General features: G+C 37.4%; 35 protein-coding genes, 7 long non-coding RNA genes and 2 other non-coding genes across 96 annotated transcripts; 17 read left to right on the forward strand and 27 right to left on the reverse strand.

Annotated features, from left to right (window-relative positions):
• Positions 1–5931: 5931 nt before the first annotated feature.
• Positions 5932–20477, reverse strand: LOC106152213 (uncharacterized). 8 transcript variants are annotated; one of them, XM_087011129.1, is made up of 12 exons: positions 20312–20477; positions 19567–19675; positions 18371–18532; positions 16722–16874; positions 15777–15909; positions 15142–15299; positions 14015–14269; positions 9718–9871; positions 8601–8836; positions 7757–8111; positions 6846–6940; positions 5932–6500 (listed from the first exon to the last, which is right to left on the reverse strand). In XM_087011129.1, exons 2-12 carry the CDS (start codon positions 19594–19596, stop codon positions 6387–6389), a joined length of 1845 nt encoding a protein of 614 aa, XP_086867255.1. In that variant the 5' UTR covers positions 19597–19675; positions 20312–20477; the 3' UTR covers positions 5932–6386. The 8 variants fall into 8 exon arrangements, with proteins under 8 accessions (XP_086867255.1, XP_086867251.1, XP_086867252.1 ...); XM_087011125.1 differs by having other exon boundaries at positions 14015–14272; XM_087011126.1 differs by having other exon boundaries at positions 14015–14272; positions 20301–20444.
• A 68-nt stretch (positions 20478–20545) lies between these two features.
• On the forward strand, positions 20546–30641 carry LOC106164989 (retinoblastoma-binding protein 5 homolog). 2 transcript variants are annotated; one of them, XM_087010436.1, is made up of 16 exons: positions 20546–20683; positions 21657–21682; positions 22842–23014; positions 23407–23547; positions 23971–24058; positions 24509–24580; positions 24882–24991; positions 25249–25368; positions 25636–25789; positions 26082–26153; positions 26496–26613; positions 26885–26951; positions 27262–27364; positions 28069–28198; positions 28532–28663; positions 29618–30641. In XM_087010436.1, exons 1-15 carry the CDS (start codon positions 20665–20667, stop codon positions 28642–28644), a joined length of 1506 nt encoding a protein of 501 aa, XP_086866562.1. In that variant the 5' UTR covers positions 20546–20664; the 3' UTR covers positions 28645–28663; positions 29618–30641. The 2 variants fall into 2 exon arrangements, with proteins under 2 accessions (XP_086866562.1, XP_086866561.1); XM_087010435.1 differs by having other exon boundaries at positions 28532–28636.
• Positions 30642–31112: 471 nt separating this feature from the next.
• LOC106177827 (uncharacterized) lies at positions 31113–33031 on the reverse strand. Its single transcript, XM_013560725.2, has 3 exons — positions 32851–33031; positions 32438–32504; positions 31113–32029 (listed from the first exon to the last, which is right to left on the reverse strand). The coding sequence occupies exons 1-3, from the start codon at positions 32983–32985 to the stop codon at positions 31941–31943; spliced, it is 291 nt and encodes a 96-aa protein (XP_013416179.2). The 5' UTR covers positions 32986–33031; the 3' UTR covers positions 31113–31940.
• A 34-nt stretch (positions 33032–33065) lies between these two features.
• On the forward strand, positions 33066–42517 carry LOC106177813 (F-box only protein 15). The gene is made up of 15 exons (XM_087010434.1): positions 33066–33366; positions 33574–33768; positions 34084–34188; positions 34523–34633; positions 35214–35306; positions 35692–35901; positions 36374–36512; positions 36825–36907; positions 37302–37357; positions 37819–37917; positions 38395–38510; positions 39265–39326; positions 39850–39887; positions 40289–40368; positions 40893–42517. The coding sequence occupies exons 1-15, from the start codon at positions 33239–33241 to the stop codon at positions 40980–40982; spliced, it is 1605 nt and encodes a 534-aa protein (XP_086866560.1). The 5' UTR covers positions 33066–33238; the 3' UTR covers positions 40983–42517.
• Positions 41979–48716, reverse strand: LOC106177826 (NADH dehydrogenase [ubiquinone] 1 beta subcomplex subunit 9). 2 transcript variants are annotated; one of them, XM_013560724.3, is made up of 4 exons: positions 48527–48716; positions 47587–47729; positions 46765–46826; positions 41979–42517 (listed from the first exon to the last, which is right to left on the reverse strand). In XM_013560724.3, the coding sequence occupies exons 1-4, from the start codon at positions 48622–48624 to the stop codon at positions 42383–42385; spliced, it is 438 nt and encodes a 145-aa protein (XP_013416178.1). In that variant the 5' UTR covers positions 48625–48716; the 3' UTR covers positions 41979–42382. The 2 variants fall into 2 exon arrangements, with proteins under 2 accessions (XP_013416178.1, XP_086866563.1); XM_087010437.1 differs by lacking the exon at positions 41979–42517 and adding an exon at positions 43084–43351.
• Positions 48717–48835: 119 nt separating this feature from the next.
• On the forward strand, positions 48836–76518 carry LOC106177838 (Fanconi anemia group A protein homolog). Of its 2 annotated transcripts, none has more exons than XM_087010432.1 (40): positions 48836–49010; positions 49627–49742; positions 50098–50212; positions 54394–54536; positions 54862–54954; positions 55160–55233; positions 55413–55522; positions 56402–56478; positions 56644–56695; positions 57098–57247; positions 57497–57573; positions 57793–57934; positions 58439–58572; positions 59129–59239; positions 59409–59504; positions 59714–59773; positions 60107–60195; positions 60802–60862; positions 61177–61226; positions 61524–61600; positions 61939–62046; positions 62306–62439; positions 63068–63223; positions 63563–63753; positions 64117–64222; positions 65510–65659; positions 66024–66097; positions 69762–69893; positions 70189–70285; positions 70504–70652; positions 70969–71077; positions 71401–71460; positions 71773–71871; positions 73152–73270; positions 73730–73825; positions 74103–74166; positions 74347–74409; positions 74712–74866; positions 75389–75539; positions 75799–76518. In XM_087010432.1, exons 1-40 carry the CDS (start codon positions 48944–48946, stop codon positions 75991–75993), a joined length of 4302 nt encoding a protein of 1433 aa, XP_086866558.1. In that variant the 5' UTR covers positions 48836–48943; the 3' UTR covers positions 75994–76518. The 2 variants fall into 2 exon arrangements, with proteins under 2 accessions (XP_086866558.1, XP_086866559.1); XM_087010433.1 differs by having other exon boundaries at positions 56644–56677.
• On the reverse strand, positions 75983–79512 carry LOC106177837 (carbohydrate sulfotransferase 11). Its single transcript, XM_013560741.2, has 2 exons — positions 79311–79512; positions 75983–78970 (listed from the first exon to the last, which is right to left on the reverse strand). The coding sequence occupies exons 1-2, from the start codon at positions 79327–79329 to the stop codon at positions 77688–77690; spliced, it is 1302 nt and encodes a 433-aa protein (XP_013416195.2). The 5' UTR covers positions 79330–79512; the 3' UTR covers positions 75983–77687.
• Positions 79513–89157: 9645 nt separating this feature from the next.
• LOC106177811 (carbohydrate sulfotransferase 11) lies at positions 89158–90183 on the reverse strand. The gene has a single exon (XM_013560709.3). The coding sequence runs from the start codon at positions 90181–90183 to the stop codon at positions 89158–89160; it is 1026 nt and encodes a 341-aa protein (XP_013416163.3).
• A 3637-nt stretch (positions 90184–93820) lies between these two features.
• LOC106177810 (carbohydrate sulfotransferase 11-like) lies at positions 93821–94849 on the reverse strand. Its single transcript, XM_013560708.2, has one exon. The coding sequence runs from the start codon at positions 94847–94849 to the stop codon at positions 93821–93823; it is 1029 nt and encodes a 342-aa protein (XP_013416162.2).
• An 8804-nt stretch (positions 94850–103653) lies between these two features.
• LOC147762691 (uncharacterized) lies at positions 103654–105625 on the forward strand. The gene is made up of 2 exons (XR_015334050.1): positions 103654–104136; positions 105162–105625. It is a non-coding gene; the product is annotated as an uncharacterized LOC147762691 (long non-coding RNA).
• An 8143-nt stretch (positions 105626–113768) lies between these two features.
• LOC106169113 (chloride channel protein C) lies at positions 113769–129943 on the reverse strand. 2 transcript variants are annotated; one of them, XM_087011470.1, is made up of 17 exons: positions 129926–129943; positions 128612–128905; positions 127939–128078; positions 127529–127658; positions 127079–127159; positions 126743–126918; positions 126034–126370; positions 125608–125802; positions 125113–125201; positions 124438–124550; positions 123875–124046; positions 123199–123376; positions 122356–122525; positions 120837–121013; positions 120167–120269; positions 115103–115198; positions 113769–114804 (listed from the first exon to the last, which is right to left on the reverse strand). In XM_087011470.1, exons 2-17 carry the CDS (start codon positions 128828–128830, stop codon positions 114556–114558), a joined length of 2625 nt encoding a protein of 874 aa, XP_086867596.1. In that variant the 5' UTR covers positions 128831–128905; positions 129926–129943; the 3' UTR covers positions 113769–114555. The 2 variants fall into 2 exon arrangements, with proteins under 2 accessions (XP_086867596.1, XP_013403924.1); XM_013548470.2 differs by lacking the exon at positions 129926–129943 and adding an exon at positions 129674–129773.
• Positions 129944–134955: 5012 nt separating this feature from the next.
• On the forward strand, positions 134956–179233 carry LOC106169098 (uncharacterized). The gene is made up of 8 exons (XM_013548451.2): positions 134956–137044; positions 167415–167516; positions 171071–171138; positions 174687–174749; positions 175307–175437; positions 176727–176778; positions 177348–177416; positions 177959–179233. The coding sequence occupies exons 1-8, from the start codon at positions 135178–135180 to the stop codon at positions 178628–178630; spliced, it is 3024 nt and encodes a 1007-aa protein (XP_013403905.2). The 5' UTR covers positions 134956–135177; the 3' UTR covers positions 178631–179233.
• A 4206-nt stretch (positions 179234–183439) lies between these two features.
• LOC106169108 (guanine nucleotide-binding protein G(o) subunit alpha) lies at positions 183440–220416 on the forward strand. The gene is made up of 8 exons (XM_013548461.2): positions 183440–184382; positions 184793–184835; positions 191478–191619; positions 211754–211914; positions 212253–212381; positions 213299–213428; positions 213691–213844; positions 215933–220416. The coding sequence occupies exons 1-8, from the start codon at positions 184265–184267 to the stop codon at positions 216118–216120; spliced, it is 1065 nt and encodes a 354-aa protein (XP_013403915.1). The 5' UTR covers positions 183440–184264; the 3' UTR covers positions 216121–220416.
• Positions 220417–226989: 6573 nt separating this feature from the next.
• LOC106169096 (uncharacterized) lies at positions 226990–231494 on the reverse strand. Of its 2 annotated transcripts, none has more exons than XM_013548449.2 (2): positions 231343–231494; positions 226990–230771 (listed from the first exon to the last, which is right to left on the reverse strand). In XM_013548449.2, exon 2 carries the CDS (start codon positions 230592–230594, stop codon positions 228750–228752), a length of 1845 nt encoding a protein of 614 aa, XP_013403903.2. In that variant the 5' UTR covers positions 230595–230771; positions 231343–231494; the 3' UTR covers positions 226990–228749. The 2 variants fall into 2 exon arrangements, with proteins under 2 accessions (XP_013403903.2, XP_086866298.1); XM_087010172.1 differs by lacking the exon at positions 231343–231494 and adding an exon at positions 231097–231238.
• Positions 231495–231553: 59 nt separating this feature from the next.
• On the forward strand, positions 231554–263375 carry LOC106169095 (GATOR2 complex protein WDR59). 7 transcript variants are annotated; one of them, XM_087010162.1, is made up of 27 exons: positions 231554–231733; positions 232200–232249; positions 232671–232806; positions 235623–235708; positions 236019–236099; positions 236917–237043; positions 240477–240596; positions 241126–241203; positions 243512–243671; positions 244178–244260; positions 244544–244846; positions 245062–245226; positions 245705–245800; positions 245969–246122; positions 246399–246465; positions 246723–246879; positions 247379–247557; positions 247997–248078; positions 248391–248503; positions 250790–250940; positions 251785–251829; positions 253618–253650; positions 254497–254563; positions 259343–259460; positions 259818–259960; positions 260603–260710; positions 261123–263375. In XM_087010162.1, exons 1-27 carry the CDS (start codon positions 231683–231685, stop codon positions 261257–261259), a joined length of 3090 nt encoding a protein of 1029 aa, XP_086866288.1. In that variant the 5' UTR covers positions 231554–231682; the 3' UTR covers positions 261260–263375. The 7 variants fall into 7 exon arrangements, with proteins under 7 accessions (XP_086866288.1, XP_086866289.1, XP_086866290.1 ...); XM_087010163.1 differs by lacking the exon at positions 253618–253650; XM_087010164.1 differs by lacking the exons at positions 253618–253650; positions 254497–254563 and adding an exon at positions 256770–256827.
• Positions 263376–267995: 4620 nt separating this feature from the next.
• Positions 267996–276686, reverse strand: LOC106169044 (ficolin-3). The gene is made up of 6 exons (XM_013548335.2): positions 275716–276686; positions 271438–271567; positions 270865–270998; positions 270423–270519; positions 270028–270195; positions 267996–269270 (listed from the first exon to the last, which is right to left on the reverse strand). The coding sequence occupies exons 1-6, from the start codon at positions 276052–276054 to the stop codon at positions 268999–269001; spliced, it is 1140 nt and encodes a 379-aa protein (XP_013403789.2). The 5' UTR covers positions 276055–276686; the 3' UTR covers positions 267996–268998.
• Trnaa-agc (transfer RNA alanine (anticodon AGC)) lies at positions 273946–274018 on the reverse strand. The gene has a single exon. It is a non-coding gene; the product is annotated as a tRNA-Ala (tRNA).
• Positions 274648–274720, forward strand: Trnaa-agc (transfer RNA alanine (anticodon AGC)). The gene has a single exon. It is a non-coding gene; the product is annotated as a tRNA-Ala (tRNA).
• A 3010-nt stretch (positions 276687–279696) lies between the features above and the next one.
• On the reverse strand, positions 279697–300666 carry LOC112041702 (uncharacterized). 3 transcript variants are annotated; one of them, XM_087010169.1, is made up of 12 exons: positions 300554–300666; positions 300051–300266; positions 299289–299525; positions 298168–298482; positions 297617–297853; positions 285432–285740; positions 284873–285109; positions 282936–283424; positions 282403–282631; positions 281904–282003; positions 281235–281385; positions 279697–280711 (listed from the first exon to the last, which is right to left on the reverse strand). In XM_087010169.1, exons 1-12 carry the CDS (start codon positions 300633–300635, stop codon positions 280563–280565), a joined length of 2751 nt encoding a protein of 916 aa, XP_086866295.1. In that variant the 5' UTR covers positions 300636–300666; the 3' UTR covers positions 279697–280562. The 3 variants fall into 3 exon arrangements, with proteins under 3 accessions (XP_086866295.1, XP_086866296.1, XP_086866297.1); XM_087010170.1 differs by lacking the exons at positions 297617–297853; positions 298168–298482; XM_087010171.1 differs by lacking the exons at positions 297617–297853; positions 298168–298482; positions 299289–299525; positions 300051–300266; positions 300554–300666 and adding exons at positions 286417–286653; positions 287299–287514; positions 287820–287969.
• On the forward strand, positions 283275–284853 carry LOC147762693 (uncharacterized). The gene is made up of 2 exons (XR_015333686.1): positions 283275–283408; positions 284181–284853. It is a non-coding gene; the product is annotated as an uncharacterized LOC147762693 (long non-coding RNA).
• Positions 290329–294528, reverse strand: LOC147762694 (ZP domain-containing protein-like). Its single transcript, XM_087010173.1, has 6 exons — positions 294220–294528; positions 292992–293482; positions 292447–292675; positions 291891–291990; positions 291271–291427; positions 290329–290973 (listed from the first exon to the last, which is right to left on the reverse strand). The coding sequence occupies exons 2-6, from the start codon at positions 293290–293292 to the stop codon at positions 290828–290830; spliced, it is 933 nt and encodes a 310-aa protein (XP_086866299.1). The 5' UTR covers positions 293293–293482; positions 294220–294528; the 3' UTR covers positions 290329–290827.
• An 8705-nt stretch (positions 300667–309371) lies between the features above and the next one.
• LOC106169086 (uncharacterized) lies at positions 309372–310294 on the reverse strand. Its single transcript, XR_015334213.1, has 2 exons — positions 309983–310294; positions 309372–309836 (listed from the first exon to the last, which is right to left on the reverse strand). It is a non-coding gene; the product is annotated as an uncharacterized LOC106169086 (long non-coding RNA).
• On the reverse strand, positions 310124–311590 carry LOC147762695 (uncharacterized). Its single transcript, XM_087011503.1, has 3 exons — positions 311288–311590; positions 310644–310811; positions 310124–310132 (listed from the first exon to the last, which is right to left on the reverse strand). Exons 1-3 carry the CDS (start codon positions 311471–311473, stop codon positions 310124–310126), a joined length of 363 nt encoding a protein of 120 aa, XP_086867629.1. The 5' UTR covers positions 311474–311590.
• On the forward strand, positions 311591–314300 carry LOC147762696 (uncharacterized). Its single transcript, XR_015334085.1, has 2 exons — positions 311591–312775; positions 313208–314300. It is a non-coding gene; the product is annotated as an uncharacterized LOC147762696 (long non-coding RNA).
• Positions 314301–316706: 2406 nt separating this feature from the next.
• Positions 316707–321968, reverse strand: LOC147762697 (uncharacterized). Its single transcript, XM_087010244.1, has 4 exons — positions 321724–321968; positions 319392–319560; positions 318143–318310; positions 316707–317481 (listed from the first exon to the last, which is right to left on the reverse strand). The coding sequence occupies exons 1-4, from the start codon at positions 321919–321921 to the stop codon at positions 317354–317356; spliced, it is 663 nt and encodes a 220-aa protein (XP_086866370.1). The 5' UTR covers positions 321922–321968; the 3' UTR covers positions 316707–317353.
• Positions 321969–324965: 2997 nt separating this feature from the next.
• LOC106169088 (dynein axonemal heavy chain 5) lies at positions 324966–385793 on the reverse strand. Of its 5 annotated transcripts, none has more exons than XM_087010972.1 (71): positions 385495–385793; positions 367502–367636; positions 367139–367226; positions 365703–365756; positions 364396–364556; positions 363920–364124; positions 363496–363659; positions 362929–363105; positions 362451–362564; positions 362071–362178; positions 361546–361855; positions 361077–361213; positions 360564–360792; positions 359979–360157; positions 359358–359564; positions 358928–359069; positions 358420–358595; positions 358007–358154; positions 357467–357733; positions 356693–357135; positions 356139–356340; positions 355551–355786; positions 354938–355156; positions 352549–352707; positions 352061–352203; positions 351525–351765; positions 351010–351209; positions 350619–350772; positions 350006–350169; positions 349519–349726; positions 348963–349124; positions 348422–348646; positions 348054–348226; positions 347618–347796; positions 347173–347360; positions 346681–346875; positions 345436–345732; positions 344823–345069; positions 344200–344441; positions 343820–343960; positions 343196–343436; positions 342762–343039; positions 342162–342377; positions 341650–341880; positions 341161–341324; positions 339591–339713; positions 339055–339124; positions 338421–338674; positions 337829–337982; positions 337498–337662; positions 337070–337296; positions 336518–336636; positions 336020–336177; positions 335333–335623; positions 334702–334917; positions 334141–334278; positions 333739–333866; positions 333265–333433; positions 332762–332917; positions 332351–332492; positions 331671–331867; positions 331178–331282; positions 330590–331034; positions 329974–330291; positions 329527–329652; positions 329106–329332; positions 328542–328814; positions 327993–328255; positions 327429–327798; positions 327059–327211; positions 324966–326789 (listed from the first exon to the last, which is right to left on the reverse strand). In XM_087010972.1, exons 1-71 carry the CDS (start codon positions 385594–385596, stop codon positions 326403–326405), a joined length of 14025 nt encoding a protein of 4674 aa, XP_086867098.1. In that variant the 5' UTR covers positions 385597–385793; the 3' UTR covers positions 324966–326402. The 5 variants fall into 5 exon arrangements, with proteins under 5 accessions (XP_086867098.1, XP_086867099.1, XP_086867100.1 ...); XM_087010973.1 differs by lacking the exon at positions 339591–339713 and adding an exon at positions 340180–340302; XM_087010974.1 differs by lacking the exon at positions 385495–385793 and adding an exon at positions 375359–375653.
• Positions 385794–386158: 365 nt separating this feature from the next.
• Positions 386159–387588, forward strand: LOC147762698 (uncharacterized). Its single transcript, XR_015333901.1, has 2 exons — positions 386159–386282; positions 386454–387588. It is a non-coding gene; the product is annotated as an uncharacterized LOC147762698 (long non-coding RNA).
• LOC106169079 (protein NDRG3) lies at positions 387205–416409 on the reverse strand. Of its 14 annotated transcripts, none has more exons than XM_087010997.1 (16): positions 416254–416409; positions 414389–414488; positions 409829–409928; positions 409412–409532; positions 407177–407206; positions 403787–403867; positions 399508–399552; positions 394823–394876; positions 393224–393286; positions 392897–392957; positions 392416–392502; positions 391934–392112; positions 391492–391578; positions 391145–391244; positions 390682–390769; positions 387205–390289 (listed from the first exon to the last, which is right to left on the reverse strand). In XM_087010997.1, the coding sequence occupies exons 2-16, from the start codon at positions 414485–414487 to the stop codon at positions 390141–390143; spliced, it is 1344 nt and encodes a 447-aa protein (XP_086867123.1). In that variant the 5' UTR covers position 414488; positions 416254–416409; the 3' UTR covers positions 387205–390140. The 14 variants fall into 14 exon arrangements, with proteins under 14 accessions (XP_086867123.1, XP_086867117.1, XP_086867118.1 ...); XM_087010991.1 differs by lacking the exon at positions 416254–416409 and adding an exon at positions 415064–415237; XM_087010992.1 differs by lacking the exons at positions 407177–407206; positions 416254–416409 and adding an exon at positions 415064–415236.
• Positions 416410–416423: 14 nt separating this feature from the next.
• On the forward strand, positions 416424–432047 carry LOC106169050 (acyl-coenzyme A thioesterase 8). The gene is made up of 7 exons (XM_087010999.1): positions 416424–416572; positions 417332–417471; positions 418028–418140; positions 418823–418935; positions 420096–420262; positions 429723–429932; positions 430845–432047. Exons 1-7 carry the CDS (start codon positions 416499–416501, stop codon positions 430949–430951), a joined length of 924 nt encoding a protein of 307 aa, XP_086867125.1. The 5' UTR covers positions 416424–416498; the 3' UTR covers positions 430952–432047.
• Positions 432048–432755: 708 nt separating this feature from the next.
• Positions 432756–435359, reverse strand: LOC106169069 (uncharacterized). Its single transcript, XM_013548372.2, has 2 exons — positions 435154–435359; positions 432756–434783 (listed from the first exon to the last, which is right to left on the reverse strand). Exon 2 carries the CDS (start codon positions 434257–434259, stop codon positions 432904–432906), a length of 1356 nt encoding a protein of 451 aa, XP_013403826.2. The 5' UTR covers positions 434260–434783; positions 435154–435359; the 3' UTR covers positions 432756–432903.
• On the forward strand, positions 435351–436971 carry LOC147762699 (uncharacterized). The gene is made up of 2 exons (XR_015333900.1): positions 435351–435486; positions 436296–436971. It is a non-coding gene; the product is annotated as an uncharacterized LOC147762699 (long non-coding RNA).
• A 2961-nt stretch (positions 436972–439932) lies between these two features.
• Positions 439933–444273, forward strand: LOC147762700 (uncharacterized). 4 transcript variants are annotated; one of them, XM_087011002.1, is made up of 5 exons: positions 439933–440072; positions 440355–440591; positions 440805–440923; positions 440957–440977; positions 442924–444273. In XM_087011002.1, the coding sequence occupies exons 1-5, from the start codon at positions 439975–439977 to the stop codon at positions 443139–443141; spliced, it is 693 nt and encodes a 230-aa protein (XP_086867128.1). In that variant the 5' UTR covers positions 439933–439974; the 3' UTR covers positions 443142–444273. The 4 variants fall into 4 exon arrangements, with proteins under 4 accessions (XP_086867128.1, XP_086867129.1, XP_086867126.1 ...); XM_087011003.1 differs by having other exon boundaries at positions 440808–440923; XM_087011000.1 differs by having other exon boundaries at positions 440805–440977.
• Positions 444274–448904: 4631 nt separating this feature from the next.
• On the reverse strand, positions 448905–453148 carry LOC106169067 (uncharacterized). Its single transcript, XM_087011008.1, has 3 exons — positions 452779–453148; positions 451468–452467; positions 448905–450710 (listed from the first exon to the last, which is right to left on the reverse strand). Exons 2-3 carry the CDS (start codon positions 451930–451932, stop codon positions 449994–449996), a joined length of 1182 nt encoding a protein of 393 aa, XP_086867134.1. The 5' UTR covers positions 451933–452467; positions 452779–453148; the 3' UTR covers positions 448905–449993.
• A 97-nt stretch (positions 453149–453245) lies between these two features.
• Positions 453246–455348, forward strand: LOC106169077 (uncharacterized). Of its 6 annotated transcripts, none has more exons than XR_015333893.1 (4): positions 453246–453413; positions 453859–454011; positions 454277–454331; positions 454549–455348. It is a non-coding gene; the product is annotated as an uncharacterized LOC106169077 (long non-coding RNA). The 6 variants fall into 6 exon arrangements; XR_015333894.1 differs by having other exon boundaries at positions 453257–453435; XR_015333896.1 differs by having other exon boundaries at positions 453259–453413; positions 453915–454011.
• A 2473-nt stretch (positions 455349–457821) lies between these two features.
• On the forward strand, positions 457822–468247 carry LOC106169065 (cartilage acidic protein 1). 5 transcript variants are annotated; one of them, XM_087010984.1, is made up of 13 exons: positions 457822–458101; positions 458647–458831; positions 459129–459232; positions 461481–461744; positions 462092–462211; positions 462554–462703; positions 462896–463041; positions 463373–463589; positions 463758–464438; positions 464535–464837; positions 465544–465600; positions 466689–466861; positions 467292–468247. In XM_087010984.1, exons 2-13 carry the CDS (start codon positions 458647–458649, stop codon positions 467517–467519), a joined length of 2628 nt encoding a protein of 875 aa, XP_086867110.1. In that variant the 5' UTR covers positions 457822–458101; the 3' UTR covers positions 467520–468247. The 5 variants fall into 5 exon arrangements, with proteins under 5 accessions (XP_086867110.1, XP_086867109.1, XP_086867111.1 ...); XM_087010983.1 differs by having other exon boundaries at positions 457823–458101; positions 463758–464384; positions 464475–464837; XM_087010985.1 differs by having other exon boundaries at positions 457824–458101; positions 463758–464267; positions 464385–464837.
• Positions 468248–468748: 501 nt separating this feature from the next.
• LOC106169066 (ATP-dependent RNA helicase DHX33) lies at positions 468749–472046 on the reverse strand. The gene is made up of 2 exons (XM_087010986.1): positions 471842–472046; positions 468749–470988 (listed from the first exon to the last, which is right to left on the reverse strand). Exon 2 carries the CDS (start codon positions 470976–470978, stop codon positions 468978–468980), a length of 2001 nt encoding a protein of 666 aa, XP_086867112.1. The 5' UTR covers positions 470979–470988; positions 471842–472046; the 3' UTR covers positions 468749–468977.
• Positions 472047–476644: 4598 nt separating this feature from the next.
• Positions 476645–482310, reverse strand: LOC106169074 (uncharacterized). Its single transcript, XM_013548381.2, has 5 exons — positions 482176–482310; positions 481236–481461; positions 480632–480806; positions 480152–480353; positions 476645–479529 (listed from the first exon to the last, which is right to left on the reverse strand). The coding sequence occupies exons 2-5, from the start codon at positions 481414–481416 to the stop codon at positions 478324–478326; spliced, it is 1764 nt and encodes a 587-aa protein (XP_013403835.2). The 5' UTR covers positions 481417–481461; positions 482176–482310; the 3' UTR covers positions 476645–478323.
• A 107-nt stretch (positions 482311–482417) lies between these two features.
• On the forward strand, positions 482418–489435 carry LOC106169049 (magnesium-dependent phosphatase 1-like). Its single transcript, XM_087011006.1, has 6 exons — positions 482418–482582; positions 482826–482886; positions 483191–483301; positions 483899–484006; positions 484406–484491; positions 486645–489435. Exons 1-6 carry the CDS (start codon positions 482552–482554, stop codon positions 486740–486742), a joined length of 495 nt encoding a protein of 164 aa, XP_086867132.1. The 5' UTR covers positions 482418–482551; the 3' UTR covers positions 486743–489435.
• Positions 489421–496367, reverse strand: LOC106169061 (uncharacterized). 2 transcript variants are annotated; one of them, XM_013548353.3, is made up of 5 exons: positions 495878–496367; positions 495407–495501; positions 494568–494726; positions 491201–493987; positions 489421–491026 (listed from the first exon to the last, which is right to left on the reverse strand). In XM_013548353.3, the coding sequence occupies exons 1-5, from the start codon at positions 495901–495903 to the stop codon at positions 490146–490148; spliced, it is 3948 nt and encodes a 1315-aa protein (XP_013403807.2). In that variant the 5' UTR covers positions 495904–496367; the 3' UTR covers positions 489421–490145. The 2 variants fall into 2 exon arrangements, with proteins under 2 accessions (XP_013403807.2, XP_013403808.2); XM_013548354.3 differs by having other exon boundaries at positions 495407–495527.
• A 1500-nt stretch (positions 496368–497867) lies between these two features.
• On the reverse strand, positions 497868–510332 carry LOC106169059 (uncharacterized). The gene is made up of 5 exons (XM_013548351.2): positions 510243–510332; positions 509302–509378; positions 507628–507786; positions 505550–507328; positions 497868–505133 (listed from the first exon to the last, which is right to left on the reverse strand). Exons 2-5 carry the CDS (start codon positions 509375–509377, stop codon positions 498442–498444), a joined length of 8706 nt encoding a protein of 2901 aa, XP_013403805.2. The 5' UTR covers position 509378; positions 510243–510332; the 3' UTR covers positions 497868–498441.
• A 5372-nt stretch (positions 510333–515704) lies between these two features.
• On the reverse strand, positions 515705–526823 carry LOC106169060 (uncharacterized). Its single transcript, XM_013548352.3, has 6 exons — positions 526734–526823; positions 525819–525911; positions 523880–524038; positions 523334–523653; positions 521602–523069; positions 515705–521155 (listed from the first exon to the last, which is right to left on the reverse strand). The coding sequence occupies exons 2-6, from the start codon at positions 525892–525894 to the stop codon at positions 516216–516218; spliced, it is 6963 nt and encodes a 2320-aa protein (XP_013403806.2). The 5' UTR covers positions 525895–525911; positions 526734–526823; the 3' UTR covers positions 515705–516215.
• A 2438-nt stretch (positions 526824–529261) lies between these two features.
• On the reverse strand, positions 529262–538941 carry LOC106169062 (uncharacterized). 2 transcript variants are annotated; one of them, XM_087010977.1, is made up of 6 exons: positions 538789–538941; positions 535784–535870; positions 534554–534721; positions 531399–534152; positions 530663–530748; positions 529262–530428 (listed from the first exon to the last, which is right to left on the reverse strand). In XM_087010977.1, exons 1-6 carry the CDS (start codon positions 538808–538810, stop codon positions 529940–529942), a joined length of 3606 nt encoding a protein of 1201 aa, XP_086867103.1. In that variant the 5' UTR covers positions 538811–538941; the 3' UTR covers positions 529262–529939. The 2 variants fall into 2 exon arrangements, with proteins under 2 accessions (XP_086867103.1, XP_013403809.2); XM_013548355.2 differs by lacking the exon at positions 538789–538941 and adding an exon at positions 537023–537198.
• A 2660-nt stretch (positions 538942–541601) lies between these two features.
• LOC106169070 (uncharacterized) lies at positions 541602–548823 on the reverse strand. 2 transcript variants are annotated; one of them, XM_013548374.3, is made up of 7 exons: positions 548634–548814; positions 547362–547491; positions 547042–547128; positions 546122–546289; positions 543491–545794; positions 542873–543114; positions 541602–542667 (listed from the first exon to the last, which is right to left on the reverse strand). In XM_013548374.3, exons 3-7 carry the CDS (start codon positions 547109–547111, stop codon positions 542086–542088), a joined length of 3366 nt encoding a protein of 1121 aa, XP_013403828.2. In that variant the 5' UTR covers positions 547112–547128; positions 547362–547491; positions 548634–548814; the 3' UTR covers positions 541602–542085. The 2 variants fall into 2 exon arrangements, with proteins under 2 accessions (XP_013403828.2, XP_013403827.2); XM_013548373.3 differs by lacking the exon at positions 547362–547491 and having other exon boundaries at positions 548634–548823.
• Positions 548824–553811: 4988 nt separating this feature from the next.
• LOC106169075 (uncharacterized) lies at positions 553812–562378 on the reverse strand. The gene is made up of 5 exons (XM_087011007.1): positions 562191–562378; positions 561600–561722; positions 559518–559624; positions 554785–554950; positions 553812–554200 (listed from the first exon to the last, which is right to left on the reverse strand). The coding sequence occupies exons 2-4, from the start codon at positions 561717–561719 to the stop codon at positions 554806–554808; spliced, it is 372 nt and encodes a 123-aa protein (XP_086867133.1). The 5' UTR covers positions 561720–561722; positions 562191–562378; the 3' UTR covers positions 553812–554200; positions 554785–554805.
• Positions 562379–574803: the final 12425 nt, after the last annotated feature.

The following is a 574803-nucleotide window of genomic DNA, read 5'->3' on the forward strand; positions in this document are numbered from 1 at the left end:
TATTAGACTCAAGCGACTTGTGAAATAAATAAATTTGTTCTCACAAAATAACACTTAATGTTGACTTTTGTATTGGCATTATGAGAGAAAAAATCGTTACTGACCTTTTTCATGCTCGATAAATTTCAGCATGTCAAAGAGGAAATTATAGGCCCACTCTTATTCAATATCAGAGGCGGCACGTAGGCCTATAGGGCCTATTTGAGGTGCCAAAGACGATCATTTTAAATCATATTTCAGGTAGGCCTACACAAATGACACATGACTGATCTTTGAAGTGATGAAAAAAAAAATTAGACTTATGAATCATTTAGGATCTACTAGGTTTGCGCCTTTTCTGGGAGTTTTATCTTTAAAAGTTCTTATTTCAACTATCTCTATCCAGTATCTTCTTCTTCTATTTTTCTTAAATATACCACAGGTGCTCTCAAGGGAGGTGGTCATTGGAAGTTGGCCCTCAGTCACTCTGATGAGGCAGCTCTAGTCCACTACTGCCTTATTATGAGTGACTGGGGGTTTCCCCTCACCAAAGACTTGGAGTCTGCAAGTTTGCTCTGGCGGTGGGAAAACAAAGGGATAGGCCTATGGGCTATCGAACGGCTGGTGGGATCGGTTCATGAATCGACATCCCGAGTTGTCCCTTAGAAAACCGGAGAGGATAAATAATGAAATAAAAAACATGCTAAATAAATGAAAAATAATGAGAAAATGAATTTTGTCTTCAAATAAAGATTTGTTCGGATATCGGATAATAAGAAAGCATTATTTAAAGACTTGAAAGAAAGAAAGAAAGAAAGAAAGAAAGAAAAGAAGAGCTGTAGAAAAAAATGAGAAAAGCCGAAGATGGCGCTGAGCGAAGAATGGAGAAAGAGGAGAAGAGAAGAGCGGGCGTGGAGAGGGAGAGGAAGAAGGCTGAGGTACGAGAGCGAAAGGCACAGAGGGCATTGGAGGTGAAACGTACGTAGAAAAGAGAAGAAGGAAGAAGAGAGAAAAAAGAATTTTTACGTTGCGTTGTTTGTAAAGCCTAGGTCCCAACCGAACGTACGGGCTGCTACGTGTGGTCTACGGCCAAAAAAATGGGACAAAACTTGGGAGTTCGTGCATGAGGAGCACATCCATCGTGCGACTTTTGGAAGACGCAAACAGCACGTAGTAACTTTTCGACATGATCAACAGCCGCCACGTGCGATTTAGCTACGTCCTAGCCGGACGCAAGGAACTTGAAAACCGTGCGTCCAAAACGACCTAGGCTTAATGCGCAAGAACATTTCACTTGCGCTTAAACCACTACATTTTTGGACGTTTTCCTGTGTTATATCTGCTGGAATTTATCTCAGTAAAGGAGAAACATTGGTTGAGTTCTTTTGTTTTATATATTTTTTAAAGATTTATATTGTTTTTTTTTTTATTATTATTTATACCGCAAAAGTAGGCCTACACATGCATGGGCCTACAAGTGATATGTTCTTGTGCGTTACAAACAACGCAACGTAAAATAAACATACATGTGTACATACGTACATAACACAAACGCACATTATTATTCCATATGGTGAACAGAGTTGCGAGACAGTATAATAATAGAAAAAAAATTGCAGTGATTTCGTTTTATGGAGTTAAATGTTTAATGCATTTTATTAAGGTCAGCGATGTTAAAAAACTGAATACATTCATCTCTTTGTTAGGTCACAGCACTAGTCTGTTACATGAGTTCTAGCTCCGTCTTTTTTATTTATTTATTTTTATTGTATTTGTCACACTTTCGATAAATTCTTTGTTGGTGGTGTGTGAGCTGTTAATGGTAATTGCTAGTTTTGTTATCATGAATTAGAGCGCATTCTCAACGAATTAAGCCAGGCTTTACAAAGCCGGTGACCTAAAAATGGCGGACGTACATGAAAGAAAAACCGCCTAATCTTTTAATAGTCTCTCCGCCTCCCCACACGTCGTCCCTGCGGGGTACAGTAATTAAATCGCGTCTCCGTTCGCCATGCGGAAGCTACCTGAGAAATATTAAGTGCGCATGCTCATCAGTTAAACTCGTGGTGAAGAAAGCATGGCGGCTGAAGGCGATCGAAGGAAAAAAGCTCTTCTGTTCTATTATCTTTGAAAACAGAGACGAAAAAGGAATAATTTGGCCCGTAGAGCAGCAATGAATCGACTATCTACGGAGATAATATCACCAGAGATATTCACGGAAATATTAATGTTCGGAGCCGAGATTTAATTACTGTACCCCGCAGGGACGACGTGTGAGGAGGCGTGTGAGAGGCGGAGAGACTATTAAAAGATTAGGCGGTTTTTCTTTCATGTACGTCCGCCATTTTTAGGTCACCGGCTTTGTAAAGCCTGGCTTAATTCGTTGAGAATGCGCTCTTAAAGATTTTATTTTGAATCATTACTGGTGTTGTTACCTGAAGGCTGGCCAAATAAATGATCGATTAGTTTTAAAATGAGAAATATCAATATTATTCTTTCATAATAATGAATACAGTATTTTCAATTTGGCATTTTAAAGGACCAGACTACTAAATATCGCTTCGATACTCCGACGTAGCGGCAACTTCTCGTTTTGTTCCATAATCCGATCAAGGCAGTGGTAAATGAGTGGACTATTCCATTTTTTAGCAATATTTGTGTTTAAAAGTAAAAGACCAACTAAATATGAATGACAACTGCTGTTACGTTCATTGATATTCGCAATATAATGCGCATTTGCCGTTTTATTGTCTTTTATAGACCCCCTGCGCTACATATTGCCTTGCATCTTATCTAACAAACTCTGACGCAACGTTATCTGCGTACTTCCGGTTTTGTTCCATAATCCGGGGTTTAAGAACAACACGAAGTTAACCATTATTTTAGCGTTTTTCTCCAATAGTAACCCCAATCATATGGATTAAGCTTTACAAGATAGTAAATAAAGCTCTATCGTAGCTACATGCAAAGTATTAGAGGTTAGTTTACGTTCATTTTTATACACAGACTGTGCAAAGCCGAAAAACGTCAAATATCGTTCCATAATCCGGGGTCGAGGTCTATATATTAAGTCACCATACCATTTCAGTGCAAATTTTCAGATGCAACAATATTTTCTCGACTTCTCATAACATGGAAATGTTAAAGGAATTTTCAAAGTGAAGTGCCAGACACAATGTACAAAATAAATGTTATTAAAATAGCATTTATTCAGCTTAGACAGTACAGTCAATTATAAATATATAATTTCAATTGTTTTAAAACCTTTATCAAAGTGTATGATAAATGTTTAAGTATAGCATAACAGCTTCATGTGTCTCACGACACTATGGTTAACCTTGAATTTGAAGGATTACAACCATTTCAATTTCTACAACATAATCACAGCTTTTTTCTTTGCATTTAAAGCAGAGTGGTAAAATATGCATTCAACATACACCCCATTTCCATAGATTAGATCGACCTACTTTGGATCGACCTAACTCCCTGGGGGTTCGCACTGAATAGCTGTCAGCCGGGCGGACACGAAAATTAATTGCCCCTTACGGCTTGTAGTGGGCGGGGACGGACACTTAAGGGGGATTATCTGACGGTAGTCTGGTGAGACTCCCCGCGGTGATAGATCGATCTAAAGTTGTGGGAACAGACCCATAGTCTGCTGATACATAAGATTTAAGGGATCTTGGATATTAACGAAAAAGTCCAAAACTAATGCAGCTAATGAAATTTCCTATTAACTTAAAGAAAAGGTCTAGCAAGCCAAACAATTTTTCAAAGTTTGTAGTCACAGTGTAACACGAGTGACGTAATATCAGCGTTTTGAGGCTAAAATTGTCTTTTTTTTAATCAAGAATTTCTCTTAAACAAAAAGCCCTATTAATACGATTGAAATAGCTATCTAAAGGTTAGCACAAACTCCATTAAACTCTGTCAGGATTTTCTCTTTTTATTTTTACTTTTGATTTTATTTTGATAAAACGTGAATTTTACGAAATATATATGGACCTTCCAATTTCAGTATTAATCACTTCAAAAATAAAAGGTCAATCCAAAAACCAAGACTCAGACGACTAGATATTATACTGAAACAGAGACACATCAAATTTCATGTCAATCTGACAGTTACAGAATGAGATATGGGGATTGAAGTTTAGACTATGTTATCAATCTTCAAAGCTGAGAAATCGCTCCTAAACCATTTTGCTCAGGTAATTGGGCTATTTAAGCAAAATAATTGCACCTCCACCTTACCTGTTATCATCTTGTTGATCGGGAAGGTCTATACACCATTACGTGTTAAAATTGGGTTGTTTGTTTCTATCTAGATGCCAGAAATCTTACTTTTGTACGCAAACTTATTCGTACCACGAAAGTCGCTCTTCCCTGGGAAATGATTGACAGCTGAGTAGGTCTACCTACTCTCGTTTCACTGACGTAATTAATCATAATTGTGTCTGACGCAGTAGGAGTCTGTGCACTGTCTAGGAAGTGTCTAAGGAAGCGCTAACAAACAAAAAGAGGATTACTTGGTGTGCCAGCAGAGGACAATGCCACCCGTCGTGCGTGGGCGCCGCTCTACACACCAAGACGCGAAAATTGAGAAAGTAAAGCAAGATTTACTCCGAGAAATGGCCGAATGTGGGTACGTATATGCCATGATGCCACAGAGTGCCAAGACCGTAATATGCGAATTTGAAAATGTTTTGGGTGGCAATATTACTTTAAAACTTGCTTGCTATTACAATCTTTATTGTGCATAAAATGATTGCCTAACGATTTTTTTCTGACAACCCTAGACGTTGTACGAATACTCAGCAGTTCAAGTGTGATCTCGAGTCTTTACCGCGGGGTTTCTCCATCCACCAGAAGCACTCTCTTTCAAAATTCTCTTGCTTTCCTCGCTCATCCGTTTTCTCACGACTTTCTTTCTTCCCATGACTGTGTATATAACTGTGGTCTGCTTAGCTGACGTAAGACTTATGAGCTGTCAGGGCACGCGTAACAGCTTAAGAAGTAAGACAACCATTCTTGCTCCGCCCCCATAGTAACGGTGCTTGACAACGGAGGCGGAGCCTAAAGCCTGCCACCCGTACCAGTCAGGACAGGTAGAAAAACTCGTCCAAATGTATATTTTTAGTCCGTGTTTCACAAATATAACTTAATTGAGTATTAGATACAAAATTGATTATTTCTAACGTATAAAAAACTAAAAATCGAGTTTTAGACGTATTTTTAATATCCTAGACCCCTTAAAATAAAGGAAGTCAGTCATTAGATGACACTTACATTACAATGGTAAGACAAATACAAAACATTTGCTAGGGTATAAAAGTACAGAGTGCACAGCTCTTTGGCTCTCTTCCTAAACTCTCCCACACTACAGTACTCGGATGCAAAAACCTTGCAAGACATCTGTATAGAAACAAGACCTTGCTATGATTGCCATAAAATAGCATCTTATGCATGATTTCTTCAACAGAAATAAAAAAACAAAAAATCAGGAACATTTGTTGGCATATACTGATCAAAAAGCACCTGGTTTCTATGAAAATCCCTTGATCCACATCATAAGCTTTGCAACTATGTGATTTTGACGACGTAGAAATGTTATTTATGCTTTTAAGCACAACAAAATATATAAAATTTACAATTAACTAAATATCAGTGAGCTTCAATCAATATAATGATAAATCTATCACAAAATATTCCAGTCTTTTTATACACAAAATGGACTAATAATAACAATGATATTGAATTTTGATGGAAGATTGCATGGATATGCAAACTACAACCAGACCAGAAATCCTAGTTGGCCAATCTAGCTACACTTGAAAATATACACAGCCTCCAACATGTATTTGAATTTAAACTTTTGTCACAAACCCCATCCAAATGTCACCATTAAGTTTCAAACAGAATAATCAATCTCAGTAAATGTATACTGACAGTCAATGAAAACGCATCATTTATTTATGAAGTAATATTTTTGTTCCTTTGGCACATTAAGAAAATAACAGTTTACGTGTGAAATATGACCCATTATTCAGGTACACAAAGTGAAATAAAGGTCAGAAAAGATAATTTAAATGTCATGTGTCATACTGGATTTGGTGACTACCTTAAATAGGCTTAATCAATCACCATATATTGAACCTGATTAATGCTTTATTCATACTTTCTGATTGATTCACACCAATCACAAAACAGAAAAAACATGATTTTGTAACAGTTGATCACAAAACCACTGATTCAGAAGCTGAAATTTTAAACATCCGAGTGGTCAGTCCACTCTCTTATGACCAAACAAGTGCATTTGTACTCGTTTATATGGTTGGAATCGAATCCAGACCGAGTTGACCCCACATCCTCCCCCATCCAGAGTTAGACACAAGGGTCGATGTACCATATTATTTTTTGGTTGAGTCGTCAGTAACTTCAGCTTGATCTACATTAGTTTTAGTTTGGTCCTCAGTCACTTCAGCATGATGTACATTAGTTTCAGTTTGGACTTCAATCATTTCCTGAAACGGAAAGTTGGGACTTCTGACAAAAGATGTGCAAAGGTATAATATTTCACATAACTGAATCATTCAATCAATTCTATCTTATACTATGATATCAATTACCCAAAGAGGACATTAAAAAAATATAATTTCTTAATGGCTATTATTTTCAGTATTATTGTGCTTTTAAGTACTGAAATTGCCACCTATTTTTTCAAATGAGAAGTCTGCTACAAATGCATCCTTTCTTTGACTTGGGTTCAATAAAAATTGCTTTTGATATATTATTTCAGACCAAATATTACTCTGTAATCTATAAAGTCAATATTAATTAACAGCTGAGGTAAATATATTATTACATACCTCTGCATTTTCCAAAAAAATTGGAATAGCAGGTGTCAGTAACTCCAACAGTACTTCACCAGTTGGCACCTGGTCTGCATTGAGCACTTCTGTCACTGAAAAAAATATTTTCTTTAAAAGCAATTCCTGCTAAAACTACTAGTAAACATACATTGTAAAGTGACTGGGAGTGATCACTAATCACTCCATTTGTATAGGAATTTTTTTATTACTAATGTTATTTTTCTTAATATGTAAATCAATTATCATATATATATATATAATAAAAAGAAAAACAGAACAGCATCCTTTCTTTGACTTGGGTTCAATAAAAATTGCTTTTGATATATTATTTCAGACCAAATATTACTCTGTAATCTATAAAGTCAATATTAATTAACAGCTGAGGTAAATATATTATTACATACCTCTGCATTTTCCAAAAAAATTGGAATAGCAGGTGTCAGTAACTCCAACAGTACTTCACCAGTTGGCACCTGGTCTGCATTGAGCACTTCTGTCACTGAAAAAAATATTTTCTTTAAAAGCAATTCCTGCTAAAACTACTAGTAAACATACATTGTAAAGTGACTGGGAGTGATCACTAATCACTCCATTTGTATAGGAATTTTTTTATTACTAATGTTATTTTTCTTAATATGTAAATCAATTATCATATATATATATATAATAAAAAGAAAAACAGAACAGCAACTTTTTTGCCCCGAACGGTTATATATATATATATATATATATATATATATATATATATATATATGTTTCTATCAAATCTATTATCTTAAGTATGGCTATGTACATATTAAATAACCTTTATCACATTAAGTGTTACAAATATCAATGATTATTTTTGATTAAATGAAGTATATGTGCTTCAAATACCAAGGCCAGTAATACTTCAACTGCTACATTACCTGCAATATCACACAAGCTGACAAATCTTAGATTTTGAAAGTAACCAAGGAGAAGCTCTGCTTGCGGGAACTCTGCTTCAGTGTGTATAACAAAATGATTTCCATCGTCTGCAATAATCCTGATGTCTACTTCATACAGCTGTGCTGCTGCCCACAGAATTAAAGCATCTCCCTGCGTGCCACTGTGACTCATGTGACGAAGATACCACCTCCACTTAATTTGGCACAGCTGGTTTTGTTTGGTGTGCCAGTCCTTGGTTGCAGTCTTTCGGAAGATATGTGCTTTTTGTTCTTTGTATTTTCTCCAGGAAGGGTCGTCATCATCCAGGAAATGCACCAGTGACATACCATCTGTCTGGAATATTTTTTTCACTCATCACTAAAACTCTGTTTGTGACATAATCTAATTTACCGTACTGACTCATCTTTTCAATGGGGAAAATTGTAAATTGTACAGATTCTTAAAATTAGAACATTCCTATTGAGTGGTAGCGACAAAACTGAAAGCAGGTAACCTTGTATTTCTTTTGTATGTAGTAGAAACACCACAAAACCTATATAGAAATATAATTTTAATGATTCTAAAAAGATCCTAAAAAGAAAGATTAATCATTTTTTCCCATTGAAAAGATCCAATCATTAACATTATACACCTGATATCTGTAAATGGGCAAATTATGTTTGCTTCTTGAAACGATGCTTCAACTAGTTTAATTGCAGAGAAATTAGCTAATTTTTTCTTTTCAGTCTTTCTGCCATTTAAGCATTCTGCATAAATTTTTGAAATACTTCAACTACAGATTCCTTTGGTCAACAAAAAATATAATAATAAAAATTTTCAAACCTTTTTTGGATTGTGTCTCAGATGCTTAACAATTTCTTCTCGAAACTTTTGTCCTGTTGTCCGCAAGCTAAGATGTTCTACTAATTGATCAGCCAATGCATTAAACATGCAATTCTCATTCAAAGGATCTCCTATTATTTCTTTGTTATTATCTTCGGCATAGTCACTTAAGAATCCATCATCAAATCTTTGCTCTTGAAGGAAACTCTGCAGTGCCGAAAAATTTTCCCCGAATTCTGAAACCATTTCAAGGTTAAATCAGTTTTTCATTAGTACATGTATTATATTTTCAGCATGCTTGTGAGATATTGTGAGATTTCTAAAAATCAAAATCAAACTGATAAAATATGAACTCTAAAGGGACAATATCTGCAGACATGGCAAAATTAGTCTTTCATTGTTACTTGTGTCAAGACGTTACCTAAGAACAATTAAAATGAAGTCATGCTTCATAAAGCAGCTATAGAAGGCCTTATAAACGGATTAGGTGTTAACTAACACTGCCTGCATATCTTTTGGCACTAACACCCATATTAACCATATAACCTGCAGATTAACTACCACTACCAGAGCAGATGAATGTTAGTGCTAGGAATCGCATTGGTGTGTTGGTTAAAGGGATAATAACTCTTCGTTTTGGCCAAAAAATGAATTTTCCTGGAGTAAACAACAATTTTCCCATACCAACCAATGGTTAATGAATCCATTTTTACATTCAAAGTTAGTCCCTGTTTTTTTTTCTAAAAAGTTTGTTTTTTTGTTAAAATCTCTTAAGAGATTATAACAGAGTATAGCCATCAATGGAGGTCACATGGTCTGAAGACAAGCTCAGATATCAGAATAATAGCTATAACTGCTGTTTTTGTCGTAAAACAGAACATAATATAGTTCTATGAGTTATTCACAATGTTTTTATTATGAAATATAGACCTCACACGAAGAGTTATTATCCCTTTAAATTGTGGGTTATCTGGCTAATATGGGCGTTAGTGCTAAAAGATCCATGGGTATTGTTAGTAAACGCCCAATCTGTTTGCAAGGCCTGATAGGTGAAACACAAACTTAGTCTCTTCAGAAATGATCTTCCTTTTCACCAATATTTGACATTTCTACTCACTGCTAAAAGCTCTGTGTTTCAGGAGTTTCCTTGGACCTGACCTGTGTCTCAGTTTAACACCAAGTCCCCGGGAAAGTAAATCTTGGAAATGCTTGTCAACAGAGCCAGGCAGACAAGCAATTAATTCTTCTGGTCCAGTGATTTCACATTTTAACTGAAAGTTGTCAACAGTAATTTACTTTTGGTCATGTCTGTTAGAGATATAACATTAACTAGAATATCAGAGAGGATCAGAGAGGCCATACCGCCTCTGGGTATTATGCCACCAGCTGAAAAAAAAAAAAGGACACCATCTCCAGTGTTGTGCTTGGCAAGATGTAAAAAATGCAGTCTAGCGTTCTAAATATTTTTATTGAAAATTACAGCTTAAAACAAATTCATGGGGAAAAGTAAAAGTTAAAATCCAAATTTGTGAAGTGCGATTCATGGCAAAAAGTAGGTCAAAGTTCAATTACAGGATCACAGTTAGATTGCCAGTTTATAACTTCCTACTCAAGTTCAATAGTAACTATGGGCATATCTCTGCTAGTTTTGGAGATATAACAGATAGAAAGGTTGCAAAGTTCAGTTCATGGTGTAAAGTAGGTCAAAGGTCAATTTTAAGGTCACCGTTAGATTGTCAGTATATGACTTCCTATTCAAGTTCAGTTGTGACTATGGGCCTATCTCTGCCAGTTTTGGAGATATAAGGGATGGAAACTATGCAAAGTTCAGTTCATGGTGAAAAGTAGGTCAAAGGTCAATTTTAAGGTCACAGTTACATTGCCAATATATGACTTCCTATTCAACTTCAATAGTAACTATGGACCTATCTCTGCCAGTTTTGGAGATATAAGGGACTAAATGTTACAATTTTGGAGTTACAGTAATGTGCCATAAATTTCCTACAGAAGAAATTAATTGAAACTAGAGGATCAGAGAGGCGATACCGCCTCCAGATATTGTACCACCAGCTGGAGTAAGCGCATTCGTATGGACCCCCCCCCTCCTAAAAGGGACACCATCACCAGTCTGGTGTTTGACAAGCTCTATAAGATGCAATCAACAAGAGTTCTCAAAATATGCAAAAAATATAACTAAAAATGATACAATCAAGCAGATTTTCAAATTGACTTGCATTTTCCTACCCTTGCTCACTACTGTATTCTCTAGACAAAAGGCCTATTGGTTTTCCTTGAAATGTGTTGTCAATGGTGCATATATGCTGACAAAAGAGAAAACCTAGGGGAAACAATGGGCACATCTCTGCTAGATTTAAAGATATGAGAGGCAAGAAAATATGCAAAGCTCAGTTCATGGTGAAAAAGTAGGTCAAAGGTCAATTTCAATATCATAGTATATGAATTTCTATTCAAGTTCAATAGCAACCATGGACATTTCTTTGCCAATTTTGCAGATTTAAAGGCCAGAAAACATGCAAAAAGCAGTTCATCATTAAAAGTAGGTCAAAGGTCAATTTCAAGGTCACAGATTGCTAGTGTATTACTTCCTATTCAAGTTCAATAGTAACTATGGACCTATCTGTCAGTTTTGAAGATAAAGGTGAACGAAAATTTGCTAAGTTCAGTTCATAGTAAAAGGAAGGTCAAAGGTCAATTTAAAGGTCACAGTAAATTGCCAGTTCATGACTTCCTATTTAAGTTCAATAGTAACTATGGACCTATCTCTGCCAGTTTTGGAGATTAAAGGGAACAAAAATTGGCAAAGTTCAATTCATGGTGAAAAGTAGGTCAAAGGTCAATTTTAAGGTCACTGATTAATTGCCAGTATGTGACTTCCTATTCAAGTTTAATAGTGACTATGGACCTATCTCTGCCAGTTTTGGAGATTAAAGGGAACAAAAATTGGCAAAGTTCAATTCATGGTGAAAAGTAGGTCAAAGGTCAATTTTAAGGTCACTGTTAAATTGCCAGTATGTGACCTCCTATTCAAGTTCAATAGTAACTATTGACCTATCTCTGCCAGTTTTGGAGATAAAAGGGAACAAAAATTTGCAAAGTTCAGTTCATGGTGAAAAGTAGGTCAAAGGTCAATTTCAAGCTCACATCTAGATTGCAAGTAAATGACTTCCTATTCAACTTAAATAATAACTATTGACCTATCTCTGCCAGTTTTGGAGATATAAGGGACTAAATGTTACAATTCTGTGTTACAAAAATGTGCCACCACAAAGTACTTTTTAATACAGCATAACACGAAAACCGTATGAAATACAAAAAAACGGAGACCACTCTCAGTGTTGGGCTTTACATGCTCTACAAAATGCAAAAAAGAACGGGTCGCTAGCATTAACGGTTCCCGAATTAGAGACAGTTTTCATTTTCGGTATTTTATGGCCGCTACTCCTGTGAAAATGCACCGATTGACCCCAAATTCACAGAGATGAAAGATGACCCAAAGGGTAACACTTTCCAATATAATAATTGGTTAAGTCTGTGTAGTGTCTGAATAACAGTGCAAATAATATTTTTTTTCGTAAAAAATTTCATTTTTTTGAAAATTTTGGCCCGTTTGACCTTGAAATAAAGGTCAAAGGTCAAATCCAAGGGCATATTTGAAATCTACACATATGACTTTTGGAAAGCCGTCTGTAGAAAATTTTCCCATAATTCCTTCCGTAGGGTAGATAATTGGCATTGAATTTTCAAAAATTTTGACAAGGGTGCATTTCAAGGAGCGTCACGCCCAGGTCAATGTACCGACTGAGACAAAAAAACCTGGGGGTTCAAGTTGAGGTTATATGTGACCTAAATCCAAGAGATGGGGACAGGGGTCCTTGCGGTCTAGGAGGAGAAGCGGTAACGGTGACTTGTATCCGGCGCCAGTACGCGGAGCCGGCGGAGCTTACGGAGCCGGCGGAGCCAACGGAGCCGGACGAGACGGGTCGGGACTAAAACCATGAGTACCGCCAGCGTACACGCTGGTGGTACTAATAAAGAAAAGGTCATTTTGGTTGAAATTCTCAATTGAAGTGTGAGGTACTTAAAGGTTCAAGATGTTCAAATTTCATGAAATTACGCCATTTTTGACCAAAAGTTGTCTGCCTTGCCAAACCTTATGATATCTTTTCCAGATGTTCAAAATTTATTACACATTAACATATTGCACATTCTGCTTTCACCATCACAATGTACTTTTTGATACAGCGTAACTCGTAAAATGTAAGGAAAACAAAAAAATGGACACCATCAGTGTTGGGCTTGACATGCACTACAAAATGCAAAAAACAAGAGGTCTCTAGCATTAACGGTTCCAGAATTAGAGAGAGTTTGCTGTTTTGGCATCTAATGGCCCCCTGCTACCATGAAAATGCACTGATTGACCCTAAACTGACGGAGATGAAAGATGTCCCTAATGGCAACACCTGCCAATAATATTATAGGTTAGGTCTGTGTAGTTTCTGAATATTGGCACAAATAATTTTTTTTTCGTAAAAAATTCCTTTTTTTTTTAGAAAATTTTGGCCTGTTTCACCTTGAAATAAAGGTCAAAGGTAAAATCCAAGGGCATATTGGAAATCTCCACATATGACTTATGTTCAGCCCTCTATAGAAATTTTTTCCATAATTCCTTTGGTATGGTAGATATTTAGCATTTAATTTTGCCAATTTTGGACAAGGGTGCATTGCGATGAGTGCCACACCTAGACCCTAGCACCAACGAAGCCCAAATTTTATGTGGATTGAGTTGAGATTATACGTGACCTCAATCCAAGAGATGGGTACGCAGGCCCTTGTAATCTAGGAGGAGAAGCGGTAACAGTGACTTGGCCGCGGAGCCGGCGGACCAGACTGGACAGAACTAAAACCATATGTACCACCAGCGCCTACCCTGGTGGTACAATAACTTTAAAAGACTGCTTGTAATTCTGACCCCCCCCCCCCCCCCCCACCACGCCCTCAACAAAAAATACAGTAAAATGGTAATAAAATGCTTTGCTGCAAAAGTATGTACTGGTCAAATTTTAAAAAGAGTCGGCAAAGCTAAAGGTACAGACAAAAAACAGAAAATAATGATGCACAAAATGGGTTATTCTGGTGCAATAATACCTTCCTATTCAAGTTCAATAGTAACTATAGGCCTATTTCTGCCAGTTTTGGAGATATAAGGGACCATTTTAGCAACATTGATAACTCCAGGACTCAAAGTTTGAAGACAGTAAGCCCATCATTTTTCCTTGAAATGTGTTATCTCTAAAGTAGGAACAATAGATGCAGGTGATGACTACATGTACAGACACATAATAGAACTATAAGATGTCCACACACACACACACACACACACACAAAATACTCACATGTGTCTGCAGAGTTGAAAGTCTGTAATTTGGGTAACATTTCTTAAGAGGTGGTATAGGTCCAGTCTCTTGGTCACTTAGGATGATGGCCATGACAGTGACCATTGCACTCCAAATATCTGACTTCTTATTCACATCTGCAGCCCTGGCTATTTGGGGACTACAGTAGTATGGCGTACCAAACCTTTCGCTTAGATCCTGATCCTTGTACAACTGATGAGCAAAGCCATAGTCAACCAGTGTAACCTTCAACTGCTGCTATATTAGAACATGAAAAATGTAAGATTTCAGCATGAACATTGTATTTTAAATATTTGAAACTATTTTGAAAGATCATATATATATATATATATATATATATATATAAATTCAGCGCTTAACAAATTTTGCTCTTTACTTTGATCTGTAAAATTCAGATATCAATAGTTTCATAGGGTTCATTCCCAATAAAACTATTATTCTACAGAGATGGATCCATGTGGACTCTTGAAGAATGCAATCAGACTTACATTTTAAAAAGATTAACACCCTTACTCTTGTTTTTAACATACTTGTATAATATCCAGCTTTTCTGTATTCCTCTGAATGCCAAGAGGAGGAATGTTAATCTGTTAATCTGATTGAATTTAGCCAGACTCATAACAGAGTTGGAGTAATCTATGTAAAACAATAACTTCACTGAGAATGAGACCTTATGTTGAGGAATGTTTCTGGGGGTAGGTAGTTTATATTAATGTTTGCTTCATTTGGAATTATTTGAACCTATACAAAAAATGTATGTCAATAATTATTTTTCATATATTATTAAGTATGTTACTATAATATTGTTAAGTTAGTAGCATAACCAAAGACATTTTTTTATATAGCTAAAAAGTAAAGAAATCAATAAGTTGGTTATTTATGAATAGTTTAATGTAAAAATGTACAAATCTTATATTTAATTGATACATGCTCTAATGGTTGAATAAATGAAGATTAATACCTATAGTACATCAATACTGTGTCATCTGCAAACATTCTTATTTTATCAATTTTACATGTACGTCTGTAGAGTCAGTACTTTTCAGTTCAATACCACCCCCCAAGCACTACCCTAATTACACTTGTCTGATAAAATGAGAACTTACATCATCTACAGAGACTACCAGGTTATCTGGTTTAATGTCAAAATGTCCTATTTGCTTATTATGTAGGTGATTTATATGTCTTAGCAGCTCTTCGCACAGTTTGAAGCACTTCTTCATGTCTTTTCCATATAATTTTCCAAACTTTGAACCTGAGAATCCTGAAATAAAACAGATTAATTACAATAATAATAAGAGAATAAAATGAAAATTTAAATAATATAAGTATATATGCATATGTGTTTGCATGTGTATACACATGTAATAAAGCCTAAACACTCACAGTCAGTACTTATATAATTAGAACATTTAGACCCCATTCCCGATCAAGCAAGATTGCCCCCTTTCCCGGGGGATTTTCTCGCTTAAGCAGCTCTGATGTTTGGCATACCTACTGAAGCTGTTAGGGGGTAATTAACTATAATTCAGCATCTTCAGTAGGCGTGACAAACAACAGAACAGCTTCAGCTGAATGCAAATTAGCGATCGAGAAATCCCTCAGAGATGGGTGGATCTAGGGATGGGGTCTTGATTGTGGTTCCCAGTCATTTATACAGTGTTTGCAGTCCTTAATTTACAATTTCAAGTTACAGACACAAAAAAACTTATCTTAGAATTGTCTAAGATTATACACTCACCCTGTACCAACTCCATTATAATATAGACACTGTCTTCGTAATAATATGCACCATACAGCTTGGGTGCAACTGGGGGCTTTAACTTGGCAAGAATTCTGAGCTCATTTTCCCGAAATCTGTCTAGATCTTCAACCTATATATATATATATAAATTCACACACCAGTTTATTTGTTTGGGAGAAACTAATGTAAAAAGAAGAACATAACAAAGTTGTCAAACGTATAGACATAAATAAGAAAATAATAATGACATTGCAAAAAATAACATCACATAATGCCTAACAACATAACCAGGGCTCACCATTAACTGTTTTCACTCTGAACCAGCGGTTTGGTTGTTGTTTCATTGGGCCATATTTAAGTGATATAAATCACTCCTGTTAGTCTGAAGGTACCAGTAATAAGGCACACAATTATCCATTTATTCATGTCTACCCAACTACCAAACTCGGCACTGAATGATCCCGAATTCACAGATAGATCGGACCACACTACCCGTTTTCAAGGTGTGCGTCAGTACGCCTTTCACAGTATCATACCCTGAACAAATTTTGAGTGGTGATGCAATACTTTCCAACCCCACTGAGAATCATCACTATCACATTGCGTACTTAGGCAAGAGCATTGTCGCATCTGATACTTCGAAGCGCGTATTGACGCACACCTGGAAATTTAGTTACTTTTATTACTCTTTCACAGTTTTCAGTTCATTCAAAATCCAACTTATAGTTCTAATAATAATAATAATAATAATAATAATATTAATTATTATTAGTGATGTCAATGCCTACAATGACCACAAAAACAAATTTAAGTTTTGAGTATCACATGCAACAAATGGAAATGTACCTTTCTTCAAAACCTGTGTACATCTAAGCAAGAAAAAATTCAAACAATGTCTTGTGCTTTTTTAAATTACAACAACAAGTCTAATTTCCACCATACCTTCTTCACAGCTAAATGCGTTATTAGTGTTCCTCCTGGGAATTGAGCTGTTAATACAGTTCCATATGCTCCAGAACCTATTTTTCTCTCATACTTTACATTGGTCAGCTGTTCCAAAAGTTTCTTTTTCTCATGATATTCCACTCCAAAAACCTACCAATAATTTGAAATACACTTCATTCTCAGAACTTACAAATACACATCAAGCAAACTGAATATATACAATGATTACTGTAAAATCACTGTAGCCAATGAGATTCTCTCCTATTATTTTAAGGTAAACATAGTCATGTATTATATATCAATATATGTATCATTTTTCTCATTGTGTGAATGGGTGTGTAGAGGGTGTCTAGGTCTATAATTGTGTAAAAAAACATCCTGCATTGACTTTGTGTATGAAATAAATTTGAAAAAAAAAAAATAAATAAATAAAAAGCAGCAACTGGTATCAAAATTACATTTTTGTTTTGCCCCAGTTTATATCTCAATCTTTGAACATGACACTGGTGCAGTAATTAAAACAACATTATAAATACAATAGAATTCTAAACAACAGGAGAGGGTGTCCCAAGACCTAAATCCAAAAAATTAACAGAAATAGAACAATAGAACTGCAGAATTATGATATTATATATTATATATTTTGACAGAAATATACTGAACAAAAATATAAACGCACGAAACTAAAATGGTCAGTTGAAATGGATATCATGAAATATGTCCAGGTTGATGGTTTATTTGTGAACTGATGGATTTGTTTTCATCAATTATAGTGGTCTGCTTTCACTTTGCCGCTCCCCGTGAGTATACTCAAAGGTTCAGTTTTTACACCCATAAGACTAATGGAGCATGACAGAGTAGAGGTCAATCTGCAAGACCAATACACATACACTCACTACCGTCTGGGCAATAAAAGGACACACCAAAATGTGTATTTCTGCCACTTGTCAACATGCCACAGATGTCTGGAACCATGAAGGAGCATGCCATCAGCATGCTCAATGCTGGCTTGTCAGTAACAGAAGTTGCAGCATGCCTGAATGTGCATCATTCCACTGTCAGCCGTCTGGGAACATGCTTCAGAGACACTGGTAGCATTAGGAACCACCCTCATGCACCATGTCGCCCAACAAACACCTGTGGAATGTTCTGGATCAGAGTTTTCAGCCATCATGTTCCAGCTCTCGAGAATGTTCGCCAACTGGGAGTAGCACACCAGGAGGAATGGGATAATATCTCTTAGGCCTCTATTGACAACTTAGTGATGTCCATGCGCCGCTGGTGTACTGCTCTGCACAAATTTAATGGTGTCTGTGAACTTAGGATGTTGACCCCCATGGTGTATTTGATGCCCTAAATCTTGGACTATGCATTTAAACTTCCCCTAATGCTCTCAAAGTGATGTCTATTTGTCGAGAAAAATATGCTGTTATTTTTTACTATATACTCTAGTTCCATATATGAAAATAAATCTACATATTCTTTCGTGCGTTTATATTTTTGTTCAGTATAATAATACTTGAGAATCTCATCTGAGGACTGTTTTGCTTGGTTTCTGAAAAAATGGTTTAGGATTTTATGGTCTTCATGGCATGTGCTTTGATCAATGCTTTTTTTTTCAAATATCCTGACGTCTGATACAATACCCGCTTTAAGTCCTGAGCACTGCACACTGTTATGACATATTTCCAGTCCCTTTGTCTGTCGTCTTCATGTAGATTATCAACAAACTCTAAAAAGGGATTTATCACATGGTCTTCCTTGCTTGTCTCTCTCAGTTCCCTTGGATCCCATATGTGAACTTTGACCTGGAACAAATATTCATTCATTACTGTTAACAGGTCAATTTATTCCTATTCAGTTCCAAAACTGCCAACATTTTTAATCTGAAAAATTGGTTTTAGCACGTATAATCTTTTTTGCTGGTTTCAGTTTATGACAATGATTGCTTTCCTAGCTTTAATCAATGTAGAACAGAAATATATCCATCCCTTTTAAATAATAGAATTGTTCATTTACTTTTTGGTTGCTTGAGATTAGGATAACTCTAATTCTTCCTTATATTTCACATCCAGCAGAACTTGAGAGATTTTTTCACTACTTTTTTGACTGACTGAGATTCTGGCTCTTCTGTCAAGCTTGACAGTGAACTATCAGCACACAAGGTAACCAAATCCCATTTTATGTAACACTGGCAGTGGTAACATAAGAAAAATAATAAATTTTACAACACTAAAAACCTCAAATAAGGTACATTACAAACTATGGGTCCTTTAATTTCCTATGTTGAAACTTGTAAGGGCATTTTATCTGCCATTCTGAAAATCATCATTTCACCATCTAAATATTTGTTGAGGAAAAAGTTATTTTTACGTATGCATTTAGCATCAATTTCTGCAACAGAAAACACCAGTTACTCAAAACATTGAAGATTCAACCTACTCAATACAGGTATATGCATAAATATAGTTACACAAGCTTTGCATGCCTTCAAGAATGATTGATTTACCAACCCTAAAAAATAATGGCTCAAATTTCTCGTTAAAAATGGACTTTATGACCCATTTTGCCTCTAAAAACACCTGTTCCTCTATAGTTTTCCAAAAAGTTTATTATTTACCCTACCCTTCTATTATATGTTAGTAACAGGGGTGGAGATTTTGTTTGATATTGTCTCTTTCTACTCTTTTTGATTTTTTTTTTTGGGGGGGGGGAGAGGGAGAGAAAGATGAGACGGGAGTGAATGTATCCAATAAGTTTTTAGCTGACTGCCCCAATCCCCTAGTTGTGCCCTTGTATAATGTAAAAGAGATTAAAAACTAATTTTTGTATGCACACAGACCTTTGCCTTTTCATCAATGAACAGACTCATGACTCAGAATTCAATGGAGAATATATGTTGAAGTAGATGATGCCAGATTGTCATACCGCTGCATGTTCTTCAATGCTTGCTGAAAAATAAGAATTACAGTAGTATAAGTAAGGATCAATTATACATACAGTATTTCTATATGACCAAAGTTCATTGATGAAGGGTTAAAACTTCATCCCTCAAATTTTGTTAAGATGTGCTTAAATTTCATAATTAACATACATAGCACTACAATTGAGGATACACAGATATATAAAGTTAATCAAATAAAATGTAGAAATAGATAATGTAAAACTGTACAATTGAAATTTATCTCCAGCTAAAAATGACCACTCTGCTTCACGTCTTACACCACTTGACGCCACACTTCTGGCACATTCCTTTCTCCTCCGGTACCCCTTATTGTATAGCCATTTATATAAAAATCAATATGTTCATTTGTATGTTTATCTCTTCATTTGAGCTCTATTATAGCTAGTTGTGCTGTCACTGATTGTATCTTGAGTGTGAAGTTGTGTAATCAATCAAGAATCTGAATCTGTACTGTACCGGTACAAAAACTTAAGGTTTACGTTACGTTTCACCAAACCTGCTGATTGATTTAAATTATTATACATTCTCTCTGTCGTTGTTATACATTCACAGTTAACCTCGAAGTGGAAAATTAGAATATCTAGATTCCTTCAAATTTTGTTCTTGCTTACCGTCAACTTACTTTCATTTCAGCCGAGCACAGCAAAAACATATGTGGATAAAACGCGCGTATAAGGTCAATTAGATTAATACAAATTTTAAGAGTACTATTCAAACAACTGATCATGTATAATAAATGAATTATCTTGAAAAACATTTAAATATTGCTACTTATTTTTAATATAGCGTCATTGAGCATAACATCCTAACTGTTTGCATATTTTTTTGTCTTTTTGACATGGTTTTTATGCGTGCGCAAGAGCTCACACAGAAGGTGGTGACATCTGGCGTGCGAACCGTTCAAAGTGCGGCTCGGTATTTTTTTGTGCATTTTGGGCAAATTGCTCTTAAACTGCACTTTAAATAGAAGTTAAAATGAATTTAGAACTTTTAGGTGAGTCTATGTTGTGCACAACGACGACCAATTCTTTCAGGGTGTTGTAAACGTCTTGATTTCATATTGCGGAATGACTGTTTACAAACTACACAGTAATCATGTGTTGAGTATATTATTGCAATTTATGAAATGTCACAGAATTGATGTATTATTTAAAAATATATATCACATGGGTCTGTAGTGACGCAAATGCCACTATATGTGAGACTGTGAAACTTAATATATTTCATAAATAACATGCCTTGTGTTATTGTATTGTGTGCGATCATTTCACAATAAGTGTAGTTTTTATTTTGGGGAAAATAACCTGACTATGCTAGAGCTCCAACTTCTGACACATGCTTACTGTTAGAATGCTGTACCACTGAGCTGTTGAGCTCAAGTCAACCCCCGCCAGTCACCTAAGTACCTCCATGTTAAAATTACTGGATCTCCCTCTGCTGCAGTACCAGAGGAAGGAACTGCGGCTAACTTAATTTTCTTTTCAAGGTGGTTGAGGGGTTGGATCCAGGGATACCTCCTGACACTTACTTAGTACCAGCTTCCAACAAACTTCTTGTAAGGGTCAAATCATTCATTGGCTTTTACAGTACCAACAAAAGTCTCTGTTACATTTTACAACACCGCAACACACCAGTTAGAAAAAACTTTCTTTGTTAGAACAGTCTCTGAATGGAATGAACTGAGTGACCAACAAGTTCATGCAGAAATTGTGGAAGGCTTTAGATCAGGCCTACACTGTGATTAAGTTTTCTTAAGCTCTCTCTTCCCATCTATCATATATCAGCAGTGGTTCTTTAGACATATACTGATAGATACGGATACATTGATAGTTGCAATATTTTTAAGAACAGATTATTCTAAAGAATTGTGTTAAAATTTGTAGGTCTCTGTTAATAATGTTGCAATTCTAATTTCTATATTGCTGTTATAATAAAATTTATTTTACTTTCTTTTATAATTTTTTCAGAATCCTTTGGGCAAAACTTTCCAGAGGTAAGCCTCAGAGGAAAAATGTACTTTACAAAATATCTTTTTAATCTTTAAAGTTTGCTTTTCACAAAGTGCTCTGTGTGTAAACTGCTTTATATATTCATTAAATCATGTATCAGTACATGTATTTTTAGTAAATTTCATTTATAAATTTTCAGTATCTGTGTGATACCATGCTGATGATATGTGTAATTCTTATATGGAATCAAGATATTATATTATGAGCACTACAGAATTGCACCCTGAGCTTCAGAGCTAACTTGACACTAACCTCTTCACTGTAGCCTATCTTCATCGTGTCAAGTAACCTCTGACGAAAATAGTTTGACCTAGTTTATATAAGCCAATCAAATCCATGTTTCAAAATTTTTCACCAAAGTTTGGTGAAAACGCTGATTGGTTGACCGTCAATCGGCAATCCTCGGCTGATTCCGCAAGCTCCATACTAACAACAAAGTTATTGAGTGCGGAGACATCCGAGTAGTTCCGAGTGTATTACCGTACACAAAGAAAGCAAGGCGAGTGACTACGAAAAAGAATGTGTTAAGTTATCTCTTGATTCTTTGCAAAATATGAGTAAATCGGAATTGAAACCATAGGGTCTAGCAGTTTGAGGCCCTGCATCATTATCTACTGAGAGACGATGTTATTTGCGTGCTGCCCACAGGTTACGGCAAGACCCTGATATTCAGCCTTATCTTTGATTGGTCCGGATTTGAACAAAGCGCGCTTTGACTCGTTCGCGTTCATTGGCTAGATCGTTTAATGAGTCATTGAGTGCGGGCTTTTAAATTTGATTGGCGGGCGGCGGAGGCAATCGAATCTGGTCAGAGGTTACTTGACACGATGAAGATAGGCTACAGTGAATAGGTTAGTGTCAACTAGCTCTGAAGCTCAGGGTGCAGAATTGCCAACTTAATTGCTTGTTCATGTAACAAGAAGCAAAACATGTTGTAGTTCTCCACCTGATATTTATACAATGCAGCATATAAGGCACATTAGACTATATGTCACTTTTAATCGAAAGAATTTACAACAATGTATGAACATCTTGCTCTTTCATTGTACTTTGGTTGTGTATGAGATTGTTTAAGTATTGCAGTTGTTTCCTCATTTAACAAATCTATAAGTGTTTAAATGTGTTTTTTTCCATCTGTTTTAGGACTTTGACGGTGCACTAGATTGTATAAGTATTGCAATAACTTGTTCATTCAACAAACGTGGCACTCTGCTGGCAGTTGGCTGTAATGATGGAAGAATTGTTATTTGGGATTTTCTCACCAGGGGGATAGCCAAAGTGATCACTGCTCACGTCCATCCTGTCTGTTCTCTCAGGTACGTCCTGTGTGTGTGCATGTGAGTGCGGGCACAGGCGTGGGTGTGCATGGGTGTATATGTGTGTATACATGTGAGTGTGCTTGTATATGTTTGAATATGTATGCATGCTTATGAGACGTGCATGCATGTGTGTCCATGTGTGCATGTGTGTGTTTGGTTATATTATCTTGTGGAATTTTCAATTATTCAGGTGAAACAACAGTTCATTGGTGAAATATTTTTGACTGGTTATAAAAATATAGTTGAAAAAATATAAATTATCTTCTGAGAAATAAAGAAAATATCCCTAATGAGAAATTTAAACTTTTTAGCAATTTTGTGTATACTTTGTTTGTGACCAGTATTCATTGAGAGTATAGTAATAAATATTTCCTCTGTTTCCTTTCCAGCTGGAACCGTAATGGTCATAAACTTCTAAGTGCTTCCACAGACAATAATGTATCAATATGGGATGTGACGACTGGGGAGTGCGAGAAGTCCTACAGGTTCCCCTCCCCAATTCTTAAAGTTCAGTTCCATCCCAGAGACTGGTAAGAACCTCCTCCCCCTTTCTTACTTAGGCATGTGTGTGCATGTGCACGCGCGCACACACAAACACACACACATTTTTAAGTTTCTGTTTCTGACTTGCTGCTTTTTCTGTAAGAAAATATTGTCATCTCCATGAATACTTTCAAGTGACTAGCAAAAGTATTGGTGAAAAGGCCACATTGTCTACTTTAAGTTTTCACCTCCCTTTAGTCTTGTATTCTAATTAAATGATAATTTACCGGAGCAATATCACCATTATTTGCTCTCTTTATCCAAAATGGTCTGTGCAGTACAGATCTAGAGGAGGAAGATGCTACAGTTATGGTACAGGTGACTGCTGTGAAAATGAACTCATATAATTAACTAAATATTCAATTTTTTTGGTGAAATGTTGACCAGGATTCTTTATTTTCCAATTGCAGTAACCGATTTCTGGTTTGTCCTCTGAAACATGCAGTGGTTCTGGTCGACACAGAAAAGAAACACAAAATTATTCCACTGGACGATGAGGTAGGTGACGTGAAGGGATTTGGTATTTGTAAAAAATAAAATATCAACAAAAAGTCAGTGTTGTGAAGATAAGTTTTACTTAGTAAATTTCTTTTAACCATTCACATGAGACACAATGTGTATAATCTTTTGAAATATTTCAATGAACTTAAGTCTGACAACATTACTGCTTGTTATGACTACGCAGTATTGTCTGCATTGTAATTTAAGTCCAGTGATAGATTTGAAAATATCCAGATATTTAGCTGACACTTTCATTTTATTCTATAGTGTTAGTTCATTCATCTTGAAGATGAAAAAAAGTTAATGGTGAAATATGTGTTGTTTCTGGTGAATTTCAATCTTGTGGGCTTGGATTGAACAGATCCTGAAAATGAAAAGAAATTGTAGATTCATTTTGTGTGCATGTTGGAGCTCTTAAGGATAATATTTTCTTATATTTCCTTCCAGTCTGATTTGAACATTGTGGCCTCCTTTGACAGAAGAGGGGATCATGTTTATACAGGAAACGCCAAAGGAAGGGTAAGACACAGATTGTGGACATTTTATAATATTGATAAATGAGTTTTTAAAAATAATATTTAAAATGTGAAAAGCGGTACCAAATCTGTCCTTGTAGGAAATATTCGATTATCAAAGAGTAAATATATGAAAGATCTCCTTGGCATCTTTTCTGCCAGCTTGTCATTAAGTTCTTTGGGTGAAATTACTTCTGTTTGATTTGATGTGGCACATGTCTATATTTCAGCTGGTGGTGCATCCTTAAGAGACAGTAACGCCCCTCTGATCCTTTACTTGAGTATATTCCCTGTGTACATTTCAGGTTTTGGTATTCAACGCCAGTACGTTAGAGATTGACGCCTCCTTCAGAGTAACCACGGGAACAAGTAATACCACGGCTATCAAGTCTATAGAGTTTGCCAGGAGAGGAAAGTAAGTGTGTGGTAGCTTTGCGACTTTGTGTTGTCAGGGATTTGCATGGCTCATCCACCTAAAGATGTTGCATTTTCACAGAAAAAACTTCAAAGACTGAAAGTCAGTTTTTATTTTTAGACAGAAATTTTGGTTTATTGCAGGATAAAGAGATATGCTGTGGCCAGTCTCAAAAAAAAAACAAAAAAAAAAAACTTAAGACCAAAATTTTTTGATCAGCACGGATTGTAACTTTTATAGTACATACTTATTTCCAGTTGTTTTCTGGTGAACTCAGCAGACAGAGTCATACGTGTTTACGAGAGTGGAGAGGTGCTAGCATGTGGTAAAGAGGGAGAGCCAGAGCCCATACAGAAGTTACAAGACTTAGTGAACAGGTAAAAACAATGATTAAACCCCTTCTCATATAATGAAAAAAGATATTATTAACTCTTTCAGGTAAATTATTAATTAATTAATTTATTTATTTATTTATATTTTTTTTAAAGAATTGGACAAATTTCTGGAAGAAAATTGAAGAGAGAAGACAAAGAAAAAGATATTGCTGAACAAAATTCTTTAATTTGTAGTCCAGGCATATGTCATGACAGGAAAGAAAAAAAGCAATATTGGACAGAATCTTGTAAAGTTCTGCTGTATTTCAGAACACTGTGGAAGAAGTGTTGTTTCTCTGGGGATGGGGAGTACATAGTGGCCGGGTCCGCCAGACAACACTCTCTGTACATCTGGGAGAAAAGTATGGGAAACCTGGTGAAAATCTTACATGGAACTAAGGGGGAAATGTTACTGGATGTCGTTGTAAGTCTGTGTTAAAAGAAAAGAAAGAAAAATAAGGTGACACATTTTGAGGAATCTTGAGAGATGGCACCTTTGGTGCTATTTAAGTATTTAAATGGTTGTGTCTGTTCTTTTTGCCTAAAAAATAAAGATTTCTAAACAGTGTCTAAAGAATTTTCCATTATTTCCCTTGGAGATAAACCACTTTGTCAGCTAATAGAATCTAGGGTTGCTGCACAGGGATGAAATATTTTCAAATCATGTGGAGGAGAAAATGTTCATAGTTCTATTATTATTATTATTTTATTTCCAGTGGCACCCAGTGAGGCCCATTATAGCCTCTATATCCAGTGGAGTGGTTTCCATATGGGCTCAAAATCAAGTGGTCAGTTACTGATTCACATTATTTCAGTGTTCTTCTAAATATCAAAATTATTGTTATAGATTTATGTTGAAGAAAAGCATTAATTTTTTAAATAACTAAAAATTTGTAATGAATAAATGTAAACAAAAGCTTGTGTAGCTATTTGTCATACATGCAAAGAAATAAAAGTTGTAATCTGTAATTACTACTCAAAATTATTTTTATTTTAAAGATTTCTTCATGAGAGTTGCAAAGGGAAAACAAATAAAAATTGAATAACATTTGCAACAGTAATTGCATACAACAACCTCTATAAAGTCAACATCAAGAAAGATCAAACTCTATTTACAATTATTCTTTCAGGAAAACTGGAGCGCTTTTGCTCCTGACTTCAAGGAGCTGGATGAGAATGTGGAATATGAGGAAAGAGAATCTGAGTTTGACCTGGAGGATGAAGATAAAGAGGTCCAGGAAACAAAAGGTGAGAGATAGCTACTGGGGGGTGTAGTATAGGCTGCAACAGGTGCCCTGAGGACACAAATTACAAGAACAATTAATTTGGGAAGAGAAAAATTTGTAAATTGTTCAGTGACTGTTGGAAATTTATATCATTATAGCATCTAAAATATTTGTCCATATTAATTAAAGTCATTGTTTTCTATTTTGAGACAAGATATTGTTGATGTAGGTGCTGATGAAGAAGACACAGAACTTATTATTATAATAACAGCATGTTGTCATTGTTGATGTAGGTGCTGATGAGGAAGACACAGAGGTAGATGTGACGTCTATAGAACCCATTGCAGCATTTATCAGCAGGTAAACACAATATTTTTATCTCATAATTTCCTTATGATTTAAGTGAAGTGTATTTGAAAACAGGAGCGCAATTTTAGCTCATTGCTGTATAGAATGTGAAAAAGTTCAAATTAGTTTTCTAGTGACATATTGAAATCACAGTCAGTCTAAAAAACTTGCTATCTGAAATGTATCAGACAGAAAACTTGAGACCCATTTTCCAACTTCTGAAGTCAGTCCAAAATAAGTCTGGTGGTACAAACTCAGGAAGTGACCATGCCCCTCTGATCCTGTTGTTTTCCATCATAATTTATTTGTTATCTTCCTCCAGTGATGAAGAAGGAGAGGACGAGGAAGCCTTGTTATACTTGCCGACGGCCCCGGAAGTTGAAGAACCGGAAGAGGGCTGGGGGGTGCCGCCCCAGGAACAGCTGGTATATAGGATGGTTTTTTTTTTTTTTTTTTTTTTTGACAGATATCTTGATAATTTCAGCTAATCAATACTGTGAATATAATGTTTGATATATTTGGCAAAATACTATTAACAATCTTTGGTATTAGGAGAAATTTTGGACAAAATAAGTGTTAAATTTGCAGAAATCATCATGTTGATTTTTTTCTGTCAGTTTAAAAAAAACATTTCAATAGAATTGATGATGAAAAGTGTAAAAAGCAAGTAAACAAAGCAAACAGTCAACCGCAGCTGTCAGAACTTAAATAAGTTGATAATAAATACTAGTCTCAAGTTTCTGTATACGTAAGTCAGTATAGTTATTGGAGCCTTGCATATGTAGTCTTAAAACTGGTTTATACCATGAGCAGTGCTTGGAATGCTAGGACAGTTGCACATGTATTTCACTTATAAGAGGATGAAAAAGAGAATGGAATGCCTTGAAGTGTATTGAAATACAGGCAATTGTACACCTTTGCAATAGAAATACGGGTGTTATTGCCGTCATTTGATTTGCCAAAGGTGAGATAAAATGAGTAAATTTACATTTTTCTCTCTTTGAGGTGAAGGAACACAATATGTTAGATGCATTACTGCAGCAAATCACATTCCCACACATTCATATTGGGCTGGAAATGTTAACCTCAATTCTAAGTCGGTTTTACTTCTTTTATTTTCCCCGAGTAGACGACTGAAGAACCTCAGACGAAAAGTGAGAGGAAGAGAACAGCTCAGCAGTCACCAGATTCACAGCCAGTCACCAAGAAGAAAAAGCTGAAACCTGTGGACGTAGATCTGCCAAATGCCCCGGCTGATGGTAGGTACTGCTCATGTTGTGTACTTGGATTAAGGAGAGAGAGGAAGAAGGGGAGAGGGGATTGGGAGTGAGGAGAGGGTAGGGGTTGGTGGGAAGAAACAGAGAAGAGAGAGAGAACGTATTATTTATGTTGCTGAGATTAAGGGAGGAGAAAGAGAGAGAGAGAGTTGGAAGGGGGTTGGATAGGGGTCGGGAGGAGAGAGATGGAGTTTGGAGGGAATTGAGGATGGGGGGGTAGTAAAAGTAATAAAATTTAGGATTTATGGTCATTTTAGATTATGTTGTCAATCCTGTTAAAATGGAATGATGCATGTTCATCTGTTCATGTTCCAGAAATCCACCCACTTCTCAATGTTAAGAAGCCTCAGGAGAAGAGTTCATCACGGAAGTCGCGGCCTGGCAAAGGTCAACAGAAGGCCAAGGCCAAGGTGCCGGCAGGTGTGTGATGTCACACGGCAGGGCATGGTAGGCACGCTTTGGCTTCTAGACTCCTTCTCAATCCCTGTCTCTTTCTGAAAGCTGAGTGCAAGATGAAAGCTTGAAATGTTTGGGTTCAAATGGTGGTTTGTAAACTTTTGGTTATAAAAGTGGAGAGCAGAGGCCGGTTTGACACAAGTGCTTAACCCACCATTAAGCAGCAAGGGTTTAGCTCTTAAGAATGTCTTCTTAGATAGCAGATTTGCATACAGACGTGACTCAGAAAGCATGTTCAGTTTGTACCTTTGTGCAACATATTAGTTCTACATATCTTTACAGAAGGCAACTAGGAAAATTATCTGTGGATAACTTCTGTCTCCTTCTATACATTGCCACATTGTTTCCTCATTTGTCATTATCTGTTTTTTTTTTTTTTTTTTTTTTTTTTTTTTTTTTTTTTTTTTTTTTTTTTTTACAAGCTTCGTTTGGTATGCCTGTCTCTGGTTGCCTGAGCCAATTTCTTGTTGAAATAAAAAAAAAAGAAAAACTCAACATTGCTTTCAAGCTTTTAGATAATGCACCAGAATGACCTCATTTTTTAATATTCTTCTGCATTTTGTGGTGCTTTGTATTATTTATGTGTATTATAGCCTATTTGTAATGTTTACTTTTCCTAAATGGCTTTATTATACCCACTTAGAATACTGCATTAACTTCACAGTGAAGTTTTTGCCTGCCTTTGAAGCTGTCATAATTTTAATATTTCTGTTTTTGAACATTTGGTTGACATTAATTGATGTATGTTTTTAAACAGAGAGAAAATAATGTAAATTATTCATTCAATATGTACAACAGTAACTTTGTTTTTTGTCTCGTTTTGCAATGTATCGTATATTGTTGTGTATTGTATTTTTTTTTTAATTAAAAAGGGTGATATATATAGGCCATTAATAATAATAATGATAATAATTATGTCAAAAGAAACTGCTTTTATCTTTTCAGATGTTGCTTACAGACCCTGAAGACCAGTATTGTTTACTGCAATGCCTGCATAGCTGGATATCAAATAACAGATACAGTCTCTTCTCTGTCCATATTCCTTTGCACAGCCAGTGATATGGACCTTGTAGGGGAAAATTGTCTTTAAAAAAGAAATCAAACTCATGGGGAAAATGTCTGTTTGCTTAACTAATTCTTCAAATCTGTCATGGAAGCCTATTCACAAAAGATGATGGAGTATAATTTTTGCAGTTTTATTGAAAGAAATGCAACTCATACTGTTTTACGTATTGTGCATAGGAAATTGTTCTATACAGGTTATTTTTGTCGCCAGAAACCTAGAAAAGAAACACCATGTTGGGTGGCATGGTAACCACATAGTCTTCAAGTGGTGAAGTAATGGGGAATGTTCCTAGTCTTTTTGCGTATTGTTTGTGAGATATCAGTGACCATTTAAAGTCTTTGTGATGAGGACTCAACATTTTCTCTGATGTAATTATTGTTAGTCCAGTAAGGGAGTTAAAACAGTTCTTATGCATACATGTGGTTGAATTTTTTTGTTTCTGGGGAGTTTTTTCTTGTCAGTGGCAAGTTGACTGCATGACTTTCATGGGCTCTTAGTCTTAGGTGTTTTCTACTTCCAACTTGGGTTGTATGTAGAATACTATAGAAATGCACAGAAGGAAAGAAAATTGTCACACTTTTTAACTAAATTAGGGTTAATATTAATTGATACAGGTTGTACATAATGTACATAAATTCATGTCAGTGGCCTTTTTATACAGATTTCTGTGGTAAAAATGTACTTGTGAAAATATTTTAAAAAGTGTACACTTTAGGTTGATGCAACTTAGGGTTAGCAATTGTGTAGAAAATTGTATAGTCTTGTCTAAACTACTAAATGTGTAGTCCTTGTTTCTAACCTTGAAATCTAGACAGTTTGTACATATGTATAAAGGTATACCACATACACTTTGTAAATAGACCTGCTGATAATGTCAGTAATAAAAAAGCAAGTAGAAGCAAATGTTTTGTTTTTTAATACAAAGACATGCACAGTAAGTATCTTGATCAGTGAGCCAGTGGTGCACAGCATTTTGTTTTTAATCCTCCAGCTCCTATTGAAATTAATTCAACATTATTTTATCTATGCTTTTTATTTTGACAAAGACATTCACTGCCACACAAATCCGTCAACCTATTGTAATATTGAACACATTAGAAGCATATCTAAGCTTTATCAGGCAAGAAGGCAATCATTCAAGTAACAATTTTAAATGGGGGGGGGGGGGGGGGGGGAGTCCTGTGATGTCAAGCTAAAAGTGATGTACTGTTGATATCGCAATTCTTTATCTGAATTTAACTTAATGCCCAACTCGTATACAATTCAAAATATCTGGTTCCAAAAGTTTAAGTCCTTGAATCAGCATTTCCTTGTCTTAAATTGTGTTGGAAGCAAAAAAACACAAAGAAAAGAGGAACTGCAACTTTAAACAAATTTCAGTGCAAAACTACTTTATTTTTCCATTAAAACAATTGAATTCCAAAACAGTACAAAGACTGCAGTGAATGGGAATTCATCAATAAAATAAAACAATAATTTACCAATTGACCATCACTGATTCTTAAAAATACTATAAATAAAAGCTTAAAATTAAATTTACATATTAAAAATGTACTTTCAATATAAACTCTAGATCAAGGCAAATTCCAATTTGAAGACTTCTTCCTGTAATCGTCTGTTCTCACATTGAAGCCAAAGTAAAATACACACTAAACACTACAGTCACTTCTAGTTGGTGCACAGACAAAGTGTAGGCCTTCTCTCCAGTTATTGTATAATTTTTTATAAGTCACAATACTACATGATTCAGTTTTTTTAAAAATTAAAATATAAAATCAGAAATGTTGAGGCAATTTTTTTTAAACAAAAGGAATGTTCAGCAATAACACGACAGAATTTGGATAAAACTGAGTTGAGATGTGCAAGAAAATTTCTGTAATTTCCCTGAAAAAAATATCTACACTAACAAGTGAGGCTGAGCCTTTCTGCTGATTGTCTAGAAATTAGTTCTGGTAATTCATCTGAGACATTCAAACTTGTCTTTTTCCCTGTCATTTCCTGACAAACCCAATTTCATGTAGTAGTTTTAAGCAAGTGTTAAAGTTGTGAGTAACATCCTCACTTCCTCAGTATAAAAACCTTGATGCAAGCACTAGTAGAAAAGCCTACAGTTTAAAATCCTCCCATATCATGTGACACGCTTGTGTTTCAGTCTATAAAGTACTAGTATTTGGTAACGTCCTATCAGATTTGATTCTTCCTTCACTTTTCACCATCCTCCATTCCTGCCTGTGTCATCAGATCTGCAATGTTTTTCTCTAAGTCATCAATGCGATGGCCCATGTCATCTAGTGCACTCAGTTAAGAAATCATTATCAATAATTTCAAAATGCGACTCTGTGCCAAGCTCTTAGACTATTGGAGATAATCAACCTTAATATGAAAATATCATTAAATATGCATGAAGGGAACAACTCCTCAGTAATTAAAGGAAATTATTTCCTTATTAAATTGCCTTAATTCCAAAACACAATACCATGAATGATACATAAGAACTGACATTAAATTGCTTTTTTTTTGTAACATATAATTATCAGTAGCAGTTTTTGACACAAAACAAATAAATCCAGCAGGCAATACAACAACCAAAATTAATCTATTGGTCTTCAGAACTAAAAATTTAATCTCAGGGATGGTTTCTTCATTTCACCCCAAAATTTAAGGAATCAAAGAAGTACATTTGTTGTGTTAAAGGATATTCCTTGTGATGATTTGATCTGACATGTTCTGGAATTTGTCTTGCATCTGCTGGAGGACATTTTGTACCTAAAAGTAAAAAATGTACAAAATATTGTTTGAAAATGTTTCATTACACTTGCAGTTTCACAAATTCTGATTTGGCCAAAACAAAACATAGTAAGTGAGGACAGTGCTTTAAAATAATGAATAATGTTCAAAATCATACAAAACCTAACGAATGCACACTTTGTAACTGAACTTTTATTGATTATTGACGTCGCCCCATTAGGCTTTAGACTAATGTCATTGTCACCAACTTTATAATTGTCGCCAAGAAATGACATCGCACTCTTCGCTTTTATAAGGTAACAGTCACTCCAAATTTGAGCCCAATAAATTCTTCTTGGAAAAAACTTTTCATGTGGATACTTACAAATGTTGTAAGATCCTGTATGCTCTTAGGATCAGCGCTGTTTGAGATGTAGTCTGATTTCACCACGTCCGCCATTCTTCGTTCGTTCTGTTGCAGTGACGCGCTGCAGGTGCGCATGACAGTTGACCTTGACATTTTAAAACAAACAATTTGGGTTTGTGTGGTTATCGGGAAAATACTGATAAAAGTTTGATAAAGGGTTTATTAACCATCGTTTTTCTTATCTCAAATTCAAAAATATGATTGTTCTCGTATTTATTCGCCATATCAGGAAATAGGTCATTTTAGCGGAAGTGATGACCTAGTTAGCGGCATATTTGTTTGTAAGCAAATTCTTGATGTGAGAACTGCTGTTTATGTGGGATCGAATAATAATTTAACCAACGTAATGGCAACAGCCAGACATAAGGATCAGTTAAAGAGCTATCTAGCATCGCACAGAAGTCCGGGGAAGGTGGTTGCTGATAGCAAGTCTGTCGGAAACGCAGGGAAAAAGTCCAAAATTGAAAATGACAGGTGAATATTTTAATTCACAGTGTACATGTACCTGCTTGAAAGTTAGTTCCGAAAAAATTAAAAGAATAATAATGATAATGGCTTTTTGGGCCCTTTAATATCCCAGATAATATTTACACCATTTTTATTCATAAACAAATCAAAACATTTCAAAATATAGTTTATAATATATTTTATTTATTTGTTATTATTTATATACTTTTACAGACCCTCATCAGGAGGTGACGTAAATAATATAACCAGAAAATTCACGAAATCTGTTAACGTATCCTCGGGACCAAGTTCTCCAGCATCAAAACCCCAAGACAGGAAAGTAGCAACAAGACACCCACACATTAAAACTGCAACCAGTGTCACAAGAAGAGGGAATTCAGTCAAACCTGGCAAAGTTTCTATCAACGAGTAAGAAGGTTTTATTTGGTTTAAGATGTTTTAATGTAATGAGAAAGATTTCAGAACATTTAAACTTTGCCATTGGGTTAAAAGTCATACTTAGATTATATGTAAAAAAAAATGTTTCGTTATGGTTTCTTAGCCTACATTATTTGTATCTTTGTATTTGTTCTAGCATCATCAAAGAATTTTTTCAACTTTTTAATTATCTTTGTTGCTAGCACACCATTGAATTTTTGTTTTTTCCCCACGTTAAATATGTATACAATGTATAAGTCAATTTTAGACCTATTTTAGCTTTTAATAAATGTTTTTTTATTTTAGCCTCCCAGATGAAGTTTTACTTCAAGTATTTTCAGAGCTTGGAGCAAGTGACTTGCTGACGTCTGCCAGAGTGTGTACAAGATGGAAGACCCTTGCAAATGACAAGTTAGTCAAAAGTTCTTTAATTGGGCAGTATTTCTAGTTATTGGGCGGTAGTTTTCTGCCCCATTAAAGATGAATTCCCTTTCATAATATCTGTTTCCCCTTGCTCTCAAATTTTTTTCTCATATATCCATTGGAGTTAAAATCAGAAATTCCAAAAAAGTTTGAGTGAGGAATAGATGTTATTTGGTGTAAATACTGTCGGGAAGTCCTACTTTATTCATGACTTTGTTTGTTTATTAATTTCTAAATTTTATTTACTTTTGTAAATTGGAAACTTCTTTGTTAAATTGTATTTGTATGAATGAATTAACAGACAACATTTTTTTTATTTCAGTAAACTGTGGCAACAGATGTTTAAACTGTATGCAGTGAAGGTGAAAGGACCCCTGCCAGAGATACCACAACACCCCCCAACTGCCTTCTGGAAGAAACACTGTATTGACAGGTACAAATAACTTAAATAACCTTACAGTTGTTAAAGTTAAAGATTAACACTGCCAGGATACCACAACACCCATCCACATCCTTCTGTATTACCAGGTACAAATAATGTACTAAATAATGGAACAGTTATAAAATATCAAGATTAACACCAGGTTTGTATGAGCCTTAGACTGCATTCCCATAATCTTAGTCTGTACTAGAAGGATCGATCTATATCGGCCAAGATTTTCACTAAGACCAAGTCAGTTTAATCAGCTTAATTGTCTGGCACTCCCCCTGGCATAGCAACATGATTACCTTCATAGACCACAAAGTTTTCCCAACTTTACCCAAGGATTTTAAGTGAAGAGAGGCGTGCCAGACATTTAAGCTGCTTAAACTGAATGCAATTTAGTGAGTATCCCCAAAGAGTTACATCAATCCAGCTAGTACGTGTGCTAGATTTATGGGAACGCTCACTTAGTGTTTTCTTTTGTCAAAAGGTGGTGACACTTGTTAAAGCCAGATTCACATTGTGGCGGTGAGAAACTTTTATTATTTGAAAAGAAAAACTTTTATACAAAATGCTAACTTTATTTCAGGTGTTCTAATCATAGAAATTCAAGGGCACTGGCATTACTGAAGAAGCAGAGTCCATTTACATGTTTGCCAATGAAAACCAAAGAAGCACTTCAGTGAGTAAATGATCACAATTATCTTTTCTCTCGCTCTTCAAGAGTTGCGTTATTTGGTAAACCTGCTACACCTAAGGATAAAAATGTTTGCAATACATGGCAGTCGCACTTTTACTCAGTACATGTACACAAACTCCAGGTACAGAAGAGTTCCCACTGTCATGCACATCATACTCTTCTTTAGAATCATTAAATTTCAAGGAAAATGTTATGATTGGGGTGCTTGGCATTGAAAATGTGAAAATTAAAATCCATTTTTTTAATTGGTTAATTAAATAAGTAAGTAGGTACCATTTTGCGTGGGCACATGGATATTCATGTGAACACACACAAAACAAGTCATTAAGTTTTCACACTCAAGTATTTCCTGTCTCCATGGTTACAGGAGGGCTGGTGTCAGGTGGCATCTAGTTCTGACAGACAGCAGTAGCGTAGAACACACTTTGGTCTGCCGCGATGTCCTCTACTTCCCTATGTCTGTGACCTTGAGGTGGTATGACCTCCAGATGCCCTCTCTGGCCAGCATCAGGAAATTAGCAATTTATGCTGTGAATCCAGTCTTTTTCAATGACAAGGGAGAACCCTACAAGAACAGGTAATGGTAATAAGCTTGAATATACTTTTTAGATATTCTGTTTTTGAAATGAAATAGATGCAAGTGATATTTTTGGTTCTTTTTTTTTTTAACGAGAAGTGTTAAATCCAATACTGTGTTGCATGCAGTGTTGTTTAATTTTGTTTTATGAGATTTAAATTAAATAGTGTCAGTGGGATATAAATTTAAGATTAAAAGAAGTAAAGAGTTTGTGGCCAACTGCAGTAATTTTCTGACATTACCATGAATTTTGCATGGGGGCCGTAGCAATAGTCCGAAGGTTCAATAGTCCGAAGGTTCATTGGTCCGAATATTCACTATAGAACCTTCGGACCAATGAACCCTTGATTAAAAAATCGATGAAAATGTTACCACTTCTCGGACCAATGAACCTTCGGACTATCGAGACACCCCCCTTTGCATGAACCAATACACAGCAATGCCATTATTTTTGACTTCTCGTTCATTGTAGTCCCTGCCAGAGATCTCTACTTAAAGAAATGCCATTCGAATGGAGGAAATTGTCTTCTAGATTAACTGTAGATGGCGCTGATGACCAAGTCCTTGTTCACTGCTTGTCTGATTTAGGGATACTGCTGGCAAGATGGAAGGTTTGGGAGTTTATTATGTTGCCATGACTACAAAAAACAGAACATAAGCCGATAATTGGAAAATTTTTCTCGACATTTTTTTAAAAATATTTTTTTCTAAGTTGGACAGCAGTAAGCACACGATTTTGTCTTTTAAATTATATCTTGTTTCATAAATTAATTTGACTTGAGCTGATTATTAAAATACATCAAGCTGACATATAACACATACACAATTTTGAAAAATATTACACGTATAAAAGTTCAGAAATTGAAAAAAAATGTGTCAAGTGACACCTATTCAAGATACAGCCCTTTTTTTTCATATTTTAGGGGGATGGTGAGTTGGCATTTATTGCTGTGTCTCTTCATTCCAACATGTTAGTACAGAGGTGCCTTAAAGGAACAACAGACAGGTATGGAAAATATTGTATAATATTGTAATTCTTATTAATTTAATTTAATTTAATTTTTTATTGTGAAATTTGATAAGAAGGACATTTACTGACTGGGTTGTATCATTTGTAAAGGAAATGCATATACAACTGAATGATATATGATGATAATAATGATATTTCTATTTAGTCAGAGGTTGAATCTGTTAAAAGTGATAATAGTCTTAACAGTTTGTAGTTTGCAGAAATAAAGTTATTAACATAAATTTAATCTGGGACAAAGCAGTTGCTTAGAATATGTGACATATAATTACAAATTTAATAATTAACATGTATTTATTAATCCTGCCTAATTGGTGATCTTTCAATACTTAATTGCTGGTTTATAATTCTGAGATCATGAATTTTCCTTCAGCGCCTACCTCCCCACCCCACACAAGATTGTAAAGGATGATGTTGACTCTCAGTATGGTGAGGTGGATGTTGTAATGTGAAGACCTGGTTTATTAATTTTCTTTGAAATGCTTACTGACTCAGAGCCTTGTTTAATTATTACTTACAGTAACTAAGATGGTCACAGAAAGAAAAGACAGAGCATATTATCACTGATTCACTGTAACAAATGTTTACCTGTTTAAAAAGCTAGGCGCATGCATTCAAAATTGTAAAATTTAACGTTTATTTAAATTGTTTTCAATTTTTTTTTTATTTTAACATATTGAGGTTAGCATGTTTTGAATTATTTTGTTATGAAAGCAAGTTACTGTTAAGACAAGATATAAACAGAATTGATCATTATATTTTCCAAAATATTATTTAGATGTTATATAATTGCCAGTGAAATAACAGAGTCAAGAAAATCAGTTTTGCCATTGTGTTAATTTTATATTACTATATTTTGTAATTTATATAATTTGTTTATATGTTGTTAGGTCTCCATGGTTACTCATGTACAGTAGAGCTACGTAATTTCAGAAATAGCTACTGGAGTCAACAATTTCAACATTTACACTGCAAGAGAGAACACATGGGTGAGTGGGTTATTATTAAAAAAAAAACATTTTTCAATGGCAATATTTGCCTTAATTCAATAATATTTCTCCATTTTTTAAAAATTAAAAAAAGTACTCAGGTAGATGCCATCCCAAAATATTTTTGTAGCACCCCATTGTGAATTTTTTTCTTTAAATATGGTGCACAAGACTTTGTTAATTTACTCTCCAGCTAGAGAGAATTCCAGAACCCCAAAACAGTTTTTATTTACTAACAAATCAATGAATAATCATTATATCATTATGTATTCTATTGCTAATTGATATTTACATTATGATCATACTTCTCAGCTGAAATTCTAGGTGGTACGTAGGTGTGGCATGTGCGTGATTAATGAAAACAATCGATTTATGGTAGCATAATTTAATAAGAATTATGAGGATGTCAGTAATAACCATATATAAATAATGATTTTGAATAACTTAATTTTAATGGTTAATATGTTTCCTATCCAGGTGGTGGTTTTGCTGTGCTGTGTGCAATCCGTCCAGACTTCACCTCTGATCATGTGCCAATAGATAAGAAACTCAATCTGCCATGGAAAACTGATCTTTTCAAAAACATTGTGCAGGTAAAATAACAAAAAAAGGCCTCTGTAGAGTTTCTGAAATTGCTGCATAAAAAACCTCATATTTGTGACATATTGAGTGATTTTACACATATTTTTGTATTATTGTTTTACTGAACCTACAAAGTAATCTAGCCAAAATGACATTGTAACCTGATCACCAGGGGACCATTCCCACAGATATTTGGATCTATCTATCTCCCTGGGGAGTCTCACTAAATTGCTGTCAAACTAACTGCCTAAACGTCTGTCATGCCTAGTAAAACTGTTAGGGGGTAATTATCTTTACCCCTAGCTGATTCGGTAGGCATGACAGACATTTAAGCCTCTTGAGCTGATAGCAATTTAGCGTGAACCCCCAGTGAGTTAGGTTGATCCAGATGGATCGATCTAAATATGGGAACCCAGTCCAGGACTTCTGATGATGGATCATGTTTAGAAGTCCTATAAAAAAATAGAAAAAAAACTTGACAATTCTGTTGTCTCAACTAGATGTTTCTATAAACATACAAAGTTAAATGTTTCTGAATATATACGTCTCGAGTTTGTGAAAATATAATAATAATTTCTTGAATTCTGTAAATGTGACAAACTTCTCAAAAATTTCTCTTGATGCTTTCCAGAAGTGGATTTTTGTGGCTTCTTTTCTCTTGATGTGTTCAGTTTGTATAATTTACATTATTATAATTCTGAATCAAAATAAAAAGTGGTTTATGTCCTATTCATTTATACTCGGACAACTGTGTGTTCTTTTCAGGACGTTTGCGTCTTAGATTTGACATTACTTGATGAAAGAAAAGACCCGATGTGGTGTATCAGGTAAGGTAATGACTTGGATCATAGCAATAGGGGAAAAATATCAATGTTTCAGATACATAATTTTGGAATTATTAAAATACATGCCTGTGTAGCATTTTGGTGCTTTTACTGTATTGTATATAACTATAATAGTTTGCTTTACAATTGTGTTTCTACCACTCAGTAGGAATGTTGTAAGAGTTACTTAAATAAATAACAGTATCTGTAAAATTCAAAATTTTCCCCATTGAAACGACTTGTCGAGTCTTTACCATAAACTAAATTTTAATATTTCTAAATTATTTATTAATAGGTGATTCAAGATGGTTCAGTGCTGTAATTAAAATGAAGACATTTTGACAATAAAATTATTTTAGTATTTTATAAATTATTCCTGGGAGTTAATTTTTAAAAGAAAATTTGCCAACACATAGCCAGATTTAACTAATTCTTTGACAAGTGGAATTTCAATATTACGCCAGTAAGAAATCCAAAGTCAGCTGTACTGAGCTTATCCCAATACTCTGCCTTTGTTATCTTTCAGCTCACCAGTGGCAGTACATCAACCAAAACATAGTATGGGTAAGTCTTTACACAGTGGCTTCAGTTTTGGGATTTTCAAAAATCATTTAGTCCTGAGAACAAGAAGTTTAATCTTATATCCAGTTCAAAATAGGGTAATTACTAGTCCAAGGGCCATATATGGTGACCCACTACAAAGCTTGCTGTCTAATCTGCTAATAGACACTGAATAGATATCCCGTGGGGAAGCATTCAAGTGGGTCGGCCATATTTGACCCTCAGACTAGTTAGTCCCCTGTTCTGAATGAGGCCTTAGATCTTATTTTTGGCCAGTGTATTATGAACCCTACATCCAAATTAAGTTGTATGTTGGATGCGCCACTCTCCAGCTATTACTTTAACCTTCCATCTTATTTCATGAATACCACCCTTACAATATTGAAAAATCATGTTCTTTTCAGTGAATTACGACTATGGGGGCGACATGTACCACATTGCCTATGCTGATAACAGAGGCAGAGTAACACTGCAGTTAATATGGGTATGTTGTCTAGACATAAAAAAACAAGGAGAAATAAGGTTTCTACATACATTTACATTACCAGTATGTAGAAGGTTGAAACAGTAATATAGAGTTATCATACATATAATTTTATAAGTATTTCAATGTGCTGCATAATATGTATGTGCATAGTGGTAAGGATTTGTTATAGTGTGCACTGCTTCATACACACTGTTCATGGTACATATTCATTATATACTGTCTCAAACAATCTCAAAGTGAAAGTAAAGTTCAGTTCTTATGTGTTGCACTCCTCATACATCTCAGCACTTCTTACATTGGAGACCTGGTCAGACTAGGTGTTTACACTCTCACCTTCCTGGGGAGGAGACAGTCTGTCATGCACCCCCTCCCCCTCTATCCTTCCCCCCTCTCTCTCTCTTTTTAATGGATTGATTGACTTTCTATATTATCTATATAATTTAATTAATTAATTATAAATAAATTTAATAGAAGAATGGATTGTTTCAGTTAAACTGATCAGAAACTTGTCTGTTTTTAAGGAACCAGAGAGAGAGCAGCTGATAATAACCTGTTTGGAACTGTCTCTCTCTTCTCAAGCCATCAATCATTGGTTTGGAACAAGTTATTGACACCTTTTCCATAGCAGACTTACGCATCCAGCAGGGTCTAGAAACGTGTTGTCTGGCATCAAATACCGCTACAAGACACAGGACTGTGGATGGTTCAAATACCAGCAGAAGATTCATGGAAGACAAAGGTCTATGCCATCTGTACAAGTTCTGTGGCCAGCTACTGTGTGCATAAGGCCTTTTACAGGCCCAGAGGTACGCTTCAAAGTACACTTAATTTGACCTGTCCTCTCTGAGAGACCAGCCTGGATATTCAGACAGTCTGTTACTGGAGTGGAGCCCACGCAAATAACACAGTCAGTGACGAAGCAAGCTCAAGTATGAGAAGGTGTGAAAGTGTGCAAAATCTTCTGAAGTGTAATTGTCATTAAGCTGGCCTCTCAAAATAGTGGACTGGTCCAGTTTTGATTTGAAAAGGGCCGTAACTCAGTGGGCCCCCGAGGTACTACTAGTCCAAATCCTAGTTGAGCCAGCCTGACCATGACATCTCTGGACAGTGGCAAAATAACAGCTAAAATTGTCAGGAGTCTGGTTGGACGTGTCACTTTGAAAAACTGTTTTCACCTAAATGCTTATGTTCACTTGTCACAGACTGGGGGCCAACACAGACAACTGCAATATCGACTTTTGAAATGTACCTTTTTTATGTTGGGTTCTGGGAGATAACAGACAGTATCTCTTTTATATATATATATATATATATATATATATATATATATATATATATATAGGTGTACTGTCCACATGATGTCTTGAAGTTCAAGGCTAGATTACTATGAAGGTCAAGGTCAGATGACTATTAAGAAATGGCCCCATGTGATAGATAAACAGGGACTTCATTTAATGTTTGTTAATAGCTGTCAGTGCAAGATAATCTGTGATATTTTCTTTTAATTTTTCTTTTATCATCAAATTCTGTCTACATATAAAAGATAGTTGAATTACTTTTCACCATTGTATTTTGAATAAATAAAAGTGAAAAACAAACAACCATGGTTTAACTAGTGTTTTTTGTCCTCCATTTTTATTTACACCTAAAACACCAACTTTGTTTTGAACAACTAACAACTGAAACAAGCAAGGCTTAGTAGCAAATTTTTCAACACATTCTTTTTCAACTTAGCTCTTCATCTCATTCCACCTGTGAGTGCCTTCCAAGTGATAGAAACCAAATCTTTAAAAACCTTACTAAGGAGTAACTCAATGTGCATACGTATAAATTGCAATCAACTATGTTAAAAGATGAGTTTTTCATCTTCTTTATGCACTCCTGTACTTGTCACTGCAATTCATCTGTAAAACCAATCCAACTCAATAAAACGGTGGATGGTTTAGATTAAAGGCCATGTTATGTATCGGGTAGTGCACCAAAAGCCAGTTTCATCTGCTCTTCATAAGTTTTACTTTGCATATTCTTTAACGCTGGTTCCATATTTATTTTCCCAGTATTCTAAGACATCCTTCTTCAATTGCTCTCGTTTAGCAAAATACTTTGGGTATGCCGCCTTCTCCTCTTCTGCCCATTCATCCAGCAACTGCAATGAAGGATTGTACTCATTACTTACAGTCTAATATCCAAGTAGGTTCAATAAACATAATCTGTCATTCTTTGCTAGTGATTACAAAATGTTGAATTTGACCGAAAATTTCAAACTTTCTCTGGGAAGCTGTTATTTTGCGATGTGATAGCTACACCATCACACTTTATCATTTCATAAAAAGGGAAACAGCAGCTGCCCTTTTTAGGGCACACAGGAGAGTTGCACAGCTATACCCACTAAATCCAAGACGCGTTACCCTGGGTAATATCTTTTGCACAAACTAATGAAAGTCTAATGGAATGTTTTCAGTTTTAGTTTAAATCATAAGGGGGTGTTGTCTCAATGCTTCAAAACTGGGTTTGAAGAATTAAATCCACATTTCATAATTAATAAAAATAGTGAATATGTGGGTCACGGTAACGTTATTGACGCGGGTACAAAATCTTTTTATAATCATGTAAATAATAACAATATTTTTGCTATTATCCATACACACTTCAATCATGAGGGGCACACCACTTTCACATGCTTTTAAAATGGAATTGACAAACACAGAGGAATAATGCACATATTTTATTTACTGTAACTCTGTCACATGGGACACACACTGAACAAAGTTGATCTAAAGAATGTTCCAGATTGTAGTTTTTTATCTGAATTATTATTTTTTTATTATTATTTTAACACAATAAAGTTCAGTTAAATACAAAATTTAACAAAATGAAGTTCAGTGTAACACAAAGTTCATAATTGTAACATTCTTCCTGACATATGTGGACCAATGGTGATATCTGTTCTGTGCTCACTAAGGCATCCACTCTTGGGATTCTGAAAAAAAATCACACAAAGAATCTGTTAACTTTGATAACGAACAATGGATAACCTAAGATCACAAATAGTTTATTGCTTATTCAAACAAAATACAGTGCATTATGAGTGGCAAACACGCATTACTGAGACACATTTTCTTCACCCATTTTCGGTGCTTCATTGCGTAACGCAAGTGTTGCGAGTAATCCATTATTGCTGTTTTTACAGACGGTTAAATTTTAAACGCACGGAATAGAGTGTAGCAGCTTAATTTAAGACAAAACTAAAAAAAAGTAATTCAATTTCGATGATTGAGTTTTCGAGAACAAGAGAACATGAATACGGTATCACCGCGTCACCATGTTCAATATGACTTTTAGTCCCCCATGTGACACAGACGCAAAACGAAAGTTCAGACGAAGTCACCCTACTTATAGAATGGTAAAAATCAATCGGTACACAAATATGTTGAAACAATTGAAGAAAAATGAAACGGAACTCATTATTTCTCACCTTCATACAAAGAAGATCCCTATAAACAATCCTGTGGCGGTTAAATCGAGGGAATTACACCTGTGCCCTGCATCCCATCTCGACAGCGTCACTGACATGACATGTTATCAGAATGGGATACGCGCCAGTTTGAGCTGGTTTTTCAGTGTGCAAAAGAAGCCATTCATGTGTAAGACGTCATCAGTTAGTGAGTATGGAAGAAGATCGCTATCGATGTATAATTTTCACGCGGCATTTTAAAGTTGTCTGATAAAAATCGATCTTGAAGTTTCAGCGTTGCGAACGTCACATTGGGACGCGGTGAAGAAAAATCGACCTTGCTGAGCAATAAATGTGAAATTCTTAAGAAAACTGATATTATCATGGACTTCGTGACACAAACTAACCGACATAGTACTTTGGACGATTGAACAGTTTTAATACGGAAAGATAGGATTAGATGAAATTTTCATCGGGGTGGGACACCGCATGTATCGTAAGTTAAGCTAATTTTGTGATCATTTTTCAGTGACTTCAAATAAATTTTTATTTAAATAACAATTTGCACATTCTGTTTATTATATCTTCTTGCAGTAGATGTATTTCCTGCTTCAATAATCCATTCAAACCCTAAACAAACTGTTCTTAAATAGAGGTAGGGTCAAAATTCCACAAAAAAGGACACCATTTTGAGGGTAATTTCGATATATTTTCTGCTTTTTCTCTTTTTTTGCTTTTATAACAACATCCTCCTTGCTCATGCAGCTTCTTTGATTTGTTATTGAAACATACACAACGATTTCATGAGAATTTGGTCGGCTATCTAAATTTAAATTACATTCTTGTTATGGTCCCCCCGCAGTGCACCACTAGCAAAGAATGACTGAAATGAAAAACACAAGTGGAAGAAAATCTTCCAAGACAATTTGATATACATCAATTTAGAGGACAATGGAAATATACTAAATTAAGAAAAGTTATTAATTAAGATTTAATTTATTATAATGAAGTCACAAATATTTATTAACTATTTCTGGAATTTTTCATCTGTTAACTTATAATTTCGTTCATCACTTGATAAAATATGGTTCTGTATAATTTTGCTGCAGCCCAAGCAGAACATGAGCCTATCTTTCTCTCTTTTATCTAATTATTTCCTTAGGGGTGAGGAAATGTCGGATCCAAAGTGTGGGGATTTTGCACCAAGAAAACAACAACATTATTATTATTTTATTTTATTTTTTTTTTTTTTGGGGGGGGGGGAGCTTACCAAGCATACAATGAATTACTTTTTATTTTCTAACTGATACTCCAGATTCAAAAAGAAATTTCACATTTCTTCCAATCCACATACTAATGTCCGATGCATTTTTCCATTTAAAAGACATTTTCAAAAAATAAGATTTTCGTTAAAACAAGGTTTACTGTGCTTGTTAAACAACTTATCAATTGTGACTGGCCACATGGCTCTTTGTATCTTTGATGCAACCACAGCAGAATATGAGTGGTAACCCATTAAGCTCTTCATGACATGAAACTGCCCTTGAAGTTGTCATTACAGGACCCCGTTCACAAAAGTCTCAACACAGCCTACTACACTTGTTACATTTGGGCTTAGATCTGACTGCTATTAATTATTGGTTAGCCTGCTACACTTGTTACATTTGGACTTAGATCTGACTGCTATTAAATATTGGTTAGCCTACTACACTTGTAACATTTGGACTTAGATCTGACTGCTATTAAATATTGGTTAGCCTACTACACTTGCTACATTTGGACTTAGATCTGACTGTTATTAAATATTGGTTAGCCTACTACACTTGCTACATTTGGGCTTAGATCTGACTGCTATTAAATATTGGTAACCCTACTACACTTGTTACATTTGGGCTTAGATCTGACTGCTATTAAATATTGGTTAGCCTACTTCACTTGTTACATTTGGGCTTAGATCTGACTGCTATTAAATATTGGTTAGCCTACTACACTTGCTACATTTGGGCTTAGATCTGACTGCTATTAAATATTGGTTAGCCTACTACACTTGCTACATTTGGGCTTAAATCTGACTGCCATTAAATATTGGTAACCCTACTACACTTATTACATTTGGGCTTAGATCTGACTGCTATTAAATATTGGTTAGCCTACTACACTTGCTACATTTGGGCTTAGATCTGACTGCTATTAAATATTGGTTAGCCTACTACACTTGTTACATTTGGGCTTAGATCTGACTGCTATTAAATATTGGTTAGCCTACTACACTTGTTACATTTGGGCTTAGATCTGACTGCTATTAAATATTGGTTAGACTACTACACTTGTTACATTTGGGCTTAGATCTGACTGCTATTAAATATTGGTTAGCCTACTACACTTGCTACATTTGGGCTTAGATCTGACTGCTATTAACTATTGGTTAGCCTACTACACTTGGACTTGCTACATTTGCGCATTTTTGGAAGAACTAGCCAACAGTTAAGATTGGCAAGTTTGGTACACAGTAAGACCAATGTTGCCACTAACACCCCATTTCCATAGGTTTTTAGATCGATCTATCCTGTGGGAAGTCTCACTAGATTACTGGCAGCGTGGCCGGCTTAAGCGTCTGTCCCGCCTACTAAAAGCTGTAAGGGGGTAATTAACTATGGTGCCTGCTCAGCTGACTGCAACTTAGCGTGAACCCCCAGGGAGTTAGGTTGATCTAAATCTTAATCTCTAGATCGATCTAAATCTCTGGGAAAGCACCCTAAGAGCACAGTTGGGTGTCAAGATGATCATAATTTACTAAAGGGGCTTGGTCACTGACTGATCCAAATATGTCATAGTACACACCGTTTAACATTCTTTGTGAAACAAAATTTAGACAGCAAATCTTTGAAAAGACTCAATTTTAACTGTTCTTTTATGAAACACGCCAAACCATCACTTACAAAATCGGGCGACAAAAGATGTTCATCATTGTTGTAATATGTGCCACCGGGTTCTGCAGGGACTGAAAAATTAAACAAGAACGAGGTGAAACAGCTGGATGACAAGCACACACTACCCTCTCTCTCTTACACAATTTGACAAACACATTCTGAGCCAATTGTAATTTTCAACTCAATGCAATGGAGGACCCATCAAAAATGTAATCAGTATTATAAGCCAATGTCAAACATTTTATACATGTTTATATATGTTTAAACCAGAGTCTGGAACTAACATTTAGCAACGAATGGACAAAACATCAAAGTTACTTGGGAGCAGGTAGAAGACCCTACTCAGTGGCAGATTTAGGGGGGGGGGGGGGGGGGGTGCCAGGGGGTCCTGACCCCCCCTTCTACTTCTGAAAAAAAAAATCACACCAATGGTCCCTTCTTGAAATTACAATTTTGACTAGCTGAATCACAGTGCTAAACCAGACCAAATGGCACTGTTCGCCCTCTAAAATACCAAAAATTTTTCGGGCTCTTTGGTGGGCCCCTAACCCCACAACATTCCTAAAAAACGGACCCCCCCCCCCATGCCTCAGGTTTCACCTCTCACACATATTGGACTTGGCGCTGGACATTATTTGTAACCATACATTAATAAATCATGTGACCAGTCCATCCAGGCCATTACATAGCAAAAAGTGTCAGGTCGACAGCAACATCAGTTAGTTGCTCAGTGCTAGTTCCAGACTTTGATTTATACCTATTTCTCGTTCTTATTCCACTGGATGATTTAAACCATTCACTCATTCTTTAATATCCTTGCAGTTAACTTACATCCTCTTTCTGGATGCCCATCTAACTCTAAAAGATAAAGTTGCCATTTCCTGAGTAAGTTAACTGCAGTCTCCTGATCCTTTATATTCCTGGTCTCCTCAAACATTGCTCTTAGTACAACACATTTATAGCGCATGTCAAGCCTGCAGGAAAGGAAAAAATATAGATATGCCTGACAAAAAAGAAGTCCACATATGATATATTATAAATCATTAGCAAACACAAAATGGTCCATATCTCTACTGAACTTGTAAGTAAAAAAAAAATAATCCTTCTTCTAATCAATTTGAAGTCTAAAAGTTATCAAAAAGTGTTGAAGCTAGGGTAGCACAGGATAACCTTCATCCACTTTAGATATATATATAATGTGCCTTGAGTTAACTGTGACCTGGGGCAGATCTGGGCTCTGTATCTCGAAAGGTTCGCTATGTTGCGCACGTGCGTTAGTGTCTCGATTCCATAACCGATTCTATTACGAGATACGGGGCCATGGAATCGAGACACTTGCGCACGTGAGCAAGATACGGAGCCCAGTACAAGTCTACTGAGTCTATGTATTTTGTTTATTTTATGAAAAGGAAGACGTGGCTAATGTTTCAGATACATATTTCACATATTGAATTGGTACTATATCATATGGGTTTGTTAAATTATGTGGTATAAATTGTAAATTATACCAATTGTACTAGTAATTTTGGTACACAGTCTCTAATGGTATTAAGTGGATCGATCAAATTAAAATAACTCAAAATACCTTTAAGTCAACACATTCCTTTGCGCTCAAATTAAAGTTATAAACACAATGCTCAATTTTGAAAGATAAAAAGCGATCGAGTTTCTGTGTCTTGCAAGGTAGCAAGAGCGCAAAGTGCATGGCTTTCTTCGTACAATTATCCAACTGACAGTATATTTATGTTATGAATTTCGTTCTTCATTTTACCTATTATGATTATCCCTTATAATCCTTCTCATACATGCCCTGTAAAGCCGGCAGACTTCTTGAGCGTGAGTGAGCGCTTTCGTTGCGAAAGTCGACATTTTGCTTCGGCTTCCACAACTCCAATCCGCAGTTAATTGAGCTTGCTCGGTGATTTGATGATATTAGAGCACATAAAAAATACGGTACTGTACTATAAATGTTTATGTTTTTATACAAGTAATATTCAAAACAAACTCAGAATATATTTTACTCCCTGAGATTCGATTTTAAACCAATTGATATTGAAATTTGCTTAAAATATTTAATTACTATATTACTATATCTATAGAAATCGTTCCGGGTCATTGGGAAAGTAGCAATACAAGAATAGGGCGCAAGAAATGAAAGAGGTGGTGAAAGAAGAGTTCGTTGAATAAAATGGATTTTAAGTCATCTTCCTCGAAGGATGAAATATCTACAGAGACACAGTTTAAAAGACTTATTGGTTGGTATAATTTAGCCTAATTCATCATTTGACAATTATGTTGTCAAGATAAAACGACTGACCTCTGGAGACTATTTAATTTTAATAGAAATGCATGTACCGTAAAACCACGATCATATGTTAGCCGATGAACTTAATATTCACATAATGCGACTTTTGAACGGCACACTAGTCTACCATTGTGCAAAAAGCACCTATCAGAATTACTCTAGTACTTGAAAACAATTGTTATATAAACTGCCATATTACCAGTACCAATTAAATATACTGGTACAGTGTACTCGATCCATACAGTACATGTACAACCAATAAAGTACTGGTATACTGCCCACCCACCCCCCACCCCCACCCCCACCCCAAAAAAGAAATCATAATGACCTCTAGGTGAGCCCAATGGGTTCTGAAGTGGTACATGTTTGGGATTTTTAGTCTGATTGTTGTTGTTTTTTTATTATTTATTTATTATTTTTGTTTGTTTGTTTGTTTTCATATGAACTCAGTGAAACACACGATGAGAAATTACAGCCTATGTTTTCAGCATTTTCAGTTTTTACAACTTTCACACATGGAAATTTATTTATAAGGTCTGCTTTCACACATTACATCACTATTTCAGCATCCCGAAGGAAATCCAGAGAAGGCCGCTCCACAGAGTCTGTAAATGAAGATCTTCATGAAGCAGTTGTTCAGCTTATCATCCAGCACCAAGACTTAGATTTCCTTGTGAAAGAGGTAATTAATTATAATATATTGTAATTAATTATAATATATTACAAAATATACCATTATGTGTGCATCCTGCTGGTAAATCTACCTTTTGTATATATATTAATTTTGTTTAGAATTATTAATATTTATGTTGCTAATGCACTTTAAAAAATGTATGTTTGAGTTTTATTTCTATTTACTTGTTTATTTATTTATTTTTTTTCATTTTAATTGCACTTTTAAAAATAATCATTCAATTATTTTTAATTAGTATATTTCCTAATGGTGAAGCAACCATTCACTTAGAATCCATTAAAGTGAACCTGTATATTGAACCTAATAACAATAAATTCATTGTAAACTGCACTAATTTTCCCAGGCAAGACCAGCTGTGAGACATCCCCATGGATCTCTGCTGCAGAGTAATACGGGCACTATTCCTGCTGAAGACAAAGGGAGCAACTCTACTAGTACACCAAACACAGCATTTTCAGGTACAGTGATGACCTTTGATTTCATTTTGGTATTTTGTTTTTGTTGTTGTTGTTACCTCTGCCAAGGAGGTTATGTTTTCACTCCCGTTTTTATGTACAGACACAGATGTGTCTGTACATATAGCCATCATCTGCGTCTGTCGTCGCCGTCGTCGCCGTCGTCGCCGTCGTGCACTTTTACCGATAACACGATAAGTGGAACACCGTTTTTGCTTTTGGCTTGAAACTTACAGAACTGGTGAATATTCCTAATACGCAGGTCAAGTTCGAAAATCAGCATGATCGGGCCATTTTTAGGGAAGTTATGCTGTTTTTTCACTTTTTTCAGCATATATGCAGCACCGATAACACGATTAGTGGAAAACCATTTTACCTTTTGGCTTGAAACTAACAGAACTGATGAATATTCATAATACGCAGGTCAAGTTCGAAAATCAGCATGATCGGGTCATTTTTAGGGAAGTTACGCTGTTTTTTCACTTTTCTCAGCACATATGCAACACCGATAACACGATAAGTGAAATAACATTTTACCTTTTGGCTTGAAACTAACAGAACTGATGAATATTCATAATACGCAGGTCAAGTTCGAAAATCAGCATGATCGGGCCTTTATTTTAGAAGTTATGCTGTTTTTTCACATTTCCTCAGATTCAATTATTAGGCATGTTAACAGTCTCATTATTTAACTAATAAGATACGTAAAAGTGTTTGTTTGATATTTCCTGCATCTTTACAACATTGTTAATTGATTGTGTAAAAATGATGGTAAACTTGTTATCGTGTATTGTGTAATAAAGTGTCAAAAATGGAAATAAACTCATCATTGCAGTTTGTCAGATTCAATCATCCACTATGTTCAGAATCTCAGAATGGAGGAAATTGGACATTAAACACTGTTCTATTGATATTTTTCCCATCTCATCAATTTTCTTAGTTGGTCATATAAAAATGGCAACAAACTGTTTATTTTGTTTTATGTTAAAATATGTTAAAAATGGAAATAAACCCATTTCAGAACAGTGCTGTCTTGTTTACATTTTGGCATTTTTAAGATGTGACTTTGAAGTTTCATGAGCCTGCAGACCTTTGCTAATCACATTTTCTGAATATTCATGATACTAATATTTTATGATTAAAAATTGATGGTCATTATGCTGTTAAACATTATGTAATATTGCATCAAAACTTGAAGAAACCCCTATTTTGGGCACTGCTCCCATGATGACCATTTAAGAAAAACCATGTCACTTACTGTTTTCAAACTTACAGGAAAGAAACATAGGGCTAAAATACAGTTTCAGTAGGCAATGCAGTCTGTTTGGTAATTTTTTTCTGGCAGTTAAACAGTTTTTTGTGAAAATTTAATTTTTCACATATTGGCATTTTCAAGGTGTGACTTTGAAGTTCCATGAGCCTGCAGACCTTTGCTAGCCACGTTTTCTGAATGTTCATGTGACTAATATTCCATTATTAAAAATTGATGGTCATTATGCTGTTAAACATTATGTAATATTGCATCAAAATTTGAAGAAACCCCTATTTTGGGCACTGCTCTCATAATGACCATTTAACAAAAATCATGTCAATTACCGTTCTCAAACTTACAGGAAAGAAACATGGGTCTAAAATACAGCTTCAGTTGGCAATGCAGTCTGTTTGGTAATTTTTTCTGGCAGTTAAACAGTTTTTTGTGAAAATTTAATTTTTCACTTATTGGCATTTTCAAGGTGTGACTTTGAAGTTCCATGATCCTGAAGACCTTTGCTTGTCACGTTTTCTGAATGTCCATGTTACTAATATTCTATTATTAAAAATTGATGGTCATTATGCTGTTAAGCATTATGTAATATTGCATCAAAATAGAAGAAAAAACAATTTTTGGTGCTGCTGCTATGATGAGCATTATGGGAAAACTGTGTTATGACTGTCAAACCTTTAAAAAAGAAACACAGGACTAAAATGCAGAATGAGTTGGAAAAGCAGTCTAATTGGCTTCTTTTTCTGGAAGTTATACATTTGAGTGAAATATTCATTATCTTTTTGGCATATTCATTGTGGGAGTTGGAGCTCCCATGGACATGAAGCCGAATGGTAATCAAATTTTCTACATGTCCATGCTATTTATTGTCAATAATCAAAGATTGGTGATAATTATTCTATAATTTATTATGTAATGTTACATCAAAATTGACAATATTTTTGCATTGCTACTGCAAACATTATGAAAAGAAAACTGTGTTACTTATTATTATTTTTAACTTACAAGTATGATTTTTAGGATTGGCATGCAGTTCAAATTAGAAAGCCAGGTCAATTGGGTTATCATTTATTATTGAATTCATGCAATTTTGTGTGAAATTTTCATTTTTCTCATTCTGGCACTTTCTAAGTATAAACTTGAACTCTGATGGGCCTGAAGCCTTATGCTTTTACTTTCGGTGTTGTTACCTGTTGTGCATAATTAAAATTTGATGTTGACTGTGCAGTAAAACATAATGTATTATTGCATCAGAATTTGTAGTCTCCTATTTTGTGCATTATTGTTTTGTGCTTTTCTTAAGATGTGACTTATGGGCCTGAAAGATCTTTGAGAGGGTCAGTCTGTTAATATCCCTTGGGTATCACGTAGCTAATTTCTGAGTTATAAAGTCATTTGCCTAATTGATAGGCCATTAAAGGAGATTACATAAAGCACACTTGTTGATATTTCCTTGTAAACTCCCAAAAGTTAAGCTCTCTGCTAGATTAATAATAAGGAAGCAGTGATAATTATGCAGGTTATTATATATATATATATATAATCAAAGATTAAAAGTTTGAATGGCAGCTTCATTGAAATTATATTTACCTCAGGCTCTGAGTAGGAGGTTATATTTTCACCCCTGTTTGTCTGTCATCAACATAACTCAAAAAGTTATGGACCGATTTTGCTGAAATTTTCAGGAACTGTCAGAATTGGGCCAAAGAGGACAATGATTAGTTTTTAGTGGTGGTCTGGCTCAATAATCAACAATAATCAACAATTGCTGCCTTGGCAGAGGTCTGCACTCTCGGTGGTTTTCTAGTTTTGTTAGGTTTTCCTTTACAATTTTTTCTCAAACACTTGCATTTGTGACTTTTAACTCTCATCCGCTCGAGGCTCTGCACATTTTCTGTATTTCCACATAAGCAATTGTATTGTTTTTTATGTCTTTAAACATTATATAAAATTATTTTATGCACTGTCATCATTTTTCAAATATTGAGACTTTCATCATGTGACTATAGTCTCTCATGGTCCTGAAACTGTAATCTTATTGAAGGGGTGGATTGAGACCATCTTCTGGGTCTTCTTGAAGACAGGTTATTAAGTTTATATTGACTGGTATCTATTTTTTTCTGTTGGAAGACCATCAAAATGGAGGATGGATCAACATAGATACTTTGGAATACTGTCAGAAAGTATCTCAGGGTCCGCTCCTGTTATTGACCATGTTACCTGTTGTGCATGATTAAAATTCAGTGTTGACTGACAGTGCTATTATAAGCATTATTTATTATTGCATCAAAATTGACAAAATGACCTTTTTTTGCATCTTTATTTTCTGTTTTTTGTCTGTACATTTGACAGCTTTGCTGCCTTGTTTCTGTTTATTTGTTTGTTTGTTTGTCTGTCTGTCTGTCTGTCTGTCATTAACATAGGTCAAAAAGTTATGGGCCGATTTTGATGAAATTTTCAGGAACTGTCAGAAGTGGGCCAAGGAAGAGATGATTAGTTTTTGGTGGTGATTTGGATCAATAATCAATCAATAATCAGTAATAATAAAAAATTGCTGCCTTGGCGCAGGTCTGCGCTCTCGGAGTGCTTTTCTAGTTGTTGACATAAAAATATCAGTCTGAGAAGTTAGCAAAAAGTGCCGGTCATAGTTGAAACTAGTAATTTCATCAAACTACGAGGTTAATTGGTCACAGTAGTCAGTGCACTGAGAAATGAAAGAGGTTACGGAACATTGCACAGATACTCAGTATTTCCAGTCAGATGTAATGTGTGACACTAACATGGCCTTCAGCAACACATCAGGAAAATTACATATTATTAATTTTTTTTTAGTCACTGGTCACTGTAGATTCATAGCTCCTGGGACAGTAGGCTAAAAAGTTTTTGTTGCAAAGTAAGAGTATATTTTATATTATTTCAGTCGACAGCTGTGTGTCGTGGGTGAAGGAGAAAGCTCAGCAAACCATCAGCGCGGGACTGACCACGGCAACCATATGTGCCTCACAACTCCTGAATATCATCCAGAACACTGACTGTTTGCTGCTTTTAGATACAGTGACTAGGGTAAGTGATATTTTAGATTCAGTTTGGAAAAACTGTCAATTCCTTGCAAAAACTTTCATAGCATTTTTTTAATCTTTCAGAATTGACACATGTTCTCAGTTTTAATGTTCAGGCTAGCTTTAAATTTGTAAATGAATTTGCTATTTAGTTTTTAAAAATTGCTCTTTTTAGTCATTCTTATCAAAATGAACTGCTGACCTTTACTAAGTTAGGTTACTGTAAGCTTTGTGCCCAGTGACTTAGAATATTTTCAGAAAGCAAGTATTAAGTAAAAGTATTTAGAAAATGCTGCTTACTGATTTCTTCCATTTTATATCTATTTCAGGAAGATGTTGAAGTCTTGGTTCAAGTGATGGTGAATTTAATGTCTGAGCAGTGTTTCAACAGAAAAACATTTTCCAAAGCAATTAATCAAAAGGTATGTTGTGACAAAATTTTTCTGCTAATTTTCAAAAAGTAAAAGCTTTTGTCAACCTCACAAAAAATTTTTATTAGTAATTAATCACTATAAAATGGTCAGTCATTTTATTTGGAATTTTGGATGCTCTTACAGTGTACAGAACAGTTCACAGTAACGGTGTAAGAAGTTTTTTTATTTTTATTTCAATTTGAATTCTCTCTAGGGGAATCTTCCTATAGAAATCATATGGAAATTACATTCTGAGGGAATTATGCCCCTGTCGATGTATATTTCACAGTGAGTTATATGACATTTATTATTTCTTATTTTACATGTATATTTTATCATTTGTTGTCTTCTTAAAAGTGAAATTGTAAAAAAAAAAATTAAGAGTAAATTTAGTATGTGTATTGCTTTTTTTATGGCATATAAATGATAATTAAGTCAGAAAAATTAACATTATTTTTTATTTTCAGCAATGTAAACCAGCCAGAGGAGATAGGAAAATTGGCACAACATTTGACGGCCCTATGCTGCCGAGGTGCAACTGATCTGTATCCAGACGTCACTCGAGCAATAATCAAAGGTTAGAGGAAACTTTCATAACAAATCTAACAACCTTTAGTTAGTCTTACCTCTAGGAGGAAAACCCTCTGTCTTTTTTTATTTCAAAATAAATCTTCAATGGTCAACATTAGGTAATATAGTTAGGTATTGAAAATAGTAAATGTTTTGTATAAGGACTAAATGCCTCATGCCTATAGATAGAAAATGACACAGTTAGAGCGCATTCTCAACGAATTAAGCCAGGCTTTACAAAGCCGGTGACCTAAAAATGGCGGACGTACATAAAAGAAAAACCGCCTAATCTTTTAATAGTCTCACACGCCTCCCCACACGTCGTCCCTGCGGGGTACAGTAATTAAATCTCGGCTCCGTTCGCCATGCGGAAGCTACCTGAGAAATATTAAGTGCGCATGCTCATCAGTTAAACTCGTGGTGAAGAAAGCATGGCGGCTGAAGGCGATCGAAGGCAAAAAGCTCTTCTGTTCTATTATCTTTGAAAACAGAGACGAAAAAGGAATAATTTGGCCCGTAGAGCAGCAATGAATCGACTATCTACGGAGATAATATCACCAGAGATATTCACGGAAATATTAATGTTCGGAGCCGAGATTTAATTACTGTACCCCGCAGGGACGACGTGTGGGGAGGCGTGTGAGAGGCGGAGAGACTATTAAAAGTTTAGGCGGTTTTTCTTTCATGTACGTCCGCCATTTTTAGGTCACCGGCTTTGTAAAGCCTGGCTTAATTCGTTGAGAATGCGCTCTTAGTGTCTTTAAAGCTATATTCCACCAAAAGTAACCAAGGTTATGAAATAGAGAATATTTTTCTTTTTATTGAATAAAACAATAATATGCAAGAGTTCTACAATTGAGTCTGATAGCTGTATGATTTGTTTCAGATCTGTCGAGTTGCCTTGTACAGCAGGCTTACAGTGACAGAAACACAGAGACAGAGGCGACATCTGGTGTGAAAAAGGTACACTACAGTTAAAAAATGCCAAAATGTGTAGATATAGGCAAAATTCTAATTATGTCTGATATTTAAATATTTGATATATGTGAACAAAAAATTGACTGAAATCTAGCTGCATAGTGTGAAGAATTAGGACAAATTAAAAATAAATCAAAACATATTTTTCAGATCTCATTGGCTGTGCTGGATAATGCAATACAAAGTAAGTGGTCAATACAAAGTAAGTAGCATCTAAAACGGGAAAGGTTATGATAGATATGTTTTAACCTGCTGATGGACTTTCTGAATTCTTTCCAAGCAAAAGCAGACTTTCAAGCAAAAGATTTTTTAAAATGTTATCATCCCAGTGCCATATCTCTTCTTCATGCTGTACAAAAACAGTAGAATTTTAGTTAAAACTACATGTATGAGCCAGTCTTGTTTAATTTTTTACACCTGTAGTAGTAATATAATAGTACCTGTTTTATCCATTTTACGTGTATTTTATAATAGATTTATACAATGGCTGAATAAAGTATTATTTTTTGTCTCAAAGCTCCAAATATATTAGGTCTGCAGGTGGGTTCCTCAACTTTCTAAACTTCCATACTGAGCTTCATATTGTCAATGTTTCATGTTTCAGAATTATTAGACCTTCGTAAAGACCAAGGCAGAGCTTTTGTTTGTTTTCTTGAACATTGTAGTAGCACTGAATCTGTAACCATGGTTACTCAACAGAAATTCTCAACACGTGTGTTGTGTGGTGTGTTAGGTCACAACCCATCTTTGAAAGGTGAGTGGGGGGGTATTTAGTTATTATTATTTATTTATTTTATTTATCTCTATTAATTAAAAATGAGTTGTTTGTGAAATCCTCTGAGAAGTTATCATGTGCAGAATGAGATTTGTACCTGACTTGACCTGTTCTTCTATTAAAAGGAAAATAAAAGTAATGTTCAATGTTTAACAGGTGCTCAGTTGGTCTTCCATATTAATATTTTGTATAGAGTTGTTTTTTAACTAGTTTAAACCTATTTTACAGTGTCTGAAGCCTTGAGGCAGCAGTCCAAGTGGACTTTCTCTCTGACTTCTGCTGACGAAATCAATACTTACAAAAAGGTACATTTTCTTGCTGTAGTTGGTCCCTTTGTCTTTTCTAGCTCAGTCCTCTTCCATTCTCTCTCTCTCTCTCTCTCTCTCTCTCTCTCTCTCTCTCTCTCTCTCTCTCTCTCATTTAAATTTTCATTTCTTGCTGATATTTTGTTTTTCAGTACCTTTAACTTGGTTAATATTTGCATGTTTTAGTTATATTGAGAGAAATTTCAATAATTTTTGTAGCTGTTGGTTGTGTTTGACGTTAAAGAAGCAACCAGTCTTCTTCTGCGTATATTGGCCAATCAGGAGGTAAATTGGCATTCTGTGCTGACCTGTCTCTCAACACTGCTGGTATGTTTCGAGGAGGCTCCCAGATATGTCAAAGGTACGGAAAATGTGGTACATTTCTTTTTAGCTTCTAACTTCCCACCACTTTTAATGTACTACACTAAAGAAAGTATTTTGGAGAATTCCTGGCAGAAAATTAAAAAAAATTATGCAAGAAGTTTTCTGTAGTGAATTAGTTTTGGCCTTGTCTTTTATGATTCATGATGGTAAGAAAGTAAATATTTATAAAATAGACTTAGGTTTTTTCTTTTTTTATGTACAGACACAGATGCGTTGACTATGCTGCTAAGCATCATGAAATATTGCATCAGAATTTACAGAAACCTATTTTGTGCATCATTTTCGGCTTTTTGTGTGTTCATTTGACAGCTTTGCTTTTTTTTTTCTTGAAATACTTATTTTGTCTCTTTAGAATTAATTTACTTTTTTAGGGCTTTCAGTAAGTTTATGCTGGTACATCAAAGTATTAAATATCTTGTTTTATATTGGCCCTAAATCTTTTTCTCTGCACTCAAATGAGTTACTTTATTGCCACTTTCAGGCATTGTTGGAGACCTTGTAAACCAAGCCCTAGAGAATTCTGATGTGGATTCCATAGTGACAGCCTTTGTGTTAGTGAGACAAGGATGTCTAGAAGGCCCACATATTTTTCCCTCTTACAGGGAATGGTTTCAGGTGTGTGCGCATGCTTGTGCATGTGCATATAACTGTCTGTATGTGCATGTGCATGTGTATACGTGCATGCGTGTCTGTGTGTGTCGTACACTAGTTTTAATGAAATTAAAATCTAAATTCATGTTATGTTTTGTGTTCCCCATTAACAGCAGTCTATATTATGAAAAATGCTTTCCATTTGAATGCAGTAATCTTTGTTTTATGAGTGTTTAATACATTGATATTGTCATTGACTCATCAGGCCCGTAGCCAGCAAATTCAAAAGGGGGGTTCTTTTTCTGAAAAAGTGGACCTTTTACAATGAAACTTATGTGTACCAAGATAAAATTTTACCCAAAATGGACCTTTTCCTGACAAAAAGGGCAGTTCTTTCGAACCCCCCGAACCCCCCTGGCTACGGGCCTGCTCATTGATTTTATTAATTAATTTGGATTTTTATGTGAAAACACAGTGACGTTAAGTTTTACCTTAAAAATATCTTGCTTAAAACAAAGTATCCCTTTTATTATTTGTTAATCTATTTTCGTTTAAGTTCTTCATTTTATTTTTTATATAGGAGACTTTTGGAGATGCTTCAAGGTCGCCAGCTAACAGCAAGAAGTCATTTGTGTTCCTCGTGAAATTTCTCACTGACATTGTGCCATTTGAAGAGGCTCAGTACCTAAAGGTAAGATTCCCTGCAAATGCTTGTACACTAGCCTAACTCTCAGGTACAATTACTTGTTCCAAAGAAAGGAATTTTTGGTCAACATAATGCTTTATATTAGCTAAATTATAGTTTAATTCAATAAACAAAGTATTTATCTTTATCTGTCTTCTTTTTTTTTTTCCTTTAGGTCCACATCCTCCATCCTCCGTTTGTTCCTGGGAAATGTCGGCCATTTTATGCAGACTATGTCACGCTAGCGAAGACCAGACTCTCAGATCTAAAGGTTTGTGATTTGACATGCTGATTTCATAGGTTCTGTATTTTGCTTTGAAATTTTAATTTTATTTCACCACAGAATGTGTATTTCCAGAAATTAAATTTTATTTTTCCACACTATCATGTTTGATTAATCATATTCAATTTGATATTTAAAAAGCATTTTCAGTAATTATTTTTTTTATTTGTTTAAATTATTTTGTGATTTTGTTTCAGGAATCTTTAGAATCTGAAGCTTTATATTCTGATGCAACTACAAGCAAGGATAAGTTGGAGGTAGGGGAATGATGCTGTTGTGATGGGACATCAGTAGGTTTGATTGCTAAAACTTTTGTGTTCCATACCTGACTGTGCAGGATTCCTTGTTTTATGATAAGCCTTATTAGAACCTGTGTTTGGAACCAAAAATCTACAGATGAGAATTGCTTCTTTAAGGACTGCTTCCTTCACAAACATTGTCCCATACCTGTTTTATGAAATTTGGACTTTTAAATCATGGTGAATATATAGCATCTTTTTTGTTAGAATTCTGTGAATACATTGTAACATTAATACTATTATAGGTTTCTTTTTCTTTTGTGGAAAGAACTTTTTTTTTTTGTATTTCAGCAAAAGCAACAGCTGGAGAGGGATGTTGGCGTTGCCCTCCGTGCCTTTGAGAAGACAGGGAAAGTGCCATCTAGTGTAATGGAGGCAAGGTGGGATACACCTTCATCTTTTTGTGACATCACAGCAAAATGTCTCCCCAAAGTCAAAGCAGAATTACATAAGATGAAATAAGAAAAATATAATGTCCAAGATATTAAAATTGAAGTTTTATAAAATGTTTGGTGGGACATTAAATGGGCATACAAAGTGGTTTTAGTTGGAAATGATATACAAAAACACCACTTTCACAACATCAAACACTCCAAATAAAATGTTTGGAGATTCGTGCATTGAGATAATGTCATGGCCACACTGGTTTGATCTGGTAGTTGTGATATGTGTAGTAGTAGTAATAATAAAAAGCATGCGCACAGAGAATGAATTGTGCAGGCAAGCTGTTTTCGAGGACAGCTGAGCGTAATACTGCTACCAATGCATAAATGGGATAAAAAAAACAAAGTTAAAATTATGTTTTGATGAATTATATACACATGTAATTGTGATGATTTGTTAAGATAAATCCTTTTAAACGCCATTCTTACATCATCTCCACAACTATGATAGCACTTTACTTTGGTTTGTTTACCCCTTTAAAGTTATTAAACTTGTTTTCTTAAACACACCTATTTTTTTACAACTTTTTATTTCTACTTAAGCATATTTCGAAAGCCATACTATGTTGGAAGATTCCTGCCAGCATTACTGACACCAAGACCTGTAAGTGTTTGAACCTTCTGAACCTGTGATGCTCAGTAAAAATGTTCAGTCATCAGAGGTTTCCTTACCTCTAATTTTAATATAAATAAAAGATTCGTATTTGATGAGAGAATATAAAGTTACTTTTTTTTCACTGTGGGTGATAAGCTAAAACATATCTTGTCAAATCAAACCTATGAGGCAGTTAAGCAAAAAAAAAAATTCTTTTACTAAATTTTATGCAGGCAATATGACAGCTACCTAGTGCATTTCGTGCCATGTGGTGTTTTGTTTTTTCTTTAAAGCAACTTTTTCATAATAATTATTTATTTTAGCTACCAGAGTCAGCAGATACAAAAATGCAGTTTATCAATGCCCTATACAGGTAAGAATGACCACTTCTTAAATGATGTTTTTGAGGAAAAATTATGTGACATTCATCCACATTATTGTTCTGTTGAATTCTGAAGGATATTTTATATACCATGGTGAAAGAAATTAAAAGTAGTCATATGCTTGACAAAATAAGACACAGTTCTTATCTTTGGCTGACTGCTGTATAAATCATGATTTACACTATGTAATTATTGATTCAAATTATTGGCTGAAAGGAAAAACCTGCAAGATTTAAAGTATTGTATCAGCTTATGAGTTGTCGTCATTCATCATTTGTTAACCTCAGAGCAGAGAAAATTCCGCCGACCATGTTCTCGAATTATGAAGAGGCCTGCAAGAGAGAGGCTCAGAAGCTTCTGGAAGGTACTGGTTTGTAGAATGAACACAGTGATGATAATGATAACTGCAATAAATGTCATAATCAAGAGTTGAGAATTTTGTCAAGGAAAATGTCAAAAAAATTTGAATAATTTTCAAATATTACACATAGAAGACACAGTTGAAGTTGCCATCATTTCTTTCTCTACTGAATCTGTTCCAAAATATTTCATCAAAATTTGTCAGGAAATTTTTAGATATCTTGCCCATCAACAAGAAAGCACTGATGTTAAATAAACTCTACTTTTTGGAAGATATATTGATATCAGAAAAGTTGTAAGATATGGTTTTATTTGATGACTAATTGTCATACTTATTTGAAGGTGTATTTTCTGATGAGGACTCCATGGATTCACTTTTGTTGGACCCGCTGGAGCAGTTACAGCACAGTCTAGACCAGTTTGTAGAGAGTGTGAATCAGGGGAAAACTGGTAAATACTCAACAACTCCTCTAACCAGCATATTGGATGTTTTTATTTACTGTCATGTAAAAGACAGACACTTTTTTTTCAAGCCAGAAACAAGCAGAAACAGAAAATTCAGGTTCTGAACCTTGAGTACCTATCCATAAGTAGGGCCTTTTCACTTTGGTTCACAGACAAGATTTTAAGTTCAATAACCATGAGATGTGTTTAAATGTACAAAGAGGAAGGAAATAATTGAAGAAAGAAAAATCCATAAATTTTTCAGACACATCCTCTCTCCTGTCCGGTATTGCTGGCAAACTGGACTCCCTGACCACTGGTCTGGAGGGTGTGCCTTCAGACACTGGTGTTGTCAGACTGGACGTTAACTGCCCACAGCTGGACCCTAGGGAAGTTAAGGTATCATAGGCCCCATTCAGAATAGGGGACAAAGTAGTCCCAGGGTTAAATATGGCGACCCACTACAAAGCTTGCCACCTTTTCTGCAAATAACACTGAATAGACATCCCGTGGGGAAGTATTCAAGTAAGTCGGCCATATTTGACCCAAGGACTAGTAAGTCCCCTATTCTGAATAGGGCCATATACTGTAGATCAGTGTGGAGAAAGGCATTATGGCTTAAAGATCCCATACCCTCCACAAAAAAAAAGATACAGAAAGGGAAAAAATGATTACAATAAGAAAGAAAGAAAGACAAAGCAAGTATGCAGGGTTTTAGGAATTCCTCTCTACATATCTTTAATTAAAATTTTTGATAAATTATTACATTTACTTTCATTCTTACAATTGTTTCAGAAATTGTTTTCTATAATATAATGACTGATTAATTGCTTTAAGTAAGAGGAATGTATTCGGGGGCGGATTGAGGCTGTCTTCTGGGTCTTTATTTATTTTTCTGTCGAAAGATGGTCAAAAATGGAGGACGGATCAGGAAAGACAATGTGGAAGACTTTCAGAAAATAGCTCTGGTTCCGCCCCTGGTATTATCTTTATTATTATTGTTGTTGTTGTTGTTGTCCAATTCCAGATCTGTGACAAGCTCCTGGAAACATTCTGTCAGGGCGTGGCATTGAGTGCAGCTGGTCACTACACCTGGTGTACTCCCTTCATTAGCATGCTGAGTGGACAGAGGTCACTTCATACTGCCCTCTTCACCAGAGTGTACTGGCTGCTACACAGACAGGTCAGGGGGTTGTTAGGGGGATGATTCTCTGTACATTGAGCAAGAACAGGCTCTTTCTCTGAAAGGATGATATTAGGCTTGATTCAAGTACTGTAGTAAAAATGATTTTTGTTCCATTTTCATTTGTTTTTTTTTTTTTTTTTTTTTTTTTTTTTTTTGAAAAGCCAAAATGTATGGACACTATGATGATTGTAATTTTTTCATTATATTTATTTATTTATTTATTTATTTATTTATTTATTTATTTATTTATTCATTAGCACATTTTAATTCAATTGTTTGTTGTTAATTTATTTTATAGCAAACATTTATTGTAATTATTATTATTCTATCTCCTAGAGTCTGACCCTGACAGAGTACCACACGGCAGGTATAGCAGCATTTCTGGTTCACCTTGCCAGCCAGGAACACTTGTTTACACAGGTTTCACTAGGGGGCAGTGCAGTCAGTCTGACCACAGCTGGATTAGTGGAGGAGATGATTCAGGGACTGACCTTGATCTCTGGTCGCGAGATGAACTTTTGTTTAAGGTAATGGGTGCAAGATGTCTTCTGTTGTCCTAGCTGCCATAGAGAGAAATATTTGATGAAAATATATCAGACGAGTCTTTGAAAACTTTATAATCTTGTTGATGGCTTTACTGAATCAGGAGCAGGAAATCCCAACTTTCTTGTAGATTATTTATTCAGTGCAAGACCCGTCAATTGCCATTATGAGCTCCTAAAAGTTTGCTTTTGCTTCTTCAACTGAGAAAGTTAAACATTTTGAACATGGCACATGTAAATCATACATCTCTCATTCCTTCTCTCTCTCTCTCTCTCTCTCTCTCTCTCTCTCTCTCTCTCTCTCTCTCTGCATTATGTTTGGAGGACATTTTTTTTCTCAATTTTAAGGCTCATAACATATTACCTGAAGCATGCGTTAGAGAGTCGCACCCAGTTTTATTTGTTCTACATGGATGCCAAGTCAGCTGTAATACCAGCATCTCTCTTAGTCAAGGTATGCAGTTCAAATTTTAAAAAAATCTTTACGTATATTGAATATCTGATATATCAGGGCTTTTAGGGTGGGTGAAGTTTTTAAAAATATTTTGTTATTCTATGAAAATATTTATTGAAAATTGTTTTCATGCAGAGAAACAGCAGTGCTTTACTTCTTATTTATGCCATACAAGCTGAGAGTAGGAAAAAAATTTAATTATACTATTAATAAAGAGAGCAAATAGAGTCTTTTCCACGGTCACGTGTCTTCCGCTAAATTATCCGTGGGAACGCGAGATTTTGCGGGATTTGAAGTTTCAGGGGGAAAGTGTGGAGTGTACACGACGGACGCCATATCGAGGAGTGCTCATTTCAATCTGAACTTTCAAAGTTTCGTAACATGTTATCACTTGATTTTTTCGAAAACACATTCATGGGAGCAGTTGGAATAGAAATTAAGCAGAAGTACCTGATGACTTTTCAATGAAAGAACTAAAAACTTACCTCATCGACAGCAAAGATAGGACATTCGGTACTTTTGAAGTATACCCCCCCACCCTGTAACTTCCTGAAACCTTCATTTTTCAAACATTTTTTACAGTGTCTTTTGCACCTATGTCAAAGCTGTTGAAATAAAATGTTTATGTAATTACCTGTGGTCTTTTTATTAGTTTTAATCACATTTAATCCACCCCATTGAAATACAATGTGAAAATTTACAGTGTAACCGCAGTCAATAACTTGCTGCGTTTTTGTTGGCTAACTCTACCTTATTTTATGTGAACATAGGATTGATACATTGTATACTTGGATTTCCTCTGTGAAATTATTATGAGCTACTTGTTCACATAAAATTACCTTAGAGTTAGGCAACGAAAATGCGGCAAGTTATTGACTGCGGGTGTAAATTGAAGATTCTAACTTTGTATTTCAATGGGCTGGATTAAACGTGATTAACACTAATAAAAAGTCCACAGGTAATTAAAAAAGCATTTTATTTCAACAGCTTTGACATAGATAAACAATAAAATGTAAAAAACTGTTTGAAAAGTGAAAGTTACTGAAAGTTACAGGGTGGGGGTATACTACAAAAGTACCGAAGGCCCCTTCTGCCTGAGAAACAGTCCCGCACAAAATGGTGCGAACTGCGCATGCTCACGATTTCGTGGAAAAGACTCTATTCAACATGCAATGAGCAATAAGCTTCTTTTTAAAGTATTAAACCATAATTATTTATCTCTCTTTTTCTTTAAAATATTCAGTAATTTTTAAAGGTAATACATTCTACATTTTGTTTGTGTTGTAGCTCTCCTTCCTGGTTCCCAGATGCTATGCTGCAGCCAGGAGAAGCTGTCGTATGTTTGGAGATGTTCTCCTCTCCACAGAGACATTTGAAGCACTTGTTGTGGGACTGTACAGGTCTGGCAAAGTGCAGGAACTTCTTGGCTTAACCCAGGTACAGAGAAACGCCTTGATTGTGTGTTATATGTTATAATGGGGGGATATTCATGAAATTTTATGGTCAATAGATTTGCTTAGAATTTATTTTTGTAGTCAATTGATTGTTTTTAGGATATTAAGATGATAAAGAAGAAATGGCCATATAAAGCCACTTTATGTAGTGGAAAATATTTCAAAGTTTTAAAGAATTAATTTTTTTACTAAAAGTATTTTCCTTAACTTTTTAAAAGTTAAAAGTGTAGTTATATTTTAGGAAGTTTGTTACTCATGCTTTAATTCATTTGCAACTACTGAGAATTGAATGTTTAAACATAAGTTATATGATATGAAAAAAATTTTTTTTTTTCAAAATTTGCCAGTATAAATTAAGAGACTGGGTGGGGCTAGAGCTACAGGTTCAACCCTCAGAGGACTGCCTGGATGAATTACAGAGGTATGAGTAGTGATAGAACTCTCTAATATCCCTGCACACTGATTCCTTAGATAAGATAAGATAAGATAAGAGTTTATTTAGCCAATTATAAAAATCGGAAATCATTTTCCTTTTGGAGCAATATACAGAGTAAAATAATAAAATAATACAATAAATAAATAAATTAAGAATTTAGTTTTGAGATAAAATTAAAATGCGTCACTGCACTTGGATAAAAGCTGTTTAAAAAGCGTTTACTGCCTTTAAAAGTTAAAAGTCTACTGTTGCTTGGTAAAAAAGTAAAAAGAGATGTTGCAGGATGGAAAGAGTCTTTCATGGTGTTGACAATTCTTTTCTCCATCCTGTCTTTAAAAATATCATCCAGCATGGGGAGATCCTGCCCAATAATCCTGCTTGCAGTTTTTACAATGTTTGTTAATTTCTTCCTTTCCTCCCCAGCTGTTCCGCTATACCATATTATAATTCCGTACGCTAGAATGCTTTCAATTACACACCTGTAAAAATTGACTAAAATAGGCACGCTATCAGTAAAAGTTCTCAATGATCTTAAAAAATACAGTCTTTGTCGTGCCTTCTTTACACTCTTTGCGGTGTTATCTTTCCAATTCAATTTACTGTTAAGGTGTATACCTAGTAGTTTAAATTCCTCTACTCTACTAACTTCAACATTACCAATGGTGAGTGGTACCTTTACATTCTGATTCCTTCTAAAATCCACTATCATTTGATTTCTTTGGTTTTAGCTACGTTCAAGATAAGATCATTACTCTCGCACCAGCTTAACACCGACTCAACAGATTCTCTATATGTACTCTCATCATTATCAGTAACTAGCCCCACAAGCGTAGTATCACCCGCAAATTTCATGAGAAAAGTCCCGTCGCTTACACTAGTACAATCATAGGTAAAAAGGGAGTAAAGACAAGGTGAAAGGACGCATCCCTGTGGTGCACCGGTATTTAAGACTGTTGTTTTTGAGCTAAAAGTGCCAACTTTAACAGATTGTCTTCTATCTAAAAGAAAGTCTAAAATCCAGTCACAAATAAAGACAGGTAGCTTAAGATGGTTTAAAAGTTTCAGATATAGTTTTTTTGGCACAATTGTGTTAAAAGCTGAACTGTAGTCAATAAATAAAATCCTTGCATAAGAATTTTTGTTATCTAAGTGTTGTAGTACAGTGTGTAGGCACAGATTAATTGCATCTTCAACATTTCTGTTAGATCGATAAGCGAACTGCAGTGATAGGAAGTGGCCATTTGCTTTTATTATGATAAACGCAATTCATTTTGCATGTTTTTTACTTTTAAAGCATGGCTTAAATCGGCTTGACAATATGACTTTATTGTACCACCAGCGTAGGCGCTGGCGGTACACATGGTTTTAGTCCCGACCCGTATGTTCCGCCGGCTCCTGCGGCTCCTGCGGCTCCTGCGGCTCCGCCGCCAAGTCACCGTTACCGCTTCTCCTCCTAGACGGTAAGGGCCTCCATACCCATCTCTTGGATTTAGGTCACCTATAATCTCAACTCGTTCCACGTAAAATTTGGGCTTTGTCGGTATTGGGGTCTAGTTGTGGCACTCATTGCAATGCACCCTTGTCCAAAAATGGCAAAATGAAATGCTAATTATCTCCCCTACAGAAGGAATTATGGGAAAAATTTCTACAGACAGCTTTCCAAAAGTCATATGTGTAGATTTCAAATATGCCCTTGGATTTGACCTTTGACCTTTATTTTAAGGTCAAACGGGCCAAAATTTTCAAAAAAACAAAATTTTTGCCGAAAAAAAAATTATTTGCGGTCTTATTCAGACACCACACAGACTTAACTAATAATATTAATGGAAAGTGTTACCCTTCAGGTCATCTTTCATCTCCGTGAATTTGGGGTCAATCGGTGCATTTTCACGGGAGTAGCGGCCATAAGATATCGAAACTGAAAACTGTCTCTAATTCGGGAACCGTTAATGCTAGACACCCATTCTTTTTTGCATTTTGTAGAGCATGTAAAGCCCAACACTGGAGGTGGTCTCCGTTTTTTTGTATTCCATACGGTTTTCGAGTTACGCTGTATCAAAAAGTACATATTGGTGGTGAAAGCAAAATGTGCAGTACGGTAATGGATAATAAATTTTGAACTCCGGAAAAATAAAACATAAGGCTTGGCAAAGCAGACAACTTGTGGTCAAAAATGACATTATTTCATCAAATTTGAACTTCTGGAACTTCAGAGCACCTCCCATTTCAAGAATTTCGACCAAAATGACCTTTTCTTTATTTTAATTAATTTTTTCTGTAGGAAATTTATGGCACATTAAGGTAACTCCAAAATTATAACATTTAGTCCCTTATATCTCCAAAACTGGCAGAGATAGGTCCATAGTTACTATTGAAGTTGAATAGGAAGTCATATACTGGCAATCTAAATGTGACCTTGAAATTGACCTTTGACCTACTTTTCACCATGAACTGAACTTTGCATATTTTTCTTCCCTTTTTATCTCCAAAACTGGCAGAGATAGGTCCATAGTTTCTATTGAACGTGAATAGGAAGTCATATACTGGCAATCTAAATGTGACCTTAAAATTGACCTTTGACCTACTTTTCACCATGAACTGAACTTTGCAAATTTTGCTTCCTTTTATCTCCAAAACTGGCAGAGATAGGTCCATAGTTTCTATTGAACTTGAATAGGAAGTCATATACTGGCAATCTAAATGTGACCTTAAAATTGACCTTTGACCTACTTTTCACCATGAACTGAACTTTGCAAATTTTGCTTCCCTTTTATCTCCAAAACTGGCAGAGATAGGTCCATAGTTACTATTGAAGTTGAATAGGAAGTCATATACTGGCAATCTAAATGTGACCTTAAAATTGACCTTTGACCTACTTTTCACCATGAACTGAACTTTGCATAGTTTGCTTCCCCTTTATCTCCAAAACTGGCAGAGATAGGTCCATAGTTTCTATTGAACGTGAATAGGAAGTCATATACTGGCAATCTAAGTGTGACCTTGAAATTGACCTTTGACCTACTTATTATCATGAACTGAACTCTGCTAATTTCTTTCTCTTTTAACTCCAAACCTGGCAGAGATAGGCCCATAGTTACTATTGAAGTTGAATAGGAAGTCATATACTGGCAATTTACTGTGACCTTGGAATTGACCTTTGACCTACCTTGCGATGAACTTAACTTTGATTGTACCATTTTTAGTAATATATATATTTTTTGCATATTTTGAAAATTCTTGTTGATTGCATTTTTACAGCTTGTCAAGCACAAGACTGGTGGCTGTGTTCCTTATTTTGTATATGTGGGGGTCTATATGAATGCGCTTGCTCCAGCTGGTGGTACAATATTCGGAGGCGGTATCGCCTCTCTGATCCTCTAGTTTATTTATTTATTTAAATTGAGAAATAAAAGCCACTTGTTTTGTGAGTTGTTTCTTGAAGGATAGATTCAGTCAGTCATTTAGTCTGATTCGTCAATTTGAAAGTGAATTTAAAGGTCAAGTCACTTTTTGTACATTATATAAAATTGCCAAAATTATAATTTGATCTATCTTATGCTGTAGTTGTTGGCCACATCCAGTATACCCCTGGCCTATCTGTGCTTTGGTAAACATTTATTTACAAAAACAACTCTCTCTCTCTGTCCAGACTAGACTACTACAGATGGGTTCTACACTCCGTCTTTATTCCAAAACCTGTGCAAGATGGCGGCTGTGGAGGAAACATTAGAGAAGCTGTGACTGTGTTATTTAATGGAATTATTGACCATGACTTGAATGGGTATGTTAAGAACAAACCATTTTTATTACACACTTCAGTAGTTATGTTTCAGTGAAGGTTATCTTTAAACATTTCTTTGGACATTCCTTCAAACTTGTCTTTGGAATTCTACATACAATTTTGTAAATCTTTTTACATAAAATTTTAGATATGATAATTCAGACAATTTTTTAATGTTTTTTTTTTATTCCATTCTTAATTATTTTACTACATGTGCGATACATTAATAACTATAAAGTTGCATGTGCATTTGAGTTTAGTTTTGAGGAGAAATAACTGTTTTTTTTCCCCATAGAAATCTCAGTTTTTCTGACATTGGCTGTCATCATCACCGTCTCCTTTGTTCCAAACCAAAGAACAGCACAAGATCTGAGTTGGTGTTAGTTCTGCAGGTGAGATTTGCCTTGATGAAGCTACTTTAACATGGTTGTAATATAATAATATATATTTTATAATTACTATAAAATAACAATGATATATATTTTATAAATTACTATAAAATAGCAATGATGGTTTGTCCTTTCTTTTAAATTAATTTGTATCGGACTTGATGGTTAAACAGTTCTGATAATTAATAAAATTTAAACATTTGAATTGATATCATATCCAGGAACTGTCTCAGTACCTTTCAAGCAGTACTGTAGAGGCAGCTTCCATCCAAGACAAGCCCTGGTTGCTGTTCACCATCACACAGAGGTTGGCACAGTATGGAGAGCAAGACAAGCTCAACATGCAAGCTGATCTCTGTTCTTGTCTGAGGTAGGCATTTTGTTGAAAATAGATTTTTGAAAAGGGAAAAAGAATAGAAAGAATTATCCTTGTGCATTCTTCATTTCAACTTTTTACTTTCTGGAGGTTTTCAAGTTTAATGATATGCAAAATCTTTCAAAGGAGTACTAAAAAGAGCCTTTTTATAAGTGCAAACATACCAAGTAGGATTTAAAAAACATGATAAAGAAAATGAGGCAACACAACTGAAATGGATATGGCAAGTTTATCAAAGACAAATTTTGCCTCCACTTATTACAAAATCAAGTTTTTGTTTTTATTTATATTTTCTTGTTTTTATCTACAGAGTGGCTGCGTCATTGTCTCCATACCTATTCTACGTTGATGAGTTGTGGAGCAGCACATTTACTGTAGCTACTCTGGAGGCCTCTGTACACTTAATAAACACATACGTGGTAAGATATAAAGTAATTAACAATCGCGTTTTTAAATATAACATACTCAATAATAAAAATACCATTAAAAATAATAATAATAATGCATGAAGGCAAGACTTACAGCGGCTTATTCTTATTGGGAAATGAATTCTTTTTGAATGAATTTATGCTTCAAGAAAGGTTATCTAACAGATCTTATCCATTGATAAGGCCTTTATAGTCAAAATTATTTGAATTTTAAGAATCTTAAGAAATATTATATTTAAGGTTATACAAAAAATGAAAGATGCATGTTCTTGTTAAGTAGATGGTCAGAAAGCTCTTCAATTTATCAATTTCAGAGAAATTTTTGTTGCGAAGGTATAGTTTTACCTTGGTCGCTGACTCTTTACTTTGTGAGGGTAAGTATAATATTTTTACAAGATTAGCAATTAATGTTGTATTGTGTTTTGTTTGGTGATGACATCTTGACATTTCAAATTTTGTCTGAGCTCACATTCCTGGATGATAACTTGTATTCTATGCTATTCATTGAATAATAATAATATCTATGCATTTATCAATATTTATTCAGGTATCAATATTTTATTCTGGACAAAAATTTAATAAGTTTTACATAGCTGAAGTTAAAATACAAGTTTCTTCAAACAACAGATCATGTAACTCTTTTCATCAGAGATTTAAAAATTATGTTAAATTTCATCTTACTCCAGGGATTACTGTCATTGTGCTCACAAAGAAGCCAAAGTTTGAACAGCGCTGTACTGAATCAAGGTTTTGGAAAGTCTCCACTTATAGTGGTCTCCTTGATAGTAAGTGATACTATTTCATTTTTATTTTATTTTTATTCATACTTTTTCTATGAGTGCATTCCCAGAGATTTAGATCGATCCAGAGATTTAGATTTAGATCAACCTAACTCCCTGGGGGTTCACGCTAAATTGCAGTTGGCCGAGCACGCACCATAGTTAATTACCCCCTTACAGCTTTTAGTAGGCGGGACAGACGCTTAAGCCAGCTAAGCTGACAGTAATCTAGTGAGACTCCCCACAGGGATAGATCGATCTAAAATCTATGGGAATGGGGTCTATGATTCTGTTTTAATTTTCCTAACACAATTAACAGATGATTTATTTTTCTGTATTTATTGTGTTTAACTTTTTCTTGTGTTTTTTAACAAATTCATTGTGCACATCATGGCAGTGGTAAGTTAGACATGCGTGTGTGTGCATGTGTGTGTATGCACGTGTGCATGCCAAGATTAAGTATAATTAGGCAACGGTTAACTATTTACATGTTAATTCTGGCTGCTTAATTAAATTGTTTCCTAAATCAACTGATTACTAAATTATTCAACTGGATCAAAATGAATTAAGTCTGTTCCCAAAACATTGTTTTGGTACTGAATTAAATTAATTTGATGATTCAAAGGTATTAAAATGTCTATTTTAAGATTAACTGAAAAAGAAAAAAGTCTTGAAAAAGCTCAATGTAAAGAATAAATGAGACGTTTTTGAACACCATATAGAATTCTGTTGATATCCCTTCTTATTTTCCATAGAAATCAATACAAAGACTCACTGTAAATGAATAAAAGATGCAGTCATAATATGATGTTTCTGTTTAAGGCAGCATATGGCATATTACATATTTGCTACTACAAAGTCTGTTGCCTTAAACTTATTAATATTTGATCAGATTTGTATGTAAGTCGCTTTTGACTGCAGGTATACACATTTTGTTCAGTAATATACTTAAGCCAATGTTTTACCTGAGTTTTAACCCTCATATAATGCCTATGATATGATAGTGAATATTTTATTATAATAGACATAATATTGTCAACATGAACACACTTCATCTCAGATATAATATATGTTTGAAATATCCATGCTGTTTCACATTGTCTAATTATATTAAACTGATGCTCATGACTAGAAACTGAAAGCTTTTTTTGAGAGCTTTGCCATACCCAATTGCCTTTATTATGTAGACTATAGATGAAGTTAATTTATGATAGAAACTGAATTTTTTTTTAAATTTTCTTTTAGTCAAATGCATTTATATATTTATTATTATTTTGAAATGTTAGATGCATTATCCAGTGGTTGAAGGGGCTTTGGGTAGGGAGTTATGCAGCAGCCATGGTTCCAGTAGTGAACATTTTGTTATCTTCAACAGACTACGTTCTGTGTACATGTGGGCAACAGAGTAAGTTCTCATTGATTGATTGACTGACTGACTGACTGGTTGGTTGGTTGGTTGGTTGATTGATTGATTGATTGATTGTTTTGGTATTGCTGTCACAAATCAATAGATACATACAAAATTAAGACCAAATGGTGTAAAAAAAATATTTCTGTCCTTGAGAAAACCTTATCTACTGTTATTTTTAGTAGTTTTGCACGTGAAATTGAGATGTAGACTTTTTATTTAAAAGTGTGGTTGTGTAAAAATTATTGTGTAAGCCACAAAACAGAGCAGAAAATATAAGTACTGCCTTTTATAACACTCCTTTTATGTATAAAATAATTGTACATATCTCTACAGGAATACCGATTTATTAAACATGGCTAAAATAAAAAGTTATACACTCTGTTAAAAACTTTGTCATGAAATGAGCCTTGTCGTAAAATTGTCCGTAATATAGTGAATAATTTTCACTTTCAGACTACTGGGGCAGACCCTCTCACTGGAGCCACCGTGCCCTGAACCGTGGATATCTGGGGCAGCCATCTTTGCCGTCTGTGCATCTGCCGGGCATAGGTAAATTGGAATTGAAAACCAGTATTTACAAAGTCTTACATTTTTGCTGACTAAAATGAATTGAAAGACGGTATTTAAAGAGTCTTGGGTATCCATTTTGTTCAGATCTCGCTGAATCTGTTTGAATTTTTTGTGTTTCTGAATATTAAAACAAGGAGCTCTAACAAAGTTTTTTTTAAAAAACCCTTGATAAAAATATCTGCATGTGTGCCCTCCTTGATGTCCATGTTGGCTGTATATATAATAAAGATTGTATACTGTTTAAACTGTGTTTCAGGTACTTGTCTTTATTTACGGAAAAAGTTCATCAGTCTTTGAAGGCTCCAGGAGAATCCTTTGAGGTACACAAAAATCTTCTTTCAGAAGAGAATTAAATTTTCCATCTTATAATTTTGACTCAATTTTATCACTTGATAAATAAAATGTGAATGAATTGTGCATCAGTTTGGATCTACATGTTCATACACTTTCATGTATAAAATATAGCCACTGAACCACTAACTTTGTTGGTCTTTTTCAAGGTTTTAGAAATGTGTTTTTCCTGCTTGGTTGCTCAAGTCACATACAGCACCTGTTTCTCAGAGGTAGGAAGACACATTTTTTTGGAAATGAGAGGGAGAGAGAGAAGGGGAGAGAGATAGAAGCTTGTGAATGGATCATATTACAAGGGAAGTACTGTAGATGGGGGAGGAGAGAGTGAAATCAGACAATAAAAATGAGGGACAGAAGGGAGATGATGAACAGAGAGAGAGAGAGATAGTGATTTCAAGGAGTGTTTGATGCATACTAGTACATCTATAAATATATCACTAACTTTAATTTCTGCAAATGATTTGCATTAACTTTAAAGTATAATCTAATTATCATTTATTTTCCAATACTTCAGTGTCATCAAGATGAAAGCTACCAGGAAGCTATGTTAACAGTGCTGACAGCAAGCCCTTTGTTACTGACAGTGTTTAGTTCACAACATTCTACAGTGCTGCAGACTTCAGTATTTCCAGATTATGTCACAAGATGTCAGTGTCTCCTTGTATTTAGGTAGGTTGTGTGACACAAGATGTCAGTGTCTCCTTGTATTTAGGTAGGTTTTGTGACACAAGATGTCAGTGTCTCCTTGTATTTAGGTAGATTGTGTGACACAAGATGTCCATTAATTCCACTGCCCATGTGGCATTGTTGAACACATTTCTCTTTTAAATCTGTGAAACAATTCAGATAACTTGAGTTACCTTAAAAAGACTAAGCTACAGTTAAATGAAACTTAAAAAATAAAAATATACTGAAAATGCTAAAAGGTTGCCTTGTAGTATGAGAGTTTTTTCATAGTTGATAAGATATAGTAGATAAAATGATAAAATAGAATATTCTTAACTTATGTACTAAATTACATCAGTCAAACGCAACATTTGGGTCTAGCACTTCTGGACCTTGGTCACATGAATGGTTATTTCACACCAGAATCCAGTGTAGAAGTGTGATGGATTATTTAATCAGGTTGCCTGATGTTAATGTTTTGTGAAGGTAATTTGTGGTGTGATGTTGGTATTGCTTCTTCTCCAGGATCTTGCAGGGTGCTTCAGAAGAGCAGCTGTGTGGTCTACTGGCATGGGAGCAGTCATTATTCACCGTGCTACAACTGTACAAAGAAATGTGTGACTTGCATGATGATCAGGCAGAACAAGATGTGCTCCCTGGGAGCTCCTATAATATGGTGGGTTGATTGCTTCATGGATCACTTTTAAGCTGTTGGTCTCTCCTTCCCTCCCTTCCTCCCTCTCTCCCTCTCCTCTCTTTGTCCTCTGTATAACTCTGTATTTTTTTCTTGAAATTAATTTTTCAAAACAAATGTAAATAAAGGATACTTGCACCATTTGACCTGTGTTAATTCTTTAAAACATGTTTCATTTCAAGAATTTTAAGATTAAATCTGTTCATGTAGACTCATCAAATTCTGTTCATTTTCTCTCTAGGCACTGGACATCAGTCAGTTACAGAGTAGCTGTGGTACCGTGGATAGATGTATAACTCTAGCACCTCCTCTGTCTCTAGCCAGCCTCACTGACTCCTTTATACAGAGCTTAGACACCATACTACAACATAGACTGTACCAGAGGAGAAAGGGTCTTAACAGGAGTTCCAGAATTGGTGACATGGATGTTGGATGATGGCATCAAAAAGAAAAAAAAAGAAAGAAAAAAAAACAATGAAAAGAAAATATTTGACACTAGTTTTCTTTAATGGACATTCTAGGCAGGTCAATGCAGATATCTTGATAGCCTCAGCCTATGGAAAAACTGTGTGATGGAAGAGCTTTCCTTCATGAACTTTCTAATATCAGGCCCGTAGCCAACAATTTCATAAGGGGAGTTCTTTTTTGAAAAAGTGGACCTTTTTCCATAAAAAACTTCATGAACCTAGATCAAATTTTACCCAGAGTGGACCTTTTCCCACCAAAAGGGGCAGTTCTTTCAAACCCCCCAAACCCCCCTGGCTACGGGCCTGAATATCAACCATACATTAGATTATCTGTGGCAGAAGAGAAGGATAAAGCATCTGATAACAATCATCCATGCATCAAGATAAAGATATGTCAAAAAAGTTATTACTGTATAGCAGCAATGCTAAAGATGAGCAGTCTTGAGGATGTGTGAAATGAAAGCAGTCTTCACCAATAAACAGCTGCATTTTAATTTTCATGTTTGTGTAGTTTAAATGCATCGTGATTCTCAGATTCTAGTGGTTATTTCTTACTATACTACATCTGCCCTTGAAGTAAAACTTGTCATTGTACTACGATAATGACTGGTTCTGTTCAGTGGCTGAAGTTGTTAATTCTACTGAAGCTGTTTTTTAAAAAACATGAATTTTTCAAAGCACAACAATCCTGATAAATGGTTTCAACAAAACTGAAAAACATGCTGGCCAGTAGTTCTATTCTATACAGCGAAAGGACCAATAATGAATATACTTTTAAATATTCCAAAATAAAGCATGCATGAAAGATTGTTCATTTAAAAATTCAAACAATAGACAGCCAACTGCAGACGGTACCAAAGAAATGGCATTTTTCTAGTACCTTAAGTCATGTATTGTAATGTATAATGTGACCTGGCATAAAGAGAGGGTGTATTATTTCAAGACTATCAATTTACCAACAAGTTGTCACTGTATCTCAACATTTTAATCAGGATGATTAAAGGAACACAAAACACCTCCGACCTTTATATAACAAAAAAATTTCCTGGAATCTTCAGCAATTCACCTCTTGTTTCCGAATTCTTGTATAATCACCAGCTTTTCCGTATTCTACATAACACTAGCAGCAAAATAAAATAATTTCTGCACTTCAGATATATTTTCATTAAACAACGGTAACCAGACCACATCATTGGCAACCAGCGCGAGACAGATGGGAACTAAGATACCGTAGCTTTAAGTATTATCAACATATATGCTTAATATATGTAGGAATGACGAAAGTGTTGTTAGCACATAATTATGGCGTCTTTCATGAAGCCGTCTGCGACCCGCATTTTTATTATACGAATCGCCCAATTAATATTTATGCTCAATGGCTGTATGACATACACCAGCGCGAAGCGTCTGTTAAATGCCTGCCTTTTAAATTTTTTTCAGCGGTTTGGATTTTAACGGAATTAATGACGGGTACAATTTTTTAGCATATTATCGAATAGCATATTATGCTAAAAAATTGTACCCGTCATTAATTCCGTTAAAATCCAAACCGCTGAAAAAAATTTAAAGTGGATATCATAAAACGTTTTACAGCTTAATAAATATTCTGTTCTTTTGTCAAAAAAGATAATCTTACTCTCATTCCACTGCACCCTTGTATTCCTCACTCATCATGTTCATAATTAAAAAGTTTAAAATCTTGGCTGTAAATTCTCTTTAATTCTGCAATCTGCTGGAGCGACAGTGTTTTAAAGGCCTCTTTGACGTGTCCAAAAGTTTTTCGTTTCATAGAAGAAGGATAGAGAATTTTCTGGCGAATACCGACATGTTTTGCTACTTGGTCAAGATCTTCATCGAAGGTTTCCAATTTGCCTATGATGTCATAGCGCACCTGGCAGGGAAAGCACTGTTCTGATATAGGCAACCAGTGGGTGTCAGTATAGCCATCAACATTCCAGGTGCCATCTTTTGAACGTTTTGAGTGGTCAATGACAAACTGAATAAAATCCCGGAAAGGGAACAGTTGGGTGAGATTCTTGGAACGATCTTGTGTAACCTCTGGGCGATGATACAGACGCCGAACGCGATTGAAAAGGTACCAAGAAATCCCACTGACATCATCACCTTCAAAGGAAGAAAATTGAAACATCATTCGATAATAGGAGACGAGACGTTCAAAGGGGTGTCGCACAAATAGAACTTTAGTGTAATTTTCCAGCAGGTGCTTTGTGGTTTCTTCAAATTTCTTTATAGTTGGGGTGAGGTACTGGTATAGGGTTCTTTCTTCATGCCAAACTTCGTGAGCTTTGTCAGACATAAAATCTAAATCCGTGGTGCTGTCTTTCTGTTTATTAGCTACAATGAACAGTCGTTTGACATTTGTAGACCCGGCCTTGAAAATTTGACAGAAAAGAACCCTGTATTTCTCCTCAATTAGGAATTGGATTGGCACTACAAGTCTTTTTCGCAGCAGTTCTGTTACAGCTTTGACGTCTGCATTTTGAGAAGCGGTGATGTTACAAGCTGATTTTACCATCTTGGCTCTTTTGTAAACGTCCACTATTGGTGAGCCTGTAGGGAGAGGACTCGTGCTTGTTGTCGGGCTCGATCTTGAAGATGTGCCTGAGCTTGCAGTTATGCTTAAGCCTGAGGTTGAACTGAAACTTGTAGTCGTTTCAGAAACATTGTTCCGATAAAAATATGGTTGTGTGCTGCTGAATGAATCAGCATTACGTAAAACTGCTATGGCGGTAGAATTTGAATCAACTGGTGCCACTTTTTTCCAGTAAAGACTACAAGATTCTAGCAGTGATTTCCCAGTATCAGAGAATGTTAGGTACAGTATCAAAATTACCGTCCATACTGTGAACAGGATGAAGTTTTGCTTCCATGGATTTTGGCACCACGCCAACAGTTTTCTTTGAGACACCAAATGTCCCATATTTCCTGAAAATATAAGAAACTACGTCAAGTATTCAACTCATATTATTTTAATATATAATTTATATATTTGTATTCACGACATCGAAACTAGAGCATCCACACATGCTGTCTTCTTGAACTTATTAAATCAGGGCACAGTTTCATCAACAGTGGATAGCGCTGTTCAGTGTTGATGAAACTGGGTTCAGGTTCGTCCAGTCTAGTCTCACGTTTCAGGAATGAATTATCAAGTATATGTACGTGGCATAATGGCATAATTCATCCAGGTAATACAAAATTACCACGTCGACGACAACCCTAGCAACAAAAAGTAGACGACATTATTAGAAAGCAAACGACTTACCGGTTGTTATCTCTTTCATGGCATTTGTCCCGCTTTTCCAACATCGTTCTGAGAAATGAACATCTTCACAAACAATACCTCTATTTGTGCAAAGGTCAGCGTTGGATGTGCAGGTAGTAATTTAACATCTGATCAGCATTGGTTTTAGTATTTAATGCGCTGTTCGTCTCATTACTATATGGTATTCGATGCTGGTGATTATTAATCTTATATTTGACATACATAATCAGAATAAGATGGGCAGTGGGATACGTGAGATGTGCGTCATAAGCCGCCCCAGACCGGCCATGTATATATATATACTTAAACATGTCACACTTTGGTGTGAATAATATCCAAATGATTTATATTGCCCACATTAAACATTAATTATAATCAGAATAAGGTGGACAAAAGGCATGACAATGGATGGAGTGTCTTACTGTAACCATGAGTACAGTTACTCTTTACCGCCGCATATTTTATTATGTGGGTTTTTTTTCTCAGTGAAGAGATAACCGCCAATTTAACCAGAGACATATTAGTAATTATCTAGTGAAAAATCAATCTGTGTCAAGGTTCTGGTAGAGGATAGCGCACAGTAATCATAAGAAGTAAAACCAAAGTTGTAAAGAAAGTTGTCGACATGTAGAGGATGAAGTGGGTGATTGGTGGTTTAATAGTGGGATAGGGTGGTTTTGACAAAGTAGATAATGAGGATGGTATGCTATGTATGAATAAAATAAATAACAAAAAGTGAAATAAGAAAAAGATAGTATTAAATGTGAATAGGATCAAAATTATATTCTATTAGCTGATATCCGTCACATCAATCATTGTACCATGATAAGAGATTAGTATAATAATAATAATGATAAATTTAAAAAATAAAAGAAATGAAATGGGACTGAGGGGGAATCGAACCTACATCGCCGTGTTTGGCAGGCAAGGACGTACGTTACTACTCGGCCAGCAAACGGCGTGTTATTGACAATATATGACACCGGTCACACATGCCGAAGCTTTATGGAAAATGCCGAAGGCTAGAAAATGGCCTCAAAATATACTTTTAACAGTTGTAATCAAAATCAAACTACGGCTACCAGAGGCGGATCCAGGATTATTTGAAGGGGGGGGGGGGGTTCGCGGATGCGAATCCGACCCTTCCTCCCCCACCCTCCACCCGCTGAATGGCCCAGAAATAAATTGTATTTAAAAGGGCGAACGGTGCCATTTGGTAAGGTTTAGAAGTATGATTCAACTAGTCAAAATTCTAATTTCATGAGGGGAGAAGAAATCGAAGGGGGGGGGAAGGTGGGTCAGGACCCCCCCCCCCACCCCCCTCTAAATCCGCCACTGGGCAACCACGTATATCTTTCCACTGCCTTAAGGTATTGCTAACATCTGTCAGTTGTCAACAACATGGTAGTTTTGGGAGAAAATGTGAAAAGGAGACTTCTGGTGATCAGCTATTACTATCAAGATACTAAAATACCGATGTAAAATGCTAAAAAAAAGTCTGTTCGTCATCCAAAACATTTTATCAAGCACTACAGGGGTAAAGGAGAAATGATACGAAATTGAGCTTCCCACTTTCCTAATGAGTACAGTAAACATAATATGTACATGAAAGGACAAAAAAAACAACCCACAATCTGTATGTAAACGCCCTGATACCCTTCAGTTGTTAAAATTTCCTCTGTTTCTTAAAAAATCCAAACATTGTACTGATCCTCTTCCCCAAAAAAGTATTTGTTTTCCGTCTCCCGCTACTTAAAAAATACATTAGGAAAAATTAAAAAATGAAAGTCAGTGACATGAATATGACCTCGCCATATCTAGACTAATCTTGATGCGGCTAGCAAAGCAACTCGCTTTGCGGATAGTAAAACGCATCTCGGCGTTTAGACCAACCACTGTGTGGAAAGTACGGTAACTACTGGCATGATTTGATCTCTAAAATCGTATCTGGGTTTATGATAAGGTTTTCAACATTCATCTTTTGAAGTAACCCACAAAGCATAATTCCTCACAAAAAAAAAAAAAAAAAAAAAAAACACTTCCTCGGTCGAACTTCCCGGTAAATATTACCGGCGTGCTCCGTAATGATCATTACTCAATATTATACTCAACGCCATTAGAAAGCGTGTCAATATCTTAATCTGAGCGAGAGTCCCCCTCGGAGTTGAGTGATAGCTTTATTGTAAATGGGCCCTGATTAATACAACCATCGCTTCCGTTGCTGTGATTTGAACTGCAGTAATACGTGAATTAAACTTCTGTATGAAGTAAGCACCAGAAGAGAGGCTTAACATACGTACACGTATGTAAATAATGCTGCTGAGAGGTGACAACTCTGAACTTAACCACAAACGTTAAGTCTAGGACAGTTGACTTATTCTAATACATGTCACTTAAAATTCCGACAGCATAAGGTGTTTTATCAACGGTCCATTCTAAGAGGATTAGTGGCGGCGGTTTATACAAAAATTCAAAACACGATTAGTCGTCGTCGTTATCAGATTCGTCGAATTGAAAACACGATTAGTCGTCGTCGTTATCAGATTAGTCGAATTGAAAACACGATTAGTCGTCGTCGTTATCAGATCAGTCGGCAAAATACGACTAGTAGCCGTCAAAACGCAACTAGTCGAAGCCAAAACTCGATTTGACGCTAGATGGCGCTCATGTCAACGGTCTTGGCCACCCTTTGGTCAACTTCACAGTCAATACCGCGAAAATCTGACAAGTGCTTAATTTGTGATTGACAGATAGAGGAAAGTTGACAGATGTTGTACTATACATGTAGTAGGCTAGTATGTGATAGATACAATACGAGTCGCAGAGCTGTACGTGAAATATATTACGAGTGTATTGTCGAGCTGCAGGCGAGTGTTGTGTCTGGCTTAAACCACGGCCTCTGGCTACTACACTGCCCTTGCGATATTTTACTCATACATGTTAGGGGCCCTTGTGGTCACTTAGTCCCGTGTTGGACGTCCCAGACCCCCCCAGCTCCCCTCGACCTAAGTGTTAACACCTTCGCCTACCCCGGTGTAAAAGGTGTATTAGTGTGATCATTTATGTGGAATTTCATGTCAGATGGACATATAAAGATCTAAAAATTCGTCACAATATTAAAAATATCCAGGATTATTTGAATTGGGGGGATGGGGGGGGGGGTCCGGGACGATGTGAAGCCGATCGTCGCCCACTGGTGTGGAGTTTGGGGCCTGCTCAAGGGCCCCGAAAATTTTTGGTGTTTTAAAGAGCAAACAGTGCCTTTGGTACGGTTAAGAACTATGATTTATTTAGCTAGTCAAAATTCTAATTTCAAGAGGGGAATATTGGCGTGATATATTTTTCAGAAACCGAGGGGGGGGGGGGGGCTCAGACCCCCACTCTAAATCCGCCACTGATGGGGGAGAAAGAGTAGTGTTTTTTTTTTTTTTTTTTTGGGGGGGGGGCTTCTCAGTATCAAATCTGCTGCTGGTGATGGGAGTGGTGTTGGTGCTGCTACTGCTGCTGCACGAAGCGGCTAGGGCTGACTTAGGTCGAGGGGAGCTGTTAGGCGTGTTCAGCCTTGCCCTCCATCGTCCAACACAGGACTAAGTGACCACAAGGGCCCCTAACATGTATGAGTAAAATATCGCAAGGGCAGTGTAGTAGCAGTACAAAACTCGCCTGCGGCTCGACATTGCACTCGTACCCCTCAGGGGCGTAACCAGACCTTTTAAAATTGTACGCACAGAATTTTAAAATTCCCAGGTATAGCTAAATGTAGATCGACTTATGCAAAAGATGAAGGGCAGTTTAAATTATATGTGCCAAATATAATAGCTTAGTTTTCACCGTTTATAAAATCATTACTTAAAGTTTAAAATATTCCCTCAATATAATTAAGTTCCAGTAAATTATTTCACCCAGAACCAACGCTTTTTCCGGGATTGGGGTACAGGCCATACATAATTGCCATCTGTATCTTACTTCAAAATTTCAGGGCCTCAAACTTTTCCAAAAGCCGTGAGCGGGGGTGGGGATGGGGTAAAAATTAATGGAATCTTTTTTTAATAATAAATTTCATTGGAAAAGAGGGTTAAAAATAATTCATACCGATCTCCCGTCACGCTCTTCCACGAAAGAACGCCCTTGTATGAGTATAAAAATTGCCTTCTCGTCTCGCTCGAATCGCGAACGATCTCTGGCTGACGATCATCTGCGAACGAAGTCCATTGAACGAATGTGAAAATTGCTTTCTCTTTTCGCTCAGATCATGCTCGATCTCCTGCTGAAGATACGAAAATTGGCTTCTCATCTCGCTGCGGTCGGTAACTACATGTATCTCTTGTTCCCGATCCTCGGTTAACGAAGTCTCTTGAACAAATATGAAAATTGCCTTCTCGTCTCTTTCGGATTGCGAACAATCTCTCGCCGAAGATATAAAAATTGCCTTTGTTATGTATTAGCTTTGTCAGGTGCCATAAGTATAAAGATCCGAAAGGTGCCCCCTTTCATAATTTGGCGGCAAGTTAGGTCATATTTCATTTAGGGCCAACACGTGTTTTGTACCGAATGTAGATCATTCTTGTCACTTCTGCATTATATATTTTAAAGTCAATGGAAACATTTTATTGTGTTTTGTAAGCTTTAGGTAGTAGTTACGTCGTGACTGAAAAACAGCGTGCACTACAAAGTAGTATAATATTCACACGTCAAATTACTGCAATGGATTTTCATACGACGTCCACAGCTGCCCCAACAAGTCAAGACTTTTTTAATCGTAAGCCATCCAGCCTTCTAAATTTGAAAACATAGGCCGTCCAGTGATGACAGCGGCCGTTCAATTGGCAGCTGGAGGGCTCGCTGAAAAAAGCCTTGCTTAGAATGGTATATTTATTGAACTAGGGGCTTACTGACACAAACTTTGAAAACATATGCAAATTATGCCCGCTTGTATCAAGCTAAATTCTAAATAACGGTGAGGCACCTTTGTTCGATGTGGTTTGTTGCGGTTATCCCGAGTTGTCAGAAAATAATCTTAAGAACAGTTGATCGTTGTAGGATTCTTACACCTTCTTGCTATCCATGGCAGGGCCGTAGCCTCCGGGGGGGCAGGGGGGGGGGCAGCTGCCCCCCCCCCCCCTGGAAATTGGGGTGCAAAAAAATGATCGCAAAGGTAAAAAAAATAATTGCAAAGTTGGTATCAATTCTGTGAGAAAAGGCACTAATGGCCACTAGACAATCATTCAACAATCTGTTTACAAAGGTGTACTGTTTTTAGCCAACTCAGTTTATGCCAAAAAGCTCACCCTCCGTGTTGTGTGGAAAAAATGACTGTACTTATGGCAAAATGAACCCACAATTTCTGACTTCTGATTGACCAATAAATAACATTTAAAATGCACCAGAATGCAGTATTATACATACAGTTTTTAAAAATTTTCCACACCGTGGGAGGGGGGCACCCCCTCCCCCCTCGGGGGCTTCGCCCCCTCGTGTCCGCTTACTGCCCCCCCCCCCCCTGGCATTTTGCGCAGGCTACGGTCCTGCATGGTCAGCTTAATGATGAATCTTCTAAAAGTTGAACTTATATATGGTATCATCCAAAATCAAACAATTATATTACAGGATAAAGCTCTGTTTGTTTGTGAAAATTGCCCATATCACCCTGTTAGTTTAGAGGGTTAAGCTGGGTCAAGTCCGTGTCAAAATTCTTTAGAGCTTTGCAGGAAATATTTTTTTGTTTCTCTGGCTCCTTATAAAGCCCGTTGTCCAGATTTTATCTAGTGTCCCCAGGTCTGCTGGAACTGCTCTTTGAAAATAACACAGGTAGATTTTTATCTGAGATAAATCTCGCCAGCGAGTGTGCATTCGACACACTTAAGACAAAGGCTACCTGAGAGTTGAAGGGCATTCAAACCTCCAATTAAGAGGCAAAGGAAGTTCCGGCTAGATGGACGATTAAGATAGGACTTCTAGAGGTGGCTAGTATTGTTTATTTACCTCAGTTCTGTGAAAGCAAACGAGACGGGGGGCGTCAGAACAATGGTGCGTATACGATTCATACAGAAGATTTGTACATTTAGGTGACTCTAACTTGCAATCGAAGAGGATTTTCGATTATTTTTCGTGAAAAATACACTAAATTTATAGAGAATAATATCATGATTGGCTCAAAAAATTGTACGCACAGTGCATCCGTGCGTATGCCTAGTTACGCCCATGCCCTGTATTTATTTGACGTACAGCTCTGCGACTCGTATTGTATCTATCACATACTAGCCTACAAAAGTACAACATCTGTCAACTCTCCTCAATCTGTCAATCACAAATTAAGCACTTAATTGTCATTGTCAGATTTTCGCGGTAGTGACTGTGAAGTCGGCACAAGGGTGGCCAAGACCTTTGACATGAGCGCCATGTAGCGTGAAATCGAGTTTTGGCTTCGACTAGTTGCTTTTTGACGACTACTAGTCGTATTTTGCCGACTGATCTGATAACGACGACGACTAATCGTGTTTTGAATTTTTGAATAAACCGCCGCCCATATACTATGTATGGTGAGTTTCGGTGATGTTACAAGCTTATTTTACCATCTTGGCTCTTTTGTAAACGTCCTCTTTAGAAGTCAGTGTTGGGAGAGTGATGGAGCTTGACCTTGACCTCGTTTCAGACACATTGTCTCGAATCAAATCTGGTTTTCCTGTGTTGAAGAGACCGGTTAAATTCCGTTTAACCGCCATGGTGGAATGCCTTGCACCAACTGGAAGTGCATGTTTTCCATAGAACCTGGGCGATTCCAGCAGAGGTTTCCAGGTAAGAAACAAGGTAACATACAATATCAGTATTATCAACAATACTGTGAATACTGTTCCTGGTGACACCAGATGCCCCATATTACCTGAAAATATTCTAGTACTAAAAACGTTGTTTAATTTAACTATTTAGTGGGATTCATCAAATAATTATAAAACAGTATTCACGAGATTGAAGATAAACCATATTGTCGATTTATTGTAAGGAGGAGCCTTATATATATATATATATATATGTACAAGGTCGTCTATTGGTCTGCACATTCACCTGTCAGAGTAAATAAAACAATGACTAATTTCACTGATAAGCCGCCAATCAGAATAGTAATATTCTAAGCTACACGAACGTATTCAAACTGGCACACCCAATTGTAATTTTATTATATGGAACATTTTCTGGAAGAAAGAAATCTCATTTAACACAATGCTAGTGAGTTTCACCCTTCCCCTTTTTCACGAACAAGATTTCCCCTTGAAACGGGCCTGGCGTAGTACAGAGGGTGCATCACAAAATCTCCCACCCACTTGGCCACCATGAAGCCATCATGATGGGAAAAAGAAACTGGTAATCTCCATCTGGAAGAGAGATTCTTTTATTTCTTTGGTTTTATTTCATTTTAATTACCAAAAGGACCCCTTAATATAACATTTTTTCCTCAAAATTCACCATTTTTCTTTCAGAGGACATCCTCCCTTAAACCTGAAACAATTGTATTTATTTATTTATTTATTTATTTATTTATTTATTTATTTATTTATTTATTTCTCTTGAAAAAAGAAAACTATTGGTGACCATTTACCCTAACAAACTAACTTACTAAAATGTATAGCTATGTATCTTAAATATGAAAATCAAGCAGTGACTTCAGAGTGCTATAAATACACAACCAAAGCTTCATTTCTTTTAAACACAAACTATAGTCACTGTATGGTCAGTAAATACATACCAAGTGGTACTAATTTTTTTGTTGTTGTTGTGCCAAAACTAGGAAAGGTCATGATATTTTCAGCATTTATTAAAACATAATTTTCCTAAAATATCCTAAATTTCATTGCAATACCTTCTGTTGGCGTTATTGAACTTTGAAGTTAGTAACCCAATATAGTCAGTGTTCCCACCCTTACCGCAGGTATGTAAGTCTTGAAAAGGGTGTGTATGAGCGCGCGTGCGTGTGAGTGTGTGTGTGGGTGCGTGTGTGAGAGATAGAGAGAAAGAGGGAGAGAGGGCGTGTGTGTGTGTGTGTGTGTGTGTGTGTGTGTGTGTGTGTGAGAGAGAGAGAGAGGGGGGAGAGGGAGTGAGTGCGCCCGCGTGAGATAGGGAGTGGGCAGAGTGTTTGATAGAGAGTGTGTGTGTGTGTGTGTGTGAGAGAGAGAGAGAGAGAGAGAGAGAGCGTTTTTTAGTTTGAATTCTGGTCTCTTATCTGTCCAGTATGAACTGTTTTTCAAACAAAAAAAAATCTTCACAGGCTCTTATATATATATATATATATATATATATATATATATATATATATATATATATATATATATATTTTTTTTTTTATATCGTCTTTCCTTTTATTACAAAGCTCCAAGGTTTTTTTTCCGCCATTCCAATATTCTAAAAGTATTCCTTTGCTGGGAGATGCTAGAGTTTGTTCGTAGGAAAGGCCAAGGAGGCAAAAATATTTTTTTAAATGGCGTAGCTTGGCTGGTTTTATTTTAAACAAACACATGATTGAAAATCTGTTTGGTTTTGTTCTGTCTAGTTTATTATTCCTTTTTTTCTGGGGGGGGGGGGGGTCTGCAGATAAGGTGGCAAGTAGCCTGGTGTGCCCCCAAAATCCGCCATCGGATTTATGAACCTATTTGCAGACAGTTAAGTCAAATATGCTTTTCGTTTCTTGTTGTATAATGATGATAAATTAAACAAGTAAATGCTCATGGGTAGAAAACATGTTTGTTCCCTTTAAAAAAATTAAATTTTTCATAATTTCAGACCATCTTACTTTGCATAAGACCTTCACAAATCAAAGCAAAATACCCTGGGAATTGACAGGAAATTTCCCTTTTTATCAAGTTGCACCAAATCCCAAGCCATTGACAAATAACGATCTATAATTCGGTTTTGATTTCAAAATTTCCCATTTCTTCTGTCACCACTGCGATTTATCAACATTTTATCGCCGTAAAAACACAAAGCTGTATATTTAGCAGTTTAAGGACATATACCCTGAAATATAAGAATATAAGTTTATTTGAATTGGGAAATGATTACGAAATCCGTATTATTCAAGATGTCGGAATCATCCACTCCAATGGACGATCTATAATAGAATAAAATGTTTAAAGTTACATCTCCTGTATGATTTTTGGTGAGCAGACTAAAATTGGGGCCTAAGTAAGATCACTACCTGTGCCTTATTTTCTGGTCACAATTCGGACGAAGAAAGCCGAGGTACATGTCTGTAGTTACTCATTGCACATATGGCGTTATAGCGTTCTGTGTGTAAAAGAGTCACTATTCCAGAATTATTTGTCTACACAACGTCACTGAAGGTCACAGATTGCCTTTGGTTAATGGTAAGTCGTCAGTTCTTTGAAATAATTCATTTGGCAGCACGCAGAGTCAGTGTTACGCACATCTTTTTAAATTTTAACAACAGTCTGATACTTATATGATTTAGTGGCACGCAACGGATTTCAAATAAGAGGGAGCTTTTCTACAGTTTTACAGCCCTCTTAATACTTTCGTCAAATATCTAATACGGAATTTTCGGGTCAAAACAAATCGCACTACTCCTCAATCATAACTTAACCCTCCTTGCATTCGGATGCCATTTCTAATTAATTATCTAAGTCTTTAAGGAATCATGATTGACACATAACAGTACGTTGTGTAATATCACTGCCCACTTTTTAAACATGATTCTTTTTATTTTAATCTAAGTTAATCATAGTCTAAAATATTAAATGAATTGTTACCCTGAACAGCTTCCGAGATTTCTCAACGTTCTCTTAAGTTGCCAAGATGAGAGTTATATTACATTCACTCCACTGCATCATCGTATTCCTCACTCATCATGTTCATAATTAAAAAGTTTAAAATCTTGGCTGTAAATTCTCTTTAATTCTGCAATCTGCTGGAGCGACAGTGTTTTAAAGGCCTCTTTGACGTGTCCAAATGTTTTTCGTTTCATAGAAGAAGGATAGAGAATTTTCTGGCGAATACCGACGTGTTTTGCTACTTGGTCAAGATCTTCATCGAAGGTTTCCAATTTGCCTATGATGTCATAGCGCACCTGGCAGGGAAAGCACTGTTCTGATATAGGCAACCAGTGTATGTCTACATAGCTATCAACTTTCCAGGAGCCATCTTTTGTACGTTTTGAATGGTCAATGACAAACTGAATAAAATCCCGAAAGGGGAACAGTTGGGTGAGATTTTGGGAAGGATGTCGCGGAATCTCTGGGCGATGGTACAGACGCCGAACGCGATTGAATATATCCCAAGAAGATCTACTAACATCGGTACCTTCGTAGGAGAAAATTTGGAACATCATTCGATAATAGGAGACGAGACGTTCGAAGGGGTGTCGCACAAAGAGAATTTTAGTGTAATTTTCCAGCAGACGTTTTGTGGTTTCTTCAAAGTTCTTTATAGCTGGGGTGAGGTACTGGTATAGGGTTCTTTCTTCACGCCAAACTTGGTGAGCTTTGTTAGACATAAAATCCAAGTCGGAGGTAATGTTTTTCTGTTTATTGGCTACAATGAACAATCGTTTGACATTTGTGGATCCTGCCTTAGGAATTTGACAGAAAAGAACCTTGTATTTGTCCTCAATTAGGAATTGGATTGGCACTACAAGTCTTTTACGCAGCAGTTCTGTTACAGCTATGACGTCTGCATCTGGAGATGTGGTAATGTTACAAGCTGATTTTACCATCTTGGCTCTTTTGTAAACGTCCTCTTTAGAAGTCAGTGTAGGGAGAGTGATGGTGCTTGAACCTGACCTTGGCCTCGTTTCAGACACATTGTCTCGAATCAAATCTGGTTTTCCTGTGTTGAAGAGACCGGTTAAATTCCGTTTAACCGCCATGGTGGAATGCCTTGCACCAACTGGAAGTGCATGTTTTCCATAGAACCTGGGCGATTCCAGCAGAGGTTTCCAGGTAAGAAACAAGGTAACATACAATATCAGTATTATCAACATTACTGTGAATACTGTTCCTGGTGACACCAAATATCCCATATTGCCTGAAAATATTTTAGTAACAAAAACGTTATTAATTAAATCTATTTAGTAGGATTAATCAAATAATTATAAAACAGTATTCTCGAAGATAAACCATATTGTGAATAAGTCCCAATAAAATACACAGATACTGGCTAAGAACTAAAGGGGAGGATTTATTGCTAGGCGGAACCTTATATAAATGTACAAGCTCGTCTATTGATCTCCACATTCACCAATCAGAGTAAATAAAACAATGACCAGTTTCACGGATAAGCCACCAATCAGAATAGACTATACAAATCTACGCGAACGTATTCAAACTGGCACACCCGAATGTAATTGTATTACACAGAACATCTTTAGGAAGAAAGAATCTCAATTAACACAATGCTAGTTTGTTACAGCCTTCCCTTTTTGACAAACAAGATTTTCCCTTGAAACATGGCCAGATTTCTCGTAATAAACGGGAATCAAGTAGAACCAGACGCAATGAAGAATTTCCAAATGCGAAGGGCTAAAAATATATGTCAAAATATTTGCAGAGTTGTAGAAAAGAATGCCGTTTCAGGTCTGTCAGAAGTTTCAGAGGGGGAGGGGGTCTTTTCTGAAAAAGTGGTCATTTTACCATAAAAACATCATGTACCTAGATTTTTATCGAGACTGAAGCTTTTCCCAGCAAAAGGGACGATTCTTTCTAACCCCCTAGTGAATACACTTTAGCACGTGACTTTTAGCAAATAATCAAAACTGCCGTTCCAACACATGGCAGAAAGTAAAAAAAAATCTGAAAAATTAGTTCGTTTTTTTTTTTTTTTTTTTTTTTTTTTTTTGCACATTTAGTCTTATTAAAACAATATACAGCTTCTATATTTATGTTCATTTTCATATTTCTTTAGCCATGACTCTCACTTTGCTCACGTGGCCCCTGCGATTTGCAAGGCAGATTTGCGCATTTCCATTGCAGCCTTTCCTCTACTTCTACAACCTCCACGGCCTCCACTGCACCCAAATTGTCAGGGGACGTCCGGTAATGAACAAGGCTCTTCCAGCTTTGTTATAAACAAGGGAAATTGCCGAAAACAAGTTACAATACTTGTAGATATCTGCTGAGTTCAGCTTTGGTTGTGCAGGGAGCTATCTTCTAAAATATACATGTATTTTCCGCTGCATAATTTAGATGTAGAGCCCGTATTTCAGTGAGCACGTGCATGGAATTCACCTGAAATGGTGTCGAGCTTCTTTGAAGCTAGATACAACATCTGCGACATTTAAGTTAATCATTTGAAGTATTGCAAAAGCGAACATCAACGCTAAATTTCGGTTCGGAGCAATAGTTGGTACTACGGGCCTGGCGTGGTACAAAGGCTGCGTCATAGAATCTTCCACCCACTTGGCCACCATGATGTCCACCATGATGGAAAGAAGAAACTGAATGTCGTTGGTGATCTCCATTTGAAAGAGAGATTCTTTTATTTCTACAGTTTTATTTCATTTTAATTATCAAAAGGACCCCTAAATATAACATTTTTTCCTCAAAATTCACCACTTTTTCTTTCAGAGGATTCCCACCGTTTAACCTGAAATAATTGTATTTATTTATTTATTTATTTATTTATTTCTCTTGAAAAAAGAAAACTATTGGTGACCATGTACACGAAGAAACTAACTTACTAAAAATGTAGAGCTATGTATCTTAAATATGAAAATTAAGCAGTGTGTCTTCAGAGTGTTATAAATAAAATACACAACCAAAGCTTCATTCCTTTTAAACACAAACTATAGTCACTGTATGGTTAGTAAATACATACCAAGTGGCACTTTTTTTTTTTTTGTTGTTGTTGTGCCAAAACTAGGAAAGGTCATGATGTTTTCAGCATTTATTAAAACAATTTTCCTATAATATCCTAAATTTCATTGCAATACTTTCAAAACTGTTGGCGTTATTGAACTTTGAACTTAGTAACCCAATAAAGTCAGTATCCCCACCCTTACCGCAGGTATGTAAGTCGTGAAAAGGGTGTGTATGAGCGCGCGCGCGTGTGAGTGTGTGTGTGCGTGTGTGAGAGATAGAGAGAGAAAGGGAGAGAGGGCGTGTGTGTGTGTGTCTGTGTGTGTGTGTGTGTGTGTGTTTGAGAGAGAGAGAGAGAGAGAGAGAGAGAGAGGAGAGGGCGTGTGTGTGTGTGTGTGTGTGTGTGTGCGCGTGTGTGCGTGTGTGAGAGAGAGAGAGAGAGAGAGAGAGAAAGAGAGGGAAGAGGGAGTGAGTGCGAGCGCGTGAGATATTAAGTGGGCAAAGCGTGCATGTTTGATGAGAGAGAGAGTGTGTGTGTTAGTGTGTGTGTGTGTGAGAGAGAGAGAGAGAGAGAGAGAGAGAGAAAGAGCGCTACTACGTATATTTTTTGTCAATGAATATTTTAGTTTGAATTCTGAATCTCTTATCTGTCCAGTATGAACTGTTTTTCAAACAAAAAAGATCTTTACAGGTTCTTAAATACCTCCACCAAGGAGGTTATGGTTTCACCCCTGTTTGTTTGTCTGTCATCAACATAAATCAAAAAGTTATCGATGAATTTCGATGGAATTTTCAGGGTAGGTCAGAAATGGGTTAACTTAGAAGTGATTTGTTTTTGGTGGTGATCTGGATCAATAATCAATCAATAATCAATAATAATAAAAAATTGCTGCCTTGGCGGAGGTCTGCGCTCTCGGAGTGCTTTTCTAGTTGTTATATATAAAGCTCCAATATTCTAAAAGTGTTTCTTTGCTGGAAGATGCTAGAGTTTGTTCGTAGGAAAGGCAAAGGGGACAAAATTATTTGTAAAAACGGCGTAGCTTGACTGGTTTCATTTAAAACAAGCACATGATTGAAAATTTGTTTGGTTCTGTCTCGTCTCGCTTATTATCACTTTTTTCGGGGGGGGGGGGGGGTGGATTTGTAAACCTATTTGCAGACCGTTCAGTCAAATATATTTTTTATTCTCTGTTGTATGACGATCTATAACCCGGTTTTGATTTCTGTTTCTCATTTCTCCTGTCACGAATGATAATAATTATCATTTTATCTCTGTAAAAACACAAAGCTGTATATTTAGCAGTTTAAGGACATATATCCTGAAATATAAGGCAGTTTATTTGAAGTGTGAAATGATACACGAAATCCAAGATTTGTCTTTTTACAGCCTTCTAAATATTTTGGTTCAGTATCTAATACAGGATTTTCTCGCCAAAACAAATCACCCTACTCAAGAATCATAGCTTGACCCGTCTTTACGTTTGGACCATGTTTTGTTCCATTTCTAATTAATTATCTTAATCTCTAAGGAATCATGACTCACACATTGCAGTACGCTGTGTAATAACACTGCCCACTTTTTAATCATGATTCTTTTTATTCTAATCTAAGTTATTCATAGTCTAAGATATTAATTGAATTGTTACCCTGAACAACTTCGGAGATTTCTAAACGTTCTCTTAAGTTGCCAAGATGAGAGTTATATTAAATTCACTCTACTGCATCTTCATAATTAAAAAGTTTAAAATCTTGGCAGTAAATTCTCTTTAATTCTGCAATCTGCTGGAGCGACAGTGTTTTAAAGGCCTCTTTGACGTGTCCAAATGTTTTTCGTTTCATAGAAGAAGGATAGAGAATTTTCTGGCGAATACCGACGTGTTTTGCTACTTGGTCAAGATCTTCGTCGAAGGTTTCCAATTTGCCTATGATGTCATAGCGCACCTGGCAGGGAAAGCACTGTTCTGATATGGGCAACCAATGTATGTCCACAAAGCCATTAACTTTCCAGGTGCCATCTTTGGTATGTTTTGAATGGTCAATGACAAACTGAATAAAATCCCGGAAGGGGAACAGTTGGGAGAGATTCTGGGAAGGATCTCGCGGAATCTCTGGGCGATGATACAGACGCCGAACGCGACTGAAGAGGTACCAAGAAGATCTACTAACATCTGTACCTTCGTAGGAGAAAATTTGGAACATCATTCGATAATAGGAGACGAGACGCTCGAAAGGGTGTCGCACAAAAAGAACTTTAGTGTAATTTTCCAGCAGACGTTTTGTGGTTTCTTCAAATATCTTTATAGCTGGGGTGAGGTACTGGTATAGGGTTCTTTCTTCACGCCAGACTTGGTGAGCTTTGTTAGACATAAAATCCAAGTCCGAGGTGCTGTCTTTTTGTTTATTGGCTACAATGAACAATCGTTTGACATTTGTGGATCCTGCCTTAGGAATTTGACAGAAAAGAACCTTGTATTTGTCCTCAATTAGGAATTGGATTGGCACTACAAGTCTTTTACGCAGCAGTTCTGTTACAGCTTTGACGTCTGCATCTGGAGACGTGGTAAAGTTACAGGTTGATTTTACCATCTTGGCTCTTTTGTAAACGTCCTCTATCGAAGACAGTGTTGGGAGAGTGATGGTGCTTGAACCTGACCTTGGCCTCGTTTCAGATACATTGTCCCGAATCAAATCTGGTTTTGCTGTGTTGTTGACACCGGTTAAATTCCTTTTAACCGCCATGATGGAATGCCTTGCACCAACTGGAAGTGCATGTTTTCCATAGTACCTGGGCGATTCCAGCAGAGGTTTCCAGGTAAGAAACAAAGTAACATACAATATCAGTATTATCAACAATACTGTGAATACTGTTCCTGGTGACACCAGATGCCCCATATTACCTAAAAATATGTGAGTACTAATAACTATGCTGTCACCTTGATTGGTTGTCGTAAAATCGCCACATGATTTAAAAAACAACCGGTGGATAGTCTTTAAAACCACATAAGACGATCTTAGAGTGCAATACTAGTGTACCATAAAGCAAAGATCCTTTCAAAATCGGTAAAAGTATTCAAAATGAATGTCGTTAAATCCCCTTAGGGTCCCATAAAGGCAATAAAATATGCAGAGCTCTCTCTTTATGCAAAGGACAGCCCACGTGATACCTACAGGCGCTTGCGCAATATAGAACTTAACCGGAGCTTGGGGGCATCAGGCCTGCAGTGCATACTTAGCTGTGGAGCAGACAGCATGTAAAAATGGACAATTTTTATCGTGTAACTGGCTTTTTATCACGGAAATAAACAAATAATTGTCTCAAACTCTTCAGAACACCACCCGAGAGGTTCAGACGTGATAAATGGCTAGCAGCTACCAACAGCCCAGCGGGCAAATTATGTTGTTTTAACGTTGAAAGAGCGTTGAACCATAACGTTGATAATAACTGAAAAATTGGATTAACATTGGATTTGAAAGTTGACTCAACCTCAGATAACAACGTTGTATCGACGTCAGATATCAACATTTTATCAACCCCAGTTGTTAGACAACATTCTTGCATGAAAAGACATTAAAGCAATAATAACTCTTCCTTTGAGATTCAAAATTCCGCAAGAAATTCATTGTAAACAACGCATGGAAATATATTCTATTGTATTTTACCACTAAAACGGTCGTTATTGTAGTAAAACTAAAATCTGTGCTTGTCAATAGGGCTTTCGATGCCTTTCTTCCCGGTCGTTAAGGCATCCGTTGCCAATGACGTTGGGATGTCACGCGGATTCTCGCGTTCATTCGAGACCAAAATAACTTCTGGCGCGAAAAGCCTGATGTAATACGCAGACGTAGGTTGCGAGTTTTTGTACAGTGCGTTGGATAACGAAAAGCCCAGAATAGCACACATTGTAGATATAAATGCATTTTGAGCAATAAGACCAATATATCTTATGAATCTTATATTATTGTTATGTAGTGTTGTTGTTGTCTGCTTTTCCCGCGGTTTTAAGTAGGTCACCATAAACTATCGCTCGATATCGCGTGACTATGCAATGTCAGAGTGGGCTCCGTCAGTTAAAATCTCTTAAGAGATTTTAACAAAAAAACCAAACGTTTAGGAAAAAACCCTGGACTAACTTTGAATGCAGGAATGGGGTCGCTGACCATTGGTAAGTACGGGAAAGTTCCCGTGCACTCCAGGAAAATCCAATTTTTGGCCAAAATGAAGAGTTTTTATGACTTTAAAATGACCTGAAATGTTTTTATTTTTGGTACAAAACACAGGTACACAATTATAACGTACACTTTAAAAACATCCAAGTGCCTGCTTTGTCTGATTTTTTCAACGCATTTAGCTCCTAAGCATGTTTTGCACCTAAGCATAGTACACCCTTTTAGCCGGGGTGTGTTTAGCAGTACGCCATGATGTTTGATGGCTAAATGTATGTAGGGTACATGGGCGTAACTAGGCATACGCACGGATGCACTGTGCGTACAATTTTTTGGCCAACCATGATATTATTTTATATAAATTTAGTATATTTTTCACGGAATATAAAAGAAAATCCTCTGCTTATTAAAGTCACCTGTATGTACAAGTCCTCTGTATCAATTGTATAAGCACAATTGTTCTGACTCCCCCTCCCGTCTTGCAAACTGAGGTAAACAATGCCTGTAACCTTAACAAGTCCTATCTTAATCGTCCATCAAACTGAAACTTCCTTTACCTCTTAATTGGAGGGTTCAGTGGCCCTCAACTCTTCTGTACCCTCTTTCTTAAGAATATCTGGCGATATTTATCATAGGTAAAAATCTGCCCGAGTGTTATTTTCAAAGAGCAGCTCCCGCAACCCTGGGGGCACTAGATAAAATCTGGACACCACCAGGTTTAAGAAGGAGCTAGAGAAACAAAGGAAGAATTTTTCCTGCAAAGCTTCAAAGAATTTTGACACGGACTTGACCCAACTTACCCCTCCAAACTAACAGGGTGACATGGGCAATTTTTACAAACAAATAATTAAACTTAGATGTATCAGAGCTCTGTCGTGTCGTACAATTGGTTGTTTTTGGGAGCCATGCATCCACATGTAAGGTGAATGAAACCGTATGTTAGTTCAACTCAGAGGTGGATCCAGGATTATTCAAAGGGGGTTCCACATATGCGAAGCTAGTCTCCTTTTAAATAAATATACCGTTCTGGGTAATAAGAATATTGAAAACTTTTGTAATTGCGAGAATATTTCTGACTAAATGACGATTTTATTATTAATGGAAATTAAAGTCATAATAACTCTTCATTTTGGCCAAAAATTGGATTTTCCTGGAGTAAACGTCAATTTTCCCGTACTTACCAATGGTCAGCGACCCCATTCCTGCATTCAAAGTTAATCCAGGGTTTTTTTCCTAAACGTACGTTTTTTTGTTAAAATCTCTTAAGAGATTTTAACTGACGGAGCCCTCTCTGACATCGCATAGTCACTGTTGACCTACTTAAAACCGCGGGAAAAGCAGACAACAACAACACTATATGAGATTCATGAGATATATTCGTCTTTTTGTTAAAAATACATTAATATCCACAATGTGTGCCGTTCTGGGCCTTTTGTTATCCGACGCACTGTACAAAAACTCGCAACTTACGTCTGCGTCCGCATTAAAGGATTTGCTTCATGCCGTCAGAATGGCCTGAACGGAACATATTCTTCAGAAAACATGCCCAACTAACGATATCTTTATCCAAATACACAAATTAAAAGCTCATTTTGTAAATTTTTGGCTTTAAAAAACGTCCTATTTGCTCGGCCTGAGAGTTAATGAGCTACGTTGTCACGTGGTCTGATGACGACAATCGAGCCACTGGAGAATAGAGCGTGCTTAGCTGTTAAACTGAGCTGCATTGTCTACCTGTAAGATGACTTCTCTGGCTTCTGATAAAAGTTTATACTCATTCAAATCTCTTACCCGAGGGGTCTAAATCCTCGTGAAGCTGTGTAAAACCATTTCCCGTCTAGTCAATTTTTTAACAAGCATTTAATCATGGTTATCCCAAGTTGTATAAAACACTGCATTTGAATGAGTTAAGGGAAATGTTGATTATTGCATATGAGGTCCATGTTATTTGTGAAATTCAATTTATTTTATTAAACGGCTGACACTCCGTCTTGCATACTTTTATTAAACTGAGGTAAACAATGCCCGTTACTTTTACAAGTCCTATCTTAATCATCCATCTATCTGGAACTTCCTTTACCTCTTAATTAGAGGGTTAAATGGCATTCAATTTGTCTTGCTTGTATCGAACGCACTCTCTATCTAAGCTTTACTCCGGTTATCTCAGGTAAAAATCTACCTGTGCGTTAGTTACAAAGAGCAGCTCCCGTAGGCCTGGGGGTACTAGATAAAATCTGAACACCGGGTTTATCGAGGAGCTAGAGAAAGAAAGGAAGAAATTTTCCTGCACAACTTCATAGGAATTTTAACACGGACTTGATCCAGCTTAGACCTCCAAACTAACAGGGTGACATGGGCAATTTTCACACACAAATCATAAAACTATATTTCAGTAAACCGCCTTTAAAATAAATATACCGTTCTGGGTAAATTAGAATAGTTATTAAATCGCGAGAATATTTTTGACTTAAATGATGATTTTATTATTAATGGAAATTAAGCTACTATATGAGGTACATTTGCTGTGATTACGCTGTCCTTCATGTTTTGCGTAAGTCTACATTTTGCTGTATGTGCTTGTAATTTTTTAAAATATGTGCGTACAATTTATGCAGGTCTAGTTACCCCCCTGTTATGTGATGAGAGTATAAATTTGGCAATTACTTCCTTAGCTTATTTAAATAGAATTGCAGTGTAAAATGTTCAACAAGATGTTGGCGAAATAGGCCATTACTCTTTGTAGGTATTTCCTCCGTCAAAGTTTGTCTAAAATTATCTTTCAATCTTTACTCTTTCAAAGACAGTATAAAGTTACCTGACATATTTTCGTGTAAACTTAATGACAAGCCAAGTGTCTCCAGTTCATTCCGTACTCAATTTTACCCAAGCAAATTTTTTTCTTGAGTAGATCTTTATAGCACGGTGTTATAAGCTTACAAATTTGCAAAAAAAAAAAAAAAAAAAAAATTGCGTTCTGACGCAGAATTTGCGTTTCAAGTTATAAAATGATCAATCTTTTAAATTATTTAATATTTCAGATGAAATAATCTTCAGAAACAAATCCTCAATGCATAAACGAATTAGGATAACGAACCATTTTATTACAGCAGTTCCCATTTTTTCTTTAATATAACGCTCTTTTTCCTGTTTTTCCTTAACACGTTTTCTTCCACGGAAGCTTCAAGATACCCTGAGAGCAATTTCTTTTATTAATGTTCGCGACCGTGTTAGAACTTAATTGTTTAATTCAAATTCTTGTTTTTCTTTTTATCAAGAGCTTGTAAAATATGTGGGTATTACCTCCAATATTTCTGTGACTGTCAGGGTCCCTAGTCATTTACTCCCTGATGATGGTGACTGACAGTCACAGAAATATTGGAGGTAATACCCACATATTTTACAAGCTCTTGATAAAAAGAAAAACAAGAATTTGAATATATACATACAGAGCTAATGAAACTGTTCTCTCTTAATTGTTTAAGTATTGATATTTAACGTCATTTACAAATACCAATAAAATAACCCCATGAAATAAATGAGATATATTGAAAAATATGAAAGCCCACCAAGACGAGTTTCATACCTGTTATTACCTGGCTTGGGAATTGCAGCGGTGCATAATTAACAGGTTTTATTGTTAACGAGCTCTTGGTCAACTACAATGAATTTAAAAATGCATCAGCAATTAGTAAGCTTGCCAACTGATGACAGTATCTAAAAGACTATCAGCTTTTGATATGATCTAAAACACCTGAGGTGACCGAGATCGCGAGGATCGCAACTATTGTCACCAAAGTTAGCAAGTTAGTCACGGAAGACCGTCACAGATAAAGAAAGATAGTCAAGGAGTGCTGCAATTTTGGTGAATCCCACGGCAACACACTGAGGCATAAAGAAAATTGCTCAACTCCGTTCAACACAACTTTCCAAAATCATTCTGTCTGTTTGTACCATGCAGCTCAGTTGAGTCTCATAGACCTTTATCCCAATTGTCGTCACAGTACCACGTGACCCAGATCTGTTGCTTCATTTATGCATATAGGGACAGTCGGGCTGACGTCACACGCCTTAGCAACCGGCATCTGGGGTAAAACAAATCGGGCAACATGGCGGATCGCATTGACTTCTATGTAAAAGTTGGCAGACTTTGTCCGAAGATATCATTCTTCACAGTGCTTGACCACTTGTGTCAGTGAGGATGAGTTATTTACCTGGTTGATTTCCTTTACAGGCTTTTGTAATTAGCAGCTGCACACCGGGTTAAGAGATAAAATCGTCCCTAATATAACTGCCGATCGTTATCTGTGATCGGGAATTTTACAGCAGAAGATTTTGCAAAGGCAGTGCTTGACCTTTTGTGTCGGACGCGTTGAATCATTTACCTGGTCTATTGAGTCAGCAGGCCTTTGTAATAAGCTACTGTTTAACTTGTTACGAGATAAAATTGGTCTTAACTGCATACGCAAATGTCCACAATAAGTACCTGTACATGTACATGAGGTAGTGAAATAGGAATGGCTTCTTAGAACGTGGATCGTAAGAAAGACCTGGGAAATGTGCAACACTGAGAAGTTACTAGAATAGGATTTCTACAAATTGTGATTAAATCACCTGCTGCTGCAATAGCCTGGGGAACGGGATAGGGGCAATGTCATCGGTCCCATGGCCTCTTTGGTCTGTATACAGTTCATATGTATATTAATGCAAGCCTGGAAGGACAGCATAAACAGTTGCTTGCCAACTTTTTGGAAGAGAAGACACGTTGTGTTACCTGTATTAATATTGGCAGCTACGCATAATATTGGCACTCATATGAGTGTTTACAATCTTATTGTGCACTTTTCTGGCGAAATATCATGGAAGACAGAACGTTAAATTTCAAAACGTACAAGATTAAAATTAAATTGAATAACAAACACGGCAATAAAGCTGTATGTTATTTTACCAGTTAAGGTCGCTTTATCTATGGCAACTTTTTAAAAATTTTACTTTGATAACTTAAAGATTTAGACATTACCTCACAAGTTTGTCAATATATTGACGTACATATTTTTTCTTACCTTTATGACGCCATCAATTGACTTACAGTACAACAAAAAAGTTTGACATTATAGTCCATTAATTTTAACTATAAGAATTGATATACCGTCACACATGCCAAAACAAGATGCAATCTCAATTTCTTGTAACTACTACTAATTAATTCCTGTAACAAATGAAAAACATAAATACCAAACAAGGTACAATGACTTTCTCCTTATCTATAATAAAATGAACTATACACACATACACAAATCTTGTAGTGCATGTATAGCTACGACCAAATCTTGTTTCGATCAACAGTCTCGTCTTTAGTCACGTTTGCACGACCTTTAGCCTGCAACAGTCGTTTACTTTTCCGTTGATCTTTGAAATTTAACAAATCCCATTAGATTTTATTAATGTGTTGGTAGTGTCACCTGATACACAGCAAGCTTCCACCATTTAACTTTTGTACGTGCCTGAGAGTTAAACAGTACCGGTTCACTTCAGTAGACCTGCAAAATGTACCCGTCATATGTGTCTGCAATATGCAACGTCAACAGTTATTAGTACAATTGAAACCTTCCTTGATAATATCAGTTGCTTCCATATGGTTTTCTTTTCAATGAGATGTGAATATTATTCTCATCCAGGTAAGCAAATGAGTCTTTGCAATCTACTACTGTAAGATTCCTGATCACAGATAACGATCCCCTTACGAAAATATCCTATAGGATCCTATAGGATTCCTATAGGATCCTATAGGAAATCTTATAGGATCCTATAGGGCACCTTTCCTATAGGATTTCCTATAGGATCCTATAGGAAATTGTTGTAAGTTAAAATCTTGAGAAAAATACATATCTTATGAACAAATATCATTCTAAACAAAAGATATTTGATATAGGTCAATTTTATCAGTGGAATTGTCAATTATATATCACTGTTAAAGCAAAAATGCTTTTTATTGTTTATAATGCACAATCTTATAGTCATCTATAGGATTCTATAGATATTCTTTAATTTCTATTTTAAAGAAATCTTGAAAAATTGATCATTTGTAAAGTAATCTTTTATGGAGAAATATTTTATCATTAGGAATCATTGAAGCTGAAATTATTTTTTAAAATTTATGTTCAGACCATTACAATAATTCCTATAGGATCCTATAGGAAATCTTATAGGATCCTATAGGAAATCCTATAGGAAATCTTATAGGATCCTATAGGAAATCTTATAGGATCCTATAGGAAATCCTATAGGATCCTATAGGAAATCTTATAGGATCCTATAGGAAATCTTATAGGAACCTTTAGGAAATCCTATGCTTATTCATATAGGAAATTTTTATAAGGCTGGGTTGAATGAAAAAAAAAAATGAATCTGGTCTCAATATCAGTATATAATTTTAATTTTTAATTTATGTTCAGACCATTACAAAAATTCCTATAGGATCCTATAGGAAATCTTATAGGAATTTCTATAGGAACCTATAGGAAAAACCCTATGCTAATTCATATAAGGAATTTTTATAAGGGTGGGTTGAATGAAAAATAATGAATCTGGTTTAAATATCAGTATATGATTTTGATTTTTAATTTATGTTCAGAATATTACAAAAATTCCTATAGAATCCTATAGGAAATCTTATAGGAATTTCTATAGGAACCTATAGGAAATCCTATGCTAATTCATACAGGAATTTTTATAAGGGCGGGTTGAATGAAAAATAATGAATCTGGTTTAAATATCAGTATATGATTTTGATTTTTTATATATGTTCAGAACATTACAAAAATTCATATAGGATCCTATAGGAAATCTTATAGGAATTTCTATAGGAACCTATAGGAAATCCTATGCTAATTCATACAGGGAATTTTTATAAGGGCGGCTTGAATTAAAATAATGAATCTAGTCTAAATATTAGTATATAATTTTTATTTTTTACTTATGTTCATACCATTACAAAAATTCCTATAGGATCCTATAGGAAATCTTATAGGAATTTCTATAGGAACGTATAGGAAATCCTATGCTAATTCATATAGGAAATTTTTATAAGGCCAGGTTATATGATAAATAATGAAACTGGTCTAAATATCAGTATATAATTTTAAATATATTTTCAGACCATTACAAAAATTCCTATAGGATCCTATACGAAATCTTATAGGAATTTCTATAGGAACCTATGCTAATTCATATAGTGATTTTTTATAAAGCCGGGTTGAATGAAAAATAATGAAACTGGTCTTAATATCAGTATACTCAGTATAATGTATTTTTACTTTTTGTGTGATCATATTCACTTACTTCATATTTTTTCTATTATATTGAACGTCAACCCTATCTAATCGGATTTTACTTGACCTTGGCTGTTTTAAAAAGTGAAAATGCAATCCTGCCTAATATATAAAATATAATGTAAAAGTATAAGTGAACATTATGGGTATAGTAATGTCCCTCATAAAGGATGGGAAATGAGGACAAATTAAAATAATATAAAGATACATTATAAACCATGCTCAATCACTTGTAAGGTTTAACAGTCAACTGATGTTAGCTAGAGAATGCCCTACTCCACCAGCCATAACCACATATTCAACAACTGTGAATTTCTTTTGTTAGCCTGGCACCTATTATTAGGTCACTACTCCTGTAGCTATTGTTACACTAGTAACAGTAACCACCAATTAGGTGTTATCAGATGTGTGGTATCCTGTCTAAGTCTTTGTTTCTATGAGACAAGCAGCAAATGAGTATACAGCTATCAAGACAGTTTAAATTCAGGAGCATAGTGGAAGGGTAAAGAGTGTAGAAAAATCGGATTGAGGAAGGTATGTATTACAGTAATGCATTGGATCATCTAATCAAATTGAAAATGAGATAATTAATTGATCTAATTTGTAGTGTACCTTGTAAACATTATATATATATATATATTACATTAAACAAGTTATATATTATAATGAAGAAAAAAGGATACATAATGCAATCAATGTTTAGTCTCTTTATTTCTTATAGGATAAAAACTGTGATCAATTGTTCATATTTCTTTAAATGCAGTTGAATTTAAAAAAAATGTCATTTCATTTAACTTTTGGTTTGTGATTTATTAAAAATTATCTATTTAATGTTATCCACAACTGCCTCCAAGGGACCATCATGATATATAACTGAGGAAGACCCATGCTAATAAATAACATACAATTAACATGTTAGAGGGGCTGTCAGGGCAAATTTCATTACCTCACACGTTCTTCAGGATCGTTTATTTGCCAAGTTTTCTTTCCCTTTAATTTCTTTTCAACCCTTAATGTGAGGTAAACACCATAGTTTGTTTAAAAATATTTTTTGCATTGTGAAAATCTGACCATTTTGCTTACACAAAAGCTATAAATTTTAACTTGGGGATTGCTTTTTTGTGGTTTGGACTGATGATTTAGGTCAAGCAAGGACAGGTGAGAATAGGGAATTACTGTTTACCCTCGGAAATGAGTTTTCTTATAGTTTTTGGGACTTTTTTGGCCCTGGCAGCTCTGTAATGGCCCAATTGCATATTTAACCAGAGTAGAGTTTTCTACAATGCAAATTTCTGCATTTTAAAATGCATTTCTGATTGTTCCTGTGGACTTGGTCCTATGAAATATGTTCATGTTCTTTATATATATATATATTTTTTTTTTACAAATTAATACCTTGTCTTTGAAAAAAATTCAGTAAACTAATAAAGGCTATGAATTGCTCAAAATAGAATTGGTGCAATGATTATTATTGATCTCATTAGAAAAATTTTCCTTCATCATTTTGCATTTTTGTAGATATGTACAATTAATTGAAATTCACAATGTCTATCTTTCAGAATACATCTGCAAATGGTTCAACACAACTCAGGCAGAGGTTAAGAAGGCCATCACAGTAAAGTTGAACAATGTGCAAAAGACTTATCACAGTAAAGTTGAACAATGTGCAAAAGACTTATCACAGTAAAGTTGAACAATGTGCAAAAGACTTTTGTCTGAAATTCTTCAATTATTAAGTGACTAAAGCAGTATGCTGACAATGGACATGGTCTGGCCAAGGGAGGTTTTAGCCACTCATTCTGGCAGGAGTTCAAACTCACACAAGAAACAGACAGTGACGCCACAGCTTGACAAGACATATTGGATACTTGTGATAACTTATAGAACTTATAATTAAAAAGCAGTAGCAACACCATTAAATTTGCAAAAATCTATAAAACAGTTCTCTAGTAAGCTGGTTGCATACCATACTGTGGAATATGTACATACATTTATACATATTGAATAAAGAATGTAAACATGATATTCTCTTTTGTTTTGAGGGACCAGTGCCTATTACCAATTTTGCCAAAGATCCAACAATATATAAAAAGCTGTAAAAATATTCAAAGCAGTTAATATGAATTTCTATAGGTTCCTATAAGATTTCCTATAGGATCTTATAGGATTTCCTATAAGATTTCCTATAGGATCCTATAGGATTTCCTATAAGATTTCCTATAGGATCCTATAAGATTTCCTATAGGAATTCCTATAGGATCCTATAAGATTTCCTATAGGATCCTATAAGATTTCCTATAGGATCCTATAGGAATTCCTATAGGATCCTATAAGATTTCCTATAGGATCCTATAAGATTTCCTATAGGATCCTATAGGATTTCCTATAGGATCCTATAAGATTTCCTATAGGATCCTATAGGAAAAAGGGACAATTTCCTATAGGATCCTATAGGAATTCCTATAGGATATCCTATAGGAAATCTTATAGGATCCTATAGGAAATCTTATAGGAAATCCTATAGGAAATTTTCGTAAGGGTCGGCAGTTAAGGCCGATTTTATCTCTTAACCAGGTGTGCAGCAGCTAATTACAAAAGCCTGTAAAGGAAATCAACCAGGTAAATAACTCATCCTCACTGACACAAGTGGTCAGGCACTGTGAAGTATGATATCTTCGGATAAAGCCTGCCAACTTTTACATAGAAGTCGATGCGATCCGCCATGTTGCCCGATTTGTTTTACCCCAGATGCCGGTTGCTAAGGTAAAGTGCCCGGATGACCGACTGTCCCTATTGAGGTGAGGTTTACTAAAACGCTTTTTTACTATTAATAGATTGTTTTTATAATTTTTAAATGGCGGGGATCGATTAAAACATACCTCTAGTGTACTGATTGAGTGCTGAATCTTCAAAATTCGAGAAATGGATTTTTACATGAACATTGTCCTTTAATGCGTTTGGCGCAATATGTTATTTTGGTCTCGAATGAACGCGAGAATCCGCGTGACACCATTACGTCATTAGCAACGAATGCCTTGATGAAAGCTTCGAAAGCCCTATTGACAAGCACAGATTTTAGTTTTACTACAATAACGGCCGTTTTAGTGGTAAAATACAATAGAATATATTTCCATGCGTTGTTTACAATGTATTTCATGCGGAATTTTGAATCTCAAAGGAAGAGTTATTATTGCTTTAAGCTGCGATGTGTGGTACATATGCTGTAATTACGCTGTCCTTCATCTCTTGCGTTAGTCTACATTTTGCTGGGAATTTTAAAAATCTGTGCGTACAATTTTTAAAGGTCTGGTTTAGCCCCTGGGGTATATATGTGTGGCCCTTTAAGTTAAAATTTCCAAGGCTTATATATATATATATATATATATATATATATATATATATATATATATATATATATATATATATATATATATACAGGTGACTTTTATATATATATATATATATATATATATAACAAAGTCACAGTCACCTCAACCTGTCTATCTATAACAGGGTACCGAGAACTGTCAACTTTATTAACTTCATTCCATCAAATTTACAACAAAGTATTCATCCTAGTGTTAGCTGACCTTGCAAGGAATTCAGTTTATTGGAATGTATTTCTGAAGAGCAAGTTAAGAAAATTCACTAGTTTACTAAAGACACAAAAGAACTGTCACTTTTACTTTAAACACTATTTTTATTATTTTGATAAAGTTAGTTACAGTATTGATAAACAAAGTGTTGATAAACAAAGTGTCACGTTTTCAACAATTAATATTTTAAATTACAATCCATGTCTGCAAGGTTGTGTCAATGACCAAAATACAACGTTGAGTCAACGTCACATTATGACGGTGTTTCGACGTGGCTGGATCAACGTTGATTTTACGTTGAATTTAGGTAGATCAACGGCAATTCTACGGTGGCCCACAAGTGCACTCCAAATTCCAAACGACACTCCCAATTCTAAACCTCACACCGAATACTTAAACTTCACTCTCAATTCTTAAACCCCACTCCGAATTCGTAAACCCCACTCCGAATTCGTAAACCCCACTCCGAATTCGCAAACCTCACTCCGAATTCGTAAACCTCACTCCAAATTGAAAAAGCTCACTCCGAACTCGCAAACCTCACTCCGAATTCGTAAACCCCACTCCGAATTCGCAAACCTCACTCCGAATTCGTACACCTCACTCCGAATTGAAAAAGCTCGATCCGAATTTGCAAACCTCACTCCGAATTCGTAAACCCCACTCCGAATTCGCAAACCTCACTCCGAATTGAAAAAGCTCACTCCGAATTCGTAAACCTCACTCCGAATTGAAAAAGCTCACTCCGAATTCGTAAACCTCACTCCGAATTCATATTTTAACCCCGTTCACTGCCGTATAAAGTCGGAAGTAATATTCTAAGATGGGCTAGGGGATTTTGCCAATAGAGGGCTTCGTGTGAAAACTAGTTATTTTTCATACTACTTGGTGCGCTGTATTCCCATTCACAAAATGATGACGTAGACGTATGACCCTTTTAAGCTCAAGGAAATAGAAGAAATGAAGAAAATAGGGATAAACATACATGTACTTAACAGCAAGTCACAATTAAAATATATTATGTTTACGTGTTTTCTTGTGTGTGTCGTTTTAAGGAATTATACATGTATTATGAATATGAGAACAGAATTACGAGTTGAAACAGCGTTGGAAGGAACAGATTTATGCACTACATGTATGTTATTTACAACTTCAAGCATTTTCACATGATTATTTTGAAATGAATGTTTAATACAGATAACATGTTTCAGGGTGTCAACATTGGCTTATATTATTTATAAATAGGCAAAACAATCCGTATTATCATATACTGTAGGCCTACACATATACCTGTTATATAAAGTATACTTGATAATAGTAATTAGTAGCCCCTCACTCTTTTGCAGCTGAAATATTCATCTAAGATCATAGATAATCTAATAATTGATATTAATCAGATTAATTACACCTTATTAATCGATTTCGAATGAATAACATGCAGTGGTGGATGGGGGGGGGGGGGGGGGGGGGAAGGCGTGTGAGGGGGGTCTTGACCCCCCTTTTGAATTCTGTAAAAAAAAAAAATCACACCAATGTTAAAATTAGAATTTTGAATAATAGTTCTAAAACGTACCAAATGGCACTGTTCGCCCTATAAGGGGGGGGGGGGGGGGGGCAGCTCTGCATGTACAGCCTGTCATTCCAAAAAAAATAAAAAATAAAAAGATCCCCCTTCAAATAATCCTGGATCCACCCCTGACATGTATGGATTATTAGTAGTATCAATCCTATGTTGAGAAAATTGAGAGCAGTGTCACTTAATTTGTCCTTTTATTTATAATGGTAAATCTGTAAATTGCTTCTTGCCCCCAATTTGTGTCCCTGGCGAGAGAGAGTGTGTGTATGTGTGTGTGTGTAATTGTGAAAAATACTGAAAATAGCTGGAGAAGTCAATTGACCTTGTGACGTAAACTGTTGGTTTATTTTCGTAAGGTATGTATCACGCAAACCAAAATGTAACACAATTCGCACTGTTTGCTAAAACTCTCTCGAACCTTTCACTGGAAGCGCCCAGCTAAAAAAAAATTATTTGTCCCAGACGAATTACTGTTTCATAAGATTTCTCGAAGAGAACTTTGATGAGAATTGGCATAGTGGAATTGGGAGTGAGCTTTTTGAATTCGGAGTGAGGTTTACGAATTCGGAGTGAGGTTTGCGAATTCGGAGTGAGCTTTTTCAATTCGGAGTGAGGTTTACGAATTCGGAGTGAGGTTTGCGAATTCGGAGTGAGCTTTTTCAATTTGGAGTCAGGTTTACGAATTCGGAGTGAGGTTTGCGAATGCGGAGTGGGGTTTACAAATTCGGAGTGAGGTTTACGAATTCGGAGTGAGGTTTAAGAATTGAGAGTGAAGTTTAAGTATTCGGTGTGAGGTTTAGAATTGGGAGTGTCGTTTGGAATTTGGAGTGCACTTGTGGGCCACCGCACAATTCAACTTATCAACCTGTTTTCAACGTTGATCCAACGCGACTATGCCTGCTGGGAGGACAAGCTTGGATAAATAGAGGTGGCAAAAATACATTTATACTTCGAACTATTTTTCTATTTCTTATACTTGCATGTTTATATAGCAAAAATAAACTTCTTAAAACTTCTGACAATATCCCCATAATCAAAGCGTTCTTCACAAAAGAGTGCAATTTGCGATAACCTTGAATGGCCGACTTTTGAGATACATGTAGTAATTTTGAGGGGTAACATCCTCACTTACAAGCGGTACACGTATAGTGTAGCTGTCTTGTTATATGGCTGACATACGCTATAGGATCGAAGTTGGTTTCAGTTTTTGCCAGAGGGATCCGGTTCAATATAAAATGGAGCTAAATTCAGGTATGGCAGTTCGTTTTTCAGTGTTTTTGGTATCATTATTACCCCACAATACCATTATTATGTTGTAATTGTATTCCTATGACAAATGGAGGCCATCTTAGATTTTCTCAAAATGATCAAATATGCCCATTTATAACTACCAGATAGGTATAAAGGGGAGATCATGATATTCAAAACACTGAAGAACAAAATTAATTTGATAGTAGAGTAAGTATCTTTCTAGATGGCACTAGTTGAAACCTTTTGCACTACTACTAATATTCCTTTGGCATGTGGTGGCCATCTTGGACTTTCTCAAAATGCCCAGGAAAACACGTTAGTAACTCACTACATACATATTGAGTAATATTGATGTAGAAAACACTCAAAAACATGCTTAATTTGATAGTGGACATTGTACCAGTATCTTTCTAGCTGGCAATATTAGTTGAAACCACGTGTACTAGTATTCCTATGGCAAATGGCGGCCATCTGGGAATTTATAATTATGCCCAAGAAAACATGTTAGTTGCTCTCCACATGTGGATAATAAGGATGTGGAAAACACTCAGAAACAGACTCAATTTGATTTTGGACAATGTATCTTTCTAGCTGGTATTAATTGAAACCGGAAAAACTGGAGTTTTTCAAAAAGTCATAGAAAACCCGTTTCTTCCCTGAAAGGTATGAATTATATGGGTAATAAGGATGTGGAAACACCGAAAAAAAAACTTAATTTGACAAAAACCAATGTAAGTATGTATATATTTCTATAGAATTCCATACATTGGCGGTCATTTTGGATTTCTCGACCGAACAGTAAATTTTTCAGAGCACTACGGCTCTTATTCGATTTAAAATTTCAGAATTTTTGCAAAATTTGGTGCTTTTATCTGCCGTGTCATGATTTTTCGTTAAGTCACCAGTCTGCGGCAACTTCCATATGACATGTACTGCAGTCATTTGCACAATCATTCGTATTCCCCCGTATTTTACGAAAAAATTCAAAACCGATCAAATGAAGACATTTAATACATATGAGCGTCTCTTATATCTGGGATAGAAAGCAAAAGGAATACAATCAGTCCAGTCATCCAGATCTTGCAGTACTATCAATTTCTTTTGATCAAAGACGAAGTAAGAGCAGCCTTCAAACTATGTATGTTAAATGTCTATAACCTAGATACTAACACCCGTATTGATACATCACGCCAACGATATTTACTAATTAGTTTGTTTGACGTGATATGAAATGAATCTTCAATTTGACGTTTGTTACACGTTTAGCCTCGGTCGCAAGAAGCATTGATTCAGTAAAATCCATGTGCCTATAAATATGATTGGAAAGGAACATGTTAGTGTAGCAGAAAAGGAATGCAAAGTTTAGAAGTACCGCCTCAAAAAGGCCGCAGAGCCAAAAATGGCAGCGACCGACTTTAAAAAAAGCCTCGTTCACAACCGGCCACACGGGCTCACCCGGCCTGTTTGCGTCCAAATTTTGTGCAGAATCTCATGTGTCACGCAAGTCCTTGTGGAATTTTGAGTACACAAACAGCCCTTAAGCACGTATGGGGAATATTAAATATCTCAAAAAACTCTTCAAACAATATGTGAACTGCAAGGCCACAAGTGTAATGTAAGGCTGACACTTGCACGACTTTTGGCCCCGATTTTGTCGTGGCAAGTCGTATCATTTTGGGGCACGAAGTGGGAGGCTCCCGCACCGACTAGTTCAAGCATAGTTCACGACGAGTTCACGACGAGCTAACGAATAGTTTAGGAATGCGTGTCCACATTGACACAAACTGGCACGACAAGTTCATGCATAGGTTGCGCATGGTTTACGCACTTTCCGCATTGGCACGACAAGTTTGCGCGATTCGGACGGTGTCGTGCCGACTTGGGCACGCAATATACGTGAGCTGTTCGTGAACTATTCGTGGCAGTTCGTAACAGTCGTGACATGGCGCACACTGCCACGCATCCTCCCGCATCATCCCGACGAGTTCACGACGAGTTCACGAACAGTTTGAGCATAGTTCACTACTCGGTCGCGAAATTTTGTCGTGGCCAAAATTTTGAACATTTCAAAATTCTCGTCCCGACATGGCACGCAGTCACGACGGGTTTACGCACACTTCACATCAGTTTACGACTCGTTTGCGCACTGGCATGACTCGAATCGTGCCAATGCGTGCCACAGAATCACATGTGTCAGCCTTGCTTAAAGTCATAATAACTCTTCGTTTTGGCCAAAAATTGGATTTTCCTGGAAAAAACGGCAATTTTCCCGTACTTACCAATGGTCAACGACCCCATTCCTGCATTCAAAGTTAATCCAGGGTTTTTTTCCTAAACGTACGGTTTTTTGTTAAAATCTCTTAAGAGATTTTAACTGACGGAGCTCTCTCTGACATTGCAAAGTCACTGGTGACCTACTTAAAACCGCGGGAAAAGCAGACAACAACAACACTATATAAGATTCATGAGATATATTCGTCTTTTTGTTAAAAATGCATTTATATCCACAATGTGTGCCATTCTGGGCTTTTCGTTATCCGACGCACTGTACAAAAACTCGCAACTTACGTCTGCGTCCGCATTAATGTGTTTGGCGCCATGTTATTTTGGTCTCGAATGAACGCGAGAATCTGCGTGACACCATTACGTCATTAGCAACGAATGCCTTGATGACTGGGAAAAATGGCATCGAAAGCCCCATTGACAAGCACAGATTTTAGTTTTACTCCAATAACGGCCGTTTTAGTGGTAAAATACGATAGAATATATTTCCATGCGTTGTTTAAAATGTATTTCATGCGGAATTTTGAATCTCAAAGGAAGAGTTATTATTGCTTTAACTTGCTCCCCTCGCACGGAGTTGGCAAAGAGTTCACAAGTGAGGCGTGCGATTTTTAATGTACCGTGGGAAGGAAAACCGTGATCTAGGACGCACGTCGCGAGCAATGAAGGAGCGAATGACCCTTGCGTGTTGATTACGACGCACTCCCTGAACAAAATGAAACTCGCGGCGGCCGTGGGAGTGCGTCTTACGTGCGTCACCCCACGCCAGGAGTTAAAAAGATGTGCTCACCGCCAATGATCGTCGATTATGCAACGTGTACAACAATTGCCAAAAAATTTTGAATGCTAATTTCCATTGCAACCTCTCCTCTGTCTCTACGAACTTCACGGCCTCCACTGCACCCAAAATTCGCAGGGGACGTCCGATCCTAAAATTTGCGCGTCCGGTTTTGACCAAGGCTTTTCAAACTTTTTTCTAAACAAGGGAAATTTCCATAAACACGTTACAACACATGTAGAAACCTGTCGAGTGCAGCTTTGGTTGTGCAGGGAGCTATCGTCTATAATATTTTTCCACTGCATAATTTAGATGGGGGGGGGGGGGGGGGGCTTATTTCAGAGACTACTGGTAGATCTACGAACAGGGAACCAACATGAAACTGGTGCCTCTTCTTTAAAGCTAAGTACTATGTTTGCCACATTTAAGTTAATCATTCAAAGTCTAGTGAAAGCGGCAGATCAACGCTTAATATCGGTTAGCAGTTAATAATTTAAGATATACCATAAGGCATTGGGAAATCTCGTCGCTGTATGAAGATTCCAGTTTCTTAATAATATAAAACGCTTAATGCCAGTAGCCGCAAGGCATAAATATTCAAGTCTGGCTATATAAACTAAAGACGTACGTTTTTCTTTATACCATAGCAAACCAGCAGCATACTGTAAATAATTGAGAACGATTTTCTTTTCATACACCATATTTTATTTAGATTTATAACTATCTTCACATCGTTATGCAGGTAGTTAATCCCAAACTACCTGGCGTAAACCAAGTCTATCCAAGTAGAAAAATACGCTTAGGTCAAGGTATTTCATTCATTGGTATCAAGAATACTAGTTAATAGGGGAATTCACTAATTTGGCACTTCCTTTTCTATTATCCTCCTGGTCCTTGTCAATTTAAAAAAAAACTTAATACATGGTAAAAATATTACAAAATATCATTTCTCATCAAGTCTGTCACCAACTTATATGACATATATTTTCCCTTCTGAGAACAATGTCATAATATCATTTCTCTTACATTAAAGAGATTAGACCAATAAACTGTAAGTCATTAAAATTTACATATTCAAAATATACATATGGAAATATAGTTCACATTTTGAGAAAAGGGACTTTGGGGGAAAAATAGCTTAATGGGTAAAATAGCTAAATGGGTTATTTTAAGTTATTTCATGACTGTAGATATACTTTCATTCAAATCCCGTTCTTAGAAGAGCAAATAATTCCTAATGAAAGATTAATCTGGACTAGAGATGATTTACTGCATAACAGCACCAACCCTACTGCAAGGGGTCATTAGAATAAAAGCTGAGACAGCAAACTTGTATTGAAGTATTGAATAACTGGACACTGTTTCTGGTTTTGGTCAAAAGATTTTTGATCCCTGCTGTCCAAAAATTTTTTGCATAGACTGCATTTAGAGGATTTCATTTCACTGTTTACTTTCATAGTAATCATAACTTATGCAACTGTCAGCGTCATCTCTACTTCCGCCCCTCTCTCTCTTGCCCGCTCTTGTTCGATAACTGTTGACAGCCTCTCTTCTAAACTGAACCCCATTAAGTCTTTCCGCGTTATGATTCCCATGACATGGTTTTGTTCATCAATGACTGTCATGTGACGTAGACCCAAAGTTCGGAAAATGATGTATGTTCTGTTGAGGGAGAAACAGGCCCTGATGCTGACAGCTGATTGGTTAGTGTACGGGTGCTGGAATGAAAGGAAAAATATAATTGGTAGTGTATGGGTTCTGGATTGAAAGGAAAAATATTACTGGTTGGTGTTAACAATTTAAAACAGAAATATGGACGATGACTTGTTAGTGCTTAAATTTGTAGTTTTGCTTAACACAAAAGTTATGCAATCCCTGTTTTTATTTCTGACTGCATTCCTTGACTGCACGGTCAGTGCAGGAGTGATTTCAACATTAAAAAAAAAAGAAAAGAAAAGAAAAAGCGCACAACTTCTAGACTCAAACTGAAGTAGAGAGTGGCAGGGGTCTACTCACCAAGTTGACATATAACCTGGCATATCTGTCTTCATCTAGGTACTGTTGTAACCTCTCCTGAGTTCTGGCTGGGTCAGACAACTTGTCCAGTGTTAACTAGAAAATAAATAAATAAATAAATAAACAAATATATATATATATATATATGTCAGTCATTCTTTGCTAGTGGTGCACTGCGGGGGGACCATAACAAGAATGTAATTTAAATTGAGATAGCCGACCAAATTCTCATGACATCGTTGTGTATGTTTCAATAACAAATCAAAGAAGCTGCATGAGCAAGGAGGATGTTGTTATAAAAGCAAAAAAAGAGAAAAAGCAGAAAATATATCGAAATTACCCTCAAAATGGCGTCCTTTTTTGTGGAATTTCGACCCTACCTCTATTTAGGAACAGTTTGTTTAGGGTTTGAATGAATTATTGAAGCAGGGAATACACCTACTGCAAGAAGATATAATAAACAGAATGTGCAAATGGTTATTTAAATAAAAATTTATTTGAAGTCCCTGAAAAATGATCACAAAATTAGCTTAACTTACGATACATGCGGTGTCCCACCCCGATGAAAATTTCATTTAATCCTATCTTTCCGTATTAAAACTGTTCAATCGTCCAAAGTAGTATGTCGGTTAGTTTGTGTCACGAAATCCATGATAATATCAGTTTTCTTAAGAATTTCACATTTATTGCTCAGCAAGGTCGATTTTTCTTCACCGCGTCCCAATGTTACGTTCGCAACGCTGAAACTTCAGAGATCGATTCTTATCAGACGACTTTAAAATGCCGCGTGGAAATTATACATCGATAGCGATCTTCTTCCATATTCACTAACTGATGACGTCTTACACACGAATGGCTTCTTTTGCACACTAAAAAACCCAGCTCAAACTGGCGGGTGGCCCATTCTGATAACATGTTACGCAATGACGCTGTCGAAATAGGATGCAGGGCTCAGGTGTAATTCCCTCGATTTAAACGTCACAGGATTGTTTATTGGGATCTTCTTTGTATCAAGGTGAGAAATAATGAGTTTCGTTTCATTTTTCTTCAATTGTTTCAACATATTTGTGTACCGATTGATTTTTACCATTCTATAAGTAGGGTGACTTCGTCTGAACTTTCGTTTTGCGTCTGTGTCACATGGGGGACTAAAGGTCGGGGTCCGCCATATAGATAAACGTCCCAATAAAATATTCGCCCCGATAGATACGTCTCATTACATACACGTCTCAATAGATTTACGTCTCGTTAAATTTACGTTCCGATAGATCCACCAACAGATTCCTATAAACCCACGTATCTTTAGATCCAGGTACCACTAGATCCATCTATCTGACATCGTAATCGGCTAAAAGGCCCATATCAACTTGCGTTGTGAAATTTAGAACACATTTTTATGTTCTTTTTTGTTTTGTTTTGTTTAGAACACATTTACATGTAAATTCAGAACACTTTTTACATGTTCGAATGTTACATTTTGAGAACACTTTAAACAGTGTTCTGACGCTAGAACAGTAATTAAGCGTTGTGAAATATAGAACACACTTTTGTTCTTTTTATGTTCTTTCACTGAGTATTGTGTGAAAACGATCTAGTAGAATAATATATTGCTGACTGCGTACTGCCGTTTTAAAGAAGTGCATTTTATGTACTGAGTAGTATACCAACCATTTCGAGCAATAGTGTACCTCTATCGGTATTTGGATCTAAAAATACGTGGATCTATAGGTATGCGGATTTAAAGGACGTGGGTTTATGAGGACGTCATATCTATAGGAACGCAAATATATAGGACAGCAGAAAAAAATCGGATCTATCGGTATTTAAATCTAAAAAGACGTTTTTTCCGTTTTTCCTTTATGTATCTATCGGTAACGGGAGTATAGGGACGTGTAATATTTTGGGACTAATAAATTTTATCCGTACGTACCCTAAAGGTCGTATTGAACATGGTGACGCGGTGATACCGTATTCATGTTCTCTTGTTCTCGAAAACTCAATCATCGAAATTGAATTACTTATTTTTAGTTTTGTCTTAAATTAAGCGGCTACACTGTATTCCGTGCGTTTAAAATTTAACCGTCTGTAAAAACAGCAATAATGGATTACTAGCAACACTTACGTTACGCAATGAAGCACCGAAAATGGGGGAAGAAAATGTGTCTCAGTAATGCGTGTTTGCCACTCATAATGCACTGTACTTTCTTTGAATAAGCAATAAACTATTTGTGATCTTAGGTTATCCATTGTTCGTTATCAGAGTTAACAGATTCTTTGTGTTATTTTTTTTTCAGAATCCCAAGAGTGGATGCCTTAGTGAGCACAGAACAGATATCACCATTGGTCCACATATGTCAAGAAGAATGTTATAATTATGAACTTTGTGTTACACTGAACTTCATTTTGTTAAATTTTGTATTTAACTGAACTTTATTGTGTTAAAATAATAATAAAAAAATAATAATTCTTGGAACATTCTTTAGATCAACTTTGTTCAGTGTACAAGGTATGTCCCATGTGACAGAGTTACAGTAAATAAAATATGTGCATTATTCCTCTGTGTTTGTCAATTCCATTTTAAAAGCATGTGAAAGTGGTGTGCCCCTCATGATTGAAGTGTGTATTATATTATTGCAGTGTGTATGGATAATAGCAAAAATATTATTATTATTTACATGATTATAAAAAGTTTTTGTACCCGCGTCAATAACGTTACCGTGACCCACATATTCACCATTTTTATTAATTATGAAATGTGGATTAAATTCTTCAAACCCAGTTTTGAAGCATTGAGACAACACCCCCTTATGATTTAAACTAAAACTGAAAACATTCCATGAGACTTTCATTAGTTTGTGCAAAATATATTACCCAGGGTAACGCGTCTTGGATTTGGTGGGTATAGCTGTTCAACTCCCCTGTGTGCCCTAAAAAGGGCAGCTGCTGTTTCCCTTTTTATGAAATGATAAACTGTGATGGTGTAGCTATCACATCGCAAAATTACAGCTTCCCAGAGAAAGTTTGAAATTTTTGGTCAAATTCAACATTTTGTAACCACTAGCAAAGAATGACAGATATATATATATATATATATATAACAAGTGTGAGTGTGGAACAAAGTGCTAAACAGTCTGGAGCATTTGTACACAATTAACATTTATAAATAAATAAACAAGAGACATGCAATAAAGAAAAAAAGAAAATAGTGCTTGTTTATAACAAGAAAAACAGACAACTTCAAACAAGCCAGCTGAAGCCTGCCAGATGGCCTTGAACAGTGTAGACATGGAGGACAGACAGAATACCACAGTTACTGAAACATTCACATTTTGGTTCCTGACATTCAGCCCCTTACTTCTACTGAAAATGCAGGGCCAAAATAATTGAAAGAAATATTAAAATGAGAACAAGGCAGCAAAGCTGTCAAATTTACAGACAAACCAGAAAAATAGCAATAACAGGTGTTGGTTTAATGTCCAGACATTGTGCCTGTACATAAAATTTCCTTCAACTTCAAGTGAATATACCTATGGACATTTAATCAACACAAAATCATCTGATCAAACTAGAGGATCAGAGAGGCGATACCGCCTCCTGGTATTGTACCACCAGCTGGAGTAAGCGTATTTGTATGGGAAAGATGTAGGAGGGGGGGGGGGGGTAGGACATCATTCTAGTGTTGTGCTTGGCGAAAAGGGAAGCAAAATTTGCAAAGTTCAGTTCATGGTGAAAAGTAGGTCAAAGGTCAATTTCAAGGTCACAGTAAGATTGCCAGTATATGACTTCCTATTCAACTTCAATAGTAACTATGGACCTATCTCTGCCAGTTTTGGAGATATAAGGGACTAAATGTTATAATTTTGGAGTTACCTTAATGTGCCATAAATTTCCTACAGAAAAAATTAATTAAAATAAAAAAAGGTCATTTTGGTCACTATTCTTGAAATGGGGGTGCTCTGAAGTTCCAGAAGTTCAAATTTGATGAAATAATGTCATTTTTGACCACAAGTTGTCTGCTTTGCCAAGCCTTATGTTTTATTTTTCCAGAGTTTAAAATTTATTATCCATTACCGTACTGCACATTTTGCTTTCACCACCAATATGTACTTTTTGATACAGCGTAACTCGAAAACCGTATAGAATTCAAAAAAACAGAGACCACCTCCAGTGTTGGGCTTAACATGCTCTACAAAATGCAAAAAAGAATGGGTCTCTAGCATTAACGGTTCCTGAATTAGAGACAATTTTTTAGTTTCGGTATCTTATGGCCGCTACTCCCGTGAAAATGCACCGATTGACCCCAAAGTTACGGAGATGAAAGATGACCTGAAGGGTAACATTTTCCAATAATATTATTGGTTAAGTCTGTGTGGTGTCTGAATAACAGCGCAAATAATTTTTTTTTCGTAAAAAAATTCATTTTTTTGAAATTTTTGGCCCGTTTGACCTTGAAATAAAGGTCAAAGGTCAAATCCAAGGGCATATTTGAAATCTACACATATGACTTTTGGAAAGCCGTCTGTAGAAATTTTTCCCATAATTCCTTCCGTAGGGTAGATAATTAGCACTTAATTTTGCCATTTTTGGACAAGGGTGCATTGCAATGAATGCCACACCTAGACCCCAATACCGACAAAGCCCAAATTTTACGTGGAACGAGTTGAGATTATAGGTGACCTAAATCCAAGAGATGGGTATGAAGGCCCTTACCGTCTAGGAGGAGAAGCGATAACGGTAACATGGTGGCGAAGCCGGCGGAACGGACCGGACGGGACTAAAACCATGGGTACCGCCAGCGCTAACGCTGGTGGTACAACTAACTGAGACTGAGTTGCCATAACTGTATTGTACTAGCTGGATTGATCTCAAAGAGGATTCACGCTAAGGCACAGTTATGTACTTAAAGTTACTAGGGGATGTCCCAGACAGTTAAAGTATACTGAATGCAATTCAGCAAGAATTCATGAGGAGTTAGATCGGTCCAGCTAGTATGAGAGGGTAATGGGAACGCTCCGTTACTTCCCGTTACTTCGAAAAAAAATTGTTTTAAAACTTAAAACTTACGGCCTCGTAGTCTACACATGTAACTTCCTGCTCGACCACATCTTCGTCCTCAGGTGGCGGGTCAAACGCCTCCTCATGCATCAGAAGCACCGTCAGCTCTAACCTGGGATACGTAAAAAATACTTATAGGTAATTTTCTTAAATCTGATTGAAAGAGGAAAAGGAAAATCTTCATTGATATGCATCATCATGTTACAGTCCTGTATATTGTCTCACAAAACTTAGTAATACTTAGTTTTTCACAGATATGAGCTCTGTATATATATATATATATATATACTAAGCCCTCTCGTGCCTCACACCCAGACATATTATACCTTTCACAACATTAATATTACTAAATGGAATCATTTTCCAAAAGAAAAAAGGCATTCATACTAGATGATAAAAATATTAAATGACATATTTTGCATTTTATTGAACGTACTGTATCCATAGTTATTATTTTTATTGACAAAACTCATGTAATTTTGTTCTTCTATCCAATACATTCAAATCTAGTGTTTTAATTCAATATTTTCATATTTTGTTTCTTTTTATTTAATGCAATCATATTTACAGTTTTAAGAAGTAATAGTGAGAAATGTATATGGTGACTTTTTCAAAGACCTAATCCAAACTTCAAAACAATTGCCATAATAAATATACTATATATATAAATATAACCCACCTTGTGATTAGCCCATGAAATACCAGCTCTCCATTTTTAGCCTTTTTTACGACGGGGAAGCCCCCATACGTTGTGTCCAGCAGATAACGTGCAATCTTCTGCACTGGCTCGTGGACGTGCAGCACTACGGGGTCAGGGGTCATCACGTCTTTGGCCCCATAGAGGTCAAGGTTAAGTCTGAAACATATAGATATGTCTGATTTTAATTTGTGGAAATCTGGGAACATGAGAGAGGTAAACAACATACAAATAGATAAATATATATAAAAAAAAAAATTAGAACAACGCCCAGAGCGCACACCACTGAAGGGCAGAAACCGCTAAATCAACCTATCAGCGACTGTTATAACGAATGTAGTTCAGTGGGGGCCGTAGCGATAGTCCGAAGGTTCAATAGTCCGAAGGTTCATTGGTCCGAAGGTTCACTATAGAACCTTCGGACCAATGAACCCTTGATTAAAAAATCGATGAAAATGTTACCACTTTTCGGACCAATGAACCTTCGGACCATTGAACCTTCGGACTATCGAGACGCCCCCGTTCAGTGAGAGAAAATTAGTGCTTTTTTCCATTTTTTTCCTGGCATTTCTTGTGTGTTGCTAGGGTTAATTTTGGTATCAACTAGCAGGCTAGGGTGTATACTACTGCCAGTTTTTTTTTCGGGACCAGGCTCAGGTGCAGTGCAGTCGTGAGACCTCTGGCTGTGACTGTGAGTGGTGCAGTGGTTTGTTTACAAACAGAGGGGTGCACATGTTCAAGTGATGCCGGTAAGCAAGAAAGTCTGATGACAGTATATTTTTTTGCCATTGGGAGTTATGTCAGTGTGTCTACTGTCCATGGGGATGGGAAATGTTTCACAGAGTAATTTTGTTCATGCAGTATTGCAGGCATTTCTTAGTATGGTCGTCAATGGGAAATTATTTGGTGGTTTCTGCCCTGCAGCTATAATCTCACTATTAACCTTTGTACTTAATCTATATTTCCATTAATACTTAAAGGGATAATAACTCTTCGTTTTGGCCAAAAATTGAATTTTCCTGGAGTAAACAACAATTTTCCCATACATACTAATGGTTAATGAATCCATTTTTAAATTCAAAGTTAGTCCCTGTTTTTTTTCTATAAAGTTTGGTTTTTTGTTAAAATCTCTTAAGAGATTATAACAGAGTATAGCCATCAATGAAGGTCACATGGTCTGAAGACAAGCTCAGATATCAAAACAATAGCTATAACTGCCATTTTTATGGTAAAACAGAATATGTTATATTTGTATGAGTTATTCACAATGTTTTTATTGTGAAATATAGATCTCATACAAAGAGTTATTATCCCTTTAATGCGTTAAATTAATGAATGGGCCACCAACAAATTTAATGAATTTTAAGTCACCCCATTTCTGACTTATCCTGAAAGTTTTATCAAAAGTTATCCTTAACTTTCTAAGTTAGGCCATTAACTGACAAACCAACAAAGACAAACATAAACTCTTCATCAGAGATGACGCCATGCAATCACTCACACGTCTCTTCCTTCATGTACCACCACAGGCTCCGTGTTCAGGAACGGGATACATTTCAGCTCCAGGAGGGCGTGGTACAGAGGGTGAGTCACGAAATCTCCCACCCACTTGGCCACCATGATGCCCACCATGATGGGAAGAAGAAACTGGATGTCATTGGTGATCTCCATCTGGAAGAAAGATTCAGACTCTGATATTTCTTGAGTTTTATTTAATTTTAATTTTTAAAGACACTCCTTTTCCTGGAAGCTAAGAATTTTTTTCTTTCACAGAATTATGATCCATTAACCCGAAAGAATTCCATTTATTTTTTATTTACTTACATATTTATTTATATATTTATTTATTCATTCATTGATATTTTTATTTAATATTTATTCTTTTTTTAAAGAAAGGAGAGCCTTGGTGACCAAGTACACAAACAGACTACAACTATACAGTTTATCTAAAGTCACTGTTTTTTACCGGTCTTGAAAATCATTGAAGTACGTGTGAACCTTTGCATTTTACTGAAAAGTGATAAGCTATGTAACTGGAATATATATATATATATATATATATATATATATATATATATATGAACTTCCATTAGAGTGACTTCTTGTTATAAATACACAACCATTTTTTTCTTTTGAATCTGGCAGCTCAATTTTTTTTTTTTTTACTTGAGATTTAAAAAATTTTTTTCCTGTGCCATACAAGAAAAAGTAGGGTCATGGAATTTTCAGCATTTATTAAAAACATAACTTCCCAAAAATTTCCCAAATTTCACTGCAATACCTTCAAAACTGTTGGTGTTATTGAACTTTGAAATTATTAACCCGATATGGTCACTGTTCTCACCATTATAACGGTCAGTGACATGGTCAGTCTGGAGACGCCTCCAAAGAAAGATGCCGCCCCAATCAGGGCGAAGGCCCCAGGGTCCATCCAGGACCAGTAGCCAGCATCTGAGGTGTGAACACCAAATAAATCCACCATCCCACGCCCTACAATCCTACCATATAGACCTCCTATATACCTGAACGTAAATAAATAAAATAAATAAATACATATACAAATACTATGTAGATAAGTCATCCAGCTGTATTTTACATTATTTAAGTTTTTCATATTTATTACTAGTCTGAATCAACTAATTAAAACTATTTAATTGTTAAAAAAAATAATAAATAAATTGACACAACCAATGCACCAGCATGAGCAGTTCGATAAGTATTTCTATGCAATAAAATGACACTGGACAAATTTTACAGTAACAATTAAATATATGAGATACAATACATAGCTTCTTTGCAAACAGGGAAACCTGAAACTTTTGTTGGGGCACAAATAATTTTGTCTGTTTGTTTGTTTGAATGTCCTGTAGTTAGAGCAGAGGGCCCACTAGTCCACCGAATAAAGAGGTCCCAGTCACCAGAATGCCATGATGAAGTAATACAGAGATACAGAAAAGTCTGCGCTGCCAGCAGTAACTTGGGGTGATTATAATTTTCTTAGATAAATGACTTTTACTCACAGCATAGGCACCACCAGACCACTAGATATGGAGGTCCCTGCGGCCCAGCACGCCATCAGGAAGTAGATAGGGAGCACCGTGAAGAGAGAGGCATAACCAAATTCCAGGTGTGTGTTCCTAGAAAATAAGTGATGGATCCCTCTCTCACCTGACACAAAGAGCAAGGTGGCAACTGGAAGAGAAGTAAATAAATAAATGAATAAATAAATAATAAATAATTAGAATTTACTATTAATCAAATTTACTGTTAACCCTTTTTTCTGCTTTCAAAATAAAGACAATTACTATGAATAAATACATAGATGTCAGCAGAAAAGTAAGAATAAGCTAAACATGAAAAAAAATCCTTTTCTCATTGTCAAAAGACCTCATCCTCTTGCCTTTATATTTATATTAACTATGTATGAATACAACAGAAACATATCTTCGTCATGATATTCTCCTTTAAGTCTTAAATCCTTAAGAATTATACAAAATAAAAATTTCAAAAAACACATATATAATCAAGACAGCTTTAATAAAATCATTTAAAAATCTAACAAGTATAAAACATTTCCCCATACTTTCATTAAAAGACTTGTTGGTCCAAGTTGTATTTCCCTCTGTAAATGAAATTCCTTTAGGACAGTTGTACATCTGAAGGGGGTTACTAGCATCCATGTCAACACAGTAAGGCCTGCAAGATAAAAACACGAAAACAAGAGTTTCGAATTTCACAGATTATGAAAAGTTACAGATATAATACAAAATTTAGCAGAACCTAATGTGTTCAAATGTACTGAAAAATATTTTGCACACCATGATTATCTGTTGTTTTTACTCAAATTTCATTTTGCATTCCCACTTTCCCAAAGCTTTAAATTTTCATCAAATACCTTTTTACATATGTGATGAGTTGGCTATCATAAAATCCAAATATGATCTAGATTTATTTTTTCTTTTTACACAATAGTAAAAATCAGAACTAAGAATTAAGTCGCACATACGGTATGCAAGCACACATGGGTTCGGATGCAAGCCTGCCCTCTCTTACACTCACTGACACACACACACACACATGCACACACACACACACACACACACACACATGCACACACACAGACATACACATATACACAAAGCAGCAGATACATAAACACACACATAGCCACACAGACGTGCACGCGCGCACACACACACACACACATGTGCACACACATACACACACACACACACACACACACTGTGATCTCCAGTACCTGTCTTCAGGACTGCCACCAGGTACACAACTGATCTTTGTACAACTGAATGCAGCAGGTAAAAACACAGACACTGTGGCAAATATTATCTGGAACAAATAATTATAAAAGCAATATAATTATAAATAGTAATTGATTTCTGTGAGCAATACATTTTCTATTCATCACTTTCATTAATAATTGTTTATCAAATTGTTTTTGAAAGATTCAAAATTTGGTATCTTATGATTAAGGTAAAATTGTCATTGGATGACAGTGTCAGCTATACATTTCCATGTTTCAATCATTTTGAAACATTCACTGTAGTCTGATCAATTTCTGATGTTATAAAAATTTTAATCTGCAGTTTTGTATTGAAATTGATATTTAGTTACTTTATTTCATACTGACTTGAATTTTTGTACAATGATTTTTCTAATCTTACATCTGATAGTATGTATTTTGCAAACAGAAATGAAGCAAACCAAACAAATAAATAAATAGGAAACTACCCACCATAATAATATTGGGTTCCAGCAGTCTTACACATTTCTGTAGACCCTGATTTTTAATATTTGACAATAATCTCTTCCGCCCTCTGGCAATTTTTAGGTTAATGAAGGTAAACATGGCTCCAAGAATTCCTCCAATAACGCCCAAGATGGCGGCAGGAATAAAGGCGAGCAAGTTCACATCCAGGCCTTCTGTTACCTTGGTAAATTGTAAAAATGGCTTCAAAAGTCAACCCAATACAAGTCTTAATTGATATCCAATAAAAAAAAAATAATTTGAAAATGAATCAGCATATTTCTTTCTCTCTCTCTCTCTCTCTCTTATAATAACCTCTTAAAATTTTATCTTTGAAAAACCAATCAAACTGTAAACTAAAAGCTAAATTGAATAAAACAATTGAACACAAACAATTAATAAATGAATACATGCCTGGAATAAAATATACTGGTCGCTACGAAACAGTCCAAATTTGCCCTGATATTTAAAACCTTTAAATGCAGAATTAAACAAGTCCGTCGTAAACGTGGACACCATAGAGCAGAAAAAGATCTGCCATGACAGTCTCATGTTCCAGAAAGAGGACACCTCCTCCATGGAGAACAGCAGACCCCCCACTGGGGCCCCAAATGCTGAGGCCACCCCCGCTGCAGCCCCAGCAGATATGAAATTCCGCCTATCTTCAGAGTTACGGAATCTTTCGAAGAATGGCAGGCGAACCTTGAGTGTGTCTGACTTAAACTGGCTGAGACCTGCCCCCACCAGACTCCTGGGGACAAATAAATAAATAACAAAATGGATAAATAAATGGATAAAAATAAAAATAATAACAGAAGATCATTTTGCGCAATGGTGAGTTTTTCAAAATAAGTAACTTAATGACCAAATTTTTGTCAACTTTGACCAAAAATAAATTATCAGAATTCCTTTTAAATAAAATATTGCATCTGTTTTCTTCAAAGGAAAGACGAGCCTCTTAGTTAAAAAAGTTGTTTGCTTGAATTTAGAAACTTTTCCATTTTAATCCTGAATCAAACAATTGTTGCTGACATTGTGACATGCGCCAATCACAAAATGTCACACCTTTTTCTTCATACAGGCCACGCCCACCCACCCCTACCCCACATAACAGATATCTTACCCCAGATGTATCATGGGTCCTTCTGGTCCTACAGGCATCCCTGCACCAACTACGCACATGGCGGAGAAGAATTTGATCACCAGCGTCTTCACGTTGAAGATGTGGCGTACGACAGCACCGTTCAGAAAGCCAATCAGCTCAGGAATTCCTGAGCCACCAGCGCTAGGACGGAGGAACTGGAAAAATTATAATTACAAGACTCATCTACTGGCCATCACTGAGCCAACAAAAAGTGAGAAAATGAAATGTTATGTATCTTTAACATTAAAATTATAAAGCATTTAATTAAATATGTACATGTAACAGAATGCAGTACTTCAATTTCAGAGTACTTACCACAACAGATGCAGAGCCAGCTACCACAAATATGAGACTGTAGCCCAGACACCAGCCCCAGGCTTCCAACATCTTGTCATCCTAAAACAGACATCAGAGTGGGAATGTACGTAGTCCAGTTTTACACTTAAAGGAAGAGACTAAGGAAACATTTAAAGATTGTCACACACATCTAACACACACCTAACACCTTGTTATCCTAGAGAGTGAGATTGTAGTCCAGTTTTTACACATCTAACACACACCTAACACATTGTTATCCTAGAGAGTGAGATTGTAGTCCAGTTTTTACAAAGGGCAGGATCTGAACCTTCAGCTAAAAAACATTGGTCTTTTTACCTCCAGGAAAAAATAAAAAATCCTAAATAGCAGCAAAGAGGAGCACTAATTGCTTCAAACCTCTCTCTAACACCTCTACCAAATCACCAGTATCAAAGTGTCCACACTCACAGCCACAAAGTCTCTGGCTTTCTCCCACTTAGTCTCCGAGACCAGGTCTATCAACTGGTGGAGCAAGAAACCCAGGAAACCCACGGAAAACCCGATCAGACCCATCATGATCCAGCGATCCCAGTCCTGTCTGGAAATATAACACAATAAATATCAATACAACATAAGTCCTATATGACAAATATATTATTTTCTAGATATTATAAGCAGATGAACTGTATATTTAAATCATAATATTTTGGATTTCTCTTCAGTATAGAAACTAAAAACCTGTGAATTAACCATACATAAATGAACTGTTTATATTTTTCTAATAATAAAGTCCAGAATCTGCCGATAGTGGGAAAAATCTCATCTCTGAGGAGGGATAGAAAGGCTACAGAAGCAGACAAGTCAGTGTATGTAGTTACCTCTTTGGTTGTCTCCTGAGCCAGTGTTTGTAGACTTCACTGTGTGATGGAAGATAATCCATACTTTCAAATGTGGCCAGTGTTTTTTTCTCCTCCTCTGTATACTTGTGGGTGGTATAAACACTCTCGATATCTCGGCCCTAGACATTTATTATAACCGATGAATTATATAGTATAAACACTTTCGATATCCCGCCCATAGACATTAATACAATCCATGAATAATATAATATAGGCAAACTCAATATCCTGCCCTTAGATATTTAATACAACTGAAGTATTATATAGTATAGACATTCTCAATATCTACACAATTAATGCAACTGATGAATAATATAGTATAGACATTCTCCATATCCTGGTCCTAAACATTTAATACAACAGAAGTATTATATAGTATAGACACTCTCGATATCTCGCCACTAGACATTTAACACAACTGAAGTATTATATAGCACAGACATTGTCAATATCCCTAGACATTCAATACAACCCAATAATTATATAGAAATTCAGGGTCAGATTGCATGCAACTTTCAGTCTAATTTCAGAAGTAACCTTCCCTTACTTCCAAAGTTTGGGCTTAGAGTTGCAGTAAGTGCTTATTGTAATTTTTCACATATATCCATGCTTAACCTCTTTATTCACCTGCTTTAATATAATTATGTCTTACCTTAGCAAAGAAGGAATGTTTATCATCCTGAGGATAAAAAACAGCGTCATCTTTCGGCGGTTCATGTGTTGACCCATATTTGGCCAGCCGTCTCTGACTGGAGCTAGTTCGTCTCTCGCGATGCCGTAACTGGCTTCCATTGGTTGTAATATCACTGGCATCAGACGGGGGCTCTGGGCTAGGGACGCGGTTGTTTTGTGTTAGGTTCTCTTCCTCCATTGTTCTGTTTCTCACAGTCAGTCCATCATAGACTTATACAGGTACATCTACTATATATATATACTAGGAAGATCACTGAAAAGATTTGAAATGGGATGCACTTATTTATTTTTCAGATTTCATCTACTTAAATACAGCATATCTTAAATCAAACAGGGATATATGACTACTAGTATGTTCATTTAATCCCAATAGTTTAAAATACAAAACAGAGCAACAGTTATTATTTTCATCATTATTTATATTCATTTCATGAATTTATTTATTAAATGCACTGATCAGCCACTAAAGTCAAGTTGAAAGCTAAACGTGACTTAATTCCAACTTGGACAATTAAACTGAATTATTTGTTTTACTTTTCTGGGAATCCTACAAGTACCAGTGCATGTATAAAACCTGTGTACACAGTGGCAGAACTACCTGACATATATAGTATACTTTATATATATATATATATATATATATATATATATATATATATATATATATACTAGTATATAGCCTTATTGTGGTTTATGGAAGGCGGATCTAAATAAATCAAAACCTTCCATCCCATTGGGTTCTTTCATCTTAACTTACAAACTGCACAGTTCAGATTCAAGTACTTATATTATAACATAACTGTTAATCTGTAATTAAGGCCCGCATTTGGGGGGGGGGGGGGAGAGAGAGAGAGAGAGAGAGAGAGAGAGAGAGAGAGAGAGAGAAGGGGGAGGTGCCTTTGGCGTATAACACTGCTCTCTCTTAAATCTATCGTAAATTTATTCATCATTTCACTGAATATAGATAAGTGATTTGTAATCTCATAGCTACGTAAAATATATAATACCACTTTCTACTTACACCGACTGAATTACACTGCATAAGTTACATTTACCAACACTTTCAGCTCAGTATTTGTATTTTTATTTAGAAAGAGGGCGCTAAGAATAACTTAGCCAAGATAAGCCAATGATAAGACTCTAGGTTTATCATATAGACAAAACTAAAAAAGCTATTAAAATATGCATTTGAAAGTTTCTTTTTGAGTGCAGCTTCAAAAATCTAAAACACACATTTTGACATAGATGTACATTTTTAAGAAGCATGTCTTACTCAGTTTCAGAAGTGACATCTTTTATCTGTGTGGACAGTGAGACACGGCTGGGACACGTTCTCGTCTTCTCAAACACAATTATTTTGTTTCCCAACTATCGCATCTAAACTTCAAGTTTTCTTCAAAGGCGCTTAGGTTTTCAAAAACAAAACAATGCAATATAGAGTCTAAATAATCCCAAATTTAGAATAAATGCCCCAAATATAACTGTATGAAAGTATAGTTTTTGTCAATTTCTTTTCCAAAAATATATATGATTTCACACAATGTGTGATTCATATCACAAATACCGAGTGCATGTATATCACATTCAAATAAAACTCAAACTGAACAATACGTGCAAATAATCGAATAAAAGGACCACAAATTTGCAGCATTATTTACTTAGTCATTATTTCAAAATATTTAGATATTTAGATGATTGTGTGTAGACCTTTATATATATATATATATATATATATATATATATATATATATATATATATATATATATATATATATATATTTGTAGGTATGAGGTTATTGATTGGTTAAATATGCGTAACTTCAATTCCTTTTATAAATGTAGACACTACTCCTACTAACTTACTTCAAAATATTTCTTCTGAATCACTCAGTTAGATGAACATGTCTATATCTTATCATATAAAGGCTAAATCCCCCCCCCCACAGTAGGACACATACTGTCGATGCGGAGTGATATAACGTCGTTTTCTCGCGCCAGGACGTAACGTCGGGCTCAAATTTTGTAAAAAATTAAACTTGGTCGAAAAATGGCTATATACTTTAAATAAATGCATACTTAGCAAGTCTAATACGATTTTATGATTGTGGGGTATGTAGACTTCATATTCACGTAGCCTTCTACTGAAATTTTGTCGTTTAGAGTGAGCTTGCGTTCGTCAAAGTCGCACTGAGCGGTAAAATTTGACATTGGCAACATCGTAACTTTGGCCACTATTCCTCAACTAGAGAGTGTGCGGGAAATTCCGGATAAGAGATAACGTATCTTTCAATCAATATTGTATGTAAAAAAAAATCATTAAAATCCATCTTTGGAAAAAATTGTTGCAGAATTTTTTGTACCAAAAATCGTGCAAAATCCAGGTTTTTGCGTCATCCATGACCCAAGACGGGCCCAACTCGGCGTTTGTTTACATTTGCAGATGTACATTATTTTGGCGATTATCACCGGTTATTTTGGATATTATTACAGTTTTCAATTGATAGTCAAACAATGCGTGTCAGTTTTATATCTAACTTGTAAATTTAATATTGTTGCACCTTCTTTTTCTAGGCCCTACTACCGGTACATGTACCTTGCATATCTCATTTCTGAGTCCAAAACTCAAGTTTAAAATAAAACAAAGCTGTTTTTCTTTATTTTGCACAGACAAATTCATCGTTTCTTAAATGAATATTTTAAAGGGTTAACAACTGTTTTTATGAGATTCACATTTAAGAATAAATAGTGTAAAGAACCCATAGGAATACAACATATATTCCATTTTACCACCAAAATGGTAGTTTTCACAATTATTTTGAAACTGTTCTGGGCATCCAATCACATGGTGGCTGTACTCTGTAATAATCTTTTGAAATATTAAAATAAATTTAAAAATTACAGTACAGACTAATTTTGAATGTCAAAACTGATTCAGTACCCCAGTAACTATTGGTAAGAAGGGGGAAATTGTCATTTACTCCAGAATCCATTTTGGGCTGATATGAACAGTTACCTCTTTTATATTCAATAAAAAATAGAGGGTAAAAAAACAACAGGATATAATTTTATTTTCAAAACAATGGTACAAGTATACATGCACAGGAAGTCCATATGCATGGGCGCTAGTAAGAATTCACAGAGTGTGTAAAAATGTAAAAAATACATAAATAAAAATTTCCAAAATTAATATAAAATTTCCACTTTCATTGCACTTAATGACTTTCCTATCTTTTTTTTTTTTTTTTTTTTTTTTTTTTTGCTTAATAAATTTTCATACATGTTCCATCTTCAAATGCATTATCTCAAAATACATTAGCTATCCTTTTAAGACTTAAAATAAGAGAAAAATATGCTGATCACCAAGGACAATTTGTCTTTTATTCAAAATAGTTTCATATGCTTGTACTTGATATCTGATATTAAAATATGGGAATACACTGTATGTAACTTGCTTCCTAAAAGGGCTTTACCTGTATTTGTGAACACCAGGCATTATATACTGGATATAAATGGATGTGGACTGTAAATATATTCAAAATACCTCTTTTACTATTCTGACATTTTTTTTCTTTTTAAATTCTTGTTTGAATGTGAAAAGCAGCCTGGCTCCTGGGAGTCCAATTAGAAAAAATGTGTCCATAATAACACTTGTTTGCAACAACTTCCATCCAATTATCTTAAAGAAATACCACCAAAGTCATATTTCTTTTTAAAAATTCAATTTTTTATGTTTCAAAAAATGTAAGTGCTGCCAAAGAATACTTTGATAACCAATTTTCACTAAGGGCTTGGTGACAGTTTTTTTAATATGACTAATAGGAATGCATGATAATGCTGCAACATATCATCGTGATCACTTTTCAGGGCACTTCAAAGCCTGGCAGAGATTCTGTAATATCTGAAAAAACTGTTCTTCTTTTATCTGGAAAAGAAAATCAGAATAAATTCAGAATTTATAATTCCATGCAACTAAAAGTAAAAACAATCTGTTTACACCCCTCTTCAATGTATAGGTCAATTTAACATAAAAAAATTGACTAACAATGAGCGAGGATCGGAAGATATGTCCAAGTGGTACTTAACTAACACAAGTCTAGGAACTCACATAATAAAATAATAAATACTGGCTTTATCTTTTTTCATACAGAAAACAGAAAATGGATTATATTTTAAACCTTTATTACTGTTGACCTGAGAACCAAATGACATTCTCAAATAGATCTACTTCATTTTAACTTAAGTAAAAAATCTACAACTTCAACACTAAGCGAGTATGGTGTATAAATGTCTCAACTTTCATTTTCATACCTATACTAGCAAGTCATTGATTTTGAAATTTTCAATGATTTATAAAATAAACCCTACACTTTCAAATGGACCTTTATACTAAAAATGAGTGTTAACTGATCATGAAAAAAGCTCATAGTACATTAATACTTCTACCATTCTACATGTATATCCAAACATCTTTTTCCTTACATCAATGTTAGAAAGTTTTTAAATTTTTATCAGCCTGAAAAAAAGACAAGGGAAATGTTAAATCTTGCCAAATACTCCCCTGACCTATTGCTAATTATTACAAATAAAAGGTGATGTATTCATAATTCAATCAATATATACAACTCTCAAGCACATTATCTATGCTTCACATGACAGGTGCTCGCAATGCTACGTTATACAGCTACAGTACACGTACGTACTAATTAAGGCACATATGTCGTTATGTAATATTAGTATTCTAAATAACACTAGTCTAGATCAAAAGTTATTATTAAACTGAACTGTAGTTGGAGTTAGATTACTCTGAATGAGCCTGCGTCGGTCACACGGTGCACATTTTAACAAATCTACAAGATACAATGTATAACAAATGTGTTTGATTATGTACAGTATGTAGTGGAGCGAAACTAGCACATTTCTCGTAATAAAAAACATTTATATATATTTTAAAATGTAAATAATTTGCATACGTACCTGTAATGAGTCTCTGACATGCTATAAATATGTGGGTTCCATATTTCAGCAAGGATAAAAATCATAACTTGCCGCACAACCTACTTCACCTGTCCCTGCCTCGTGGTAAATTGCGGGGTTTCGTTGGAAAGCGCCTCAGTTCACCTCTCGTTTAGTGGGCGGGATTTCGGTAAATTTACTAAATTTGTATTAAGTTTTTAATCTTTGATAAAAGAAATGTTTATTCTGTTTCTTAAACTTATATTTGACTTAATATGGGTCTATAAAGGTGCATTTTAGCACCCAAATCTGCGCGTCACATGATTTGTATCACATGACTTTTTTGAACTTCCACAGTTCAAGGTCAAAAAAATACTGTCGTAGCAAGTTATGGAACATCATTGCTTTGCGTGAAAATTGAGGTTAGTCACTAACTTTTTTGGATGAATAAACGTAATTTTAAGTTCGGGAAATGAATGAGATGTGCACTCTTATCGGAGGTGCCTCAGGGGAGAAATTTTGCTCTGTTTTTTCACAACTTTTCGGATTTTCTGTCGAGACTTCTTAACCAGAGAGTGTGCGGGAAATTCCCTTCAAAATCGAAAACCTGGATATATATTCGACCATTTTATTAATTTTAAGCCAATTTCGTATTTGGAAACAATTTCCTCGCAATATAGTCCCTCGCTATACAAAAGCATTTTCGGACACGTAAAATTTTCAGTTTTCTTGATTCGGAGAGAAATAATTGTAACTCTGTACAGTGCATTGACAAAAGCTTACAGTTTATCAATAGACGGATAACTCCTCGTTTAGTCTTTAAAATATGGAAAGTCAATTCACTGTAGTTTTTTCGCAAAGTTTATTTATTTCAAGACGTACGCATTTTTCATCGCGCCGCTTTTTTGGCGCTATTTCGTGACGCGGATGTACCAAAAAATCCATGACGTTTCAAATCACACCTAAATCCTGACAGTATGTGTCCTACTGCCATATACGTCCCCCACAAATAATCAACAAATTTGTTGGCACCAATATTTTGTCAATTTCAACTCAGTAAGTGCTTTCAAATTTACAAAGGACAAATATATTATTTTGCCATATTTCTAATCTAATCAACCGGTCAATGAGATGTTTGAATAATGTTTTCTTGCGGTTATCATTTGTTTATTTACAAAGTGACTCGTTGTGTGCTTCGGTTTCCAATTTCTATTTTAGTTCACCGCGACTGAACTGACAAAGGATTTCCGGCTTATCTTGCCATCGCGGCGTGAAAACATAGTTCATGCAAATTTAGTCATTGAAAATGCCCATTTCAGTCATAATTATGAATATTGAAACATTTGCTGCTGCATTAATATTTGTTTAGTATTTTTAAGTGATATAAACCCAGAAATATGAAATATATTGCAAATGTAAACGGTAGCACATGTTTTGGTATTCCTCCGCGTCCCCGCCAGAGACGTGAGAAGTGAGTCAAGCAGGAAAGAGAAGAAGTTAGCAAACTTACGGATAGCTCTTCATTTCTTGGTGCTTTAAGCTTTTCCATGACACTTAACACTTAAATGGACCATGGATCACTACACAGAGTTGGATGATCGCGATGTTACCCAGATAGAGAGGGACCTGGGCATGTTTGGGGTCCCGACGCCGCAGACTTTTTGGAGAGAAGACATACCTAGGCGATCAGACACTTCAGCTGGCTTGGAGTTTCAGAAGAAACGTGAGCTTTATCTCCAGCACATTCAACGCGGAGAACAACCGCCGAAATACACGCCGTACACGGGATTTAATCCGGAATATAATGCATCCGACGGCAGGGATTTAGACGCCGGGAATTCCTTGGTTGTGCCAGTGAAGGACCTAAGGACGAGGACAGCTAGTAGCGGTAGTGGAGGCGACACCACAAGTATGCTTAAACAAAACGCTACAGGTTACCCCTTTGCTGTAGATAACCGTTCTGGGCTCCCAATGTCATCCCAAATCGCAGTTGCCAGAGCTGCCAATCTGGGTTATACTTCTGCAGAGAACGGTGGGGCATACACGATTGGGATTTCACAGCAACATCATCAGCTGCAGCAGGTGCCCCCTATGGGAGCCTCACCACTGAACAGTACCCAGGGGCACCTGTTGGGGAGACAGAGTACCACAGGGACCTACCTCTACTCCAGTAGTCCTCGGACTAGCACAGGCAGTGTAGGCAGTGGTGGGGATCCAAATGGTGGTAGCCGCCGAGGATCCCTGGTGAACCCCCCTCTCCCCCCCTCCTATGATCAACACAGAGTGGGGGGCACCAGGGGGGCCAGTGTCAGCCCAAGGTCCAGTGTGAGTGCTGACTCCAAGCACTCCAGTCCACGCACCAGTCTGGTGAACACAGCATTAATGGACCGGTTCCCAAGTCCACACTCTGGTATGATCAACGCCAACGAGAAATATCCCAGTCAGCGCTCCAGTTTGTCTTCACTGGGGTACGAGCATTATGTAACCAATCAGACAGCAGCAGAATCTCCCAGACACAGTCACAGCGGAGGAAGCGCGGGGTCAAGTCCCCTGCAAACCATGGACAGAAAGTACACAAACAATAATGATCCCGCTGCGCTGCCACCGGCGTATAATGATCCCAGGCATTCTAGGATAGGTGGTGGCAACAACACCCATCACCATGGCAACAACACCCATCACCATCACGTCCCCCATGGTCTGAATCATGTTCTGCATCAAGGTATACCTAATCACAGCACCCCAATTAAACTGAATCTGGCCTCACCAAATACTGTGCACCCCAATCTTCTACAACAACAACAACAACCCCATCTGGCTGGGCAGAGGGTGGGGGCTGGGGGTGTGCAGGGGGTGGCTGTGTCCGCTGCCACACAGACCAGCAGTCAGAGCCCAGTGTATAGGAATACAGTGGCAGGGGGCGCTATGTCGCCTGCAGGGTCGTCATCCAGTGGTGGACAGAGTAAGGTATTACTCCACTACGATGTCATAGCGCCAAAATCTCCCGGTCCCAGCGAGGCTGAGAAGAAACTAGCTGCGTTGACTCAGCAGTTAGAGAGAGAAATGAGGTTGTCATCTTCTGGGTCTTCATCAAAACGAAGCTCAGTGTCGCCAGAACCTCGAGAGCCACCTCCGCCATATTACGGGCCACATAACACAGAGACGGTACCTGTCATGGCCAATTCTGCCTCTGCTGTGCCTCAGTTTTACACGTCTACAGCAGTTTCTTACCCAGCAACAACGGCCAATAATTACCCAGCACCCCCTGCTTCGCCATCTCTCTCAGTGTCGTCTAGATCGTCCAACCAGAAGAGTGGCCTTGGTTTTCAAGTTACGCCGCCTAAATCCCAAGGTCTGACAGAAGCGGAGAAGAAACTGGAGGTTATGACAAGTAATATTGAGAAGGATTTGGAGCAGCATCCGCCTGGTGAATATTATGGTGAGTGACAATTTTTATTAACTTTTGTTTAAATGTGAATTTTAGATGTTTATTGTGGTAGATTTCAACTGTTAGATATTGGGACAGCATAGAAGCTAGTTGACTGCATTACATCATTCATAAACTGTCTAAAAGTTTTTTTTAGCTTTATAGACCTATGACTTGAAAGTTATGTATAAGTGTATGATAAAACATATTTCAAAATGCAATGAAAAATGTCTTTTCTTCACTGATGGCCATCTAGGTTTTTTTATTATATTATTATTATTTTTTAAAATTTTATTTATTATTATTTTTGGGGTATATTAATCCAGATGTTAGACTTGGTTAGAGCAGGCTATGGAACTGAATGTATTGTATACTTTGACCTCTTCTACAGACTTCAAGGGTTAAAATGGTATTTTGTTTTGAAGAATTATAGGATGTTGTGTTGTATGCATTTTTTGTTACATGGAAGCCCTCCCTCTCTCTCTTTCTCTCTCTCTCTCTCTCTCTCTCTCTCTCTCTCTCTCACACACACACACACACACACACACACACACCTATTCCCTGACATACCACAGTAAGTGATTTACAGCTCCCTAAATAACAAGTTCCTTGTTTACATAGCTTCCGTGTAGCTCCTGCTTCAGTTATTATAAGCCTCCGCACCAAGAGATATTACCTGAATGATCTAAGCTAGGAGGTAGCTATATCCTTTAATTATTAACCCCAAGATGGTTGCCATGGTATTTGGATAGCGAGATATACATAATCGTGATGGTAATGTTCTTGTGTAATATACATGTATATGTATAATTAAGTTTGAAAGGTCTCAGCCATCTCTTTATAAGATAACTTAAACTGAAATTCTTGCCCTGTCCTCTTTTTATAGAGTTATAAAAGGGAATGAAAATAAATGTTACACTGGATTGAAGTAAAGAATTGCTGTATTTTCTGAGCCATGTATTTATTGTTAGTTCTGTGAGATGTTGAGAAAAGATTGGGCAGAATTTTATTTAATGCAAAACATGAGGAAAAATGTCTTATCTCTTTCTTCTTATAACAAAGGCCCAAAATTTAATTGGAATGGCTTCACTTGTGGTTTAAAATATGTTAAAATAAATAAGAAATTAGGCTCAACTTTGGATCTTGAGTTATTTTGAGAAAATTGCCCAGTGTATGTGTGGAAGGGGGGGGGGGGGGGGGGGGGCTCTTGTCTCTCTGCCTGTTCAGTTAGTCCTACCTGTGTTGATGTGTTGACACTGAAGTGGGAGGGAGGGGGAGACGCATTCCAAGACAGCAATTACACACCATACCCCAGGCCACTTACTACTATATTATTGAGGTGGAGAGTGAAAATACCTCTATCTGCATAAATCTCAGATTGTTATTGAGATAAGAGAGACGCTTTAAAGCAAATGTTTTAGAATAATTGAGGGAAGTGTAAGAGATATGCAGAATTAGATGGGGGAGAAATAAGAAATTTTGTATATATTTATATAGCTGTGTCACAGTTCTGAGAGATGATCTTCTCCTCTTAATCTATGATAAATTAAGTTAAGAGAATACAGTACATCTATTTTCTTTAGAAATAGCAGTCTTTGAGTTAATACCAGTAATAGGATATTATATTTATCTGTCAGGTCAGATGATGAGCTGATTAAAGATGGTATGTTATGATGTTATCATGAAAAGGATGGGTTGAAATTATTGATAATTATAATATTATTCCAGTCAGGGAGGATTTTACACCTTTCTTACCAGTCCGTTTGTTGTTGATTTTCAAGAAAGCCAGGTAGCTATTGTTTGTTAAAAAGTGGACAAATGCTGCCTTAGACCACTTTTGTACTTTATTACCAAAAATCACTAGAAATTTTTCCTTGTATTTTGTTGATGTTGAGGAAAAGTTTTCTTTCATTAAGTTGTGGCATTTAAAAAATGAAGTTTAAATGCCACATTGGTTTCTTTCACATTTCTTAGCCATACTGAAATATTGACTGAGACTATTTCACCCAGGTTTCTGGTGTACATGAAACATTTCTTTATAAAACAGCTACAGCATATCAGCCTCTCACAAATGCTGGTGGAATTTTTATTTTGCTTTTTCCAAATGACCCATTGCATCTCTCTCCATCTTCATTTCACCAAAATTGGGCTCAGCTCAGAAATGGCATCTGTCAAAAATCATTCTGGAATTTTCATGGTGTCATGATAATGAAGTGACCTCTAATGGATCTGTCATCTGTTGGATAACTAGAAACATACTTCAGTTGTCAAGTGTCATTGGTGTGTGAAAGGACTGTACTGCCTTTTTCTTTTGAAATTTTGACATATTTTCAGGCCTTTCCTTGGATTGCAAGTAAAATTTGCCAGAATGACGTATTGCTGTACTAGTAAATTATTCCTTTCACCCACAGGAAATAATCACATTTCCAAAATTTGTAAAAAGATTATTTTTGAGACATGAATATAACCTCACATCATGGTCCTGCGCAATTATCTCTCAGGATGCATTGGAATTCTAATGTTTCCAATATCCAAGTCACCATTGAGGGTATTCTATCTAGCTATCAGTGGTGTTTTGTTTGTCTGTGTGTTAGGTATGTAGTGTTTAACTTTGTCTGGGACCCAGCATTATCAGACTGCAGGGATGTCTTGTAGGTGATGTGGGCACAAAATATTCAGGTGTTTGGTAGACATTTTGAGATTTGTTTTGAACTGATCAACGTGGTTAACAAATAAGTGCATTGCAATTAACTTAGTGGACCTTCAGCAAGTCCATCAGTTGCTCATCTTTTTACAGTCAGCTGTTTATTGTAATCATGCTGGTGGATCCTCAGCATGCCATCCTATCAATCATTTCATTTCATTCACTCATTCCCAAGTAGCGGAAAGGTTGGAAATATTTATTTTCATATAAAATTCATTCATAAAGAGATGAAAGAGTGCTTTGTTTCTATTTAAATAATCGTTGGCCATATAACAAACATTATTGATTGTTTGTCAAAGTGACAAGTTAATTCCGCAGATATGAGAGCTCACCCTACGTAGAGAAGTTGTAAGTAAAGTAGTGTTGGCTGTTGTATTGTGTAATAGTTTCTTCAGTAGTTAGTTGGCCAAGCATAAGCTAATTTATTGAATACTTGGGTGTGGTAAATATACTGCTTAGGCAAAGGTTAAAATATGTTACATAAAGTTACATAATGTTTCACCTGAACCTGTTCCATAAGGCACATCTTGTTCACATTGTTTCATTTTCTCATACATGAATGCAGATGGAGGAAAAAATCTCCCTCTTCAGCAGAGAGAGAGGGAGTTTCCACAAGTGTATTTCTTTTATAAAGCTGAATTGTTGTTGTGTCTGCAACTGTCAGTTTGTATATAAAATAATTACATATAAGTATACAGTACATTTTGATTATGATGTAGCCTATGGGTTTCTATTTGACAGATATATATATATATATATACCCAAAGGGCAGAAAACGGCTGTTACACATTTCTGTTTTGAAAATAAATCATTTTAAACGGTTTGTTTGCACTTCAGTGAAAAGATTGTTTGCATTCTTTTTCATTGTAATGGTTTGATTATAGGGTGTGGGATTCTGACTTGAGTAAAAGTGAGGCAGGTTTTTTTTTTTTTTTTTTTTAAAGATGGGTATCGCTGGTTTGAAGTATTATCATAAAGCCTATTTGACAGATTTAGAGAGGTGCTTTTCATGCTTTGTTTGTCTTGTGAAGTTGATAAATGTGGAGAAGATGAAAACCGGATTTCTAGTGATATTTTAAGATAATTGGCTTTACTGGGCTTGCGAAAAGAGTTGTATTTTTATTTTTCTAGTACTATGTATATTAAGGCTTGATTTGAAGGAGGGAATAGGCAAATGAATCCTTTGTGGCATCAACTTAAGATTTAAAGTACAGTCATTCTTAGGATATTTATTTAAATATACAACAAATTAGAACTAAGAGAGACTATAGAAACACTAGTGTATCATGCACATTTGATAATATTAAATAAAGATATATATATATATATATATACATACTCTACAAAGGATATTAAACATGGCAAGAAATGAATTGTTTCAAAGAGACTAAAAATAGTTAATACCGATACAATTCTCATATTTTAGAATTTGTGCATTTGGTTACTGGTAAGAGATGAGTGGTTCTGCAGACTTGGTAAAAATCCTGAGATTATAGGTCTGTTTTGCTTTATGAGCACCAAGTATGCAGTTTTCATATTTCCCAAAGGTTACCAGCCAATATGACGGGTAAACAGGCATGGATTCTACATTTTTTGTTTTGTAAGCTTACCGTATATGATGAGCAAGGATGGAGGAGGCAGTTATGGATCAGTCTCTTACAAATTTTATCAACTTTTTTGTCAATATGAGACAGAGAGAGAGAGATTTTTGTTGTCTTTAATTTGCTGCTCCAAAACGATGTCTATTCTTCTGACGTTATCATATACAGTAGATTTAACCTTTAATTTTATTTACTCGAATCATCTTAAGAATTTGGTAATATGTTGGCACAAGCTAGGACCCTAAGGACTCTTAGGAGTTCATCCATATTCTTTTATTTCAAACATTTTTTCTTCTTAGCCCTGCCCAAAGCAATAAGGCATTTACTAGTATAACACACTGAAGTCATAATTTAGGCTTGGATCAGATTTCAGACAAAAATGTGTTTTCTCCCATATGTGTTACCTTATCAGTAGGGTCATCTTTTGGTCATCATTGGTCAGTCTGATATGATTATAGTGCTTAAATTTACAGTCTTTCATCTAAATATAAATACCTCAATTCAGAGATGATTTGATTATGAAAAAAAAACATTGTGGAATTTTTCTTTTCCGCTCGCTAGGTTGAATTTGGAGTATAGGCTTATGAACTATAGGGAATAACATGAGCATTTCATAGGGTAGTTTTATGTTTGGTGCTTTTGTTTTCAGTTCTCTCGTTATTTCAAATCAGATATTATTTGTTTAACACCCCACCTTCAATAATAATCTTCACTTTGACTCTTGATTTTGCCACACAGAATAATTTTTGAACATAGCAAATAATTTTTAATCTACAATTTCTATTTCCCTCATTTTAACAATGTGTGCAATTTATAAATCTTGTTTTTTACATGGCCTGTCACTGTACATCTTACTTACTGTGAAAGATTAAAGGACAATGTTCATGTAAAAATCCATTTCTCGAATTTTGAAGATACAGCACTCAATCTATACACTAGAGGTATGTTTTAATCGATCCCCGCCATTTAAAAATTATAAAAACAATCTATTAGTAGAAAAAAAAGCGTTTTAGTAAACCTCACCTCAATATGCAAAAATGAAGCAACAGATCTGGGTCACGTGGTACTGTGACGACAATCACGATAAAGGTCTGTGAGACCCTGAGCTGCATGTTGCATACAGACGGAGAAGTTAAGGAAAGTTGTGTAGAACGGAGTTGAGGAATTTTCGTTATGCCTCGGTGTGTTGCCGTGGGATTCAGCAAAATTGCAGCTCTCGTTGACAATCTTTCTTTGTCTGTGACGGTCTTCCGTGACTTACTTACTAACTTCGGTGACAATAGTTGCGATGCTCTAGATCATGGTCACCTCAGGTGGTTTAGATCATATCAAGAGCTGGTAGTCTTTCAGATTAACTGTCATCAGTTGGCAAACTTACTGATTGCTGATGCATTTTAAATGCATTGTAGTTGACCAAAAGCTCGTTTACAACAAACCTGTTAATTATGCACAGCTGCAATTCCCAAGCCAGGTAATAACAGGTATGAAACTCGTCTTGGTGGGCTTTCATATTTTTCAATATATCTCATTTATTTCATGGGGTTATTTTATTGGTATTTGTAAATGACGTTAAATATCAATACTTAAACAATTAAGTTCAAACACGGTCGCGAACATTAATAAAAGAAGTTGCTCTCAGGGTATCTTGAAGCTTCCGTGGAAGAAAACGTGTTGAGGAAAAACAGGAAAAAGAGCGTTATATTAAAAATGGGAACTGCTATAATAAAATGGTTCGTTATCCTAATTCGTTTATGCTTTGAGGATTTGTTTCTGAAGATTATTTCATCTGAAATATTAAATAATTTAAAAGATTGATCATTTTATAACTTGAAACGCAAATTCTGCGTCAGTACGCAATTTTTTTTTTTTTGCAAATTTGTAAGCTTATAACACCGTGCTATTATAAAGATCTACTCAAGAAAAAAATTTGCTTGGGTAAAATTGAGTACGGAATGAACTGGAGACACTTGGCTTGTCATTAAGTTTACACGAAAATATGTCAGGTAACTTTATACTGTCTTTGGAAGAGTAAAGATTGAAAGATAATTTTAAACAAACTTTGACGGGGGAAATACCTACAAAGAGTAATGGGCTATTTCGCCAACATCATGTTGAAAATTTTACACTGCAATTCTATTCAAATAAGCTAAGGAACTAATTGCCAAATTAATACTCTCATCACATAGTAGGGGGGTAACCAGACCTGCAAAAATTGTACGCACATATTTAAAAAGATTACAAGCACATACAGCAAAATGTAGACTTACGCAAAACATGAAGGACAGCGTACCGTAATCACAGCAAATGTACCTCATATAGTAGCTTAATTTCCATTAATAATAAAATCATCATTTAAGTCAAAAATATTCTTGCGATTTAATAACTATTTTAATTTACCCAGAACGGTATATTTATTTTAAAGGCGGTTAACTGAAATATAGTTTTATGATTTGTTTGTGAAAATTGCCCATGTCACCCTGTTAGTTTGGAGGTCTAAGCTGGATCAAGTCCGTGTTAAAATTCCTATGAAGTTGTGCAGCAAAAATTCTTCCTTTCTTTCTCTAGCTCCTCGATAAACCTGGTGTTCAGATTTTATCTAGTACCCACAGGTCTACGGGAGCTGCGCTTTGTAACTAACGCACAGGTAGATTTTTACCTGAGATAACTGGAGTAAAGCTTAGATAGAGAGTGCGTTCGATACAAGCAAGACAAATTGAATGCCATTTAACCCTCTAATTAAGAGGTAAAGGAAGTTCCAGTTAGATGGATGATTAAGATAGGACTTGTCAAGGTAACGGGCATTGTTTACCTCAGTTTAATAAAAGCATGCAAGACGGAGTGTCAGCGGTTTAATAAAATAAATTGAATTTCACAAATAACATGGACCTCATATGCAATAATCAACATTTCCCTTAACTCATTCAAATGCAGTGTTTTATACAACTTGGGATAACCATAATGAAATGCTTGTTAAAGAAATGACTAGACGGGAAATGGTTTTACACAGCTTCACGAGGATTTAGACCCCTCGGGTAAGAGATTTGAATGAGTATAAACTTTTATCAGAAGCCAGATAGAGAAGTCATCTTACAGGTAGACAATGCAGCTCAGTTTGACAGCTAAGCACGCTCTGTTCTCCAGTGGCTCGATTGTCGTCATTGGACCACGTGACCACGTAGCTCATTAACTCCCAGGCCGAGCAAATAGGACGTTTTTTAAAGCCAAAAATTTACAAAATGAGCTTTTAATTTGTGTATTTGGATTAAGATATCGTTAGTTGGGCATGTTTTCTGAAGAATATGTTCCGTTCAGGCCATTCTGACGGCATGAAGCAAACCCTTTAACAGAATTCTTGAATTAAGGTCAATTAATATTCACTGTAACATACAACTATGATAATAATTGTTTTATTAATTTTTCTTTTATATGTATTTTATTTGTTAGGCCTAAGCCAATTTAAAGTGTCAATTAAGCAAAATGATTGAATATTGATCAATAAATTAAAATGCCGGTCTCTCCAAACAAGAGCTATAATTTTATATGTGAGATAAACCTTGGTTGGCACTTCAACCTTCATCTGGTCACATTCCACTTGGAAAGATAGGAAATAGTTTCTTCATACGTCAAAAAATGACCTGGTTAACCTAACTGTGGTCTATATTTGAACACAAAGGAAATCCGAAAGGTTTAATTCTGAGATTTGATACCACAGAAGACCATAGTAGAGGTTCCTGCCCCTGATACTACAAACCAGGCCAGGAGGCCAAGAAACAGCTTGAATACAGTCAAACTTTTTAAGCCAAGAAGGCCTTTAGGACACCTTAACAGACATGCTGAAAACTTTTCAAAATGGTCGGACATTTGGACCAGCAGTAATGAAAAAATTTGCCGGACCATATTGATTTTTGTCGGACCAATAATCACCCTATTCGATTGAGACAGATACTACCTGTATGATTAGGTAGCTTACTTTGTTTGTGAATGGGATAGGTTTGAAATGGAAGGAAAAAACGCTTTGGGTTTTCTATAATTTCATTAGTGAATTATGTCGAATGATGACTGTAAATTCAAAATTTGGTTCTTAAAACTCTTGTCGGTCCTTTGGTCCAATTTTCTACCGGTCCAGACAAATTTTCCCGGTCATGACCAATCGGACCGACAGTTTCAGCATGTCTGCCTTAACTGTTCCATAGCAGACAAAAAGGACTAGACATTAAAGAAACGATTAGCCTGACTGTGACATCAGTTTTACTGGTACTGGGTGTTGGTCCAGTGTTAGCAACAGAGAGTGAAAGTTAGCTTTAATAATGAAAAGAAAGACAGTTTTCATCACTTTAGTCTGGGAATAGATCAAAATAGTCTACTCATATGATGACAATGTTCCTGTATCACAAAAAAAACAAAACAAGAAGGGATATTGTTTCAGATCAATGGTTTCTTTATTATACCATATGTATTAAACAGAATACCATTTCTCTTTCATTTCTACTAGAAATTTAACCATGCATTGATCATCAGCAGATTTCTCTACCCATCCATAGAGAGACTAAATTAAATTCTTCATTAATGATGACTAATTTAGGTGATGATTCACTAAAGTAAAGAATAACTTTCCAGTGATTAGTATTTAATCTATTATAATATTGGCAGTGGGTTACTATAACAGTACCTGAGTCAGTAGTCAATGGACTACTAAGACTATATCAAGTAGCTGAGTCATTACTCTCTAGTGTTGTCCTACATAGCTGTTGCAGTGGTCATTTAGTGGACTACTGCGACTGGATCAGGTTACTGAGTCAGTAATCAATTGGAGTGTTATATATTTGTAGTGGTAGACATTTAGTAACTAGACTATTATGACTAGATCAACTTGCTGAGTCCATTGGCACTTGTTTAGTCTGCAGGGTAGTAAGCATATGAAGACGAGCGTTATATTTATGTGATACCTAAAATGTCTCCATTGGCAGTGAATACCAAGTGTATTAATTTATGTCATTAATCCACCCTCTTCCTTTCAAATAAAAAAAAATATACTAATTAAATTGATTGCTAGAAGTGATATTCATTGCTATGTATTTTTCTGAAAACTGAACAGTCAAAATGACAATTTTTTGGTCTTCAATTAATGGTCTGAAAATCATCCAATCCGTTTCCTGTTTGATGTTAATGAAGCTGATAATGTCACTGCAATGACAAGAGGAGATAGAAGAATATAGATGACGATACAGTCAGACAGATAAACATCGACATTCTGTGGTCTGCACAACGGTTATTGGCCGTACAGTATAATTCCTGCCTGCTGATTCACTAGCTAGTGGTTTTATTGTACTACAGGGTGATTGAGGTTTGGTGTAGTTTCTGTCAGGTTGAAAACCAAACAAAAGAAATGTGCTTGTTGTGGCATATTTTTGGGAGAAGGTCACTTATTAAAATGGCTGCACAGTCATACTGGGTAATTTTTGACAGACATCTTATCTCTTACCTTTGGTGGAAAAAAACAGGATCTGATATTTACTGAGGTCTTTAAAATCTCTTTGTCATTAGTTTCTGTATCTCTTTGTCATTAGTCACATATATTTATTTGATTTATTCATATTGCAGCATCCCCTCCAACACACACTTTCACAGAGAGATAGAGGTTTACACATTGGAACATATGACAAATGATATTTCTATATTCTTTTTCTGGTAAATATAAAGACTATATTGAAAAAAGTTAAGGGGAAGGGGGGCACAGTTCCAAGTTCTTTGACTGTTATTTACTTATGAACCATATACACATGTACTAGTATAATAGTGAGAGTATCAGATTTGTTATTTCCTTGAGACAAACCCTGAAGAAAAAAATTGTTAATTATGACCAGAAAACAAACTGCAGCGTATTGCAAAGATTTCTCTAGGGACTGATGAACTGATGAGTCATGGAGCAGGTCATTTCTCTGGAGGTACCGCTGCCTAACTCACTGATATGTCTCTGGGTGCATTCCCATAGATTTTAGATCGATCTATCCCCGTGGGGAGTCTCACTAGATTACTGTCGGATAATCTGGCTTAAATGTCCGTCCTGCCTACTACAAGCTTTAAGGGGGTAATTAACTTTTGTGCCCACTATTCAGCGTGAACCCCCAGGGAGTTAGGTCGATCTAGTTGGATCGATCTAATCTCTGGGAATGGAGTCTCTGTGTGTGTGTGTGGAGGTGTATATATACTCCTAGCAGTATTTAAGACCTCACCTGCTCAGTGGCCAGAAGACCTTGTCAGATGTGGTGTCCTAGTTTTACAGATCTGCCACAAAATGAAAATAAAAAAGCAGCAATGATAAGGGATGTGGCTTTTCTACCAGGTGCACCAGTTCTGCTAGCTCTTGATAAACAATAGGTACATGAAAATATTAAGGCATGGGAAGGAAGACTGATAGACAGACAGACAGACAGAACTTGTTCTACAAAAATTGTCTACCAGACTTCTTCTTCTTATATTTATAATAATTATTATCATTGCAAGGTTATTTTGTAGGTGTTTCATAAAAAATTGTGTTCCCTTTCTCCCAGATCTACCTTTGCCTGCCAATTACTTCATTTCACACTACTCTATCAGCCTCTCTCCTCACAGCTGAGGTAGACCACACTCCTGTGACTCATATCTTGTTTTCTTATAAACCTTCCACTAAGGTGATCTATCTTCCCTTTCTTTGTGTTATGTAAGCTGTTTTTCCCCTATTACAACCTGTTTATTCTGTTACATGTGGTGTGTTACCTGACTCCGCTGGAAGCTTGTATCTCTGTGTACCTATGTCACTGGTAATATTGTGGTTTGCTACTGTGGAATTACACAACTTGACAGATTAAAAAAAATTCCAACACGTTTCTGGTTTTTTATGAATATGACATAGCTAATAATTTAACTTTTTCGCTTTTTTATTGGGACCTGTGCTGGTGGAATAGGTTAGGGGACCTGAAAAGGCTGCCGGATTTTAGTTTTTTGCCTTGTATTTGAGCGTGATACTCATGGAGTAGTTTAGGGGTCCTGACAATGCCGCCAGGTGCTGTGGTTTGGGGTTGATCGCTCTTTATGTCTGACATTGGTCACAGTTTTCCTGCCGTTCCCAGTCAGCTCACAGGGAAAAATCTGTGTAGTGCTACATATTATGCTAACCAGTATGTACACAAATTGAACATATAGAAGTATTTTGATGAGAATATTTGCTATAGAATGATCAGATGACCAGCCTGTTGAATTACATTTTTTTTTTTTCATCGGCTATGAATATTCCTGTCATAACATATCTTATCCAAATTTAGTCTGGGGTACCTACTAGGAGCTTCATGTTCTCATCTTTAAGAACACATTACTGGAGATATAAGAAAAGACTTCATCTAAGTTGTCTGTCAATCAACCAAGTGTTCCAACATGTTTCCCTCAAGTGATCATCAATTTCCGATGCAGGAATTTGTGAAAGACATTCCATGTGTTTGAAGAGTCCATTAACTCCTTGTACTCTCTCGCCTCTCTCTCTCTCTCTCTTCACCCAGACCACACACTTCTCTTATCAAATTTATTGGCTGGTTGACCAGATGTGAAACAGTTTAGTGATTATTGTGTGGGAGAGTTTACCTGTGATAGAATTTCAAAGGATTTCCTGTCCTTAGGTTTGTATGAGGGCCGTAGGAACATGAAGGGGAAGTGTGGTCCAGCAGTGCCTGTGAGGTCCCCCTTCCCTTGCTTTAAGGTCATCCCTGCATCATTTTTGCGAACCCAATCATAGATGTTCAAAAAAAAAAAAAAAAAAAAAAAACTTGAAACCTTGTGGCCTTTTCAGGACCCCTTTCAAATCATTGAATGGTTTTGTGAATATGAGCATATATTTTATCATGATCATAACGCTTGGCAAAGTTTTTAAATTTAAATTTATTTACTTTTATATAAGTAGGCTTGTTTTACGAATAAACTAGAGATAATAGATTTTATGGACAAGATGATTTTTACATTGAAATATATGTCAAAGTAATAAATCTTTGCTTTGAAGATATATATGATATTTCCTACATGTATGGGAAATTGGTTTAGAATTTATTTTATTTTCATATATCACTGACAAGGTGCACCCCTTTGAAATTTACATTCAAATTCCAAGTAATGATATTTGAAATTTTCAAATTTTGTATGAGGAGGGTTATGGAATATGAAAGATGTGCAGGCTTGGCAGCAATTAAATTAAATGAGAACATTTTCAAAACATATAACAGAGCCACGGGGGAAAAAGAATATAAGTGCGAAGAAGATTTTTCCAATATCAAATCAAAATTGTAATAGATTGAAACATACTGGAAAAGGATGCAGGTGATTTAAAATTTGTAGAGTTCTCATTCAAGCTGCTACCAGAAGTAACAGGCCATGCTGGATTATTTATGGACCACCATCAGAATACAGAGATATTAGAACGGTTTATTAACACAAGTTGTGAAAATACTGCAGTCTAATGGTACACCAATGGAGTGTGTGCCTCTTCAGTCGCAGTCAGATCAGTTCTAACTTAAACCCTGTGTCAGAACTACAGCAAGCATGCTGGATTGTTATCAACTTGTGAAAGTACAACTGTATTCCAACTTATAGCTTTTTGTCTTTTATTTATGTCTCCAACAAAAAAAATATATATGATTTATTTGTCTTATTTATTTGCATTGGTAGAAAATGTAGTTGATGAAATAATAAAGAAAAATAATACATATGATATATACAAGTTTCAGGTAATTACCTCCTTACAGACTAGTTGCTTCTAATATCACAGAAAAAGAACAGTTTTTTTTGTGTATCAGATAAGAGAAAAAGAGCACTTGGAATTGCTTTGAACTGGAAGAGAAGCACTTGAGTTTTTACCTTTCACAGGTGCAAAAACAAGGCATACAAAGTAGGCATACCGATAACCTGAACTTGAGATCCACTCTGGTGATGGAACTCCATTAAGATCTGACCAGTGGCTATTAAGCAGTCATTAAGCTTTTTCAGACCTGTCTTTGATGACCAGTGATGACCAGTTAAGCCTCTCAGCTGGTCAGTTACCATATCAGAGGTGTTAACCCACTGACCATTGGCTAATAGAGGGTATAGCTGATGTTCTCTTAATAGATTCAGTATAAGAAGAAAAAAATGGTGTAAGTTGTAAGCTTTAGTGTACAGGCTGTGCAAAAATGAGACTAGTTTTACCTGCATTCCCTGCACATTGACTGAAGTCTTGGTGAAAGAGAATAAGACACATCATCAACTAGATAAAATTATAAGTCCATTAATAGATTTTAAAAACTTATTTTCAAAACTTTGTTAGTTTTGTTAGTAAAATTCTTTTTCTCTGTCTTTCTCTCTTTTAAAGTAGCAATGGTTGCAATTTACAAAGAATGAAATAAATATAGCAACAATTTAAAGAATGTTTTCACTACATAACCAATCACCACACCTGTGTTATTCCTCCCACTAACGAGCCACTCATTAAGATGTAGAGAAGAGCTCAAGCAAAGATCCCTCTACCCAATAGCCGAGGATCTCAGCATGATAGAATAACCAAACATACCAGCTCACGTAATCCCTTGCTACTACACAAAGCACCTGCTCTTTGCCAATTATAGACCAATCAATATCACAGCCAATCCACTGGTCATTTCAGCCACTGTCTGGCCAGCTAGACCAATGGTCAAGGGGGTTTGGCTTAGGTGTTATTGAGAGGTAAATTCCTTGAGGATATCCACACTATGAAGGGAAGCAAATAGAAAATAAATGGAGGGGATTTTTCATTTGATTCTTATTAATATATTCTTCTGTTAACTGATCTTTGTTTACCACTGTATATAAGAGATGTATGTCCATCTCTTCTCACATAGAGATGACAGAAAATTGAAAAGAAACAATAAAGTTTTCATAAATAAAAACTGGCCTTTTTTTCACCTTTATAGAATTGTACATATTACCCTGTGGATATTATTGATAATAAAAAGTCTGACCCCACATAGAAAGAGACAATAAATAAAAAATACAAATAATTAAGATACTGTAAATGAAATTTTAAATAATGAAAAATCATGATTCTAGATTAAAAAAAAAAAATTTTACATTATAAGTTTCTAATCATCTTACCAAAATTAAATACCAAATCGTCTGACTTCACTGTTCTGTACATTATCAGCTAGAAGGTCATTTTTTCATTGCACATTCTATTAAATTATTTAGTAGATGTAAAGGGCAGTGAAGAGAGAGATGTGGACCTACAGTATATTTATTCCTGTCTGGAAGCCCACATTAATCAGTAAGCTCAGTAGCTTGCCAGAGGCCAGGGTCAGGTAGAGATTGTCACCTGGACTTCAGGTGTGATGAAGATTTGTTTAAATAATATGTTGTGTTTATTGCTGGTATTATTTGAGGTTATGGAGTGGGTCGGAGTATATTTGATGGAGTGTGGTCATGATCTTGATTGTGTTGCTTTAATGGCTGTTTATGACAAATGATTTTGTGTTGATAAATCCTCCAAGCAAATGTTTTGATGAGAGGAGATCTCCCCCCCCCCCCCCCACTCATGTAATTCTGATATCTGTGTACCTGAGAGAGCACACATTAATAGAAGCAGCATAAATGATAAACTGAGAGAGAGAGAGAGAGAGAGAGAGAGAGAGAGAGAGAGAGAGAGAAGGGGGAGGGGGGCTAGAGGTCCACATTAGTAAGGAATTAGTATCTGAGTCAGTAGACAAATGCTCCAAGTCCTAACTTTCTATATCAGTACATCATTAAGTGGTCATATGTATCCAGGGAAAACTGCTATAAGACACGCTGAGAATGAGAAACCCTTTGTAAGGAGCTCCAAGCTGCAACCGTTTCAGGTTCACAAGTTTCTCTTATCTTAGCGTCTCAGTGGATCTTGCTGGGCTGGATGTTTCTCTTGCCAGGTAAACTGATGAGATGAGGAATTCTTGGCATTTTTGTTTTTTACAGGGTGGGTGAAAAGTGCGGGAAGACCAAGGTGTAAATTATCAAGGTTGTTTCCTTTGATAATCTGATTTGTCATAGTTCTGTTTTTGTACGATTTGATTGTGTGCCACTGTTAAAGAAAAGGAAAAATTGTTGATTTTTTTCTTCTTGTTACATATGTATCCAGAAATGGCATTCGTAATATGATTTTCAAAATTTCCTGAAGTAGATATCCCTGTAACATTAGTCATGATATAAAGGACTTCATTCCAAAAAGAATGAATTGAAAAATATCATCTAGAATTTGGTCCCAAGTGAATGTTATCTGCGTGTTGTGACAATGTATGTGTGCAAGTTTCCAGCACACCCTGTAGTGTGAAGTGAAGCATTCAGAGCACCTGCTGGTCAGGTTAAAATGGTCTTAATTGAAGTAGGAACTATAGAAGGTAGTGGCTACTTCATGAACTGACCCTTGGCAGCCTGCGTCCACTTCTGGAGGCTGTGGCAATAGATTTCTCTCATGTTAACTGCTGGAAGCAATATTGCAAGGTTTGGTATGACCATCAATTATAACTATGGATTTGATCTCAAGATTTCTTTGATTTGATAGAAAATATAGTGTGGATTTTATTACTGCTTGCTATAGTTAAACAAGACATATATGCAATGAAGGATGATAGGTGACATATAATATTCCCCCGTATTATACAGTGGAATCCTCTCTCTCTCCCCCCCCCCCCTTTCCAGGTACAAGTTTCTCTTGTTTATCAACAGCCTTGTCTGTGCTTTGGCAGCAGCACTAGATCCACCCTATACTAGAGAGCTGCTGGTCTTCATATTGATCCTCCTGTGTAGTTACATGAGGAGGCGTATTTTTGGTAGTGTAATGTACTTTGTGCACTGATTTCCTGGTTCAGAGATATAAATACTAAAACAGCTGACTCTAAGGCTTTTATTTATACCAGAGGAACTGCTCTTATTACAAACTGACTGACTGCAAGGGCATAATGAGTTTAAACACTTTTCTTTTAGATAATATATTGAAGGATATATTTAATGACATGCAAGGCTGGATATTCATTTGTAATGTGTTGATATTGATATATATTTTGATATAAGAGACATGCTCTTGAATTGAGGACTTGCTTCTTGGAACAGTATATATTAGGCTCATGTCTGATTATAACTGGTATGATAACGTCTTAATGTTTGTCAGACAATTGAAGTATTCTTGGATAAAAGAATAAAGATAGGGATGATGATAAAATGTGGTAATTTAAAGGTTCATTATCATGTTATCCTAACATGATATACATATTTATGATACTATCCAGTACAAAGAAGGCATTGTTGTATTGCTTGCCTTGTTGTTGAAGATGATTTACAAATTTGAAATATAGTTATTATTTATGATACTTTTTGATACTTTAATTTTTTTTCAGGTAATAATTAATTTTGAAAAAATGTTATTTTTTGATACTTTTCATATTTTTGCCACATTTTCTCATTTTGTACCTATATCCTTTTTTTTTTTTTTTTTTGTCAAAACATTATTCACTCATTAAAACTTTGTAAAAAACAAAAAGTATTCCGCAGTGGCTGCTAGAATTATCTGGCCCTCCATAATGTAGCCTATTCTGCATAGTTCCCATAGTAGCTGGGTACTGGAGGAACATGTGCAGGGTGAAATATTTCCTATAAATTCTGCTCTTCCCTCAGTTAATGTGTGGTATGGACAGATATTCAAGAATCATCTTGTAGTGGGTGTCTTGTTCTAAGGAGGGGTCAGGGAGGAATGGAGGATTTGGAGGAACAGAGAAGTAGTGAGTGTCCACGTGTGTGTGTGTGTGTGTGCGTGCTTGCATGTGTGAACATATATGTTTTTTGTGTGCATGGTTATGTGTGTGAACTTTGTTCTCGTATAAAAGATATATATGAAATTGACGAAAATGTTTTTGTTGATATACATGTGTAACAACTGCTTATTGAACCAAACCTATCTGCATGTGTAACTCTTATGTTTCTTGTGAACATTGAACAGTGTCGTTATACAAAAATGGAGTTTTGTTTCATCGAAAACGATTGAACTGAGATATATTCCTGATACAGAACAAACATGGGGTTAACATTTCCAGATAACTTCCCTAAAGATCTTATATTTGAAGTATGGTAATCTCAGTAATTATCCTATTACTTTGACCAAGCCCCTGATTGCATCAAGTCAGCTGAGGAGCTGCATGAAACAGTCATAAAGCACATGTATTCTATGGATCTATACAAAGTGAAACTTTCTCTTCATATGAAGATATTTTGGTTTTCACCAGGTATACCAGTATAGCCTTCCTCTTATACAACTAAGCTAGACCTAGATCCTTGAACCAACAGTGACAGAACAACCTTTTTTTAGCTTGCTCAGATTTCTTTCTGAAGGGCACATTTCACTGGAGTGTAGCCAGTGCCAACATGAGCCGCGTTTCCACTCCTCCATTGTTGACATAGATCGCTACTGATGCCGTGTGCAGGCCGTGGTGTTGATCTTGGCAGCAGAGAGGGCGCTGAAGGTCTGAGATATGTAGCCACTGTGATGGGATGGGATGTGTTTTGGTGGTGAATTTATCCTGGCAGGTTAGGGTACTTCTAAGGTTGTTTGGGTTTGGTTAAGGTCTGTGGACTGAACTGGAGAAAGGAAAGTCGGTTTGACTTGATCTTACATCACTTACATTGCCAAAAAATAATTGTCACCTTCTTCCCTCTGTGTCCTCTTCTGCCACATATATTTCCAGTGCACCACATTTTTAAGCTACTTTAAGCTGGCAAGTATCTGATCTGTGCATATTCTCTCTCCCATGAACACATGCATAAAACACACACATATGCCCCCCCCCACACACACACACACACATGCACACATACACGCACGCACACACACACACACTCTCTCTCTCTCTCTCTCTCTCTCTCATACTGTTTTCAGCATTCTCACCCATACTGGCCCTGGTGTGACATCACAGTGACTGTGTTAAGTGTTAACAAGTCATTAACCAAGACCAGCTATTACACTGTTAACAGGACATCATATCAGTGGGAGGCATCTTAAGAGGTTGAGATAACCACTTCATGGCACCTGCTCAGGTGTGACTCTGTCTCTGATCACCTCTAAGTGGACAAGTAGTTCCCTTATGATGCAGACTCATCTTTAGAATGCAATTAAAGCCTCTTCCCTCACACCTGTGACCTTGTTGTAGATATCATTTGTCTCCCTGTTTAACTGTTAGGGATAGCAGGTATCAAACATTGTTATTGCTATGAACAAGTTGGTTGATATATTACAAAAAAAAAAAACAAAAGGGTGCAAATTTGTGGTAATAAAAGAGAGTCTGTTTTTCGAGGATTGTTATAAATATAGCTTCTTTTGTTATGTATTTGCTTATCTGTTAAACAATATGTTGTTATCAATAAAAAGTGATGTTTCAGATAGCATTCATTATGTATGTGCTTTTATTTATCTGATAGAAAATTAATAAAATTTCCTGAGTTGTAACTAAGGCTTCATTCACATGCAATGTCTATTTTCTAAATTCTATTTTCTATTCGCGGTATCTTATGATCACGGTCTGTGCCCTGAATATCCCGCGGCGTAATTACTGGCAGCATGAGCCAGTTACTATAAGTTACTTTAAGTAACTGGCTCGCGCTGCCAGTAATTACGTGGCGGGATATTTAGGGCACAGACCGTGATCATAAGATACCATGAATAGAAAATAGATTTTTAGAAAATAGACATTCCATGTGAACGAAGCCTAAATATGTTTTGAAAAGTCACTTTGTATGGAAAGTCAATTTTTAATTTTTTTTTTTTTCATATGAGGAAAAAATTGAACTTTCAAAATGAAACCATAATATTTGTCAACTTGCTAGGATAATTTAAAAAAGAACATATGTTCTCTTTATCAGTTGCATCCCATAATCAGTGTATGAAATGGCCGCCTGCCCGCCAGCCCGAGGCTGGTAACTTTCAGGCCGGGCGGGTAAGATTTGCAAATTACCCGCCCGACGGGCTGGCTATTTTCACAGCCTATTTCCACCTTTTATTTTGTCTATGTTCACAAGCGATTTCAGCAAAATATCAAATAAACTCAATGTTTTCACCCACTTTCATAGAAGCAAAGAACTAACCATAGCTTGCAATCGAACGCTCGTATTGAAATGTAACTAACAGTCTCCCTCTCAGTGGCCTCGTTTTCGAAGTTCCGTCTGTGTGATATGAAGTTGAAAGACAATTTGAAACGAGGCACATTGTTCTTAACCAGCTTCAGTGCACAGCAGATAACGTTACGTCATTGTTTTGTGTAGAGGAGATACCGCGAGTAGCAATTTGTAGGTTGAGAGTAATAAAAATGTGAAAGTATAAAAAGTTATGATATTGATTAAATAGACTTATAGGTACATGAAGTGCTTATAATCAACAGTAATCAAGGCAACGGAGGCAAATTAAAGGAAAATTTTACAAAAAATTTGAATCCCAAAATTATGAGTGAACGTACGAGTTTACGCCGTGCGTCAGATGTAGTTCTTTTCCCACGTGCTTTCATCTTGGGCTGTCAAAAATGAAAAGATTCTATCAATCAAAACAATTGAGGAAAGAAATAAAAATAACAAAGATTACGACAGAACCAAACGAAAGAGAACAAATTGGGACTCATGGAAAGGTGACTTCGATTTGCAATTAGTCGAGCGGCAACATTTTTAACTCCAAAGTATCACGCATTGCGACCGAGCGCAAGCATCTCGATCCAATAACTCGCCCCATATAATATATTGTAACCTCTATGTGATATATATAGCTATTCTCAATAAGCAATGCTTTCAAGATACGGGGCCCTGCAGGACTGTCTATGGGCCATTAGCGTGCAGGACCGTTCCCGACCGCTTTTAAAAGCTTAAAAGCGATATTCAAAGGGACCCTATATGTGCTGAATTCTTTCTTCTTTATTGCCAGCACAGAGATCGATTTATTTGACAACAATATATATGTTTGGTCATACTTGTTGCTATACAGAAAAGCAAAAATTATGATCAAATGATATCACGAAATCGGAATAAAAGTTATGAATAAATTATTGAAGAAGAAATGAGAAACACAAGGTGAACATAAACTGAATTGACTACCCCCGCCCTCCCCCGCCCGCTAAAGGGCCCTGAAAATTTTTAGTATTTTAGATGGTGAATGGTGCCATTTGGTATGGTTTAGAACTATGATTCAACTAGTGAAAGTCTTATTTCAAGAGGTGAGGGTTTTTTTTACAGAAAGTGAAAGTGGGGCGTCAGGACCCCCCTGACCCCCCTCTAAATCCAACACTGACAAGGTATCATTCAGTAGAAATTCCAACCAATTTCTAAATTTCCATGCATAAAGCATGATATTGCCCTTTCATTTCCAAATTACTCTCCCAAGAATGCACTCTAGACCCCCTCGGCATACCTCTCTTAACTCTAGGGGTTATCATAACTAGGGCAGGTAACTACATGGCCGGGCTGGTAACTTTTCAGAGTTACCTGCCCGGCGGTCTGGCTAGTAATTTCCTTGAATTTCATACACTGCTATAATTGTGTGCATTATAGTTGCTCTGTTACAAATGGCAATGAACATGGAGAGAGGGGAGGTCTGGGGACTTTAGGGATAAGGTACAAACTTATTTTCTTGACTGAGTGTCAGTGCCCTCAGCTCTACCATTGCCAGAAACATTATCCTTGTGAGGTCACTAAGTGCAGGTTGAGGTTCACAACCAGTGGAATATTTGAAGAACAAAACATAGGACAACCTTGGCTTGTATTCCTTATAGCTGTAGGATATATTCTGATATATCTACTGGAATAAGTTCTGAAAGTGTTCCTGTTGCAATTCTCCAACCTTATAAGGTGCTTAAAATACATTTATATGATGCTCTTCATAAGTGTAACTGGGCAAAGAACAAAAAAAAAAAAAAAACTGATAGTAATATGTGAAACAAGTTCACTGTCAGTTGTATTGTTAAATGAGAAGAGATTAAGGAAATGCCTTACACCTCACACACATATATATATATATATATATATATACACAAAGGTATTACCTGCATGAACAGGCAGTCATTAATGAACCTTGGTCTACTAGTACCTGATAACACATCAGTGCAGGGTGTGCACACTTTAATGTCTCTTAAAGAACAGTTAAAGGAGAAGATGGAGGTTAATTCGGCTGCCCTAGGAGCAGGGCTGGCAGATATTGCGGTCACGAGAACAATGGAGAGAGTGTGGAGATGAACTCCTGAAGTGAACACCTGGGGTATGTGGACTGTTATTGTCACGCCCTGTGGAAGTCTCAGATCAGATATATAGATTATTGAGGTAGTATTGGACTAGAAGGTTGTGAAGAAATATCGAATGTACTGTCTGTCCTCTCATTCCCATTTGTGGTTGTTATTTGAATTGTTGTTTTTGTTTTGTTTTCTCTCTATGTTCTGTTCAGTGGTAAACCACAGTGATATAACCACATAAACCCCCCCCCCCAGTACACCCCTCCCACACACTGCCTGCCCCATTATATAGCTACATGTGTATAACCACAGTGATATAACCACATAGCTATAACCCCCTCCCCCCCCCAGTACACCCCTCCCACACACTGCCTGCCCCATTATATAGCTACATGTGTATAACCACAGTGATATAACCACATAGGTATAATCCCCCCCCCCCAGTACACCCCTCCCACACACTGCCTGCCCCATTATATAGCTACATGTGTATAACCACAGTGATATAACCACATAGGTATAATCCCCCCCCCCCCCAGTACACCCCTCCCACACACTGCCTGCCCCAGTGTATGACTACAGTGATATGATAAGTAGTCCAGGTGTGATGTAACTGCTAGTTGCCCCCCCCCCCCACTCACACACACACACACACACACACATACTTGTCTATGTGTACCAACCGAGGACATCAGCACAACACCATACAACCGAGGACATCTTATTCCTTGGTTAAATCAAAATAAAAACATTCAATTTAGGGTAAAATCTATTCGAGTATGAATGTTATAAATTAATTTTTTATAAAAACTAATTTTTTGCTGACAAGAATTTTACATTCTAACCGAGGACACACAGGGACACACACACGGACAGACACTACACATTACAACCGAGGACATGCATGCATCTACATGTAATAATGATTGTACTTTTAATGCAAAGCAAATTTTATATAGCGTTACTTTGCAGCAATTCACATTTTTATGAAATTCTTTCATATTTAAGGTAAATTCCAAAATAACACCAGAGGTGATGATTAAATGAACAGTTATACAATATTTAATGCTGGGCTTTGCCACTTTTTTAGAATTGAAGATTATGAGATAAAACATCAATTAATTTAGGAAAAGAAAGGATACTGATGAAATAAAATAAAAGACCAAAGAAATTCGTTTTCAAACATTTTATTTTCATAATGCTTATTTTCTATTTAGCACTCTTTTATTATCATGAATTTTATATTTTGATAACACAAAGTGTCGTCCATTGGATACAGACTTGCACAGTACACAATTTTACAATTGAGGACATCATGCCAGCAGCACCCAAAATTGTGCTTTCTTCCAATTTGATGCAATATTATATAATGCTTAACAGCATAATGATCATCAATTTTTTATAATAAAATATTAGTATCATGAATATTCAGAAAATGTGACTAGCAAAGGTTTTCATGTTCATGGAACTCCAAAGTCATACTTTGAAAATGCTAAATGTATACAAGACAGCACTGTACTGAAATGGGTTTCTTTCCATTTTTAACTTTTTTACATAAAATAATACAGTTTACTGCCATTTCACATGATCAACTAAGAAAATTGTTGAGATGGCAAAAATATCAATATAACAAGTTTAAATGTCCAATTTCCTCCATTCCGAACATTGTGAATGATTGAATCTGACAAACTACAATGATACGAGTTCATTTCCATTTTGGCACTTTTTTTACACAATACAAGATAACAGGTTTACCACCATTTTTATATAATCAACTAGCAATATTGTCAAGACGCAGAAATTGTCAAACAACCTATTTTACATATCTAGTAAATTCAATAATGAGACTTGTTACATGCCTGACAATCAAATCTGAGGAAAACCACTTATATACAAATAAAAGCTGAAGTCCCTCAAAACTCAACCAATCAATCTTATTTTTAAATTTGATTTGTATATAGATAACATTGATCACTCTTGTGAGTTTAATGACAACAGGCCTATCGGTTCTCCCTGAAATGTGCTTACAGTGTTACTAATATGCTTTTACTAATAATCATCAGTTCTGTGAGTTTCATGAAAACAGGCTTTAAGTTATTAGTTCTCCCTGAAATGTGCTTACAGTGTTACATATATGTTGAAAAAAAAAAAAAAACAGCATAAAATTTGAAAGAAAAGGGCCTGGTCTTGCTGATTTTCAATCTTGACCATTCTTTTACTAATAATCATCAGTTCTGTGAGTTTCATGAAAACAGGCTTATTGGTTCTCCTTGAAATATGTTAACAGTGTTGCATGTACACTGAAAAAAGGAGAAAAAAATGCAAAACTTTTGAAAATAATCACCCCATTTCCTCCATTTTGAGACACTGTATTACACAGTACATGATAACATGTTTACCGTCATATTTATATAATCAACTAGCAATGTTGTAAAGATGCAGACAATTTCAGAGAAACACTAACATATTTACATATCTAGTTAATTCAATAGTGGACTGTTTACATGCCTGACAATCAAATCTGAGGAAAACCACTTATATACAAATAAAAGCTGAAGTCCCTCAAACCTCAACCAATCAATCTTATTTTTAAATTTGATTTGTATATAGATAACATTGATCACTCTTGTGAGTTTAATGACAACAGGCCTATCGGTTCTCCCTGAAATGTGCTTACAGTGTTACTAATATGCTTTTACTAATAATCATCAGTTCTGTGAGTTTCATGAAAACAGGCTTTAAGTCATTGGTTCTCCCTGAAATGTGCTTACAGTGTTATATATATGCTGAAAACAAAACAAAACAAAAAAAAAAAAAAAAAAAAAAAAAAAAAACAGCATAAAATTTGAAAGAAAAGGGCCTGGTCATGCGGATTTTCAATCTTGACCATTCTTTTACTAATAATCATCAGTTCTGTGAGTTTCATGAAAACAGGCTTATTGGTTCTCCTTGAAATGTGCTTACAGTGTTACATATATGCTGAAAAAAAACCAGCATAACATTTGAAAGTAAAGGGCCTGGTCATGCTGATTTTCAATCTTGATAATTCTTTTTAATTTACTAATAATCATCAGTTCTCTGAGTTTCATGAAAACAGGCTTATTGGTTCTCCCTGAAATGTGCTTACAGTGTTACTTATATGCTAAAAAAAAAAAAACAGCATAACATTTGAAAGAAAAGGGCCTGGTCATGCTGATTTTCAATCTTGACCATTCTTTTACTTATAATCATCAGTTCTGTGAGTTTTATGAAAAGGGGCCTATTGGTTCTCCTTGAAATGTGTTAACAGTGTTGCATGTACAATGAAAAGAGGAGAAAAAATGCAAAACTTTTGAAAATAATCACCCAATTGCCTCCATTTTGAGACACTGTATTACACAGTACATGATAACATGTTTACCGTCATATTTATATAATCAACTAGCAATGTTGTAAAGATGCAGAAAATTTCAGACAAACACTAACATATTTACATATCTAGTTAGTTCAATAACCAAACTGTCAACATGCCTGACAATCAAATCTGAGGAAAACCACTTATATATATCAAAACAAGGCACAACTTCCACAAAACTCAACCAATCAATCCTATTTTCAAACTTGATTTGTATATTGGTAACATTGATCACTCCTGTGAGTTTAATGACAACAGGCCTATCGGTTCTCCCTGAAATGTGCTTACAGTGCTACTTATATGCTGAAAATGGCAGAAAAAAAACAGCATAACTTTTGACAAAAAATGGCCCGGGTATGCCAATTTTTGATCTTGACAACCCTTTTACTAATAATCACCAGTTCTGTGAGTTTCATGACAATAGACCTATTGCTTCTCCTTGAACTGTGTTTACAGTGTTGCATGTATGCTGAAAAAAGCAAAAACAACAGCAAATTTTCTGAAAAAAAAAGCAGCCCATTATGAAGATTTTCAAACTTGACCTGCGTTTAACTAATATTCATCAGTTCTGTGAGTTTCATGAAAATAGACCTATCGGTTCTCTTTAAAATGTTGCATCGCATATAATATTATGCTGAGAAAAGGGAAAAACAGCAACTTTGTAAAATTGGCCAGATCACACTGATTACGTTGATTGCAATTTATATAGCATTCCTTCTGGGAGAGATCGATCCGTAGTTAGTACGATAGGATCTGGGAACGGTCCCTTAATCGTTTTTGCCGTGTGCATATCCGAACTGTAGGCCTATATATCAGGACGCGTAATTGTCGGGGCGTCTTTTTTTTTTCTTTTTTTATTTCACAAAGCGGTTCTTGCAAATGCGGTGTTTATGAATATGTGTGCTCTGTGTTAGCGACATGGACCGAGACCGATAGGGGCCCATTCAAAATATAATTTCACTTCAGTTGTTAGATTTAGTATTTATTCTAGCAGCCAGGTGTATAACAAACAGGTCAGATCTACAGGTGAAAAGAAGTGACTGTAGTTCGCAGAGCCATTATGTAATAATAAATGTTTCATAATGTCATAGCCTTCTTCAAACTGTCAGGGGTAGATTAATTCATAGTTAGCTAAGGGGCCCTTTACACTGGACGGCGTCCTTTCTGCGTCCTGTAGTACGGATCCATTTGAGAGTACAAAATTATAATACTTAACCTTCTGACAACTGGCCAATCACCAAATATTCATTTTTTTCAACCAAAGCAATGCTTGTACCTCCTTTCTACGACCACAGTGATGCCAGTTTCTTGGTCGCACAAAGGACGCCGCCCCAGTGTAAAGGGGGTTTACGGACGATCCATTTACCCTTTTCATTTACTCTGAAGTATCGAATAAAAGAACTGATGGAATAAAAGTACTGGGTGGAAAAAATCTCAAAATTTAATAAAAGTACTGATGGAATAAAAGTACTGGGTGTAAAAAATCTCGAAATTTAATAAAAGTACTAGATGGAATAAAAGTACTGGGTGGAAAAAACCTTTGCACCACTCCCCCCCCCCCCCCCAAAAAAAAAAAAATGAAATAAATAATTATAAATAAAAGTAAAGAAGAAGAAGAGAAAGAAAAAAGCTAGCTATTGATCATTGTAAAAAAAAAAAAAAAAAAAATTCACCAGGTAAAATTCACTCAGTATTATAATTTATCTTAATATATATATATATATATATTTGCCATGAGTTAAATTTCATAATCGTCAGGGGCCGAAGACCCAGATATGTCGCACCTAAGCCGCCTCCGAGAGCCATACGGAGACGTTATTCATAGTAAATTTATTCTCAGATATAAGGTTCGTTTTGCATACCTGTAAACTCCGAAGGGTTTATCTTACATAGAAATGTGATTTAACATCGTTTAAATCATAAATCGGCATGAAATAATTGACGTTTGAAAACAGGCACAACTTCTTTGCTGCACTTGAAATGACCTCCTTAGCTATAAATATGATCCTATCACCTTGCGACATTGCATCATTCGATCGATGTACATGAGTAGTTGTCACTGTTGAAGGGAAAGCACGTCTATTTATAGGAACTAAAATCAGGTGACGCATGTACTGTTGTGTTCAGAGAGCGACTTCCGCTTGACCTACTTTCCAGTGCTGTTGGTAGAACAGTCGGTAATGAGTTGAAATCTCAATTTTCTTCTCATTATACTTCAATTTAAGAAAATAAAAAGCGTGACTTGTACTTGTGTAATTTCCCACCGGTACAATATGTATTTAATAAACATACCGGGTGGAAGATTTTTGAAAAATTAATAAGCGTACTGGGTGAAAATGGAGCGTACCGACGGGAAGAAATTTGGAAAATTAATTAACGTACCGGTACGTTTATTTGATACTTCAGAGTAATTCTTGCACCCTCAAAAGATTGTCGGTCCTAAGATCTACCGAGTGAGCCACAAATTCAGACAGTTCTTCTTTATTTAAACCACACCAAGTCAGTTGTACTAATAAAGAAGCGTGCCGTAATATGTAGGTGCGATGATAGTTATGTAGTTACGTAACGGCCTAGGAGAGCTTAATTTGATAAAAAAGACCTTTAGTTTAAAAATATGAACTTACTGAATATATAGACATCTGAGATATAACATTAGTTTCAGTTTAGTCTGCCCTTTACAGCACAACCGAGGACGCGGAATTTGGTCCGCCCTTAACAGCACAACCGAGGACGCGTGTGTATAGCCCGATTTCAGACAAAAAGTTGGACAGTATTTCTGATACACTCGTGGCGGGAATTTGGCCCGCGCTATACAGCATAACCGAGGACTGGCTCAGAATAGCGTCAAATTTCACCACCTAACTTGAAATGGGCCCCTTTATGCATTCCACTGCTTATGTCAACCGAGGACGTCCTCGGTTGGAGGTGTGTCCTCGGTTAGTGGGTTTCGGGCGGGTGTGTGTCCTCGGTTAGAATGCGTGCACAAGAGCACACACACACACACACACACACACACACACACACACACATTTAAAGGTGATCTCATTACATGGTTACCTGGCTGTGACACTATTAACGACATCAGTCTCTCTCTCTCTCTCTCTCTCTTACACACATACACGCATGCACGCACGCACACGCATGCACACACACACACACACACCTGCTCTCTACCCCAGTATGCTCCTCTCAGTACCCATGGTGACCTAACCAGTGGTCAGAACTTGACCACAGGACACAGGTTTGACACACGGTCTCTACACAAGATATCTACTCAAATTTCAAATTTGTCAGCAACTTACTTATTGTATGCCTGTTTGGCATTGGTTTCATTGGTAAGTGAAGAGAGACAGACAGACAGAAAGAAAAAAAAAGATACAGAGAGAAGGAAGGGAAAATGAGAGAAATATGGATAAAAACTTATACAGGAGTGTGACCAAAAAAAAGGGGAGGAGGGAATGGAAATTGTGACAAGACAAAGTTTCAATTGATGCAATTTTTTTTAATTTGGACAAAACAGATAAATAACATCTACCAAAATGATGCTTTGTTGGTAATATGTAAATTGTTGATTTAGAAGTTCAGAAAAGCCAGTTTTTACCTCATGAGAAATTACATCAAACTGAGAGAATTTAAACAGTAATTTTTTTAAAGGTTTAGTACTGGAATGAGTATTTGACTATATTACATGGGTTGTATTGATAATAGTTTTCTGCACTGAATATTGCTGAGGAGAAACATCCATTGATCTGCGGCTGTACCTGGTAAAGACACCACTACTTCTAATCTGATAAAAATTACATATCCTTTGGCGTCTTGATATTGGAGAAGCCTGGATAATTTGATAATGTGTAGCTGACAGGGCCGTTAATCTGGTCATAAAAACTTTGATACAAACCAACCAATCTTTTCTTTTTTCCATCTCATAATTGCTTTTGGCAGACGCATTTTAACCAAATGTGCTATCCGCATGTTTGTAACAATCAAGCACACTTAGTCATAAGGAAAACATTTTCTGTTAAATTGAATTCTTGGTTTAAGTGTTTTCTTCCACAATCGACCACTTATCCGCGGATGAAGTAAGGAAGGTAGAGGACTTATTGTTAATACAGGTCAGCGTCATTGCCAAACTATTGCCTGTTTTGTGGTCTCCGTCAAGTGTCTTCCTTCCTGCGGTGCTATGATTCTATAGCAACAACCAAGTTGAAATGGACTTTACCACATGAATTTGGATTTTTTGTATAGTCACTGTTAGGTTGTGACTATTTGTTTGTGTGATTATAAGAGAATTGTTGGGGTTTACTAAATTTTCATTTGTGTATGATTAAAGATGGAAGGTAGATATGGATTTTTGTGATGTCATTGTAAGTTGTGGACACCAGTTCTTTTTTCTGCGTATTTTGTGGTTACACGCGAGAGCCTGGTGTCAGCCCTGGGGTCTTGTAATTATGTTATTGGAAGTTCTAGATAGGGAGAATGAGTCAGTCTTTTGTCTTGATTTTTTTTTTTTTTTTTTTTTTTTTTGTCAGTGTTTCTGTTTGGTTACCTGTCTGACTTTCTGTGATTGTGTGTGCGTGCATGCACGTGTGTGCTTGTACCTTTTTCGTACATTTCTTCATGTGTCCATGTACAGACAGTAAAAGATGAAACGTGCAAAATGTCATTATCAGTGAATTGCAAAGTAAATGAATCATATAAATAATTGCACAACACTTTCTGTGCAATTAAAAAAATTACTCAGAGACAAAGGAAAAAACAACCTTACTTTCCACAGATATCACCATATTACTGGTTCCTGTGACAGCTGTCACATTACAAGGTAGACAAGATAGATGATGATTGGCAAGCATCTGACATAAATTGGACATGGTAATAAATAGAGGCACCTTAAGGGATACTGCTTATGATGTATTAAATTTAAATGTCTGGAGGCATGTTAGTCAAGTATTATGTTGTGGTTTCTACAGAAAGTATATTAATACATATGTCATTGTATTGGGTTGACCTGTGTACTCATTTTAAGGAAATGGCAGTTGACTTGTGGAATATTTATATTTAGAGAGTGCTGTCATCCTGACCACAAACGGGTTATGATTTCTACCAAAATATTGTGTGCTGTCCTCTTTCTCAATCTTATAGCATAGTGTGTGTGTGATTGTGTGTGTTTAATTGGATTTAAATTGTAAGTTTCATTTTTTCATGGTGCATTTCGAACTGTCAGCCCCCCCCCCCCCCCCCCCCCCCCACCACTGGTCACAATATAAGTCCTTCATAGATAATACATTTTCTTTTATCTTGTGATTTGTCAAACTCAAAGTGACAACCTTCATTATGGATGTTTAACACTACACTGAAATTGCTTACATGATAAGGAGTCCAGCACTTGTAACTTTCACTTTCACTTTTATTCAACCAATGATATGCATTGTTGTTTTAGGTCAGTGTTACACGTGTGGTGAGATGGTTTCTGGAACCAACGACGCCTGTCAAGCGATGGGGAACCTGTACCATACCAAATGTTTTGTTTGCTGCTCGTGTGGTAAGTGCGTACACACATGCATGCACACACAAGCACAAAGAGCCTGTACTACACCATTTGTAGCTCCTGTGGTAAGAGAAAAACACTTGCACATGTGCATACTACGGATAGCACATACTGCACATGCATGCACAGACAGATTCACTTATACCATGTGCTTCATATGCTGCTTATGTGGGAAGAAGAAAGACACGGTGAAACAAAAATGTTCACCTCAGTTTTGCATGCCTAAAAATTTTAATGTTAACAGCATTAATCAGCCTAGCCTCTGCTGTACACGTATAATGACTATAAATCTTAAAGTCAATTTTTTCTAGAAATGAAAACTTTAAAAGGTATAAACAATTTTTAAATAATAGACAAAAGGTCTATAAAAAGCATTGAGGCTGAACCGAATGGCCTGAAAGAAAGAGTACAAAGCCAGTATTTCCTGTATCTTCATCTTGGCTTGCTGTCAAGAGTATTTGGAGCTGTGTAATATAGATGTTTGTGTGGCAGGTAGGCCGTTTTTTATCATGATTCTGTTGTACCTGGCTCCATATAATATATTGGCTGCGGTTGTTGTGTCTACGCACGCAAAGGGCACGGCCACAGCTACCTTCAGCAGGCAACGTTTTCTCGGCCAAGTTTTAAAACCTGGATACTGTACAGGGGCCCCACCCCAACTAGCATTCCCTGTGTTGTGTGATATTTTCCAGGAGCTCTCAGATGTTTTATCTGAAACATGAGGTACTTCTTTTTAATCAATAGGTCAAATGTTATCTGGTTTTGTGAAGATGTCTGATGTTATTCAGAGACCTGTACATAAATAATCTTAGATAGAACGTTCAGACAAATAGCTCAATAATTTTTTGCAATATCAGAATTTTGAACCAGACCAGTGTTTTAGAAAAAGAGGATGATTTGCAATTTATTTTCCACCCCTCCCCTCTCCCAGCCCCTTCAGTATACCTACCCATATTCCACAGTCTTGTCTATGTTGATTTCTCTACTAGTAATAATACAAACAAGACACAATACAGAAAAATTATTTTACCAAAAAACTTTTGCCTTGAACTTTGATAATTGTGTCAATAGTCAGAGAGCTATTTATTATGGGTAATCAAAATTCAAATACCTCATAAGGATGAAAAAGTGGCGTGAAATATTTGAAGCTATTACTTTATTTATAGTCACCAACTATCCCTTTCTCATTTTCCTTGCACCGTTTCCATGGTATTGCCATGAAAGCTACACTGCCAGTAGGACGGAAATCAATGATAGTTTCTCTCAAGGGGATTTTGCCTTCTGATGGCTATTTTGACCAGTTTTGAAGAAGGGGAGTTTTAAGAGAGAAAATGATGCTTTTGTATGAATGAGTGTCCCATGGGATTAAGGAAGATACGGATTAAAATCCACATTATTTATGCAGTTGACTCTGAGACTGAGATGGAAATAAAGTTGTTTAATACAAAAATAATAGTTTATGGCCGTATTAATGTTTTGTGCGGGCAGACTTCCAACCATAGGCACTTGTAAGCATGGAGAGAGAAAGAGAGAGCTTTTCTGTGTGGTAAATGACCTCTGAGAAACTGAATATTAGATTTTTCATTTCAGTCTATGCATTACCTCCTACAAAAATTTAAACTTCCTTTGCAGTGTTGAAAGTCTGAGCTGGGCCAAACACAGACATTAAAAGTGTTAAAAGAACCGTTATAATCTCAGTTAAAGGTGTTCAAAACCACTTCTAGTTACTCCAGAAGACTAGTTCTTTGTACTCTCACATTAACGTGAAGTAAACCGGGGCCCTATCCAGTGAACCAGAGCAACTCTTTTGTAGTGTACGGGTCATAATATTTCCTGCCTTTACAAAGATCTAGTTTGTTCATTGGTCGTGATTGAACATGGCAGATTGGATAGGCTTTTACCCCAAGAAGGCAAATGGATAAGAAACATCATTTAATGACATTTACATTGATGAATGAAGTATTTGTTTGCTGTTGGGCGTTGTTGACTTTAACCTTAGAAGGTATCTAGTTCAGAAATACTATTTTTTTTAGGTCTCTGAAATTTGTGAATGGAGTTTTTCTTCTAGTGGTGGCCTTGAAAAGGGCATGGTGAATTCAGATATTGGAGAGTTAAATATACTGTAGCAAAAAATATAGTCTTCAGGGGGTATTTTGAGTGTTATAGTTAACTTCGTATAGTGTATACAGTATAGACCAGACAGTTCAAAAGTTTCCTTTCCTCAAAAAATTTTTTAAAAAACTAAAAGTGAAAGGTAGTTCTTTTCTCAAGAGACCAGTCTTCTAGTTTCTTTTCACGTCTTTTCTCTCAAATTAAGATATTTAAGCCTGTTTAAATAAAAAAGAAAGAAAGAAATGTCTAATTTTAAAACCAATAGTTGACCTATTTTATTGGACTAGTAAAGAATTATCAATCAGACTTTAGTAGATACAGTAATATATATATCTCCAAGGCAGCTTGGATATTTTGTGCTGGGTATGACTTCCAAGTGGTGGTGATAATTTAGAACAGGTTTTTATTCCATTCGTTCCACAGAAATGGTCAGAGGTCTGTAGGGAAACCTTAACATTTACAGTTAGAAACTTAAAACGCCAAGGCAAGCTGGACGAGAAATTGTTTTCTACTTAAAAATCCACAGCTATTTGTTACTGTCAGCATAGCAGCAGACGGTAAAGGTCAGGATCTGCTGCTAGGGGTCACTTATTGCAAGACAGGCCGCTCAAATGCCAGCTGAAATGTTCCCAAGATCTTTATGTCATATAAACCACTTTTTTTCGCTCTGTTATAATCTCTTTGTTAAGAACAACAGTTTCCTTACATATCATAATCGAATTTTGTATTTGATAGTATTGAATTGTTTGTTTCTGAAGATGCCCTTGGCTAACCCTTTGCTAAACCTTCCCTTGTACAAGTCATTAATCTGACAGAAACATCAAAATAGAAATGCTGAAGGTGTTTGAGATATTGATGATAAGTTTATCCTGTAAACTATGTCAGATATTCCTAACCTCTGCATTATGTGAAATTCTGGATGTTATCAATGTTCTCTGTGTAAACAAACTGGTACTAGAAAATAGATAAATAAATTATACAAAATTGACCCCAAGCAGATAGACGTCTTTGAACAGAAAGACCCTCGTGCCCTTAATGGCAGTAAAATAAGTAAATAAATGTACACATGAATAAATAAATGTACTTGTAGGTGATCCAGAGACTTGTTGATTTCCCAGTGTTTGTTTCTAAAAATATTCACTTGCCCTGAAACCTTATTATTTCACTGATACATGCATCTGTCCATGAACAAAAGAGTGATTATGTTAAGATAATGTTTGTTTTTTAATTTTATTTTTATTTGAATTTATTATTAGTATTAGTATTTTAGAAGAATGCTGCAGTCAAATTGCAGTTAAGAATCAAAAGCATCCATTAATGATGTTTGATAAATGTTTAAAAAATAAAAAAAATTATAGATATTATTACACTTAACATGAATTTGCCTTTCATTTGCTATATATATAATCTGTATATAAAAGTCTTATGTTTTCCAGGGCGGACGTTACGCGGGAAGGCATTCTACAATGTGCATGGAAAAGTGTATTGTGAGGAAGACTATCTGGTGAGTTGACGCCATGGAAAAAAGTGAATACTTCGACACTGCTGAAAAATAGCCCCAAGTAAAAACATGGGGGAAATAAGTCCTTCCAGAATCATTTCTGTACAGAATAAAAAAATTGCCTCATTTTGTACTGTGTTATGTCTGTGAGCGAAATGCGGCAGCTGAAAGACCTCTGTAGCCACTGCCTGCAGGTATGGAGCAATTAATAGGCTAATTACACTGTCTGTACTTGTACACCTGGGCTGTGTCCTGACCTCAGGTCAAAGGTCAGGGGTCAAAGGTCAGAGGTCATTTGGTAATAAGGCAATTGTCTAACCATATTGTACTAAACCTGTCTGAACCAATGCCAAAACGGTTGTATTTTTCTGGATGAAGAAGTGATTGTTTGAGAGCGGTGCCATCAGGTTTATGGCATTTGATTGATTTAGTTTGCTGCTCAAGTTAAACAGCAAAATATGAATTCTTGCAAAAAGCCAGAAAATAGTCAAAACTTTTAGGGTCAAACAAAATCTGGCCTTGAAATCCATTTTGGCTGAAGTTGAATTGAAAAAAATATTAAATAAAGTGTTTAGCACCTAGGTCATTGACCTAACAAAACCAAAAAGAGATTTGGAAAAGTTTACGAAAAGAAATATATATTTGGTAATATAGAATATGAAAGTTTGCTCTCTAAAAGACATATGCATGAGCTTGCATATAAAAATGAGTCGGATCTGAAAGCCAAATCTTGTGGACAAGTACAGAAAGGTTGCCTGTTATTTTATTACCAGTATAAATATAGACCAAGTCCCAGCTGTTGCTGAGTGACCTCTTTGAAGTTCAAGAATTTTAATCAGGTGCCAAGAAGTTATGGCCTGTTTATGATGCATAAGCTGTTGACAGGGAGATAAAACAAGCCTCACCTGCCTTGCAGGGGGGGGGGGGGGGGGGGGCGGGGATTGCACAAAAGAAGTAAGAACGGAAATTTGGTCTTGACTTGAAAGTCTTCATTTTTTAACCCAAGAATAACCAGTATTCATTATTATTATAACAGTATATGGGGTGTTAGTATAAGACAAAATTTCAATTTATTACAGCAAACTACTATGGTGGTATCCGTATTGGTAGTTGACCAGCATTTTGGTCTGAAATATCAGAGTCAAGTTTCCTCTAAGGTTCTTTAAATATGGCTTTACATGGGAATTAGAGATCAAAAATTCATTTTAAATTTTGATTTCAGGCATTTTTAAATCAGAACAATTTTGTACATAGTCCAAATGTATTTCAATTCAAGTGAAAATAATTTTTGGTCTAAAACATGAGATACTTTTGTTCTTTTCGTTAAAGACAGTCTCAGCGCGTTAAACCCTTAAAATAGCACGAAAATGAATTTTCCTTGAAATCTCACCAATTTCCCCATAATGACCAAGGTATATCCTATCCAAAACCGTTCAGAAAATGAAGCTACCTAATACCGTTTTTAAGTTCCATTAAATAATAAAAGACGACTCGTCTTAAATACTCAGCTACCACCTCACAGTACGGCTTCAGAACGCGCAATTTCTTGCTAAGTCTCGCGGTTTACTATGAATGCAGTACTACGGCTGAGACCCGGATGTTACTATTTGGCGCCAAAACAGCAAACATGGCTCAGACGCGCGTCAAGTCTGAAGAGGAGAGCGACAAAAGGGGACGAAAGAAAATAGCCACTCCAGTTCGAAAGATACGAAAGAAAATTAGAGACAGACAAAGAAGAACTCAGACTGTGTATGTTGGGAGGGAGGTGGGGCGGTGGAGGACACTTAAAGCTGAGTTAGGACTCACATACGAGGCAATGGCGAAACTACTCCTCGACACGTGAGTATGCGCTTCACAGGTCTCAAGTGTAACTGATTATCATATTATCCTGTTCACAATAAATGACAATATTTGTGCTCATACAAAGTTGGTTACGTGTATAAGAGCGTTTTGGGCTTTACGTTTTCTGTTTTTGATCGGTACATGTACCGAAAAGATGGACAGGCGGCACTTACATGTCTGACAAGTTTCGCTGTGTAGTCGTGACGTCTATCTCATTCTGACTGAAGCCTGCTGTGATTGGTCGTAAGCGTGGGAAAATCGAGGTCGTGACCTTGAGCCGGAAGTACTTCTGGCTGTGCTCCGAAATCATGATAAATAGTTTTCGTTTTCTAATTCTTTATTCTAGTTGTCTTAACAGGACTTTTGTGACTCAGACTTATTAATATAATAATAAACAATCTCACAAAATACAAATCTGATCAAAGTTTTACATAGAACCTGCTTCTATACATTAATCTAACCCACTGAGACTGTCTTTAAACATGCAAAATATTTCCTTTGCGGTTTGAACAAATTACAAAATTTTCCTGGCTGGACTGCATTGTTACAGCAGTGACTTGAATCTGTTCAGTGGGGGAAAATTATCAATCTCTCAGATACATAGATTTGAAATCATTAAATTATATATATATATATATATATATATATATATATATATATATATATATATATATATTTATAGCATTTGTGGTGCTTTGAGTCTAGAATGGAACCACAAGGTAGCCTGCTTTCCAATTTTGTCGCAACCACCTGATGGGAATGTTTTAGAATTTATGACTGAAAAAAAATCTTGAAAGTTCACAATTTTCCCTGTTGAAGTGATGGGAGTCATAACTGTACTTTCAGACTGTAAGAGAACACTTAGTGATTTATCTGTGGTTAAAGTAGCTTGCAAGTGTTGCCTTAGTTGAGATGAACTGTCGTTCTTGAATTCTTTTGTGTAAATCATGGTCCTTTTTTTTCTCTTTATATATGTCTGTCCTACAGCTGGGTTAAGGAAGGTTAAGGAAGTGTTAATGTATAGCTGTTGGTGGGCAGACAAGAAACTTCAATAATTGCACAATTGTTAAAATGTTGGCACAAATCAATCAACATAATCACAGGAAATAATGCTGAGAAGGAAGTGTATTATGTATTTACCCTCCAAGAAAATGTATTATATACTCAAAGCATGAGTCACACAGTGAATATGTACGTGCATAATTACATATGATTATGAAAGAACGAGGAAGTAGTTTGTTTTACTGCAAATTAAATTTTATCCCTTGTAGCGCTCTAAACTGCTGTTTATCCACCAAATATGGCCTGCAATTTATCTTCCATTATATTTCAGTTAAAATCTTCATGTTTTACAGTGTGTGTTGTGGTGTAACATCTGAGAAATGGCTGTTGTGATGTCACACCTAACATAATGATTGTAGTGTCACAATAAACACCTAATTGTTGTGATGCCACAACTACAGCAATGTCTGTTGGGTTGTCACAATACTTGATTGTTGTGCTGTCACAAATAATGGGGAGTCTGTTGTGATGTCAAAATTAACATCTGATCCTTGTGATGTCACAAATAACACAATCATTGTTGTGATGTCACAATAAAGACTTTACAGTAGTGACGTCACAACTAACACAATCTCTGTTGTGATGTCACAATAAAGACTTGATTGTAGTGATGTCACAACTAACACAATCTCTGTTGTGTATTGCAGTACTCAGGCTTCCAGCAGACGGCAGAGAAATGTGCCATATGTGGCCACCTCATCATGGAGATGGTAAGAGAACCGAGGCAGAGACTCTTGTCAAATGTATTCTTAGTCATTTGCTAGTTTCAGTTGATTTTAGCAGTAATACAGAAATTTTTCACATCTTAAACAGAGGAAAACTTTAGTTTATTACCTCGGATAATGACCAAGACTTACACCCCATTTCCATAGATTAGATCGACCTACTTTAGATCGATCTAACTCCCTGGGGGTTCACGCTAAATAGCTGTCAGCCGGGCAGACACGAAAGTTAATTACCCTCTTATAGCTTGTAGTAGGCGGGACGGACATTTAAGTCAGATTATCTGAAAGTAATCTAGTGAGACTCCCCGCGGGGATAGATCGATCTAATATCTATGGGAATAGAGCCTTATTTAAGGCTGTGATTCTGTTTGAAATTTTAAGCAATACATTGGTGTTGATCTACCTAAGACTGAGCAGTTATAAATAATAGTTTACTTAAGCCACAGACATATTAAATGATTGTCACAGACACAGATGTGGCGCCCTCTTTGATTTGCTGCTTATTACCTGAGCATTCATGTGTATTTCATTCACTAATTTAGATTCTTCAAGCGTTGGGGAAGTCGTACCATCCGGGCTGTTTCAGGTGCTGTGTATGTAATGACTGCTTGGACGGAGTGCCGTTTACTATAGACGTAGATAACAAAATCTACTGCGTTATAGACTATCACAAGTAAGTGAGAGTTTACTGAAAGCTTGGTTACTTTGATTTCTGAGAATTGCTCAAGTTGAACATTGTTGGCATTGCCTAAGACTGCTAAGACTTTTTAGACACCCAAACTGTTTGCCTGTATCACCAAAGGACTACTGTCAAAATTGGTCAGTGTATAAATTTTTGTGGTAAAAGAAAAACCTGCCTTTTTGTGAATCGGAATCCTGTCAGTCCTGGTCAAATTACTGACATTTTCAGTCAAGAAATAAAACTGCCTTGTAATGAATTATGGCAATTCAGATGAACTATGTTCGGAATAACATCTGTGCTATTAGACAATTTTTTTACATGAGGGTTTCTCTATTTGATATCAGTTTTCAGCTTTTCATATCTACTTATAAAAAGTATATATGCAGTGTACTTATATGGAACAGTTTTAAGGACAGTTTTTATTTATTGATGAGAAATTTGTTGATACAGCCATCAGCAAATACTGAGTGGTGTAAATAAAAAATTAATTTTGATATATATAATTGAATATTTGATTTGATTCCAGCTTCATTTGCTTTATTTGCTTTGATAACAGTGCAGTTCATATGAAATATGGGACATAATTTGTTTCATGATACTATCAACCATCAAAACTGATTCTACAATTATCAGAACTATTATTATTCAGAACCAGGCATTTGTTACATTGTCATTAGCTGATAGAATTCTTTTTGCGTTCATGCTAAATATAAAGACCATGTTTCAGTGAACTGCGCTGGGTCTTGGGAGAGGGATTTGCAGCTTTCAAGCTTCTACGCCCAGAAAAAATAAGAATATCAGTAGCAATTTATTCCTGGTTACTTGTATTTCTTTTTATGCCAAATTGTAAAAAAAATGGAATTTATTATATTTTATTAATTTTAGTTGTATCAAATTTGATGCAGTACATTGCATTCATTCTCAAGAAAGATTTGAAAATATAAAAAAAATGTATGATTCTCAACTGCTTGTTAACATCCAAATTGATAAGCGAGGAGATAGCAAGTTGTAGCTAAGAGAAGCTTCAGTGGGATCAAAACAACAATGATCCCACAGGCATATAAAGTGATACAATCCTAACTGTTGGGGTCATTTACCACCCCAAAGTCTTTTTACCAAATATTGTCATTTTATGGTAAGACAACAAAAACTGGCTAATATTTTAATAACTGTATGGCAGAGAGGTTTTAAAGTACTTTGTACCACTCTGGGTGTATTAAAGAACACCTGTGTGAAGTATTTAGTATATAAAGTTCACTGGAAAACCCCCCTTGTTTCAGGATGTATGCACCTAAGTGTGCCGCTTGCGGGCAAGTTATCACTCCAGTAGAGGTAAATATTACATTGAAGTGTGTTTGTATGTGCATATGAATGTAATGTTACTTGCAGGCAACCTATCAACCTAGTCTAGAAATTGAAATTATCATTTCCTTTGGACAAACTGTGTGTGTGCGTGCGTGTGTGTATGCACACAAATGTGTGAAATGTCAGCCTGTTTGTTTGTGCGAGAATTGGTGCTTTTCACCAATGTGATTTGTGTGTCAGTGTTCTCTATATTGTTTTGAAAAACATACCAAGTACCTACAATTCTTCTATATTTGAAGGCCTCATGTCCTGATATTGGATGCGAGTTGTTGATTTGGATTGATTTAGTTGATTTGTTTCAGTATTGCTTAGCATGCTGCATGTTTGGCTAGATTAGCTGCAAACAATAAAAATTTTAATGATGAGATGGATGTATATTTTAATAAAAACCTTAATATTAATCATCCCAGCAAGGGGACCTGGGTGGAATTGTCAAGGAATTGTTATGCAGGTTTCCTCCACTGGCCTTGTGTGTTTTCATTTCTTTGTAGCTGAAGTATATTCGTGTATTCTTATTTTTCTGACTTTTTTTCCAGGGAACAGAAGAAACTGTGCGGGTAGTTTCCATGGACAGGGATTACCATGTGGACTGCTACTGTTGCGAGGTATGCACGCACACATGCACGCACACACACACACCAACAGTGCTTTCACCATTTTACTAGCTCATGGTGAAAGTTTATTTGTAGCTTGAGGATTTATTTGTTGATGATTGAGAATCATGATTTGTAGTAGGTGATTCAGAAAAGTAAGGAGTCTGTTATCACTGCTGTCTTGTATTTTGTTAAAGATATTCTTAGAAATCAGTTGTAAAATGAAAGTCTTTGTGTCAGCAACGTATGAGTCACTTACATTAAGTTGAAACATAAGGGTAAGTGAGTAATACATGGATGTCTTACATTCTCAGATGTGTCATAATATTTAGAGGTGACACCATTCACTCAGATTGATCAAATTTAGAACAGCTGAACATCTGAATATTTATATTAGGATTACTTTTTGAGAGCCATCAGATACTGTTTGATGCCAGTCCCCAAGTACAGACAGTTTTATATTGTATAAATGTAATCTTCTGTATTTGTAAACATAAGAGTCAATAAAAGGAGTGTTCTTGTAGTTCTACAATTTGATATTTTCTGTTTTCTAGGACTGTGGTCTGCAGCTGACAGATGAACCAGACAAGCGTTGTTATCCCCTGGGGGAGATGTTACTCTGCTACGGTTGCCACCTGGCACGACTAAACTATCACCCCAACGGACTCCCGCCAGCAACCGAGTCCCAGCTCCTCACCTTCAATTTCAATCCCATGGTGCAGCAGCCGATGCAGGGAGCTCAACCGACACATTTTGCTCAACCACAGTCTGAGGCACCACAAACACAATTGAGTTCAGCCATGATGAGTCAGCAAAAACAGCCACTGGGTCTTCAAGGCGGAGTGTCCAGTCAGAATGTTAGACAGACTTTGGCCGGTGGAGGAGGGGTAGGAGTGGTCACTAGGACTGGCCACCCCAATGGTCATCCAGACTCCGGACCTCAAAGTCCAGCCAGTATGACCAGTTTGTCCAGTGGTTTTAGTGGTCAATATGTCCACAATATGTACACCAGTGGTCAGAAACCTGAACCCCAGGCGCCATTACGGCCACCACCAAATTATTATGACCGTCACAGCAGCACTGGTCATTTCTCTAGTGATGATAATCACAGTCCTCCCATACCGCCAAAACAATATATCCAAAACCATTTCGACACACAGAGGGCTTCCCCACAGGGAACGGGAAAATCTGGCAAAGCCCAGATGTACCAGATAACTGATCTGTGAGCGAGTTGTGCCTGTTCCCTGTGAGTACTTTCACTGTGGTCCTGTCCAGCCAGGTTTCTTGTGTGAAGAGCGACAGTGTCAACACAGGCATATGGAAACACAACCAAAGCAGAGATACATCAAACAACAGAACCGTGAAGCAGTTCTGTCTTATTCCCTGTGACTGTGAGCTTCAAATTTGGACCACAGGGAATAGAGACATTTCTTCCAACTAAAAAGAGATTCATGGCAGTTTCTTCCAGTTCCCTGTGAACTCCTGTGCTGACCACCAGATGTCACTGCAGTGTGTCCGAGCTCTCGCCAGCATGTAAACGTTTTGCCAAAACGAGCAGATGATGAACTGTTTGCCGAAAGTTAAATACAGACAAGCATATTTGACATTTTACATATATATGAAGTGGTCTGTAGTCTGCATGTTACAGCATCAATGTTTAATGCCTCTGATTCATACTGTGGTACTAGCATTTCATGGGACAGCAGTCAGAATGGCAGTATTAAAAGGAATTGCTATTTGTTCTCAGATTTCATCAGTTCTAGACACATTCAGTTTTCTGAACATAAAGATGTGTCATGTTCATATAAATACTTTTTATTTTCAGCTTTTTCTAAATTTTGTCTCTTAAGTTCCTCAAGTACCTCAAATTTTTGTCTAGACATAAAAAGTTGGAAGTGTACTTTGTACACATCTTATCTTGTTAGAGTGTTTGAAACAAGTATAATACTACCACTTCTCTAGTTGTACTATAAATGTGCATCAATGTGTTATTTTAATGTCTGTTACTGGTTTTTGAAACAATGGACTGTTTGTTGCAGTCTAGGTTCAATGTATCACAGATTGTGGTTAACTTGGATACAATGTATCACTGTTAGTGCAACCTGGATACAATGTATCACTGTTAGTGCAACTTGGATACAATGTATCACTGTTAGTGCAACCTGGATACAATGTATCACTACTTGTTGTGAACTGCAAACAATGTATCACTGTTTGTTGTAACTTGGAAGCAATATATCACTGTATTGGTTGTTACAAGTCACAATTGTATCGGCGTTACTGATGTAAGTTTAGTATTTTGCACGGGAAAAAAATTTATGTGATGACATTTTAGTGCAACAATACAGGTGTATGATAATTGGTTTATCTCATGACACATAAATAATAGGTTGTCTTACATTTACCAGTAGATGTATGAAGCTTTTTCAAATGTTGTCTTAAAAGGAGATACACAGGGAAAGTATGCATCAGTTATGTATGTGTTTGGCACAGTTTTAGAGCACTTACATGTTACATATATTGTCAGCTGATGCACTGGAGTATTACATAAGTCTTTCACATGGTGGTCTATATGTTCTCACTTGATGGTAAAATGTGTATTGCCACTCTGTTGTGCAACTGCAAAAAACCACTGTGGTTTGGTGTAAACTTGGATTTCCTGGAACAGGATCGGTTTACAGCAGTGGTTATAATCTGGTAGGTTTTCAGGTTAAGTGGTTTCACATTATTTTGAAATTCACATAATTTTGAAATTTATCATGTTGACACAATTTATTTATAGCACAGTTAGTTGTATGGCTGCAGGAAGCACTTTGAACAAGTAAACTTAGCACCCTGTGTTTGAGAACACTGGCATTGACTCCTGTCCTGGTATATAGCTGCCTGGTACAAATAATTACCCACATTATGGTTCTGAAAGTCAGGGTGACTGTGATCACTTGGTTGTTGTAATTACTTCACTGTGGTTACTTGATGCATTTTACATCACCATAGTAACTTCACTATGGTAACTTGGTATATGTAACATTGCCATAGTTACTTCAGTATGGTAACTTGATGCAGTAAACATCACCATAGTTACTTCACAGATTTTATGAACGCCCTGAATTTCAGAGATCTGCTTGAACATTCTTGAAGAGAGAAGTGTCATTCTTAAAACTATGAAGTTCAGGTTGACTTGATCACATTTTCGCCACACTTGCAGTCTCCTTGTAATTTCATATACCAGCTTTGTTACTTCTCACTCTGTGTTGCTGTCACTGCCCCTGTTGGTTGTCAGTTACAATGTAACGGGTGTATTGATATTTTATATAATATCAGTTAATTATATTAATATTGTCATTAATGCCAGTATTGTGAAAGCAGAGCATTTCTGTGGCACATGGTAACGACATGTCCCCACGCAGGCATCAATGTAGCTATCTCTCTTTAAGAAACTACCTTTTTATTTTCTATGAAAAAATGTCAAGGTATTTGATTATCATCTGAGACAATTTCACAAAATCTCTAAACAGTGTCCGGTATTTAAAAACTTAGACCATAAGGGGCAATTTCTAATCCTCTGTTTTAACTGTGTTTTAGGCTGGTTTTAAATTGTGCTAATTATGAGAAGCTTAAGTGCAGGTGAAGAAGGTTCGGGTTAAACGTGTGTGAACCTTGCGCTGGATAACTGTGTAATAAGTCTGAATATTATATTTTTAAAGGTACTTGATTATATTAATAGTTATGGCTTTCTCCTATCCTACCACTTGATCTTTTACTATTATTTTATTATAATTAATTTAAGTAATGAATGTGGAATTAATATCAACTAAATTGTGAGTTGTTAAACTATATCAATCTCAATATTGTAATCAAACTGTTATATGGCATGTAATCCTGTCCACGGCAGTTCAGTACAGATTTTATTTTCCATTCTTAAAAGTCGCTTGTAGATCACAAAGGTTGGAGTTATTTATAAAGGAATCTGCATTGATGGGGAGGGTGGGATGATTTGCATCACGGGCACATCGCAAGAATTTTAAGTCTTAAGTCGCAGCACCATGACACGTTTTGTACATAGATTTCTTGGTGCTTATGACGGTATCGATGTATAGCGGATACCCAGTTGTATATGTGTAAATTATTTTCATTATATTGTGGGTCTTACACGTGTATAAACGATAAAATGTTTTTTCAACTTGAGTTGTTCTAATGTCTAGAGTTCCTGGAAAGCACGCGTAGAAGTGCCGTCCTTGTCCTGACTTGCACCCCGTCTTGTGCTTCGATTCGTTAACTGTTGTTTACTAAAGATTTCGTGCTATCAAATGCAGTCTTGCATGTGCTAGATTAATGCATAGCAGTTTGAATGAATGACGATGAATTCTGTGACGGGCCTAGTAGAAGAACGCACGACTGGCAGAAGTTTTTCGAAAGAACCGTAATTTTCCACTGTAAATCAAAAATTGATCTAGGATCTCTGCCCTTTCTCTTGTTTGTTCTACCTAGAGGTTTGAAGGCAAAATTCAGAAATGGACCCCACCCTAAAGAGTCTCTCTCTCTCTGCTGATATTGCTGCCTTCAGTATTAACTGATCTTATTAAGTGGACTGGGGAGGGATGTGGAACAGGGTTAGCGTTCCCTGCCCCCCCCCCCCCCCCCCCCTCAACCTCGATCAGCGTTGGTCTTGATACGGTAAATAACAGCAGATCACGTGGTGAACACTTTCTTCAAGGAAAGTAGCGGAGTGTAATGCGCTGATCATTGCGCCCTGCTTTGCTTGCTTAAGGAGAGAATTACTTTGAAATCGGTTTAAGCTAGCTTGTGTACAAATAATCGCCTCTAGTTCAATTTCACATCCTTACTTACGCAGATGGACTGGGAAGATAAAATTAGACCTTGTTTATCATATAATTTCACCTGAGCCTTCAGGTCATCGTGAAATCGCGACAGCAATGCCTTGGGCATTGTCATGGGATTCCCGTTCGACAACAACAACTTACTAATTTGCTTTATTGTTTTTCGAACCGTTTACATGACATTTTCACCGGGCCTAATTGTTTGTATTATTTCATTAGTAAACCGCCAAACCTAATTAATTGCAGATTTGAGAAGGATGGGGCACACCTACCCCACCTCACTAATATAATTAGCTCTGGGGATGCCCCCTGTCTTTCCCTTCTCCCTCTCCAAACGCGCCACAAACGTTCTTACCAACCAAAAGAGACAACACCAAACAACAGCTTCGTTCCATGTGCTCTTCATACTACAGTAAAATTGTCCTTGTCTACTATTTTATATTTACTGAATGAAGTGTCAGAGGCAAAAGTTTCATGCCTTCACCCCCACCTCCCCATAGCGAGAAGACGCTGCTATTTTTTTCAAAAATCGTCTTCATTTTTTCCTTAAGGAGCCTAGCTAATACATGTGGCATAACCTCACCATCCACTTTTCTAATTAACAGATAAATACAATGCAGGATCAAGGATTTTTCGTGCCATCACGGTAAACGTATAGAATACAAGCCTTTTAAAATGATATGAATTTGTCAGAGTGGAGAAAATACATCCCGCCCGATAGTCTGTGGATATTGGAGAATTGATCCCGGGTCTGTTTACCTTAGACCCCCCACCCTCTGTTAGACTCGGTTGGTCGAGATGTCCGGCGTCTCTAGCTGAGGCTACCGGGTCAATAACAAAATCCCGGTAATCTGAACAATAACACGGGCTGTTTTCTGCGTACAGGTGGCGCTGACGCGCGCGTGGATCAATACCTCGCGCATAGGTACCAGTAATAACATGGATACACGCTCACTCGTGCGCTTTCTCTGCGTCTCTCGCCCCTTAAGATGCTTTGTTCCACCTGGAACAAAGAAAAGCTTGGGCTTTCACAGAAGCTCGCTTTTGCATATAATAGTGAGGGCAGGCTTGCTTGGACAAAACCGTATTGTATAAGGGAGCTACTGTCTCTCTCTTTTTGTTAAAGCTATATAAAATGTTGTCAATGCAGTCTAATCGATACAAGGAACGATGTAGGTCAATTTTCTGCCTTTATGAATGAGGCGCCTGATAGATTTGTCAATGGAAATGAATATTCAAATGAGCTTAACCATTCAGAATTTCCAAGAATATATGAGACTCTCTAGATCCCATTAGGATCCATCGCTAGATCGGTAATGATGTGAAGAATTGAAAACCAGAGGCTTGCAGTTTTGTAGTTTTGCTGTATTTGCCACCGGCATTTGCGGCACCCGCCCTAGTGTTAGCTTAATTCCTGTAATATATGTTAAGGAAGAATACGGAGATTGACGTCACACGGCTCCCGGAAGAATCTTCGAGAGACACTAAAGGGGGCGAGTGTCAACTCCGAGAAATAATTTCCAGGAAAATGCACCTTGGACAGGCGGGGGCTACAGAAGACGGTGACGCTCTACACGATATCAATTGCCCAGCGGCTAATTGCATCGCGTTTTAATTAACGCGGGATGAAATTACCTGGATTGATTAGAATTGCTGCTGAACTGGTTGCCTAGCAACAGCCTCCCCTTCGTTTCCATTTCCCAAGCTCGACCATCAGTCTTCGCGTGCCTGAACCGTCTGCGCACGTATTGATTGATTCAGGTTGGAATATTATAATCTCTCCCGTTATTTCACGATTTGCTAGCCGAGCCTTCTGAGTTTGATGCATAGAACATAGCTGACAAAGGCATAGAGACAGGGAGAAACCCGCTTTAACGAAAGGGTTTTTATTTACAGTGGAAACGTCGAGGCCGGCTCAAACGCAGAGTTGGAGGATTATTACCAAGGATCTGATTCCAGGGAGTCGCCGAGGATTTGAAAGATTTTCTCCAGGCGAGGCGAGGCTGTGATACCGAAAACAAGATGGGGTGTACGCTTAGCGCCGAGGAGCGAGAAGCCATGGAAAGGAGCAAGGCGATTGATAAGAATATAAAAGAAGACGGAGTCCAGGCTGCTAAGGATATAAAACTGTTACTGCTAGGTGAGGTGGTCCGCTCTCTGCAGACGTTCTAGTCCCAGTCTGAATATTGAAATCTGCGCATCTCATTATACCCCGCGCTAATGGTGGATGATTGCCTTACTGCGGCCGCCATATTGCCTGGTCGATTCGATGAAAATTCCTAGGAAAATAATCATTGTTCTGATAGTAGAGCGCGCTCCGTGGGGCACTGCCATCACGGGGCGTTGTAGTAACCGGAGTTTTATTTTAGGCTAAGGTGTATTATCTCTTAGGCATGTTTTTCGTTGGTTTTTGCAAGCTGATTTTACAGATGTTGGGAGTAGATTGCAGAAACTGGTCGCCTCCCTAGCTGCATAGTCGATGACTGTGACCTATTTCCGCGATATTAATCAATATTCATGTCATTTTTTTCTTCTTTTTCGCCAAACCAGGTGCAGGTGAATCCGGAAAAAGTACCATTGTTAAACAAATGAAGTAGGTATCCAATATAGCATTCATTATTTACTTATATTTCACTTCTTTCAATTCGCTACTGCTCCACTCTGCACTGAACACTCATAAAAAAACCTGGGCAATATCTTCATAATGTGTGAAATATGTGGCTTGCTGTGAAGCCGAGATACCGATTTGCAGAACACTTTTGCACGTTTTCTTTGTTTTTAAACCCGCGCTTTCCTCCCCAACTACAGTGATAATTCAAATAGATAAGGAATTAAGGAATAAGGGGGGTATAAAAAGAATACAGAGGGATGGCACTCATTTCTGGTCCCTCAACTGAAAAATAAAGCAAGGCCAATATTTAATAGCAGCTCGGCATAATAAATCCATATGAATCTCCCAGAAATCTTGTTTGCACATACTTCGACAAGGGCGGCCTTATATTGATTCCACGTTTCTAGCATGTTGCAAATGATCAGTCGTTGGAGATTTAACAACCGATGGAGGGAACTGCACACGCCGAGCAGCCGGCATTTTCGTTCCCCCCACTCCACTTATTCCTCTCGTCTCTGCCTGCCCTATATAGCCGCAAAGCACTAAAATGTTTATATTTTGAGTAAGCGCAAGCGTTCTTAACGCTGTTGGTTAGGCTCAGGGCATATAAGCTTGGTTAATTTATGATTCCACATGCAACCGCTGACTGCGTTTATATATTTCAATCCAGACAAAGGGCTAAAATAGGGGCCTGTTTTATACGGATTTTATGGAGGCGTTCTATTTTTTATTACCGTTGAATTATTAACTGTGCTTTTTTGTTTAGCTGAAAGGGTTTTAGAGTTATCTTGTGACTAAATAATGACGGTATTCTTGAATGCAGCTGTGATAATGTGACGCATCTGTGTTGTCAAATGATTTGATGGCGATTAGGCCTGTGAATGAAGGGTGATCATGTTTCTGTCAATTTCACAGTGTCATTGATGTACTCCAAAGACTATTTAGTTTGGATATTACACCTGATCTCTCTCTCTCTCTCTCTCTCTCTCTCTTTCTCTCTCTCTCTTCCTTTCTTCCCCCTTCCTCTCTCTCTTTCCCTCTCTCTCGTCCTTTATTTCTCTCTCTCTCTCTAGTTCTTTCGTCCTTTCTTCTCCTTTCTGTCCATCTCTCTCTCTCTCTCTCTCATCACTTGGACAACAAAAACCACAGTCTTCACACGCAGGAGCTGTCCACACGTGCAGTAATTACACATTATCATCTGTGGGTGTTAATCAGTATTTGCAAGGAAAATGTAGCTTTTCCTTTGTTTTCCCCTCCTGGCCAGGTCGTGGTTTTATACTACCTGGTTGTTGTAGTGAAATATTCAGGTTGTTGATATGTACAGGTACCTCTAGGGGCGTAATCTTCCACATATATATCAATATATACATAGTGATAACAAAATTAAAACCAACAACTTAGGCTCTAGAGAGAACAATAAAGCAAGCTTCCCTCTCTCTCTCCATTCAAAGAATAAGCGTTGGGTTTTGCACTTACGATCATTAACAAATTTGTTGCAGATTTTATTTGAGGCTATTATGTTTTGTGTTAGAACACATCAAATACATGGACAGTTTGTGAGGAAAAAGGAACTAGGTTGAAGTTTTAAGATTGATGGACTCGAGAACACAAGGGCAGGGACATTTTATAAGGATATTTTTGTGTCAAGGGCACCCGTTATAATCTCAGTTGAAATAGTATTTTTAATCTATTTCAGGAAATACACGTCTGTAAGTTGAAGTTGTCTTTGATGATTTTGATTTCCCCTCACTTTATCAAAAAAATAATGTAAATATCAATATATATATATCAATATATATATATATATATATATATATATATATATATATATATATACTTAAATGGACTTATTATAATTCTACAAACTTATGTTTATTTAGAATTAGAACTATGGAATATCTTGGGTTTATGTATATTGCACTTTATTTTCACAGAAAATGCAGAAAATAGGTCTTGACAACAGCTGGAAATACCATATATTTCTGTTTCAGTTTAACTGTCAAAAAAAGACAATTTTAATATGAAAGTTACTGCATATTATTATCTCGTAGTTCTGACTTCTGCATCAAGCTGAAGAAAGGATTCGAAACCCAGAATGCCCATATTCTTTGTCATATCTGAATCGTAATATCGTCTCACAGTTTAAGTTAACTTGTACGGCAGGGATGTAAACACAGGAGGATGTCACAGCACGGGCCTTGGTATTAGAACAGTGTTCACTGCATAGTATTGTCTTATAATAATAATAACGACAGCAGCGCTGCACTCTTACTGAGCTTATTTCTATTTAGTAGATAAATGTCATATAGGGTTCTTTCATTATTTGGGGTCATTACTAGCAACCTGAGTAAATCCAGTATAACAACACTGATTACTATTCAAGAACGGCTGAGATGAAAATAACTTTCAGGATTTGGATATTGAGGTTGATATTTTGCATTATCACAAGCTTCGTGGGAGAGGGTTACCCTAGCAACGGGTAATAACATTGTTTCATACAGCACTGCAGCAAAAGCAGCAACAGTAACAACGACAGTTTAGCTTAACACCCCCTCCTCAATATTTCCCAAATTCTTGTCCAAAACCCTTGGCCTGTCTGTAAGGCAGTATTCTCAGATATCAGGGGCTTCTAAAATAGTATACATAATTTAGGTTTGGACTACACAACATTTTTGTGACAGACTTCTAGCGCCCCCTGTGGTAGGAGAGTGGTCCCTGTAGGACAGTAACGATACTCTCTCCAACAGCCCAGCTAGGTGAGGACATCTTTCTGTTCTGACAACAGTACAGTGCAGAGAAATAGAGAAATACTAGTGAATATCTAGTGAAAAAAACCCTCTCCTTGACCCTGGTAGTGGGGGAAGTAATGACACGCTCAGGTTTTATGAATTCTGACGTTTACTTTTGGAAAAGGGAAATGTTTCTCCTATGTCAAACCTTATAGTTAAGAGTCGTATATTGACAATAGTTATTTCGCTGCAAAATTTAAAAATGTCATATGTCATATGTGTGTTCATATTGCAAGAAGTGGACTAAAGCACGGTAAGTCAAGGCTTATGGTTTTATTAGAGTGAAATAGTGTCTCCAATCACTTGTGCCTAGAAATACTCCTAATACCTTACAACCGCGTGGGCTGCAGCCATGCACAAGAGTAATCCAAGTGACATGAAATTTCAAACACCGGAAGGAAGACTAATGTTCATATTCTTAGGCAATGGTTTGAGTTCTATTGTTGTGTAACTAGCAGGGTTACTTTTGGGAGATGGACAGTTGAACCCAGTGTCGGCCCTACTGTCACAGGCCAAGGGGGGGGGGGAGGGGGTGTTACTGATAATTTATACAAAAACTGACTCTCCAATCTGTCTAATAAGAGTAATAGGACAAGACAGGGTCTACATTTCCGTGCTATGGAATGCACCCACGTCTTTTGCGGAGGTGTCACAAACGTTACATTTGGGGCACCAACGTCGACATCAGCAGAGTATTTGAAATGAAGGTTGCTATATTCATGTACACGTAATGCTTGTCAAAGTCATTTGATACACAAAAGGAAACGACATTATGTTGTGTCTTTTTAGAGAAATATATGCACTATTTACGCGTCAGATTTGTCAAAACTGTCACGTTATGGAGCAGTCCTTTCTACGGTGTTTTATAGAAGAAATCCACAAATTCGTTGAACGTTTCCATTTAAACCATGGCTTTTTATTGTCGGTATTATTCCTTCTGAAGTCAGTTTGTTAGTGAGAATGATATTTAAATATGCAGTCCACCTAGCCTCCTATTCAAAACCTTTGCATACAGAACCATACGAATTTATTTGCAGGTTGATTCAGAATAGTTCATAGCATGAACTATTCTGAAAATGAAAATTATATCACCTATTTATGATGTAGTTTATTCACCATTCTTTATTTCATTCCAAACTAATAAAGTAGGCAAATAAATAAAATATGAATCATAGTTTTATTATACACACCGACAAACAGAATTTACGACTAAAGCCATTTAATGGACGTAGGAAAATCGTCTCTAGTGCATCAACATTGAAAATTACACAACATCACAGCAGGCAGACACGAACGCCGTCGACGCCCTTAACGCTGCAGTGCTATTAGCCAGGCTACCAAGGCAGTAGAATCCAGTACTGTCGTGATTGAAGTGCGACACTGCACTGTTCGTCAGTTTATTGATCGTAGTTTATATACAACGAGAGACCCCGCAATATAAGCCAGCCAGCAGCAATGGAGGGCACTTCTGCTGTAAGGCATATATTGGTAATACGCTCTGTCCAAACCATCATGATGCTGCATATGCTTCATACTGTGTGGCAAAGGTCGTCCCTTGTTGACAAAGGCACAGTACGATGCGCTGTGTAGTAGTAAGACACAAAATGCCCCCCCCCCCTTTTAGGAGAAAGGCGCAAATTTCCCCCCTCCCTTTTTTCTGATATTTGAAGATATGATTCTGCGAAAGAACTGAGTTTAGGCTTTTAGTTCTGCTTTGGGGTCGGCTAGATGTCAAAACCGCTACAAGTGGTAAGACATTAAGGGTGGTCGCCTTAATGACTGGTAAAGCAATGGTCATTTTATGAAGAAAACCGTCGGTTTTGTAACCAAACGAAAGTCAGTTCTTGAAATCAGTTTAAATTGCCTAAAGTTGAATATTCCTGCACGTGCCAATGAAACAATGTCTTACATGGTTTCTTAGTCCAGGGATATTGAAACCATTGATTAACATCTCGGCAAAATACTTGGCCGTATAGCAAACCAATTTATGCTGGGTCGATTCTCTCTCAGGACGTAGGATTGGACTTGGGTTGTGGTGTGTTGATTTCTATGTGTGAAATGGACATTTTGTCCAATTTCGATTTGGACAAGAGCTTGTCAGATATTTGAAACGTGGCCATGATTATTACTTAAGACTAAAATCAGTTTCACGAGGCAAGACGCTAAAGAAACTCATTAAAACTGCAGCTGCTTAAAACTCCCATATATTTGTTACCAACATCAAGTCGACACTGCTTTATGACCCCCATTTCATCTAAACATCTTAAATTTTTTCGAGTCGTTCACGAATATGCATAAACATTGTGTTAATACACATGTCAATCACGTATCAAAGCAGTCAAAATATTATTATGCATTGTCAGTTTGATCATCAGAACTTATATACATAATGCTGCCCATTTGAAATAGTAGTAGGTGGTGAAATAAATTTAATGAAAACGTTGGTTAATTCTTTCCGTTCCGATAATCAGGCGACAAAGATGTTGAAATTCTAATCAGAATCCTTTATTACGGTCTATTGTTGAATGGCAATGGAATTTTAATTGCAAATTTGATTATTTAATATAAGTAAAATTAGGGTCAAAACTTGGCAACCAAGGCAAAGACTGGCGATGATCTATTCTTAAAGGTCGTTTTAATTACCTTGAGATCTGTAATGCACATGTATCCCAGTTATTTAATAAAATGTATTTAATAAAATGCGTCCGCCTTACGCGTGTTAATAACCTGAAATTAGGTTCGTTTCTAAATAGTTTCACTAAAATACCGTTTGGTGCCAACAGAATTTAAAAAAGGAAACCAATAAAAATAGACAAAGTAGACACCGTAGTTGTAAGTACTGATATAGTGATAATTAAAGCATATAAAAACGACTACAGCCAAGCTGTCCACACAGAGAGCATTGTAAGTATGACTGTATCCAAAACGTTTAAATATTTGGCTGTGACTTTCTTACAGACTCATCAGTGGCGGATTTAGAAGGGGGGTCAGAAGGGTCCTGAGCCCCCCCCCCCTTCGGTTTCTGAAATATATATATATATATATATCACAAATATTTCTCTCTTGAAATTAGAATTTAGACTAGCTAAATTATAGTTCTAAACCGTATCAAAGGGAACTCTTTGCTCTCTAAACACCAAAAAAAAAAAAAGTTCGAGGCCTTGAGCAGGCCCCGAACCCCACACTATGGGGGCGATGGTCGGTTTCGCCTCCGAGGCCCGTCGTTCCGCACCCCACCCCCACCCCCACCCTTCAAATAATCCTGGATCCGCCCCAGCTCATTCACAGCGTTTACGTCACAAAGTGGTATTATACAATGTGTCCAAGACATTTTAACATTTGACATTCACTTTCTTTCAACCTCAGTCGCGGTAACCAGTTGTGTAAAACCTTATGCAACATTTCCAGAAAGCGTTAACTGTATAAAGCTTAACTCACTTGCAACCTTATTCATGTATTTCGTGTGTCCTCCAATTAGTTTTTCCTTACTTGTAAAAACGTTCTAAAGTTTTCTTTCGTTTAACGTTACACGGTAGGGTTGGGGCGTATTCAGTGTTTAGGTTTTTTAATGGAATATGTCGCAGTTTTACGCATTGTCGTATCATATTGTTGTGCTTGTTATACATACATATTGCACTTTTGCTTGATCTAAGACATTGTTGTAATGTCCCTCCACCGAAAAAATTTTTAAATGAACTAAAACTTTTATACAATTCAACTTGCCCATTGTGTTCGGACAGAAGTAGAAGTAGTCACAACTTAAACATAACTTGCCTTTGAACTTCTTCATGATTCTGTGGACATGTTAACTGCCTGGCGTTCGTCTTTGTTTCAGAATCATTCACGAGGGCGGCTTCACACAGGAAGACAACAAGCAGTACAAGCCAGTGGTCTACAGCAATACGATACAGTCCCTCGTCGCCATTGTGAGGGCCATGGGAACACTGAATATTCCGTTTGGCGATAACGAGAGAGAGGTGAGTACGCTGCTGTTGTCACCTGCCGCGCAAACACAACGTTATTATAACGTTACCATAACGAGTTTTTTGTTACCATAACGTTACCATAAGTTTTTTTTTTTTTTTTTTTTTTTTTTTTTTGGTTACCATAACTTTACCATAATGATTTTTGAGTTATATAAACGTCATGGTAACGTTACAATAACGTTCTGTGTTTGCCGGGTGTGTAATTGTATGATTGCAACTTTTACACATTCAAGATATGGGAAACAGACGTCACGCTGGTGGAAGGATACCGCCAGGGGGCAGTTAGTGACGGGGAGGACAAATGCGACCAATTTGTCACAATGTGTCCGTTCTTCGTAACACAGGGCACTAACATTCACAATCACATACTAGCGGATGTCATTTCAAATTCTATATGAACAGGAAAGTGGACAGAAAGTGCGGTCACTGTCTGATAAGAAAATAAGATTATAAGGATGAAAGGTCCGTAACATATTTTACACCCCGCCCTCCTAACTCGACCGCTTCTAAAAAACTTCGATCAAGTAAATAAGGCCTCTCAAGGGATGTCTCATTTAAGACCATACAATGAAGGATTTCTTTTCATGACCGTGACTCCCCCTTCATTTATTAACACAATGATTAAGAAAAAGTTTTCTCTCACTATAACTAAACCATTGGCGTGGTCCCGGTTAGGAATATGCCTTCCTGACGAGAGATAGGATATTGAAGCAAGAAGACGAGAATGTTGAAAACTCCCTACAGGTTAATACCCATATCTGCCTCCACTCTTCCCCCCTCTTTCGAATCAAATCAAGAATGTTTACATATTTCATGGTTGTGGGATTCCCACAGATGAAACTTTCATACTTTTTGCATCTTCATGGATTGTACACACTCGAACGTGTCTGGACATTGGGGAGCAGTGAAACTTGAACAGGGGTTTTATGAGTGCAAGCCGGGATTGAGAGAAAATTCAACCACCTACGTCGATTCCGAAAGAAGCTGGTTTGTGATTTGTGTCTTTGTGCTTTTGGAGTCAATGTTTTCCTCGTATGTTTTTGCCAGGCACATGAAACCTATTATATGAGGTTTTGTGATGGTATACAGTTAAAGCTATTTGGAGTGATTTGATCACGATTATGTATTAACAAGGTGAACTGTGGGCAACACCTGGTCAAAAGGTTGCCATCTTTGATCTGATTTGGCTTTTACCACTTTTGGTACAAAAGGCTTTGGAAATATTCGGAACAATTCCACGTCTCATACCCAGTGAGCCGATGTTCCACGTAAACAACCACTGTACATTCCACGTAAACAACCACTGTACATAAAATAACTTCGATTAAGAGACGAACTGGACTTGATTAAGAGATATAAACACGTCAAACAAGGAGTTAGGTTTGCCAACTGTACCTAAATATAGACCTATAGGTTCTGCAAGCTGTTCCTTGATGATTTGACACCGGAAATGGACAGGCCCCTGTACACATAGAACAAGAATATTTTACAGCAAATTTGAAACGTTGGGGTTAAAAAACATTCAATCCCCTTACGTTTTGTTATATATTTTATTCGAAGCAGAATTTAAGTGCATAGTACGCTTAATTAGAAAAAATGAAACACAGATGCCAGTGAGAGGGAAATCAATCAGATACATGTGCTACTAATTATAGCGATACTAGCAAAATACAAATTGAAACCACAAACAAATAGTCGTACAAAATTTGAACAAAATTGCGTTAACAATACGCAGTAATCCTTGCACTAATATAAAGTGATGATCCAGAGAAGGCATTCGGTGGCTTAAAGGTATATATATATGAAAAGAAAACCGTGTCCAGTTTATTGTCATGTCAAATTATCGTCCTAATATGTCGCTCTTTAAAAAGAAAGTACAGAAGTATAGCTACCCCACGGATGAATTGGGTATTAACAAGTAAGAGAGAGGTAGAGCAGTGCGTTTGTGGGTGTGTGCGTGAGAGAGGGAGAGATGTCTTAAACCCCGTGGAAAAATTGATAATATTCGTGATAAGATACAATATGTTTACCTTAAAGGTGCTATTTAATTTCACATTTATTCTTCTAAAATGACTATTATTGGAACACAATTTCATGCACGAGTCAGCAGTTCATGGATAAGAATAAGACAGTAAACAATATCATAATCTGAAACGTGCACCAAAACACTGCAGCAAAACGGGGAGAGAGTAGACTGCAAAAAAACAGGGACGCCAGTACTCCGCCACCCTCGAACCCCTTGGGTAATAACGAGCGTTCCATTTCCTCTTTTGAACGCATGTGTTGAACCCCAGCGTTTATTATCTACGTAAAATGTCAACCTTACCGTGTCCTTGGTGTCCTAGTCATGTCCTTGTAAACAAACAATAGAGGAATGACGCGTTTGTTAATGTTATTAGTTCCACCCGTCTTGTTAATGGTGTTAGTGCGCTCTCGCCAGGCTGTTAGTGTATTGTACGCGGCGTGCGTGGCTTAGTACTCCGTGCAAAAAAGGGTCAATTTCTGAACGTGATAGGTTGTCTTGATGCACAGACAGTACAATGACGTCAGCAGACGCGTATATAGGTATGTGTTTATGTTCACTTTTTGATTATTTAGCTTTTGATGTCCGAGCATCGGTAAGATATTAAGAAGATTGCAATGAGAAGAGGAGGTATTTCTGTTCCCCCCTTTCTCTCTCTCTCTCTCCCTCATCGCTTACTTTTTCTTTCCATCCCTCTGTTCCCCATTTACTCCTCTGCCTTTACCTTCTGGCTTTTGCATTCACAATGTTTCCAAATTATGTTCTCAACGTTCCGACATTTTCAGTTGACACCAAGGTAATAGTTAAGTACATTTATTAATTGCCACCAACATCAGATTTCTCTATTCCCAGACTCAGCCCCCCTCTCCCCCATCTCTTCTCTTTCTCTCTCCTTCCATATCTCTCTCTACCATCTGGAAAACATCCCCCAAGATGTTCCCAAATGATGTCCCCAAACATCCGAACATTTTAGGCTCCAGCCATAGCCTTTCAGCGCATCTGTTAATTGCTAGAGCCACCTTGCCTTTTATGGGACTTTGCTATACAAAGAGCTCGGAGGATGACTCACACCAAGGTCGCACGGTTCCTGCATCATTTATAACCATGCTGATGCCACGACATAAACTGTGTTCAGAACAGCGTACAGTTGCCCTTATAACGGTTCCGTGCCGCTATTATATGTTATATGTGTTATATATGTTATATACTATGTGTTTACCGCCTAGCAGAGATTTCGTCGCTAAACTGTCATATTTAAGGAGTATGTAATAAAGGTATGCGATACTTTTCCCTGTTTATCTGTGAAAGGGTTAAGAAAGTTCCCGGGTTCTGGCATGAAATTATCAAAACAGGGATTGTGGAGAGAGGAGGGTGGGGAGGGTTTTGGTTTTCCATTATTCTATTCCACCGTCTGGTTTTACTGAATGTGAATTAACTTATATAGGATCTTAGTCGTACTGATGTGCGTTATCATTTATAGATATAGATCTACCTAAAAAGAGGGAAACGCTAAATTATATCAGCAGTATATTGCAAAAAGATCATATAATAAAATATGCAATGTACATGATTTTATATGTTTTCCGCCTAGCCACTTTGCCATGTGTGTGTGTGTATATATATATGTGTGTGGGTTCGTTAAATGCATTATCATATATAGATTCAACTTTTCTTAATATGCGGGATATGTCGAGTTATAATTAGCGTGGAGCCAAATCATCTAACACCTGGTTTTATAACACACGTGTGACCTACTAAGTGATGTAGACATAGAAATACGTATTGCTTGATCACTATATACTATACTTTTAATTTCATTTTGCTTTAACATTTAAATAATGCTGATAATTTCATTTGGGCGTGCAGGGTTTGGGATTACATGCCGGCATTTTTAGATTTTATTTGGTTATATGAGGACGAATTCGACTTTTGTCTTATGGTGCAGCAGGGGTCCCTTAATGAGCAGCTATTTTCTCACTTTATCAGGCAGTTTAGAAATTCGATATCAGTATTTTTTGCATATCATGGAGTGGAAAACGTCAAAATTGCTTGTCCTTTTATGTACAAAATTTAGTAAGACGAAAGGGTTCATGGTAATTGAGGCTAGGTGACTTTAAATGGTACCACATCATTTAAATAAAGGCGTATTGGTGCCATTTTGGCATTGGGCTATGTATACGCATTATAAGGGTGCAGCCGTAGTCCTACCATAGGCTTGTATACCAAGATGACACGGGGTTTGAACCGTCTTTCTGGAACTGAAGCGTTGGTGTTCTGTAATGTTTCGCACTGGCTTATGTGCGACGAGGGAGCTTAAGCTACAGACACTGTAATGAAGAGAGGATTTGTTCCTAGGACAAAGAAAAACAGACCAGAGAATTTAAGTATCATCATTACGTTACCCAGATTAAACTAGAAACGATACCTTTTGCACTAAAAGCAGTGACACAGTGGCAGGCCTAAGGTTTTGCTTGGAGGGGGGGTCGAATTGGGGTTTGTGGGGGGCAAGGAAGTTGAATATTATACCAAGTACTGCACGGCAAATATTAAATCGTAGACGAGGATAATTGTACTGTAACATTAGTACAGGGATGGTGAAGTGCTAGTTAGTCATTATCATTAAATTTATTTATTTATTTATTTTTTTTTTTGGGGGGGGGGGGGCAGGGCGACAAGTCTTCTATTGGTCTTCTGTTGACTGTGTTAGCTGTCGCCGACGTCTATCTGGCAGCCACTGCTGGCAGAAGCTGATGGGACACGCCCACCCGCACTGGCGTACACTGCTAACGAACTGGAAATTGATTTTCTTTGGCTTGGCAGAACTACAGCGTTCCACCTTCCTCTTTGTCTCTTAGTAATCATGTATGTCGTTCTGGTTCTTTCTACTGTTATATAAACGACGTTATAGAGGGCATTACTTAACACAGCCAAGTATACGTAGGCGTTTCGTGCCACCACTTATTTTTGTAACTATTTATTTACACATTGGTTTATTCTCTATTTATGTAACTAAAGCTCGAACAAAGCCGTCTCCAGTCTTTATCTTTCCTAAATACACCTCAGTTTTCACCTGTTTGCGACAGACATTCGAGATTATAGATGTCAATAACTTTGAAACGTCTCAGCCGTGAAAGAAAGCAGGTCTTGCAAGTAATCCAGCCGTACGCATTTAACGGCCAGAGCCTTGTTATCACTGTCCTTATTAACAAAAGCAAATTGTTGCCATGTAGCTGTCATATCAGAGGTATCATTTAGCCTAAGCTCGACATCTGGCTTATTCATATGACAGTTACCTTACCACACCGTGTATTATGACAATGGAGGAAACATCCAACATCTTCTGTCAACTAATTGAACTTTGTAATCCTTGTACCGGTTATTTATTGGTCGAATATCTGTTCGTATACGACACAGAACACATTGAAGCGTCGTTGGCCTCACAAAAAATTGGAGTTTCAGAAATGACAAGGATCATAGGTGAAATATCTCACATGAAAGATTATTTACATTAGATAACTTGTTAGAGAGAAATGTTTTTAAATATATAATATAATATAATATAATATAATATAATATAATATAATATAATATAATATAATATAATATAATATAATATAATATAATATAAATGGAGCTGGAACTGAAGTATCTTGAATATCCAAGCTAAGCAACGATTAGCTATTAGAACAACAAAGAAAAAATTCACCCAAAAGACGTGTTCGACGATAAATGATAATTTGAATTATAAGGTTACAAGTTTCTTTGTGGAGTCTGTTGTAATTGTTGCACGTTATTAAGCCCTATGCAAATCATAATGACGCGTTTTACGACCAACGCATACTGTATTAATAGCGTACGATTAAAGTTCACACCTTTGCACATCGATGTGGCATATGATAATAACCAGCAGACACATGCAAAAGCAGTTCATTGAAAATAAATACACATATTACACTTAGTTAAACCTTGGGAAAGCGGTGCAAGAAACGGAGATAGAGGAGATGAAAATGATGAAAATAATCATTGAATTTTTGCATCCGCCATTTTTTAGTAGTCTGAACCCTATCCAAACATGTCATGGATGGATTTAGATCGTGTAATGCATGCTTTTATGACACTGATCACTGATAAGCCTATAAGACCGTATAGTCGCGGGAGTTAGAACCCATGTTCAACGTCGATATGCCTGTATGACAAAACGACATTTGAGGCCATGCGGACACTATATAGGGCATATATCCCTCTTTAGCTCACCAAAAATAAATAAATAAATAAATAAATAAATAAATAAATAAATAAATAAATAAAATAATAATAAAATAAAATAAATAAATAAATAAATAAATAAATGCGTCGAGAGACAGCATCTCGGGAACAAAGAAACTTCAGGCTCCGTGTTCGCAAATTATGATAATTTTGATAATGATATCGGTTTCCCGGATGTTAGTTATGCAATCATTTCTTGGAAACACGGAAATGTATCAAGATTAACTAACGCCTACTCCTGTTGCCCCGACTTCACACAAGATGCTGTGTTCTTGTTTTATATGTTGCTCGATGTCTTGATCAAAAACTAACCCCAAATCTACCTTAAGATTGGTCCTATAAAACAGAAAATATGACTTGTTTTTGACATAACCAGAATACATGTCATGTGCAAAAGAATAGTTCCTAACATCCATTTATTGAAATAGTTGATAATATTTAATATTTCACAGAAATTATCTTTTGGTATCTGCAGAAAAGTGTACGCAGTAATGAAGTGGTAATGTTTTGACTCAAATGCCTCATCGGTATTAAAGTTTTGTATCTCTGTACTTTCGATTTTGACAGAGGTTGACCACTGCAATGTATACAGGAAAACAAGCACTACAATATATAATGGAAAACAAAGTTGCAGTCGCATCGTCACTGCCTCGGCAGGATGGCGTCACATAGATATTTCAATAAAATAGGGGACTCTGCACCCAAGACAGGCCCTGGGCAGTGTAGGGGCTGCAGCAAATGAATATATCTCTGACACATATGAGGTGAGAAGGCACTTAGCCTACTATACCTGCACTGATGGTAACCCGTTATGGGCCCCCTCAGTTACAAAACCTCATCTCGGTCTAGAGAGACGCGGCTGAAAACCCCATAGATAAAGTCAGTGACGCGCATCCATAATGTAATTATTAAGCAAGAGACCATGCGAGCACCGCGGTAGTTGAACCCCAGGTCTCAGCAGGCTGAATATCTTGGTCTGATTCCCAGTTTGTTCCAAGACACTTCCTGTAAGACCATATAGTCCTTCTGCTGCAGTTGCTTGCCGTTGACAAAAGGCGAGTTTTAGTAGATTTTCCTGTCTATGTAACGTAGGCCTATAATGTATAATAACATAATAATATTGGTTCAGCTACTTTGGTTTTAAAAATACGTACAGATGTGTGTCTCTTATACACACACATAAGTTGTAGGTAAAGATGAATATCAAAATGTCGCATTATTGTTTAGGGTTGAAATTGACAAAATGCCTGGGTTTCACCTATTACTCTCCGAAGTGGGAAACAAACTAAGATTCTGGCACAATCATGCAGGTTTCCTATCAAAACTATGTTTTATGTAAAGAAAGTTGTATATATTTGTACTTTCACGTCTGTATAAAAAATATTTAGTAGTCCTTTTATATAAAAAATTTTTGCTGGTGATCCGATAAACTAAAAAAGCGAGTTTTTAGTATAATCAAATTGATGCCGAGCCGATTTGTATGTAAAGTCAAACATCTTTAAGCTAACAACGCTTTTGAATTAAGAATTGGCCATTCCAAGAGTTTGTGTTTCGTGCTTGTGTCTAAACATACAGGTTTTTAATTGACATCCAAATTAAGGATGCTGGTGTAGATTCAAAATGCCTTTTAAAGGAAATCTTTAAAAGATATTGTTTATTTGAAATTATTGCAAATATATATTAAAACGTTATTAGGAATCACGTAGGCTTTGAACTGAGAGCGTTGTTTAAGGTAATACTTAAGATTCTTAAAGTTCACGGCACAGACGGCGTTTTGTTTTTAACAACTTCGACCCAATATCGATTTCCAAATTTAGCCTGTGTAGATTCCCACCGGGGTTTTAAATATTGAACGTGAAGTTTCTATCAAGTACGCCACAAACTGGGCAATACACAGGGCTCTGTGAGCGGATTTCAACATGAAATTCGATACCTTGTGACACTTCATTCAAGGTCTTCCTACAACGTTATTTTAAGATTTTTGAGGGTTTACTGTTGGGTAACGGTGGTTAGTTTAAATACTTGACTACCTGGACAAAAAGGCCGATCTTAAAGATGTGCGCAGTTATCCGTGGAATGTATGCTGTATCTCGAGCTATGAGTGTTGCTTATGTAATTGGACACATAGCTCTCTGTTGGAAAAATATGATGGTTAATGAAAATATACGCTATGTACTGTCCTTAAGAAATTTCGTGAATAATTCACACGTCAGAGAACAGTTTAGGTTACTTTAAACCTGAAATTTTCTATTTATTTCAAATGACAAACAGCACAGTTTTCGCACTTTGGTACTAATATATTACCTTTTTTTCTCCCAGTCAGAGTGAAACAAGTAATTACCTGGAATATTTTATTAAAATGACGTTTCGGAGATAAAATAGGATGAGGTATTTGCTCTTGAACCTGTGTGTCTGTCGTGATGACGCAAACACGAACAGAGTTGGAGACTATAGCACCTTATTAAAGTCATTTATAGGAAGTCTCTCAATTAAAAAGTTGACATTGACGCAATTTTTAATTAGGGCAGATATCCATTGACGATGACATCTAACACCTTTGAGGGAAGTCGTCAACTCTTAACATACAACAACGCTAAGTTTGCTTATTAGGTAAGCTATAGCTCACACATTGAAAACGGACCCAAAATATTCATCAATGGAAGAAGTGAAAAATGAATAGGACAAATTAAACAGTTATTGTATTATTAGATCTTAAAACATGAAATCACATGTTGTTGCAAGAGCGAAATGCGAGTTACAACTACTGTTTAACAACCTGTCTGTTAAATGTTGGTTTGAAGCAAGGGAGCTGGACATGTTCCCAAGAGAGAGTTGTTTATTGCTTTTTAAAAAAAAGAAAAGTGACAAACAAAAGGAACTCCTTTTCCGTATAGGTATTATAGAAAAATACAAGGAGAGGTAGGTTTTGAGCATCCTCTGCATCGTGATGGGATGGTTGTATTATTCAACATAGTGTTTGGTTTGTTGCATCTTTATTTGGAAAAAGAGGTAGGCGTTTTGTCACGATGTCATGATGTTAAGCAAAGGAAAAGCGTCTGACGTCATACCCAACAGCCTGGGAAGAGAACACCCAACTTTGAAAGATACCACAAAGTACCTATGAACCGCTAGAATTGAAATCCTATTATCCGTTTTTATCTTATATTCAGCGACTATTGGCGTAAAGACTGTACCGTATTGATTTTTTTATGCCGTATCGCATCAAAAACGTGAAGGCTTACATACAGATAAGTCCATATTGAATGTGTTACGTGGATTGACGTAAGCGACACATTGATCTCGACGTATTCCGTGACGCGTTATGACGTCACAAAGCTACGCTAAATATCCGATCTCAGGATCTTCCTCTTGTAATGGAATAGGCACTAAGGCATTGCAATATCTCTCAAATGATACAATAAGAAGTGTGAATAATTTTACCTCTCCCTCTACTGCGTTTATCTTCAACCCGAGTTGATACTTTATTACGAAGTAAGTACTTTTTACTCAAATATTATCAGCAGATAGGCGGGTATTTGGTTTCTAAAGATAAAAACACAAAATAATCATCATCATGACACCAAATAAAACGCTTATTTCGAATAAAAAGGGCATTTAAAGTGGTACTTTTGTCCATTACCTTTTCAGTAAGAAAAAGGCCCAGGGATAACGAGAACAGTTTTACTATAATATGAAGGGCACAGGGAAGGCAAATTGTTTTTGACTCGTTTTGCTCGGTATACCGTTTATTTTTCCTTTTTCTTTTTAATTAAAAAAGTCAAGGGCGGACCCCCCCCCCTCCACCCAACCACCCCCACCCCCAACCCCACGGCGGGTGTTAGTGACCTTCATGATGGTGAATTTAAATTCATTTTTAACATTTTAACCTGTGAATAATATGCCATGGCCAGGTGCGTGTGCGTCAGGTGTGTGTGTCAGGTGTGACGGTCGGTCATCTGAAGGTGTGTCGTTAATGTCTTTAAATGATGGACGCGTGGGTATCAACCAGACATTAAACACACAGACTATAACACGCAGAGGTGGCTCCGTGACAGCCAGTGTGTTGACTGAACTACTTCACTGGTGTTCAGCAATATGACGGCAGATGGAGCTGTGGACTATTTTGATTGCAAGATAAGCACATTCGTCAACAATGAATCATTTCATTATTGGAATCGATACTCCGCTGTGGTTGTGTATTGATATAAATATGAAGTGATCACTCTTGATAACGAGGACCTAGATAAACCAAGTATCAAAGTTATATAGAACTTGTAGTCAAGGCCAAGCGTCTATACCAGTGATATTTGTACACTGAAGTGCTTGCTTATGTTAAAAATCAGTATTTCCTATAAAGCCAAAGGACACTGAAAATCATAAGTAACATATTCAAAATAGTTGATATTATAGGCTTGATACGCTTTAAAATTGATAGGTTTTATCAGTAATCTCTCTCTCTCTCTCTCTTATTATTATTATTAATGTTATACGTGTCCGTTCAACCTTCTCTTTATCCGCTATTGTTGTGTCAATGAATCAGCTAGAATAATAAATGAAAATAAACATAAAATTGACAGCCATCGTGAAAATTTGAATGTGTGGATACCAGTCTCAATATGTTCGTCATATAACACTCAGTATGCTCGATGAATCATCAAAGCCAACGCTACACAGCGCTCAGGTAAGGCCGTTTGACAAATTAAAGAAATCATCTCTGTCAGTTGATTTGGGCTTTACACTTTACATGTTAGTAAGAGCCATAACGTGTAGTTTTCATGCCTACATTTCCCCCTTTGTAAATCTAAAACACATGTTTGGAGAATTTGGGCCGTTCTGATGGACCGCTGGATCGATTTTCTACTACGTTGCCCTCTGGCCCTTTCCGCTTTTTCGAAATTGAGTAAACACGATTCTGTTATCGCACCTGCGTATTCGACAGAGGCAAGCAGAAATGTTGTTAAAAGCTTTGCAGACTGAAACTCTGCATAGACTTAAAGCCAGTGACTGTTTCGCTTCTCTGAAATATGAATGATAAAGGCGTGTCCGTTTGCGCATGATCAGTCTCATCACGGCTATATAGCACTTTTCTTCCTGCTTTTTGACAGTTAAAAATCATATCTGTCAGTTTTCAATGTCATACCCAATAAATTAATTTAAGTACTTGTTTGTTCAAAGAAAACCTTTCCATGCGTTTGGGATATAAATGCCTCATATATATTATGGCTCATTCTGAGCATCTGTTTTAAATTGCGGTATAATTTCCCATATGACGTCACCAACATATATGACGTCACATGCATGGTGTGACGAAGTCCATTATTTTCATTCCATATTTTTCATGGGTTTTTCTGAGAACAATGTCATTCAGGTTACTGAGAGTGAGAGGGTGGATATAAGGATAAGACATAGTCTGACAAGGTCCGGGGTATGTCTCCCTCGTGGCGGGATATCCTCTGGAGGAGGCCACCAGATGGGGTTCCCGGTTATAGGTGACGTGTTAATGTTCTATAAGTGGGCGTGCTATAGGTCTGTCATTCCTCGTTAAACATGAGGGACCTCCCATTCTTTCTCGTCACTCTCTATCTGTCCTCCTTTTATCTCATCTTCCATTTCTTTCACATTCTCCATCTCCCTTATACACACACACACACACACACACACATGCACAGTAAGTGCTCTCTCTTTCTCCCCCCTCTCTCCCTCTCTCTCTCTCTCTCTCTTGATGTTTCCATATGAAGCCAATATTTTAAGCTCACTTTTTTTTTACCGATGTTTAGTATAGTAAAGGCTCTTTACTTACTCTGCTGGGGAAAAGTAAGGTATAATGGCGCTGTTCAACATAAAGCTCAAAGACCTTCAAAATGTTGCTTAGGACGCGGGACTCCAGGAACACATCTGTTGAAGATAATATCTGCACTTTACCTGAGCTCTATTACCTAGCCACTATTACCTTGTTTCTACAGGTGGAATTTCAAGTATGTTTACTTCTTGATATAATTAGACCCAAGGAGTATTGCAACTCAGTCTGCGTAATCTTTGGAAATAGTTTACGTACAATGTGCAGATGTACAGATAAAATTGACAGTCGTTAGAAATGTTTAGAGACAGTAATGATCTTATTCAGATTGATTTAGAGTGTCTGCGCATGCTTAGTAGGTCAAACCTGAAGTAGGAGAATATCACGCAAGATTTCCTACTTGTGAAGATTACCAAGGAGGTTAGTAGGTCAAGGTTGCCAGCCCTGGTTACAATATCTAATTAAGCCAGGTTTGCAATTAACTAGAATTTCAAGGAATCTTTAAAAGTTAGGTATTACAATTGGCAATACCAAAGCCTGAATGTGGTGTCATTTGGACATAACAACTGTATGGATTAAAAAAAATTGAATGCCCATAAAACGTTACAATTGTAATTTAGACACGCCCTTCCAAAATATGGCAGATTTACCAGATTTGAAGCACCCTCACCTTGGGCATATGATTTGGCTGGAGACCCTGAACACACGAGAGGTAAAGTTGGATATAGCTGAAACCTAAAGCACGGAAACCCAGGAAAATTTAAAACAGGTCAGAAAGGCCTTATCAGAATAGTTAACAGTATTACTTACGAAGTGTACAGTGTGGAAGGTATGATATTAATCATGAACTTAATGGAATTATAATGGCGAATGAATCAGTTGTTTAATACTTCAGATACACTACGTTAAATTCCAGAAATTTATGTGTAAAATCATAATACATGTACTTCGCAGAAAAGGGTGTTTACAAAGTTTTTACCAGAATGTGTTGAGTTCTTCATTGTGATAGCCCACAAAACAAAAATAAAAAACAAGTTGCAGCGACTTGAATGAATGAATAATCACACCGCACGGCAATAATGGTGACGTAGCTCTCTTGATGACGTAGCTTTCTTGATGACGTGGCTCTTGTGATGACGTGTTCGCGTGAGCAGTAGACAGAACACGCAGGCTTTGCTGTTGGGTTATTGAAGGGGCATGAGGGCAACAAAACGACTTGTTTTGAAAACAAACATTGGTTTGAGACTCCAGACACCTGTGTCTTTTCCTTTGCTTGTCGGTAATTTTGATCTAAAATGAACAGATAAACAGAAAAATTATGAAGATATATATCTGAAATTAACCAAGTACCATGTAAAATTTTGTTAATTTTACTCAGATGAATATATGGCTTTGATAAGTATTTTTCATGCAGCTTTATGAAAGGCCTCCCCATATTAGCAAAGCGTAAGACACATTTTGAGTAGCTTGGTATTTACTTACGTGACTGAGGGCGCATTCAGAACACGTTGATCCGCAAAATAAGAAGTCCGCGGATTAAACATGGCCGACCCACTTAAAACTTTCCCAGCATCCCTGAATAGATTCCATGCAGAGATTATGCGGTAAACTTTCAAGTGAGTCGGCCATATTCGGTCCGAGGATCTGTTAATCCGTGGAACAACTTTAGTCGTGATTGTGGCCTGAGAGGTTCGTCAAGTGTACATGTATTCCACCAATTAGGCCCCTGTGACCATTTGCATCGATCTGTTTGATGCATGTACTAGTACCTTAGGTAAATTAGAGTGCCTTCAACATGGCCATGGCATCTTCTAACACTTCTCTGCGTGTAATGTAAATATTTCGTGTTGGGGGTCTTGTAGATGAACATGGGTGCCCGGGGACTGATTTGAAAGAATTCCACACTTATACAAAGATGACTGTGTGCAGGTGCGTTCTCTTTGTCAATATTTCTATTGCTTTCAAAACTAAGAGCAAATAATTAATGCTTCCTCGGAGATACAGTTCAAAATACTTACACCACACCTTTAATTTTGGAAAATACATTTATATATATATATACGAGTCTATAATACGACCGTGGTTGGAATGATAATGGCGCAGTTGGAACCGGGCAACTCGACCGATGTCTTCCATTATTTCTGAGAGATACAGTATATCAGTTGACCTATTTGAGGGGACACAAGTGTCCCTGTTGGTATATAACAGGCAGAACTGTTGCCTTATTTTCATAACCTCGTTATTTGCCGCAAATATCCTCTGCAGAACCTGTTCTATGGTTTGCAAAAAGAGGCACTTTAGATGTGTTATGCATATGACCTGTTATAAATCTCTAAGGCTTCTTTAGTTGGCCCTCTTTGCTTTTATATAAAACGTGTATTTCAAAGAACACCAGCTTAAACCATGCGCTTAAAATCTTGATAACAAGGTGTAGGGAGACTGTCTCCAGAACGTTCAACATCTGTACTATGTATGTACTTATGATGGTTCCAGTTCAACCTCGGTCTAACACAAAGAAACCTAAGAACCCCGGGCGGTCAACCCCATAAACCCTGTTAGGAACAGATCGGTGTGTGTGCAGCAATGTTGACTGTGGTAATACAGCCTTATTGCAAGGCAGCACAGCCAGAACCAAAATCAATACTTCTCTGGCTTAACCAACAAGCATTACTTTGCCTTGGCAGCTCGCGCTGTACTAGCATTAATGATGGCACCTAGCTAGGCTCTGCAGACGATCTTTGCGTGGGTGGTAAGCGCGACCCTGGAGTGGCGGAATAAATTAACTGCGGAGCAATTATATTGCGTCGTATGCGTTTTTATAGGCGACTTCTGCGCAGATAGGGAAAGATGATTTCGTTGAATTGTTTACAGTCTTTAAACAGGCAGCAAAGGGGATTGGAATAAAAGTGTTTACAAAGAGGTTGAGTGCTTTTCAAAGTTAATGAAATTAACTGGTTGAGAAGTGTTTTGAGTTACGCAGATGGTTGCAATGAGTCTGAATGGATTTGTGTGGGATATTTGAGCATAAAGATGAAAATGAACGATCTTGAAGCAGTGCTTGTTTTCTGTATTCCCATGAAAGATAACTATGATCAGTGGCGGATTTAGGGGGAGTCGGAGGATTCTGATCTTCCCTCCCCCTTCGATTTCTGAAAAAAATCACACCAGTGGTCCCCTCTTGAAATTAAATTTTTGACTAGCTGAATCATAGTTCTAAGCCCTACCAAATGACACCATTCGCCATCTAAAATACCCAAATATTTCAGGGCCCTCCAGCAAGGGGGGGGGCGGCTTGGCATCTGCGGACCCCCTCCCCCCTACAAATAATCCCGGATCCGCCCCTGTATGATATGCATAAACATAGTAGGCTTAGTGGGCCTTGAACAAATTGATATTGTGAGTATGAAAGGCGTTGAATATAATAAAGGCTTCACCCAAAATTCAGTATCTTTTATTGTGGAGGATATGACTAACCTGTGGCGATTTTGTCAAGAGTTGTTTTTTATGGAGCAGTGTTGCAGATTTCCGGCATTGTCGTCCAGAAGGCTTTGGGTATGTTGTAGCAAAATGAGCACTTGTAAGTAAATCAAAGAGATAAATATGGATGAAAAATATTCATTTTCACATTACATCTATCGGGGCAATTTATTCATTTGTTCCTAGAGGCTTTTCTATTCTAGGCAGAGTTTACCTGTCCGCACAGAAATACGAACTCTGTTGTCACTTCTTGTTTCATGAAGTTGGTCACGTATGCACTTTTCACCCAGAGAATATTTCGGACGTGGAAGAAATATTATCACCGATAAGCCTCAGCTCTTGGGATCCAAAAACCACAGAAAATTGACCTTACATGCCCCTACATACACAAACATACATCCATTTTTGGGGGTAGATGGGGGAAAGGGGGTACCTCTGAAATGAGGAGGAGGGGAGGGTTGCCCCCTGGATCTGCCTTTGTCACAGTTTATATTATTGCTTTTTAGATAACGTTGGACCAGTATGCCCGTGACAATATACATTGTTTTATATTGGATTTATTGCTTTAAAGGGATAAATAACAATGTAGAAGATGGATTTGGAAAGAAGACCTCTTCCTAAACCGTTTTGTTGCCTAATTAACAAGGAAAGAGAGGTAGTGGTCAACAGTGAAAGAGAGAGAGAGTTGTAAAATTCATTTTAATCATATTCAGTTATTTTTATCTCTGACAGTCCATTTTATTTACTCCATCAAGTATTTCCCTTGCTGTTTGCATTTCTTTCTTCTGTGTTCATACGTGAGATCAACAGAAGCCACCTAGGACTGTGTCAAACCTGATCAGTCACGTGCGTCCGATTTTAAAATCTCCCTCAGGTCGTTAAATGTGAGCCTTAACCAAACAGATGCCAAGAAATGAGACTTTCTTGGAAAACGACGCATCCCAAGGTTAACGTTGGCTGAACTGTAATCAAGTTGTCCTTTGTGGAAGTTACTAGTGGTACTTAGTTCACCATACAACCTCTTAAAACGACCGGGCGTGGGCGAGTGGCTCTACTTAGGCATAAAATTGGCACCTTTCTGTAACATTGCTTTTTGCAGCTTTTTTGTAAATCGTGTGTTTTATTTATATCTCTCAGAAATCAACTGGGACAAATGAAATGGGAAATCTTCATGCAATGAAAAAAGCTGAATCGTTAATGGCTAGGATGCATAATTGGGTTTTAGATGCTTTAATGGGTGTTATGGAAAATCGCCATTCTTGTCATGACTAAATCATTCACATACAAAAAACATTTTTGCTGTAATGTCCATGCACGATAGAGTAACGATACACGGTAACTCATCATCTTTTAAATACACTATAAGCCATTAGCAAGGGATTTAAAATTGGTTCTTTTGTTAGGTTATTTTATTAATAACGTGTTATGTAATCTATATTAGATATGTTGGGAGAATTTGGCAAGGAAGGTAGTTTTGAATAAGGGGGCCTATATAATTGTATATATCGAACATTTTCTTTTGAACATAAGAGTTTGTAAAAGAACAATTAACCCTTAACAGTATTTATTTAGTAAACTATACTATAATGGTAGCTGGATTCCTTAAGAGAGCTATTGTCATTCTTGAAATAAAAATGGCCTTTGGTCATTTTTGCCGTCACTCTCTGGCTATACTCCTCACCTACATAGAGTACATTATTTCTGAAGACTCGTCTCTCTTTGTCAAAGTTTGACTGTTTTAAACACAATGTTTAATACTAAAGGACACGAATTATTTTTTAAAATAACAAAAAAGAACCTTGAAATATATATTACTCAGTGGATAGGCCTACGCAAACTTAAACTTTATTCTGTAATGGCCCCCTTTTGAGCTTATCTTGATGATAGCAGGTTGTCATTGAGCTAAAATCGAGACTCCGTTCACCTTGACTTAAATGGGGCGTGAAAAGGAGGCAATGCATTTTTTTTTCATTATACTGTTTTTCGGTAATGATATATCACTACAGAAAGCTTTTGTATCGATTTGGCATATTCAAAATGGCGGAGGTTGTGGCTGTGGGAAGAGGGACCCAACATTTCAATTAAAAAAAGACGTTCCTTAAATGATGTTGCACTCAGTCTAATTATCCCACGTGGTTCTTCCCCTATCTGTTCAGTTTTAGGTACATTTCAAACCGATCCAATAACATCGACAGTGCCCTTCAGGCGAACATATGCACCTAATGGAATATAGTGGCAAATAAATTATTCAGTGAAATATGTTTTGAAGTGACTATGGCTGATAAAGTCTGCGTTCACACAAGATATACCGTTCTGCATGAATAACTACATAAACGGTTGTCTAACACAGAAAGAATTAGACCCATTCCTAAATGTAGCCGTACAGAAACATGGCTGATTATGACTAATAAGTCACCTGGAGGAAAACAACGATTTCAGAATGTCCCACTCTCCTAGTGCGGTTTACACAATGTAGGTGTGGTCGCTGGTGGCCACGTGGGTGTCCAGGGCTCTACCAAAGGTGTTGAGAGGGGAGGGGGCCTGGTGCACAAAATAAAATGCAAATAAATAAATATAAAAAAAAAAAACACTCGCCTCTATTCGCACGTTATTGGAGATGAGCAACATTTTACTGTAATATGTACGGCACAGGGAAAATTACATGTTTTTGACACGTACTTGTTTTAGCGTTTTGGGGGAAAGGAGAAGTGCCCTCCAAAATAGTGGGTAAGAGTACATTGTACCTTCGGTTCTTTATTGACGCCATTATTGTATTAATAGGAAGGGTATAGCAGGAGTTGTTGGTTCCGACACCACAGCAAATCAGTCACTCTTACAGCACTCCGACCTCTTCCACTCCACTCTTGCCTCTTGATTTATGGGAAATAATTGAAAATGTCGGCACACATATCAACTCAGAAGTTGAATGCTGGATGGGGCGTCCGTCAGGTACCACTGAGACGTGACTTGGACCAGAAGAGGGTTATATTTACCTCAGAACACGAATTTACATGATATAACAGGAAGGTGAAGCGATCTGTACTCGTTCTTTGCTATCAATAACCCCCTTTTTGGAGGATGCATACCGAAATATCTACTGGATTCTTGATATATTGTAGCTTTGTGAAACCAAACGAAATATGTTACTGAGAAGTTCGGGTAAAACGCACAGTAAATCAGTAACTATCATATGTATCAGATAAATGCTTTAATTTAACAAAATAACCTTACTATACTAATGAGGTAGATATAGAGGTGTGTATTCAAATATGTTTATCATATCAGTTGAATTCACTGGTAGCTTCAAAATAAACAGATACTCTGGTAAACCAGAAGTTAGTCTCTTAATGTTCAAAAAAGGTTCCACCAAATGTTAGAGCCAAGAAGCGTGATTCTTTTTATTTGTCGACCCCACGCCATATTTCACTGCCCTCACAGTTAAATATAGCAACTGTCATTACCATAACATTCATCTCGCACGCTTCTCGTCATTTTTTGTGGCGTCCCTCTGGCTTTTCTGTAAAGGAATTCGGCGTGTCGGAAATGGGAAAGTGCATATACACTATGGCAGTTAACCATAAATTCTATGGATCCTTTTGATAATTTATTATGGCAGAACTTGCTTAATATTCTCACGAAGGCAAAACGCCAGGTTGCTCGGTAAATTTTGTCAAAATTCCAAATATTTGTCTTGTTTTACCTTTTGATGTATTTACCTGAAAATCTCTTGTTAAATATAGGTCACAAAAACGCCTAAAGTCAGTTTCTTCTTTTTATGAGTTTTAACTGTCTGTGAACTTGAGAAATGTTCTTTTATTCTTGGCCAACAAAATCGACAGGTACAATTCAATTTACTGATGCATTTTCTTAGGTTATAAAAGCAACTGAAGCCAGGTCATGATAACACTGTTCTAATGTTATTTAAATTTTAATAACTTAAGTTATAATTTAAGCACTAGCCGCATACAGTCATTAAAATGTTACCTCTATACTGTGTGCAAAGTATATGTTTCTTTCCCATTGCATAACGTCTACATTGCATGACATCAAAACTGAATTCGAAATTTGAGGAGGCATTTCCTTTCGACATTTCTAGCAACTGTAAAACATTCCTTTATTTAATCAAACGATATATCTGTAAGCCACAAGAAAAAATAGATGAACAGTACATGTGTATATAAAAATTAATCTCAACGCAAAGCAGCTTAATATTGATGAATATAGCATTTGTATTGTTAGATATTAATATGCATGTATTCATAATTTTGACGTTAAGACTCAGCAATTGATATGATATGTTCCTTAGTAGGCATTTGTATATTGAATCAAGTTGATACATATGTGTATAATGTGTACAATGTGTCACAGTGATTAGTATTTGTGAATGATTATAGGTTTACTTTGTCACATATTGATACAAATCGATACGTATTGAAACATACTGTCGATGTCACATATTGATACAACTTGAAACTGAAACATGAATACATATTATTACTTACTGATATGCACTAATATAATTTCAGTCAGATGGATATTGAGAAATGCTTTTCTAATTTCAGTCTGATGCAAAAATGGTATTGGACGTAATTGCCAGAATGGAAGATACAGAGCCTTTTTCCGAGGACTTACTGGGGGCTATGAAGAGGCTATGGTCCGACAGCGGCGTACAAGAATGTTTTGGTAGATCTAATGAATATCAGCTAAATGATTCAGCAAAATAGTAAGTACTGACTCCAGTGCTGTATATAACTATAACCGGAGTTGAATCTGGTATTTTTGCTTAATGGTGAATAAGACCTTGAGATTAAGAGATTAAGGAGGATAAAGGTTTGTTATTTATTTCATAGAAACTTTTTTAAGATGAGTGTTATTTTCATCAAATAAGTCCTGGAAAGTTAGAACAAATTAATGCAAAGTTAATATTTTAACTAAATTAGGTATATGAAGTATCTCTCAATCCATCATTTTATGTGTTATTTTCTAGTTGGGCGTGCGTGTATGATTATGCTTGTAAATGTCAAACTGCTCTGCATGAGCAATATAACGTCTCTATTTCAGCTTTTTAGATGATTTAGATCGTTTAGGACAGAAAAATTACATGCCAACCGAGCAAGACATACTTAGGACAAGAGTTAAGACAACTGGTATCGTAGAAGTACACTTCTCTTTTAAGAATTTAAATTTCAAGTGAGTACACTATTCAGCACTTCTACAAGTAGTATCCAATCAATTTGTAAACATATAAGATACATGTCAGTGCGCTGTTTTTAATGTCTTCATTAATTTGATAAGGTACACGTTGTTGTTATTTTCTCATTTCCAAATTCGTAATTGGGAATCAGTGCTCATTATTCGAAACTTAACATCACAAACCTCAATAACAGCACGAAAGCACGTGTTGTTTTCTTGAATAGAGGTCTGTTATTGTATGCATTACCAGCAGTCGAGATTTCTTTAACGTGTTGATCGCCCAAAACCCTGAGTTTCCGAGATAAGTGAGGACAAACCACCACTACCATCATGGCGATTGATTTTCAGTAAAATCTGAATTGTCAGGGTGTAGTATAAGTAACTAGGATTATCATATTATCCGAGGGCAACGACTGGACTTGGCAGTAAACATCGCGTGTGGTAGAACCATTTGCTATCCCCACGCTATTTAAGCTGAAAGAATTGTCAACAAATACACGGTTGATCTTAATACCTGATACATCATTACCTGCACATCCAGTAATTGCACTCGTTCTTAGCCCTACTTTTTGCAAATCCCATATTGATAGCAGTGGTCTGTTGACATGTACCAAACACTAGTTACTTGAGGCGCCAACCTCACCCCCCCCCCCCCCCACCCCACCCCCACCCCCGAAGTAGACGTAAAGTAAGAGTTCCCAGCACCGCATAAACCTCTTTTGCCGAATGGCGTCTAAAAGGTAACGCCACGGCATCACTACTGCTGGTTATACTGCGTTGAGAGGAGAGGAGAGAAACTGAGAAAGGGGCACATGTTCGGCTGACCCCCCCCCCCCCCCAACCCACCGATCCCGTACCCTCCATGAATTACTTCGTTACCTATGAAAAATGCCTTGAAAAACTTCATATTTCAGATTGTTTGATGTCGGCGGACAAAGATCCGAACGCAAAAAGTGGATACATTGTTTTGAAGATGTTACGGCTATTATCTTCTGTGTAGCTATGAGTGAATACGATCAAGTACTCCACGAGGACGAAACTACAGTAAGAACCCGAACTAAAAATTTCTTTTAGAATGATAATTTGTTATACTATTTGTACAGAACCAGTTTTTTGTAGTCTGTCGATAGAATGACTAATCAGGTTAAAAGTTATTAAATAATGTAAAAATGTTCGAAATGGTGTATTTTAATAAAATAATTAAACATGCTTCTGCAATTGGATAAAAACTATCTGTACAACAGAGTAATATTGATCATTTCGTCGTCTGATATGAGCCTGATATTTTCCCATTATCTTTTTCCAGAATCGTATGCAGGAAAGTTTGAAACTGTTTGATTCCATTTGTAACAATAAATGGTTCACGGACACGTCGATCATCCTCTTCCTCAACAAAAAAGATTTGTTTGAAGATAAAATTAAGAAATCACCACTCACAATATGTTTTCCAGAGTACACAGGTAAGTTATCATTCTTTTGTTTTCTTTTTGTTAACATTTTTTAGTTTCAAAACGAATCTTCTGACTGTTAGGTATATATCTAATGTACAAAAGCCTTCAGTTTTTTCGGGCTTGAGATTTCTCTGAATTCGGTACGGAATGAAATATAATCTAGCGTCTATATCCTAACATACTTAAAGGAGTGAATAGAACTGAGAGCTCGTACACGTTACTGACTTTATGGAGCATACTGTATTTTCATATTAAACTTATATTGTACATGTAAAAAATTTACCACGTATTTATAAGATTTACATTCGGTGTTCCTTGTTTAATCAGACATCTTCAAATTTATATTTTACATATATTAGTACAAAATATATTTAAGTTAAAAGCACATTTATTTTAGTTCTGCTCGTTTTAGGTTATGTTTCAGTTTTAATATGTTATGTTTCCTTTTAAAATGTTTCAAATGCTAACGATATAGTCGAATTTATCATGGTTTCGCAGGCCCGTAGCCAGCAATTTCAAAGGGGGGGTCTTTTTCTGAAAAAGTTGACCTTTTACCATATAATCCCCATGTACCTAGGTCAAATTTTACCCAGATTGGACCTTTTTCCAGCAAAAAGGGGGGTTCTTTCGAACCCCCCGAACCCCCCTGGCTACGGGCCTGGTTTCGGTTGTTCCCTAGTTTCCTGTTACACAGGGCTTGTAACCGCTTGGAGACGGACTTTTGACCCACTCTCGCCATTGTGGGAATGGACCAGAATCCGCTCTCCAGGCGATCTCCCAGTGTGCCAGGGGCATTCTTCCTTCATAGAGACCAAGTTATTCACAAAATGCTTCCAATATTATTGGCCATTCTCATCATTGTGACTGTCTCACACGCGCGCGCACAGACGCATGTAAACAATATAAATAGTGAATTATGTACAGATTCTTGTGAATAATAAATGTTTTTTTTTTAATTTTGAAATTGTTTTATAAGATCTGAAACATTTCACATTTTCCTTTGTGATGCTTTGGAAATATTATGCTCAGAAGGACTTGGCATGTTTTTTATGTTTGTTTTGTTTGTTTGTTTTGTTTTGTTTTTACACCCTTTGGCTTCAGCTATTGAGGGCTGTCATACCTTGACGCGAGCATATCATCCAAGATTTATTGCAAAATTTCCTTTTGACCTTGGCGTACTGCACTGTGCTTATGTTTGCTCGCTGTACATACCACTAAGTGCAACGTTTATCCATAACGTACTCATCGTACGCCATAAAATATGAAAAAAAGTCATCACGGTGTGACAGTGCTTGACGATGTTTATTTCTTGCTCCCAATATTTTATCTTTTCCCTTCCGCCTTGCTTGCTAGACGTCTGACACTGCCGTGAAACGCAACCAAGTTACTTTAAATACGCCAAACACGAGAGAACACTCCTTGCATCAAATGCGTCGCACGACATTCTGATATTCATTTTTATTTTGGCAATAATTTTGTTTCAAAAAACCGTCTTCTACCTTAGAAGTTTGTTTATAAATTATATCTACACTGTTTTTATCATCCGTTAGAATTAGCAGTGATACGCATGGCCAGTGTCACTTTCATTTTGGGCACATTCTGTATAAAAAGCAAACCAGAAGAAAGCACCATTGCGATTTTGATTTTAGAAGACGGATGTTATTTGATTAACTGCATTGAAAATTTATGAAAAATTCTTAAAATCTATTGTCGTTTTCTTTCATCTCATTACAGACAATACGCAAGGTAACATTTGGCTTTGTAGTTGTTAAACAAGTATACAATACAGTATTATACAGTATATGAAAAAGTAGGATTGTCATTTAAACTTGTCAAGATACATGAACATAGGCATGTACACCATGCGCGCACGGGCGCCCACACGCACACACACGTAAACACATACACCGCGTGCAGTAGATGGGTGATGCAAAAGTTTGTCGCTTAGCTGGTTCTCTGTAAACTTTCCCTGTCGCTTTCTGTAGAGTGAATAATTGGTGAAGTTTGTCGGTAGGTCATTTTTGCTTCTATCGCATGAACTCCTTGCACCTGTATTCTGCGTGTTCAATGTGTAAATGGCGTTCTTCTCTTTTTCAGGTAAACAAACGTACGAGGATGCAGCAGCGTACATTCAAGCTCAATTTGAAGCAAAGAACAAAAGCACCACAAAGGAAATCTATTGTCATCAAACCTGTGCTACCGACACGACCAACATCCAATTTGTTTTTGATGCAGTTACGGATGTAATTATTGCAAACAATCTACGTGGATGCGGATTGTATTGATGTTGTTCAAGTTTTCAGAACTGTGCATCAGCAACAAAACCAGTGTGTGAGGCGTCACAGACTCTGACATGTACATGTAACTGCCTTTTTTACAAATTCCAGGTATACAGAGTTACGAGGATGCAGCAGCGTACATTCAAGCTCAATTTGAAGCAAAGAATAAAAGCACCAGTTACAAGGAAATCTATTGTCATCAAACCTGTGCTACCGACACGACCAACATCCAATTTGTTTTTGATGCAGTTACGGATGTTATTATAGCAAAAAATCTGGAAGCATGTGGATTGTAAAGAATTGTTTAGTACTGCAAAGTCCATGAAGGGCAGTGGTTGGTGTCACTATACCGTGGTTTTTGCTTCAACACTGGTCTTTTCGCCGGTAATCCTGAAAGGCAAGGCATTCTCCAACACTCATGCATACACGCACACACGCGCACGCAAACACGTACAGACAACACATGCATTGAAACATGTCTACAAGCAAGCTGTCACTCAAAGCGAACTAATCAGGAAAATGTTCTAATATTCTAGAAGCTCAATTTGCGGAATCAAGGAATATATAAACCAGAAAACAGTTCTACAAAAATTAACAAAAGGTTTTGTGTATGCTATAAGCAGTTTACAATAAGACCAGGATACTGTTGCAGGGTTTATAAAAAGTCTTTGCACGATTCACCTTGACTGTATTGATGTTGTGACAAGTTTCAGGAGCACTCTGTGAGGCGACATCACCAAAGATGGCGCCACCACCAAAGAGGGTCTCGTATATAAATACATAGTCTGTTTAATAGCAAGTCCGCCTTGCACTGTTATGTGAAACTGCACGTCATTTGAATACGTTCATGTGGCATTGTACGTTCAACTATGATATAGCTTCCTTTCTTGCAATTCAGAGGGATCGAACTTGCTAAAAACATTCATCACAAGGATTATAGCCTATGTACAGCTCTTGGTAAACGCTTCAGTAATGGCCATGGTTTAGATATTTATTTTTATCATTAGTTTGCGTTCAGCAAATTAATCCACATAATACTTTGTCATTGATGATTCCGTGCCAGGAGGTCTTGATGTTTTGCGCCTTATCAACGCCCTCTGGCGACTGAATAAACTAGGGGTGACGTCGGACGACAATGTGCGTACATGCAAGGTATACTGCGACGATGTTTCACTCCATAAGATATATGGAAGACTGCGGCGGTGGTTTTTAACTTCAATATGACACGATGATATCTGAATATATCCGCGAACATCGTCGTTCCTTTGGATAAGAACAAGACACGCCTGGTCATATCAATGTCTTCGTAATTTGTGGGCCGTTTGCCGCATTGACGCAGGATATAATTGGGCGAATCTTAGATCATAGAGTGGACGTTGGAATAAGGAACGTCTTGACTGCAAGCCCTCTATCGAGTGAACTGAAAAGGGCCTTGTGACTGGGTGATACCCTACGGACTTTGGTCGTAAGAAGAACATTCTTGTCCAGAAAAGGAGTTGTCTTAGTAGTGAAGCAGAAAAGGAGCAACTCTTTCGATGGGATTATCACGTTAACGTTTTTGCGTATCCGTTTATGATATGATGTAGTAGATATGACTGTAATTCTTTTTGTTACTGAAATCTGTTGATAATGAATCATTATCAGGGTTCTTTAAGAAATCGCTTACTTTGGAAGAGTGTAATTGCTTGAACTTGTTTGATATGTCACCGTAGCTGTAGACGGAGACAGGTTGTTCCTTACTTGTGTACTATGTTACATGTAGAGACTGCCAAGAACTGTGTTTTTTCAGTAAAAAAAAAACACGTAGGTGACGGACGGCCCGTATGGTTCCATGTTAGGTCGTGGGAAAAAGCCAATATCTGTCAAAAGCCAAAAAAAGTGGCGTTAATTTTCCCGTTTTTGTAAATGTAAATTTTACGGCTCAGCGAATCAAACCGTGAATGTGAGGGAATTGAAAAGAGTGTTGACTAAAACAGTGCAAAGATATTCTTCCATACTAAACAGAAAAAATACCCGTGTTCAATCAAAGAGGGAAGTCGAGACAAGTAAGGATGCGTGGCAAAAATCAAAGTTGGAGTAACAGCAGACCTCAGTTATCCCAAAGTAACAACAATACTCGGTCACATTCTTACAGTTCCCAAACCATGCACTAACTCACACACGCCCACACGTCATTAGTACACGTACATTCTGTTCTGAAGAAAAAAAACACTGAGCAGTAATTCCGGTTATTTTGATTTGACAATTGACAAATTCTACTTAATATCGTTTGTAACCCAGAACCTTTTCCCTAGGCCTTGCCAACGCTCTGGAGCCGAGCACAGTATTGGTGAGATAAACGAGCAGGGGAACTTGTGGCTTCAATTTTTGCTGGTGACAGTTGTCAAATTCAGGGGCCTTGTGGGACATACAGTTTATACATATGACAATGTGGGTGTTTCTTATTTGTGTATGCTAATGCACATATAACCAGGCATAAGTATGGAATGGAAACATATCCCAGTTTGTACTCAGTATATTCGTAAGGCATCCAGGCACATGTGCAATAGTGGTTTGGTGATTGCTGTCGTATTGACAGCCAATGTTATGTGACATATCGACAGCCATGTCATGGGACAGTCGTAACATATTAGCCTTCTATATAAAAACAAAATACGATACAGGGAAGATCATCACAAATATGTCGAAATTGTGAAAAACTTTGGGCCCGTACGCGTGTTACGCTAGAGAAAATGTTGGCAGACGCCGTTAGTTAAGTGTGACTTGTTCTGTTTCAAAGTGTTCCACTCAATCGCACACACCGTATGCGGTGAGAATCTCTTCTATGATGCAGTAGCTTTGAGTATATAAGTATATCTATATAAAACCACAGAATGATAATGTTTCATGTTTCGAATGGATATTTAGATAACTTACAATATAGCGATAGACTTTCCTCATTTGTATTTTGGTTACTACCGTTTCAAGTAATCGAGAACAGAGAGAAAATCGGGTGATTTTGCTCCTGTTCGGTCATCATGACAATTAATGAGCTGTTCTTGGCATGTTTGATGATGGTTTTCATTACTTTATTTTTCAAAGAGTATTTCTCATGGTAACTAGTGTTTAAAGTAGCTGAGAGTTTGTGATTATGTTGCTTAGTTACGCGTCACTTGCAAATGGTGACCTCGTTGCAATTTAATTCGTATACAGGGTTAGAAAATTCAAAGGGGAGCAATTTATCGCTGTGTAAAGAGACCATGTAACTACTAGTAACCTTGTAGCGTTTGTTACAAGCAGCATTTTATCTTGCCCATGGTATAACAGGCACTGGTCAGAATTTGACCACCCATCTAGCGGCCAGCAGGGCACTATGTGGCATCCAATTGTTTCTAATTTGTTTTCATGACGTCTTTGATATGTTGTAGGTTGTTCCTACCCAATTTCATGCTTTAAGTGGCACTTAACGGGTGAGAACGCCCTAAGTGACGGGAACATCTTTAATGTAACACAAACAACAACCCATCAACATTAAAGAGGCGGCTATTGTATTTAATTAAGTCAGTGAATGTGATGCTAATTTTGTCTTCATTGGAGGCTTCTGCAATTCCTCTTTCCTTGAAGTTGGTTTTGTGTCCTGATTGTCATTATGATTGCAGCCGTTTAGAAGTGAGGTGGGGGGGGGGGGGGTCGGTAAACGGATCAATTTAACGCCACATCTTATGGATGATCCTGTTTTCGTGTCATCTATCTAAAATGACGTCATTTTGCCCCCAAGGATTTCACGTTAGCGTCACCCACCTTTATTCTGTCCACCCTTGTGACAATCAAAATGCAATCCCAAAATTCTTGCAAAGAGTTTATTTATTTTCCTTTCAGTGCAAGCTGTGAGTAAGGGCATGGTCAATAACTATGCTATGAGTCAATATATAAATATATATATGATATATATGTACAAGTTGTATTAAAATGAACATTTTCAGGACGTCTAGTCTTTACCATTGTATGTAGTCTATTCAATTCAAAGTGTCTAGTTGTATATTGCATATCAGTTATTCGTAGTTTTTTGGTCTTTTTCCAAAATCAAGATGAGTTGTTGGGGCGGGACATACATTTGTGTGCCGACACCAAGGAAACGTTGAGGAGGCAATGGCAATTGAACGGTTAAATCTCCACGCCACATGTGATTCACTTGGGATTGGGAAAAGATCTCGTAGAGTACGAGATTCTCGTGCTCGACTATTTCAGCACAGCAGATATGTTACCGTTCAGTGTTGTGGCTCTTCATCCTGACTTTGAAATAAATTCTATGATAGCATTTTAGTATGTGTGTTGTTTTCTACTCTATTCACAATTTTACGGTGTCAGTGTTTTTTATATCCAGTCACTTGAAGTCACGTTAGTGTATATATACTGTATATCAGTCTATTTACCTCCGTCTATTGGTGACGTCACCGATGCCGTTACAGTCCGACACACCTATTAACAAATAAAAGAAACCCCCTCCAGTATTGAACGCGTTTTCCAATTCAGACATTTAAAAACTATAATTAAAGAAAACTTCTGATGTGGATATTTGCTTCTGGATACATCTGGGGCAGTGTTATATAGTGAACAGGCTTCACTAGACTGGTCACTATAAAAAGGCTAGAGCCTGACATCCTAGGGTTTGGGACAGGGGGTACCACCTGTCTCACAACTGGGACAGTGTTATAGGGAGCAGGGCTCACTGGTCACTATAAAAAGACTAGCGCCTGACATCCTAGGGTTTGGGAGAGGGGGTACAGCCTGTCTCACAACTGGGACAGTGTTATAGGGAGCAGGGCTCACTGGTCACTATACAAAGACTAGAGCCTGACATCCTAGGGTTTGGGAGAGGGGGTACCACCTGTCTCACAACTGGGACAGTGTTATAGGGAGCAGGGCTCACTGGTCACTATAAAAAGACTAGCGCCTGACATCCTAGGGTTTGGGAGAGGGGGTACCACCTGTCTCACAACTGGGACAGTGTTATAGGGAGCAGGGCTCACTGGTCACTATAAAAAGACTAGCGCCTGACATCCTAGGGTTTGGGAGAGGGGGTACCACCTGTCTCACAACTGGGACAGTGTTATAGGGAGCAGGGCTCACTGGTCACTATACAAAGACTAGCGCCTGACATCCTAGGGTTTGGGAGAGGGGGTACCACCTGTCTCACAACTGGGACAGTGTTATAGGGAGCAGGGCTCACTGGTCACTATACAAAGACTAGCGCCTGACATCCTAGGGTTTGGGAGTCCCGATAGTCGGGATAAAAGCCTTCACAAGTAAGCTTTCAAAAAATTACTTTTTCTCAACATGATAGACTTTATTTCAGTCGTCTCTTTGAATTCCTTAATTAAATGCCCCGTGCACGTGTCATATGTGACGTCTTTATAAAAGCGCTGCAGACAGTGAAGAAAGCTTGTAGTGACGAGATATAATGATTATGAGTGAATCTGTATCCCACATGTAGGTCACTAGCGCCCTCTATAGTTTTGTTTGTAAAATTAACGGTTAACTCCCCACGCTGACTTTACTGAAGTTTAGCTTTCCGACAATGACTTTTCAGATTTGTCATTATTATTATTATTATGAACGGATTATTCGCTTGTTATCGGCATATTAAGAGACCGAAATTAATTATCAAATTTAAGCTACATGTATATAAATTACGCTAAGCGTTAGACATTTAAAGAAATAACAGATCTTTTGGCTAAATGCAAAAACAAAAATTGGATTTATAATTTAGTCACAGCAACGTCCGTTTTTTCTCCAATGAAAGATACACAAAATGCACAATTAAGAGGACTTTTAATCGCGTTTTTGTCTGATTTTGATTTCGAAGCTGTCCTCTGTCAAATGCGAGATTACAGATCACTTTGGAAATTACCCAACGTTCGCCTGATGTGGCTGTGTAGGCCCAACTTTCCTGGGTTATTTCACTAGTAATGAATCTGAAATGTTAAAAGTGAGCATGTTGAATTGACATAATGGCGGTAAACCGCAAATCTCATTTTACAGGCACTTTTAATTTAGGTAAATACCCTCCTCTCTTCTCCATATAGCTGCCTTTAATTCTTCCATTTTCTACATGTTAATCTGTTTCGAGCGCATATTACTTAACATCACGTTATTTTTCATTTTATGTTTTATTTATTCATTTTCTTTTTCTTTGTACTGATACTATGACCCTCAATGTCCTATGTTACCGGTTCTAAAATGGCGACATCTAAACCCGTCAGTTGACATAGCTGGAGGAATGGCAATGAACCTGGATCAAAAGATGATTCAGAGCAGACAGTAAAGTGGGTTTTCCTTTCGCCACCTCCCCCTCACACACACACACACACACACACACACCAAACCTCCACATATATGACACACAATATATGGCTTCTACATAACCGTATACGGATTCCATAATCAAGTTTCTGATGTAACTAGAAGCTGTTGTATAGATTTATAAATACGTAAGCACATGCTGCAGGTTCTAATTATTAAGGAATCCTAACAGGTCGCAACCCGTTAGTTGACCTCACTTGAGAAGTGGCACAGAAATTTTATCAGTTTTGGTTCTCTCGACCCCCCTATCTAACCGCCCCCTCCCCCCCCCCCCCCCAAAAAAAAAAAAAAAAAAAAAAAAAACATTGCCTACCTGCTTGTAATTTAATCATTTAGACCAATAACCTATTTTCACTAAAATGCTTGATGCAGCATTAAGGTATGTGCAACGCTGGTGGTCAAACTTGCACGTGTCGTACTCTTTAACCGCCAGATCACATGTATACGGCTTCCTCATAGTCACCTTCGGATTCAACAAACAATCAAGTTTCTGTTATGTGTGTGTGTGTGTGTGTGTGTGTGTGTATGTGTGATACAGATTCACACTGAGGCATTTCTCCCTTAAAATAAGCATACAATTTAGCCATCTGAGCGCTAGGCTAAAGTGTTCTTTAAATCAACCCTTAAAGCTGTATATTTTCAATAGCAGACGTTCAAAAGTTTGAACTCTATTCACCTGTAGAGCCTCATACCTTTATGATGATGCTCTAGACAGACATCGAAATATTGGAAATAAAGAATTTCAATTTTAGCTGTTGACTGAAGAAAAATTAATACTTTATTTTTATTACATATAATACAGCTGATGAAATTCTTTTCTGACTGAAACTCGGTTTCTGAACACAAACGGTATCTGCTACATGTAGCACTTTCTATTAACGTTAACACTGCCATAAAAGGTACACGAAATCTATTACAAAGTGAACTAGTTTCAAGACAAAGGTAATCGAAACCATGCTAATATTGTAACCTTTAGTTTTTCTAATAATAGACAGGAAGACTGAAATCTGCGCCTTTTCCTTCACTTATCGCATGACATCGCCATGTTCATTACATCACACCGAGTCACTTTAAATTCCCCATTTAGCCCATTTTCCTCACCGGCTCGTTAGGGAAGAGAGGTAGACGACTGAAAATCCTAGAGTGAGTGCTTACCCTCGTTGCAGTGGGCCGTGGATCAATCCCCGGTCGGGTCATACCAAAGACCATCATTAAAAAGGTACCTGCTGTCTCCTTGCTAAACACTCAGCATACAGAAGTTGTAGTAAAGAACAAATCCAGTAGTGCTAACAGCTGGTATCAGAGGGCTATGTGGAAGATGAGCTTGCGCTTTACCTTTAACGAGTTTTGTATATTTAATGTGACTGGAATCAGATTTTCAGAAATTATGCTACTCTTGCTTTGAAAAGGGTCTTGTCAAGGTCATATAGCTTTCTTAACTGGCCATGTCAAAGGTCATGTCTAGGCCATGTCAAGGCCAGTGAAGATTATCTCCTTCAATGATACGACTTCAATGAGCAGAGACACATAGCTTCTGGAACTCTAAGATATTCCATATCGTTTTGGTTCCCTTTGAAATAGGATATACATTTAGAAATTGCAGACCACATTGCTCTCTTTCTTATTGGCCCATTTCTTATTTGACCAGAAAAGAATTAACAGATTTCAACTTATGTCAAAGTGAACGATTTGAATCACCCAGTTATTTCACACTAAGATAATGAAATCTGATTCTGATCAGGATCTTACGTTAAAACGTGGCACCGGTGACAAATCGAAATCAGTTCACCTGAAGAACTCGTGATAAGATCGAAACGTCGCGATCTCCGTTTCAACATAAGATTCAGCACAATAAGAATCAGTTTCCATTGTCTTAATCTCTATATCATTAAAATGAAAATTAACAAGATACCCTGGGGGGGGGGGATTTAATGTAAACATTTTTTTTTTTCACTTTTGTTCTTCTTTTTACCTCACAAAACCGTCAGAATGCACCCGCGTCTGTCGGTTAATGCGGTTCGACCACACTTGTAATCCGCATGCAATACCCGATCTCAGACGCTGCCTCGTTTAATGCGGTGACGTAGAGAGGAGAAACCAAAGTAAAAAATAGCAGCACTGCGGTCGCGGGGAGTTATATTTAGACGCGGACGCCAAAGCGCAGCAGATTAGTATGTACGAGACAATTGTAGATTGGCTCCAAATTCAGGAAATCAATAAACCGGAGTTGCCTGGGCGTTGAAATTGCCAAAAATAAGAGGAACAGTTTATTAATAGTCGAGCTCTCAAATTTGTAGGCGGGCAAGACGGAAGCTTCAAAATTTGTTAGGGTTCAGGCTAATATTGCATATCTATATTTAAATGTGCGTGAGGTTCACGTATACCTCTCATTATATATTTATATTTTTAATTAGCTTACTAAAGTGTCTGACAGATTGGTATTGCCATTACATCCGCCATATAACACCTTGTAGTTCTCTTAGCAATTACAGATTCATTATGATTTCCGTACTTTTGGTACAATAGTTGGGAATCATTTTATCCCACCCGTCCGCGAGTCCGTAAGACCGTGCGTCTGTGTATCAGTGATTTCCGCTATTTCCTCCTACACTAGTTTGGAAGCGGTCATTTCGGTGATTGCTATACTTATCATCAGGGATGTGCTTGGGCACTTTGGAATTTTAGTGCATGGAGTTGGGCTGTCCCTAGGAGTGGTTCATTTTTAATACTTTTTACATTGTAATATCTGCTAATTCTTCCTAGACTATTAGAGTGAGAAAGTTCAAACTTTGGGGATTGTTAAACTTGTAATAAGGGATGTGCATGAGCTCTTTGGGGTTGGGGCAGTTCCTCAGTGGCGTATTTAGGAGGTGTCAGGTTTGTCCGGACCCCCCCGCCCCCCTTCTTCGATTTCTGAATAAAATCAAACCAATGGTCCCCTCCTGACATTAGAATTTTGACTAGCTGGTCATGCATCATAGTTCTAAACCGTAGGGTCTACCAAATGGCACCGTGCGGCCTATGAACTACCCAAAATTTTCGGGGCCTTAGGCTTCGTTCACATGCAATGTCTATTTTCTAAATTCTATTTTCTATTCGCGCTATCTTATGATCACGGTCTGTGCACTGAATATCCCGCCGCGTAATTACTGGCAGCGCGAGCCAGTTACTTATAGTAACTTATAGTAACTGGCTCGCGCTGCCAGTAATTACGCCGCGGGATATTCAGTGCACAGACCATGATCATAAGACATACCGAAAATAGAAAATAGAATTTAGAAAATAGACATTGCATGTGAACGAAGCCTTAGCTTTGGCTTTGCGTCCTCGGACACCCGATCAAATAATCCTGGATCCGCCCCTGTCCCTGGGGGTGGGTGATTCCAAATTCTTTTTACATTATAATTTTTACTTTCTACTCCCAGACCATTTGAGTGAGGAAATACAATTTTTGGTAATTTAGGGACTTATGATCAGGAATATGTACATGGGCATCTCGGAATTTTAGTGCGCCTTTGACCCAAGCATTGTTATACACGGAGGGAATGGTGTCTATGGGATGAGCTATTTTTTTACAATGTAGGGTAGTGCGGGGATATGTGATGGTTACCCATCTACGTCAGTTTGTGTGTAAGAGAGAGAGAGAGAGATTTAGACAACTCGTTTGCTCATCAGGGCTAAAACTCTAGTCTATGCACATACCAGCAATGACAGGCGATCTGACACACACCTTGAAAACGGGTAGTGTGGTCCGATTTACCGGTTAATTCAGGATCCATATGTGCCGAGTCTGGTAGTTGGGTAGGCCTGAATGATAGCGAGGTGATAGTTTTAAGAAGCGTAGGCCTGTAGCCAGCAATTGTAAAGGGGTGGGATTCTTTTTTTTTTCAATATGGACAATTTAACCGCGAAAATTATGCTTCTCCGCTGATGTACAACGTAAGTCAATTTTTTATTTGAATTTTTCCGGCCATAAGGGCGGTCCAAAGCCCTACACTACACCACAAAACATACCACCTGAACCCCCTTCACACCCAGAAACACGTGATCTGCAGCGGGAACTCTACCCCCGAGTTTCAGAGAACACAGGACCCCTCCTCCTTCATCAGCGCCCTCTGCCGTACGTACGGGTTAATAGTCAGAAAGTTCACAGTGACCTTTACATTGTCTTAACCGCAGGGTGAGGTTCACCATTACGGTGGTGAGGTACGGGGAACGAACGTTTATTAATAAACTCAGCGTAACATAACGCCTAAGGTATCAGATCATGCAGGTTTCTTTTAACTGATCTGATTTCGGCAACAGTGCATGTTATAAATAAACTTTTTGGGCCCGTTGCCAGGCGATAGGCTAAGTGACGTCACGCGCAAAGGGTTTATATCCAGGTATTATATATGCATTTTGGTTAGCCAACGACATGCGTTGTGCAACCAAGCGTTCGTAAAAACCGCCCACGACAATGACAAATATCAACCACACAAAGTTGCTTCCTCTACACATGCAGTCTGCACAAATCATAAAGACTTTCAAACATTTTGTTCAACAAACCCCAGGTTTTATTTTTCTTAATTACAGTACATCACAGAGAGGCACGTTTATAAATATACTGTATCTCCGGACCCCATGGCCTAAGCCAATAGTCGCTTATTTCCAGTCTTGTATTATATAAACATATTTATAGTGGATAAATATATCTTCACTTCTGCGTATATTACTTTGAACCAGCAATAAAGGCACATTACGTTTCTCAAATTTTACAAATTTCTTCGCCTCAGTACAAACTGAAAAGTTTAAAGAAGGACAACGTGATAAATAAACCGTGACAAAAAATGGTAACAAAAAGTAAATAAATTAACGTAAATATAAATCCTTAACTGACAAGAAACATTGTTATTTAAATAATCACAGAAAAGCAAAACCCATTTTACAAAAATTTGGCTCACTCTAAGGCATTTTTTAGTGACAGGACAAAAATAATTACTGCCAAATTGAGATCTGGTACAAAATCATACATTTATAATTATTTAGCTGACGCTATATACGTATCATGTGCATTTTCAAGGCGACTCCAGCATATAATTTGCACTTGGTTAAGATTTATTTTACAAGAGTGAGACCAGAAAATTAAACTTTCACTTCAAATGCTCCTCCAAACTATTCACAGCACAGCAAATTCCACACAATTCTGATAAACAAGCTGATAGAAAACACAGCAAAACCACAAAATAAACAAAAATTATAACCACAAAATAAACAAAAAGAAAAAAATTCTAGTATTCCTTTAATATATAGTTAAATATTCCAAACTTCTGAATAAACTCTTTTTGTCTGAAATTGGATCATTTTACCACAGTTTGATATAATTAATGTCATAGTATTAAATACGTCACTTAAAAATAACACTGGTCAAATGCAAAAAAATTAACAATATAATAATTTTAAACTTATCTCATACCATAAGCAAAAAATATTATAAATACCAACTGCATTTTGTGCAACTTGTAACACTAACACATCTAATATTCAACAGAACGGCCATGCCATAATGAGGTCTTCACAAAATATGTACACTTCTGTCACAATTAAAAATAATATTTAAAAAATACAGTCTCCACTTTTAGTGGTCATTCAATAACTATACACACCAATGGGCTCACCCAATTCAATTAGAATATTTTCATAGATCTTGAAAATCTGTTAATTATACATTGTGAAAAAATTAAATATTCCTCGTTTGATGTCTATAAATATAAATAATCTGTAATGGTCACAGAATTATCCTGATCTCTCAGGTCAGTCATTTACCATATAATAGCCCAGTTTATCTAACATCTCAGCTATGTAGGTACTACACCAAGGTACACTGTCACATTACAACTTTAGCCCCAAAATTGGTCTACAGTTTTAGATCAAAATTTTAGTCTTAACTGACCCAAGAGAACAATGAAATGAAACAGTGTGTCCATTTTATAACAAGACAGACATGGCCACCATTCCAGACTAATACTTACTAAACCTATGTGAACTACAATGGATAAGTGTTCACATTATGCAGAACAAAATTTTGACCTAAAGTTATGATCAATTTTCTGGCAAAAGTTCTTCTTTTTCAAAACAGATCCTACAGCTGCCACAGTTATATTTCCCATAAGAATTTCATTACGACTTGTTATTCTGTTCATAAACTTTATGTGTGGCCAGTTTCATATATAGTAATGCAACAAACCTGACCCCATAATTTCAGTCCAAACCAAGTGTCAAGAGATGGTGCAATCCAGTTGGTGTACCTAATATCAGAGGATGAGCGGCCATGCTGCTCTGGGAGGACGGTCCCAAACCACTGCATGTTGACCACACGGGCACACTTCATACAGCATCATAGCCAAATCAAAGTCTACGAAGGCTTTCCAACTCCGCTCCAACTTCTCCTTGTTAATGTAGAGCAGGTCCCGGCAGCTTTCGCGCAGGAGGTGATAAAGGCATGGAAACGTGTTGACTTCAACCAGAGGTCCCTCCCAGTGCTTGCGACTGACTTCAAAGTATTTCAGCTGCGGCAGATCAATTTTCTTCAGAAAGAACCCCTGGGAATTGGCAATATCTAATCGCTGAAGCCTGGGGTGAGAGATCTCGTAGACAGTTCGAGAGTGAAAAATTGGCATGAAAATCTCCAAGGTTAGATCCTGCAGATGGGGCATACTGCTACATACGGTGTGTAGCTGGGACTGCTCAACCACCCGAAAGATTACATATTTCCGTAAGGCCAGTGTCTCTAGTTGGGTCAACCTGGCCAAGCAGCTAACTGACCAGTGGGCCCAGTCAAATGGAATGTCCAAGTGCCGCAAGTTTTGAGCGCGGAGGGTCAGTAGTCCGAATATATGACCAAAAGGATGCATGCGGAACAGGTGTTGGTGGACCTGCAGTCTGACCTTGTTGAAGAGACAGCAGAATTTGTCCAGAAACTGAGGGCGGGATGGCGTGTGTGTCCAGTCCAGGTGGACAGTGGTCAGTTCACGACAATTGGCAGCGGTCAGCAGGCGCACCAGCACCACACACCAAGGCTCGTCCTCATTCGCAATGTCGAAATTGAAATTCAGTTGTTTTATCGCAGGTTTCACCTCGTTGAGAAACTTAGCGAAATTACAGATGTCTCTGACATACTTTGTGAAACGGTCTCCTATCCTACAAGTCCTGCTACATCTGACTTTGTCGCGTTTGTGTTCACAGATATAAAACTGGGAAAAATCCAGCCTTCCCCACAAGCTGGGAGACTTTATGAGTTGATGCCAGTCTCTGCACACTGCCATGGCCCTCGCTCGATCAAATATACTTAAATGAGAGAAGATTTTCATCTGACATTCTACTGGGAGGAAATTAAAGGGAAATTTGAAGTTTTTGGCATAAATTCTTGGTGATCGTCTCTTATCTTCATCAGAGATAAGCCTCCTTAGCTCACGTCTTCTTTTGACCTTCTCTCTTCTTTTTCCGCACTCATCACACCAAACATTCTTCCTTTTGGGGGTGGATACCTCTGTCACCTTATTTTCTGAACATTTCCTTTTTCTTTGTGAAGTCCTTTTTGTAATAGTCACTTTGTTAAAGTTCACCTGACGAGAAACTTTTTTAATCTGTGACCTTGTTATTGGTCCGATGTGCGTGGGGGTTTCAGTTTCATTGATTGTGGCAGACTTTGGAGTTGTCACATTTTCCTGAGATAACCTACTACTGCGTCTCCTGGACCCTCCCTCATTCCCAGATAATAAAGACTGCGACCTAGTTCTTACATTATTAATGGGTTTCAGAGCAACAACAGGCAAAGCAAGTGATGAGGACATTTCCCTGTTTTCCACCTTACAAGAGGAGTTGGTAGTATCTGTATCAGTAGCTTTGGAACGCAGATTCTTTCCTTCTGTATTTCCCCCTTCTTTCAATTCATTATTGGAGTCATCCTCTGCATTTCCCTGAGAGGCAGAGGCACTTTCTGAGTATTCTACATTTGTTCCATGTTCTTCAATATTTGAGGCACAGTCACTGTTTGCATCATCAACACACGGTCCTGATGCTGTAAGCTTACGTGCAGTATGGCTTTTTTTCTCCAAGACAGAAGCTCTTTTGTTTCTTGGCTCTTTCCTAGGAGGCATGGTGATTCAAAAGTAAATCAATACTCTCCGATATTGTGCTGGTGTTGAAGTTGATCTTTTCACAATCAAGTCACCATGTTCAAAAATTATCAGAAACATGCCCCACTTCAAGAAAGCTGAACTTCTTCTGGTTCACTTGAAAATACTACAAGCATACTTCAGAACCATCTCAAACTCCTGAAATAAATAACACAATGTTAATAATTTAAACAACCTACTGTATACCCCCCACAAAAAATAATAATAATAATAAAATAAATAAATGAATAAAATAAAAATAAAAAATAAAAAAAAGTAAGTGTCATATTGAAAGAAATCTTCGACCTCACATATCTGGAAATGAAACAAATTATTCAGTAGTGGCATAAATAATTTTTATATTTTAAATACTGCTTTAATTCTTTTGTTAACCGTTAAGAAAGGAAGCCTACATTGCTGTTTACTTGCAAGTTATGAAACGCCTAAATCTAAACTATTAATATAATGTTGCACTATGAAATACATGAAGCGTCCAAGCTTGTGTCCATTGTTCCGTGCGTTCCTGTACTTTTTGGACAGGGAATTTATCGGTCGTGCGCGTGACACAATGATAAAGCGATAGACTTCGAAACCAAACAAACGCAGTCGCCCATTTTGACTGCACACGACACTGTACATATTGCAAGGAAGAACTACCCAAGCTACTTTGTACCGAAACAATGAACAATTTAACCTAAATCATAGTGAGCATACAAATTAGGTGTCTTACGTGTTTATGCTGTCAACTCGCGCCCAGAGAGCTTGCCTTCATAAAATATTTCTACTGCGAAGTTGGTTGTTGATCTAGCGCCTTCTCACCCCTTAGATCTAACTTCTGACATCAGTCGTGGTAACGAAGCTGAAATCTCATATCTTCAAATTACATCTATTGTTTTAAGCCAGAACACTTCTTAGTTAACATTAAGTTGATTTTATATATGCAATAGAATACTACTTCTGATAAAGGAGTATGTTTTGAGTCGTTCTGTTGAAGGCCATATTGCGACAGCCGTAGAGCAGTACGTGGCAACTCCAGCTGGAAGAAGAGCGATAATGCAAGTAAAGGAAATATGTCTCGCTGGAGTAGTGAATATGTTGTGGCGGAGTACAGAGATCTCCAGGTGAGCTAATGTCTAGGTCGTTTGCTGCATTACCTGCTCCCCCTACTCTGACTAGCTGGATAAGTTTTGTGGTTATTTGAGTCGTAACTTACACAGTCATTTGTGTTGACCAGTCCGCAGAGTTCGCTGTCATAGTCAAGGACACTTTTAGCAGTCAAACAAAATATAATTTCAACAGATAATTCAACTGTGCAGCTCAATCACATATTTGTAATGAAATCTTATTTCAGTCGTTAGGTAACTATTGATAAGTTTTTTTTAATATATAAGCTCTTCAGTTTCAAAGCACAAATTTTAAAAATCAATCCTCCCCTTCCTGTTTCTGACTTCATCAAGTTCAACTTCGCTGTTGACTGCTCTCTTACCTTTGATGACACTGCTTAGTCTGTTATATCAAAATCTTATGATAACAATTTTGTGACCAGTTCATTTCCTATTTCTCTATGATATCATTTTTACCTTTCAGGCCAACTGTATGGCTGTGGACTGTCTTGGAGAGCATGCAGTACTGGCAGGGCAAGTACTCTGAGGATTTTACTCAAAAATGCTGCGCACATTCTTTTTTCAAGTGTAAAATATGTTCATCGGTATAACAACCTTGGCCTTTATCAGTCTTAATTGATGTACTCCTGGAAAATTGTTGAGCAATATACTAGTAAACATATTTTGAGTCATAAGTTTTAAAAACACTTGAAAGTCAAATATTTTGGTTGATAACAGTAAAATAATTTTAGTGCAATTTTTTTTTTTTTTTTTGGTCTTTAGAGGAAAATGAAAAATGAAGCTCCAATATGAGGGAATGAATAAAACTATATGCACTTGTTTTTATAACAGCATGTGTTTCAAAACAATATTTCATTTCATGTTTCTATGTTCCAAAACATGCTAGAAAACACCCCAAACAATCACCCTCTTAAGTCCTATGTTCTGGTTCCAGGCGGCGTGTGCTAGCCATTGTCCCCTTAGACAGACCCAAAGACAGCATCAAGAAGGTGAACAGGCAGAGTAAGTGGGAAGTCAGCGCGGTCCAGTGGAACCCACACCCCTCTCACGCTCAGATACTGGTCACTGCGGTAAGTTGGAAACTAGAAATAGTCACCTGTAATTAGCTGTCTAAATTCCAAAACTTTGTAGCCATACACCTGAAGAATTTTAGACCAATTCAGACAGCTGAGTAATTTGCCACTGCAGTAAGTAGGAAAACTAGCTTTACTATAACTATCTGCTGTTTTAATTTGTCTAAGATTTTGTAGCCAAATCCTGAATATGTTTAAACCAATTAGCTAAGTAGACTGCCACTGTGGTGAAGAGGAAACTGAGGTCACTTTCTGTCTTACTTAGCTGTCTTCCTTCATCTTGAAATTATCTAGAGATTTTACAAAATATTGTATCCTAAAAAGACACTGGAAAGAAAGAAAAAAATGTGAGATAATCATGTTCTTAATTCTCAGTGAAAAAGTAAAACCTGTCTTCTCACAGGTTAGGGTGCCATCTATAGGTCATGGTCACAAACTACTTCCAACTGAGAACTGATAATAAATTTTTTCAAGTCTAAGATACTTGATAGTAGACTTTAATTGGAGTTTATTTGAATTTTAGTACAAGACCAAAGTATGTATTAGTAATAACTTTATAAATATCATTGACATTGCTATTAATGTAATATATATATCCTCAAATATTTTATGTGTTCAAGTCTTACAATGTTGTCATTATTGACCAGAAATAGATTCAGAGGTTTGCCTCTGCACATAAATCAGGGGTCGAAATGTTTAGAAAATCATACTTTCCCTGCCGGGAAAGTGACTTTGTACATTACTTTCCCTGCAAGAAAGTAGCTTTCCCTGACAACAAAATCATGAAAACCAATTTCCCTCATATTAAATTAGTTTATTTAAATATGATGATGAATTATAAAGGAAAGAACATATCTTTGAGAAATTAATGTTTATTGTTATGAAATAAACTAACTTGGCATCCACATATAGTGTTTTTATAACAACTGGGTATATTTGTCAACATTAATGTGACTGAAATCTAAGTACCAATTACATATGCTGCATCTGACTAGAAGGACCATCACAATGGCCAAGAGAGCACAAATATTAGGATAAATGTCTTTTAGTACAGTCAGCATTCTGCTTAAAAAGGCAACTATGTCCTGGCCCTCTTGCTCTTCATGAAGTTCCAGCATGGATTTTCTTAACTGAGGCCATTCAGCCTGGCACATGTTTGTTATAAAGCCAGAGTTATCCAGTGTCCTTCTAAAATGTTCTGAAAGCCTTAAAATTGTCTCATCTCCATACTCGTTACTGTCTATATTCTCCATGGGTCCATTTTTGGCAGCTAAAAAGTAAGTATTTATGGTTAGTGATTAATTGAGATTTTATTGCAATTATATACAGTTACAGAGAAACTACTGGAAACTGTTCACTTTAATGGTAAGGTGAATACTTTACTATGAACTGAAGGCAGACTCTAAACATGTCAATTATCATGTAATCATGGTCAATCCAATAAGCATTCTAGTTATTTCTAAGGTGCACAATGATTAATTTCATTAGAAACTTGGGGGATTTTCTTAATGGTAGACAACTTTACACCACTTAGAAAAGAGGAAGTTGAAGAAGTGCAGTGAAATCTTGATGTTAAAAACTCCGTTTTCAGAAGTAAAGGGGATAAAGATATTAGGTCCTTAGTTATATAGGCTAGAATAACCCATGACATCTTTTAAAAGGTCATCAGTTTGGTGGGAGTTCAATGAAAAACAAATCAATCACTTTTCATGCAAACTAAATAGGCCCAGTTGGTGCTCTTGAGCAGAGCGAAAAATTCAAGGGTAGGAAAAACTCGGTCTGTGAAAAGGCCGATTTATTTTTCACTACATCATGTCATCAGCAAAGAGATAGAGGTAGGGCAATTTTAGTGTTTACTACTTAACGGAAAAAAAAACGTCTTGTTCATTAAATTAACAATTCATTTAGATATGAAACATGTTAGGCATTATTATTATTTACGACGTACTGTACCTGCATCGTCGCCATGTGCACCTGCTTCACCCTCAATTTCTTATCGTGTCTTGAAGTTTACGTGTCTTGTTTAGCGACTTTGCTTGGTTTTTCCCGTGCTTTCGTCTTTGATTTTCCACTCGAGGAACTCATGTTCAAAGATATTCATTTTCTGAACATTTAACTCCGTCAGATTTGAGCCCGACTTACGCGCGCAACCTGAATCTTGCATCAGCTGATCGTGCATAAATGGCTGACTGATATTCGTTCCCCGTACTACGCTCTCTAGTGCCCATTATTTGTGTAGGCTTGGACGCTGTCTTAACTTTGTTCCCGCACATTAATTTGTTTCAGTGAGCTGCGTAGGTTTGTACCTTTCTATGTTATACATGCTAGCTGTGCAGACTTTATCCTTTCTATGTCAATCATTGTGTAAATGGGATAGGGAACGAGTCAGATACACCACCATGAGACGATTTTGATTGACAACTCTCTCGAAATTCAAAAGGAGGCCCCATAACAAATTCTAGCTAGTCACGTGAGTGCGTCCTTAGTTTCAGAGTAAGTACTTACGTCTAGCTTACTTGCGTTGTGGAAAATGGTTAAATAATTGACCGCTTGTATCAGCACAACTAAGTGCCAGGAAATGAATTTCATGTTACAGTTCTTCGGGAAAGCGACCTCTAAGCGCAGTTTCCCGAGAGGTTTTTGCATTTCCCGGGCATTTTCAGTGATTTACCGGACGGGAAAGTAAGATATGACATAGATTTCCCGAGCTCGCAATAGCTTTCCCTCGGGAAAGCGGGAAAGCAACATTTCGACCCCTGTAAATGTATTTGATAGTACCGCTATGTTATCCATCAGTTATTGTATCATTCCAGACTAACCAAAGAGTAGATCTTGTAGCCTGGATAGATGGTAAAGGAGTACAGCAGGGTTCACTGAAGGCGCATACTAGAGTTATCAGGTAATGTTTTGTATTTTCTATTGGGCACTTTGTTTGACATCTTAGGTCCTAAAGAACAGACGCAACAGGGACCCTCTCATAAATGGTTAAGTTTTTGACTTACATGAACAAATATAGTGAATTAGTAAGGACAGCTTTATGATAGTGATCATAGAGTCTTGTACAAACAGTAAATGGTGCTGACATCCTGAAGTTGCCAGTTATCAAGATAATCACAGTATGTTCAAGTCTAGTGAAGCAGCCTGTCAGTGTGTTATGTTGTTGAGAAATTGCATTTAACCAAATAAATGTTATATTTTTATCTCTACAGTGATTTGGACTGGTCCCCCATTGAGGCCAGCTCTCTGGCCACCTGTTCTGTGGACACCTACACCTTCCTGTGGGACATCAAGTAAGTGGACAGGCCATAATTGGCCAGCATTCACAAGGATGAAGTTTATCCAACTATCAGCAGAATTCTGACTTTTTGGGAGTCAAAAATATCATTGAGCTAAGCAACCTCCATGACCTCACACCATATTTTCCAACTTATTCACTAAATGGCAGTCTCATCCCTGCATTTATTAGCTTATTTATGTAGATGCTGATTATGATTATAATTATAACATATATGGTCAAAATTAAATTTTTATTTACTATCTTTATAAGTCTTCTATAAGTGTGATAAAATTTCAGTACTTGCACTTTGATTTGGCTTACATTTTAACAAAATCCTTTATTTTGTCAGATATCACCTGGTAATGTATGTTAATTATGATAAAAACATTAAGCTTAGTGTCACAAAACCAGTTTTATCTCAACTCTTACACTCTACTGAATTCTGTACTCTCTGTTTATTTCTGTACTCTGTACTCTGGTAGTGTCTGGTGTTATATAATTCTATACTCTGTATATCCCCTCAGTGACCAGAGACTTCCCATCAAGTCCTTGCAGGCAGTGTCTGGTGTTATATAATTCTATACTCTGTATATCTCCCAGTGACCAGAGACTTCCCATCAAGTCCTTGCAGGCAGTGTCTGGTGTTATATAATTCTATACTCTGTATATCTCCCAGTGACCAGAGACTTCCCATCAAGTCCTTGCAGGCAGTGTCTGGTGTTATATAATTCTATACTCTGTATATCCCCTCAGTGACCAGAGACGTCCCATCAAGTCCCTGCAGGCAGTGTCTGGTGTTATATAATTCTATACTCTGTATATCCCCTCAGTGACCAGAGACGTCCCATCAAGTCCCTGCAGGCAGTGTCTGGTGCTAACCAGGTGAAGTGGAATAAAGTCAATGAGCACCTGCTGGCCACCGCACATGATGGAGACATCAGACTCTGGGATACCAGGGTAAGTTTTTATGTACAGACACAGATGTGTCTGTACATATTGCCATCACCTGCGTCTGTCGTCGCCGTCGTCGCCGATGCCGATGGCGTCGCCGATGCCGTCGCCGATGCCGGCGCCGTGCACTTTCCTTGTTAACACGATAAGTGGAGGGCAGTTTTACTTTTTGGCTTTATATTTACAGAGCTGATGAATATTCATAAAACACAGGTCAAGTTCGAAAATCAGCATGATCGGGCCATTATTGTAGAAGTTATGCTGTTTTTTCACTTTTCAGCATATATGCAACCCTGTTAACACATTTTAAGGAAAACCGATAGGCCTGTTGTCATGAAACTCACAGGAGTAATCAATCTTACTAAAACGCAGGTCAAGTTCGAAAATCGGCATGATCGGGCCACTATTTTAGTAGTTATGCTGTTTTTTCACTTTTTAGCATATATGCAACATTGTTAACACATTTCAAGGAAAACCCATAGGCCTGTTGTCATGAAACTCACATTAGTAATCAATCTTACTAAAACGCAGGTCAAGTTCGAAAATCAGCATAATGGGGCCATTATTTTATAAGTTATGCTGTTTTTTCACATTTCCTCAGATTCAATTCTTAGGCATGTTAACAGTCTCATTATTTAACTAATAAGATATGTAAATGTGTTTGTTTGACATTTCCTGCAACTTTAAAACATTGTTAGTTGATTATGTAAAAATGATGGTAAACTTGTTATCATGTATTGTATAATAGAGTTTCAAAAATGGAAAAAAACTCATATCATTGCAGTTTGTCAGATTAATTCATTCACTATGTTCAGAAACTCGGAATGGAGGAAATTGGACATTAAACACTGTTCTATTGATATTTTTCCCATGTCATCAATTTTCTTAGTTGATCATATAAAAATGGCAGTAAACTGTTAATTTTGTCATATGTTAAACAATTGTTAAAAATGGAAAAAAACACATTTCAGGACAGTGCTGTCTTGTTTACATTTTGGCATTTTCAAGGTGTGACTTTGAAGTTCCATGGGCCTGAAGACCTTTGCTTGTCACATTTTCTCAATATCCATGATACTAATATTTTATTATTAAAAATTGATGGTTATTATCCTGTTAAACATTATGTAATATTGCATCAAAATTTGAAGAAACCCCTATTTTGGACACTGCTCCCATGATGACCATTTAAGGAAAACCATGTCACTTACTGTTCTCAAACTTACAGGAAAGAAACATGGGACTAAGATACAGTTTAATTAGGCAATGCAGTCTGTTTGGTAATTCTTTCTGGCAGTTAAACAGTTTTTTGTGAAAATTAAATTTGTCACATATTGGCATTTTCAAGGTGTGACTTTGAAGTTCCATGGTCCTGAAGACCTTTTCTAGTCACATTTTCTGAATATCCATGATACTAATATTTTATTATTATGTACAGACACAGATGTGTCTGTACATATTGCCATCACCTGCGTCTGTCGTCGCCGTCGCCGTCGTTGCCGTCGCCGGCGCCGTGCACTTTCCTTGTAAACATGATAAGTGGAAGGCAGTTTTAATTTTTGGCTTTATATTTACAGAGCTGATGAATATTCATAAAACGCAGGTCAAGTTCGAAAATCAGCATGATCGGGCCATTATTGTAGAAATTATGCTGTTTTTTTCACTTTTCAGCATATATGCAACACTGTAAACACATTTCAAGGAAAACCGATTGGCCTGTTGTCATGAAACTCACAGGAGTAATCGATCTTACTAAAACGCAGGTCAAGTTCGAAAACCGTCATCATCAGGCCACTATTTAAGTAGTTATGCTTTTTTTCACTTTTCAGCATATATGCAACATTGTAAACACAATATAAGAAAAACAGACAGGCCAATTGTCATTAAACTCACAGGAGTGGTCAATCCTGCTAAAACACAGGTTGAGTTAAAAAAAATCAGCATAATCGGGCCATTATTTTAGAAGTTATGCTGTTTTTTCACATTTCCTCAGATTCAATTCTTAGACATGTTAACAGTTTCATTATTTAATTAATAAGATACGTAAAAGTGTTTGTTTGACATTTCCTGCATCTTTACAACATTGTTAGTTGATTTTGTAAAAATGATGGTAAACTTGTTATCATGTATTGTGTAATAAAGTTTCAAAAATGGAAATAAACTCATATCATTGCAGTTTGTCAGGTTCAATCATTCACTATGTTCAGAATCTCAGAATGGAAGAAATTGGACATTTAACACTGCTCTATTGATATTTTTCCCATCTCATCAATTTTCTTAGTTGATCGTATAAAAATGGCAGTAAACTGTTAATTTTGTTTTATGTTAAAAATTGTTAAAAATGGAATAAAACATTTCAGAACAGTGCTGTCTTGTTTACATTTTGGCATTTTCAAGTTGTGACTTTGAAGTTCCATGGGCCTGAAGACCTTTGCTAGTCACAGTTTCTGAATATCCATGATACTAATATTTTATTATTAAAAATTGATGGTCATTATGCTGTTAAACATTATGTAATATTGCATCAAAATTTGAAAAAAACCTATTTTGGGCACTGCTCCCATGATGACCATTTAAGAAAAACCATGTCACTTACTGTTCTCAAACAGTACAGTAAATATGTACAGATGTGTCTGTACATATTGCCATCACCTACGCCTGTCGTCGCTGTCGCTGTCGCACTTTCATTATAAACACGATAAGTGGAAGGCAGTTTTACTTTTTGGCTGCTTGGTAATTCTTACTGCCAGTTAAACAGTTTTTTTGTGAAAATTTAATTTTTCACATATTGGCATTTTCAAGGTGTGAGTTTGAAGTTCCACAGGCTTGAAGACCCATGCTAGTCACATTTTCTGAAAATCCATGATACGTATATTTTATTATTAAAAATTGACGGTCATTAGGCTGTTAACCATTATGTAATATTGCATCAGAATAGAAGAAAACACAATTTTGGGTGCTGCTGCCATGATGACCATTATGGGAAAACCATGTTACTTATAATTGCCAAACTTTCAAAAAAGAAATACAGGACTAAAATGCAGCCTGAGTTGGAAAAGTAGTCTAATTGGCTTCTTTTTCTGGAAGTTATACATTTTCAAAGTGTGAACTTGAACTCCCATGGGCCTGAAGCCTTATGCTTGTTACACATTTTACTTACATTGGTATTACCTGTTGAGCATAATTAAAATTTGATGTTGAATTTGCAGTTTAACATAATGTACTTTTGCATCAGAATTGACAGTAGCCTATTTTGTGCATAGTTATTTCCTGTTTTTTGTCTGTACATTTGACAGCTTTGCTGCCTTGTTTATTTTCATTATCATTTTTATTACATTTGAATGTTTTTACTTGTTGAATATGAGATATTTGAAAATAATTTTGAGTAATTAATAATTTATTTATGCATTCATCATTATTATTATTATTATTATTTCTCTAGGACTCTAAGGGTTCTCCAGTTCAGTATATAGCAGGACATCTACAGAAGATCCATGGTGTAGACTGGAGTCCCAGCAGTGAGCATCATCTGGCCACTTCTAGCCAGGACAGCACTGTGAAGGTGAGACAACCTGGGGGGGGTTTATAATGTGAATTGTACATATCTGATTTCCACTCATCTGTTTGTATGTAATGTCTCAGTGAAGACCAGATCATGGTTGTGTTGCACTGCACTTTGGGAGGTAGGAGGGTGCTCAGCATGTGGTCAATCCAACTTGATAGTAAACATATTCTAATTGAACTGAAGAACATATATAGCAGCTGTTTTATTTTAATTTCCTTATTTAAATTTTAATTTCCCAATTTTAATGCAATATCGATTTTCCAAAAATCAATCAGTAATTTGGCTGAAATAGAATAACCCCAGGCCCCAGTTTCACATATTAGTCATTTCCAGTGGCTAACATCTCTGTTATCAACGTTACATAGTCACATGCACACATCTTATCCTATCAGGAAGAGTGTTACAGCACTCTCATGGACATCCTAGTCAACTAAGCCAGGGCACTGACTAAAGTATTTTTGTGTGAAACTATGGTCTTAAGAATTTGTTTCATTACTGTGACATAAACAGTGTTTTGTCCTTCCAGTTCTGGGATGTAAGGAACCCCAAGAAGACTGAGGCTGTCATGGCATCTGGAGCTCCTGTGTGGAGGGCCAGATATGCTGTGAGTTCATTTTTTTTTTTATTTATTTATTCACTCATACATCCATTCATTAATATTATATATTTTTCATTCTTATATATTTGTTCTTTCAACATTGATTCTCAACATTAGAGTCACACATGTTATGGTAATTAGATACAGTGAAAAACCTGTTTGTATCCTAGATCTTTTCAATTTGTGAAAATTGTGAATCTTACAAATATTCTTTTTTTATCAGGCATGAGATTTTTCCGTCTTTTGGCGGAATTCCGACTTTTTCCTTCAAAAATGTCATTTTTTATATCATTGCAAATCCGTTGAGAAAATTTCAGGGGGGGGGGGGGGGGTAAGGGTACCCTTCCCTTCCCCGGCGAGACCCTTCACTCATCGGCACTCGCATGTTTTCAATTTTGACCTTGCCGAAAAACGTTACCAACCGTACATATATATCGATTCTGGGACGCACTGTTATCAAGGGGGAAACTTTTGCGACATCTATACGACATTTATACAGTCATTGAATGCAATTACCGTAAAACGGCCTGTATCCTGTTCATATAGCGCTGCGCGGTTTTTTCCATGTGGTATCGTGTGTCGCTTTTGCGTTTTGGAAAATGAAGCTACTAGATCGGTTGTGTGTATGTCGTATGAAGACATTGAACTTGCATTTGAAAATTTTCATGTTTTGAGTTGCAGGGTTCTGCCCAGAGCGCGACATTGCGACATTGTCGCCCAAAAATTGAAAATGTCGCCAAAAAATTCCTAGAGATGCGCCCTCGGGCGCACTCCTAAAAGGGGACCTCGTTTCCATGGATGCTGTTGTAATAAACATACCCAGTACGCTTATTAATTTTTCAAAATTCTTCCACCCGGTATGTTTATTAAATACCTATCGTACCGGTGGGAAATTATACAAGTCAATTAAGTTTTTTATTTTCTCAAATTGAAGTATAATGAGAAGAAATACCGGTGCAGCTACGTACTGTTCACTGGAAAGTAGGTCAAGTGAAAGTCGCTCTCTGAACACAACAATACATTGCGTCATCTGATTTCAGTTCCTATAAATAGACGTGCTTTCCCTTCAACAGTGACAACTACTCATGTATATGGATCAAATGATGTCACGTGGCAAGGTGAAAGGATCATATTTATAGCTAACGAGGTCATTTCAAGTGCAGCAAAGAAGTTGTGTACGTTTTCAAAAGTCAATTATTTCATGCCGATTTATGATTTACACGATGTTAAATCACACTTCTATGTAAGATAAACCCTTAGATCTAGGAGTTTACAGGCATGCAAAATGAACCTTAATTATATCTTAGAACAAATTTACTTTGAATAACGTCTCCTAACAGCATATGGCTACCGGGGGCGGCTTAGGTGCGATATATCTGGGTTTTCCGACCCTGACGTTTATGAAATTTAACCTCGTTTCCATGGATGCTGTTGTAAATTTGTATGAAATTTTCATGTATTTTTACACATTTTTTTACACATTTTTGCCTGATAGAAAGTTCATTTTGTGGGTCTTAAATGCAAGGAAAGTGCACTAATCATAATGCAAAAGTAAAAAAAAATTTCCATAGATAGATTGTATTATTTATTCTATTTAAATAATGTTCTTGTGTAAATTTGTATGAAATTTCATGTATTTTTACACATTTTTGCCTGATAAAAAGTTCTTTTGGGGGATCTTAAATGCAAGGAAATTGCACCATTCATAATGCAAAAGTCAAAAAATTTTCCAAGGCTTAAGGGGGGCGCACCCCCCTTAACAACCCCCCCACGCACACTACGTGTGCGTTAAGATTTTTCTTCGAAAAATCTTTCAGACTTTTTTATCAAAACCAAATCTCATGCCTGTTTTATAAGCGGCTTTAGGCCGTCTTCTGGGTCTTCCAGAAGACTTATATTTTCAAGTTTACATTGACGGGTATCTAATTTTTTTCTGTCGAAAGACAGTCAAAAATGGAGAATGGATCAATAAAGATAATTTGGAAGACTGTCAGGAATTATCTCTGGATCTGCCCCCGAAAAGTCATAACTCCATGGGGATTCATGCTTAATTGATATCAATTTATGCGGCTGTCATGCCTACCGTATCTGCTAGGGGGTAATTAACTTTCGTGCACGCTCAGCCTCCGGTAGTTAATTACCCCATAACCGCATGACAGACATAAAAGGCATGACAAACATTTAAGCCACTTAAGTTCATAGCAATTCAGAAAGAATTCCCTAGGAGATAGATTGATCCAAAGTTAGTACGACAGTCTCTGGTAACAGTCTCTAAGTCATATGTATAGGTTTATATTAATATTATATATTCCAGCCATTTGGTACTGGCATGGTGACAGTAGTGGTGCCCCAGCTGAGGAGAGGAGAGAACAGCCTTCTGCTGTGGAATATCCGTGACCTGAAACAACCTGTCCACACCTTTGTGGGCCATACGGACGTAGTGCTGGAGTTCCAGTGGAGGAAACACACTGAAGGTGGCAGCACTTGTGCAATTATATATTTGTTCAGATGTTTTACATAAGTTTGGGGGGAGGGGGGGTGCCTGCAATTTTATGAGAGCAAGCACTCAAATGTAGAACAGATGGGAATTTCCAACATATAAACTTTTCAATTCTGATTTAACTGTATCTTGCAAGATGTTTAAAGGCATGCAAAGCTTGCTGAACTTTCATATTCAATTTTGCTGAAAATTTCAGTTATTTTCCTAAATCACCATGTTATACCATGTCATACCATAAACCAATGAAAAATTTTGCTGCTTTGCTGTATTTAAAGGTCTAACCCCTCAAAGATTGTGTTTCAATGTTAACAATTGAGTTTTTTAGTGTAATAGGAAGCCTCGCTGTAACAGCCTGGCCAGTGTCACAAGTTTCTGATTTATTGTCATTACCACCAATGAACTCGTTTTATAGTAAAAATGATATCATATTTACATCACTCATAAACATTTTGCATTGATGGTCATTATTGATAATTCCAGACGAGCGAGGTGATTACCAACTTGTAACATGGTCCAGAGATCAAAGTCTTAGAATATGGACAATAGAAAGTCATCTACAGAAGGTATGAAATTAGAGTTGATGATTTATTTGATCTTCAACCATATTTGCAATGTATTAAAATAATTATATTTTATGTTATTACAGAAATAAGTATATAACTAAGTCGGTGCTTTGGCCATGTGTTCTGGTAGAAAGACATGATATTTCATCTCATACATGCCTAAAAGATAAAAGTTTGTTATTACTTGTGAATAAGTAATGGATATATGTTGGTTATTTACATTTTTCCTTTGACATTTAATTTCGATTTTGAAAATAATAAAGGTGAAATAAATTAATTTCAGCTTTGCGGTCACCACACTCAGTCAGATTCCTCTGCTAAAGATTCCGAGAGCATCATCAATGGAACCACAGAAGACAAAGTTGTAGATGGACAAGACGCGCTGGAGATTATGGACAATCATTTTGGCAGTGGCAAAGATGAGGATACAGATGGAGGAACAAAAGTTGACGTGAAAAAAAAGTTTGAGGTTGAACCGGTGAATGAAAGTATATTGGCAGATGCCATCACTCCGCAACAGCCACGAACACTTCAACAGGAGTTTTCATTGGTTAATGTGCATATACCTAACGTAACTGTAGAGGAGGTAGGTAGATTTGAAAACCTACATTATGCCGAGCAAAATCAGTATTGGTTTTAATTCTGGAACTTTTAGGAAGAAAAAATTGCAACATTTGAAGACTACTAATATCCAACCTTGATAGAGGATAGAAAATTTTCACATAATGTTAAAGATAATTCAACTTGGTTAAAAGAGAACACTTCAAATTTAGTTATTTAAAATGGTTAATGTCTTACTAGATGAATGCTGAGAGAAGAATCTGTACTTTCTCTGCTGTGAGTGGTAAACACATGGTGCGACTGCTGATGACATTCCCACTGATGTATCCCAGTAATGTGGCACCTGCCTTTCTGTTTGAAGATCCCACCACTATAGACCAGGACGCACAGAACAAACTGATCAAGGTAGGAGGGGTTTTCTTAACACACCTTATGTCTGATAAAGTAAAAATCTGTAAAACTTTTTACATACTTGTAAGAAAAGAGAATATAAAATACTTGACTTTCTTTATTGGAAAAGATATTAAATTTAAAGTACCATAATTAGAGATGGACAGCACAGCTGAGAAAGAACCAGCATTTCAAACTGATGTTCATTCTTATCTTGCTTAACTTAAAATAGAACTGATTATAGTTCTGCTAACTGTCTACTGTAAGTGCAGTAGCATTAAGATTGTCTCGTATTGTGAAGTTAACATTATTCCATCAAGTGCAGATGATTTTTCAGGATATTTAGGATGTGAACCTGTAGAATTTTATATAACCTCTGTTTGAGGGGCACGGGGGCAGTTGACAGACATCAAAGTGTAGAAGGTCAATGACTCTTATTAGAAGTTGGTATAAGAGACTGTCATAAGTATTAAGTGAGCATTTTACTTTTCAGATCCTGGATCAAACTTCTATACAGCATGTGAAGCATAATAGATCATGTATAGAACCATGCCTAAGACAGCTGATACAAAGTTTAGACAACCTCACTGTAAGTACTAAACTATACTGTAGAGGTAGACTTCACTTCATTATAATGTATTCTTATAAAAAAAGTTCTTTTAGTCAGAATCCACTGGTCACCAATTATTTTATTATTTTTGTGTTAATGTGTGTTAATGTCTGGATGTGTTATAATCTTGCTATATACCTATTTCAGTTTGTTGATCGCACCACCCCAGACACTGACATGCCGTACAATCTGCAGCAGCCTCCACGACCAATGAAGTTTCTTCCCATCTATTCCTACGGCAGCCTGCAGGATGCCAATATTCCTTTCCCAAGAACTTCTGGTGCTAGATTCTGTGGAACTGGTAAGTAATTTACTTACAGTATGCTTTGATTCATGATCAGCCAGTGTTAAAAAATTTCACTTTTGCTTCTCTGATAATGAAAACTGTTAAATATAGATTATAAAAGATTCTCAAGATTTAGAAGAAAAATCATTTGCAAAAATTATTCATTCCATTCCATTCCATTCTCAGTTCATAGGGTTTAGTTTGGTGGACTTTGGTGAACTCTAGTGAATTTGATATTTTGGAGTCGTAAAATTGTTAGAAATGAATTTTTTTATCATGTCTCTATCTCAGATCACCTAGTCTGCTTTGTCCGCCCCTCTCACATGCACCGACAGAGGACCAGTGAAATAACCCCCAGGTGAGTGGGTGGGTGAAGGTAAACCTTTAGTATGAGCACAAAATTTTCATAGAAGTCTTTATTTTCTTCATATTTTATCATTTTTAAGCACAGATAATAATGTATTTTTACATTCTGTCATCACCTCCATATGCTTCTTTACAATTTCTACTACTCTGGTAGAATTTTCTGTCATGTATTTCATGTCAATATTTTACTAAATAAATCCCCGTTTTAGGGTTATAAAAGATATGAAATGAATCTATTTCTTCATTCAGAGCCCTGTCTGCCCTGTCTGCGTACGCCCTGCCCACACAGACAGTGAGGACACCTCAGAGCAACCCATCATTTAACATGATGTTTGGTCTGGCCAGGTCTCCCCCCACAGACAACAGTGTGTCCATCAGTAGTTATTATACCAATAAAGACCACAGGGTAAGTGATGTAGACTGCAGGGTGGGTGATATCGACCACAGGGTGAGTGATATAGACTTTTTGAGTGAGTGAGTGAGTGATATAGACTTCAGGGTGAGTGATATAGACTTTAGAGTGATCGAGTGATGTAGACTGCAGGCCTAAGGTAAGCGATATAGACTACATGGTCATTTATAAAGACTGTAGGGTGAGTAATAAGGACTTTGAGGTAATTATTAATCAACAGGTAGTTGATTGTATTAATAAATTAATAAAACCAATCAATTCAGGATAAAAATATAAATAATTGAATATATTATAAGTTTTAAGATATTGGTCTGTTTGTAAATAAAGACCTGGCTGAAATTAACAATAACCGTTGTGTCTTCATTCTTAAACCAGAGATCTAATATTTGTATTTGTCATTACAGAAGAAGCGTGCCCGCAGCAAGTCCCGCCTCACGGAGCAGGGGGACAGCAAGCGTGACCAGAATTCTAATATTGTTATTTGTCATTACAGAAGAAGCGTGCCCGCAGTAAATCACGCCTCACAGAGCAGGGGGACAGCAAGCGTGACCAGAAGGCCAGGGTACCAGGATCACCTCAGAAGAAACAAAAAGATAAAAGCTCAGAGCCTGTGATGATCTATAACATCTCTTCTCTCTTGCCTATCCACAGACAGCTGGCTGAGAATTATGTGTAAGTGGTTTCTCTTACAAAGGTCCAGGTGACTCATTTGATGTCAGGTAGTAGCACTGAAAGACAAGTTTGTTTTGTGCAGATACATAGAATGAATACCTTTGCTTGAGGACTGCTTCATCCATCATATCTGCTGATTTGATCATCCAGAATCTGGTGGCATGATGTGATAATTACTGGGACCTGTGTACTGCTTTATGGATCAGTACAAAATAATAATTTCTTTCATTATTTTGCTTTTCCCACATTTTTTAGTTTATGAAGCAATAAATATGGTAAATCTGTCAGTTCTTCTGGCAAAGGTCAACAAAACTCCTCCAGGACAGGTGTGACCAAGATCAGAACTCTCTCACTGACTGGCAACAGATATGATTGATGTTAAAGAACAAGCAGTTCTCGATTTAAGTCTCTAACCCTGATGTGTATTGTCATGTTCTAGGTTAGACACAGAAGACATATGTAATATGTGCAATAAAAATGCTGCTGCAGCTGCTGCGGTGGGAAGGAGAGACCTTGTGCAGGTAAATATAATTTCTGATAAATACATTTAGATCCTAAAAAGTGTGGAAGTCCTAAAAAGTGTGGAAGATCTAATTAATTTCAGTCTTTTTGTTTTTTTTAAAAGAAATTGTATTTTTTTATTAACAGACAAGAAATATTTATTCTTGTATTTGTTTGCTTTGGAGAAAGATACTGTTGTTTAAAGATATTTCTATGTCATTTGTAATTATAAACAATTATTTTAGAAAAAGTGTGATTCAGTTACATTTTAAGCACTATTTATTTATTTATTTATTTATTTATTTATTTATTTATTTATTTATTTATTTCAGATGTGGCAGCTGGTCTCCCTGGTCTCTAGTTCCAGTTTGGTTCCCAACCAGAACCCAGATTCTGAGCCCCCCTGGGCAGTCAGTCCATTTGGGGGTCAGCTCATAGACTCTTTGTAAGTGACCAGTGTCTGGCTGGCAGGACTTCTGTCCATGTTCTTAAAGAATTGTATTTTTGTAGATTATTCACAGATGAACAAATTCAAACTGATCTTGCAAACTTCTAACATCTTAGATTTTCAGTGTTGTTATTCTGAAGGAAACGCCTGTTTGATGTGTGAGAGAGAGCAGTGTGTGTATGCGCGCGCACAAGAGAGAGAATATAATGTTTGCATTTGACCAAGTATGTAAAACAAACTAGTTTTATTTTGTATTTCTTCTACACCATTGAAGAACTGTGCTTTTTGTTGTCTTTTTTAAATATCTTGGTAATTATGTTTCAAGGACTTGTTTTTATGTACAGACACAGATGTGTCTGTACATATAGCCATCATCTGCGTCTGTCGTCGTCGCTGTGCACTTTCACCGATAACACGATAAGTGAGGAACCGTTTTATCTTTTGGCTTGAAACCTGCAGAACTGATGAATATTCATAATACACAGGTCGAGTTCGAAAATCAGCATGATTGGGTCATTTTTAGGGAAGTTATGCTGTTTTTTCACTTTTTTCAGCATATATGCAGCACCGATAACACAATAAGTGGAAAACCATTTTACTTTTTGGCTTGAAACTTACAAAACTGATGAATATTCATAATTAGCAGGTCAAGTTTGAAAATCAGCATGATTGGGCCATTTTTAGGGGAGTTACGCCGTTTTTTCACTTTTTTCAGCATATATGCAGCACCGATAACATGATAAGTGGAAAACCATTTTACCTTTTGGCTTGAAACTTGCAGAACTGATGAATATTTATATTACGCAGGTTAAGTTCGAAAATCAGCATGATCGGGTCATTTTTAGAGAAGTAATGCTGTTTTTTTACTTTTTTCAGCATGTATGCAACACCTTTGTGCTATATAATGGTACTGTATGGATGGCAGTCTAGTCTATAAAATTGTCCCTTGGGTGATCACTAATTAAATTAAGGTCTATAAAGTCACTTGCCTACTCATTAATTTTCAATTGGCCATTAAATGAGATTACATAAAACACTCGTTGAGATTTCCCTGTAAAGTCCCGTAGGTTTAGCTCTCTTAACTGTGTCACATTTAATTAGGATTTGGTGATAATTATGCAGATAAATGGTGTTTAATATTGCAAATAAATTTACAACAAAAAATGTGTTATGCCAACATGCTATAGATGAATAACAGTGCCTTATTTTTCTCAAACTTGGTGGGGTTATTCATATCAAGTTAATACAGATAGATTAAAAGTTTGAATAGCAGCTTTATTGGAATTTTTTACATTTTATTAAAAAACATTTTTTAAATTATTTTTCAAACACCAGCATCTTCAAAATGTGATTTTTAACTCCCATCCACCAGAAGTGCTGTGCATTTTCTTTGTTTCCACATGAGCAATTGTATTGGTTTTTTATGTCTTTAAACATTATGTAATATTATTTTATACACTGTTATCATTTTTCACATATTGTGATTTCCATTATGTGTATTTGAACTCTTGTGGTCTTGAAACTGTAATCTTATTGCAGGGGTTGAATGAGACTGTCTTCTGGGCCTTCTGGGAGATGGTCAGATTTTAATGTTTACATTGATGGGTATCTATTTTTTCTGTTGGAATACCATCAAAAATGGAGGATGGATCAACAAAGATAATTTGGAATACTGTCAGAAAATATCTCTCCTGTTCACTCCTGTTATTGACCATGTTATCTGTTGTTCACGATTAAAATTCAGTGTTGATTGACAGTATTATTTATTATTGCATCAAAATTGACAAAATGACCTATTTTTTACATATTTATTCAAATATTGAGACTTTCATCATGTGAATTTGAACTTTCATGGTCCTGAAACTGTAATCTTATTGAAGGGGTGGATTGAGACCATCTTCTGGATCTTCCGGAAGACAGTCAGGTTATTAAGTTTATATTGACTGGTATCTATTTTTTTCTGTTGGAAGACCATCAAAATGGAGGATTGATCAAAAAAGATACTTTCGAATACTGTCAGAAAATATCTCTGGGTTCGCTCCTGTTATTGACATGTCACCTGTTGTGCATGATTAAAATTCAGTGTTGACTGACAGTGCTATTATAAGCATTATTTATCATTGCATCAAAATTGAGAAAATTACCTTTTTTGCATCTTTATTTTCTGTTTTTTGTCTGTACATTTGACAGCTTTGCTGCCTTGTTTAGGTTAAGTCTACTGAATATTTTTTAATGGATTTTAGACTTAAACGTATTATTATTATTATTATCTCCTGTCTCCAGGATAGACCACTACAGCTCGCTGTGTGATGTGCAGACCCTGGCCATGTTGTGCTGTGCATTTGGCCCCAAGGAGGACGCTCAGCAAGTTGTCAATCTAGCCTCAGCACTGAATAGAATACAGAGGTCCACCTCAGACATCTCTTGTGCCAATGTAAGTGAAGAAATATTGTTTTATCTTCTGTTTATGGTACAGCAATAATATTTGTTACAATATAAGTACAGTATTACAAAATCGTTATATTTGAGCCTTGTTTCTCAGTTCTCTTATTAAAAATTCTTGTTTGTATTTAAAATTGAATTTTTAAAAGTCATCACTATACTTTTTAGATTATGATTATATACAATGTTGTTCGCTGTATATAGATATATTTCACTAAATATTTAATTTTAGTTTAGTTTAACAAGTTATTCATAAAAACATTTATTTATAAAAAGAATAGACTGATTTATAAGACCTAAAAAGATATACCTTATATGGTATCAAATATCTTTAACTTGCTTTTTGACACACCCACAGTGAATATATTTATATACCAAACTGCCATTAGTGTTTTATGTGATCATATATTTTATGAAAAATCCATTATTGGGTTACGTATGTTTGGGCCGCTTGTGTTTGAAGTCATATTTCCCATTAAACCTACACTCTCTCTCAACCCAGTGATAAAGGACTTCCTTAACCCATCTCAATAAAATTTTTCCTGGGTAAATTACTTTCATTACTTTTGAGAAACTGTTGGTTCTAATCAGATCATGCATATTTTGACAATAGATATTAAGAATGAATTGTTTCTAAAGATACTTGTTTTTTACCTATAAATCAGTTTATCCCTATTTAGAAACAATTTATTCTTTAAGCATCAATACACAAGATTTCTTTTATTTTTTTTTCTTTTTTGAGGGGGGTGGGGGAGAGGGATAACTCAAAGATAGTTGCATGTTTCTCTTGCAATTATGCAGAGTAATGATACTTCAGGTTTAAAACTTTATTAAAGGTTGATGATGTTATTGAAGTGGTTGATGAAGAAGATATAATGTTTGTAAGCATTTCAGAATTTTATATGCACTTTGCTTTCATAAAATCTCAGTTAGTTTGTGCACAGTACTATGATATTGTTCTTCCAAATTTCTTGTTAATGCAGATTCTTTGCTAACACGTTTTTATGATTTTTTACAGTGGTCTTCACAAATTGTCATTTAAATAATATATAAATCACAAGATGTGAAAGACACATGCACTGCTAAAAAGTGAATTGTTTTCAAAGGAACCAAATATTTTATGTGGGAGACATGATGTTTTGGCTCTTAATCATATATCTCACTTAAAGGGATAATAACTCTTCGCATGAGATCTATATTTCACAAATAAAACATTTTGAATAACTCATACAAATATAATATATTCTGTTTTACCACAAAAAGGGCAGTTATAGCTATTATTCTGATATATGAGCTTGTCTTCAGACCACGTGACCTCCATTGATGTCTATACTCTGTTATAATCTCTTAAGAGATTTTAACAAAAAAACCAAACTTTACAGAAAAAAAAAAAACAGGGACTAACTTCGAATGTAAAAATGGATTCAATAACCATTGGTAAGTATGGGAAAATTGTTGTTTACTCCAGGAAAATTCATTTTTTGGCCAAAACGAAGAGTTATTATCCCTTAAATGTCTCTTGAGAAATAATTTACTTTTGCCACCTTTAAACAAGAAAATGAATAACCTGTTTTACCAAAAAGGTTTTCAAAAAAATAACGTGGCTATATATTTGCGTTGATATGTTAGTATTTCCTGCTAAATCGGTGTAAAAATCAATCACAATCTGATTGCATGGGAAATTTTCTTCATCTTTTGGCCTAATCCACCTTTGAAAAAATAAAGATCTAAGTAGGATTGTTATTTCAAAGATAAGGATAAAATGATAATCATTTGTGATTTACTCAAACCTGTGAAAAACTTGCTTTGCTTCCTTGGCCACTATTGCTTGCACTGGTTTCCCTACTGGACAAATCATTTTATACTTTTTTGGCACCTTTCCTTCAAAAATTTGATAGAAATGAAATATTTTGAAATTTGTCCAAAATGAAAATTTTGCTCTAAAGAGTAAGCTGAGAGTGACATGTATATGATCTCACAGTTTAGAAGATACCTTAACTTCTCCTGTCTCAATGCTATACCCCATGCTTGTTAGTGGTGCCCACTTTTGGCCAGAAAGTCATTTACACAAGTCACCATTTAGACTGCTACATATTTGATTCTGCTTGTTGGAATGTTTATTGTATTAGATCCTGTTGTGATGGGACAAGCAAGTGAACAAGCAATCAACTCTGACAAATTGCAATCAGTTACCCACAATCAAGGTTAGCTTGCTGGTCAGCAGGTGCTTTAGAATTATACTTTGGTTATTAAGGCTTCGTTCACATGCAATGTCTATTTTCTAAATTCTATTTTCTATTCGCGGTATGTCTTATGATCATGGTCTGTGACCTGAATATCCCGCGGCGTAATTACTGGCAGCGCGAGCCAGTTACTATAAGTTACTATAAGTAACTGGCTCGTGCTGCCAGTAATTACGCGGCGGGATATTCAGGGCACAGACCGTGATCATAAGATAGCGCGAATAGAAAATAGAATTTAGAAAATAGACATTGCATGTGAATGAAGCCTTAAACTTGATAGTGCTGACATCAACAGGCTGCATTTTAGAGTCCAAATGGTGACATGGATCATTACAAGTCAAATATCAGCCATAAATGATGTGAAAATGAAACAGTTAGATTTAGGGTTGTTTGAAAACTGATTGTCTTAATGATTTTATTGGATAGCTGGCACGGAGGCCCAGGAAGTCCTACTCCAAGGTGAATTCATTTATGATTTGGTACAATGTAATTCTCTGATTTTTAAAAGATTTGAAAATTGGTTTGGAATAAACTTTACAGTTTTTGCTAAGAATTAGTACGAAACTAACAGTTGATCAAAGCTGTTTGTAATTGAGAGATTTTTTTTTTAACTTTTTAAGGTATTCTTTTGACAATAACACAAAATATAAGAATTCATTTTTTTTTAAGGAATTTTTTTTTATTTTGAAGTAACCAGTTTCAATTTTAAATATGATATTTATTCCTGTTAGTTTCTATCAATTTTCTGGCACTGTGAAAAATTATCATTTTCTAGCATATCAGCTTATTAAAGAATGGATATTAGATATAATAATTATTTAACACCAGTTGGAAATACGGTATTTGATACCACAAGCTATTGGTTTGAAATTACTTTCTTCTTGTTTTAAATAGTTATTGTATATGATCTAACTACCAAGCTAATGCACATTTTTGGATGTTATGTCTAACTTACATAATGTCTGAATAGATTTTATGTGTAGAATTATACAGTAACTGTTGCTTCATTTACTTCATTAACTAGTTTTGAGTTCAATAAGAAATGCCTAAAATTTCACAAAAATCACAGTAATATAGAATGATACACACAACCCAGCGCTCACATTTCTTTATTATGATTCACAAGGTAATCCTGGAAAATGTAAACTTTTTAATAATTAAAATGTCTTTAATTCCTAAAAAAAGAAAAAAGTGCATTTAGAAAAATGGCAGACAAGTTGATAAATCACTGCATTTTCCAGGCAAATCCTGTTATTTCGCATTTTTCTTTTTGTTAGTCTTTTTTTCCTCCCACTTTTTTTGTAGAATGAACTTGCAGACTTGCAGTCAGATTTCTCATATTCCCCTGTCCTCAATGGCTGGAGTAACATCAGTAAGTTTGCACCAAATGAACCATGGCACAAAATTGGAACCCAATAGGAAGAATAGAATCCTTTTGGCTAGTTTTCACTTCCATCAGTATTATTATTTTTTCCTTTATTTTTTATTTATTGCAGTTTGGGGGGGGGGATTACTTACTGCTATACCTAAAAATATACCAAAAGATAAGACTTGCGTGGGGAAAAAGTATAAGATGAATACAAATTAACATGGCACTGTCTGTTTTACACTAAGCAATTCATAAATTTTATCTGTATGTCTTAAAATGTTACACTGTAACCTTTCTATTGGGTCCATTTCTTGTGCCATGTCATTTCAACCTGAGGCAGCTCTAGAGCTGGTTCACTCACATGAGGTCATGGTATGCAAACAATTTGTTAATATTGTCATATGATGTTGAAAATGTATGATCCACAGATATTAATGCTATTGTTTTCAGGAAAACATACACAGAGTTTTTATTTCAGAAGTATTTGGCCCAGCTCCTGCATTTGAATGATGCAGCTTTCATTGCATGCTTCTTTTGTGTTTGCGCTGTTAAATGTAGCGCTAGGCAGATGGTTCTCTGATCTTTGGCGTGAAATTAGGCAGTTGCTTTTTGCCATCCCACCACTGCCGCCGTATGTAGTAACATTAGCACTGCCACCTGTGCTGCACATTAAAAGCATATTCTTGTCTGATGTGTTTGATATTTTGTGTTAAATTTATGAGGCAGATCTCAGAGCTGTTGCGTGTACTGTAAGTGAACCACTGAGTACTTTTATGTTTTTTTAATGAATGTATGTATCCCAGCTGAATATGTCTTAAATCAAATATCATCCGGGTTTCCCGCTTTTAATCTATGAGGTGATAATTAAGGTAACATTTATGGGAAAAAATTTTGACAGGGTCTGTATAAGTATCAAACAGTTAAGTAATAAAGTAGCAGAGATTGTGCAATTTGTGTGAAGTCTAATAGGTAGGACAGCATGTTTCCAAGATAAAAGCAAACCATTCTTTACAGTTACTAAATAAACATTTATTTCAACTGTTTACCTTTTTATTGTTTAAACTGCATTGTTTTTATGACTACATTTGTAAGAATAATGCTTTCCAACACCATTATGATAGCATTTAACTGCATTTTGAATCTATAACACAATCTAATATAATATTAAGATATTATGTTGAGTCCCTTTTCACATCAAAGCAGTACATATTTTCTTCAGTGCACCAGTTGAACTGATCCTAACACGTCACTACACTGAGGGGGGGGGGGGGGGGGGGGGGTCCACAAGGACCAATGTGGTTTACTGGTCTTGATGAACCTGGAGGCTCCATTTGGGTAACTGTCTTACATAATAACCAGGCTTTTTGCTTGGAATCTCTCAGACTTGTGGGATACAGAAAAATGTACTGCACCATGCAAAAAGGGACCTTATATTATGTGTTCCTCAAGTTCTTAATACTCTTATGGCAGTTCAGCAACAATTAACAATCAAATGACATTGGTTTGGTGCTACTCAGTGATATCAGAGGCCACAGTTATATGTGAAGGCATCCTTGTGGACTTTGAAATACTGGAGTGTTGATAATTCTAACAGTTAAGCTGTTGTTTGAGGTAACTATTATGGGTACATTCTGTCACCAGAGTTGTGTAACCAGACCACAGTGATAAGATGACAATGTTACATGGTATATGCACTCAAACACCCATACTAACCTAAAATTATGATAATTATAACACAACTCTAATATTTAGTTGACTACCATGCCACACAGCAAAGAGGCACACCAATGGCCCACTTAATTTGGTACATTATGGGGCCTTATTCCTTGGAGTTCTTGGTAAAGATAAGGCCAGTGGCATATGGTAAACTGGGCGTATGGTAAAACAGCATTAACCTTTATTCACTTAGGTTTAGTGTTGTATTTAGCATGGTGTTAGCAGTGCTGAAGACACTGTGGCACCGGAAAATAATTGCGTTTGCACCTAATGGGAGCCACATTTTATTCCCAAACAGTGTAGTATCACTGTACCAATGGACTGGCTTTGTATTTTGGGGGACCTTGGTATAAAGCCCATGGACCGACTGACCTAATATCAACTGGGGTACCTTCGTATATGGTCCCTAAACAGATTGACCAAATTTCAACTTGGGTACCATGTTATAACTGTGATATATTTCTAATTGGGTGTCACTGGTTTGTTTCCACAGTATAACCCCTATCACACCGTGCACCCCACGGACACTACACTCAAGGGATGGAACTTCTGTAAGTGGTCATTGAACAAGTTTGGTGTGACTAACCATGTTACACAGGGTGCAGATGAAGGTTTGGACCACTTCACAAGGATCTGGTTTGACTTAATAATTTGAGATCAGAATTTTGTCCTCTACAATAAAATAAGCATTGGTCAAAACCATAGGCTATAAATGCTATAGTCCACTAAGTTTTTACTGAGTTGGCTCATAGGAAATTCAAAATGTTTTGACAGATTCAAGTTTGGCTGTTCTTTCTTTTAGAATTAAACCAGACTTTTCTTGCTCAATTTGTTGAGTGCACAACTTTTCATTTTCTTGGATGGAGCAGGCCCATGTTTACATCAGATATATTTGATATCAAATGTCATACTCATCTTTGACCAACTTGGTGTTGCCCAAACATCTCTATCTGCACCCTGGTGTGTTTATATTATTATAGCATCTATAACATCACAGAAGATTATTCTTACTGATGCCTGAACAATATTGTATGATACGGTGGATGAAACAAAAGTTTGTTGATTTGAGTTTGTCAGCAGAAATAAGTGAACTTTCACAAGATTTTATGCTTTGCTTTATCTTCAATTTCTGTCAGTGTTTGCCACTTTGTGAAGCTTGGTTTTGGCAAAAATGTCATTTTATGTATGTCTTGTGTCAAGCCATCTTTTGGTTATACTAATTATTTGAAAGAGTTTTTTTTTTAATAGAAATGTATCATTCAAATTCTGTAATTCCTTATCTTCATCTAATAAATATCCAAGTCTTATTTTTGTCCAAAATAGAAATAAAAAACGTTTGAAGATAATAACAAAAACAGATAAGCAAAGGTGATTTTTTGCCAGGACTAAGCATAACTTGCATTGATGATTTGTAGAGTTCTTGCATTCACTGCCTAGCTTAATGTGTGGATTTTACATTATTTTTAGTTTTGTTAGTTAAAAATTTGTTTACAGATAAATAAAATATGTGGTCCAGACAGATATACCATCTAATGTACAAATCAAATATAGCAATAATGATTCCATAGCCCTTTATCTACATCATAGGTCTCCTTTGCATAGTATAAGATTTTTCCTAGAATTTTATATTGGATATATTCTTAAGACAAAACCAGCATGAGACAAGGTTTTCTTATGATTTGTTGCTCCTTTTTTTCCCAAATTGCCTGATTAATAATCTAAAATGGTACAAGGCAGTCTTGATTTTTTAAGGTTCTAGTGTGGATTATAATTTTGAACTGAAATACTGGAAGCATGGGGCAAAAGTTTTGTAAAATGCATCACCATTTGTCAGATACCTCAGTCAAGTTTTGTCTTCTTGGTGTATGACAACTGTTTATTCAAAGCACATGAAGTTTTTAAGTTTTGTAACCCTTGGTGTCTGATATATTTGCCACAGTTTGTAATATTCTGGATTGATGTGGTTGCGTTGAATGCATGGATCAGGAAGGGGGGGGGGTGTATAGAATTTTTTAAAAAGCAAAAGCTGCACCTTTGTCAATTCATGCTAAACTTAGTTTTACACTGACAAACTTAGTTTTTTTTTTTTTGTTTTTTTTTTGTAGAAAATTGGCAATATTAAAAAATAATTTGAAGGGGGATAAATTTACAAATTTAGAAATCTGTATACAATTAAATTTTCATGGACATTTTACTGTATGCACATGTTGTTTCTGTTTAGAATTTTGTTAATTTTGTGATAAATCCTAAACCACATTCACTTCTTGATGTGCATAGTGCGAGCTGTAGTTAAGCAGCCCATGCTTAGAGCTGTACTCACTTTGCTGTGTTTAAGTGTGTGATACTCTAACCCCAGCTTCTCTGAATATATGTTTACTTAGGAAAATTTTACTTATGACATCTGGTTGAGATCGTGCACAGACTACACATTTATAAATCTATTTTTGACCTTTCATCCAGAAGTTTGTATTAAGCGTGTATTTTTTCTTTTATTCATTTATTTTCAGAGATTGCTTATGCCTCATCCTCCCTCTCTTGCTGCTGATAGTAGAAAGCATTTGAATTCACATCTTTTATTGTGTGATTTATTTCTTTTAGGTCAACAAGTCTGTTGATTTAGCTAACATTGACATTGTTTTATTATAAATTTTTTTATTAGTTTTGTAAATTATCGACCTTGTAGATTTTTTATCTGAAAACGTTTTTATTGTTTATAAGTAACGTCTAGTCAGATTATTAGTTTTAAAAAAAATGAGACATTTTGCATTATGATCATTTAATTCAATTTAGTAACTAAAAGTTAAGATAATTGGTAAATCAGATGTGAAGTTGAATTATAAGTTAAGTTGAATTTCAAGTGAAAAGGATTATTCTAATTCATTTTTGTCTATCTGCAGTCATAAAATTTTGATTTATATTAGTAAAAGATTATTTCATGCACTTGCTCAGATGCAGATATTTTATTTTCATTTTCAGTCATGGACATTCATGTAAAATAAATAACTCTGTCTGTAAGCAATATTATTTGGTGCTTATATATCTCTGCTGTACTATTATGTTTATAAGCTGGAGTCAAAGCAAGGCGTTCTAACAGTTGGTCAGAGTATGAAGATGTCAACTACAAGTTTGAGGAGTGGAGAGATCCAGATGAACTGGAGAAAGAGAGACATGAGTGTAAGATGAGGTAAGTTTGAAGAGTGGAGAGATCTGTATGAGAGAGAGAGAGAGAATTGAGTGTAAGATTAAATGAACAACACACTCCTGTGTCAGAAAAAGTAAACAACACCCTTGGTGAGCTAAACTAGTTGTTGTTTGTCTGTCTGTCGTATATATTTTAATCAGTTTTCTACAGAATTAAACTGTGTGGTCTGCTTTTATTATGTTAATTGTTACATTTTAACTATGCTCTAAAAGTAGTAGATAAGTAGTTTTTTTTGCCTGGACAGAAAATGTAATGCATGGTAAACAAGAATCTACCTTAATTGACTTATATTTATATTTATATGAAAGAGATAAGATATGCTATGCATTCCTAATTCAGGTTACTGGATCCCCGTAAATTGGTCCAGTACGATTCATTCAAGGAGATCTATGGTAATATCTTGTACCGCTGGGGGTTGAAGGACAAGAGAGCCATGGTACTCAAGTACTGCTATCTAGAGCCCAAGCCACACAAGGGACTATGTGAGTTTGTGTTGTATTGTACTGCATTGGAATCATTTATATTATAATGTACTGTACCATACCATACCATGCTACTTGACTATGTGAGTTTGTATAGTGTTGTACTGCAATATACCACCATACTCTATACTGAAGTGTAATGTATCATACCTTGCCATATTATAGGGACTATGTGAGTTTGTATAGTATTGTACTGCACTGCAATCATTCATACTATACTGTACTTTACCATAATGACTTGGTTTGTTCTATAGGCAGTGTGTTTCCATGGAAAATGGGCACTGTCCAGTTAATGCCAGCAGAGGAAGGATGAGATAAATGTGTGTGATTGTGTATGTGTTGTGTTTCAGTTCAGTTTATACTGACAGAGGAGGCACCAGATAAACCATTGTGTGGGTGGGTGGATGGATGGGTGGGTGGGGGCGGGTGTGTTTCAGTTCAGTGTGGATGGGTGGGGGGGTGGGGGCGGGTGGGTTTGCAGACATGTTTTGTGTTATGTTGCAGGTCAGTTAACCAGCAGAGGAGACAGAAAATAAAACCATGTGTGTGCATGTTTGTGTGTGTTTTGTTTCATTTTATTTCATTGACCTCAGAACTGAGAAACAAGTGCTCAAGTGGTAAAATGATGTATTTATGTTTCAGCATTTGTGACCATCTGTTCCTACTGCCGTCAGGAGACCCGAGTGGGGCAGTGTGGGACGTGTAAGAACTATGGTCTGCAGTGCTCTATATGTCATCTGGCAGTGAGAGGTCAGTGTCAAGGTCATAGTAGAGGTCAAGGTCATAGTATAGGTCAAGGTCATAAGATTACCAGTAGAATACCGAAATATATTAGCCAAGTGGTACTTTTGTGTATTACTTAATGTACAAAGTCAAGGGTATAATTCAAGAACTTGATAAAGTTTTTAGAGTTATTATTTATGAGACCTTTTACATCTGTGTAGAATGCACACATGAACATAAACTTTATGTCTGATGTTTAGTTATGTAAAAAGTTCAGTCCTTATCATAAAAGATAAAAAAAGAAAAGAAGACTGCCTCCAAGTACGAATTACACAGTTGTTTTGATCCAGAATAATGTCTTCACTGACTGTTGGCTGTACCTCCACTCTGTGATACCAGTTCTATTCATGTTTCTTAATACCCACCTTTATAATTCCAGGGTGCTCTAACTTCTGCCTGACATGTGGTCATGGTGGTCACAGCTCTCACATGATAGAGTGGTTCCGTACACACACTGTCTGCCCCACTGGGTGTGGCTGCCGCTGTCTGGAGGACAACTGGATGTCACCAAGCTGAGGATGTCACCAAGCTGAGGATGATGACAATGAGATGACAACTCTATCAGCATGTCTGTGACCCATTTTAAAATGTGTCCACCTGTTTTACAATTAGCTGAATGTGAAATTAGGGAGACAGATCTTAAAAAAAAAACAATTACATGCCTGTATGCCTACAAGCTGAAGATGGTGACAACTAACTGCACATTAGTGTCAAGTTTTAAAACTCATCCATTGGTTTTAGAACCAATTGTATATGATTTTTTTTTAAAGCTGCTGATATATCTAAACCTACCTACTCATCCAGGAGAACAACTGGATAAAGCTGGGCTGTGAATGAGAAAAATCCAACCTCATTTCTGTGACTTATTTTTAAAATTGTCAATTTGTAAGTAAGAGCTATGGAATTGATGAAAAATGCAGAAAAGCCATACAAAGGGTATGATGGTGAGAAGCTGTGATGTCACATATTTAGAGCAAATTGGAATGTGAACTGGAAAATTGGAATATTTAGAGCAAATTGGAATGTGAATATTGAGGAGGGTCAGTAGATCTACCCCCTCCTTCTGTGCTGTTTGAAACTGCATCATACCAAACACTTGGGAGATTAAAGAGACAAAGTGAAGGATGTAAAACAGCCCTCTGTATTATATGCCTAAATGGACAGGAGAAAGTACTGTTTACCCCAGGAAAATTGTATTTGTATTAATATTTCATGGGAAAATCCTACATTGTGCACCTTTCAATCTCCCTTCAGTTTTCCTGTTTAGTTACGTTAAAAGCTTATTTGTGAACCATTTAGATGCAAATTATAAAAGGTTGGTGTCAAAGTAAAACAATACACAGTCATGTTAAGAGTCATACCATGATCACAGACTATAACTCATTTCACAGGACACTTTACCACAAGAAACTGAAAAGAAAAACCAATATGTTTTGGTAACAGCTGAATTATACTTGTTTTAATTTTGAACATAATGAAAGAAAACGCATGTACAAGTAGTATGCATTTGACTTTTTATAGTGCTTGGACTTTTTATTACAAAATTTGATTTGGTTAAAGATACGCATGATAGTTTTTTTAATTTGATATAAGCTTATTGTTTGAAAATTACTTTGTTCTCAATTTTTGAAGGAGAATTAATCTGAATATTAAGTTGCAGCACATAATGGAAAAAGTGGGCAGTACATTTAGTTATTAGTTTCATTGATAAAATTCATCAGTCACCTTATCATGCTCATTGCACAGTGTTAGTTGTAATTAGAAATGTAAAGATATTTATTATGCAAATGAGCTGGTCTCATTTCTGTAAAGATCTAGAAGTCGTAACTTAGATGGTGAAGGTTTAGTTTTAGAGAGACAGTTTGTCTCTTGCATGCTAAGAAATAGCAAATTGATATTTCAAAACTTAAAGAATGTTCATGTAAGTTAAGGACCAGGCAGTTTCTCTGGATATTTGCCTGTACCTGCAAATATTAGCACGATAAAAAGAAAAACCAAATTATTTATTATAATCAAACTTACTAGAATGATTCCTAGGACTAATAGTTTAAAAATTCTAATAGTTCAAAAATTATCCGGATTTATAGTTTATACGTTTTTAAAAATTTTATTTCATTTTACAAATTCCTGTGTTCATGTAACTGAATTTCTCTGGTTGGGAAAACCTGAGCTTGTTACATTTGCTGAATATCTACAGCAGCAATACATGGTTAAAAATTGGTGATGATGATGCTGTTAAGCATTATGGAATATTGCATCAAAATTGAAAAAGTAATTGTTCACTGTCATCATAAATAAAAGGTAAAAAAAACTGTTACTTCTTATTCTAATATTTACAGGACTGGCACCAGGGACAAAAACGCAGCTCGAGTTCGATTGAATATTTATATAGTTCTTTTCATTCTAAGATTTACATTTCTGATTTTATTTGACTTATTACAGTTAATCAACCAACACTATCAAACAAATAAATGTAACAATGCAGCATCCTCTTCCCTGCTTATCGTATTACTTACACTTATTTATTCCATTTGCAGTACCTCCCCATTTTACTTAAGGAAATTATTTTTACCACACATTTCCTTCAGGAGTTGCTTGCTAGATGTAATTAAATGAATGTGCTTTGGCCCCATGCTGTATCCACTTTGCATTTTGTTCAGATAACATAGGCAGTTCCTTCACCTGCCTGTTATGTAAACTCTAAAGGTTTGGCTCATTCTGACTTGGGATGGGATATATACAGGTACTGTCACAACTACTGTACAGTATTCTCGATAAGAAAAGAGATACTGTCACAACTACCGCATTCTGATTAAGGTCCCTTCTTTTAAGAGTTAAAACTACACCTATGTCAAAGAACAAACAATTATTCGTGCAATGGTAAAACACAACTGAGGATAATATAAATTAAGCATTATTTTTATTCAATGGTGGATTTAGAAGGGGGTCCTGACACACCCCTTCGGTTTCTGAAAAACATGTCACACCAATATTCCCCTCTTGAAATTAGTATTTTGACTAGCCGAATCATAATGCTAAACTGTTCTAAAGGGCACCGTTTGCCCTCTAAAACACCAAAAAATTTTCGTGGACCTTGAGCAGGCCCAGAACCCCACGCCAAGGGGGTGATGATCGGCTTCGCATCCGAGGCCAGTTGTTCCGCCCCCCCCCTCCCCTCCCCCCACTTCAAGTAATCCTGGATCCGCCCCTCTTTAGTACGACACTAAATATGATCGATGTAGGCGATGATATTTAAGCTCCAATTATTGTACCACCAGCGTTAGCGCTGGCGGTACACATGGTTTCGGTCTCGTCCGGATCGTTCCGCCGGCTCCGCCGGCTCCGCCGGCTCCGCCGGCTCCGCCGGACGGCTACCGTTACCGCTTCTCCTCCTAGACGGTAAGGCCCCCCATACCCATCTCATGGATTTAGGTCACCTATAATCTCAACTCGTTCCACGTAAAATTTGGGCTTTGTCGGTATTGGGGTCTGGGTGTGGCACTCATTGCAATGCACCCTTGTCCAAAAATGGCAAAATTAAATGCTAATTATCTACCCTACGGAAGGAGTTACGGGAAAAATTTCTACAGACGGCTTTCCAAAAGTCATATGTGTAGATTTCAAATATACCCTCGGATTTGACCTTTGACCTTTACTTCAAGGTCAAATGGGCCAAAATTTTCAAAAAAATGAAATTTTTTACGAAAAAAAAATTTTTTGCCCTGTTATTCAGACACCACACAGACTTAACCAATAATATTATTGGAAAGTGTTACCCTTCAGGTCATCTTTCATCTCCGTGAATTTGGGGTCAATCGGTGCATTTTCACAGGAGTAGCGGCCATAAGATACCGAAACTGAAAACTGTCTCTAATTCGGGAACCGTTAATGCTAGAGACCCATTCTTTTTTGCATTTTGTAGAGCATGTAAAGCCCAACACTGGAAGTGGTCTCGGTTTTTTTGTATTCCATACGGTTTTCGAGTTACGCTGTATCAAAAAGTACATATTGGTGGTGAAAGGAAAATGTACGGAAGCCCACTGGTGCCATATGTAGAAAAAAAAATTATCTCGAAATTTCGAGATACTATTTTGAAATTTGAACAAAAAAATTTACCACCAGCGTTAGCGCTGGCGGTACACATGGTTTCGGTTCCGTCCGGTCCGTTCCGCCGGCTCCGCCGCCATGTTACCGTTACCGCTTCTCCTCCTAGACGGTAAGGGCCCCCGTACCCATCTCATGGATTTAGGTCACCTATAATCTCAACTCGTTCCACGTAAAATTTGGGCTTTGTCGGTATTGGGGTTTGGGTGTGGCACTCATTGCAATGCACCCTTGTCTAAAAATGGCAAAATTAAATGCTAATTATCTACCCTACAGAAGGAGTTACGGGAAAAATTTCTATAGACGGCTTTCCAAAAGTCATATGTGTAGATTTCAAATATACCCTCGGATTTGACCTTTGACCTTTACTTCAAGGTCAAATGGGTCAAAATTTTCAAAAAAATGAAATTTTTTACGAAAAAAAATTTTTTTGCCCTGTTATTCAGACGCCACACAGACTTAACCAATAATATTATTGGAAAGTGTTACCCTTCAGGTCATCTTTCATCTCCGTGAATTTGGGGTCAATCGGTGCATTTTCACAGGAGTAGCGGCCATAAGATACCGAAACTGAAAACTGTCTCTAATTCGGGAACCGTTAATGCTAGAGACCCATTCTTTTTTGCATTTTGTAGAGCATGTAAAGCCCAACACTGGGGGTGGTCTCGGTTTTTTTGTATTCCATACGGTTTTCGAGTTACGCTGTATCAGAAAGTACATATTGGTGGTGAAAGGAAAATGTACGGAAGCCGACTGGTGCCATATGTAGAAAAAAAAATTATCTCGAAATTTCGAGATACTATTTTGAAATTTGAACAAAAAAAATTTTTATCTCGAAATTTCGAGATAGCATTTTGAAATTTGAACAAAAAAAAAATTATCTCGAAATTTCGAGATAGCATTTTGATATTTGAGCAAAAAAATTTATCTCGAAATTTCGAGATAGTATTTTGAAATTTGAACAAAAAAAATGCTATCTCAAAATTTCGAGATAATTTTTTTTTTCAACATATGGCACCAGTCGGCTTCCGTAAAAATGTGCAGTACGGTAATGGATAATAAATTTTGAACTCCGGAAAAATAAAACATAATGCTTGGCAAAGCAGACAACTTGTGGTCAAAAATGACATTATTTTATCAAATTTAAACTTCTGCAACTTCAGAGAACCTCCCATTTCAAGAACTTTGACCAAAATGACCTTTTCTTTATTTTAATTAATTTTTTCTGTAGGAAATTTATGGCACATTATGGTAACTCCAAAATTATAACATTTAGTCCCTTATATCTCCAAAACTGGCAGAGATAGGTCCATAGTTACTATTGAAGTTGAATAGGAAGTCATATACTGGCAATCTTACTGTGACCTTGAAATTGACCTTTGACCTACTTTTCACCATGAACTGAACTTTGCAAATTTTGCTTCCCTTTTATCTCCAAAACTGGCAGAGATAGGTCCATAGTTACTATTGAAGTTGAATAGGAAGTCATATACTGGCAATCTTACTGTGACCTTGAAATTGACCTTTGACCTACTTATCACCATGAACTGAACTTTGCAAATTTTGCTTCCCTTTTATCTCCAAAACTGGCAGAGATAGGTCCATAGTTACTATTGAACTTGAATAGGAAGTCATATACTGGCAATTTTACTGTGACCTTGAAATTGACCTTTGACCTACTTTTCACCTTGAACTGAACTTTGCAAAATTTGCTTCCCTTTTATCTCCAAAACTGGCAGAGATAGGTCCATAGTTACTATTGAACTTGCATAGGAAGTCATATACTGGCAATTTTACTGTGACCTTGAAATTGACCTTTGACCTTCTTTTCACCATGAACTGAACTTTGCAAATTTTGCTTCCCTTTTATCTCCAAAACTGGCAGAGATAGGTCCATAGTTACTATTGAAGTTGAATAGGAAGTCATATACTGGCAATCTAAATGTGACCTTGAAATTGACCTTTGACCTACTTTTCACCATGAACTGAACTTTGCAAATTTTGCTTCCCTTTTATCTCCAAAACTGGCAGAGATAGGTCCATAGTTACTATTGAAGTTGAATAGGAAGTCATATACTGGCAATCTTACTGTGACCTTGAAATTGACCTTTGACCTACTTATCACCATGAACTGAACTTTGCAAATTTTGCTTCCCTTTTATCTCCAAAACTGGCAGAGATAGGTCCATAGTTACTATTGAACTTGAATAGGAAGTCATATACTGGCAATTTTACTGTGACCTAGAAATTGACCTTTGACCTACTTTTCACCTTGAACTGAACTTTGCAAAATTTGCTTCCCTTTTATCTCCAAAACTGGCAGAGATAGGTCCATAGTTACTATTGAACTTGCATAGGAAGTCATATACTGGCAATTTTACTGTGTCCTTGAAATTGACCTTTGACCTTCTTTTCACCATGAACTGAACTTTGCAAATTTTGCTTCCCTTTTATCTCCAAAACTGGCAGAGATAGGTCCATAGTTACTATTGAAGTTGAATAGGAAGTCATATACTGGCAATCTAAATGTGACCTTGAAATTGACCTTTGACCTACTTTTCACCATGAACTGAACTTTGCAAATTTTGCTTCCCTTTTATCTCCAAAACTGGCAGAGATAGGTCCATAGTTACTATTGAAGTTGAATAGGAAGTCATATACTGGCAATCTTACTGTGACCTTGAAATTGACCTTTGACCTACTTTTCACCATGAACTGAACTTTGCAAATTTTGCTTCCCTTTTATCTCCAAAACTGGCAGAGATAGGTCCATAGTTACTATTGAAGTTGGATAGGAAGTCATATACTGGCAATTTACTGTGACCTTGAAATTGACCTTTGACCTACCTTACAATGAACTTAACTTTGATTGCACCATTTTTAGTTATATATATTTTTTGCATATTTTGAAAATTCTTGTTGATTGCATTTTTACAGCTTGTCAAGCACAAGACTGGTGGCTGCACCCCTTATTTTGTGTATGTGGGGGTCTATACGAATGCGCTTGCTCCAGCTGGTGGTACAATATTCGGAGGCGGTATCGCCTCTCTGATCCTCTAGTTTTCTTAGCTGCCGAATTTTAATTTTATTTGTAATAAAAAAATCGAAATTAATTTGGATGTACTCAGTATGTCTAATTGATTGAAAAAACTTAGCTTTAAAGCTCAGTCAGTGTTTATTTTACTCAAGGTGAAGACTGTAAATGCAAATAATGCTAATAAATATCATGACAAACACTAGGAATCAGAAGGTAAAGTGAGTATTAATTAGCTTTCTGTCAGAGATGCTATTATAAACGGGATATATAGTCGGAAAGTACAACGCGCTTTTGTTTATAAGCTTTACTGGTAGATAGGGGCCTATTACTTACAATAATATTGATTACAATCTCTCTCTCTCTCTCTCTCTCTCTCTCTCTCTCTCTCTCTCTCACACACACACACACACACACACACACACACACACATAATATATCCCAGTACTGAGATCAAAAATCCTAGTTAATGTTAGTATGGAATATATATGAAAGGAAATAAGCGAAACACCTTTGAATTTTATCCATACCATGACAGGAAAGGAATTCATTTCATAATGCTTTCGTTTGGCACTTCTTCACAGAAAAATACACAACAATTACACAGCAACAAAATGGTAATATGTTTCTACAGTGTTTTGTACGAAAGCTTTGTCCATGGGGAGTATTAAAATAAAAAAGAGATGATCCAAAACATTGATATTTCACTGCTCCTAAATAATCCTAGGTTCCCCATTGCTTAAACGTTAAAGATAAAAGATGAAAATGATTAGATTATAAAATAATCAACTAGTAAGTAAATATAAATGGATGTAATTAATATATATATCTAAATCTAAAGTGCCAAGATAAAGTTGTTTCCGCCATTGAAATAACACTTTTGCTATCGCTCGAACGGAAGTACTTTTTGAGTCTTGTAACAGCTACACGTAGTCTGAATAAACTGGTATCATGAATTAGAAAAAAGAAAAATAGCAATCACGGAAAATTTTTTTCACTGTCAAAACATTGCGGATTCAAGATTATTTACATCATCATCTCTCACATAACAGTCTAAAAGTTGTATCAGTTGAATTCGTGCGTGCGCGTCCTATCAATCAGTGCATCCTTTTCAAGCTCAATTAAAGTCCTTGGGCCTTATCATCATTTTCGTGGCCTTCAACGAGTACTTATACCCCGTAAACGTCTCCCAGTTGATTCCTTTCCCAGCGTCATCGTGTGTTCCCGGTGAAGGTCGGTACCATCCGTTAAGGTTGGCAGTCAGACAGCCGCTGCCCGTGGGGTACCACCAGCCGCCCCCGTAGTATAAATTACACGGAAACAGCGCCGCCGGGTAGGACAGATCTGTGTTTGTGAACGGAGCGTAGTTGTGAGTGCTTAAGGAATCGTCTGAAATATAATAGATCAAACATGAACACAGGACAAGCTGTGAATATTTCATACAAGGCTTGGGTACTGGCAAGGAAATTATGTGCCCAAGTAAAAACTTGGTAGGTCTAACTTTTCTTCTACATGTGAACTATACAATCTGCACCCGTAGAACGACATGCTGTCCCGTTAAACCGCCTATACCCAGCCTTACCTACTGGCGTTTAAGTACCTACTGTCCTATTATAGTAGCTGTACACGAACCTACAGCCCCGTACGTTATACCAGCTGTACCAGTACCTAGAGCCCCGTTATACCAGCTGTTTCCTACCTACTGTACCGTTATACCGGCTGTACCAGTACCTACTGCCCCGTTATACCAGCTGTACACGTACCTACTGCAACGTTACATACCAGCTGTACCAGTACCTACTGTCCCATTACCAGCTGTAACACACCTACTGTCCCGTTACTCCAGCTGAACCCGAATGTATACTACTTCTGCAAACGGTACCCACACCTCCTGTCTCATTTTATGAAATGTAAACGTACCTACTGTCCTGTTATGCCAGATGCACCATTACCTACTGTCCCGTTATACCAGCTGTACCGGTACATATACTGTCCTTTTATACCAACCGTACCAGTACCTGCTTTCCTGATATACCAGCTGTACCAGTACCTACTGTTCTGTTATACCAGCTGTACCAGTACCTACACAATTTCTACAAATTCTTCCCGTACCTACTGTCCTATTATATGAAATGTATACCCATACCTGCAGTCCCGTTACTGTAGAGACCAAGGGTCAAGTTGTACCAGTTGCTCTGGTCATCCACTTTGAAGAAGTCATAAAGCGCCCAGCCCACAGACCCGTTAAAACACTCCATGTGGATATACAGCTCCTGGTCGGCTTGGTTCGTCAGGCGGTGGAGGTTGTTGTTGCCTGTGGATGATATAATGTAACTTATGAGAGAGAGAGAGAGAGAGAGAGAGAGAGAGAGAGAGAGAGAGAGAGAGACGAAGAAGAAAAAAGGGAACAGACATTAATCTAAATTACTGAGGTACTAGCAATCATAAAATGAATAAGGAACTCCCTTTCTTTTATTTGTTATATAGTTGAAAAGATGGCTGTAGGGAAGATTGTAAATGAGTCACATATTTGACACTCACCCAGCCAAAACTCTGTATTTAAATCACCAAATCCATTTCTATAATCATCAATGGTGGTGTTGAAGTGAACGCTTCCGTCGTAACGGCGTTGAAAGACCTGGAAAAAAGCCGTTATATTTTATTATTATGCACATCTGATATATAGAGAGTTGTAAACAGACAGCCGAGTAAACTTTACATATCGTTTTCTTGGTCGGGCACTAAATTCTGCCCTTCACAATTTGATTTTCTAAATTTAATAAAACCCGATATTGTTGGAAAATGAGGATTAAATATTGATACAAAACAATCAATAATAGGCCTAGCCTATATTTTTTCCTCGGCGGTGGGGGGGGGGGGGGGCAGATCTAAGGTCAAAGGCTTTTTTTATATGTAATTTCTAGATAAAGTTTCAAGTTGAGTGTGGGGAGGGGGCGCTGGTGGAAGTTAGGGGAATACACACCGTCCATCCACCCCCGGCTGTGGTCATATCACATACAACTTGAACTGATGAACCGCCATCTATCGGACTAATGGTATATATTCCATCTGTCGTCTGCCCATTTAGGTAAAGCTCTGCGCAGTCTTTTCCTGAAACTGAATAAGAAAGATGATTTTATGATGTTGACTTTTTCATCACAGTTTTTCATCAGCGTCCAAAACTACCATTTTTAAAAAGCCGTTTGATTTATGTATTGTTAGTCATCTGTTTTTCCTAATTACAAAGAAAAATGATCTGTTTCCGCTCCAAGTGCGTTTTTTGCCTCACACATTGTTGTACATTGTACGCTGTTCATATATAAAGCTGATGAATCAATAGTAAGCGATTCTATTACAATCGTATAGCAATTAATAAAGCAAAATCCAGAAAGATGATGAAATTAGGCCTATATGTACATTGCTTCTTATTCCAATATAATATATTAAAAAGAACGGTAAAAAAGTCATTTTAACGTGTGTGTGTGTGTGTGTGTGTGTGTGTGTGTGTGTGTGTGTTTGAGAGAGAGAGAGAGACAGAGAGACAGAGAGAGCTCACCTTCATCACAAGCATCACCGGTCCACCCCGGACTACAGGAGCAGCTGAACCCCCTGTTACACCCCGTGGAGGAACAGAACCCATTGTTCAGACACGGACTGGAGGTACAGGGATCCAGCGGGTACGGGATCTTTAATATAGACGTGAAATAAATATATAAATACAAGTATACACAGTATACAAGTATACGTGAAATAAATATATATATATATATATATATATATATATATATATATATATATATATATATATATATATATATATATATATATATATATATATACCCGGTATATAGTATTAATAACAGGAAAAACGTGTAGAAATAAAGCTGTGTTTTGACTTTTCTTGTGATTATATTCTCTTGCAGTTGTTTTTTTTTCCTTCATTCAATCATCCATTATTTCGTTCGTTTATATATTATTTAGTTATGCTTTATCCAAGGTTTGATTTAGGCGTATCTATTGCTATATCCTATCTAATCAAGATTCAGATTTCTTTATAGTTAATTAAGGGGACATTCCGCCTGAAACCCAGACAGGGTGAGCTTAAAGTTTGTTTTTGTCCTTTAGGGTACTTCGTTAGAACCGTTTTTATACACACGCCACATGGACTGTTAACCAAGAAATGTCACTGCAAAAAATGAAAGCAGCTGCAATATTTATCTAGTATAATACGCTCTCTGGGATCCACTTACTGCGGTTTAACTCATCATTCAACCGTATTACACTGCTTGACACGTTCATATGTTCATCAAAGAGAGACAAAGGAACGCACGGCTGACTTCATTAAACTCGCGCTCGCCAAACACAATGCTAATCGTCTGGTAGAGTTTTTATCCGAGTTTCCAGACGACACTTTTCACGGTGCGCGTTTCCTTCCTTAAATAGATAGCCAAAACAAACACTTGATCATTTTTCCGGCAAATGACATTTTCAAAATGTTTATGGTCAAAGCCCTTTGAGTGATGATGAAAATTATTCTTTTAATTGAGTAGAAGAACCAAATGTAATTCCATCGAACCTCAATATGTCTTTATTGTCTAATTCAGTCCTCACGTGAGACTCTTTTTATATTTTATAAAACAAAAGCTGTATATTCACCACCCTGGTTGTTTACTCAACCCGTCTTTCATCAGTTATAGCAAACAACAGGCCGCAAAGCCAAGTTTTTTTTTCAGTGAGCAGTTCAATCGGAAAATTGCTCTCACTGACCAGTATTTGCACATAAACTTATATCTTGAAGCAATCACCAGAGACCATGCTCTTCATTCTGAGACAAAGCCATTAATTTCCTAATCGTTGGTCACACGCACACGTTTTCACATTAACACCATGGGAATAACCTTGAAACCATGTTAAACCAGATTCCCTTTGATACTGCGATGAACGTCAGACTCACTGAAACGTGGAGTTTTTTTTTTCTTTTTCTTTCTTTCTTTTTTTATTTTTTATTATTTTTATTTATATTTTTTTTTGAAGAATGCGTTTCACATGGAGGTTAAAGCATTGTCTTTTAAAGAATTTTTTATTCGAATTCATATAAATCTTTTCATAAAAAAGAAAGAAAGGCACAAAGGAAGGATGGAAGGAAGAAGGAAAAAAATCAAATTAGTAAAATGGGTGAGTTATTTTTTTACGATGGAATCAAAGGAAGGAGTGAGGAAAAAAACGAAATATCAATAATAAAAACATAATGATTATTATATTATAAAGAAACTCAAATACGTGCCTCGCCTCATTGATCTGCTCATTACCTAGAAATGCATGGAGAAGAGAGTAAGTCTTTCTGCGCATGTCCAAACCAGATCATAGTACCAGTGTGAGACCCGTTATGCGCTGTCAGCAGAGACTGGGCGTGTAGATCAAACCTGGTAAATTGATTATGGAATGCGACATTCGTATACATGTGTACAGTCACTGATTTCAACAATTGCTAATCTATATGTGTATATATATATATTTATTTATCTATTTATTTGTCTGTTCTATGTTCTAGCCACTAGTATCGTATTGTAATTGATTGTACCTTTATGTGAAGGTGTTTGTCAATAAAGAATCTGAATCTGAATCTGAATCCTATCACCTCAGCGGGCGGATTAGTTTGGAGGCTGCAGTCGTTCAGCAGAGCAAAATAACAAAAGATGCGGATATTTGTGAATGTTTCGGACAACAGAGGATGTTTGTTATTGTATTAAGTTTCGCGGCTGAACGCTGGAAGCCTAGCTTTTAATTTGAGCCAATGCACTATGCACTATTTTTATCATTTTGTACAGTAAATTAGAAATAAGGGTGAATATATCGATTCTAAAAAGTATTCCGAGACAATTAATAGGTCATCACTAAATAAAGGAACCTAAATTGAAATCTTCAAACTGACCCTAAGTATCGCTTACTTTCGATGAAAATATAACAGAGTTGAAATATAGAGTGCATAAAAAGGAATAAATAACGTAATATGAAAAAAATGCAGAAGAAAAGATCGACGTAAAATGTCAGAATATATGTGTTTTGGAGGACCTGGGCATCGATCCCAGTACCTCTCGCATGCTAAGCGAGCGCTCTACCATTTGAGCTAGACCCCCGACGGGTCCATGTGGAGGTTTAATGAATTCTCTGTTCATAACATCAATTTTAATGTCAAACTCTCTATAAACCAGTAAGAAAAACCTAATGAGGTACATTTCTTTGCCTCTTTCAAGTGAACGAATTCGAGTTGTTATTTCAGAATTCCTTCACCCCAGAGAAAGAACCTGTTTCATTGGACCGATCACACGCACACAAGTCATGTGACCTTGATGCCCGCGCTCCCGCGCTTTTCTGAATTTCTTTGATCTACGATTTCCCCAAAAATTCATTGACCCCTTTTATTTTACTATCAAATACGTGTCAAAATCATTGTGATCTCGTCTCTTCTTCGACTTTAATTATGTGGGATAGATAGAAATCTCATTTAGGTCCCCTAATGCCAGCTAGTGGCAGACCATCTCAGGTAAACTGACCCTACCTGTACCCTGAAGCGGAAACTTTAGGCAGTTTAAGTTAGGTATGGTATATTTTTCTACTAGTGGGTACCCGTGCCCTTATCTTTCTGAAATACTCTATACCGCAGTGTGATATAGACGCATCATAAAATGGTTATTTAGAATGCTGTCAACACTTACGTAATTAAAGCGCAGACCAGTGCATAATTATTCACGCAAGGTAACAAGAAGGGGGTCTAGCTCAAATGGTAGAGCGCTCGCTTAGCATGCGAGAGGTACTGGGATCGATGCCCAGGTCCTCCACATTCTCTTTTTCTTCGGCTACAAATTCTTTTCGTCAGTTGTTACGATTATAACAAATATTGCCAAATATGTTGACGTGTCCGAGCTATGGCTTTTGCAAAACTATCTATAACTATAAATTCTAACATTTAAGAAGGTGAATAAATATTTTAACTTGCCGTACTTGAAAAATTGTGATGTACAAACAGAATGTTAATAGCCTACTGTGCTTCCAGCAATTTCTTGCATTTCACGAGTAGGCATTATTAGACCTTCATCCTTCAAAGATCTACAAAGATGCTAAACAGAATTCGCATAGCAACTACATGTAGGCCTACACGCAGAGATAAACTTAGGCCTATGTATATATACATAGACATGTGCTCTTTCCTGTTTACATTGTCTATACAGGGTAGACCTATATAATTCTTACAGCAATTTGAGCAATACTCAAGGTCTTTGTGCCAATGCGGTATAGTAGGCCTAACTAGGAAATTGATAAATTGGAAGGGCCTATTTAGTGAAGTCAGGTAGCCTACATGTAATGATGTGTGTCTTGTGGTTTTGTGAAAAATGTCCCACCGAAACTGAGGAAAAAGACATCAAGTTTTTGAAATAGTCTCTCATTTTTTCTAATAACTTTTCTCAAATGAATGATGTCGAACAGGTTTTTCAAATTTACATTTCCTTCGTCATTTAATTAAGAAACATTTTTTTTGTAAGGGACCACCTTTTAGATTTTCTAGAGGAATTGTATATTTTATTACCCTTCAGTTATAAATTTTCAACCCACTTACTCGTCCCTTTCCATCGTCAAAGAGGGCATCCCAAGACGAAAAATGTTTTAGGGCGTTTTCGTTTTGTGAGTAGTTGTGAGTGTTGATCTTTCCTTGAAATAATCAATTTTTTTGCACTCTAAATCTGCTTTTGACTCTTTGGGAAAAAAAACTTCAATAAATCCAATAATATGGGCCTATCAATCAAGAAACAAGATATTTTACACAGATTTTTTTTACCTTTTTGGTGCAGTCCTTCACAGCACCGGCTTTCCATACAGCGTCAGCAGGATATGCAGCGATATTTTCAAAGTCCACCATCTTCGAGCTCAGCTCACAAACGCCGCTGTCCATGTTAAAATTATACGACGAGCACTCTGCCATGTTCACACATTTTGAGGCGCAGACGATAAAACTCGGGGCCGTCGTCGCCGAAATGACGCTGTCGGTTACTCTCACCGCTGTCTTGATGCGAAACAGTCCCGATCTGACTTCCGAAGATTCTCCCCGAGACAACAATATGATGAAGAAAGGAGCTAGGAACTGTATGTAAAACTTTCCTTTTGTCTCACGGACCATTTTAAAGCGCTAATCTTCTCGTTATTATATTATTGTAGAAGAAATTCTATTTTGGTATTCAACGACAAATTCTGCTCGTAGAATCAATTCTTGCGCGTGTATGTTTCATATCACTGAAACATTTTTCATCGTAAATGAAAAAAATGCATTGGTTGCTAATGACTCTATAGAGGTTTTCAACACCTTCTTCCAGTATACCACGTCCTCCAGGCTCTGGCGAAGACTTGAAACCAACGACGATTTCCCTTTCACAGATAATTTCCTATCGTCTCCGCTTGTAATATGGCGCAATAAAGAACGCATCACCTGGGATCGCTCTCTTTCCTCGGAAACGTAGATTTAAGGTGTGTATTAAATCGATCATTATTTTATCTCGGCTCAAAGGACGGTCTATAGGCAGTATGACGTCGGGGACAGGTTTCCGATCATTGTATGTTTTTCGGTCTCGCGTGGATTACTTTGAAAAGATGATACATTAGCGAAAGTGTGTGCTAACATTACCGTGTTTGGACTGCGATGTCAGTCTTCATTTTTCAGGGCGTCAGTGAGTAAAATATCTGTTTCTTTGATATTTGTACTTTTCTATTACGGAAATCTTAGATGCCATGATAAACGGCTTAAATATGAAATGACATATCTGTTAAAGTAAGCACTTTCCATTTTTTCAATGAAAAATAATATCATCACAAACTTTTAACGAATAATACCAACAACCTTTATTGAGTAAATCTCTCTGAAGAAAAATATAAATGAAGACCAAATACATGGACGTATAATTAAAGATTGCCATAATACAAAGCAAACAAATAATATTCAAATACTCTTTAATATTATCTTAAATACATAGAATATACAAGTTTGAAAATTCCATAGTGATTGGCAATTAAGGGTACCCTAATATTCACTGATACTTTAAAAAGCTTGGTGAATAAATCATATTTGTCCAGGCATACGGTGAAGATAGGGCGTTCATCACCAATAAGTACAACTGTAGGTGTATATTTATAAGTGTAAACCAATGGCAAGCAATAGAATGGCACGCTTGCAATATTGAGAGGACGCTATCTCAGCCATAAACACACACACACACACGCACACAGCCAGGGCCACTTCAGTAAGAACACGGCACTAAAACATGTATAAAATCATCTGTAATATTTATCCATTCACCAGGTCTAAACATTGCATAGGGGAATTAAATATATATATATATAATCTGGCTTTCAAATATTGACATTGTTAAATGAGAAAAATGACTTTTTTTTAGCTTGTTTACTTTACTACGCCTATGCCATGATGTCTATAAGAAGATATGACTTCTGACAGGAAACAATTCAGAAATCAACACCTCTGAAATCAAAATAAGTGAAGGAACAAATATAGCCTCTGGCGAATACAGACGGAGAATTCAGTATTATATTCCTTTGAGAGAACCCCGGAGAATTCAACTTCACACATTGTATGGATTTTAACGACCATTAATAGGCCATAGGCCGCATTAAGAACAATGGTCTAACTAGTCCGAGGATCAAATATGGCCGACCCAATTAAATAATTTATCCCCACGGGAAATCTATTCAGTGTCTATTAGCGGATTAGACGGCAAGCTTTTTAGTGGGTCTCCATATTTGACCCGCGGACTAGTTAGTCCCCTGTTCTGAATGCGGCCTATAGACTCTTGATAGAATTAGGAGAAAATCCTTGTTCTTGAATGATGTGAATAACATTAATTTAAGTCTGAAATTAAGTAGCAGTATGAACCAACACAGTCAACAGCATTAGCAACATTATTAACAAGTAGGCCTACAGTACCGTCAACAATGCTGTCGTTGTGCAACAATCTCGAGCTGTATTTTACGTCACACAGCATTGTTATACCACGTAGTATCATAGAATTCTCTACTTCTATGGTAGTATCTAGTGCCCAGCAAACACATAACGTTATAACGTTACCATAACGTTAATTTTACCAAAAAACGATATGGCCTTGGAATGGTAATAGGTGAGCGGCAGAAGGCCAAAATTTTCAGATTTAGTGTCCCCTTTATACACAGACCTGAATTATATATCATTTGAAAGCTCAGAGTCTGCTGGTCAAAGTTAGCCATGATGTGGAAATGGCAATTGCCTGCGTAACCATGGAAACGGACAATTTCCAAGATGGCCGCCTGTTTTTTTTGCATTTTTTCTAAAAATACAAATCATTGATAAACATACCTTAAACATTGTCTATCATCTAACCTTTACATGTTTTGTGATGAGGGAGATTATGGGCTAAAAAAACACCATACCAGAATTTCAAGATGGCCGCCGTTTTCAAGATGGCCGCCATTGTTTGTGAAATATTGGTCAAATTTTCTCATTTTATTCCAAAACTTTACATATAAAATCAAAACCACAATGTTCATATAACCTTTATTGCCTGGATTACATAAAGTAGTTATTATTACATTACATTGTGGCATTTGGTTTAATTTGGGAGAGGTTTAAGCAGTCAATTTTCAAATATTCAAAATGGCTGCCATGAAATGCAAATTTCCATGATGTGGACTTTAGTTCAGCTAAATCATCACAAAATATCTTTAAATGCCAAACTCACATACATATTAGTGCTAGATGCTTGATGCTACATGATGCTTCATACAACCTTTTCAAAATGGCCACCATTTTCAAGATGGCGTCCATTTTCCTGTTAAAATTCACTAAAATAGCATTTTCTAAAGGCAAAATTTATACAATAAAAAAAATCATATACAATATAAAAACAAAAAACCTCCAAAATTTAAAATAAGTTTTTGGCTTTGAATTGATGTTGTTTTATAAGATTTTAATTGTTTTTTTAATATGATAAATGCAAATTTAAATGTCATTTAAACGAAATGACATTATTTACACATTTTATGCTGGTGACTTCCTGTCAGTCAAATTCTCACATGAAAGTAAACAGCATGCAACAAATTATATCACTCTTCTAACATTGCTTTGAAGAATGCACGTTTTGTGTTTGGTGGGTGGTCCGGTTTTTTGGGTCATCGTCAACTCCTCCTCGGCGATGTAAGCCCGTTCTTTTTTGAAAATTGGCGACAGATACATGCACGGGTCAAGGCCAACGGTCGTGTTGATGTGAGTGACCAGCGTGTGACCATACTGAGATGCGCAATGCAGTGCAACACAGCGCGAAACACAGGGAAAAAAAACGACTCCGGACGCGAGTAAACAATGGAAACGGTCAATCGCAAGAAAATAAGGTGATATGAAAGTGAAATATATTGCCTCGTACATGTAATTGACAACGTTGACCAAACTTTACAAACCGTTACGTTTTCTTTTTTAGGAATATTCGGGTCGTCCGCCATATTAAAAACTCCAAGAGCTACTACTGGTAGAACATATGTGTGACCATTATTGGATATCATTATTTATATTCAAGTGCAGCATTAAGTCTTCAACAAACGGATAATTAATAATCTAGGTGCAGGGAAGTGTATCAAGGAAGTGTACATTTATAAAGCAAAGATGATGTATAGATAAATAATAATCAATATAACCTGTTTTGTCCTAAAGCGATTTACTCATTTCCTACCATTACACTTGGCAATTTTCTTTCCATCATGAATTATTCAAATCAAATTACAGCGAGTGTAAATCTATTTGTAAAGTAACTGTTTCTTAATGGACAATCCTCTTAAAAAGAAACAATAGCTAAGCTTTCGCTAATGGAAAATAAATAAAAACTTCCAGATACATTTCCTCCACAGGTAACTCGATTGTAAAAGTAATTTTCTGCCGAGTGCAAAAATTATTTTTACTTACAATGAAAAACATTTTCACTGAAGGAAAACATCTAGGAAATTTCAAGTACACAATTTCCAAATTACCTCGTGTTAATTTTCCTCACTTCAGCTCATGTAATTTACACCCCATTTCCATAGATTAGATCGACCTACTTTAGATCGACCTAACTCCCTGGGGATTCATGCTAAATAGCTGTCAGCCGGGCGGACACGAAAGATAATTACCCCCTTACAGCTTGTAGTAGGCGGGACGGACATTTAAGTCGGATTATCTGAAAGTAATCTAGTGAGACTCCCCGCGGGGATAGATCGATCTAAAATCTATGTGAATAGAGCCTTACACGCCTCTTTTTCTTTCCAACATACTTGTATATTCACCGGCTTTTCTATACATATATTTTTCCAACGCCAGGAGGAGGCGTGTTAGCTTCTTAATCTGATTACATTCAGCGAGAGTCCCCGTGCACACTAGCTATTGCGACCTAACTCATGATGAACGGACCTTCAGATGTGACAGCCCACAATGCCGCAGTCTACAGTGCCCACAATGCCGCAGTCTACAGTGCCCACAATGCCGCAGTCTACAGTGGTCTTGAAATCATGCGATTAACCTGGTAGTTTTCAGAGACATTAACATCTAGATTGATTGGGTTCGATTGTATCTGCGCTTAACAACGAAAATGAACACTTTAAGAAATGTCCCACACGGACAAATCACATCATAATATCATGGCCGACATACGTCACTACCCTCTGGCCATGTGTGCTACGCCCGTGCATCGACGCCTGGATGACTGGAGTGGCTACAACAACAAATGCAATAATGCTGCACGCGAAAGCAACTCCCCCCGAGGCTTCAGGATCTAGGGTAAAAGTAATAAAGTATTAAACGTTTACTTAAGAATCTAGGGTAAAAGTAATAAAGTATTAAACGTTTACTTTAGAATCTAGGGTTAAAGTAATAAAGTATTAAACGTTTACTTTAGGATCTAGGGTTAAAGTAATAAAGTATTAAACGTTTACTTTAGGATCTAGGGTAAAAGTAATAAAGTATTAAACGATTACTTTAGGATCTAGGGTTAAAGTAGCACTGTATACAATGATAACTCTACGTTGAAATGCAGGGTAAAATTAACAAAGTATGCAACGTTTCTTTTTTTAAGTTCACGAGTAAAAGTAACAAAGTGTACAGTGTGTACATTTAAAGGATAACAAATGTTCATTTTGGCCAAAAAATGAAATTTCCTGGGATTAACGACAATTTTCCCATACTTACTAATGGTTAATGAATCCATTTCTACATTCAAAGTTAATACTTGGGTTTTTTTTTGTTTTTTTGTTTTTTTTTTTTTTTTTGTAATATCTCTTAATGGGATGAATCCTTACCTCGCTTAGGCTGGAAGGGTCCCTGTGTGACGATATAGGTAGAGGAGGAGGCACCACTGACATCTCTGCGCCCTCTGGCGGGAGTCTGACAGCTCGTGGAACACGTCGTGTCACTCTGCATACATACCTGCATCTCACAGTGGAGGTACACCTACAGATGGGGTGACAGGAGAGAACGCCGTGATCCGCAGGGTGAGCTTCTGTATACATTTAATGACGCCATGGGTGAAATTAAATTTTGGACTCGATATTCGAAATTGTTATATTCAAACAACGTTTCCTTTTACATAGTTTTGACCTTAAATATTTTACAATACATTCCAATATTTTACAACACACTCGATATATACAAAACTGTAAAAACTTTTTGTAACCTGTTTTGCGTTACTTTTACACTAGCATTCATTGGAGACAATCTTTATATGATGATTATTACATTGGCATCATGCATCCATATATTTTAACCAAGAAGTTGTAACTTATTGGTTTAACACACCACTCGTGTCTTTATACAACAGTAGCTCCTCGTGAGAGGTAAAGAAAGATGTCACAGTGCCGCCGAGGACAGAGACTGCTCTTTATCCCTGGGACTTACTTGTTCTATATCACTGCTCTTTATCTCTGGGACTTACCTGTTCTATATCACTGCTCTTTATCTCTGGGACTTACCTGTTCTATATCCCGTACAAAGTAGAACGCTGGAAATCCAAATAATATTTCAGTGGAGTCGTTGCTAGGATACATGGTCAGCTGCTTCAGAACGGGACAGCTGGAATGTACAAGTTGTGAGACAGCGAGGCGTAATGGTAGGCGCCATGAGAGGTGGAATAAAATCTGTTGTGTGCAGCCATGCAATATCAACTAACACAAAACACGCCAGTTTGTTAGTTTGTTTTTTAAAAGAGTTTTTAAATACGTTTTTAAAGAGTTAAAACTCTAAAAAGGCATGTAAGCCAGTTTGAATGTGTGTGTGTGTGTGTGGGGGGGGGGGGGGGGGGTAATTTAATTATGTTGAATTCCTAACATAATTGAAAGTAAAAACGAACCATCAGTTTTGTTTGTTGGTTTTTACGTTGACATCGATTTCATTTATTTTTGATGACTTTATCTATTGATAAAATCTATTGATAAAATTTCAGTGGTTTCAGTGGCCTTGTGCCATACGTACCAATCGTCAATAAGTTTCACGGCTTCAGATGAAAACGGACTAAGAGAACTTGTTGCTTTACAACTGTCTGCCCTCAGCGCCAGGCCGGACATGTTGGCTGCAGCCAGCCTCACGCCCAGACGGATGTATATCTGGTCCTTCAGGTCCACGGACAGCGGGTAGTCGTCCGGCTGGTACGGTACTTTAAACTGGACGCCATGGTACTGCCCCAGACTAAACGTCAGGTTACCTGTCCAGAAAAAAAAAACGCGACAACTTGCACTCAGTAAAGAATTATCAACCCAGCATCATTTGTTCAAGTTTATGTTGACAATATCTTTTCATTGTCAATTGACTTGTTGTCAAAAGACGTGTTCGTCGTAGCATGCAAAGAAGAGATTTAACGCGTTGAGATAGTGTAATAGCGTTTATAGCAGCCTATGGACTGGGGATGCATTTTTTTCTGCGTTGATATCAATTTTATCAATAGATAAATGATTACATTTTGTCAATAACAAAACAGAACAACTGGTCAATCATAAAAAAAGGCTTACCATATCCATGCTCCAGAACATTCATGGTTCGGAAATGTGGCTTGTAAGAGATGGACAGGAGTTCCTTGCGGTCATATTTGCACACCGTGAGTACCGTGTTGAGATAATTTTCAAAGGGCACGGACACCTGTTGCTGGACTAGGGAGCAGCTCTTGATGAAAATCTCATTTTCGAACACGACAAAATCTTTGGTCAACCGAGCTGAAGTGCCGCACGTGTCAAGGCTAAAGGTGAACAAGATGTGACTTGAATTGTCCTTCCCGGTACATTGTGGGTCTCGGAGATGGGCGACAAGGTTTATGTCACCTGCCAGTGGGCCAACGACATCGCGCGCAACGGCAACCATTATGGTATTTGCACTGCAGTGGGATTCGGCGTAACTGATTTGCACATAAGGAGCTCTAGTTTGCTGACGGATCCCCAAATTATTCGTTTTGTCGGAAATATCAACAATTGTCTCCCTCTTTGTAGTTGTAAGTGTTTTTGATTCTGAAAAATACGCAAAAACACAGGAAACAAGTGTGTGCAAATATCGGAACAAGTCATTGGCAATATTGTGTCAGAAATTCTGTTTAAAAGCCCAAGCGTTCACAAAGGAAAAAAGAACCCCCATGTTCACTATACGTGAAAATTGGTCCATCAGGTCTGGTAGGAAAAACGTTTTGAAATGAACATGCTACTCCATATTTGCGAGTGTAAATATTTTAAGTGTTATAATCCCCAAATGTCCCAAATGAATAACTTTTGGGTCCCCTAACTTCATATTCCTTGCCGTTATGTCATGATTTAAACACTTAAATGGGGACTTTTTTTCTATCAATATAGGGAGTTGGCCAGCCAATAGGGGCAGTCTTCTCTTGTGACCTTGACCGTGACATTGACAATTGACTTGTTGTCAAAAGATTTGTTCGTTGTAGCATGCAAAGAGAAGATTTAACGCGTTCAGATAGTGTAATAGCGTTTATTGCAGCCTATGGACCGTGGATGCCTTTTTTCTACGTAAATATTCATTTTCTCAACAGATAAATGATATAAAACTGGCGGAACTCAAAAATAAATTTTTTCTGCCCCCCCCCCCCCCAAAAAAAAAACTCCCAAAACTGAGTGTTACATTTCTTTTTACTTGAGTGTACATGTAAGCAGTCTTCAATATTTATGATTTAGGAGTCTATTTAACAAAGTCTACGGACGTAATTTACATTCGCAATTCGTCGGTCGTCTTCCTAATACCTTGATTTGTTACAGGTGCCACTGTTGCCGTGGTTGTTGTTTTCCATATAAATTGCCCTTCGTCTCACGTGTCCACCAACACATCCCACTGGCAGACACCGGTGTTATTGTTATACATCAACAATGGTGGGTACTGGTATCGAACCCAGACCAAAAAGTTGCAGATATAGAAGCCTCTGCAGTCTTCAGTGTCCACAGTTTTTAAGCCTACTTTAAAGCAAGGCTTGTGTCTGTGTCTTTGTCTATGTCTTTTACAGGGTCAAGTCTTTCCGTAATACCAATAGAGTGCTCATTAATTTCTGCAGCCAACCAGGTCACAAAGTATTGCAACACTGTACTGTATATCTGCAGGTCTTAAATTGCTGCGGCTACTGTGTCACATTAACTTCTAGATTGTAGACTATTTTACCATCAATTTGGATTTACAGTCTTTTAGTGTACATGTATAACCAGACTTTTAAAATGTCAGCTTTGATTTTAAAGGTGAAAGTATCTACATGGTAACATATACAATAAGGATGACGTTCATAACATGAAACTTAACACGGTTGGACTGCACAAAAATCATCATATACGATCATTAAAACAATTCAACAGTCAGATAAACGATAATGCAGGTAACAAGGTATGTATATTTCAGTTCAATGTTTGTAAAATTTTATATAAGAAAATGTATTTTAAAAAATCAGTCGGTTTTGTTTACTAACTTGGAGGTGAGGTTGACGTGATCCGAGTCCCATCTCTAAGACAGTCTTTGAAGAGGCCTCGCCAGCGACAAGATCCCATGGTCTCGTTGAAGAAGAACTGATCCGGGCACTGCAGAATACTCCCCTCCACGTCCGCGCGGTCACAGATACTGAACAGGGAGCAATTCTTGGCTACAGCAAAGATGCCAGCTCGCGGACAGGTGAAAGCTCGTTCGGGTGCCATGTCGGCACGGTATCCTGTAAAATAGGTGCGGTGGCATAATCTGTAGGTCTGGTTTTGGTGAATTATTGTTGACAGGGTATAATTAAGCCCCAGTGGCATTTGATCATGTTTTTGTGGCCAAACTTGTGAACTTAATTGAAAAGAGGAGCTGTAAAAGCAAGTTTCATTTGTTCAACAAATATTTCATTCAAACTGATATGATCGTTGACAGATTTAACGCCGTAGTGAATAAGAATGGTAATTTCTAATAATAACAGGCCCGCCATCGTGATAAGAAAGAGTTTTTTTTTACGGAAGACTCAGTGCGGAGACCTTCCCCAGTTTTTCTTCTATTACCTAGAGTTGTGGTCGATGTCACTTTTGTTGTTGTTGTTGTCCATATAAACTTCCCTTTGTCGCACGTGTCCACCAACACATCCCACTGGCAGGCGCCCGTCTTAATGTTATACATCAACAATGGCGGGCACTGGTATCGAACCCAAGCCAAATTGATGCAGATATAGAAGCCGCTGCAGTCTTCAATGTCCACAGTCTTTAAGCCTTCTTTAAAGCAAGGTTTTCCCGTGGTGGTCGGAGCACGCGTGGTAGTGATTCTTTTTGTTGTTCTTCGCCAGGGGTTCCACTGTGTAGGCTTCGGCGTGGTTGCTGTACAAAGAATGGAAAGTGTTTATATTAGCGTAAAAATAACAATGTGTGACATCTAAAAGATTGCATTATCCCGCAATGTTCAATACCAATAGATTGCTTATTACTTGCAAAAAAATCCACAAGTCTATTTATCTGCTCATTTGTTTGTTTATTTGTTAGTACATGTAAGTTGGTTAGTCGGTTAGTTTATTCTTAAGAATTTTTTAAGTTTGCAAGTTAATTTCAAAAACTAACATCGACACTATGGCAAAGCAATGAATTGATCTTTTCAGTGGGTACAAATATCAAGTTTCATGTGCATTACTTGATCATATCGTTCCTTTGTGTTTGCAATATGTTTTGTATGTGTTGGATTTATTTTAGTTCGCAAGCCTTTGCTTTAGTCAACAAAATATCTGCAGTCTTGGATGTGGAAACACATCTCCGGAACTATTGAGTCCCATTAACTTTTAGATTGTAAGATGTTTTACCATCAATTTGGATTTACAGTATTTCAGTGTATAACCAGACTTTTAATATTTCAACATATGCTGTAAGGATAATGTTCATAACGAGAAACTTAACACAGTTGGACTGCAAAAAAAAAAATATATATATATATATATATAAGTACATCGTTTGTAAACATATAAACAGGAAATGTATGAAAATTAAACCAGATCTGTTCACTAACTTGGAGATGGTTTTGACGTGATCCGAGTCCCATCTCTAAGGCAGTCTTTGAAGTGGCCTCGCCAGCGACAAGATCCCATGGTCTCGTTGAAGAAGAACTGTTCCGGACACTGCAGAGTTTTCCCCTCCACGTCCGCGCGGTTACAGAAGTTATACAGGGAGCAGTTTTTGACGACAGCAAACATGCCTGTTCGCGGACAAATAAAAGGTCCTTCGGGCGCCATGCCAGCACGGTATCCTGTAAACAAGGTGCGGTGAATTTATACGCAGGTCTAGTATGTACGGTATAAATGTATAGTTAATTGCATAAGATTGTATATGATCATGTATTTCACCACACTTTTAAACTTTTTATATGAACAGTTCTACAAAATGCAGTGAACAAGAGTTCTCAATTTTTTTGTAGAAAATTACAATTTATAACATAATCGTGGCGAAAAAGGTCAAATCCAAGGTTGCAGTAAGACTGTGAATATAAGACTTCCCATCCAAGTTCAATAGTAAATATAAGTGCTTGAAAATTTGTAAAGTGCGGCGTAATGGTGAAAAGTAAGTCAAAGGTCAAGTTCAAGTTTGCAGGAAGACTGTCAATTTATGAGTTTCATTCAGGTTCAACAGTAATTATGGGCATATCTCTGCCAGTTTTAGAGACATAAGGGACGGAAATTTTTTGCAAACTTTTGGTAAAAAGAAGGCCAAAGGTTAAATTTAATGTCACAGGAAGACTGTCAATATATGAGTTCTTATTCGGGTTCAATAGTACTTATGGGCATATCTCTGTCAGTTTTAGAGATTTAAAGGACAGAAATTTTGCAAACTTCAGTTCATGGTAAAAAAGAAGGTCAAATTCAAGGTCACAGGAAGACTGTCTATATATACCCACCGTGAAGGGTACACACCCCGTCCTCTATGAGCCTGGTAGCCGAGATGCAACCCACAGCATCCTGAGAGAAGAAATACCCCAGTGAGCAGGAGTACGTCCCCACCAGCTGCCCGTAGCGACACTCGTAGTATTTGATACAGCTGACATCGTCTTTGTAGAAGTAGTCCTTCTTCCCGGAACAGTCGAACACGGCTTGGGAAGTCGGCAGGGTGAAGGCTAGGGAAGAACGAGGATTTAAAATAAAAATCTGAGTGAAGGCTTTGGCAAATTGCAAGATAGCAAAAAAAAAAAAAAAAAAAAATGAATGAAAAAGTCAGTCGTTAGTCGTTACTTCTGACACATGTCTTTGCTGTTAATATACCGGTACACTATTCGGTGTAGTGTGTGATGCTTATGTATTTATTAAACACATTTATGAGAGAGAGTGAGAGAGAGAGAAAGTACGCATATGTATATACATGTATTTCAATACCATATATATATTAAGTTAAATAGCTAAAATGATGAGACAAAACACTTACCTGTCACCACTGCCAGCACCAAAAAATGTTCCATGGCGGCTGAAAAGGATAGATAGTGAAGCTTAAAGTTTGAAATGTATATCAATTGGTTACCTCAAACTCAACTTCGTGTTTATTTTTAGACATCTTAATTCTATTTACTTTTTACAAAGGCTGTACCAGGTTCTGTTGTTAGGGGTTTTTCTTCCAAGAAGACATCAATTCAAAAATTATTCATATATTCAAGGACATCAGACAGCTCATAACGCCATAGATACGAGGAAACAAATAACTTGCGCGTTCCTAAATTAGACCGTTTACTGCTAGGAGACCGTCCGGCATTCACAAATAAGTTAGGTTGGCCCTTCTGGTTTGTTACTACCCTTTTATATCAGAACCCCATTAAAATACTACACAAAATCACACTGTGGGGATTTCAACATTTACGTAACAGGCTACTAGCGTACCACGTGGTTTCTTACCACCTGTGCTCAACGTATGAGGTTCAGACCAAGAAAGATCGGTTCAACTTAAACGAGCCTTAAACCTTGGATTTATGCCCGGGCGCGTTCTATGACCCGTTTGGAGACGTGACGTTATTGATCAAGAGTTGCAAGTACTGACTACGAATATATACGAATCTGTTAAGAACTTCACGAACTGATTACGATTCAACCACGGATCCTGAAATTTATCAATTCCTGGCGATTCGTGGGACTCGTGGTCTGTTTGAAATAGGGGCATAATGCTTTGCACAAAAACAAAATCTGCGTTTGTTACAGTGTATGTAAATTAATGTATGCACACGTTTTTAGTTGTAAAGGTGCGCGCGTGTATCCGAACGTGTTTCTGTATGTATGTATGTATGTATGTGTGTATGGGCGGATGGGCGGATGGGTGGGTGGATGGGTGGATGTGTTAAAACTAGCGTTTGTGTTTGACTGCACAATGATTCAGTAATGTATTTTACTGAATGAAAGTCCCCTTGAGCAGCAAGGGGGTGTTGAAGCTTTGTGTGCGTTTCTTTTGTGGAAGCTTTTTCACTTGAGTGCGAACTAAAACTAAATCATGCCATGTTATTTAAATAATTACACATATTTTAATATAAATGTGTTTTGATTTTTTAATGTCAGTGGTGGATGCGTACAGATGATAACAGAGGCGGAATAATCAACATTAATACGCAATAAGCCGAACTAGGTGTTACGTATTTCACCAACGCCACCGTATCTCACCCTGCACAATAATTTACTATCCAACCATTCACCGATGCTGTCAACTCCACCTCGGTGATATAAGAAAAGTCTGTTCCTTTTTGTAAATTGGCGACAGAAACATGCACGGGTCAAGGCCAACGGTCGTGTTGATATGAGCGACCAGCATGTGACCATACTGAAATGCACAATGCAGTGCTACACAGCGAAAAAACAGGAAACGGTCAATCGCAAGAAAATAAGGTGATATGAAAGTGAAATATATTGCCTCGTACATGTAATTGACAACGTTGACCAAACTTTACAAACCGTTACGTTTTTTTTTTTTTTTTTTTTAGGAATATTCGGGTCGTCCGCCATATTGAAAACTCCAAGAAGAGCTACTACCGGTAGAACATATTTTGGACGATTATTGAACATCACTGTTTATTTTCAAGTGCAGCATTAGGCCTGCAATAATCGGATATAAATAATCTAGGTGCAGGGAATTGTATCAAGCAAAGATGATGTATAGATAAATAATAATCAATATAACCTGTTTTGTCCTAAAGCGATTTACTCATTTCCTACCATTACACCTGGCATTCTTTTCCACCATGAATTATTAAAATTAAATTGCAGCCAGTGTAAATCTCTTTGTAAAGTAACTGTATCCTAATGGACAATCTTCTTTAAAAAAAAAACAATAGCTAAGCTTCCGCTAATGGAAAAAAAATAAAAAACATCCGGATACATTTCCTCAACAGGTAACTCGATTGTAAAAGTAATTTCCTGCCGAGTGCAAAAAATGATTTTACTTACAATGAAAACATTTTCACTGATGTAAAATATCTGGGAAATTTCTAGTACACTGTTTCCTAATTACCACGTGTTAAGTTTCCTTACTTCAGCTTATGTAATTAATACGCCTCCTTCTCTTTCCAACATATAATTACCGACTTTGCTATACATATATTTTACTCAACGCCAGGAGGAGTCGTTTTAGCTTCTTAATCTGATTGCATTCAGCGAACGGACTTTCAGATGTGACAGCCACAATGCCGCAGTCTTCGGAAGTCTTGAAATCGACGATTAAACTTTTAGTTTTCAGAGACATTTTAATGTTAAAACATATAGGCCCCTACATTGATTGGGTTTTCGCCGTTCTTCCATCATGTTGATTACAGTCTGAACTTAATAACGGAAATTAGCATTATAAGAAGTGTCCCAAATCACAATAAAACAAACCCTACTAAGCACAAAGCCAAGCCAGCTAAACATGGGCAACACCATGTCACAACCAGAAATAACAATAGGCACAATCACCCAGAACTGTGCTTTTTTTAAAAAAACTCGGAACATCTACATTTTGACTTAAATGTATTTTTATTTTGAATTGCTGGCATTTGAGATTTTATTTTCTAGTATTCCAATTTTTCTACAATAAATATAATGCGTAAATTGCAATTTGTGACCTTAATAGCGATACTACCTGTAGGCCTACTTTTCTCATTTTACAAATGTATAACCGTCTTTAGGGCCTACTTATTTAAATCCATTGTATGTGATACCAATTCAAACTAAAGTTTAAAAAAGCAAGATCCCAAACACACATATGGATATGAAACTGTCGATATGCTTAACTCACTCTCCATGTTTATAATGCAAACAAGAAAAATACATTCTAAATATCCCAGAACGTTCGTTAGATCAGCAGATTTGAAACAATGCGAGGTCAAATAAAATGCGCACAAACGGCAGATATAGGGCCTAAATGTCCAAAGATGGACGCAGGTTGCTTTCATCTGCATGCAAGGTCAATATTTTATAGTCACTCTACATAATATCATCTTCACCGTCATGTGTCGCTACCTTCTGCCATCGTGTTCTACGTCTGCGTCGTGACACACTAATGGCTGCTAGTGCTGCAACGCATACAACAACGCTGCACACGACAACAACGCCCGTGGCATTTCCTGGATCTAGGGTAAAAGTACCAAAGTATACAATGTTAACTTACGGAGCTAGGGTAAATGTTACAATGTATACAAATTCTGCTTTAGGATCTAGGTAACAAAGTTTACAATCTTTATCTTAAGATCTAGGGTAAAAGTAACTAATTATAAGTATACAATGTTTACTTTGGGATTTACTGTACACTAAAACGGACAGAGTAATTCGTTTTAAAAGGGGTCCTCTTTCTCCATACACTAACTCCTGTACATAACGGACATCTAAAGTCCTCACGTCCAGTAGTTGAGGTGAAGGTGGTGCCTTACCTCGCTTAAGCTGGAAGGGTCCCTGTGTGACGATATAGGTAGAGGAGGAGGAGGAGGCACCACTCACATCTCTGCGCCCTCTGGCGGGAGTTTGGCAGCTCGAGGAACACGTGGGGTCACTCTGCATACATACCTGCATCTCACAGTGGAGGTACACCTACAGATGGGGTGGCAGGAGAGAACAATGTGATCCGCAGGGTGAGCTTCTATATACGTTTAATGGCGCAATGGGTGAAATTAAATTTTGGACTCGAAATTCAACTGTTATATTCAAACAACGTAGGCCTACGCTTCCTTTTACATAGTTTTGACCTCAACAATAAATATTTTACAATACATTCCAATATTTTACAACACACTCGATATATACAAGACTGTAAAAACTTTGTGTAACCTGTTTTGCGTTACTTTTACACTAGCATTCATTGGAGACAATCTTTGCAAGATGATCATGTTATTATATTGGCATCATGCATCCATATGATTTAACCAAGAAGTTGAAACTTATTGGTTTAACACACCACTCGTGTCTTTATACAACAGTAGCTCCTCGTGTGAGGTAAAGAAAGATGTCACAGTGCCGCCGAGGACAGAGACTGCTCTTTATCTCTGGGACTTACCTGTTCTATATCACGTACAAAGTAGAACGCTGGAAATCCAAATAATATTTCAGTGGGGTCGTTGCTAGGATACACGGTCAACTGTTTCATAGCGGGGCAGCTGGAATGTAGAAGTCGTGAGAGATGGCATAAGATTTGTTCTGTGCAGCCATGCAATATTAAATAATAGTCTCTTGTGCAATATACAAAACACGCCAGTTTTAACTCTTTATAAACGTATTTTAGTAATTTTTTAATTAAAAAAAGGCATGTAGGCAAATTCGAGTGTGGAGGTTAATTTCCTTATGTTGAATTAATAACATAATTGAAAGTAAAAACGAACCATCGTAAGCAACGTCCATTCAGTATAACAGAGCGGCTGTTCTGTCGATCCGTTCAATTAAAAAAAAGATTAAATATAACTAATCCAGAGTGGAAATTTATCATAAAATGATGTGCAGGTAAGTGTTTGTTGTTTTTTACGTTGACATCGATTTCATTTATTTTTGATAGCTTTGGTTGCAGTGGCGTTGCGCTTAAAAAAGGCAAAACACATCCGATATTTTTCGATACTGACCCATCGTCAATAAGTTTCACGGCTTCAGATGAAAACGGACTAAGAGAACTGGTTGCTTTACAACTGTCTGCCCTCAGCGCCAGGCCGGACACATTGGCTGCAGCCAGCCTCACGCCCAGACGGATGTATATCTGGTCCTTCAGGTCCACGGACAGCGGGTAGTCGTCCGGCTGGTACGGTACTTTAAACTGGACGCCATGGTACTGCCCCAGACTGAACGTCAGATGACCTGTCCAGAAAGAAAAAAACGCGACAACTCGCACTCAGTATAGAATAATCAACCCAGCATCATTTGTTCAAGTGTATGTTGACAATGTCTTTTCATTGTCAAGTGACTTGTTGTCAAAAGACGTGTTCGTTGTAAGATGCAAAGAGAAGATTTAACGCGTTGTGATAGTTGTAATTGGTGGCTATAGCAGCCTATGGACCGTGGGTGCATTTATCTCTGGGTTAATATCTATTTTTTTAATAAATCAATGATTACATTTTGTCAGTAGCAAAACAGAACAACTGGTCAAGAGTTGTAAATCATAAAAAAGGCCTACCAAATCCATGCTCTAGAACATTCAGCGTTCGGAAATGTGGCTTGTAAGAGATGGACAGGAGTTCCTTGCGGTCATAGTTGCAAACCACGGGCACCGTGTTGAAATAATTTTCAAAGGACACGGACACCTGTTGCTCGGCAAGGAATCTGTTCTTTATAAAAATTTCATTTTCGAACACGACAAAAGCTTTGGTCAACCGAGCTGAAGTGCCGCACGTGTCGGGGCTGAAGGTGAACAAGATGTGACTTGAATTGTCCTTCCCGGTACATTGTGGGTCTCGGAGATGAGCGACAAGGTACATACGTCACCTTCCAATGGACCAACGGCTTCGCGCGCAATGGCAACCATTATGGTATTTGCACTGCAGTGGATTTCGCTGTGACTCATTTTCACATAAGGAGCTCTCGTTTGCCGATGAATCTCCAAATTATTCGTTTTGCCGGAAATATCAACAATTGTCTCCTTCTTTGTAGTTGTATGTGTTTTTGATTCTGAAAAATACGCAGAAGACATGGGAACTCGAAGTGTCGGAAGAAGTCATTGCAGATATTATATCAGATTCTCTGTTTAAAAGCCCCATATACTATCAAACAAATAGCGTACAGTCCCTCGTGCACTGGTGAGAGGAAATGAGAACCCAATGCTAAGTTTAATATACGTGAACATTAGTTCATAAGTTCTGGCCGAAAAATACGTTTAGAAAAAAACACGCTATTCCATTTTTGCGAGTGTAAATATTGTAAGTGTAAGTAATAAACCCCAAATGTCCCAAAGTAATTACTTTTGAGTCCGCTAATTTCATATTCATTACCATTATGGCATAATTTGAACACTTAGATCGGGATTTCTTTTACTATCAATGTTTTGAAAAATTGAAATGGTTCGCCAACAGACAGTCACAACTGAGGCATCTTCTCTCGTGACCTTGACCGTTACTATCAAAGGAAAGTTACTTGTAGGAGGGCGCTAGTGAATATTGCTCAGCAGACAAACGAGTCCTATCAAAAACGGAAATTACCGGCAATAGAGGCCTGCCTATATATTGGAAGGTACATGTATGAATTGATCCGCAATGACAAAGAGTTTTAAATGTTTTTTACTACCAACTTACGGAAAATTGGCACATTAAGTGGTGTACGCAGTCTTCAACATTGATTACTTTAGACTCTATTTAATAAATCTGTAAACAAAATTTACACTCGCAATTCGTCAGTCGTCTTCTTATTACCTTGGGTTGTTACAGGTGCCACTGTTGTTGTTGTTGTTGTTGTCCATATAAACTTCCCTTTGTCGCACGTGTCCACCTTCACATTCCACTGGCAGACGCCGGTCTTATTGTTGAACATCAACAATGGCGGGCACTGGTATCGAACCCATACCAGATCGTTACAGATATAGAAGCCTCTGCAGTCTTTAGTGTCCACAGTTTTTAAGCCTTCTTTAAAGCAAGGTTTCCCCCTGGTGGTCGGAGCACGCGTGGTAGTAATTCTTTTTGTTGTTCTTCGCCAGGGGTTCCACTGTGTAGTCCTCGGCGCAGTTGCTGTACAAAGAATGGAAGGTGCTATTATTAGCGTTAAAATAACAGTCTGCGTGTCTTTTACAGGGTCAAGTCTATCCGTAAGGTTCAATAACTTTTAGACTGTAGAATATTTTACCATCAATTTGGATTTACAGTATTTTAGTGTATAACCAGACTTTTAAAATGTCAGCGTTGATTTTTAAGGTGAAAGTATCTACTTGATAACATATACAACTAGAAAAGCACTCCGAGAGCGCAGACCTCCGCCAAGTCAGCAATTTTTTATTGTACCACCAGCGTTAGCGCTGGCGGTACACATGGTTTCGGTCTCGTCCGGATCGTTCCGCCGGCTCCGCCGGACGGCTACCGTTACCGCTTCTCCTCCTAGACGGTAAGGGCCCCCGTACCCATCTCTTGAATTTAGGTCACCTATAATCTCAGCTCGTTCCACGTAAAATTTGGGCTTTGCCGGTAATGAGGTCTGGGTGTGGCACTCATTGCAATGCACCCTTGTCCAAAAATGGCAAAATTAAATGCTAATTATCTACCCTACGGAAGGGGTTATGGGAAAAATTTCTACAGACGGCTTTCCAAAAGTCATATGTGTAGATTTCAAATATGCCCTTGGATTTGACCTTTGACCTTTACTTCAAGGTCAAACGGGCCAAAATTTTCAAAAAAATAATATTTTTTATGAAAAAAAATTTTTTTGCCCTGTTATTCAGACACCACACAGACTTAACCAATAATATTATTGGAAAGTGTTACCCTTCAGATCATCTTTCATCTCCGTGAATTTGGGGTCAATCGGTGCATTTTCACTGGAGTAACGGCCATAAGATGCCGAAACTGAAAACTGTCTCTAATTCGGGAACCGTTAATGCTAGAGACCCATTCTTTTTTGCATTTTGTAGAGCATGTAAAGCCCAACACTGAAAGTGGTCTCCGTTTTTTTGTATTCCAAACGGTTTTCGAGTTACGCTATCAAAAAGTACATATTGGTGGTGAAAGCAAAATGTGCAGTACGGTATAGTCAGGTGGCTCAGTCCAAATTTTTTCCAGAATTGTGCAATAGATGATAAAAGCATAAAACTTTCCCCGATGAATAACCATTGGGTGTTCATCTATTTTGGATCAGGGGGTTGACAAACACCCAATGGTCATTCATCGTGGAAAATTTCATGCTGTTATCATCTTTTGCACAATTCTGGATAAAATTTGGACTGAGCCGCCTGACTACTTTTCACCATGAACTAAACTTTGCATATTTTGCTTCCCTTTCATATCCAAAACTGGCAGAGATAGGTCCATAGTTACTATTGAATTTGAATAGGAAGTCATATACTGGCAATCTAAATGTGACCTTGAAATTGACCTTTGACCTACTTTTCACCATGAACTGAACTTTGCAAATTTTGCTTCCCTTTTATCTCCCAAACTGGCAGAGATAGGTCCATAGTTACTATTGAACTTGAATGGGAAGTCATATACTGGCAATCTAAATGTGACCTTGAAATTGACCTTTGACCTACTTTTAACCATGAACTGAACTCTGCAAATTTTGCTGCCCTTTTATCTCCAAAACTGGCAGAGATAGGTCCATAGTTACTATTGAACTTGAATAGGAAGTCATATACTGGCAATCCAAATGTGACCTTGAAATTGACATTTGACCTACTTTTCACCATGAACTGAATTTTGCAAATTTTGCTGCCCTTTTATCTCCCAAACTGGCAGAGATAGGTCCATAGTTAATATTGAACTTTTATAGGAAGTCATATACTGGCAATCCAAATGTGACCTTGAAATTGACCTTTGACCTACTTTTTACCATGAACTGAACTTTGCAAATTTGGTGCCCTTTTATCTCCAAAACTGGCAGAGATAGGTCCATAGTTACTATTGAACTTTAATAGGAAGTCATATACTGGCAATCTAAATGTGACCTTGAAATTGACCTTTGACCTACTTTTTACCATGAACTGAACTCTGCAAATTTTGCTGCCCTTTTATCTCCAAAACTGGCAGAGATAGGTCCATAGTTACTATTGAACTTTATTAGGAAGTCATATACTGGCAATCCAAATGTGACCTTGAAATTGACCTTTGACCTACTTTTCACCATGAACTAACCTTTGCAAATTTTGTTTCCCTTTTATCTCCAAAACTGGCAGAGATAGGTCCATAGTTACTATTGAACTAGAATAGGAAGTCATACACTGGCAATCTAAATGTGACCTTGAAATTGACCGTTGACCTACTTTTCACCATGAACTGAACTTTGCAAATTTTGCTTCCCTTTTATCTCCCAAACTGGCAGAGATAGGTCCAAAGTTACTTTTGAAGTTGAATAGGAAGTCATATACTGGCAATCTTACTGTGAAATTGACCTTTCACCTACCTTTTGATGAACTTTTGATATATTTTTTTGCATATTTTGAAAATTCTTGTTGATTGCATTTTTACAGCTTGTCAAGCAAAAGACTGGTGGCTGTGTCCCTTATTTTGTGTATGTGGGGGTCTATGCGCTTGCTCCAGCTGGTGGTACAATATTCGGAGGCGGTATCGCCTCTCTGATCCTCTAGTTAGTATTGATTATTGATTGATTATTGATCCAGATCACCACAAAAACTAATCATCTGTTCCTTGGCCCACTTCTGACAGTTCCTGAAAATTTCATCAAAATCGGTCTAGAACTTAGTTTTTTTATTATTGATTGATAATTGATCCGGATCACCACCAAAAACTAATCATCTGTAATTCTGTTCCTTGGCCCACTTCTGACTGTTCCTGAAAATTTCATCAAAATCGGTCCATAACTTTTTTAGTTATGTTGATGACAGATAGACAGACACAGACAGACAGACAGACAGACAAACAGGGGTGAAAACATAACCTCCTTGGCGGAGGTAATAAGGATAACCTTCATAACGTGAAACTTAACACGGTTGGACTGCACGAAAATCATCATATACGATCATTAAACAATTCAACAGTCAGATAAACTATAATGCAGGTAACAAGGTATATGTATTTTAGTACAATGTGTGTAAAAATTTTAATAAGAAAATGTATTTTTAAAAATCAGTCGGTTTCATTTACTAACTTGGAGGTTGTATTGCTGTGATCCGAGTCCCATCTCTAAGGCAGTCTTTGAAGTGGCCTGGCCAGCGACAAGATTGCGCGGTCTCATTGAAAAAGAACTGTTCCGGACACTGCAGAGTTTTCCCCTCCACGTCCGCGCGGTAACATAAGTTGTACAGGGAGCAGTTCTTGGCAACAGCAAAGACGCCAGCTCGCGGACAGATGAAAGGTCCTTCGGGCGCCATGCCAGCACGGTATCCTGTAAAATAGGTGCAGTGGCATAATTCGTAGGTCTAGTATAGGTGAAATATTGTTGGCAGGGTATAAATTATCGTCGATAGCATTTGATCATGTTTTTGTGGCCAAACTTAAAATTAATTGAAAAGAGGTGCCGTAAAAGCAAGTTTCATTTGTTCAACAAGTCTTTCATTCAAACTGGCATGATAGTTGACTGATTTAACGTTTTAGTGAATAAGAACGGTTCTTTCTAATAATAACAGGCCAGCCATCGTGATAAGAAGAGATGTTTCTAGGGAAACTCAGTGCGGAGACCCTCCCCAGTTGTTCTATTACCTTGAGTTGTAGTCGATGTCACAGTTGTTGTTGTTGTTGTTGTTGGCCATATAAACACCCCTTTGTCGCAGGTGTCGACCTTCACATCCCACTGGCAGACACCGGTCTTATTGTTATACATCAACAATGGCGGGCACTGGTATCGAACCCAGACCAAATTGTTGCAGACATAGAACCCGCTGCAGTCTTCAGTGTCCACAGTCTTTAAGCCTTCTTTAAAGCAAGGTTTTCCCGTGGTGGTCGGAGCACGCGTGGTAGTAATTCTTTTTGTTGTTCTTCGCCAGGGGTTCCACTGTGTAGGCCACGGCGTGGTTGCTGTACAAAGAATGGAAGGTGCTATTATTAGCGTAAAAATAACAGTGTGTGACATCTAAAAAATTAGATTATCCCGTAATGTTCAATACCAATAGATTGCTTATTACTTGCAAAAAAAATCCACAGGTCGATTTATCGGCTCGTTTGTTTTTTTATTTGTTAGTCAGTTAGTTAGTCAATTAGTTTACTCTTAAGAGTTTTAAACTTTGGCAATTATTTTCAAAAACTAACATTGACACTGTGATATATCAATGAATCTATCATTCCAATGGGTAAAACATCAATATTTCATGTACATGACTTTATCATATCGTTTCTTTGTGTTTGCAATATGTTTTATATGTGCTGGATTTATTTATTTTAGTTCGCAAGCCTTTGCTCTAGTCACCAAAATATCTGCAGTCTTGGATGGAGATACACATCGCCGAGACTGCTGAGTTCCATTAACTTTTAGATTGTAGACTGTTTTGCTATCAATTTGGATTAACAATATATCAGTGTATAAACAGACTTTTAAAATGTCAGCTTAGAATTTAAAGGTGAGAGTATCTACGAGGTAATATATACTGTAAGGATAATGGTCATAACGAGAAACTTAACACGATTGGACTGCAAAAAATCATCAGAGACGACAGTTTCACTATTCAGGTGAATGATAATGCAGATAACGGGATATATATATATATATATATATATATATATATATATATATATATATATATATATATATATATATATATTAGTACAACGTCTGTAAACATATAAACAGGAAATGTATGGAAAATAATCCAGTTCTGTTCACTAACTTGGAGGTGGTGTTGACGTGATCCGAGTCCCATCTCTTAGGCAGTCTTTAAAGTGGCCTCGCCAGCGACAAGATCCCATGGTCTCGTTGAAGAAGAACTGTTCAGGACACTGCAGAGTTTTCCCCTCCACGTCCGCGCGGCTACAGAAGTTATACAGGGAGCAGTTCTTGGCTACAGCAAACATGCCAGCTCGCGGACAGATGAAAGGTCCTTCGGGCGCCATGCCAGCACGGTATCCTGTAAAATAGGTGCGGTGAATTTATACGCAGGTCTAGTATGGGTGAATTAATCTAGGTACGGTATAAATTTATAGTTAATTGCATAAGATTGTAGAAGATCGTGTGTTTCTCCAAACTTTTGAACCTTTTATATAAACAATTGACAAGCTCTACAAAATGCAGTGAACAAGAGTTCTAATTTTTTGTAAAAAATTACAATTTATAACATAATCATGCCGAAAAGTAAAAGGTCAAATGCAAGGTTGCAGTAAGATTGTGAATATAAGACTTCCCATCCAAGTTCAATGGTAAATATAAGTGCCTGAAAATTTGTAAAGTGAAAAGTCGGCCAAAGGTCAAATTCAAGTTTGCAGGAAGACTGTCAATTTTTGAATTCCATTCAGGTTCTATAGTAATTATGGGCATATCTCTGCCAGTTTTAGATATATTAGGGACAGAAAAAATTTGCAAACTTCAGTTCATAGTAAAAAGAAGGTCAAAGGTCAAATTCAAGGTTACAGGAAGACTGTCTATATACACCCACCGTGAAGGGTACACACCCCGTCCTCTATTAGCCTGGTGGCCGGAATGCAACCCACAACATCCTGAGAGAAGAAGTACCCCAGTGAGCAGGAGTACGTCCCCGCCAGCTGCCCGTAGCGACACTCGTAGTATCTGGTACAGCTGACGTCGTCTTTGTAGAAGTAGTCCCTCTTCCCGGAACAGTCGAACACGGCTTGGGAAGTCGGCAGGATAAAGGCTATGGGAAGAACGAGGATTGAAAATAAAAATCTGAGCGGAGGCTTTGACAATTTGCAAGACAGAAAAAAACGAATGAAAAAGTCAGTCGTTAGTCGTTACTTATGACACCTGTCTTACCTACTGAGTACGGTGCGGTATGTTATGCTTGTGTATTTCTTTAACGCATTTATGAGAGAGAGAGAGAGAGAGAGAGAGAGAGAGAGATTACATACATGTACATGTATCTCAATACCATGTATCATATATTAAGTTAAATTATCTAATATGGAGAGACAAAATACTAACCTGTTACCACTGTCAGCACCAAAAAATGTTCCATGGCGGCTGAAAAGGATAGATTCTGTAGCTTAAAGTTTGAAATTTGCATCAATATGTTATCTTAAACTCAACTTCGTGTTTATTTTTAGACATCTTAATTCTATTTCCTTGTTACAAAGGCTGTATCAGGTTATGTTGTTAGGGGTATTTCTTCCAAGAAGACATCAATTCAAAATTATACATATATTCAATGACATCAGCTTGAGCATAACGCCATAGACACGAGGAAACCTAAATTAGACCGTTTACTGCTAGGAGACCGTCCGGCATTGACAAATAAGTTAGGTTGACCCTTCTGGTTTGTTACTACCCTCTTATATCAGAGCCCCTTTAAAATACTACACAAAATCACACTGTGGGGATTTCAACATTTTTGTAACAGACTACTAGCGCACCTGGTGGTCAGAGAATAGTTTCTTACCAAATGTGCTCAACGTATCAGGTTCATACCAAGACAGATCGGCTCAACTTGGCTATAAATCATACTTAAACCTTGGATTTATGCCCGTTTTATGACTCATTTGGAGACGTGACAAGATCAGATGTGAGAAAACAACACAGGGTTCGGATTTTACTCCAAACTGCACCTTTTTTTCATTAGCAAGCCTCATGCACCGCCTAGCCGCAGCGTCATCGAGGGTGTTTTACACTTGAGGGTGTCTTTCACTTGATACATAGGTATTAGGTATACTGTATAGTTATAATCCGTTTACAATTAGCAGATTATATGACGAAGAAATACTCGCAGTAATGACGGACCAAATGTCAATATTAGATAGCAACAATAAGATATTGAAAACGATAATAATAAAATGAAATGTCTGTCAGCTAATTAGGCCTATACGACGAAACAAAAAATACATGTATTACCTTTTGTCACTGCGCTCACTGGAGTGAGGGATCTCATAACATTCTAATTCATCTTTTTTCATAAAACTTATTTCATATTCTTTCGTTCACAAAGGGATGAAGCGTTCATTATTCTTCAGAATACATTTAATTTGAAAATTCTTTTGTCATACAAATGAAAACGCCAAACACTTTGTTGTTTATGTGAATTGATATAACAGCCACATATAACTACCCTGAGTGTCAGAGCAACGTAAAAGCTAGCTTGCTAAATATACCTTGTGGTGGAGTCGCTTTTACTAACTCTGAAGACCAGCGGCCATGAAAGTTTTCCATCAATCAAATAGAACTGCTCCGCAGTGAAAATGCAGTTGAATGTCATCAGACCAAAATAAAACGTAAAACAAATTTAATTCTGCTTTTTTTAATTTTATTTGCTGTATTTAAGATGTAAAATGAAAAAATAAATAATATTCTTCGGAAAGAAAAGATATATCCAATGTTTTTGTATTTTTTGCTTATCAAAGAACATTTACAGTAGAAATAATAATTATGTTTCCGTTGTACGACGTTTTAAAAACGTCAGAATGTTTTAATCCCTATCCTGTGAATAGAAGGGGGCGGACAAACAATGGAAAGCCGTCTAATCCCTTCAAAATTCGAACGCAAAAACACAATAGTTTAGGCGTAATAACACACAATACCTTAGGCGAGTGAACCCCATGACGCCTGTTTCTGAGGTCCAGCGCGAGCGCGAAAATCCGCTGTGACTAGGTGTAATTAACCGCAGGATACATCAGCCAGAAGGTGCCCATTGTTTGTTGCGGCGATAGGATTATAGCTTTAAGATGCTAGAACCCATGCTAACGCGTGTCACTCCCGTGGCCACCTATCCTTATATTTACTAGCTTGGCACGCGCAGCTGATCATGTTTTAAGTGTTGCAAGATAACTGCTAGTTTAATTTAGTATCAGTTATTTAATTCAATATGAAGTGTTCTGTGGTCAAAAATTAAATTTGATAAACATGCATAAGCATCGTACATCAGCATGATCAACAAATCACCCCGTCTCAAAAAGTTTAAAGATGCTCCGTACACAAATTTCCATCATCGCGACCTGTGTAAAAATAGATTACTGTTTAGAAATAACAAAGAAAGAAACATTATTAAAACAATTTATTCACATAACTAGCTGACGTGTTGCCTCAATTACTACATTAAGTTACATTTTATATAAAATAATAGAGCGAATCCGTAAAAGGATAATAATAGAAAATCTTAATAAATAAATAAATAAATAAATAAATAAATAAACAGGCCCGCAGCCAGGGGGAGTTCAAGAGGTTCGAAAGAACCCCCTTTTGCTGGAAAAAGGTCCACTCTGGGTAAAATTTGACAAAAGTACATAGGGATTTCTCGGTAAAAGGTCCACTTTTTCAGAAAAAGACCCCCCCCCCTTTGAAATTGCTGGCTACGGGCTTGATAAATAAATAAATAAATTATTTAAATAATTAAGTAAATAATTAAATGACATTAAGAATCAAATAAAAAAGATAAAAATTAGATGGTATAAATCATTAAATAAAAGATAAATTATTTCAAATAATTTAATAAATAAATTATGATTTAATAATTAAATGAATAAATCGCTGTGAAGAAATAATCATTGTCGCAACTAACGCGGTGAGTGGGTACCCATTATCAAAGGCCACAGATAGATTTTCACTAGTTACCAGTATAGACAGATGTGTATCTGGTTATTTGATGGGACCTTTTGGCACGCGCGTTAGGGGAACGAGCACATTAACTAACTTCTTTTAAGATTAAAGTGAGTGTCCTATCATTTGAAAGCCAACAAAATATTTCATTCCACATTAGAGAAATTAGCCTCATAATTACATTTGTAATTTTATAACTGGATTTATGTAACTCTTCGCTGTTCAGTAACAGTTATAAAGGAAAGTTAGATTTTGCTTGTATGAAACACACTTTTTATTTTGATAAAAATCGACTGCGCATGCAGCATATTGATATAAGGCTTTCGATGATAATTGTGCATGAAACGTCAAGTCATTTTTCCTTTTCATAATAGTGCTGGGCACCCAGGTGTTGAATCTTTTACTCGACGTGCATCTCCTAATATTGTATAGGCATGATTTCAGGTTGTTCCGCAGCGATGACGATTGCGTTCAAAATGGGTTGTTTGCAGCAAGACGCCCTTATGCTTTGTGATATATGTGAATAAACCTAGCTTACTAAATAACTATTACCAAAGTGAAGCATGGCTCTAGGTTTAACAGTCCAAGATTTATTCAATATGGGCAGTTAACTTGGACCAGTCTTGTTTCATTAACTTTGCGAATGAAAGTCTCCGTCGTCAACGTAAATTTCCAATATGATTTTACATCACTTATCTGATTTAACAATCTTATTGTTTAGGTTTTGTTTAAGGTTGTATGAGAAAAGATAATGATCGCGTTTAACAATAGATTGAGGGCTACAGTAAGTCCCTCCTCTTTGGGCGATGTCGAAGACTGTTAATTCAACGTACTTTCATAAACATGTAGTGTGACCACACTGTCAGTCATCCCCCTTGTTGCACGTTGCAAGCGATTTGTCTCATAACTATGACAAGGCGTTCTTTTTTCTCGTTGTTGTTTAAAAACGGACCACTTTGTCAGGGCTAATTGCTTAGCTCTTTGCGCGTCATATGTACTTAGCTCTTTGCGCGTTATATGTAAACGCTAAGATATGAATGTTATACCGGGTAGTTGATTGTTTTGCCCGGTCGCCGCACTTATGCTTTCTTACTAGAGCGATCTAGAACAACTAAGTCGCTAGTTTTCCCTGTTTGTAACTGTAGCAAAATATGTTCGACATGCCGTTTCTGCACGACAGCCGGAGACACAGTAATTGTATAAGGCATGGTTTAAGCTTGGTCGAGAGATAAGAACAGTCGCGTTTAACAAAAGATAGTAAGACCCCCTCCTCTTTAACTGATGTCTTACACTGTTAATATTGACCGCACTTTCATATATTATGTAATACACTGTCAGACTTTCCCCTGTTGCACGTTGGCGTTTGATTGTACTTGTGCCTCTGTCAATGCACCTCATTTAGTTTAAATATTTTTACCGCATAAACCTTTGTGGTTTAGAGTTATTAGTTTAGTAGTAGGAATAGGATGCTTGGAAAAAAAGCTTCTAGTCATCTCGCTTAGACCTAGGGTGTGATGCTGTTATCATCCGAGGAAACACCTACACTGAATCCTCTACCTGAAGTCCCTAGCTGAAACAAAAAATGCCCCTTGAACCGGTCCATTTTTAAAGCGTCGAATCATTTTTGATATCATTGAGCGTCGTAAACGAAAGCTTTTAAGTGACAAAAACAGAACCGTGTGGTGATTATTTATTAAAGCGTAGTTTTATTCATCATGATCTATCTTGTAAACAATACTTGCCTAGATTTTACTTGGATTGATCATCGTCACTGTTTGGCTACTCGCCTATAATGCGTGCTGAACGACAGACAACTTATAAATATTATCTGTGTTACTGTGTATATGACCACGTTAAGTTAAAATAGGACGGTGTCGGTGATTTAATCCATCCAACATATTTATATTTCTTCTTTTAAAACCAGTGTTAGGTTAACATTAAGTCAAAGCAAGCCTTGCAGATTGATTTTGTTTAAATTTTCGTAAATTAAGTAAAGCTAAGTAAAGCCTGTTTCTAGTTCATCCACGCTATAAAACTGCATAAAGGATAACAAGTCTCTGTAGCCAATTAACTTTCACAATGTCCTGTGCTTTAGAGTCCCATGTTATACAATAAAATGAGTATGGCCTGAGAGAAATATAAATGTGAGGCCGTGTATGAAGATGTTTCAAATAATAAAAATCAAGAATTTAAACATGTTCGGTACACGCACATCACTTAATAAGTCATTTCACAAAAATGGCATCCAATTAAATTTTTCACTTTTATCGATCTCAACGCCTTGTCTGATGTTTACATGTAGGCGGTATACTCCAATATTAATTGCGAACAATATCAACAGCGACTCGAGATCGTTGCCTGTCTTTCACACTTTCACACAAACTCATGAAGGGTTAATAAAAGGATTCGCGTTGCGACATCTATCTCTTTCTTTCGGAAAAGCAAATTAAGGGCTGACCCGAAGTAAGCTTTCATAACTAATTTCTCTTTGACTGTACAGGGGTATATTGTAATTACTCCACTTGGTCGCCTCCATTGTCTGGTAACAGTGACAAAGAATGTGTTTTCACACGCTAGTTTACATAACTCCTTTACCTTGTGTCTTTATCAAGGTTATAATCAGTTTGAATAGGTTGTCTTGCCTCACTTAAAAAGGGAGTTGTTCTTCACACTGGTTGTTGCCTAAGTTATGCTAACCTACTTTGTACAATTATGGTTTTAATACATCGCCAAAATTACGACACTAGTGAACATTGTGTATCAAACGTTTTGATACGATTAAATAAATGTGCAGGAAGGATTACGGAATGAGTTACTATTTACCTCCCCCCCCCCCCACGCGCCCCCCAAAAAATGCTCTTTTGATTTCGAAATGAATTTGTTTTTTAACGCAAAGAAGTCCAAAACCCCTTTCACGACTCAGTCATTGTACAGCATGTTTTAATCGATATTTAAAAAAGTTAATTTTTGTACCCCGCCTTTCAGTGTTTATTGTGGTGCTTGCTTTCATCGGGGACACTGCCTGTTGAGGTTACAATTACGTCGCTAGCCTATCTCCATAGGTTACTGGAATATATCTAAGTACACGTAAAGCTTTGTAAAGTCTCTTTTGTCACACATCATAGTTATTGAATTTTGTCTTGAATGAAAAAATACCCTCAAATTATCGTTTTGTGCTTAAACATTTCATAACTTGGACCGCAGTTTGATATACAGTGTACTGTAGCTACAATGGCATTCCTCAAGTTGCGTCTGCTGGGGGAGGGGGGCATTTAAATGGTAAACGAAGAAGTCCACCTGTAAACAGCAGCGGTTTAAATGATCGCTATCTCGGTTCCTTTTTCTTTGACAGCATCATAGAAAATGTTAAAGGAGAAAGTCACACATGCCCACGGCGTTGTTTTGTCTTCAGCATTTCCTCCTTCTTGCTTACTGCAATTATTATCGTCAATTAATGAAACCGAGAAAGCAATTAAATGATGGCACATTGAATATAATCACTAGGTGCATTTCGCTGAGTGTTAACAAGATCTAGCAAAACATTTTATTTCAAAATAAATTTATATGTGATTTTACCTCTGTCGTGTGTGTTATTTCAAACAAAACGATTTCCTGAAAGACCAACTTTAAAATGTATGTCTATTCAGCAAAATAATGTAATTAAATACAACTATGAGTAATGTATTTAAACTACGACCGTATGTGCGATGGCCATGTGGGATTATAATTGCATACCTTGATGCAAAACAGTCTATCGTTTCTTCCACCGCGAGTCCCTTTAATTAATGTATTATATTACTCTTTACCCTTTTTATTTGACACTGTCTCCGTTTCTCTCCCCTTTTCCTTTCTCTTGTAAGAAGGAGGGCAAATAATTAAGCATTCGAAATATGCATCACCAATCTTCAGAAAAGAATGAGTGAATGAACCATTGGGCTGACCCACAACGTCCGACACAGCAGAATAAATTAAGTAACAGCTTTCACAGATTTAACTGCATTTAGCTGTATAGCGTCACTATATACATAATCCGCTGCACGCGCGAAGCTGTTGAACAAAAGGATAGTTCTCTATGGAAGACCTTTTGTTTACATAAGTACTCTAAGGGGGCGTGCCTAACCAGGCGACAAGAGGATTAGGCTAGTCACTATATTCCGTCAAAATCGTTTAGCGACCCTATCATTATCACACTCCCTCTATTGTATTTTCTGACGTTATAATTGTATCTAATCTTCTTACGTTAGATGGAATAAATGCACACATACATAATCTTATGACTGTAGTCCTGAGATATACACGTGCACAATACATGTGCTTGCCGTGTGCCAAATTTGACAGCTACGCCCGATACCACTATATATAAGGGCTGCGCAATGGCTACACGAAAATAAGTTTTTGCAGCAGAATGTTGCTTGTATTGTGGCACTGACCTTCGACTGCAAGATATTTTCAATTCAAACTTCTAACTCCGCGTCAGGCACTTTAATCAGGGATGCTAGTGGGGTCCGGAAAGAAAACCTGAACTTTTTTTTGGCAAAGACGGGGGGGGGGGGGGGGGGGACAAATTGATTATGAAACAATTACTATATTTCAAATTTTATTTAATAAATATATTGCAATATATGTCATCACAACTTCATGGTAATTTTCAACAGTTGTTTCCAAGGATAATCTTGACATTGACAAGATGGAAGTGCCATCAGTACATAAACACCTACCACCCATAGTAGACAGTAATGATCCCTCACGTAAGCTTGATAATCACCAGCATGATAATGATAGTCACTAAATGTTAATCCCTTTCATTTATCATTTTCAAAGATTGGTAATGGCTTTCGTGGTAATGCCCAAGCAACAAAAATGTGTAAAGACAACTACGTGCTTTGGCATGCTTAGTTGTTTTAGCATGGTTTTTCAGAGCTTTTTTACCACTGCTTCCGTACCGGATCACGTCGTTGCACCATACACATCAAGCTTCTCCGGGGGACTTTCGCTTCCGAACATAGGTAGAAAAAAAAATCGTCATTATTGTCCTTTTCCTCCAGCCAACTCCAACTAAATCTATTTTTGACAGTAATGTCGATGTTTCTAATATCGTCTGTTCCCCTCTCCGCGAAATCCATTTAGTTTGGTTTAGTTCAAAATTCCGCGCACGCGGTGTCAAAACTTTCCACATGGGTGCCGACATTAAAGCCTACATTTCCAACCAATCAAGCGCCATAAATAAATCACGTGCTACGGTTGTGACTAGATATTGTGTTGAAACGCAGCTCTGTCGCAATGGTTGAAATGCGACGTTCCTCTGACGCATCGTTCGTCCAGTCCGCGACCACGTTAAAACGAGAATTCCGGAACAAAATATAGTACCAGAAAATTTTATAACTGGACGCAAAAAACCGGAATTCCGGTAAAAACCGGAAGACTAGCATCCCTGTTTAATTGCTTCTTGTCTCGCCTGCACGAGACTTCAGCGCAAGGCGGGAAAGGCAGCTCCAGGCGGCCAAACCTGTGACGTACGAGACTTATGACTTCCAAATATGGATCCAGGCGGACACAGCTGTGACGTGTGACTTCCAAATATGGAAGCGCCCCAGGCAGAATTTTGAAGAAGAACGCCCCCGAGTTGCCACTGTTCGCTAGAGCTTGGTATTGCTACTATGGGTTATATATGAAATCAAGATCGAGCTGGCAATACCGGAATCTAGAACCTAGGGAACATATAACTATTTATAGGCAAGACGGGTTGGTGGTAATTTCGGTGCTTTAGACTTCAACAAATAGTAAGCAGTTTAAAAGACAAAAGCTGTCCTGATAATTTATCGATCTTCAGGCTATATACGTGTACACCCGCGAGTCTATTGGGTGGGGTCAGTGTGAGACACACAGGGGCAATACCACGCCTCTTCGGCACCCACGTGGTATAAAATATATATGTGTGTGTGTGTGGGTATCGCCGAAGTGGCAATTTTGTAAATCGGGATTTCGACTTTGACTTTTGAATGCAGATCAAAAATTAGGAGTCAGAATTTTTTCAAGATGGCCTCCAATGCCCATTAAGAATTATTTAATTGTATACAGTAGATATATAATGTTTGACCATGCACGTAAATCCACTTAAAATAGTTTATTCACACTGGTTACAGTGGTTACTGGTTACAATGCAGCCCAGTACTATTTCAATCGAGAGAAGTACCACACCACCTAAACAACGATCATTGCTAAATGTATAATTGGCCTAACGTGCTGGAAATCACAATTTTGCTCCTTTTTTATTGAAATATAAATAAACATGCTTACATAACTATTGGCCAAGAAACCGCTTTGGTCGATATCAAGACATTCAAATAAACGTGTCAATTTTTGTCAGCACATAGTTTCATCAATACAGTCAAACTGAATCCAAAGCATGTGATGCACAGTTCCAATTTATGCATCAAAAGTGAACGGAACTGATTATACAGCCCGTAATATTAAGCAACAGGTTGGCTGAAGGAAAGTTGTTTCTATGGCAACGCTCCCTGCAGGTCTCAGAACAAGTCGATTAATGGATCATACGGAGGTTCCGCACCTACTCTGAGAACACATTTCTTAGGTGTTCCCTTGTGCAAAATTGACGATGCCATCTCGTAGATCTGCTTCATGTAGAGTTTCTGACCAACAGCAACAACACAAATAATTATTCCTGAAATAACAAAGTAGTTTATGTAATAGACGAATGTAGAGAAAGGCAAAATTATATTTTAATGAACTAACTCCTGTTTTATTGATATGCCGCGCTTTAAATATTTACAGATTCCGTTAATTTAAAATTAGCCTTGAAGTACAAACCTTTCTTCTTCATGGTTTTTGCCTTGGCCACAGGGTTTACCTCACCGGTCGTATGTTTTCCATCAGTGAATATAAAGACCAGACGTTTACCAGCGACACCGAGCTCTTTTTCACACAACTCCAACCCTTTAGCTGGATGTGTCAAACTTCCTGTGAATATGGTGAAGGATGCTTTAACGAACCTTATCTAATTCCGTAAATAAATAATTTCATTTAATGTTGCTATTTTTATTTTCACTAAAGCAGAAATATACGTACTGTGTTAGCTATTTTATTGACTTATTGATATTATTGTTTTTTGAATTTTCAAGTAATCCATTTTCTTTCTTACAATATGTAATAACTGATACCAAACTGCATGGTTTGAGAATTTTAATTCTGAAATGCTTAATACTTAATAATGCTTAATGCTTAATACTTTGCACAAAAACAAAAACTGCGTTAGTTACAGTGTATTTAAATTAATGCATGCACACGTTTTTAGCTGTAGGGGTGCGTGCGCGTGTATCCGAACGTGTGCATTTCTGTATGTATGAATATATGTTTGTATGTATGTATGTTAAAACTAGCGTTTGTGTGTCAGTGACTGGAGTACACGTGATGAGAGATATTCAGTAATGTATTTTACAGTAACAATTACAAAATTGTCTTCCTTACCTACTTTCGACACCAGGGTAGAAGAAGTATCAATATCAGATGGCAGTATGGTCCCCAGTTTGTGGATGACCTTTGTCGCCTCGGTGTCATAGAAGCGTACCAGGCCAAGCTTGTGTTTTTGGGGGCCTATACTGATGGGATCAGGGGTGTTGTTAATGATTCTTATGATGTCCTAAAACAAAATTTATTTTACTTTATATCAGTTATTTAGATATAAGTTTCACCTTTAATGTTAGCAATTGGCAGCTATGAATGGGTAAGGAGCGTTGGTATGTTAGATATGGTATCTGGAATAAAAAGCACTGTTATAAAAATTTACACTCTCTGAATAAAGTCAGATTAACGGAATGAAACCCCCCTCGAGCAGCAAAGGGGTGTTTAAGCTTGATGTGCGTTTCACTTGGGGAAGCATATTCACTTCGTTTTCAGTGCGACCGACAATCTAAATAAAGGTCAGTTATTTAAATAATTACTTCTGTTTCACATATTATAATATAAATGTGTTTTGACTAATTAATATCAGTAGTGAGTGCGTAAAGAAAATAACAGGAGAGGAAGAATCCACATTATACCAGGTAGCTACCATTTCTAAATACACAATGAGCCGAACTTAGAGTTGCGTATTTCACCAAAGTCACGGTATCTCACCCTGCACAATAATTTACTATCCAACCATTCCCCGAGGCTGATGCTACCACTGCTGTCCAAAGCAAACATCACTTTCCAGTAGGGAGGAGATTTACTCATCAGAACCTTGATAATCTGGTCGGGTGTCAGAGCTTCTTGTCCCATTCCGACAACAACTAGCAGTATCAGTGCTACTGCCTTCAGCATCAGTGGCAGCTTTCACGTATGTTAGTAGAGAGTATGCGGATTTGAATTGCAATGAAATGCTTCGGCGTAGAGAGCAATGCATTAATGTAGATTGCAAAATGATTTATCAACCTTATATGTTAAGTGTGTGTCCACGAGAAAACCAAACCAAATGTAGAAAATGCGGCAAGGTGGGGGTGAACGGATTTACATCATATTTGGTGTGTTTGAACCTTTATATGAACAAAATCTGAGGCTGCAATATTTCCTGAAAAAAATCCCTACTTACAGAGATATGGCCAGTGACAATTTGGGGGGTTTATCAACCAAAAATTCTTCTGAAAAACAGGGTTATATTGATTGGCCTTAAAGTTTATACAGGTGTCACCAAATGATTTAGTTTGGTGATATATTATAACCTAAAGATAGGGGATTAAAATGATATACACTTTTTCCACTCTCTTTGTTTCCATAGTAACAAACCAAGCGTTTTTCTCAGGCCTACAAACAACATGCTTTGAACACCCCTCTTCTATTTTTGACAATATCTTCATCTTCACAGGTCTTTAGGGTAAAGCGTGTTCAGGACTAACAGATAACTCATTAATCTATTTATACATGAAATCAAAACTTACTGCTGTTCTACAACTTGTCCGTTGTAACAGATAGAACATGACCTAATTTCTTCATTTTTCGTAAATATATCCGAACACATATATCGGTGCACTGAACTTCAGCTATCTCTTTCAAGTCAACGAATGGTTTAAAACACTGTTAGTTGAACTTTTTATTTTCATTTTACCTATTCTAATTTTTTTCTGGTTAAAACAAGCATCTAACACATTTTAAAATCATGTGAAACTAATGTACTAACGTCAGAACAACACAACGTCATTATCCAACATGGCGGAAATCGCAGACTGTTTACAAATATTCCTCAACGAAGTCGTATATCATGTGGTTTATACTCTGTCTACAGATATAAAAAAACATGTAGTGTATTGAAAAATTGCAACAGAGATATTAACAGTCATCTTCGTCGCGTTTACGTGAAGCAAAACAGCGTGAGTTACGAAAGCAAACTGATTCTTGTCAGGTGTGAATTCTTTTGTATCCGATGACAGCAATTGGACTTTTTCAAGTATCTTTGGGAGAATAAATGGGTTACACCATGTGACCAGCACTGGGGTATGGGCTTGGTTTGTGCTGGAAACCATCCACACAGGGGAAAACGAGCCTATTACGAAATATGTCATGGGATTAACTTGCAGATGTCAGTGTAGACAAAAAGCCATTTGAATATACTGATGCCACCTGGTTCAGGTAAGAAACGGGTTTGTTTGTATTTTAATACAGGCTAAAATCCAGAAAAAAAGTTCACTCAGAAAAATGATCTAGGTGTAATTTTTTAATGGTAAACGGTCCATTTTTTAAAAAAGAAAAATGCCCCCTTTCAAATAATGAAATTGCAGCCTAAGGACCTGTGATAATTTTATCTTTTAAGCTATATTTGTGTGGGTATTTATGTAGGTTTAATGGTACTTGGGTAAAATAAATTTAAGGGTAACAATTGGAATTAGATTGAAGCTAGGGCTGGTCTTGGCAAAATTGCTAGGCTCATAATTAATATTCGAAACCATGCCTTACTTATAAAACATGGACAAATGGGATAATAATTTATTTTTCATCAATGTATCAATTAACTTTCAGATAAGTGTTTTCATGTGTCTATAGTAAGCTATATTTATATTTCAGGCATATTTGAGAAGTGTTATTTGACACACAGTGATCTTATGGTCAGCAAAAGAGTCCAAAGTCTTGCAGGAACTAGACCTAGTGTGGAAATGACGGCTGTTGTAGAAAGGCATGTATATAAATGAAAGCCACAATATAACAAATGCTGAGGAGAGGCATGAGGCCCTAGTTTCTGCAGTTGGAGCCATTTTCTACATCCAGCTAGAAAAAACATCTTCCAAACCTGCGTGGACTGGAGTGTCCAATTACAACAATTTAGCTTTCTTGATTCCTACAACATGAGAAAAGGTGTCTCCCTTCCTTGAGCAGTTTTAACATGAGTGATACTGATGTTAAAGTTAATTTGGGTTTTTCTGAGGCAAATATGCCAACTGGGACTATACCAAGCAAGATCACAAACAGGGAAATTTTTTCTTGTCCAGAGAAGTTTTCTCTGAAATCTTTTGCTACTAAGACTGAAGAGTATTTGTAAGGTCCTTTTTTAGACCACAGTTATGAAATGTGCCAAAAAAAAAAAAAAACAGCTTTTGATCAAATTAAAGTCTAGTGGGCCAACAATCTGACTAAAGAAAAACTTAAAGCACATCAGCTGTGAGAGAACTCCACCCTCTTGAATATCTCACTGAGTTACACAATGGATGAGCTATAAAGTCATCTAAACCTTTGAAACTATATTCAAATAAAGTAAAGGAGTTTTTACTGAAGGAGTTTAGAAGGGCACAAGAAACAGGCCAGCAGAACCTAGCATTTGTGAGCATGAAGATGAGATTGAAATGTCAGTAAAGAGGGTTATAGACTATTCAGGAAGAAAAAATCGGCAGTTATTTTTGAATGTATTAAAAACTTTGATGTTATGAGCTGTAATGTTTGATACAAAACTGCAAAGATGTTTCATAACACCAGGATATATTTTGCGGTTGTGTTAGTTTTGCTTTTTGAATAGAAAATTATCTTGTTTTGCTACATTATGATATAGTTTGTAATGATCACAACTAATGTTGCACTGCTTTGCATGTATTGCTATATTATAATTTTGTGATTTTTTTTATTATTTGTAATTATTCATCTGAGACAACAATAAACTAAATTTAATAATTTTTTAGTTACTGTATGCTCATAAATAGTCACCAAAAAGTGGTGTGGATGATTAAAAAAAACTGTTGATAATTAAAAAAGATTTGTTCTGGCTTTGCTATCATAAATACTATGGCATATCCTGATCTCTATATGATAAATATTGCACCAAAAAGAAATCGCTACTAAACTAAGATTTTAATTTGTATTCACCAAATTGATGATATTAAAAAATATATATATATATTAAAATTATCTTGTAAACTCTCAAGTTAATTGCCAGTGCCTATCCAAAGTAACAGAATCTATGATTTATTTCCTCTAAACTTTTTGTCCATATAAATTAAGAAGTCCATATATGGCAATTTACAAATATGAAGCCCAGTGACCTTGACCTACTGACCTGATATTCATTTGTACGCACCCACTTTCCATGTTCTCCAGCCCTATTAATTTAGTAACATCATTGTAGAGCAAAATGGTTTAATAAATTAATCAAACCCATTGTCTACATAGACTTGAATGAATCCACCACGATTTTTTGCCTTAAAAATGGCCAACTTTGGAGGTATTTTTCAGTACCTGTTTTAATACAGCAGTAACTTTTGAAACTTGATTTGGAATGATCCATATCTGCCTAAAATATTCATGCAGTTTTATAGCTGTAAACCCTGTGAAGATGGAGATATATGCAATTAAAGATGGTAGTATCAAAATTGGACTTTGGGGGGAGGGGTGTTATAAATGGGTGTGGCTCGCCCAAGCAGGGTCTTATCTGAATTCTACATATATCTGTGGCAAGACAAATGATTGTTTTCAATGATTGTAAGGTCTAATATTTTTTAGTTTTCTCCATTTTTGTTTAATTTACACAAAATATATCATTATTTTTCCAAGGTAAAAATGGAATCTCAAAGAGGCTACATAAGCCATGACTTATAATAGGCTATAATTCTCTGAAGAAAGGATATTTTTGGGATTCCTTCCTAACTCATTAATAACTTCCTAATATGCCTCCATACAACAAATTTGGTTGAAATCCGCTGACCCCCACCTTGCCACCCTGGGCTGGTTCTCTCGTGGACAAGCTCTTAAATCGGTAAGATTTATTATGTAATTTATTCATGGTTATTCTCATTATAACACAAAGTCACAGATTAATTTTAAGTAATTCTTGGAAGGTGTCTACGCCTGGTTGTCCTTGCACTCTTCAACTTATTCGTTTTGCAGACAAGGCACAGTCGAAAACATTCACGAGGGCGGACTTGAACAGTTATTGTGTTGATTAAGTTTATCATTCCATCTCCACCCCACATCAAAACCGTGGAACGTGCTTTAGGGACCATTCCCAGACCCTGTCGTACTGTAGTACTATCGATTTATCTCCAAGGGGATTCTTACTAAATTGCAATCAAATTGAACGGCTTAGATTTCTGACACGCCTGCTGAAGCTGCTATAGGGTAATTAATTATCGTTTAGCAGCTTCAGTAGACGTGCCAGACATCTAAGCCGTTTAAGCTGAAACAATTTAGCGAGGAACCCCTGTTTCTTTATAATGCTGGTACTTTGTCACTTTTTTACAGGCAGTAAACCAAATTAAAACAAGGTCACAAAGAGTCATTAAAATACAAATCAAAAAGCACGAAAAGTCATTATGATGATTTTTATGAATGCGACAATATTCCATTAACAATACATGAAATCGTCTAATTGATAAATCAAACCAACAAACCTCTTCGGGTGACAAGTATTCAATGTCACAGAGAGGAAGCAGTGTGAAAAAATAAAGAGTAATCAGTCAGAATGTGCCACCGGTACCATTAATGCAGGAGTACCACAAATTACAAAGCTTGGCCCTGTACTTGTGACTACGATCAACGACCTCAAAACATCCACGGACGCCTTTAAATGTGTCGATGACACTTCTCTTATTAGGTTTGTAAATAACACTTATCAAAGTCAGACTATACTTGCCGAGGGTAAGCACTATGCACTCAGCCAAAAGTTCTGAAACATCGTTATTTTCAATAATTATAAAATAACCAAGCACGTGGGGCGGTGAATAAACGGGAGGTGTTCTATTTTATTTTCTTGCATTAATATGTAAATAAGAATTTTACATAAAAGAAACGGAAAATCATTATTTTGGCCCACTTGGGCAATTTTAACTTATCTATCTACCTTTTTATTGTTTAGACTATTACTATTACAACCAGCATTAATCATTTTAATTGTTTTATTCACCTCAGCTTTCATTACTTATATAATTACTTTTAATTCTGATAATTTTATTAGTAAACAGCACTGAGACGGTAGTGTAGTGCGGTTTTTAAGAAATATATTATTATTATTATTATTATTATTATTATTATTATTATTATTATAAGCACGATCATTGTGTAATGTATAGCTGGAGACCGGGGCTAGTTGGACCCCGGGGTAAGTTGTCCCCCATCAATTTATGACAAAGTAACTATGGGGTAAAAGAATTGATCACATCATTTTGTAAAGTGACCGTATCCAATAGTGCTAAGAAAGCGTCGGCAGCGAGTCCAAATGAAATAATTTAGCATTTTAAAGTAACTTTATTAAAGAGACTTGATGGGAGGCCAACTTACCCTGGGGTCCAATTAGCCCCGGTCTCCCCTTAATAGGCTTAACGAGTTGGCAATCACAATTCAAACCGTCTTTATCTCCTTTTCGCTGAAAAATGAAATCCAGTGTTGTATATGCATCAGGATTTATTTTTATCGCAAATATCATTTCAGAGCTATGGAGTATGACTCATCGATTTTTTTTATCAATATGCAAATAACACTATCATATGTGTACTTTTTAGAAGTATATATACATATGCCTACACTGAGCATGCTAACATGATTATTGGCAAAGGAACCGTTTTGGCTGAAATCAATATGTTCAAATAAATTCGTCGGGTGTCTTGTTTTGTACCAGATCAGAGTTCCATCAGTAAAGTCCTGCATCTACACCATGTGATACACTGCAACAGACTAACTGAAACTGTCTGTGACAACGCTTCTGCGGGGCACAGAACTTGTCAAGTCGTGGATTCAAGGTTTTGCGCCTTTTTTAAGGACACACTTCCTAAGCTTTCCGTCGATCAAAATAGACGATGCCATCTCATTGATCTGCTTCATGTTAGGATTGTTACCAACAGCAACGACACAAATAATTATTCCTGAAATGACAGAGTAGTTTATGTAATTGACGAATATAGGTAAAGGCAAAATTACTTTTAAATGAATGAACTACTTTTTTATTAATATCTCACTCTTTAATGTTCAAAAAGTCTGTTAATTTGAAAGGTAACCTGGCCCCAGTGTAAAAAAAGAAAACAAATTTAAGAGACCATTCCCACAGACATTTGGATCGATCTATCTCCCTGGGGAGTCTCACTAAATTGCTGTCAACTTGTCACGCCTAGTAAAGCTGTTAGGGGGTAATTATCTTTACCCCCTAGCTGATTTGGTGGGTGTGACAGACATTTAAGCCGGTTAGTTGATGACAATTTAGTGAGACTCCCCTGGGAGTTAGATCGATCCAGATGGATCGATCTATGTGTGGGAACCCAGTCTAAGTCAGTTCCCTGGCTTAAGTGACTAGGATTTCTATGAGAGAGCTGTTACACTGTTCCTGATAGGGTAATAATAATAATAATAATAATAATAAACTTTATTTAAAGAGGGTAAAACATGTTAAGTGTATACACTTATCTTAAACATGGCCCTCAACCACGTGACAATGTAACCTTGGTAACTAATTTCTCAGCCAGGGAACACTGATTTTTTTTTTTTTTTTTTTTTTTTTTTGAAACCGGATCCTGATCTTGAAGTACAAACCTTTCTTTTTCATGGCCTCTGCCTTTTTCACCGGGTCTCCCTTATCAGGCTTATCAGGCTCACCAACCGTATGTTTTCCATCAGTGTATATGACCACCAGGCGTTTACCAGCGGCACCGAGTTCGCCGTCACACAACTCCAAAGCCCTCTTTGTATACGTGAAGATACCTGTGTAAATATGGCGAAAGATGCTATAACGAATCTTTTCTAATTCTGTAAGTAAATATTTCCAAATATCACTAATCTAATAGTTTTATAAAACCAACTTTAATGTACTGTTGCAGCAATAACTTATTTCTAATAGCCTATTCGATCTTGGCTTTTAATTTTTTTAAAAAATCAATTATTTAAAATTTTACAATCATTTATTTTTAAAAAGCTTTTTTATTTGAGAAATAAATGCTATGCATAAAATGCATTAAAGCAAAAACAGTGTTTGCTACAGTGCATGTATATTGATGTATGTACACGTGCTTATGGCAGTATGTGTGATTGTGTATGTATTTGTGTATCTCCGCGCGCGCGTGCGTGCGTGTGTGTGTGTGTGTGTGTGTGCGTGTGTGTGGTGTGTCCGTGATTGTATGTATATATATATATATATATATATATATATATATATATATATATATATATATATATATGTACAGTATGTATGTATTATATGTGCATGTGTGTTTGCCAGCGTGTGTATGCGTCTGTGATCAAGTGCTTGTGTGTCCGGGACTGTAGTTGATTTATGTGATGAGCGATACTCAGGGCAGAAACCACTAAATCAGCCAATCAGCAAATGTAGTTCAGTGAGAGATAATGATTGCTTTTTTTTTCATTTTTTTTCCTGGTATTTCTTGTGTGTTGCTAGGGTTAGTTTTGGTATCAACTAGCAGGCTAGGGTGTATACTAGGCCTACTGCCAGTTTTATTTTCAGGACCAGGCTCAGGTGCGGTGCAGTCGTGAGACCTCTGGCGGAAGGGGCTACTGACTGTGAGTGGTGCAGTGGTTTGTTTACAAACAGAGGGGCGCACATGTTCAAGTGATGCCGGTAAGCAAGAAAGTCTGATGACAGTACATTTTTTTGCCATTGGGAGTTATGTCAGTGTGTCTGCTGTCATGGGAAATGTTTCACAGAGTAATTTTGTTCATGCAGTGTTGCAGGCATTTCTTAGTATGGTCGTCAATGGGAAATTAATTGGTGGTTTCTGCCCTTCACTAATATAATTAAAAGTATCATTTACAAACACGCTGACCTTACCCTCTTTCGGAACCAGATCAAGAGCATCACGATTGATGATAGTCCCCAGTTTGTGGAAGACCTTTGTCACGTCGACGTCCGTGTCAGAGAAGCGTACCAGGCCAAGTCTGTGTTTTGTGGGGCCAATACTGTTCGGACCAGGGGTTTTGCTGATGATTTCTATAAGGTCCTTAAACATAATTTATTTGAATCTGTATCGTGTATTTAGTTACAAGTTGCACCATTAAGTTATGCATGTAGATGTACAGTATATATCCGCATATATTGTATTCCCCTTACAAATTACAAATGAGGACACAAAAAGCAAATTAATTAAGAGCGGTTTCCCAATAACAGTGTCATTCTACAAAGATTTATGTGTGAGATAATACACTGTCACCCGAGCGATATATGCCATAACACCACGAGCGTCAGCGACATATTTGACATACATACCGAGAAAAAATACAGTCATTTCATCCTAAAACACCCCTAAAACCGAATAAAGTGACCCTATATCACGCTCTATGTTATATGAAATAAACTCGTCCACGTGCGCTGGTCACCTCCCACCAAATTCTTACGTAATGTCTGACCAATTTGGTCAATTTTTGCTAAATACTTGTCATGGACGTTCAACTGGCGTGAAAAGTATTAAATCAATCGTCGACACTGACCGCACGCTTCTCAACTGAGCCGCACCTAGCTGGGCCTGCTGCAGAAGGCAAAACCTCTACTTTTAAGTGACATTTCTGATAAACAAGGAGCGTCGGACCGGAATATAGTCAAACTAATTTTTCTCAAGTGCAAAGGAGAAAGAAATTTACTTTTTGGTGATATTTCTGACAACGAGGTAGTTTCGGAATATAGTCAAACGGATGTTTATTTCAAGTTCACGGGAGTAATAATTCTAGTTTTTATTGTTATTTCTGACGACGAGGCGGTTACGGAATACAATCAAAATCAAACGGATGTTCATTTCAAGTCCACAGGAGTAATAATTCTACGTTTTGGTGACATTTTTTACTACGTGGCGGTTTCGGAATATACATGTATTGGTTTTCAGAGCATGGAGCATGCTACATGTAATTACAAGTTCAAATGGGGAATATATTTTATTTTTACCGATATATCTGATAAAGAGGAAGAATGAACAGCTTAAAATCAAAAGGTAAATAACACAACCCTCGTTAAAAAGTTATAAATTTACAAATAATTTATATGCACGTGTGGCTTAAATGTAAACTAATTCCCGTTTCCAAACCATACCGATATGATATGACTTAGTGTAATAAAGTTATAAATAATAATTGTTAAACGTGAAATGTTTATGCTATTTTTTTTAAGAGTGTGAGAGATTTTAAATTTGTCTACTGGTAGATATATAACGCAAGCAACGTCACTAATCTCTTGATACCAAGAAAGTCACATGATCAATCTGTTTTTGACTTCCAACATTTAAGAGACCTCGACTGATTTAACCAAGATGTAGTCGTGAAATTCTAGACTACATCATAGTTAAATCAGAGTTTTCCGAGAGACGCTACGCAAAAATGTCGAGTGAAGCGAGATATTTTTGGGTAGAGGCTCGAGGTTGCCCTCGATCTTCACTGAAGCTTGGCTAAATGGACAGGCTTCAGTGATCATCATATCGCCACGGTCACATAACATCCCTAGGTATGTATCTACATTCGGCCCCAAAGATCTTCACTAATACCCTTTTTACACTGGACGGCCTCCTTTCTGCGTCCTTTCTGCGACCATGAAATTTGGCATCGCTGTGGTCTTAATAAGGAGGCACGAGCATTGATTTTGTATCAGAATGAATGCTCAATGATCGGCCATTTGTCGGCACGTAGAGTATTATAATGTTTTAACTCTCAAATGGGGCCGTACTGCTGGACGCAGAAAGGACGCCGTCCAGTATAAAGGGGGCTTAAACAAGGGAGGGGGGCACAGCCTGTTTCACATCTGGAGCAGTGTTGCAGTGAACAGTTCTCACTAAACGGTTCACCATACTGTGTACATAACTTCAGTGTGACTGATGAATTCCCAAGTGTTGGGATGGAAGCTTTCACAGGAACGCTGTCAGTTATAGCTTACAAAGTTAACAGTTTTAAAATTTTACTTATGAATAACATTACTACACAGATCAATTTTTATCTTTATATGCAAAGTTATTTTCAAATATTTATTTTTGTTTCACATATTGCAATATAAATATGATTTGATGACTTGATATCAGCAATGGGTGTTGTCAGGAAAGGAAGTGCACATTAAATATTCCATTTCTGATCACATTCAGCCGATCTTAGAGTTACGTCTTTAACCAAAGTCAGACAATGTATCTCACCCCGCACGATGATTTGCTAGCCAACCATTCTTTGTCGCTGATGCTGCCGCTGCTGTCCAAAGCAAACATCACTTTCCAGTAGGGAGGCGGTTTACCCATCACAGCCTTAATAATCTGCTCGGGTGTGAGATCGTCTTGTCCCAAAACAGTGAAAACCATTCCGACAACAATAAGCAGTACCAGCGCAGCTGACTTCATCTTCAGTGACAGTAGGACCTTGGTCCACGTGTAGACTATTGGAAAGGAATGACTTGCTTTTTGACAACGAGAACGACGTCTAAACCGCTATTTATACGAAATACTTGCTTGCACGTGCTCACAAATTCATTTTTACAATTTATTTCCGTGTGTAAACCAATCGTTTCATAAGATTCCCGGTGCTTTTTACCAGGTAAGTTTTTTTTCAAAATTCTTGACTCTAAGACACTGCTTTATTGGTAACGACATTGTTGCATTTTATAGCAGACATTTATCAGGCGCCTTCTTTTGAGACATATATATTTAATTCATTTAAACATTTACATCTGTCACATAGATTAGTAGAAGGTATGCGGATTTGAATTGTAAAAATATATTTCAGCATAGAAAGCAAAACATTACGATATTATTTACCGGCTTGTTAAACTAGTTATAAAAGACATTCGTATCTATATAGTGATACAAGGACCAAATGGGTGCAAGAATATGTGTACCAAGGGTTTAGAAGAAACGCCATTTGAACATTAAAGACATCCAAACAGGGGATTATTTAAACGCAGTTTAAACGCATCTTAAGCACATTTGAAAAATGCTTTATCAACCTTTTATGATGACATTGGTAAGATTTAATATGCATTTTATTCTTAATTATTACCATTACAATAAGTCACCCAGTAACGTTAGGTTGGTCGTGGAAGGTGCTCTCCCTGCTCTCTTCATATTATTCATGTGGCACCAATACACAAGTAAAAATTTACATGGGTGGACTCTTAAACAGTCATTGCGATGTTGGACTGTAACGTTACTTCAGCTCCGCCCAATATCAAATTTAAACCCTGGGACGTGCTTTATCTCACAGTACAGGTACGACCTTGAAGTCTGAATTTTGTGGTACAAGTCAGGTTTGGTAATGTCATATTTTGAGTAATAATCAAAGACTGAGATTATTAGATATAATGAAATGTTTCCAAATTATCAGTATGGCAAATGTCGTAATATCCACTGTGTAAATTTATTAAATCCATATTTTAGTCTGTGTTTGTTCATCTCCATTCCAATAAATTTCACATAAAGCATCACATAAAAAGAAAATGTAAATACAGGCGTTGTTATTTTCAAAAGATAGTTTTAAAATAAAAAAAAACAGCACAGTTGAGGAAAATTCTTTTCATGCTCTAATAACACTCATTTCTACTGATGGATTATGAAAAACCATAACGGTATGCGGTGCGATATATTCAGTTAATAAGAGAGACAGCAAGTTAGCATTATGTCAACATGAGGAACAACCCGGACACAAAGTATCACATGGTCCCAAAATTGAAAAAAACCCCCGAGATGATTGACAGTGAACAGGAAAGTCCTAGAAGCTATACACCTGTCCTCAAAACGACAAGACCATGCAGTCACTAATGCCACCAATCTTTGATCGGGATTCTGTTCTGTTCTTGGATAAAAGCTCGACTCAACTGTTGTTTTAACAATTAAAATTAAAATTGGCAGGGCGGGGTTTCTTCTGTATGCAGCTCTACCCTATTCTTCCCAAATATTTTAAGCTGGGTTCATTAAAAGACTTTCGGTGGGTTGTTCCATAAGCAGAATGTTGTATTCCTTTATAAAACCCAGGGAAGCATTGAAATGCTGCAAGCGAAAGTTTGCCTGGAATATTGTACGTTTAAACGGGGTCAAATGATTTAGAAAGTGATTTAATTCAACCAGATCTCCCTCATCTGAAGTGCTTTCAAATCCGTTTTTAAAACGCGTATTTAATCCCAACTATCAGTACCACAATTTGTTACCAGGAAATCTTTTCGAAAGGCTTACTTATGATTCTAACAGTAAAGCGGTGAAATAACGCATTTCTTTGATGGAACATCGCAATTATCCATGATTTAAATACCAATCCAGTGAACATTTTTTGCGTAAGATGCAAATGATTAACAACCGAAGTAAAGTAAACGGTATTGACCTTATATTAAAAAAGGCTCTATTCATTCTATAATTTAGTTCAAACTGCAAGGTACTTGTTCCTACTTCGATAGTTGAACTCATGTAAGTTGATATTAAGTATCAGTTTAGAGACCGCGAATGTAAATCACTTTAAATGTCACAGGTTATGTTAACGTAATAATAATTGCAGGGATAAAAATTGAACTAGTATTATTGTGATCATTGTGTGTTCGTCGGTCGGTCTCGCGTGGATTAGTTTGAAAAGATGACACATTAGCGAAAGTGTGTGCTAACATTACCTTGTTTGGATAGCGATGTCAGTCTTCATTTTTATTGGTGTCAGTGAGTAAAATATGTTTCTCATATTCTCTTACTTTTTTTTATTGAGAATGTCTAAGATGCGATGACTAACGACTAAATTATGCAATTTGGCAAAGACTTTGTTAAAGTACCAGTCCCACAAATTGTAACCCGTCCTTTTATAATTAAAATCATAATCGTAGGTACCGGAACAAGCAGCTGAAGATTGATGCCATCAAGATCACAGTGGGGGGGGGGGGGGGGGGGTCTGCTATTTATTTCGATTTATACTTTTCCTTGGCCAGAAACCCTCTCCGTTGGGTACAAAAAGAACTAGCAGAAATGGCAATTTGAAATACAGGTACAGTAAAATGTATCTGCAGGCCTTTTCTTTCTCTTCTTTTAGAGAGTTCTAGTTCAACCCTTTCTGCTGAGGGTGTTGACAGCGGATCACCCCCTCTGTACTGTCTACCCTCTAGCAGGACTGTTGGTTAATTAGGTGCCCTTTTCTCTAACGTGACCCTATAACTTTTGGCCAAATGGAAGCAATTATTACAGCAGAGAATCCTGTCATTAAATAGCCAGAGACACATCAGTGAATATCTAGTGATTATCTGGTAGAGGGTGGTATTTGTCTCTGTTAAGATTTCATATTGTTGTATATACCTCTCAATTATGTCTCAGTTTCTCTCTGTCTCCGAGTACAGGTACGTCTCTCTTTCACGTTATGAAAATAAGACCAATAAATACTTAGATTTTTTTTCAAATGAGTGCAATCACCAACACATAGCCAATAATTCTAACAAAATTTATTTAGTAAATCCCTTTGCAGAAATATATAAATGAAAAAAGTAATGGACGGATGATTAAAAAATTGCCATTATACAAAGCAAGCAATTTTAAAATATTCAAAATACTCTTAAATATTAGCTAAAATATGCAGAATATATAACTTTGAAATTTTAATTCAATAGTCACTTACAATTAAGAGTAGCAAAATATTCACTGACACTTAAAAGTTTTGTAAATAAATCATGTTTACCCAGGCAAAAAGTGAAGGTAGGGCATTGATCACAGTTAAGTATATGTATATTTATAAGTATATACCAGTAAATATATAGCAAAAACACATCAGGCAACCATAACCTTATGCATATACATAGCCACGGCCACTTCAGTAAGAACACGGCACTAAAACATGTATAAAATCATCTGTAATATTTATCCATTCACCAGGTCCAAACATTGCATAGGGGAATTAAATATATACATAATCTGGCTTTCAGATATTGACAGTGTTAAATGAAAAAATGATTCTTTTCAGCTTACTTTACTCTCCCATGCCATGCTGTCAATTCATAACAAGATTTGACTTCTGACAGGAAACAACACAGAAATCAACACCTCTGAAATCAAAATAAGTGAAGGAACAAATATAGCCTCTGGCGAATACAGACGGAGAATTCAGTATTATATTCCTTTGAGAGAACCCTGGAAAATTCAACCTCACATTTTGTATGGACTTAAATAAAGCTTATAGGAAATATGAGTTCACTGAAGTGAAAGCTGTGAAAAATGTAAAGTCACTTTCCATTAGAAATATGAATATATTTTCCATTATGATTCTCAAAGGTAAATTCCATTGATTTTTACAGTCCAGTACAACATGATAACATTTAGAAAATTAAATACTGGGCCTGGTAGGCAAAAAAACATATCGTAATTTATAATGGCTGGGCTGCTCTGTTTTGTACTAGTACTATATACTGGGGTTTACATAAACATTTACAGGGGTATATCAGGACAAATATACTCTCCTGGGTACCAAAGCATACATTTGTTCTTAAAAATTAGTGATTTGTAAAAACTCAAAGATGGCTGCTGTCGAGAACAACGTCAAATTGATACAGGGTCAAACTATGTCAAACAGTAAGTGTGTATGATACATTTGCATTATACATTAATAAAACTTATTAGAAAAACATTTTTGATTGTCAGAAAGCAAAGCTACTCAATGTCCTTAATACGTGTATGTTACATAGACTCCATGGGGTCTAAGTAAAAATGGCCACTGCATAGAGAAAAGTCTTGTTCCTGAATGCGAAATACACAAGTTTACATGTAAGTTTTGTAGCAGTGTCAGCAGTATTAACCAATACAGTCAGTATTAACAACAACAGCATTAACGTGGACAGTACCATGAACAATGCTGTCATTGTGCAACAATCTCTCTACTTCACATCACACAACAATGCCACACCACGGAGGATCCAGTGGTCTGGATTCTGGGTCGTCTTCAACTCCACCTCAGCGATGTAGGTCAAGTCCGTTCTTCTTGGTTTCTTGTAAATTGGCGAGAGATACATGCGCGGGTCATGGCCACCAGTGCTGTTAATGGCATAGATGTGAATGACTGGCATGGGCTCGTAGAGCACCTTGGGCTTCGGCTCAATGAGTTTGCAGCCACGTCTATCCCAGGATGCACCTTCCAGGAAGAGACCCTGGACGTAAACGCCCTCTGCTGGCGGCTGGTTGATGTCGTCTTTCATGTAGCGTGTGACGTCATTGTGGAGGACGACTGTATCCAGCGCCCAGCCTTTGTGGGCTCTGGTCACCTCCTGGAATCACAAGATACAAAAATGGGTGAATAAAAATGAACAAACAAAAATAAATATATAACAATAAGTAAACAATAAATAAATAAATAATAATAATATTCACACATTTAAGCATCTACATCATCCACTGTTACTGATGAAAAAAACTTTTTATAAGTTTTTCTTAATCAAGAAAATCATCTCTACAACTGGATTTGAGTATTGGTATCAAATCAAACACACAAAAGGTACAGGATTAACCCTTTAAAGCCATGTCAGCCAGCCATTACCTGTCTCATAGCAGTGAGGAAACCCTGAGGGTTAAAGAAACCTGTCATCCAGAAAGTGTTTGGTCGTCCTTCAAAGCACCAGTTACTGAACTGGTTGTTTCTCTCAATCAGCTCAGTAAACCAGAACCCAAGTGTGCTGGACTCCCATGAGATCTGTAAACAAAACACACAATTAGGTGTTTATAATAAATAGATAAATAAATGAAAAAATAAAATAAAAAAAAATAGAACAGGGTGCATGTATATCTGGAAATGCAAATATATTATAACAATATTTTAAAACAATTAAGAAAAATGTTTTTTTCAGTCAAATTGGATTTTCTGGATAATATGACATTAATAAAACAACCTGTTTAACAAGTGGTTTTACCTTTTTCCAAGCTGCAGGTATACGGGCATCATACATGCAGTCCAATGCATCCCTCAAACTCTCGCTCATGATAATAGTGCCCTCTATTGCCAGTTTTAGATCTGTCAAAGTCGTGCGCACAGTTGTAATAACCTTCTGCATGCGGTCTATCTCCTGGCGCAGGAAGATATTCATGGGCTGCAAAGCGCCCATCTTCTGCAGACGTGCCTTGACTTCGAAGGGAATGTAGTCATTGGGGAGTTTTTCCAACATGTCGTCTGACAGACGGAACACGACAGACTCACGAGTCTCACCGCTGCCGCCACCACTGTCCTTAGGCATAATGCTGAGGATGCAGTCTAGGATGTTCTTGGCTGTCTTAGTCTGGTATCTGTAACAGTGGAATAAACAGTGAAATTCTGAATATTGCAGACATTAGGTTGATGTTAAAAAATGAAAAGAAATAAATTTTGGTATTCATCTACATATTGAATTTTTTTAACCATAGAAAAACTGAAGCACAAACTTTTTTTTGTTATCAAAATGATGAATGCTCTTGTAAAAGTCAGACGTGTTCACACTTACGTGATGTCAGCATTGGGGTGTAGACCAAAGGCCTCAGGGGTGTCAGCCAGGGGCAGGTTTTGGATGAAGGTCATGTAGTCATCCAGCTTAGTGCACTTAGGGATGGTATAACCCTTGTAGAAGTTGAAGTTTGCACCAAACATGTGGTCTCCAAACCACACACGGCAGAAGGTATTTAGCAGACGTTTATCATAGTCGTCTGTCACTCTGCCGCCATATTGGATTTCACCAAACATGTAGCGTACAGTGTTCCAGCTTACTCCCTTGAAAAGAGAAATAGGAATAATAATATAATACATTTTCATCTGTAAGTTTTGTGAAAGTATAAAACATTACAAGAAATAAAACAGATACAGAAATATCGTTCTATTTTGTGCATATTTAGCTCATGCATGCACGATATTGATATAAAATCAAAATAAAATTGTTTATATAATTAACTCAAACTTTTGATTAAGGAAAATCAACAGCAATTCATTTCACAGCAGAAAAGACCTGTCTAATAACTTTCAAAGCTTGTAAAACAAAATCAAAATATTAAAATCTTACCCTCTTAATGTCCATGTCATCAAGATGATTCTGAACAAACTGGACACTGGCATTAAAGTCCGAGGTGTTGAACTCATATGGAATATTCCACCCAAGAGGTCCAAACTTCCTTCTCTCCTGTACTGTGGTGTGAAGGAAGGCGACACCGTACAACATTGGCTTCCACTGAGGCATGTTGGACACGTCCAAGAAATCCTGTGTGAAGCCCGCGTAGGAACGCTTCAGCCCTGCCTTGATACCCTGTGGAGGCTCATTGGAGAACTTAATGGAGATCTGGAAACAGAGGAAGAAAATTTGTAATAATCTACATCTAAATGTGAACATAGCAATTTTTAGGCATCTAGATGGAAAAAATTGGAAAAAATGTTAAAAACTGCAATGATCTCATTACTGCAACTGGATTTCAATTCCATCATTAACATTGTAAAATCAGCAATCACACAAATCTTACATGCTGCATATTTCTTTATAACTCTGATTAATAATCAGTAACAATGAATATATAACTCTTAGGATTATGAAACAAATATGAAAAATCAGTGAAAAAACTTCTAAAAACCTCACCTGCAGGAACCCAATGGGGAATTTAGGATGGACCTCTGTGGTCACCCACAACCTGAAGTCCTCATGGATGTTCTCCGTCTCCGTCATCAGGTCCAGTAGCTCCATCACATACACTAGACACAGGTGACAGTTCTGGAGGAGAGCCCAGCCGCCCTGAGACATCAGCTTGGTCAGAAGTTTCCTGGCGTGGACCTCTTGACCTTGACCCATGGAGATGGCGCCACATTCTGTAATGGCGGAAAAGAAAAGTTGTAACTAATCAACAAAACAAAGAAAAAAAAATTTAATTCCGGATTATGGACCAAGGAAGCAGGCAGCAAAGCTGTCAAATGGAAAAGTGGACAGTCTGAGAACATTGTTCAAGACTGAAATTTTATTTGGACAAAAACTGATCATTTGTTTCAATTGCTGCTATACGTACCAAGTTTGTGTTTCTTGGCGAGAGCTTCAATGCTGTTGGTTGGATCAGAGCCCATTGACAGCAGACCAATCAGAGGTGTCCTTGGATCTGACTCCTCCCACATTTTCTCCACATCAAGAATGACACCTGAATTAATTACATAAAAATATTATAATTAAGAACATATAATATTTTATCATTAAAATGAGTGTGACAATAACTTCATCCATGTTAAGTTATATAAAGATTTTCAAGTTTACAAGTAGTCCATAACATTGAATAGTACATACTTGCTCAAAACATATTTTTAAAACTTTAAAATGTAACATGACATAAAAATAATTTTTTTTTAAAATTGATAAATACATTTGATACATATTTTAATACAGCACTCTAATAAGATGATTCTTTCAGACCTAAAAATGCTCAAATATAACTTTCAAATTATTCTGAAACATTTTTTCATACCTTCTGCATATTTCTCTCCCAGAGTATCAGCAATATACTTCTTGGCCATGGGGAGTGTGCGATCTGGACACCAGCTCCTCACCAAGAGCAGACGACGGAAAACGTCCAGGGAATTATTGTAGCCATCAGGAATCACCTCCTCCTCTGGGGCATCTTTATCAAACCACTGCTTCCACTGTTTCTCATTTCTGGAGACTTGGTCCAGGATGCCAGAAAACTGGTGAAGATTGCTCAGTTCTACCAGGTTCAGCCAAGTGAGATCAAGGATCCATCTGCATGGTTTGGGGGTCACAACATTCAAATCAAGGGCAGCGCCACCTGTATGGGGAAGATCATGAAATAATACTTTACTTATGGTGTTAATGTGTCCTTAACATGAAAAACATCTGGGAAATTTCAAGTAAATAGAATCCTTTTGCCTGAAAGTCTTCCAACATAAAATGGGAAGCATTTCAAATGATATTCTTTGTACAACAATTCAAAATGTCATGAAATAACATATCTTTACACAGCATGAACATACACTTAGAAACAAAGAACAAATTTAAAAAGTTAAAATTCTAATTATATCTTTAAAATAAGTAGTGAAAAAATAAATAAATAAAAACACACTCACCCTTGATAAATGTCTGGTACTCCTCATGCTTAATCTTCCCTGCCTGCATGTCAATTTTCAGTGCGAGTTGCAGTGTGAACATCAGCTTATGCTCCTCATATAGGCCACGCGCTGCATATTTCCACACCTCAAATGTCATATACTCGATGATGTTTGAGATACGTTTCTGGGTGATAGGCGACTTCATAGAACGCTCCATGGAGAGATCAAAAAGTCCCAGGAACTGTTTGAGAGCTGTCTGGTACATGCAGCTCACCATGCTCATGTCAGTGATCAAGAAGTACAAGATGCTCCCTCTGGTGGCGACTGGTCGGTACTCCTCACGAGCAGCGGTTATTTTGACCTCGGTCTCGGCAGCAATTTGAAGTTTTTGACTGACATCTTGGGCCGTGGCTTTCGTGGTATGAAGGACGTTGATCAAGTCTTCGTCATCCACCAGCGAGCCCTGGTAAAAATTGAAATGCAAGATGTCAGATACATGCTTATTTTTTATTACCTGTGTGCTTGTCAATGGAGAAGAAATCAAAGAGTCTCTTATGTGAATAGTCTATAATTTGTTAATTTTATCCAAGATGGCTGCCCGCCTACCTGTGTACTGGTCAGCCTGAACAGAAGGTTATCTTCCAGTTCTTTCATCTTTCTCTTGTTTGCCGTCACATCTTCCATTAGTTTGACCCTCTCACTTTCCAGTTCCTGCAGAAAAATTGGGAACAATAAAGCTATCAGTTCTAGGGATCAAAAATACTCCGTGTTTCAGAATAAATATTTTCATGTCTGGTAAAGGAATATATCCATAAGGAATATATATATATATATATATATATATATTGTATTTTCTTTATTTGGTTAACCTTAATTTAATTATCAATCTCTGTCATATTTTTGCACATTTGACTAATTCATCATCCTTTTTTTTTTATTAGTAATCGAAATAAACAAAAACCTAATAAAACAAGGCAAAATAAGGAATGAGAATGGTTATCAGCATGCAGATCTGAATTCCAACAATTTATTATAGGATGTATTTTGAACATCATATATAATTCACAGTGCATTATATATTTTTGTCTTATGTACTCACAGCTTTCTCAGTGAGGATGACCCGTCCCAGCAGCTGATCCTCCAGACCCTTCATGGTGACTGTGAAGTCAATGATGGAGGTCTTGGCAGACACCTCAGGGGTATAGCTGGGGTTGGGCAGCTTGGTGGTGATATACAGTGTGAACCCATCCATTACATCCACCTCCTTGTCTCCCACCTTCACCTTCAGGGTTTTACCTGGAAACACACAGAGGGGGTGTCTTTAGTATGGAGGCCTTTTCTCTTTGGAGATTGTGTGGGAGATGGAATTGTTAAATCTATGGGACTTTTTTGGATTTTGAAGTATCAATAAAAAATAAGAAATGAAATGATTTAAAATGAACCTTTTGCATTCAATTATTGAATTAATTAGTGAAGATGATATTGATATTTTTGGTGTATTTTTAACAAGGGAAAACCTTAAATAAGAAAATACTGACTTGATATTAATACATCAAGTCAATTAAAATGAAAGCACCAAGCTTCAAATTTGAATCATCAATATCATTATTAAACAAAATGTCACACAATATAATAAATGGGACTTTTGAGATGTCAAATACAAAGTCTAACATAATTCTTCATATCCATCCAGTACAGATCATGTCCATGATTTACATGTCATAGATAAATGATACCAGTTTCAAGGACCCACAAGGGTGTTTTCCTTCAGGTCCGTACCTGATTTGATAAAGTTCTTCTCCAGGACATTGTCCAGAGCAGGGTCCAGTTCCTCGCCGATGTCCTCTATGATGAGTGGACGGCCCAGGGACAGGGCGTCCTCCAGGTGTTGGCGGAAATATTTGTGGTTCAGGTTGGAGATCTGAGGAGAAAGTGATATGACTTATTCCATTAAGTTGCATTGTGTTGGTGGTACCCAAAATTTTATATAATTAACTAAAGTTAATGTTCATGTAAAAAACAAAATCTTATTTTTCTAAAATACTACCTTGTTGGACTGATAATATATCTGCAAAAGGTGACTTGGTTCAGGGCAACTGGTACATTAAAGTGAGTACAATTATAAATCCAGGAACAAGAGAAATGTATGAAGTTCAAAGTATTAGGTAACTACTGTGAGGTGCCCCCTACCTGTAACTCATTCCCTCCCTCTCTGTTCTTGATCCAGTTCTTCCCCTGACCCTGAGGGTCCACTAGGAGAGGGTAGCGGGAAGCCTTGGTCACTATCAAACCATTTTGGACGGACAGGTCATCATTGGGCAGTCCTTGCAAGTTCCACTCCGCAATCTGAAAGAAAATACAAACAATAGTTATATGTTACAGTTAGCACCTTCACATGAACAGGGAATTCAGCTGTGACCAAGTCTGTCAGAGTGAAGAGATGAAATGAATACGCTATAAATAAATAAATAAATAAATAAATAAATAAATAAATAAATAAATAAATAAATACATGAACGAACAAACAAAAAAATGAAAAAGAAACATATAAATAAATAAATAAATAAATAAATAAATAAATAAATAAATAAATAAATGAAAAGAATCAAACAAATAAATAAATAAATAAATAAATAAATAAATAAATAAATACACAAACTAAGAAAAAAAATATGAATTCCAGCCTCACTCACAGTGGTGGGTAGGACCAGCATGTCAATGACATTGAGGTTGGCAGTGAATGGAATCTTCCTGGTCTTACATTCCTTCTGCCAGTTTTTGCTGAGGAGCTGGCGGAAGTCCTGGTTGAAGGGGCCGGAGTAGGACAGGAAGGCCGTTGACATCAGGATGTCACCAACTAGTCTGGAGTGGGAAGACGGTGTAAAGATTAATTCTGTGTTTTCTGAAACCTTTTACTTAATAATTCACGCCTTCCCTAATCAATTCTTTCTATCTGTCTGTCTTTTGGATCTTTCTTTACTTCTCTCTTTACATAAGTACAAAAAATCAAACTGTAAGCATGAACAATTTAGCAAAAAAAAGGTCCATTACTTAGCAATGAGAAACAACTAAAAAATAAACAATCCAATTAAAAGTTAGGCTAATATTAATTTATTACTAGACATAAATTTCATTTTATGAGTTCAGAAACCAGTCAGTTTGAGTACCTTCCAATCTGTGCCTTGAACTCTTTATTCTGCTCCGTCCACCTGACCTTCTCACCGCCCAGACCCGTAATCAGAGCAGACGCCGCGCTCATTTTGCGACGACAGTTCTCTGCATCATCAATCAGTGCCTGTGGGAAATATATATAATGGAGCATTTTCATTTTTATACATACATCTCATATATTACCTTATCAAATACTAACTAATGGTTCAAAATCTTAATGCATAAATAAATAATTCCATTTTTTCTTCTGTACTTTTCAAATCTGACAAAAAGCAGTTATTGTTTTAAGTCTCTGAAATAAATCCCTAGGAATTAAAAAATAATTTAGCTTAGTTTAAAAGTATAGAAAAGTATTAGTACCAGGCTAAGCATCAAAACTAATTAAATTATTTGCTTACTTGTTTTTCTCTCATAGCTTTGTCATACATGGCCTGCACTTCCCGCAGCTCAGCCTCTTTCTCATCCAGCTGAGCTTGGGCAGCATTCAGGTCAGTCATGGCCACATTGAGGCGAGCCTCTTGAACAACCAAGTTTGCCTAAAGTGGGAAAGGATGATTATTCAAAATGATGAAAATTTAAAGAAAATGACATGGAACAGTGCAACAAGTGGTGTTTTTTAAAACTATTTTTCACTATTTTTGGGCTAGAACATCTCAATATGTAGAGTTGACTTTGCAATCTTTTCGCATATGACTATTCCACAGTACAAATTACTGATGTGAGACAATGAGCTATTTCACTATGTAGAATTAAAAAAAAAATGTTGGCAAGGCAATCATAATGTGCTTCAGGCTTTATAATGGAATGGAGAAAAATGCCTCATTAACAAGCGGTCTTTAAGATTCTTTGTGAATTCAACAACACCAATGGCAACATCCATGGCCGCAGTGTTTACTAAAACTGATTTTTGACTGACGACATTTTGTTACACAACAATTCCTCTACGTCTGAGATCTCACCTTCAATGGCAGGACCTCCTTGTTGATGGTAAAGAAGTAGGCCATTGCCTGTGTCCAGGAACACAACCCAGCAACGTTACCACACACCTTCTTCGCTGTCTCCAGGTTATAATCCTCCATATCCAGGTACGGAGCCAGGAGTTCCACTGTTTCCTCGTTGATGCTGTCTTTGGGGAACTCTACAAGCTGTGTGAGGAGGCCACCACCTGCCATCATCTGCATATCAAAATGTATGAGTATCAATGAGTGCCCATAGTTATTACAGGTAATATTAGATCCAGAATTCTTTTTAATAATTATAATAAAAAAACACTATCTGTCCAAATTATAACCTTATCAAATCACATTTAACAATTTTATTCCATGCAGAAGTGGAAAACATCCAATATTTTTTTCTTTTGTCATTTTTATTTCTTTCACCAATCAATATACATACTCAGAATTCATTATAGTTACTTCCAATATTTGCACAATTTTAAACCATGATAACTGATCATTTCCAATACTTGTAGTACTTATACCCACAAAAGCTGTGTTTATTATCTTATTATTATCATTTATTTCTATTATGATTAAAAGCCATAATAACTATGTACAATCATTTTTCACTATCTGTCCTGTTTCTACCCACCTTCAAGGACTCTCCCCAGGAGGGTTTGACACAAGGTCTGTCCTTGTCCACTTCCACAGGATTCACTCTGCGCTGGAACAAGATCAACACGCAGTCCATGATCCTCATAATTAAGTGGGGGGGATTCAGAAGTTTTCGCACGGTGGCTATGTCAGCTGGTTTGATGGTTTTCAGGGCAGCTTCAGCTTCCTCCAGAGCAGGGCGGGCAGCCTCAAGTTTCCCCTCGGCTATGGCTTTGTCAGCTTCGATGCTGTCTACAATGGCCTGGGCCTTGTCCTTGACCTTTTGTACCTAATGTTGGAGATAACATAAATGATAAATGTATGATGAATGTGAAGTGTGGATATAGTAGCTAGATATTTCAGAATAACCAAAATATTTAGACCACTATTTTACCATGTTGTATAAAGGAAGACAGGTTGCTGGCTACAAGTGTGCATAACTTCAAGTTATATGCCGTAAAACACCAAATGTTTCCAAACACCTTTTGAAAAAAAAAAAAAAGAAAAAGAAAAGTAAGAGCACATTTCAAATCCCCTTGTCACCATATTTTTAAATATATTTTCAACATTCAAGCCAGACTCAAGGCCAGTGTATTTCAAACCAACATACATTATTACCACAGGATTCCTAGAAATTCTAGTAAAAAAGACCATGTTAAGAGCACAATTTTCAAGGAATGCCTACCTGATTCTTGACTTTCTCAGCAGCCTGTGCCTTGGAGGTGACAGTCTTCAGTACCTCCTCTGCCTTGGCCGAGGCTATGGCCAGCTCCTTTTCCTTCACTTCCAGCTCCTTACTAAGCTCGCCCACGGCCTCCGAGGCCTCCACAAGCTTCTCAAGACCTGGGGAGGACAGATATCATGTTGAGATTTTGGAATACAGGTTAAAGCCATTTTGCCACACTGAGTATTGGTATTTTTCTTGTTGGCATCTTCGGGTGGATACAAAGTTAGGGTTACTTAGAAAAAACAGGTTTAAAATCATCATCATCATCATTATAATCAATATAGTTATCATTATCATCATAATTATTTATTATCAATATTATCATTATTATCATCAGTATAAATACTATGATCATTATTGTGATCGCTATTAATACTATCATTATTATCAATACTATTATTATCATCAATACTTTCATCATTATCAATATTATCCTTATTATCATTATAATCTCACCAGTCTGCATCCTCTGAGAGAGCTCTCCAATCTCTCCACGCTTGTCACTGTAGATGGTCTTGTACCCAGCCAAGAAGGACAGGTACGACTTGGGGGTCACATGGGTAGAGCGACGATATCTGAAAAAAAAAAAAAAGGTATGTGACTAACTCAGCTAACAAAGCATAGATGCATCTATAATTTAATCCTTCCTTTGAATAAAAATTATGGAATAAATCATTACTTTAATTAACATTTCTAAATTCAAAGAAAAAAATATTTAATAATCAGAAAAAGTGAGAGGAGGAACAAGGATACTAAATGTCATAGTGTTGTTTTCCTTAGAAAAAAAATCATGATTACACAGCAGACAGTGTGTTAGATGTGACAGTGTGTTAGCTATGACAGTGTGTTAGATGTGACAGTGTGTTAGATGTGACAGTGTGTTAGATGTGACAGTGTGTTAGCTATTACAGTGTGTTAGATGTGACAGTGTGTTAGCTATTACAGTGTGTTAGATGTGGCAGTGTGTTAGATGTGACAGTAAACAACCCATCACAGCCCATCCCCTACCTCTGGAAATATTCCACACAACTCTCAGCCACGCCATCGTGGAAAGTCCCCATGGCCTGGATCAGCTGCTTCTTCACCTCTGGCGTACACTCGATGTCAAACTTGGACAGGAAGTGGTCAGCGACAGCAATCAGAGCGTCCTTGGGCCAGCGCTGGAACCAGTCCATGGTACAGCCAGAGATGAGACCAGGGAACTTCAGTGCTCGGCTGCGAAACTTTTCACCAACCTAGCGGCAAGAAAATGAAAAGAGCTTTGTCAGTTGTATTTTTCTTCATTTTGTTATTTGTCAAAAATAGTTAAGTTAACAAATATCTATTTATTTAATTCAATAGTTTGCTCCCTTCCCCTCCCAACCGCTTCATGATACTATTACTCTTCTGTTCCTGGTAATAAGATAAAAAAAGGACCCCTTAAGAGTTTTACTTACAGGTGAGAAGCAGAGGACGACGTGAAGATTAGCCCTGGTACGAGACAGGAAGTAATCATAGAGGTTCTCGTTACTGGGTGGTCGCCGTGGAAACTCCTTCTTCATGACTGGGATCAACTCCATGGTAATTTCATCCATCTCGTCTCGGGCAAACAGGTTGGAGACCTGAAGAGGGCAAATGCTTATCATTTCTTTTTCATATTGCTGGTAAATATCTCTGTCACAAGGGCAACATTACCATTAATAACACTAACAGGATAAAAACAACATGAAATTTAATAACTCAAAACTTTGATATTTTTTATCTACCCATGTTTTAGTTTCCACTCACCACACCAGAGGACAGCACATTGTTCAGGTATTCCAAGAAGCCCTCATCCTTGATCTCCTGGTCAGTGAAGATGAAGGTGATGCCCTGACCCTGCTGACCAGCTGTCCTGTACAGGTACTTCAGGTCCTCCATCAGGTTACTCACATTGTAGGACCTGGGTGTGGGAAAGTGAAAGTGAAACTGGTGTGACAATGGATTGTGTAAGGGGAAAGTGAAAGTGAAACTGGTAAGCAATGGACTAAAAGTGAAACTGGTGTGGCAGTGGGGCCAAAGTTAACCTAATGAGTTTAATTTCATGCACCAAATGAAAAAAAGTCATTTGTACTGCAAGCTGTTCATATGATGAGCGCATTCTGTACTTCTATAACATTTATCATTAATAATCAAAATCTCTATTAAATCATTTTTTGGTTTTCAGTTTTCATTTCATCCTGTTCAAAGCTATGTGATGATTTGATTAAAATTTTTGTAAAGTAAATTGGTAAATTTTTGCTTCACTTTTTCTCTTTTATGGTGTTAAAGCAGATATGGCATAAAAACTGATGATTATATTTTTGGAAGAAAAGTTTACCCCAGTCTAAACATAACTTACCTAGTAAGCGTAATCTGGAATATCTTGTATCCTGCAATGAAGGAAGCCAATTTTGTCAACGACTGTTTGCCAGAACCTCCTACGCCAACCAGCAGTGCGTTACCACGCGGTGTACGAATGATACGAGAAATCTTCACCAAGTGTGTCATGGCATCTCGGAAAAACACCAAATCCATGTTAGCGCCTCTTATGCTCTCATTGTACTGTGCCATGAAGAATCGAAGCCTCTCTTCCAGGGCTTCAAATGATGGAATCTACAATTTCAACAGAATGAGATATTACAAGAAATGCTTAATGGTAATTTGCCCCAATGTAAGTACTTTCAAATCATAAAATTTACAACTAAGACTTCCACTTCCATTTAACAGACAAGTACAGAGCATTTTCAAAACAATGCTGTAATATTGAGAAAAAGTATGTATTTGAAATAAGTTTTATATGCTATAAAACTATGCTGCCCACACCATGTTGAATCTTCCCCTTCGTCCACTCCATTGACCTCTGACCTCTCAATGACCTCACACATGACCTGTCATATTACAAATGCCCATTCACCAATTCACACAAAATATTTTCCACCAAATAATCATGAACACAACAAAATCTGTTCATCATTAAGGAAACATCTACGTACGGGTTCATAAATCTTGGGCATGTCAAAGTCTGCATCCTCTGGTTCGTCCCCTGTAGCCTCTGGGGCATCTCTAGAGTATGAAGAAAAAAGAACACATTTAGCAAAAGTAAACTTGAATGTTTATTGAGCTGAAAAACATGATCAGGATCAATATGAGTCTGTAGGACATTCAGATCATTAGAATTTACAATTTCAAAAAGTAATAATTAAGAAAAGAAATATTATTATGGAAAAATCTAATACTGAATAAAAAATCTCTAAGAAATGATATTAGAGAAGTCACTTGGTTTTCACTTATTTTCAGTCATACACTGTGACATGAGGTGATGCAGAAGCCACCATGCATGCATTTTCTATTATTTGGTGTGAGCATGCATGTGCATGTGTGAAAATATACGGGTTATAATGAGGTTATTTCATAATTGTTATAATTTACATTAATAATGTGCAATTTTCAATGCAAACAGCCTCACAACAGTAAGTGTTTTCAATCCATTATGATGTTAAACACAATGACAATGACAACTTGTTAATACCTCAGGAAGTCCACAAACCAGTGCGTCTGCTGCGTGTGTTCTGAAATCTCTTCTCCAATCTCCTCAGTGATCACACGGCCCATGGTTTTCTCGAACCACTTGTAGTCGTCAAAGTTAGTGAACCTGTCACGGGTGAGAGGTGTGCAAACAGTGCATCAGTGACCACAGTCAACAACACAAATTGTGCAAGTTAATAATGGATTAAATCCAATGTTATATTTAAAAAAAAATCATCATTTTTCTGGATTTCACTGTAGTCGCAGTTGTGAAACTCCTCTCTCCAGATTAAATAATTAGTAACCAATCATGTTAGCTGAAATAAGAATACTGGCACAATCTGTGTTCAACCTTTTCTCTTCCAAATAATTCCTCTTACAATATGGCATTCAAGACTGAAAACAAAGATTGGTTAAAATATAAACATAGCAACCAAAGTGCCCTGAAACAAAGTTAACACACATCAGATTAGTTGGTTTCAAACAATACCATGCACCCCTCCCCCCTCTCCCATTCCTCCAAACATCAGTGCCTCCAACACAACCCAGTCCATGTGCTGCAGTGACCAGTGGTCAGTCCTGGTCAGTTTTACCTAAAGAAGTCCCCAAACCAGGGTTCCAGCTCAACCATGGGGACTTTGGCCTCTCCGATATCCTCTCTCACCACGCGAGACACGGTGCTAACAAACCAGGTGTAGTCATCGTATGATGTGAACCTGCAGGAGTTTGTGTTACAAAGGTGATGAAATAAACATTCAATATATTAGGTCTTGTGGCTCCTTTGGCACCATGCACTGTCAACCTAGACTGTGGATAAGACTCCAATGATACTGGTATATCACACTTAACACACAGGAAACATGGAATGAAGGCCTTTTCATTTTTTCCTTAATCAAAGTGCCATAATATATATTACCAATGCTCTGACTTTACAATTTTAGAATGATTATAAAACATGCGGTTTTCATGATAAAAGTACATCAGCTGATTTGCTTGTCTAGCCCTGGAATTATTTCTTTTTTATCTAAGCATCCTATTATATCAGGCTCAAACCCAATCTTTATGCACATAGACACTTCTAATAGGGCATTCACATTAGAAAGTTAACCGCAGTCGAGATAACTCCAATTGAATCGCGGTCAACTAAACCGAGATTATTTGCGTTCACATTGGAACCGGCAGTGATCAGTTGCGATAGAATTTCAGCAATCGTACTTCCTGTTAAGCATGTGCTCTATCGTTTGGATATGTAATAATCCAACCCTTTACATTTAATTTCTTCATTTCAGATATATGAGTTTACCCCATAACGGTGACAAAAGGTAAACATCCAGTCTTGACCGCGATTCGGAGTTAACTCTGATTTAACCCAGCTCCCGATCTGAGTTTATTTCGACCGCAGTCAGGGGTATGTCGTCCGTTCACATTAGAAAAGTTAACCGCTATAGGACCGAGGTCAGGCCTTAACCGCGGTCAAAAGTGCTAGTGTGAATAGCCTATTTTCAACAATGAATTATCTTATCAATTATATCAATCTGAAATTGAAGAATCTAAAATTTTCTAAACTGTTTCACCTGTCAGATATGACCCTGCAGCACTCATGTTTCCACAGCGCCATGACTGTCTTTTCGTCCTTAACGACCTCAAACTCAGTGTTGATCATGCCCTGCCAGATACGGGACAGATCACGCAAGTTAAAGATGTAGTGGAACTTGGCAGGGGTCGGCAACATCTTGATCTGGAGAGGAAGGATGAAAATAATTATGAAGCTTGGTTAACATCCAGATGACACCTCTGACATGAAGGATTTATTGATTGTATAGAAATACTGAGAACTTATTATATAGAGAAGACTATTCAGAAAAATAAAAGATGTGAATGACAGTTAACATATCCACCTGGGCAAATTTTAGTTTGATTGCACAAATATTAATAGGCACTTAATAAAGCAAATTTGTTTATTGTACTCAATAGAAACATGGAAAAGTCATCAATTGCAGAAAAGACGTTTTTAGAATAGCTGTTAGAAACCATGTGAGCACCAAAATTTTACTGACACCTACCTTAGTGAGCTGCCAAAGTCGTCTTGTTACAGGCACCAATCTTGCAATCAACTTCCTCACAGCCTCCGAAAACCCCCTCTCCTGGCAGTAGTGACCCTCGCCAATACAGCTGAAGATTTTGTCAATGGACGGGTTAGAAGGCAGCGTGCAGTTAAAGATGGTGAACTGTCTCTTCAGACGCTGTGGGATGTCGTTACGACCACCACCAGGGTGAATCATGGCTGCCAAGAACTGGAAATAGAGGGAGCCACAAGAGAGTGAGTATTCTGGCATTTATGAAGCTGTACAATGCAGTGACTGGTCTCCTTTACTTTGATGAAATATGAGTGAAAAACTATTATTCCTGTGTTTTTGTTTTTCTTTCTTATCACAATAACTCAGATTTTTGTGTATACTTTTTATTTGTACTGTGTTTTGTTGTCAGTAAATGTCTGCAAGTGTACGTGTACATGTGCGTGTGTATGTACATGTGTGTGCAGATATAAATTAAGATGAAAGTTGGCATTATATACCTGCATGTCCACAATGGTGGTGAAATCTCCAGGTTTCTCCAAGCTGTAGAATCCTTTCATCTCCATTAACTGGCGGACAATCTCATTGGCTACCTGATCTCCCCACTCGTTGATGATTGGCATGTTGACGTCATCAATGAACACGCTCATCTTCTTCCCTGCCGGAGGTCCGTAAGTGCTGCCCATTCTCTTGTCTACATAACTCTCCACTGTTCTCTGCGGGAAGTAAGGTCAATAAAGAGGTTATTTTCTAATTTGCTTTTTTTATTATCTGGTATAAATCCTATTTGTTTGTAGCATTTTGCATAGATATTGGTAAATGTAATATCTTGTACCTAGTTGATAATTTTGTCAATATTATATAAATTTTTTGACTTTTACTCAAACTAATATACAACCACTATGAAAAGTTAAATTAATCACCATTAATTTTTTCTATACTCCAATGCATAAAAATGCATATGCATAACTTTTTTAGTTTCTAAATCAAATACAAAATTGTTTCCACAACTTTTTAAAAAAAGTTCTTTATCAAAAGAAATTGCACCAATATTACTATAGAAGGTGACCTGGCAGCTACAAGCACCCTGTAACACCAACCTGGAACATGTAGGGCGTCGTCGCAGATGAGAAATTCAACGACTTGGCCATGTGCTCCTCGGGGTTGTATTTCCCCATGTAGCCATTGATCATGACTGTCTTGGCTGTCCCTTGTTCCCCTATCAGCAGCACAGCTTTCTCCTGCTTGGAGATGGTGTGAATGAGGAACTCAGTACGGACGTTGTCTACGTTGGGGACCAGGATGGAGCCATACTCAGGGGTGGTGTCTGGAGGGTAATGGTACGGTTCCACTTTGGTGTTCCAGTGAGACCAGGTGCCTGGAGAACAGGAGGACATATTGTTATCATAAAGTAATTGATTTGTTATTGTTAATTATACTTTAAATTAAGCCTGTCTTAAATTGTGTTTTATTTTGCCAAATTTTATTTATAATTTTGTAAAATCAGCAAAATTGCTGGCCTGTCAAATCTCACCATTTTCCTCTACTAAGAAATCAAACATGGTGGAATCTGGGAAACCATCAAGGTTTGGTAGATCCAATCTTATCTCTTCATTGTTGCGTAGGAATTCCTCCATCTTGGCTCTGTCGTCCCACTCTAGGTAGGCGCCAATGCTCCACATGAGTGTAAAGACGTACAGGTGCTCGTAGTGTTCCTTGGACAGTGTCTGTTTGTCTTCTCTGTTAGGGATGAGTCCTTGGAGGAGATTACAAGCCTGGAAAAATACAGACACAGAGCTTTGTATTGCCCCCATCTTTATCTATATTTAAAACGAACTGTTTCTGTTCTTATGAAAAAATTCATAAACCTGATCTTTCAGTGTGTTGTATTTGTATGTGCATATTGTACTTGCTGGGTCGCAGTCATTCGCAAAATGTTCCAGCAATTGGTTATCATGCAAGCATCAATAAGGAAATGAAAGCAACTTTCATTTTATCCAAGTTTTGCAGAAGGAAATCCAGACATCAAGGGACTTTAAAAACTGATCATATCCAGAAGTCAACCATTACCAAAAATCCCTCATGAAAAAAGTAAATCATTACTATTAGAATATTATCTCCACTGAGTGTCTGTTAATGTTCAAGATTTGTGTCGTACCTGGTTGATGACAAAGGCCTCCATGGTGTCCATCTTGAAGACCAGATTCTGTGTGGCAAACCTCCAGACCTCTGGGAAAGATGACTCAAACAGCGACATCAGGATACTCGACTCTCCCACTGACCGCGTGTTCAGCCAACCCTGGAGATATCAATGGAGGGGGTATTTTTAATTTATTATGCGGTATTTTTTGTAATTCAAATATATAATAAATAATTCCATAAATGAAAATTAAAAAATATGTATGTCTGTATGTTTGAAAATAAATGTACAGTTTAATATTAATAAGACTAATTTATGTAAAAAATGCAAAATAAATTAAGTAAATAAATAAATAAACAAATAAACAAATAAATAAGTAAATAAATAAATAATCTTACGGAGAGTATAGGGTTCCAATCCATTCCAGAGCTACTCATGTACACCATGCCATTCCTGGACACAGTGGCTGGAGAGGCATTATCAATGTTGTGTGGCTCAAAGATGATCTTACACAACGTTGCCATGGGGATACGGTCACCATTGGCCAAAGTCAGGGTCTTGTTGTCATCCAGGACAGAGTTCAGGTTTTCAATCCAGATGGCGTCGACTGGACCATCCAAGACGAGCCAGATGTGTTCTCCTGCAGAGACCAATAATCAAATATCACCACATCCTTCTTTCTTTATGAATTAAAGAGAAATAAGCTGAAAAAATATCTTTCCTCACATCAAATTCCATAATTTTATAAAGAGAAAAGCCATTTCTATAAGGGCAACATATCACACAAAAAGAGAAGTTATCAAAGAGAACAGTTATCACAAGTACCAGTTACTGATCCAGGCCTTCCTTCTGAATTATTTTATTTTCTTCCATTTTCCATTTTAAATCATTATTTGTAATTTTTCATCTTTTTTGTAACTTTGTACCTCCAATCAAATAATAATAATACAATGAAATATTTAAAAAAAATTGAAAAAAAAAAATGGAGTCTGTCCATATCAACCCATCCCTCTCCACCCACCTTTCTTAGCCCTGTGAGTCCTCCGCCACAGTGTAGAGAAGATACCGTCTGTCCAGTCATTGGTCGCCACGTCCAGCCGACCAAACATCTGGGGTGCTGTGATAGCCTTGGGGTTCATCCTCATTTCTCTATGGGGTTCCCCACAGTCTGTCATGGCTTTCATCAGGCTGTAGATACACTTGGTTTTCCCAGCGCCACTCGGCCCCAGTGTCATCATACCGTGACGGACACGCTGGGTCTCAAAGAGCTGGAAAATAAGATGGCAAACTGAATTAATATGAATTCTTAAATAATCAAATGGTTAAATACTCGTTTACATGTTCATTTCTTAATACTCAGTATCAAAAAAATATATATATTGTATAATTTTAGTCAACAAGTTTAATTATCATGACATCGTTTCTATCTCAATATTCTAGGCAATCTTACAGTATTTACATGGCACAAATCCCTTAACTTTGATCTTCAGCCATCCCCCAATATCATAAATGATGACTGAACACATGCCCCACCTTCTCACACATTTAAAATGAACTCTGTCCACCCCTCCCACTCACAAACATAAACACACAGTCCCCCCCCCCTCCCCCTCCACACCCCCCTGAATACCAACCTGAATACACTTGAGGACCCAGGGTGCGTGGTACACCAGTCCCACTTCCTCCACTCTGATCTTCAGGGCGTTCTCCAGCTCAGGGTACCCTGCCTTGTCCAGGGTGATCCCTGGGAACAAGTCGTTAATCAGAGACAAGAACAGCGGCTCATCCTGATCCACCAGTTTGGACAGGTTCATGTCACGAAGGACACGCATGACAATGGTCTGTTCTGTGTCGTTGGGGTTGGCACGCTTGTTGGTACCCAGGGTACGCAGCACGGAGAGGATGTTACGCAGACCAAAGTCGTAGTGGACCTGGGAAAGATAGAAAATAATTTATGAGAACATCATTTGATATTTGGTTTGGGATAGTAAATTTGCTAATGACAACAGAATGTACATCTTACAAATATTCAAACAATTTTTTTTCATTTTAGTCAGACAAATAAAGAAAGTCATTTCCAATAAACACCAGAAGATTTTATAAACAGAAAAATAATATTTTACACTTTTATTATTCTTATGCTTTTTTATTTATAGGCTGAACATGCACAGAAAAGAAATGTTAGGACCAACAGAAGACTAGAATCCTAAACCCAATGAATGATGGCATCTATCTATCACCTGAAACCAATATTCCCCTCATGCACATTTCATATTTCACTATGTTTTCTTCTATAGTTTATTGACATCAGAGGCGAGTAAAACTACTATAAGAATTTTTAAAATTGTTACTGAAGAAATTTCAATCAATTATTTTATCAGTAGTTGACACATACAGCATCATTTTGATTCAGGTTTTGAGATTTAATAAGACTGAAAATCAAAATTGAATTTCTGGTTATTTGATAAGTAATTCAATAAAATAAAACAGTTTCAGAAACTGCCTTGATACTTAAAGTTGTTGTTTCATCTGTCTGTAATTGAAAACAACACAAGTTAATGAGGTATATTCCAAAGCTCAAAATCTCTTTTTTGCAACGAGGTTGTCTGCTGTTTTGAAAAATATATATATTAAACTGTTTGTTTTGTTAGTACACTTTAAACTACAGAAAAATTTTACTACTTAACTATGAAAGATGAACACAATCTTCAGTTAGTCAACTGTAATGTATAGTTGGTTAGTAAAAGCAAACTTATGAATTAAACAGTGTGTGAATGTGTGTGCACATGCATGCTCAATTATGTGTGTGTAACAAAAACAAATGAAATTAAATAAACAGTATCAAAAAGATAAAGGATCAAACAGTTAAAGTAAAATACCTGTTTTGTAAGCTGTTCCTCACAAAGTTTATACAGGATGTAGAACTTTCTAGCCAGCACAATGTTCTCTATGAAACCACAGCTGGCAAGCTTGACGCGGATGATAATCTGACGATCCGGTACCATCATGGCGACTGTACGGAAATTGATCTTCAGATTCTCTGGCAGTTCCTGGCGTCCAGCATAACCAGGGTTCTATGAAAGCAGGATAAATGTATTTTCAAAACACATAGAATTACATATGTATCAGACCAGAGGTCAAATTATATAATTATTATACTGGATTTTATGAATCCATTAAAATATCTAAATCCATCCAGAAGAAAAAAATAAATATTAAATTCATAAGAAAACTAATAGGTTAACACAGTGATCTTTGTTACATCCTTTTATTTTTTATTTTCATACTAATAAATAAATAAATAAATAAATAAATAAATAAATAAATAAATAAATAAATATCACCATTATCTTCTATTTCTAGCAACCCACCATGGTCAAGAAGATTCCAAACTCAGGGTTCATGTCCACATTGTCGCCGTCAGTGAAGATGAAGTTCTTCTTCCTCTCCTTCTTACATGTCAGTACAATGGCGATCTGCTGAGCAGCCACCGACAGGACGGGCAGCTCAATTCTGTTGAACTCGTCAAAACAACCCCAGGAGCCAGACTGAGCCAAACCTGAGTTAGAAATAAGACAGTTAAATTAGAAATGAAATAAAATTATTCTGACTTGAAGGTTATCATTATCCTTGAAACAGTCACGAGGACATCATTCAATTTTCTATTAACATATACTTATTTGTGAGTAATTTTGTACTTACTGCCTTTGTAAAATTACTTGTATCAAAAATATGCATTTACTGAAATCTAAAAAAATGTAAAAATAGTACAAGACACTGCTTACTGTGTCTCACTGGTTTAAATTCCAGTCTCACCTTTGTAGATACGTCCTAATCCTCTGAAGTCCATCTGATCTGAGCAGTTGAAGACAACCACATATTTCCCCAGACATCTGCCCATATCTTTGGTGGTCTCCGTCTTCCCTGTCCCAGCTGGACCAGCTGGAGCACCCCCCATGGACATCCCCAGGGCCTGAGCCAGGGTGATGTAACATCTGGAAGAGATATAGGGGCGGAGAGAGTGAGTGGAAGGTCAACAAGGTCAACATGTGAAAGTGGAAGGTCAACAAGTGAAGTAAGATCTTTTCAGTAGAAAAAAATGCACATTTATTTGCCAATATCTTTTTGCAAAACATAGTACCATTAAGAGCACACAAATACTTTAAAATTTAGAAATTTTTACCAGTTTACGAAGTTTCACTTCGTCATTCACATTCTGAGATAGCAAATTTTGCCAGCGTGACATACTAACCTATCAGTCAGTGGAGTGATGACAAGTCTCTCTGTACACCCCAAGAATTCATTCTGGTAGATGAAGTCCACATCAGTAATGGAGATCAGGGTCTTGTCTTGGTCCTCAATGAAGTAGAAACGCGTCTGCTTCAGCCACTCGAAGTCCTGGGGGGACTTGATGTGCATACGACACTGCAGAAAATGAAATTTTTCGATAAATATAGCCCCAATATTTTTTTTATAAATTAGGTATAATTATCTAGCTTTAAAGCTAAAAGGAATGTTATCACATACCTCAGGTTTTTCAACTCAACACATCATTACAAGAATCTCTCAATAATTTATCTATATTTATAAACAATAATCAATATGACCATAGCAACCTACCAAGTCATCAAAAATGTCTCTCTGATGTACGTGGATGGTGATAAGGGTCTCGAACTTTGTCCTCTCCACTTTAGTCAACTCCCGTGTCGTCTGTGCAATCAGCAGGTTCAGCAGCTCCAGGAAGGCCTGGTTGGTGCCTGCCATGACTTTCTTGTCGTATTTGGCATTCTTCAGTGCCTCGTCAGCATCTCTTGTCCAAATCAGCTGAATACCCAGGAGACCAACCTGTAAAAGAAGGTGTTGCCATCAAACACGCAGTTGTTATCCAAAATATCAGGAGGAGTGTGCATGCCTGCATGCGTACATGTGAGAATTTCCATTTACTACCCTTGTCCCATTCTACTCCCATTCTATTGTTATATGTGTATGAAATCATGTGAATTTTCTCCCATTTTATTCCAGTGCTGATGTAAAAACTTTTCTAAGAGTGAAATGCTTAACGTATACTGATGATTTTCTTTACCACTATTGGCAGACAAAGTCAATACATTCATCTATTCCTTTCATTCATTCAATTATTTATTTGTTCAGTACAACTCACCTGTGCAGGGAACATGTTCAGGAACTCCAGCAGGTTAAAGCCGCTGTCCTGTATTGCCATGGCGGCAGTCCTGATGACACCATGGAGGGATTTCTGTGCCATCAACATCAGCGCCATTAGCCAGACCTCTACATTACCTTCTGCCTTCACTGGCTTCTCAAGCTGAAGGAAGGAGTGAGAATATATGACAGTGGCAGAGCACTAGTTAACAAGACCAGGTTTATGCCATGTGATGTAGTCAGATCACACTTTTAAGTAGCTTCAAACAATATTGAAAAAAAAAAATTATCTCATGGCACAGATCTTTTTTGGACTACATTTTCTAACATCGAAAGTTTTACCTAACTGAATTTCTTCATACTTATTTCAATATAAATCACTCTATTTGCTAGATATTATATTATATTAATACACCATTATTTCATGTACTGTTATTATATAATCAAACATATCGGGGTATGGAAATTTATTATCTATATCAATCAAAATTTACTTATGAGGTTCAAAACACACTGTGAATATTTCTCAGATAAATGTCACTTTCCCACCCACTTACATCAACTGTTTCTCCCTCTGAAGACACGATGGACAAAATCTGGTCGTAATTCTTCTCGTGGAACTTGACAAGTTTGGTGTTATCAAACACACTGAGGAGATGGGCCTGGATGGTGTGTGGGTCGCTGGCCTGACCCAAGATCTCCAGTAGGGCAGGATCCGACACGAAGAAGAAACGTGGGAAAAGCAGACGTTTCTTCTCGAGATAGCTAGAAAGTGGCATTTATCATTAGTAACGTATATTTTATTGTTTATGCAAGCTTGTTATACATTTTCATATTTTACTCATGTTTAAAATGTTTCTAAAAATGATCAACAATCTTAGTTTGACATAGAACTATTTTCTGTAGGCACACTGTCTCATATAATTTTTAAAAAATATTATCCATGTTTGACTGCAATTTTCAAAAATTAAAAAAAAAAAAAGAATAAGAATAATAAGAAAATGTTTCAAGCTTTTTTTCCTTTCAAAAAATTAATTCACCTACCCAGTGAGAGATTTCTGGCAAAGTTCCAGCTGTTCCAGCAGATGTGGCAGTAGCTGCATCAGGGTCTCATCACCAACACAGCACTGGATCACGTTGGGGGTCTCGTGGGCACGCTGCATGATGCGTATCCAGGACTTATCAATATTGGAGAACCTCTTGGCTTCCTGGGATGTTAAGGATAAAAATAAACATTTTGATTAACTGGTGGTAACATCCTTCAGAGTTAGAAAACTCAAGATTACAAACATCTTGATTTTATATTGAACTACTTTCACATTGATACTAAAACTAAAAATATGTAGAACCTGTTCGAAGTTTAATAATTTTGGATCAATTCATTCATCAAATACTAGATTAAATAATCACTACTGAAATTCATTATTTTTCTTCATTATAGGTTGATACAATGTCTTTCTCTCTATAGACAGTTGTAGTCCACTAGAATGAAATATTGCACAATGTATTGTTAAAATAAAGAAATTGGGGGGGGGGGCAGTTTAGCCAACAGCTCCTTTCCGATAATGGGTTACTACACTTGCTTATTTATCATACGTCAAAGCTAGATCAAATTTGAATCTTCAGTTTCTTTATGACACTGGTATCTGGTACCCACCTGTGGCAGCTGTTTAGCGATGTCACCTCCCACAAAGACGGCCTCCAGGTATACCCACAGGTTCTGTACTGTCATCCAGTTCTCAATGATCTCCGTGGAGTTAGACAGGTTCTGTACCCAAGTCTGGATCTGCTTCTTAAAGGGGGCGTTGTATCTGAGAGAATTGAGAAATAATCAAATTCTTTAAATAAATTGGAGATGGAATTTTGTCCTGTAAATTTCTAAAAACTAACAAACTAATACCTTTTTTCCCTGAAAATTTGAAACCACCTTAAAATTTTTCACATCTGGCATTTATATTTATTCCTTGGAAGAAACTGTTTGTGAAATGGTTATAATAGTTATAATTATCTGGCAATAGACACCCTTCAAATTTATCCTATTCACCTACCTGTTGCTAAGCAACGAACTCAGAATCATCAAAGAATCCTCCATCAGCGCCACAATCTCACTGGTGTTATCACCACGCAGCAGGAGTTCCCCGCGGTTCTTGAAGTTACCGAAATGGAAATCATGGCTATTCCATTCTGCGATGACCTGTTTCAGTTTGGCCTCGATATCCTTCTCCTTCACAGCCGAGATACAGATATCCTGGATGGGAAAATATTCAAATAAATTAAATATCAGTTGTATACATTGGGTCTGACAAATTTCTATCTATGAAAAATTGAGCACTGATCTAAAAGAACCAAAAACTGTTCCAGTGTAAGAGTGTAGTATCTTTAAAAAATCCAATTTTTTAAAACCAGTTCGATATCAAATACACTTGACAATTGCTTTGGCGAAGAATACTACAGATCAGTTCTATTTAATGACAAAGTAACATATATAATAATTTACATTTAAGGTCCACAAGCAATTCTGTTCCATCTAACACAACATTAAGACCTCCAACCTTAGACCTACCTCAATCTCTTCCTTGTACTTCAGCAGGGGAGCCTCCAGGATGTTCCTTAGAGTAAAGTTCTCGTTCTCCACATCAAACACATGTCCTGTCAGCTCCGCCATTCTCTGCCAATGACGTGGCTTCATTGCTTTGTTTGTCATCAACTCCAGTAGCGGAACCATCTCGTTAAAGTCATCAATAGTCTTACGCAGGTCTTCAAAAGCTGGCCATTCTTTTAGTGCTCGCGGCAGCTTGCGGCATCTGAAAGTAAACAAGGTAAGTATTAATTACAGAACAGAGCATGTTGCAACCCCATGTTGACATGAATGATGAGGTGTTTTCTGCCCCACCCTGTACTATCATCATCCCCTTCATCTTACTTGTTCTGAAAGTCCAGTACTACAGAAGTACAGGATTATGTATAATCAGAAACAAAAGAGGATTTTTATAAATATCTTTTTATCAAATGTTTCAAACAGAGCCATAGAAATCCCAGCCTGATATTTTCAGGCACATTCTGTCCCACCCTGCAGTATCATCACCCCAGTGGTCTTACTTGTTCTGAAAGTCTAGTAACTCTGTGTTGATTTTCTCAATGTTCACCTCCTGCCACAGAATGTCATAGTAACTATTGACTGTTTCTATAACAGCATTGTACAGGCCATACAACTTCTGGAGCAGATTCAGCTCCTTTTTGATCTAGAATGGAAAATAAAAGATTTTTTAAAACAGATGTTGCTTAAAGCATGATCTACATTTTACATACCTAATTAGAGTCACCAACATCAATTTCAGTCAATTTGAAAAATTATTAGTCTTGATCGACAATGTTACTTCCAATAACCTATTAAAATAAAAAATCACTAACCTAATCACTAGACCTTTGTGATCTTTAAACTTCCAGTGTGAGATTTAATAAAATTCCATATCTATTTTAGTTTAAAACAACTGGTCAAGACAAATTTTTCATTTTGCAATCACAGGATCCTTGTTACACTTTAATTAAGTTGATCTCGAACACCATTTAGTACCTTAAAGACATACCTGTAAGAGTTCTGGATAAGGTGTGACAGGGAGACCAAAAAGTTCCTCACCACCCGTGTACGTGGTGTACTTGCGGAACAGGGTGTCAAAGCGGTTCTGGAAAATCAGCAGCCTCTCTGACGCCTCTCTGGGGGGTACTCCTGCCACCATGGGGCCAGCCTGGTTGATAATAATGTCGTTAATTAATTTGAATACAAAATATTGGAAAAGGGAAAATGTGAGGATGTCTACATCTAGTCTGAATCTGGACCAAAAATGTGTCAGGCATCCATTGTTAGCAGTACTGAAACACTGTGGAGTTTGGTATATAAGAACCAGGTTTTGCTCTGTATTTTTTTATTTTAAAGTACTGAAATCTCTATTTAATAACTGAATGAACTTTAAAGGTGGGAAATTCACAAATATCATATAAATCCAACTTGTCTATATCCAAGAAATAAAATTATTTGATGTACAAGAAAGTCCAACTTATATGGCAGTCTGTACAGTATCAAGTCCATCACATCCACCTATAACCGAACTTCTACCGAGGCCAGTATCCACTCTCTCCGCGTTCAGTGTGACAACTGTAACCGAAGTCTCAAAAATCATTACGAGTTCAAAAAAGACATCATGTTCTTTAGACCCCATCCCAACAACATTGCTGACCCAGATTCTACCAACTGTCATAAATCCTATCACAGAACTGGTGAACTTATGCTTTAAAGAGGGAATATTTCCAGACTCATTCAAAAGTGCAGTAATCAAACCTCTTCTGAAAAAGAATAATTTGGATCATAATGTCTTTAATCACTATAGACCTGTGAGTAATCTTTCTTTCTTGTCAAAGGTGGTTGAAAGAGTCATGGCAACGAGGCTGTTTGACCATCTAAAACAGAATAACTTGGTGGAACAAATGCAATCGGCTTATAAAGCAAAACATAACACTGAGCTTGCTCTTCTGAGAATAAAAAATGACCTTCTGACTGGTGTTGACAATCATTCTGCAGTCTTACTGGTGCTATTAGATCTTTCAGCAGCATTTGATACAGTTGACCATGACACTCTTCTATCATTCTTCGAGAAATCAGCTGGAATTAAGGACAAGGCGTTGTCTCTCCTACGGTCTTATCTTACTGGTAGAACACAGCAGATATCCATCAACGGTGTACTTTCAGATCTTGAGCAGATGATTTTTGGTGTTCCACAGGGCAGCGTTCTTGGACCGATTAAATTTTGCATGTACACACTACCCTTGGGTGCTATACTACGACATCATCAAGTTGGCTATCACATATATGCAGACGACACCCAGTTGTACCTTAACTGTGATATTCTTAAGCCTGGAGATGCAATAACTAGAATGACCTATGCCATTTCAGATTTGCGAGAATGGATGATCAAAAGTAAACTAAAATTAAATGATGAAAAAACCGAATTCATGGTCATCACTCAACCACACTCAAAACACTTAGCTGAAGGACTATCTCTACAAATTGGATCTGCAATAGTTGGGGTTTCTCCTCATGCAAAAAATCTGGGGGTGTATTTTGATACTACTTTAAACATGGACAAGCAGATAGCCAACGTGAAAAAATCTTGTTTGTATCACATAAGAAACATCAGTTCCCTACGAAATAATTTAACAGATTCTGCCACTGCCACGGTCATTCATGCCCTAGTAACATCAAGGCTTGATTACTGTAACTCCTTGCTTTATGGATGCGGCATAGAAAGAACAAAGAAAGTCCAACGCATTCAAAATATATCAGCACGTCTTCTTACCCGAACTTCTATGGAGAATCACATGACACCGATATTAAAACAACTTCACTGGCTACCTGTAAACGCCCGGATCTTATTCAAACTTTTAACTCATGCTCATGCGGCTTTTTACGGACTTGCACCAGATTTTATTTGTGATCTTGTATCTCATTACACACCAAACCGTACCTTAAGATCTAAGGATCAATTATTACTAAAACCACAGAACGCAAGACTAAAATCTTTTGGCGAAAAATCATTCCAGTACGCAGCACCACATGAGTGGAATAAATTACCTCTAGACTTGAGAAGCATTAGCTCAGTGAAGGATTTTAAAAAAGCTTTAAAAACATACCTTTTTCACAAATTTTATTAAAGAACATTTTATAACTCGGAAATATTAACTGGGCATCATTATCTTAACTCAGACTATTAAGTCATAATTTTATTAATTCAATTCATCTTACTGTGTTTTAGGTTTTTAGTTTGTAAAGTCTACAGAACATATTTTATGGATTTTAGACTTTAAATAAATATATTATTAAATATATTATTATATTAGAAGCAAGTCATCAAATAAACCATAAATCTTTTACTCTTTACATATATATGTCTTTAAACTTTTCCCTTAAAAACCATGACTTACAGTGGCATAGTCCCCATAGAAGTCCTTACAGTCCTCAGCAAAGACCTGAACATTGTCAATAAGTTCACTACGGAAGTCTGGTTGAATCTTGACAAGATAGTGAGACATCTCCACGGCCTGTGCGTTCATGCGCTCCCACGAGTAGCGAAGTGTGTCCACACGCTCCATCTCCTCACGCTCTACTGGGAGTTCATGTTTTACGAGCATTGCGTAGGACTCCTGTATACAGAGATCAGGGATGTTAGGAAAAAATAAAACATACAAAATGAAAATTTTAAATACAAATCAATCAATACTAAGACAGTTGTACTGAAATACAACCTTAAATACCCTGATAAAAGTGAAAAAAGTTTGATTTAAAAAAAAAAATGCTCTTAACATCTTTCTACAGACTAAAAAAAATTTAATCTACATTCAAACAGTTAAAAAGTTCATCATTTCCATATTTTTTTTACCTTGAGGTAAGACGATTTGACTCTTCATCAAAGAGCCCTGACCACATGACTGACATTAAGTCACACTTTAAAAATGAGTTTCTTCTTTTATCATCATAATACAAGTACTTTTTTCACATTCAAATACTACAAATCTATAAACAAATGCAACAACTTACCTCAATGGGCCCGATATTCATATCAAGTCTGATTTCCTTCTCGCGAATCTCTTTCAGTCCCGCCATGACAAAGCGGATATCATCCAGGTCTTTGATTGGTCGGCTCAGCCTCTTGGTGGTTTCCTCAATGAAGTCGAAGATCTCCTGCATTTCTGTGGCATACTTGTGGTTGCAGGCCTTGCCATAGTGTATCCTCCAGGCCTTGGTCTCAGTGGTCAGACCAAGCTTGAGTTTTTCTAAACATTAGATACATTGGAATTATATTCATATACATATAAAATCACAAAACAGTACAAAATAACAAGTTAATTTGAATGTTTCAAAATTATTTAAAGTTATTTTTTAAATAAACTTATTTTTCCATTTTTTCAGACAGGCCAAGCCAGAAGTAATTGGCTGATGTTTTGAGTAACTGAGATATCAAATGGCTATCGTATCACTAAATGCATATATTGAAAATAATTATTTTTACAATTACAACATTCTTTTCATTCCATGCAAAATAGAAACACTCAATTATCAAAATACAACAGATCCTCTTCACTGAAAACTGTGCTGCCCCCTACAGTCCATTTCTTGCTGACTTACCAGTGTACAGAGCAATGGCGCCCACATCATAGAAGTCTGGCTCAGCATTCACCATGGCTTCCAGCTCATTGTAATGTAAGATCTTTGCCTCAAACTCAGACAGTTTTGGCTCCTGTTTCATAAATTCTTTCAGGTCTTCCTCCATGTCTTTCTCCCAGATCACATGGTAGTGCTTGAAGGTGTCCAGGGCAGTGGTGATTTCCTGGGGATAAGAACAGATTTTTAGATTTATTTTCTTTCTCTTTAATACACCAGGATAAAATTTTTTTTAACATAGTTTCTTTTTTTTACCTCTTTCATTAATTTTATGCACATAAAAATATATATATTTATAATTGCCTGTTATTATCTTATGTGTTAATTAAGCCATTAAAGAAATAAACAAACTAGTAAAAATTTAATGTTTTATATATGTCATTTATGCAATGATATTAAAAATTATTACTATAAAATAATTAAAAAATGAAAAATTGAATTTTATATTAGTAAATCATTATAAAAATTTGAAAAATAATACATATACAAAAATAAAGATAATCAAATAAAGACAGTACCTTCTTGGTGGAGTTAATGGATGTCTGGAGCAGGCCCACCATCTTGGCTACTTCTTTGTTCTCAGACACCTGCTTGTAGTAGTTCTTAGGCTGCTGTTGAACGGTCAAACTGGTCATGCTCTCCCCTGCTTCCAGCCGACCACGGCTACCTCGTCGCCCACCAGCTCCCACATGTGACACCTCGGACGCGGCAATGCTCCCTATGCTTGATCTGCGGTCGTTATGGTGCTCTGAGAACGACCCGGAACGCTCCGTTTTCTTGACCGTCTTCCGACGTTCTTTGCTCCACTGGGCGACGCCCTTAGAAACACTTAGGATGGTTAAGGCCACCTTGTTGACTGTTTGTTGGACCTCGTCCAGAGCTGGCTGCATCACGATGTTGGGAATAGCCAGAACTGCATCTGTCTTGAAGAAAGGACGACTCTTGGTGCTGTCACCCAAATCTGAAATGAGAAATTAAATAAAACCCTACAGAATATGTTGATGATCATAATGTATTATTGTGATAATATACTAAATTCTATATTCATATAAAAATCAAGGATTGTGTTAAATTCTACATTCATATAATTTAGGATAATAACATCATGATATTTCATCAAAGTTATAAGTGCTTTCTTAGTGTGTGCACAACTGTATGTTTCTGCCAACAAATGCAGGGATCATGAAAATATGTCCTAAAATGTCTATACCACTTGATAACTAACAGTCTAATAGTGGAAAAAATAATTTTGAGATATTTCATCAACATTTATACACCTTAGTATCACTTACCAATATAAGACACAGTAGATGATGAAATAATTCTCTTCCTCAGTGACTCCAGGGTGTTTCTCGTCACCTTCAGAAGGGAGTCCAGGTTGCGATGGTTGAAATGGCTCAGGAGCTCCATGGCCGTCTCCTCCATGGATTCACGCATCTCCTTCTTCTTGTTCCTGTGTTTTTTGGCACCCTGGGAAATGGGACGCTGGGAGCCCTGGCGACTTCCTGTCTGGGAGGACCTGGACGGAGTGGGGCTGCCTGCTCTACTGCCCTTCTCACCTGTAGTACAAGCAATAATAAATAAATAAACAAATAAATATAAATAAATAAATAAATAAATAAATAAATAAATAAATAAATAAATAAATAAAATAGGAAAAGTGATTAAAGATAAATAACAAAATATAACAAGAACAACAGTCAAGTAGTATCCACAATAAAATCCATATTACTACTTATAATCAAACTATTAATAAGAATCATAATTATATCAACAGAAGCAATGACACTTATAATCTCTACTGGCTGTGGACAGGTAAACATAAATCTCACCATTCTCATCTTTATCCTCATCCTCCTCTGGCTCAGCCTCTGACTCCTCAGGGCCGAAGTCGCACAACATGTTGATGAGTTCGTTGGCCGCATCTTCCACGTTGATGCTCTTAGAATTGAGAGTGAGGGCACCAGCACTGCACAGTTGCTGAAGAAAATAATATTACCTTATATGTGTGACTAATTATGATTAAGAACCAAACTTCGTTTTTTTCTTATACAAATGCTTTACATGGTACTCTTTATTATTATTTTTTATTGTTATTTTTAGAATTATTTTACAACATTCCAAAATTTTTGAAAAAAATAATGCAGATGAAAAAATTTATGAAAAACTGACTAACAATGGAACATATATGCACACCCATACATAAACACCAACAGAAACACTATAGTAATACAAACACACACACCTGTGTTCTTTGCATGAATTCATCCACAGTCCACGGTACTTCATCAGGAAACTCGCAGAGAGTCGTGGTGCTCATCTCGTGCAAGATGGCGTCAATTCGGAACTCTGTGAGATCATTTGCGCGGTCTATCAGGAGCTCCAGCTCTTCCAGGGCTGCGTAGACATCTTTGACAAATACTAGAAATAAAGAGAATTACCTGATGAGTTCTCAGGTCTTAATTACATTTCTTTAATTACATCTCAAAGTTGTGAAAAGATACCCAATTATCTAATAATTCACTCTTAATAAAAATTAAGGCGAAATTTTGTGATAATTTTCATTTGGATTTGGCATTAATAAAAGCAGCCTTTACAAGCCAAATATCAATCAACCTTTACATTCTGCTGTCATGTTACTTGTTTAATGCATTTATATACTACACAATATGGAGGATATATGAAAATAATAAAATGAATTTAAAAAAAAAGAAATAAATTCAATATTCTGTGTAAAGATGACCAGGTCTTACAATCAATGTTCATGGATGTCCAGGTTAGAGTGGTCAGACCAGGCTCAATCACATCGTCCACTTTGTTGGTGTGGGGGGTCATCAGGGGCTCAAACGACGCAGGGATTTTATCTCGAACACGCTTGTTCTCTGCCAGCATCAGCTAAATAAACAGTAAGATACAAGTTATTTAAAAATAAAATTTTTTAAATGGCAAATTTCACTGAGATTTTTGTCATACAAAGCACACAATTTTATCCACATTAACTTTTTTAATTTGCATTTGTCAGAAAAAAATTGTCTGAAAGATTTTACACTTTAGGCACAAATACATATAAATTGTAACATAAAAAGTTACCTGTAATTTTATATATTAAAATATATTGTTTTAAAGAAATACAAACTGTGCAGAAATAAAATGAAAAGTTTTTACGTGTATATGAAAACTTACAGTGAGCATGTTGTAATTCTCTTTGAACTGCTCCTGCTTGGCGCGCAGATTTTTGGCAGCAGGAGGGATCTCCAGTCCCAGGCGTACCATGCACTCCGTCTCTCTGATTAGGGTGATAATTTGGGGGTCAAAGTTCACGTAGAGCTCTTGGGTCTCTGGGTGACGTACAATGAGGGAGGCTTGGAGACCAGACTTGGCTGCCTCAACCTGATTGGATAATTAAAAATATTCATTTCAGATTTATTTTGGTAGTTGTGTTTTATACAATGACTATGACCCAACTAGTACTACATGTAGCTTAATAAACATGTTACTGGGATAGAATAAAATTCCCTCCCTGTTCTCTTCACTTTTGGCAAGCTCATAACTTTTTCTGTCTCCTATGTGTTTTATTTTTGACAACAGGATTTACAGAATTGTGCTTAAGCTCATCAAGGGGGAAGCACTGCACACCGCAACTGCCAATATCTCAAAAAAGCAAAAATGGAAATAAAACATTTAATTCTCACCTAAAGATAAATAACAGAAACCAATGACACAAAATTGCACTATCCTTTCATTTATATCCTTTCAGTTAATTTGACTAGAATGCCTTTATTAAGTTCTTTATGTCCCACTCACCTGTCTAATCCAGCCCCTGTGATAAAGCACTTCATACTCCAGGAGAACCTTGGCCAGTTTGTTGAAGTTTTTGATGATTCTCTTGGCCTCGGGACCCTGCAGGATGGTGGGGTGCTGCTGGAACACCTCCATTGGTTCCTGGATCCTACGATACAACTGACGCGCCCACGCTATCTTACCTGGAGAAGATGGCAGCAGTTTTATACAACTGAATTGTCATTATTTGTACTTATTCATTATCATGATTTGTAAAGTCTTAATTGTTTTTTTTTTTTACCTTCAATGAATAAATAATTTATGTTATTACTCATGATTGTATGAATTATAAAAAAATGAATGTTAGGGACAAGTCTGTATTCTGAAAAACATTGTTTTATAGATGTGTCTTTAAGTTAAGGTTATAACTATTCACATGTATATCAGTTTAAGTGTCAGAACATGCAACATACAGTTATTTTTCAGTATAGTAGGAGAATTTTTGTTTGCAGAACGTAAATGCTTGGCAAGGTACAAAGAATACAAAGCATCTGATAAAATTACATTTTTCCATTCAATAAATTTGTAATTAATAGCATGTATCCATACCTGCAATTGGTGGGAGATCTCTACCAATAGGAGGCTCTGTCTTATCTCTCTGGTAGGATTTTGAAACACTTTCAATATCTCTGCCGTATTTGTTGAGAATCTTGGCATATTTCTCAGGAATTCCCAGATTTGGGAGATTTAGGCGCTCAAATCTCCTCAGCATCCACAAAGCTCTCGCAGTGCTGGTTATCTTCTCAAAACGTTGGTCCATGAACATGATGATACCGCTCTGAAATATAGAAAAAAATATGAAAATCATTTTAAAAATGACGAATAAACTTGCTGATTTCAGCCATTTAATTTATTTATCTAACTTTATAACATTACCTGTGGAAATCAAACTATTCAACACTAGCAAGACTACTCGTAAAAGGGAACTATGTTACTATGATTTATAGCTATAATTGATTAACTGATGCCTTAAATAGAACAAAAAGGATGCTGCTCATGTAAAAAATTAAAACTTGAAGAATAATTTTTAAGTACCACATGTCCAGTTAAATAAAAACTCACATGAAGTTCTTGAATTTGTCTCTTGAAATCTTCAAAGTCCTGGTCAAAGTCCATCTTTCTCTGGTCCAGGTAGTCGTATGGCTTCTTCTTCAAGGAGGTCACAATCACACTGAACTTGTTGGCCATGATTTCCATACCTGAACAAAAAATTGGAGAAAAATGGGTTGTTTCATTAGTGAAAATATATTTTAGGACTGTTAAGGTCATCAGCCATGTACAAGTGTTATCTTGTGAGAAGTTCTCTTAAAGCAAGAAGTGAAAATTCCATTGAGTGTTACCTTTCAGTTGTCTTCTTATTTGGCAGAAGAAAAACAATTCTTTTTCGAAAAAATTCCTCCATAATTTGGTTTGATACTATGATTTGGCTAAAATGATTCATAAATTCAACTGAAATGATTAAAATTTTTAAATTAAATTTATCCTAAAGTTAACCTGGCACATCTGTCCCATAATGATCTGCGTGCCTCACCTTCAATCTTGGACTCCGCCAAGTGAGAGTACATCTCCATGGTGTTAAACATCTCCGTAATCTTCTTCAACCTCCGCGTAAACGTGTCAAACTTCCCAAAGATGTACATCTCGGAGAACTCGAACTGTCTCTCGTTTGGCATGGTCTCCAACTTCTGCTTTGTGCGCTGAAAGCAGCGCTGGTACTCATCATTCAGTTTGATACAATCCTGGAGCTTCTTGAGGACTTCATCCGTGGCCTGCATCCATATGGTCTCAATACCCCCGCACGTGATGTATCCCTTACAGGCAGTGATCATTTGATTTGTGCACTGAAAGAAAAAAATAATTTGCATAATAGCAACTGGTATGTATAATTACTCCTGCTCAGGAGATTGCTTTTCCTTTGTTGGTTTGTGAATTAACAGCCTAACTCAAAAAGGTATTTATGGATTTTACTCATTTCATCTTAAAACTGACAAAACCTCAATTATACTGCCAATATTCTATTTTTTTCACAGAAAAAGCACTATTTTTGGCATCTCACCTTGACAAAGAGGGAGGTCATTCTCTCAGAGGTGTTGTAATACCTGGATATACTGTGAACCATACGAATAGCATTGATCAGACCTGGGATGGCCTCCAACATTCCAACCTAGAGACAGAGAGGGAAATATTTCTATGAAAAATGTATTTGATGAAAGTTTATGAATGATTGTTTTGATATGTTTTCATATCACTGAATTGCTCAATGTTGTTCTATAAATGCCTTTATTTCACTGTACTTGCTGAACTGTAATTTTTGTAAGAATGTAGTTGTACCTTTTTTTTTTTTTGAAAATGCATAAAAAATAAGGAATTAAGAGCTAAAAATAAAAAAAAAAATTAATAAAAAAATTAATAAATTAATAAATAACATCTACTCACAGGATCACTGTTATAGAGGGGGTCACAGAACTTGTCCAGGGTGTACAGATACTTGACGTTATCTTTGGCCTCATTGGCAGCATCTGTTATTCTGCGATCTAACTCTTGCCATGTCTGGAAAAACCACAAGAGATGGTCACTTTAACAAAACGGAACTTTATTTAACCCAAGATTTAAATTCAAATCAGTGTCTTTCAGTCAAATATAAAAAAAATATGCAAAAGGATCTTTTAATTACAGTAAAGTAACTAAGCAATCCATCCGAAAATGAAAAATTGGGAAAAAAGAAGAAAACATTTACTTGAGAAGCTGACCTTTAAATTGAGATACTTATTTCCAGCTGCTAAAACAGGGTCACCTCTTAACATCTTTTATTTCAGTAACAAGTGACATTCTAAATAATCAAATCACTGGCTTTAAGATACAGGGCACTTCAATCAGAGAAAATGTGTAAGACAAGTAAACATGACATCGGTACCTTAATGGTCTTAGACTTGGCAGCCTGCAGCACTCCCAGGACGGCCTTGACCTCTGGCCCCTTGATCTGGTCCAGCAGATAGTTAAACTTGGACATTCTCTTCTTCCAGTGGTCTAGTTCGGCCCTGGGACCAATGTCGTCTGCCTCCTTCCTCATCTGTTCACTCTCAGCCAGTACCTACAGATGGAGGAAAAAAGATATAATGAATCTTTAATGAATATATGATTTGAAAAGAAAATATACTTTTAAGCATGGTAAATAAAACATGGTATCCAAGGATTTAAAATTATTCTTAACTTGGGTGAAAATACCAGGTGAAGAGTTGATCTTAACAATTATACTATGTCATGTGTCATCAAAAATGTACAGCAAGCTTTTGATTTTAGATATTAGCAAGCTCTTGCACAAAAAAGTAAAAAAAATCACAACATACCCATAAAGATTGTTATTTTTTTAAAAAGTATACTATTTCCATCTATTTACCCCAAAAAGTTGCAGTCCCCTCCCTCCAAAACCCAAGTGCTGTTACCAATACTCCCCCCCCTTTAACACCCCCTGAGCCCTCACCTGTTCTATCTGCTTTATCCAGACAGCTATGGTCTCTTCTATCCCCTCTAAAGCCTCTGTGCTGTTAGCAATGGCCTGAAACTCTGCTGGGGACTGGATCTTGGACAGGTCATACTTCTCACAGGGAGTAAGGTTCACTTTGTCTTCAAGACTCTCCTGGGCTCCTGGGGATAGAAGTCAAGGTTGGATTTTATGTATCTATTAAAAATAATCAGCTGGTTTTATAATTGGTAATTCGTTTTTATGGATCTGTTCAATAATAAGTCATAAAAATATCTTAATTACCAGCCACTACAGATACAAATAAGATCAGATAGTTCACAAAATACAAATTAATCCCAAATACAAACAAATGCTGCAATGATAATTACCTGCTAGTACAGATACAAGCAAGTCCAGATGGCTCATAAAATGCAATAATTACCTGCTAGTACAGATACAAACGAGTCCAGATGGTTCATGAAGTCTGCCTTGACCATGTCTCCAGTCTTGCCCTCCAGCTGCCCCCAGCCTTTCTCCAGACGCTTCAACACCGGGATAAAGATGGTGGTCAGAAGGTACTCAATGGCCGAGAGCAGACCACAGCCGTTGGACTGACCATTGGTCTCCATGACTGTGAAGTTGACCTCCTGGAAGAAAAGAGTCAAATGTTTTATGAATTTTCTGTTTGGAACTGAGTTCTTAAAAGAAAAAGAATAAAACATAATGATTCTTATAACTTTCTATTGCAATAAAGGGACACACAATGACCTTCTGACAGAAAAAGAATCAAACATTATTAATCAATGCCTTTTACTTTCAGTAAAAATCAGGTTAATATATTTCTCCCATAATTCACAAAAAAAAAAAAGAAAAAAGAAGAGGCTACAGGCCTGTCCTTGTTTATTTCCTTCAGCCCACCTGTACAATGTTGGCCTCTGTAATGGCCTTCTTAGGGTCCACTCTGATGAAGAACAGACAGGTACCATGTAAAGGGGTGCTCTTAGCGTCTGCCACAAACACCTTGGGTTTGGACGCCTTCTTGGTCGGCTGCCCTGGGGGGCCCAACCGCATGTGGTCAACTGTTATAATAATTATAATAATAATAATAATAATAATAATAATTTTTTTTGATGGGATTGACCTTTCGGTTAATTCTATAAATTCATTATGTCACAGCAAAGACTGAAGCTGATGTATACTCACATGCTAGTTTTAAATTTTGAAACATTTTGATTTAAACAATTCTACAACAATCTGTGACTATGAAATAATATCAGCACTTCATTACTTTATATAAATATATAGCAAAAAAACAAAAAAAAAAACCCTGCATATTTTTTACCCGAGTTTTTACCAAATATCTAGACATACTGTATTATTATCCCAATCTTAGATTCTTCTAAAACAGACATACATGTAAATGAACCATTTGCTGTATATTTGGAAGTTTGTCACACAAAGTAAGAGTGACAAGATACCAAACCTCCCATCTATGTTCCCACAAGGTGGCAAACACATGTACATTAACAAAACAGATTAGATTTTAATACATAGTTACAAACTAATAGAGGATCTACTAGTATTCATAATAAAACAGAAACATCCCCTTCAAAAGAACAGTAATTCTATCTAAAATGGTAAACAGATGTTTATTTGACCAGTGCTTTAAGAACAGAGTCGCCATGGCAGGTCAGCACTGAAAAAAATCAGGACAGCTATTGGCTGAAGCCAGTTCACGTGAATTAAGGTAAGGAGGAAGCATGGCTTTAAAAGCAAAGCATAGATAAAACTTGGTAAAATGAAGAAAAGTTAAGATATCAAGAAAATGAACACTAAGTATGCAATGTAATGTGTTTGATAACATCTCTGAACATAATTTTGTTATAATACTGTGTAATACTGGTACATACAATTATTTAGTATCAGATGTTAGCATTTTGCATATGCTTAAAAGCAAAACAAACCCAGTCACTAAAGAGATAAATTTTTAGATATTTTCAGGAAAATTTCAAAAGCTGATTAAATATTTATATAGAGGGTTTATAGTCAGCTTCCACAGCTACAAGCACAGAATTTACAGAAACATTTAACTGAATAAGAAATAATACAGATGCTTCAAACATCTCAATCCTACAAATTGAAAAAATGGTTATATAATAATTCTAATTTATGTTAGTTTAACAGTGAAGAAAATGCAAGCAAGGAAATATTGATTCTTGGCCTACTTGCGCCTGACTTGCGCCGAGATTCCTCTTTTGGTAGCTGAAAATCCACAGTCACTTGCAGGAAGAGAAGACAGAAAAAATAAACGTAAATGTTCAACTCTAAAACGTCAGTATTCAAACAATGCATGCAAATTCACTGTTAAATGTTATCAAACAAACTGCTTTTTTAAATGTACTAAAAATAAACATGTGCAAAGGAATAATTCGCACCCTTAACCAAAAAGGCAAAGTAGAAAAGATGCATGCAAAACTCAAAACTAAGCAATTAAACACAAATCATGCAATTTATGTTATTTCATAAATAAATAAATACTGTGCCCTCAAAAGCTCATTAATGTGTGGTTAATATTTCAAAAAAGTGACCAAATGTTGAATACAAAGATAGATTTTTATCTTGAAATCATCCGTGGTTGAAAACACAATGATGAATCTTCTCCATTCTGAACATTAAATATAAATTTAAATAGAACCACTTGCCCCTAAGCAACTTGTCACTTTTTTTTTGCCCACCTTCACCCAAAAAATTTAAGGCTGCAGACAGAGACTTGAAGACTGTGTGGAAGCAAGTGCTCTTGAGAAAAAGCCAATTGCTAAAGCTTCAAAAAACATCTTAGTCCATTCAGTACCAACAAAATCAAACCCTTAAAAACATGAAATAACTGAGTTAAACTAAAACCCAGTTATCAGTGCAGGGCTAGAGTGTACTGTAGAACAAGTTAATCCTTGTTGCCACTATCAATGTTTGCTCTTCGGACTATAAGCTCCTTGAATTTTTAATTAAAATGGAGATTGGGTATTGAGCACTGTTAAAGGTGGGGGACAATCCCTTTGAGTAAACTTGCCCTCGGCTTTTGATTAACTATCCAACATCTGAAAAAACTGTTTCTCACTTTTACTTCCTTTGACTGCAATTTCTTTCAAAAACACAAAAAATCAAATGAAATCATACTAGTACTTTTCTTTCTGCTATATTGTTATGTTTCTATATTTTTTCTGCATTCTTCCTCATCACTAATGGCTATATTTTTCACAGATTGCATGAGGATAAGTTTTTAACTGCTTACTAAATTCAGTTTCAGCAATCATTGCTATCGTGATGCAATTCTAATTCAAATTGTCCTATACCCAAAACAACCTGATGTTGTCCCCTGGATTAAAAAATACTGGGCATTTAGCCTGAAAAAAGTAAGCGTTACGGACACTGCGAAATACTAACGATAGTATTTAACTAGCATAACTAGCCACCAGAGGGAGCCATGTACTAGTACCACCACCGCCATTTTGGGATCTACGTCTTTCATATCAGACAATGATGTGAATGTGACTAATGTGTGGTAGATAGAAACCTTCACCCAAGATATGTGCTTAATTTTATCCTGAAAATCCTGAAAATAAAACTGTCAAGAAATTGTTACACATTTTTGTTCTGTTCTTACCTCCATCTTTTTCAAGGTCGGGTTCTTGGTAGAAAAATGTCAGATGATTTGTGCCGTCTGCACAGAAGAAGTCATCCATCATTTCAATCTGGAAATGGAAAAAAAAATATTGAAAAGGTTGAGGAGAAAGTTCAACCTTTTTTCATCAGTCAACTATTGACACCTTTCTTGGTTGAAATTAACTTTTTTTTTCTCTGAGCTTTCCAAATGAACTGATAAGCAAATGGCAATAATCAATGTATTAATCAATATATCATCTTGATTTAGTATAATACTTATAATAACATGAAAAATAATCTGTCAATGCCAAAAAATATTTTTCTGAAAAAAAAAAAAAATAAATAAATCTAGCGGTTAACTAACCTGTTTCCCCTCCAGAATGGCGTCCTCCACCTCATTCCTCTCAAGTCCCAGGCGGTCAGCCACAGTGACCAGCATGTAGTAATGGCGGTCATCTAGCTTGGCTCGCCTTGCCTCGCGCTCCTCCTTTAGTCTTTGCTGTAATGGTGAGAGAGAAATGTTCTATATAGATTGTTAATTTGATTGGTTTTGTGGAAGTGACAGAAAGTACTGTTAATTAATGGAGAATATCATGGAGCCTTGAACTGTATGGCAGGACTGAGATGAAATGAAGAAAATGTGTTGTAAGATGGGCTAGTGGTATGTAGCTGCCTTCTGTGAGTGTCCTCGTTTTCTCTCTGCTGTCAGTAGACCTGGAAACCATGTTATTAGTATATGTATGACATGGCTTATCTTCCACATAGTTTTTTATTACTACCCTACAACTATTTTTCCTCTAAACTCAACTACAACAGTGAAAAGTAAAATAAACAGTTTCACACTGGATCATATTGACACAGTATGTTATGTAAATAAATAAATAAATAAATAAATAAATAAACATAAGTCATTTCTCTCACCTGAAAAGAAGTAACACATATCACAGAGGAAGATTTTCTCTGCTTAGAGTCCATGAAAACCTCCTCTAAATCAGAACCTAGAGCACTTTCACAATGATACACGTATCTCCAAGTATAACATGTATATGCTAGACACCAAAGTCTAAAGGGAGCTACGTCAATTTGCAGTGTTAATTAATTCTTTAATGGATAAATCACTTCCAATTATGTTTTACAACTCACAGGTAATTCCTTACTATAACATCCTAAAGACTGTACTGTATCTGAATAAATTAAAATCTAATCAAAAATGAAGGAGAGACATAAAGACATAAAGACTGATATTACTCCTATTTACTTCATCAGGTACTAAATAAATATTTTACCAGAACTAAGCTTTACAAGTGACAGGGGGAAGACCCATTTACCAATCTGAAGAATGTATTCTTAAATAAAACAAACCCCCTAACTTTATTTTTGTTTTAAATTCATATGCCCTGCCTCATTATATAACTTTCGTATTGTTAAAATAACAATAATAATAATAATAATAATAAATCTAACTGTTTGATAAAAAGAGGATGAATAACAACATGTAAGCCACACATTGAAGTACAGTATACAAAACAGCTGATGAAAAATTCAATGACTAGCCCATATGACTTATAATGGAGCCTATGTAATGCCCTTCTAAGAATAAATTAGTACCCGGAGCATTTAACGTCACATTAAGTATTGTTGAGGTTATAAGGGTACGAGGAACAGCGTGAACGGTCAACACATTACACTTCAACTCTGCCCCTCGGCTCACTGAGTCAAGTGATAACGAGATTGTATATATCACCCTTCTGAGTGGACGACCAATTTATATTAGATTAATCTGCTTTTCATGTTAGAAACAACTATTGTTGTCACGCACTTAATCCTGGTTACCAAGATTGAAAAAATCAATTGCCGATGTTTATAGGGACGTGAATTGAGAAAGTTAATCTCTACTTGAAGTGTCAAAATTGCAGCTTTAGCTTCAAAGTGAGAACGGAAATTAATAAGGAGCTTACTCGTAAATTGACACTTGTGACAAGGAGTTCAAAAGAAATGGTTATTAGATGTGTGATAGGGGAATAAAGGATCCTGAATGGGAGTCAGTGTAGCCATATTCCGCTCACTATTACTGCTGATAAGCGCGTCAAATGAAATGTCGAAATGAATACTCACACCTCGAGTTGTATTTGGAGGCGCAATTATGTATCTGTCTTCTGGAACACTTTCTGGGGACACAACTGATGTTTTTCAAAATAAGGAATCAAAAGGGATCCCATTTTGGGAGTAATGTAATAACCATAATAAAAGTGAAATACAAGGTACAACTGTAAGAATAAAATGCAGTTTACAGATATTGTGATTTTTAAAATTTATAAGTAAACACAATTTAAGCAACTATGGAGATTAACCCTAATTTTTCATTTCTGAGATGTTCTTAGCACATCACTTGATATAACCAATAAAAAATTATAAGAGTATACATAATTGTCAAATATATCAAAAGACTTACTTTGTATTCAGAAATTTCCCGTTTGGTTATCACAGATGAAGATATCATTCTGATTCTGCAAATTTTAGATGACTGTAAAAGGTCTTAAATTCCTTATCATCTTTAAAGAGAAAACCTCTCAACTTTTAAAACTTCCCTTCTTCTTTGCATGGACTAGCTAAAAAGCAATGATCTTGTTTCTCAATAAGTCCACAATTCAAAATTACTTCTTTTACTCTAGAAATGAAATTCCATCCCAATCCGGAAAACATAGAGAGTAATGAATTTGCTTCCAAACTGCTTCTTATAGGTTTCTCTTTTAAATCTCTAATTTCAGCTTGAAAATGGCAAAATGTCAAATCCCACGGAAGATCCTAGTGCTCTGGTATGAATTCCACAAAAGTTCTAATGATGTGACACTTTTCACAAACACTTCCCAGGCTGTAATCTCCAACATTTAAAAACAAGCCTCACAACTAGAGATATCGCCAGTCATAAACAAATATCCCACAATCCTCGGAAACTACTGCACATTATTCCTCAACGGACACGCTAATTAGCCTTATCGAGTAAATCCCCGACTACATATCTGGATCACATAAACTCAGTCAGCAGAAGTTTGGGCTGCTGTAACTTGGCAATCACTTTAGTCGTCATTAAACAATCTAATCCCCTGTTTGCCCTCATCTCTCCGCAATCAATCCTCAATCATCCCGTCCAATCAAAATGACCGCTGACACCAGAGACTCAAGGAGATTAAACAGTGTCACTGCTAGTGACATTGGCGACCTCTAGTGGGAGTAAGTTCAAAATGAACTAAGCACTACACAGAGTACGCATTATTTCAATTTCAATTTATATTTCTGTACTGGTACATTAATGAGATTATATGTAACCATACCTTCCCATTACTGTGATTTCCAAGGAGATGTGATCATATTGTTATCAAATCAAGATTCGAAATAAAACAGCTACAATGTACTATAAAACTCCCATGATACCTGAAGAGATCATGACTAAAACATTGGCACATGGACCAATCATGATGGGTGAAAGGTCGATAGAACTTTTTTTTCAAACTGGGCTTACTCTAGGTTTATAAATATTTAGTTAAATGCTAAATATTCACCACTTTGGTTTTAAAATGTAAAATATGTCTATTTTTAGCCCAACATCCATGATTGATTTGGTTCAAAATTTTAATTTCTGCAATTTATCTATAACTCTTTCAGAGTCGTATCAAAAACTCTCTACAGTAACAGATGCACAGCTAATTTAAGTTACCAGCAATAAAAACAATATGTTGTTGGAAAAAGTAGCAAAATTTTCAAAACACAAAACATTATCAAAAGACAAAATAAACAGCATGTTCCGTCAAATCCAATATCTTGAAATAAAAAGGTAATTATGAAAACTTTAATCGTATAGAAAGGATGAAAATGGTTAACATTAGATCAATCTTCTTTAATTTCCTCTCAAGTTGATCAATGCTACAGTGCCTTTGTAGCCACAATAAAACTTTGTCGATAAGCAGACGTCTTTTTTCCTCACATGACAAGGTACTAGTCTTCATAACTGAGCATATCCAACTCTGCCATTTTGTAATTATATGGTTGTATTGATTGGGAACAAGAGGAGAAAAGTGCCACTTTGTGGAGGGAATCAATAATTCAATTTCATATATTATATCATATTATTTCAAGCAAACATTGAATACTGGGACCAAAAAAATCTGAACATCCCCCATTAACTTTAAACAGAAGGTTACCAATGTAAACAAGTGCATACAGATAATTTAGCATCCACTCGTGAAAAGGGGCAACCATACACGTTTTATGGTGTGTTTTCTGAACATTTTTTTCTAATCTTATTCTGCATAAAGCACAGTAACAAAGTAACAACAAATTTTTTCACAGATTCAAAAAAACAACTTATTGTTAACAATACTTATTTCAGCATCAACATATCAATTATAGTTCTCAACTGTTATGAGCAAAGCTACTTTTTACACATCACTAAAACAAACACAACTTTCAGGTCCTAGTTGTTCAGAATATGTCACTTAATTTCAAAAGTTCAATGATTCAGCAAAAAATAATTTTCCACGAGGAACTGCTTGACAGGCAAAGGAGACCATGCTGACATTCAAATCTTACCTTTTCTAATTCAGATTTTTTCAAGTTCCCCCCTGGGATGGCCATGTTAGCACTGGTGTTGCTATCCAAAACCAATCAGCAGATTACACTAATGATAATTATTTCCTGGTTGACTGTTTGTTATCACCAAGGACAATATCGCACTCAAATCTGTGCCATTTTACATGACAGCATTGTCATAATTCCTATTTCCTTCAATCAGTTTAGACACAATATAACTGCTTTCAACGTTGGTCTCCCTGAGATAAAAGCTCTTTTAGACTCCCTGGTTTGATGTGTTTGCACTCTGAGATTAAAAAATTCCCTCAAATCCTAGAATCTCAGCCATGAATTATCAAGATCTGCTTTGCTGTGGTATTTCTTCAAATGCCCTGAGCACATACAATGATATTAAAATGTCTGAAAACTATATAATGCAGAGAGGCTTTTCTTCTTGGTATTTTTGTTGTTCATTCCAGCATATGGTAGCGTAGCACCGGTCTTGACAGAAATCTTTACAGTCAACACTTTAAGTCCGCTTCTTTAAACAATAACCTATTTAATGTAGGCGTTCTTCACACTACCTTCCACTAATGATAAAACCTTGTCAAGGTAAGTCGATTCGCAGTTTTCTATTGTTCTGGTGCTTGAGAACTCAGTTTTCTATTCAAAACTGTGTTTGAGTGCGTTTCCTTACAAGAGAATTGAATGTGACTTTTAAGTAGACTTTTTGATGTAAGATGACAAAACTAAATTGGTTTTTGACGTATAGAATAAAAGACAATAATTTAAAACTGCTTCCACTTCGATATTTCTTTTTATCACTGTCAACTCTTTTCCAATAATAATATCCCAGTGATGGTCAAATTTCTCCAGCAACGCAACATGAGATTTTCAAATAAGTACTCCACTGTTACTGTAAATTTCACGACAAAAGTCTGCCTTTTCTGAAATCTTCTTTCACATATAAAAAAATCGTGTCTCTCTTATAACTTCATTTATGTACAGCTCCTATCCTGCTTGGTTTAACACAGATTTCACCACAAGGGAGCAGGTGGCCCGACTAACCAACTCAGAATGACTCTTGCTGCTGTCACAGACAATATGGACACAAAAAGACTTGAACGCTGTCCAGAGCATTCGCAGTCGATAAAAAACACCTTGCTTATAGTGGTCTGTATTCCCTCTGAGGCTTGTATTGCTGATTCTTCTGATATCCCTTCATTATTACTAAGAGTAACTAACAATTAAACAATGTCAATCCATACAAATACAAATCATCTGTCACTTGGAATATATTAACATTGTCATAGCTGGTTCTACATTGTAGAAATCCATCAGACGTCAAGCATGCAGCCACATGTGCCGTGCAGTCCTCATAAACCGTCGTCCCAGGCCGTAACCAAGGACTCATTCAACCAGACAGGCTCAATTTAACACAGCGTAAGGCTAATAGATCAATAACGACACTGAACTTGCCAATACCAAGACTGCCTATTAGCTACATGGGCTATCTCGGATACAATGCAATGTTTACTGTGTTTACCTGTTAGAGCAATAACCTGTATTGTTGAAAGAGGAACGGAACATTGGAGGCCAGTGTGCTTTTGGCAATAGATGGAAAACTAAGTCGTAAATGATTTCTCCTTCTGATTCACCTGTTATTCAAGTCTGTGTGTCTAACCTTCAAGGGAATAGGCAATGTGTGTATGTGTTGAAAAGTGATTGTATCTGCTTTTGTGTTCTTGTTGGGATAGTAAGGCAATATTGTACTGTTGTGATTTTTCATTTGGGCTGTTATCAAAAGAGGAACATTTCTTAAATGGGTAAATATTTCTCCTAAACTTTTGTATATCCTTCCAGCTGATGTGAAAATACATCCAGGCCATGTTTGACGTCAAAGCGTATGCAGATTTATTATTTTTTATTTAATGTCTACAACTCAGCACAAATATGTCACCAAGGTGTAAATTAAAAAACAGCAGTAAAAATTAATAAGTGAAAACAGACCTCCTAAGATATGACTATAAACACACAAATACAGCTGCAGTACCGTCCCATCTGGATCACTGTGACAGGTCCTCAAATATTACGTACTTTACTATGGGGGAACCTACTGCATTTCACAAGTTTTTTTCCACATATTAACTGTGCCAGAGACTCAGTTTAGTCTCTTATAAGTAATAACCAGAGTATTAGGCTGACAATCTCTCAAAGTGTCCATACAGAATGTATTGCTAAATTATATTATTCCATGTTAAAAAAAACAGTGTGACATGCTTCAAGTCTTTTCTTTGATCTTCCCTAATCTGAACTATTAGAGGACATATTTTATGCTCCGAGTTCTATCAGGATTTTACAATAGTTCAATATTTCTCTCCCACAAGAATTGATAAATAAAAAAGAAACAAAGCAGGAAAAAAGGCATCAAATGAAACAACTTCAAATGAAACAAACAAATGAGAAAAGCATTAAATGAAACCCTCAAGTATGAACGAAGTTTGAACAAAGCATACCTATTTTTGCAGCCATTATGGAACAAACATGCACCTACCATAAGAAAAGATGCCCTTGTTTCTCTAGTACCCCTTCTCATCTTAATCCTGTCGCTAAGGTAACCAGAGTTAATGTTTGACATGGTTCCAAACATCCAATTAAGACTAGTTAACAGAATTTTCCTTTTGATAAAATGTATTTTTTAAAAATATACCCAGCAAATCTTTTTTTCCTCAAGAGCAGGTTGCTTCAGAATTTTCCACCATGGCTCGGAGGCCCTGGAACAGCCATGGTCTAAACCAGAAATAGAACCCAACCTCAAAATCATTCACCACCTGATGTTGAGATTCAAGTCTTGTGCACAGATCAGGAATCTAAATGTCACTGAATACAATCAAGTTCTTTTTTTATGAACTTCGTCCCGTGAAGCACACACACCTTAGGTATCATGACATGAGTTAAAAAGGTCTTGATTTCTATTTAAGTCTAAGTACCACCCAGGTAGAAAGTGATTATTAAACAGGTGAAGTATGAATACAGATGAGTTCAGTTCACACTGAGTTACCTCATAGTTCAGAGGATAATGTCATTTGTGCAAGGTGGATTGTGTTATTCTGGTTGGATTTATTAGATACTTTGAAACTCATATCAATCAACAGCTAATTTTTTTCTCCAGAATTTTGATGTCTGTCAATTTCTGCACTCCTAGACTTAAACTACTAGTACTTAAAAAAAAAAACTCTGTACAAATCTGTTGATTGAAGAAACAATTATAATAACCTGAAAAACACTGCAATACTAGACAACAGTAGTACTGATGTTAACTGATGATTGAAGAAACTATCATATTAATTCAAACTAGTGTTAAACACAGCGGATGAAATTCTTCACTGGAATTGTTAAATTCCTGTTTTGTACCCCATTTTTGCCTCACCTTTTACTACATGTACACCATCATTTCAGTGGCAGAGTGAGAGATACATTTTATGACATTCAGAAAAATTACTTGAAAGAAATAGTAACTCACAAAGTACTAGTACATCCTTTCAGCAAGTACTGAAATAAAAGAAATCAAGGTGTAGGACAAAAAATTGAGGGGAAGAAAAAAGCTGGCATTATAGACAAAAATAACTTTCAAATCTCTCAATTGGAAACTCACCAAAACTTTCAGAAATTTGCGATGACGAAACATCCGTCTCATGCGATGTGCTGGCATCATCTGATCAGGTCTGGGTTTTCTCCACGCCATTTTTGTTTTTAAGGGTTATAATACTAGTCTCCAACAGAAATGTTCATCTAGTAAAATGTTACACATATAATTCCTTTTTTATTAGTCCACAGATACAAGGAGGCTGGTAGAATCATATAAACAAAGTTCTTATCCATATTCCTTTCATAAATCAAGAACAGTTTTGAAACAAAATATACGTAGCTCAACCTATTCCAGTGTATTCTCTACACCTATATACTGGAGATCAAATGCTCACCATATATAGATGTACCACCAGAGTTGTTACTATTGAAATAATGATACAATGGCACCTCTCTATCTACTAGAGCTGGGTGTTAACGCTTAAAGTGTTTGCCGATAAAACCTTAATGACATTTTGACCAATAGGAACAGTACTGAGCTGACCGATGGATGGGCACATTAAAGTTTACAACTGGATGATTGCAACATAAAAGTTTACAAGGTTCAGTGAATCTTTCATGTATGCCTTAGTTCTTTTTTACCATATTACAGACAAATTCAACCAATTCAAGGCAATCTGTTTATAGGATAATGTAAGCAAATTACATCTTTTTTAAGACTTTTAATATTAAAATATTAAATTAGCTGTGGCTAATCTCCGAAGTTTTATGACTGTTTACAACATCCTTGGGTTCAATATACCGGAGGAATTTGTTGACTTAATGGCAGCATAGTTATTAAATTCTACTCACTATTATCAGAACAAATAATGCCTTTATGGAGACACATAAAATCTTTTTTCAAAAAATCAAAAATACATGAAAATGAAAGCAGTTAAGATAAAAATAAAGTGAATTCATTTAAAATATTGTGTGATTTTTATAATATGAAAACAATCAAACACGAGTTCATTGACATCATGAAAGATACTTTGCTTTACATTTGGAGAAGGATTTTGTTTTAAGAGTTGCATGCTCTTAATGTCATAGCCTTTCCTGCCAAACTTCAAACATATCCTGGTGTCAGTATGGCAACAGCCAAAAGGTTAATAAGAAAAAAAAAACTAAAATTTTTTTACCTGCAGTGGATATTTTCTTAGTCTGGTTATTCTCACCCAGTGAACAAAAGTCACAGTTGCCCTGAACGCACTCATGTCATAAAATATTGAAACCTCTTAATGTTGCCACAACCCAAATACTACTCCTTTTATCAAAACAACACAGAGTTTTTCTCATTTATCCGTAGATTTTGTAAAAGTTTTGGGGTGTCACAATCAAAGACATTACAAGGTTAATCTGTTGCTTGTGGTTTGTGTTTTACTGACCTAAGAACTTAGAGAGTTTTAGAAATACATTAAACTAACTCTGATTTGGGGAAATGTTTCCAAAAACTTTAAAATTTAAAGCATTTTTCTAGTGAACCTGATAACTTATCACTCAACTATCAAAAGGAAATTCTGCTAGAAGCTTCAAAATTTACTTACATGGGAATGATTCTACCAGCCCTTAAACCTTGTCGCAAAACCACAACATTGTTTAAAAGTCGCAAAACTCTGACATTCAGATCAGAGTTCAGGTACTGGACATAAATTCTGTAACTATGTCCACTTCTTCACCAACTGACCGCAAACATGAACGTCACTTTGACCATGTAAAGACTGCTAAAGCTGGACAAACTTGAGGTAAATCCCTCTGTCTGCTATCAAATAACCTGAACACAGAGATCATTGTCGTGAAGAACTCTGAAGAACTCGACACGTCCTCTTCGTTCAACACTCCAGATCAGAAAACAATGTTTCGTTGTCAACCCTTAGCTAAATATCCACCTAAGAAGATTTGTCTACAAGAACTTGAGAAGATTAATTCTGTATTCCTGAAACTGCACACCTGCAAGGCTCAAAATAAATAGGATTTTTATTCAACTGCGTGATATTCTCCAGTAAGAGAAGATGATGGCAGAGGGAATATAGCAAAAAAACTTTTTTTGTTCACTTGACAAAAGAGTGAAAGTTGTATGGCCTTAACAACAAGCCAGCTAGTGTCTTAAAAATGATAACTCCAAGTCCCTCCCTCTCTTTGTTTTCGGTCTCTCTCTCTCCCCCCCCCCTCCCCCCATTCTTTACAATCCCTACATTAACATTTGCCTTATATAAGGCACAAGAAATAGTTTTGAAAAAATATTCAGATATTTCTACTTTTTTTCTTTCTTATTTATCACAAAGCTGTATTTACCTAAAGGATTTGTATCTGAGTGTGAAGCAACATTTATGCAAAACATTTTCCTAATCTGGCACAGCTCAGAAAATAAATAGTGTTGAAATGCCATCATAAAAAAAAAACAACAAGAGGCCATTTTATTTACACATGTGCCATAAGAATCTGTAGCAGCTATAATGTATCAGCTTAGGAAAAAATAAAATTTCAAAAGCCACAGTAAAAGACTGCAACAAAAAAGGGTATTTTATAAACCCCTCTATCCCCAGCTTAGCCAATGTCAATAGAAACAAGTCCTCCAAATTATGCAACGTCTTTTGTTACCTGTTAAGTCAACAAATCTGGTATAATATTGACACAATTCTTGTATCAACTCTCTCAAAGTTGAAATGTCATGCATTTAAATTATCAAGATCAAGAAAGCACAGAGTCTAAGTGATGTGTCTATGTGGTCACAATCAGTTGTATTCACAGAAAATGGTGCAGTAGTCCACATGATTGTGTTAGGTGTGATACTGATTGCATCAAAATATCTCATCTACCACAACTAAGACTGAGCACAATCATTTGTCCCAAAAAATCATTCTATACTAATAGCCAGGTGACCACCTAACATATTCATCATTTATTATTAATATTACTTTTATCATTGTGGGGCCATGATATAAATTTCATTGTTAAATAAGTCCTGCGATGCCCTACATTTTTTCTAACTCCAAGACCTGTATACCATTTACATAATCAATATTAAGTCTTTTCCAATAGATCCACAAATTATGTTTTCAAAACCAGTATACACTTGCAGTAATTATTATACAGTTTAAACCAGTTCATGATTATTACGCAGAGTTTCTGAGCCTGATAAAAACCTTGCAGTCAGTTGTCTAAGACCTAACTGGCTTAAGTTGCAGACTGCTTCCAGCAAATATTTGTAGGTGGACTGCCTGCAGGTAAAGGTTTTCTTTTTCTTTTCTTCATGAAAACTGACAATGCAATGTTTAAGTATCTGCTACTTTCTACAGAAAAGAAGGAAGGACTCAATTTTTTCAAGTAAACAACTGGGTCAATATAGGCAGCAGTTTCTATAATCACAGGATAAATCTTATGCTGCAGGGGGTGTTTTTTTATTGTTGATACTTTGAATAATACACTGACAACTTCTTTTCGAGACTAAACAACATTATCTAGCAATAATAATAATAATAAAATTTAAGGTAAGTTTTTCACACCACTGAAAAAAGGTACGTACACGAAATCCTTTACTCAGGATTTTACTAATAGATCATTCATATTTAATGGTTAACCTCAAATTGTTATTCATTTAAAAAAATCATTGTATATCATCAAAGAAATCAATGCCATCTACTATACAGTTTATCTAGAGTCACATGAGGTTGAGGCCAAAATATGATCGAATCGCCCTAAAAAAATATTTTAAAAAAGGTTCAATTTGCCAAGTTACACCAGGTAAGTGATTTGTGAATTACTGACATAATCAAATGGAACCACCTTTATATAACACTCATATCAAGTCATATCACCTTCTCTGTCTTTTTAATATTATGCCATAATTTTTAATACGTCTATCTGACACTAAACCACCGGCAACCCGGTAGGTAAACAAGTCCCTGGTTACCATATTGTATTTTCTCCATGGAATTAAAACAGGGCAACCCCGCTGCTCCAAAGGTTGTCAGCCATGTTGATTCAGTCTGCTGACTGACGTAAAGTTGATTTCCCTGTACAAATAACGATTGTAATTTATCACTTGTGCCATTCATCCTGGTATCAAGACTATCCAGAGTGAAGTAAAGAGTGCAGATAACCTGGAGACAGAGTCAACCTGACATAATTGTTTTCGCAGCATTTCGGCAAATTTGGATACCCTGACACCGCCAACGATTATCAAAGAAAGAAGGACATTATTGCTCTCCGTTTTAACTTTGATGTTGCTCCGAGCAGCCCCTGTCAAATAAACCTTTTTTTCTACCTCAAGAAATGTCACATACAAAAAATAAAGAAGTGATTTAAAATACAATTTAGGCAATCAATATTTCATTGGACTCTCACAACCCAGCAATCTCCTGAGACAAAAATATTTGGATTACAATCTAAAACAACTTCAACTTGTAAATGCTGTGAAGTACAACAACAATGACAGTTATAATGACTTCATATAGGAAAACTTTTTGGCATCCTTCTTAATCTTTTTTTATTGGCCACATAATTTTTTGGCATCCTAACAAGAAATATATCTCAAACAGAGCTTTTAGATAAATTGATCTTATCTGGAAGTTTTAACTCTGAATGTGCCCCAATATTCTGAGATAAAACTCACTATCAGTAACACAGTACCCAATACAGGGGTAAATATACAACCAGTTTGTTTACTAAGCTTTTAGGCAAATTCTTCCTCTGCATTAAAACCTTAGTAACTATTTTATTTACTTTGGTAACATCATCAACACTGCTGAAGCACTGAATGTAACCATGTGGGGGCAAACTTATAAAGTATCAAATCAATGTTGCCTAATAGAAAGAAAAACCAAACTACTAGTATTCCAGATTTATTGCAAGAAATTAAAACATCTCATCATCTATTACTATACTTAGGAACACTGTAGGCAAGATGAAATTGAGATAACTAACAGATATTTAGGTAAAACAGCAAATTGAAATAACATATCACCAAATACTAGTTCAAAATAATAAAATAAAGGTCATGGAAGGTAACCTATAGCCACACACCTGTACCAGGTAAAACAGGAAATTAAATTATCTGCCATGAACAAAATTCAACCAACGATTAAATCCAAGAGGACTCTCAAACATAACAAGGCCAATTGAGTTTAAATCTGTAGAAAGACCTGTCAAAAGCTATCACAGTTCTAAATTTAAGAAGCTCTTAAATTAATGGACCAATACATGTAGTCTTGTCTTTATGTATATTGCATGCAAGAAAACATAAGTATGTGTTTAGACACTATCTTTGGATAAAGTTATGCAGGCTAAATAAACAATAATCCTCATGTTTTGACTGTTTGCCATCCAATTAGTCATCTGATTTGGAGAACCATGCTTTAGATGTTCTGCTTCTATAAAAGTTGGTTATCAACTTTTCTAAAAAGCTTTGCTTGCATGTTTTTATTTGTGTTTACTGTTATGTGTGTATGAAAAAGCAACCTTTCTTCATTCTTTTCTCTTGTAAATTTAGCTCAAAGTGCATAAAGAGGATTTCTGTGGAAAGGTTTACTAAAAATAACCTGAATGGACTGTATACAATAATTTTTAAATGTCCATGAACTCGGATTAAATGTGTTAATGATGCCAATGTCTGAAATTGTTTTTCTTAAAATAGGGCTTTTCAAACGAAGTGAAATTTGGTTAAACTGGGGAGGGCAAATAAACACAAAACTAATTAGGCAATAGAGAATACCTGTTTTGTGAACAAGCATACTGAATTTCATTTACTCTTTTTGTGTTTAAGTGACTATGCAAACTGTAAAGTCAAAAGTTTTCTGTTTTTAAGTGAAATGGTTTTTTATCCTTTAAATTGTTACTTATTGTTGTGGTTTACATATCTCACTTTTTCGTGGCCATTATTTATTATTATTTCATAATAAAGGGCACTGTGATTTTTCCAAGTTAAGATCAGCTGCAATTTGCCATTTTTAATATGACATATACCATGAGAGAGAGAGAGAGAGAGAGAGAGAGAGAGAGAGAGAGAGAGAGAGAGAGAGAGAGAGAGAGAGACCAACCTATAGGAAGGATTGAATCAAGGGGATTCATATGAACAGCCATTCTGGACAGGAAATATGTCTGCTCTGGGTCAAAATATGCAAAAATAAAAAATAAAAAAATTAAGATCCAAAAGCCTCACTTTTTTTTCAGAAAAAGCCCCCTCTTACACTCTGGAGAGAGAGAGAGAGCACTGTATACACGTATATGTTTTTACTACATATCTAAATGGCTTCCACATTTGAAAAGTTTTGAATTTCACAGCTCTACAAACACCATTAATATATTAACTATTATATTGCCTGACTCTCAAAGTGACCACAATAGCCCCTCAGTGTCAAGTGACCAATATGTAAACATTCCTTGACCACCAGTTAGTCCAATCAATAAAACAGGTAGGCACTGCAATCATTACTCCAGTAACTTTGTCCACCTTTTGAGTACTTGGTCAAATATACTGGACTTCACTAGCCATTACATGTGCTTACCTGGACAAACAAAATAGTCATCAATAAGTTTAAATGGCCATAATATTTTCTTCTTGTTTATATAAGTGTACTTTTCATATTCTAGTAGCCTTAATTATATGGTTATAATTAGAAGTAGCCAACAATGTTAAAATGTAGAATTAAAATATGAATTAATTATCATTAAAAAATGTATCCACTGTTTATCTTCTTGTTAAAAAGGTGTACAGAGATGCATTCTGGTACAGTGTATTTTTAGCATATTGTGGGTGTTGATTTGTTATCCATAGCCCTTAGTAAACTGATATCATAATAAGACCTGGTTTGAAAGACATGACCCATTGTCCATCATATCAATCACACAGAAAAGACATGACCCATTGTCCATCATATCAATCACACAGAAAAGACATGACCCATTGTCCATCATATCAATCACACAGAAAAGACATGACCCATTGTCCATCATATCAATCACACAGAAAAGACATGACCCATTGTCCATCATATCAATCACACAGAAAAGACATGACCCATTGTCCATCATATCAATCACACAGAAAAGACATGACCCATTGTCCATCATATCAATCACACAGAAAAGACATGACCCATTGTCCATCATATCAATCACACAGAAAAGACATGACCCATTGTCCATCATATCAATCACACAGAAAAAGCAAAAAAAAAAAAGAGGAGTCAATGCTGGATGTGTCCATGCAATGAAAAAACCTTCACATTTAGCACTTTTTCATATCAACCTGAGGCATTATTATATAACCCCCCCCCCAACACTGACTACACCCCAAAAAACCTCCTCCCTCTCCACCTTCTTCACACACAATTACACACTTAAAAGTGCACTTCACAGGTATAACCTTCCTCCTCCACCTCCTTAACAAAGATCTCCTCACTTCACACCCCTTACCTAATTACATTATATTACACAGGTGCCCCCTCCCTCTCCCCCATCATCTCCTGAACACAGACCACTTGACTTAATTACATTGTATTACACAGGTGCCCCCTCCATCTCCCCCATCATCTCCTGAACACAGACCACTTGACTTAATTACATTGTATTACACAGGTGCCCCCTCCATCTCCCCATCATCTCCTGAACACAGACCACTGGACTTAATCTCTCGTGAGGATCAATGTCCACATTAACTGACCACTCATGATGTCATCCAATTACTGACCCTTGCATACATTTCTCAGCCAAGCTAGCGGCCAGGTAACAGAGCTAATTAAGCTCATTGTTAGCTGCTAGGTTTCTTGGCTAATTAAGCTTGTTAAGCTCAGTAAAGGTTAAATGTTGCCAGGGGTTGTTGATCACACAATATATAAACACTTGACGGCAGTTGATATTGCTATTACATTAGGTACTGTTCTGGAATATTAATTTCATTCTTTTTTTTTAAATAAAATTTAGTCTTTGGGATAAAATCTATATTCATGTTGCATTTACCTAGGCTTTGATATTAGATTTTGAGAAAGAAAACTATTTTATTTTAAGAACAACTTGAAAAATACTCCTCTTTGTAATTTCAACATCTGCTGTATTATTTAACTGATGGGGTGTTGAAAGATGTTTTAATGCTTTTTTATGTTATTCAATTCTATTTTCTGCCATTACAAGTAAAAGAAACTCATCTCAACTTCAAAACCAGTTTCAACAAAAGGTTTTATAATAACTTACTTCTAAAAATAAACCACCTGGTCAAGGGTAATATTCTTTATGTGAGTGCAAGTTTTAAAGCTACAAACATGTCACTGTTTGAAATGTGAGTGCCTGCGTAATTTTAAAAATCATTACATTCTTTCTTTTTACAGATGTTGGTTGTTGCTCTATGTCGACAAAATACAGTGAGAAATAATTAACACTTGATGAAATCTGACTCAGGGCATAAATTGACACAAGAGTCAAGTTAAAACACTAGCTTTTGTGTTCAGTCACTTTGATCAGTGCCTCGATGGCTGAGATCAATACTACTCAAATACTTTGGATTTGTTACCTGAATCAATTGCTGCTCAGATCGATCAAAATTTCAATGTCTCATTATCCTTGTTGCTGCTCAGATTTCTATGATGTGAATAATTCTCTCAACACTGTTGTCATACTGCCTGCTACTAATATTGCACTGCAACTTTGTTTAAAAATATGGCATTGCAAACAATATTGCAATGTGAAAAATATGATAAGACATTTTTCTTAAGGTACATTATCCCTTGTTTTGTGATTATTATTTATAAGATTCAATCTTTCATAAATATATCACTCCAGTTATTCATAAAAAAAACATAAAAAGTCCCTACCTCTGTCACAAAAATGACATCAATCTATTGTCAAGTATAAAGAATTAAATATGTCGTTATTACCAATTATACCACTGAAAAATTTAGTGGTTATATTCAATACACAAATAAATAAATAAATAAATAAATAAATAAATAAAAGATAGAACAAATACAATTAATAGCAATATAATACCTTTTACCTATAAAAAAGGGGAGCAGAAATGTACTACATGTAATCTACAACTGAAATTGATCACAGTGTTAATTACAGCATCTCGATGGCTTCCTACAAGGTATAAGGCTGTTAGAGAGGTGTAAGATGCATATTATCATTAATATTACACATCATTCAAGCCAGCTGCTGGGTTCACTCTCTTTTACAAAGTTATTGTCAGCCCAGTGGTACCCGTATTTTAATTTGACTGGGTGAGAAAATATATAAAATATTGCATTTTTTGTCAAATTTATCATTAATTTAGTTTCAAGTTTTTATTCTAGCTGATTAATCATCTCAATCTTGAGACAGAGAATTTATCTTGGAGTGAGCCCAGACTCATTTTCTCCATTAAAATCTTTTTTTTAGAAAAAAAAAAAAACAAAAAAAAAAAAAACAGTCAATTGTGACCAATAATCATATAAAGACATTTTCAACACCAAAACAGATCATAGTGCTGTAAGAGGTTGGTTGTGGGAAATGGGGGGGGGGATGATTATGAATATAAATGGATATTTTACTGCTGCTATACTGGGGCCGTAGCAATAGTCCGAAGGTTCAATAGTCCGAAGGTTCATTGGTCCGAATATTCACTATAGAACCTTCGGACCAATGAACCCTTGATTAAAAAATCGATGAAAATGTTACCGCTTTTCGGACCAATGAACCTTCGGACCAATGAACCTTCGGACTATTGAGACGCACCCGCTATACTTACAGACAGAAACATGTTAATAATGTCTTTGGTTATTTAAATTCTGTTAAGTTTTTCAACAGCTCAAATTAATTTGATGCTCTAAAATATGTACGGGGCATATTAAATTCTGTATAGCACATCAATCATATTCATGATTAGAAGTATCATTAATCTTCACCGTTATCGTGGTCTTAGTTTTCATCATAAAATGAAAATGTGCGTGTTTAATTGTCTAATCTTTAAGACATGATACGACTATTTAATAAACTATTTTCTGGTAACGTTAACAGGTGCCTAACTCAGCAGAACACGTCTCCATCTTTGCCTGGGCTGTTTGAAGTCCGAAGAGGACACGAACGAAACTTATTCAAAAAGCTGAAACCTAATCAAATTACTATAATTTTAAAACATGAAGATCTAAACAGAAACAACCAGACTCTATACTACGCTGTCTTCTCCTTACTTACTTGTTTAAGGGCAATATTTTCTCCAGGAGCAAGTCCAGCGAGTCGAGACTTATTCTTCGCCTCTGCGCTCGCCTTTCCTCTTGACTTCGGTTTGTCCGCCATAGTTCTATTTCTCCGTTTCAAATCACTGCACAACGCCGGAATTGACTAGATTTGACTCCAAAGAGTCTGTTTAAAACACTCCTAATAGTTAAATTCTGATTGTTTGTCCTTATTCTTGTCTTTAACTTCTTTTAGCGTTGACAACCTGTGAAAAGGTCGCTCGTCTCCGCCATCTTGGTCTGTTTATGAGTTTCTAAGGTGGGATGCTCATTTGCATATCAAAATAGCCCCCTCTATGTAGCCCTTCTCCGAGCAAGCAAAACCATACAAAAGACATATTCACACACAGATTTGTTGCAGTAGAAAGAAAATATACGTTTGATTTAACTCGAATAGAAGCTTTGGGGAGTACTTCTATACTGTCAAATTTTGATATGTTTGCATTTGTAATTTTTTCTTCCTTATTTCAATATCAGCTACGTGCTTAGGAGACGGAAAGTTTTGAAACGGGATCATGTAAATAAATATTGGCTTTGTAAATCTGTTGCTCGTAGTTCAGATAAAAAAGATAAATAAATGTTTGTAAATTATAAACCAGTTTGGCAGATGAATGTCAAGGCAAACCGACAATACAAAGAGTTGGTTTGACCTTAAAAATATTTTTGAGGACTACAATTCATAATTATACTTACAAGATTGTATAGATTATATTAAATTGTGTGAGAATATACACGGCGCTCTGTGTGGTAAGAGATAAAAATGTGTTTAATAACTGTAAAAAGTTTAAAACACACAATAAATGAATCTTATAGGAGCAAAGTGAAAACATTAAAGTTGTGTAAATTTATTTAGAACAGTACATACATTACATATTACTTTAATAATCATAATATTGTTATTTATTAATTTTTTTCCAGAGCCAGACGTGTCTGATATTCATGGTCTTGGGATTCTCTCTCTAGACAGCTTACAGGGAGATTGACAGAGGGAGACGACTGGTACGACAAACCCCTTCAATAATTCCCCAGCCAAGCAGAAGTAAAAATGTTTACATAACATCTGAATGCATTTGGCTCGTTTTCACACATTGACCATGTCCAAGCTTATGCTCTTGCACAACTGACCCATGAAGTGGACAAACCAAAAGGACGGACCACTCTTCAGATATAATAATACAAACATTCAGGGGACCATGACTCTCACGCTCACTAATGACTGACCAACCGCAGCAGAGACCAGTATGGGTTAGGCTTCAGCTGTTGAAACAAATACAGTACACTGTAAACATGGGACAAGTTGGGCTGGAGAATTTGTACAAATTACAATACAAGGAATCGACTAAGACATTGCTCATAAATTTCAGCAAAAGCCAAACAGAATTCTTTGTCACAAAATAAGTTAAAAGATCAATGGTAATTTGAGTGGAAATGAGGTGAATTATTAACAAGGACTTTTTCGGTTAATACAGTTAGCTGCATTGAGCATTGATATTGGAATAAATCAAAAATATTTTAGCTAATTATATTTTAAATAAGAACTAAGTATTGGGCAGAAAATTAAACAAAACAATAAGCACAACCTTTTTATCCCAAAGAACACAAAACCATCTACACTAAATTTCCACCAGAATATGCAGGAAAATAAAACAATTCACACCACAACAACAAATAAATTGTCCACTAACTTTATTAACAGGTACCATAATATACATGACAATGTCCCTGGCACCTTGATAATATATAAACATGAATTCTGAACAACTTGTCTAATATATAACATACAGCATCTTTGGCACAGTTATCTCTAATTATATATAACTTTCAGTTAATGTGTTAACAGGGGCAGGGAACCTTTGAATATGACAAAAACCTAACATTTAAAGGATGAATATATCTTGTCCAAATTCAGCATTGCTTCGAATATAATAATTAATATGTATAATTATGAAGAGAAATATTAGTACAGTACTGGTGGTCAAATGTAAAGTGATGACAACACATTCCTGGAAATTCACTTCCAGTAAGTACATCAGGGGTGTAATTTTGGTAAAAACATACCACGTTGCCTCTCTTTTTCCACCCCTTTCTGCAAAGATTTTTATTCCAAAAAGACACCTTTTATAACCTGACAGTTACATGTATGTCACTGCAGATCAAACTGGTTGTGGTCCAATGTCCACTTTCCAGGGAACATTTCACTTTACATTTAGTCCAGTCATACTTTTTCCTACTGAAGACCCACAACACTGGTTTGTTGGGTTTTTTCTTATAACACACTCTAACAAATATGTACATTGATTTAATCCATACAGAGATAGCTTGAATGCTGTCTAAATATTTGCCATAAGCCGATTTCATTTACAGTTAAATGATTAAATGATACTCCTTTTGAATGTAAATGTTTCCTTTCCTTCCTCGTCCCCCTACAACAAAAGCACATAGTCTTCCATAAAGTATGAGGTTATCACTGTTGCCAGCGTTCGACTCTCATTCAAGTGGAAAATCACCTTGACGATACTTTTGATTAAAAAATCTTGGATTTTTTTGTAATGTTTGTGAAAAGCCCTATAACAAGAAACAGGTAACATATATTTACAAAGCTACAAAAATGTATACAAATAATGCACTTTCATTGCAACAGATATGAAATTGAAATGAATTCAACAAACAGTAACGATGAATACCAATCAATATTTACATGTACAACCTTGCAAAATATTACAAAACAACTCTACCCTAACTTTACATCAAATGCAAAAATATATGCTCAAACAATAATATTTTGCTTGCAAATCTTCTTCAACATCTTTTCTACCCTTGTTTTGAATGTTTCTTGGTGCTTAAAGAGCAAGAAAACTAATAAGTAGAAAATAATTTTGTATAAAAGAAAATACATTGCATATCTAAAATGTCTGTATGGTACAGGAGGCAATAAATGTTTACAAAATGCTTCTGGCAGCAATTTGATTCTTTATTGTCAAATGCCTTAAGTTTGTAAAATTAATCAACAAATCTTTCCAGAGTTGCTCACTTCTTGCAGTTTTCAAACAACTAACATCTGGAGTTTAAACCTAGTTCTTAACAAGGTAAAAGCTACTAGGCAGTGTATAAGTTGTATACTGAACATTTTACAATGTGTTACACAAGGATATAGTTATACACCAACATCTTTATTGTTTTTGATTACAAAAAAGTTTGCTTCTCTAATCATAAAAAGTGCATAACAATACAACTACAGTGTATCTTTTTTTTTGTCTGTTAGATTACAACAAAGGTGCATTTACATTACTCCATCACAAAAATACTAAAAACATGACAAGGATGAGCCTTAGAAAGCTTTACCTTTTTTTTTTTATTCTTAGCCAAATTTGTAATTTTTCTCAGCAGTTTGCTTAAGTTCAGTAGCCAATAGTTTAATAACATGACCTGATATTATAGCTATGAATGTTTGTATAATCTGAGGCACACTAATGACTGGATATTGTAAAGCACATATAAGACTCCAGCACCTTTGTATTATCATTCATAATAAGAGCAAGCTGACAAAATTGATACATTGTAATAATAATTTTGTACATAGTATAATTCATTTTGAATAATTCAAGATGGGACTTTTAATAATGTTTCTACATATACGCAGACTGTATCATTACAGAATATTTAAGAACTTGGTCCAACTTGTTTCAGCGGTAACCACTTTGAGAAAATTTCCTCAGATATTGTTATATCCTCTCAGCAATGACTTTAAAGTCAATTTGCAGCTGTATAAACCAATGTAGCACCAGGCAGGCTTTAAATTTATCTTCACTGCTGTACATGACTGTAGTAAGACTGCCAACATGACAGTTACCAAAAGGAGAATAATCTGTCTCTCTGTCATAATGTTAACAAAACGATGATAACTGAAAACAAAGGCAAGCAATGGTCAAAATAACTAGAATATGTGTGAATCATAAGTGCTGGCAACCTCCTCGTTTTCTTAGCTGTTAAATGCTTTATAAGAAATTCTGTTAATTTTTTTTTTTTCATTTAAACAATACCATGATGTACGCTGGTGCCTTGTGTTCCTGTAACAGAAGCTGATATGTTACTACTGTCTAAATTGATACAATAGAAACACGCCAGGCAGCAGGTGACAAATTTCTCTCCTTAGTTTGATACTGATGATATTGACATTCCACAAGGGTGTCAAATTCCGACAAGATGTCAAGTGTCATGTCAGGTGACATGTGACACTTTTCTCTCCAAAGTCTGGTGCTGTCAATGTTGATATCCCATCTATGTCAAATTTCAGGAAAAAGTGTTAAGTGTCACATGCCAAGTGACGAATTTCTCTTCTTTGTTTGGTATTGCGAATATTGACACTCAGCAACTAAAGATAAACATGCTAAATGTTGCATGACATCCTTCTCGGACACTCCTGTCCCTCAATTGAAGTGAAAACCTCGTCACATGTCACCCTGAACCACTCGGCCTCAGGTTCCTGCACAAAATGTGTTAGGTGGGTATTGCCAATGTAGACATTTCACAAATATCTGTTGAACTTAAGAAGAAATGCAAAGTCAAGTGTCATGATGTGTCAAGTGTCAGATGTCACCATGCCATCTAACACTCCGCCTCCTGCTCTTGCACCACTGGTGTCTGGTGTGTTGTTCCGGTGATGGAGCCACGCCCCCCTCCACCGGCCCCCAGAAGACTGGCCCTGGAGGCGGCGCTGCGGGACTCCATGATCTTGGTCTGACTCATGAATGGGACTGGAGGAGAGAAATAGTATAATTTTTTGGCATAAGAAGGTAAATGGTTAAATCCTTAATCTTTTTTTCAACAAAATAATACAACTGGCTGACAGACCAAATCTTAGTCAGAGAGAGAGAGAGAAAATTAATGTCTTTTAATATTTCATCCTGCATCATTATCATCATTACCCTATCCTAATTTTTCCTGTACAACAAAAATCCCAACTTAACAAAAGGTACAACTAAAATAGAGTGTATTAATGTAAAATCAGCCTTCCAGTACATCAAGATCATCATCATCATCATCATCATCTTCATCCTCTTACTGCAGGTACTGATGATGATGGAGACAGAAAAATTTTAAATAAGAAAGAGAACATGGCCACTAGGTGCAGCCAGTGTATACTCACCATATCCCAGGCCCTGTAGGAATAATCTGAAGGCATCACACACTTTCTCTGGTGCCTCCTCCAGGGGCATACCACCACAGTCTGAGATCTGGAAAACAAAAATCATAGTGTATATATCTTATTACTGGACAACACACACACACACACACACACACACACACACACACACAGTAATACCAAAACTAGCTGTAGTCAGAAATCTAGGGGCAGTGCTATGCATGTAACACTTGAAGACACCTAGAACTAAGAGGACACAGAAAGACAGGCCCCTTCACTAGAACTGATAATAGTAATTACAGACTCTTTAAGACTGAAGTCATTTAGTGACACAGGCCCCAGTGTGGTACCTAGTGCCTAGTTTCTGAAGTGTTGTAAGTATATAACTCAGAGACCAGAGAGAGCCAAGCCCACTCCTTGCTAAGACAAGTAAAGACATCAGTCACTTAGTGACCCAGTGTCTTACCTTCATCCAGCTGGTTTTGCTGGGGTCAATCCTGGAGTTCATGTCCACCATGGCGTCCAAGTGAGGAGAGTTGTCTCCAGCCATCAACAGGACATCACAGCTACAATTAATTAATGTATTTGCTCACATTACAATTATTATTATTACTTCTGTCAAGAACTACATTCTCTTAATCAAGGCAAATGTACAGACACTGAACAGGAAATAATAAATAATACTGATGGCGACAACTGATGCAAGGAATAACTGTGTCTAGACTATACAGACACTTTAACTCTTTAAAAAGCATGGACCTATTTCTATTTAGTAATTCTAATAACTGTGACATGGTTAGAGAGTCTACTCACTCCAGTGCCCTGGCCCCTGTGTTCTTTCCTGGTGTGCTCTTAACGCCAAGCTTTGGAAGGTCTCTGTGAACTGCTAGAGCTGTACGCCTGAAAATAAACAGGAGAAACTACTACTAAACTTTCTATTCTAAATTATCAAGTACCATTTCATCAAATACATGAATAAATATACAGATAAACACTGAAAAATACACAAATGAATAAATACTACTAATATAACATCACTGCATAATGATATGAATGACAAATATTTCTGTTGTTGCTCTCAGGGCATTTTTACTTAGCCTGGCAACAATTATAAGATATCGATTTAATCTTGCATTTACCAAACCCATACTTGTGTAAGATACGAACACAGCATTATTTTTACAAGTCTTACACCAAATCTAGTGTGTGTCTGTGTGTGTGTGTGTGTGTGTGTGTGCACGAGTGGTCCACTTACTTTGTGTAGGACTCTATGAACAGTGCCAGGTTGTGAGGGTTGATGTGTTTCATGGTGTCTCTGTACATGCGAACCAGGTCGTAGTTTTGGTCCACAGTCTTCTGTCCAAACCAGTGCCACAAGAGATAGTCCTCAGTGAAACCAGTCATACTGCCACTCTTTAAGTACCATGTGTTTAACTGAAATACACACCATTAAAAATTTATTAACTATGTTCAGCATAAACCAATGACAGAGGAGTCAAGATTTCAGAGACAAAAGTGGACCTTTTGAAAAATTCCTCAAAATGCAAGCACTGAAGGTTCACAGTTCCTTTTGGGCATGGTGGTCCACTAATTAAACCCCCAAATATCCAATATTTCTGGATAAAAAATAGTGTGGAAGACTTTCATTCTAAGATATACGCCACCTTGTGACTTGTGAGTGAACTGAACTTTGACCTATTTCGGATGAACTAACCAATGAGACGTGCTGTTACAAACCTTCTGCCATCCCCACTCTGTCCATCCAGACACAGAGGCAGTACAGTTGACCAGTGCCAGGGCATCCACCTTCTCAGGGTGGTTTAGCTGGAATGGTGACCAGTGTTATTATATAAGATACAATGTAATACATTAAGATAAAATGTATCCACAAAAGCTATTTTGCCATGTATTTTAAAATATTTATGTTACAATGTCTGTATACTTTATTTCCTCATGATTTCTCTTTTTTTTTTTTTTTAATTTCACCTGTGTGTACATGTATGCAAGTGTTTATTTATCTATAGACATCTAAGTTTTTTGTGCCAATGTCTGTGTGCTTGAATGGCATGTGTGTGTGTGTGTGTGTGTGTGTGTGTGTGTGTGTGTGTGTGTGTGTGTGTGTGTGTGTGTGTTTTTGAGTGTTAAAGGTGGAAGGAATCTTCAGTAGGTATCTTGGGGTAAGGATCCCCTTGAAGCCCTTTTTTATCAAGCTACTTACAGCAAATCTAGTCAGGATGTTGGCACCAGCTCCCATACCAAACCCTATGAAATGTTTGATACTGAAATACATACATACACAACAAAAGATGATACAGTGATATATTACGTGCAAGACCATTCAACATGCTCAGAACTCAGAGAGGGGACAATAAAAATGTTCAGTGAAATCAAGCATCTGAAGTTCCAGGTGTTATTTTCACATATGTGTGCGCAAATAAGGTGAATTTTACACCAAGTCTAGTCAACTGATACCAGCTCTCTTTTATATTTGGAAATTAAAGGCAATTTTTTTAATAGGTGAACATACCAAATTACAAACTCTTACCCATAAAACTGCAGCACAGGAAGTATCATTTCCGACAGCTCGTCCATGCTAGGAAAGTGGTATCTTAAATAACAACAAGATGAATGAACACAACAGGAAATAATGGTAATTTATTCAAGCACTTGTCAACATTTACAATACCATGCTGATTAATTCTGATTGGAGAGCAACTTTGTCTCTAAAGCAGTAACTGAGATCACTATTTTTTCTCATCATTATTCCATTAACATTAATCACAATGTTATGTATAAATCAGATTTAAAAAAATCTTGGTTAGAAAATTTATATGATTGACTGAAACCATCTCCATTTTCCATTCATTCCTTTTTTCATTCATCGAAAAAAAAAAAAGTGGCCATTTAATTCTACAAAAAACAATTAACAAACCAACCACATTGGACAGAGAAACCTTGACAACAGACCAACATGAGAGGTTGTTTACCCTAGGCCTTTGCCAATCACATTCCCAGCTTTGGCTAACGACACCACACTGAGAGGCAGCATATGCAGTATATAGACATATATGAGGCTAACATGTTGAACACATAGCCACAGTCCCAGGAGCCATGTCTACCAGTTTCTATATTTTCAAACTTCCACACATGCTGGTTTCTAGCATTTCAGGCCTTATGTATGGATTAGGCGTTTACAAAATGGAGCTTCGGATTTGTGAATACAAATGCCTAAATTAACAACTACAGCCACAAATGATCTCCACAATGTAAAGTTAGTAGCCATTAGTACTTCAGGACCAACAAGCCATATATCCAAATTGTTTGGGAGGTCCAATGCTGCGCTCATGGCAAATAATTTTACCTTGGGGTGCTCAATTCGTGGCTGTAGTCGTTTGTGCCCCAAATCTAAGGGTTGTATTAGCATGTGGCAATTGTCATTTATGAGGCCTGCATAATAACATCAGCATTGTTTTCTTAAGTAACTGAATAAACTGATAATTAGCATGGCATAAGGTGGGTTCTGAAGTGTGTTAATTTGTGATTGGTACCATGAACATCCACCAAAATGCCACCGATGGCCACAGTCTGATAAGAGCACACATATGGAGGTTTGAAAATGAAGAATCTAGAGCCCATAGGACCCGGGACAAGGTGTATGAACATTCTGCCCAGAGCATACTTAACACCAAGGATATATCAGTTTATGTATAAGTATATACTAGTGAAGGCTACATATTTATAATTCCTACCATTTCCAACCTCACCAACACCTGTTTCAAGGTTTTCAACTCTAGGCAGAAACTGGATATTTCAAATAAATTCATCCCTGAATCAGTAAAATTACCACAACTCGGGTACAAATGTTATTGGCAGAACAGTAATAGATCTCTTCTGCATAATATTACTCAGCATGTCAGGTACCCAGATAGATGAGGGGGGAGGGCAACTCATGAAGGAATACCAATGAAATAGCTCTAAATTCTGCCATATTTCACGTGGTAAATAAGGTATGAAATAACTGATTACTAACAGGTAAGGATAAAATAGTTTCAGTGGCAGGTGGTTTTTGCTTTCCCTTCTTTTTTTCCTACAATTTTTTTCTCTTTCTGGCAATTTTATCAGTGTTCTCCCTGACATCTCATACCTTTTATCTGCTCCTTTGACGAGAGGCATTGCTGGGTCGTCGTGTGGCTCCGTACTGCAAAATGGACTGACTAACGGTGATGATGCCAGTATAAAATGTATCAGTAGCACACTAGCCTACTAGTAAATATAAAGTTTGCTCACCAAAGCCAGTAGCCACAACCAAGAGGAGAGAGATACATAGCAACAATACCCAACATCCAGGAAGGGTGGGTGGGGGTGAGGGTGGTTAAACACCCCATTTATATAGCTAAGCAATACAGATTTTTAAGGAGGGAAGGGGGAAAGAAGCTTTTGTTCAATTCTTTTTATATAAAATTTTTTTGAAATTTAGGTAGCATTTGTATAAGTGAACACAATATAAAAGACTGCAAGGGGTTGGAGAGACAGTCACAACATTTACTGAAGCAAGCTTTAAAAAATATCACAGACCATAACGTAAAGAGGCCAAAGTTGGATATTTTGTTCTTGCATTATAAAAAGTACCAAAAGAGGATTCAAAAGATTTGGTCAAAGGTACCAAGAGTTAACTAGTCTGAAGTTGGAAAAACCCTGAAAAATTCTTATTTCCCTTCACCACAACTCAATGTAAATAAGATGCTTCAGAAAATTAGGATCATCAAGTTTCCAAATTAAAACCAAAAAAAAAAGTTAAAATCATTACGTAAACTTAAATATGATATACATGCAATTACCATTCACTTTGCTTTGAGTATGTTATCCAATATTCAATCATTTCCTTTGCCCATCTTGTTTAAAAAGTCTATTTTAACATTTGAAAATATTCATTTTTTTTTCTTTTTGTAAGAGCAGGGGGTGCCTCATGGGTAATAATGTAAAATGCAATATTTCACATTTGATAAACTCTTCTCAAGTTACTAATTAAGTGGGCTAGTACCATGTCTCAGAAGCAGCAGCTGTTTTATAATTCTAAAGATAACCCACACCATACCTGTCCCAGCTGACAGAGAACAACTCTCTTCAGCTTCAGTTGACAGAATAAGGCCCCATGGGGAAATAAACAGCATGACAAGGCTATACAGCTAAAGCTACCTGAACAAGCTAGAGATCCAATGAATGAAGCCAGCCAAACATCGTCCTACAATTGCTGTGATTGCTGCTGACAAAACATGATACTGCTGTGGCTGTTAGCACAACATGTCCCAGTGGCTGAAGTTGGCATAATGTGGCCCTACAGTCACGCCTTTAAGCACTATTACTAAAACTAGAGCAAAGTCATCTAATGTTGCAGTTGGTGAGACACGAATCCCAAGTTCTCAAACCAGTTAAGCTAAAACTATGATTGTCTTAAGCTGCAGTACACACAGCAACCCTCCAGCTAAAGTAGACACTTAGTCCTACAGTTTCTTTTAAAATGGGCAGAAAAAGTTCATCCTAAAAATGCGATGAACAGGCCACAAAGCATTCTATTCTCCAACTGCCCAATATACTAGCGAGAGAAATATACTCAGCCCAAACTGGCTGCCATCTAGCAGTCTGGTTACTACATGTAATTGACTTGGGGTTTACAGGCAGTGCTGCCACACTGGAGACTGAAGATAAAGATGGAATCATAATTAACTCTCATATCAGAGATTATATTTCACCACTTACAAGCCAAGAGGCTTCTTAAGTGAACTGAACTTGGTGGTGATCTCTGTTTCAAACAGAAAAGAGTGAATTATAATTCCATCTTTTTTTTTTAGTTTATAAAGAACTGCATGAATCAAAACTTTCATCCTAGCACAGGAGAATGGATAAAACATCACCCTGACAACAAAGCTCTGACTAACATGTAACACAACATAAGTGCACTATGCCAAATAGCATATAGCCCAAACTACAGATAAACCACTGGTGAACATACACAGTGTTGCAACACTGGTACAAAAACAGCATCTTTCACAGCATTAAAACACTGGGACACAGAAACCATTGCATCTACACAGCAGAGAGGGAAACACCACTGCACAAAAAAACAGGAGCAATATTATTAACTTTAAGTACAAGCTCATCATTATCTTCTGCAGCAAACATTTATCATAGTGGGAACTAGTGACAGTTTTCTATGAAATAATTTTCTGGGAAAAATAATTAACTATTGTCTTATCTTTAGACACCTTACAAATAATCATTTCAAGTTTAACTTTGTAAATAAAATTACTAAAATAATTAAACCTAATACAAAAATGTGATTATTATGTCAAACAAGCACGCTGACACTCATGCCAAAAATTAAGCAGGAGACACACAAATAAAAGATGCGACAAACTGTCAAACGTAAAAATACCAAAGCAAAAAGAAAGGGTATATTTACTTCATATTCCTGTAAAGAGAAATTGAAAAAAGAAAAAGAAAAAATAAAATAATTAAAAAGTGTAGAAACAAAATGATTAATCAGGCATTGCATGAAGTACGCAAGGTCATTACTGAAACTAATTTATTCATCATTGAAAACAGTCTATTTTTGACAGGAAGTACACACACCAGTTTTTTGACAGCAAATACAGACACCATTTTGGCAGGACATACACGCCAATGTGTTTTCCACATTAACATCTCTCACAACTGTATTTTGTCAATACTTTGCCACATGTATTCTCCAATGGTAATAGGAAACTGATCAATACAAAAATTAAACTACTTGATGGGATGCCAAATCATACAGTACACATGTGGTAAACATAGCCAGAAAGATGGATAGATACCCCCACTAACACAAAGATATCTACATCATCCGCTGTATCTGTCACTCAAGCAATCAATAAACAAACAACATTTTGACTTTCTAAAAGGAAAATATCAAAATAAGAAAAAAAATGCTTTTCCTCCTCAAACAGTTAGGAGCCTAACCAATTAAATATTTTAAGTTTTTTTAAATCAAAAGCATGAGTGACACAGACATGCAGGACTCTCTTTCCCAGATTTATAACTCACTTGTCCAAACTAGTCGCTAAACGAAACAACTGGCAGCCAATCAATCAACTTGCTATATATCAAAATGGAAATTTTAGACCCCCAACATTGCCAATATGCTGGCATGGAACAGAAACGGCCAAATCAGTCAAATCAGTGACCATTTATCAATTGGGTTTTTTCATAGGAAAAACTCATACACGTTCAGGATCATCATCTTTTTTATCTCAGCATGCAAGTAACACATCTTGAATCATTCGGGAAGCAATGGACTCACAGACAAGATGAACTTTATGATGTATATCTTCGTCATTATTTAACTCCAGTCAGGCACCATTACTTAAATCACTTATTTAAATAAAGTTTTATAGCAAACATGAAAGGACACGATGTGAGAATATGGCCGTGAAAACGGATGTCCGTGTGCATGCGAGTGTGTATTTGATCACACACTCACATGCACACACACACACACACACACCCACACACACATGCATGCATACACATATTAACTTTATCCTTGCCAGGAGATCCAGTTAACAGTAATCACAGTGAAACTGAGGAGAAAAAATCAATACAAAGTGGTGGTACTCTGGGAACCCAGTTTGACAGGAAGGAGTCTGGGGAGATAGAGATGTGTGAGTGCAGGAAACCAAATCACTGTCCATCTGGACAGGTTGGAGAGGAAAAGGACATCACATGTTACATGAAAAGGGATGTTTGCAGGCAGTGCTTTCTGTAAAAGAGAGAGAGAAAAAGAGAGAGAGAGAAAGAGAGAAGGAGGGTTTCTGATTGTGCAGAAGGTGGGCGTGTCTTCCATTACAAGGTGGGGAATGCACTATAAACCAAAATACATAAAATACTCAAAGGACAATAAAATCAGTCATCCATGAATGTCAGTTAAACCAATCCCCAAATACAGTGTTGTGTTTTTGATCATTTCTGAGGAGCCAGGCCAATGCAATTAAATCAAATGTCAAATTTCATGATGTCGACTAATTTGTGATATCTGTGTCAATATCTTTGGATAAAGCTCCCACTATACCAGCTGAAGTTTATATAAGTGAGGAGTTATCCAGCTTTTTGCCAAAATGCCGTCAAAATTGTCAGTAGGATTTCTTTCATTAAAGATTTCATGAATCACATAAATCAAACCTACAACCACAGCTTAATAAGCCTTTCAGCAAGCAAGGGTATAGGTTTACACAGTGGAGTACAGACATGATATATAAGATAAAAGTTAATAATTAAGTGGAGTAAGTGTCCAGGTAATAAATGGATAAGAAATAAGAAAAGAACATAGATGTGAAAGGAAGCTTAATCTGCAACACTGGTCACTGGTCTTAGAAAACTGACCAAAACTAGCCACTTGTCCACATAAACTGACCAGTGGCTTTGGCTAAAACTGGTAAAAATTACGAAATTTTTGGAAAATTTTACTGTCATCTTAAATATTCTTCCTTACTAAATTTTGACTGGGACCATCACAATAAGTAATTAACCAATTTCCGTACTATTTAGTTTTTTATCTGTCCATACAATTTATTAATTCTGATTGGGACAATCATTCTCTGAAGTCTGGCAGTCTCAGTGACCAGTAGGCTGTAAATATTCAGGTGCAGACCGTAAAATAGACAGCAATTAATAAAGACGGCAGGTGCAAACAAAAAAAAAAAAAAAAAAAAAAAAAAAAAAAATTAGGTGAGAACCAGGATAACATCACAGACAGGAGGGTGATAGGTATAAAGTCTGGAGTATATTTATACTTACAGCTGGGGGGTTAACCCCACGGTATCCCCTGTCTCCTGGTTTGAGCTGAGCCAGAAAGCAAGCAAGAAAGACAAGGTATAAGCTACAACAGGTTGCCAATGACAACAGGAACAATGTTACAACATCAGCCTAGACAATATCGTGTCAGGTTGCCAATGGCAACAGGAACAATGTTACAACATCAGCCTAGTCAATATTGTGTCAGGTTGCCAATGGTAACAGGAACAATGTTACAACATTAGCCTAGACAATACTGTATCAGGTTGCCAATGACAACAGGAACATCACTCACATCAGTCTAGACAATATTGTGTCAGGTTGCCAATGACAACAGGAACAACTTCTACAACATCAGCCTAGACAATATTGTGTCAGCTTGCCAATGACAACGGGAACAGTGTTACAACATCAGTTTAGACAATACTGTATCTGGTTGCCAATGACAACAGGAACAACTCTCACATCAGTCTAGACAATATTGTGTCAGGTTGCCAATGATGACAGGAATAACTGCTACAACATCAGCCTAGACAATATTGTATCAGGTTGCCAATGACAACAGGAACAACTCTCACATCAGTCTAGACAATATTGTGTCAGGTTGCCAATGACAACAGGAACAACTGCTACAACATCAGCCTAGACAATATTGTATCAGGTTGTCAATGACAACAGGAACAACTCTCACATCAGTCTAGACAATATTGTGTCAGGTTGCCAATGACAACAGGAACAACTGCTACAACATCAGCCTAGACAATATTGTATCAGGTTGAGAAGTGCAACTATCCACAATGAAACTATCCGTACAGCCAAATACTAGAAAACATTTTTGTTTCACATTCCTAAGCTGAAAGCAGGCATGTTATCAATCTTGTCAACTATATATCTTTACATTTTTTTCTTCAAATTCCTTGAAATTTCTTTGATTTTTTCCATTTTATACAAATCTTTTTAGTCTGTATGAAAAGTTATCACAAAGGGTGCTTTTTTTTTTACTTCATTACAATTATAAAAATAATTCATTAATTATGAAAATGAAGACATTTTTGGAGGAGATGAGGTAGGGGTTGGGTAAATGCAGCACTGATTACTAATAGTTTAAAATGTTGATTATCCATCCCTAGGACTTGAAGTAAATTTCTCCTGATTGAAGTGAAATTTTCACATTAACAGTCATATCTTTGTTTCTCCTCATAGCTTGGTAGTAAAATGGTGTTATTGTGACACCAGAATTCATATATAAACATGAGAACCAATTTGAAAGCTTCCCATCACCTCAGTATCTAAATATTAAGATTACCTCACAGAACATTGATCACTGTGCCCAATGAGGATTTTAAGATGTTAGTTATATTAGAGGACGCAATTTTATGGGATTTAGGTAAGAAAAATTTTAGTGGTTCATCCATATATATATATATATATATATATATATATATATATATATATATATATATATATAAGTGAGATAACAAAAACATGTTATCTATTTATCAATCATATTGATACCAAATATTAAAGTTAAGTTTATTCCATGAAAATATCCCATAGTCCATGCTAAATTCCTAGTTAGTGAGATATTATCCTTTCACTAATAATATCACTGCATTCTAATAAATCCATTTAAATGAAAAATGTCCCGTAGTCCATGCAATAATTCCCATCAGAGAGATAATTAAGATATTCTGTCCATTATAAAAACATCGCCCTATCCATCATTCCTCTGTAGGGACGTTTTTCCCCCCGCGTGATAAACCCAGCATGTATCACCTGATACCAACAGTGAGCAGAGAAAGTATTGGGAGTTCTCACTTGATTGCTGTCAAAGCTAGGGTAATATCCGATATGGCATCAAATCCCACAGTGAAGACTTAAAGAAGATTTTGGTCTATATTCTACAGCAGGGATTCCCCAGGGTTTGGGGTGCAGTGAATCCGAAATGTGAATTTGTAATTTGGTCATCGATTTACAGGGAATCCAGCCCAAGCAAGGTCAACAAACTAACCCCAAAATTTTCCAAGTTGTCCAGTCATCTTTGGAAATGTAGGCCCTCTTTTAGGGCCAAAAGCCGTCCAAATGATAACAAGCCTGGTCTCTGGGGAAAGCTTTGTTTACAATGGGTTTCTCACTTGATTGCTGTTGAAGCCAAGGTGGTATTGGAAATATAGCAGCCTACATCCCACACTATGATTTGGGTCCTTAGTTTATAACCAAGGGAAGCCCTCTTGTATAGCTGATGTTAGCCATTCAAAATGTTTCCAAATTATTCAAACATTTCCAAACTATTTGAATTGTCTTAATACGTTAGTTATCTTAAAAAAATTATTTTTTTAAATTATCAATTCCTAGATTCAGGGTAACAGTTCACACAAAATTTAAAGTTTCAAAGTCTCTCTAAAGTTCTATCTTAAGTTTCAAAATGTTAACAAAAATACCCCAAAATACACCAAAGCATCCATATTAATTACAATTGTTCATTCTGTGAGAACATCCTACATGTCATACTCTGCTCAGCGTCGCCATCTGCTGGGTTTATCATATGGAGTGCTAACAACACCACACATGCATAGTAAATGTCTGAAACTGCCACTTGACCATCATACTGGAAGTCTATACATCAATCTTAAACTGGTTATGATGACATAATACACATCATAATATAGCAGACAGAAATGGACAATTATAAACTAAAGCACTCTGACAGTTAAAGCATGACATTATACACAACATGAAGGAATGGGATGTAATTTAAAGCATGAAAATGACCGAATGAAACGGCAGTTAAAGCATACAAAGAGCACAAGGGAATAAGATTACATTTCGAAGAATGGAAGTCAGAACGACTTCTGAATGCCAGTGATTGGACATAAATGCACATAATTGGAGATAAATTAAATGTCAATTGTTTCGCTGTAAAATAAATAGGACAAGATACTGCATGTCATATCACCATCACATACAGCAAGTTTCTATAGCAACTGTTATAACATGTGACTATTACAGAAATTCAACTTCAAAGCTCGTGTAATTCTCAATAATTAATGTTGACTTATTGAACATTTTCACTGATAAAAAGAGGTTTTAAGTGAAACAACGGTTAAGAAATTCACTGTATTGATTAACAAAATTGCCAGCAACTTACGGTTCCTTGGGATTTTCAATCCATTGTTGGAAAAAAATCCCAAGGTCAGACAAAGTCAGTCTGACACGTTTCTAGCAAAATGACATAAAGCACACATTTACCAAGAAAACAGTCAGATTTCATCATCTGGAGAGACAATGCAACAGACTGTTATCTTAGGCTGCATTCTGAACAGTAATCTTACTAGTCCGAGGGACATATATGGCCAACCCACATGAATACTTCCCTGTGGGGAATCTACCCTGTGTCTACTATTGGATTAGACGGCAAGCTTTTTGGTGGGTTGTCATATTTGACCCGCGGACTAGTCAGTCTACTGTTCTGAATGTGGTCTTAGACACAGACACCTGGTTAGATCACACCCCAAGAGCAGTTCACTTTAACTAAACTGAAAGAATACACACATGCTTTCCCAATTAACTGTTCACATTTAGTAATTACTTAATGTCATGCCTTCAGAAACACTGGGAATTACATCTGAAGTGTCTTAACTGATGACTTTTGGTATTAAAAAAATGACAGTCAAGTCTTTGAGCCATGTTTATGAGGTTACTAGAAAAATGATCTTTCCATTTGAATAAGAAGCTCTCCTGTAAATAAATACTAGAACTCTCGATTTCATAACATACAATCAATATTCGCCACACTACTAGTAATACTAAAATGCACAATTCATTGCAAAATCTGAGTTATGTCAGAATATAATTTCCCATCTTGTTTTTGTCTTCTGTAGAAACTGCGTTTTATACAATTTGATTACTAAATCCAATCAAGTGATGTTCAAATAATCATGACTCTCAAATGACTTGTCAGTTTTCTTGCACTTCTAAATGCTTCACATGCCAAATATGAAACAATTGCTCTAAGATTTTACTGAAGATAATCTCAGTGCAGCTGTACCAGTAACAAAGTCAAGTTGAAAGTCATCATTAAGATCTGAGTATAAACTAGAATGTCAAACTACGATCTTAATGATGTTCATGGAATATTCAACACATGCCACTGGCACTTTTACATCCGGTTAAACAAAACACACCAAAATCCTAGCTTTATAACAATCAATATTGAATTCGACACTGATGGAATAGAGCCAGGGGTTTGTATATAACGAGCACGCATGCACATGCAGATTACATGTTGTCTAGGGATGCCGTTGCTGCTAACGTGGTAGTCGCACACCCGTTGCTGGCATCCACCTCTACAATAGTGAAGTTGCTGCATGCCGCAGAGAGAGAAAGAGAGGAGAGGGAGGAATAACGTGATTCGTAGTTAACAAATGCACATGCACATATTGTGTTCAATTAAGGGCTGACTTAGCCTTGAAATAGACTAAATGGCATCACAGGAGGTTCGGACTGAGGTCAAGTATCTATTACCAAGAATGATCAAACAGAATGTACGATTTTACCCAAAAAAGAGGTCTTCTAAAACTGAGATAAAAAGTTTGCTTTTAGCATCTGTAAAATCTTGACCAAGGTGTGTCATTTCACAATTTTTTTTTCATAAACCAGATTGAAATCCTTGATTAAAATGGCTCTAAACCAAAACTTTTTGCCTCCCAATGTGCAATTCACTGACACACTGAGATGAAATCATGGCCACAGAGAAATTATGAATATCCCTCGTACACGATATTAGTCTATTTCAAGCAACAATGATATATGCACAAATCCTTCAGTTTTTATTTTGGGGCAAGGCAGTAGGTGATTTGCCCCTTCATTTTTTTTACAACAATCATAATTTTAGTTTTAAAAATCCATCGCAAAATAGCATTTCTTCACCAATTTCCATTGATTTAAAAATTGCCTTTAATTTTTCACAAGGCAAAATTTACTAAAAAGTTTGATTAAAACAAAGGAGTTCTCTCTCCAGCGCAACATAATTCTTCCCAACGACACCATCGTCAAGTTAGTGCTCGATGTCAATTAAACTACAGTAACCACTCACAGAATTCAAACACCCAAATGACCTAAATTTCTGTTTTCTTTTTTCTTTCATGATTTGTCATTACAAGTTAATCACTAGGACATAATTTCTGGCACAGAACCAGTTTACTTACTGGCTCCTCAAAACTACATTATCAGGTTTTGCCAATAAAGCATTGTTTGGGAAACATCATCAATCAAATTTGTTCTAATTCCAAGAGTAATTACCATTATTCATCAGCAATACTTCAGACAAAGCAATGGGACTCCTTTCAGCATTACAAAACTCAATATACCGTAAGATGTTTTTTGCCGCCTTTCACATTTGCTTTATCTGCAGTTTTACTGCCCTTTATTTTGACAGAAATTTTCAAGAGCTAGCACATGATCAAGTTTTCATTTACACATGCCATCAATGTATCACATTAGTTATTGTGATTCTCTGGAGAGGCATAACGTATTGATATTTCTAATCATTAGTGAAATTGCTCATTCAGAACTGTTACAGCTTTTATATGAATATTATAAATATTGTGGGTACAATTTCTCAAGTCGACCAGATTTTTCTAGTAAAATATTGTAGGTACAATTTCTCAAGTCGACCAGATTTTTCTAGTAAAATATAAAATGCTGACAAGAAACAGTGCAGTTTTGAGATGCTGGCAATGTTGAGACATAAATTAAATTTTCCAATTTTAAATCCAAACAACTCCTTCAAAAAGCAAGGACAGTATCCCAGCTGAGGCAGCTGTTATTTCGACCATATTTTCCATTCACAATGGATGCACAATCTGGGGGTTTATAAACCATCTAGAAAGCATGCTGTTTGTCATACCACAATATGATTACTATCATATCATTTTGAGCACATCCAGACCTCACTCTTCAATTTTAGGTTATGTAGGCAAAAAAGTGCCATCATTTGTAGGAAATTCATATCTAAATTTACATCTAAATTTTAGATAGCATTTAAAGTGAATAACCCTACAGAAACAAGGCTTGAAATTCACGAGATTTTTAAATTTTTTTTTTCAACTTAAAAATTATTCACAATTTTAAAATTAATTTATCAAATTTAAAAAATATATATTTTTTAACAAACATGAATGTGCTGTAGGTTGGTATAAAATTATATATATTTTTTAAAAAACATGAATGTGCTGTAGGTTGGTATAAAATTAAAGTCTGAATGAGCTCAAAGCAAGAGTTTTGTGAAAGCAACAACAGCAAGTGATGCATATAAGCTATCTAGTTAGCAAATCATTGATTTTTACAGCATCCAAAACCATTTGTCAAAATGACCTGCTCTGGTTTAGATGCAAACCACCCACACAAAACATATTTGCCAGGATGCAGATACAACATGTGCCAACTAGCAAAGGTTATAAGGCTTAATTTTATTGTGTTTCTGCACTGACTAGACTATCAACTGTTCAACTAGTCCAACATGCCCAATCTTATTGTTAGTTTTAATCAAGAATCATGTCTATGTCTGAGTTGGCAAATGTAAAGGGAGAAAAAAAAAACACCATTTAGGTTTAATCTAGCAAAATTTTAATTACAATTTCAGCCAGTTTTGCAATATTTTCAATTTTTGTTCAGCAAAATATAAAGTTATTAAGCCTCTTTATTTTAGATTTTTATATCATTGCGAAAGTCTAGACTATGACTGACAAGTACAGTAATAGAGAGTGAGCAGAGGGAATCAAGCTCTGCATCAAGGCTGGCAGTGTGGAGTTATACAGTGAGGGAGAAAAGCAGATGCATCAATTAATGCTGTCCTTGTTTTCGCAACTTGATATTAATATATTCTTATACCCAATGCATATATGCTGTTCAAGGTGACTTTGTTCAGTTATTAAATTCTTAAAATATGAGAGAGAGAGAGAGAGAGAGAGAGAGAGAGAGAAGATGAACTGATGACAGAGCACCCAAACAGCATACATACATTGCATAATCTAATTAATCATATAACACCAGTAATTATACATCCATAATATACACATACCCTAGCAAGCAGGATTACATGTTCCACTATATTTATAACTGCTGGGTGAAGCTCTTTCAGTCTAGTGACACACCAGGGGATCTTATCTCAAGAATTATTTAAATAATGAAACTGTAATTAAGACCCACAAGAGTTGATTCAATCTGCTGAGTATGTTTTGATTTTTGCCAACAAGAGAGACAACAACTGCAGCTTGCTTTAATACTTGAAACAATTCTGAAAACTTACACCAATGTATGTGCATGTGTGTGTGTGCATGTGGGTACGTGCATGTTTGCATACATGTATATCTTTGTCCATGTCTGTGCATGTGCATGTGTCTTTATGCGTGTGCATGGATGTAAGCGTACAGTTGGGAGTGGGATACTGAACTGATAATTTTTCAGTACTAATACCAATCTAACACATCTCTTCATTGAGACAAGCACCCTGAGTGTCACAGCCTCCAAAGCACCTTACCCCTCTGGTCACCAGTCACTTCCTGGTTAATCTACTACTGATCATAGTCACTGATTCACAGGGTGCTAAGACTGACAGCAGTGCGTGATAACTATATAATATACAATGATATATATAATAAGTTTTACTTACACAGGTGCCTTGGGGTCCCCTATCTCCTGTCTAAGAAGTATACAAAACAGACACACATTGTTAGTACAACACACCACTTTAGACTCACACTAGCTGATATAATATCACTGCAACGTTTTAGCCAATAAATGAAAAATCCGTCTAACATGTTGCATTTTCTTTTTCTTTTCTTTTACTTGTGACCATTTTTGAAATATACCATACACTAGGGTGAGCCTAAGAAAGAACTTCAATACAGAATACTATGTTTGATATGCTGTAAGTTCATAGCAATATCTTTTAATTGAATAAATGCTAAAATCATGATATCCCTGAAAGAAAGTGTTACAAAATGATAAAAGGCAGGTTGTAATCAGAAGGTTTCCAGGATTTAATAGTGTTCCAAAAACAAACATTTTTTTTCTTATACTAATTTTATCAACAATTCTACATCAGATTCAACAAATTGGACATTTAAATACTAAATAAAACTGATTTAATAATGTTAATTAAAAGCATGTTTAATTTCTCTGAACCAGTTTCTCAGTAGTTTGTCTCTGAATTGGATGACCTGAGCAATGAATTAATTTTCCAATACAAGTCATTTTATTTTCCTCAGCCCCTGGAATGATAAGTACCAAAATATCCTCTCCAGAAACCAGGCCCCCGTTTCACAAAGAATCTTAAATCCGTAGACGTCTTACTCGAGCTGGGTGGCCTAGCTAGGTCGACTTAGCTGAAGTCGACTTGGAGTGTTTCACAAAGAATCTAACGTCTTAGCTTGGCGTGCTTACCGTAGTCGACGCGCACGAGAAACTCTTCAAGAAAAGGAGGTGTAAAATTGCAAAAGTTTCACAAGACATGACGTTTCATGGCCTCTTTCGGCCGAGAACGCTCGTTTATCAACAATAAAAGTCAGCCAAAACACAAACAAAGTTTGTTTTTGAACTTTATTGATAAGTTTAACTTCAATACAACTTCAAAGTAACAGTTAAACATTAGCTTGTCGTAGAACACTACTGAGGGACGTCTAGCGGTCAAAAACATAAACAAACACGCGATCGGCTGGGTAAAGTGGAATTTTATTTTTTATTTTAATATTCCATAAATGTCAGTGCTATTCAAGGATATTATAACACAATATCTTGAAGGAGGTATGTCCTTTCCAAATTTTTGTTATTTATGCTCTCATTTACCGAGTTTTAGTTGAGCTTGCCGACTTAAGTCTCCTCCCGAGGAGGCTTGACATCGTCGACGTACAGCTAAGAAAAAAACGACGTAAGCGACCTTTTAGATTCTTTGTGAAACGGGACTTAGTGACGTAATGACTTAATTACGTTGGTAACCAAGCCCTAAGTCAGGGAAACCGACTTAAGTTTTTTTGTGAAACGGGGGCCAGGTCAACCCAGATGGAAAAAATTCAAGATGGAAAGGTCAAGTGATACTACTCTGAGTGTCATATCATAGTCAGAGATATCAATTGACAGTTCAATGATTAATGTAATATTATTATCTACATTGACAGTTCAATGATTAATGTAATATTATTATCTACATATTTATGTGAACCTTGGAAGTGTTCACTTGCCCCATTCTAACCTGTCAATTGGGACTTTATAAAGTATATTCACGCTAGAAAAAACGCTCAAAGAGTGCAGAATGCAGCCATAAATGGACTTGGTGCAGAAAAGCACTATCGAATCCCTACTAATACTAATGAAAATGCACTTTTCACAAGTATAATGCAAATAATTTGTCATAAAACAACACCTGTCATGTATTTAGAACACAGCCATGCATTATTTATCCAATATCTATCATGGTTCCTTGGGATAATAGAAAAACCTGTCATTTTACAACATTTGTGTTGAAAGAGCATCAATAATATACCGCCAAACTGACAGCACATGCCAGCACTGACAATCAATACAAGCTTTTTTTCCCCTTTACCATCTCTTCCATAGTCCTGTCCTGTACATTATGGGAATCCCCATAATACTACACACAGTCACACAACCACTAGGCACATCCCATAATATTAAGCCCCATCCCATAATTTTACATCACAACCAAAAACGATTACATATACAAACATTTATATCTGAATATGAACATTTAGATCAATCCATAAATACCATCATTTACTAACAATTAAGAGAATAAGTCTGACAATTGTACAGACATTAAACAATACAAATTTATACAAATTAGTATGTTGACAAAAATGGACTTATTATCAATAAACAATGTTCGTACCTTTGCATCAGCGGCAGAGCTCCATCGTGCTGTCCGGGGGCGTTGATGTGGTAGACACAGAAATGTCTCAAGATGGGCTGCATGTCGCCATAGCTGAAGAACCCTTGGAAGTTGGTCACATCTGGAAAAGACGATAGTTTGAAAGGATGTTTATATGACACAAACTAATGTAAAATAGGTATCCGTGCCTGTAAATAAGGAGCAATGCTATCATAACCATACAACAGAATCACGCATATCAAGAACTGTCTAGAAAATCCAATTTTTCTGAAGCATTATTTGTGGGCCCATTAAACCAGGTATCTTCAAATTCACAAGCCACAATAAAGAATAACATATTTTACACCAAAGACTTCCACTAAACATACATTTACTTCATGTATTATTTGTTCAGGGACAGGTGCTTGGTTGACTTACGGTTCAGTCCTATGTCATGGTATGTGATGATGGCCGCCTTGGACCTGTCTCCTTGAACTGCCACGCGGAGAGTGCCACGCCCAGTCTCAATGTCATCTTCCTGAAACAGAGACACAGTAACGGAGATCAAACAACAATCAACAGAAACATTGCAGAAGATCATTTTATGTAATAATAGTCAACTTAAACTTAGACAAATGCCAATGTTGTTTTCCTTAAATAGAGAAACATTATGTAAGATGTAAATAACAGTCAACTTAAACTGAGACCAATGATGTTTTTTCCTGGAATAAACACACAAAAGACATGAAACTATATTCAACCTATACCCGTCTCCTTAAGAGTCAAGACTATTTCACAATAACTTTCACTCTCCTTGGTGAAGAAAATAGCCAGTTGAGAAATGTCAAGTGCCCAAAATGTAGGTGAATAAATTCCATTTTAGTATTGTAAGCCATGACCAAAATGATTAGAACTATAGACTTTTAGTGGACCTATCATCTTAGACTACTATTACTTAGTTCTTCAGCTTTCTACTTCATAATAAGCAGGACAAAAACATTTATCATCTCTAAGGCCCCATTCAGAATAGGAGACTAACCCAGGGTCAAATATGGCGACCCACTACAAAGCTTTCCATCTTATCTGCTAATAGACACTGAATAGATATTCTGTTGGGAAGAATTCTAGTGGGTCGGCCATATTTTACCCTCAGACTAGTAAGTCCCCTTTACATCAATACTGGCCTATGTGACCAGAGACAGTAACCTTTTTGGCTTCTGCTGCGCGTTTACATAAAGCTCTCAGTATTAATGGAATACCTATCAGATCAACCTGAGGCAAATCACGTCTGTATGTGATACTACTGGATTCCCCATTCCCCAATATAGATTGCCTGTGCATTTTCTTTGATCTCATGACTGTAAACCCTGCATGGATTCCTATTAACAAAGTTCAATTAATTTTTGCATCGATAAACTCTGAAAGCCTTCAACATAGACATCTATTGACTGCAGTGATTGTAAGTCATCAACTGAAATGTAATTTCATTCCTTATTTAACCAATGATGCAGATATTCAAATCATTCAGTATCAAAAATACATGTGCTGGTTGTAGACTTAAAGAAATAAATATTTTTCTTTAATAGATCTAATTTATAAAATTGTGAAGTGAAGATATCAAACACCTGATTATTTTCTACACCATAGCCGTTTAACCATTAAACCCTCATGACTATTACCCCCTTTGGGCAATGCCCCTCCCTCCCTTTCTCTCTCCACATAAATCACAAATCCTCCTTCCAATCAATGAATGTAAGCCTCAGACTCAAACTCCAGATTAAACCTAGCTTGTCCACATCCTGACTCCAAACTCTTGACATTCCTTCCATGGGACTTGGTGCTGCAACCATAAAACCAATCTCTCCCATTTTACATTGGACTTTTGTATTGATGATATGAATATAGGGATGGAAATCCATTGATTCTGATGATCCCCTAGGAAAATATAAATTATCTCTTGGACACAATGTGAAACCGTTCCTGGAATGAGTTTTGTTTCTGATCTATTTTGTAATTCTGTACAGACTTGATCATCAACAATAACAATTTGACAGATTCGCTGTGGAACATAAAATATTTTTGCCAAAGTCCTGGATTATTGTACTACTACTAGTAATTTAAAAATTTTTTCAGGCATTGATAAATATCAAAAAAATGTGCCAGTCACCCTTGAACCTGTCAAAAACCACTAATAACAGATTTATCTATCAAAGACAGCTAAGATTTACTTCAATATCAGACTACTTCTACACTGACTCAGCTTTGATTGATTATGTTATAAAACACCTGCCCACCTGCAGAAAGTACAGCATGTTAACAGATAAAACACCTTCACATATCTTCTTTAAGATTGACATTTATCCTCTGAACAAATCAATGAGATGTGCCAATTTTTTTTCTCATTTACTTTGTTGGGGACAGGAAAGTTTGTATTTCACTGCAGATCTTTCAGGATTCAACCTGCGTACTTGGAAATATTGATGGGTCTACATCATAACAGAACCACTAATATAGCACTCCCTGATACCAAAGCTGGATTGCTTGTCTAGGCCTATTACTTTAAAATACTTAACATTCATAAGAAATGACACTGAGCAAGCTATAACTCTCTGTTCTTATGACTGTCTTGTGTTAATACTAGCAGAATGTAGTTGCACGCTGTAGTAGCGCAATTTTCCTTTTCTGTCAAATTTATTTATTTTGCTGATGACATCCCCATCTCTCAGAAATAACAACACTCGTTTCGCATTATTTCATGGGTCACGATGACATGGCTGCTGTAGGTGACCATGTATCTACCTGTATTCCCTGTAGGACAGGTGAGATAAAGCATGATGGAACCTAGAAGCTCATTACTAAGTAATGTGCCTACTAATGAGAAAAATTAGATAATTAGATGAATGGAATTCTTGACCACTATGGTTTTTGAGACACACACTCTGGGGTAGCACTAGCAAATTTTTTTCTCTGAGCCAAATCACTACTTCTTTGTCAATTTGTTATCCAATGGTTATAATTTGACTAAAATAAGTCGAATCAAGCCCTTTTTGTTAAGCCAATTTAAGTCACTGTCAGTTTTAACATTTGCATGCCAACAAGAAACAAATCTTCAGGAACCTCAGAATTTCAAAAGATTTCAGCATACATTATGTTTACATTCAAATGATGAAGCAAATTTGTACAGGCAATACTCATGCTTCAAGGGCAAATAAATGAGAGAGAGAGAGAGAGAGAGAGGGGGGGGAGACAAAATATTTGGTTCATCAATTACTAGTACTATAGGCTCAATATCTGGAATCAACATCCCAGCATCCCAAGCATACCTACAAGACTATGGTAAACATGAGGATTGGGAAGTAATTGAGGGAGAGAGGTTCAATAACTGCCTGCTTGCCCTGGATGGTCCTTGACTATACAGGACATATAAACACGAGGTTCCATTTTCAAGGACATATCGCTCAAAATAAACTGTGCTAGAGAGAAATGTCCAATGTCACATTGCATAATGTTAATGTCCCAAAGAGTCAAAATGTTAAAAATATATATCCTGTCGCTCATTTTCTCTCTCTCTCTCTCTCTCTCTCTCTCACACACACACACACACACACACACACACACACACACACACACACACGCATTCACACACTCAACATAAAAAGAAAAATAAAAACATCCAGACGGGGGCCTAAGTATAGCAGCTGCATGCAGATGAACTCCTCTACACTGTAAACAAACACTGAATTAATGTCCTGGCATGATAGCTGGCAAGGTTCAGTATTTGGGTTATCCGCTTGGAAAAAAAAGAAAGAGAAAAATATTCAAGAAAACATTTCTGCTTCAAAGATTCATCAGCACCAATCAAATGTTTCCCTTTAATGAATCCAACCTCACTTCCACTAATGAGAAAAGAGACATTTGGACTCAAGAGGAAATGAATTTGTTTCAATGTTGCTGTAGTAAGGCACAGAACAAGAAGATCACATTACAGGTAGCTGTGCTCAGGCATCCCAGGTACTCCGTATACTTGGCAATCCAGGTGAAAATACAGGCTCAGGTGTAAATTACCTCAGTAACACTTTAAACTTTCAATGCATAATTCCCGATTTGTGAAGGAGTAATCTGCTGAGCTCCCTCCAGACAGACAAAGTAATTAGTACTGCTGGGAAGAAAAAATGAAAACCAGTTTCTTCCTGCTCCCAGTATCACGTGTTTATTTACAGTACAAATATTTACATGGCTGCAACTGCAATTCATCATATACATGTGTACCTTGACATGACTTCGGGAGAAAAAGACAAACTCATAAGCGTGTTCCAGTCTGGTAAATTGTGTAGCAGTAATCACCCCTCCTCCATCTCACGCCCTTCCTTTGAAGGATATTACGTGAAACAAAATAATTCCAGACAAACATGCCGTCAATATAATTAGTGATATATTTCATGTGCCAGCTGGCCAACCCAGACTTTTTAGCACTAGGTTAAAATTTACTATGCTCAAGTTGACACAGACATATTTTTTTTTCTAAAATGATCAACCTTTCATCTAAGAGGTTAATGACAATTATAAAAGTGAAATCAAATTTCAAGTCATAGAATCTTTTCTGTTTTGGTGAGAAGGATTAATCAATTTTCTAACCCAGCTCTCCACCTGTTCAGGTATGATGTAACATACCTGTACTACTACAGAAGACAGGTGGAACTTTATCAAAACAAATATCTGTCTATTTAGACCCAAGAAAAATCAGAAAGAAATATTGGAAAGAAAGAAATTCAGTCAGACCAATATTTGCTATTTGAGCGAATTAAAACCAGTTCCTTATCAATTTAAATGGACTTTTTCTTCACATTTTTGAACCAAAAGTTGCTTTCGATGATTGGACTACAACTAATGAAGTGCCCCCCCTTTTGTACCCTACTTCAGATCATATACTAGCTAACTGTAGAAGTTCAAAGGAAGAGCCCCCCCCCAAGGTGTGTGGTAATCTATAATCTCACCTACCTGTAGAAGTACAGAAGAAGGGTCTCCCCCCAAGGTCCGTGGCTTGGTCTCCTCCAGAATAATCCCTGTCAGCTCTATGTCTGTCAGTTTCTCAGCCATTCTGAAATGACCAAGATATGTTTAATCTCTTATTTTTCCTTTCATTCTAAAGAAAGTGATGGTTGATTATGACAGTGAAGTTGAAACCCTATGAAAATACTGTTTAATGTATTAGCTTGTGCCAAAAATCACGCATATATTCCCTTAAAATGACTTTAACCTTGTGACTTGAATAACATAGAGATAAATGATATGATAATGGTGTAAAATATCAATACTGCCTTGCAGTGCATTAAGTAAGACTAGCAAATAACAAAGCTAATGAATTAGGATAGCCAACATGCACTTTTGACACAGTGACAAGTAAGGATCAAATGTGTCAGTATAAATCCAGCCAATTACATTAAAACTGGTAGAGAAATACAGAAAAAATAAACACACACACGGACATGAAAAAACACAATTTATATACAGTTCATGTGTATACACGTAGGTATCTCATTTTTGAAGATAGAATAATTCTTTCAAAAGAAAAACTAATTGACTTACTAATCATGAAAGTGAATTTCAATGCAGTAGCTTGAAATCCTACTGTACCACATGCTTCTGAACAAATCTAGAGAACTATAGTTTTACCTCTTTCTTTTCCTTTTGTTACGTCTCGACATCAACACAGAACAAAGACAATCACAAAAATTTGGTTCTGTGTTCATTGTGATATTTTTCTCAATATCCAATTGATTTAAACTTAAAAATTCCACAATACTGTTACTACTGCTACATACTACAACTGAAAAATACATTTATGTCTGACCATCCCAAAGCATGCTGGTGTAATAATATCCAACAATTACAGCTCTCCAACAAAGGTGGCCTAAAATAACTGTCCAGCATAGATTTCCTTTAATGTAAGACAGGTGAAAAATATGTTGACACATAATTTCATCAGCAAATAAGTCACTGATGGGATTAACACAGAGGTGGAATACCTTCACCTTTATCTGGGCTGAGAGACCCTGGAGTTAGCTCAGAGGGTTCACATGGAACACATCTCACTCAGATATTATAGTCTTTAAAAACTTTCTCGCATGTAGAATTTTGACCAGTGTAACTACTGGGTTTAACCTCTTTTATTACACAAAAGCACTCAAAATTTTGAAAAGCAAAGCAAAAAAAAAATGTTGAAAATGAACAAAATTGAGTCACCTAGAAAGCTATGTGTCCCTCTTGTGCCTTCTAAACCAGTCAAAACCAGATTTTCAACATCTTACCTATGTGCCATGAAAATAATGCTATAGGCAGATGTTCTAAAGAGAAAACCTGTCCCAAAAATTTCTTGGGTGATCTTTGCTATTCATCCATGACAATCTGGAAACGATCACTACCATGTACATGTTCTATTTTGAGTTTCTGATGCTATAATCTTACAGGGGTCTCACCTGACGGGGTGCTGCTATTTATATAATACATAAGTCTTAATAACAAGCTGTCACTGTGAAATGCGCAATTTACTCAGCCCCACACTCGACCGCTTAATGAACATTGAAAAGGACTTTGGGTGTAAATCCGAGGCATTAATATCTACACTTGCATATGACTTTGCACCCATTTTATTCGAGCACACATGTATTCAAACACCAATGACTCAACAAAAGAGTATTCGCGTTTATTTTCGCAATATCTGCGGAATTCATTTTCTGGAGTGTTGCAGTGGGATTCTAAATGAAATCGTGGATGTTGTCGTAAAACATAAAAATTTCCCCATAATTTGATACAATGAAGGGCTTTCTGTGTGTTTCTGTGACAATATGTCATGTGCAACTTACCTTTTCTAGCTTAAATCCTTCTTGAGCTAAAAATGACAGATTTAGGAGCAGAACTCCCGAAAAATATATGAGAAATTTCGCAATCTGAACAGCGGACGAATTTTCTTCACCTTGTTTGAACCTAAGACCAAAGAAACGCGCGATGTCATTGGCTATTTTTGTCCTTGACAGCAACCATCCAATGATATTGTTTGAAACAAGTGTTCAGCGCCATCTATCAAATGTTTGATCAAAAGTAAACAACTATGGGGGAAGAGTTGGAAAATCATCTTACAAATACAATTCTCAAACTCGAAGAAATAGACGTCAACTTGTATAGGTAATGCCAATACTCTTTTCAAGTCTACGTAATCATATTACATTTTAGCAGTTTTTGTGTTAAAAGAAATGCTAGGAAAATATATCAGTATTTTAGTAACAATTCGTCTGCTACAAGTGTGGTGGGAAGTTGGGTAAACGAATTAATTAAAGTTGGAGGTCAATATATGTGACTGTCTATAAGCACAAATGAGGCATTGTTTTGACACTTTTCTTTGGAGAAGTACTATTTGAACAACATGTTACATAGTACTGTAGGGGTTGAAATATCCAGCAACGTTGTATTTGTTACATACAGGTTGTTAGAATTTGTACTCTACCATACGTCTGTATAAGTTTATCTAAATATGTAAATATATAACTTGGATAACTTGGCTACACCACATGACACAAATAATCACCATATATAAATAATGAAGAGTGGAGCTGCTAGAGATGTCAAAAGACGGTTTGATTACCCTTGGCTTATGATAGAGGGAGAGGGAGAGACTACTATATAGTATTATGATTTCATTCCACAATTTTTTGTTCAGTACTGGAAACTTTTCTAATAATTTGCACAGGCTGCACTGTAAAACTGCCATGCCACAGAAAACTGTTGACCTTACATAATGCAGAGGCAATCAGCATAACATACTAGCATATAAAGACTGTCAGTTCTTTATTTTCTTTTTTTTTTCATGCAAATACTTGTATAACTTCATAAGACATCTACGTATAATCTTGTGGTGAATATTGTTGTTGTGGCTGATATTTCAAGGGGCTCTAATTTATGGAAGCCAGTGAGGTCGCGGGCAGTGTTTGGAGGGCAAGTGGTGGGTCAGGCTCTGGTAGCTGCCTCAAAAACCGTTGCTGATCATCTCCATGTCCACAGTCTACACACATATTTTATTAGACCTGGTGAGTTTATTACCTAATATTTATCCAAAGTAGGTTTTGGCGTAATTTTGTTTTACATATTTTTATTACCGTGATCTGCTTTGTATGTTTGACGTGTTATTTTATTGGCAACTCAGCATCTGTTAGTTTTTTTTTTTAAGACAGGAATTGTAAGATTTCCCTGAAAAAAATGGTAATTAACAAATTTTCTTGGGCTAAGGGATATTTTTCTCCTTTTAACCAACCTTTGATCCTAATTCCTGATACTTGCTGTAACTGTGAATCAATTTGGGAAAATTGAAATGTCCTTAACCCCAATGGAGTGATGGTTTTCAATTTTGGGGACATTAATTGATGGCATTAATCTATAAAAGTACTATCAAAAATATAAATTGTCTTCAGACATATGTTCAACAAAAATGGTTTATGTACTTAACTTGTGCTTATAATCCAATAGAATAAAAAAACTATAATCAAATAAAATGATTGAAATAATACACACATACTCTACCCAAACTCTCTGCATTCCTTGCCATGTCTTGTTCTAGCTGTTAATGGTAATTATTCTGTTTTTCAGGAGACAACACGTTGCCTATACTGTACCATGTGGATTGTCTGCGTGATGGCAACAGTTTCAGCACCAGATCAGTAAAGGCCACACAGAATGGGAATACTATTATTACCATGCAGGTGAGTGAAGGATAGAAGGTGACTAGCTTTCAATTAAAACCTCTGAATATTTATCATAGGACCCAAATACCTACCCGGCGGGGGTCCGGGGACGAATCTCAGGAACCAGCAGAATTGTATTAAAAAAACATGGAATTTCCCATTTTCATGGAAGGACGGAAGGTACATAGATTAATATGTCCAATGAAGTTTTTTCATTGATTTTAGGCTGTAAATTAATATATTGATGTTTTTATTATTATTATTTGTAAAGCAAAATGCCAATATATTTATAATTATCAAATTATTGCATGGAAATATTGGTAAAGTGATGGTATCTCCAGGGGCGGATTTAGGGCGTCTTCTGGGTCTTCCGGAAGACGGTCAGATTTTCAAGTTTACATTGATGGGTATCTTATTTTTTTTGTCGGAAGACGGTCAAAAATGGAGGATGGATCAACAAAGATAAATTTGAAGACTGTCAGAAAATAACTCTGGATCCATCCCTGATCTCTGTATGACTCTTGAATTGAAACTTGTCATCATCAGTTGCAACCTATTTCTGGGTCACAATATGGCCACTGCTGTAGTGCCACTCACATCAGTTTTAACTTAGACCCAACATGGTTTGAGCATGCCCCTGGAGAAACCAGTGTAATCTGCTGTGAACATGACGGTGATAAGTATGTCATTTCCCCACCAGGTGTCATACCACAAGGAGGAGGAAGGGGTTCTTAGCCATCAGTATACCATGCCACATGCCCCGCCCCCTGACAAACTGCGGACTACTGAGGAGTGCCTGAGAACTTTTCTACAGTAAGGAGTTTTTTTTTAAATTCTCAATAGATATTTGTTTTGAGTTCTTTAAAAGCTACATATTAGCATTTATCTGCATGGATGGAATTGTAAACATTAAGGCATAAGCTGCATGGTAGAATATTTATTCATAACCAAAAAATTGTGTGATATTCAGTAATTTTTTTATAACCAAGGTATACACAAATCAAAACCCTTGAGAATTAACTTGTTTTTGGAGCCTTAATTTCTAGCGAAACTCATCAATCTCCAATTAGTGAGTTGCAAAAAGAGATTAAAAATATCTGAGAACTAAAAACATTTTGAAGATTATTGTTATGTTAACTGTTTGTGACATGTGGGTGAATAAAAGAAAAGTGTGGAATTTTCTAAAAAGAGATCTCTGTAAAAACTTCTGCCACTCAGTGGGTTCAGTAGAATGTAGAATATAATTATCAAGATTGTGTTTCCATCACAGCTAACACAATTTTAATAATCCATGCATTTCATTTCTTTGAAATTGCTACAGCCAAGTCACAATCTCACCTAACACAATATCTAACTGTCACACTATATGTGAAACAAAATACCACTTCCTTATTGGACCTGGCGTGACATAGTTCACTAGAAACTTGCCTTTGTTATCAAGACCATCTTGCTGTTTCCAGGTATATCTATTTTCTGTAGAATTTGCAGTGATGTTTCCTGAAACCTAAATTGACACTATATATATACAAACACTGATACCATATGGAAGATATATGTGATCTTGCCTTCATGGCTTCCTCTCACAACACACACGCACACACATGGCATGATTGCACAAGATGGGGGTCCCATAAACCTATCGTACTAGCTAGAACAATCTAACTCCCTATATAGCTAGGGATTCTCACTGCTTAAACTGAATGGGATTTGGCAAGAATCCACTCAAAGATAGAGTGATCCTGCTAGTACGATAGGGGTATGGAAATGGTCCCTATGTACATGCAGCTTATACCCAGTGAACCATCATTTCAGATATACAAGAAGTATATGTCACTGGTGTGATGTAATAAGTCATGTGGTTTAAGTTAAAGGTCATTGGCATGCAAGGCATGGACTTTTCTAAATAAACATTTTTAGTTTTATACATGTATGTTCATCCAATACTATAACTGCTATGTATTTTCTCTCCTCAGAGACACCAGAACCTCAAAGCAATCCAAAGCTACCATCCAGAAGGTTCTGGCTGATGAGATTCCCATCGAGGTGAAACCAGTCGACCCTCTGCTGTTCTTTAGTAGGAAGCGTCACTCTGATGTCCACAGTAAATCTCTGGTCTGGATAAAGGCCAGTGGCCACTTAGGTAAACTGTGGTGTTTGTAACTGGCCTTATACTGGGTACTCATGCCTAGATCGATCCATCTGGATCTGTCTATAACTCCATGGGGAATCTCACTAATTTTCTATCAACTTAAACGGCTTAAATGTCTGTCACTCCTACTGAATCTGCTAGGGGGTAAATATAATTACACCCCCCCCCCCCCCCCCCCCCCCAACAGCTTTACTAGGTGTGACAGACATTTAAGCAATTGTTGACTATTATTGATTATTTTCCTCTTTGGCCCACTTCTGACAGTTCCTGAAAATTTCAGCAAAATGGGTCCAAAACTTTTTGAGTTATGTTGATGACAGACAAACAGGGGTGAAAATAACCTTCTTGGTAGAGGTAAATATAATTCCAATGAAGCAGCTATTCAAACTTTTAATCTTTGAGTTTGATATATATATATATATTAAAAACTTATTTGCAATATTAAACAAAATTAACCTGGATAATTATCACTGCTTCCTTAATATTAATCTAGCAGAGAGCTTAACCTTTGGGAGTTTACAGGGAAATATCATCAAGTGTGCTTTATGTAATCTCATTTAATGGCCAATTAATTAGGCAAATTACTTTGTAACACTGTAATTTGCTAAGTGATACCCAAGGGAAATTTACAGACTAACCCTCTCAAAGGTCTTTCAGGCCCATTAGTCACAAGTTACAACTTTAGAAAAGCACAAAACAATAATGCACAAAATAGGAGACTACCAATTCTGATGCAATAATACATTATGTTTAACTGCACAGTCAACATCAAATTTTAATTTTGCACAACAGGTAACACTGACGAAAGTAAAAGCATAAGGCTTCAGGCCCATCAGAGTTCAGGTTTATACTTAGACATAAAAAACAATACAACTGCTTATGTGGAAATACAGAAATGTCAGAGCTTCAGGCGGATGAGAGTTAAAAGTCACAAATGCAAGTGCACTGCTTCCTTATTATTAATCTAGCAGAGAGCTTAACCTTTGGGAGTTTACAGGGAAATATCATCAAGTGTGCTTTATGTAATCTCATTTAATGGCCAATCAATTAGGCAAATTACTTTGTAACACTGTAATTTGCTAAGTGATACCCAAGGGAAATTTACAGACTAACCCTCTCAAAGGTCTTTCAGGCCTATAAGTCACAACTTTAGAAAAGCACAAAACAATAATGCACAAAATAGGAGATTACCAATTCTGATGCAATAATACATTTTGTTTAACTGCACAGTCAACATCAAAAATTTTAATTTTGCACAACAGATAACACGGACGAAAGTTAAAGCATAAGGCTTCAGGCCCATCAGAGTTCAAGTTTATACTTAGAAAGTGCCAGAATGAGAAAAATGAAAATTTCACACAAAATTGCATAAAATGCATAAATAATAAATGATAACCCAATTGACCTGGCTTCTAATTTGAACTGCATGACAATCCCAAAAATCATACTTATTAGTTAAATCATAGAAGTAGAGAAAACTTCTATGGTTAAATATAATAATAAGTAACACAGTTTTCTTTTCCTAATGTTTGCAGTAGCTGTGTAAAAAGATTATTGTCAATTTTGATGTAACATTACATAATGAATTATAGAATAATTATCACCAATTTTTGATTATTGACTATAAATAGCATGGACATGTAGAAAATTTGATTACCATTCTGCTTCATGTCCATGGGAGCTCCGAGACACACAATAAATATGCCAAAAAAGATAATGAATATTTCACTAAAATGTATAACTTCCAGAAAAAGAAGCCAATTAGACTGCTTTTTCAACTCGGGCTGCATTTTAGTCCCGTGTTTCTTTTTTGAAAGTTTGACAATCATAAGTAACACGGTTTTCCCATAATGGTCATCATGGCAGCAGCACCAAAAATTGTGTTTTTATGTACAGACACAGATGTGTCTGTACATATAGCCGTCATCTGCATCTGTCGTCGCCGTCGCCGTCGTTGCCGTCGTCGCCGTGCACTTTTACCGATAACACGATAAGTGGAAAACTGTTTTTTCTTTTGGCTTGAAACTTACAGAACTGATGAATATTCATAATACGCAGGTCAAGTTCGAAAATCGGCATGATCGGGTCACTTATAGGGAATTTATGCTGTTTTTTCACTTTTTTCAGCATATATGCAGCACCGATAACACGATAAGTGAAAAACAATTTTACCTTTTGGCTTGAAAGTTACAGAACTGATGAATATTCATAATACGCAGGTCAAGTTCGAAAATCAGCATGATCGGGTCATTTTTAGGGAATTTATGCTGTTTTTTCACTTTTTTCAGCATATATGCAACCCCGATAACACGATAAGTGGAAAACCATTCTACCTTTTGGCTTGAAAGTTACAAAACTGATGAATATTCATAATACACAGGTCAAGTTCAAAAATCAGCATGATTGGGTCATTTTTCAGGAATTTATGCTGTTTTTTCACTTTTTACAGCATATTTGCAGCACCGATAACACCATAAGTGGAAAACCAATTTACCTTTTGGCTTGAAACTCGCAGAACTGATAAATATTCATAATACGCATGTCAAGTTTGAAAATCAGCATGATTCGATTATTGTTAGGGAATTTATGCTGTTTTTTCATTTTTTTCAGCATATATGCAGCACTGATAACACAATAAGTGGAAAACTGTTTTTTCATTTGGCTTGAAACTTACAGAACTAATGAATATTTATAATACGCAGGTCAAGTTTGAAATTCAGCAAGATCGGGCAATTTTTAAAAGTTATTCTGTTTTTTTTTTGTTTGTTTGTTTGTTTGTTTTTTTTTTCAATTTTTTCAGCACTTTTATAACACCGATAACATGATAAGTGTAAAAATGCTTTTCCTTTTGGATTGAAATTTACAGAACTGGTGAATATTTATAATACGCAGGTCAAGTTTGAAAATTGGCATGATTGGACTAATTTTACAAAAGTAATGCTGTTTTTTTCCCTTTATTCAGCATACATGCAACACTGATAACGCATTTTAAGGAAAACCAATCAGCCTTTTGTCTTGCAACTCACAGGAGTGATCAATCTGACCAGTATACAGATCAAGTTTGAAAATAAGCTTGATCAGTTGAGTTTTGATGAAGTTATTAGCCTTTTTGTATATAAGTGGTTTTTCTTCAGATTTAATTCTTAAGCATGTTAACAGTCTCATTACGGAACTAATTGGATATGTAAAAGTGTTGTTTTAACATTTTCTGCTTCTTAACAATATTGTTAGTTGATTATATAAAAGTGACGGTAAACCTATTATCGTGCATTGTGTAATAAAGTATCAAAAATGGAAAGGAACTCATCATTGCAGTTCGTCAGATTCAATCATTCACAATGTTCAGAATCTCCAAATGGAGCTAATTGGACATAATAAATTGTTCTATTGATATTTTTCCTATGTCAACAATTTTCCTAGTTGATCATTTAAAAATGACAGTTAACTGATTATGGTTTTATGTAAAAAAGGTGTTGAAAATAGAAAGAAAATCATTTCAGTACAGTTATCTCTTGTTAACATTTTGGCATTTTGAAAGTGTGACCCTAACTTCCATGTCCTTGGAGACCTTTCCATATCACATTTTCTGAATATCCATGATACTTTTATCTTTTTATAAAAAAATGATGGTCATTATGTTGTTAAGTATTATGTTATATTGCATGAAAGTTAAAGAAAACCCTATTTTGGACACTGCTGCCAGGATAGCGATTAAGGGAAAACCATGTTACTTATGATAATCAACCTTACTGAAAAGACTGAAGTGCAGCTTGTGTTGGAAAACCATGGTAATTGTTTTCTGTTTTGAAAGCAATGCAGTACAGTGCTATTTGGTGCATAAATGTATATGGATAGTAGGCAGTTAATTCAGGGTTATAAAATAATTTGCTTAATTGATTTTCAAGTTATTTCAGGGTTATAAAATAATTTGCTTAATTAATTTTCAAGTGGGCATTAAATGAGATTACATAAACACACATTGAGATTTCATTGTAAAGTCCCATCGGTTTAGCTTTCTTAACTGTGTCACATAATTAGGAATCGATGATTATTATGCAGGTAAATGTTATTTAATATGGAAAATAAGTTTACAAAAAATATTTTGTGTAACGCTTACATTAATGCTAAAGATGAATAACAGTGCCTTATTATTCTCAAACTCAATAGGGTTATTCATATCATGTTAGTAATTGTACAGCTAGATTAAAAGTTTGAATAGCAGCTTTATTGGTATTTTTTGTTATGTTTTATTTTACATTTTCTTTTAATTTTTTATGCTGTTTTTTCTCACTTTTTTCAACATATATGCAACATTAATAACACAATATATGAAAAACAGCTTAGCCAATTGTCATTATACTCACAGGAGTGGTCAATCTTACAAAAATGCAGGTTGAGTTCGAAAATCAGCGTTATCGGGCCATTATTTTAGAAGTTGTACTGTTTTTTCAAATTTCCTCAGATTCAATTCTTAGGCATGTTAACAGTCTCATTATTGAACTAATAAGATACGTAAAAGTGTTTGTTTGATATTTCCTGCATCTTTAGAACATTGTTAGTTGATTATGTAAAAATGATGGTAAACTTGTTATCATGTATTGTGTAATCAAGTGTCCAAAACGGAAATAAACTCATATCATTGCAGTTTGTCAGATTCAATCATCCACATCTGCCATGATGACCATGATGGGAAAACTGTGTTACTTATGATTGTCAAACTTTCAAAAAAGAAACACAGGACTAAAATGCAGCCCGAGTTGGAAAAGCAGTCTAATGGGCTTCTTTTTCTGGAAGTTATACATTTTAGTGAAATATTCATTATCTTTTTGGCATATTCCTTGTGGGACTCGGAGCTCCCATGGACATGAAGCCGGATGGTAATCAAATTTTCTACATGTTCATGCTATTTATAGTCAATAATCAAAAATTGGTGATAATTATTCTTTAATTTATTATGTAATGTTACATCAAAATTGACAATAATCTTTTTGCACTGCTACTGCAAACATTATGAAAAGAAAACTGTGTTATTTATTATTATATTTAACTTAAGAGTATGATTTTTAGGATTGGCATGCAGTTCAAATTAGAAAGCCAGGTCAATTGGGTTATCATTTATTATTGAATTTAATGCAATTTTGTGTGAAATTTCATTTTTCTTATTCTGGCACTTTTTAAGTATAAACTTGAACTCTGATGGGCCTGAAGCCTTATGCTTTTACTTTCGTCGGTGTTACCTGTTGTGCAAAATTAAAATTTGATGTTGACTGTGCAGTTAAATATAATGTATTATTGCATCAGAAGTGGTAGTCTCCTATTTTGTGCATTATTGTTTTGTGCTCTTCTTAAGTTGTGACTTATGGGTCTGAAAGACCTATGAGAGGGTCGGGTATCATTTCGCTAATTTCAGTTATAAAGTAATTTGCCTAATTGATAGGCTACATAAAGCACACTTGTGATTTGAGATTACATAAAGCACACTTGTTGATATTTCCCTGTAAACTCCCATAGGTTAAGCTCTCTGCTAGATTAATAATAAGGAAGCAGTGATAATTATGCAGGTAAATTTTGTTTAATATTGCAAATAAGTTTTTAATATATATATATATCAAACTGAAAGATTAAAAGTTTGAATAGCAGCTTCATTGGAATTATATTTACCTCTGCCAAGGAGGTTATATTTTCACCCCTGTTTGTCATCAACATAACTCAAAAAGTTATGGACCGATTTTGCTGAAATTTTCAGGAACTGTCAGAAGTGGGCCAAAGAGGACAAAAATCAATAATAACAATTGCTACCTTGGCAGAGGTCTGCACTCTCGAAGTGCTTTTCTAGTTTTGTTATGTTTTCCTTTATAATTTTTTCTCAAACACTTGCATTTGTGACTTTTAACTCTCATCCGCCTGAGACTCTGACATTTCTGTATTTCCACATAAGCAGTTGTATTGTTTTTTATGTCTTTAAACATTATGTTACTTATGTAATATTATTTTATGCACTGTCATCATTTTTCAAATATTGAGACTTTCATCATGTGAATTTGAACTCTCATGGTCCTGAAACTGTAATCTTATTGAAAGGGTAAATTGAGACCATCTTCTGGGACTTCTGGAAGACAGTCAGGTTATTAAGTTTATATTGCCTGGTATCTATTTTTTCTTCCGTTGGAAGACCATCAAAATGGAGGATGGATCAAAATAGATACTTTGGAATACTGTCAGAGAATATCTCTGGGTCTGCTCATGTTATTGACCATTTTACCTGTTGTGCATGATTAAAATTAAGTGTTGACTGATTATGTGCTATTATAAGCATTATTTATTATTGCATCAAAATTGACAAATTAACCTTTTTTGCATCTTTATTTTCTGTTTTTTGTCTGTACATTTGACAGCTTTGCTGCCTTGTTTTCTATTTTGATGCAACATTACATAATGCTTAACAGCATAATGACCATCAATTTTTAATAATAAAATATATGTGTCATGGATTTTCAAAAAATGTGACTAGCATGGGTCTTCAAGCCCGTGGAGGTTCTAAGTTGCACCTTGAAAATGCCAATAAGTGAAAAATTAAATTTTCACAAAAAAATGTTAAATTGTCAGAAAAATTTAGCAAACAGACTGCATTGCCTACTGAAGCTGTATGTTAGACCCATGTTTCTTTCCTGTAAGTTTGAGAACAGCAAGTGACATGATTTCCCTTAAATGGTCATCATAGGAGCAGTGCCCAAAATAGGTGATGCAACATTACATAATGTTTAACAGCATAATGACCATCAATTTTCAATCATAAAATATTAATAACATGGACATTCAGAAAATGTGACAAGCAAAGGTCTTCAGGATCATGGAACTTCAAAGTCACACCTTGAAAATGCCAATAAGTGAAAAAATTTTAAATTTTCACAAAAAAAATTGTTTAATTGCCAGAAAAATTTACCAAACAGACTGCATTGCCTACTGCAGCTGTATTTTAGTCCCATGTTTCTTTCCTGTAAGTTTGAGAACAGTAAGTGACATGATTTTCCAAAAATGGTCTTCATGGAAGCAGTGCCATAAATAGGGGTTTCTTCAAATTTTGATGCAACATTACATAATGTTTAGCAGCATAATGACCATCAGATTTTCATAATAAAATATTAGTAAGGCCACCCTTTTTTATTTTTATGGATGACATCCTCTGGGTACCCCAAAATCGGTGCGAGAGGGCGAAAAAAAAAAAAAACAGTCCAAAAAAAAAAAAACTGCTAAAGTAAAGGAATGCTGTCAGTACACAGCTGGAAACACAAATTTAACCACAGAAACACGTATCAAACTAACAATATGTCTTTATCCATGCTCTCAAAATATTAAAGCATTGTGAATACTTCGTAGAAATGTAAAAAAAAAGTCATGAATTGATATACTTCATATTACCAAATCTATTTAAGGTTATTTCATGCATTCATTTGGTAAAGCAATCAATAAAACAAATATCAATCAAACAGTGCGTCTTTATTTGTATTCTCAGAATATTAAAACATTTTGAACACTTCACAGAAATGTTTAAAAAATGATGCAAAGATATGCTTAATACTACCAAATCTATTAAAGGTCATTTCAGACGATGCCATTTTGTCAACTTCAACTCACACGAAGCAGCTTAACTGTCAGGTGGCCTGTCCGTCCTTCAGCCCACCAAATACCTCGACGCCCTTGTCGACCCTTTTTTCGCTACAGAAAACCTGGTATTAATGTGCTGCTTTATACAGAATGTCACAGAAATGTTTCGGCCGCCTCCAGCCTTTCGCACAATTGTAAAAAGGTGATATCTCCATGCCCAATATCAATGGCATACCAATCCAAAACGATGGCGCCCGTTCTCTTGATGACTTTTATTGTTGTGTAATTTGAAAGTAATCCTAGAGATGAATTTGACAGCAAAGTGGCCGCATTTCCACGTGGCGAAAATACGCATGCGCAGAAAGCTCATTTCCTTGCAAATTCAATAACAACGTTTGCGACAACCGACTTCGTTGGGGGCTGGGGGGGGGGGGCTTTTTTTTTTTTTTTTTTTGGAGAACGGGCGAAAATCCGTGCGCGCGCAGGATGTCATCCATAAAATTAAAAAAGTGTGGCCTAACATGGACATTCAGAAAACGTGACAAGCAGAGGTCTACAGGCCCATGGAACTTCAAAGTCACAACTTGAAAATTACAAAATGTAAACAAGACAGCACTGTTCTGAAATGGGTTTATTTCCATTTTTAAGACTTTTTTAAACATAAAACAAAATAAACAGTTTACTGCCATTTTTATATGACAAACTAAGAAAATTGATGAGATGGGGAAAATATCAATAGAACAGTGTTATACAGTATGTCCAATTTCCTCCATTATGAGATTCTGAACATAGTGGATGATTGAATCTGACAAACTGCAATGATATGAGTTTATTTCCATTTTTGACACTTCATTACACAATACATGATAACAGGTTTACTATGTTTTTTACATAATCAACTAACAATGTTGTAAAGATGCAGGAAATGCCAAACAAACACACTTACGTATCTTATTAGTTCAATAATGAGACTGTTAACATGCCTAAGAATTGAATCTGAGGAAATGTGAAAAAACAGCATAACTTCTAAAATAATGGACCGATTATGCTCATTTTCGGGCTAAACCTGCGTTTTAGTAAGATCTACCACTCCTGTGAGTATAATGACAATTGGCTTATCTGTTTTTCTTATATTGTGTTTTCAGTGTTGCATATTTATTGAAAAAAAGTGAAAAAACAGCATAACTTCCCTAAAAATGGCCCGATCATGCTGATTTTCGAACTTGATCTGCGTATTATAAATATTCATCAGTTTTGTAAGTTTCAAGCCAAAAAGTAAAATGGTTTTCTACTTATCATGTTATCGGTGCTGCATATATGCTTAAAAAATGAAAAAACAGCATAACTTCCCTACAAGTCACCCGATCATGCTGATTTTCAAACTTGACCTGCATATTATGAATATTCATCAATTCTATAAGTTTCAAGCTGAAATAAAAAACAGTTTTCCACTTATCATGTTATCGGTAAAAGTGCACGGTGACGATGGCGACGACAGAGGCAGATGATGGCTATATGTACAGACACATCTGCGTCTGTACATAAAAATGAATAGCTCTTAATTTTTAATTTTTTTTTCCTTTCAAATTTTTTGTCAAAATTGTTTGATTGTTGAATTATTATGTGGCATTTTTGTAAAGCAAAATACGCATTCATTTTGTCCATTTTTAAAGAAATCATAAATAGAATCATTTATTACATGGGTGGCATAATCTGTTTCTTACAATTTGTTGCAAACATGGACATACATATATTGCCTTGCGTGTCTGTCTTGTTGTTTGTTTGTTAGTGTAATGTTTGTATAAAATTTCATTTTATTTGATTTTCCTCCATTCCATTTCATAAGGTCCAATCTGTAGTGAGAGAGACATGAACTTACACCGCTGTGTGGCAGCGTACATCTCTGATCATGTCCTGTTACAAGCAGCGTTCTATCCCTCAGAGAGAACCAACCTCAAGTTTGGTATCGTCACATCACTTGATCATGCCATGTGGTTCCACGCACCCTTCAGAGCTGATGAATGGATGCTGTTTGAGACAGAGTCCCCTCAGTCAGGTAAAGTGAAAGTGAATTCTTGTGTTTGAGACAGAGTCACCACAGTCAGGTAAAGTGAAAGTGCATATTTGTGTTTTAGACAGAGTCACCACAGTCAGGTAAAGTGAAAGTGGATACTTGTGTTTTAGACAGAGTCGCCACAGTCAGGTAAAGTGAAAGTGAATACTTGTGTTTTAGAAAGAGTCACCACAATCAGGTAAAGTGAATACTTATGTTTGAGATAGAGTCGCCACAGTCAGGTAAAGTGAATACTTGTGTTTGAGATAGAGTCGTCACAGTCAGGTAAAGTGAATACTTGTGTTTGAGATAGAGTCACCACAGTCAGGTAAAGTGAATACTTGTGTTTGAGATAGAGTCGCCACAGTCAGGTAAAGTGAATACTTGTGATTGAGATAGAGTCGCCACAGTCAGGTAAAGTGAATACTTGTGTTTGAGATAGAGTCGCCACAGTCAGGTAAAGTGAATACTTGTGTTTGAGATAGAGTCGCCACAGTCAGGTAAAGTGAATACTTGTGTTTGAGATAGAGTCGCCACAGGCAGGTAAAGTGAATACTTGTGATTGAGATAGAGTCGCCACAGTCAGGTAAAGTGAATACTTGTGTTTGAGATAGAGTCGCCACAGTCAGGTAAAGTGAATACTTGTGATTGAGATAGAGTCGCCACAGTCAGGTAAAGTGAATACTTGTGTTTGAGATAGAGTCGCCACAGTCAGGTAAAGTGAATACTTGTGTTTGAGATAGAGTCGCCACAGTCAGGTAAAGTGAATACTTGTGATTGAGATAGAGTCACCACAGTCAGGTAGAATGAAACTTAAAAATTTTAGTTTAAAGTCAGCTTTAATTTATTACCCGATGTTTTATGAAGTATTGACTGGTTTTATTTATCAATTTATTCATTCATTGTTGTAAACAGGTCATGCAAGAGCGATGACTCTGGGGCGTATGTGGAGACAGGATGGAACGCTGGCGATTTCACTGGCTCAGGAAGGCCTTATACGTGGTCAGCTTAGTAAGTTATGACAGAGAGGACACAGGGTTGACCACTGGATATATCGGCAGCACAGGAAAGGTTGGACTGCAAGTCAGACTTTGCACACTTATTTACTTTGGCCAAGGTCACCTCCTGGCTAAGTTACATTCTAATTACTAAGTCAAAAACTGCTTGGTTTCATGATCACAAAGTTTTCAGATGATTGAAAATAATAAAGATGCGTTGAGATTTTGTTGAGTACATTGAAAACTTACTGATGAAGCATCAGAGATCCAAGGTAATGGAGTCAGTTGATAATAGGAGGTCAAATCAATAAAATAATTCATCACACAGGACTGCACCTTGATGAATGAGTGAGCATCATGACATGATCATGTAATAAAATAAGTAATGACAGTGACTCAGGACAAAGGAGAACACGAGGTGCTGGCAGTCACTTATTGACTGCTGAAATCATTGTGATAATTGTGAAGCGTTAATGGTTATTTAGCATTAGTATATAGTATATATATTGGTGGAACATATACATTCGGCATAAATTTTTTGAACTCTTCTTGCAAGTTCTTTTGATTATATGAGAGATCCTAAACTTATGATAACTAATATGTACAGGTTGTTAAGTTTCTAAAATTTTTTTTTTATGATTATATATTCTTTTTTTTAACAAAGGAAATTATTACAAGAAATTTTTAAATTGAGAAATATTACTTACGAATGTATTTTCGGCATGTAGGTATATATCAGATAATTGTAAGATGACATTTCTTGATACTTTATTTCATGCAGAAATATAAAACAGTTTTTAGGAGGGGAGGTATTGGAATAGATAACAAGACTAACATCAATATAATTTTACTAACATTAACTTATTTGCTATAATTATGTAATTTATAATTTATTGATGGAGTATGAATATATTAAAGTGATTTAGTATGAAAGTTTAAATATTTCTGTATCAGTACTGTTTACATTGATGGAGCAGTTGTTATATTTCAGTCAATACAGCGTAACTGTTCTAAATTAAAGTCCATATTTCAGATGGAATTCTTGATATTATATATGCTATCATTTTTAAAGGTTGCTACTAAGTATAAATTGAAAAATAAACACAGTTACAAGAATTAAGTAATATTTTCTGCAATAAACATTGAAGTATTTAAACCGTTTACCTCCAATATTTCATGTCTTGCAGAACAATATTTCCTGTCTAACAGAACATCTTTATTAGGGAAATAGCCTCTGTTCAGGAGATATACCTGCCCCCCAAACCCCCCCACCCCCACCCCCACCTTTTGGCATACATACATACAAAATGGTTTGTTCCTAGGCTTCTTTGTATGTGATTAGTTTCACCTTTGTAGTGTTGACGGTATAGCTCTGCTTGTTGTCACTGGCAGCAAAGAGCAATACAACATTCATTTTTTGTCAACTATGTCACCAGAGTGAAATTTTGAATACTAGTAATTATTCATGTTTAAAATCTTTTCATGGTTTTGCAAATTTTCATAATTGTGTCTCAATTCTTGTTGAACTTTTCTGAGAACAAGCACGATATACTTTTATCACATTTTAATAGATAAATCCTGTAAGTTTGTTGCAAAAGAATATAACATTAACCACCTCCAATCCGTTTTACAAGCTATCCACGGGATTGTCCAGCTAAAATGAATTATCCTGGATTGAAAAGCAATTTTCCCCTTCTCCTACATCATGACCTACCTCATCTCTGCCCCTTGATTTGATGTCTTTTTAATTTTTTTATTTAATAATTTAGCGTTACATGAATGGCCAGTCAACATAAACAACATAAGGAATAAGATAAATAACAGTAAGTAATCAGCAGAATTGCCATTTAATACTTACAACGTGTACATCAAACCAATTTTTCCTAATTTTTAAAACAGAACTATCTATGCATTAAATGTGAATTATCTTCACAATGCTACAACACAAAGTGTTAGTATATATCTAAGACTAAACTTTAAGTAAATGCGTTTTTAAACAAAGCCACAGGATACGGCTGATTCCTTGTTGGACCATCATCTCCATTTTCACTTTTGATCAATTTTTGTGGTACTCTGTCAATATCAGGGCTGACCACATTTTTACAATAGTCAACTTCTGTATCACAATGTCCATGTGCTATTGTGTGATCTTTTTCATGTAGATCACATTCATTTTTGCTGACAAATGTCTTGTTACAAAAATTACACTTGTATGGTTTACCTTCACTGTGAATAACTTCAGGATAAAGTACAACACAATCAGACTTTACATCAAATGACTCACTCCACTGCTGAGTTTTGTGGGGTTTCTCGCCAACATGAATTCTTTCATGATTATTGCAACTCCCTTTATGAGAAAATGCCTGCAGACAATATTGACATTTGTAGGGTTTCTCTCCTGTATGGGTTCTCTCATGTTGAACATAATGATTCCTTGTTCTAAATTCCTTATCACAATATGGGCATTTGTATGGTTTTTCTCCAGTGTGAATTCTTTCATGGATTGTGCATTTCTGTTTGCGAGAAAATGTTTTATCACAGTACTGGCATTTGTATGGTTTCTCTCCAGTGTGAATTCTCTCATGGTCAATGCACTGGTTTTTAATGACAAATCTTTTATCACAGTACTGGCAATTGTATGTATTCTCTCCAGTGTGAATTCTTTCATGTTCAATGCATTTCTGTTTTCTAGCAAATGTTTTATCACAGTACTGGCATTTGGATGTTTTCTCTCCAGTGTGAATTCTTTCATGGTCTATGCAGTGTTGTTTTCTAGTAAATGTCTTATCACAAAACTGGCATTTGAAGGGCCTTTCCCCAATGTGAGTTTTTTCATGACCAGTGCAAGCATTTTTATGAGTAAATGCCTTATCACAATACTGACATTTGTATCGTTTATCCCCAGTGTGAATTCTTTCGTGAAGAACACAACTCCTTTTTTGAGTAAATGCTGTATCGCAATACTGGCATTTGTATGGTTTCTCTCCAGTGTGAGTTCTCTCATGAATAGTACAAGACAGTTTGTGAGTAAATGCCCTATCACAGTGCTGACATTTGTATCGTTTCTCTCCAGTGTGGATTCTTTCATGAAGACTGCAATTGTGTTTTTGAATAAACGTCTTATCACAGTACTGGCATTTGTATGGTTTCTCTCCAGTGTGAATTCTTTCATGGAGAGTACAATTAGATTTATAAGGAAATGTCATATCACAGTACTGACATTTGTGTACTTTTTTTCCATCCTGAATTCTTTCATGAACAGAAGTATTTTTTAGAGAAACAGCAAATGTCTCATAGTCTCCCCACTGCTCTTCTTTCAAGGTGTTCTCCATTTCTTCTTGGATGTAATTGATCACAGAATTTCTACTAGCTTTTTTCTGTTTGTCTTTCAATGAGAAGATTTAAAACATTATCCCTTTTTGGTGAAATCACAATTTCTTCAGCAGTTGTTATTGTATGCTCTCTTCAATGTGAGTGTGAGTTTTGAAAAAAAAAAATAGCTAATTTTTCTTATGAGGTTATTATCTCCCCACTTTTCTGAAAGTATTTGCAAAATTTTCAAAACGTGTGTACTATAACAGGTGAATTAACACAAAAGGGTTTCATGGAATCTATTGCCACAACTAACTGTTTACTAGTAATGCGATTTCTCTTCCATCCATAAAAAATGCAGCTCTTTTCAGAGTTAAAGTCAACACTGCCGTTTCTACAATTTCTCTTTCTATATTCCCAAGAGAAGATATCAAGAATTTAGGGTCTGTTATTAATCAATAACATGATCTCTTCAACTGCCTGCAGTTCAGCTAAACAGAAACATTTCTGAAGCGAGGACCTCTCATTTTGAATTGTCCAGTCCCTGGAAAAAATCATTTAAAGTGTCAGGTAATTATAGAAATAACAAGATACAGATTCTTTATTGATAAGCAGCTTCATATATATATATATATATATATATATATATATATATATATATATATATATATATATGATTATGTTTTTATAAATAGCTAAACTATTGCAAATGGTTACTACGTGGATAAAAGACGAAATCCATATATTCAGAATAAAAGTAAACACTGCCATTTCTATGATTTCTCCTAAATTTCTATTTTCAATTGACGAACACAAAACCTTGGTGTCTATATTACAGCTGGTAAATATCCGAAATAGTCACATGGATTTTGTACTACCAAGATGACAAAGAAAGGACCATCGGCATCACTGACCTCAGCAAATATCTGCAGCTCAGCTAGACAAACATTTCCCCACTTCCTTTTACTTTGAATTCTCCAGTCCCTAAGCAAATAGTATCAAAGTAGTCAGGTCCTAGAGAAGATGCAATCCATATATTTCGGAAGTTTCTGCAGCCTACCGTGTCCAATGTCCTATTAAATGAATTCTTGACCAAACAAAGGAGGGGCAGATAATCTCAACTAACAGCCCGGGAGCCACTGGCTGATTTGACGGTTATTTTGGAAAATATTAGATTTGGCCTCGTTTTCAAAACGTGGAGTGGTAGCCCCAAAAAAATTTGGCGGGAGACGAAGGCATAGAGACAGGTAAGTTGTACATGTGTTTGTGGAATGAACAGTAGATTTAAATACTAATGAATTTGACGGGACAATACAGTATATGCTTAAGTTACATGTTATACACCGAATAAGTCTTCGTGTATCGATTTCACTGAGTATTCTCTAAAGTTACTGGCGATTAGCAAAATGGCCGCACTCAAAACGTCATTGTAAACATTGACTTTTGAACTGTGCCAAATGCAGCTTAAGGGTTTTTTTCTTTATTTGTTCCTGTTTTTTCATAGTTTGGCAATATTTTTTGAACATATCAAATTTTTAAGATGTGCGATGGCCTGTAATTTGTAGAATTTCAACATTTCCAACAAGCTGTATATTCACCGTGCCGGGTACCTATCATTTAGTTGATCGAGTGATGGCAGTGGCTTTCTGGTCTCATGCATGGAATGAATGTCACCGTATAAGTGAATCTTGGCTTCTCATGCAATTTCTTCGTGTTTTAATGTGAAAAGGATGAAGTGGATTGCGAAATAACATTGTCATCCAACCTGCATACGTATGTGCATATCGTGGTGTACCAGTACTTGTTTGCAAAGCGGTGGGGAGGGGGGGGGGGGCATTGGTACCAGTAGTTGTGAAAGATACAGTATTGTAAACTAACCATAGGCATGTTTTGAAATATATCAATCAGTGCTGTTTAAGATTGATTGTTACAGTTTACCTATTACAAAGATTGCAATAAATTATGATTAATTTCAGTGTGTATGTGTGTGAGCAATTGATAAATGTAGTTAGAATTTTTTATGATATTCTTTTAAAAACTCTATTATTTATTCTAGGCTTGAATAGCATGAATGGGACCAGGATTATTCCTTTTGCCGTGCAATTATCATAACAAAAGCGCCCATCATTTCCAAATGCTGTGTGGCAATGAACACCACAACCTCTGGGATACTTCTAAGGGATGAAAAATATGTGCTCTTGCTAATATAAATAGTTATTGGTAACAGTACATAGAAATGCAGTTTGTGAAATCAATTTAGGTTTTAACCACATGAAGTTAGTTAAAAGTGTATGTGCAACTAAGTTAACAATACATTGTTTTATTTTTACTGTGCAGGTTTTTTTATATATGTGTAGCTTATAGATAATATCTACTTATCAGAATACAAGTAAAACAAGTTTATTCAAATGCAAATATGGATTGATACCTGGTATCACTGAAAGAAAATTAACATGACATCTTTGGGAAAATTTATGAAATTATATTATTTGTAAAAATTCTGGTCCACTGTGTAAAGGGAAATTGTGTGTTAGATGGTTAAATATATATAAATGTGTACCAATCAAGTAAAGTAGCATTGAATTATCACCTACTGGGTAATTAATGTACAATGTAATGTAAAATAACTATTTTGCAATGTACATGTCTCACTGGTAAAATATTTCAGGCTAGTTGAATTTTATGTAAAATTAAAATAAAATATATAGCAATGTGATTAAATGTAAATTGTCTTTCATTTGTTATTTTTCATATTTAATGAAAGGAATACCCTCATCAGTTGGCCTCATGTAATAAAAAGGTTTATCTACAATGAAAAAAAATGTTAAAGTTCATTTGTATTAGCACCGTGGTAAGTGCCAAGAAAAAAATTATTTCATTGTCCCCAATACCCAGTTGCTCTATATAAGTAATACTGTGTGAAGAAAAAACTAAAACGAGACTGAAGCTCATGAGAAAGCACTAAGTCAAAGCGAGGCTTATATGCGGATATCGTAAGTGAGAGTTTTCAGGCTGACATGGCCGTGAATTGATTTGTGCCATTCACAGCTTAAGGCAAAGTTCTTTACATGCTTACATTGACAGAAAGCTGAATAAATTTTCCACAACTTGTAGTAATTTCAAGTTGTGCGGAGGCCTCTATAGGTACAAAAATCAAAATCAAAAACGAACTTCCGTAATAGCTTTAATAAAATTTCGATTTCAAACTCATTTTTCAACATTAAATATGCTGTAGATCAACTTTTGGGTCATCTCACTTTATTCGAAATTTATTTCTCAATATGACAATGTACATATTGTAACCCCAAGTACGTTAATAGCCGAGATAATACACCGTTTATGACACCCTATAAATCTCAAAAAATATTGCCCAATTCAAATTCTCGAACTTCCGGTTTGTTTAATAGCCACCTAGCGGCAGACCAGTGGCTCCCGGGCTGTAAGGCTTATTCTGGGCCCTATGTGAAATTAATATACTTTCCCAGTTGGAGCTCATAAAGTGATGACGTCATCACACAACATGTAATCTTGCACTTTTTGAACTCATTACTATCAATGATACAAAATAAAAATGGCAATGAGTGTAATCGCTTATCATAATCTGTTCTTTTTTGTTTCAAGAACTTGCATCAACCCCTCGTCCGCCGCGCACATACATTATGATCAATATATGATTATCCCTGACCCAACGTACGTATTTGTAGTGACTGGCTGGGGTCTATGCCGGGCCTATGTATAAATGAATTTTTTATTGTTTACATTTTATGTTTACATTTTATGTTTACATTAACGACCCTTTGGAAGTTAGTAAGGTACTGGAAGTAATAGTAGTAGATGCTGGGAGCGGTGGTCTCCGTTTTCTGGCACTTGCACCGAGTGGGAAGTATTACGTACGTAGATTCTCTACGGTTTCTCCCCTAAGTTCACGTACAACACAATTTTTTAACTGGTATAAAATTTTCCGAAAATGCATTTTTATATGCAAAATAATTTCAGCGACCTTCCTTGCCCGGTGATGAACTAAAATATTTTTTAAAGCAGAGGAATATCACGAAAGCGTGGATAAATGGACAATCACCATCAACATTTACCCAGGATCCAAAGTTGGCTTTATTTTCGCAGAGTTCATTACATGTTAGGGAAGCAGAAACAAAAATGCGCAATTTACCAAGGCAGAACGTGCATCATTTGCACTGTGGACTGAGAAAATACTGCTAATAAAATATGAAAGACAAAAAAGCCATAAATAAATATATAAGCTTTAATTGTTTCTTAAATGTAGACTTAACAATGTAATATTTTTTAAAAGTTGTATTGGACTTTGCTTAAGATAATTATTCTTATTAATATCTTTATTGGTTCGCTATTTTGCATTTAATTATTACAGTATGGTTGATAATTTCAATACTTCATTATCAGTTGTCCAAGGACATTGTGGATAAAAGTCTCTCTCAGATGACATACAGAGTGTACTCAACTGGCACCAGTTTATCCCTGGTGAAACAAAGCTATTATTATTTCATTTACTTAATAATTGCTTGAAGAAAAGGTATGTGCATTAGCAGCTTGCACAATATCATTCCTAATTATAGCAACCATGCATGTAGTTGTCTAGAGTTTTGTATTAAAATGAAATGTCACATTCTTATATATTTATGCAAATTTGTAGTTTTGCCAGCTAGAACATGCTTGTGAATAAGATACAATAAAATCCATTCTTCTAGATAACAGTATTCTATAATAACATTTACCTAAATGACAGTAATATAATCAGCCATTCCACGAAAAAGGGTACAATTCTGAATAATACCTGTCGCAGCTTATTTTCAGTAGTAAAAGCATCTGCAATTTAGCTTTTTTTAGCCTTTTTTAGCAGGACCCGATGTGTTCTACTTAAAAAACAACAATTGATATAGTACCACTTGCTTTGACGGGAACCCCGGGGGTCTATATGCCGCAAAAAGCACGATTTCAACGTGTCGCTCCGGTATTATAGCTGATTCGCCACAAGAAAAAGTTTATATTTTCCCGTATTTTAGTGTTTTTAGTCCTCAACTAATTTGAATTCATGTTTCTTTTTATCATACATGGTGTTCTCTGTCGAATTTGTTGGTTAGTTACGTCACTGTCATAGTTTAATCAATGTCGCTCAGTAACCCCTAACCTCCGTAACGCTTTTTTAACTCAGTGTAAGAATAAAAGAAAATGCTCTTAAATGGCCTTCCTGTGCATTTTTCAAACTCTTAATACATGAAGTTTAATAAAACAGTGCTATTTGTTAATTTTGAATGATGCGTTCCATCATAGAGAATGTTAACTCACAAAAGTCGGGGTGTCGCATTTAAGAGCCTAACCTCAGTAACGGACCAAATTTGAAGAAAATGTTGTTTTAGAAAGTTAAAAACATCATTTTTGTTAAGCAAGGACCAACTTCTTCCTAAAAAATTCATTCAATAGTTATGCAAAGTTATCCCGAGGATAAAAACTGAAAAAGAGTGCGTGTCACCTTGCATCCGTTATGCTAACCTCCATTACCGAAATAGGTTAATTGTTATAAAAATGACTGTTAATACTTTAAAACGTTATTTCTGTGGTTTTGTGAGTTAGTTCTGATCATAGAAGTAGTTCTACTTCTATGTTCTGATGTAGTAAGCATTCATACGGCTTGCTGTTAAAGACATTACCCCTATTAGGGAGGTTTAGCAAACGACGAACAACGAAGACGAAGGACGAACATGTGCACTACGTCATCGCTTTACGCTCATCATAACCTCGTTTTTCGTAGTTCGTTCTTCCAAGCTACGAAGATTTTAGGAAATCCTCGTCGAAAAAAGTAAGTACGAATTGAGGTCTTTCACACATTAATACACTTTTGATACGCGTTAAACTACTTTTACTGGTAAATGAACATATGTTTCTTTGTATGATTGCCTGCAGGTTGGTTTAACGTAAGTGAAAACGGATATAAAATCGTTACAAACTGAGCATGTTTCTCACCCTGCTCGCTGGGCGCCATTTTTCACTTAGTAATGCAGATGGCCACAAACTGTTTGGAATAACTTGACTTGGGGGGCGTTTATAACTGACACAATTTCTTAAAGTACTTTTATTTCAGTCATAGAATGTCTGCTCAGTATAACACAGAACTTGACACGGCAATGATGCGGATAGTGGTATCCAACAAGATTGACTGTGACAGGGGGAAAGGGGATTGGATGAAAGTTACAGAAATGATGAATGAATTGCTTAAACAGAAAGGCCAAGGAAAAAGCGTAACTGTTCGCCAAACAAAGGAACGTGCAAAGCATTTACTAAAAATTCACAAAGAACATGAGGAAAAGTCACAAAAAGCGTGAGTTTATATTGAATCTTTCTTGATGTTTGCTTTTCGTGACATTCTATTGTGTTTTTTTTTTTTTTTTGCTTTGCAAAATCCATTTAAACTTGCTATTTATTAATTTGCTTTTTATTTTTTGTTTTCAGTACCCTTTGTCATATCTCCAAAATGATATATATATATATACACACACACACACACATGTATATATTCCTTTTTTTCTGTTAGAAGTGGTGTAGAAGAGACTGAAGAAAGTGAACTCAGCAGGCTTTTAACAGACTGGATTGTATTGATGGAAGATGTAGACCAAGTAGAAAGGAAAGCAAAGTCTGAGAAGAAGGCTGTCACCGAGGCAAAAGGAGCTTTAGTAAGGGACCTAGCGATGTCTTCTCTTGATGACAGTAAGTATAATATAAAATATAATTCTATGGCAATAAATAATTATAGTATTTATTTTGACAGTTCTGATAAATGATACCACTTTTGAATGCTTTCATTAATTTCATCTGAGATGGTTTAACCCTCAATCACCTTTCAGGGGCCTCGCAGGCCCGGACCCATGTATCTTTTGCTCTCTCTTCGTTCGCATGAGGTTTTGAGCCTGTTCCTTTCATGTAATCCTCAAGCAACTTATACCCCATCAGTGGATAAATAATTAGTTTTGAAATAATTTACAACATATGTAGAAATTAACTTTTCCAAAAGTTAGTCCCATTTCCTGGAAACCGGGCCTCTTAGGCCCGGTCGCTTGATAATTTTACTTCCACATGGGATAAATAAGTCCATGTTACCTCTAATAGCTTTGCTATAAAATGTTTTACACAAGCAATATCATGTGTGCTATGACTATCAGTATGGTCAATGAAATCTGCCTGTGAAAGATTCAAGACCTGGAGAAATTATTATTTATGAGTAATCGGTCACCTGATATGCAGATATCAGTTTAAATCTATCATTATTACATACATGATAGACTGCGCTACCTTTGCGAAACTTTCCATTTTGAGAAAAAAAGTTTTCTGCATTTTCCATACACAGTGTATACTCATGCACCCAGGTGGAGGTAAAGGGAGCAAGGGACTGGTGTAACATGAAAATCTGACTCCCCCAGTCAGATTTTCATAATGAAAATCCGAATCCCCATGAAAATTTGACTCCCCCACCACAAATGTTCATAAATCTTATTTTATTTGAGTATATGACTGTTATATTGTAGTATGTAAAATGGAGGATACTTTGGCACTTTTTTTTAAAGTTTGCAGGTGAATATTTTCATGAAAAAAATATGAAAATTAAAAATGTGCACTTAACCGCCCATTGTCTCCCCTTTGAAAAAGCTATTTATTTGATATTGGATGATCATTTCTACATCTTTCCTTTAAATTTACTTTATGAAGATTATATTGGAAATATTTGAAAGTTTGATGGTAAACTATTAGGTGAAAAAACTAAAAAAAAAACATGAAAAATAGAAAATTTAAAATGTGCATTTTATCACCCAATAACTCCCCTATGAAAAAGCTATTTATTTGATATTTGATGATCATTCTGACATCTTTTCTATAAGGATACTTTATGAAAAATATATTGGAAATATTTAAAATTTTGATGATAAAATAGTGAGTGAAAGAATGAAAAATAAATCATGAAAATCTTCATTTTTATACCCATGAGATTTGGATTCCCATAAAGAAAAGGACCTATTTTATATTCAGTCACCATACCATTGTTTTCTACACAGTTTGCACAGAGATGTACATTTTGTTATTATTTGAAAGTTTGGTGGTGAAAATTTTGGTGAATATTTTTAAAACAAGTATTCTTCTTACTACCTGTAGGTTTTGCACTTCCATGTCAAAATGCTACATTTTTAACTCAAGAAATTGGCCCCATCGCCTTTTTACTGAATTCTTCTAATATAGCATACCCAGTATTTTACCATTCAAACTTTCAAATATTTCCAATATATTCTTCATTAAGTAAAACATGACGTTATGTTAGGGGAGTCCTTGGGTGGTAAAATACAAATCTTTAATTTTTTTTATTTTTTCATGAAAATTTTCACCTGCAAACTAAAAAAAAGTGCCAATGTGTCCTCCATTATGCATACTACAAGATCATAGTCATTTACTCAAATTAAATTAGATTTTTGAATGTTTTTCGATGGGAGTCAGATTTTCATGGTACACCGGGCCTCTGAGGCCCGGTTTCAGGGTTTACGTAGGGTTCCATTTCCTTGTGGATGAGGGTTAAGGCATACATATTTATAATTTGATAATTGAATATGGCATTGAGGATTTGAATAGTAATTATCATAACTGTGTTTTGTAAAAAAAATCTTTTTTAGGTGAAACTGATGCAGGAAGAGAAGGAAGCAGGAAGAGAAAATCAAGTAAAGAAAGTCAAGAACTACTTAGTTTCTTAAAGGAAAAGTCAGAGCGAGACAGCAAGCTGAGGGAAGAGGAGTTGAAGCTCCAGAGAGAGCAAATGGAAATGCAGAGAAACCAGCAGCTGCAAATGTATGAGATCATGCAATCTGTTCTTAAAAAAATAAAAACTGACTAAATAAAGTTATTTTTTTGTCTGAACACACAGGTGTTTTATGCATATTGTTACTCACTTTCTTTGGCATAAGTGTGTCTGTACATTGCTGCCTTGTTTAATTTTCCATATGGACATCTAATTATCAAACAGTGTAAGTGACTGTTTAACATGTTAAATTTTGATGTTTTGCACGGTCCCTTGTCTGACAGACAGTGACATAAGGTTAAGATGACCTACTGGTTAAACTGGTGCATTTTGTTATTTTATTTTCTGTTCTTGAACCTTCATCTAACAGTAAAAACTCTTGAGACCAAGATCACCTTATTGTTATATCTGATTTTATTTATGTAAAACTTTTTATGTACTCCTGAAATATGTTTCAATTACAAGTGCAAAGTGTGCCTCATATGAATGAAGTTGAAAATGTAGCCCAAAATGAAATTCAATTTTCACAGCTAATCCTACAAAGTATTAAATCTAAGGAATAGAAAATCCAACATCTTAAAATACTCAATTCACCATACTAAGATTGAAAACTAAATCTCAAACTATGATAGGAAATAAATTTCATAAGTTTTGGCAAGGAAATTAGTCCCATGTTTCAGGCTTAGCTAAGGTAGTCTTCTAGCTGTGGGGGGTCTACATTAAAGTAGTCGGATGTTTGTGATCCATATAAACATGTGTGGCAGTTTACAAGTATCCCCCCTACCAAATATAATTTTCCAACAGGCTGTAGAAATAATTACAAATTTTTCTTGTAATCTAGATATGCAAACTGCTGTATCAATTTTCCAAATTGCCATTCAACACACTCCCTCACGGATGACATTTCAGCATTGAAGAGCTCTTGCTGAGGTGTCAGATTTGCTGTGCGGTATGGGGGTATGAGAAAGTCTCTAAGAGGGTATGCTGGATCCCCATATATACTGAATGGGTCGCCATCTCGATCCATCCACTGGCCCCTCTCAAAGTCCTCTAGAATGCCACTAAGGGTCAGCATGAAGCAATCGTGTCGTCTTCCTTCCACGGGCCCAAACAGATTCGCAATCAACCCGTCTGGCGTGACAATGGATTGAAATTTGATGGCATGAACACGCTTGTGACCATGTAGCAGACACGCTGAAAAAATGTTGGCCTACACAACGGCCGCACTGTCCCGTCGGGGCCGTAGCGATAGTCCGAAGGTTCAATAGTCCGAAGGTTCATTGGTCCGAAGGTTCAATGGTCCGAATGTGCATTGAAGGTTCATTGGTCCGAAGGTTCGATAGTCCGAAGGTGCATTGGTCCGAAGGTTCATTAGTCCGAAGGTTCGATAGTCCGAAGGTTCGATAGTCCGAATGTAGGCCCGCTGTATAAGTGTATAGTGAATTACATGTACAGGGGCGGATTCAAGATTATTTGAAGGGGGATTCGCGGATGCAAAGCCCCCACCCCCCTTGGCGTAGGATCTGGGGCCCGCTAAAGGGCCCCGAAAATTGTTGGTGTCTCAAAATGACCACCTATTTATCTAGAGACACATCTGTGAATATCTGTAAAAAATCTATCAGTCGCCCTGGTAGAGGGTTTAAAAGTTAGGTCTGCACGGGCAAAAATAACGTCAATACTAGCATATTACATAAGTTACAAAAAAAAAAAAAAAAAAAAAAAAAACAGATCGTGATGTTTTTCATGGGATTGGAAGTTGACGATATTTAACTGCAAAGGTTTATTTTGTAAAATCAAATGGAAATTTTCTCACGAGTCACGAGTGTATCTACTTTTTGCATAGTACGTTTTTCTTCATTTAAATGAATTTGTTACAAAGACAGCATTTTTGATGTTGTTCATCAGATTAGAAGTTTAACTGTTTTAGAATATTTCAACATGTTCAAAACTGCCTTCTCACTTGTATTTTACGTTTAATAAATAAATAAATAAGTAAATAAATAAATAAATAAATAGGCCCACCGGGTTGATATGGCGTTGCCACATTTCTATTTCAGATTATAAACGTTTCAGCACCTTCAGTATTGCTGGGGAAGAGGGGGTGGAATTAAATATGTATTACTATTTGTGGATATTTGAGCATATTACTGTATTCTGATACAATTTTTATGTTTAAAGCCCTAGTAAGGGAAAAGTTTGTTTTCGTAAATGCTCGTAATTTTTGTTTATATGCCAAGTTTACACTCCAGTTAATTCATCCTCATCCCTATGAGTAATACAATACTGCTGGCGGAACGGCTGTTTTTTTTTGTTTTTTTTTTGGGGGGGGGGGGGGGGGGAGGGGGAGGGTAGGGGAGTGGGCTGTGCGAACAACAACATAGTTTGTTTGGAAATGCAATTATTCTACAACTTTTACATAATTTAAGTAATGTAGGTTAGAAGAATTTGAATTCTAATCATAGTATCTTAAGACATCGTAAGAAACTCAAACTAATTGTAAAAGTGCTCTTGGATAGTTTGGATTGATGGACTGGTAAAGTCAGTCCAGGAAAAATGCCGTTTACCCGTGTGAAATTTGTTTTCCAAGGGAGTTTGCGCCTTTTCAGAGCTTAAATTAAATAATCAAGGTAAATACACCCAGTAACTCCTGAATAAAAAAGAAATGTAAAACAGTAGATAAAAAAAATGAAATCAAAAATAATACTTACTTTCCCTATCAACTCTGAAAACGTTTCCTCACAATGATAACATCAGAAATAACATATTAGGGCATTCTCCCCTGCAACTCATCTGGCTTAGTCTAGGTGAAGAAACGGTAACGGTTAATTGTATCCCCCATGACGCGGAACTGGCGGAGGCCGTACGAGATGGGTCGGGATTAAGCCCATGTCTACCGCCACGCTCACGTTGGTGGTACGCTTATTGGTCGCTGGAGGGTGGAGTTGTCTGTTAACTGCCTTTCTTGAACCGACCTATTCATCCAGTCTTGAAAAGTCGATTATCACTGATTTTTACGAAACTGTTGACTTGATATTCATGAGTACAGGGTGGACGTGAACCGCAATCGGTCTCTAGAAAAACGGGACTCTCCCGCAATCCAAAAAATTTCGTAATTGAAACACCCGTTTTTTTCTTTTGAAAATAATCAGTGTGCGCTTAAAGGTAGCCTTGATGGAGCGTAAAACCACTTTTATCAGTTTCTTATACAATTCAAAAATAATAGCACAGGCCATTCGATTAAATGTCATTATAGGCGTCCTCTCATTTTATGCGTTCCAATCTTTATTCAAGATTTCATGTGAAACATGTATGGTGTTTATGAGTTGGAAAGGGTAGCCATTGCATATCCCCAAACTTCCCCACATTGTAAAGAGTAGTTCACGGAAACAATACGACCTATGTGGATAATTTTCACGTGCGTTTCGGTCGCACTCAAAACGAAATGATAAAGATTCTAGAAGCTGAGTTCACACGAAAGTTAATCACCCCCTAGCAGCTCCAGGATTGCTAATCTGATTGCATACAGTGAGAATCCTGGTGGAGTTGGATCAATCTACGTAGAATGATAGTTTCGTTGGGAACGCACCCTTAGATTCCGTTTGTAATTATAATTCTTAAAATCGAAGAACATCTTAAAATGTTTCGGACTATCGAACCTTCGGACTAATGAACCTTCGGACTATCGAACCTTCGGATTAATGAACCTTCGGACCAATGGACCTTTAATTTTCGGACTAATGAACCTTCGGACCAATGAACCTTTTTGTTGAAAATCTGATGAAAAATTTACGAATTTTCGGACCAATGAACCTTCGGACCAATGAACCTTCGGACTATCGAGACGCCCCCGTCCCGTCCACGAATCCGAAGCAATTTTTCAGAGGCGCCCCTTTGTTGTGAATTGCATCTGCAATTTCTTGAAATCTGTTGCTAACCCATGCAATGTCAGTTATTTTATGATAAAAAATTGTCATATATGAAGTTTAGCACTGCTGTAATAGTCATTGAGAGGACAGATTTGTGGCGCTTAAAGAAGTGCTCCAGCGAAATTAGACGATTGGGATAGGCCAGTCTGGCGAGGAAGATGCAGAAGGCTGTTATTCTGTCTACGACTGAACGATTTGGAAGGACAAAATTCTCCGGAAACCCCATGGCATTGACTATTCTGTATATGTCTTGCTTATGGAAGCGAAAATATGCTCTGCACTGATCACTAGTTAAATCATCAATAGTAAACGCATTTTCTCTAGTATATGTCGTATACGTAGATTTAGATTCTTCACATAAAAACGGTAAAATGTCATCACAATCAGCGTCAAAAAGAAGCGCCTGTACCACCAAATCAATAATGGAAGCCATCTTGTCACACAAGCGACCTCTATTGTTTTCGTATTCGTTGTTCGGCGTTTGCGAAACGGCCGCTACGACTAATGACGTACGAACCTAGTTTTCGTACTTCGTCTTCGTTGTTCGTCGTTTGCTAAACCTCCCTAATATAGATATAAAATATACATATATAGCTGATAATTCTATCAAGATAAGCTAACCATTTAAGTTTTTTGCGGAGTTTGCTATAAAATCGAGGGTAAATCGTGATTTGTTTTTTCAAATTGATTTCCATTTGTCACTTGACGATGCCTTTTTGAACTTATCATTCTGATTTTAAGCGAAATGAGGAGTTTTCAGGATTGTCTTGGCAAGAAAAATGGTACTAGCTGACATCAGTACTAGCGTACATGTAGCAGACATTATTTTCGCGGGAGACATATGGCGAAATATATTAAGCATTGAAGCAACGCTTGTATTTATCAGGTAGAATTGCGGGGTTATTAGGCCCTATTTTACTGTTTCAGTAGCACATAATAGTTTTTAACATCTTCTAGATGCTTCCAGTAACTTTAAATGGACAATTATCCGCAAACACGTGTCTATTGTCGGCCTACTTGATTGTATACATCAACTTTCTCGGGTATTGTGTTGTTTTTAACTGCCTATAGCTGCGATCATGTACATGTAGGTTTAAAGACAGTCTCAGCGCGTTAAACCCTTAAAATAGCACGAAAATGAATTTTCCTGGAAATCTCACCAATTTCCCCATAATGACCAAGGTATATCCTATCCAAAACCGTTGAGAAAATGAACCTACCTAATACCGTTTTTAAGTTCCATTAAATAATAAAAGACGACTCGTCTTAAATACTCAGCTACCACCTCACAGTACGGCTTCAGAACGCGCAATTTCTCGCTAAGTCTCGCGGTTTACTATGAATGAAGTACTACGGCTGAGACCCGGATGTTACTATTTGGCGCCAAAACAGCAAACATGGCTCAGACGCGCGTCAAGTCTGAAGAGGAGAGCGACAAAAGGGGACGAAAGAAAATAGCCACTCCAGTTCGAAAGATACGAAAGAAAATTAGAGACATAGACGAAGAAGCACTCAGACTGTGTATGTTGGGAGGGAGGTGGGGCGGTGGAGGACACTTAAAGCTGAGTTAGGACTCACATACGAGGCAATGGCGAAACTACTCCTCGACACGTGAGTATGCGCTTCACAGGTCTCAAGTGTGTCTGATTATCATATTATCCTGTTCACAATAAATGACAATATTTGTGCTCATACAAAGCTGGTTACGTGTATAAGAGCGTTTTGAGCTTTACGTTGTCTATTTTTGATCGGTACATGTACCGAAAAGATGGACAGGCGGCACTTACATGTCTGACAAGTTTCGCTGTGTAGTCGTGACGTCTATCTCATTCTGACTGAAGCCTGCTGTGATTGGTCGTAAGCGTGGGAAAATCGAGGTCGTGACCTTGAGCCGGAAGTACTTCTGGCTGTGCTCCGAAATCATGATAAGTAGTTTTCGTTTTCTAATTCTTTATTCTAGTTGTCTTAACAGGACTTTTGTGACCCAGACTTATTAATATAATAATAAACAATCTCACAAAACACAAATCTGATCAAAGCTTTACATAGAACCTGCTTCTATACATTAATCTAACCCACTGAGACTGTCTTTAATGTTTTGTTATTATGTAACGTTTGTCGTATCTGTAATACTACAAATTCCGAATTCAGCCTCTAAAGTCTACTTTAAGCTAAGAAATATCAAAACAAATATGATCGCTATTAATGACCTAACCTCCGTTACGAAATAACTCATTTTTCATTTGAACATTGGATATGCGTGTGCTCATTGATCAATGCTCATATCATAATAGATTGATTGCACTTTGTTCATAAACAAATAGTATGATAAAAAAGAAAGTCTGTCCCCAATGATTAATAAAATATTTAAATTTGAATATCTCAGGCTTTGTATTTATAGAAAACGAGCCACTTATTATCAATGTGTTTGCACCGCATTTTCTATAATTGAAGAGAAATCTTAAATGGGCAATAATATTTTGAATACATACAAAATCTTAATAATTGAATCAAATATGGAGCCTGTGACCTTTGGCATGATTGAAATATAACCTAATTTAGATGTTACCTAACCTCCGTAACGAAAAAAATACTGTACCATGTTTACACGTGCATATTTCTTTAAATACAGTAATGGTGTGGGTTAAAATTCTTCTACTACTCTCTGAATACCTCTTCATCAAAATAATATAAAAAGTTTTCCAGTTTTGCAAAGTTCATATCACTGCATTTCTTGTTTTGAAATTGTACCCCTTTTCGTGGAATGGCCGAATGTGCTACTAATTGATCTCAAGTTCAACTAACATATATCACTACTACATGTGACTTGTTTATAATTACAATAATGACACTTATTATAATATTAACATTATTGATTTATTTATTATTATTACTTGTAAACATACAAAAAAAATTAAAATTTTTCATTTAGCAAAAAACACTAGCATCATGACAAACACATAAAATACATAATTAATAAATTATTTCTATGTCTATTTAAGATTTTAACACAATATTCTATTTATGATGCTTCAGGCTTTTTTTCCTGAATCACTGAAAAAACATTTTTAAACAAAGCAACAGGAAATGCCTGCCCTCTTTCAGGGGCAAAATCCTCATTTTCTCTTTTGACCACTTTATGGGATATCCCATCATTATCAGGACAGCCTACATTTTCTCTTTTAACCACTTTATGGGATATCCCATCACTATCAGGACAGCCTACATTTTTACCATAGTCCACTCCTGTATCACAAGGTCCATGTGCTATTGTGTGATCTTTTTCATGTAGATCACATGCATTTCTGCTGACAAATATCTTGTGACAGAACTTACAACTGTATGGTTTCTCCTCACAGTAACTAACCTGATGAGAATCAAATTTATTTATATCAGTAAATCCTTTGTCGCAGTTTTCACATTTGTACAGTTTCACTCCTGAGTGAGTTCTTTCATGACCAGCGCGGAGGCATGTCCGAGTAAATGTCTCATCGCAAAACTGGCATTTGAATGGCCTTTCTCCAGAGTGAGTTTCTTCATGACCAGTACAGGAACTTCTATGAGCAAATGCCTTGTCACAGTACTGACATTTGAATGGTTTCTCACCAGTGTGAATTCTTTCATGTGAAATGCAATACCTTCTTTGAGAAAATGTCTTATCACAATACTTGCATTTGTATGGTTTCTCTCCAGTGTGAGTTCTTTCATGAAGGGTACATGACAGTTTGTGAGTAAATGCCTTATCACAATACTGGCATTTGTATTGTTGCTCTCCAGTGTGGTTTCTTTCATGAAGACGACAATTTTGTTTTTGGATAAACCCTTTATCACAGTACTGGCATTTGTATGGTTTTTCTCCAGTGTGAATTTTTTCATGATTATTGCAAGATCGTTTTGTAGTCATTTTTTTTGTCACAGTACTGACATTTGTATGAATTCTCTTTTGCATGAGTTTTTTCATGAGCAGTGCATCCTGCTCTTCGAGCAAACTTCTTATCACAGTGCTGGCATTTGTATGGTTTCTCTCCTGTGTGAATTCTTTCATGATTAATCCAATGCTGTCTTAGAGGAAATGTCTTATCACAGTACTGGCATTTGTATGGTTTCTCTCCTGTGTGATTTCTTTCATGATGAATGCAAGAATGTTTTGCAGTAAATCTTTTATCACAGAACTGGCATTTGTATGGTTTTTTTCTTGAGTGAATTTCTTCATGAGCCTTACATCCTTTTTTTCGAGCAAAGGTCTTATCACAGTACTGGCATTTGTATGTTTTTTTTCCAGTATGAATTACTTCATGACTTGAGCACAGAGACTTGTTTGTAAATGCCCTATCGCAGTACTGGCATTTGAATGGTTTCTCTCCAGTGTGAATTCTTTCATGTTCAATGCACGTTTGTCTGTGAAGATATGTCCTATCACAGTACTTGCATTTATATTGTTTTTCTTCAATGTGAGTTTTTTCATGCCTTCTGCAAATATAATTTTGAGTAAATGCCTTATCACAGTACTGACACTTGTATGGTTTATCCCCAGTGTGAATTTTTTCGTGAACAACACAACTCCCTTTTTGAGGAAATGCTAGATCACAATACTGGCATTTGTATGGTTTCTCTCCAGTGTGAATTCTTTCATGATGGGTACATGACAGTTTGTGAGTAAATGCCTTATCACAATACTGGCATTTGTATAGTTGCTCTCCAGTGTGGTTTCTTTCATGAAGACGACAATTTTGTTTTTGAATAAACCTCTTATCACAGTACTGGCATTTGTATGGTTTTTCTCCAGTGTGAATTCTTTCATGGATAGTACGATTAGATTTATGAGCAAATGTCACATCACAGTACTGACATTTGTGTACTTTCTTTCTAATGCGAATTCTTTTATGAACAGAAGTATTTTTTAGAGAAACAGCAAATGTCTCATAGTCTCCCAACTGCTCTTCTTTCTTGGTGTTCTCCATTTCTTCTTGGATGTTACTGATCACAGAATATCTACCAGCTTTTTTCTGTTTGTCTTTCAGTGAGAATTCTTTGATTTCAAACAAAATGTCCCTTTTTGGTAAAGTCACAATTTCTTCAGCAGTTGTAATTAAGTGCTCTCTTCAATGTGAGTGTGAGTTTCATAAAAAAGGCTGATTATTTTTGCTTATGAGGTTATTATCTCTCCACTTTCCTGATATCTATACAATATTTAAAATGTGTGTTCTATATCTGGTAAATTAATACAAAGAGGTTTCATACAAATCTCTCGCCACAACAAATAGTTTACTAGTAATGTGATTTCTCTTTTATTTAATGAAAAATGCAATTTTTTTTAGATTTAAGGTAATCACTGTCGTTTCTACAACTTTTTCTTCTGTTTTCAAAAGCTGTCCACAAATTCTTGGAATCTTCTGTCAGATGATTAATAAATGCTCTCTACAAATGCCTGCAGTTCAGCTAAACAGAAACATTCCCAAGGCAATTAATGACTTCATATATTGATTTGTCCAGTCCCTGCAATAAAATCAATAAAGATGTTAGGTAATTATAGAAATAACAAGATACAGATTCTGCATTGATAAACACCTTCACATACAATGTACAATCAATGAAAGCACAACTGACTTTAACATTGCAGAAATAAATAAATAGATAAATGATTATGTTTTTATAAATGGCTATATATACAAATGGATACTACGTGGATAAAAGATGAAATTCACATATTCAGAGTAAAAGTCAATACTGCCGTTTCTCTTTCATTTTTAATTCATCTGAAGACAACAAATAACCTTGGCATCTATATTACATGAAATCTCACTGACCTCAGCAAATCTCTGCAGCTCAGCTATACAAACATTTCCCCACTTCCTTTTACTTTGAATTCTCCAGTCCCTAAGCTAATAGTATCAAAGTAGTCAGGTCCTAGAGAAGATGCAATCCATATATTTCGGAAGTTTCAGCAGCCTAGCGTGTCCAATTCCTGGCAAAACAAAGGTTCAGAAAATCTCATCCGCCGCGCACGATCAATATATCCCTAGCCCAATAATGTATTCGTAAGGGACTGGGGTCCACTCCGGGCTCTTTTTAATCGCTTATCCAGAGCCCAAAATGAGTTAAATTACACCTTACGTATTGATGACGTCACTTCACATTAAAGAAACTCAAATCATTCAATGAAAAAACTTTTAACTAGGTCCTTACCCGACCACTCTCTACACATGCTGAATGAATTCGGAATAATAAAATGAATTAATTGACATTTGACGGGCTTCTTTCTTGCTTTCGGGATATAATTGCGCATGTGCAGAAGTGAAGTTCTTTGTGTCAAGCTTTGGACTGTCTATTATATCCTTGTATTTCTTTTGATATTTAATCTTTTGTGAGAATACTGTTGTGACGGAACATTGCCCTGCCTTTAGCCACTACGCTGTCCCTGCGCGGAGAGCGCGCATTTGCCGTAAGTACCAAAATACCAAGAGGTACGTGTACATGGGGAGACTGTATACATAAATGATAAAATGAGCTCTTCAAAGCCCTAATGAGATCTGGAAAAATGGCCATAATATTAAATAGTCAAGTTACTTATCAAACTTGTACAAAAATATGTGGAAAGAATTAAGAGCCCAGCTCATAGCTCCTGACAATATAATATTACTCCAAACTGAGCTTAGGTTTAATCATCACTTTCATTTCTTTCATAATTTTATCATTAATTTTGCTATTATTATTCTAATAACCTCTAATATTAGGATGCAATCCACTCACTGTAAGCAAGTGGCTCGGCAAGTGGATCAACCCTAACATACCATGTGATTATAAATGCTTTCTTCATGCATGTCTATACTATACAATTGTGCTGCTATATCTTTCTGTTTATTTATATTCTTATTTATTTGATATAGTTAGATGTATGGTAGCATCCATGATTTGATGATTATACCTTATGTGACATGTGCAGTTATAGAGACAACAGATTTATTAAAGAAATGAGGTACACTACACAGCAGTCTGCAATCTCACTACCCTCTACCAGGGCAACAGCAATATCTTACTGGGTAAGTATACCAGTAGAACCAGTGGATACCAAACTAAGTTAATACTGTTAACAACATGAAAATTGAGTTTATTATTATTATTATTATTATTATTATTATTATTATTGAACAACTCATAGAAATATCATAAATAACTTGTTACCACCAGAACAGCAGTTATCACAATTATTCTGGAATCTGTGTTTGTCATCAGACCACAGGTACCTATATAGATGGCTATTAATACTAGGTACCTCCATTATAATCTTTTATGTGAATATTACAGAAAAAGAAACTTTTTATAGCAGTCTTTGTACATGGAATGGATTCATTAACCATTGGTAAGTATCGGTTTGGGGAAATTGCTGTTTACCCCAGGAAAGTTAAAATTTTGACCAAAATGAACAGATGTTATCCCTTTAAGCCAACCTTGGGCTCTGGATAATGGTGTGAATGTCACACTGTCAAGTTATTCAAGTTTTATGTTCAGCACTGGGCACGGTATAGGTTATTGAAACATCTGAAATAATTTTGTTTTTCATCACATTTTATTTTTAGGGGCTGGATTATTTGAGAAAGAACTCCATACAAATATACAAGTTCATTGTGTGATAGGAGATTCGCACCAGAAACCTTTGTTTACTACTAATTAGCAGTTCATAGACTGAAAGAAGTACGAATATCAGGGCAGTAGTGGGAAAGAACAAAAAAATGTGTTCTCATAAAGAATTCTTGAGTTGAGAGCAATTAAACCACCCACAAGTACCTAGTTTCTGCATATGCTGTGACACAATTACATTCAGGGAGAAGAATTGTGCATGTTGAAGTTCTGTGGTCAGCCAGCAAAAGTTCTGTCAGAATCTTTTTACCATTTGAAATTGTTAACATTTATTGGGAAAATACAAATCCCAGAGCTGTAATAAGACATTTACTTTCAAAATGAATTGCACTGCCCCTGAAAGAATTCACACTGGAGAGAGACCATACAAATGCCAGTATTGTGATAAGACATTTACTCAAAAGGGGAATTGCACTGAACATGAAAGGCTTCACACAGGAGAGAGGCCATACAAATGCCAGTACTGTGATAAGACATTTATTAAAAAAGATAATTGCAAATTTCACATAAGAATTCACACTGGAGAGAAACCATTCAAATGCCAGTTTTGTGATAAGGCATTCATGAAAATACAGAATTGCAATCGACATGAAAGAATTCACACTGGAGATAAACGATACAAATGCCAGTATTGTGATAGGGCATTTACTTACAAACAGTCTTGTACTAAACATGAAAGAATTCATACTGGAGAGAGACCGTACAAATGCCAGTACTGTGATAAGACATTTATTCAAAAATACAACTGCAGTCTTCATGAAAGAATTCACACTGCAGAGAAACCATTCAAATGTCAGTACTGTGATAAGAAATTTACTCAACAATGGATTTGCATTCATCATGAAAAAAAACACACTGAAGATATACTAGTAACCTACAAGTGTAAGTTTTGTGACAAGATATTTGTCAGTAGAAGTGAATGTGATCTACATGAAAAAGATCACACTGATGCATCAGCTGTTCAGATACCAAATGGTCAGAATGCTACAGAAGTTGACCATGGTAAAACTGCAGTCTGTCAGGATAGTAATGGTGTACCACAGGTATTGGTTATAAACAAACTTGATGATTGTGGTCCTGCAGGAGAGCAACCATATCCTGTGGCTTTGTTTAAAAATGCATTTGCTTAGTTCATTGTATAAAAATGCATATATCATGATGCAGTAGTTTGAAGGTTAAATGATTGCCAGTTGAATTTTGGCATTAAATACCCAAACAGTTGGTGAATAAATAAAGTTGAGAAATAAATTTTAAAAAATTGTAATTCAAATGATGTATAAGTCAACAGTATTAAATTGCAGTTGAACTTAAAGCAGAAAGTAAAATTAGGTTAGTAGTACTTAATTGATATTTTTTAAACTAGTCATTAATTTTAATATATTTATTCTAATGGTATGTACATGTTGACAGGAACTATGCTGTACCTGTTTTATCACCACTGTGAACCTACTTTTGCTTCAGGAATAATTGAGAAGTTATGAATATTTGTTTTTTTAGCATAAGCTTAAAATTCTCAATTTAACAAAGTAAAGAAAAAAGGATTCTAGAAGACAGACATGAGAGTTGCTGAGAATGTCTTAGCTTTTTAATTAAACTTAACTTTGTCTTACAGTAATTGGGATAATGCAAGTGTAATGTCTCTGTATTTTGTGTCTTTTATGAAATACATAAAGGTGTCTTCCAACTTTTTGGCATGATTTATTCTGCACTAAAGTATGTGTCAGTTTCAAACAGCAGGTTATTATATTGTACTTTAATTTTTAACTCATTGACATGTTCATGTGCGTAGCAGACGCTTCCCCCCCCCCCCCCCCCCCCGAAAATTTTTGGTATTTTAGAGGGCGAACAGCTACATTTGGCGCAGTTTAGAACTATAATTCAGCTTGTCAAAATTCTAATTTGAAGAAGGAACCTTTGGTTAGATTTTTTCAGAAATCAAGGGGGGGGGGCAGGACCCCCTGACCCCCCCTCCTCTAAATCTGCTACTGCTGTGTAACACGCATGAAAGTTTAAAGAAAGTAATTATTAATTTGCATGATATTTTAACATGAATTGCTTTCTCATCAAGTAAAAAACAAATGAAACATTTCTGTTGTACGTCACTACATAACTGTTATGATAAAAGGTGAAATGTAAACGGTGACTGATCTCGGCCATACTGATTACGAGGTATTCCTCAACCGCCATTTTTCCACTGGTGAAAACCTGATGTAATCTCCACAAGACGAGTGAATATTTCCATAAAAGATTGCCACTACCAACACGAAAGGTTCGCGGTATTACCATAATTATGGTTTTTGCAGGCCCGTAGCCAGGGGGGTTCGGGGGGTTCAAAAGAACCGCCCCTTTTGCTGGGAAAAAGTCCACTTTGGGTAGAATTTGATCAGGGTACATAAAGCTTTTATGGGAAAAGGTCCACTTTTTCAAAAAAAGAACCCCCCTTTTGAAATTGCTGGCTACGGGCCCGTTTTAGATACTTCTTTGGATCCTAATGTTTTATGTATAGCTCCCACCTTATTGGAATAAAATATTCGTGAATATTGGATCAGCTTTGAAAGGTTGTGCAATTTTAACGAGCATCACTATTTCTCTAGGTAAGTGAAAGGATTAATCATATTGAATCAAATCGATATACCTCTCCATCTTCTCCCGCCCTGCAAGGACATTGAGAGAAACAATTTTTAAGACGTTCGCATATGATTTTGTCGATAAAATGTTTCTCGGTCAATAAACTATTCATTTGTTTTGGAGTCAAAATAACACATCACCGTTTTCACATATGAATAATTCAAAGAGTCTCTCTCTCTCTCTCTCTCTCTCTCTCTGCATGTGCGTGAGCGTGCACGCAAATTCACGTGCGCACAAGTACAAGTACATGTGCCCACAAGTTATCTAATAGACTTGCGTTACGCGTATACGCATTGACAAACACATTCAACTAAACGTCTGAACACACACGCACACATGCTCGCCCTCGCGCACAAGCACGTACAAACACACACACACGCTACAACACACAAATCTGATGCCCACCACGTACAATATACAGAGAGATAATCCCAGATATCACACCTCTAAGATAATACCAACACCGTGGAGGTGTCAGCCGTTATATTCCCTGTCCTGTGACCCACCCCTTCTCACACACAATACTTCTAATTTACTGCCATGCACCGCTGAACTTAGATAACTTTCCCTGCGACATTACTTTTAACGCATTGCTTGATGTGACATCAGATAAACGTGGGTTGGTCATGAATATGTGAACGGTTTTCTTATGAAAGGACGGTTGTGTAAGCCGTCACGTTGACGGACATGCGCGATAGTAGCCGATACGGTTTCAATTAAGTGTTATAAAACGGCGTTATAAAACAATACGCTTTATTTATTAGAGAGAGTGAAGGCGGGCCAGTCAATGTGAAGGTACTTCAAAGACGCTGTGAGGTGAAACACGAAGCAACTCATCATTTTCTAAACGAAAGAGGACTTAAGGTAAATACTCGCTGTGTTAACCTGAAGCATGCATGGTGCTAGGCGTACTGTACTCACCAGCTTAACTATACCGCACTGAGAATCATCACCGGGGTATAATCCTATAGTCAGTGAATACTCCTTGTTCCGCTGTCATTGATTTTATGTACACATTGCGCTACGTTACCATTTGACCTCCAGTGGCTATTTTGAGTATGTTAGCAGGGCTTTGTCACAGCCCCAGGTATTTAGAAGGCATATGATCTGCATGTATAGTTATTGCTGATTCTGTAAGGGTCATATGCATGTTTAGTGCGTCTATGTGTGTGCGTGTGTTTATTTTATTGTAGACTCTGCGCCATCTAACCGAGAAATGTGCGAGCGTGTTACTGCATGTGCATGATTGTGTGCGTGCGTGGTCCAGAAAAGACATAGTTTGAACCAACAAAATAATAGGCGTGTATGTTTCTGGAATGTAATATTTGTCATATTTGAAAAATAAAATCATACGGGAGTAAATTTACTGCCTTTTCTTTTTAATCAAAGAATATAAACGTAATTTCCAGATGTTATCCCAAATACTGTCCCTTGCCTGCCTGGCCGCCATTGCTAAGCAGACGACAGCCCAGGGAATGTTCCGACGTACATCTGACGAGTGGGGGTTGTCCGGCATCCCGACCACCCAGCTTAACTACGGCGTCGCTGTGGCAGACGTCGACCTCGACAAGAAGTTTGATTTTATCATTGCTGGGTAAGGCCCAACTTTTGTTGTCTCTAACCAGGCGCCTGTTTCACAATAGAAGTTTACACCGAAATTTGTTATCAACTTTAGGGCCATCAATTCAGTATGATTCCGTTGTAGTCCGCTAAGATTGAGTAGCTATAGGACCGTTAAGCTTTCTTTTCTCATGACGCTTCGCAACTACTGGTTTTCCCGCTTTTTAAGTTGACAATTAAGTTTTTTCTAAGCACCATTTGAACCCAATGTGAATCCGTGTCTTTCCCTTAAAAAAAAACATCAATATTAAAATTTATAATTTGTTTTCAGGTTTGGCGGTCCAAATATTGTTCTGAAATACGACAGATCGCTGGGACGTCTTGTCAACATCGCACAGGAAGACACGCCGTACGCCGCCCTGAGAGATAAAGATGGTAAGTGCAATGGCGGATTTGGGGGGGGGGGGGGGGGGGGTCGTCAGGGGGTCTTGACCCCCCCCCCCCCCAATTCGATTTTTGAAAAAAAAATCACACCAATCTTCTCCTCTTGAAATTAGAACTAGGACTAGCTGAATCACAATTATAAACCGTACCAAATAGCACCGTTCGCCCTCTAAAATACCAGTTTTTTTCGGGGCCCTTCGGCCGGCCCCGGACCCCACACCGGGGAGGGGGGGGTAGGGTCTGAGAGTCGCGGTTTGGCTTTACATCCGCGGCCTGTCATTCTTAAAAACCGGACCCCCTTCCCTCTTCAAATAATCCCGGATCCCCCCCTGAAGTGTATATCAGGAAAGGTTAGTTAGACTATAATTATACTTATAGCCTGTAACGCCAGCCACCACTGGAGGCAAGTGACTTGTAACTTTAGCGTTGAATATGGTGATAGAGTTGGAATTTATAGGGATTTTAGATGACAAGAAACGGTCAGAGATCCAAAACTGAAGAAATATACGTAAGGAAAGAAGTCCTTATTCACTACCTGGCATATAATAACATTCCTTTCTTCATTTTAATCACTTGAACGAAAAAGAGGAATGAAAAACAAGAGTAGGCCCTATCGCTTAAAAATCTGTTATCTGAGTCACATCGAGCTCTGCATTGTAACTTTTCTCCTTAACAGACACTCCGTGAAACATTTCAGTGCGTTGTTATTAAGATAAAAATCGGCTGTCACACGCTGCAGCACGTGTTTATGCTCTTTATTTACCGCAAAGTTTTTTTCACATCTGGGTCAATTTGGTAAAGTTTGAGACAATAAACATTTACGTGTATCAACCTGTGCTAGGTTGGATGCTAGGTTGGATGCTAGGTTAGTCCAGTGACCTAGATCTTTATCTAGGTCATAACTTAGCCCTACTTAGATAGGATAAAAAAAAAGATTTTTGAATTTATACAGAGAATGTCAAATAAGTACCGTATCCCTGGCAACCAACACAACGAACTGCTTGGCCTTTAATAGCGCAGCAAAGTTTAGACAAATGATAAAATATTTTTATTTGTGGAATTATAATGTGAAATGTTTTACCTTTATGGCCAATTTTAACTTAATTTATTGATTGAATTGAACAATATTTGATAGAATTATCCAACCGTTTGGTTAGAAGAAAATCTATTCTTGTCTGATCCCATTACTACTTCACAAACTCGGATATGATTCCCGTCTTTAAAAGCAGTTTTAAAAAATAAAAAGATATCGCCCTTAGAAGTGGTTTTCCTTTGTTTAAAAGGGGTTATGTGAAGGGACATATATGGAGAGGCTTACGTGTGACAAATTTGGCAAGAAAAGTGGCACGGATTGCTGTAGTTTTGCAATAAAAGGTCCAAGTTGATGTCGGGATGGCAAATAAAAGTTGTATCGGTGTAAAATCAAAATTCCTTTCTCCGTTTATTTTACTGATAGTGATCAATTGAAGGTTGTCACGTGTTTTCGGCGACTTTCACCAGTCATAAATTGTATTAAAACGTGGTCATGGCGGACGTTAACGATGTCACAGGACGCGCAGACCATGTGGACCAATAGTTACGCTGTCACGGACGCTGACCAGTTACTCCTATCTCTAACGGTAATCAATGTAGGCCAAAATTAAAGGGCCGTGGATGAAAAACGTTTTGGAATGTGGCAGCTTATTTGTGGTCTAGCTCCGTGTTTGTCCAAAATTGGCCAAAACAATTCGATGGTGTTATTGACGAAAATATTTAATGTACATGTAAAATGAGTTGTTAAACGGTTTAAAGTCGCACGGGGTGTTAGAATATTGGTAAATGATGACTCATATGCTTCCTGGGGTACATGTAGTTACGAGTATAAAAAAAGGAAATATTGATAAGTATAAAAAATGTATAAGGAAGTTCCGAAAAACATAGGCTATTAATGTAGAAGTGCACATTACGAATGTGAACGAATGTGAGCTTACTGAATCGAAGGAAACTCGATGTCCTGTATGAAATATGAAATACATGTGATTCACAGAATAGAAAAGAGGGGCGGGTTAGTACTCGTGCTGGAGTATAATACTTAAAAGAAGTGCGCGAAATTAAAATCTGAAGATGTATTGATATAATAAGCAATAAATAATAAATGATTTGGGATACATGGGTAAACCTAAATATACTCAAGTTATTAGAGTAACCAATTGCCAAAACATCATCTTATTTAAAAGTTGGGTACATATTGTATATTTAGGTGCTGCCATTGGCGTGGCTGCCTGCGATATCGATGGAGACGGCAAGGAAGAGATTTACTTCCTGAACACAAACGGGGCGTACGGCGGTCAGAGCACGTACAAGGACAAATTGTTCAAGTTCAGGAACGGCATGTACGTGGACCTGTTCTCTGATCCAGTCAACAGTGCCCTAGGAGCAGTTAATTTTGCCGGAAGATCTGTCGCCTGTGTAGACCGCTATGGGACCGGGAAATATGCTTTCGTCTTGGCGGCATACTCGAATGGTGGGTTTAAAACATTTGAAATTGGCGTCTGTTTTTGTTTTTTCGCCATTTTTTTTCCGTGGGATATATTTTTGTATTCAAATTATATTTCCGCCAAATTATATATTATTACATATTATTAGGATTTGACGAAACGTTTATATTTTGGTATTCATTTTTTCATGTTTAATTTAAAAAATCACATCTTAATAGTCTCCGTTCTAGGAAAGGAATTGTATTTCAGTGTATATTACTGGTTTTCCTATTCTTCTGACACAGATGGGAGGTTCAGAATTTTATTTCATGTATTTTTAATTCTTATGTCTCAAATGGATGCCTAATAATGTTCATAAACATTTCTGTTTAAGGTAACATGGGCGAATTTGCCATGATTGAGATGGACGAGCAACACCCGCAAAACGACAAGGCCACGGGTATGATTGTACTAAGGAACGTTGCCAAGGAAGCAGGAATCGACAAGCAAACAGGTAAGTTATTTCTTACTATCGTTCTCTCTGCCCTTCACATTACTGCACTCTTGTGACTGATAAAAAGCTTACGAAAGCAGCATTTTCTTTTGCTAAATGCGGGTGTCGTTGGGGCATCGAAACGGGTCAATTGTTGGCAGATTTTGTTTTATATTATGATTGTACAGGTTCTATAAATCATTGCCTCATATACCCAAGACTGTTATTAATTCGGCGAGATGACGGTGAACCTGACAAATAAAAAGCAGTGTGATCACTTAATTGTGGGAATAAAATAGTCAATTATGATGTAGCCTGCACGCAAACTAAAAAATTACATGTCTGCAATCTCATTTCTTGCAGGTGGGCGTGGTGTTACCGTGGGACCCATAGTGACTGACAGGTCAGATATGTTCTTTGTGAACGAGGGCGGTAACTTTGGCAACAAGGGAGATAACTTCCTCTTCAGAAACATGGGCAATGGCATGTTTATGGACGTCGCCCCCATGGTCGGTAAGGGAAAGTTGAAAAAACAACATTTTACTTAGTCAGAAAGCTTTCATTTATTTTACTTGTTTTTATTTTTTTATTTTCATGCAGAATCTTGTACTCTGATTTGTTTTAAACAATGACTAGTAAAGATCGACAGTCAGTAAATATGAAAATAGTCTCAGAATTTATAAACGCCAATCATTGTTGACGCAGGTGTGACTGACAGCGACACAAACGGAAGGGGCGTGGCTCTCTCGGACTTCAACCACGACGGTATGCTGGACATCGTGTACGGCAACTGGAACGGCCCGCACAGGCTTTTTATGCAGAGTAACGCCACCGGGATGCCCTCGTTTATGGTAATGTCTAAATCACATGCTCTGATAGCAATAATGAGAAGTAGTATTTTCCTTTAATTTTGCAGCGTTTCAAGAGGTCGGAAATATGGGCTTTCTGAAAATAGTTTTTATTAAATATGAATATAATAAAGGATGTTCTCATTGAGTGTAGTGAAATGCGTTCGGTTTCTTCTCTAATAAAAATTGTTAATTAACGGGATAGTTCTTACAGATTTGAAAAAAATATACGAGGCGAAAAAAAAAAACGTAGTCGCACAACATAAAAGACATCTTTTTGTCGTGTCTATGTCAACAACATACCAATTACATCACCACTTAAATTTCATTACAGAATGTTGCCAAGGGAACGTTTGAAGACCCCACCGCCATTCGAACCATGATTGCAGCAGACTTTGACAACGACGGGGATGTGGAGGTTCTTCAGAACAATATTTATTACAATGGACCACAACCAAATAAACTGTTCCGCGTCTCCCCCACGGGCGCCGGTATGAACATAGCCCAGCTGGATATTGGGGACGCCCTGGAGTACTACGGCTTTGGCACAGGTGAACTAATTAGAACTTAGTAAAAGTAAAGAAGAAACTTGCAAAAAAAAAAAAGTGACCTATACTTTACTAATTTCTTTGTCTCATTACTATCGCCTTAAGTTATCGTTTGAACGTAATTATTGCACGTGATTGATGAAATTAATGATTTATCCCATTCCACGATAGGTGGCGCTGTGACCGACCTGGATGGCGACGGCCAACTGGAACTGCTTCTGTCCCACGGGGAGTCAAGCAGGCAGCCTCTGGAGATCTATAATGTCACCATGGGCAGTGACCGTAACTGGATGAGGGTACACGCTTACACCAGGTACGGCGCTCCCGCACGCGGTGCCAAAATAACAGTTGTCGTGGAAGATGGCACCACGAGAACGCGTATCCTGGACGCTGGATCCGGGTACCTTTGCCAGATGGAGCCCGTGGCCCACATTGGTCTCGGGATGAAGAAAGGGGTGCAGTGCCGCATCCAGTGGCCTGATGGGAAGGTACTGGTGCTGCCCCTAGGGGATAAAGATCAGATGGCACCGCATTATGTCCCATATCCCGTCGAGGAGGGAGAGGAAGGGATACCGGAACCAGAGCCAGGGATGGGCTCCATGCCAGAACCGTCTCCAGAGCCGGGCTATATGGGAGGGGACGGCAACAGTATGGGAGACGGTTACTCCACACCAGAACCAGGCTACATGGGAGGCAATATGGGAAGTGGATCCAGCAATGTGGGAAGTGGATATTCTACACCAGAACCAGGCTACATGGGAGGCAATATGGGAAGTGGATATTCTACACCAGAACCAGGCTATATGGGAGGCAATATGGGAAGTGGATCCAGCAATGTGGGAAGTGGATCAAGTAATATGGGAAGTGGATATTCTACACCAGAACCAGGCTATATGGGAGGCAATATGGGAAGTGGATATTCTACACCTGAACCAGGCTATACGGGAGGCAATATGGGAAGTGGATCAAACAATATGGGAAGCGGATATGCCACACCAGAACCGGGCTATACGGGGGGCAATATGGGAAGTGGATCGAGCAATGTGGGAAGTGGATCAAACAATATGGGGAGTGGATATTCTACACCAGAACCAGACTATATGGGAGGCAATATGGGAAGTGGATCCAGCAATGTGGGAAGTGGATCGAGCAATGTGGGAAGTGGTTCCGGCCTGTACATGGGCGACAAAGAGGGGATGAAGAATGAAGGAGACGTTCAGACAAATAATGGGAATTATAACACACAACAAGGTACGAATAGACACGAAGAATTATAGCAAATTAGAGTATGCATTATCGCTCAAATCACTGCCAGTTGTTTGTGATGCTATTTTGCATCTTGGTTTTGCATGCGAAACGTACTATAATTTAGAACATTATCATTATCTCACTATCAGTCACAGAAATTATGGTTTCGAGCTACACTCGTCCCTTCTCCTGCTTACAACTAAATCGCTGAACAAATATCCACTTTGGCTAAGGAAAAGCGAACAATATTGTTGTTTTTCAACATATTTATTACTGATAAAATTTCTAAATTTGATTTCGTTTAAATTATCCAGCATTTTTGCTAATAGAAATTTAACAGTAGAGGAAGGCCAGGTTTCTTACTCACAAAAACTATCTGTGATATTTTCTTATTGTAGTATGATATGCTAATGTGCGTGGTTATTTATTCATACTGTAGTCAGTTACATCATGAAGAGATATAGAATAGTGCATGTAGTTGATATACCGTTTTCTTTAATGTGGAACTGAATATAAATCTGTTAGATAATCCACAATGTTGGAATGCCTTTAAGTCGTGTGAACTTGAGGTATGTGTCCAAACATTCCGAGAATGGTAGAATATGAATCTCATTATATAAATAAAACTAAATAAATGAATTAATAAACAAGAAAGATTTAAGGCTTAAACACTGGAAAATCACTGTAAAAATTTATGCATTGCTTCAAGGGGCCGGCATGTACACTATTGGCACAGGTTATATGCTGAACCCGGCGATGTCCGCAGGTGAGAACAAAACACTTGGATATCCCGATATCTTACCTGGGGCCTCCCACCTCCCATACTAAAAATTTAAAAAATTAACACTCATGTTCTAATAACACTATTTTTGTACTTGTATATAGGTTTTATATGTTAGACGCAAAACTGTAGTGATTAGCGCTTAATGTTATGTTGTGGGATCAAATTATAGAGATGATAGATAGATGAGCTCAACAGATAGCGTCGCCCCAGTACGGCGCCGTCTTTTTGTCTCAGTGCGGGGATTGTAGCGGTCGTTGAGGTGTACTGTGGTGACGTTGAAATTAAAACCATAGTGAACGATCTATTTTTACATAGAATATTTTATGTTGATGTCTGAATTATAATATTATGAAACAGAATACTAACGACCCAGTGAACTCTACTTTACATTAACATACCGAAATAAAACTGGTGTTGGTTTATATGCAATGATTATAATATTGTTTATCTCACTTTAAGCGCATTTATTTTTTGTTATCAAGTCATCTTTCTTTTTAACAAATTGTATCTCTATGGAGGTGTATCTCAACAGTACTGTACCCTCGTGTTATGATAGTGAACAGTGCCGTATATTAGATATATATATATATATTGTACATTTCATTTTCAAATAGTATTTTTGAATTGCGGATTACTTTATGCCACATTTAACATGTGATCTAACCACCTCAAATGTCATAACCCGTACACTGATCCAGATGAACATTTTAATCACTCAAACCTGGAACCCGAATCCACCTCGTCTTTTCGGTGACAGTGATTTGTGCTGACATTTATGATGATAGTTATGCATAGTTACCAATTATCATGTTAATATTGTGGAAAGAGTAAGTTATGTGCATGGTTCTTTGCTGTTGTTATTTTTTCCAGATCTTGGTTGTCGCTGGACTTAAATGAATGGTGCAAATGTTGATATTGTAATAAACTATTTTTGAATTTTCGGCAGTGTTGTTTCTTCTGATAAATTCAGGGTAAATTCACCATCGGGAATAACAGTCCAGTGCCTTCTCTCTTCGTTTAATAATAAAGTGGTTTAATTCTGATGATAAATAAATTGCGTTTCCCTCCAGGTATGTACAATAGATGGTACAGTGGCCGCTGCAGCTTCTATCGGACCGCGTGGAGCACCTGCTCGGTCACGTGCGGTACAGGGAAGTCCTGGCGTTCCTCCAACTACAACTTTGGCTGTGTGATGCAGAGGGAGAGCCGCACGTGTGTCATGCCAGCGTGTCCTGTACCCCAGGTAACAATATGGCCATGGTTGATGCTTGTTTTTCAGACGACACTTCCTAATAAAATTTTTCATTAAAATGATAAAATGATTTTATTAATTAAACTTTCATTCAGACGGATGGGTTTCGTGGCGGAAATTTTTTGTTCGTTTTCAAAATTGTTATATGTAAAAGATGTATTATATTAAGTTTTTTTTTTCAACTCTCAGTTTTTGTTTTCTGATTTCATTCACGTGCTGTGTTAATTAAAAAACAAAACTTATGTTGTTATTGCTGTAGAAACAGTCTTGTTCGACTAAATCTTGGCACACTTTGACTGAATATTTGATGGAAATAATGACCAACAACTAGAAATAATGACCAATAATTAGCTAAAAAATCCATTTTAACAATCCTAAAAACAAAACCATTTGCTCATTCTTTCTTGACCCCACATTTCAGACCTATTATTACGGCGCATGCGGTACCTCCATGTTTGGCTACCAGACGATAGCTCTGGACGGTTGCCCTAACGTCCGCTACGTGGGTATGAGAACGTGCAACCAGTGCGCTAACACCATGTGCTGCGTCCCTGTCAGTCGCCTGGCCCCGCTCAGGTATATGTGTGACGACGGTACCCTGAAGACCAAGATGGTGTCCCTGAGGCAGTACTGTCAGTGTTGGTGCTAATTTTAGCTGTGATCTGCAGGGTTTATGATATGAGTGGACTTGAATATAGTGATTTAACTTATCAGTGGGCAATCAATCTGCTGAATATTTGAAAGTGGAGGGATTTCAGATTGAAAAGGAGACGTATGCACGCAAGACTATTAACTTTGAAAAAAAAGTGGTCTTACTCACATACACGACAACCTCGTACGTTACATTTTCGGGACATTTCTCGAGCCAGGACTGTCGTTAATTCTGAAAACTTAAAACATTCAAACTGATCATCTGCTTTACAGAATCGTCAGTGGAAAGTTGTGAGGTTTATTGTTTTAGTAAGACTGAGTCAATATAAATTGTATTAATGTTTCGTTAACGTTGGTGCTACTTGTTATTTTCTTGCAAGAGAGGGTGCTATGGAATTATGAGCCTCAGATCAAAAAGCGTGTTTTTCAAAATGCCGTATTTTAAAACAATATATTTACAAGTTTTTGTATCTAGTCAGCTTTAATCCACCGGTTCCATTTTTTCATCATCATTTTTGTACATTTCATTGTCATTTTTGGTAACTAGTAGCTTTAGTAATTGTTAAAGTTTAAACGAATTTTACAAACAAATGTGGCTTTTTAGTATTTTTCTACTAATTTTATTTTTTATCTAAATATAAGCAGACTTATGTCTAGTCAGGTAGAAAACATTTTCAATGTTCATAAAAAGTTATGAATATGATAAATAAATATTATACCTTTAAATGGCATTTGTTTTTAAAAGGGATTCTTCTCATAGGCCTTGGTCTCAAACCATCAGACCGGTACAGAAATGGAAGTTCTAGCAATGAAAGTCTGGGTCCCAAAAAACATGACTTTCGGCTAATTTAGTAAAATTGGGAGAAACATTAACATTGACAGATTTCATTGCTTGATTTCAAAAATAAGTCAAGCATGCAATATCTTTAAGAAAAAAGGCGAATCATTTCATTGTACATTGTTTTTAAGCGGATTAAAACTATTATTCCGCAGCTTATTCGCAAAATCTTCGACTGATCAATTTCCTTTTTGTCTAAAGTTTTAAGAGAAGAGAGAGAGAGAGAGAGAGAGAGAGAGAGAGAGAGCGAAAAAGTTAGACCGAGACAATGAACTCGCCCAATAAAATAATAAAAAGAAAACAGTAGTTCTGTAATTTTGACAATCTCTCCAACCATGTTTACAATTAATTGAAATTTTCTTGCTAGGTTAAAGAAAGCAACACAAGTCTATGTATTCAACAAAGTATTTTATATCTTTCCCAAGCAGATGTCGATAACAGCTTTAATGCAGGAGTAAAAATTGTTTAAAAAATACAGAATATTGTATCCTCTTACTTAATGGAAGTAACACAAAGTTAGAAATATGTACTAATCATTAACATTAAATATATTCTTCTTCAAATATCCCCCTTCATCATTCTGGGCCAAATACCTTAATATTGATATACTTAATAAGTCTAGTTAGCCGTCTTTTTCCTCTTGAAATACGTCGGGGCCGCCTCGTACAGCCACTGTGGGTCCACCACGCTCAAGTTCCTCATATAACACTTACTGGTCTGTACCAGCTCATTGTAAATGACACAGCCCGGCTTCCGCATGAACAGTGAAGAAGATGGGTGAATGACCACCGTTTTCTTAGACGCCACGGTCTTATATACTCCTTCGTGCTGCAACTCCGCAGCGTTTGTGAAAAATCCGTGACAAAGACACTTGCGTATGACCCCCGTGTTTTGTCCGCATGATTTGAACGGGAGTTGAAGGTGCACACATATCTCGCGCAGCTGTTTGCGTATCTGAGACGCCGTCTGCGTGTTGCGGGCGTTGATGAAGTTTTCCTGACACCACTGTTTGTCGCCCTTGACGCCTTTGTACGCCCTGTAAACATTCAACAGCGTCAAGTGATCCCCCTCGCTGGAAATAAACTTCTGTCTGGCCGCGTGCGCAGTGTCGCGTTTATTATAAGGCGTGTGGAACACGGACTCCACCGACAACAGTGAAACAACAGTCAACATTTCCTCGAGACAATCGAACTCCTTCGCTGCCAGCAGCACGCGAGATAGGCGAGGGTCAAGGGGGAAAGCAGCAAGTTGTCGACCTAACAGAGTTAGCTGGACTTTTTCTTGTTTCTCCACGGCGCCAAGAAGAACCAGTTGGTCCAGAGCCGCCAAGATGGCCTCCGGTCGCGGCTTGTCCATGAAATCAAAATGGACGATATCGGAGATTCCTAACGCCAGAAGCTGCAGTATCACACTGGAGAGATTACAGCGCTGTATTTCAGGGATTGTGTTTGTGGAGAACTGCTCGAATTCCTCCTCTGTGTACAATCGATAGCACGTGCCCGGGGCCTCGCGCCCTGCTCTCCCCGTACGCTGCCATGCTTGAGATTTGGAAACCCAGCAAACTTTCAGCATATCCAAGCCGCTATTAGGGTTAAAGATCTTGGCTTTCACCATGCCTGTGTCAACAACAAATTTTATGTTTGGAATGGTTACTGAGGTTTCTGCGATGTTTGTCGCGACGATGACCTTGCGAACGCCCCCTGGTGTCGGCTGAAAGATTCTCATCTGTTGCCCAGTTGGAAGAGCTGCATACATTGGGCAGACGATCATGGGTGCGTATTGCTTGGTTACGTCCTTAACGATATCCCTGAGCGTGTGAACTGCAGACTCGATCTCCTCTTGGCCTGTCAGAAATACCAGGATGTCCTGTCCCAGTGGCGCCTCCTGGTGGATTTGCATGACGGCCACCAGAGCTGAAAAGAGGTAGTCACTTTGGGACTGAACTGAGTAGTTTACCTGAATGGGATACTGGCGTCCTTCAAGATAAAATACTGGGGCGCAATCGAAGTACTGAGAAAATTGATCAACATCCATGGTGGCAGACATGACTAATATTTTCAATTGTGGAAGTCCTTTCGCTCGGCGACGTTTCTGAGCCCCCTTCACAACACCAAAGAGCACGTCTGTGTGGACCGTCCTTTCATGAGCTTCGTCTAATATGACAAAGGAGTAACGCTTCAGTAATGGATCGAGTGTTGACTCACGTAATAACATTCCATCTGTCATAAAGCGTATTTTTGTTCCCTGACAACTGACATCTTCAAATCGTACACAATATCCAACTGTCTGACCCAACTCTGTACCCATTTCTTTCGATACACGCTCAGCAATACTAATGGCAGCCACTCGTCGCGGCTGTGTTATTGCAATGGTGTGGTTGCGGTGCATCCCTGCCTTGTACAGAAACTGTGGGATTTGGGTTGTCTTGCCACAACCAGTCTCTCCAATGATAATAGCAGTGCTGACTTGTTGCACATTTTGCAGCAGTTTCCCCTTGGCAGGAAAAATGGGCAGTTTCTTTCTCTCTTCCAGCAGCTCGTCTCGTGTTGGCTCCACTGAGGTCAGCTTGACCCTCTTGGCTGGCTTTGGAGACCCCAGCACACCCTTGGTACTCATCATTCTGGTTTCCCTAAATAAGAAAGCCACAATTAACATGCATGCATAACCACTATCATATCAAATCAGGTATATATGTGTCAAGGAAGGGTTGACTCACAGGTGAAGGACAAGACAGCATTAATTAAGGTCAAGATTTGTTGATTATGCACTAAGAATTAAACCAGTACTCCGTGATTTTCTTCAATCAACAGAAGATGCAACCACATTCTCTCTGTTATCATTTAGTTGGCCTACATATTAGTATGCAATATGCTGTTTTCCAGTTTAACATCCCATCTTATGCTTATCAGGGGCGGATCCAGAGATGTTTTCTGACAGTCTTCCATATTATATTTGTTGATCCATTCTCAATTTTTTGACCGTCTTCCGACAGAAAAAAATTATATACCCGTCAATGTAAACTTGAAAATCTGACCGTCTTCCGGAAGACCCAGAAGACGGCCTAAATCCGCCCCTGCTTATTATATACTTATAATATATATATATATATATATATATATATATTATTTCCCAAACATTTTATGCTTGTGGACGTTTGTGGTCGTTAATTAGACTCGATTTATTCAGCCCCTAACGCTCCTGTATGAACTTTACATATACTCTGGCGTTTCGGCAAGCTCAATTAACTATGAAAATCATATAGAGGAGTATTAGGATATCTAAATGATATCAAAATCAATTAATATATATATAGGTGCAATGATGTGAGTCCTACGTTTTAGTTCGTACACAAATGGCGAGTATTTGCTTTTTATTTACTTTCTTATCTCTTAGCCTGAACAGACCGAATATTTAAATCATACCAACGAAGCAAATGTGTATAATATATACCCATTAAGAGCCCACACGTGTTAAAAACTCACCTTTACGAACGCTCCCCATGTGCCTCCGCTTCATGTTGCTGCCGGAAGTTGATGTGGCGATTGTAGCGCACCTAGCGTCCTAGGGCATATACTATGCAGTTTTATGCCTTCGCATTTTGCAGCTATCCTATACTAAGAACATGCCATTCCTTCCAAACGACATTATTCTTATAGCATTCTTTAAATTTCTATCAGAAATGTCTTTGAAATTTACATGTGTGTGCTCACTGTGTACTGGGCACAGGGAGCGAATGACGTCACGAGAGCCAATTTTGAGAAAATACAAGCTTGGGCCCTGGATAGGATAAAGTTTATTGATAGCTGTATTAATTGTAAGGTACAGATAATTAAATATTAAGACGTACATACACATTTAAATAAAATAAAACACCACAAAAATAACCAAATCACTACATAATAATAGAGAGTGAACTTACAACTTTTAAGATAAGGTGTTAGCCCGCACAAGGGGGCACATGACAATAGGAGGCGCTGCATGAATTATTGATGGCTTTGTGTCTACGCTTGCAAATAATTCCAAGCTCTGCTTTATTCGTTCCAAATCTTTTTGGTTGGATGTTGGATACGACAGGTTACTAAAAATCTATAATTTATGGATTGCATCTTCTGTAGGACGTGATTACTTTCATAATGTTAATGTATGGACTGGAGGTCGTCGGGAATGCCTCCGTTTAGCTGAACTGCAGACATTTGTTAAAGGGTCTCTTATTTGTCATCTAAGAGAAGATCCAAAGGTTTTGTGTTCCAAGCTTTCAAAATTTTCACCAAAACGGATGTGTTCTACATGTAAAAGATCACGCTGATGCATCATCTGTTCCAATAGCATTATGATACAGCAGTTGACCATGGTAAAATCAGAAAAACATTACTTGTCAGACTAGTGCAATTATGTGAAATAATAATAAGAAAAAAGTGAGAACACCATGAACGAAAACAAATGCCAGTACTGTAATAAAACATTTACTAGAAAAGGATCTTGCTACGAACATGAAAGAATTCATACAGGATGGAAACCATACAAATGCCAGTTCTGGTTCTGTAATAAGAAGTTTACGAAAAGATATAATTGCATTGTTCATGAAAGAACTCACACTGGAGAGAAACCGTTCAAATGCCAGCACTGCGTTAAGACATTTACTCGTAAAGAGGCGTGCATTCACCATGAAAAAAGTCACACTGAGGAGAAACCATACAAATGCCAGTACTGTAACAAGACATTTAATATAAAAAATGATTGTGTTGATCATGAAATTATTCACAAAAAAGATAAACCGTACAAGTGCAAGTTTTGTTACAAGATGTTTGTCAGCAGAAATGAATGTGATCAGCATGAAAAAGATCACACTGATGCATCATCTGTTTTGATAGCACATGGTCAGAATGACATAGAAGTTGATCATGGTAATATTTTAGTCTGTCAGAATAGTGCTGGAATATCACCTCTCATGGTTAAAGGTGAAAATGAAGATTATGGCCATGCAGTGGAACGACCATATCCTGTTGCTTTGTTTAAAAATGTATTTGCTTAGTGTTTTAACCAAGTTTTAAAAATGTTTTAAAATGTGTATTATGATATTATATTATTATGATATTATATGATATGGCAATTGGAAGGTAAAAGTGTATTGTATATGTTAGTGTATGGTACCGTAAAACGTAGTTAATTTGAAATAGCACAACTCCTAATCTGTATGGAAAAAATGGACACCACTTTCACTGAACATTGCATTTGACAAGCTTTACAAAATGCTACAAACAAGAGGTCTGAATGGTTCCAAAATTAGTTTTCAGTTTCGTAATCTTATGACTGCTTCTCCCATATGAAAGTGCACCAAGTGACCCCAAACTCACTTGGATGAAAGGAGACCCTAAGTGTAACCCCTCACCATAAAATAAGGCAAAGGTCTGTGTAGTGCCTGAATATTGCCACAAACATTTTTTAGTAAGAAATGAACATTTTTACAAAACTGTGACCCATTTGATTTTGAAATAAAGGTAAAAAGTCAAATTCAAGGTCACAGTTGAAATCTCAACATAGAATTTTAGAAAAGACTTCCATAGAAACTTTTTCCATAACTCCTTTGGTTTGGGAGATATTAACATTAAATTTTCAAAAAGTTTGACAAGGATGCATTGCGAAAAGTGTCACTAGTGCAATTTTAATCAGGTGGCATGACAGACATGTTTTTTGTCATAATATAGTAGAAAAGTTTTGAAACAATGAGGACACAAAATAAAACAGAAAATATATACTGAAACTATCTTGTGACTTTATTTCCTTCCATTATGTACATAAGTGTATCATAGATGCATTCTGGGAATTTTAGAATGTGATGAATAATTTACTGTCAAAGAATTAAGATTTTTAATTAATCATAATGATCATTCACTCAGATGTTACAATATTGATTATTATATAGTTAATGACGGATAAAAGTAATCATATAAATCAAAATGATAAAAAAGAATTTAAACTTAAATGCAAAACATCAATCAAAATTAACAGTAAAATCATAGCAAAATTACTTTACAAGCACTTGGAGCTCAATTTCCTCGATCACTTGTGATTTTGAATTGCACTTCGGTGATGGATCAGTACTTGTGCTATTTACATAGGATTCCTTGAAACTGATTTAATTTTATTGAATGAAACTGAATTGTAAAAAATAATATTATTTAAGGCAGGTCATTTACTTCTCCCAGTCTCTTGGGTGCAGCAGGCCTGGCATCTACATGTAGTGTTATTTTTAAGTCTGGCATTCTCCCAGTCTCTGGAGTACTGCAGGCCTGGCATCCAGTATTATTTTTATGAAGTCTATCATTCTCCCAGTCTCTGGAGTACTGCAGGCCTGGCATCCAGTATTATTTTTATGAAGTCTCTCACATCTTGACTGTTATGGACCACCTCAGCATCACAACTCTCCAGAAGGTCTTCCACAGTTAAAGCTGCAATGTCCAGAGAGTTCACATAGCTTTTAATTCTATCCTTTATTTGAGTAAGTAGAAGGACATTTTCCCTTAGAAATGGCAACATGACCCCAAACACTCTTCTCCGTGACCTTGCCTCTTGAGTGATGATGACACAATTGTCACATTTTTCATGAATTGTGATAACGCATTTTTTACATAACAAAGTTTTCTTATTTTTGCAGAAATAATGGAGTTCTTGGTCCGGATGACTGGGGCACTTCATTCCAACTGTACTCCAAATTGACGGAATTCCCTGTAATTTATCATGAAATTGATTCAATGCAGTTTTTGTTTTAAATTCTTTTTCAGCTTTACTTTGAGGATGTTGCTCCAGTTTTTGTACGTTTTCTGCTGGAAAATGATAACTCTGTGAACAGCCCTCCTTGGCAGCTTGGCAGACATAACAGGGATTCACACCACCTTGTTCCGCCCAGGTTAACACACACTCTAAACAGAAAGAGTGACCGCAGGGAAGGACGCGAGGGTCACTCAGGTCATCTTGACATAGTGGACACCTCTGTGATGCAGCCTCCATTTTGTCCTCTACCTTGCTGCTGATGGTGGCCATAAAGAACTTCAAGTGGGCCAAGCACGGTATATTCTAGGCCTTCACACAAAAAAGTGAAAAGGGTGAAAATATCATAAAGAATTCCATCTTGTATTGTTTCATCAGGGTCTTAATTTGTACAGTATCAGGTTTATTATTTGTAATAGTTAAACTAAATGTTAAATATATACCACTGCGTGTCTGTATTTCAAAGAAGAGATTGTCTAATTACACTTAATTTCTGAAACCTTTTCTTCAGTATTTTTGTCATCAGTGTAGTGGTATGCTGGCATTTTCTGTATCAATATCTATTTTTCTGTGTATCAAAAATGAGAAGAAACAAAAGCATGCAGATAAGAACCTGCAAATACATTAGATAACTTACACTAGGTTTATATCTTCACTGTCCTCCTAGCTCTTATCATTTCCAAATAAACTTTCTTTCACTTAACTTTTGCCAAGAATAGCCTGGGTTGTAGTATTCATCTCTAAGGTGACTTTGCCAAAATACCTTGTGGCTCTTTTACTAAGCTTTTGTTGAATTTAGTTTGACATTTTTGTGGCTTACCTGGTTACTGTAAAATAAATTCCTCACATAGTGATATATTATGTGTATTGTACTCTGATTGTCATGTATATCACAGTATGGCAAAATTTGTGACATAATTATGTAGTCAAGTTTCAATACCAAACATCAGTCCCCCACACACAGTGACACATGGAGAGAGAAACCCTTTCCCAAGGAATGAAATTTTTACTTTGATCATTATGATTTAAAACTAAATCAGTAATATGTCAAATGAATGAGAAAAAACAAGGAGACATTACCAACAGTATGAATGTACCATACCCAAGTGATGAGAAAGGTGAAATTTTGTCGTTTTTAAAATATAATTTTTTGGGAAGTTACCTTATTCTCAAATTCATATTGTTCAGTACAATTGCGTCTTTCTCTCTCTTTTTTTTTCTATGACAAAATTCAACACAAATATGAAAAACCTGGATGGCACAAAGGAGGGGTGGGGGGCAAAAATTAGCGCAAAAGAAATCTGGATGAAGATCCATTCTTCTGAAGGAGGGGCACAATTTCCTTTCTTTTGTGTTGTAAATGTTATTTTTAAATTCATTGCAACATGTCCCTTTTAGTTAAAAGCAGGTGATGATGATGAACTAGTAGACTATAAATAGAATTATCATGAGCACCTTTAAACTTCCATTTTCTCTATTCACACTGAAGAATTCAATATTGATAACATCACACAGAATACAATTGTGCATATTCTCTCCTTTACTAAAATATTCCCTTTTACAAAATGACCATTGAAGAGGTAACACAACCAATAGGAATAAGTCCTGAACTACAACATTTCTGACAAGATGGGCACTTCTGAGCACAAGGAATCACGATGATGAAACTTTTGAGCAACAAACAAATACCAACAATGATTTTAACTGTTACAAACAGTAAAAATGAATAAAAAGCAGTTTGAATTCACAAGAATATTTAACAAGTAAAATATTACCCTGGCACCACTACAGTAACACAAGTATGTTTTGATTGCTTTAACCTTTTTTTTTTCATGCAAAATATATATTCCAGATATTCAGTAGTTAAACCAGTTTTTTTTTTTTTTTTTTTTTTTTTTTTTTTTTTTTTTTTGGGGGGGGGGGGGAGGGGGGGCAACACCAGTTTGACACCCTGATGTTTACACTTCAGCAGAGCTAAGTAGGGAAGTTACAATCTGAATCTGAAATTCAGGATATGTGCACTTAGTACTGAAACTGGGGGTATTGTGCATTACAGCAATGATAAGACCATCAAAAATAGTTATATCTGGATGCCTGACTTATGTTTTAAGGACTTTTAGAGCACCAAAGTCAAATTTTTTTGCTCAAGGTAAGCTTCACATTAACCTTATACTACCTTCCAACCTTTTAGTATGGTAAGAAAATTATATTTTTCACACCAGTCAGTTATGATAACATTGAAACAACCACTAAAACAATAATGTAAGTTAAAGTACACCAGGCTCTGAGGCTCAAGGTTAAGTCTGAGCCTAGCTTAGAATGTCCTTGCAACAAAGAAGGCAATATGCTTTCATTAATTAAAACTAACCTTATCTCTTAATATTTACCACGAATTGCCAGGGTTAAGTTCAATTTATCTCAAATGTTAAAATTAACTGACGTGCAAACCCATTTAGATCATTGCATTATTAGTAATAATAGTAGGTGTCAGAAAACCATATTGATTTTACGTTTGTTAAATACCAAAATGAGCAAAGAATTTGCAGAACAATTTACTTCAAGAATGATACGCAGCTATACAAAACTTTTGAGATTCTGAGCAATAATATGTGAACATGTGTGTGTGTGTGTGTGTGTGTGTGTGTGTGTGAGTGAGAGATGAAAGCAAATGCACCAATGAATGCTTGCTTGCACGTCAGTATACAGTCGCTTGTGCATGTTTGTGGGTGTGTGCATGCACAATGGAAATCTTTTTTCTTAAGCATTGGGAACCTTTAGCTGGAATAACAGACCACCCATGTGGATGTTATGTAAAGACAACAGTACATAGCAACATTGGGGTAACATATAAGTTAGTGCCCTTGTAAAATATCTTAAAACACTAGTACAGATATAATTATATGTTAAAATGTTTGTAAAATAATAATAATATTAAGAATAATAATAATAATAATAATACCTTAATCTGCACCTGTAACAATAATACAGTGTGTCAAATTATCAAGTCAAGTATTGACTCACCCATTTACGGTATGTTATATAACAATTCCCCCTTTCATAGCACAGAGCAGAACAATCTGTTTTCATCATCAAGAAGAATAAAATTCTTCACTTGGAAAGACAAATAATGAAGAGGTAGACAGAACCTCCACATACAAGAAATAAAACAGTGAATAAATAATAAAATATATCCCTGTTACATGTTGTCCCAGTTTTCATTTTCATATCCCAGAGCTGGCGCTGTGGATTTACAATCTCTGGACAATTCTAAAAATTGTGTCCCAATGGTGGTCAGTTTCTTGCCCAGTGTGGCCAGTTGTGAGTCCTTAGCAACCAGTGCCGCCTTCAGGGCCTTGATGTAGTGTCTGGCATGACCAAGCTCCTGTCGTAACAAGTTACATTGCACACAAGAACTGCTATCACCAACAATATCAATGCTTTGTGCGTGGCAATGGGACTCCATTTGTGACAGTGAATTCTGGGTACAACAATTACTAGCGTGCATTGGGTCCATAGAAGAGCAGTCCTTGGAAACCATGTTCTCATTGACCATTCCATCTTCTCCTTGCTGCTGAGATTTTCTTGCCCACCTTTTGGCAGAGAGCTGAGATTCTGTGTGCAACAGCCGAGTGACCTGGGTTTGACCGACATCGTCCACAATTAAGGAGTTGGCCTGCATTTCAGACAAGCCACTGAGGTCAGCCAATGAACTACAAGTAGAAGCTAAGGGGTCCTCAGTTTCCTCATCCATGGGGTACCCACTGCCCTCTGGTTCTCCTGTGGATTGAACAGCTGTCATAGTGGATGCACAATTATCAGCATCATATTGAGCACCATTCTGACCATAGATGTCAGCACCATTGGCAGACTTAGATGTGTAACTGGCATTTCTGTCTTCATACTCTACATCATACATTTCTTGCTTAATCTCAACAAAAGGGTCACTAGATTCAGCCAAAGCCTCCCCTTCAGCGTTACTGCTCTCCCTAGGCAATGCATCACTCTGCACTGAGCTAGCCACAGTGGACTGAGAGCTCTCCCCCAGTATTTCTGTTGTGGATTTTGATCGCTCTGCATCTCTCCAAATCTCCACGTCTCCTCTTGTTAACTCACCGTTCCTGTTGATTCCATGAGGGTGATGAAGAAGTGTCATGGCCTGTGTATCTGTTAAGTTGCTGATGTTGTCACACTTACTTGTCACAAGACCAGTTGTTGCCATCTGTTCCAAACGTTCCTCACTTTTTACCTTACTGCCTTTGATTACATAACATTCTATCCCACTGTGGCTACAATTCTGGTGTTCTGGATCAGAGTTCATTTTCTTTGTCAGAGTTGCTTTTTTTGGAGGCTGTCTCTTCAGGAGTGGAGGGGGATTAAGGTTTTCATTTTTCCTTGGTCTGGGCTGAAAAATAAATAAAATTCATAAAATATATAAAACATAAATGATATTGCAAATACTTTTAAACAAAAAATTCAAAAATAATATTATGGTAATTTTATTATTTAAGACAAAAAAATTAAAAAAAAAAAAAACACTTGTTTTTATTTTGACATAGAGCAGTTAAAATACATAACAAACAGAAATCACTAGTTCACTAAAAATATATGCATAAATCACAATTGGTCCATTAGCATATTATCATGTTTGTTTATATCCTTATTCAGCAATTATATCAGTTTCTGAAACAAAACTGGCCTTTTTATTTGAACCAATAATGGTGAATCATCATCCTCAAATAATAATAAGCCTTAAGGGTATTGTACCCTCTTTGTATATTATACAACATATACTAAATGCATATTTAAGATATTGTTAAAATGGAGGTATTACTTGAAAATCACAAAAATCATTAAATATATAACAAAAATATCAAACAGCAATCATCATTATTTTAAAAGCTTAAAGTTTTTGAACAGACACAGTGCACTGAAATCTGTAAAAGCAGACACAAGGAAAAACAATACCTTCAGAACATATAAAAATCATGTTGTGATACAATTTTTTTTTTAATTGCATTTCTTACCAATAGTTTTTTAGAAATGATTCCATTGAACCCATACACATTCCCATCACATTCCTTTGTTTTTAACTCTGGGAAGACGGCCTTTACCCCCTGGATGACCTTCTTGCTGGTGACCTTGACCTTGACCTCCCGGTTGGCCTCCAACATTATTTTTGCAACAGACTGATAGCTGTCGGGATGCCTCTGGTAATGCTTTTGGAGCCTGATTAAAAAATTACATAGATGAATGGAAAAAAAAGCATTTATCAGAGTGAAAGTGGATCTTTTAAAAAAAACCCTGGAAAATGCAAGTCTCACACGCATTCAGCACTAAATAGTTACAACAGAGAGTACTACAAATAAAAGAAAAATCTTAATATTTTATCCACATTCATTATCTTTATTTCCATTGAAAAAACTTCAATTCTGAAAAACGCAGGACTTCCCTGGTTATATGCTTTCTCTACTTGTATATAACAGCAAAGAAGGATACACAATTACCATCTTTTCATTTCCTTCACTCCAAACTTCCTGTTCTGACTCTGGGCTCGTTTTGGCCTTCCACGTGGCCTCTTTAATATCACTCCTCCAAACGTTGAAGATTTCTTGTTGCCATGGCCACCATTTCCCCGAAGCATCTGCCCAATCTTCAGGTGGTTACATAGAGCTTGGCTCTCTGGAAGTCAGAATTTAATTTTCAAAATAATGATTTCAATAATAATTCAAATGTGCTCTGTAATGTTAAGATTACACACAATTAAAAAATGGGTCTGAAATTCTACTCCTTGTGAAACTTAATCCAATATTCAGTTTTAAAAATGTGAAAGTTAAAAGTGTGGCTCTCTAAATATTATGTAAAATGAATTTTTATGATATCTGGTTTTTAAGTGTTTTACAAGTGTACATTTTAACATAATTGCAACACTAATTGTGTAAAAATGTAACACCTTTGTAATTAAGCCAACAAATCACTTCATCGATAAACAGATTAAAATATAAATAAAAAAACATCAATTATTTTATAATAAATAAATAAATAAATAAATAAATAAACATATTAATAAATAAAAACTACTCCCTTTCCAATCCAAACAAAGTCTCTCACCAGACAAATCATCAGAGACAGCATCCTGTTTATCACCAATGGCAGAATTGCGGGGTGAGCGCCGCGTCCCAGGACTAGCTGTTGCAGCCTCGCTGTCAGTGGAAGATGTGGACAGGCTAGAGGATGTAGCAGGAAGAACATACGCCTTGATGAATGGGATGAGGTCCACAATATCGTCCATCTCTCTCTGGACCTCGTTTAGCAGACTAGCAGGGGGAGGGTAACACTAAAAACAACACAATATCAAATAACCGATGCAAAAAAAACGGTATAAAGTAAGGAAATTGAAAAAAATTGGAATGAAACCTATCTTTCTGGACCTCTTGTAGTAGATTATATGAGCCTTGTATGATAGGATCATCTCTCTTTTTTAGCTTTTGTAACTTTTTTAGTTATATATCAGCCATGCATGCATACATTACATTTTTACTGGTATGAAAAAAAAAAAAAAATCACCATGGAGATGTTTCCTCTTCCCTGATATCAATAACCTCTTAACTTCTGACTGATGAAATAGGCTCAAAAATTAAATAAGCATTGGAACAACAAACCTGTCTGCCAAATAATCAATGCAAGGGGCCAGAAAAAAATAAAACCACTAATGAGCTTTTACCTTTGGGCTTTCGACAGCAGAATTGTACATTATGTAGATACAACAGTCATTAAGTCTTTTAGTATACACGGAATAATCTGACCCATGTTAAACCGTGAAAAACATTCTCAGAGAATCACTTAAACATAATCCAGTCTTAGCACCCGTGATTGTACAACAAATAATATTTACTGAAAATGATCGTGTAACTATCAACAACAAGATGCTAAGAAGTCTGAATGAAATAAATGAAAATACAAACCTATTACTCCTGCATATTAATGCAAACCTTTTAAAACATAAACACGACAACGCTTGTATTATTCAACCACAGCAGAGCGTTCTTACCTATCAGTTAGTAAACCGAAATTACATGTTGCCTGATCATCTGTGACCATGAAGGTTACCTAGTTCTAAATGTTTACAAATTGAAATCTCGAAAGATCTCGGGATATTTAATATGGATAGTCTAAATTTAGTTGACTTTCAATATTCTAGATAAGCCGAATAGTATCACTAGAAAATCTTCATATAAAGAAAGTGAATTTTATATTTACAAAAAAACACAATTTTACAGTAAAAGTAAACTCTCGTATGTCAAGTCATGTGATCGGTACAAAATGGCGGCGCCCACAAATACCTACCCCTGATCTTTACAACTTTGTGTTTGTTAAATAAAAGCCTCTTTTTAGCGACAAATAGGGTGAATGCCAGCCTTAAGAAGATGAAGCCAAGCTTGATAGTGTTTGATCTAGGTAAAGATATATTAATTATTTAGATATTTAAGTTCTGGAATGACTTTTAACAGCTCATAAGCAGTACATGTATATGTAGTACTATAGATTCCTGGTACAGTAGTAAAGTGTGTTGCCGAATGTTGTCATTGGCACTAATACCAATCTACCGTTGCTGGAAGTGTTATTAGGGTTGCTTGCTTTTAGGCATATTCATTGTCTTCTCGAATTGCAGCAAATTGATGATATATTTTACAAATTCAGATTATACACTTTGGCCTTTCTGGGTTGATACACATGTTGACCCTCCATTTAAAAAACAGAGGTAAGCAGGCATTGAATGTTTGCTTCTTATTTTTCTAATTCTTTCCTTTTAATTCATCTGAATGATGCACACTTATAGTCTGCTGCCATTTTCAGTAAGTTAAAATTAACATTATTGGTTTGATGTATTTGACACTCATGTTTACTCAACTTCTAAATAAATTCCACTCTCTCTTTCTCTCTCTCTCTCTCTCTCTCTCTCTCTCTCTCTCTCTCTCTCTACTACTACTACTACTACTACTATAAGCTATGATCATGCCTTTCCTGTTTTCCATAAAGCTACATTTTTTACGATTTATCTTCAGTGATGGACGTGTGCTTGATTTTCATGGGCGCCATGTCAAGTATTACAGAGATGTTCCACAGATGCTGAAGCAGCTGCAGCAAGAAGGATACACACTAGCCGTAGCTTCGAGGTGCCTTTATTACTTACTTATAACCCTGAGTTAAAGAGATTCTTTATTTTCAAATTCACATACAAATTATGTTGCTCACTAGTCTACAGTTCAGGGTATGATATTCACAGATTATATGAAATACAAAATATTGGTACTTCAGAAAAGAATAATTTTCAGATTTTGTTAAAGTTAATAATACGAAATGTATTATTTAACATTCAAAAAATACCCTTTCGATACCTTAGATAATTTGATGAATAGTTTTTTTTCTGTGCTCTTAATTTTATTAAAATAAACTTTTCTGTTGAATTTCATATCATATCTGCGGGAAAGGAAGTGTTTGATGTCAAATGTTTGAAAAGGAATGTTTCATAAGTATTTTAAAAGTGCACTTTATTCCACAGGAACAGAAAGAAAAACCAAGAAAATGGTACCTGACAAGTAAGGCAAAGTAATCATAGCCCACTGATTATTCAGATTGATTGACATGTTGACATAAAAGCTGATATTTAAATTTATTTCAGGATGGCGTGCACAGAGCAACCAGGCAGCCAGGAGGCAGAGATTCTCTCTGCATGATTCTCTTGAAAAAGCTAATGCTTACATTTATTTCAGGACATCGTGCACAGACGAGGCCAGGCAGCTGCTGAACTTATTTGACTGGAATAAATACTTCACATACAAAGAAATCTACCCAGGATCCAAGGTTGCACACTTCCAGAGGTGAGAGTTGATTGAATATCCATTTTGTTGATAACTTTCTGTATCATAAATACTTAAATAGTGCTTTCATTTCCTACATAATGAAGTCATTTTTTATTGATGATTCTATTTTTGTTAAGCTGTTTCTCATTTGTATTTGCATTAGAAGTGCAATCTAAGCAAAGTTATTTAATTGTTTTCACTTGACAGTCATAAATGTGACAAATTGTGTTGGATGTGACAGCTCATTGTAACTTTTTTCTTCAATTGTGATAGAGGGGATAGCTTGGTTGTGTTGAAACGCATTTTTCAGCCTTGAATGAGAATAGGTGTACATACCAGTACAAGGAAAATGTAAAATAAAGAAAAAGATAATTAAAATGACAAGAAAACGCATTTAAATATTACCTCTGTTTTCAGGTTTCATGAGCAGTCGGGTTTACCGTACCAGAAAATGTTATTTTTTGATGATGAACACAGAAATATTGTGGACTGTGGACAAATAGGTGCGTTAAAATGGTTGTTTTTTATGTAAGAGACTAATGATATAGAAATAATTCATAGTTACAGTACTGTATGGTGCATTAGGATCTAAAATGACAGTAGGCAATGTTAGCCTTAAAATGTAGTTCTGTATCTGAATATAGGTGTTTTTAGATTTCTGAATTTTTAATGTATTTCTTGTACTGGGTATATTTACAATGAACCCTACCATGCAGTAATTATAAATAATGACAGATATTCTCCATATTAATTAGAATAATTGCTTTTTACCCATAACTTACACAGTTTTGTACACTGCAATTTTCTGAGAAAGTTGACTTTTTACCCCTCTATTGTCCCATGTTGAGAAATGGCTTGGGTCCTAGATCAAATTCTTATTAAGAGGTGACCTTACACCAAAAGGGCTGTTCTTTTGGACAGCCATTCCTATATACGGACATGTTACAGTAGTTTCTTTCATAGTGAAGACCCTTGTATCAGATACATGTAGTGTGTCAGGATTTAAGATGCTTACATAGTTACTTAACTGGGATTGAAGGCAGTAATCTTTAATGATTAACATTTCTTAATAGTCAAGAGGAGAAGAGAGAGAGAGAGAGAGAGAGAGAGAAAGAGAGAGAGAGATATTCCCGTCAAAGTATATTGGTGGAATGAAACATTTTAACTCTTGATAAAATTTTTAGTGGCAATTCTAGCAGATTTCTGTTCTGCTTTTAGTAAAAGTTATCGTGCATTTAATGCCCTGTGCTGTATCAAAGACAAAGTATACTGTAACATTGAGATACAATCACTAACAGATTTATGCACATATAATATTATCTATTTTACTTTAGATGAAAGCACATTTATCTCAGAACAGATGAATGAAAAACTAGATCTCTAAAAATAACTTGTGATGTAGAGATCCCCATGGACTTTTTTTTGTTTTCCTTATTTACATGTACTGGTACATTAATAATGTATTACCAGGTCATTGGCTTTAAAACTTTTCAAATGCAGACCATTAAAATGCACTTATTGCTTCATTAAATCAATTATATACAGATAAAATTATAATCATATACATTAGGTACCACAAAGTGTAGTTTTAAACATAATTGCTTGTGAATCCATCACCAAATTTTGTAAACAAGACCATTAGTCATGTAGTTACACCTATAGCTCAGTATACTGTTAGACATTGCTGTCTCCATGTGATGATATAAGTACTGGTCGGATGATATACAAGTCTGGTGGCAGACAAGTCTGACAGTATAGCCAAAGGCAGACATAAATACTCCAACCATGTCCAGCCGGGGGCAGAAAGAGAAAATTCACACCATTGTCTCTCTTATGATTTATTATGGCTGTCATGTCTACTGAGATGGCATGACTTGATAAGAGATATCTCCACCTTTATTCTGTCCTGTTGTCAGTACACTGAGATTGACCGGTTGGGTGGACATTAGTGCAGACCCCTCTTGTATCAAGATGGCGTGATGTTGGTGCTTCGCATCAGCTGGCTTGATTTGAAAAATTATTATAGTTTGTTTGTAATGTACCAGTATACATTTGGTTGAATGCATAGATCTATGTGAATTGTGAAATGATGTATTGTGATTACTTAAAACAGAATAAATATAATGTATTGGGATTACTTAGAATAGAATAAATACATGTATTTTAAGTAAATACAATTAAAGATTTGCATTTTGTAAGGTATTTTATATTGTTTCAAAGGATAAAAAGAAGTTGATAAAATTTGGAAAAAATGTTTAAAACCTAGGCAGGTATGTCTCACAGTGCAGTCAGCAGTTAACCACATGAAATGTTCAGGGATGCTAGACAGGCTATTTTTAAGCAATTTCTAATATTCAAGAGCAGCCGGTAAAAATTTTATGTTAAAATTTTCACGATGATCTTTGAAATAAGAGATAGTAACAGCATAAATAGATATTTATCAGTGTTAGTACAAGTCAGGTACATGAACACATTGACTAGGAAGTGGCCAGTGTAAATATCTGTATAAAATGTGTAGACCTTACAGAAATATCTATAGAAATTGGCTCATCTTGAAACTTTATGAAAAAAATGTCCATATTAATATAATTAAATTGATGGTATAATTATGTTTGCCTTCTTCTTCACTTAATATAGTTTTAACTTTTGCCTCTAGGTGTCACCTGCATCCATGCAAAAGATGGCATGTCATTACAAGTGCTACAAGAAGGGCTACAGGTCTTTGCTGAAAAATCACAGGGACGTAAGACCTGACCATTGTTGTCTTTAGTTAATGTTAATGTTGACAAAATATATTATTTATTGATCCACAAACGTACAGAAGTAATTTGGTGTGCTTGTGTCAAAAAAAGCACCAGAAGACCGATCCATACATTTGAATTATTTTTATTCATTCATGCAAGGATTGCGTATTTAGATTTGGAATGTGATGAACATGCAGAGTCTTATTCACAGTCCAGGGAAGTTTTATAATTCTTTCATCATCTGCTGGCCATATAAACGTATAAGGTTATGATAAATTTATACATGTAGTTTACATATGTAGATATTTTGGATTCTTACTCTGGCCTTTCAATGCTATGAATATGACAACATTGTGTCCTCCTTTCTGATGACTGACTTTATAAAGTTTGTTGAAATGATGGGTTCATATTCTTATAATCCTCTTAACCTTCATGCACAATGTATGTCACTCATGGAGGTATTTATATGTGGAGAGAAAAGGCTCATTAACCTTTTTCATCTTTTGCGGAAATACGAAGTGCGCATGACAGGAACCGCGCGCCACAGGGGTCATAGTGGTCCTCTGCTGTTTCCAGCATGGCTATGCTAGGTGTAGATGATGTACAAGGTGCGCATATAAAAAGGTCGTATGAAGCGTGCATTGCTTTCTGTCAAACTAAAAAGGTGGCTGAAGCACAGAAATGCGTAAACTGTAGGCAAGAAACAGCTATTTGGACGGAGAATCAAGCAATTAAATATTTTCTTTCTCAGTTTAGATACGATGCGCTTTACAACTAGACTTCACCTAAGCGTCCAAGCCTTGGCTGTACTTTCAATAGTGATGACGAACTAAAGCTTCAGAGTTCTTTTAAATGCTTCCGATAATAAAGATATGCGAAAGAGACTCGTTATTTTTTTATATATAAAATCAAAATAGCCAGTAGACTCGTACTGAGTACACAGCTTTCAAGAGTGTGGACAGGTGCGCAGGCCTACGTCTTCACAATTTTGTACATGTATATATGCAAGCTGTGGCGATATCACCTCATTTACCAGCAGTGTCAATTCATTACGATTTTTATGTCTTGTTTGAAGGATATCTTAATAGATTTTTAAAGTGATAAAATGAAAAGATTTCCTGCATTGTTTCACTCGTAGCTACTGTGTATACAGGTAAACTGACACGCAGATCGTTCGTCGGTGAACTGATTAAATCGTTTGGTACCTGATGAGGCATCAGGTTCAATTGTTCGGTAAGGCGGGCGGCCACAACTACGACCTTTCCTCTGTAATTAAAACCTTTTAAGTGTTAAATAGGTGAGACAGGAATTCTCGACTCTTTCCCAGACGATAATTAAAGTTTACCGTGTCTTACTCTAGTATATGTACAAAATTTACGACAGGTAAAAAATGTCAGCCTTTCGGTCTGACAAGTATGAAAATTTTGTCAAACTGAAACAAAAACAAAATCATAGCAAGAGGCCAAATTATTTGATTTTTAAATGTTTTCATGCGTATTTTCATCGTTTTCAATCACAGACAATTAAATCATTCAAATAAAGTGTTTCCCACACATTTAAATTCATACTTTTCAACTATCTAAGACAGTTAAATATACGTAGGCCTACTTTAATACTAAGCATATTTGTATTACTTTACAAATACGTTGTTGGATTATGTTTATTATCCATTTTGTCTTTACCATACATGTATCATGTACGTGTAGCTTACAGAAAGGCTTTTCTGCATTTTTTGTATTTTCCAATTCTCTTGTCATTGAGTTCAGAAATAAATAACTTTTTATTTCGCCGATAACGCGTTCAACAAGAGCCGATGTACTTTCTTCTTCGTATGTCTCTGTTGATCTTGATAATATGAGCCCCGTTTGTACAAATCAGTAATAGCCTACGTATACGGGACTGAATACATAATAATAAAAATTTTATTAACGTCTCACGTTAAAAAAAAATAGAACCCACCCTGCTAAGGGTTATTAGAGACTAAAACCTGTGATGGGCCTACAACATTTAAAATGATCAAACGCGGTGCCCTGCTTTTGATCCAAACCTGCTATATTTTCCTTTCTTTCTACCATATTTTTCATTCTAACGGGTTTGTTGGGAACTTATTAAACCTCATGTGTCGATCTCGCTTACTGTTATTGTAGTAGCGGGACAAAAAGCACGTAAACCCAGCCATGGTTTTTAGCACCGCTGTAAGTGTTTCGACGTAGAAGGGCTCCCCTACCCACAATGCAATTTCCATTTCCGGAAAAGATGAAAAAGGCTAATACTATTTTTTTTTTGTTTTAACAAAACAAATTTTTAGTATCAGCAGGGGTGACAGTATTTCACTTGTGGATTTCTCAGGGTTATCTTCAAATAGACAGGAATAGAAAAATCTCAGTTTTGAATTAATAATTTTTGTATGGTGTTAAGTCGCAAACTCAACTGTTTTTTATTATTAGTATGGCTAACCCTGCTTGGTGAAGGACATTTTATATATTTTTCTGGTCATTTTTTTTCCTAATTAGCTTGCATATTCTTTTTCACAACAAAATACTTTTAAGTTTTTGGTCAAAATTATTTTACTTGGTCAGTAATATGAACAATGTATGAAATATGTTAGAAAAATGTTTTTGTTTTAAATATAGCTCTTTATGTATAAATTATGTAACAAATGCTAGGCACAAAACATTAAAAATAAAATGAATGTCACTAGTATTTATTTATTCATTATACAAGTCAAGTCACATCCATTTTAATAAATATCCTTCTTATAGCAAATAGAATATTTTGCAATAAATTAATATCGAGTTGGTTTCATAGAAAATTGTTCAAAATGGCAGACACAAATATATATAAAAAGTACAATGAGTGTCATTTGTAAATATTCATTATATAAATCAAACATCCAATATATGTTGAATACTCTCATCATTGCAGATAACATCAGTGCCAATTTTAATATCATTACTCTATACTCTTCACATCCATTAAAGGCCTGTGGGTTGTGAAGATGACATCAAACATGACGAACACTGTGGTTTTCACGGCAGATAAACATCAACATGTACTAAATAAACTGCAAACATGTGCTCTCATTGAAGTTACACTTACAAACATGCCACTGCTTTAATACAGAACAGTCCTACACAAAAGTAATTTCCCAAAAATATTACCTTGGCTATAGTGACTGATTTTTACCATTTTTGAAAAACTGCATATTGGGTCCTTATTCTTCACATTTATGAATAAAATTGATTTCTCTTCAAAAATGAATGGAGTTTGAAAAATGCTGCATATTTTTTCTTTCACAGAAATAAAAAAGTGAAAACTTTGGTAGAAAAATATAATGTGATGTCACAGTCCTTTGATTATGACATCACACTCCTTTCAGACATCAAAACCCTGTATGATGTAATAGGCTAACTCTACCTTCTACCTTGAAATAACTCCCTAATTCGCCCACTTCCTCCAAACACCTGAGACAGTCCTCTCTGGCCTGATTGAGAACCAACAGTTAAGGATGATTCCCCAACATGTGCACTCGAATCTGAGTTAGAGTCATTTTGAGAACTAACACTGGCACTGCTTCCAGTCCTTGATGAAGATGTGTCATTCTGAGGTGTTTTACTATGTAATTGTCTCCCTAGCTGCGGCACTGAACCAAACAGAGTGGCCAGGAACCGTCTGTCTGAATTACTTGAAGTGGCACCAGCTTGAGACACTTGCTCTCCAGAGCTTTGGGGAGTTCCAGGAGTATTTTGCACTGTGGGTGTCAAGGCCTCTTGCTGCACTTGGTCATCCTGGTAGTTTTGTGATGAAGACAACTCTTGTGCCGAGGAAGGCAGAAGAACACCACCAATTCTGAAGCCTTGAATTGGTTGTACAGGAGGAGGCACCTCCTCTGGCTTAGGCATTCCTATAGACATAGTCACTCCAAAGTCTGGTCTGGCAGGGGTTGGAATGGCCGTCACTTTAGCCTGGCTTAACTCGGGTGGTAGTTCAGGGCTAAGGTCTACACCTTCAAACATGCTGTCTCTCATATGAGGCGGTCTTCCTGGTTGTCTCCATGGTAGAGATGCTGCAGGGTTTACTGGTGTGGTGTGTGGGTCAGTGGTTGGGGTGGTTGAGGTTGGAACAGCTGATGTGGTAGATGGTGTGGCAGAACTGGTTTTCTTGGATGTCATAGTTGTTGGATGGAAGGTTGATGTGGCTGATGGAGCATTGGAAGCAGTAGTGGTTGTGACAGTGGAAGTTGTCGGAGGGAGGGTAGACATGGTGGTTGTAGTTGGAACTGCTGCTGGCAGCACTGAAATGCAGATGAAAAGGTGTTAACACAATGTATGATAAATAACAGCTGAGTTTTATATTGATTTTCCACAATAAAAAATAAATATAAAATCAAGCAAATATTTTGTTTACAATTGTTGACAGTCTTTAAAAGTTCTGCATCCCTACAAGAAGTTAGCAAAACCTGACATACCTTGCACAACTTGTCGAACAACAGAAGACTGGTTGGAACAATGGTTATTGTCCAGCTTCCATTTTCTTTGAAAGGATATTTCTTCACAGGGACCATCAAATATATCCTCGGGTGTTATTTCAGTTAAAATCGACTGCACCATGAGTAAATCAGTGAAGCAGCTCTGTGTCATGGTGGGGTTGTACATCGGGCGGAGTTCAGCCAAGTTTTCACACCTGGCCTGAACTACGTCATTGATGGTTATCTCCGGTGCCTTGAGTTCTGTGACACGGATCAATTGATCAGCATGGGCACTCTGACCGCACCCATCGGACACTGTCCACCGTCGCTGGATGGTCTTGAGACAAGCTGTCGTGTTCTCAGACACCACTGTGTCTGTGTAGTCCGTGACTGGATCCCTGGCCATGCTACTACAAGGTACTACAGTAGGCTCACCTGTCTTACTGACATCTATGACCTCTCCTGGACAGATCACGATTTCAGTGTCAGCAGGTGCAATGATAGATGGCAGCACTGGTTTGATGATGATATTCTGATAGGCAGATGCACTGACTCCGCACTCATCAGTCGTGGTCCATTGTCTTTGTATAGTCCTCTGACAGGTTTGGTTGTTTTCTGATATTACACTATCAACAAAGTTGACTGTGTTGGTTGCATTTGGATTGCACGAATGGACTGATGGGACCCCAGATCGGTCAGTGTCTATCACATCATCATCACAAGCAGCAACTTGGATGTCAGTAGGGGGAGCAACACTAGGTGGTGCTGGAAGCACCGTTATAATCTGATCCATTGATACATTGGAGCCGCAGTCATCAACAACACTCCAACGTCTCTGAATTGTTTTTTGGCAAGTGTCAGTCTCCTCTGATAAGATGCTATCCACATAATCCATTGTAGCATTATTGGCATCGAGGTGACAAGATCTAATTGTTGGCCTGCCAGTTCTGGAAGTGCCTATACTTTCACCGGGACAAGCTGTGACGTCACTATCAGCAGGTGGAACAACTGTTGGAGGTTGGACATTGACGAAGATAATCTGATCAACAACAACAGTGGACCCACATTCATCTATGACTGTCCACCTTCGCTGGATTTTCCTCTGACAGGTTTGGTTGTTCTTGGACATCACAGTGTCCTCATAATCCACCGTAATATTACTTGTGTCTGAATTACAAGACAGCACAGTTGGGGAACCAGTTACCTCTGTGCCAATGACATCACCATCACAAGTTGTGATCTCTGCATCCACTGGAACCAGAACAGTTGGTGGCTTGTGATTGACGGTTATTAGTTGATCATCCGTCACACTTGAGCCGCACTCATCTGTCACCATCCATTGTCTACGGACAGTTTTTTGACAGGTTTGGTTGTTATGTGATATGACAAAATCTGTGTAGTTAGTACTGAGAGTGGCATTTGCATTACAAGACTGGAAGGTTGGGGTTCCAGTTTCCTTGCTGTGCAGGTCCTCATCTCGGCAGATGGTGATCTCAGTATCCAGAGGTGCTGTAATTGTCGGCAGAGCTGGGTTCACCAAGATCAGTTGCTCCCCCTCCACCTCATACCCACACTCATCAGATGCCAGCCATGTCCTTTGGATCGTCCGTCTGCAAGTTGCGTCATCTTCCTTGACAACTTTGTCCATGTGGACAACTGTGATATTTTTGGAGCAGGAAAGGACCTCGGGTTTTCCTGTGTCATAGCCATCAAGTGATTCTCCTCGACACACGGTGATTTCTGTATCATTGGGTGCCTCTAGCTCTGGTGCCACCGGATTCACCACGATGGTCTGGTCGGTGGTGATAAGGGCACCACATCCGTCAGACACAGTCCAGCGCCTCTGTAATGTCTTCCGGCAATTTGTTGAATTCTCTGATATCACAGTGTCGTTGTGTTCAATGTGTATGGTTCCTGTGCTGGACTGGCAAGACTGAATAATTGGCTGACCAGTTTTGGCTGTTCCTATAACCTCCCCCGGACAAGCTGCAACTTCAGCAGCACCTGGTGGTTGGACGTTTGGTGCAGGGATAGTTACGACGATCATCTGATCAGCAGTAACGCTGGAGCCACACTGGTCACTCACTGTCCAAGTTCGCTGTACAGTTTTATGACAGGTTTGTGTATTGACCACAGCGTCTTGGTATTCAATTTTAAGAGCATCTTCAATTTCAGCACACGATTGTACGACTGGCGTTCCAGTTTGGTTGACATAAATAGAGTCGTCTAGGCACGCGGTGATATTAGCCACAGGTGGGGCGTTGATTGTCGGAGGTGGAACGTCCACGAAGATCGTCTGGTTAGCTTCAACGACAGCACCGCACTCGTCTTCAACCGACCACAGACGTCGGATTGTCTTTGTGCAGTTTGTGACATCTTCTGACGTTACTAAATCGCTGTAGTCGACAGTGAAGTTATTGGCAATGACGTCACACGTTTGGACTGTGGGAGTCCCAGTTTTATCAGCCTCGATGACGTAACCTGGGCAGACGCTTATTTGGGCGGCACTTGGGGCTGTGACTATTGGCGGCGCGGCGGTTACAACGATCTCTTGTACGGCGTATCCTTTTGCGTTACATTCGTCATACGAGAAAAACTGTCGGCGGAGAGTGTAGGAACACTGGAAAATCACAGTGGGAAGGTCCTGGTATCCCGCCTTGGTTATAGGACTGCAGGTCTCCAGTCCCGTGATGCCAAGAGGAGCCTCTGGGATGTTGTTGCAAGCGACGGTGGTGTCATCTGGCGGGTCTTGCATTTTTGGCGGTATTTTACAAGTAGCACAGGGGTCTAAAACCAAAAAGATGCGTAGTTATTTCCGTTCTAACCGAATAATTGATATCATTAAAATGACATTCGTTATCAGTTGAAAAGATAGACACTATTTATAGAGGAAATTTTAAATCCTCTTAAAGCTTAATTTCTGCCTTAAATTATTCATTTTAATAAATTATTAAAATATTAAAAGTGGATGGATTATATTTGTACAATTGACATGCATTTCTAATCATGTGTTATAATATAATATAATATAATATCCAGGTAAATTGATTTTATTAGAGTACCAGTAATAATTAATTGCAAGCAATTTCAGAGTAGGCCACAAATAGGCCACAATTGATAAGGTACACTAATAAAATGACAAATTTGAAATGTAATGGATGAATAAAAATATGTATTGCTGATATACATCCAAGGAGCTTGATTTGTTTTTGCCGTCGTCCTTATATGACATTACAATGGAAAGTCCGACTCCTGACCTCCAACTCAAATATCACCATCTGAGAGACAATGTGGTTTCTCGACATCTCATCATTACGGTATTACTGAACTGCCCATGGCCTCGAGCTTGTTTGTACGACGTACTCACCCTTACATGACCCGCACGTGTTCATTTCCAGCAGAGCCCTCCACCCTGTGCCGTTATGTTCCTGGCAGCACTCCCGCACACTATACACACCGCCAAAGATCTTAGAATTCTGGGTGTCTACTTCCACCTCACAGGACGATGTGGTATAACAAACGAATTCTGAAATCGAATCATCGATAAATAAAGAGAAAACAATTTTATTTATTTATTTATTTATTTATTTATTTCAGGGGCGGATCCAGAGATAAATTTATGACAGACTTCCATATTATCTTTGGTCATCCATCCTCCATTTTTGACAATCAAACGACAGAAACAAATTAGATACTCGTCAATATATACTTGAAAACAACATTATTTATTTATTTATTTATTTATAGATGAGAGATAAAAGTTAAAACATTTCTTTGTCCCCTTTTCATCGCCACACCCCCACCAGCCTCCTCGTAAAATTTGGTAAAGACACTGTTCTAAATATCTGACCTGATATCGTCAAAGATATCGTCAAAGCGAGTAAGTATAAAAAATTGTTAACTTGTGGAAAGAAAGCGAAATTATATAATTAAGTCAGTTGAGATTACTCCCTGATGATGGTGACTGACAGTCACAGAAATATTGAAGGTAATACCCACATATTTTATAAGCTCTTGATAAAAAAAATAATTTAAATTGATACATACAGAGCTAATGAAACTGTTCTCTCAGTTGAGATTACGTTTTAATTTAAGAGATCAGTGTGTGTGTGTGTGTGTGTGTGTGAGAGAGAGAGAGAGAGAGAGGGAAGAGAGAGAGGGGGGAATCGAGTAAAATGAAAAAGGAACAAACAAGAAGCCACCTACGCTGTGCTATCACGGCGGGGACGCTGCTCCAAAAAATCAGCCAGAAAACCACCTTTACAGACTCCATTGTAAGTGCCGCCATTTTGAAAAAGAGCCTCAAATATAATAATAATAAATTTACCTGAAATGTATGTCAAAGTCATACAGGTTGTAAGTTGTATAAACTATGTACAGTCAGATATACATGTAAACATTAGGTAACTTGTAGCCCAAAAAGCTCGAGTTAATATACAATTATAGAAAAATATTGTTAGCTAAATGTTGAACACTAAAAAGACCAAACCCAGAGTGAAAATATAAATGTACATGTTGAAATAAACTTAGAAATGAATTACCATGAAACTGAAAATAACGGTTGCCTTGTCATTTTAATTAAACAATTCACAAGGTGTTTTAAGTACGTTTTTTTGTCGTAATAGAAACAAACAATATTTTAAAACTTAAGTAGGCCTACCTATAGATTAAACTTACCAGTGGTGAGCGTTTGTCGCTATCATTAACGAATTTCTAAATGTGTACTCCAGATACTTGACTCCCCAATTAAAAAATGAGTCCAGTTTATCAGGAGGAGGAGATCTGGAAGAAGTGACTCACGAATATTTGGTATTGGTGAAGAAGTATCGGCGCGTGCAATCTACATCATTAGGCCTCGTGTCATCACGAAGTTAAGGCGGATAAACCCAGTGGTCGGCCGCATATTGATTGTATCGGGTAATTAATGAAGACAATAGCGTTCCAAAGCTCGGTCATATTTCTTGTCATACTGGTGCCTGTTCCTACCTTGACTGTACATCATACTTAATGATGTCATTAAGAGTTAAAATACTGACAGAAAGTTCGTCCACTAGGACAAACACTTGGTAACAATGACAGTGAATTACTGACCCTGAAGTCATTAGTCTTGTAGTCTTACCAACCGAATAATTCAAAACTTCCTCCGGTTCATGGTTTGGTGGTTTCTGCTTGGTATTTATTAATGGAGTGGAAGGTGTGAGGATGAAAGGAAATAGATAAGGTAAGGGCCACGCCCTTTCTCTGATGTTGTAATGACAGTACCTACGGGTATACTACCGGGGGCTGTAAGGGAAGAGGTACTGAGAGAAAAAGAGAGGGGGGAGAGAGGGGGGGAGGTGAGAGATGGGAGAGAGAAAGAAAAGAGAGAGAGGGAGAGAGAGAGAATGGATGGGGGGGGGGGGAGAAGGAGGGAAAATGAGAGAAAAATGAAAACGAAAGACAGTGAGAAAGTTGATGAAATACAGGACGGGCGGGGTGGGGGGGGGGGGGGGGGAGAGGCGTTACACACATGGTCACACTCTCTTACCGTATGTATTACTGCACCTATCGCTCATCATGTATTTACATCTCCAACATGTTATTCAAATAATGCTCTTCAACACGTGTTTCTTAGTAAAAACTTGTACAATTGTCATTTGTTTTTTTTTAACTGCAGATAATGGTTTACCGGTATTATCCAAGCACCTTATTACGTTCGGTACATCTATCGCGTTATAAGTGGTACTTTTTTTATTTTGTGGGTTGAATTCAAATGCCCATTGCTTCTTAAATTCTCGAAGTAATTAAATGCCTGTTGATGTGACTTACATTAAGTAATATCGAAAAGGCTAGTATAATAGAACAACTGAATTGATTCCATAAGGTTACACCTGAAAATGACACAGTTGAAAGGGATGAACGGAGATAGATTGTTTTTTCGGTTATTATAAGTGATTATTGAAAATACTCTTGGATTCACAAATAAATCAGTTTACAATTACAGTGTTGTTCATGTTTCACGAAATCTTATTGAGTTAAGTTTGCACATAATTTGCTTCAGAAAGTGTCGGGGTCGTGTTCCTTCCATGGTATTCTCATTTAAGGTTGACTGAAATTAGATGGACACAATGTGTGTGTGTGTGTGTGTGTGTGTGTGTGTGTGTGTGTGTGTGTTGGAGGGGGAGAGTGGACGAGGGTTGTCACATGATAATTTCCACATTATAAGTATCCGAAAATACAAATATTACTAGAAACTCTGAAACTCGTTTCTATTGTCAGTATTCCTCTGCTGTTTCCAAAACCACTCCGAGTCTCAGAGATTTCTGAAAACTCGTTTCAATTATTACAATAACTCTGCTGTGTACAACAATTACTGCTAAAATGGAGGCATGTTTCCAGTAATTTCTGATACGCGGGACGTCGGCAGTGAGATTGTTAAAAACATCTCGGCGTTCCCGTCGGTCGGGGTTGTTTGCCTGGTAATTATATTGGTAAGGTATGGGACATTACTAAAGACACAAACTTGGCAAGGATGGACAGAAATGTGCACGCGGTGAATAAATAAATATATAAATACGTAGAAAGAAGCTTTGTTTACAGTGTGGATATTTTTTGGCATGTACTTTGAGTAAAATGTCTGGAAATGCAATGGATAATTTTCACGTCAAAAGTCACGTAACACAAAATATAGCCAACGAACAGTTTTATTTTACCGTTTTTGTTTTTCTTTCCAGTTTAAACAGTACTTCTTGTATATTTGATTTGCAAAAACCTTCTTCACACCTTTTTATAATTAAATAAAAAACAACAAAGTATGCAAATTAGATTCTAAAGCTTTATTTTAATAGAACGTAACTCGCAAGTAAAATATGTTCATATGTAAAAACCGACAGAGATATTACAAAGCAGAAAAATTATTTTGATTTCAAATTTTACTTTTCTTTGACCATACAATAGGCGAGTATCATTCTACGTAAAAATAGGACATTATAAAATGACTTGAAATATATAAATAGTAATATGTTCTTTCTCTTGATTGGTTCACTGTCGGAAGTATTTCAAACTACTCTTTATCTTACAATTGTAAGTTGCTTAGCCCAAGTGATGCAAATAGAAACAATATTAGCATTATATCACAAAGTGTAAATTTTTTACACTATGATTGCATATTAAATATCAAAATCAAAATCTACAGTTCATCAGACAAATATATACTTTCACTTTCACTTTAATAGAAAATATGTAGGAGTCTGTTGAAGTGTTCAGCCACTTCTAGCCATTCTGCCGAATCCCAAGCTGTCCAAGAGAGACATGTACCCCTGTAGTCCGGAATAAGGGTTAGCGTTGACCGGTTGTCTGACCGGAAGTTGCTGGGCGGGGGGCCCGACAGGAACTTGGACATTCATGTTATTACCATTTCCGGCGGCGAAGGCTGCGGATGCAATAATACCATCATTGGTATATCCCAAGTTAAGCGGTAAGCCGTAGTCTGGGGCGAGGTAGGAATTGTAGTTCAGCACATACTGGATGTTACCGTTGTTATCGAGATAGCCGTATCTGAACTGCCCGGCGCCGTTTGGACTGGCATTGAAGCCCTGGAGCAGCCGGATCTGGCCTCCGTTGGGTCTGTAGCCGTACCGGATCCCTCCGCAGGGGGTAGACATCTCCAGGATCACGTTAGATGGGATATCCAGGTATTCTATGGTATCCGAGGAGGTGTAGTAGATATACTGCACCTGTCCACCATACATGTTCATCATGACTACTGGGAGCATGAAGGAGTTCGGCTGGCGGTAGATCAGCTGCATGGCCTCACCGCTGGCCAGAGGGACCGCGATCAGACCGGAAGAGGGCAGGGGCACGTAGCGCGTGGTTCCGGTGGCCGACCTGTAGGAGTAGACCACGGTGCCGTCGTTCTGGAACTGAGACGCCATGTTGTAGACTGCACCGTCGGATGTCCTGTACACGAAGGTGACGGTGTGGGGCTGTCCCGTGGGGTCGGGCACGGCGTACACACCCTCACAGGTCTGCGGACCACGTGTTGGTATGGTGCCGGGAGTGGGCATGCCGCCACCTGGGGTAGTTGGCATTGTTGGCATACCTGGCAGGGCAGCCACAACATAGATGATGGTTCCATCGGGCAGACGGATCCCGTACAGTGTTCGGCCGTCAGGGCTGGTGACCGGGAATGGAGTGCCGATGGTTGGCAGGCTGCTTGGGTAGCCGTTGTACCCTGGGATTCCAGGAATTCCTGGCAAGCCGGGGTACCCTGGGTATCCAGTGTTGGGAACACCCGGAAGAGCTGGGTAACCTGGAATCTGAATACCGCCTCCTGGCAGACTGTAGCCTCCTGGGTAACCCGGAATTCCAGGAATACCTGGGATACCTGGATAACCGCCATTTGTGCCAGGGAAAGCTGGGGTTCCTGGAATTCCTGGGAAGCCGGGCAATCCTGGTAAGAAGGAGAATCCTGGGATGCCTGAGGGCTGGTACGGGTTTCGTGGGTCGACTGCGGGCCCCTGGGGCTCCAGTGGGTAAATAACAGCACCTGGGCGTCCACTGCTGTCAGGAATGATTATACCTGTGCTCGGCTGCCTTGGACGTGGTTGAGGATTCGGACCAAGAGGATAAGGTACGGAACTAGGGAATCCAGGGATACCTGGATATCCGGGGAATCCAGGCAATCCGCCTTGTCCAGATGGAATACCAGGAATGCCAGGGAAGCCTGGGAATCCTGGAATTCCTGCCTGTTGGCCAGGGTAGATTGGTTGGGCGGATGGGAATCCTGGAATTCCGGGAAATCCTGGGAACCCTGGAATTCCTGCCTGTTGACCAGGGAATATTGGTTGGTTGGATGGGAAACCTGGAATTCCTGGGTATCCGGGGAAACCTGGAATTCCTGCCTGTTGTCCAGGGAATATTGGCTGGTTAGATGGGAATCCTGGGATTCCTGGGTATCCTGGGAATCCTGGGATTCCTGCCTGTTGTCCAGGGAATATTGGTTGGGCAGATGGGAATCCAGGAATTCCTGGGAATCCTGGGAAACCTGGAATTCCTGCCTGTTGTCCAGGGAATATTGGTTGGGCGGACGGGAATCCTGGAATTCCGGGGAAACCTGGGATGCCGGGAATTCCTGTCTGGGGTTGCTGTACGGGGAACAATGGTTGAAACACTCCTGGGAATCCTGGATATCCTGGAATTCCTGGGATGCCTGGCACACCGGGGAACCCTGGAATGACCACAAATCCTGGCAACCCTGGGAGCTGGCTGCCTGGAGTGCTGGGCTGAGTTGGAGTCGGAACAAAGATGATCCTGCCGTCCAATGTGCGGTACCCGTACTGCGGTCGCCCTGTGGTGGGATTGATGAACTGGGACAGAGGGTAAACGTTGCCGTCTGGGGCCTTGTACACGTAGGTGACTGTACCATCTGGGTTTGTGATAGGTGACACACCAAAGGGGACGTTAGGGTTTGGTCTCGGTGCCTGCGTTGGTCGCGTAGGTTCATCTGGGATATCAACGTACACGATGCGTCCATCTGGGGTGCGATAGCCATACTGTACCTGGCCAGTGATCGGGTTAACATAGCGGGTCAGTGTATATGTATTACCGTCAGGCGCCCTGTACATGTAAGTGACGGTCCCGTCTGGGTTCTGTCTCCTAGTGACACCTGCCGGGAGATTACTGTCAGGTTGGTCTGGTACGTACCTGGTCTGGCCGTCAGGGGTGGTGTAAAGGAACCTCACCTGCATGGTCATCGGATCAACGAAGCGGGTGGCAGGGTAGGTATTGCCAAACGGATCTCGATAGGTGTAGGTGATGGTGCCGTCCGGATTACGGGTGGCGGTCACTCCTCTTGGTAAGTTGCCATCCGGTTCTCGTTGTCCGTCAGGGACATACTTTGTTTGACCATCAGGTGTGGTGTAGTAGAACCTGTCCTTGCCAGTCACTGGATCCGTCACCTTGTTGACCATGTAAACATTGCCGTTGGGGTCTCTATAGATGTAGGTTGTTGGCACACCAGGGATCTCTATCGGTGAAACACCGTCTGGTAAATCATCTTCATCATCATCATCAGGGACGTACCTGGTTTGACCGTCAGGGGTGGTGTAGAAGAACCTGACTTTCCCAGTGTTTGGATCGACGAAACGGTTAACAACGTACGTGTTGCCGTTAGGGTCTCTGTATGTGTAAGTGACTGTGCCGTCGGGGTTTTCTCTCTTTGTGACGCCGTCGGGGAGATCCTCTGGAGTCTGGTCATCTGGCACGTATCTGATGCTTCCGTCGGGAGCAACATAACCGTATCGAACCAGACCAGTAAGGGGGTCGACGTAGCGTTTTAGGGTGTACTGATTGCCATTAGGATCTCTGTAGATGTAGCCAACAGTGCCGTCGGTGTTCTGGACAGGGAACACTCCAGTGGGGAGGTTCCCGCCTGTGCCAGGCTGGCTAGGCTGTCCTGGTATTCTGACGTACTGAATAGTGCCGTCAGGGGCACGGTATCCGTACTGGGGCTGTTTAGTGAAGGGATCAATGTACTGCAACAGGGGGTAGAGGTTACCGTCGGAATCCTTGAAGATGTAGGTCACGGAGCCGTCAGGGTTTCTTATCGTGGTCACTCCCTGTGGGAAGTTGTTTCCTGGTTGACCGGTTCCCGGATCCGTGGGGATGGGCACGAAGATGATGTTTCCATCGCTGTTACGATAACCGTATTCCGGCTGCCCGGTGGTTGGGTTGTTGAATTGGGTCAAAGTGTACGTGCTGCCATCTGGTGCCTTGTAGATGTAAGTCACGGTGCCGTCTGGGTTACGGAGGACCGTGACGCCTTCTGGGAAATTCATACCAGGTGTGGTTGGCAAGTCCACAAAGATTATGGTGCCATCTGGTGAGCGGTAGCCGTACTGCAGTCTTCCCGTGGCCGGGTTGGTAAACTGGGTCAGTGTGAAGGTGTTTCCGTTAGGGTCTGTGAACAGGTAAGTTATTGTGCCATCAGGGTTCATTAGTGTGGTCACACCTGGCGGGAAGGGGCCCATGGGTCCAGTGCCCTGGTCTACTGGCACGTACGTGACGGTACCGTCGGGATTGGGGTAACCAAACTGGATGCCGCCCAGAGGGTTAGGGTAAGGGGTGAGCGAGTACGTGTTTCCATCCGGTGAGGTGTAGACGTAGGTGACTGTGCCGTCGGGGTTGAGGACCACGGTGACGGTACCCTCATCCGGAAGATCGCGTGGTTCTCCTGGCATGACATTCTGCCCGGGTTGTAGAGGCATACCTGGGACAGGGACGAAGTAAGTGAGACCTTCAGGTGTGCGATAGCTAAACGTGATCAGCCCAGTGACCGGATTCACGGTACGGACAAGTACGTAGGTTCTGGTATCTGGAGCAAAGAAGATGTATGTGATGGTCCCATCCGGATTCATCACCACTGAGACACCATCTGGTAGTTCTGCATCCGGTTGACCTGGTAGACGCGGGATCTCGACGTACACAATTGTTCCGTTCTCTGGCATTCTGTATCCGTACTTCACGGTGCCCGTGAGAGGGTCAGTGAAAGGCGTCAGGTAGGTAAAAGTGTTGGTGGGGGTCCTGAATCCGAACACAATTGTTCCATCTGGGCTGATGAAGGGAATGACGCCATCAGGTAATCCGGCAGGTCGGGGACCACCTGGCAAAGAATCCGCTGGTACTGGATTCACTGTGCCTTCGGGGGTTGTGTAGCCGTAGGTGATACCACCGTCTGAGGTGGGGTAGGCAGATGACGGGTTCACTTCACCGGATGGGGCCCTGTAGAGTGTGGTCGTTTCGGATCCGGGAAGGGGAACGGTAAAGACACCAGTGGTTGGCATCTTGACGTACTGCACGGATCCGTCCGGTTTCTCAAACACGTACTGGATGGTATTGTCAGGCTGCCTGAAAGGCCTCAGCGGGTAGATGGTGCCCTCTGGTGACTTGTAGACAACTTGGGTGACTCCATCAGGCTGTGGGATGCCGGTGGTGCCACTCTGGGTCATGGGGATGTCCACATAGGTTTCGGGGCTGATCTCAATGGTGTAGGATACAAAACCTGGAGCCTCTGGGTTAGGCTGCGAGATGGCCACCATTGGCTTCAGTGGTCCTTCTGGCGTTTGATACACGAGAGTTGTTTCCCCACCGGGCGCCCCTGGGGTGGCCACGGTGTTGATGCCGTTGAATGGGATGGGGATGGTGACAGTGTCGCCATTTGGTGCTGAATAACCGTAGCGCACGCCGCCGTCAGATGAAGCGAAGGGCTGAAGGAAGATCATCTGTCCTCCAGGCTGGCGGTAGGTGTATAGTGAACTTCCGCCGGGGAAGGGCACCGTCATCACGTTGTTCTTGGGCATCTGTATGATGAGAGTGCTGCCGTCGGGTCTCCTGACTCCATAAGATACGGTGCCGTCGGGGTTGACGATTTCCTCAACTGGGGTCACCTCACCGTTGGGAGCACGATGGATGTACTGTATATTGCCATCGACTGTTGGCAGTGCCATTATACCGATGGTTGGCATGGGGACGTGCTGGAAGACTCCGTCGCCGTCGGTGTAACCATAGCGCACTGAGTTGGTCTGAGGTACGGGGGATCTATTCAGGTCATAGGTTTGGCCATCTAAAGCAACATACCTTAGCCGCACTGTGCCGTCTTGGACAACGGCGAAAATTCCACTGCCCATGAGAGGGAATGGGCTGTCGGAATCCGGGGCATTGGGCACGGTCTGCATGGTACCGCCAGCTGTGGGGTACCCGTAGGTCATGGAGCCATCTGGTTTTGGCACGGGCTGGAGGTCGTGAATGACCCCATCGGCCGAGCGGAAGGTGTAGTGCAGCCCGCCGCCTGGCTTCGTCATCACGATCATCTCATTCTCGGGCAGGCTCAGGAAGTTGACGGCGCCGTTCGGAAAGCGGTAACCATAGACTGTCATGCCGTTTTGGCTGGGGTAGGAGGAGACATCGTATAGGGTGCCCTCTGGTGAACGATACACGTACCTGAGTCCTCCGCTCGGGGTCTTCATGGCGATGAGCCCCGTTGTTGGTAGGTCCACCAATCTAGCAGTACCCTCTGGTGTCTGATAGCCGTAACGCACTCTGCCATCGGAGGTCGGGAAGGGGACGAGGTAGTACAGGGCACCTTGTGGGGTGCGGAAGGCGAACCTGACCCCTCCGCCGGGGATTGGGACAGCTAGGATGCCGTTCTGTGGTACAGGGAGATAGGTGATCGTTTCATCCGGGTTCTCGTAGCCAAAGCGCACTGTGCCGTCACTCATGGGGAATTCCTTAACGATATGGGCGACGCCATCAGGGGTGCGGTACCCGTACACCAGACCGCCGTTAATCTCCGGGAGGTTCAGCAACGTCGTGAAGGGCATGTTGATAAACTGTATTCCATCGTTGGGGATTTGGTAGCCGTATCTAATCAGGCCGTCCGCATTAGCACTGGCTGTCAGGTCGAAGAGGGTACCATCGGGGGTTCTGTAGCCAAGACGGTACCCGCCATCGGGACGGAGGACCGGGTCTCCGCTGAGAGTGGGGATGACAAGGACGCCCGCAGGAGGCAGGGAGACGTACTGGGTCGCTCCAGATAAGTCCTCGTAGCCGTAGCGATTGCCACCACCAGGGGCGGGGTACGTTGAGAGGAAGTTGATCTGTCCGTTGGGGTTGCGGAAAGCGTAGCGCACCTGCCCATTCTCATTGACGACGGCATAGATGAGCCCGTCACCAGAGCCGGTCGGGATGGTGACACCGCTTCCGAAGCCTGGGTATGCCAGGGTGAACCTACCGCCAGGGGTAAAGAAATACAGAGTTCCACCTGGTGACCGGAAGCCGTAGCGGAAGCGTCTTCCGCCTGGTGTTGGGTACAGGAAGTGGGTGTAGACGATACAGTCTGCAGGAGGGACGACGACGGCAGGCGGGTTGACCGGGGGACTGGTAGCCTGGGCCATAGCTGGAACAAAAAGCTTACACTTTAAATTTGTATAGCAATATTGCTATAATACCAATTATATCTATTAGATAATATAAGCCTTAAGAAAGCATTTAAAGTATTTTTGTCATTTCGCGTTGTGGTACACTGCTCATTCAATCTGTGTAAGTTGCACCAACGAGCAGTTATGGATGAATGATCGAAAGAGAAGAGGAACGAACAAATCAATGCATGGATTGATAAATACACAGATGGATAAATAAACAGATGGACATATGAATTAATGAAGAGAAATCAAACAAACAAACAAACAAACAAACAAACATAAAAAAAACAATTACGTTCCAAAAATCTACCAAAAAATCGCACTCAATAGTCTACCCGTGTCACACTCGTCTTTCATAATTTACTTTATTTAAATCTGTTTGAAAGCTTACCTGTCACCACCTGAGATAGCGTCTGGGTGTACCCACACTCCAGGGTCACTTGAAACGTCCTGGTCACTTGCTGGCCAGAACAGGCTTGCTGGAAGACGGAGCTGTCGGTTGTCTCTACCGTCTCAATGATGGCGGCGTCTCCACCCCCTCTGTTCACCACCTGTGGTTGGGTCTGGTCTAAGACCTCGGAGACGCTGGTGCACGTGAGGATGAACTGGTCCGGGTCCAGGGCCAGCGTTGGCTGTTGTTTCACTCTGATGCCAAGGATCTGCTCGCCGGTGCCGCTGTTCCCACACTGGTCCGTGGCCGTCCACATTCTTCTGATTGTACTGGTTCCGGCGGTGGGGTTCTCGGTAACTATCGTGTCGGCGTATTCCACAGTGAAGTCGTTCACGTTGTGGCAGGGGGAGTTGCCGGTGACCGTGGGTGTGTCGCCGAGTTCGCTAGGGGTGAAGGTATCACTGGGGCAGACGTCTATGTTACTGCGGTCAGCTGGTGGGGTAATGGACGGAGACGCCGTTAAAGCCACAGTGATGGCCTGGTCAACGCTGACCGCTAATCCACAACTCTGTGAAGTCGTCCAAGTTCTGACCACTGCCTGGTTACACGCGGTGCCCCCCACGGCGTCCGAGTACGTGGTATTAACGCGCTCATCACAGGCGTTTTCAGCCACCGCCACGCCGCCCGTGTTAGCAAGGTTGCTGATATCAGTCCCGCACGCCACCGTGACGTCACCGGGGACGTAGGTGAAGGCCAAGTTAGCCGGGCTGGCCCGGAAGGTTTGGGTTCGCTGTGCGAGGAGACCGCATTCGTCTGTGGCCTGGTAGGTACGGTAGATGGTGATGTCCTCCGGACAGTCCCCTGTGACCACCGCGTCGGTCTGTGTGACGTTGACTGGGACGCCGCAGTGACCCGTGGCGGTGACGTTGGACTCTGGGAAAGAGACATTGGCGTTGGTGTTGCACGCGATTGTGATGTCTCCTGGAAACGTGTCGAATGTGGGCGCAAACACCGACGTCACCTGGATATTCTGTGAGGCGGTGGTGGTGCGTCCGCAGTCATCGGTGGAGGAGAACGTCCTGGTCAGTGTGTATTTATTCTGGCACTGGACGTTGGACGTGGTTTCCGTGCTTGTTACGGTGACGCTGTTGCCACAGTAACCCGTGGCGGTGACGACTGGTACGGAAGGGACGTTATCACACTGCTCATTGAGAAGAATAGTTTGGTCAGTCAGTGTGCCAACGAGGGTTGGCGCGTTCTCATAACTAACATTGACAGAGGCGCTTACGTTGCTGGTCAGGCCGCAGCCGTCTATGGCCTCCCAGGTGCTCGTGATCACCTTGTTGTACTGACATGCTGGGTCAACTTCAGTGTTGCTGGCGATGAGTGTGACGTTGGCTGCGGAGCAGGTTCCCGTCGCTGACGGGGCGGTTAATGTTGCATCCGTCTCACAGGCTACAGTGACATCTGCCGGGACATTTGAAAGGACCGGCGGCGTCGACGCTATGTAACGTATGGACTGAGGGGTGGTCTGCTGGTTGTTGCATACGTCCGATGAAATATAAGTTCGAGTGTAGCTGACATCGCACTGTAGGCCAGTTGCACCAGGGTCGGAGGTCGTGATCTGCAGGTCGGCCACATCGGCACACACAGCGTTCAGGGTAACGTTCGGCAGGGGTGGGAAGGGTTCGCCACAGTCTAATGTAATATCCTCCAGAAGATCGGTAGTGTCGGCTGTAGCCTCGATCTGGGGGGCATTGGTACAATATGCGCACGGATCTGTCAAAGAGATAAAAACACCATTATTTGAGATAGCTCTCTTTTCTACGAAGCTGGGAAAGTACTGCAGAACACTTTAGAAACACATCCTCATAAAACACGGCAAACTGAGTAATTCATTTCCAAGATTTTCAAATTATTCAACTTCTTTTACTTTCCCCTTTCCTTAGATTCTTTTCTTTTTATTTATTCAAATATTTATTAATGTTTAAATATTTATTTATTTATTGGTTTTCTTCCTCATCCTCCGTCTTAAAAATCATTTAAACTAATTACACAGTGAGAGAGCGGACTGTTACCTTCACTACAAGGATGACATGCGGTAGGAGACGTGAGCACTTTTAAAGCTGTTCCACCATTTTCTTGACAACAACTTCTCACTGACGGCGCTAACCCGGCGAAGTCGGCGCCTGGGATAGTCACAGTACTTGTGCAGGCCAAGTCACTGTAGCATAAAACTGGAAAAGAAAAGAAATAATTGATTTAATAGCTAAAATAATTGTTTATTTATATTTGTAATGATAAACTCACCACAGTAAGGTCATGTTTTGGTATTCATGACAATGGGAGTTGGTTAAACATGAGAGAGAGAGAGAGAGAGAGAGAGAGAGATATGAATTATATAGTTTATGACTGCAGTGAGCTGGCATTGAAAATAAACGTCGTTCACATTGAAAGAAAAAAGTAGCATGTTACGTTTGTCTTCTATTTGCTTACATATAATATGGTGTGTCTAAAGACAGAATACCTGTGTATTTTCAATAGAAAACTGAACAACATTGAATTATCAGGAAGTAATTTCGTTGCTGTGTTTTTCATCATCTGTGAAACAAACGATAATAGGCACGGGAAAGATACTGATATTTCCTAGCGGGTGGGGGTGAGATAGATACATTATCCCAGACCATTAAAGTGCACTAATTCCTACAGGGCCCCACAGTGTGATTTAAATTTGTACAGTTTTAAGGGGGCCCTGATATCAGAAGGTAGATATTTCCCATGTGCCTTGACTTGGGGAACACCCTGTAGTCTTGGCGAGACTTTGGCTATGAGACTTAGGCTCTGTTCTCACAACTTTTAGATCGATCTATCACCGCGGGGAGTCTCACTAGATTACTGTCAGATAATCCCCCTTAAGTGTCCGTCCCCGCCTACTACAAGCTTTAAGGGGTAATTAACTTTCGTGTCCGCCCGGCTGACAGCTATTTAGCGTGAACCCCCAGGGAGTTAGGTCGATCCAATGTAGGTCGATCTAATCTATGAGAATGGGGTGTTAATTACGAATGATGTACCGAAAAGAAAAGTTGGTGCCCAAACTGATAACTTAACGATAGCCTTTGCATGAGGGGGTTAACAATACATGGAAATATTGACAGTAGTATAACACTTGAATACTGTTAGTATGTTTGTTTAAAAATACAAAAAAAAAAAAAAAAAGGATTTCGTTCAGGGCCGAGTTTAAAGTTAAAGCTCAAGGAGTGTCCTGTGTGTTCGAGTTTTTTATATGATAATCATTGTCTCAGATCCAAATAATATATATCTATTTGTTTGTTAGTACAAGTTTAAAATCGCCGTATTTATTCGAAACAAAAAAGTTAAATGTAGACCCTAAATTTAAGCCGAAAATTAGTCATTGTGAAAACAGTCAAATACAGCGTATTGCATAATTATACAGCTGTTATATGTATAAATCTCATTATAGCTCCTAGCAAACAATGTTCAGGATTAAAATATTAAATATGAAATTTACACAGTGTATTTTCAGTAGAGGAAGTCCTCTTTTCATACATCCTACATAAAACATACGATTTTGAATCATCTACGAATGTTCGTTTTCAGCCAGTTTTGCTCAATGAGAGAACTCGACATACCAGTACAGATGTAAAGCTTAAAACGCACACGACGCACCGACTACAGAAATCGCACAAATGTCAGAGATCACGTGAACTGTGATACATTATCATGTGACTTACTTTGGGCGGAGCTGTGATGGATGGACACGCCCAGGAACGCCAGGAGAACGCCAATAATCCGATGACTTGAACCCATGCTGAAATGAAGAGAAGGATAAGATATAGCGCCGGTAGCTTGAATTGTTCCTCAACATAGAAGACTGTGGGTTTTCCCTTTAATAATCCACTTTGTCCTATTCCCAGATTTAATGAATCGATATCATTTAATATTTTAATTCAGGTCCTACATGTACAAGTCTTCTTTGTCGCCATTTCCTGCGCACGTTAGAGAGTTAGATGCCGATGCATGAACAGTTTTTCGTATCTACAATTATAACATATGCTGTAAACGTTAAAATTGCCTCAATGGGTTTCAAAACGAAACATTGAAGATGAGAAATTCCTTTATGTTTGAATTGTATGTCTTTTAAGAAATAACTCGTAGATGTTTCATAATTAAAATCAGGTCTCTTTTCGGCCACATCACTCATATCCGAAAATCACTTGCAATTGCAGTGAAAGTAAGGAAGGAAAACTTTGCCATCTGTTTTCTTTAGTTAACGATTTAGACGCACAAACTGTACAAAGAAAATCATTATTGTCACGATGTCGCAGCAGAAACAGGTCGATAAAAAAAGAAATGCAATCTACGGTAGTTTTTGTATCTTAGATGTGCACCGTGTCGGTAGCATAAATCTAAATATCTATTATTGTTTTAAAATCACAGCTATTTTCCAATATATTTAGCGCATATTTAGCGCGTTATGAAACGAGCACTTTATCAGCTAGATTTACTCAACAAGTTTCCACGTGTTGACCTATCCATTCAATTCATACCTAAATTCCCTTAGAATTCCAACATCTGCACATTAGATATTTGAATATCTCATCCTTACCGAGTATATGCTTATTAGGTACTAAATAAACCCTGAATATAGCGACTTCTAAGTTGTCCGTCTTACCTTTTATTTTCCCTGCGTCCACAAGAGGACGACTGGACGATGTTACAGCAAGGCCGAGCTCCTCGCTTATAACGACAAGAGACGAGAGACCTCCCCCTTATTCCCTAATTACACAAAACATCTTATGTAATTCCATTTCCTGTGAAATATTCCTACAGCCACAGTTGATTTACGCCATGCCAAGAATTGACCAATGGAAAATCAGCAAATTTTTATGTCCGCGAGCAGTCACATGAGCTCCACCGACATTGACGAGATAGTTGTGATTTATGTAGAAGGCGGTGAAATATTTGCTGAATTATGAGATTTGTGAAAGTCATTCTTTGTAGGAACTTACGCACTCAATTTTAAAAACATTGTTGTTGGTTGTACTTCGAAATTTCAAACGCCGAATACTCTGTCTCTTTCCCTCTTTAAATTTTTTTTCAATAAAATGCAATAATTCAACTATAACTTAACCTTAGCTTTTGAAAGCCGGATTTTAATTTAGTGTGTGTATGGGGTGAGGGTTTTTTTGGGTACCTCGCCACAGGGCAGCCTGGGGAAGAAGAAAGAGATGATCTGGAGTTCATCACCTGGGTGTGGTATTGTAACTGCCACGCCCCGATCATGTCGACATTTGTAAGTTATACTATCAACTTTTTATTATAAATGACTTCCTAGCGGAAGCTAACTATATATCACAGTACGAGTATCTCAGGGTTCTGAAATATCAGCCCGTCTTTTGGCCTAAATATCTGATTTTAACAATTTTAACGCGTATTAGTTGTACAGATTCATTTTCTGTTCTGCTTTTCATTTGTTTTTCAAACTTCTCGTCAAAATTCCTTCCAGATCTAAACTATTTAAAACTTTTATCTACATTTTTTCACTAAACATTTATGAGTTAAAAATTTAGATGATTAATTACCAATGGAAAGTCAGCAATTTTTACTCTTTTTATTTCACGTTTTGCCGAATCATAAAATCATGATATTCTCCCTCTTCATAATTCCATATATTATGTCGTCATAAAGTCTTGTTTCCCCACTGTTCGGAAAATTTAAAGTGATTTTATTTTAATGAATTTATATCCATAGATGAATCATATATATCAACATGAGCAGAGATTACAAAAGTATTACAATTCATCAACTTAACAAAACAAACGTATATATTCACACATTTCAGTGTGTCTCACAGCTTGATACATGTAGATACAAACATACATACCCAGAATACATACATATAATTTTAGAGCCCGTAGTTATTCGTAGTTTTCTAAATTGAAAAAAAAATTGTGTGGGATACAAAAATTTTGTAACAGGCGAACATAGCAATATGTCGTCATAATTCATGAATTACTTGTGTTACACATTTGTAGATCTAGAAATGTTGTCATTCTGATAAATGAAATGGACAATTAGATGGGAAATGTATTTCATATTCAGTCTCTTTTCCACACAGAGAGAGCATCATATTTACATTTATATCTAGATTTCTAAAATCTTCCTTTTTCTAGTATCAAAGATGGTGTGTTGGTCTTTAACTGAAGTTATTGGTCCCCTTACCCGCACGAAAATGCAGTAGTATCGAAGTAGCAAAGAAGCATTAACGCAGTAGTGGTGTGGAGCATATTTGCAGTAGAAATGCAGCATAGCCTACTGCAATTCTACTTCAAAAGTTACATAGGGTCGTACAGAGGAGGAGCATTAATGCAGTAGATTTGCAGCATGATAGAAGCATGTTTCAAATATGCTAATTAGCTCCCCAGTCGAAGCAGATTTGAAGCATGTTTGCAGTAGAATTGCAGTAGTCTACTGCGCTGGAGTATCTACTTCGTTTGCGTGCGGGTAGGCTTACCCTTAATCATGTCTCATCTGAAACTGAATACTGTATTGCACAATTTTTACAAAGATAGTTCTTACAAATACACATTTTTCATAAATCTATAAATTAATTCTTTGCACAGACCATCGCAATGAAATTGTTAAACGCATTTAAAGCAGATATTCAGCTATAACATATAATATAGTAATTATAACTGTCAGTCATATTTTTGTGATTATAAGTTATTATTAACATAAAATTATGATGCATTAGCTAAACCTGTTAGCAGAGTCTTTCAATATATCATCATCATCAGATTATATCTTAAAGATTCTTTTGTCAGATTGTACATGATTTAAACAACTTCTACGATACATCATGTAAGTCCAAAGTATCTTAATTAAATAGCCCGTAGTTTAGTTTACTTCATTCCAACACATGAGTAATTATAATATATATATCATCGTTTCTATACGCAATCACGGACTTCTGAAATTAGGAAAGCTAATATTTCAGCGCAGTGTAACCTATCAAGAAAATGACATGCTGCTCACTCAAATATGCCATCATCACCTTTCCTGGCGTTTAGCATTCCTGGGTTTTGGGTTTTAAAAAACTGATATTGACATCGAACGTTCAAAATATTTTTCACGAGTTCGTTAGAATCATTTTATTTTGCCATTTACAGAATTTCTAAGAGTATTTTAATACAATTAAACTGTATTTTAAAAAGGTAAAAGCTGATTCTCCTGTTTTATTTGTCCTAATTTCTTGATGACTTGCAGCAATCTTATCAATTTAAAATAAATTGATTTTTCATTCCTTGACGTTTAATACATTGTGTGTCATTATCTTTATATAGTTATTTATTTTGACAATTTTAAAGTTGGAGGATGGTTGAGAAACAAGCTATTAAATAAAAACCAACCTTAAAGGGATAATAACTCTTCATATGATATCTTTATTTCACAATAAAAACATTGTGAACAACTCATAGAAATATAATATATTCTGTTTTACCACAAAAACAGCAGTTATAGCTATTATTCTGATATCTGAGCGTGTCTTCAGATCACGTGACTTCCATTGATGGCTGTACTCTGTTATAATCTCTTAAGAGATTTTAACAAAAAACCAAACTTTTTAGAAAAAAACCAGGGACTAACTTTGAATGCCAAAATGGATTCATTAACCATTGGTAAATATGGGCAAATTGTTGTTTACTCCAGGAAAATTCATTTTTTGGCCAAAACGAAGAGTTATTATCCCTTCAAAGTAATTCTGGAATAACAGATACCAGTATCTACCCTAACCTTTTCTTGTGCTTCATCAGTTTATTATGGTATCATTAGCAGAGATTCTATCAACGACCAAAACAACTACTGTTAAAAGGATCTCTTTGAGTAATTATTTACATGTATCTGTAACACGCGTACACGTAGAAAATATATTCCAAGCTACAATATGCAGCGGTGCCTTTTTTCATGCAAATTTCTATAAGTGTCATATATGGAGATTTTAAAATATAGAGTTGTCGGGCTGACAAATGTAAAGGTCGAGATAACAGACACGTAGACATGACACAGACATAAGTAATGACTGGGGCGGATATGTTGTAATCAACCAAAGCCCTCTGGCTTCTTTCGTGCCCCTCCGGATGCTGTCGGTAAGTTCCGCCTACTGCCGTGGGGCCTCGAAGTGAATTATTGATTTCTGAAAACACCTGACGGAGATAAGTTCGGCTTGCCTGGAGGCTGTCTGTGTTGGTACCTGACAGTGTGTTGTACCGCCGTGGGACCACCGTTATTCTAAGATTATCATTGTAGAGCAGTTTGATGAGTTTCTGTGAAATCCCAAACGAAAAGGCAACGGCACCAACAAACCGGCCTCATAGTGCGGGCACGGCTAAAACACAGCGCTTTTTACACATATCTCGCTGTAAATGTGTTTTGAGAGGAGATTTGCCCGAAGCGTTCGATTGGGCTCATTTTTTTTGTTCAAACATGACTGATTGCTGTATTCAATTTTAGGCCAACAGGAAACCAAGTGTCAGTACACTCCTACTTTTGTTTGACTTATCTTACATCTGTGTTTTACAACTCAACGTCGTGTTAACATGTGTAGTGATGAGGCAATGCTACAGGCCGCCTACACCCAGGTTTTTTTATGTCACAAAAAAAAAAAAAAAAAAAAAGACTGTAAAATAAATTGGTCCTGCTGCCAAATTCGTCAAGTAATAAAGCACTATGTAATTTGGCACTCTTTAATAAACAAGCTGAAACAATTTGCTAAAGGAGTTTAATTTGAAAACAGACAGCAATACGGCTGTAGTTACATTCATTTACGTTTATGTATTCACTCATTTACTAGTTTATATATACATTTGCACGTATATAGTTCTCCTTGAGATACATATTTCTGTAAAAGAACCGAAAGACCATAATGGTTGAATAAACTTTACTGTGCTAATACGCGTTAATTTCCCTGTCGATCTGCCATAAAATAACAGTTGCATTTGAAATATAAGTATTGATGATAAAACGTTACAGATGACACACTTTTTTGAAAGTTTGAAACGGCGGGGTGGAGGGAAAGGGGAACAAACTGATGATGGGTGGGGAGACTAGTTTGTCATTTTTTATTTTATTTTATTCCACTTTCATTTTGAGAAATATCAAATTACGCTACGCTATTTCAGATTGTCAGCAAACATTGGAAAGTTTGTAACTCTTTCTTACCATTTTGTTTTATTTACCGTGAATGGTTGGTGGCAAAGTCTAGACCTAAACCTGTTTCATAAGTGACGGTAATAATTATAATGATGATAATGATGATGATGAAGATGGCGGACTTTGTGATAATGATGATGATAATTGTAATGCTTATTGACATCCAGGTGCAAAATTAATTATATTTAAAAGTCTTTGAAGGGTGGGCCGACTGTGACAGAACGTTCGGTAGGTGGGAAAAATATCATCAATTCTATATGACAGAAAACTTAGATTTTTGAATGTGTAGTATTTTAAAACACTCGAAATAAAATAGTACACTTGAAATATTGATGACAAACGTTTCTGCACTCAGATTTTTCCTCTAGACTAAATGTTGTCGTTGCATAAATGGTTGTTTTTGTTTAGCTTAATTTCATTTAAAACAGCCTTCCTCAATTTTTATACAAATACATGTGTAGTCTTTATTTACCAACTGAAACGGGCTGTTGCTGTTCAGGGAGAATGAATAATTTTACCGGTCCAGTTTATTATGTTTGACAGATTTAGCAACTGTATCAAACTAACGGAAATTAAACTACTGAATGAAGAAGCCAACCAATTCAACACGTTTTTAAATATAGACCTTTCACGAAATACTGGATCACATGGCGCATCGCCTTTCTTTTTGTCTGTTTCGTGCCCATATTAATTAAGTCGCAGAATTAAATTTTGACGCAGAATCAAATTCTGTAGTTTGCTGAGCGCAAAGAGCCCCTCAATTGAACACTGACAATGCGTTATAAAGTGCGCATATATTTGTATCAATATTATTGAAGATTGAAAACCTCTGGGGAAATAATAAGGTTGTCCATATGCCGATTTCTTTTTTTAAAGAACCAGACCTGTATAGCTTTAAATAAAACAAAATGAACAAAAATAAAATAGCACTTATGTCTTTTATTGACACAAATTATATGTATACAGAATCTCCTTATACAAAAGTTAATGGAATAGTAACAATAATCATAACTTTAAAAGTATTTTCTTTAATATGCCAAACATTGTCTGTTAGTCAATTAAAAATATAGATGAATGTTTTTGCGCACAGTTGTGTACCGTAATGCTAGTAGCATGTGTAATGCCGAGTGTCAACAAAGTGTCATCCACGCGGTTTACTCCTGACGCTGACAGTTAACATTTTTTATTTCAAACACAGTACACTCTCATGTTGGGTCACATTTGCAACGGAAAAAAATTAGTTCGAGTTGCGTCAATTTTAGTTACGCAATGTTGGCAAGTTTCAGCTATTTAGGAGGAGCCCGTCTTTAATAAGTTCTGCTCCCTATACATAAAATTTCGAGTTATATTGTAACGAGGTATGCGGGGTCTTTTGTATTTTATTTCTTAACACTTTTTAAGTCTTTTTTTTTCTACACCGTAGTGTCACGTCAGTTTATCCTCCCCTTCCGAACCCCAGCTGGTCCAGCAAATTCATGTAACCCTGAAGTCCTTGGTAGGCGTTCGCAGGGGACATAGGCTGCCTCACCGGAAGCTGCTGCGCGGGGGGTCCAGCTGGACCACCTACTGGGGGTATCCCTCCCGTGTTGGAGCCCATGCCTGACAGGAAAGAAGCGGCGGCGATGGTACCATCATTGCCGTAACCCAAGTTGCGTGGCAGACCGTAATCCGGAGCGAGGAAGGAGTTATAATTCAAAAGGTATTGGGTGTTGCCGCTTGTGTCCCTGTATCCGTACCTAAACTGGCCCGGGCCACTACTGGCAGGATTCATGTTATCCCCCTGTAGGAGACGGATCTGGCCGTCATTGGGGCGGTAGCCATAGCGAACCCCACCGCACGGTGTCGCCATCTGGAGGACAACGTTCGACGGGACGTCAAGATTGGCGATGGTGTCTGAAGACGTGTAGTAGACGTACTGCACGCGACCGCCGTACATGTTCATCATAACGACCGGTAGCATGAAGCGGTTCGGTTCACGGTAGACCAACTGGACGGCTCGACCATTGGTCAGCGGCACGGCCAAAATCCCCGAGGGGGGTAGAGCGAGGTAGCGCGTGGTTCCGGTGGCCGAGGTGTAGGTGTACTGGACTCTGCCGTCCGGCATGAACTGTGTGTCCACCCTGTAGTAGGCCCCATCCGACGACCTGTACACGAAATTGACCACGTTGGGCTGCCCCCTGGGGTCGGGCACGGCGTACACGCCCTCACAAGTCTGTGGCCCGCCCATGTATGGATCCATCACTGGAGGCGAGGTTGGTTGCTGGTTGTTATTCATTGGTATGGCCGGCATGGCGGGTAACGCATAGATGATGGTACCGTCCGGTAGCCTAATGCCATAGAGTATCCGCCCATCCGGTCCAGTGATAGGCACCGGAGTGCCAGTCTGAGGCAGGGTACCCGGATATCCGTTGTAGCCAGGAATACCAGGAACACCGGCATAGGTGGGATAGCCTGGATAAATCGGATTGCCTCCAGGAAAACCTGGAATACCGGGAATTCCTGGGATCCCTGGATATCCACCGCTGTTACCAAAACCTGGAATGCCTGGAATGCCTGGATAGCCGGGGAAACCAGGATTACTGCCAAATCCTGGAATTCCGGGAACACCGGGAACTCCTGGATATCCTGGGTAACCTGGGATGCTGCCAATGCTACCAGGGATTCCTGGGAAACCTGGATTACTGTTGACGCCTCCTGGGATTCCTGGAATGCCTGGGATACCTGGGATACCTGGTAAACCTGGTGAGCCTAAGTAGGTTGGTACTCCTTGAGGCCTGGCTCTTATTGCACCTATCTGTGGAAAACCTGGGAAGGATGGAACACCTGGAATGCCGGGAATGATTGGAATAGTTGGAATGCCTGGAATACCGGGGATACCTGGAATACTGGGAATGCCTGGTATGCTTGGGATACCTGGGATACTTGGAATGCCAGGAATACTTGGAAAGCCAGGGATGCTTGGAATGCCAGGAATGCTAGGAATACCTGGGATACTTGGAATACCTGGGATGCCTGGAATACCGGGAATACTTGGAATGCCTGGAATAACAGGAATGCCTGGAACTGGAACTGAAATACCTGGGATACTTGGTCCTTGGGGTGTATTAGGATATATTGGCAGTCCGGGAAATCCGGGCAATGTTGGCATTCCTGGATTACTGGGTAGGAAGACCGGATTGCTTTGACCTGGAATGCCTGGGATGACCGGTTGTCGTGGGAGCATCTCTAGTCCGGGGACAAATCTGATAGAGCCATCGGGTTCGCGATAACCGTACTGTGGTCGGCCCGTGAGAGGGTTAGGGTAACGGGACAGCGGGTACGAGCTGCCGTCCGGTGCGCGGTAATAGTAGGTGACAGTCCCGTCCGGATTGACTATAGGTGTCACTCCTGTTGGCATACTGCCCCCTGGTGTCCCCGGCTGTGGTTGGCCTGGAACAGGCTGTGTCTGTTCTCCTGGGAGAGGTACGAAGACGACCGCCCCGTCCTTAGCTCTGTATCCGTATCTTGGAGCGCCGTTAGGGTTAGGATAACGTGTCAGGGTATATGTGTTCTCGTCCGGAGCCCGGTAGATGTATCTGGTCGCTCCGCTTGGAGTTAAGGCTTCGGTTAAACCTTTGGGTATATACCCTGGGCGTCCAGGCTGAGTGGGTCGGGTGGGGCTGCTTGGTTGCCCAGGCAATGGCACGTAATAGGTATAACCTTGTGGAGTGCGGTATCTGAAGGTTGGTCGCCCGGTATCGGGATCAACGTCACGTGTGAGGACGTACGTGTTACCGTCAGGGGCTTTATACACGTAGATGATGGTACCGTCCTCGTTCATAGATATAACGATATTGGAAGGCAGGGGGGCGGCGGGCTCTCCCGGTACAGACGGCTGGGGGATAGGGATATACTGTATGGTACCATCAGGGGTGCGGTACCCGTACCTCACCGTGCCGCTGGCGGTATCGGGGTACGGCGTCAAGTACCGGAACGCGCCATCTGGCGTTCTGTATCCGTACACGATACTGCTGTCAGGGTTAAGGAAGGGGATGACCCCAGTGGGAAGTCCGGTTGGGCGTGGACCGCCTGGCAGAGCATTGCCAGGAACAGGGTTGGTGGTGCCATCTGGTTTTATGTAGCCGTAGGTCACACCGCCATCTATCGCCGGGATTGGCTCTGCTTCGTGAACGTCTCCGCTTGGGGCGCGGTAGAGCACGACGTCTTTACTGCCACTTTGAGGCAGATCTAGCATCCCAGTGGGTGGGAAGCGAACGTACTGCTCACTGCCGTCCTCGCCCCTGTAGACGTTCTGGATGGTTCCATCGGGTTGCCTGAACGGGATAAGTGGGTACATCTTGCCTTGGGGAGACTTGTAGAATAACACGCTGCCACCGTCAATAGGGTAAGGCACTGTCATGACGCCGCTCTGCGAGAGGGGGATGTCCACCCGTGAGTCGGGGGTGATCTGAATGGTGTAAGTCACAAAGTTTGGACCGTCTCCCACTGGGTCTGTTGTGGCCGTCATCTTCTGAAGTGGACCCTCTGGGGTCTGGTAGACCAGGGTGGAGTTCCCATCGTCAGAGTCTGGTGTGTTCACGACGCTGACGCCGTCAAAGGTGATTGGGACTGTTATCGCTTCGCCTGCTTCGTCTGGGTAGCCGTAACGAACGCTGCCGTACTGGGTGGCGAAAGGACGCAGATAAACGAGAGAGCCGTCCTCCTGGCGCAGCGAATAGAGAGTGCTGCCTCCAGGGAAGGGGATTGTGATGACGTTGTTCTTGGGTATCTGGAGCACCTGCGTGGATCCATCTGGGTTCTCTATGCTGTACACGGTCTCTCCGTCGGCAGTGGTCGTCGAGTCCACCGGGGTGATCTCACCATTAGGTGCTCTGTATATGTACTGAATGTTTCCCTCCGTGGTAGGCACAGCCATTATGCCAACCGTGGGCATTGGGACATACCTTATGATTCCATCGGGAGCCGTGAAGCCGTACCGTACAACGTTGGTCTGCGGGTCAGGGACTCGCTCTAGATCGTAGGTCAGCGTCTGTCCGTTCTCGTCTGGACCTACCACGACTCTGAGCCGAACAACGCCATTGACTACAGCGAATATCCCGCTGCTGTAGAGGGGGAAGGGGCTTTCGTACCCCGGGGCGTCGGGAATGAACTGGATAACCCCCTGGGGCCCGACGTAGGCGTACTTAATGTTGTTGTCATCATCAGCGTGCGGGATAAGGCTGTGGATGATGCCGTCGTCTGAGCGGTAGGTGTAGTGGAGACCGCCGCCTGGTGACTTCATGATGATGATTTGCCCCATGGGAAGATCCAGGTAGTTCACACTGCCGTCTGGTTTACGGTAACCGTACCTGGTCTTACCATCGGGACCCGCTAGTGGCACCAAATCAAACAGGGTGCCGTCAGGAGCACGGTAGGTGAACCTCTTCCTCCCCGTGATTGCTGTTGGAATGGCGATTAGACCGGTGGGTGGCATCGCCACGTATCGCACTGTGCCCTCCGGCGTGAGATAACCGTAGCGGACAAGACCCTCTGGAGTCGGGTAGGGAACCAGGAAGTAGAGGCCGCCCTGGGGGGTTCTGTAAACGTACCGGACGCCACCGCCGGCACTTTCGACCGCCATGATCCTGTTCTCTGGCACTGTGACGTATGTGATGCTATCGTCTGGGTTCTCGTACCCGTAACGCAGCGTTCCGTCTTCTTGTGGGTACTCCTTAAGGATGTGTATGACACCGTCTGGCGTGCGGTACCAAAGCACGCTGCCTCCGTTAACCTCGGGGCTGCTCAACACCACCTCGTGCGGAAGGGTTAGATACTGAACCCCACCGCTCGGGGTCTGGTAGCCATAGCGTGTGTACTCATTGCCGTCCTCGTAATCAGTGACGTCATGGACGGTCCCATCGCGTGTTCTGTACCCCATGCGGTACCCTCCGTCTGGCTGTGGTGAAACCCCGCCACTCAGAGTTGGGAAAAGTATCATCCCTGCAGGGGGCATTGAGACGTACTGCACGGCAGAGGAACCGGGGACCTGGTACCCATAACGGACGCCACCGCCAGGAGCGCTGTAGGCTGACAGGTAATAGACTTGGCCCGTGGGAGAGCGCTGGGCATAGCGAACGGTTCCGTCTTGCTGCACCACGGCGTATATGAGGCCATCTCCTGTACCTGTGGGGGTGGTGACCCCGCTGCCGAACCCTGGGTACGCCAAGTTGTACCTCCCTCCAGGGGTGAAGAAATACAAGGTACCTCCCAGGGAGCGGAAACCGTACCGGAAGTTACGGCCATCTTGGGTCGGGTAAAGAAAGTACAAGAAGACAGTTTGTTCTGTTGGTGGACGAGGGGGCACTGTCGGGGGTGCTGGAGTTGAACTGGCCATTGCTGAAAATGCATGGAGAAAAAGGTAAGCCTAGGTATAATGACGCATGGAAATGTAAAAAGAGGTAAAAGCTAAGACTTATGAATGTTTGTATATCAAAATAAAGTAACCGGAAGTGCGCTGTACTCATATGTACACATGAACGCACGAACATACACACAAAACCGCATATTGAATCTAACAATTAATCGATATTGAAGAAATGTCAGTTATCTTATTCTCTCATCACAAACCAACATAATGAACTTTAATGCAGCCATCAACTGATGTTACTAATGAAATATAACTTTATCAAATTTATCCAAATTTAACCAAATTATTCAGAATAAATGAATTAATGGAAGAAGAGATAAATAGATCGAAGTGGGACAGATACAGAGAAAGACAGACAGACAATGGATAGACAGTGAAAAGGAAGGATCGCCAGATATCTACAGGAACCTCTTACCTGTAACAATCTGAGTGAGGGTGACGGTAAACCCGCATTCCAGGCTGACCACGAAGGTCCTCGTGACCTGTTGCCCATTGCACACCTGGGAAAACACACTGGCCGGCGTGGTCTCCCGGGTGCTGAGCACCTGGGCGCCGCCCCCTCCTCTGTTCACCACCTGGGGAGTCCCCTGGCTGCGGATCTCACCGACCGTGTTACAGGTGAGGATGTACTGGTCCGGGTCTAGAGCCAGCTGAGGTCGGTTCTTGACATTGAGGATCAAAATCTGCTCGTCTGTGTCAACATTCCCGCACTGGTCATTGACGGACCACACCCTCCTCACCGTGCTGGTGCCCGCCGCCTGGTTCTCCGCGATTACGAAGTCCTCATACTCGACGATGTGATCGTCCAGCGTTCTACATGGGGATCCCGCGTTGACGGTGGGGCGGTCGTTGAGAGCTTCGGGGGTGAACAGTTCATTGGGGCAGAGTGCGAGGTTAGTCCGGTCTTCCGGTGCCTCGATCGTTGGTGCGTTGTTGATTTCGATGGTCAAAACCTGTTCGGCTGTCTTCGGCGCCCCACAGCCGGTCCCCGCTGACCATGTGCGTGTGACGGTTCTCGTGCAGCCATCGTTACTTAATGTCGATGCGTCATCGTAAGTGACGTCAGCAGTCCCAGTACAGGCGTCACTCGCGCTGGCTGAACCTCCGGTGTTAGACAGGACGCTGATGTCTGTGCCACATTCCACACTGGCGGAGCTCGGAACAAAAGTGAAAGATACATCTGAAGGTGACGCCCTTATGGTTTGTGTCCTTGTTGCTTGCTGTCCGCAGACATCGATGGCTACGAAGGTCCGCTGGATAGTGAAGTCAGTTGGACAGGCGCCGTCCACTCTATTATCGGGCTGGCGATTAACAGGGACGCTGTCTCCGCATACGCTTGTCGCAGTGACAGTGACATCAGGTATATTGACGGAGCTGTTGGTGACGCACGTGAGGGTGACGTCAGCGGGGAAAGCGTCAAAAGTCGGTGGTATTCCGCCATTGTTGACTGAAATTGTCTCCGTGACAATAGTGATGAGGCCGCACGAGTCCGTAGCGTTGAACTCTCTGACCAGTTGGTAGACGTCTGCACACTGCCCAGGTATTGTGGACTCGACCACGGTGATGGGGACGGTGCGTCCACAGTATCCGACAGCCGTCACAGCATTAGAGGAGGGAACGTTGTTACACAGCGCGGTTCTGGTGGGGACATAACCAGTGATGGCAGGTGCCGTGGTATGGGACACCGTACCCCTGTACGTGTGTGTACTCGTCTTCCCGCACTGGTCTGACGCCGTCCATGTCCGCTGGACCACCTTGTCAAATTCACAGCCCGATGCCCCGGGTATTGTCTGAGAGCTGTCGTCGGTGATTGAGGCCGCAGAACATTCTCCGACCGCTGTCGGCGCGCTGATGGCCGCCAAGTCATCTTCGCACGATACGGTCTGGAAAAATGATTACAGTATATAGTCACACTATAAAGCGACGATGACGTCGTACCAGGATGTGATATCACAAAATCACTTCCGTGGCCACATGTGACGTCATACATAAATTGGTAGTATAATATTATATGCAATGTATACAGTGTATGCAAAGCAAACAACAAATTAACACTTATTTCCTTTATATTGTTCATATTCTTGTAACGACGAAAGATAATAATAATAATAATAATAATAATAATAATAATAATAACAATATTTTACCTCATCAGGTGGTACGTTTGTAAATGTCGGTCCTCGAGTTGACACAAAAGATAATAGTTGTGGCGTGGACTGTTCGTTGTTGCAAACATCTCGTGAGATGTACGTTCGTGTCACAGTTAGATCGCAAACATTGCCCGTGGGGAAGGGGTCCGGATCTGTGACGACGGTGAGGCCGGAGATCTCCGCACACACGGCGTTCAGTGTGATCTCAGGAACAGGCGGCAGTGGGGTGTCGCACGTGACGTTGACATCTTCCAACAGGTCTGCCGACCCGGCAGAAGCCTCGATCTGAGGAGCATTCGTGCAATAGGAACACGGATCTGAAAGTGCGAAAACGAGCCAGTAATACAAAAAATTGGAAACATTTGGGAAATCATATATCATTTACTTTTGTCATTTACATTCTCAACAATTATTGAAAAATAACCGAGATTAAAAGTCTCTGAATATACCACTTGTTTTGTGAAATCAATTTATGAGTACAATAAAAATGTATCTCAATATATTAATAAAATTATCGAATTAAAACAGAGAGCGGACTGTTACCTTCACTACAAGGATGACATGCGGTAGGAGACGTGAGCACTTTCAAAGCTGTTCCACCATTTTCTTGACAACAACTTCTCACTGACGGCGCTAACCCGGCGAAGTCGGCGCCTGGGATATCCACAGTACTTGTGCAGGACAAGTCACTATAGCATAAAACTAGAAAAGAAATGAAGAAAAAATAGCTTGGCTTGCTACTTGGGTCGTGACTGATGTTGTTCCCGAATTATTTTTAATTAAATTTTCTCGCCCCAAAGAAGGGAGTATAACAGTCATGCTAAATATTAAGTAGTATTGTGTAGTATTATTTTTCTTCTGTATTTAGAATAAACTTTTTATCATCCAATGACAAATATATATATATATATATATATATATATATATATATATATATATATATATATATATATATATATATATATATACTGGACAAAAGAAGTGTCACCCCCTACCTCAGAGTAATAAAAGTAGGCAGATCTTGGGTACTTATAATGCCTGGTCTACTTATAATGTGACTAATGAGTATAAAACCGCTATACCATGGAATTGTATTGTTGGTCTTGTACATGTACAGCAAATGTTATTCCTGTCTTCCTCCAATATGGCAAGATACAGGCAATTATCTAACGGTTATAGGTGCAAGTTATTAACCTGAAGAGGCGGAATGTAAGCAATGTCATAATATCGATACAATTGAATTGTTCAGTCAGAACCGTGCAGAGGGTCTGGTCTCGGTATAGAAACTCTGGATCAAGAGACAAATTGCCTCTGATGGGTCGTCCAAGAAAAAAATACTGGCCGTGAAGACCGACGACTGATTTTGATGTCCAGGTTGTCAAAGTTCGACACTGCTTGTCAGTTGACAACACAGGGGAACAATTTCACACATAAGAATGTGTCTGCTAGGCGTCGGTTACATGCTCAGAGAGTGTACAGCAGGGTAGCAAGACTGAAACCTCTTATATCGTTACAAAACAGGCAACGTAGAGTAAATTAGGGTCAACAGGATCTGGAACTGGACAGTTCATGACAATTGGTCCGAAATATTTTTTTTCTGATGAGTGTCGCTTTGGTCTGACCTCTGATGACAGACGGTACTATGCTGGCAAACTGCTGGTAAAGCATTTGAACCACATGCACTGAATTTTCGAACCCGGAGCAGCATATTCATCATGGTGTGGGACTGCATCAGCATCCATGGCTTGGGCGAATTGATCGTGGTTAATGGAAACATGAATCACTAGAAATATATCGATGTTTTGGAGTCAGGCTTGCTACCATCTATTACTAACATGTTTGGTGACAGGAATTATGCATTTGTTCACCAGGATGACAATGCTCCTTGTCACAGGCCCAGAGCAGTTAATGATTGGTTTGACCAACAGGACATTCGCAGGGTGATGTGGCCTGCCCAGAGTCCGGATGCAAACATAATAGAAAATGTGTGGAATGATATGTCAAAACTTTTCACAAATGCCCGTCTAACCAGCAGAGAAACTCTGTTATATTCATTGTTTCATGCTTGGGCCAGCATAAGCCCTGAACGCATAAGACAATTATATGAAACCTTGCTTCGTAGACTGGCACCTATTATTAGGTCACGTGGCTATGCCACTAAGTACTAATTTTGGACTTGAAACTGCATATTTTGGTAGAATGTATATTTTGTTCTCATTTTGTGATTTTTTTGTGAAATTTGATGTTAATAAAATGATACCAGGAGCATGTCATTCCACAGTCATTTATCTCCCCCATTGTATTGGCTCAGTAGGGGTGACACTTCTTTTGTCCAGTGTGTGTGTGTATATATATATATATATATATATATATATATATATATATATATATATATATATATATATATACACAAAATGATTGAAAATAGCAATGTTTTCCCACGAAAATATCATGAAAAAAATATAAATTACAGATTACTTACTTTGGGCGGAGCTGCGGTGGACGGCCACGCCCAGTACCACCGCCAAGACGCCAATCACAGCGTGACGTGCAGTCATTCTGAAATTGACAGCGACTACAATAATAGAAAGTAACACATTAAGTCTCGCACGTAAAATAAATAAATAAATAAATTAAAGAACACATCTTCAAGTTTTTTTTATGTTTCTTTAAATGAAAAGAGTTCCCTTTTCATGATTTTAATAACAGTCATGGGATGACACGTATGAGAATAAAGAAATTTGAAGATGGTTTCCTTTTAAACCGATCTTCGCACTTATTTAAACTTACAAACCCATTTTACAACGCACTACTCGACTACAACGAATGATAGCTATGAGAGTCCATCTCTTTGCTTAAAACAAGTACTAGGTCAGTAGTCAACACATAAATATCTGAGAGGACGTCGATAGCAAAATGACTATGAATGGATTCACATCCAGTACACCCCAGTATTTTAGCCCACGCCAAATATATGGGTAAATCTCAGAAATTTTCTATACACGGTGTGAAGTTTGAAGCGCTTGTTTTTAATATTTCTGTGACAAATGCATACATGTATATCACAAAACAACATCCAAATTCAACATCATCCTGTTATCAAGGTGACCGAAAATCTAGAAATTTCTAGAAGATAAAGAAAAATAACAAAAAAAAGGTATTATGGCCATTAGCATATTTCTATTGTGTTCTCTTCTTTTACTAACAGTTAACAAAATTATTTACACATAAAGTATGATATGATATGATATGATACCTCGAAATGAGCTACAAAGAATGTTCTTACAGAATAGTTCAACGATGATATTTAAATGTAAGTAAATATTCCGCCAAAGTACCACTCAGTGCCCTTTTTCTTTAGAAATTTTGTGAGCTACGTGTGTCTAATTCTACTTACCTTTCTCTGTTCCTGCGTCCGCGAGCGGACGACTTCTCGAGATGTTACTGCAAGGTAGGCGACCCCGCTTATAACAAAGCGTTGGAAGAAGGCATTCTTATTATTAATTACTCAAACAATGACGTAACTTAACTTCCTGTGGACACTTCCCAAAGTTGTCGCTGATTTATGCCTTACAACATTTCATCCAATGAGAACTCAGTAAATTTTATGCCCGCAAGGTGATCACATGAGCACAGACAGCGATGATATATTTGAAGGCGTATTGGTCCAAATGTCCAATGTAAATGTAATTTGACATCGCCTTCGGATAGTGTTACTCCCTTGTAACTGTCTCCCACGTGCATATTTCACTGACTGTCAATAATTTCAATTCTTTAGTTAATGTCTTAAATCATTACGATGAAAGAAAGTAGTAAACGCATATTAACTTGTGAATAATATGCAATTTCGTGATAATAATTTTGCATCATACCATAATAAAGCTGAACAAATGAATGTCCCAAAAGCAAAAGTAGCAATGCTGTGAATAAGTTACTCAAATGAAGAATCTGAATTTAGTGAAATGTAAACGACATTTTGTTTTTATTAGTATTTTTACTTGCCTCGGAAATCTTCACAAAATTTAGTTTACGCAGGGCCTTTAAAAGTCGACTTCTTTGACTGATGGATTTTTATTTCTATATATAGGAATCAAGATGTTTTCAAAACTGCTTTATCCATTGGATCCTTTTAAATTACCAATAGCTTTTATGGATATACCGACGAATTTCTTTTATGCGTAGTGCAGAATTTGCTAAAATATTTCACTATATTAAAACTATTTTATAAATTACTTTAGCGTCCAAGATATCCTAGTAATAATAAATTTTCAGTTGTCATGGTATTATCACAGCAACTATGTGGACACATGTATTTTGGTGCTTTAATCTTACATATCGCTGCCGTCTAGATTTTCAATTTGTTTTTTTTATAATTGTTTGGTGCTTGGAGTTTATTAATGATACTTCAAGCATAAACAAGCGAAAAATATTTTCTATCTGTCTGCTGTTTGTTTAATTAGCTCACACACGAAAAAGAAAAAAGATCGAAAAGCTTTTTTATTTGGCTAAAACCAGTGATCAACTGACTTAAGTGATGAATAAATGTGAGTGAATTAATCACTACACCAACAGTCGTCACGTCAGTATACATGCTACAGATACGACATTCTGATAAGGTTTTTTTTTTTTATTTTTGTTTAAAAACCGCAAATTTGTTTATTTCGCGTTGTTTTAATGAAAAGCCATGGTTGAGGTGGGATAATAACACAGTTATCAGGAGGCATAGGAAAACACGCTATTACAGCGTCATACAATGTATATACCAAATTGTCACATCGTACAATGTACCCAGTATTTCTGGACATTTCTTTGCCGTAATACAGCACAGGAACTCCGTACCATGGTCACAAGGAGAAACTTTCCCATAGATATTCATGTTTCTCTGGCTATTCACTAGCTGTGCACGTTTCTACATGTATACTTTGAGAATTGCTGCACAGAAATGACATTAATATCTAGTTGGACACTGGTGTCGAGCAACTTATATACAGATGTCATCTCCCGCTCTTCATTCTTGTGGCCAGTGGCCATACATGGTCAGTATCAGAGACCCATCCCACGGCCGGAATGGCCTTAGGTTAACGAAAGCGGAAGCGTCTTTTACTGCTTGTGGTTGATAGGGATTCAATTGATAGACTAAATGAAGAGTTACGAAAGAGCAGGGTGTTTTTATTCTATTGCTGTGAATTTTATTGTACAATTTTTATCCAAAACTGAGCCATTTTTTACAATAGGACAGCAAATTGATCTTTAATCAGTTTTAAAAGAAAATTTTTACAAAAATAAATTTTCGACGACAAATATCAAATATGAATGTAAATGTGGGCGCAACCAGCTGTGTGTGTATGTGTGCTATTTTAATACATTTTAATTCATGGAATAAAAACAAAACAAAACAAAACAAAACAAAAAAACGTTTTAATATATCAATTTAAACGAACAGATGAGTGTGTGTGCGTTCACGAGTGTGTGTGCGTGTGGTCAGGGGCGGATCCAGGATTTTTTGAAGGGGGGGGGCTGGAACGACAGGCCTCTAATGCGAATCCGACCATCGCCACCTTGATGTGGGGTTCTTGGCCTGCTCGAGGGCCCCGAAAATTTTTTGGTGTTTTGGAGAGCAAACAGTGCCCTTTGGTACGGCTTAGATCTATGAATTAGACAACAAAAATTCCAATTTCAAGTGGGGAATATTGGTGTGTTATATTTTTCAGAAACCGAAGGGGGGTCAGGACCCCCCCTCTAAATCTGCCACTATGTGTGCTAGTGTTATAAATGCATGGAATATACATGTACCTCTCGAGTCAAAGAAATGACAACAGGAAATAGCATAGGTCTTTACAATCATGCTTCGTTACATGTATGTTGAATGGGTCTAGGAGGGGTTTCTCTTACGTCTCCTTTGAAAGCAAGAGTCGAACGCTGCCATTAGGGATAAGATGCCCTTTATTGACATTTCTGAATCAAACACGTGTCGTTATTTGTCCCAAAAAATTACACATATTGTGTTTACACCTAGTTATTTGATCTAGTTGGTGAATGCGTGATACAGGCGAAAATGGATTTCTGTATATGACACTAAATATTTATGGATGACGTAAAAGTATTGCTACAAAACTGCAACTACACCCATATAAATTTATATTGACACACATACAAATAAATTTCATATTGTTATTAATTCAGATATTTCTCTTAGATTAAAGTAGCAATAAAGGTGACAATGCTTTCGTAAATTTGACAAAAAATTCCTTTTCCACCAGGTTAACACAGCCCATTTTCTTACTGAGAATCATCTTGTTTACGACCACATTCGCTACCGGAGAAAAGTTCACGCTGCTTGTAGAAAGTTCATATAAGGTCAAAATTCAAAAAGATAGTTTCTTCTAAGCTAGTTAAAGTTCCACTGCCTCTGTAGTAATCCAATACATGTATATAAAGAAGTACAGAATACTACATGATAGTTAAATGATAATTTAAATCGCATATGAAAAGTACCGGATATAATAATAAATTGCTACCTCTTTAAACAGTAACGATACTTCAAAGGAAATAAAAGATGGAAATTGACATGTCATGAAGGTGTATAAAAGGCGGGTTAAATGTCTAAAAGGGCCCGGTTGACGAAGGACCTGAGGCTGATGGACCAGAACCGGTGCTTTCCTTCTTAGACATTGGTCCAAAAATTTGCTGGAGTGCAGTCAGGCCTTTTCCACTTAAATTCCCCTTTCCTTGGGTCCCAACAGAAGCTTGTCCCACGCTCGAAGATACCTGCATGACTCCAGAAGTTCCCGGCATAACGCCCGAAGCTCCCTGCGATCCAGCGTTGGTGCCGGGGTAGTTCCAGAACGCTGGGCTGTCCCCATCAGCCAAGACGGCCTGATTTCTGGTTCCGGCCGCCATGACGTTCCAGGAGTTCGCCCCCAAGCGAGATCGTTGCCCTCCTGGCCGCATGAAGGTCCCCATGTTAGAGTGTTGGTAGGCCCAGTTAGGGGTGTTTGCGGCCCCATAGGTCTGGTAGTTCCAAAATCTGTACGGACTGTACTGATCGGGGTTCCATATGATGTTAGTCCCGGGCCATGTGGGGTTGCCAGACTAGAAACAGAACAAAATGAATCTTTATCTTGATTTGGTCAGAAATCTTCATTAATATTACATGTACTAAAGCCAACATGACCGAAAACAGAACAAGATCATTCTTCATTTTGGATTCCTCATAACTCACCCTTTTTATAACATGAACGACGACAAGAATACTTTTTTTGAAATTTAAATTAACGATTTCAATCCCTGAAAAACTAAATTACATGTTTAATAAAAGACACTCACAGGTTGATTATTCGGCAGATACGGAGTTCGAAACTGCGCATCCAGATACACTGGCTGAGTGACCACGGAAGCCGTTCTCACGCTAGCTGAAATCGAATCGACACAATAATTGACATATTTAAAGAGAAAACGTGTTTCATAAGTATCAAAACCGTCCAACTGAAATATCGATATATGATATTGACAGTGTTAACAACATTGTAAATTTATTTCAACTGTTCATAAAATGGTCTGAGAAATAGGAGACGGGGATTTCATGACTTCATTCGCTAACGTCAGGGTAGAGTGGAGTTAATGTATAATAATAATTACAGCAGTGATCTAGTGAAATAAGGGTACATGTAGCTATAAGATCTGTTAAGTAGAAGGGATGTAGAAACAGCTACTTTTCCGTAATTTTCTAAAGGGATGGATAAGAGAAACAAAATTAAACATTTAAAAAGTTAATTAATATATTGTTAGGAAAATGGATAGTCAACTTTACTGTATACGCATTCAGTAAAAGTCAAAATGAAATCGAAACCTATACCACCGAATTGCTTATGGTTTGTCCTGAGACTGCACCTAATAACAGTACTATACTTGTTAAATAATTATATACAATAATACATGTATACAATATGCAAAGAAAGAATAGACCGTTTCAGCTGAAAAAAAAAACCTTCACAACTTCCTGAATCCCCGAGAGGACTTTTGAAAGTGATAAACCTATCTGAAACGAAAGTGGAATTATTACCTATGACCGATTGCGTGAGCGTTGTGACATATCCACAATCCATGGTCACTTTGAAGGTTCTGTTGATGATCTGTCCGGCGCATGCGCCCTGGACGTTTGTCGTTTCCTCTACCTTCTGCACCTGCGCACCGCTACCGGAAACCCTCAGCTGGGGCATGGGGAGATTCCTGACCTCTGCCAGGCTAGAGCAGCTGATGGCCAGAGACGCTGGCTCCAGTGCCAGAGAGGGCTGGGCGACCGTTGAAACTGTCAGAAGTTGGGACCCAGTTGCCTTGTTTCCACACACGTCCGTAGCGACCCACGTGCGTTGAATTCTCTTCATGCCGGTGACAGCGTCTTCACTTAGCATCGTGTCGTCGTATGTTAAGTCGTATTCACTGGCCTCCAAGCAAGGGGAGATACTTTCCACCTTTGCCGTGCTTCCCACTTCGGCTGCAGCTATGGAATCACCTTGGCAGACGACGAGGTTCGTGTTCTGGGGCAGTGTTAGCGAGAGACCGGAGCTGATGGTGACATCTATCGTCTGGGATGCTGTAGTCGTCGTCTGGCAGTCGTCCGTGGCGGTCCATGTTCTGCGAATAGTTTTCTTGCAGCGGTCGTCACTCATAACGGTGTCTGCATAAGTCACTTGGACGGCGGGGTCGCATCTGGAAGTGGCTGTGGCAATTCCACCCGTCTTACCGACGCTGATGACGTCAGCGGCAGACGAACATTCGGTCTGGACGTTGGCTGGGACGTACGTGAACGTGGGAGGTCCGGCGCTGGTGATCTGGATGGTCTGCGCGTGCGTCGTGGACTTCCCGCACTGGTCAGTGGCAGTCCACCTCCTGGTCAGAGAAGACGGCAGTGGACACGTCTTACCGCCTTCCTCCACAAGCTTAACAGTAGGAGTCATTCCACACGCTCCGGAAGCCGTCACGACTGGAACGCTAGGGATGGAATCACAAATCACCGTGATGTCTGATGGGGTGGTTGACAGCACAGGGAGCTGAGCGTAATCAACTTCTAGTGTTTGGGTTTTGGTGGCGGTATTGCCGCACTCGTCTGAGGCCGTCCAGACGCGAGTGAGGTTGTAGATATAGGCGCAGCTGCCAGGGGTTTTGGTCTCCGTATATGTGACCTGTAAGGAGGTACCATCTTGTTTTGCTGCAGTTACGGTAGGGGGCGCTGGCAGGGTTCCACAGTCACCGGCCAAGGTCACCTTCACGGTCTCCTCGGCCACGCTGGACATAGAAACTGACCTGGATTCAACAACAAACAGGTATTGCGTGTCCGTGTCCTCGTTGCCGCAGATGTCACGTGCCGTCCACTTCCTCAGCAGCGTACGAGTTCCATCTCCGCTGAAAACCACGGTATCGGAATGCGTCACACTGACGTCAGAAACTTGAAGGCAGAGCGAGTTTACATTGATTTCCCCCGTGAACTCTCCGCTGACAGAAGCTCCGGGGCAAACAGCCACGTTGGTGTCGTCTGGCGCGGTTATTTTGACAGTTCCAGAGGCTGCTCCTACGGTGATGTTCTGCTCTGCCGTGGCCTGCGCCCCGCAGTTGTCTGTGGCCACCCAACGCCTCACCACAGTCAAGCTGCACCCGGCCTTCCCAACATTGGTGTCTGTGTACGTCACAGTGACGTCAGGGTCACACGGAGATTGGGCTATCGCTTTACCGCCAGTGTTAGCCGTGTTGGCGATATCAGTGTCGCAGTTCACGGTAACGGACGCAGGGATAAAGGTAAAAGTTGGCGGTCCTTTCGGTGTCACGACGACATTTTGGGATGTTTCGGTGCTGAGACCACAAGCGTCTGTCGCCCCCCATGTTCTGCGGAGAGAGTAGCGCTGAGGACAGGTGCCGTCGGTCCTTGTAGAGGAAGCTAAAGTAACAGTTGTGCCGACTCCACAGTGTCCGGACGCGCTGGCGGAGACAGCAGTGGGAACAGCGTCACACGTGACTGTGACGTCACTTTGAACGGTCAAGGTCGGGGATGTCACCGACCTCACTTGTATATTCTGAGTGTTGGATGTCGACAAGCCGCACTCGTCGGTGGCTGTATATGTTCGAACGATGGTATAACGATTCTGACACTGCTGATTGGTGATGACGTCACTACTGCTGTACGGTAGGGTTTTGCCACAATATCCGGTCACCGTAAGGGTATCGGGATTTGGGATGTTGTTGCACGCTTGGTTAAGGATGATGGTGCGGTCAGATGCGGTCATGCCGGACATTGTGGGCGGAGTGGTGTGGCGGACGGACACGGTGGACGAGGCGGTCGTTTGCAGACCACATCCGTCCGTTGCCGTCCACGTCCGGGTGATCGCGAAATTGTTGACGCAGGAAGCATCTGTGGTGTTCACAAGGGAGTTTAGGACAACTGTAGCCGTTGTACACTGTCCCTGCGCAGTGGGGTTGGTCAGTGTGATATCATCTCCACAGGACAACGTGGTGTCAGCTGGGAGATTGCTGAATGTCGGACCCTCCGTGGCCTTGACCCTGATCGTCTGGACGGTCTGTGCGCTGTTCTCGCACGTGTCGTAGGTCGTGTACACTCTCTGGTACGTGAAGTCACAATACGGACCGGAAGGAAGGACTGCGGGAATTGTGGTCTGTGTGAAATTGGTCAGTGGTCCACATACGTCGATGGTTGTGACGGCAGGCCACGCGGGCGTCGGCTGGTCACAGCTGAAGGGACTGGGGTCAGCCAGGGCCATGCCGTCAGCTGTTACCACCGGAGCGTTCTGACAATACGTACAAATATCTGAAAGAAACCAGATTAAAAATTAATGCACCAGTAACACTACTTGATATATTTAATACATGTACATGTAAATCCAAATATTTTCACAATGCCTCTGATTTTCAGGAGCGCGCCGGTTTTGAAATTTGCCCCATAATTACAGTGTATTAAAGATACAATAAGGTGTACTATTGAAAATCAACACTGCCCTACATATCCTACGTATATATATTGCTTCCTCATGACATGAATTTCGGTAGATACTTTTATAATAGGCTATAGAATCTTTCTGCATTTTAGTAAAAGTCAATTCTATTAAATGAAGAATATTTGCGTTATATACATGCATATTGCTGTTGATTAAAGGAACTGTCATTGCACATGTAACTGAAAGATAAATTCATAATCGTGGGCATACTCACCAGTTGTACACAGATGACAATGGTCTGAAGTTAACTGTGTCAATAACTTGAGTGCTGTCCCTCCATACTGGTCACAGCACTCAGAGACCGTGGATGTGTACCCGGGGAAAGAACTGTTGGTGCTGACGTAATTGCCAAGAGTACACGTTGTATCCGTAAAACACAGGACTATAGAATAAAAACGGTAAGGTGTTCATCAACATTTAAGCTTATGTTTAAGTTTTTTTAGCAATTATAAGCAGTTAAGCATTCTATCAGCATGTAAGCATTTGTAAGCGTTAAAGTATTTTCTTTTGAAGATTAAAAGCATTAATAAGCAGTTAAATATAAGCATGATAGCATTTTAAAAGCATTTTACGCATTCTCTAAAAGCATTCTTACAAGCAATTCTTAAAAGCATTTGATATGTAGAATAAGCAGGTGATTATTCTTCTAGGATACATGTTAATAGCAAAGCTTTAATGAGCGTTTTTTTTTAAAGATTAAAAGCATAATATAAGCAGCTGAGCATCTGAGAGGATCTAATAACATTCAGGCTGTTTTATAATTAAAGTCAAAACTAATTTAAGAGTGCAGGCATCTCAAAATTACGTAGATACACTTTCGGCTGAAAATAGGCCTTAAAATACTGATTTATAATTTGGTTATGTAGACCAACCTTTCAGTGAAACAAACCCTCGGACTCCGTATCCAATAAACTGTTTACTGAGTCCCAAGAGTTTTACTAGACCCAACAGTAACTTGCAACAGATTGAGCAAATTAAGGAGGGGTAAAAGGACAACAATTACCAAGGAAAGCTACTGTTATTTAAAATCGGCTGAGGTAAAATATCAGTGTTCAGATACTAATAATATGGGACTAACTAAACATCAATTTGTGTGGAAATATTTTCGTTTGTCATGAGGGACAATTCGGTGATTTTCATTTCCACGCACTCCCATTTTGTTGATATCAGTTTTCAGCGCTGTGAATTTGGTTCACACGTTGGTATAAGCGGGTCTGGTCATGCAAGTTTATAGTTATTATCTGCGTATTTGACGTCACCGGCAAGGGCTTGTTTGTTGCTTTGCTCAGAGCTTAGTGACGACCTTCTTCATAGTTTTCCGTCAACTGTGATGACTTCTGTTGATCGAAAGACAGCTAAAACCTTACATCTGGTCAATCAGTGGTCAGATAATCGAATAGAACATATGGCCACCTTTGCCCGGTGTTCTATGGTCAGCACTTACCTTGTCCTGTTACTGAGGAAACGAGACACAGGACAACCAGAAGCGACAAAATGGCCGCCTTTCTGTACCTCATGACTGTTGGATTGGCTAAAATACAAATAAATACTATTTAGATCTTCGCAACATACATTTTGTCAGGATGCAAGACGCACAATTGTCAAAACATTTGGATGGGATTGCAGCCGACACATCGAGGCATTTGGAAAATTTGGCATCTAAAAAGCCCGATATATTAAGTGCTACATCGTGCATCGTGTTGGTAACGAGCAACAGTAATCTCAGTTGATAGTGTGGCCACCATGTAAATGTCAATAAAATTTATTGTAAAAATATGTATCCACAGATTTAATGATCTTATTGTAGAGTTGGTATTCAACAATAGTGCTGATAAATATCTACAAGTAACAATTGCCTAAGCAGCCGTGTCCACGACTTTTCTCCGCTTCTAATATAAAACAATATGTATATGAGACATATTTGAAAATGATATTTATGAAGCAGAAATTAAAATGTTCAATTTATTGCCTTTATAATCAGATTCACATATTCCGTATGAAAATGTAATAAAGTTTTTTAATGTTTTTTGTCCGGTGCGCAAATTTATCCCACCTGTTCTGAGATCAAGAAATACTTAAAAAACTCAAACAGCTCTATAATCTTATGAATCACAAACGCTCATTACCTAACATGATTTAAAAATGCGTGTATATAATGATTGCTCGAGGTATGAAAAGCAGTATGTGTATATTCTAAACTAATCTTTATCTTAGCGAAAAGAGGCGTCTAGAATGGACAAAATAGGCCAAAAACCAACTTGACTTTCAATCACAGTAACTAACGTTTGAGATTGGTGTATCCAAAGGTTATTAGCTTAAGAATGAGTCTCAGTGTACATTTACGAGTAAATCATATATGTTTATCAAGTTTAATAACAAAATAGAAAAACAAATATTACATACAAAGACACATCGTTCTTATTACAAATACATCTTATTTACATTTTTCAATAAGTTCGCAAAAATTAAAAACGTATTCAAAGTTCCAGAGGTGAAAACAAAAAATAGTTTCTAATAACTGTCATCCAAAAGAATGGAAAAAATACAAGGGGATTAAAAAAGGGCAAGATATTTTGGCTTTTTTCATGTCATACTTCCGGAATAATGAATTAAAACGCCTCAGATTTAAAAAGATATTCACTGTTAAAAATAAATTTAAAAAAAAATGCTCCGTGTCTCTTACCTTGTTTTCTCGTTTTACAAATGTTTAAAACCCGAACAGTTGTCCTTAATCCAACAGTCCTCGAAATGTTTTATTTCAAGCGCTCTCGGAGGACACTTCCAGCAGTATGATTTGTAACGGTAAATGCGCGAGGCAAAATAAATCGCAGCTGTAATTGAAATATTTTGTTTGTGGTCGAAGCGAAACGCTCCTTGGTACGTTCTTTTGAGATCGGAAAGCCAGATTTTGTCGATTTTGGTGATATGTAAATTTAATGACAGATATAGCGGTCAAGTAACGGTGGAGTAGCATGACGGTTACATAAATCTTGACACCAGAGGCGATTGTGACGCGCGTATACTAACGACGGACACGGTCCTGATGACGGCACGTACAGAAACAGTCAGCCCAGACTGGTTTAAATCTAAATTCCTCAAAAGACTATCAAAATATTTTACTGGTGGGTTTTCTTAAATATCAAGAACTTAATCTAGCCTGGGTGTTTGAGTGCAGTGTTTTGAATTATTTGGGGTGTTTGTTTGATTTAAAATGCGATTTAAAATGTGGGAATCTCCACAATGACAAAATATGTTTAATTTTAAGTTTTGTATACAATAATATCACCATTTTCATTATTAATATTGTGTGTTGATGTAAATTAAACATACTGTTAATAATACATTTCAACCTGAACGTCAACCAGTATATCAACTTGGTGTATCTACGGGTGTCGGGGCGGGGGGGGGGGGGGGGGGGGGGGGGGGGGGGGGGGGGAGGGGGGGAAGGGGGGGAGGCTGGGAGATGGAGATGGGGGATGGTACGTTGTCAGTATTCTGTCAAGTCCCCTCGCACACCAAATATTATCATGTCTTCTTCTTCTTTTGAAAATTCGCCGTGGGGAAACAGTGAAAGGAACAAATATGCATACCTTCATCTATATCTACATGTATATAGGATAACCGGACAAATGAGAGAAATACAAACTCCTTCCACTCAAAATTCGGTAATCCCCATTAACCACACTGGACAAAATGTTGGGGTCATTTCCCCCTAGTATGCCTGTTCGGCCAGTGTTGAGTTACAAAACCGTGACTAAGGTGTAATAGTTGCTTGGAATTTTGTGCGGTTTGGTGGCGTTACACATGTGTTTAACACGACACGCGTGTGCGGGTAAATAAGGTGATAAAAGGGGTGAAAAGTTAAAGCCCGGACAATTTCTTACAAATGGCGTTTATTTCGCTCCTCTCCTTCCAATAACAAGAATAATAACAATAATAATCGAGAGAAGACATTTGATTTTGCTTTCATTATCTTAGGTCCTCGTTTTTCGGATTTCATGATTATTTATCATTAGTTATTACATTGAACAAATTAAGACCAACATGGAAAAAAAAACCGGAAAAAAAACTCTGCACAAACAGCGGACACGGATTATCGTCCCTCAGGAACCACTCCCGCCTAGGCCAGGGTCCACTGAGGAAAACCACGCCACGCTACGAGTACAAGTGGTGCTGGGCAATAAACAGATATGTAAATGTGAAGTGTGAAAAATTTTCTTTTGTATTTATATTCCACAAAAATTTATGATTCCCAATTTTATACCTTAGAAACATTAGACCACCTGCACTGAATCTCATGATATCCACATTATATAATTAGAAATCTTAGAAAACATAGAATACAACTGCAGCAACGGTTCAAGCAATGATTCGTGAGTATGCGACATTGGTATTTTTCTAAAAAAAATCCATTTGGCGAAAATCATAGATAGGATACCTTTACGTTACCTTTAGTGGATAGGCCACTCATCCTTGTAAAAGATTAAAAATACTTTTTAGCTCAACGATTGGTTACAATGAGCAGGGGCGGAGTTTCGACATCATCCGTTGCATATTTCCGACCAGAGATGACCGTCAAGTGCCCCGTCCACCTTCACATTAGCCAGGTGGTCATTAAAATTTGACAAATCACCACGCGGCGGAAACATCTTGATGTCGTCTGCTCCCTCTAGGTGGAGGATAGATTGTTGCCAAGATAAGATGGCCACATATCCGGTCAGTGGGACATCTTTTGATTATGACCAGTCCTTGCCTTGAGATGACAGGCTTTGACCACAAAGTTGCACTATGGTCATCCTGGTCCGACCCCTTTGACACTTTACACTGACAACTTTTTAATAATTAATTTTCAACCTTGACTGACCACATCGTAATTCACTTCTGCTATTTGTACTAGTGTGTCCACTTTCTTGAAAAATGATTTCCGTTATTTTTTTAATATGTCGTATCCAATTCATACAGGACTATTTCCCCTGTCACAGGGATTTTAGAGAAGTTTGTTATTTTGCAGTTAAACTTTCTACTGCTTAAAACGTATTAGATAATGTACATAGTGCCATTAAAATGTCATTTAGTATAGAGACGCCGGGGGGGGGGGGGGGGGGGGGAAGGGGGGCTACACAAGATACTTTAAAAGTAACTGCACTGTACATGTACATGTTTTAATATCTATCATTGTTTAATTATCTGTCTTATATAAATCTTCAATAATTGCAATAACAAATTTATCCCAAGCCCGAATGAGTGCGATGACCGATGGACAGATACACTAAATGTCAGGCGTGCATATGTAACGTATCTTAACAGATATATGTGTGTATATTTTGGTAGAAAATTGCACCATGGCAAGTACAATATAGTTATCTGTTGTTTTGTTCCTCCCATTAAAAAAATTAACATATTTTATGTTAAAGAGCAGAAATGAACGTCACAATGTGGCAAAGTAAACAGGAGCATACAAAAGTGTATTTTGAACAAAGTTTATTTACCATACTAGAAATTATGTGCTATATGAATTGGTCCCAATACCTGATGTTTCGATTCAAGTCATTAAAGTGAGTAAGCCCAATTTAAACCAGTCCATCTCAAGAAAAGACCACAATATTGGGACGGGTAATTTGCTTTGAGGTGCTATGGTTAAATATTTCTGTAATCTAATTTCAAATTATATACATCTGATACATTTACAACCATTACACCTGTATACTGATTCCATATTGTTAAATTGTGTAATATATAATACATATTGTTAAATTGTGTAATATATAATACATATTGTTATATTGTGTAATATGTAATACATATTGTTATATTGTGTAATATATTTCATAAGATGTCAGTCAAACATACGCGACTAAAGAACACAAATGCTCCTTAAGCTTCTGATTAATATAAGCAGGATTCAAATTGTTTTCATTAATTCAAATGTATACATATTTATGGTTGACATACATGTATTTGTTGCTACGTTTTGAGGCCTTACACGTGAAAGCAAGTAAAAGGGGTTTTTCAATCAATCAGTTTGCAATAAAGTAGAACTAATGTTAGTATTTCCAATTGAAATATAATATAATATAATATAATATAATATAATATAATATAATATAATATAATATAATATAATGATAATTCTTTGGTAATATAATATAATGATAATTCTTTGGTGTAGGGGCGAACATTTTAAAAACGAACAAGTTTATCAGGTTTTTGAAAAGAATGACCTTCACAAGACAAAATGTATTTGGTTTTGGATATCAGTGATCTCTGCTTTGTAATAAGTCAAAAATAGCTGCTGAGCGAGGTGATTGCGGATGTGCGCATGCGCTGACAACCCGGTGATGTAACGCCTCGTGCCGGGAGCGTCATGCGCGGTGAGGGCTGACATATGTAAGATCTGATATAGAGTGGCATTGGTATGGCCGGTAGTCTGATTCAGTCAGATAATGATCTTTAACGTATGTCTTGTTGACAGAAAATGTAGTCATAATGACTTGCAGAAGTTTCGTGAATTTACAAAGGAAAGTAATACATTTGAAAAGATTATACACGTAGGCCTATTTGAAAAGTTGAGGAATAACGTCCTGCGTACAAAATTTATATAACACCTTTCTATCTAGCAAGCTAGGCCTATTTAATTTATTCTGAGAAATATTGATGTAAACGGTGCTTATATTTCTGATTCCCTCGACTAAAATATCATCGCATGCAAGGCAACACGACTTCTACTAATCCTAAAAAAGTCTTACAACCCAACCAGCTTTTATTTAAAATGATTGCAGTCGTTCTTTATGACTAGAACGAACAATGTATAACGTGCATGTTCTGTTTATATAGAAAACACACACACACACGAAGGCACCAATGTTCAATCAAAAACAGATCCAGGAAGTTAATAAGTTGATTTGGGGGGGGGGGGGGGGGGGGGGGGGGGGCTCACAGCTGAGAAGGTAGTGCTCCTCATGTAGTAATGTAGTATTTAGTGTAATCTGTTGTCTATTAAAGTACATTAAGACTGTTTTAGTAATTATTCATGTTTATTAATATGTTTCAGGATGCCTTTTTTTATCTTTTAAGGAGAATAAAGGTTTGTATAGTTGAGTTTGATTAAGCAGGGGAGAGGACAGGGTTGACTAAACCCGTCACTGAAAATAAACATCAGCACAATTGCGAAGATATGAACGCTCGATTGTGATAGTTGTGACTGGGCCAAAGAGCAGTGCAACACGATGATACTTGACCATTCACATACAAAATGTGTTAGGTGAGAATTTAATATAATAATAGCTTTTTATTATTCATAAGCAAATATCCACGATAATCAACAGAATGACTACTACCTTTTTATACTTTTACAATATCGATTAACCAGCATGAGATTTTTTTCTGAAAGAATTTTTTTACTGTAAGTAAACATTATCGTTGGCAACTGTTTGGTTCCACTGTTTTGTGCAGCTAAACGTTGGTACATATTACCATTCCTATCTCCTTATGATAGTCATAATCATGGTGCCACTCATTTTGGAACCGATCCTTTTTACAGTTTTTATCATCTTGGCTTCAATAAATAGTTCTTATATTGTATACTCCTAATGTTCTTGTGTTCTGGTGACTGTTTGTTCACCAGAAGTGGTTGGGACAAGACCCCGGACAAAATGGCGTTACCAGGTGTGTTGCCCACTGGCAGTTGTACTTGACTATTGGAAGTTCTAAAGATCTGATTTAATTCTGGGATTGTGTCTCACTGTGTTATGAGGCAGGGGTCTTTGGGTTCCGGAATTCATCATCACTGTGCCCAGTGGAACGCAGCCGAGAACTGAACCCGAAGAAAGGCATGTGTGGGCGGGACGGTTGCTTGTTTGGTTTTACGTTCTCGTGCTGCTCTGGTTTCGGGGGCATTAAACCGATGACATTCAACGGTCTTGCCATTGGATAAGAAGAACTGAAGGCACCCGGGCTTGAGTTTGCAGTATGGCCAGTAGCTTCGGCTTCGTTGGTGTGTTCCACGGGATTGTTCACAACTATGGGCTCGGGTACAAAAATTAGCCCAGGACTGTTGCCATGTCCAGGAGCTTTGCCATGTCCTGGCGACGCCGGCGCTGGGTCGTATTTAAAATTACCCAGTCTTGAATGTGAATTGAAGAAATGACTAAGACCCCCTCTTCTTAGAGTATTATCTGGGTTCCGTTGTCCAGGGTAACCAGCTGGTGGGGCGATCGTGGGCGCCATATTGTTTCCCTCGTCGTATGCCGTTGACTGGTCTAGTCCAAGTGCTGCCAGGAAATCTGCTAGGTTCATGACAGGAGTTAGAGGGGACGCGGGAACGTTTGACTGAAATTATGAAAAGCAATGAAACATCATTTTTGGAAAAAAATTGACTTTGAGTAGATGAAAATCAGATGGGGTCTAATAATATTCAAGTGATCACAATTCAAGGAAATGAGGTATATTAAGTGTTTCTTCTTGGTACAAAGGGCACTATTTCGTTATATGTACCTTTACACGTCACGTAAAGTCGACATAACCGAATACTCACGTCACAATCTGCACATTCAGGCACCTCTGTTGCTTCACTGTCGATGGAATCCTCTGCAGCGACAGCTCCCAGCGTCGCCAGAGTGAAAGCATTTCCATCAGTCCCCGTGGATGTGGTGGGGGAGGTGGTTGGGGTTGCTGAGGTCGTGGATGCCGTTGTGGTTGAACTGGTTGTAGAGGCCTCCGTGGTCGTGCTGGTTGTGGTGGTTGAAGTAGATGTTGTTGTGGTAGCCGCACTGATAACTGGAATTGGAAACGAAAATACTTCAATTTGGTATTGAATTTTGAATTCAAGAGCAATACGGTGTGAAATGTGTAAACTAAGTGCTTATATCACGGACATTAAAGATAATATTACCCTTTTTTGAAAGAATGCTTAACTTTTACACAAGGACGGAAGTGAATTAAGAAACATTCTGTTATCAGTTTCAGTTATATTTAATAAAACAATCAAAATATACTGGTACATGATGATGTCATACGGAAAAGAATAGCATAGGGATCGATAGCACTGAAAGAGGGTACTAAGTGCGCGTGTGAGTATCTGTGCGAGAGAGAAAGAGAGAGAGAGAGAAAGAAAGAAAGAGAGGGAGATGTTTTTGCGTACATTATCACTGACCTTTCACATATTGACGTAGCGTTATATTCATGTCACATGTCAGTTCGTACGCTTGGTACGTCCGCACGACAGTCTGTCCATTACAGGTGTGGTGATACAAGTGATCCTGTGTCACGTCCCGTAGCGACATCCTGTTGACTAAATACCAGGTGCGAGGGGAAGGGTACAGGGGTCTTAACACAGGGTCAGGCAGGAGCAGCAATTCACTGGTATTCGAACACCGGACTTCAGTTGTGTTAGGTTCCAGTACCAACTCCGGTCGCTCGATGTCTTTGACGAATATGTACTGGTCGGTAAACCCTCCATTGCCGCAGATGTCTTTCACTGACCAAGATCGACGAATTAGTCTTGTACCGAAGCTAGAGTTTGATGCCACTATCAAATCTGTCGAGTTAATAGTGAGATGGGCGTCCAAAAGACACGACGATAAATTCTCAACGACTGCTTTGTCGTCGAACTTGCTGGGTCCCAAATCTCCATCATACTGTGGGCAGACCTCTGCCGTATGGTTCTCAAATGGACGTAGAATGAGTTGTTGGTTTACGACAATGCTGATGATTTGCTCAGCTCTGGCAACATGGCCACAGCTATCAATAACGGTCCAGGATCGTCGGATTTTTGTGTCACACAAATCGTCATTTGTCGCACGATCTGCGCTCTCGACTGTTACATCGAGCCCGCATGGAGAGATGGACTCGGCGTCTCCACCGGTGTTGTCAAAGTCGTTCCAATCTGTCCCACAAGGTACTGAAATCGGTGCTGGTACGAAATTGAAAGCCGGTGGTTCCGAACGGACAATAATCAACTGGTCGGCGGTGGCGGTCTGTCCACAAACGTCAACTGCCGTCCACGTCCGTCTTACCCTAAGAGTACAATCGTTGTCGTTCAAAATTTCATCGGCCGTTTGGATTGTGACTTGGTGACCGCACAGAGAGGTAGCCAGTGCCGGTCCCCCTGTGCTCTCTGGGTCTGTCCAGTCTGTGTCACATGACACCGTGATAGTGGGCGGGACAAAGGTGAAGTTTGGCGCACCTGCTGGCACAACCGTCACGTTTTGTACGAATACGGACTGCTTACCGCACTCGTCCGTTGCCCTCCATGTTCTTATCTCAGTGTAGTCATAGGGGCAGGACCCATTCACTCTAACCACGCTGTAAAGCTCTACATCCACGGCAAGACCGCAGTGGCCTGCTGCCGTCGGTGCCTCGTCGAAGCTAGGGACGCTGTTACAAGAAGCCGTCAGGGTTTCTGGTACGCCAGACATAAAGGGCGGAGTGTCGTAGTCAACGAATATTCCTTGAGTTCTTGTGACGAAATTCCCACATTCATCCTGGCCTGTCCACGTGCGGGTGATGTTGTAAATGTTAGGGCAGAATGAAGAACTCATCTCCTCCTCAAAATCGACATCAATTGAGGTGATGTTGGGCGGCTGGGGAATGTTTGCGCATGTGTCGTTAAGGGTGATAAACAGATCAGTGGGAAATCCCACAGGAAATCCGAAATCCAGGCCCGTCTTGTGGTGGACGGTTATGAGCTGCGTACGGGAGGCGCTGTTACCGCAGATGTCGGTCACTGTCCACGTGCGAGTAACTGTCCGAGAGCCTCCATTAGCAGTCCCATTGGTCAAGGTATCGGAATGGGTGAGGCGTGGGTAGGAGACGTAAGCACACGAATTATCTCTGTCCAGCGTGGCCGACCTGTCCACTGCCAGGTAGGGGCCCAGGTTTTCATCACAGGTGAAAATGTCCTCAACCTCGGGTAGCAATATGGTGGGTGGAATGGTAATTTGGAGATAGATGATCTGCCGGACAGAGATTTGATTTCCACAGTCATCAACGGCTGTCCAGGTCCGTGCGATGCTCTCATTACACAGGTTGTCGCTGATTATTCTGTCCGTGAAATTAACACCGACCGGATCTCCGCACGCAGAGCGGGCGATTGCCCACCCGCCTGTAAGATCCGGGTTCTTTATATATGTGCCACATTCCACTGTGATGTTCGGGGGCACAAAAGTAAAAACAGGGAGACCCATCTCCCTGATAGTTATCATCTGCACCACATGCACCATATTTTCACACGCATCCTTTGCTGTATACGTACGGGTTATCGTCGCGTTGCATGCTGCGGTTGTCGGCAGAGGATTTGGCGCTTCTTCAATTTTGAGCGTTACGTCTGCGCAGATTCCATTTGAGACAACATCCGGGACATCTGGGAGTTGCCCTTGACAACGTAAATTTAAATCTGCATCGGATCCTCTTCGGACAAAGGTCAAAGTCGGGGCAATGTTGCACCAAGTGCAAACATCTAGGGTATGAAATAAATTTAAATTAGACCTTAGTAAAAATTCATTTATGCCCAATTTGAATAAGTTTGAATAGTTTGACAATGCACGTTTAACCCGCTGTATTTAAAAAGTAACAATGCATCTGAAGGTGGATTTTTACAAATTTTCTTAAAGGTGTACAGGACACGATGACCATATCCTAACGACCAAAGTTCCCCCCCCCCCCCTTTTGGAATAAAACCAAACAATTCAAAATAAAAAGAATAAAAAAACGGAGACAAAGATTCAGAAAGTTCATGCAAACAAAAAAACATGCCGGAAAATTGTATAAATAGACATACACATACCCTTACTGCATTCTCTACATGGACCCCCGGGGTCCTCCAGTAAGCGCAGACTGCCCCCTCTTCTAACTTGGCAGCACTCGGCCACGCTCTCCGTCCTTCCTTGGACACCGGTCATCGTGTGATTGACCTCCCGACCTGCCGGACACTGGGGACCAGTGTAACATTGCACTGAAATACGGAGGAGAATGAAGGTAAGTACACTTGCTTTGGATGATTACGAAAATGAAATACAATCGCCTTGGATGATTACGAAAATGAAACCTGCATACGAATGGACGACAGGAGGGTTGTAATGCTCATGTAAAATAGGCCTACTACACCCGTGAAAATTGGGCACCAGTTTTGAAATAGTAGCAGATAGTACTTGAATGTTATCTTTCTAAATACATGTAGCTCCAAATATTATTCGCGTAACCTCTTAAATAAAAAGGACAGCGGGGTGCCGTACGAATTTTATCTCTATTATTCATCTACGTATAGTTTATCAGCCTGACTGATGCAGATTTCTACACATATATAAAATTCTTGTAAATAAAGAAGGCTGTCGTGCCCCAGACTAAGCGGCTGACACCCCCTCACCTAGATCAACCACACACATATGTACAGTCTATCTACTCTACTTATTGGCACATTTAGCTGTGCTAGAGTAATGCATTATGCATTTTCTATATTATTTCAGCTCCGGAGTTACGACTTTAACGTTTGCCAGCAAATCATTGATTATATCAAAATGTAATCAGAGGTGTACTAATTAGACTTTATCCCATTTAGTTAACTCAGTAGATATCTGTAAGATATCTGCCCTCTTCTTCAGTGATATTCAAATTCAGTGCTACTGTTGAAGGATTTGGTTGCATTCTTGGCCCCGTTTCCAGTATATCCAGTGATCAGGTTCCAGTAATCAGCCCACTGACACCTACCTTGTGAATATGCCGGGGAGATGACAGCACACATAGTCAAGATCAAAGTTGCAAGAAAATATCTGTCCATGGTCTTCTCCGGTGTCACTGCGATGAAAGAAAATAGTGAATAAAAATTGTGGCCAGTAATTTATATGTTGCTTTACTGATATTCGAATTCAATGTGGGTGAGAATAATCAATGATCTTCCGTCACAGCTGTGTACTATAGTAAGGCAGAGCAAGCACGCTACTCCCCTATATAAAGGATACCCCTATGATATTATGGAGAAAATGAATAATTACTTCCAAGAAATAATAATGAGAAAAAAAGGACTATACCGATAGTGATAAAACTCAACTCCCCATAAAATGTCAGCTACTGTCGCTGCTAGCGGTTTCCCTGCATCATACACCAGTAGTACCAGTACCATCAGTTTGAATGAACCGATGTGGCGACCGTTGATGTTACCTAATTTGTTGATAACATCGCTGTTTTTAATTACTTCATTAATGGCAATCTCTCCCCGCATCCCCGCCTGTGTCTCCATGATAGAATTTAAGATAACTTCCCCCACTGTTACACCTGCCATGCATACCGTCGTAATACCATGTTACATATTATAATATTTGTCGTGCATCTACGTAAGTACTTTGCACCGGTTGGTACGACTGTCTGTTCTCGGCTTACCTGTACGTTACCTGTATTGGCAGGCACCAGTGATAAAAGGATTTTGCTTCAAGGAGCATATAATTAAGCAAAAAAAAAAAAAAAAAAAAAAGAAAAAAAAAAAAAAAAAAAAAAAACGGTACGCGAGTTCCAAAGTTTTTAAACTATTAAAATCGTTAAATGAATTTAGTAGGACGCAGCTGTGAGAATCGTCTGGTTTTGTCTCACTGTTCTGTAGGCCCACTGCCTTTTTCATTTTGTCTTTTTTCCCGTCATTGCCAGAACATTGCAAATTTTATATATATATATACTCAATGGAAAAAGAGCAAATGATCGTAGATTTTATGATTTTATCTACATGGTTGGGAGATAAGATGGCCAGGACCCACGAGTCAATATACATCCTGTGAACTATCACGTATCTTTACGTGGTATCACTAGGCCCGCAGTAATACATGTAGTACACACTGAGATGATCCGGCCAATAAATATTGTCCATTCACAAAGAAAAAAGCATCATAATAATAATGATAATAATAACAATAATAATAGGTGTGCTCAAAATTCTCCTTTTTATATTTACCTTATGTTTTATAAATTCTATAAAAAAAAGTAGACAGCTCATTTTATTACATTTCATCCATTGCTTTCTTGTAATCGGTATGAGAAGTGTTTATTCATGAAATATTGAATATTATTATACCAGCATGTAAGTGCCAGCAACCTTCATACTGGTATGCCATTTTAAATCTTTCATGTCCACCTGTCCGGCTTAAATGACGGGAATACTGGACAGAGGGCGTTCACGTGGACCTGTCACACGTGTATTAATCTATTGAGATTTTAAGTATTACATTAGCCATTTCCTAATTTGCATCTAAATGCTCATCTGTGGATAAAGAATACGTTTTGACATTTTTAAAAAAGCTATTTAAAAAACTTACCAGTTCTCATCAATTTTTCGCTTCACCCATCGGCTGCTGACACGGCTTTGCCCGTTTATCTTTTCTTACCTCTATATATGCATAAATAGCATCGTAATGACCCCACAATTACCATTCTGACGCATATATATTTAAATATAGGCTTCGCTCCTCATTTCCGTGAGACTGAACTTAAGAAACGTTTTATACGCAATTAAGACTAAATCTAGTCGTCGTCAATGGTGAAATATGGGAGAGTTAACACCGGTGAACATCCATACAGGGCGCGTGCCCGGGGCTTCACTAGTATTATCAACAAGGGGATACATGACTGTGACGTCATCAACAATTGACTTACGGCTCACTCTAAATGAAACTATGTATTTAGTAGGCTTGTTAAGGACCAAAAAATGGCCAAACGCTGCATTTTGTAGTACAAATGTCTAACTTGGCATAAATGTTCCTTGGGCCAAAAGAAAATTTTTTATCCAAAGAGACGCCCTCTATCGATACATTAATTAGCATAAATTATGCAAATTATGTGCCAAAATATATAATATTTCATATTTCCATTAATTTTTGGCCTAGAAACATGTATAGATTATCAAACCTGACTAAAGAAGGGACAAGGAACCCATTTTTGATCATTTGGAAGCAATTGGTGGCCATTTTGTGCCTCAAATCCAAGATGGCCGCCACCAGCCATTTTGAAAGTGGACATAATTTTGCTATTTTATGTTGAATTTTGAAGCGTTTGGTCTAACTATACTTGATATATATATCGATTCTTACTATTTTGGGGGTGAAAAAGTCATTTTTGATATTGTTATGGTGATAGTAGATGATTTGAAGGAACAAAGAGGGTGTTTTAAGTGCCTACCAAGATATGTGTGAACGCTGCAAAACCATGGATATTAATAACCCGTATTCAAATATATCTTAATGCAATTTTTTGTTATATACCATCTCTATTGGACTATATTATGAGCAAAAAAACACATTTTTACCATTATGGAGGCCATTGGTGGCCGTTTTATCCCTCAAATCCAAGATGGCCGCCAAAAACCATTTTGAAATTGGGCATAATTCGCTATTTTAAAACTATATGTATTACATCTTTGTAAATGAGTAATACGTCGTTTTATATTATTTTCTGTTGCAGAATACATTATCTGTTTCATGAAATGTGAGTACAAACTATTTTAGCCTCCAAAATCAATATGCATGTAGGCTTAAGTTGTCAAATAGATTTACATGTGCCATGTAGTCTAATTAGTACAAAATGTTTTATTAAATCCCAAAGAGCTTGAAACAAGCGTCAAAGACCAAAATGGCAAAAAAGGTAAAGAACACATACTTGGTGCTTTGGAGACAATTGGTAGTCATTTTGATCCTTAAATCCAAGATGGCCGCCAGTCACAATTTTGAAATACGGGTAAGGCATAACTCATCAATTTGAAGCTATTGCTCTTACACTAGCATGTTATACATCGTTTCTTATCATTTGTGTTGTAGAAGTCAAGTCTTATCTCTTCTGAGATATTATACAAAAAGAAAATATTACAAGGCTCCAACACCAATACAGGCTTACGTCTGCACCTTCGCTTGTATACGTCTTGAAGTCAAATTTGTGCAAAAATATGTTATATAACAATTATAAAATGGTTTTGCCAGACATAGATTAAGTGCAAGAGACCAGCATGGCTGATTCGACTTTATGGTGACTGCTGTTAGCTATTCTGTTGTTCATATCCAAGAGCCTGTCACTATTTTAAAATGATGGCATAATTTACCTTTTTGAGCTGTTGGACTTTCATATATGATCGTAATACATCAATTGATACTATTTTGGAAGGACGTAATTAATTTCCGGTGTTATTCTGGTGACAGAGGATAATAACAAAGGCATAAGGTATTTTAAGATGATTCCAAGATGAATTTTCCTGTAGTTGTCATATACTGTAGATGTTTTGCGCTTGTTCGTCCATTGGAAACAATGAGAACTATGTAGTTGCCTTATGGATTTCTATTGGTAGTGAGATGACTTGTCTGGCCAAATCATGCTAGGAATGATCACTGGCACTGTCAACTAGGAAAAGAGGTTGCTTCCTCGACTTTTTTGCTTTATCCCTCTTGCCTACCTGCGCAGCTGCTGCTTTCTAGTTGGTTTTGCAGATTCCTTCTTTTGTGTAAAGATACCAACTTTCCTCTGATTCGACATGTTCTCATGCATTGATTTGTTTCTCTGGAAACTGGATTTTAATATATTGTTTGGCTGTTTCTCATAGGACACTGACAAAACCTCAATTCTTACTGGCTGTTGTCTTATTGGCCTACCAGAGCTGATCATGCATGTTTTTTTTTTTTTTTTTTTTTTTTTTTTTTTTTTTTTTTTTTTTTTTTTGTGCTGCTGGATGATTTTGCAGACAAGATCTGGAGCTATTTCAAAGCAAAGTCCATTTGCTTGTCTTTAACGGGCATTTTCGCATCGATACAACTAACCAAGTTCCATAGTATTATAAGACGACACATATTTCACCCTTCAAATTTTCTGGACTATATTTAACATGCAAATGCAAGCCCCAGTGACTGGGACATAAATGTACATGTGGCTTTTTGGTTCACATTGACCAGTAAAAGATTAATAATATAATACCACTATGTATATATATTTATTGCTTACCTTTAAATTATTCAGTATCTTTTAGTGGATGGTCACTTAAGATAAATCTAGATGATATATTGGAGCATGTGGTTCGGGTTCCTCATTTTTGTTACAGACTCAACAAAACTCATCTTGGAATTCATTTTACAACCTTATATTACGGTACCTTTTTATTATCTTCTGTCGCCAAATTAGCACCGGAAAATTACTTTTGAGCCCCCAGAATAGTACCATTTTACCTAATACAAGCCCACAGTTCAAAGGTTATATATTACACCAAATTATTAAAATAGCGGCATGCAACCAACACTTGGTTTTGATCAAAATTATGGCTAACAATTATCCTCATGCGGTCAAAGATGTATTATTTTGCTTTAATGCAGCCATTTTGTTTGCTGACACTTGTTTTATAGATCGGGCAAAAGCAGTTTTGCACTAATTGGATTACTAATTGTACATATAAACTGCAGGCCCATGTGGCGACTGAATCCTATATTTATTTGGAGGCTTATAAAAGTTTCTATTTACATTTTATGAAACTGAAAATGCATTCTGCACCAGGAAATAATCAAAAATGACGTATGGCACGCTTATGAAGGTGTGATAGTTTCAAAATGGTGAATAATGCTCAATTTGAAAATGGCGTATGAGGGTCATCTTGGATTTGAGGCACAAACTTGATGAAACAAATAATGTATTCTGCACCAGAAAATAATATAAAACGACGTATTACTCATTTACAAAGATGTAATACATATAGTTTCAAAATAGCGAATTATGCCCAATTTCAAAATGGTTTTTGGCGGCCATCTTGGATTTGAGGGACAAAATGGCCACAATGGCCTCCATAATGGTAAAAATGAGTTTTTTGCTCATAATTTAGTCCATTATGGATAGTATATAACAAAAAATTGCATTGAGATATATTTGAATACGGGTTATCAATATCCATGGTTTTGCAGTCTTCACACATATCTTGGTAGGCACTTAAATCACCCTCTTTGTTTCTTCAAATCACCTACTATCACCATAACAATATCAAAAATGACTTTTGCACCCCCAAAATAGTAGGAATTGATATATATATCAAGTATAGTTAGACCAAACGCTTCAAAATTCAACATAAAATAGCAAAATTATGTCCATTTTCAAAATGGTGGGTGGCGGCCATCTTGGATTTGAGGCACAAAATGGCCACCAATTGCTTCCAAATGATCAAAAATGGGTTCCTTGTCCCTTATTTAGTCAGGTTTGATAATCTACACATGTTTCTAGGCCAAAAATTAATGGAAATATGAAATATTATATATTTTGGCACATAATTTGCATAATTTATGCTAATTAATGTATCGATAGAGGGCGTCTCTTTGGATAAAAAATTTTCTTTTGGCCCAAGGTACATTTATGCCAAGTTAGACATTTGTACTATAAAATGCAGCGTTTGACCTCTTAACAAGCCTACTAATTGTTCTACAGTACGTGGGTCGATCCAACTTAGCGGGGACTCTGAGACAATGAGATATGCAGTTTAACACGCATCCTCTTCTTTCCAATATACTAGTATAAACGTAGCTTTTCTGTATTTTACTCAACGCCAACTGTTAATCTGCAGCTGACTGCATTCAGCGAGAGTCCCCGTGGAGTTGGATTGATCTACGTAGAACAGTACTTTCATTGGGAATAAGCCTTAAGACCCCATTCCCATAGATTTTAGATCGATCTATCCCCGTGGGGAGTCTCACTAGATTACTGTGAGCTTAGCCGGCTTAAGCGTCTGTCCCGCCTACTAAAAACTGTAAGGGGGTAATTAACTATGGTGCGCGCTCGTCTGACTGCAATTTAGCGTGAACCCCCAGGGAGTTAGGTTGATGTAAATCTAAATATCTGGATCGATCTAAATCTCTGGGAATGCACCTTTAATCCTTTCTCTTGTTACATTTGTGCTTTTAGATTTTTGCTACTTGATAAGTAATAGATCCAGTCTTTGTTTCCTGCAAACCCTTGTAATCTTTTGATGGAGCGTTTTTATATTGCACGACCTGGAGCTTGACGTCAAACTCCGGACGCCTCTTTTTTCAGCAATAGATTTAAATTAATAATTAAATTTAAATCTTTAATTACATACTTGACCAATTATTTGTCGTGTATTTCTTTTATTGTATTGATAAAATATTCGGTTTAATTGCGCTGATCAACTTTCTGTAGGCATAATAATGGACTGAGTGTCAAAGTGTGCAGTAGTCTTTTAATTTTAGATTTGGGCAGTTGGGCAAAATGAAATTAAATTATAGTTTATTTTGTTTCAGAACTCTGATTGAGGTAGCCCCATACATGTATTGTTAGTAAAATAATGAAATGAACGACAAATGATGCAGTAGATCTCCTTATTTTTATATTTCGGCAGTTGGGCAAAATGAAAAAAGGTTGTGGTGAATTTTGTTTAAGAAGTCTAAAATTCTGAACTTGGTTTTACAACCTTTTCATACTACTCGATTCAGATCACGTGCATACAGAGTACTTCACAATCTAGAAATAAAATCACAAACAAACCCCAATATTTAATTGAAGGCCGATAATTTATTTGCAGACAGCAATTACAATATAACATGTACAGAACTCTGTGAAGAAGAAATAATTAGATGTCATAAGTCAAGAGTGTGATTATTGTTCTGTGAATACAGACGTGAAAATATTAAAATATAGCTAAAAACATTTTAGACGCATTTGGAATTGCTGAAAGGCATTTAGGTGCCTTAAAACATTGAGATTAAAAAAAAAACGCGTAAGAATGTAACTCTCTTCAATACGTTTTTCACATCTGAATATAATTAATAAAAGGAATCAATTTGCATCTGGTGCACTTCCTTTTCTCAGCACGCTTCGTTTTTCAAGGTCAATTTAAGCCTTGGAAATAGCGGCATCTCTGGAATATCAAATTGGAAACTCATCATTTATTATCAAATACTCAAAAGTTATACTGGTGACACATGAAACAATACTGTCCAAAGTTAGTAAAGAAATAGTAAGAAACACTACACCACTCCAAGTTAGTAAAATTTGAGAAACTCCTAAAATCGGACGTCTTTTAGCAAATGGCTATTTTTTTGTTCAAAAGCATGTTTGATGAAATAATTAGATGAATGCTAAATGATAGAAAACCAGTCTGGTACAGGGGTCTATACGGTACACGGTACAAGGGTCTATACGGTACAGGGTACAGGGGTCCATACGGTACAGGGTACAGGGGTCCATACGGTACAGGGCACAGGGGTCTATACGGTATACAGGGTACAGGGGTTTATACGGTACAGGGTACGGGGGGGTCTATACGGTATACAGGGTACTGGGGTCCATACGGTACATGTAACAACCCGGTGTCACTTTAAAATCACTACATCAAGTCACAAGCAAGGTCCAGTCACCATGCCGTATCAAGGCGGATGGTTGCAGGTATACGGGTGAAGCACAACGTTAAAAATGTTGATACAGCTGTGTGTTTAATCTTACCATGTAATAAGCGTCTCTTCTTTACCCGCCGAATTCAGGGTTTTCAGGGTTTTCGAGAATATTTCTGAGTTCGGCGTTTTCAGCCGGATTATCCTCTTCTTGCTGGACTTCAGCTGATCTCTTAGTCTTCGTGCACGTGCAGTAATAGTATCTTCCTCCATTCCAACTGAAATGTATAAAAAGTCCTGACTCTTCTAACGCATATCCCACCTACATTCCATTTGAATTTTAATGAAACGTAATTAAGCGACGCGTTTCACCCAAAACTGGTGTAAACTAGAAATGCTAAATACTAACTAGTATCTTGAAATAAAGAAGATTGCATTTTTCTATCCAAAATTGAAGACAATTTGGTGTTATACCCCCGTCACACTAGAGGCGGAATAAACAAGAATGCCGTCGGAAAGACAATTCTGCGTGCGTTCCTGGATATTCCAAGAGCATTCTAAAATTTCCGAGTGCATTCCAAATATTTGTATCCATTCTTGTGGCCTGCCCGAATGTTTTGCTAATGTTAAAAAAATTCGAAGTGCATTCCAAGTGGAAAATTAACGCATGGCATTTGAATAGTATTCTAACTGCACTATGACTGCATTCTTAATATTCTCACGGCATTCCGACAGCATTCGAAACATTCTGATCACATTCGAGGAAGAACCTCAAGACACTTCAAATCCTGCTAGAATGAGCCAGAATGCAACTCGAATGCATCTCGATCCTATTTCAGCCAGCAATCGAACTACACTCGTACGGCATTAGAAGTGTATTCTAAATATTCTGACTGTATTCTGACAGCATTATAGATATTCCTAGTTTTCCAACTACATTCGAGCTGCATTTGAGAGCTAATACAACCGAAATGTGCACGAATCATTCCAGGCGGATTCAAGTGCATTCTGAGTATTCCAACGGCATTTTTACAAGTATTTAGGTCAATTTGAAATTTCTTCCCGAATGTAATACGAATTTTTTAAATTTAGTCATCCCGGCTGGTTCTGCTTGATTCCTGATGATTCCGAATAAGTGTGACGGGGGCTTTAATAATAATAGCAAAGCATTATTTTATGATGATAATAATTCAAATTGTCAAGACAACTCAATTCCCGTTATTATTAGTTATTAATTTTTATATCTATATCTATAGTGTCCTGGACATATGATATACATACAACATTGGTCAAAAAGGTTTTCCCACCTTCAGTATCATGTGCTTTTACTTATAAATGATCACATCACAGGTGAAGATTGTTATAAATAGTGATTTTCATTACAGATACTATAACATGATAAGTGATACAGAAAATACAAACTATCGGTGAAGATATCAACATTTAATACCATTTATTCACATTTATTACATGAACCCCCTCACATCCGACGTTTCACTGTGATTTTCACAGAGGTAAAGAAATGTCCATTAAATTGAAATGACACCAAATGTCACCAAATTTACACACATTTAGCATTAGGGTGTGCTCGTTAATGGCTCCTTGTCTAATAGCGTTTGTGTTTACCGCGTACTGTAATTACTTCCTGTAGGTGGCGTGGCCTGCCTTCAACAGGGGTAACAATTCTGTTATATGGGATATTGTCCCATTCTTCCTAAAGAGCTTGGGGGAGTTGGTCCAGATTACTAGGAATTTGGTCTTAATTTCCTTTCCATTGCACATTTCAATTCATGCCACAGATGTTTAGTAAGGTTAATAACATGGCTCAAAGGTGGTTGCTCTATCCTCTGAACATTGGATTTCTGCAACAAATCACTCAGCAGACGAGAGTAGTGAGCACGTGCATTTCCACAATGAAATCTGGTAGTTTTGGGGTAACTGAACCTAACATTCTCAACTGATACCTCATTCCATCTGCAAGAGGGGACTTCGGGGGTGATCCAGGCTTCATCATGACAGCACACTTGCACACAGTTCTCATGTGGTGAGTGATTTGTTGCAGAAACCCAATGTTCTGAGACTGGAGAAACCATCTTTGAATCCTGATAATAAACCTACTGAGAACCCGTGGCATGAATTAAAGTGTGCAATCCAGAGGAGAACCAAACCCCAACTGGTCCTGACCAATTCCGCCAAGCTTTTTTAGGAAACATGAGGCAAAATCCCACAAAACAGAATTGTTACCCCTGTTGAAGGAGCAAATTACAGTCCGCGGTAGCCACACACGCTAATTAACCTTTTTCATCTTTTGCGGAAATACGAAGTGCGCATGACAGGAACTGCGCGCCACAGGGGTCATGGTAGTCCTCTGCTGTTTGCAGCATGGCAATGCTAGGTGTAGATGATGTACAAGGTGCGCATATAAAAAGGTCGTATGAAGCGAGCATTGCTTTCTGTCAAACTAAAAAGGTGGCTGAAGCACAGAAATGCGTAAACTGTAGGCAAGAAACAGCTATAGCTATTTGGGCGGAGAATCAAGCAATTAAATGTTTTCTTGCTCAGTTTAAATACGATGCGCTGTACAACAAGACTTCACCTAAGCGTCCGAGCCTTGGCTGCACTTTCAATAGTGATGACGAACTAAAGCTTCAGAGTTCTTTTGAATGCTTCTGATAATAAAGATATGCGAAAGAGACTCGTTATTTTTTTATATATAAAATCAAAATAGCCAGTAGACTCGTACACAGCTTTCAAGAGTGTGGACAGGTGCGTAGGCCCACATGTACGTCTTCACAATATTACATGTATATATGCAAGCTGTGGCGATATCACCTCATTTACCGGCAGTGTCAATTCTTTACGATTTTTATGTCTTGTTTGAAGGATGCCTTAAGAGATTTTTGAAGTGATAAAATGAAAAGATTCCCTGCATTGTTTGACTCATACATACTGTGTATACAGGTAAAACTAACACGCAGATCGTTCGTCGGTGAACTGATTAAATCGTTTGGTACCTGATAAGGCATCAGGTGTTACTTGTTCAATTGTTCGGTAAGGGGGCGGCCACAACTACAACATTTCCTCTGTAATTAAAATCTTCTAATTTTAAGTGTTAAATAGGTGAGACAGGATATCTCGAGTCTTTCCCAGAAGATAATTGAAGTTTTCCGTGTCTTACTCCAGTATATGTAAAAAAATTATGACAGGTAAAACATGTCAGACTTTCGGTCTGACAAGTATGAAAATTTTGTCAAACTGAAACAAAACCGTCAGGCAAAAACAAAATTATAGCAAGAGGCCAAATTATTTGATTTTTAAATGTTTTCAAGTATTTTAATCGTTTTTAATCAGAGACAATAAAATCATTCAAATAAAGTGTTTTCCACACATTTCATACTTTTCAACTATCCAAGACAGTTAAATATATGTAGGCCTACTTTAATACTAAGCATACATTTATTTGTTTTACTTTACAAATACGTTGTTAGATTATTTTTATTATCCATTTTGTCATTACCATACATGTATTATATATATGTACGTGTAGCTTACAGAAAGGCTTTTCTGCATTTTTTGTAAATATATGCCCATTGAATTTTCCAATTCTCTTGTCATTGAGTTCAGAAATAAATAACTTTATTTTGTCGATAACGCGTTCAACAAGAGCCGATGTACTTTCTTCTTCGTATGTCTCTGTTGATCTTGATAATATGAGCCCCGTTTGTACAAATCAGTAATACGTAAACGGGACTGGATACATAATAATAAAAATTTTATTAACGTCCCACTTGAAAAAAAAAAAAGAGAACCCACCCTACTAAGGGTAATGAGAGACTTAAACCTGTGATAGGCCATTTAAAATGATCACTTATCAATAAAACACACAAAAAGGATATTACATACAAAACTTTTCAAACCTTCTCTTTGTTGTTACACAAAAAGTCGTGAAAGGTCTTGAATTTTTTGTAAGTAGAATCCCCGTGTAAAACTTCACAGCTTTTACTTTTTGTTTCCATAATCTCGTGCTTGAAGTCTTTTCTTTATTTTTAGGCCCCGGCCTATTCTTCAATTTTTTCTTCTGATCTTTATAATATTTTTTTCTCGCATTGTTTACCCCCGAGTTCTTTTGCCGATAGTTCGTTATATATCTGTTGATTAACTAAGCATTTCTGTTTTTTATTAAAGCATCGTTGATCTTCTAATATAATAGTTTTCCTTCCCGCCTTCGAAATGTTCAGCGCAAACGCGGTGCCTTGCTTTTGATCCAAACATGCTATATATTCCTTTCTTTCTACCATAATTTTCATTCTTACGGGTTTGTTGGGAACTTATCAAACCTCATGTGTCGATCTCGCTTACTGTTATTGTAGCAGCGGGACAAAAAGCACGTAAACCCAGCCATGGTTTTTAGGACCGCTGTAAGTGTTTCGATGTATCAGGGCTCCCCTACCCACAATGCAATTTCCATTTCCGGAAAAGATGAAAAAGGTCAATAGACACGTGACCTTTAACGAGCACACCCTAATACTACATGTCTGTAAATTTGGTGACTTTTGGTGGTGTCTTTTCAATTTAATGGGCACTTTTTTACCTCTATGGAAATGACAGTGGAACATCGGATGTGAGGGGGTACATGTAATAAATGTGAATAAATGGTATTAAATATACATATCTTAACCGATACTTAGTATTTTCTGTACCAATAATCATGTTAGTTATGGTATCTGTAATGAAAGTCACCATTCATAGCAATTAGCACCTGTGGTGTGATCATTTATAAATAAAAGCACATGAAACTGGGGGTGGGACAACCTTTTTGACCTATGTTGTATATTAGATACTAACGGTATGTTGTAATAGCCACTGTAAGTCGGGCCGCAATCTTTCCTACACCCGCCTTTGCAAGCACAACCGAAAATGTTACACTTTCCGTATCCGCAGTATGGAGTTGTCTGAAACACCAAAGACCTTAAATACCAATATGATTCCTAAGACGTACCGGTACACAGGTTGGCTAAGGTTTGACATTGATGGCAGTTCTAGGAATGGAAGTACGGGTCCCATATGATAAGTACAGGTTAAGCATCGGTTACAACCGGCCGTACGGGCTCTTACGCGCTGTTTGCATCTAAAATTTGCGCAGAATTTCACGTCCCACGCAAGTCCTTCTTACGCAATTTCGAGTTAGCAGACAGCCCGTAAGCACGTAAAGAAGATGTTGGACATGTCCAAAGGATTCTAGGAATAGCCTGCGAACAGTGAGGCCGCAAGCGTAACTTGCTCCCCTCGAAAGGAGTTAGCAAGAGAGATGCGCGTTTTGCAAGACGCACGTCGCAAGCAATAAAGGAGCAAGTGCCCTTTGCGTGTTGAGTAAGGCGCACGCCCTCACAACTAACGAACAAAGTCTAGAGCACACCGGGAATGTGTCGCACGTGCGTCACCCCCACGTCTGGTGTATAAAAGGCGTGCTCACGACGCACGCTCGTGTCTTTACAATGAACGTCGGCTGAGAAACGTGTTCAACAATTTTCAAAATTTTCAAATTTTTGTCAGTTAAGTTTCTAATATGTCTCCAAAAGGCAAGAAAAAAGAAGCTTGCCTAGTAGAAAAAGGGTGAAGGAAGAAGAAAGAAGAGGAGAACAGGAAGCAAAACTGACGTACGCCGTCAGTACGTCACTGCAAACGTGTGAGGCAAGTGTGAAGCAAAACTGACGCAAAAGGGCACTACTTTCGCCGTGCGTGGTATTCCCTTCGTAAGTAGTGAGTGTGTGCCACGTACAAACTCAAGAAATTAGTACAATTTCTACGGCCATCGCTCCTTGCAATTAGCGTCCCTGCTCGAAAGGACATCTCATGGCCCTTGCGACTCGCAAGGCAGACTTTCCTCTACCTCTACGACCTCCACGTATCCGCAACACCCAAAAATCGCAGGGGACGTACGATCCTGAAATTAGTGCGTCCGGTTATGACCGAGGCTTTGGGGTTAGTCGGAGTATTTGGTCTGTTTAGTATATGGGACGAATGTCACCTGTACAATGTAATGGGGAACCAACTATGGTTCCTAGCGAACTACCATTCACCATACACCGGTAGCTTTGACTTGGTAACGTCTCAAATGTGCATTTTAAAACCCTTTACACTGGGCGGCGTCCTTTCTGCGTTCTGTGTGCGACCATGAAACTGGCATCGTTGTGGTCGTGAAAAGGTTTGCAATATGAATGCTCAATGATCAGTCTCTTGTCGGTACGTAAAGTATTATTATTTTTTTAAGCGGTACTACGGGACGCAGAAAGGACGCCGTCCAGTGTAAAAGGCGCTTTACTAACGATGACTAAACTAAAAATCTGTTCAAAGTGATATTCAAAGTAATGCCGATATAGTTATTTGATGGTGAAAAGACAGATTTCAGACACCAAATTAGTGGGCATAAATTTTACCAAACACTGTATGCTTACAGCAACCAAGTTAACGATGGAGAGTGAGTGCGTTGAAATAGTCACAAAGTTTAAGCTAGTGGTTGTTGCTTTAACTTAAGTGTGCCGAATACGAACAATCTTCTCATCCTCTGATACCTCTAAAAATAGCATATAAAATTAAAGTAAAGGGGATGGAATAATTTTTAAGAGACAACTAGCGGACCGACCCTGTCAGAGGGTGCAATCTTAGCCGACTAGACGACAAGGGGCCATCCCCTGGGAAAATATGTCTCAATTAACGTTCACTTACGGTTCTCAGTCTGTTCTAGAACATTTGGTGTATTTTTGTACAGTTCCAATGAATGTAACAGTTCGAGAAGTGTTTTGGGAAGTCCTTCAGAATGTCCTTGAACAGATTAAGAACATTTTTCATTATAATCTAGGACAGATTGAGAACCGTAAGTGACCGTTAAGTGAGACAATTTTTCGCAGGGGATGAACTTATGCTTACCTCTGTACAGTCCGCACACCAGCCGCGCTCCACCGATTTACAGCACACTGCCTGGGTTTCTTTAACCACGGTCACTGTCACCATGGCAACGGCAAGTAAGGTGACGAGATAGCCAGCCATCGTCTGAAACCATTCAAAGATTGGACGCTGTTCAAGTGTACCGTTTAGACTCGTGTTTTAGTATGAAAACTGATGCTCACGACTAAAAAGTGCGAAAGTTTTCTTTCCCTACGGCCAAGTTTTCATAATCATGATAAAAATATATAGAATGTCCAGATATAGATTAAAAAGAAAATGTGTACATGTGCTCTCAAATGGACGTCAAACAATCTTCAAAAACTTATAATTACTAAAACACTGAAAATATTCCATGTGCAGAGGCCATTCATTGTCATGCAAATGATCGAGTATATATGCAGAATATGCACTGTTCTACGCCTTGAATCTTTACGCCCAACAAGCGCTAGCATAAATACGATCCAATCTAATCGCAAAATAATCGCAAAATCCTCCACTCAATATACCAATAATATATTTGAGACAGTGACCATAATATGCAAAGGTTTACCTTTCAAATAACCGAAAACTTACCGGTGAATAAATCTTCAGAATGTCGAGAGTGGAGCTGAGAAAACTGCTGAACACAAGTCTACCGTACGGAGAAAGTGAGACGACTGGTACTCCGTAAGCTCTTATATAATTGAGAAAATGCAGGATAGGTTGTGCATACGCTTATGAGCTGTGTCTCAATCTACTGGTCGTATTAGACATCTTCAAAAGATCAACATCAAAAATCAAACCCTTTTGTTTCACTGTGATATCAAACATGAAAGGAACGAAGAAAAATAAATGTCTTGCGAAGATTCTGGTTGTCTGTTGGCACGTTCAGACTTAATGCAACTTAAACCGAATGACGTCACCAGTAATTATAACTCAGGTTTTATTGTGTGTCTCTGTGGTATCTGGTCTACGTCTTTAAGACGTCTTTACGTTAGATCAGGTCTGGAAGAAGCCTTCGCTGAGTTGTGTTTGTTGGGAAGCTAAACGGGTCATAACAGCGATCTGCTTGTGGACATAAATTGTATATATCAAAGTAAGGTTGTCCTGGGAGACGTAGATCAGATACCATAGGGACCAATTTCAGAACCTATCGTATTTAATATAGATTGATCTATCTCCTTGGGGGTTCTCGTTAAGTTGCAATCAACTTAAGCGGCTTAGAAGTCTGTCACGCCTACTGATGCTGCTATGGGGTAATTAATTATCATTAAGAAGATTTAGTAGGCATGCCAAACATCTAAGCCACCTAAGCTCGGAGACGGTTCGAGCCTGTTAGATCGATCTAGGCATGGGACACAGTCACATACCCTAGGTTCTAGATTCCGGTATTGCCAGCTCGATCTTGATTTCATGTATAACCCATATCAGCAATACCGGCTGTAGCGAACACCATATTTGGAAGTCACAATAAAGTCTAGTACGTCACAGCTTTGTCCCCCTGGAGCTCCCATATTTGGAAGTCATGTCTCGTACGTCACAGCTTTGCCCGCCTGGAGCTGCCTTTCCCGCCTTGCGCTGATGTTATCTCTTGCAGACGAGACAAGAAGCAAAGTGGCTGACGTGGAGTTGGAAGTTTTAACTAAGAATATCTTGCAGTCGAAGGTCAGTACCACAACAAAAGCAACATTCTGCTTTACAAACTGATTTTGGTGTAGCCATTACGCAGCCCTTATAGTGGTATCGGGTGTAGCTGTCAAACTTGGCACACGTCAAGCACGTGTATTGTGTTTATACAGACTTGACATTTAATATGGAATATTTCTTTCCAAATCACTTTTCATCAAATTTTTCCTATTTAGCTGACTGATAAATGAAAATAGGGATTAAAATCGTGTTTTAATAACTTTTAATGATCTCTTTGATGTCATTGTGACATCAGTTCATTAATTGAATTCGCCCGTGAAATGTCATACAATAACCATTAAAATCGGTATTTTGGATCTCCATATTTTAAAAATTACACGCCCCACAAAGGACTCTCATGTCAGTGTCTAGTCACAGCTACGGTCGCTGTTACGCCTGACTTCGTCTAGCTGCTTCCAGGTCTCTCAAGCGGCAAGGCATTTCTTGGGATAGGTTTTTAGAGTTCACTCTGGACTAACATTCCATGCATTGGTCAAAACTTGTCCAATTTGGTTCAGTTTTGTCGCACGACATGTAGGCCGTTGATTCGGCTAGTAATGGCCTACTATGTGGTTCAAATTTGGCAATATTGATGACCAAGGTGGCAGCTCATTCTGCTGGTTCTGTAAGTTATCTGCTAATAAAAGTGCTCTGTTCGAACCGGCACTCTCACCGTGCTACCTAAAATTGTTCCTAAGGCGCCCCCTATCAAATGTTAGTCAAGTGGTTCCCAGATTATTCCTTTATTTGATCTGGTTCAGGTTTTCATAGATGACTACTATCGGTGTTTTGGCACCAATGTGGTATCCAGGCCAAATACTGACGCTGTCAATGACCCTAGTCACTTTAGACTCGACACACTCTTCATCATAGGCCTCTTCTGGATGTCTGTAAACTCTGTTTTGACTAGTTGAGTGGTACAGGTGAAATCTGACCTCAGTAAAGAAAGCCACGCGATTTCAGTGTTATACCCAGAGACGGTCATGTTCCCCAGTTCATTAAAGAAACAGACGACGCTGTTTTGCATTTTACAGTGGGTTCCCCGGAGGTCGTCTGGTATTCTAACCCGCTAAAACAAGTTTGTTGTTCGATAAGGGCCTTGAAAAACGCGTTTTGATAGCAATTTACTGAACGGACTGGGTGTTTTTTGTTTAGTTGCAGCACCATATCCCGAAAGATAGTGAGTCCTGTACCCTGGTGGGAAGATTGCGATACATTGGGTGTGGCCTCTGTGTAGGTACATCAGTCTGGGCATTACTCTATAAAACTGTGCGGACCGTTATGTTTGGCGCAATAATCTGTCTGGCAATGTCTGTCTTTTTAGCACCATTCTACCACAGATAAAAATTTTTATAAAACACCGCTTAGTTCCTTTTACGAACTGCAAAACCGACCGCTTGCATGCAAAATTTCAAATTTTTTATGCAACAGTTGCCGACATATGGATACTTTTTGACAGAACCATGCTTTGGCACACCCAAGCATGGACCAGTCCAAAGGAGCACTACCCAATTAAATCATTGCATAATACACAATACAGCAGTGCAATAGACATGGTAGTCAGTTCATTAGTAGCTACACACCTGATTACACACTTCTTCATTCACATATTTTATATGAGATCGGATTTCTTTGAAAAAAGAACGCATTTTTACCAAGGCATACCTTCGAAACTAAAATATTCCATATTAAATGTCAAGTCTATAAATATCTTACTTGATAGACTAACGCAACTTTAAATGCTTGTTGCTAGGGTAATATGCTACCTAGCAACTGTGGCTAAGGTTAATTTGGGTTTTAATTGCCTTAAAATAGTCTAGAGTGATAGTACTGATGCCCTGAAATATAGTTATTAGCATTTCTTAACCATTTAAACTGGACAAGAAAGGTCTAATTAGTTTGTTACTAAGGAAATTCACTTCCATAGCAACGGTTGCTAAGCAAAGCTTTGAAATTTTGGGCACTGCCTTGAAAATGATCAGCATAGTCCAAAGAACATTTGTGCCAAGTTTCATGCTTTTTCCACATTTTGAGCAATTTGGCCAATATATAGCACCAGTCACCCAGACTAATATACAGGTACACATGAATGGTGAATGGCAGTACGGGTTCCCACATGATTCGCACAGGTGGGGCGCTGAAGTAAGTGTCTGGCTTTTAGTTTCAAGTTCCGTTTTTCAAAAACGAACCTGGCAACCAGAAACTAGTGTCGTTTTTCAAGCGGACTACCATTCACCTCATACCGGTAGCTTTGACTTGGTAACGTTTCAAATGTGTATTTTAAAATCCTTTACACTGGACGGCGTCCTTACTGCGTTCTGGGTGCGCCCATGAAACTGGCATCGTTGTGGTCTTGAAAAGGAGGCACAAACATCGCTTTGGTTGCAAAATTAGTGTTCAATGATTGGCCTCTTGTGGGCACGTAAAGTGTTATTGTTTTTTTCTCTCAAACAAGGCGGTACTACGGGACGCAGAAAGGACGCCGTCCAGTGTAAAGGGGGTATTACTAACGATGACTAAACAAAAATCTGTTCAAAGTGATATTCAAAGTAATGCCGATATTGTTATTTGATGGTGAAAAGACAGATTTCAAACACAAAATCAATGGGCACAAATTTTACCACTGTTTGCTTACAATAACCACGTTAGCGGTGGAAGGTGAGTGCGTTGAAATAGTCACAAAGTTTAAAGGGATAATAACTCTTCGAATGAGATCTATATTTCACAATTAAAACATCGTAAACAACTCATAGAAATAAAATATATTCTGTTTTACCACAAAAACGGCAGTTATAGATATTATTCTGACATCTGAGCTTGTCATCAGACCACGTGACCTCCACAGATGGCTATACTCTGAAAACATCTCTTAAGACATTATAACATAAAACCAAAGAAAAAAAAAACACAGGGACTAACTTTGAATGTAGAAATAGATCTTGGACGACTAGACGACGAAGGGTCCATGAAATTTTTCTAACCTTTGTACAGTCCGAACACCAGCCGATCTCAACCGCTTTACAGCACACTGCCTGGGTTTCTTTAACCACAGTCACTGTCACCATGGCAACAGCAAGTAATGTGACGAAATAGCCAGCCATTGTCTGAAATCATCCAACAAATGGACGCTGTTCAAGTGTACCGTTAAGACTGTTATTTTAGAAGGAAAGACTAAAAATTTTGAAAGCTGTTTTTTTCGACAGCTGAGGTTTCAAAATCATGATAATAAAAGTTAGAATATCCAGATATGAATTAAAAAAGAAAATGTTTACAATGCACATGTGCTCTCAAATGGATGTCAAACAATCTTCAAAAACAATGAAAATATTTCATGTGCAATATTCCTAGGCCATGCATTGCCATGCAAGACAGTACATATACAGAATATGCACTGTTCTACGCCTTAAATCTTTACGCCCAACAACCGCAAGAAAAATACGACCCAAACTACATGTACTTTTCTAAATTTTATATAATTTGTCTGGGGATTAAATCAGCTACGACAGAGAATGGAAAAACCATCTAAAATAATCTCAAAATCCGGATCCGATGGTTGAATTCACTCTGAAAACTCACGTTTTCTGTTGTTGTTTTTTACACTTAATATACCAATAACATATTTGAGACAGTGACCGTAAAATGCAAAGGCTAACCTTTCAAATAACTTAAAACTTACCGGTGAGAAAAGCTTCAGAATGTCGAGAGTGGAGCTGCGAAATCTGCTGAACACAAGTCTACCGTAAGTGAGACGAAAGTGGTCGTACTAGAAATGTTTAAAAGATCAACATCAGAAACCAAACCCTTTTGTTTCACTGTGATATCAAACATGAAAGGAACGAGGAAAAACAAATTTCCTGCGAATATTCTGGTTGTCTGTTGGCACGTTCAGACTTATTGCAACTTAAACCGGAAATTAACCAACTGACGTCACCAGTAATTATTACTCAGGTTTTATTGTGTGTCTCTATGGTATCTGGTCTACGTCATTAAGACGTCTTTACGTTAGATCAGTTCTGAAAGTAGTCTTTGTTGAGTTGTGTTCGTTGTTAAGTGAACGAGTCATAACAGCGATCTGCTTGTGGACATAATTCGTATATATCAAAGTGAGGGGTTCCCGGGAGACATCCCGCACAGACTGCCACCACATGACACCGGTGACAACTCCAGATTAGTTCACCTGAAGAAAAACTTGTGATAGGTCAAAACGTTGTGAATTTCGTTCCAACGTTAGTTCCAGTATAAGAATTTATTTTTCATTACTCTTGCTAAAATGAAAGAATAATTTGGAAAACAGAGATAAAATTTACATTTCAAAGTTCTTTGAGAAGGCTGTCGCAAAACCTTCTAAACAAAGTTACGAAAGTTGACTAAACTTCTTGTTTGTTAGAATTGTGTACCTTGTATAAAACAAAACTGAAATAATAGGTCACGTGTACATTAATGACGTGGCCATTGGGGTTTGCAGGTGCAAAGCAGTTTTGTTCGCATATTTGAAGGGTGCCCGCAATGCTTTGACTCTAAGCATGTAGGAGAAATTGGTAATATTTGTGGATGTAGTGTTTTGCACGAAAACAAAAGGATAAAAAGACACTAAAGACACTGTCTGCAGTGGCGGATTTAGGGGGTATGTCAGGGGGTCCTGATCCCTCCTTGGTTTCCTTAAAAATCACACCAACGGCTCCCACTTGAAATTAGAATTTTGACCTGCTGAATCATAGTTTTAACCCGTACCAAATGGCACAGTTCGCCCTCTAAATTACTTTCAGCGGGCCTCGAACTCCAAGCCAAGGGGGTGGGTGGGGTGGGGGAGGGTCAGGTTGGCATCCGTGGCCTGTCATTCCTAAAAGCTAACTCCCCTTCAAATAATCTTGGATCCGCCTCTGGTCTGTAATCATTCAGTGACAAAGCACAAAGCAGTTAATGCTGTCAGGCATCATCATTGGTCGTACACATAAAAATAGAGCCAGGTATGTCCGAATAATATACGTCAAGGACGACTTAAAACTCGTAGTTATGTCATCTGTTGTGGTACTTCAACAAATGATAATAATAATACAATAACAGTTTTTGTATTTCTGACAATCACGCGGAATGCGTTATCCATCTTACAAGTCCTAATTACATTTTTAAGAAGCATTATTTTAATCCTTGACTATGACTTCTGACAAAGTGAGCACTTGTCCTTAATTTAACCAGTGTTGTCAATCTAGAGTGGTCTGTTAAAACGTAAAAGCAGGTGCTCTTTTATAGATGTATGTACATATAGTTTAACCTTCTGAACGTTCTGAAAGCACACGATTCGTCTTAGGACAGCAGGAAGATAACCATGTCTTTTCTCTTCTTGAAATCATTTACGAACATCAGTTAATCATTCGATGTTTTCATGTTTCATTCAACCCTGCTACTTCTACGTGCAAAGGTTCATTTGTTCACATTTTGCTTAAAAAATATGCTTTTAATATTTTCCATTAATGATCTTATTACTCAGGCCGTATTTTTAAAATGATTTTATCGGATATGATAACCCTTTTCATCCATTCCTGTTATAATTATTCCGAAAATTATAAGGAAAGAATAAGAATAATAGGTGTACTGAAACTGTAGTGAATAGAAATGTATGCGAAAAAAGCTCGTTATATTTCCACACTATTTGCCAGCTTGATAGCATACAGGCTATACGAATCGATGCAATATACTGGTAGTTCAAAAGCACTTCAAAGGTCGTCATCAAATGACATAAATTGTAAACACTGTGAGACAAATGAATTGCTTGACGCTTGTTGAATGGAAATAAAAACAAAGCAGCAAAGCTGTCAAATGTACAGACAAAGAGCAGAAAATAAAGATGCAGAAAATTGTCATTTTGCTAATTTTGATGCAATTATAAATAATTCTTATAACAGCAGAGTCAATCAAGGAGTTATAACAGACACGAAATTTTAATCACGCACATCAGGCAACATCTTTATTCTACTTGAAATCATTACAGAACATCAGTTAATCATTCGATGTTTTCATATCTCATTCAATCCTTTTAATCTGTCAATCTGATTGTATTCATCAAGAGTCCCCGTGGAGTTGGATTGATCTACAGAGAACTGCAGTTTCATTGGGAATGAGCCCTTAAACCTTTCTCTTGTTACATTTGTTTTGTTTTTTTAGATTTTTGCTATTTGAAAATTAATAGATCTGGTTCGTGTTTTCTACAAACCCTTGTTACCTCTTGATATGGGGCGTCTTTTTTAATTGCACGACCTGGAGCTTGATTTAAAATTCCCGACGCCTTTTTTTTAAACCAATAATGTGTAAATTAAAATTATATACTTTATCGATGATTTGTGGCGTATACCTTTTATACATGTAGTATTGACAAAGTATTTTGTTTAAATGCGCTGATCAACGAACTGTAGGCTTACGTAAACATAATGATGAACTGAACGGCAAAGTACGCAGTAGATCTCTTAATTCTTAGGTTTCAGCAGTTGGGCAAAATGAAATTAAATGGTAATTAATTTTGTTTCAGAGTTCTAATAGAGGTAGGTCTACACATGTACTGTTAGTACACTAATGAACGGAACGACAAAAGATGCAGTAGATCTCTTTATTTTAAGATTTCGGCAGTTGGGCAAAATGAAATTAGGTTGTGGTGATAAGAAGTCTTAAATGCTGAACTTGGTTTTACAACCTTTTCATACTACTCGATTCAGATCACGTGGATACAGAGTACTTCACAATCTAGAAATAAAATCACAAGAACGCAACAAACCCCAATATTTAATTGAAGGCTGATAATTTATTTGCAAGCAGCAATTTACAATATAACATGTACAGAACACAGATGTGACAATATTGAAATATAGCTAAAAACATTTTAGACGCATTCGGGATTGCTGAAAGGCATTTAGGTGCCTTAAAAGCATTGAAATTAAAAAAGTATGATAATATAGAAAAAAAAGCGTTAGAATGTAAATCTCTTGAATAGGTTTTTCACATCTGAATGTGGTAATCAAAAGGATTCAATTTGCATCAGGTATGCTTCCTTTTCTCAGCTTGCGTTGTTTCACAAGATCAACTTAAGCCTTGGAAATGGCGCCATTGCTGGAAAATCAAATTTGAAACTCATCATTTATCACCAAATGCTCAAAAGTTCTACTGGTGACACATGACACAACAATACTACCAAAGTTAGTAAAGAAATAGTAAGTAAAACACTACACTACTCCAAGTTGATGGATACAGATAAAAAAAATACCTAACCTCGGATGTCTTTAAGCGAACGACATCTTTGTTCAAAAGCATGTTTTGTTCAAAAGCACCATCAGCCAGCCTGGTTCAGGGCTCCATACGGTACACGGAACAGGGGTCTATACGGTACAGGGTACAGGGCTCCATACGGTACAGGGTACAATGGTCTTTACGTTACAGGGGACGGGGTCCATACGGTTCAGGGTACAGGGGTCTATACGATTCAGGGTACAGGGGTCTGTACGTTATAGGGTACAGGGGTCTATACGGTACAGGGTACAGGGCTCCATACGGTATATGCTACAGGGGTCCATACTGTACAGGGTATAGGGGTCTTTACGGTACAGGGTACAGGGGTCTATACGTTACATGGCACAGGGGTCCGTACGGTTCACGGTACAGGGGTCTTTACAGTAGCCTACAGGGCACATGGGTCTATACGGTACATGTAGCAACCTGGACTCCGTAATGCCCCTATTTCACACAGATCACGATTCCCACGAATCGCCAGGAATCGACAAATTACAGGCTTCGTGAGGATTTGTGAGATTTTGCAAATTTTCTGGCATAATTCGGCACGCTCTACGATTCAGTTACGATACAGGTGCGATAGTGTTACGAATATTCGTGGGATTCGGCTGGGCTAGCACGAATATTGTCAAGAATTCACTACGAATTTTTTGGAATCGGGAGTTCGTGGGCAAAATTTTGAACAGCTCAAAATTTTTGCCACGAATTCCCGATTGAAGCCCCCGTCACTCATATTCGGAATCAGCAGGAACCAAGCCGAACCAGCCGGCATGACTGAATTTAAAAATTCGTACTACATTCGGTAAGAAATTTCAAATTGACCTAAATTCTTGTAAGAATGCCATTGGAATACTCAGAATGCGCTTGAATCCGCCTGGAATAATTCGTGCACATTTCGACTGTATTTACTCTCAAATGCAACTCGAATGTAGCTGGAAAACTAGAAATATCAATAATGCTGTCAGTATGCAGTCAGAATATTTAGAATACACTTCGAATGCCGCGCGAGTGTAGTTCGATTGCTGGCTGAAATAGCATCAACATGCATTCGAGTATGCATTCTGGCTCATTCTAGCAGGATTTGAAGTGTCTTGAGGTTCTTCCTCAAATGTGATCAGAATGTTTCGAATGCTGTCGGAATGCCGTGAGAATATTTAGAATGCAGTCACAGTGCAGTTAGAATACTGTAATGAAACAAATTTTTAACAATCGTTATCAAAGTAATTCCTATCATTATGGGCCATAAAGACCCCCATGGGAGCGTCCGGTAAATATTTGGGCGTTTGTAACAATTGATTGATTCATGTGACTGGAACCATTACCCTCGTCAGCACTGTGGCCAATAATTCTGGCGAGTTACACAACATGAGCAGGACGACCTTGCGGAACAGAAGTAACGTTCTGGTGCTAACAACGTCTTTACGAGCTTACCTATACCCCTTCCCCTTTCATAGGTGAGAACGATAAAATTATCTCCTTACACAGAGCCCACCTCACGCTGGGTGAAGATACCACGGAAGAGACACAGAGGATACTACTCGTTCGAGGTACCGATTGAGGGAGTTTCTACTCCCTCTGGCAGGTTCACTGGGGCGGTTGGTCGAATCTGATGGGACAAGGCTACGCTCGAGGCTCCGATTGAGAAAGTTTCTACTTTCTCTGGCAGGTTCACTGGGGCGGTTGATTGTTGGTTAGTTAGAAAGAGTGATACGTTGGCAGGAGTACCAACGACAGGGAAAATCTCCGTCAGATTCTCCCGACAGGCTTTGCGTAGCAACGAAGGCCTGAGTTACGTTGGCTGGGGCACCAACGACGAGGGAAATATCTCCCGTGTAGAGTAGGCAGACCTTAGGCAGGAGGTCGATTAGGACAAGCGATACGTTGGCTGGGGGCACCAACGTTAAGGGATATCTCAGTCAGATTATCCCGACAGGGTCAGCGTAGCTACGGGACCCTAGGTTACCGTCGGCAGGAATAATTCCGAAGTGAAGCCCACCAGTACCAGTACGATGTTAACCGATGCCTACACCTCCTAGGATTATTGACTTTACCTAGTAGCACCCTGGATTATGCATTTATATTAAACTCTTCATCAGTATCATTTGAATTATATCTGGACACATTGAACTTTTTCTTTTATTGCCTCCTTACAAACTTCGTTGGATTTAAATAAAACTGTTTATTGACAAAAAGAACTGTTTCTTGGGATTGAACTTTTATTAGCACGCTACCTTTAGACTCAAAAACCGCTACAAATTTGGTGGCAGCGGTGGGATTCAAAAGTTGTCACGTCCTCTAAGAATTATGGCAGATGAAACTAGGATATACGACCACTCAAGACAATGGGACAGTGCTTTTGGGAGTTGTAATCCATGTTTGAGCCCGGTGTTGGATGATACTCCGCTCTTTGCAGACCCGAGGAGAAGACTGGAGTTTGAAACTCCCTGCAACACTAATCCCTTTATTACTGTTAACACCAATCCATTCCTGGACGACGATCATTTCATCAACCCCAACCTGTTTGTGAACCAGGAGGCAGGCCGAACGATTGGATGGGAGAGGGTACCGTCTACACTTAGAGCCAAACCTGAGTATGTGTCAGAACAATTTCCTAACCCCTTTTATCCCATGCCGACCAGTATGCAGACCCGTGTCAAGGAAAAAGCAGGCCCGTCTATTAAGCTAGGCACGTTTGATGGAAAATCTTCATGGGATGATTATAAAGCTCAATTTGACATTTGTGCCATGGTGTATCAGTGGAGTAATGAAGAGAAAACGGGCCATTTGGCAACCAACCTACGAGGAGATGCGGCGCAAGTATTGGGCGATCTCCCACCAGAACACCGCTTTAACTACGACCTATTGACAACAGCACTAGAGAGGAGATTCAGCCCCAAAAACAGAACCGAATTTTACAGGGTGCAAGCAAGGATGAGGAAAAGGAGTCCCAAAGAAACCCTTAGTGAGTTAGCCCAGGCAATAAGGCGTTTAGTTAGCCTGGGATGGACCAATGAAACTGCTGAAGTGAAGGACACTTTTATGCGAGAGTATTTTCTAGACGCGTTAGATGATACCCGTTTGAGATTGGATGTTATGCGATATCGGCCTAGAACCATTGATGATTGTGAATCGCTAGCTATTGAATTGGAAGCTTGCCAAGATGCCGAGACTGCAAGAGGGCGGAGATTAAATTTGGTACGTTCTGCTGCTGCAATTACCCCTTCTGACGAATCTCACCCGACGGGCAAGGTGTTGGATGATGTAACTCGTTCCTTGGAAAAGATCTCATCCAAAGTGGATTTATTAGAAGCTCAAATGTTGCGAACCAAACAAGTGCCACCACCCTCTAGGACCGTGCAGTGTTTTAAATGTGGTAGGAGGGGACATTTTGCTCGAGAATGTCAAGTACTGAATGTAAAACCAGTCACTCCACCCCGTAGGAATGTCCAGTGCTTTAACTGTGGAGGATTTGGACATGTGGCCAGAAATTGTGTACCAGTAAAAGTTGGACCCCCACCAGCACCTAGAAGAGCAGAGGCAGTCAGTGCGAATCAGTTAAACTAGCGGCGGTTGGAGAAGAGAGGCATCGGCCAACCGTGGAGAACAGTAAGACCTCTCGACAAGATGATTCCATATTCCTTCATGTAAGTTTGTTTGGGAGGAATTGTTCATTTTTGGTGGATACCGGATCAGATCTTACAATTATTGCAGAGCGTGTGTTTTTACAGTTTCCAAAAGGAGAAAGGCCAAGTGTTAGGCCCTCAACAAAGCAGATACAGGGAATTACGGGTACCTTCATGGACTTGAAAGGTGAGACAACTGTCCCCATGTCTATAAATAACCACAAGTTTGATATCCCAGTCATTGTTGCCGATGTACCTTGGGAAGGTATACTTGGAATGAACGTGTTGAGACAATTACGCTGTACAATTAATTTGCAAAAACTAACTGTGACCATTGGCGAAGGGGATAGGGAGGAAATTCCGCTGATAACTGCTGAAAGAAATGGTTATCGTTGTTGCCGTGTCTCATTCAAAGAAGATACAGTTATACCCCCAAAGTCGGAGATGGTTATTACCGGACAGCTGCATAAATCTGGTCCCACACTCACTGAGGGTATTACAGAGTCAAGATTGAAGAATAATGTACACGCGTCAGTTGCTTATGCGTTGGTTGATCTCCGTGGGACGTCTGTTCCCCTGCGCATCATGAATAAGGGTGAATATCCTCTTAAACTTGGACGTGG

The sequence above is a fragment of the Lingula anatina genome, chromosome 4 (genome assembly GCF_051362555.1).
Source record: "Lingula anatina isolate TDL-2025a chromosome 4, LinAna3.0, whole genome shotgun sequence".
NCBI lineage: Eukaryota > Metazoa > Brachiopoda > Lingulata > Lingulida > Lingulidae > Lingula > Lingula anatina.

Excerpts from the sequence above, each read along its gene's own strand:
- LOC106152213 (XM_087011125.1), bottom strand. The coding sequence starts at position 19,596 with ATGAGTCTGTTCATTGATGAAAAGGCAAAG. Across the intron at positions 16,875-18,370 it reads GTGCTCAGGACTTAAAGCGG|GTTTTTGGAGTGGAATATCA; the intron begins GTATTGTATCAG and ends AATTATTGGTAG. Across the intron at positions 6,941-7,756 it reads CAGCTTGTGTGATATTGCAG|TGACAGAAGTGCTCAATGCA; the intron begins GTAATGTAGCAG and ends TATTTTTTTCAG.
- LOC106164989 (XM_087010435.1), top strand. Across the intron at positions 25,790-26,081 it reads AAATGTTACTGGATGTCGTT|TGGCACCCAGTGAGGCCCAT; the intron begins GTAAGTCTGTGT and ends TTTTATTTCCAG. Across the intron at positions 28,199-28,531 it reads GCCAAATGCCCCGGCTGATG|AAATCCACCCACTTCTCAAT; the intron begins GTAGGTACTGCT and ends TTCATGTTCCAG.
- LOC106177827 (XM_013560725.2), bottom strand. The coding sequence starts at position 32,985 with ATGTCAAGGTCAACTGTCATGCGCACCTGCAGCGCGTCACTGCAACAG. Across the intron at positions 32,505-32,850 it reads TACAGGATCTTACAACATTT|GTACAAAATGTCCTCCAGCA; the intron begins GTAAGTATCCAC and ends TTTTACTTTTAG. Across the intron at positions 32,030-32,437 it reads AGATCAAATCATCACAAGGA|TAGATGACATGGGCCATCGC; the intron begins ATATCCTTTAAC and ends AACTGAGTGCAC.
- LOC106177813 (XM_087010434.1), top strand. The coding sequence starts at position 33,239 with ATGGCAACAGCCAGACATAAGGATCAGTTAAAGAGCTATCTAGCATCG. Across the intron at positions 35,307-35,691 it reads AAAACCAAAGAAGCACTTCA|GAGGGCTGGTGTCAGGTGGC; the intron begins GTGAGTAAATGA and ends CCATGGTTACAG. Across the intron at positions 36,908-37,301 it reads CTTAAAGGAACAACAGACAG|CGCCTACCTCCCCACCCCAC; the intron begins GTATGGAAAATA and ends ATTTTCCTTCAG.
- LOC106177826 (XM_013560724.3), bottom strand. The coding sequence starts at position 48,624 with ATGTCGACTTTCGCAACGAAAGCGCTCACTCACGCTCAAGAAGTCTGC. Across the intron at positions 47,730-48,526 it reads ATAAGGGATAATCATAATAG|GCTTGACATGCGCTATAAAT; the intron begins GTAAAATGAAGA and ends CCTTTCCTGCAG. Across the intron at positions 42,518-46,764 it reads ATCTTTTGTCGCCCGATTTT|TTGCTGGATGAATGGGCAGA; the intron begins GTAAGTGATGGT and ends CCTTCATTGCAG.
- LOC106177838 (XM_087010432.1), top strand. The coding sequence starts at position 48,944 with ATGGATTTTAAGTCATCTTCCTCGAAGGATGAAATATCTACAGAGACA. Across the intron at positions 49,011-49,626 it reads ACAGTTTAAAAGACTTATTG|CATCCCGAAGGAAATCCAGA; the intron begins GTTGGTATAATT and ends TCACTATTTCAG. Across the intron at positions 50,213-54,393 it reads ACCAAACACAGCATTTTCAG|TCGACAGCTGTGTGTCGTGG; the intron begins GTACAGTGATGA and ends ATATTATTTCAG.
- LOC106177811 (XM_013560709.3), bottom strand. The coding sequence starts at position 90,183 with ATGGCGGTTAAACGGAATTTAACCGGTCTCTTCAACACAGGAAAACCA.
- LOC106177810 (XM_013560708.2), bottom strand. The coding sequence starts at position 94,849 with ATGGCGGTTAAAAGGAATTTAACCGGTGTCAACAACACAGCAAAACCA.
- LOC106169113 (XM_087011470.1), bottom strand. The coding sequence starts at position 128,830 with ATGGAGGAAGAGAACCTAACACAAAACAACCGCGTCCCTAGCCCAGAG. Across the intron at positions 125,202-125,607 it reads TGGAACCCAATATTATTATG|ATAATATTTGCCACAGTGTC; the intron begins GTGGGTAGTTTC and ends TATTTGTTCCAG. Across the intron at positions 124,551-125,112 it reads GGTGGCAGTCCTGAAGACAG|GCCTTACTGTGTTGACATGG; the intron begins GTACTGGAGATC and ends TTTATCTTGCAG.
- LOC106169098 (XM_013548451.2), top strand. The coding sequence starts at position 135,178 with ATGGATCACTACACAGAGTTGGATGATCGCGATGTTACCCAGATAGAG. Across the intron at positions 167,517-171,070 it reads TTTTGTTTGCTGCTCGTGTG|GGCGGACGTTACGCGGGAAG; the intron begins GTAAGTGCGTAC and ends TATGTTTTCCAG. Across the intron at positions 177,417-177,958 it reads TGGACTGCTACTGTTGCGAG|GACTGTGGTCTGCAGCTGAC; the intron begins GTATGCACGCAC and ends TCTGTTTTCTAG.
- LOC106169108 (XM_013548461.2), top strand. The coding sequence starts at position 184,265 with ATGGGGTGTACGCTTAGCGCCGAGGAGCGAGAAGCCATGGAAAGGAGC. Across the intron at positions 213,429-213,690 it reads TCCACGAGGACGAAACTACA|AATCGTATGCAGGAAAGTTT; the intron begins GTAAGAACCCGA and ends ATCTTTTTCCAG. Across the intron at positions 213,845-215,932 it reads ATGTTTTCCAGAGTACACAG|GTAAACAAACGTACGAGGAT; the intron begins GTAAGTTATCAT and ends TCTCTTTTTCAG.
- LOC106169096 (XM_013548449.2), bottom strand. The coding sequence starts at position 230,594 with ATGCCTCCTAGGAAAGAGCCAAGAAACAAAAGAGCTTCTGTCTTGGAG.
- LOC106169095 (XM_087010162.1), top strand. The coding sequence starts at position 231,683 with ATGTCTCGCTGGAGTAGTGAATATGTTGTGGCGGAGTACAGAGATCTC. Across the intron at positions 236,100-236,916 it reads ACCTTCCTGTGGGACATCAA|TGACCAGAGACGTCCCATCA; the intron begins GTAAGTGGACAG and ends ATATCCCCTCAG. Across the intron at positions 241,204-243,511 it reads TGTGGAGGGCCAGATATGCT|CCATTTGGTACTGGCATGGT; the intron begins GTGAGTTCATTT and ends TATATATTCCAG.
- LOC106169044 (XM_013548335.2), bottom strand. The coding sequence starts at position 276,054 with ATGGTCCGTGAGACAAAAGGAAAGTTTTACATACAGTTCCTAGCTCCT. Across the intron at positions 271,568-275,715 it reads TGAAGGACTGCACCAAAAAG|ATCCCGTACCCGCTGGATCC; the intron begins GTAAAAAAAATC and ends TCTATATTAAAG. Across the intron at positions 270,999-271,437 it reads CGGTGATGCTTGTGATGAAG|TTTCAGGAAAAGACTGCGCA; the intron begins GTGAGCTCTCTC and ends TTTCTTATTCAG.
- LOC147762694 (XM_087010173.1), bottom strand. The coding sequence starts at position 293,292 with ATGTACCTTGTCGCTCATCTCCGAGACCCACAATGTACCGGGAAGGAC. Across the intron at positions 292,676-292,991 it reads TGTTCTAGAGCATGGATTTG|GTCATCTGACGTTCAGTCTG; the intron begins GTAGGCCTTTTT and ends CTTTCTGGACAG. Across the intron at positions 290,974-291,270 it reads ACCCTTCCAGCTTAAGCGAG|ATCCAGGAAATGCCACGGGC; the intron begins GTAAGGCACCAC and ends CTTTTACCCTAG.
- LOC112041702 (XM_087010169.1), bottom strand. The coding sequence starts at position 300,635 with ATGCAAATTTCAAACTTTAAGCTACAGAATCTATCCTTTTCAGCCGCC. Across the intron at positions 297,854-298,167 it reads GACATCGACTACAACTCAAG|GATACCGTGCTGGCATGGCG; the intron begins GTAATAGAACAA and ends CCTATTTTACAG. Across the intron at positions 281,386-281,903 it reads TTGTACGGGATATAGAACAG|GTGTACCTCCACTGTGAGAT; the intron begins GTAAGTCCCAGA and ends CCCCATCTGTAG.
- LOC147762695 (XM_087011503.1), bottom strand. The coding sequence starts at position 311,473 with ATGCTGAAGGCAGTAGCACTGATACTGCTAGTTGTTGTCGGAATGGGA. Across the intron at positions 310,812-311,287 it reads ATAGTAAATTATTGTGCAGG|GACATCATAAGAATCATTAA; the intron begins GTGAGATACCGT and ends ATTTTGTTTTAG.
- LOC147762697 (XM_087010244.1), bottom strand. The coding sequence starts at position 321,921 with ATGAAGTCAGCTGCGCTGGTACTGCTTATTGTTGTCGGAATGGTTTTC. Across the intron at positions 318,311-319,391 it reads TGATCTGGTTCCGAAAGAGG|GTATCTTCACGTATACAAAG; the intron begins GTAAGGTCAGCG and ends ATATTTACACAG. Across the intron at positions 317,482-318,142 it reads AGAGGCCATGAAAAAGAAAG|GAATAATTATTTGTGTCGTT; the intron begins GTTTGTACTTCA and ends CTGTCATTTCAG.
- LOC106169088 (XM_087010972.1), bottom strand. The coding sequence starts at position 385,596 with ATGGCGGACAAACCGAAGTCAAGAGGAAAGGCGAGCGCAGAGGCGAAG. Across the intron at positions 360,158-360,563 it reads AGATCTCCCACCAATTGCAG|GTAAGATAGCGTGGGCGCGT; the intron begins GTATGGATACAT and ends CATCTTCTCCAG. Across the intron at positions 357,136-357,466 it reads ATCTACTGTGTCTTATATTG|ATTTGGGTGACAGCACCAAG; the intron begins GTAAGTGATACT and ends TTCTCATTTCAG.
- LOC106169079 (XM_087010991.1), bottom strand. The coding sequence starts at position 415,230 with ATGTATTTTTCAGTTGTAGTATGTAGCAGTAGTAACAGTATTGTGGAA. Across the intron at positions 403,868-407,176 it reads GGGGACCCCAAGGCACCTGT|CAACTTCACTATTGTAGAGG; the intron begins GTAAGTAAAACT and ends TGCGGCATGCAG. Across the intron at positions 393,287-394,822 it reads GTCAAAGGAGCAGATAAAAG|ATACCACTTTCCTAGCATGG; the intron begins GTATGAGATGTC and ends TTGTTATTTAAG.
- LOC106169050 (XM_087010999.1), top strand. The coding sequence starts at position 416,499 with ATGGGGGAAGAGTTGGAAAATCATCTTACAAATACAATTCTCAAACTC. Across the intron at positions 420,263-429,722 it reads AAAGGCCAGTGGCCACTTAG|GTCCAATCTGTAGTGAGAGA; the intron begins GTAAACTGTGGT and ends CCATTTCATAAG. Across the intron at positions 429,933-430,844 it reads GACAGAGTCCCCTCAGTCAG|GTCATGCAAGAGCGATGACT; the intron begins GTAAAGTGAAAG and ends TGTTGTAAACAG.
- LOC106169069 (XM_013548372.2), bottom strand. The coding sequence starts at position 434,259 with ATGGAGAACACCTTGAAAGAAGAGCAGTGGGGAGACTATGAGACATTT.
- LOC147762700 (XM_087011000.1), top strand. The coding sequence starts at position 439,975 with ATGTGCACTACGTCATCGCTTTACGCTCATCATAACCTCGTTTTTCGT. Across the intron at positions 440,073-440,354 it reads GGAAATCCTCGTCGAAAAAA|TCATAGAATGTCTGCTCAGT; the intron begins GTAAGTACGAAT and ends CTTTTATTTCAG. Across the intron at positions 440,978-442,923 it reads GATGTCTTCTCTTGATGACA|GTGAAACTGATGCAGGAAGA; the intron begins GTAAGTATAATA and ends AATCTTTTTTAG.
- LOC106169067 (XM_087011008.1), bottom strand. The coding sequence starts at position 451,932 with ATGGAGAACACCAAGAAAGAAGAGCAGTTGGGAGACTATGAGACATTT. Across the intron at positions 450,711-451,467 it reads AGTGTCAGTACTGTGATAAG|GCATTTACTCACAAACTGTC; the intron begins GCATTTACTCAA and ends TATTGTGATAAG.
- LOC106169065 (XM_087010981.1), top strand. The coding sequence starts at position 458,647 with ATGTTATCCCAAATACTGTCCCTTGCCTGCCTGGCCGCCATTGCTAAG. Across the intron at positions 462,704-462,895 it reads GGACGTCGCCCCCATGGTCG|GTGTGACTGACAGCGACACA; the intron begins GTAAGGGAAAGT and ends TTGTTGACGCAG. Across the intron at positions 463,590-463,757 it reads GTACTACGGCTTTGGCACAG|GTGGCGCTGTGACCGACCTG; the intron begins GTGAACTAATTA and ends ATTCCACGATAG.
- LOC106169066 (XM_087010986.1), bottom strand. The coding sequence starts at position 470,978 with ATGATGAGTACCAAGGGTGTGCTGGGGTCTCCAAAGCCAGCCAAGAGG.
- LOC106169074 (XM_013548381.2), bottom strand. The coding sequence starts at position 481,416 with ATGGACGATATTGTGGACCTCATCCCATTCATCAAGGCGTATGTTCTT. Across the intron at positions 480,807-481,235 it reads TGTCTCTGATGATTTGTCTG|AGAGCCAAGCTCTATGTAAC; the intron begins GTGAGAGACTTT and ends TCTGACTTCCAG. Across the intron at positions 479,530-480,151 it reads TCATTTCTAAAAAACTATTG|CCCAGACCAAGGAAAAATGA; the intron begins GTAAGAAATGCA and ends TTTATTTTTCAG.
- LOC106169049 (XM_087011006.1), top strand. The coding sequence starts at position 482,552 with ATGAAGCCAAGCTTGATAGTGTTTGATCTAG. Across the intron at positions 484,007-484,405 it reads AAGGTTGCACACTTCCAGAG|GTTTCATGAGCAGTCGGGTT; the intron begins GTGAGAGTTGAT and ends CTCTGTTTTCAG. Across the intron at positions 484,492-486,644 it reads TGTGGACTGTGGACAAATAG|GTGTCACCTGCATCCATGCA; the intron begins GTGCGTTAAAAT and ends TTTTGCCTCTAG.
- LOC106169061 (XM_013548353.3), bottom strand. The coding sequence starts at position 495,903 with ATGATAGCGACAAACGCTCACCACTG. Across the intron at positions 495,502-495,877 it reads GCGACAAACGCTCACCACTG|GCTCTTTTTCAAAATGGCGG; the intron begins GTAAGTTTAATC and ends ATTATATTTGAG. Across the intron at positions 494,727-495,406 it reads CCCCGCCGTGATAGCACAGC|AATTCGTTTGTTATACCACA; the intron begins GTAGGTGGCTTC and ends ATTCGATTTCAG.
- LOC106169059 (XM_013548351.2), bottom strand. The coding sequence starts at position 509,377 with ATGGGTTCAAGTCATCGGATTATTGGCGTTCTCCTGGCGTTCCTGGGC. Across the intron at positions 507,329-507,627 it reads ATGTCATCCTTGTAGTGAAG|ATCCGTGCGCATATTGTACC; the intron begins GTAACAGTCCGC and ends TCTCTTTGACAG. Across the intron at positions 505,134-505,549 it reads GCTATCTCAGGTGGTGACAG|CTATGGCCCAGGCTACCAGT; the intron begins GTAAGCTTTCAA and ends TTTTTGTTCCAG.
- LOC106169060 (XM_013548352.3), bottom strand. The coding sequence starts at position 525,894 with ATGACTGCACGTCACGCTGTGATTGGCGTCTTGGCGGTGGTACTGGGC. Across the intron at positions 523,654-523,879 it reads ATGTCATCCTTGTAGTGAAG|ATCCGTGTTCCTATTGCACG; the intron begins GTAACAGTCCGC and ends TCGCACTTTCAG. Across the intron at positions 523,070-523,333 it reads CAAACGTACCACCTGATGAG|ACCGTATCGTGCGAAGATGA; the intron begins GTAAAATATTGT and ends TCATTTTTCCAG.
- LOC106169062 (XM_087010977.1), bottom strand. The coding sequence starts at position 538,810 with ATGAGTGGCCTATCCACTAAAG. Across the intron at positions 530,749-531,398 it reads GCTCACGCAATCGGTCATAG|CTAGCGTGAGAACGGCTTCC; the intron begins GTAATAATTCCA and ends ATTCGATTTCAG. Across the intron at positions 530,429-530,662 it reads ATCTGCCGAATAATCAACCT|TCTGGCAACCCCACATGGCC; the intron begins GTGAGTGTCTTT and ends TTCTGTTTCTAG.
- LOC106169070 (XM_013548373.3), bottom strand. Across the intron at positions 546,290-547,041 it reads CTCCCCGGCATATTCACAAG|TGCAATGTTACACTGGTCCC; the intron begins GTAGGTGTCAGT and ends TCCGTATTTCAG. Across the intron at positions 543,115-543,490 it reads GCTACGTCAATATGTGAAAG|TTATCAGTGCGGCTACCACA; the intron begins GTCAGTGATAAT and ends TTCCAATTCCAG.
- LOC106169075 (XM_087011007.1), bottom strand. The coding sequence starts at position 561,719 with ATGGCTGGCTATCTCGTCACCTTACTTGCCGTTGCCATGGTGACAGTG. Across the intron at positions 559,625-561,599 it reads GGTGTGCGGACTGTACAGAG|ACAACTCCATACTGCGGATA; the intron begins GTAAGCATAAGT and ends TTGGTGTTTCAG. Across the intron at positions 554,951-559,517 it reads AGTGGCTATTACAACATACC|TTGGAATGGAGGAAGATACT; the intron begins GTTAGTATCTAA and ends TATACATTTCAG.